The 510,530-nt window shown below is 40.3% G+C and overlaps 4 protein-coding genes across 11 annotated transcripts; 2 read left to right on the top strand and 2 right to left on the bottom strand.

The window, feature by feature from the left end:
* Window positions 1–4,013: 4,013 nt before the first annotated feature.
* Window positions 4,014–322,254, top strand: LOC140738468 (probable E3 ubiquitin-protein ligase HECTD4). 6 transcript variants are annotated; one of them, XM_073065772.1, is made up of 76 exons: window positions 4,014–4,479; window positions 18,212–18,729; window positions 46,433–46,522; window positions 49,473–49,600; window positions 64,271–64,379; window positions 76,869–77,007; window positions 94,080–94,250; window positions 103,800–103,992; window positions 115,800–115,961; window positions 120,859–120,972; window positions 121,587–121,727; window positions 125,604–125,836; window positions 128,554–128,699; window positions 132,100–132,170; window positions 138,154–138,259; window positions 138,920–139,040; window positions 141,674–141,802; window positions 145,922–146,046; window positions 149,684–149,837; window positions 150,273–150,382; window positions 151,610–151,817; window positions 154,169–154,288; window positions 154,560–154,664; window positions 154,785–154,948; window positions 156,883–157,125; window positions 166,700–166,892; window positions 168,579–168,683; window positions 173,440–173,528; window positions 174,880–175,055; window positions 177,013–177,148; window positions 185,480–185,621; window positions 186,150–186,316; window positions 188,213–188,359; window positions 193,257–193,441; window positions 195,886–196,039; window positions 197,027–197,307; window positions 204,424–204,613; window positions 206,521–206,602; window positions 208,176–208,378; window positions 211,250–211,385; window positions 216,455–216,637; window positions 217,296–217,460; window positions 218,092–218,261; window positions 226,976–227,091; window positions 227,840–227,943; window positions 229,877–230,038; window positions 233,480–233,628; window positions 235,931–236,010; window positions 240,951–241,114; window positions 245,169–245,406; window positions 253,460–253,596; window positions 256,796–256,922; window positions 257,977–258,114; window positions 259,983–260,119; window positions 261,108–261,268; window positions 263,202–263,383; window positions 264,864–265,069; window positions 268,038–268,168; window positions 271,698–271,903; window positions 273,585–273,764; window positions 274,157–275,448; window positions 280,313–280,520; window positions 284,282–284,505; window positions 285,606–285,757; window positions 286,595–286,701; window positions 287,329–287,452; window positions 290,127–290,317; window positions 291,398–291,544; window positions 298,721–298,840; window positions 300,215–300,370; window positions 301,645–301,748; window positions 304,932–305,153; window positions 312,335–312,501; window positions 313,756–313,951; window positions 316,955–317,177; window positions 318,443–322,254. In XM_073065772.1, exons 1-76 carry the CDS (start codon window positions 4,318–4,320, stop codon window positions 318,577–318,579), a joined length of 13,254 nt encoding a protein of 4,417 aa, XP_072921873.1. In that variant the 5' UTR covers window positions 4,014–4,317; the 3' UTR covers window positions 318,580–322,254. The 6 variants fall into 6 exon arrangements, with proteins under 6 accessions (XP_072921873.1, XP_072921878.1, XP_072921875.1 ...); XM_073065777.1 differs by having other exon boundaries at window positions 285,606–285,736; XM_073065774.1 differs by having other exon boundaries at window positions 206,524–206,602.
* A 3,490-nt stretch (window positions 322,255–325,744) lies between these two features.
* Window positions 325,745–377,533, bottom strand: LOC140738471 (TRAF-type zinc finger domain-containing protein 1-like). Of its 2 annotated transcripts, none has more exons than XM_073065783.1 (12): window positions 377,493–377,533; window positions 371,509–371,571; window positions 366,030–366,165; window positions 361,685–361,738; window positions 355,041–355,446; window positions 353,225–353,485; window positions 345,552–345,619; window positions 341,760–342,020; window positions 335,711–335,837; window positions 334,445–334,772; window positions 331,381–331,456; window positions 325,745–328,183 (listed from the first exon to the last, which is right to left on the bottom strand). In XM_073065783.1, the coding sequence occupies exons 2-12, from the start codon at window positions 371,550–371,552 to the stop codon at window positions 328,133–328,135; spliced, it is 1,812 nt and encodes a 603-aa protein (XP_072921884.1). In that variant the 5' UTR covers window positions 371,553–371,571; window positions 377,493–377,533; the 3' UTR covers window positions 325,745–328,132. The 2 variants fall into 2 exon arrangements, with proteins under 2 accessions (XP_072921884.1, XP_072921883.1); XM_073065782.1 differs by lacking the exon at window positions 377,493–377,533 and adding an exon at window positions 377,285–377,485.
* Window positions 377,534–387,083: 9,550 nt separating this feature from the next.
* Window positions 387,084–473,229, top strand: naa25 (N-alpha-acetyltransferase 25, NatB auxiliary subunit). 2 transcript variants are annotated; one of them, XM_073065785.1, is made up of 24 exons: window positions 387,084–387,180; window positions 404,125–404,210; window positions 407,253–407,391; window positions 409,736–409,854; window positions 412,068–412,142; window positions 413,403–413,510; window positions 414,036–414,114; window positions 415,562–415,673; window positions 419,592–419,681; window positions 421,481–421,653; window positions 422,901–423,013; window positions 424,915–425,122; window positions 426,719–426,808; window positions 430,267–430,447; window positions 436,661–436,760; window positions 439,534–439,685; window positions 442,211–442,336; window positions 444,817–445,060; window positions 446,083–446,206; window positions 447,633–447,698; window positions 448,887–448,984; window positions 450,143–450,253; window positions 451,820–451,966; window positions 464,809–473,229. In XM_073065785.1, exons 1-24 carry the CDS (start codon window positions 387,123–387,125, stop codon window positions 464,929–464,931), a joined length of 2,922 nt encoding a protein of 973 aa, XP_072921886.1. In that variant the 5' UTR covers window positions 387,084–387,122; the 3' UTR covers window positions 464,932–473,229. The 2 variants fall into 2 exon arrangements, with proteins under 2 accessions (XP_072921886.1, XP_072921887.1); XM_073065786.1 differs by lacking the exons at window positions 451,820–451,966; window positions 464,809–473,229 and adding an exon at window positions 447,783–447,817.
* An 8,442-nt stretch (window positions 473,230–481,671) lies between these two features.
* On the bottom strand, window positions 481,672–488,209 carry LOC140738473 (endoplasmic reticulum resident protein 29-like). The gene is made up of 3 exons (XM_073065787.1): window positions 487,924–488,209; window positions 486,342–486,480; window positions 481,672–483,717 (listed from the first exon to the last, which is right to left on the bottom strand). The coding sequence occupies exons 1-3, from the start codon at window positions 488,071–488,073 to the stop codon at window positions 483,215–483,217; spliced, it is 792 nt and encodes a 263-aa protein (XP_072921888.1). The 5' UTR covers window positions 488,074–488,209; the 3' UTR covers window positions 481,672–483,214.
* Window positions 488,210–510,530: the final 22,321 nt, after the last annotated feature.

The following is a 510,530-nucleotide window of genomic DNA, read 5'->3' on the forward strand; positions in this document are numbered from 1 at the left end:
CCCTGATGGTAGGGAGGGTTATGTCTGTCATGGAGCTGGCAGAGCGTACAACCCTCTGCACCCCTTGCGATCCTATGCACTAGAGGTTCTATATCAGGCTGTGATGCAACCAATCATAATACTCCCCACTGTACTTCTACAGAAATTTGCAAGTCTTTGGTGACATACCAAATCTCCGCAAACTCCTAATGAAGTAGAGCAACTGGCATGCCTTCTTCAAGGTCAAGTTTAATTGTCATTCAACCATACGCGAATATCCATGAAACAGCGTTACTCTGGGGCCAAAGTGCATAACACAACACCAACAGTCACATACATCACAAAACACATATATCTCATATAAGGCATCAAACAGTAAAATAAAGTAACATGCAAAAAATATATAGTCTAAGACTCTGAGTCTATGAATGTTGGAGAAACTTGCAGTCCACCACAATACTGCTTATCTTCTGCTGAGTGAACATTGTGATTGCATCATTGTGTTAGGCCTAGGATAGATCTCCCAAGATGTTGATGCCCAAGAACTTAAAGATGCTCAACTTTTGCACTGCTGACTCCTCAACAAGAACTGGTGTTTGTTCTCCTGACTTCTCCTTCCAAACGTCAATGATAAATGTTCCTTCTTATGAAGTTTTTCGGCTTTACTTGTGTTCCCGGAAGTCCTGTTTTTTAGCTATTCAGGATAAGTCAGTCAAATATGGACTGTTACTATCATGTGGCTTTAGCAAGCTACTAAACTCTGATGGCAAAGTAATATATCACGAGAGAATTGCACAAATATGGGACGAGATAGATCAGCACAGCAGAGAATGTCTGGATTCTCCAGGAATGGAAATTGTGACACCATGTGCGTGAGTCCTTAAGGCAATGATGATTGGTTGTTATTTTAGCTTTTCCTTCTTATCAGCCTTTGGCAATCTAGAATGGCATATCTGTAGAGAGATTTCTGGGGACATGGGAACTTCTCTTCCACATATTTATCATCTTATTTCATATTTTCTGACAGCTTCATAGGGTATTTTGTCCAGAGTTCAGTCCAGCATTTAGAACATTCCCATCATCCTATACCCAGAATTATTTCTCTGTAACCTATTCTTTCAAATGTCCAACATCTCCACCTCCCCTCCCGCCACCACCTTGACTGATTCTCCAGCACCCACCTCACCAGGGATAAAGTATGGTAGCTAACTATTCTACAGCACATCTTTGAGGTTGGTAAGGAACCCATGTGGTGTCCACAGAGACAGCTCCTGAGATCAGCAACAAAGCCAGGTATTTGGAGCTGTGAGTGAACAGTACTAATGCTACAGTACTCTGACCCCTCGATTCCAAGCCTGAAGTGTGGTTGAAGGAGCCACTGCTGTGAGGCTAGCAGTAACTGTGACCAGGCTATTTTATTTTCAGGCATCACAGCAGCAGACATGCCTCCTTCTCATTGCTACCATCAGGAAGGAGGTACAGGAGCCTGAAAGTACACACTCAATGATTCAGGAACAGCTTCTTCCCTTCTGCCATTCGATTTCTGAATGAACCTTGGACCCATGAACTCTACCTCACTACCGTGTATTTTTATTTTTTTGCACTACTTTTTTAATTTAACTATTTTATATATATACCTACTGTAATTCCTGAAATTTTTTCTATTATTATGTATTGCATTGTACTGCTGCCGCAAAGACAACAAATTCCATGACATATGCTGGTGATAATAAATTTGATTCTGATTATTCTAACTCTCCAGTTGTACATGCATGCTTTCCTTTAGATCTTTAGAAAGATCTAAAATCTACTCCCTCCAAAGGTGCAGTCCAGTGAATTGAATATTATAAAATATCCAGCTCACTCTAGTTGTCATCATTTATTCTGCATTCAGAAATTGGATGGCAGAGGGGAAGAAGCTGTTCCTGAACCGTTGAGTGTGTGTCTTCAGGCTCCTGTTACTCCTTACTGATGGTAACAATGAGAAGAGGGAATGTCCTGGGTTTTTGGGGGTCCTTAATGATGGTTTCCAGTACTTCAGGGATTTGATTTGCACGTAAAATTATCTAGTAACTTGAAATAAAATTGCAAGCCATTGTTAATATAATATGAATGTTTTTGAATGAAGAAACATATGGAAGTAACAATTTTAAACTCATACAATTATCCTATTACAAACTGACAAAATATTTCTCAGTGTTTTGTATTCTCATACACAATGTACTCATTTGTTTGTCATGTTCCATTGTGTAAATAGCTCTGCTGTGTTTTATTTAGCCTGAGACTTCTGATAAACAGTATCTTTATACCACCATCCTCTGACATCATTGTCACTCTGGCATAACTCCCTCTTTGTGTTTGTTTTTTTCCATATGATGTTCTCTATTGTCCATTTTGCTTTTGATACTAACTGCTTTATTTTAGTTGTTTTGTGAGATTTATTTCATTTACTCACAATGAAAGTTACCCTGTTCTCATTGTTCCCCTTCCCTTTTATGTTTGTCTTTATGTTTGCATTTTCATAGCTCTTAGAGTAAACTGCAATTTGCTTATAAATCAAATTGTATTGATTGATTTGTGTATCCCAATATCCTTGTATCCATTGATCTGCAGTACGGTCCATTGATCATCTTGTATGTCATCAATATGTGCACATTTTCCTTTGTGGTATTTACATCTATGTGCTGATATCATACATTTCCTGTCATTATGTATTTTAGTGAGGTCCTCATAATTTCTCCCAGTCCCTTATTTGTATTCCCATCTTCTGTTATCTGCAGCCCTACATTCCCACAATTGCCCCTAATATGACTCCTACATATATATATATTCCTGATATTTTCTCTGGGGTGTGTTGTATTTCTCCAGTAATTTATTCTTTCATGTTGATGCATCAATTTGTCTGTTTTCTAGCTTTGTCTCCATTCATGTATGGTCCTGACTGTTCAGTTGTATACATTCTTTTCCAGGTAGTATACTTAGATACCACAGTCTGTAAAAGTAATTTTTTTAGGTGCTGTCGTTATTCTGATATTTTCTTTTTGTTGATTCCTATATTATATATTCCTAGCATTGGTGGTGATGTGCATATTCCCAACGTTATTTCTAATGTTTATAGAGATTACTATTAATCAACCTTCTTGGAGAATGCATATACTTCTGGTCAAGTCAGACAACTATGCCAACTTACGTTGAGGTTTCATAATTATTTATGGAGAAACTGAGATTCTAGATGTAAATTAATTCTTTTCAAAATATCTTAGCAATGTATATTCATCACAACACTCCGTTAAGTTTATATTTATATGACTCATGGTAAAATATTCCCGTCACCTTTATACTTCTACTATTCCCTGTAGCTCACATTTTTTTTTCCTTCGTGTTTCCCTCTATATTCCTGTAAATTAGTTCGAATTTAACAGTTCTCCTCAAGGATTACTCTCTAGTGGTAATTTTTCTTGCTATCTTAATACCTCTAACATCAAGTATCCCTTCATAGATGGTGTCTCGAAGGCTGTTATTTTGTTCATCGAACCACCTTGGGATATATGTATCTTTCTCTATGGGGTGCTCTTATTTTTGCAATGGATTTAAGACAAATCCATTGGGAAATAGGAGTAATGCACCTCTATAGGACTGATGACCGAATATTTGTGGGTGCCTCCTTTCAGTTTATATTTCCTTTTGGATGGCGCATCATCTTGTAATAGCTCCCTCAGTGGAGTTCGCTGAGACGATGTCCTTATGGATTCCTCCGTCTATTGTTTCTCCCCACTAAAAAATCACTCTCTTTAACAGATTAATGGAGGAGTCACTGAGCTGTTCTTTTTTTTCTTTTCACATCGAGACTCAACGAGGCCCCCAGTTCCCGTGAAACTAGTATATACCTTTCCAGAGGTAACGCCCAGCTTCGGTGGGAGCGCCCTGAACCGACAGCAACACCGCCCCCTATGGGCTGATCCGCCTGCAGCTGTGGATTGCCCCTTGTGCGCGCCGCCGTGCGTGACGCGGTGCATTTTGGGGACAGTCCCTCATCTGTCCAATATGGCGTCAGTGTGAGCACTGACGGGTGCTGGTGTGAAGCGGCGTCGGTCGGCCTGTCAGTGAGTGAGGCACCAAGTCCTGTCCCCGTCCCAGCAGCCGGCTGCAACCCTTCCCGCTCCCGCTCTGTCTGCACGCTTTCTCGAGGGGTTGACGGCGTCGGTTTCTCTCTCTTCACCCCTCCTCTCATCCTGCTGGGGGGGGGGGGACCAAGGAGAACCGTGGGTTGCAATGGCGGCGGCGGAGGCTTGAGGAGGCAGCGCGCTGTCCGTGTGTTGGCGCCAGTCCTCGGGAGCCATGGCAGCGGCGGCAGCGGCAGCGGCAGCCGACTCGGCCCAGTGGCTCTCGGTGAAGGAGGAGACGCTCTTTCTGCATGACGGGTTGATCAGAGTGACCGATCTGGTAGAGCTGCCAACTGAGATCGGGGTTTCAGCCGAGCCCGGGGAGAATGAACAGGAGGTGAGCTACCTGACCTGTATTTATTGCCTGCGCGTTTAACGCGGAGCTAGGACCAGGGAGGGAGTCAGCCTAACGGCAGACATTCCTTGTTCATTCCGTGCTGACAACCACTCTCGGGGCTTTGACGCAGTCTTGTGGCCGCGAACAAAATGGGAGTCAATTATTGTCATTAACAAAACACTGGTTTTGAGAAGCTTGAAGTGGAATGACAGATCATCTTATGCTGGTGTGAAAGCTGTGAGCTATAACTGATGACGGTTCATAATATATTCTGGGTTATTATGGGAAACATGAGCTTCAATGCGGTTGACAGACCCCCGCCCCTTTCATTCAAACCTTTGGAGGGATGGAGCTGCCTTTGATTGAACTCCTGCTGACTGAGACCCCTCCCCAAGGTAAAACGGGTTGAGGCTGTAACACTCGCTAATGTATAGGAAGAGTGGCTACATGATTTGGGCAGAATGGAGCAGAACGAGCAGGTCAGAGAATCTGAAGTATATATTGAAAATATTTATCGATGCAAACAACCAAACATCTGATATGTATGTTTTAAGTCGCTCTAAAATTAAATCCTATCGACCCTTTGTAAATACGTTGATAAATCAACGTTCAACGTTTCTGTTTACGTTTTACGGTTTTCTGTGACTATTTCGTTCCTGCAAGTTATGAAGGGGAATTAGTTTGGCTAGTGGTACTCTCAAGTAAAATGTATAGAGTAGAGTGAGAAGAAAAATAATTACGTTTATGGAATTTTTAATTGCTTCACGCGAGGTTGGAGTTTCATCCACAAAAGTCAAAGACAAATCAAAAACGCGTTTTGTTTTAGAGGACTAATTGGACGGAGATGAATAAATAAAATTATCTGGTGTTTTGTAAATTCGATCCGCGTAGCATCACAGTTGTTCCGTTATCAAAAAGTAGATGGCATTAAAATAAACCCAGCCCATCACCGAGTTTATCAGTTGACTCAATGCAGTCTGTGCGAAGTAAATAGATATCTGCCAAGGCATTGGGGATTGAAAAAGTAAAATATAAGTCTTACCGACCGAATGCAATTGCAAATGGGACAGTAAACGTGAACGTTTAACACAACTTGTAAAGAATTACATAACGTACTAAGAGAAATAATTTCTCTGCGCAAGAATAGAGGAATAAGATAAAAGATCTGAATAGTGATAATTTAACATTGTATTTGAATGATGCACGGTATTATTAAATATTTTATATTTGGAGAATTGTTTTGAAAATGAAATTGTACCGCATAAGGAATACAATGTTAACAATCCCTTCCAATGAGTCAGTAGAACTCATACTATGAAACTGATTCAGAGGCTGTGGGGACTACAGTTTTTTTTTTAAAAAAGGCATATCATATGTTTTGAGTATAATGTTATGAATCTGCTGAACAGTTCAGAAATTTAAGTCTGACATTCAGGTGACAAACATTTCGTTTTTCAGAATTAAACCATGTAATCATGTATTGGGTTTGTGGTGTTTTGATTAGAGTTGGGACTTATTTCTAGGTTTCTCAAAAGAAGAAATGTCAGCTTTTCTTTCTGCTAGATCATGTGATCATATTTTAAGGAGAATCAAACTAAATGAAAATCAAGAAATTACAGAGAATAGAAATATGCGTGTTTTTTTAAAGTAAGCAGTCCATACACAATAAGATAAGACAGCATTTGTGGAAAAAGAAACAGTTACTGTTTGAGGTCAGAAATTCTTCTGAAAAGACAAACAATTAATATTTCAGATCAAAAACCCTGTGGGAGCCAGACCACAGTTTAAGTCAGCAGCTTTAGCAAACCCAATGTCCAAAACATTAAACAGGAGTGCATTCCTGTCCAGAGAAGTATGCATGTTAATGTTTACATTAGCTGATAGAATGGTGAAGGAGGTACATTTGATTAAAAAGGTTGGAACTGGCTGTTTTGAAAAACATGAATCTAGTGTCAAATATTTAATATTGTGTTTGCCAGTGTCAATCTTCACAGGGTTTGCTGAATCATAATGGCTAGTGGTGCTGTTCACTTCTTGGATAATATTTATTGGATTATCTGCCACTTTGTTTCTTAGTCAACTGTTCCATGTAAAAACATTTCATATTCCTGAGGAATAAATACTAATAGTTTTCCTCTGAAATTCTTCCCCTCTTTGATAGAGGAATTTACATTCCTTTGTTTCCAGTTTCTCTTGTACTGCTGTAAAACTGTTTCTACATTAGCTAACGAGAGTTAGGCAGGTTACCGTAAGTTATGAAAAATTTCCACAGCTCTCCTGTAAATGAAAGGAAATTGGTCATATCAATAATTCCACTGCTCCTGTTTTATATTGTCTTAATATGGTTAATCTTTATTGTTCTTGGGCATGATATTTGTTTGCTCTGCAATGACTGTGGAACGATTCTCTGTTCATATAATTTTTGCACAGTATTTTTGATCCAGTGATTTTGGTACCTGCCTTCTTAGAAAATTATAAACAGCAATATAGAAACAGCCTTCATTCTGAGAGATTCGGGTTCATTTATTAATCACATACATTGAAAGTATACACTGAAATGTGTCATTTGTGTTTAAAAACCAACACAACTTGCGGAGATGCTGGGGGGGTGGGCAGTCTACAAATTTTGCCTCACGTTTTGGTGTCAACATAGCATGCCCAACATGTTCAGTACAACAATGCAAGCAACAATAATAAAACAAGCTCGTTTCCCATTCTCCCATCCACTTGCATCCAGACAGGCCTCTAACCCCAGGACAAGCCACCTCTGACCTCCTGTCCTTGGCCCTGGACTCTCCAACATCAGATCTCCAGTCCCTGGCCCAGACCTCCTACTTCTGGACATGCAGACCCAAGGGCTTCAACATCCGGACTCACCAGCTTTAGTCCTTGAACTTCAGGCTTCGACCCTTTGACTCAACAGTCCCTGGCCTTTCTCCTCCATCTTCGACCTCTGGACTTTGATCTCCAAACTTGCACAGACCTCCAAACCCAGGAGGCCTACCAGGGGTGATTGGCCTTCAAATCTCCTGTTCACCCAATCCTTCAACCCCAGGACTCGTCAACCTGTGTGGGATGGGGGAGGGAATCACCAGCCCACGTCCTTGAGTCCGCAGACTTCAGTCATTGACAATGGAGATTGCTGGTCTTTATTCTCAGTATCTTTCAACCTGACATTCATCGGACTGAATTAACACCAAGATGGAATCTGGCTTTGGTTAATTTGGTTGCTCAATATTTCCAGCATCTGTAGAATCTTTTGAGTTTTTGGTTAATTTGATGAGAATTTTTTCAAATGAACCTTGAAATAAGCATAATCAGAATTAAATTTAATAGTCTCTAATGCTTACAATGTTGGAAGTTTGGTATTGTTCTGATAGGTATGGCAAGGTGCAATTCTATCAAGCTTATAAAATTGGAAATTTACAGCCCAGGAAGAAACTGGGCGGTGGTGCCTTTTTCTCTTTAGCACAAGGGTTCCCAATCTGGAGTCCAGAGACTCATTGGTCTACGGCAGAGAAAAGGTTGGGAACCCCTGCTTCAGAAGAACAGTGATACTTAATCCCAATCCCTATTTTTGTGTCCTTTTGAATTCATCATACTTCATCATCAATCCAACTGCCTGCACAGTATGTGTTTCCGCCATCTTCTTGGTTATTGAGTACAAAATCTTTGTAGTTGAGTGGAGGAAAAATTCCTTTGCATTTGGATTTTTTTTAAAAAGTCTAGCAAATGTAATCTGTGACCTCAGGCTATTGATGTATATGTTGGCCAGAATTTCCATTAGAACCTCTCAATATCTTGAAGACTTTTGTTTAGTGCTCCAGGGAGATGAATTTATGATTCCTCCTTGTATTCAAAGTACATCATCTATGCATCTTGTGTACTTTTTGAAGTGTGATGGCTGGATTTGTCTACATTATTACAACAGGGGCCTATCTAAAGATTTATAAAGTTTTGACATGAATTTCCAGAATTGCAAGTATTATCTGAGGTTTAGGCTTTTAAGGGGTGGACCTCTGGTAGTGAATTACTGTAGTGTGTATTTGAATACTCGGTTTCATTTGGCTTAAGCAGGACAGTGAAGATTGCATATTCCTTTGTGCCCCAATGGTGCAAATTAATTTTCTAGGTGTTAAGTATAATTTTTTTTAAAGCTGTTACTCTTGTAATATGTGTAGTTGGTAAATTGGCATGTCCACAGGTATATGGCTGAAGAGTGGTTCTTTGTATCTATTTGTATGTAATCACCTCAAGTGCACTCTTTCAACTTGAGTTATTGTGCTGCCACTATAAATAAAAGACTGATAGTTATTTTTGTTTAATTAGCCTGTTGTTCCCAGATTGAAAGGGGTTTGGAGATGAAGCAGTGGGAGCTGGATTGTACAAATGCCCAAGCTGTGTTTTCTGTCAATAGTTAGTAATTTAATTTGACACCATGCCCTGTCCATTTCTCGGAGTCCAAATTGATATATTGCCTTTTGAGAAGGTGTGGTAAGCAGCTGCCTAGAACTTAGACAATTGTTCTGATGAAAATACTGTGCTGGATAGGATACTTTCTAGTTTACTGTTAAGATTATCTTGTGTTGTATTTTGGTTTGTGGGAACTTGTATGCAAAATAGCTGTCTCATTATTCACTATGTGTCATTGAATGTGCCTCAAAAAGTACTTAATGAATTGTAAAGTGGTGTGAGAAACCTGGAGGTTGGTATGCATAAGCATGTATTATTCTTTCTAGCTGACATTTTTGTAGCCAGTTTAAACCAATCTAATTAAATTTTAAAAGTTTACTCCTATCCTATAATCATTGTTCTGATTATTTTATTAACTTTAAAAAAGCATGAGTTCCTCTTGAAAATATGCTTGCCATATTTATACTAGATGTTCATGCTAATTTGTCATTGTAATTTGCATGTGGAGACATTGAACATGCTGATACAATAATGAAACGTAACTGTTTTTCTCTGACTTGAATTCCGATAGTCTTCTTCCATTGCAAAAGTAGGATGTGTCTCAATAGTTGTGCTTCTCTAATTAGTCACTAGGTATACTTAACAAAAATAATGTCCTTGTTCATGACCTAACCGTATCATTCTTTTGAGTGATGCTCTTTGGAGCTGTTGGATTTTATCCCAGATTTTCCCTTTCAAGGCAATTAAGCCGTTCAGTTTAGAAGCTGCAGGTAAAGAATTATTTTAGCCACTTCCTGCCAAACAATATTAATTCACTGTGCAAGAGTTTGGTCAAAATTGAAGGCTCATAATATTTTGGCAGTAAGTGGGTAAAATAATTCCTATATACTTTAGAAAGGTGGTGGAGTGGAGATTCTTTTCTATCAAAGGAGGTGTGAAGCACTGCTGCAGTCCTCTACACTTGGGCAAGGTGTAGCACCTGCTTAGCCCCTCCCCCCCCCCCCCCCCCCCTGCCCCGATCAGGGTCATGTGAAGCCATTGGAGCAGAATGGTGGATGATCGTATGAACAGCTGGTGCACATCTCAAGTCCTGGTTATACGACCACTAATGCCGGGCAGACAATCCCTGAAGAGTATTGATGATGGCTGGAGTCACCCATCTTGTAAAGACACTGTCCAGAAGTCAATGGCAAACTAATTATGTAGAAGAACTTTCAAGGAGGAACAATGATGATCACGGAAAGACCATGATCACCCACATCATACCACACAGTACATAATGAACGGATTTTAAACAGCAAAGTTTGATTTTTATTCAATATTGCAGCCTTTTGAGGCATCTTAATGTTGTTATTCTTGGGCAGAAGGACATGGTGGCATCCATCTGCTCTCCAGTATTCCTATGTGGTTTCTGATCCAAGTATTACTAGTACAGTCAGTCCTCCTTATCCGTGAATTCAACCAATTGCGAAAACCTGGAAGTGCTCTTCCAGCACTTGTTCGAGCATGTACAGACATTTTTCTCTTGTCATTATTCCCTAAACAATGCAATATAACAACTATTTTACATAGCATTAACATTGTATTAGGTATTATAAGTAATCTAGAGATGATTTAAAGTATACGGGAGGATGTGCATGGGTTATCGTGGATCGGGATCGAAAAACATCAGAAGTTCTCTTACTAAGTAAGTCGGAACAGGTACATCCGATATTATTTAGTGCCAGTTAGTCAAACGTTTGTCTTAGTATATAGTATATAATTTACCTTTCTATGCATATAAAACACTTAAGAACGTATGTTCCCGAGCTCGATCTAGTGACAGACCGCTCCCAAGTGCTTTCTCCACCGTGCCGTGTTGATGTGAAGGATCAAAAACCCAAAACCCAATAATTAAACTACTGCATTGCTTAGTAATAATTGAAGCTTTCATCGGGGCAGGGCCTTTCTCACTTAAAAATTGTTTTAAGTGAGAAAAAATTGTTACTCACAATTGTAAAAATTGTTTTAAATCCTTTAAAATTGTTCCGATCGTTGACCGATGTAGCCTAACGCTTTTCAGTGGCCAATGGCGTTTCACCTCTTTCCGATGGCTTTATTGTTTCCACTTTATTTTCGATCGTGATTATTTTCGTGAACAGAAACACTGCAGATTCAGAGCTCTGACGCCGGGTCCTAATGTCCACCGCATTGAGACAGGTTAAATAAGGTCTGGGGTTCCGCTGGGTCCTAAGGTTCACTGCATTGAGACAGGTTGAATAAGGGACTTGAGCATCCGTGACTTTTGGTCTCCGCGAGGGGTCCCGGAACCAATCCCTCGCAGATGAGGAGGGCCAACTGTAGTTGAATTAGGTATTTGCTGAATAGTTATCAGTTGGCTTTTACCATCTAATTCTGAGTTACTGAAACCCATGGAGTAATGTTTATTTGGTATTTTGTTCTGAGATGTGGGTTCTGTTGATGGAAATGTTTATTTTATTATTAAGGGAAAATGCACTTCTGTGAGGGTTTCAAAAGACCTTATCATTTTAACTTGCCTCTGAATCAGAAGATTGTAGATCCAAGTCCTAATCTGGAATTATAACACAAAATATTAGACTGACTAATGTTGTGCTGCAATTTTGGAGGCATCATGATTTTGTATCAGAGTTGAAAACTCATCCAAAAGTAATATCTGGTATGCTTGGAACATTTCTGGACTATCAGTTTTTCTGCGCTATTGGATGATATTTTATCAATTCTACAACACTTTTAATTCACTCATCTTAAAGATATTCTACAGTAACATTTCAGTGACTCCCTGGCAAGTTTCAAGGGGGAGGGAGACAGTACATGAGTTTAAAGGAAGTATGCGAATTAGATGCCTCATTGAATGAATGCAGAGGGTGGAAACCAGAACTCCACTGAGTGAATGGGGAGCAAGGCAAGCATTACCTGGTTAGCTAGGTGATGAACCATCAGTTTCCAAATAGTGGGAAAATGGATTATTGGAATTTTGCTGTTTACTGCAGATGGTGAAAATGTGGAAAAAAAAAACAAAATGCTGGAAATACTCAGCAGGTTGGTTGGCATCTGAAGAGAGAAGAATTTTCTTGTCCATACATGCTTGGATGCAAAAATTACTATGGGATATTTTCAAATGAGAGCAAGGAAGCTATTCCTGGTGCCCCAGTCAAAGTTTTTCCTTCAACCAACAGCACTACTGCAAATGATCTGGTGATTGTTATGTTGCTGATTATGTGAGGTTAAGCAGAACTTGGGTTGTTGCTTTCTTCAGAACTCTGAAAGGTCATCGACCTAGAACTTGAATTTTTTTTCTCCTTTGTTTACAGATATTGCCTGACCTGTTGGGCATTTCTGTCACTTTCACTTTTTATTGCAGGTTTCCTGCAACTGCAGTTCTTCAGTTTTTTGAACAAAACCAAGCTTTTTAAACAATTCTAAGATGACAAGATGAGATTAAATTGAATAGAAATCAAGGGAACAGTAACTAAGAGACACCATGAGAATAACAGGCAGACAACAATTTCAATTTTTTAGTTTAAACATTGGCAAAGTTACAGGCAAGTACAGTACTTTGTGCAAGTTTAAGCACTTCATTATGCAAAGGAGATTAAAAGTACATGGCAGTTACTTTGGGCAATTCATCATCCCAGAAAAATGGGAACCAGAGAATTTTTTTGGCCAGGCTGCCAGCATAGTCTGATCTTCAATTAGTGCCTTGGAAATTTTGGAATCTGTCTGAGAGGGCAAACAGAGCCTTGGCTTAATGTTCATCAAAATACCATGCATTCAGCAGTGCAGTGGTTTCCTTCCAAATGTATTGATGTGTTAGTCACTCAGATGTCTCTGAATTCTAATTGAACCAAGAGCATCAGTTGATTGTTTAACAGAAGATGAGATGGAAGTGGGATTGAAGAAGTGTAAAGAAAGCCTGTACATAATCTTTCTGCAATCTTTACTGGTGATTTAGTTGAAAATAATATAAGTTAACATTCAGTCCGTAAAGATGACCAAAGCTTCCATTTGCTTGTCATTATAACTTTTCGTTCCATTCTTACTCTGACCTTTCCATCTTTTGCCTGTAACAATGCTCCAGTGAAATTCAATTTAAGCTCAAGGAGCAAAACTTAATTTTCTGACTGGCACTTGACACTGAATTCAACAATTTTAGTAATTGGTTATTCCAGTCTTGTATCTCATATTTATGACTGTTTTCCTCCCTCCTGCTAATTCAGATTGAATTGGTTTTCTCATATTCAGATATCTCCCATGTTTACCTGTATATCTTTTAACCAGCATCATCATCACTTGTGTCGCTTCTCTTTTGGTCTCTATCAAGGTCACAGATCAAGCCCTTTGTTCTCATCCCTCTCCTATTTTCAGTAAAAGTCATGAGCTTCAGTCCTTCAATATCAGTAAGTTAACATTTTGTCTTGAGCAAGTATATATTTTGGGTTTATTTGCTGTTGTGCATATAGTTCAAAGACAACCAAGATTCTCTGAATAGTCCAAAACTTAAGTGGCATTATATCATTAGGAATAATGTGCTTGAATTCATTTATTGCATACAGTATATGAATATAGTATCCTTGAACAACTTCCAAAACAACCAGATGCAGTGTTGTCATTGTTTTGTACTTTTGATTATCCAATACCAGTAAGTGGCAAAATGGGATGATTTTGATACTTCAATATATACCCGGTAGTTAATTTTAGAAATTCTGCTTGTTAGTAGATTCGTCAGTTTGCTGTTCTGTTTCACTTTCAAGCATTAACTTAAACCACCTTAAGAAACAAGTTTATGTCTAACACGAGGAAATCTACAGATGCTGGAAGTTCAAGCAACACACACAAAATGCTGGTGGAATGCAGCAGGCTAGGCAGCATCTATAGGAAGAAGCTCTGTTGACAGTTTGGGCCGAAATCCTGACGAAACATCGACAGTGCTTCTTCCTATAGATGCTGCCTGGCCTGCTGCGTTCCACCCACATTTTGTGTGCATTGCTTATGTCTGTAACAACTGGGTCCAGGTGTATAAGCACAACAGATTTATTAAGCAAGTTCAATCCATACGATGAGGATATCATAGTCTAATAAATTGAATGTCAGGACAGTATTTTGTCATGCCTTACAACTTCAACTTAGTGACTGTATGCATCAGAAAAGCAGAAGTTAAATTTATAGGCAAGTTACCCATTGTGTCTAAAGGGGCTTACATTTGTTACCAGCAACACAAATTGTTGAGTCTATTGAATGTCTGGACAGGCTTGAGGTGCCTGGTGGCCTACTCCTACACTATTTTTCTTGATTCCTGTGTTCTTGTAAAAAGTCCTTGCAGCTCCTACTCCTCCAGACTACTACTCCCTCCCTCTTCTGTCCACTGAGCTATCTTAGTCCAAGTGATTTCAAAATGTTGCTTTTATTTTACTCATTACCAGCTTTGTCTTTTCACATTCCTTATCCTGTTTTGCTTAATTTCAGACTGAATTATTCCCTGAATGGGATCCTTGCAGTCTGTTGCACTTATTGCTTGCATCATTAAAATCGTCTTTTGAATGTTTCAACTCCTTTATTTCTCTCTATACTATTCATTATCTCAAATGTCATTAGCTGGTTCATGAATGTACTTGTTCTGTTCCAGTTGCTTGAGTTATCTTTTGTATTGAATTCTAATCTTCTGAATCTGTTCTCATTTACATAACTTGTATCTGTGGTGCAACAGAACTAATCTCTACTGTTAAGTTATTTTCATTCCTTGAATATGCAAATTACTTTGGCTACAAAATAATGTTCAAGTTAATAACATAGAAATTGAAGCAGGATTAGGCCATATTATCACTTCTACCAGCTCTCCCAATCATTAAGATCAAGGCTGACTGAATCTTGACCTTAACTTCATTTTCCTGTCTGTTTCCTGTGGGTAGATATCTGTACCTCAGACTCTCCATTGATTCAACCTGCACAGCTTTTAGTGGTAGACAATTCAGAAGATCTATGACCCTCTGTGAAGAAATTCCTCCTCATTCTGTCTTGAATGGATGACATCTTAGCTGTGGATTCTAACCTCTGCCCGCTTCCTCCACAAAGAAGGGAAATACTATTTTGACATCTATCATTCCCTCTCAGATTCTTATGTTTTAATGAAGTCACCAAGCTCTAGTGAATAAAATCCCAACTTACTCAAGTTTTCCCTTTCATCGCAGGAATCGATCTAAGTTTTTCTCATGTTGATCAGTGGTTCCAGAATGTTGTACTTTAATTGAACTTCAAACCCATGTCTTGTTTAAAGCACCAATCCTAAACTTCATGAGAACTGTGTCCCTCGAGTTCTCAATTTTTATTCATCACCATACTTCTTTCAGCAGTTCACCCACCTAAGTTCCTGGCTCTTTCATTATTCATGCACTGTATGTGGGTGTTGTCATTGGCAAAGCCAATAGTTAATATCATTCCCTTCTTGCCTTGTGAAGATGTAGGTTTCTGGTGGTTGAACTGCAATAGTTGTGCTAAAATTGAGCCCAGAGTTCTTTAAATGGAGTGTTGCAGGATTTTCAGCCTGCTGTGATAAACACTGTATATTTCCAAGTCTGAGGTATGTTACATGGAGGAAGATTTACAGATGACTGCTGCCTTTGGACACAGAAGTAGCAGGGGTTCTGGTTTCATTTTAGTTTTTGTCAAAGAGCACTTGACCAGTTTATTCTCCTCATTTTGTTGGTAGTCAACAGTGTAGCTACAATGTGCCGGAATCAGAAAATTCCATTAAAAACATTCCTTTACACTCTTCTGTTTGGTCATCTCTTCATTTTTGACATTGTGAGATAAAATAGTCTAATCTGATTTTTGTATTACTGGTAACAAATGTAAGTGACCCCAGACACAGCGGTCAACTTGCCGATAGATGTCATTAATGTGACTTTTGGCTTTCTGATGCATACAGTCACTGATGAAGATGTAGTAGTCCAGTTTGAAGCAGTAAAGCATGGCACAATATGGTCCTGTTTACATCCTGTGGGATGTGGATGATTTGTGCAATAGTAGCCTTTCCAAATTGCATACCATCTTGTGTTGGAAATATATGGCTGTTCCTTCATTGCATTGGATTTACATCCTGGAACTCCAACAGCATTCTGCACAAAATACCTCTACCAGGAAGACTGCAGCAGTTTAAGGCAAAGGCTTATAGTCATCTCTTCAAGGACATTTGGAGATTGCAATAAATTTTGAGTTGTGCCATTGACATTGACATCCTGAAAATTGAATTTTAAAAAACTGAGAGCTCAGAAATGTGAAACCACAGCTTCACAAAGGAGCTTTCATGCCCAGATACTATTGATTGACAATAATACTCTTCTACTCTGTGGAGTAAATTACTGTAGGTCTCAGCTGGTCTATGAGATGCAGGATATTTGGTATACTCAAAATCTAATTTGTGCACATTTTTCCTTGCAAAAATAACACTTATCTACCAAGTAACAATATTGTTTGAACATGATAACTAAATAGACTAACATATTCAACCTGGAATTCCATATTTAGAAAAATTCTAATTGTCCTGCTTCAAAGCCTATCATTGGATAATGTTAATTCTAATAGAAAATTTGTACATATAGCATGCAAAGCATTAGAAGAAATTTCAAATAACTTCAGTTTTTGTCATTAATTCACTTTTGTTGACTCAGATTTTTTGGTGTTTGTAGTTAAGGTAAAATAGCTCTGAATAAAAATGACAAGAACAGCAGTTGCATACATTTGACGCACTCACGATCTTCACGGATCTGAAATGTTATTCTTATCTGGCTCATTATTGTGTCCAACAATAGTGATATGTATTGCCCCAGGACTGAAATGAGAGATGCTGAAAGTGCATATTTTGAACCTTTTAGAAGCTATTAGCTGTCGTGTCTGGGTCAATACTGGAGTCAATGACATTTAAAGTGTATATCTGATATGAGTATGATCTGTTTTATTGGATATAATTTCAGAGACCATAATGATTGACCTCTTTTAAACTAAGGCCTTAGTCCCTTCACTGTTCTAGGCATCATCTGAAGTAATCTTGTTAAAAGGAAAAAGCTATTTAAAAAATGTATTTGAAGCACTATAGTAAATGGTTTATATTGGTTGAAAAAATAACTGAAGCAAATCTATTTATTGGCGCTATTCAGTTTAAATCTTAGTAATGGTTTTGCAGAGTATAAATATATTTTTTTAAAAGGATGTTTACCAACTAATGAGTATTTGCCCATTCTTAGTGTTTTTGAATTATAGCTGGTAGTGTGCCTTCAAGATTGCATCATTATGTTGGGTCCAGGATGGAACCTTTGAAATGTTTTAAGCCCAGGAACTTGAAGCTGCTCACCTTTTCTACTGCTGACCCTCGATGAGGACTAGTCTGTGATCTCTGGGTTACCCCTTCTTGAAGTCCTCAAATACTTCCTTGGGTCTTTCTGACATTGAGTGCAAAATTATTGTTGCAACATCACTCAACCAGTCAATCTGTCTCACTCCTATACACCACCTCGACAGCATCTGAGATTCTGCCAACAACTGTTGTCATCAACAAATTTGTATATGGTGTTTGAGCTGTGCCTCACCACGTAGTATTAAATACAGAGAACATAACAGTTTGCTGAACGTGTATCCTTGAGGTGTGCCTGCATTGATTGTCAGCGAGGAGGCAATATTATTTCCAGTCTTCACTGACTGATCTCTCGATGAGAAGTCAAGGATGCAGTTGCAGAAGGAGGTATAAAGGCCCAGATTTTGAAACTAATTGAGGGAATGATTGTGTTGAATGGTAAGTTGTAATCAAAAGATAGCAGTCTGACATGGGTATTGTTGATCAAAGGTCGTGTGGAGAGCTAATGCAATTGCATTCACTGTAGACCTCTTGTTCTGGTAGGTATATTGCAGCAGATCTTTGTTAGGTGCTAAATTATGTAATCAAGGATTGCTTCTATGCACTAATTTAGAACTATTTTAAAAAATTTATCACTTTGAATTCTTTTGTAATATGCTGTTGAACTTAGCTTATTTCCCCCAGGGTTAAATAATTTGTTGGAATTGGCCCTTAGTGATTTTACATGTTTTTTCCCAATGAGACTGGCTATTTCAAAAACTGGATTATATGATGTTAGAACAAAAACTAGCTACCACAGCAAGCTTCAGGCCACTTCATATCTAATACTTATGTAAATAGGGACATGGATTCTTTCTATCATTGAAGCTAAAAATTTATGAACAGCCATTTAAGAGTAGAGAAATCAGAGCTGTGATCACAAAGAAATCATTGTTACTGTTATTCAATTTTCAGATTCTGACATTTGAAACCAAAAATCCTGAAGAGCTGGCTGAACGATTACGAGCTGTATGTGGGAACCAGAGTAATGCCTATGCTCGACTGCTTGAATACCGTCTCAATGCACTTAGAGGACTGTGGAATGCACAACGGCAGTTAGCGCTTGAAGAGCAGCATGAACGTGAAAACTCCAGTGACGAAGAGGCCATATCCTTGCTTAAGCGGCAGGGTTTACTGCAACAACCAGAACAGGCGCCGTTTACCTCTCGCATGGGCCTATTATTGGTGTTCCCTTTGATCCAGTCACAGAGTAAAACTGACCCCTCCCTCTGTAACATTACTGCTGAGGTGCTCCTCAACTGCCTTAGAGATTGCCAGCCTTTGAGTCTCACAAAAGAACCTGCCGACTGTCTAAATGGTTTGGAATCCCTGCTTTGCTCGTGGTTGGAAGAATCACCTACTTCTAGTCATTCCATCACATGGAAACAGAAAGAGAACGCTGCAGCTGCGCTGGTGGCTCTTGCCTGTGCAAGGTAGGAGCGATTTGGCACATCTTAACGTTGTAGTAACCAGAAATACATTTCATGTGATTGTTTACAATGTTGAAGTCATTGTCATCTTTAGCTTACTGAGGGGTGCTAGGAAGTATCATGCTGAATATTGCTAATATAATGAACCTAAAAATGGGAAAGAATATATTCACCAAAGGTGATTATCTTAAGAGACTAATTGTGAAAGTAATCATTACATGATAATATTAATGTCACTACATTTTGTGAAAGATTCTCTGTGCCATCTCTATCTAACCATGCATGTGTAAGTATTTTGAGCATAATTTGCAAACTATCTTTAGACAAAGGACTATCTGTTTAAAATAAAACTTGAACATTTTGGACATGGTGTTAATTGGTATTGACAGGACTGGAAATGTAAGATCTCCTCCACCTGTGCTGTTATAATTATTACAGAAGTAGAGGGCCGATTGAATATCCTGTATTTTAGTTTCATCTGAAGGATTTGCAATTTTTTTAAAAAGCATCTCTTCTTGGTCTTCTGGTTAACATTATTAAGAATTTTTAATTTACATCCAAATGTTCCCCCATTTGGAGCTGGAGGAAAGCATGACTTTCTTGGTGGCTGGTATGACACACCATTCCTTTGCCACTAAATGCTGCACAGTTTCAACTGACAGCAGTTTTTGTGATTTTCTGGTAAATAGAAGTTGCATAGTTGCTGTGTACTAGTTGTGAGACTTTGAGTTGCCTCTGATGTTGGACCTCTCATATAGTTTCGTGGTGAATCGTTCAGTTGAGGCAGTTCCTTAGTACTTGGATTCCTGGTTCTTCAGTTCATAAATTCTGTGGCAATCATCAAGCATTCATTTACACTAATCCTGTTTTGTTCTCTCCTATCCCCATCAACTCTCTCTCTTTTCCCTCTTTCCCCACCTCCACCCAAGTCTTTGGAATGTGGGAAGAAGCTAGAGCACAGGGTGAAACCCACTTGATAAAAGGGAGAAAATGCAAACCCCACACAGACAGCACTAGAGGTCAGGACTGAACTCAGGCAACAGTTCTAACCGATTCACTGCTGCTGAGAAATATCTCCAAGCATTCTGTGCCTAGTTAGGTCATTCAGAGTAATTATAATTTTAACAGCCTGCTAAGCCAGGATTGTAGCTGACATCTGCATTTCACATTATTTATATGCTGAAGGCTCTGCCATGGGGGAGGAGTTCATGGTTGGATGGATTGGGAAGGCAAGTTGACATTGTGAGATTTGAATAATATTTATATGTGGTAATATTACTGCATTTGTTATGCGTGTGAGTTATATGTACTGTGTTGTGCACCTTAGTCCAGAGGAATGTTGTCTCATTTGACGATATAGATGCGTATGGTTGAATGACAATAAACTTGATCTAGAACTTGAACTTAAAAGTATTAAGGAATTGTTGCATAGATTAGTTGCAAGTGTAAATGACATTCCTGCAGTTAACAAATTCTGGCTTTTCCCTTGGGAAATTTGTTTGGCATTATGAATGGTTTAATGGGTATAAACCTCCAAGAAGACCACAATCTTGTTGCAGGGTTTGGAGGCTTGCGTGTCTCAATGACCTGGAGAGCTATGCTGGCTGGAGTTGGGGCTTTACACTTTGGCTCTTCGCAGGGTTGCCTGTGCCAAACAGGTCAAAAGGTAGAGGCCAGACTAAGAGTGGTCCACCAGGTACGGGGCTTCATATCAGTGCTAACAACGCTGACTGGTCAAAAGTAAATAGTTATGGAAACTGCAATTTAGAATCCTCCTTTATCTGTGTGCAACAGTGTGATTGCAAAGGACAGACAGATGGAGGACCTAAATGCCAAAGGCATAATGAGCAATAAGTAATGGGTATGAACTGAACAGTACTTTTTAAGACCATAAGATTTGGGAGCAGAAATTGGCCATTCGGCCCATCGAGTCTGCCCCACCATTTCATTATGAGCTGATCCAATCTCCCCTTTAGTCCCATTCCCCTGCCTTCTCACCATAACCTTTGATGCCCTGACTACTCAAATACCTATCAGTCTCTGCCTTAAATACACCCAATGACTTGGCCTCCACAGCCGCTTGTGACAACAAATTCCACAGATTTACCACCCTCTGACTAAAATAATTTCTCCGCATCTCAGTTCTAAAAGGACGTCCTTCATTCCTGAAGTCATGCCCTCTTGTCCTAGAATCCCCTACCATGGGAAATAACTTTGCCATATCTAATCTGTTCAGGCCTTTTTACATTCAGAATGTTTCTATGAGATCCCCCCTCATTCTCCTGAACTCCAGGGAATACAGCCCAAGGGCTGCCAGACTTTCCTCATATGGTAACCCTTTCATTCCTGTGATATGTATTATAGCGGTTTATAATTCATTAACAAATTTAAGAGGTTGGGCCATATTGAGCTAGAGAAATGCCATCTAACCATTGCTTACTTGAGCACATTCTTGCATAATCTACATCCTTTTAACATGACAAACAAATGTAAAAGTGTTCTGAGCCAGAGAAACTTGAGGGATGAAGTTTTGAATCTTGTTATTGTAATAAAGGAATGGAGTTAAAAAATACAATCACATGGATATTATATTCCTTCATGCAAAATGGATGCATTGATGGCACATGTCAGAGGAGTTGATAAAAATCTGATTCAAGGGTGTCAATTTAATCAGTGCATTGAATGATACAGAGCGAGGACCTCAATATGCAGCTTTTATTAATTATTACCCAAATATGATATAGTTGAAGAGTATCTTCAGAAGTTGTATTTAGCTGCAGTGTAACTGATCACTTTTTCTGTAAGTGGTTTAAAATTAGAATGAATTAAAATGTGACTTACTTCATGCAGGTTTTCAGTCACAAAAGTAAATAAACCAAATCATGATAACATGGTTAACATGAGTGAGGTGTTCATTTATTTTGTAAGGTGCTTGATGCTGTAACTGAATTGAAAAATTTTGATATATAGCATCAATTATTATTACTACAGATGAATGTTTTCACCTTGCAGTTGGATATATTTTGCTTCTATTTAAAGCCTTGCATAAAGGGCAAAGAAAGCTTTGATGTAAGTTTAGAAAACCACTGAATTTTCTTGTTCTGATAAAATTTCAGTTGAGTGTCATTAATCAGATTCACAGTGTTGTACAGCATGGAAGTAGGTCTTTGGGTCTGAACTATCCACACCAGACATTTCCATTTGCCTGCATTTGCCCATATCCCTCTAAATATTTCCAATCCATTTGCTTGTTCAGATGTTTTTAAGACATTTGTTATTGCAGCATTTTCTAACACCGCCTCGGGCAGTTATTCCACTATCCATTGTGAATAACTTGCCCCATCAGATTCCCTTTAAAAATCAGCTTTTACTTTTAAGTTATGCTTTCTATTAACACTACATATGCCTCTGGTAATTTTATAAACCTCTAAATTCATCCTTTGTCCTCTATACTCCAGGAAAAATGTCCTAGCCTATCCAATCTCTCCTTATAAACTTAAACTTTCCAGTCCAGGTATTTCTTAGAATGGATTTCGACCTGGCCTTGCTGATTGGTCAACGTGAATATTTCAGTTAAATTAGAAAGTGATATAGAATAGTTATTGCGTGTAAATTATTACAATTTCCATGAAATAAGATGAAAGAAAGGGAATGGGGATTGATGAAAGGGGGTGGGGGCAGTGCAGAAGTTCGAGAAATCGATGTTCATGCCAACAGGTTGGAGGCTACCCAGGTGGAATATAAGCTGTTGTTCCTCCAACCTGTGTGTGGCATCATCGCAGTGGTAGCGGATCCGGGCCATGGACTGACATGTTAGAATGGGAAAGGGAAGTGGAATTAAAATAGGTGGCCACTGGGAGATCATGCTTTTTCTAGTGATGGAGCATAGGTGCTTGGTGAAGTGGTTTCCCAGTCGACATTGAGTCTCACCAATATACAGGAGGCCACACCAGGAGCACAGGATGCAGTGGTTGACCCCAACAAACTCACAGGTGAAGTGTCGCCTCACCTGGAAAGTCTTCTTGGGACCCTGAATGGTGGTAAGGGAAGAGGTGTAGGGGCAGATGTAGCACTTGTTCTGCTTGCGAGGATAAGTACCAGGAGGGAGATAAGTGGGGAGGGACGAATGAACAAGGGAGCTGTGTAGGGAGTGATCCCAGCAGAAAGTGGGTGGGGGGGGAATGCGCTTGGTAGTGGGGTCCCATTGGAGATGGCAGAAGTTATGGAGAATTATGTGCTGGGCGCAGAGGCTGGTGGGGTGGTAAGTGAGGACAAGAAGACCCCTATCCTTGGTAGGGTAGCAGGAGGATGAGGTGAGGGCTGACGTGTGCGAAATGGAGGCGATGCAGTTGAGGGCAGCATTGATGGTGGAGGAAGGGAAACCCCTTTCTTTGAAGGAGGAGGACATCACCTTCATTCTGGAATGAAAAGCCTCATCCTGAGAGCAAATGCAGCGGAGGTAGAGGAATTGAGAGAAGGGGATGGCATTTCTACAAGTAACAGGGTGGGAAGAGGTACATTTCAGGTATCTGTGAGAGTCTGTGGGTTTATAAACCTAATCAGTAGATGAGCTGTCTCTAGAGATAGAGGCAGAGAGATCAGAAAAGGGGAGGGAAGTGTCAGAAATGGACCAGGTAAATTTGAGGGCAGGGTGGAAGTTGGGGGCAAAGTTAAAGTTGACAAGCTCCGCATGGGGGCAGGAAGCAGCTTCAATACAGTTGTCAGTGTAGTGTAGGAAAAGTTGGGGAGTGATACCAGTGTAGGCTTGTAACATAGACTGGTCCACGTAGCTGACCAAAAGGCAGGCATGGCTGGGACCCACACGTGTGCCCAAGGCTACACCTTTTGTTTAAGGAAGTGGGAGGAAACGAAGGAAAAATTTTGAGGGTGAGGACCAATTCCACCAGATAGAGGAGAGTGGCGGTGGAGGGGAACCAATTGGGTCTGGTATCCAAAAAGAAGTAGAAAGCTTTGAGGCCTTCCTGGTGGGGGATAGAGGGGTATAGGGTCTGGACTTCCATAGTAAAAATAAGGTGATCCGGGCCAGGGAACATCAACTCATTGAAAAGATTAAGAGGGTGTGAAATGTCACCCATGTAGGTAGGAAGAGACTGAACCAGGGGGATAAAGTTAAGTCAAGGTATACAGATGCAAGTTTGATGGGCAGGATCAAGCAGAAACAATGGGTCTACCTGGACAGGTATATTTGTGGATCTTGGGTAGGACGCCTTTCTGGTAAATGTATTATGCAGAAGTATCGTTTTGAAAGGCCTTTTGACTGGATGTGCCAGGTGATTAGTCTTGGAGGAGTCCTTAGTCAAACACAGGTCAGCCTCTTTCTTGTATTAAAATAAAGCTGCAGATGCCAGAAATCTGAAATAAAAATGGAAAATGCTTGAAACGTGGTAGATTCGGCAGCATCTTTGGAAGAAAATTGGTTAATTATTTCAAGAATGATTGCCTTCATAAACACTGGTAAAGAGAGAAAGCAAGTTAGTTTTCAGCAGCATAGAATGTGGGGAAAGGATGGGCTGGAGATAGGAATATTTCTGATGGGTGAGATCAAATGATTGAATATGGCAGATAAATTTCTTGGTGTTGAAGTAAATAGTAAGGCTGAAGGAAATGCTATATAAGTGTAGTGGTTAGCACAGTGCTGTATAATACAAGTGACCTGGGTCAATTCTCGCCGCTGCCTGTCAGGAGCTTGTACGTTCTCCCTGTGACCACATAGGTTTCCTCCGGGTGTTGTGATTTCCTCCCACTGTCTGAAGACATACTGGTTGATAGGCTACTTGGTCACTGTAAGTTGTCCCATAATAGGGCTAGGATTAAATTGGGGAATTGCTGGGAGATGTGGCTCAAGGGCCAGAAGGTGATAATGCACACTATCTTAATAAATAAATATCAAAAGGATAAAAATAAAAACATGAGCCACAATAATGACTGACAGAAATGTTCATTTCCAATAAAGGCGGAGAGTGAGTCACCTAAAGTGGGGGAAGTTTAATATTCAGCCTGAAAGCTGCAGTGTGCTTCAATTGATGAAGGGTTGATTCACAAGTTTTAATTGTTTTAATGTTCATGATTTAAATCATGAAACAACATTTTGCAGTAAGAACTAACTGTTTACTAATTTGGTTGCATACAGCACGTATGTGATAAAAGTATCTGTGTGGATATGTAGTCTGTATCCAAAATAGTGAAACTATTCATAATCACTGCTGCCTTCAGAGTGGTTGATTCTCTGCAGCATTACTGTAGTTATTGTTGGTTTGCTTCCCACTAGATAATTGTTATTGAAATAAAAAATGTATTCCATGCCATAAGATCATTTTCCTAGCTTTGCCATATACGACCTGGAATTTCAATCCTGTGTAGAAGAAATGAGCAAAAGTGTTTTATTTCCCAACACTGCTGTTCATTTTCTTTATTTATCCTGACAAGGAAAATATTTTAAGATATGGACAAGCCCCTTTGATGTATTAAGAAAATGGTCATCTTTCATACTGCTATGAAAATGTTAACCTATTTAGGTCATTTTTCCTTTTGGCAATCCCCACAGTTTTGATATTTGATCTCCCGTGTCAAAGCTAGAACAGTAGCTCAGTTTTTTAACCCATACAGAGATTCATCTTTATATGCTAGGGAAAAATTTAGTTTGATACTACTGGTTCTCTGGTTCTGAGCAAGAGCAGTACAGGAACAAGCCCTTGACCCACAATGTTGTGCTGAACCAATTAAATTTAATAATAAATAATATAAAATGACTAACTAAACTAATCCCTTCAACTTCCACAATGTCCATATCCTTACATTTCCCTCACATTCATATGTCTATCTAAATGCTTCTTAAAAGTCCTTCATTTACCTGCCTCTACCACTATTCTAGACAGCCCATTCCAGACACACACCACTCTCTGTGGGGGAAATAAAAAAAAAAATTGCTCCTCACATCTCCATTGAACTTCCCCTACTCACCTGAAATATATGCTCTTCAGTATTCTACATTTCAACCTGGGGAAAGATCACTGTTCGCCTATGCTTCTCATAATCTGAAAAACCTCTATCATTTTTCCCATCAGCCTCTGCTGCTCCAGAGAAAACAACCCAAGTTTGTCCAGCCTTTCAATATAGAACATGCTAGACTGCCTATGAGATGGCTTTTTAGATCAGCTTGTGGTTGAGCCCACTGGAGGATCAGCTATTCTGGATTGGGTGTTGTGCAATGAACTAGAATTGATTAGAGACCTTAATGCAAAGTAATCCTTGGGGGCAAGTGATCATAATATGATCAAATTCACCCTCAAATTTGAGAAGAATCTAAAGTCATATGTATCAGTATTACAGTGGAGTAAGGGAACTTGCAGAGGCATGAGAGAGGAGTTGGCCAGAATTGATTTGAAAATAACACTGGCAGGAATGATGGCTGAGCAGCAATGGCTGGAATTTCTGGAAGCAGTTTGGAAGGCAAAGGATATGACATCCCAAAGAGGAAGAAGTACTCTAAAGGCAAGATGACATTGCCGTGGCTAACAAGAGGAGTCAAAGCCAATATAAAAGCCAAAGAGAGGGAATATAATAGAGCAAAAATTAGTGGAAAGTTGGAGGATTGGGAAGCTTTTAAAAACCAAAAGAGGCAACTAAAAAAGTCATAAAGAAGGTAAAGATGGAACACAAAAGTAGGCCAACCAATGATATTAAAGAGAATACATAAAGTGTAAAAGAGAGGTGAGAGTGGATATTGAATCAGTGGAAAATGGAGAGGTAGTAATGGTGGGGGGGGGGCGGGGAGGCAACAAAATGGTGGACGAACTGGATAAGTACTTCACATCAGTCTTCATAGTGGAAGAGACTAGAGTATGGTGGAAGTTCCAGGTGTCGGAGTCACAAAGTGTGTGAAGTTACCACAACTAGAGGGAATGTTCTTGAGAAACTGAAAGTTCTGAAGGTAGATACATCACCTGGACCAGATGGTGTACAGCCCAGAGTTCTGAAAGAGGTGGCTGAAGAAATTGTGGAGGCATTAGTAATGATCTTTCAAGAATCACTAGATTCTGGAATACTGGAAAATTGCAAATGTCACTCCACTCTTCAAGAAGGGAGAGAGGCAGAAGGAAGGAAACTATAGGCCAGTTAGTCTGACCTTAGTGGTTGGGAAAATGTTGGAGTCGATTTTCAGGGATGGAGGCACATAATAAAATAGCCCACAGTCAACATGGTTTCCTTAAGGGAAAATCTTGCCTGACAAATCTGTTGGAATTGTTTGAAGAAATAACAAGTAGGATAGACAAAGTTGTGTACTGGGATTTTCAGAAGGCCTCTCCACTTCCGCTCCCTTTGAAGTAGAGAGGCTACAGAAGAACTTAGATGGATTAGGGGGATGGGCAAAGAAATGGCAGAAAGAATACTGTGTATGGTCATGTACTTCGGTAGAAGAAATGAAAGGGTTGACTATTTTCTAAATGGAGAGAAAATACAAAAAAAAACTGAGGCACAAAGGGACTTGGGAGTCCTTGTGCAGGATTCCCTAAAGGTTAATTTGCAGGTTGAATCTGTGGTGAGGAAGGCAGATGCAATGTTAGCATTCATTTCAAGAGACTAGAATATAAAAGCAAGGATATAATGTTGAGACTTTATAAAGCACTGGTGAGGTCTCACTTTGGAGGATTGTGAGCAGATTTGAGCCACTTAGAAAGGATGTGCTGAAACTGGAGAAGGTTCAAAGGAGGTTTGTGAAAACGATACTAGGATTGAATGGTTTGTCATATGTAGAGCGTTTGATGGCTGTGGGCCTGTATTCACTGGAATTCAGAAGAATGAGTGGTGACATTGAAACCTATCAAATGGTGAAAGACCTTGATAGAGTGGATGTGGAGAGAATGTTTCCCATGGAGGGAGTGTCTTAAGACCAGAGGAGACTGCCACTCTATTCTGAGGCTTTTTTTAGAACAGAGATGAGGAATTTTTTAGTCAGAAAATGGTGAATCTGTAGAATTCATTGCCGTAGGCAGCTGTAGAGGCCAATACTTTATGTATATTTAAAGCAGAGATTGATAGATTCTTGATTGGTCATGCCATGAAGGGATACGGGGAGAATGCAGCAGATTGGGGCTGAGAGGAAAATTGAATCAGCCATGATGAAGTGGTGGAGCAGACTTGATGGGCCAAATGGCCTAATTCTGCTCCTATATCTTATGGTCTTATGGCCTTGTGGTCTAATCCAGACCGCATACTGGTAAACCTCTTCTGCACCCTCTCCAAAGCTCGGCCCAGAACTATATGTGGTACTCCAGACATGGCCTAACTAGAATTTTATTAAGCTACAGCATGATTCCCTGACTTTTGAACATAGTGCCTCGACTATTAAAGGCAAGCCTGCCGTATATATGCCTTCCTAACCACCCTGTCAAACTGTGTAGCCTCTTTCAGGGAGCTATGAACTTGGGCTTGAACACTAGGGGTCTTGCCCTTAACAGTGTACTGCCTCTTTCCATTTGACCTACCAAGATGTAACACTTCACATTTACTAGGGTTACTCTCCATCTGTCACCTTCCAATTATTTCTGCAACTGATCTATTTCCCACTATATTCTTTGCCCATCTTCTCTGTTATCCATACAGCTCTGATCCTCGTATCATTTGCAGACTTACCAAACAACCCATCTACATTTTCATCCAGGTCAGTAATATACATCAGAAGCAGCAGAGGTCCCAGTACAGATCCCTGCAGAACACCACTCATCACAGACCTCACAGACTTGGAAGACCTGTTAAAGTTCCAGTGTATGGATACTGTACAATCTGGGCAATATTTTGGTAACCTTTTCCAAAAAGAGATGTCTAACCACATGGCATATTTTCGTAGTGTAACCATTCTGTGGTTTAGTGTCATTAGTATTGCTAAGCCTCCACCGTTGCCATTCTCATATTCTCATGTTTTGATGTAGGAGGCCAGTTTTCTGTGTTCTCATCTTTTTCATTCCCTCAGTTATTACCCTTTAATGTATTCTCCCTTGATAATATAATCAAAATCTCACTAATTTTCCTATCAATTACCTATGCTTGGGGCAATTTACTATAGCCAGTTTAGTTACCAACACATTCTTAAGATGTGGCAGTAAACTGGAGCACTCAGAAGAGAATCATGTGCTTACACATAGACATCACCTGATATTGAGTTTGAATGAAGGTCACTTGAGGAGTTTGGTAGCAGCACTAACTACTGTGCAGATGTACCGGAAGGTATTATTGACCAGGGACTTAATCAGATCAGACTATTTCTATGTCTACAGGAATAAGTTAGAAGCAGAATATGCTGCCAAAGCAATCCTCTGATAACTAGAGATCGATCTGTAAAGTTTTTTTTAGATCAGTTATTGGGTTTTCATTTGTGCATAACACAAATTCACATCTGTTTATGGCCAAAGTTAGTTCAGTCTAGCACTTACTTTTGTGGTTTTCGTGGTTTGACAGTTTGTTTTAATATTTTTATCCCATAGATTTATTATTTCCACATGCTCAGGTCTGTGGATGGAATGATGAGGTTGATAAAGTTAATATTCTTTGTTGTTTGTTCTGCTCTTTGAAAAAAAACCTCTTCACAGTGGTGCAGCTAACAATGTTTCAGACATTGATACGGCACTATTATCACTGGATGTACTGAAATCAATCAAAATGTCTTAAGAGCAAAAAATATAGAGAGCAGAAATAGGACATTCAATAAATTGAGAACTGAGCAAAGTGCCCACATTTCCAATATTCCATGCCTTTGCATTTCAGTCTTGAATGTATTTGAAGACCAAGTTCTCTGGGCTAGGAAATTTGAAGGGTTTTGTAACAACCAAAAGGAATTTGGCTGTCAGTTCCACAAAAAACTAACTTCTAATCCCTGGATCACCTAGCTCTTAAGTTTGTGGTGGGACTCATTAAGGTTGTTTTGTCAAGCCTTCTAGGAAATTTTGACCTTTCATTGAAATTTCCCTTGTCTGTGTATGATTTGCATAGGTGCATTTAGCATAACTTCTTCATGATACAAAGGTTAATTACATTAGCGTAATTTTTCTTGCACCCTGGGGAAGTTAACGAAGTTGCATCAACTACAGTAGTGGTCACCAACCTTTTTAAGCCTAAGATCCCCTACCTCGGCCTTTGTAAAAGGCAAGATCAACCCCAGATCAATTAGTTACAAGCATGCACACCGGGGCAGAAAAGACTGGAAGTAAAACCCTGCAACCCGGAAGTAGAAATAATGTATAAACACCAGGAATATCCACCCTTTTTTTGCACCACGGACCGGTTTAATATTGACAATTTTCTTGCGGACCGGCCGACCAGTGGGAGAGGGGTGTTAAACATGACGGGAATACAGCGATACTTGAAGCAGGTTCCTTATGTCCAGTTTATTCCGCAATTTAGTTTTTGCGACTCTCAGCACTTAGCTTCTGTCCCCGCTGCTCACGTTTTTTCCGCTCACAAAACTCAACGGGTTTGTCTTTAAGTGCTAGGTGCTTGGACTCAAGGTACCGAAGCAGTTTTGAGTGCTTCATTGCCTCATTGGACAGCCTCCGGGCCCAAACTCCAGCCTCCCGCGCACCCACCGCCAGACGCCATGGCCAGGTGCGGTTGGTTATGGGTTGGGTGAGAGGACGAGGTCAGGGCCAGAGGTCCCTGTGCTGGGGCCACAGCGGTCTCAGTCCAGAGAGAGCAAGTGACCGAGCAAGGAGTGCAACAGGGCGCACGGCCGTCCCCCTTTTAGGATCTTTCGGCCGACAAAAGTTTGTTTCAGTAGATCGCAGCTAGGTAGCTGCTCTGTTACTTAAGAAACGCTGAGCCTGAATTAGGTCGTCTGTGAATATTTTAGCACCGGATTCTCCACGAACATTTGGTGTGTTAAACAGGTTTAGAGGCAACGCTCCAGGCCAGTAGCAACGGCACTTCCTGGCGGCCGCGCGAGGCCAACCAGTGATCCCTGGTGCGAGGGTGTCACTGTGGTTAGACAACTGATAACCTCGCGTGGGTTCAATTTCAGCAGTGGGCATGAGAAGGAATGAGAAAAGGTGTAGCTGACTCATATTTTTTCCTCGTAGCCCGGTGGTTGGGGACCACTGAAGTATACTGTGTAGTGCGGGTGAACTACACGCATGTGCACTGAGCAGAAAGAACGGAACTAAAACCCCGCAACCCGGAAACAATCTCTCAACAGTATTTGTGTATTTATTTTTAATTTTTTTTCGGGATCTACTGGGAAAGTCTCAAAGATCGACTAGTCAATCGCGATTGATGGGATGGTGACCACTAAACTACAGTAGTATATTGTCTCACCAGTACCTTTTATATTTGCAGCAAAGCTTCCAATACGTTATTTAAAAAGTCAAAAAAAAGTAGTTCCGAAAATTCTAAAATAAAAGCAGAGAGTATCCGCTATATTGGGCAACATCTGTTGGGGTGAAAGAGTTGATATTTTGGGTCCATGGCATGTCAGCAAATGAAAGGTCATCACCTGAACTCTTCTCTCTCAATGCATGCTGTCTAACTTGCTGAGTATTTCTGACATTTTCTGGTTTTACTTGTGCCAAATACACTCCTTGTTGCTCCAATTGTTTGCTGATTGCGCCATGGTAGAGTAGCGGTTAGTATGATACTATTAAACCTTGGAGCATTGTGGAGTTTGGGGTTCTGTAAGGAGTCTGCACATCCTCCCTGTGGAATGTGTGGATTTTCCTTGGGTGCTCCGGTTTCTTCCTGCAGTCCAAAGACCATGATTAGGATAGGGTTAATTGGGTTTGTCAGGGGTTGCTAGGCAGCGTGCCCCCAAGATCTGGAAGGGCCTACTCTGTGCTGTATTGCCAAATAAGTAAATAAAATATAAAGGCTGTTGATTTTGTAATTGGTATCCAGGATAACTTAAATTCTCGTATGTAGTTAATCCTGCTTGCCTTTTAATTCTTTTCTGCTTTACCTCTATGATATAGAAATTTCTGTAACCAACTTGCCTTCTCTGTCAACTAAATCTTTGAGTCATACTTGCATCCTTGTTACAGCTGTTTCCTATCCAACATTAATTGCCAGCAAACTTGGAGCAAATCTTTTCAAATAAGTAAGTGTTGTGGATAATAAATATTTGAGGCATGATATTTATGACACTCCACTATTAATATTCAACTAACCAATAATGGCCAGTTTATTTTGTAGAAGTTCTTTGATTCTTTAAAAATATTTTCCCCATTTTACATTTTCTTCCTATATAACCATATAACCATATAACAATCACAGCACGGAAACAGGCCATTCCGGCCCTCCTAGTCCGTGCCGAACTCTTAATCTCACCTAGTCCCACCTACCCGCACTCAGCCCATAACCCTCCACTCCTTTCCTATCCATATACCTATCCAATTTTACCTTAAATGACACAACTGATCTGGCCTCTACTACTTCTACAGGAAGCTCATTCCACACAGCTATCACTCTCTGAGTAAAGAAATACCCCCTCGTGTTTCCCTTAAACTTTTGCCCCCTAACTCTCAAATCATGTCCTCTCGTTTGAATCTCCCCTACTCTCAATGGAAACAGCCTATTCACGTCAACTCTATCTATCCCTCTCAACATTTTAAATACCTCGATCAAATCCCCCCTCAACCTTCTACGCTCCAATGAATAGAGACGCTCCTATGTTTTACATTCTTCTTTATGAATTCTTTAAATGATACCAGTCCTTAGATTTACTGTTTTTGTCAACACTGTCTCCTTTTAATCTTAGACTATTGTTCTTGGTTTATCCATGTACCACATTCCTCATGAAATTTATGTTCCTCGGGACTGTATGTTCACAATTATGATTTGGTCTTTGAAATGCTTGCCATTGCCTATCTTCTGATGAAAAATGCAGACTACCCTGCCAAATTTCCCCCTTAGATATAAGTAACTTGCTTTAAACTTAAACTTGTTTCACATACACCCATATACATCTCAAAATCTCAGAAATTCATTTGCCTTTTGTATTTGCCACAAGCTTGTTAATTAGTTCTCTCTTATTTAACAGTGCTGGACTTAAATTAGCTGTCAACCTTGATAATTTGTCAATGAGTTAACCTGGAGAACAGTTAATTTCTGAGAAAAACAGTTTTCTTCTTTCAAGTTGCTTTGGCAAATTTGGAGATTACAGAATCCTAATACATTATTGCATTTTCCTAATTTTTGATTTACACTTTACCTACTGTTATGAAACTTATTAACTCACATTTTTGCGGCTCCTTCAACCTATAATGTTTGACTTCTCTGTTCTGCTATCCTTTCAAGCTACTGTCCATTGTTGGTAATGTAGCCACATAAATGTAGCCACATAAATAGTACTTCAGGGAGAGATTTTTATCTAGGCAGAATGATTGTTCATTGATTCATATCAATGTTCCTTCATCTACAAATGATGGACTGGCAATCAGAAAATAGAGGTCTGTCTTTCATTTTCATGATTTTCAGTTGTGGGCCTGTGAACTCTCTAATCATATATAAAAGATTTTGATTCCACATTGTCAGCTGGTTACCCATAAGGAAGACATTGGAGCATTCAAATTTCATCCCTCCCCAAACATTTTTTCAGTTCTAAGGCTCTTTTTATAACTGCATTGTCATTAAGAATTAATTTATTGTTTGTTATAGAGTGCATTAGCAATTGACTGTCTTGCTTTTAAAGGCATATAAACAAGTGTTCTCTTTTCAAAGGTCAGTTCTTGAGCTCTTGTGAAGGCTGATGATGTTAGCATCCATTTCCAGTAGGAACATTGATTCAATATTCTGCATTTCTCTGTCTTTCTGGTTAGAAGTGGTGAAAGTGCACCTTTTTCTGCATTGTTGATGTGAGGAATTGGGATATTAAAAAAATCATTTTAAACCTATGTACCCTTTGGCTAAAAGAATAATTGGGACTGAATAGGAATTTTTGAACTGAAGTAAACTCTTGTCTTCAGCAGTTAGCGAAGACAGGCTCATTACCAGTTCTCCTCGGCTTGCAGAGAGACATTGAGAGTTTGATAACATTGTATCCTCATTTGAGTAGGAGGAGGAGGACTCACCAATAAGGACAGGAATGAACATCCATCTGGAATTAAGTCAGGGCCTAGCAAAGGGAACAACTGATAAGGACTGGACAGCAGATCCATCTGTAATTAAGCCTTGATCTAGTGGACTCTCTTAACTGTAAGTTTCTCACCAACAGACTTGGTGGGCATACCAGTTCAAATGACATTTTGCAACAGTAATGTATGGGGCTTACTATGTATAAATATAAGGCTGTAACTGGAGAGAGTGGGCCCATTTGTCCGATGGTGGCAGTACTTACGTGCCTTCCTTCTGACAACTGGGTCTCAAACTCCTGCAGGAGGGTGCGCAATAAACTGTTATAACTATAAGAAGCTGGTCTCCCGAGTTTTATTCAGATTCGACTTTAACATTTCATTACTGCGGAGACTGACTGGGTGCCCAATAGGTATTTTACCTTTTGTTGCTCTCTGTTAGTTCCTTTGGAGGCACGGTCCCTCACCCAAGGCTGAATGCATAACCTTGATGGGTTGGGAAAGAATCTGCTGGGAGACTCGTATAAGGTAGGCAAATTTTATTAATTGAGCAAGAGGCGGTACCAGGTCATTTTATTAATTGAGCAGGAGGTACCAAGCTGGGTAAGTTTATTAATTGGGCAGGAGGTGCCAAGCCGGGTAAATTTATCTGATTTATTATTTGAGCAGGAGGCTTTGTGCCGGGTAAGTTACTTAGAGAACATGGGTCAATGGCAGTCAATTGATACGAGTGGGCCAGGAACAGCCCTACACAATACGTGTGAGTTTTCCAGACAAGGAAAAAGATATGCAAATGTTGAGTGCAGCGCTGAATAAGAAATTGGGGAACAAAATGTGGCCACCGGGGGGGGGGAGCCTGGGATATTACCTCATGAGAACAAGCAGTAAATTTGATATGGAAAAAGAGCTGTGGAAAGAAGTGGAAATTGTTGATAAAAGAATGGAAGGAAAAGGCAGAATGTAAAGTGGAACAGTATATTATCAGCAGGTTGGAGGAATAATGCATGTGAGAAAGGGATAGAGGTATGTACTGCAGAAGGGACGCCAAAAAGTTGGGAGACGCTAAAGGCGGAGCTTGAATGGGTGGATGGGTGCCAAAAACGAGAGCGGGAAAAATAATGTAAGCAAACCAAGGCTGACCTAGACAGGAGAAAAGGGCAGGAATATCAGTCTAAAGTTCGAACTGATAGGGAAACAAGGGATCTCGAACCCATGTCTGGCATACCGACCCTGTTTGAGGATAGTGACCACGATGAGGATTGGGCGCCCATCGTATCCTCCCTCCCCCCCCCCCCCCCCCACCTTACCAGGGGCCAAGTGCACCCAGTGCTCCCGAACCTCAATCCTCCCAGTATTCAGATACGGTGGCCACTCAGGTAAAACAGCAGCGGCAGGGAAGGGGAGGTCCCTATACCCTGAAATTCATAAAAGGAATACTGAGGATTGTTCCAAGACGTGGAAGGAAGTATCCAATAAAACCCCAGAGTTAATGGCTCCACCAAGACAATAGCCCACCGAATGTTGCCCAGTCCACGAGCAGCGGAAGAGGGACTACCCTCAGTGATTACTGTGCATGCACACTGGAAGCCTCAACAAATTATAATAATCATGAATCAGGCCCCAGATAGAAACGAAAACCCAGCACAGTTTGCTCGGTATGTTAGCAGTACTATACAAATGTATAATACGACCCCGCAAGATTTATTTGGTCTCTGCTGTGTGATTCTCTTAGTTGATGGGGGACAGAAATGGAAGGCAGAATTAAGATATCAAATCTATCAGCGGCAAACCATAATGAGAATGAACAGACAGACCAGATTATTCAAGCCTTGGAAAGGGCTCTCCAGCAACCTGTAAACATCACTAAAGTACCGTAGATTCCGGATTTTAAGCCGCTACTTTTTTCCCACATTTTGAACAGCTTTGAACTTTGCGGCCTATAATCCAGAGCGGCTAATACATGGTTTTTTTTCATGCCGCCTCGTAAACATTTTGCCTCATAACAGTAGACCAATAAAATTGATGAGTAGTTCACAAATCAAGCGCACTTTCACAATTAAATTATTGTAAATCAGTCATTTGTACTCACCCTCATCAACATGGAAAACACTCGAAGCATTGTGCTGCCTTATGGCAGTTACTTAGTTTATAATATTTTCGCTTAGTAATTCATTTTCTAGTTAAAGTTAGAAGAGTTTTAACTACCGGTATATTTGTTTTCTGTACTGCATCGCGGGATGCTATGACGTCACACCCGGTTTCGCGGTGTCTTGTGGGAAAATGCCGGTTTGCGATGAAACGGGACGGAGGGAGGGAGCGCATTACGCGAGCGGCTTTGGATCTGAGCGAACGCTGCTTTTAAGTTAAAGGTGATCAATAACTTTTCCTGGTAGGCTGCAATATATATATTTTTTACCAGTCGTTAGGAGATATTGGAATGTTGTTCAGTAAAGAAGTATACGCAACGTATATTTAAAAGTAGCCGCGTACGGGCACGGTTCGAAAAAAAGCATTTGCAATATGTATTTGTTTTTGTTACCATATGGATTTAATTAAAAGTTAAAAAAATCCTCACGTGTAATATCTTTCTGTGTAAATATCTCATATTACAACGTGGGACACCTGCGGCCGAAAATCCGGTGCGGCCTTTACAATTAAAAAATTGATTTTATTTCTAAAATTAGAGCCAGCGGCTTTTAATCAGGTGCGCTCTGTAGTCCGGAATCTACGGTACTTGAATGCAAACCTAAACATGGGGAATCGGGACCAGACTATTTGCGGCCTGCTACGGCATTTTTGCAGGAGACCAGGCCTTTAATAATGGGAATCCGCCCCCCCCCCAGTTTAATGCCTTACTGCTCCAATGCTTGCCAACTAAGTTAGCCAACATGATTAAAACTTGTGGCAAATGCAAAAGCCAAATGAATTTCCAAGAGTTTGAGATGTATATGGGTGTATGTGAAACAAGTTTAAGTTTAAAGCAAGTTACTTTTATCTAGTGGGGAAACTTGGCAGGGTAGTCTGCATTGTATATTTTGACATTACTTTGGTCAAGAGAAGGTTGTTGAAATTAAAGAACAAAGAATACCTCAGGATAGTTGTAGCAGTGTGCCACTTTACTGCTTGGTGGGCTTCAGGGCAGATTCTTTTGATCTTGATTTGTTTCAAGTTGTTCATTTTGATATTTGCATTGTACTGGAGGTGGAAAATAATTGCATCAATTATATGTTTTCTACTAATTGTAGACTTGTCATCAATTGTACCTTCTGTATTAAAATCATGAATACTATATATTAACATAATCTAATTGAAGTATCAGAAAACAGTGCAAAAGCACTATTGCTGTTTTCGATAGTATTTGCATACTTGCACACCCAGTTTAGAATCAGAGCTGTAATTTAATTTGTTACCATTAGCGCTCTTTTCTTGGATCAGTGATTAAGTGTTTGTTTTCAGTCAATGTTTGTTCTAGTTATGCTGGTCTTAAAAAGTGTGGGTTTAACTTTAAAACATCACTGGGAGTGAATGAGCTTTAACTGATAATGTAGGAAATATTGAGAAGTGAGGTGTTTAACTGAGTATGGAATTAGGAGAATAGGGAGTTGTTGTGCAAGGTCAAGGTAATGCTAATCTTCAGATCCTGTTCTTGAATCTTTGAAGTGGGTGTGGTTTCCCACTGCTGATATTTTGGTTGAATTATATTTAAGATAATTAGCACAAGAGATTCTGACTATACTGGAAATCCAGAGCAACACACACAAAATGCTGGAGGAACTTAGCCAGTCAGGCAGCATACATGGAGAGGAATAAATAGTCGACATCTCAGACCAAGACAATTCAACATCTCTCGAAAGATAGACAGAAAGAAGCCAGAATAAGAAGGTTGAGGAAGGAGAAAGTGTACCAGCTGTTAGATATTAGGTAAAACGAGCTGAGCAGGAAGGTGGATGGGTGTGGGAGAGGGGGATAAAACAAGAATCTGGGAGGTGATTGGTGGAAGGGGTAAAGGGGGCTGAAGAAGGAATCTGATAGGAGAGGTGAGTGGACTGTGGGGGGGAAAAGGAGGGGGATTGGCACCAGAGGGAGGTGACAAGCAGTTGAGAAGAAGCATAAGGGTAAGAAGGGAGCTGAATGGAAAGAGAGAGAAGGGAAGGAGAGAGAAATTACTGAAAGTTAGAGAAATCAATGTTCATCTCATCAGTTTGGAGGCTACCCAGGTGAAATGAGTTGTTGCTGCTCCAAACTGACTGTGGCCTCACCGTGGCAAAAAAGGAGACTATGGACCATCATGTCGGGATGGGAATGAGAAGTTGAATTGAAATGGGTAGCCACATGGAAATCCCCCACTTAGCGGATGTAATGATGGTGCTTAACAAAGCTTAACCCTGCTTTCTGAAAAATCTAAGCATTGCTTGCCTTGAAATTTTTGTTTTGGCATTGGAGCTATGTTTTGCTAATGTTTGAATTGCAGTGCGTTATCCTTTATTGTTTGGATCAGCTGTGTAACGGCATGGCTTCACAATTACTAATGGGTTCTTTAAATTTTAGTTAATGTAAACAAATTACATTACTAAAGGGATGAAGTCATCTATTTCATTTTCATCTGAGACATACAAGTTGATTAAATTACTTTGCTGACAGGAGACAAGGCATTTGAGGAGTTAGATTTGTTGAACGGCAGTGTTTCAATAAAGCTGTTGTGGATTTGGTTGTAGGTGTGAGATAGATTCTTCAGCAGTCGCTACAAGTATGGAGGTAATGTGTGATTCCATAGTTAGTGAAATCAAAGGAGACTGCTGATTGTGAAGGAACTGAATTTCAAGAAAGCGTTTGATATCAGACGGTGGGCACAACAGTCAATGCAACATTAACAACATTATCCAGCAAACACTGAGCATTTACAAGCTGGAAGCAAATTTACCAGAAGTATGGAGTCATGAAGTGATACAACATAGAAACAGCCTAATGTCCAGACTGACCATCGTACACCCATGTTCAGTAATCCTACACTAATCCAATTTTTCTTGCATTTCATCAATTTGCCTTGATTCTCCTGCCACCCATTCATTCTAGGGAAAACTTATACTAGTCAATTAACCCACGAACTTGCATGTCTTTGGCATACTAGTTGATTGGTTAATTGACTAATATGGGGAGGAAGCAGGAGGATCAATGGGTGTGGGGAGGAGCTCCTGTGGTCAAGAGATGTCTGTAAGTAGTTTGGTTGAAATAAAGCAGAGCCATGCCAAACTTACAAGCTGAGTATTATGACGTTTGTTTTGTGATATAGTAAAGGGACATCATATACATGGATTAGGTGAGAAATGTTGTGCAGAGAGAGAAAGGGGGGGGGAATGAATGAATAAATAAATAAGGGATGGGGTAAGAAGGGGAGGAGGGGCATTAATGGAATCATGCCATAGTTTGAAAGCTACCCAAACAGAATATAAGGTGTTGTTCCTCCAACATGAGTGTGGCATTCATATTGACAGTAGAGGAGCCATGGATAGACATATCAGAATGGGAATGAGACGTGGAATTAAAATGTGTGGCCACTGGGAGATCCTGTTTTCTGTGGCTTTCTAGGTGTTCAGCGAAATGGTTTCCCAGTCTGCGTCGGGTCTCAACAATATATAGAAGGTCGCACAGGTTGGAGGAACAACACCTTATATTCTGTCTGGGTAGCCTCCAAACCGATGGCATGAACATTGATTTCTCTAACTTCTGTTAACTTCCAATATAACTCGGAGTCCTGCCATGTGCAGAAGTTCGCTGATGACACGGCCATAGTGGGGTGTGTCAGGAATGGACAGGAGGAGGAGTATAGGAAACTGATACAGGACTTTGTGATATGGTGCAACTCAAACTACCTGCGTCTCAATATCACCAAGACCAAGGAGATGGTGCTGGACTTTAGGAGATCTAGGCCTCATATGGAGCCAGTGATCATTAATGGAGAATGTGTGGAGCAGGTTAAGACCTACAAGTATCTGGGAGTACAGTTAGATGAGAAGCTAGACTGGACTGCCAACACAGATGCCTTGTGCAGGAAGGCACAGAGTCGACTGTACTTCCTTAGAAGGTTGGCGTCATTCAATGTCTGTAGTGAGATGCTGAAGATGTTCTATAGGTCAGTTGTGGAGAGCGCCCTCTTCTTTGTAGTGGCATGTTGGGGAGGAAGCATTAAGAAGAGGGACGCCTCACGTCTTAATAAGCTGGTAAGGAAGGCGGGCTCTGTCGTGGGCAAAGTACTGGAGAGTTTAACATCGGTAGCTGAGCGAAGGGCGCTGAGTAGGCTACGGTCAATTATGGATAACTCTGAACATCCTCTACATAGCACCATCCAGAGACAGAGAAGCAGTTTCAGCGACAGGTTACTATCGATGCAATGCTCCTCAGACAGGATGAAGAGGTCAATACTCCCCAATGCCATTAGGCTTTACAATTCAACTGCCAGGACTTAAGAACTTTTTAAAAGCTATTATTAATGCTTTTTGAGATAGTGATTTAGATGCATAACATATTTTTTACTGAGTTAAGTATTGTATGTAATTAGTTTTGCTACAAGTGTATGGGACATTGGAAAAAAGTTGAATTTCCCCATGGGGATGAATAAAGTATCTATCTATCTATCTATCTAATGCCCCTCCTCCCCTTCTTACCCCATTCCTTATTTATTTATTCTCTCTCTCTCTTCCCCCCTCCCCTTTTCTCTTTTTTTCTTTCTTTTTTCTCCCTCCGCCCCTCACAATCACTCCTTGCCTGCTCTCCATCTCCCTCTGGTGCTCCCCTCCCCCTTCCTTTCTCCCTAGGCCTCCAGTCCCATGATCCTTTCCCTTCTCCAGCTGTGTACCCCTTTTGCCAATCAACTTTCCAGCTCTTAACTTCATCCCTCCCCCTCCTGTCTTCTATCATTTCTGAGTTCCACCTCCTCCTTCCACTTCCAAATCTTTTACTATCTTTTCTTTCAGTTGGTCGTGACAAAGGGTCTCTGCCTGAAACATTGACTGTACCTTCCTATAGATACTGCCTGGCCTGCTGTGTTCCACCAGCATTTTGTGTGTGCTGCTGTCTTGTGATGTGTTGCTTCATGATGATAGTGTGCTTTTGTTCCATTATATGGACAGTAGAGATAGGCAACTGATTGGTCTTGATGCAGTTCTTTTCAAAGAGCAGCCAGACTCCCAACCAAACAAAAGATTTAGAAATGTTCTCTATCCAAAATTCAGAAATGGTCATTAACAAAGACTGCAAATGATTGCATTGTGGACTGCAAGAATAGACAGTGTGATAAGAATGTAGATGTGTTGAGTCATCTGCCAGTTGGTTCTCCTCCACGTATTGCTGAATGACATTTTACTGTTAAAGTTTCTAAATTGAAAATTTATTGAAGTAGGAATTTTGAGCTAATCTATAAACATTGTATATCATGTCAAATCAGAAGGAAAAAATCTGAAACCTGTCACCAATTTACTAAAAAAATAAAAACCAAAACTGTAATACTAAAAAAAGTATTCATCCCCTTTATATTTACTACACTAACCTTCCTCAGGTGCGATATATTACCTTACCAACTCACCCACATTGGTGATGCAGAAAATTGGAGGATTACCTGTTTTTAATGAATTCATGAAAATAAATATCTCCTCTCTCTAAGTAAATAATCAACAACCAAAATGAAGACAAAAGAGCATTCAAGACAAGCCAGAGAAATTATAATAGAGAAACACAAATCTGGGGAAAGGTACAAGACCACCTCAAAGGTACGGAACGTGCCTCAGAGCTCAACACAGTCCATTGTGAAAAAGTGGAAAAAATATGAAATCACAGCCAGACTGCATAGGTTAGGCAGCCCCTCTAAACTTAAGTTGCCAGAGAAGAATGGCACTTGTAAGAGATGCTACTGTGATACCAACAGTGTGCTGCAGTAGTCAGAGGCTGCAACTGGAGGTGAAGTTCATGCATCTACAATCTCTAAGGCTTTGCAGAAAAAGGATATTTATGGAAGAGTTGCAAGGAGGTAGCTCTGGCTAAAAAAATAAAATTTTAAAAAATGGTAAATGTGTGTTTGTATAAGTGTGTGTAGTGCTGATTTGTTAAAACACGGTTATTCAACTCTCTATTGAAATCTTTTAAAATGACAAAAATTCATTCAAAGTATTTAAAACTCCTCAAGAGCAGCCACCATTGCAGTAAACATTCAATCAGCTAGTGAAAGTGCTTTGCGTACACTCTGAGCTGCTCACAGCCAATCATGTATTATTAATTCACACTTTGCTTCCCCCGCATGTGCAAAGGTTCTTGCTCCCCTGCCAATTGATTCAATTTTTCCCACCTATATTGCCTAGAAAATGGCCTGCAACTTCCAATAAGGGTAGTACATCTAAGATGTCTTGGAAAAGCATTAGCATGGATGTGAAACTGCAAGTGATATGCATTGGGAAGCTGGTGAGCGTCAGGTTGATGTTGGCACCTCTTTGAAATTTACAATGTTCATCAATAATAACCCTGACTAGGAGCAAAGCTGTAAGGCAAAGAGAAGTGTTCTCTACATGATTTCCTGCTACTGAGAACTGATTCGTGAGAGGAAACTTAATAAACGGCGTCGAGATTTGACTGCCTACTTGAAGAAGCCAAAGCTAGAGGAGGACCCATTGCCTGGTTTCTCCTGTAAGATGTAACCAACATCCGCTTCCTTCCACCGCTGCTGTGATATGTTACTGCTTCATTCATGTACAGGTTAGGCCTATTTGCGTTTGTTACTCCGCGAATTACTGTATATACGTAAAATAATATGTATCTCGGGTTTGATTTTTAAAAAAATCAGGCACACATGTCCATTTATGTAATGTTATAATGACCCCACATAGTGCTGATTTATGTAGCACTCCCCCTCCATGGAACACATCCTCAGTGTTAAGCGGGGTCTGAGTATATCTTGCCTGTAAAGACTTTGCATAGCTTCACTTAGAAGATGCTGTAAATGTGGGAAAAAAGTCTTGTGGTTGAATGAGACTAAAGTGGAAGTCTTTTCCCTCAACACTAAGTGGTACGTGTGGCATAAATCTAATACAGCACATCAGTATGTAACACCTTCCTTTCTGTAAGGTATGGTGGCAGTAGCATCATGCTGTGGGGATGCTTATCAGCAGCATGGATTGGAGATTTGGTCAGGATTGATGGGAAGATGAATGCTGCTAAGTTCAGAGATCCTGAACAAAAACCTGCCGGCCTTTCAGAAAGTTAAAACTGAGGAGGAAGTTCCTCTTTTAGCAGGACAGCAGCCCGAAGCACACTGCCAGAGCAACCATGGCATCAAATAAAAAAAATTGATGTTTTTGAGAGGCCCAGTCAGAGTCCTGACCTTAACCCAATCGAACATCTTTGGCAAGACCTCAAAGTTGCTGTCCACTGCCGCTCCCCAACTAACTTAACACAGATTGAGTAATTTTGCAGGGAGGAATGGGCAAATCTTGCTCCATCACATTGTGCAAATCTAATAGAGATTTATCTAAAAAGACTACAGGCTATAATAGCTGTGAGAGATGGTTCAACTAAGTACTGAGCAAAGGAGGATGAATACTTTTGAACTGCTGACATTTCAATTTTTGAACTTAATTTTTCATGCTTTTCAGTGGCCCTTTTTTGGGGGGTGAGGAGCATGTGAATCACAAATAAAAATTCTCAGTTAAATTGAATAAAATCCCTAGTTGTAATATTCATTTATATGATTAATGGGTTGGGATCTGGATGCTTTTACAAGGTACTATATTTAATCATGCTTTTTTAAAGCTATGTGAACAGATCCAGTATGGGTGGAAAAGAAAATATTAAGACATTGGGTTTATATGACAGAAAATGCAAGGAGAATGCTATTGTTCTTTGGGGATTTAGAGCAGTTCTATTACAGGGGAGTACAACCATTGTAAAGCAGTTGTATGAAAGACATCCAGGCACACTTTGTATAAAATAAGTTGCCAGAAATTTGTGTTGGCTTGGAATAGGTGAGAAGTTGAATGTCATTCAGGAGGAGTGTAAGCAATGACAAGAATATTGCAAGAATATAGCCTCTCAGCTGATGGCCTACCAGATAAACCACTGTTAGGTACTGTGATACATGTGATTTTTTTTTGTGTGTAGGTTCATTAATGCAAAAACAAAATTATCATGATTGCAATACTGTACGTATATATTTCAACTGGTCATCTGTGTTTCTTATTCATGACTCTACACCTCAAGCAATGATTTCAAAATTGGGAGTAATCCTTGCTGCACATAGTCTTTCAATTTACTTGTGGCAGAATTTACCAAATTTCTTGGAAGGATTGGAGTCAAAGGTGTGCTTGTACTCTATATCTTCCAGGCTTATATAATTTGATGGAAACAATACTGAATGATGAATTTGAAAAGATGACATAGTGAAATTGAGCCAGAAGTTCATGTTTGAATTTCACTACTAGGATGCATTACATGGAACAGCACTTGATGTTTTGCCTACCTGTATAAACTTACTCCACGATTAACCTAACCTTTCCCTCCTATACAGCCCAAAACTCTCCATTTTTCTTACATTCATGTTCCTGTCTGAGAGTCTCTGAGATGTTCCAATTGCAGAAGCCTCTACCACCACTGTCAGTAGTCCAGCTCAGGCACTTACCATGAGGGGGGGGGGGGGGGGGGGGGTGTGTGTGTGTGTGTGTGTGTGTGTGTGTGTGTGTGTCCCCTACCTCTGACATATCCATTAAACTTTCTTCCACTCACCTTGAATGGTTGACCTCTCTGGTATTAGGCATTGCCGCCCTGGAAAAAATGATGCTCGGTGTCCACTCTGTCTGTATCTCTCATAACTGTATTCACCTCTTGTCAAGCTGTCTTTCAAGAGAAAAGCCTTAGCTTACTCAAGATTTCTTTGGACACATTCTCTAATCCAGGCAGCATCCTGGTTGGTCAAAATTAGAACTATTACAGAGATTCTCAACCTTTTTTATGCTCTACCATTAGCCGAAGGGTCTGTGGACTTAAGGTTGGGAATCCCTGAACTATAGGATTAGTTTCCATTATTAGTACTAATAGGGAAATATGTCAGAATGCACTTGGATTTGGTGAAGCCAGAGCTTGTTGTGACCGTGTTTTTTACACCGGCGAAACAAGAGGAGCAGAATGACTCCAAAGCTCTATCTTTTCTTTGAAGTTGATTTGTATGCAACGCCACACAACTTCTGATCATTAGGATGAATCTTTGATTTGTGAATTATCTTGGATGATGGTTATGTGCTGTCACCATCAATGCAACCAGTTGAGTATGCGCTAGGTCCAACAATTTCATCACCTGGTGAGTCTGAGGTTGTGGTAGATGTCACACCGCAGAGTAAGATTTTACCATTAACAAAGAATACTAAAATTGCAGGTCAATGAACTTTCATCAGAACAAGTTAAAACAAAGAAAAGGGAGAACACGAGAGTCATGGTTGTATAGCAAAGAAGCAGCTTTTGGTTCTATTATCGCTCTGCTAGCCATTCAGTACCTATCAATAGTAGTCCCATTTCCTAGTACTTAGCTTGTAGCCTGCAATTCTGTGTTTGTTCAAGTGCTCATCTAATTAAATATTACTTCTACCACCTCCTCAATCAAGTGCATTTCTTCCACAAAACCTCTTTAAATCAATGTTTCCTTAAGCTTTTGTCCTCAAGGTCATAGCTATGTCTGCTAAGAGGACAAAGCCATCTTACTATTTACCCTATCTATCCTCTTAATTCTGTTTCTCCTCAGCCTTCTCTACTTTAAAAAAAAAGCACTTGTCCTATCTGGTCTCTCCTTAAAGTTGAAATTTTCCATTCCAGGCAAGATCCTAGTGACACACACAAAATGCTGGAGGAGCTCAGCAGGTCAGGCAGCATTAATGGAAATGAATAAACAGTTGATAGTTCGGGCCACCGACTGTTTACTCTTATCCATATATGCTGTCTGACCTGCTGAGTTCCTCCCAGCATTTTGTGTGTGTTGCTTTGGATTTCCAGCATCTGGAGACTTTCTAGTGTTTAAGATCCTTGTGAATTTCTTCTCCGTCTCCTTAAGTGAATCGTATTCCAAAGCACAGAAGTGATGTTCTAAGCGTGTTGTCATTGAAGACAAAAATAGCAGATTGAATGTCGATGTTAAAGGCGAAGTATTTGTTGCCATCTTCAACAGGAAGTTCCAAGATGAGGTCATTCGGGTTTTTACCAGAAGCAAATCTTTTTGATTTTGCAAACTTGTTAAAAGCTATTATTAATGCTTTTTGAGATAGTGATTTAGATGCATATCATATTTTTTTACTGAGTTAAGTATTGTATGTTATTAGTTTTGCTACAACAAGTGTATGGGACATTGGAAAAAAAGTTGAATTTCCCCATGGGGATGAATAAAGTATCTATCTATCTATCTATCTATCTAGTGCTCTGCATTGAAATTGATTCTGTGCTGACACTGTCAGTATCTCTATTGTAGCTCAAGAGTGCATTATGACTAATTAACTAAATTATTAATTGCATATTCTCTAAAACTATGTTGGTTATTTGCATAAGTACCTATTCAATTACTGTTCAGTTCATCTGATGTAGTCCTTCATATTTAAGGCTCTATTTTTCTCTTTTAGAGGTTCTCTGAAAACCTTCATTCACACAGTGCACTTGTTACAAAAACAAGCAGATTTGGGATTTTTACCAGTTACGGACGTTCTGCATCGGTAAGTGGTAAATTGCAATTAATAATGCTATGTGAAACTCATATTTTATTAAGCATATTATGAGTGGGGGAAAGAGTTTCACTCTAATATGATCTTTGTTATTGTTAAGTGAAATATGTAAATTCTCCTGTTTATGCAAGGACTGTGGTGAAAATTAAAATGAATTTGAATTCAATGGTTGAGGCAGCCTTTGACATTAATTAAAGGCTCCATTCTATGACTATTGCAAAGAATGGGATGTCCATCTTCCTCGGATGCAGCCTTTAATTGGAATCAAGTTTATTATCATTGACATAGTTGTGAAATTTATTTTGTGGCAGCAGCACAATGCAAGGCATAAAAATGACCATAAACTACAAAATAAGTAGTGTAAATGATGAATAACAAGAATAAAAGATGATCATAAAGAGTTCAAAAATCTGATGGTGGAGGAGAAGAAGCTGTTCTTAAAAAAACTGAGTGGGAGTTTTTGGGCTCCTGTACTTCCACTCCGATGTTAGTAAAGTAAAGAGGGCATGTCCCGGGTGCTGAGGTCAGTTAATGACGGATGCTGCCTCTTTGGAGATGCCCTTGATGCCAGGAAGAGTTGTACCCATAAAATAAAATCAGTGACAAATAATGACACATGGCCACACTTAGTATTTATGAAGTTTGGCAAAGATCTACCTGGCTAATCCTATATTCAACATTAGACTTGCAGACCTCAGCTATACCTTAAGTGTCGTGTAAATATGATGAGTGTTTCCACCTTTTAAGGCAACGAGATCCTGATCCCTGCTCACTTTCAGTTGAGGGAAAAAAGTTGTCATCTCCCTAATTCTTTTCCTTTTTACCTTAAATCCCTGAATTTGAGCCCTTCACCAAGGCAGATGGATCAGTTTTATAATTAGCTAACTAGAAACCTTAAGCTGTAGCCCAATTTCTAGCATAACCTTCCTGGACTTAATAATCTGTACCTCTGCTAATAAAAGGGAAGTGTTACATATGCCTTAAACACCTTATTCATCAATTCAAAGTCAACACAATTTAATTCCTCCCACTTAATTTGTATTATTCTTATGTTGTCATACTGTCCAAATACATTAACTTTATTTTTCTGACCTGACTATCTGTATATCATTATACAGTCATAAAATACTTAACAGCAGGAAGCCATTTGTCATCAATTTAGCTTTGGGTGGAATACCTCATAGCTCCAATAATGTGGGTTTGATCCTGACATTCTGTGTTGTCTGTTTGGAGTATGCATGTTTTCCATGACCACGTGGGTTTTCACCAAGCGCTTCAAGGTTTCTTCCTGAGCACAAAATATATATGGGCTGTTATTTTTTTTTTACCTTGTGTGTTGCCTCTTGTGTTTAGTGTAGGGAAAATAAAGCATTGATAGGATTTGTGCAGATTGTTGAGCTTGATGGTAGGCTGAATGGCCTATTTTCTTGCAGTATCTCCCTATAATTCTATATCCACATTGGCTGTCTGCCAGCCTTTGTTCATAGATGTGCTGATTTTCTCAATCTTTTGTTGTGATTCTTCCTACAGAAATAGAAACTGCATCTACCACATCTGCAGCAGTGCATTCCAGATTCCACCATGTCAAAAGATATCCTCATGTCATTCTTAGCCACGATAGCATAGCGGTTAGCACAACACTATTACAGCTGTCTCAGGGGGTCAGGAGTTCAATCTATAAGGAGTCTCTGTACATCCTCCCCATGGAATGCGTGGGTTTTCTCCATACCTTCCGGTTTCCTCCCACAGTCTAGAGATGTAGTGGGTAGGTTAATTGGTCATTGTAAATGGTCCCATGATTAGGTTAGGGTTAAATTGGTGGTTGCTGTACAGCGCGGTTTGAAGGGCTGTATCTCTAAATAAATGATAAAAATAACAATTCTGTTCCCCTGATTTTAATTTGTGAGCTCTAGCCCTTGATTCTCCCATCAAACAGGACTGTCTGTCACTATCAACTCTCCTGATTTTTCTCCCTTTCCCCCCACCCCCACCTTGTATACCTGTATTTAGATTAAATCTCTTCTCAGCCTTCTCTTCTACATTAAAACAACCCTCTGATCTAATTTATAACTTCAGCTCCATGTCCTAAGAGCCATTCTCAAGTGCCTTTTCTGGACTCTCTCTAAAGCTTTCATATCCTTGTAATGTGGGCCCCAGAGCATTTTTCCTACAATCTAGTAACTGTTATTGTTCTGCAGCCTAAACCTTTCTTCATCACTGTCAATCATACAACCAAGTTTTGTATAATTCCCAACTTTCTTTATTGTGTTCACTACAGTTAAACATAAATCACTTAATATATATAAAACTAAGAGCAAGGGACTGAATGGCAAGTCCTGTTGGAACACACCCTGTTATCAGTCTTCCTGTCACAAAGCGCCCATCAAACGTTGTCCTTTGCTTACTGCTGCTGTGGTGGTTTTGGATGAAATTTGCTATTCTTTCTTGGGCCTCATGGGTTTTTATTTTATCTAGTTTACTATGTTATCAGGGACTTGGCTAAAGTACATCATGCACATTGTTCTTGTAGACTGTTCTGTTTTTCATTATGTTAGTCAGATAAGACTTAAAAGAAGCAAGACTTCACATTTATCCCAGTCCTTCTATTGTGCCAGGCAGTGCCAGTTTTAATGTTAATTAGATTATTAAAAGAATACTTAAAAAATTTAAAACAAAGTGATGACATTGTTTGTCTTAAATGTCTGTGTTTAGTTCAGGCCTGCTACACAAACGTGTTGTTTTGTGACATTCAGTGTGTTTCATAAGGCAGAGAGTTAGCTGACATTTCTGGCAGCTGATTGGGTAATAATGCCTTTAAGTAACTAAAATTGCTGTAGTTTTTTTGCATAAATAACAATAGGCTTTGAAGTTTACTGTTATTTTAAAACCAAAACTTCGAACATAGTAAATGGGAATGCATTTAACATTTTTATCTCCTCAGGCTGCTGCTATTAGAGGGAGGGCCTGGCTCTGCTTCTTGTTTACTTGGCAATAAACACATGGTGTCTTGGGGTTTTGAGGACATGCTGTCAGCACCAGAGAGCAACAGTAGTTCCAGTGACAACAAAGGTAAGCTTTTTTTATTCTACAAGTGAAAGAGGAGTGGTAGTACATACTAGCATGGAATATTTACTTAAAGAAGTGAATGTCATTAAGTGTGTAAATCATTATTTTTTAATTTCTGTAATGTGAAAATCAGAGTAAATTACCATAATTAAAAACATCAATTAAAATAAGGATGTGGTGGTATTAAGGAGGAAACTGCACAATCTAAATGCTGCTGTACCAAGATTTAAAGAGAAAATACCTTTATATCTGATGTACTATTCACTGATGTATTGATTCTTTATGATCATGTATTAAATACTCTAAGATTTTTTTAAGTGTATTTATGATGTGAATATTTTCCATACTGTGTTACTGTTGAATTGTGTCCTTAAGCTGTGGAATGGCATTTGAGTACATTTTAAGAAACAAACTCTTTATTGTAGTAGGTTTGCCTACTACACATGTTTGCATGTAGTAAAAACCTGTTTATAATGGTCATTGTCTCTGGGGATCACCTAGCGGCTGCCACAACCTCATAGTTCCCTAACCTGCATGAGTTAGATATGGCCCTTGTGGCTAAAGGGATCAGGGGGTATGGAGAGAAAGCAGGTACAGGGTTCTGAGTTGGATGATCAGCCATGATCATACTGAATGGTGGTGCAGGCTCGAAGGGCCGAAGGGCCTACTCCTGCACCTATTTTCTATGTTTCTATGTTTCCTGTTTCTGTCTTCTACTGAAGATGCACAAACATGATTGTCCAGGTAGACCTATTGTTTCTGCCTGCACCTGCCCCACTGAACTTATGTCTTTATACCTTGGCTCTATTTTAACTCCCATGGTTCAGTCCTTTCCTACCTACATCTTGTTGGAAAAAAGAGAGAGAGAGAGCTACCACTTCTACCTCTTCCAATGATTCTGAGTGAGGCACAGAGAGATCTGTATTTGCTGACAATTACCTTTATTGTTCAAACTAACAAGTACGTGAATTCATACACTAAATACCTTGTGCGCACACCTGCTAAGTATCCCTGAATCTCCTGGATAGTCAAAGAATAGCAAAGGTATTACCCGGGCGGAGGAATTTACGCTGGCCAGGCATTCCTTGTTCCTCGTGGTCCCGATTCACTCTCCACGTGCTTCACGTAGGGTTCTTCTCGCTTGTATCTGCGATGGTTATTCTTCGAAGTTACCGCCACCAGCACCCACAAAGTATCCATTTCTTATCAATTCAAATGTCGCATTCCCGTGTCATTGGCCGCAGGTCATGTGTCTGGCCTTTAACACCTGGTCATTGGCTCTGGTCCAAAGCAGCATCCATCTATTGTCCTCTTCCCATCAAGGGACAGTTGCTGACTAATGGCTCTTTGTTCTCAGTCAGCAATGAGTTTGAATCGCCTCAGGCATTCACAATCCTGCATGTAATAGCCAACCAAAGAACACCTCATAAATAACTCCTTATTTGGAAATGACCTCCAGTCCAGCAAATTACCTGAAGAGTCTTTGTGCCTTCTTTAAAACACTAATCAAGTCCAGCATGTCAAGCTCACAAAATGGAGAATAGAGTGTCTTCACAAAATGGCAGCCTCCATCCCCCAAGCACACGGCAAGAACAAAGACCGCTTCGACTGTCCTTGATTCATTTGAATTCACTGATTTGAAGGTTGTCATTCTTTCTGGCCAACAATCTGGACATCACTCACTCACTTTCTTTCTTTTCAATCACTTTTAAGTTCCCTGGCCCCAGTTGTCTCATTTTCACTTTGGATGTCCAGTCCCTATACACTTCTACCCCCATCAGGCGGTCCTTAAAGCTCTCTGATTCTTTCTGGACAACAGATACAGCCAGTTCCCCTCCACTACCACTCTCTTCTGTCTGGTGGAACTGGTCCTCACCCTTAACAATTTCTCCTTCAGCCCCTTCCACTTCCTTCAAACCTAAGGTGTAGCTATGAGTACTTGCATGGGTCCCAGCTATGCTTTTTCATCAGCTGTGTGGATCAGCCTATGTTCTAAGCCTACAATGGTCTCACTCCGCAACTCTTCCTATGCCACATTAATGACTGGATTGATGCTGCTTTCTGCACCCATGCTGAGCTCATCAATTTCATCAACTTTGCCTCCAACTTCCATCCTGCCCTCAAATTTACTTAATCTATTTCTGACACCAATCTCCCCTTTCTCGATCTCTGTTTCCATCTCTGGAGAAAGTCTACCTACTGATTTCTTTTATAAGCCTACTGAATCTCACAGCTGTCTGGACTATACCTCTTCCCATCCTGTCACTTGTAAAACTGCCATTCCCTTTTCACAGTTCCTCCATCTCCGCTGCATCTGCTCTCAGGATGAAGCTGTTCATTCCAGAACAACTGGGGTGACCTCCTCCAAAGAAGGAACCTTCCCTTTCTCCACCATCAATGCTGCCCTCACCTGCATCTCTTCTAATTCATGCACATCTGTCTTTACCCAATCCTTCCGCCACCATACAAGTTGTAGGGTTCCTCTTGTTCTCATCCAGCACATAATTCAACGTATCTTCCGCCATATCCCATCACCAAGCATATTTTTTCTTCCACACCCCCCTCCCCACTTTCCACATTTCCACTTTCTGCAGGGATTTCTTCCTGCGCAACTCCCTTGCCCACTTGTCCCTCCCCACTGATCTCCCTCCTGCACTTGCCCTTGCAAGCAGAGCAAGTGCCACATCTGCCCCAACACTTTCTCCCTCCTAACATTCAGGGGCCCAAGCAGTCCTACCAGGTGCGATGACGCTTCACCTGCAAGTCTGCTGGGGTCATCTACTATATTGGTGCTCACGGTGTGGTCTCCTGCATATCAGTGAGACCTGATGTAAATTGGGTGACTGCTTTGTCAATCACCTTTGCTCCACCTGCCACAAAGAGCGGATTTCCCTTTCACACCTCTTCTTATCTGCCCATCACCTCCCTGTGGTGCTCCTCTCCCTTCCCTTTCTTCCATTGTCTTTTGTCCTCCTGTCAGATTACCCCTTATTCAGCCCTTTATCTCTTTCACCAATCAACTTCCCAGCTCTTTACTTCACCCCCTCCCTCCCCTTTCGGTTTCACCTATCACCTGCCACCTTATATTACTCCCTCTCCTCCCAACACTACCTTATTCTGTCTTCTCCCTTCCTTTCCAGCCCTGATGAAGGATCTCAGACCAAAATATCAAATGTTTAATCTTTTCCGTAGATGCTGCCTGGCGTGCTGAGTTCCTCCAGCATTTTATGTGTGTGTGTTTGTGCCTGTTGGCAATTGACCTTCATTCCAACAGCAGAACACTTCTCACTATATTAGAGTGACAGTACATTGACTTTTATAAGCAATTGTTTAAATAGATTTCAACATCATTATTAGATTTAAGTGTAATGTTCTGCCTTCGGTGAAACATTTTCTTATTTCCATTTTGTTCTCAATGACATTTTCAGAATTACAATGTTCACTGTTATTGACTTAAATTTATCCTCATAACTTGGTTCTTCTTTTGTTCCATTGTTTGAAGTTATGAAGTCTATCTTGTGTTCCAACCACCTTTATGGAAAATGTACCACTCTTCACCTTATTGTCCAGGTGAATTTGGTAATCAACACTTACAAGTAGCAGTGTTGAAGAGAAACTGGTACTGTCACATACACTGATTACAGTTTATCAGATGCAAAAGAGGCTTTTTAAAACAAAAAGCAGAATGTACTAAAATTTAGGTCTAAATTTAGTCAAGAGTAGTATCAGGAGATTGGAGGGTGGCAAATGTTATTCCTTTGTTCAAGAAAGGTAATAGGGATAACATTAGTTATCGTAGACCAGTGAGCCTTGCATCAGTGGCAGGCAAATGATCTGGGGAGATTCTTAGAGTCAGGATTTAAGAGCAATTGGAGAAGCATAGTCTGATTAGGGATAGTTAGCATGGCTTTGTGAGAAGCCTCATGAGCCTGATTGTATTCTTTGAGTAAGTGAACACATTAAATGTGGAGCAGCAGATGTGGTGTACAATATATGGATTTTATTAAGGTATTTGCCAAGGTTTACCATGTTAGGCTTATTCAGAAAATCTGGAGGCATGTGTCCAGGGAAACTTGGTTACGTGAATTCAGAATTGACTTGCCCACAGAAAGCAGAAGATAGTAGTAAATGGAATGTATTCTGCCTGGAGAATGGTAACAAGTTGTTCTGCAGGGATCTGTTCTGGGTCTTATGATTTTAGATATATATAATATATATAGTGGAAATTGTTACTGTAGATTACAATGGAGAACAGAGACGGTTGTAAAGTGGCAGATGGAGTTAAGTCCAGAGAAGTGTGAAGTGATACACTTTGGAAGGTTGAAATTGAAAGCAGAATAGAGGGTTAATGACAAGATTCTTAGCATTCTGGAGGCGTAGAAGAATCTTGGGGTCCACGTTCATAGGTCTATCAAAGTTGCCAAACAAGTTGGTTAAAAAGGCCTATTGAGTTTTGGCTTTCACCTGTCGGGACATTGAGTTTGAGGTAATGTTGCAATGCTATATAACTCTAGGTTATATTGTTACGCACCCCATAACTGGGTCACTTACCAGCAAAGATAGAGAGGTCCGTTGAAGTCTGATGGTACTATTTTTAACAGTATTTATTGATAAAAATACACAAAAATAATATCAATGCAAACATACAGATAATATACGTCGTCATACTAAATCTAAAAGCGCGGGTATAATAATAATCAATAAGAAATAGCTCTATCATTGTCTAGGGGATAATGTATTGTCCGATGGAAATATAAAAGTCACTTTAGTTCATTCAGGCTGCAGCCTTTGGTTGGAGTCAAGAGAGAGAGATTTTTAGAACTTGCCAGAGTTTCCTTTTTTATGATGTCGATCCTTCGAAATTTCATTGGTGTCCTTTTCTTTTTAGCTAAGCTGTTCTTCCGTGGTCAGTCCCACCAATCCCAGGCAACGGGAAAGGACGCACGCGGGCCCCACTGGCTGTCGCTATTAAACGCTGTCATGGGATTTCTAGCGTTTCTCCTGGTGCGTCTGAAGGGGTTGTTCCCCAGACCCTCTTTTATCCTTACTCACGGGGTCTCAGATGTCAATCAGGTTGGGATGATGCCATCCCTCAACCAGCCCACTTTGGCCATTCCCTGAGGGCTTCAATGAATAGTACAGTACTCAATACACAATTCCGTCTCCAAGAGACAATGGCCGTTATCCGTGGCTTTGTATCGCGGAGGCCAGGACACATTCCAAACGTCTCTCTCTCATTTCCTGGGTCCCCAGACCCGAATTAATAGCGATCTTGCGATTCTCGAAAGGGAGGGGGCTACTTTGTACCCTTCGGCCCCTCAGAGTTGGGGCACAGTCGTAACAATATATATACCCTTGGAATATTGTGTCTGGTTTTGGTCATCTCATTATGGGAAGGATGTGAAAGCTTTAGAGAGGATGTAGAGGAGATTTATCAGGATGCTGCCTTGATTGGAGTGCCAGTCTTATTAGCATAGGTTGAGCGAACAAGGTGTATTCTCTTTGGAGTGAAGGAGATTGAGAGGTGACCTGATAGAAGTGTGCAAGATGAGAGGCACAAATAGAGTGAAACTCAGACTTTTTACCATGTGAGGCAACATAATTTTAAGGTGATTGGAGAAAAATATACGGGTAGGAATGTTAGTGGTAGGTGTTTTACATAGAGTGGAGAAATGGTATTAATATTTTCAGATGATCTGACTTCAGGGTAGGTTTGTGACAGCTTCATCAAGACTACTTGATCATTCAATGTAAAAGGCATATCTAATCCTGTTCTTCCGTATTTAATTTTGGAAGAGTTATTTGTGATAAAAAAACTTTCTATCTTTTACATTGAAAGAGGTCGAAGAAGCTGTAGGATCATTTCAAAGTAATAAATCTCCAGGAGAAGATGGTTTTCCGCCTGAATTTTATAAAAAGTTTAAAGATTTATTAATTCCTCCTTTTATGGAGTTAATACATCAAGCAGAAAGAACGCATAAACTTCCAGAATCTTTTTCGACAGCTATTTTAATAGTATTGCCAAAAAAAGATAGAGATCTTTTAAAGCCAGCATCATTTAGACCCATTTCTTTATTAAACACTGATTATAAAATAATAGCAAAAATCTTATCTAACGGATTATCTAAATACTTACCGAAATTAATACATATGGATCAAACAGGATTTATTAAAAATAGACAATTGGCAGATAATGTAACTCGGTTATTTAGTATAATTCATTTGGCGCAAAAGAGGGAGGAAATGAGTGTGGCAGTTGCTTTAGATGCAGAAAAAGCATTTGATAGATTGGAATGGGATTTTTTATTTAAGGTATTGGAAAAATAGATAGATAGATAGATAGATACTTTATTCATCCCCATGGGGAAATTCAACATTTTTTCCAATGTCCCATACACTTGTTGTAGCAAAACTAATTACATACAATACTTAACTCAGTAAAAATATGATATGCATCTAAATCACTCTCTCAAAAAGCATTAATAATAGCTTTTAAAAAGTTCTTAAGTAGTTTACTTAAATACATTAAATACAATCAACCCCGGCACTTTAACATATCTTACTCCTGGTGGTTGAATTGTAAAGCCTAATGGCATTGGGGAGTATTGACCTCTTCATCCTGTCTGAGGAGCATTGCATCGATAGCAACCTGTCGCTGAAACTGCTTCTCTGTCTCTGGATGGTGCTATGTAGAGGATGTTCAGAGTTATCCATAATTGACCGTAGCCTACTCAGCGCCCTTCGCTCAGCTACCGATGTTAAACTCTCCAGTACTTTGCCCACGACAGAGCCCGCCTTCCTTACCAGCTTATTAAGACGTGAGGCGTCCCTCTTCTTAATGCTGCCTCCCCAACACGCCACCACAAAGAACAGGGCGCTCTCCACAACTGATTTATGGATTAGGAGCATCTTTTATAAAATGGATTAAAACCTTAAATGCTAATCCCAAAGCTAAAGTAGTGACAAATGGTCAAATTTCAACACCATTTCAGTTAACAAGGTCAACTAGGCAAGGTTGTCCATTATCACCTACTTTATTTGTGTTGGCGATAGAACCATTAGCTGAATTAATTAGAATGGACCCAGATATTAAGGGTTTCAGAGTTAATCAGGAAGAATACAAGATTAATTTATTTGCTGATGATGTTCTGCTTTATTTAACAAACCCATTGCACTTGTTGCGTAAATTATCCTATAGATTAGAAGAATATGGGAAAATATCAGGTTATAAAATAAATTGGGATAAAAGTGAAATTTTACCTCTTACTAAAGGAGATTATAGTCAGTGTCGATTAATAACTCAATTTAGATGGCCGGCAAATGGTATGAAATATTTAGATATAAGAGTTGATAATGATATAAAGAACTTGTATAAATTAAATTACTTACCATTATTGAAAAAAATTCAAGAAGATCTTGATAAATGGATGATATTACCAAAAACATTAGTAGATAGTAAATACCATAAAAATGAATATATTCCCTAGACTACAATACTTATTTCAATCACTGCCAATACAACTACCCCAGAAGTTTTTTCAAGAGTTAAATAAATATGTGAGGAAGTTTCTTTGGAAAGGTAAGATGTCAAGAATATCGTTGGAAAAATTGACATGGAAATTTGATCTAGGAGGGTTACAACTTCCAAATTTTAAGAATTATAAAGCAAATCAACTTAGATTTATTGCATCTTTTTTTGAGAAAGATAGACTGGCATGGATTAGAATAGAACTAGATAAAATAGGAGAAAATACACCAGAAGATTTTATATATCAATGGGAATCTAAATGGATACGGGAAAAGAAAGAATCTCCTATATTAAAACATTTGATTGACTTATGGAATAAGATAAATGTTGATGATGAGACAAAGAAATCTTTATTAGCAAAGAGATCTTTAATTCAAAATAGACATTCCTTTTACAATGGATAATCAACTTTTATATAATTGGTTTCAAAAAGGGATTAGATATATAGGAGATTGTTTTGAAGGAGGTATATTAATGTCATTTGATCAATTAAAGAATAAATATAAAGTATCAAACAACACTTTTTTGTTACTTCCAATTAAGGGCTTAAAGAGAAAAATTAGGTCAAACAATGTTATTGCTGAAATCTAATGAAATAGAAACTTTAATTCAAAAAGGAAAAACTAAAAAATTTATTTCTTGTATGTATAGCTTGATTCAAAAACAGGCAATTAAACAAGGTCCATAAGTCAAGACAAAAATGGGAAAGTGACTTGAATATTAAAATTGAAGAAACAAATTGGTCAAGACTATGTCTTGATAGTATGACAAATACAATAAATGTCCGGTTAAGATTAGTGCAATATAATTTTTTACATCAATTATATATTACACCACAAAAAATAAATAAATTAAATCCAAATTTATCCGATCAGTGTTTCCGATGTAACCAAGAAATCGGTACTTTTTTACATTCTACTTGGTCTTGTTCTGAAATTCAACCTTTTTGGACAAATTTAAGAGTTTTATTGGAACAAATTATTGGAACACAACTTCCATATAATCCAATATTATTTTTATTAGGCGATATTGAAGGGATAAAACCGAAACCCAAATTGAATAAATATCAGAAAGAATTTATAAAAATTGCACTGGCAGTAGCCAAAAAGGCTATTGCAGTTACTTGGAAATCGGATGCATACTTAAGTATAGATCGTTGGAAGAATGAAATTTCCAGCTGTATTCCACTTGAAAAAATTACTTATAATTTAAGAGATAAATATGAAACATTTTTGAAAATTTGGCGCCCTTATTTACAAAAGACAGGATTAAATATATAGGTGCTCCGAAGATAAAATAATTGGTTATTTGGGGAAAGAAATAAATATATATACTAAAGTTATTATGAACTCCATGGAGCATGTGGGGATCTTCCGATATCCAGGCACTCCTTTCTTTCTTTCTTTCTCTCTTTCTCCCTCCCTCCCTCCACCCTCTCTCCCTCCCTCCCCCCCCCCCTCTCTCTCTCTCTCTCTCTCTCTTTCTCTTTTTTTCTCTCTCTCTTTCTCTCTCTCTCTCTTTCTTTTCTATAGGGATGTTGGGGGGAGGGGCTAAGGGAGGGGGAAGGGTATATTTTTTTATATATTTTCTTTTTCTTTCTGTAATTATTTGAAAACTCAATAAAAAAAGTTTAAAAAAAAGACTACTTGATCATTTTAAGTGTGTAGCTATAATTTGGGTTCCTAGCAAATTTCTGGTCAGAATTAATTAGTCTTTTCTAAAGCAGCAGAACTTAGCCACTGTCAATATGACTGGTGTTTGTGATATAATGTTATTTATATTTAATTGGAGTGATTTGATGATATATGGAAAATGGCATTGTAAATCACATTTATATATTTTTTGCTATTTTACTGTTAACTTTACTGCATTTTTTACATTGACACCAGGTTTGCCAAAAGGTTAACTCTTCATAGACTAGGTATACTGTGTCAGGTGTTTTATTTAGAAAAAAGGACATATTACAACTTAAGCATTAATCAGTAAGATGCATTACTCCAATGGAGGAAAGTTTTTCAAACTTTCACTGTGGGGTATAGACCATTTATGGAAACTATTTGCTGACTATTCACAAAGCATTATTCAGAAGCTGTACCAGCCATAATTTTGTTATTCCATTTGCACTTCTATTAAATTTAGCCATCCAAATGTAATCCCAGCTGGGATTGGCTAACATGCTTAATATGCTAGAATATACATTGTACATTAGCAAATTGGATGTGAATGTAAAAGGTATGGCAAGTAAATTTGCAGATGATTGAAAATTGTTGACATTAGAGATAACTAGATAACTAGGAAGGTTGTCTAGATCAGCAGAACAATGGCAAATAGAATTTAAATCTAACGAATGTGTAGTGATACATTTTGGGAGTGCAAACAAGAGTCGGACATGCATAGTAAAAGTTAGGGCACCAGGGAGACAAACAAAGGGACTTTGTCGTACAAATCCCTAAATCACTAAAAGTGGCAGCACTCATGGAAATTTACCTTTGTCATCCTTGGCATAGAACACAATATCTAGGACACCATGTTACAACTTTATGAAATGCTGGTTAGGCCACACCTGTAGCATTTTATGCAGTTATGGTTGCCACACTGCAGGAAGGATGTGCTTGCTGGTAAATCTCTGCACCGGGATTTTGCCTGTATTAGAGCATTTCAGTTATAAGGAGAAACTGTATTTGATAGATTTTTTTTTAGCTGAAATGGACAAGGCTGAAGGGTGACTTTATTGAGATATGTCAAATAATGAAGGAAGAAGATAGTATTTCTTCCCCTAATGTGAATGTTGTCTAAGATGCGGTATAGCTTTTAGGTGAGAGTTAAGAAGTTAGAAGGGATTCTGAGGGGGTAGAGAATAGTTGTGATTTAGAATGTGCTGTTTAAAGAGATGGTAGATGCTGATACAACAGTTAGGCATCCAGACAATACATGAATTGCCTAGGCATAGACCTAATGTGGTTAAATTGGTTAGTGTGATTAGCTATAGCAAGCGTTTTAGATATGATGAACAGAAGAGCTGGTTTCTGTGGCATATGGCTCCAGATTTATGATTGGTTAATGTTATTTCCTGTACACAAGTGTAAAGGAGAACAAAATTTTTATTCTGGATCCAATGCAGCACAAAAAAATCACAAGATAAAGAGCACAGTAATAATAAAAAACACAATACATATAAATAAGATAGCTTGTATACATTGATTGTATGTTAGGCTGTAAATAATTTGACTGTCAGGAAATAAATTAGTGGTGGAGTTGGTGAGTGGAAGTGTTGATAACTTTACTGCTTGGGGAAAATAACTGTTTTTGAGTTTAGTGGTCCTGGCCTGGATGCTACATAGCCTTCTTGATGGGAGTGGGACAAACAGTCCATGAGCAAGGTGATTGGGATCTTTCATGATGTTACTGGCCCTTTTCTGGCACCTTTCTGCATACACGTCCTTGATGATGATTAGGTAGGTGCTGGTGATGCATTTGACAGTTTTGACTACTCGTTGCAGTACGGTTTCCGTACCATGCAGTGATGCTGCTTGTCAGGGATGCTCTCTACTGAGCATCTGTAGAATGACATGAGTATGGATGTGCAAAGTCCAGCTTTCTCAGAAAGTAGAAATGTTGGTGAGCTTTCTTGACTATGTAGAATGTCTTCTGGGGCCATGTAAGTTTATGTGTGATGTGTTAAGGAAGAAGTTATGAACCCAAAGAGCTTGAACCAAGGTATAAAAGGGACATTAACATTGCTTGGCTATAAACTGTATGCCCTAAATGGTCAGAGGGATGTAGCAAGTCACAATGCAGAAAGATCTGAATGTTGCAACATAACAGGAAAATAAGAGTTCATCTATTCTAACTTGGACAAAAAGGAGGAAAAGTATAAATAATAAGATAAGTAATGTAAGCAGGAGTTGGTCGTTAAACCTTTGTGCTTAATCTGCCATTTACTAATCTCATCTCCTCATTCCCTTGCTATCTAAAAATATGTCAGTCTCCTTCTTAAAAATACTCAGTGACTAAGCCTCACCAGCTCCCTTGGGTAGAGAATTACAAAAATTCTTTGCCCACTGGATAAATAAATTTCTTCTTATCTCAGTCCTGAATGGCTTAGTTTGAGATTATCATCACTGGTTCTAGTCTCCCTCCCTAGCTTGGATAAACATCATTACTGCATCTATCTTGTCAAGCCCTGTAAGGATTTTGTTTATTTCAGTGAGGTCATTTTTCATCTTTGTTCGCCTGATCTGCTTAACCTCTTTGTGGGACATCTTTCCTGTGTTTTTATCCAAATTGGTGTAATTATTTGGGTATATCTCTGTAAGTAAGATGGCTTTTGTACGGATTTGTTTCAATGTGCAAATTTTTCCATCTTCCTCAATTTCAAATCTGTTGTCTGCCACAAAGAACATCACCATGCCAAATAAATATTCAGAGGCTCTTTGGTTGTTAGTCTGCTGTGAAATAACATTCAGGGTGTGCAGATTGAAATGTGGAGAGCTCGTGAAAGTGTATCTGCTTTATTTGACACTTGAGTTATGTGCAATTATTTATTTACGTATATTACATGCAGAAATTTCAACTCTGCAGCCAGGTTCCTGTCTTCACTTTTTTATGTGATTATGAAAGATCTATTTAGCTTGCACTTTATCAGTTCTTTCCCTCAAATCATCACCATTACTTCATTGACCAGTGAATGCCACAAAGAAATGAAATTGCTCAGTAGACCATGTACATTTTCTGCAATTTGAAAGCCAGGTGTAGCATTCTAAAGGCAAAATCCTACTCCTCAAGGCAGCCATATCCTAAAAAATGCTGGAAAAGGTCTAATTTCTACCAAGTTGTTGTTAATTGCCAGTATATGTTTTGGTTAATTAAAGACATTTTTTCCAGGTGTTTAGTATTTGTTAAAACTAAAATTATTTGGGCCGCTAATTTATTATTTGTAATGGTGTGCAGGTTACATAATACTTTTCCAACAATTCTGACCAATTAATTATATATAGGTGAACATATTAATAGAATTGCCTGCTTCTATTAATAATAAAGCTTTCCAATGTTTTTATAGAGTCCAACAGGGATTAATCTTTTAGTTGAAATTTGAAAAAGAGTATGTTGAATAATAGTATATTGAGATGAATATAATTTAGGACAGTGATTTTTGCAAACCGAATAATTTTATAGATTTGCCATTTGAATTTTTTTGCTGGGATTGTGGGAACGTACAGTCCAGCGACTGTGCATTCACTATTTTGTCAATAAACCAGAAATGTGATCTGACATGAATTGTCATTATGGACCTGCAATTATTATTGACTGATCAATTTGGTAGAAGATCTGGAGCCAGCTTCCGAATGCAATTTGTATAACCTGAAGTGCCAAAAGAATGGACTTGCAGCTTCACTTTCCACATCAAATGTACTTGTTTAATTCTCTGATTGTATTTTATTTTCTAGATTATGTAAGTTATTTGTGAGAATTTTCAAATTAATTTGGGCATAAAATGAAGCCATGAAAATATTGATTAGGAAGCTGAAATGGACAATGTATCAGTGCATTTGGGTAATGCTTTCTGAATTATGATAGAAACTAAATGTCTTTTAGATTACTAGTACCACATTTGGCTTGTATACTTTTACTGTTTGACTATGTTAGCCAAAATTTGGGTATTTGGTTCTATGTTAAAGGTACAGTAAAAAGGTAAAATTTTTAAATTCCTGTTTATCTCTCTATAACTGCTCCCAACCATCTGTTGTTTCGTAATTAATTTTCATTTCAATGAAATTGATCATTTTATAATAGACCTTCAGGATTAATGATTGTTAGTTTGTGTTACTTATAGTAATTTTTTTTTAGTAACAATGAAACATATAGTAAGTCATCTACAGTATTTGCTAGTGAAAAGACTCCCAAAGTAGTACATGAGACATCCTAGGAAACATCTCAGCATCGTGTACTACTTTGGACTCTTTTCACTGGGAAATACTGTAGATGACTTACTAGATGTTTCATTGTTATGAATGGGTTTGTTAAAATAGATGTACTGTTGTGCGGGATTCCAAATCTGTCTGGTCATAGAGAATAGTATGGATGTATTTGTGGGGAAGCAAGATAAATCAAAGAATGGAAGATTGGTTTTATAAATGTAATTAGTTGGAGGTCGCACGTTAATGCAGCATAAACACTTGAATAGACAGGGTGGGGTGACTGATCTGTTTCTACAGTGCAAATTCTGTGTAGCAATATGTAATTTATCATACTGTTGCTTGAGTTTTTTCAGTTTAAAAAAATGAATAATCCTATCTTGATCGGTAATGAAATTATCAATAATTATAGCTGTTACTTAACAAAATATGGATTCTTTGAAAGCAGATCTTTTAGTAATGGGGTGTAAATGGCTTTCAGAAAATAGGGGATTATGTAATTCAGTTGCTGGCATATTTAATCAAATGAATTCAGATCCAATTTGTAATACTAGGTATTGATTTTCATTATATTTGGGAAACATCTTTGTTCTTTTATGATTGAGTATGGAGCTATTTATGATTTGCATATTTTTTTGATTGATGCTTAAGTATGGGTCTGCTTCTGATTTGCTCTTGCCAAGAGCAGCAAAGTCTCTTAATCCTTTACTGCTTTGACCTCTTAACTAACACCTGAAGAAGTATTGAATACCGGTTTCTGTCATCTGTGCAACTGTATAATAATTTTTTTCCTGTGATTTAAAGACTGCAGGGCGTACTGGTCTGAGTATATTCAGACAGTATACTTGCAGTTCAGCATTGGTGTAATTATACCTCAGATTCGGGAGCTGAAAATATTTTGCAGCATTTTTCCAAAAGACTGAAAAAATTGAGTGTAGGTGGAAATAAATCTTCAGTAAAAATAGGTGAAATTCAGCCATGGCAATTTATACCTTGCCTGGTATAAATTTGGTAAGAGAAATTGCATGATGGCTGGTGGGTAATAAAAACATTAAAATTGTACAAAAATATCAGTAGCACTCCTTCCTCAAAAACAGAAATAAATGCCAAATTTCCTTTAAAATTGAATCTGCTAGTGTGTTCAGAAGTATAAAAGTGCCTTTATGGTATTGTAGGCCTATTTTGTACTAATCTGTTGATTTTATACATGGTTGTCTTTGTGTATTTCAGATGCAGATTTGGGCCGCTGTCTTGCAACTGATGGAATGTACCTGTACACAACTAACTCCGTTGGCAAAGGGATCAGCAAGCTGGGTTCAGGGCTCCATGGGACACTACGGTAATTGTCTGTAAATAGCCAGAGTGATTAAACATGACAATGTTTTGTGGTGATACTAGTGGAAAATGTGTCATATTTGAATGAAATCAAAAGCTACATCAAAATTCCATTTGATGAACATCCACCTATTAAAGCAATCACATTTCTTCTGTCTGTTTTGCAAGTCTGTTACTCTTAAGAGTTCATCTCATAACTGTTTGATTTGCAACACATATCATTTAGTATAAAGTTGAAGAACAGATGGCTGTCTGACAGCAACCTAAAGAGAAAGTGAAAGTGTCCATGAGGGTAGATATTGGAGCCATTGTTTAATCACAACTTGTATGAGCAATTTGTTTTTAAAAATCAAGATCAGTATTTCTGAATGCAAAAATGACACCAGATTGGGATGGGTGGTCAGTGTTTAGTACAGCCGCAAGTTGCAAGATGTTAAAACGAATGTAACAAACAATAAATAGGCATAATTTACAAATGAAATGAGAAATTTTATAAAATAAGTAAAATGATATGCAGATCATATGTCTGAAATAATAAAACAAAACGTTGAAAACACTCAGCAGGTCAAGTAGAATCTGTAGAAAGGAAATTGTTAATTTTTCAAGTCCATGTCCTTTTATTAGAACTGGGAAAGAGATAGACTCAGTTTGATGTTGTAGAGAAAGTGGAGGAGGGTTTGAAGGTCAAAATTGACAAAAACAGGCTTCACACTAGCTGAAGAAGAACTGAGGTCAGGGTCCCAGAAAGGATTGAAACAAAGATGCATCCTGCAAAAAGGTGGTCCTTCCTTTGGCCTCTGTGATTTTCCATAGTTAGTCCTTTGATCTGGATAAAGTAGGAGAAGTTGAAGGGGAAAAACTCATGTTTTACAGAGAAACAGAGAATCAAAATATGCAAGGCCAAAAGACTTTGGATGTTTAAATACATAAATTACAATGCACTGTGAAAGCTAATCAAGGATTCCAGTTTGTCTGGAGGAATTAAATTGAGAAATAGAATTGAGAATTGTGAATTGTGCAGTTGAAGTTGTTTAGCTAGGAAAATAATACAGATAAACCAGAGAGGAGTAATGGAAATTTACCAAGCTAACATTGAGCTATAAAGTTGTAGCCATGCAGGGAGTTGGGGAAGAAAATAAACCAACTTGGTCTCTTTTGAAAAGAGAAAGTTGAAGAGTATCATAAAGCAAAATTTTAAAAGAAATAATGACTAGTTTTGAGGGGAGAAATGTTTCTATTTGCAGTAAATGCAGAGGCTATCAGTGTTACATGGAATTCAGAAACTTTACCTAGAGCAGGGGTTCCAAACCTTTTTTTGTACCGTAGACACCTACCATGAACAGAGGGGTCCATGGACCCCAGGTTGGGAATACCTGACCTAGAGAATGGTGAGGATATGTAGAATTTGTCATAAAGATTAGATAAGGTGATTAATACAGATGCATTAGGAAAAAGCTGGGGAAGTATAAGAAGGAGAAGAAAATAGAGCATTACGCTGATATTTGTACAAAGGATTGGAAGAGGTTTGAGTGGAGCATAAATACAGGCTTGGACTTTAATTTGTGTTATACTCCATGTAATATATACTGTACATTGAATTATAAATGGTCACAATGTTTCCTGTTCTTCTGTTTCTCATCTGTTAAGTCTGGGAACTTCAGTAATGCAAAATTAGTAATTCCTGGGATGATTGTTTCAAATGAAAAATTTTGAGATGAATGCAATAGTCAATCAACTATAATGCCTCTCTCTTGTACTATGTTTTGGTCACAAACTATTTAAAAAATGTGAAAGATCAAAAGAAAAGGGTAGTGGTTAATCGAGTATCATAGTTTAATATACTCCTGCACCTATTTTCTATGTTTCTATAACTGAAGCATTTGTCTGCCTTTTCCTTTGATTTGATTTCTTTTCCCCACCCATGTCTACTGGGCCATGCACCATCCTGTGGCCAAGTATCATCTGCATGTTAGGTTTTTTAAAGCCACATTCTTCTGAACAAAGGCTGAAAATGTAGTTCTGCTGAATAACTAACCATACCATTCCATGTGACATACTAATATGCAAAATAATATGTTGATGCCATAATTTTTTAGTATTGCCTGTATTTTTCTGCCTCAAGATGTATGGTCTTGAGGTTCTTAAAACCATGGTGATCATAGGCAAGGGATTCCCAGGAGTCAGTGAGGATGTGGTACTTAACAAAACTTAAATGCAATCTTTAATCTGTACACTAATGTCTTTCTATGTTAAACTCGGAGAGGTGCATCTGTTTGGGTACTCTAATCAACTCAGTGTAGCTGACAACAAGTAACCAGGGTCATTGTTTTCAATGCCATCTTTTGAGAATAAGGAAGCTTTTATGATTAGCTAATATTGCTCAGGGTATATGAAATGGTACATCAGGAGAATATATAATATTCCATAAGAATTTATGTTCTCCATATACCTTTCCATTTGTGACAATATGCAAAAGAAGAAAAGATAATGACAGTGATCAAGCCTTCGATTTGAAGTGACCAAATAAAGCCTTAAGCAATTCATTGTTTCAGATCACTGACACAAGAGATTTTATTATGCAAGTGTAACCCCCGGGTCGCCTCAGGCTCGCTCAGCTCGTTCTCGTCTAGGGGGAGCAGCCTTCGGTCCCGCCAAACTGGGTAATCAGCTGGTGTGGATGCTATGTGATGTCCCCGCCTCGCCCAAAACAGACAGTACACCAAATGCGATTAAATGAGTACAATTTATAAAGGTTACTATAACTAAGCGATTAATAATGATACAGTATATATGAAGGAAAAAAATAAAGAAAAGACACCAAACTTATCAAAGTCCAAACCACCTCGTGCACAACCGTTGGAGCTCAATTACTGAAGTCTTCTGGCCTCCATTCGATCCCCTCCGAACTCCTCGACTTGCAGCTCAGGACCACCCGAAATGGTCAACCAAGCACATCTATCGTCGTCTCCTCTCCTCAGGGTACCTCCTGGCCTTGGACCCCCACTTGGGGTCCATTCCTCGCCCAGCTTACAGCATCGTGTCCTCTCTCTCTCATCCCCTCGCGCCGATCTCCCCAAAATGCCCGTCAACAATAGTTTACAGACTCAGAAGAAAGAACAACATTAATCCCAATTGGTTAACAAAGGAATACAATTCTCGTTATCAGTAAATTTTAACCCAAACAAGCTTCCAGCACTCTCTCGCAACAAAGAAGCATTCCTACTTTTAACAAAACAAAGAAGCCATTTTCAATTAATATACACAGTAACAAAGAAAAAGAAGATACCCCCTTTACACAAGGAAACTCATCAGTAAGAGTAAAATGGCAGGAGTATTGAAAATAGTCATTGTTATAACAACAATTGCTGATTGCTCAAATAATACTAACCGGCACCTGAACAATTCAGGAATGCAAGAACGAAGTTTGAACTTCCTGTTTTAGATTGCTGATACTAATTAAAGTAATAATGAAATAAAGTTTTTGTCTTTACTCCAAGGATGAAGCTAAATATAATGATGTAGGGAATGTAGAACAACTAATAACACTAATGCAAAAATGCATGAGGGAGCTTAGCAGTTATCTTTTAAATTGGTAAGAGTAACAAAAGCTGCAGATCAATTTTGGATTGATTTCTCCACTTGTTCATTTAGTGCGTGGTAAGATTCCACAAATACTGAATCACTTAATTATTTGTCCACATATCAATATGCCATTTAACCTGGCAAAGATGGGGCATCCTAAATTTCATCTTATCCTCATCTGATAAGAGCATGTATATTACAGTCGTGGTCTGAACTGCACCAGAGAGCAACAAAAGAACTAAATTCCAGAGAGGAAGCATGAGTGATTCCTCTGTCATTTGAAAATTTAAGGAACAATTATTAGGGAGGAAAACAGTTTGTGGTGGTCATCCGAACCTGGCAATGGAAATTAACACTGTAATAATTAGCAAACAGTTTCCATTTGTGACACCTTATAATGAAGCATTTTGCATCTGGATTGCTGAAAGATTCTTACAAATTTGTAAGATGAGTCCTAAAGAAGGATCTCAGCCTGAAATGTTGATTATTTGTTTATTTCTATGGATGTTCCCTGACTTGCTGAGCTCCTCTAGCATTTTGTGTATATTGCTTTGGATTTACAGTATCTGTAGAATTTCTACTGTTTAAGATTTGTACAGTGTTCAAGCACAAAAGATTTGTACTACAAACATTAAATAAAAATTAACAAAAATGATTCAGATCATTCTAGTTTGGCACTTAGTGCTTTGACTTTGACATTTATCAATATAAATATCAAGAGCATTTGACTAAAGAGGCCACAAGAGCTAAGCAAGTGATTAGATCACAAAGTACAAAGTAAGAATATGGAAGAACATTCTCTATTTGTTTGTACATGTGTTACTTCAGCAGCATGGTGAAAATTTGGCATAATTTATGCCAAAGCAGCCTACTTGATTCACACCCAATTCACCAATTTAAATATTCAGAAACAGAGGCACACACATAATGCAGTGTGCACCATTGACAAGTGCTGTAGTAATTTACCAAAACTGAAATTTACTTCTTTTAATGCACAGTATTTTGATTAGACTTTACCCAGCTACTTTGTACCATAAAGGTATGTTTGCCCTACTCTGAATTGGTGAGAAGGAGATGTTACATATTCTTCAATAAGTATTACTGTGGTTAAGGTTAATTTTTATAATGAGTTATATCCTTGCAAATATGGTAGTGAATAAAGGTAGACATTTCAGTTTGTGGGAAATCTGGGTTTATTTAGTTGAAATAGTAAGTTAGTAGGACTAGGAAGGATGTGGAATAATTATAGTAAAGTTTCTATTCTGCTGTTTCAATATGCAGTTTGACAATTAGTGTTGCTTTCTAATTATCCCCTCCTTGAACGTTCTTGCTTTATGATCGAAGTACAGCACTTTGCACTAAGGTAAAAGTTGAAGAGGGACGTTGTCAAATATTGCCTAAAAGCTTCATTTCAGCTTTATTAGAAGCAAATCCTCCACAATCCAGCAATTCTGTTTTTCATTCTGTATATTCAGTAGATAGGGATGCCTTCAAAGTATCGATGTTTGTTGTCCATTCAGACTTGTTTCTGACTAAGTACCTTGGTAGACATTTGGAGAACAGTTGAGAGACATTTAGTGAGATTAAAGTCACATACATGTCAAATTAAGTAAGAATGTCAGGTTTCTGTTAAAATAGTGGGTGGAGCTTAGTTATAATGGCACTAAATGGCAACTCCTTTGCTTGCATCTTTGGAAACAGCTGTACTTCCATCTTCAATATCTCTATTTTTCCTTTTCAGGGTTCTTTTGAAGACCCTGACCTGGAGATGCACGCTGACTTTGGTTCTTTGCGGGAATGGGACCTGCACTCAGTATTTCATGACTGGCTGTTATTCGACATGCCAAGGATGCGCCTAAGAGCTTGGTCGCCTTCGGAGGTCCAAGCTCTCGTGGCTGTGGAGTCGGGCGGATTGAAAGTCGGTGTCCTGGCAGATCGGTGTGTCATGGGAATAGGAAGATCTCTGGCTATGAGACCCAAGATCTTTGGGCAGAGAGCTCGGAAAAAGTGACACAACGGACTTTTAACATTGTAAACCGGTGAGCTGGTTGTTATGTCTCCCCTTTCGCTGTGAAACGGAGACACCTCTCCCTCCCTTACTAGGTATGTCGAGTACCAGGTGAACAGGTAGTCTTTGGGTTACTGCAAGTCTGTGTCTTTGCTATTCGCTTATGTGTTTGGTGGTGGGTGCTGATGCTTTTTCTGTCGGCAGGCGAGGGGGATTGATGTCATGCTACTGCTTGTGTATGGGAGGGGGAGCAGGAGGGAGCATTGGGGTTCTAACATTTGACTGTCATTCAGTCTTTGGGGCACTCCTCTGTTTTCCTGGATGGTTGTGAAGAAAAAGCATTTCAGGATGTGTATTGTATACATTTCTCTAACATGAAATGTACCTTTGAACCTTGAGATATTACTTGAACCAAAAGGGCTTTCACAACAGTGCAACTGTTTCATGTTCACAATGACTGATACTAGATTGATTTAATTGCTTGAATTTAATATCCCTAGATACCATGAGATTTCAATTTTTGATTCCAGATCAGTAGTCAGGGCCTTGTTTACTAGTCCAACAACTTGACCATTATGCTATTGTATTCTTTAACCAAACGATCATAAAATACAATAGGTCTATTTAATGTCAGAGAAATGTATACAATATACATCCTGAAATTATCCTCTTTTACAAACATCCATGGAAACAGGAGTGCCCCAAAGAATGAATGACAGTTAAATGTTAGATCCCCAAAGCACCCCTCAGCTCCCCCTCCCATGCATAAGCAGCAGCAAAGCAATGACTTCCCTCCCCCACGCACAAAAAGCATTGGCATCCCCCCCACCGAGCACTGAAGCATGCAGCAAAGCATCAGTAAAGACATAGAGTTGCAGTACTACTCGTTCACCCAGTATTCAACTTACCACAGGCTCTCTCTCTCTCTCTCCCTCCCTGATAAGAGAAAAAGAGCAAGAGGGGAGACATAACAAAGCAACTCGCTGATTTATGGTGTTTAAAGTCTGTTGTGTCACTTCTTCTGAGTTCTACCCAAAGAACTCGGGTCTCTGGGCACAGAGCCAGCAGCCAGCTTGCCGCTTACAATCTTACACCTCCCATGGTGCATCAGGCGTGGTGGCGGTGCTGGCTTCAAATCCACCTGCCTCCAGAACCACGAAAATCTGGCACCCTGAAGGCACACTGGTCTTCCAGACCACATCCTTGGTGTATCGAAAAGCAGCCAGTCGTGAAGCCCCCAGAGCGGGTCCCATTTCCGCAAAGAACCGAAGTCAGCATGTAACTCCAGGTTCCAAATCATCACTGATTATCAAACTTTGTATCTTTCTGATCTGTTAGTTCTTCAGTCAACAAGTAGATTAAAAAAGAGGGGGAGAGTAAGCCATTCCAGCCCTGCTGTCATTTATGGATGATTATTTCTGCATTATTTTCCTGGTTGTTCCCCATGTCACCAGATCCTACTTTTCAGAAATCTTTTGATCTTGGATAACTATGTATGACTAAACAAATTCTAAGGATAATACTATTTGGCTGTCTTTTATGTGTCATTTGGTAGTCTACGTCATATTGATGAAGTTTGCTAAACTATATAATAATGAAATATTTTATGTTAAAAGTGGTTATATTTGAGAGCTTATGTTTTGAATTTGGTCTGGGGCAAATTGTTTTTTTTCTTTCGTATTTGATTTTCCTTTCATGTTTATTCCCTTTGCTTTACCAATTTAATCTGTGCTAGGCTTAGAGAAAATTATTTCCCTTTAGTTGTGATGAATTGTTGGCTGAGCAGCATCACTGAGCTCTTACTGCGCCATTGCATTTCCTTAGGAGTATGAGATAAATGAGCATCTTTTGCATTTCCCTAGTTTGGAGATGACATATGAAGCACCATACAAAGGTGTAATACTATTTCTTGATGCAGAATGTTAGTAGATCAGATTGTACCCTTATGCTGTATCTTAAACAGAGGGCTATGTCTTTTGTCCATTTGCTAAATCATTGCAGGCTTTAGACTAAAGTATTGGGAACATTTAGCCAGCCGGTAGTGTAGTGGTATCAGCACCGGACTTTGAGACTAATGGTCCCGAGTTTGAATCTGGCTGGCTGCTTGTACTTCCCATCTGTGCTGGGTTGACTGTCAAGCTAGGAACTCGGCCTCATTTTTAAAAAAATGGTCAAATGCTATGAAAGCTGCAAAAATGCCATCTGATGTGCCACAAGTTGTAAAAAGGAACAGCAATTGTGAACGTTAGCACTACTCATTTCTTAGCCTCTCTCACATTGCAAAAGAATAGTGCACTAAAATTGCTCCATTTCAGTGACTTATGATTTCATTTATGGGATTTGAATATTACTATCCCTAATATTTTTTTGAAATGGTTCACATTGTCACTAAGTTGTAGTGTAAGTGCTGATTGTTTCTTTGTGCTACACTACATAATGTGTTGGGAGTTGCAGAATAGATTAGCCGCTTTCTTGATAATGCCAAGACAAATGGAACGATTGATAAACTTGGTCACTGTACTGAAACAACCAATAAGTTTCAAATATGTTACTTTGCATCTTTGAACTCTTAACTCCAAAATGCACATGACTCTGTTAATTGTCATAGTCACTCCAGATAGAATGTACTGTTGAAAGACCTTCATCTGGCTTCATTCTCTTGTATATGAACTATACTTCATCCAGAAGCTTTTGAAACTGGAAGCTACTTTGTGTATTAATGTTAAGACAGTGTGTTTAGTTTTAATGCAAAATATTATTACTAATACTGAAAGTTTTAAAAATTGATTCTGGCACCACCAGATCAGACAACATTAGTGGAGAGAGAAAAATAGCGATAAAGTTTCAAGTTGAGATTTTTTTTAAATCAGAAAGCACAAAATGAAAATTTAGTAACAGCTGCATGTGCCAGTATTAGAATTGACATTTTGGGTAAAATTGCTGCTTTTCGCATTTACACTTTGCAATATCATCTCTATATCCCTTTAGTTATTGTCTTTCCTCCCAGAATGGACTTTTATAAACCTTCCCAAACCACAACCTCTCCCCCCCTCACAAGTTTAAAACTAATATTTGAGATGAAACTGAGCTCTGATGAAAAGACATATTTCAGTTTTTATTTCATAAAGTTTGCATATGCAGAATCGCAGTAAAGTGCATTATGATTTATGATTTTGTTCTCTTTGAGCTTAATATCTTGCAAAACCTAAAATAAAAAGATTATTTGGTCTAGTAATCCAATGTGTTGCCATGTTGCAGCTTCTGTTCATAATCACCATGTCCTCCCTGCTTCATAGAAACTTAATCTCCTGGGAAAGGTGCAAACCCAGAGCTTGAAGTCTTAGATAAAATTAAGGAAAATAATTGGACCTTCTTGTGTTCCTCATAGAGGACGTTTACATTCCAGGGTGCCTTAGTTCCTGTCATGGAGAGTTAATATATACACTGAGATTAGCTACCTGCCTTGGCTACTGCTGGTGTTGCTCTAAATAGAAGGGATAGATCACTGTGGAGGATGTGCTTCAAGTCCAAATCCCTGTTTAAAAAGTTGCTTAATCTAATGAATCATTGTCCTAGCTTGAGATACCCTTTTTAGAAACTTAGTTTAAGGATGTTAAAATGAAATATACTATATGCCCTATTTAAAAAAGAAGTATGCAAAGGCTAGATTTTGACCTTCCATGCCATTTGTGAATTATGCTCCACTGTGTCAGTAAAATAAATAGTGTAAATAATTTAAGGTGGACCTTAATCATTCCCTCCCTTAATGTTATGCTTAAATTTCTGTTGGCTGTACTCATCAGTAAATTGATATAATTCTGCATAGAACAGCTCTGGAAGGACATTTTATATGTAAAAGGGACATCACACCACTTACCAGGCTAATTGGGTTCAAGTAAGAAAACTGTAGTCCCTTGAAAATGAAAGATTAGCAAGGATAGATATGAGTGTACTGGTATAAGAGTTGAGAATAGAGTAAGAACAAGAATACTCAAAGGTAATGACACAGAGTGGAAATCTGGAGATCTTCTCTGTTCCACAGTTGTTTCCCTCCCGTTACATCTTACCCCCAAAAAAGCTGAAACTAAATCAATTGAAAGTTTCAAAACTGAAGTTCACTTATATCAAGAATTTCATATTAAGGAAGAAGGCCAGGTATATAGAACCACATTACATCAGGTGTATTCAACTTCAGTGTTAGAATGAGCTTGGCGGGGGGTGGGGGGGTGAACAAGTGGGCTTCTGCATTCTCAAGTACTCATGTTCTGGTGGGCTTGCACACTTTCACCTTAAAGCTCAATATTATTAGCATATATCATGAAATTTATTGTCTGCGGCAGCAGTACAATACAATATATAATAGAAAAAAATTGTGAATTACAGGAAATGTATATTAGTTAAGTTAGATAGGTGCAAACATAGAAATAAAAAGTAGTGAGGTAGTATTCATGGGTTTAATGTCCATTTGAATTAACACATTTTAACATGCTTATTTAAATCAAATCATCAGATTAAATAATCAGAAAATGTAATCATATTGGCTGTCCTTAAATTTAGTGTCTATATTTTAATCTTAAGATCTTGTGCATTGTCAGGGTAAATAATGTAAAAAGAAGTCTATTTAAACATAAGATAAATTGAGTTGCAGTTTAAGCCATTGATTTCAGAAGTGGGTGTAATTTTGTAACTCAATATCTGAATTGCTCTTTTCAATAACAGCTTCAAATCTGCATTTTGTACCTTTGTGTTAACTCTGTATAGTTCTCCTTTCTAATGTACATTTGTTATTTTAATGAGTCTGTGCTCTAGATTTAGAAGCTTATATTCTTGCTTTTTATCCAAATAGAATACCAAAATGATGAATAATCACTATAGACTTTTTACATTTAAAGTAGCATTTTGTGCTGCAACTTTAAAAGTGAAATATTGAATATTAAACCTGCCTTTGCCAATCCAAAGTAAGAGTTGAAACCTATTTTATAATGTACTGTCAACTTTTAATAATTTTATGCTTTCCTTATCTCTGGAAACATCCTGATAAATCTTTGCTCTTTATCAAGGAACTTCATATTGTGTTTTGAGCAAAATTGGTTGTAACATTCTACTTCTGTTGAGGACTAAGTAATAGTGTTGTGTTTTCCCTTGCCTCAACTGCATTGTCTCTTACAAACCTCATACAAAGTGAAATCAATTGACATAGATAAATACAGGGCTTCGATTCCAAATGAGCTCAATACCTTCCATGCTCGCTTTGACTGTCAAAACATGGAGGAACCATCACAAACTTTCACAGCCCCGATGACCTCTGAGAGCATCCTTCAGGAGGGTGAACCCATGGAAATCATCTGGCCCAGATTGGTAACCTAGCCAAGTACTAAAGTCCTGTGCTGATCAACTGGCTGGAGTGTTCACTGAGATCTTGCCTTGGCAGTCTGAGGTACGCACCTGCTTTAGGCAGGCTTCAATTATACTGGTGCCTAAGAAGAGCATGGTAACCTGTCTCAATGACTGGTTGCACTTGCATCCATAGTGATGAAATGTTTTGAGAAGTTGGTGATGAAACATTCCATCTCCTGTTGAGAAGGGACTTGCATCCACTCCCAATTTGCCTACGGGCACAACAGGTCCACTGCAGATGCCATTGACTCTTCACTTGTCCCTGAAACATCTGGACATCAAAGATGGAAGCTCTTTATCGACGCAACTCAGCAATACTATCATCCCCTTTAAAGAAATCAGTAAGCTTCAAGACCTTAGCCTCAATACCTCCTTGTGGAATTAGATTCTCGATTCCCTCACTTGCAGACCTCCAGTCGGTTCAGATTGACAGCAACATCTCCTCCACAATCTCCATCAGCACAGGTGCACCAGAGGCTGTGTACTTAACCCCCTGCTCTGCTCGGTTTACTCTTGTGACTGAGTGGCCAAGCGTAGCCCCAATCCCATATTCAAGTTTGTGGTGCCACAACAACAACTTTTTACTGAATGTCACCAAGACTTGGGAGCTGATTATTGATTTCAGATGGTTATTGATTTCAGGAGGAGGAAACCAGAGATCCATGAGCCAGTCCTCTTCTGGGGATCAGAGGTGGAGGGGTCAGCAACTTTAAATTCCTCAGTGTTATAATTTCAGAGGTCCTGTCCTGGGCCCAGAAAGTAAGTGCAATTACGGAAAAAGCACAACAGTACCTCTACTTAGGAGCTTACAAAGATTGGCATGACATCTATAACTTTGACTAACTTCTACAGATGTGTGATGGAGAATATATCAACTGGCTGCATCACAGCCTAGTATGGAAACACCAATACCATTGAACAGAAAATCATATGAAAGGTAGTGGATATGGCCCAGTTCATCATGGGTAAAACCCTCCCCACCATTAAATGCATCTACATGGAGCATTGTCATAGGAATGCAGCATCCATCATCAGGGACCCCTACCACCCAGGTCATGCTGTGTTCTTGCTGCTGCCTTCAGGAAGAAGGTTCAGGAGCCTCAGTACTTATACTACCAGGTTCAGGAGGAGTTGCTACCTCTCAACTATCAGGATGCTGAACCAAAGGGGATAACGCCACTCAACTACACTTGAACTGTTCAACTATCACTGAACTGTTCCCACAACCTATGGACTCACTTTCAAGGACTCTTCATCTCATGTACTCATTATTTATTGCTTATTTATCTTTTTTTTTGTGTTTTCAGTTTGTCTTTTGCACACTAGTTGTCCACCCTGTTGCTGTGGTCTTTCATTGATTCTGTTATGGTTATTTGATTTATTGAGTATGCATGCAAGGAAATGAATCTCAGGGTTGAATATGGTAACTTTGAAAAAAATGTTTTATTATCTTGACAGAATTTTGCCAGTCACATTTCTATTCAGGATGCTTTCTTTTCTCCCCAGCGGTTTTGTCTATTGTCGCAACGATGAACTTGAGGCTGGCTGGATTGCCTTTGGCAGTACAATTCTCCTTCACCGGCCTGCCTCCTTTGATAGCAAACCTCATTACATCTTTCAAGTGATCAATCAGTATACCCTGCAGGTAACAATATGTCCTCTAAGCATTTTGCATTGTATGTTATTAACACTGTTGCATTTGAAGAATTTTCAAGGTTAATTTGTTTTGATCTTGCTAATACAGTATTACTGAAACAGATTTAGTTATCGTCTGAATTTTTGTTTAAGCAAATATTAAAGCTGCATTTAAGGAAATTATGTCAAGTTGAACTGATTTTACTTTTGCTGTAAAATACCTAATCTGTGAAACAATTTGTTAGAGCTTGATTTGGTGAACATTGCACAGCAGGAAATAATATTTTTCGTGGTGAATAATCCATCCTATTCTATTAAAAAACTGGTGTGTTAACGGTAGTCATGTATTGGAATAAAAGGGTTTTAACTTTTGAACTTTAAGCTAGATTTTGAACATGTACTGTACTGCCACTTTTTGTTCTAACTATTTGGCATACAGATACAAAGTTAACTAACAATAAATAAATCATGCAGTTTTCTAATATCATAGGAGAGTTAGAAAATATGGCTTTTGAATTGACATCCTCAGTTCCATTTTTATTTTGTATTCTTCAGCATTGAAGAAAATATTATTTAAATTGCCTAATAATTATCAATATATGTAGCGGATCTTTCTTTAATTCTGAGGACGTTAGGAAAGTTCAGTATATAGTGCCATATTGCCCACTACTTCTCAGAAATATCAAAAATAATTTATATGAGCTGGTTTGAGTGGTATAAGTAGGTAGTTATTACAAAGGGAAATTATTTACTTGGTAAATTTGATTAATATTTATATCTGAAAGTTGCTTAAATGGTTATGCTACTTTCCAATTTGTAATGATTTGCCATTGACAAGGGAAAACGGATAATTTAGATGTGAATTTGTTTTTGGAAAGGAATTCCAGGTATTAACTCAAACTTACTATGTGCGATCTGCTGTTGCTTTGACTATTGAATAGAAAAAAATGTTTGCAACATAATGTCTTTAGATGCTTCATTCAAAATCTATGCAAGATTATCACTTTTTCTCACAGATTAATTATTTATTCCTGAATTCAAGGATTTCTTCCATACCTGAAAAAAGTGAGTGGTGCTTCCCATCTCCTTGCAGCTTTCAAATATTCTTTGAATAGCTATTAATCTAATTCTTCTGAATAACTTGCAAGTGAGCCTGAATCAGAGACATTCTCTGAAAATCTGTTGCATGTGCCAGTTAACCTCTAGAAAGGGGATTTTTAAAAATGCAAAACAATGTAGCCTTGCTTGATGTCTGTGAATTTGTGATTTGTTGCTTATAATTCCGTGTTTGTTGTCTAGTTTTAAAGAGCTTCCTTATTGCAGTAGAATATTTTTTATTACTTCAAAGCAGTTTATCTTGGTCAAGTGGAAGAGAACAAATTAAGAAAATGCAGGTCTTTGAAATAATAGAATAACTCAAATGAAGTAAGGATAAGTTGACAAACAAAATAGAAATAAATGGGTTTGATGAGATAGTGATTTTAAAAAAATGAATTTCTCTGCTCAAGTTTTTCCACTGTGAAGTCTAGAAATATTCAGCAATATTTGACAGTTTAGAAGGATAAGCAGAAAGTAGAAGGAGGTGTTCAAATTAGAGTATAAAATCACTGTAGTGATGCGGAATGTTTACTCAGAAACTGAAGACATTGAGCCAACTTGGGTGGAGGTAAGAAATGACAAGGTTAAGAAATCTCTTGTGGGAGGAGTAAATGGCCCCCAGCAGTATCTCTGATTTAAGCAAAAAAAAATCAAGATGTAATGAAGGCTTTTAAGATAGATCCAGCAGTAATTCTAGGTAACTAATCATCATATCAATTTGGCAATGTGTTGATGCTATATAGCAGATCATTTCCCAAAGGGATATGTTGAGGAGTTTTGGTATTGTATAATGAGAATTGGTTAATGATCACAGCACATTAGAAAATTCGGTTTCAGTTTGAGAATGTGTAACTTGGGTGTGAAACTGGTGGCATAAATGGAGGTATCAATTGCTGAAGTAGACTGGGAAATTAAAGAAAAATTAGCTTATCAGTGGAAGGCAATTAAAAAGGCAATTAGTCATTAAAGCTAGGGAAGAAAGACATTTAGTTATGGCTATCTGAGGAAGACATAGAATGAGATTTGAAATGTGAAATTGGGGAAAAAAGATTAATTTTTTAGGAACAGCCAATGATGATTTGGAGAGAGAGAGAAAAAATATATATGGAATGAGAGCGTAGTAACAAATATATGAAAAAACGATAGTGGAAGCTACAAGTATACAAAACACAATGAAATTATACAAGAATTAAGTGAGTAGGTAGGAAGTTGGCGGATGGAGTATTACTCTTGTAAATTTAAATGAATACAAATTAGTTCACTGAAGCTTTCCTCAAATGGCAAACCCAGCTTTCCTTAAACCAGTAACATTAGTTTATGGAGACCAAAACTGTACAGAATATTTTAGGTGTGGTCTCACTAAGATCATATGTAATTGCACAGGACATCTTTACTCATGTTCTGAAAGCTCATCGTAATGAAGGCCAACATAATGTTTTCCCTTCCCCCCCCCCCCCCCCCAATAAAACCCAACACGCCCTTTCATCATTCCTATCTCATTCTGACTTAAAGTAGCTCTCTGTGGCTTCCGACACAGTTCTAGCAAATGGCAGAATTAGCTTGAAAAATGTTACTGCCCATTGCACCATTGGCGTCTAGGTCAGCAATGAAAGTCCTCCATCTCTAGTGGTGTTCAGGACTTGCTTCATTGTATCAGTAACTTCCTCTCAGTTTCCACTACCGTTAAGTCATGCAAGTCTTGGGTGGAATCTCAGGAAAAACATTGCACTGAGATGTAGAAGGATTCTTCATTGCTGTTTCTGTAACAAGTTTGTTTGACCAGTCAGGGTTGTTAGTCCTGAGTTGAACCCCTGAACTTGGAGAAGCAATGGACTCCTCTTTGTCCTCTACACTTTGACCTATTTGTCATGTGTGACCCTACCAAAAGCCAAAGCATAAAACCCTGTCTCCAGTCAACATAGCTCTCCAGGTCATTGAGGCATGCAGGCCTCCAAAACACAACAAGGTTGTGGTCCTCTTGGAGGAGCTTGAGGAATAGCACCCCATTTTCCATTCAACCTTTGAGACTGAATATAAAAGTTAGTAATTTCAGATTACCCAAATTTTCTGTTATATGTTGGAACTGGATGATTGTACTTTAAGATTATCCACCCCAATAAATGATTATTTTCTTCTCTTTTACCACAGAGCACTCTCCTTTTGATTTGGCTACTACTTGCATTTCACAGATTTGACATATCCCTTGCTTTTGTTTTGTGCCTAACTTAATGTTTTTCTACATTATATTGCATCCACTTTATTCCTCTCCACCTACTCAGTTTGTCTGCATCTTCTTAAAGCCTATTTACATCTGTGTCCCACCTAATTTATATAATCAGCAACTGGAAAATATGACATTCTGTATTCTTAGCCCAATTGTTGAAGTAGATCGTGAATATCTGGAGTCCATGAAGCAAATTCTGCAATAATTACAACTTGTCAACCTCTGAAAGATCTGTGATTTTCCAGACTTGCTTTCTTTCCAGTAATAAATTCCCTTCATTTGTCACTGTTTTACCCAAAATCCATGTGCTCTAACCATCACAAAATGCTGGTGGAACGCACCAGGCCAAGCAGCATCAATAGGAAGAAGTACAACAGCACACACAAAATGCTGGTAGAACACAGCAGGCTAGGCAGCATCTATAGGGAGAAGCGCTGTCGACGTTTCGGGCCAAGACCCTTCGTCAGGACTAACTGTAAGAAGAGATAGCAAGAGATTTGAAAGGGGGAGGGGGAGATCCGAAATGATAGGAGAGGACAGGAAAGGGAAGGATGAAGCTAAGAGCTGGAAAGGTGATTGGCAAAAGGGATACACAGCTGGAGAAGGGAAAGGATCATGGGATGGGAGGCCTAGGGAGAAAGAAAGTGGGAGGGGAGCACCAGAGGGAGATGGAGAACAGGCAAGAAGTGATTGTGTGAGAGAGACAGAGGGAGAAAAAAAAGGGGGGAAATAAATAAATAAATAAACAAACAGACAAATAAGGGATGGAGTAAGAAGGGGAGGAGTGGCATTAACAGAAGTTAGAGAAATCAGTGTTCATGCCATCAGATTGGAGGCTACCCAGACAGAATATAAGGTGTTGTTCCTCCAACCTCAGTGTGGCTTCATCTTGACAGTAGAGGAGGCCATGGATAGACATATCAGAATGGGAATGGGACGTGGAATTAAAATATGTGGCCACTGGGAGATCCTACTTTCTCTGGCGGACAGAGCATAGGCGTTCAGTGAAACTTTCTCCCAGTCTGTGTCGGGTCTCACCAATATATAGAAGGCCACACCGGGAGCACCGGACACAGTATATCACACCTGGAAGGACTGTCTGGGGCCCTGAACGGTGGTGAGGGAGGAAGTTTAAGGGCAGGTGTAGCACTTGTTCCTCTTATAAGGATAAATGGCTGGAGGGAGATTGGTGGGAAGGGATGGGGGGGGGAACAAATGGACAAGGGAGTCGCTTCGGGAGCAATCCCTGTGGAAAGCAGAAAGTGGGGGGGGTAGGAAAGATGTGCTTGGTGGTGGGATCTCGTTGGAGTTGTGGAAGTTACAAAGAATTACTGAAGTTGAGGCGACACTTCACCTTGAATCAGCTGGTGTGGTATACTGCGTCCGGTGCTCCCGGTGCGGCCTTTTATATATTGGTGAGATCCGACGCAGACAGGGAGACCGTTAGCTAAACACCTATGCTCTGTCCACCAGAGAAAGCAGGATCTCCCAGTGGCCACACATTTTAATTCCACGTCCCATTCCCATTCTGATATGTCTGTCCATGGCCTCCTCTACTGTCAAGATGAAGCCACACTCAGGTTGGAGGAACAACACCTTATATTCCGACTGGGTAGCCTCCAACCTGATGGCATGAACCTTGATTTCTCTAACTTCCGTTAATGCCCTCCTCCCCTTCTCACCCCATCCCTTATCTATCTATCTATTATTTTTCCCCTTTTTTCTTTTTCTCTCTGTCTCTCTGCCCATCACTCCTTGCCTGTTCTCCATCTCCCTCTGGTGCTCCCCTCCCCTTTTCTTTCTCCCTAGGCCTCCCGTCCCATGATCCTCTCTCTTCTCCAGCTGTGTATCCATTTTGCCAATCAACTTTCCAGCTCTTAGCTTCATCCTTCCCTTTCCTGTCCTCTCCTATCATTTCAGATCTCCCCCTCCCCCTCCCACTTTCTAATCTCTTACTATCTCTTCTTTCAGTTAGTCCTGACGTAGGGTCTCGGCCCAAAATGTCAACTGTACTCCTTCCTATAGATGCTATCTGGCCTGCTGTGTTCCCACCAGCACTTTGTGTGTGTGTTGCTTGAATTTCCAGCATCGCGTTTGCTCTAACCATGTTGAGCAAGCTGTGTTTGACGATATTGAACAAAAGAATGAAAAAATCAAAGTTGTGTTTAAATGGCAACACACACAAACTACTGGTGGAACGCTGCAGGCCAGGCAGTTTTCTATAGGAAGAAGCACTGTCGACATTTCAGGCCAAGACCCTTCGTCAGGACTAACTGAAAGGAAAGATAGTAAGAGATTTGAAAGTAGGAGGGAGAGGAGATCCGAAATGATAGGAGAAGACAGGAGGGAGTGGGGTGCAGCTAAGAGCTGGAAAGGTGACTGGCAAAAGGGATACAGAGCTGAAGAAGGGAAAGGATCATGGGATGGGAGGCCTAGGGAGAAAGAAAGGGGGAGGGGAGCACCAGAGGGAGATGGAGAACAGGCAAAGAGTGATGGGCAGAGAGAGGAAAAAAAAGGAGGGGGGAATAAATAAATCGGGGATTGGGTAAGAAGGGGAGGAGGGGCATTAACGGAAATTAGAGAAATCAATGTTCATGCCATCAGATTGGAGGCTACCCAGTCGGAATATAAAGTGTTGTTCCTCCAGCCTGAGTGTGGCTTCATCTTGACAGTAGAGGAGACCATGGATAGACATATCAGAATGGGAATGGGACGTGGAATTAAAATGTGTGGCCACTGGGAGATCCTGCTTTCTCTGGTGGACAGAGCATAGGTGTTCAGTGAACGGTCTCCCAGTCTGCGTCGGATCTCACCAATATATAAAAGGCCGCACTGGGAGCACCGGACGCAGTATACCACACCAGCCGACTGACAGGTGAAGTGTCGCCTCACCTGGAAGGACTGTCTGGGGCCCTGAATGGTGGTGAGGGAGGAAGTGTAAGGGCAGGTGTAGCACTTGTTCTGCTTACAAGGATAAGTGCCAGGAAGGGAGATCGTGTTTAAATGAGATGAGTTTACAAAATGTTGTAGTATGAAACAAGCCAGGTGTACAAAACACAAATGATTGGCATGCAACTGTTGCATTAGGAGAGGTAATGGACTGCTGGCTTTTATTTGCAAATGGTAAGGAATATATTTCTTTTAAAAAAAAGCTTTGATGCGGTGTTACAGAATGCGCAATGTGAAAACCAAAACAGTGTACAGTCGGTTTTGTCTTCATGTTTAAGTAAGGGACATACTTGCCTTGGAGTTAATGCAGATGAATGAGGAATTGGAAAAATAAGTTAAGATTTGTCCAGTACTCAGTGGAGTACAAAAGAATGAGATATGGTCTTATAAATAGATTGTAAAAGATGACATGAGATTGCAAGGATCTGGAAAAAGAATGAATATGCTGGATTAACTCAGGCCAAGTAGCATTGTGGGTGGTGGGAGAGGTTATTGATGCTTTGTGTCGAGCCAGTATAAAGAGAGATGGACGTAGGTGAGAGGTACATTGAGAAGGATTAAAGGATGATGGCAGAAGGAGCAAGGTAATTGAGGAGGAGGGCTGGAGTTAGGAGATGTAAGCAGATGGCTAACAGGTGAAAACTGGCAAGGAACAAAAGCAGATGGGGGTGAGAGGAGAGGGTGAAAAGGAAACAGAGGTTGAAGGTGATAAATGGAACACTGCACCACCTCTTCCACTGCCTTTGACCTGTTGCTGATTGTCTTGTATTTTTTGCATCATACTCTTGTATATTTATTCTTTTAAGAGAGCTTTTAATGTCTTGTATAATTTAAGTACAATTTATAGTCTCTATCTGCACCTATAGTGGCGCAAGAAAGTTTGTGAACCCTTTAGAATTTTCTCTTTTTCTGCATAAATAGGACCTAAAACGTGATCAGAACTCACGCAAGTCCTAAAACTAGATAAAGGGGGACTTCCGGTAAGATGGCGATTGTTTAGCTGCTCCGAACTTTTGTTCCGTTAATGTCGCTATCTTTGCACTAAATGTCTCCATTTTTTAAACCTTAGTTAGGAATTTTTTCGGTATCTCTTACTTGCCTGTGAACATATCTAACTTACAATGTCTAGCAAGAGTTCTAAATCCGGGAGAAAGGAGGCTATCGCTCCTTCGGACGAGACTTTGGCTGCGCTCGGAAGGCTCCGAGACGAAATTTTAAAGGAATTTAAAACCGCTTTCAAACAGTTGGAAGACAAACTGGATCGGATCAACGATAAAGTGGACAAGCATGCTGAACACTTATCTCGCATCGATTCGACTTCTGAAGATTTAGAAAGTCGTGTTCGATACTTGGAGACTCTCTGTTCCAGCCTAGAGGAAAAATCTAACAAACTTTTTTCCAAAATGGTGGATCTCGAAAATCGCAGCAGGCGATGCAACCTCAGAATTCTTGGATTGCCAGAGGCGACTGAACAGGGATCAACTGTGAAGTTTTTCGCCGAGTTTCTCTGTGAGATATTTGGGAAAGATTTGCTTCCGAACCCGCCCGAGCTCGAACGGGCACACAGAGTTTACGTTCCCCCCGGAATTCTGGGCTCCCGTCCGCGACCAGTAATCTTGTGTTTCCATCAATACCAGGTAAAACACAGTCTGATTGTAGAGGCGCGTCGCAGGGGGTCTCTTCCTTTCAAGGATACAACCATTCGCTTTGTGGAAGATTTTGCACCCCAGACCTTAAAGATGCGCGCTGAGTTTAAAGGCATAATGAAAGTGCTGTTTGATCGTGGTTTTAAACCCTCTCTTCGCAATCCTGCTGATCTACGAATTAAGCTTAATACTGGAAAATACAAATGGCTCAGGTCGGTGAAGGAAGCTGAGGCATTTGTGGCAAGTCTTCCGGCTATCCAGTCATCTTCGGAATCTGATCGGACCTCCTAAAATGGTGGATAAGTACTCCTCGTAGTAAAATTACTTTTTCTGGACTCAGACTTCACTTGAATCACTCAGACACTATTCATTGAAACTCTAAGGGCTGTTGACAATCTCTCCCAGGATTTGGTGTGTGTGTAATCTATTTTTACTCTTGTATAACCTTATCTACAGAGTTTTACAACTGACTCTAACTTGTTTTGAAGGTTCGAAGTTTTTAGTGAAGGCCTCCCTGTTTGTTGGTTCACAGTTTAATTGCTGATTTATTTTTCCCCTTTTTTTAATATTTTTTTTTTCCTTTCTTCATCCCTTTTTTTCTAATCTCTGAATTTTTTTCTCTCCTCTGTAAATGGTTGATAAATACTCGTCTTGAATTTATAATTTTCCCCTTCCTCTCCTTTTTTTTTACCCTTTTTTTCCCTTTCTCTTACTTTATTCTTCTATAATTTTTCGCGGGTAGGTTAGATTTGGTTTTCTTCCGATTTTCTCTGTATTAAGTTTTATATTTCTGCAGAAGGTGTTCTAATCTGTAGTTATGTTTTCCAGTGCATAAACTAGTTACTATTTGCTATAGTATTTATACGGAACTGTTGTCGATGACACAGATCTGGAAGTTGTATTTGGGTTAATTTTTTTGGTAGAGCTAGCTACTTGTTTTGGTAGCCGTCTAGTTTTGGGTTGTGTGGATGGGGTGGGTTTTCCAGTTCCAACATCACTCACTGTATTTATTGTTTCTCTTTATTGCTCAGGACATGTATATGTTTTGATTTTACGAATCTATGTTTACATTTCTGCTCCCAGACTGCTAGTGTACTGCTTGACTTTTTATATGCCTGCTGCCTTTTATGCATTAGTAATTGATAATGGCTAGTGCACTTAAATTCCTGAGCTGGAATGTAAAGGGATTGAATTACCCTGTTAAAAGGAGGAAGGTATTCTCACATATCAAACAACTCAAAGCTGACATTGCTTTCCTTCAAGAAACTCATATTCGTTGTTTTGATAACTCCCGACTTCTGTCAAAGTGGGCGGGTCAGCATTTTCATTCATCCTTTGCTGCTAAAGCTAGGGGAGTCTCCATTCTTATTAACTCAAATATTCCTTTTGAACTCCATAATAAAATATCTGATACAAATGGCTGTTTTATTATTGTTTCTGGTAAACTATATAACACTAAAGTTGCACTAGCAAACCTGTATGCTCCCAACTTTGACGATGTTAACTTTTTTGAACGGTTTTTTTCCTCACTACCAGACTTAAACTCATACTCTCTTATACTGGGTGGTGACTTCAACTGTTGGTTGGATCCTAAACTGGATCGATCGTCCTCTGTTACCAGATCACCTACTAAATCTGCCTTAGCTATCCAATCGTTTCTCTCTAAATTTGGTATCTCTGATATATGGCGTTTCCTCCATCCTACGGAGAGAGATTATTCTTTTTTCTCACATGTTCACCATACCTTCACTAGAATTGACTATTTCTTACTCGATAACCAACTTATTCCATTTGCCCACTCTTGTGACTATCAGAGTATACTGATTTCTGACCATGCCCCAATTACCCTCTCTCTGAACTTTCCTGGTCTCCCTCAGAGGAATAAACACTGGCGGTTTGATTCAACTTTATTATCGGATGATGATTTTCTAAAATTTATTAAGGATCAGATAACCTTTTATTTTAACACTAATACATCACCTGAAGTGCCATCCCAGATTGTCTGGGATGCCATGAAAGCATATCTGAGGGGTCAAATAATCTCTTACACAGCAAATCTCAACAGAAGATCCAGTGCAGATCGATCAGACCTCATTAACCAGATTAAAGATTTGGATCAAATATATGCCAAAACTAAGAACCCTGAATTATACAAGAAGCGCATTGAACTCCAAACTAAATTTAACCTTCTGTCCACTCAACCTGTCGAACGCCAACTTCTCGAAAGCAAGAGTCGCTTTTACATTCATGGGGATAAGTCTGGTAAATTCCTAGCCAATCAGCTGAGGCATTCCAAAGCCAAACAACATATTACAAAGATCCGGAAGGAGAACGGAGACTTTACATCGGATCATTTAGAAATTAATGACGCATTTAAAAAAAAATTTTTCTCGGCTTTATTCCTCTGAATCTCTGAATGACAATATCTCTGTTGATCAATTTTTACGTAATCTGAATATCCCCTCACTCTCATCTGATTTCAAAGCCAAACTCAATGCGCCTATATCATCAGAAGAAATATCTTTTGCAATTTCTGCACTGTCCTCAGGGAAATCTCCTGGACCTGATGTAGAATTTTATAAATCATTTTCCTCACTTCTTTCTCCTCAGTTACTTTCAGTATTATCTGACTCATTTAATTATGGCAAATTGCCACCCTCTTTCAATGAGGTATCTATTATTCTTCTTTTAAAAAAGGGCAAAGACCCAACAGAGTGTTCCTCGTACAGGCCGATCTCTCTGCTCAATGTTGATGTAAAGATCTTAGCTAAAGTGTTGGCTCATAGATTAGAAACTGTTATTCCCTCCATTATCTCTGATGACCAAACAGGCTTTATTAAAAACCGTCTCCCTCTTTTTAACATTCGGTGTCTATTTAATATTTTATACTCAGCTCCAACTGGGACTCCTGAATGTGTTATTTCCCTCGATGCGGAGAAAGCATTTGATCGTATAGAGTGGAACTACCTCTTTGCAGTCTTAGAAAAATTTGACCTCGGCCAAAGTTTCATCTCTTGGATCCAATTGCTGTACCTGTGTCCTACTGCTTCTGTTCTAACTAATTTTCAGAAATCCCAAGTATTTAATCTCAAACGTGGCACCCGTCAGGGATACCCCTTAAGTCCCTTTCTCTTTGATTTGGCTATAGAACCTCTGGTGATAGCGTTTCGAAACTGTCCTGAATTGACCGGGATTTGGAGAGGGGGTGTTGAGCATAAAGTTTCTCTCTATGCTGATGACTTATTACTCTTTCTCTCAAATCCGTCTACATCCTTACCTCTAATGTTTTCACTTCTTGACCAGTTTAGCCAGATCTCTGGCTATAAACTCAACTTACATAAGAGTGAACTTTTCCCAATAAATAAAGAAGCACAAGAAATAATATTTCGTGATCTCCCTTTTAAAGTAGTCCATAATCAATTTACTTATCTTGGAATTACAGTCACAAGGAAGTTTAAAGATCTCTTTCGTGAAAACTTTGTCAACCTTTCATATGCTATAAAACAGAGTCTGTTACAATGGTCACCTCTATCTATGTCTTTGGTAGGTCGTATTAATGTTGTTAAAATGTATGTTCTCCCCAAATTTTTATACCTATTTCAATCTATCCCAATTTTTATTCCTAAATCTTTTTTTGATTCCTTAGACTATTATTTTGTCATATCTGTGGCAGAATAAGCGCTCTAGAATTAATAAAATCCACCTCCAAAAATCTAAAAAAAGAGGGTGGCATGGCTTTACCTAACTTTCGCTTATATTATTGGGCAGCTAATATACGTTGTGCTACCTTCTGGTCTTTCTTCCACGGCCAACCCGAGTGCCCTAACTGGGTGGCAGTGGAGTTGAGCTCCACTAAAGAATTATCTATATCTGCACTTCTTGGCTCTGCACTCCATAGCAGTCTGCCCAGATCAATAGTTAATCCTCTTGTTAGACACACTTTGCGTATATGGGCTCAGTTTAGGAAATGCTATGGTTTCCAGGGGTTTTCCGTTTCTAGCCCTGTCGCACACAATCACCTTTTTTTTACCTACTACGTACGATTCAGCATTCCATGTTTGGTATAGGAAGGGCATTAGACATTTTGAAGATCTTTTCATCGATAATCGCTTCGCTTCTTTTCAGCAGCTCTCTGTTAAGTTCAACCTGCCTAACGCTCACTTTTTCAGATATCTCCAAATCTGACACTTTATTGCTCCTTTAATTCCTAACTTTCCTGAAATGCCTGCGAAAAATGCTATGGACCTATTTCTTTCCATTAATCCACTAGGTAAAGGTTTAATATCAATTATCCGAGATAAACTAGCAGCCTTACGACGGGCCCCTGTGGATAAAATTTAAATGGCCTGGGAGCAGGATTTAAATATCTGCTTATCCGAGGAGAGCTGGGACTCAGTTCTCAAATTGGTTAACTCAACCTCTCTTTGTGCTCGCCATTGCCTTTTACAGTTTAAGATTGTTCACAGAGCCCATATGTCTAAATCTAAGCTATCTCGATTCTACCCTGGCATTAGCCCACTCTGTGATAAATGCAAGAGGGGCATTGCCTCTCTCATCCATATGTACTGGCTCTGTCCTAGCTTGGAGAAATTCTGGAAAGATGTCTTCACTACATTATCGGGTATTCTGAATCAGCACCTAGAACCAAACCCCTTAATTGCTCTGTTCGGTTTTTGGGGCGAGACAGATTTATGTCTGGGTCTGACCAAATGCCGAATACTATCCTTTGCCTCTCTCCTGGCTAGACGCTTGATACTCCTTAGATGGAGAGATGTTGCCCCACCTACCCATGCGCAATGGCTTAACGACATTATGGCCTGCTTGGACCTTGAAAAAATTCATTATTCAGTTCTTAATTCGGATCTAAAGTTCCATAAGGTCTGGGGACCTTTTATCGAGTACTTTCATAACCTTCCTCCTGACTAGGGTTTTTTTTCTTCTTTTCGGTCCCTTGCTTTCAGCTCCCTTTTTTTTCTGGTAGTAGGCATTATTATCCTCTGCTGCTAAGTGTATTCACAGTCTGGGAGTTTGACTGTCCTGACCTATACTCTTCATACTGTGTTGTGGTCGGTCTGGAGTTGTTGTTGTTTTTTATCTTGTGTTTTGGGGCTTGGGGAGGACACTAAGCTTACCTATCTTTAATTTAGGTGCTTTTTTTGTTAAATTCTCTTCCTTTGTAGCATATTGTTATTGTACGCTTAATTTTGCACTGTATTAATGCTCCTCATTGGGATTTGGGGTTTTTAATTTGTAAAATGTTTTGAAAAACTAATAAAAAAATGTTTATTAAAAAAAACTAGATAAAGAGAACCCAATTAAATAACACAAACACACTTTATACTTGTTTGTTTATTTATTAATAAAATGATCTAATGTTACATGTATTTGCTGAAAAGTATATGAAACTTTGCCTTCAATAACTGGTGTGACCCCCTTTTTTTTTTTTTGCTGGACATTGGAAAAAATGTTGAATTTCCCCATGGGGATGAATAAAGTATCTATCTATCTATCTATCTATCTATCTATCTTGTACAGCGATAACTTCAACCAAACATTTCTGGTAACATGATCAACCAACAAAAATCACCCCAAGAGCAAGGCATAAAGGAGGTCACAAAGAACCCCAGGGTGACGTCTAAGAAGCTACAGGCCTCTCTTGCATTGGCTAATATCAATGTTCATGAATCAACCATCAGGCAAATACTGAAAAGCAATGGTGTGCAAGGCAAGATTGCAAGGAAAAAGCCACTACTTCCCACAAAGAACATTGCTGCCCATCTAAAGTTTGCTAAAGACCACATGGATAAGCCAGGAAGCTCTTGGAAGAATGTTCAGTGGATGGATGAGTCCAAAATAGAAATCTTTGGCTTAAATGAGAAGCATTCTGCAAACATTGCATTCCAGCATAAGAACCTCATCCCAACTGAAACGCGGTGGTGGCAGTGACACGGTCTGGGCCTGCTCTGCTACTTCAGGATGTCTTGACATCATTGATGGAACGATGAATTCTGAATGGTACCAGCAAATTCTAAAGGAAAATGTCAGTGTATCTGTCCATGACCCACTTTCTCTTCAGCTTCAGTTCAAGCAGCAAGACAACGATCCTAAACACACAAGTCAGTCTATCCAGGAATGGTTAAAGCAGAAGAAATTTCACGTTTTGGTATAGCAGAATCAAAGTCCTGACCTTAATGCTGTAGAAATGTTGTGCAAGCAGTTCATGCAAGAAAGCCCACCAACATCCCAGAGTTGAAGCAGTTTTATAAGGAGGAATGGCTTAAAATTCCTCAAAGCTGATGTGTAGGACTAATCAACAGTTATTGCAGTTACCCAAAGCTTTTTGTTGAGGTTATTGCTATACAAGGGAGTGACACCAGTTACTGAAAGCAAAGGTTCACATACTTTTTCCAACAAATACATGTAATATTTGACCATTTTTCTCAATAAATAAATTAACAAGTATAATGTTTTTCTCTTATTTAACTGTATTCTCTTTATCTAGTTTTAGGATGTGTGAAAATCTGATCATATTATGTTATATTTATGTTGAAATGGAGAAAATTCTACAGGGTTCACAGACTTTCTAACACCACTGTACATGCCTGTTTTTTTATTGTACCTGCACCTCACTAATTGTGCACATAATAATAAGTAATAATGGAAACCATTAAGGTAGAGTTGAAAAGGAGATGGAACCATTGGTGGGAGACAGTCAGTTAGGTGGGACTGTTTAGTGGATGGAACTGGGAGGGGATGAAGATGGATGCTGTGGGGCTAGAGAGAGCAAGGAAAAGGGAACAAAAATGGAATGACTGCAGGTTGATTGGAAGAAGAGAGGGGAACAGGAGGGAAAGGTCAACAGAAATTGGAAAATTCAAAGCTTGTGTCCATTGTTAGCGATAAGGACCACTGACATCCTTTGGTAGGTTTGTTATTTGTGTGTCGAGTTTACTGATGAGTTTGGGCTAGAAGGTACCTCCCACATGTGGGGCAAATGTGTGAAGGTTCTGTAATTGAGGTGCCACCTACAGGAAGGATGTGGATTCTATAGGAAGAATGCAGAGGAGATTTACAAGGATGTTGCCTGGATTGGAGAGTGTGCCTTATGAGAATAGGTTGAGTGAACTTTGCCTTTTCTCCTTGTTGCGATGGAGGATGAGAATTGACCTGATAGAGGTGTACAAGATGATGAGAGGCATTGATCGTGTGGATAGCTGGAGGCTTTTTCCCAGGACTGAAATGGCTAGCACAAGGGGGCGTAGTTTTAAGGTGCTTGGAACTAAGTACAGAGGGGATGTTGGGTAAGTTTTCACAGTGGGTGCATAGAATGCACTGCCAGCAATGGTGGTGGAGGTGGATACAATAAGATCTTTTAAGAGAATCTAAGATAGGTACATGGAGCTTAGAAAGATAGAGGACTATGCAGTAGGGTAATTCTAGGTGGCTCCTAGAGTAGGTTACATGATTGGCACAACATTGTGGGCTGAAGGGCCTGTAATGTGCTGTATATTTCTATGTTCTACTGCTTGTTCTTGCAACTGTTGTTTCCCTTCTGCTTCAAAATTCATACCATTGGGTTGAAGACTAATGAGCAATATGATATGTTATTCTTTGCATTAAACCTCACCTGACACTGGAGAAGGCAGAGGACAAAGACCATTCACACCATTCTCTGTAAATTCTTGAGACTGTTGTGTGTGAAGATCCCAGGAGACTGGCAGTTCCTGAGATTCTCAAACCACCAACAAGCATTCTATGGTTAAAGTCACTTTGATCATATTTCTTCCCCATTCTGATGTTTGGTCTGAGAAACAATAGAACCTCTTAACCATGTCTGTATGGTTTATGCATTGTGTTGTTGCCAAATGATTGGCTGACTAGATATTTGCATTAATGACCAGATGTGCACTGTATCCAATAAAGAGGCAACTGAGTATATATTGCTGCTTACCTCAGTTCTTTTCATTTCAAAATTGCGTTGACTGCATTTGGAAATTATCCCTTATAATTTGTTGTATCAAAGCCACTAGCGATTCTAATTACCAACCTTTCCAGTTATTGAAGAATTCCAAACTGAACAAAAGCATTTTCCATCAGAGCTAGGACAATAAGAAGCATACAGGAGGCAATATTAAACTTAAGGCAAGCATAAAAGGAACAGACTAATACCTTGGCTAAATTAGTTCAGAAGGATATGAACCTATACATGTACAACAGACCTGAAGAGCTGGATACTGAATTCAATGGCATATTACAGCATTTGATTGTGCTATTGGCAAAAATATTGTTTATATTTATTATTGGTGCAATGCATTTGTTGGACAGCCAGCAAAATAAATACATTGTTGGAAAGCTTTCACATTGAAATGTGAATTTGAGTGAGAGTGTGGTTTAGAAAAATGATGAAAATGATTGTTTGGTGAATACTTCATGCAATCCAGGAGAAAACTGTATACATAAATTCCAGCAAATTATAAACAGCCAAAAATGATTATTTTTTTGTATGCAATGGTGACAAATAAAGTTGCAAACAAAATGTAATAAATGTAACAGAACAAGCTGTAACTATGAGTATTGAAAATCTTGCTCAGTTTTCTGTTTAGGAAATGAGTCTTTTGTTGAAAGCAATCTCCAACACCTAAGTTTGGTTTATGTAATTTGGAATTGTACTTTATAGTGGAAGGCTGGTATAACAAGAATATTGCCAACAGGGAATTAGGTGTAAAATGGAAAACTGTATAATCTTAATAAATAAATTTTATATTTGAATCTTAGTATTGGCCTTATAATACCAACTTGTATAATAAAAAAATAATAATTTGTGTACTGTTGACCTAAGAATTGCTAACTTTGGTCTTGTTCAGATTAAGCTTATCTGTTTCATCCTGAAGTATATAAAGATAACGAGCACCTTTATATTTGTATTAAAATACAAGTAGCGGTAATTGTTTACAAACTAATGTGAGTGAATGCCACAATTTTTAAGTATAGATGACTGTACTTCACTGATGTAGACCACTGTGAATACTCATTGATAAAATAATGTTTTAAGACTGATCACTGTCAGCTTCCAAACTGAATCCTATACCTCACAGAAATATGCTGTATTTCAGGTAGATTAAATAGCACTCTGTTTTAACATTTTGTTTGCTCTTCCTTGTTCAGGTTTCCCAGGTAGTCTCCATGCCATCAAATCACTTCCCAGTTGGCAGCAACATGACTACAGTCCATCTCTGCTCAGATGGAACGTACATCTATTGGATCTGGTCTCCTGCTGGCTTAAATGAAAAAACTCCCAAGGGTCATTCTGTTTTCATGGATGTTTTTGAACTGACGGTAAGTTTCTGGATGCTTTCCTTAAGAAGTTGCTTTGGAGATGCCTCGTTGTATTTGTTTTGAACCTATTATGATTTTACATTACCTTAATCTATTATTTATTAAGCTTTCAGAATTGTTGAATCATGCAATCTGATTAGTCTGGCAAACTTCCCTCAAGGCAATCAATGTGGTAAACCTCTTCTGAATTGCCTCCAGTGCCTTAACATTCTTAAATAAGAAGAGAAATATTAACACATTATTCCTGATAGGGTCTCATTAAGTCCAATACAACCTTAAATATGGCTTCTCTACTTCTGAATTTAATTGTCCTTGCAGTGAACGATAACATTTTATTAACTTCCCTACGAAATAAACTACCCACATGTAAGCTTTCTGTGAACTATACAACAGTGTAGCACTGGACTGGTCATTTAGTCCACAATGTATGATTTTGATCCCAATTTATACCAAATGTCATCCTGTGCATCAATCATATGCCTCCACTCTCTTCATATTCTATCTAAAAGCCTCTTAAACTCCATTGTTTAAGGGTACTGAATCACGGCTGTATGAGATGCGTTTGTATCTTCATTGGTCCCACTGAAGGATGTTGATTTGAATGCATCAGTAATTCAATTACTGAATGGAACCGGGCTGATACAAGCTGATTATCGGGACACATTCTGAGATTAAAGATTTTAACAGCCTGATTCCACTCCTAGCCCTGCTAACCGATTCCAGGCACCTACTCTTCTCTATGTATAAAATTTGCCCCTCATGTTGTCTTTCAATTTTCCCCTTATAACCATAAAAGAATGTCCTCTGATAGACACAAGAATGTCTGCAGATGCTGGAAATCCAAAGCAAATCCAAAGAGTTCTGAAGAAGGGTCAGATGAAATGTCAACTGTGTACTCTTTTCCATAGATGCTGCCTGACCTGCTGAGTTCCTCTAGCATTTTGTGGATGTCTCTGATGTTTGACATTTCTACCTTGGAGAAAAGATTCTGATTTTGTACCCTATCTATGCTTCTCTGTCACATCTTCCTTTGTCCTCTGATGGTTGAAGGAGAACAACTCCATTATGTTTTTCCAACTTTTCATTGTACTCCCATTGTACTCTGGGCAGCATCTTCGTAAGCCTCTTCTGCACCCTTTCTACATTCTTCTTATAACAGATGACCAGACTGCACATTATACTCCGGGTGCAGATTGAATCAGAATTACATTAATTATTACTGACATACAGTTGCAAGAAAAAGTTTGAGTACCATTTACAATTGCCTGGTTTTCTGCATTCATTACTCATAAAATGTGTTCTGATCTTCATTTAAGTCACAATAATAGACAAACACAATCTTCCTAAACGAATAAAGTACAAATAATTGTACTTCTCCTCAAAACAGTATGTAAACCTCTGGGATAATACCTTCTACAAAAGCTATTTAGAGTTGGGTGGGTTGTAAAGTGGCCTGCCCTATTTAAAAAAAAAAAAGACACACAGTCAGGTTAGTGACAGAGCCTGCCCTTCTCAAGAAAGATCTGTTTTTGTGCACCCATACCTTGATCAAAACAACTTTTAGAGGACCTTAAGAATTGTACAAATAGATGAAGCTGGAAAAGGCTACAAAAGCATTTCTAAAGGCCTGAGTGTTCATCAGTCCACAGTAAGAGAAGTTGTCTACACATGGAGGAAATTCAGTACTGTTACCACTCTGCCTAGGAATGGGTGTCCTGCAAAGATCACACAAAGAGTGCAACATGCAGTTCTGAAGGAGGTGAAAAAGAATCCAAGGGTAACAGCAAAAGACCTGCAGAAATCTCTGGAGCTTACTAAAGTCGCTGTTCATTTGTCCACTATAAGAAACACACTGAACAAGAATGGTGTTCGTGGATGGACACCACAGAGGAAACCATTGCTCTCCAAAAAAAAAATTGTTATACATCTCAAGTTTGTAAAAGACCACCTGAGACAATGTTTTGTGGATAGATGAGACAAAAATTGAACTTTTTTGCAGAAATCCACACTGTTATGCTTGGAGGAAAAAGGGCACTACAAATCAACACCAAATCTCATCCTAACTGTAAAGTGTGGAGGAAGGAGCATGGTGGTTTGGGGCTGCTTTGTTGCCACAGGGCCTGGACAACTTGCAATCATTGAGGGAACAAGAATTCAATATTGTATCAAAGCATTTTACAGGAGAATGTCAGGGTAGCAGTCTCACTTCAAGCTTAATGGAAGTTGGATGATGAGCAAGACAGTTATCAGGGACACAAGAGTATAACAACACAGAATGGTTTAAGAAGAAGAAAAATTGTGTTTTGGAATGGCCAAATTAGAGTCCAGACCTTAACCCAATTGAGATGCAGTGGCATGACCTGAGAGGGCTGTTTATGCAAGTATCCCAGAAATATTCAGCAGGTTGTTCAATAGGTACATTTAATGTCAGAGAAATGTATACAATATACATCCTGAAATTCTTTTTCTTCGCATACATCCACGAAAGCAGAGGAGTGCCCCAAAGACTGAATGTCAGTTAAATATTAGAACCCCAAAGCCCCCCCAACTCCCCTCACCCATGCATAAGCAGCAGCAAAGCTACAAACCCCCCCCCCCCAGCAAAAAAGGATCGACAACCCCCCACCGGACACTCACGCGTGCAACAATGCAACAACAAAGACATTACTCCTTCACCCAGTAATTCAACATACCACAGGCTCTCTGTCTCCCTAATAAGGGAAAAAGAGGTGTCCTTGTTTCACAGCGAGAGGGGAGTCATAACAAAACAACTCGCCAATTTATAGTGTTAAAAGTCTTTTGCGTCCCTTCTTCCAAGCTCTGTACCCAAAGATCTTGGGTCTCTGAGCTCACGGCCAGCAGCCAGATCGCTGCTTTTGATCTTCCATCTACCATAACGCACCAGGTGAGGGCACCGATCTCGAGTCCACCTGCCTGCAGATCCACGAAAAGCTGGTGCCCTGAAGGTGCACTAGTCTTATAGGCCACGTCCTTGGCATATCAAAAAGTGGCCAGTAGTGACACCACGAGAGCGGGGACCATTTCTGCAAAGAACTGAAGTCAGCATGTAACTCCAGGTCAGGGTCTTCAAAAGAACCCTGAAAAGGAAAGAGATGTTTAAAGATATAGAGCTGTTTTTGAAGATGCAAGTAAAGGAGTTGCCATTAGACCCCATCGTCCTCCTAAGCTCTACCATTGATGAACTGAAGCAGTTTTGTATGGAGGAATGGTCTAAAATTCTTCCTTGCTGTTGTGCAAGTCTGATCAGCAGCTTCAGGAAATGTTTGGTACAGGTTATTGCTGCTAAAGGTGATTCTACCAGTTATTAAGTACAAGGGTTTGCATACTTTTTCCAGCCTGGATTATGAATGATTAAACAATATGTTTAATAAAAATAGGAAAAGTACAATTGTTTGTGTGTTATTAGTTTAGGCAGATTGTGTTTGTCTATTATTGTGACTTAGATGAAGATCAAGCTATATATTAGACCATAAAGCCATAAGATATAGGAGCAGAATTAGGCCATTTAGCCCATCGAGTCTGCTCCGCCATTTCATCATCGCTGATTCAACTTCCCTCTCAGCCTCAATCTCATGCCTTCTCGTATCTCTTCATGCCCTGACCAGTCAATAACCTATCAACTTCTGCCTTATGTGTGCATAGAGACTTGGCCTGCACAGGTGCCTGTGGCAAAGAATTCCACAGATTCACCATGCTCTGGCTAAAGAAATTACTCCTCATCTCTGTTCTAAAAGGACGCCCCTCTATTTTGGGGTTGTGTCCTCTGGTGTCAGACTCTCTCGCCATAGGAAACATCCTCTCCATATCCACTCCATCAAGACCTTTCACCATTTGATAGGTCTCAATGAGGTCCCCTTCATTCTTTTGAATTCCAGTGAATACAGGCCCAGAGCCATCAAACACTTTTCATATGACAAGCCATTCAATCCTGGATTTTATGAGTAATTAATGCAGAAAACCAGGTGATTGCAAAGGGTTCAGAAACTTTTTCTTGCAACTATATTGTGAAATTTGTTGATTTGTAGCAGTAATACTGTGCAATACATAAAATATGCTGTATAAATACCGATACTTGTATATATTAATTAATTAAGTGTGAAAACCTAGTGAAATGGAATCCATGGGTTCATTGTCCATTCAGAAGTCTGATAGAAGAATGAATTTTTATACCACTGGAGAATGACTTCCTTACTCTTATACTTAATACCCCTGCCAAATGAAGGCAACCAAGCCATATGCCTTCTGTACCACCTTATTCATTTGCATAGCCACTTTCAGTGAACTATAAACCTGGACCTGTAGATCCCTCTATACTTAAATGTTATTAAGGGAGTCAACAATTAATTGTAAATGTTCTCTTTTTATTTGGTCTCCCAATGTGCAATGGCTCACACGTCCAAATTTAGCTGCATCTGAGTCTTCTCTGCCTATATCTATATCTGATCTGCAGTACCTCCTACTGTATTCTTTGATCGTCCTGTACACCATCTACAATTCCACCAGTCTTGGTGTCATCGGCAAATTTGCTGATCCATCCATCTATATTATCAACGAAGTCAGTGATGTATATCATAAACAAGAGGTCCAGCTCCAATCCTTGCAGACCAACACTGGTCACAGACCTCCAACCAGATTAGTAGCCTTGCAACCTAATCTGCCTTTGGGTAAGCCAGTTCTGAATCTAAACCTGCAATTTATCTTGCATCCCATGTAGCTGCACCATCTGATAAACTACCAAGAAACCTTATCAAATGCCATACCAAGTCCAGGTCAATAATATCCCTGCAGTATCCTTATCAAGCTCCTTTGTCACCACCTCAAAAAAACTCAGATCAAATTTGTAAGGCATATCCTGCACTGTACAAAGCCATGCTGACTGTCCCTCAACAGAATCACATTTATTATCACCAACATATGATGTGAAATTTGTTAACTTGACAACAGCAGCAGTTCAATGCAATACATAATATAGAAGAGGGAATAAAAAAATAATAAATAAGTAAATCAATAGATTAAAAACATAAAAAAACAAAAATACTGTATATTAAAAACAGGTAGTGTCCAAGGGTTCAATGTCCATGTAGGAATCAGATCGCAGAGGGGAAGAAGCTGTTCCTGAATCGCTGAGTGTGTGCCTTCAGGTTTCTGTACCTCCTACCTGATGGTAACAGTGAGAAAAGGGCATACTCTGGGTGCTGGAGGTCCTTAATAATGGACGCTGCTTTTCTGAGACACCAGTACTTGATGTCTTGGATACTTTGTAGGTTAGTAATTAAGATGGAGCCAACTAAATTTACAACTCTCTGCAGCTTCTTTCGGTCCTGTGCAGTAGCCCCGTCCCTCCCCCCATACCAGACAGTGATGCAGCCTGTCAGAATCTCTCCACAGTACAGTTTATAGAAATTTTTGAGTGTATTTGTTGACATGCCAAATCTCTTCAAACTTCTAATGAAGTATAGTCGCTGTCTTGCCTTCTTTATAACTACATCGATATGTTGGGACCAGGTTAGGTCCTCAAGAGATCTTGACACCCAGGAACTTGAAGCTGCTCACTCTCTTCACTTCTGATTTCTCTATGAGGATTGTTATGTGTTTTCGTCTTACCCTTTCTGAAGTCCTCATTCAGCTCTTTAGCCTTACTGACGTTGTGTGCCAAGTTGTTGCTGTGACACCACTCCACTAGTTGGCATATCTCACTCCTGAACGCCCTCTCATCAGCACCTGAGATTCTACCATATCATCAGCAAATTTATAGATGGTATTTGAGCAATGCCTAGCCACACAGTCATGTGTACATAAAGAGTAGGGCAGTGGGCTAAGCACACACCCCTGGGGTGCGCCAGTGTTGATCGTCAGCAAGGAGGATATGTTATTACCATTCCACATAGATTGTGATTTTCTGGTTAGGAAGTCGAGGATCCAATTGCATCCAACAGGCTATGCCTTTCCAAATTTGTATAAATCCTGTCTCTCAGTATTTTCTGCAATAGCTTCCCTACCACTGATGTGAGGCTCACTGGCCCATATTTACCTGAATTATCCCCATTTTCCTTCTTGAACAAAGGCATAACATTTCTCTCTTGGACCTTATCTGTTGCTAGAGAGCACATGAAAATTTTTGTCAAAGCCAAGCAATCCTCCTCCCTTTGAGTAGTGTGCATTCAGTATAGAGTTACAGTATTGTGCATGTGAAGTTGGGTTAAAAAGAGTCGAGCTTAAGACACACCTGTCTGACCATTTTTAGTGGAAGGAGAGAAATATTGTTGCTGAGCTGGCAATTTTAGAACCTCCTAGCAAATTACAAGTTACTGTTGACCTATGATGAGGGAACTTATAGAATTTTTTTTTTCAGAAATTCAGCTCAATAATAGGCGCTCTGGCCCAATACGCCTGTGCACTCAAATATACCCATATGACCAATTAACCTACTAACCTGCACATCTTCAGAATGTGGGAGGAAACCAGAGCATCCGGAGGAAACCTGTGCGGTCGCAGGGAGAACATTTAAAAACTCCTCAGACTCTGGATGAATTGAACCTGAGTTGCCTGTGCTGTAATAGCGTTATGCTAGCTGCTGTATTACCAAGCCACTCCAAGCTTTCAAATCATGATAAAATATTGTTTCAAGCTTCATCATTTGATTGATTAGGGTTACCATTTCAATGTTCCAGTCACCCTGTGGCTCATAGTGTACTCACTTGGTGATTTGATTTTCATGGCGATCTCTGACCCATGAATTGCAGCAAAGATTTGATTTTAAAATATCTTTATTTTTCTCTCATTTTTATACTAAATTTTACTGATACATCCTTAAATAACACAAAAATTTTTGATTTCTTGTGGGAAATTAATAGTGTCATCTGAGATGCTGTAATTAATCTTATTACGTCTGAAGTGGACAAAAATTTGGCTTTCTATTCATGAATGTTATCCAGAATATTTTTTTAACAGTGAATATTGGGTTAGTTCAGAATCAAAATGGTAAAATTGACCCATAATACTATCCCACCTTTGTATAAATTGCTGACAGTTCATGTTAGTAATTTTACATTATTAGTGCATAAAGCCAAAGGTGAAGAAAGGACCAGGTTTTTGTTCAGCTAAAATAATATCTCTTTTAACATTTTGTTTCCCTTAAGCTGTTCCTGATCCATTTTCCACAGATGTTGATTGGAAATTCAGTTTTCTCTTTACAATATTCTCAGATTGGCAAACCAGGCAAGATCAGAAACAATAATGGAGAGAACTCTACCTTCTCTTCCAGCAGGCTGCCGATGCTCTCCAACTTGAATTAGTATATTATTTCATAACACAAAATGAACTTTCCCTAAGGTTATGATTTTTTTTTAAAAACTTTTTTTATTGTTTTCAAATAGTTACAGAATAAATGTGCATGAAAAAAAAGTGTTACCCAGCCCCCCTCCCCTTAATCCCTCCCCCCTAACATCCCTATTAAAAAAATAAGAAAGAAAAAAAAAGGGAATGCCTGGATGTTGGAAGATCCCCACATGATCCACGGAGTTCTCATTTTTTTAATATATGTTAAAATTCTTTTTCTTTTTCCTGGCCCATTAAGCCCATTAACATTAAAACTTTAAAAATTTAGTAGATTAGTCATTATTTTTTTTATTATATTACTCCAATCTATAATAATACCTAATCTTTCCACTTTCGTGGTATCCTGGGAAATCTTTATAAAAATCTCCATGTTGCTATGTGTGTCCCCACCAATCATCCAGGCAAAAAGATAGAAAAAAAATTAAAATATAAAGGAAAAAAAAAATACCCCCCTACTAATGTTGTGGAAAAAAGACACAACATTACCCCCCTCTGCTGTACTGGTCATGGCAACCGCCATGATTACACACGTGAATCCCGCAGTAACCGATCCACAGCTTCCCAGCCCCCCCCGCAACACAAAAAAGTATATGTATAAGAAGAGAAAAAAAAATACTATTCTCATTTAGTATTTCTAAAATTTTGCTTTTCTCTTCTATAATATCCATAAATGTCCATCACTTCTGTTCCTTGGGTCTATCTTCATCTTTAATCCATTACGTTTGGAAGCCTCTATGTGTAATTAACGAATAGATGGAAGTTCTTGTACAAACTCCTCCGCTTTTCGATAATCGGAAAAAAAAATTTTTCCCTCCTCCAAAAAAATTATCAGTGTTGCTGGATGACGCATTGTAAATTTATAACCCTTTTCCCATAAGGCTTTTTTCTCTGGGTTAAATTCCTTCTTTCTCTTCAACAGGTTGTAACTTATATCAGGATTAAAAAGAATTGGTTTCCCTGCTATCATCAGTGGCCCGTTTCTATTTTTGGCACTTTGGGCAGCGGCCTTCAGGATCTTTTCTTTGTCTTGGTATCGTAAGCATTTTATCAAAATTGATCGTGGGTTTTGATCAGCTCGAGGTCTTGACCTTAAAGATCTATGCACCCTTTCAATCTCAATTGGAGTTTCTCTTTTCATTTCCAATTTTTCAGGAATCCATTTTTGAAAAAAATTTATTGGATCTTCTCCTATATCTTCTTTAAGTCCAACAATTTTAATATTATTTTGTCTACTGAGATTTTCAAGCTTATCAATTTTTTCCAAAAATTGTTTTCTTTCTGATGTCCAAGCAGTATTTTCCTTTTCCATTTTGTCCATTCTTTCAACCATGACTTCCGTTGTAGTTTCCAAGTCCGTAATTCTTTTTTCCATTTTTTCCTGTCTCTTTGTCATTTTATCAAGCATAATCTCCATATTGGTCATTTTTTTTTCGAGTATTTTTTGATTATTTTTAATTACTTTTAATGTGTCTAATTTACGCATTATTTGCCTCAAAGTCTTTTCTATATTTCTAGAAGGACTTCTACCTCTTTCTTCATCTGATCCTTCCGAGAGATTTGACTCTCCCTCCGATTCGCTATCACTTTCAGTTGCAGTGGTAGCTGGGCTTTGTAGTTCTTGTTGCTCCCGTTTGCGCATGCTCCATCCTTCGCGTTTGCGCAGTTCACGATGGTTTTTTCCTTTGGAAGTGGCCAGTGTTGCCACAGTCTCCTATTCCGTATCGCCGGTGATATAATGTACCTGAGACCGCGGTTCCTCGGTAGACGTGGGCCTTGTTCTTGTTCCAACTTGCGTAGTCTTCCTGGTATTAGTTTTCTTCATCTTCCTTCCTTGAGGCATAGCTTGACACAGTCCGGAGTTGTTTATAAGTAACTTTTAGAAAGTATTGACTAACTTTTCTTCATTTAAACATTAATTTATTAACTTTTTACGGGAGAGCTGGGTCCCTGCGTCTCGATCCTACGTCATCACGTGATGTCCCCAAGGTTATGATTTTAATATGAACATAGAATTAAGTAATTGTACAATATGTTTTGTTTAGTTGTGTAGGATCCTACTTGCAATGGTAGGTAGGTAGTTAATGTCAATAAACTGCGTTAAAATCTGTCTGTAGAAACTTATGCAAATAAGTTTGTTTTGAATTGCAACCATCTTTTTAGTCATGACAGTTTGTTTCTTTTCTGTACTAGGTGCACAATGAGATCTGCACTGCACACCCTCTGCATGAGCGATGTATTTTGACAAGGAAAGAAGGAGAATCTGCGAAAAGTATAAATGAAATGCTGCTGAGTCGACTTTCCCGATACCGAGCTTCCCCTTCAGCCACTTTGGCTGCTCTTACTGGCTCCACAATTACCAATACATTGAAGGAAGATCATTCTGGTAAGAAGAAATTGTTTTGTGTTTTGAATTCTTTGCCTTTAAATATTTTCTTGAGTTAACTGTTAATAGTTTCATCTTGTCTCTGTATTTAACGTTTGAGGGTTATTGTAAATATATTATTTGATTAAGCATTCTTTGTTTACATAATGCATTATGGGTTACTTGTAAAAGTATGTAAATGGCATATGGCATCAAGCCACTATATGGTAAGTGCGCACCTTGCTTAATATCAAAAAAACAAATGTACATGAGTTTTCTCCCTGCTCCCTTGTTTTCCTTTCAATTAGTTTTTATGTTTTGGAGTCACATAACATAACTGTCTCAAACATACTTGCATTCAAAGTTGCTTAGTCTTTATTATTGATGATCTGTTTTTTTAAGTAACTGCTACGCTGCTGTTGAATATTATTTCTGGCTTTCATATTTGAATCTAGTCCACCTTCTCCATGAGTGATGTAACAAGAAATGAAGGAGGATCTGTGAAAAGTATAAATAAAATGCTTCTGAGTCGACTTTCCCGATAGTGAGCTTCCCTTTCAGCCACTTTGTCTGCCTTGTGATGAACGTGTAATTCTCAAGAAAGAGAGCAATTCAGGGTGGTCTTAAATTAGATTTTAACTGGTACACGTCTACAGAGCGAAAGGTTTCTTGTGATGATGTGAACACAGGGAAATGATGATGTTGTAGCTTAGTAATTTTCTGAAACATGGAGGTTGACTCAAAAGAAGCAGAAGGCAAAGACCTTTACTGGTTCTGTACTTAACATTGAAATTGCTGTCATTGGGTCTCAAAGATTCTGGCTGATGCCAAAATGGTAATTTGTAATATTAATGGAAAAGAGTTGAAGCAGTTTGATATTTAACTCTATTGGAAACATCGCTTAACAGAACAATGTTTGTTGCAAAACAGAAGTTGAATATTTGCAGCATTAGAGGTTAATAATCTCCAATAACTTATAGGTTGAGAAGTATTGCAAAATATGTTTTGTACTCATTCTGCTTTCTTTGCTAAAGTCAATTTTCTTGTATGGGAGAATTCTTCTAGTGTGGCGAAGGTGTGGTAGGTAAAATACCTGAGTGTCCACGTTTGCGATGTGCCGGCTGCTTACTGTTTTACAAACAAACCTGGAACTTTTCAGTATAATTTTCTTGGGGAAAATTAGATTCCGCTGATTTGGTGATTTTATCAGGCAAATAATAAGAGAGATTTTAAAATAAATGAGAGTATATGACAAGAAGTTCCATATTAAATCAATTAAAGCATGTTTTTAAAATGTTGGGTGAAATATCCTTGGTAAAATTACACTTAGATTTTGAACTTTCCTGCTCATTTCTGGATGGTGTCACTCAAATGGATGATCTGCTTCCTGCTCATTGTAGTTCCCTATTAGCTGCCAAGAACACAATACATTATTAGAATTCCTTTTAAATTGTTGTCTTGCTTCTCCAGTTAGTCATAAAAATTGTAGTTTGGGGTGCTGTCATCTACATTTTGTTTAAAGTACTGTAGTGCATTAGGATTGTGTTCCCAGCATGTTTTTGCTTTTGCTGGCCTCAAGCTTGCACACCGTGTACTTGCACTTATCAGTGATGAAAGAGCTTAAGAGCTTGAAAACCACCTTGAGGAACTCCAGTAGGGATGTCCTATAACTGACATGATTGTCCTCCACCCAGCAGAACCATCATTCTTGGGCTATGTATGATTACGAGTGGAGATATTTCCCAGATTCCCATTGACTCCAGTTTAACAGGGCCCTTGGTGCTGTACTAGAATTGTGTTGCTTCAATGTCAAGGGCAGGTACTTGTGCAATCCATTATTATGTTTTATATTTGTAATTAATTTAGATCACTTTGTAGAGATAGACAATAAGTGCAGGAGTAGGCCGTTCAGCCCTTCGAGTCAGCACCGCTAGTCAATGTGATCATGGCGAATCATCCACAATTAGTACCCTATTCCTGCCTTCTCCCCATATCCCCTCTCAATCAGATCCCCTCTCATCCTTCTAAATTCCAGTGTATACAAGCCCAGACACTCCAATCTTTCAACATTTGACAGTCCCACCATCCCAGGAATTAACCTCGTGAACCTACGCTGCACTCCCTCAATAGCAAGAATGTCCTTCCTCAAATTTGGAGACCAAAACTGAACACAATACTCCAGGTGTGGTCTAATCAGGGCCCTGTACAACTGCAGAAGGACCTCTTTGCTCCTATACTCAACTCCCCTTGTTATGAAGGCCAACATGCCATTAGCTTTCTTCACTGTCTGCTGTACCTGCATGCTTACTTTCAGTGACCAATGAACAAGGACACCTAGATCTCGCTGTACTTCCCCTTTTCCTAACTTGACACCATTCAGATAGTAATCTGCCTTCCTGTTCTTGCCACCAAAGTGGATAACCTCACATTTATCCACATTAAACTCCATCTGTCATGCATCTGCCCACTCACCCAAACTGTTCAAGTCACCCTGCATTCTCCTAACATCCTCCTCATATTTCACACTGCCACTAAGCTTTGTGTCATCTGCAAATTTGCTATTGTTACTTTTAATCCCTTCATCTAAATTTTTAATGTATATTGTAAATTGCTGCGGTCCCAGCACGGAGCCTTGTGGTACCCCACTAGTCACTGCCTGCCATTGTGAAAAGGACCTGTTAATCCCTACTCTTTGTTTCCTGTCTGCCAACCAATTTTCTATCCATGTCAGTACCCTACCCCCAATACCATGTGCTCTAATTTTGCCTACTAATCTCCTATGTGGGATCTTATCAAAGACTTTCTGAAAGTCCAGATACACTACATCCACTGGCTCTCCCTTGTCCATTTTCATTGTTACATCCTCAAAAAATTCCAGAAGATTAGTCAAGTATGATTTCCCCTTCGTAAATCCACGCTGACTCGGACCGATCCTGTTACTGCTGTCCAAATGTGCCGCTGCTGCTTCTTTCATAATTGACTCCAGCATCTTCCCCACCACTGATGTCAGGCTAACTGGTCTATAATTCCCTGTTTTCTCTCTCCCTCCTTTCTTAAAAACTGGGATAACATTAGCTACCCTCCAATCCTCAGGAACAGATCCTGAATCTATAGAACATTGGAAAATGATTACCAATGCATCTATGATTTATAGAACCACCTCCTAAGTACCCTGGGATTTATCAGCCTTCTATCAGATCTGCTTTGACTTTGACATGAAAGATTCTTTTTCTGTTGATCAGTGTCAAAAATAGCCAAGTTAAATCCACAGCGGTTCAATGTTGTAAAACAACAAAACCTGAAAACTTTCAGGGGTGGGGGGGGGGGTGAATACTTTTTATAGGCACTGTAATTCTGAAATGAAGATGGTGACTGAGAAGAGGGTCTGACAACTGATGCAATAGAATTAAACACATATTTACAAATCGTCATGAAAATGAAACGTTGTGGCAAAGGAAAAGATGAACAGTGTAATTTCAGAGTATGTTTCTGAGTCGAGATGCAATAATGAAGTACAGCAGCTCAAACTGTTGACCGTTATGCACTTAGCCCTGGTCACATCATTTTTGTTCATCTGGTGCCTTGAAGTTGTTGACACTCAGTTCCAGTAAATTAAGAATCCCCACTATGGATACCCAGGCACTGAAGTTTGAAGCTGGAAAGTAAAAAAAAAAAAAAATATTATTCACAGGATCTGGGTGATATTGACCACATCAGTATTTTTGTTTGTGCCTAGCTGAAACAACCTGAGGCAATTAAAACCATATTGGTGAGTTTGGGGTCACTCATATGACACCAACTGAGGTTGGCAGATTTCCTTCTCTGCTTGAGATGTTTTTATCACTGAGATTAGCTGTAATTTTTAAAAGTTTAGTCTGTGATTTGAATTTAAATTGTCCAATTTCAAGTCGTGGCTAAAGTATTAGGCACTGAAATTGGTTTTGTTCGGGCTCGCAGCAAAATTAAGGTTATTGGATAAGGAAGAATATCAGAAAACAGTTCTGTATGTCAAGTTGATTTGCTTAACCTCACTTTCCTACTAGGTCATCTAGGTGATCATTTATTGCACATTTCGAACTAAAATTTCACATTGTGTTTTAAAGAATAATTGCTTCTGTTGTTCATTTAATATTTTAATAATATTTGAGTAATATTGTTCAACTAAGCATTCTTGTTGGTTTAAATAATTATGGATTATATGTAAAAGTGTGTGAATGGCATACGTCATCATGTCACCACATCAGATGTGTGCGCCTTGCTTAAAGTAAAAACGAAACTAAGACATATAGTCCCAGCTCCATGTTTTCCCTTGCAGTTAGTTTTATGTTACGAAGTTACAAAACATAAGTGGCAGTGAGCAAGTTTTAAATGAACCCGAGATGACTGCCTATCTGATGAAGTGCAGTTTTTTTTTTAAAGTGAGTTTTTGAAAAAAGAAGCGCAATGAGAAACAGTTGAGTTTTTTTTTAAAAAGCAACGCAGCATGTGCTTATTTGGGAAGGGACAGAGATGTTCAAGTTTTAAAATAAAAGGCCGAAACGAAAAAATTCTTGATTTTTATAAACTATACTAGGTGACGTTGATTAATTTAAAAAAAGAAATGGCTGGTTATATCAGAAAGATAGATGAGTCTACTTACATAGAAGATAACTGGCTGTTAAATACAGAACAAATTGAGCTGTAGTTTGAAGCAAATGAAATAGCCAATGAGAAATGAGTGCCAGTTTTGCTGAGTGTATTAGGTGGAAGAGCATACAGTTTGCTTAGAGGTTTAACTGCTCCAACAAAACCAGCCGAAATGAGCTTTGCTCATATCGTGAAAGTAATGCAAGAACATTTAGAATTGAAACCATTTGTGACGACCCACTTCCCAGCGTACTCGAACCGGCTCACAAAGTGGCGCGCGCTGGCATTGAGGCCAGTCCCAAAGAGGGCGCCAAGCCTGTTTCACCAGCAAGCGGAAAAGCCCGTGCGCGGAATGGGACTGTGAATATGCACCCCTTATAGCATTCCCGCCCAGGGAGGGCAGGATCAGGAAGGCTTTAAAGCGAGGCCGCGAAGTTTGCATAAATCTCTTTTTGCAACTACAGCTCACCGACTCCGTGTCGTTATTTCAGCGCTGCGTGTAGCACACCGCTACAATTGGTGACCCCGATGGCCCAAACGATATTCGGGCCGAAGATGAGTGACGCCGCATCTGTTCATGCAGTTTTGTTAAAACTGCCAAGCTTCTGGACACTGCGACCTCACCTATGGTTCCAGCAAGCAGAAGCCCAATTCCACATTCGGCAGATAACCTCGGATGCCACATGTTACTACTACGTGGTGAGCTCCCTCGACCAGGAAACAGCGGCCCAGGTTGAGGAGTTCATACAATCGCCTCTGGAGGACGGCAAATACACAGAATTCAAAGCCCTGCTCATAAGGACTTTCGGACTCTCAGGGCGCGAGCGAGCTGCCCGCTTACTGCACCTGGATGGTTTGGGGGACAAGCCACCGTTGGCTTTGATGAACGAGATGCTCTCCCTGGCCGGAGGTCACAAGCCCTGCCTCATGTTTGAGCAGGCATTCCTGGAGCAGCTGCCCGAGGACATACGCCTGCTGCTGTCGGATGCGGATTTCAGCGACCCCCGGAAGGTGGCGGCCCGGGTGTATGTGCTGTGGAAAGCCAAGAAGGAGAGTGGGGCGTCCGTCGCACAGATCACCAGGCCACGCTCCCAGCAGCAAACCAGACCAGGCCCGGCCGCAGAGCCCGCAATGGTGCTTCTACCACCAGCGGTGGGGCACAGAAGCCCGTCGCTGTAGCCCGCCCTGCAAGTTCCCGGGAAACGCCAGGACCAGCTGCTGCTGATGGCTGCAGCAGCTGGCCGTCAGGATAGCCTTCTGTATGTGTGGGACAAGCGGTCGGAAGGCCGCTTTTTGGTCGACACTGAGCCGAGATCAGAGTCTTACCTCCGACGAGTTACGACACCTGCAACAGAGCACCAGGTCCCACCCTGAGGGCCGCGAACGGCAGCATAGTAAGGACCTACGGCACCCATGTGGTGCGGCTACAGTTCGGCTCCAGCCGGTTCATGTGGGACTTCACACTGGCCGCCGTAGCCCAACCGCTCCTGGGGGCGGATTTTTTGCGAGCTCACAGCCTACTGGTCGACCTGCCAAGGAAGAGACTAGTCCACGCCGAGACTTTTCAAACGTTCTCCCTGGGTGAAGCCCAGTTACCGGCCCCACACCTAGACTTCATCACGCTGTCCGACAACGACTTCACCAGAGTCCTGGCGGATTTCCCATCTGTTCTGGCACCGCAGTTCACGGCAACCACGCCCAGACACGGCGTACAGCACCACATCCCGACACAAGGACCACCCCTCCACACCCGTGCTCGAAGGCTTCCCCTGGACAAGCTCCGACTGGCAAAGGAGGAGTTCAAGAGGATGGAGGAATTGGGGATCATACGGCGGTCCGACAGCCCATGGGCCTCCCCCCTGAACATGGTGCCCGAAGGAACAGGGGGCTGGAGACCATGTGGCGACTACCGTAGGCTGAACGAGGCTACTACACTGGACCGCTACCCTGTGCCGCACATTCAGGACTTTGCAGCAAACCTGCACGGCGCACGGATCTTCTCCAAGGTAGACCTCGTCCGGGGATACCATCAAATCCCGATGCATCCGGACGACATCCCCAAAACGGCACTCATCACCCCTTTCGGCCTTTTTGAGTTCCTCCGCATGCCGTTCAGCCTAAAGAATGCCGCACAGACGTTTCAGCGGTTAATGGCTGTGGTGGGACGCGACCTGGACTTGACTTTCATCTATTTGGACAACATCCTCATAGCCAGCAGCAGTCGTCAGGAGCATCTGTCCCACCTCCGTCAACTCTACGCCCAACTGAGTGAATATGGCCTGACAATCAATCCGGCCAAATGTCAGTTCGGGCTCGACACCATCGACTTCCTGGGCCACAGGATTACTAAAGATGGGGCAACCCCTCTGCCCGCTAGGATAGACGTGGTCCGTCATTTCCCCCGACCCAAGACAATCAAAGGCCTTCAGGAATTCGTGGGTATGGTGAATTTCTACCACCGCTTCCTCCCTTCAGCTGCCCGAATTATGCGCCCCCTGTTCACCCTGATATCGGGTAAGGGCAAGGACATTACCTGGGACGAGGAGTCCGCCACCGCTTTCATTAAAACCAAAGAAGCCTTGGCAAACGCCGTGATGCTAGTGCACCCCAGAACGGACGTCCCTACCGCCCTCACAGTGGACGCATCTAACACGGCAGTTGGTGGGGTGCTGAAACAACTCATCGTGGGTCGCTGGCAACCCCTGGCGTTTTTCAGCAAACACCTATGACCACCCGAGCTCAAATACAGTGCTTTCAACTGGGAACTGTTGGAGCTATACCTAGCAATCCGGCATTTCAGGTACTTCTTAGAAGGTAGGCCTTTCACCGCGTTCATGGACCACAAACCTCTTACCTTTGCGTTCACGAAAGCATCCGACCCCTGGTCGTCCCACCAGCAGCGACATCTGTCCTACATCTCTGAATACACAACAGATGTCCGGAATGTCTCGGAAAAGGATGATGTCATGGCGGACGCATTCTCCCGCCCTAACATCCAAGCCCTGTCCCAGGGGGGAGACTATGAAGCACTGGCGGAGGTGCAGCAGGCAGACGAGGAGATCCCTAGCTACAGGACTGCAGTCTCCGGTTTGCAGCTCCAGGACCTCCCCATAGGCCCAAGTGAGAGGACCCTACTCTGTGACGTCACCACTGGCCAACCCCGCCCCATCGTCCCGGCAGCCTGGCGGCGGTGCGTTTTCAACTCCATTCACAACTTAGTGCACACCTCCATCAGGTCAACCGTCTGGATGGTGGCCAACAGGTTCGTTTGGCACGGACTCCGCAAGCAGGTCAGTGAATGGGCCAAAACGTGCGCGCAGTGCCAAACAGCCAAGGTGCAGTGGCACACCAAAGCTCTGCCGCAGCAGTTCCACCCCACCCACCGGCGTTTCGACCACATTCATGTGGATATCGTGGGCCCTCTGCCAGTGTCACGAGGAGCACTCCTGACTATCGTGGACCGGTTCACCAGATGGCCAGAGGCGGTCCCGCTCACCGACACCACCTCCGAATCTTGCGCCCGGGCACTGATCGCCACCTGGGTGTCCCGCTTTGGTGTACCGGCCCACATTACCTCCGACAGAGGCGCCCAGTTCACCTCCAGCCTGTGGTCAGCGACGGCCAGCCTTTTGGGGACACAGCTTCACCACACAACCTGCTTACCACCCACAGTCGAACGAACTGGTGGAGCATTTCCACCATCACCTGAAGTCGGCTCTCATGGCCCACCTCAAAGGACCTAACTGGATGGACGAGCTTCCCTGGGTCCTGCTCGGAATCCGCACGGCGCCCAAAGAAGATCTGCACGCCTCGTCGGCCGAGTTGGTGTATGGCGCACCCCTGGTCGTCCCAGGAGAGTTCATACCAGCCCCAAGGGGGCAAGAGGAAGAACCCTCAGCAGTCCTGGGCAGACTACACGAGAGGCTCAGTAACCTGGCCCCCATACCCACTTCGCAGCATGAGCAGAACCCGACCTGCGTACCCAAAGACCTGCAAAACTGTAAGTTCGTTTTTGTACGACGGGGCGAACATCGGGCACCGCTACAGCGGCCCTACGAGAAGCCGTTTACGGTGATCAGAAACAAGAGGTCCACATTCGTGCTGGACATTGGGTGGAAAGAGGAAGTTTTCATGGTGGACCAACTCAAACCGGCCCATGTGGACTTGGCGCAGCCGGTCAAGATTCCGGCACCGCAGCGCAGAGGCAGACCTCCCAAACAGAGTCCAATCCAGACTGTGGACATTGGGGGATTTATCGCCGGTTCTGGGGGGGTTATGTGGCGACCCACTTCCCAGCGCACTCGAACTGGCTCACAAAGTGGCGCGCGCCGGCAGTGAGGCCAGTCCCAAAGAGGGCACCAAGCCTGCTTCACCAGCAAGGGGGAAAAGCCTGCGCGTGGGACGGGACTGTGAATATGTGCCCCCTACAGCATTCCTGCCCGGGAAGGGTGGGATCAGGAAGGCTTTAAAGCGAGGCCGCGAAGTTTGAATAAATCTCTTCTTGCAACTGCAGCTCACCGACTCCGTGTCGTTATTTCAGCGCTACGTGTAGCACACTGCTACACATTGTTGATTGCAGAATGCTATAGGTTTCATAAGTGGAACCAAAAGGAAGGAGAGTCCATTTCAGTGTACATAGCAAATTGAAGAAACTGTCTGAGCATTGTCATTTCAGTGATGGGCTTAAATATGCATTGAGAGATCGCTTAGTTTGTAGAATCTTACAAGAAAGCATTCCTGAAACACAAGTTACACTTTTAAAAAAAGCAGTTGAAATAGCTGTATCAATGGAAACAGCAGTCAGAGATGCAATTGAGACAGACACATAAATTAAAAATGAAAATGAATACGTGCAGCCCCAGCTTCATGTTTTTCCTTTCAATTAGTTTTATGTTTTAGAATTATAAAACGTAAGTTTCTAAGCATGATGATTGGTAGAAGATAAATTGCAACTAAAGGCAAATTCAGTACTTAATAAGTTTGAAAAGTTTTTTTTTTGGTTGGGGAGGGCAGGGTGGAGAACAGTAGCCTAATAATTAAGTTATTGGATAGTAAATGAGAGACTAGTCTTAATAAGCTGGAGATATGAATTCAGACTTGGGAATTTCAATTAAGTAAATGATCAAATAATTAAAAAATCAAATCAGTACACTTAATGATGACCTTGGAATTACGGTACCGTCATAAAAAATTGTTAAAGTTCAGTGTTATCTTTAGAAATAGTATATCTTCCTTTTTGTATCTGTGTGTTTGTCTATAGCAATACAGTTGATACTGAACTGGCTACTCATATGTCAACAAAATAGTTAAAAAAACCATATGGAGACGTAAGAGATGACAAATATTGGAAATCTGGAGCAACACAAAGTGCTGGAGGAATATAGTGGGTCAGGCAACCTGTGGAGGGAAGTGAGCTATCAGTGTTCAGTTGGAGACACTGCTTCAGGACAGCAAAGAAAGAGGGAATAACAAAATAAAAGGGTGTGGGGAGGGTAGAACAAGAACTGGTGAGAAAAGGAAAATGGGGGAGCAGGGAAGTGTGAATGATGTAAGAAGGTGGGTGGTGATAGGTGGAAGAGCTGAAGAAGATGAAATCTGAGAAGGAGAGGGCAGTGGACAATGGAATAAAGGGAAGAAGGTGAGGCATATTCATAAGTTCTAGGTTCTGATTAGATTCATTTCATTTTTGTAAACACCGCTTTGCAAAACTGCATCTGAATAAATCTTCCTCCTAGATCGCTATCTGGTAATCAGCAGTATTTATCTTGTTATTTTTGTTTAATTTACCAGCAAATCCCAAATACCCTTGCACTTTAGCATTTACTGTTTCCTTATTATATAAAAATTTATTTTTCTTTCCATTGCTTAACTTGTCTCTATCCATTTGGCGATTCTTTGCATTCCTCTCTTCCCTCACCCCTCCCCCACCCCCAGTTTATCATACCTGAATTTATGTTGTTAGGTTGCAAAGATAGTGCTCATGGCCAAATAATAAACCAAAAAGAGGAAGGAGCTGATTCATCAACTACTGTTTGTAGATATGAGCTCTGATTTGGGTAGGAAAGTTCCAAGAACAGAATTTTTTCCCCATAAAAAGATACGGGGTTGAACCGAAGCGGATAGAGAGAATTCTGAGTGATTGTCATCACTCTGTTCTCTGTCTTTGAGCAATTTAAAAATTCCTGGTGCTTCTATACCCCTTCATTTCATGTACCTCAATTTTGCTAATCAACTTTTCATGTGGAATTTTTTCAGTTGTCTTTTTAAAATAATATTTCTTGAATCAAACTTTGTGTAATATCATCAAAAGATTCAATCAGTTAAATGTAACTGCCCTTTTAATAAATTTGTTTTGTATCTCCTTTATTAACTAAGACTTTCTCAGTTTTCTTTAATGCTTTTGTGATTATTGTTTCTGTAAAATTTCTCTACTACCAAAACTTCTGTTCTTAATGATAAACATCTCAGACATTTTCTTGCATGCCTTTTTTGACAAGAATATCACATTCACCATTTTCCTGGCATCTACCTTGTTTGAAAGTCATGGCCAGCCAATCTTCACTTTAACCTTCCTTCCCTCAGTGAAGTGAAGTCTTTTCCCACCTGAACCAGGTGATCTCTTACTTGAAGCATGATCAGTCTTTTCAATTGTCCCTCTGGATTAATTTTCACTACATCTCAAGCACCTGAACTTCCTTTCTGAGGCTTTCTCTCAGACGAGGTCATCATTTGTCTTGGCTCCAGTTCTGTGCGTATGAAGTGACCAATGAAACACTGTAAGAGGGACCCTTCTATTATAGATGTGGCAAGAGATGCTGATGGATTAGGTATATGGGTAGATTGTGAAGTGATGCACCTCTCCACCTTTCACACAGATCTTTTCAGTGCTTCCAATATGCAATCTTGAGGTTCTCAATACCATCCCGAATGTTCCTCTCCATTTTGAACAATCCTGGATCTGTTATTCCCAGGAGTTTGGGTGTCGATTTGTATTCAATGTGGTTTTTTATTGTCTAGTTGTGTTTAATTTAAGCACAGTACAAATTTGTTTTAATTTGACTAATCTAATGTTGGCCACAAGTTGATGAGAATCACTTTGGTATCTCTTTTCTCTTAACATTACCTGATTAAAAGTTAGGGAAACAGAATTAAGCCTTTGTTAATAAATTTTCTTTGCATTAAGAGTGTTTTTTTTTTAACAGCAGCAAATACAAGCTGTGGCTTACCTTTGAAAACCTTAAGGAAGACCCCTATGTATACATGTGGAACGTACCTGGTGATGCTTAGTGCACCACCAGGCGGATCTGGAAGTTCTGCAACACGCTCTTTATTTGGTGGTACAAGTGGATTGTCCTCTTTAAAAGGTAAGTCACATTTGATTTAAAATTACCTAGGTACATTATGTAATGAAATGTTATCATGGTACCAGTACTTTCAAAGACAGGTATTACCAAAATATTCTTTTGCTTGTATAGGTCTTCTAATTCAGACTTGTTAATTCTTGTGTGTGGAATTGTTTACTGGATGTTATCTTGTAATGTAGCCAAAGTTTATGGGGCCAGAATGTGCAGTTATTCTCTTGAATGTGCTTAGTTCAAAAGCAGTTTCATGTAGGTACAAATGTATCCAGCACTTTCAGAAATGGTACTAACTAATACAATTCATTTAATCAGAATAAGTAATTGCTGCAATTAGAATAATAATGAAAACTGAAAATGTTTGAAATAGCGGTCACATAAATAGAAGATCAGATGTGGAGAGAGAATCAATTGTGATGACCTTTCTTCAGAACTGGGAAAAGTTAGTGCTGTCCTTTTTTATTTTAATTCTATACCTGTTCGTCATGTGGCATCTATCTACCGTCTGTGAGCTCATAGAATCATAGAACAATTTAAGGTGGGAACTACTGCTCTCATTTTCAAGAGATTGGGCTTGTTATTCCCATGTTATTCCCATGGATAAACTCCTCATGGCAGATTCTTTTATTTAACATTTCTACATCCTTTTTTGGGTGGCAGGCTGGAGATACGTCTCAATCAAAGGAGATGTAGGGTGTTCCTTCCCTCTGCTAGCCTGCAGTTCACCCTTGGGTAAGGTGTAGCACCTGCTTAGCCCCCTGATCAGGGTCACGTGAAGCCATGGGAGCAGGTAATGGATGGTCATATGAGCAGCTGGTGCATATCACAATTCCTGGTTACTGCCAGGCAGATGATCTCTGAAGAGTATTCATAATGGCTGGGATCATCTGTCTTGTAAAGACACTGCCCAGCAAAAGGCAATGACAAACCGCTTCTGTAGAAAAATTTGCCAGGAACATATCCCATTACAGGTATTTCCCTTTTTGTTGTTCTAATGAACTGTTAGTTATCTGAAACAAAAAAGGTTTTTCCTCTCTCCATAGATGTCTTGCTAGCTGAGAATATTCAGCATCTTCAGTTTTTATTTTATATTTTCAGAATCCACTGTATCTTTCTTTCATATTAAAATGTAGTTAATTTTTAAGAATTAGTTTGTGCAAGATTGGCAGTTAGGACATACCAATTGAAAAGGCAAGTTCTATAAAGTTCTGGGGTGGAATTGAGTATATGGAATATTCACCTTGGTCAGTATGTTCTAATGTTTTTCTTCCTCTTGCTGTTTAATGTATTTGCAGTTGAGATAGATGAATGTGTTCATGATGAAATATGTTTAGTTTTACAGCACAGGTGTAACATCAAGCATTCAGGCCTGGAGATCCCAGAAATGGCCAAAAGTGAAATTTAAGGCTGATTTATACTTCTGCGTAGTAGCCTACGCCGCAGCCTTCATGAGTGGCCTGCGCTGTTGTGAGCATTTATACCTGTGCGTTGGTGTGTCTGCATCGCTCTGCAATTCACAGCCAAAACGCTAGTTAGCAGTGGGGTTTCTAATGGCGACTGAGCGCATCATGTTGGAATTAGAGCTAATAAATGTTGAACAAGGGTTACTTTTATTGAAGTTACTAAGAGAGAAGACGTCGGAGGAGATGGTATGTACGACCATTGAACGGATTGAAGCAGAAGGAGGGTGAGTTTTCTGTGCTTGTCCGGCCACTGAGAGACATGGACAAGGAAATGCATTTCAAATATTTTCAGATGTCGGCAGGTAGATTTGACGATTTTGTTCATCGTCTCCAACCATTTATTTCGCATCAGTGTATGCACAGTATGCCTGTAGACAGGAGGAAATGCCATGCTACCAAGTGGACCAATCACAGTTATTGCTGTCTGCATCACCTTGATGCGCAGTTACATTTTTGGAGAGGTGCGTGTCAGGCTATGGCGTAGGGTACAGCGTAGGTTACGCGGCTACGCTGTACCTACAGCGTTCATTTGACGCAGAAGTATAAATCAGCCTTTACTCTTTCCACCTGTAGTGAAGATTTGAAAGATGCACTTGTAAAAGCATTGTATGAAGGCAGTCCATTATCTGCACTAGGTGTCTGCACTGATTTTGTTCATTTACAGTCAATCAAAAAAAAACACAGCATACTGGATGAATTCCTCCAACGTTAACTTTAGGAACCAATACATAATTTTATAGTACTACTGTAATAGTATTGCTAACGTTCTAATTTGTTCTGTATTTCATTTAAATACTTAATTTCTTACTCAGTTAAATGGTAGTTTATCATTTTTAACTATTAACTATTTTCATGAAATGGGCTAATTGGGGTGGCTGCTTAATGTACTGGTCCTAATGTATCCCAATTAACCAGAATTCATTATACTTCATTTTGCATGCCATCCACACAGTTTTATTACAAAAGTGTATTGAGGTAGACAATGCAGAATAAAGTGTTATAGTTACAAAGAAAGTGCATACAGTCAAGTACAAGGCCTTAATGGGGTAGATTGTGAAGTCAAGTCCATCTAATTGCATTAGATGCACAGGAAGGGATAGTATTTATCCCAAAAAGAGAAGAGGAATTGAAGTTGCTATTTGACCCTCTGATTTCCTTTGGCAGTTTTTTTTTTGCTGGTATTTATTCCTGTCTGCTACAGGAGGCAGGGGATCGAGTTGCTGGGGTTCTGGCTGAGATGATTATTTGTTCACTGGGTACAAGTAAGGTATGAGGTGAATGAAGGACAGCAAATGTGGCCTACCTCTTTCAAGAAAGGCAGCAGAGAAAAGCCTGTTGACCATAGACCTCTGTGCCTCATATCAGTTGGAAGGAAGTTGCTGGGAAAAAAGATTGAGGAGTCAATTATGTGATCGCTTTGAAAAATGGGCTAATTAGAGGTGGCCTTTGTGACATTCAAGGGAATATCCTGTCTGACCAATTTCATTGAGTTCTTTAAAGAGGAAATAGTAGTTTTTGATGGGGGCAGTGCAATTGGAATGATTAATGTGGACTTCAGAACTTTTGACAATGTCCCATATAAGAGGGGCCTGGTTCAAAGAGTAGGGATCAATGGGACCCAGGGCAGGTTAACAAACTGGATCCAAAATTGGCTTGGAAGAAAATGATAGTTGTATTTATAGTTAGATGCTTATTATTAGTGGTGTCCCACAGGATTGGTGTTAGGACCCATGTTGTTTATACAATATATGAATCACTTAGACGTGGGAGGCATGATCAGGAAGTTCATGCCAGTGGTTACAGTTAACTGGAGTATCAATATTGCTGATAGATCTCAGTCTGCAAGTTAAAGACACACGGTATAATATATTTATTTCAAAAATGGTAAATACACTGTTTATTTTCATGGATTGTCAAATAAAGTGAAAATAAATAATCACTGTTTGAGGAGAGATCTATGGGGGCATTTTTCAGTGAGCAGTTAGATTAAAATTAATGAAATTGATTTAACATTGTCACATGTGCTGAGGTACGGTGAAAAGCTTGTTTTGCATGCTGCTCACACAGTTCAGTGGACTGGAAGTCCATGAACCAGTCCTCATCGGGGAACCAGAGATGAGAGGGACATCAACCTTAAGTTCCTTGGTGTTGTCATTTCAGAGGGCCCAGCACCTAATTGCAATTATGAAGAACGCATTTCTACTTCCTTAGAAGTTTGCGAAGATTCAGCATGACTTCTAATACTTTGACAAGCTTCGATAAATGTGTCATAGAGAGTATTTTGACTGGCTGCATCACATCCTGGTATCAAAACACCAATGTCCTTAAATGGAAAATCCTATAAAAAGTAGTGGATGCGGCCCAGTTCATCATGGGTAAAGCCCTCTCCTCCATTTGAACACATCTACATGAAATGCTGTGGCAGCAAAGCAGCATCCATCATCAGCAACCCTCCCCCACCCCCACCACCACCCAGGTCATGCTCTCTTCTCGATGCTGCCATCGGGAAGAAGGTACAGGAGCCTCAGGATAAGCACTGCCAGGTTCAGGAACAGTTATTATCCCTCAACCGTCAGGCTCTTGAACCAGAATGGATAACTTTATTCAACTTCACCTGCCCATCACCCATCTGTTCCCATAACCTATGGAATCACTTTCAAGGACTTCTCATCTCATGTTCTGAATATTTATTGATTATTTTTCTCTTTTGTATGTGCAGTTTGTTGTCTTTTCACATTGGTTGTTTATCTGCCCTGTTGGGTGTGGTCTTTCATTGATTCTGTTATGGCTCTTGGATTTATTGAGTAAGCCCATGAGAAAGCAAATCTCAGGGTTGTATACGATGACATATATGTACTTTGATAATAAATTTACTTTGAATTTTGAAATTATTACACAGTGTAGTGAACTAGTTCAAGGTAAAACAGTAACAGAATCCAGGATAAAGTACAACAGTTACAGAGAAAGTGCACTGCAGATGGACGTTAAGGGACAAGGTCATAACGAGTTTGATTCTGAGGACAAGTGTCCATCTTATACTAGGAACAATTTCATAGTCTTATAACAGCGAAGTAAAAGCTGTCCTTGAGCCTGAAGGTACATGCATTCAGGCTTCTATATCTTCTGTGTGATGGAAGAAGGGAGAAGTCAGGGCTGGGTGAGGTCTTTGATTTACTGAGGTAACTATGTACAATCAGACGTCATAAAGAGGAAGTGGAACGTCTGTGTGAAGGTAAGTGGTGAAATAGTCAAAGGGGAGTTGATGGACATGAGAGAGGGGTAATGGGACTAATGTAATACCTTTGCTGAGAGCTGGCATGGACCCAATGGGCTGAATAGCTGCCTTCTGTGTCATATGAAAACATTAAGCAACAAGCAGTAATTTGCTTTGTAATAGTTTCCTGATTGCTGAGGTCACAAATTGTTTTCTTTCTGTGTAGTTCTTTGCTCTAGTGTGGTGTTCAACATCTCAGATGGTCAATTTAGTAGCCGGGCGGATCTGATCGACGCTGCTGGTAGTTCTCTTGGACGTGGAGCACTAGTTCCAGGACTGGGTAAGGATAGTGTATTCCCACAGAATAGATTTATCAGTTAAAAATCTTTTAATTTTAAAAAGCAAACACGAGGAAATCTGCAGATGTTGGAAATTCAAACAGCAACACATACAGAATGCTGGTGGAGCACAGCAGGCCAGGCAGCATCTATAGGGAGAAGCGCTGTCGACGTTTTGACCCTTGGGGTCTCGGCACGAAACGTCGACAGCACTTCTCCCTATAGATGCTGCCTGGCCTGCTGTGTTCCACCAGCATTTTGTGTGTGTTGCTGTTTTCATTTTAAAGATTACTTTTAAATAATGAACTGTGTGTGTACAGAATAAATCAAAATATGACCAGGCACTTAATAAGTGGCTGTCAAATTTGAACCCTGAATCAGGAGGTTCACCATGTATCAGTCTCTTCCCACTGTTTACATCCTTTACCAGATTAAGATGATTCAGGAATTGTCATGTGACTATATCATTCAACAAATAGAAGAACATTCTAAAAGCAGCATTAAATGCAAGAACAATGGCTTGTATCAGTGTTCACAGATCCCATACATAAAACCTGTATATTAGTCATTTTTAGCTTCAAGCACTTCATTTTTTAATAATTATTTTCTGTTCTAGGGGCTTGCTATGATGCTATGAACAATATGATTTGGACGTGTTCGAGTGACTACATGGATCAATGGTGTAATCCTGGTAACCAAGCATTCCATCATGTGTGTCAAAGACTGGGTGTTAATCACATCATCCCTGAGCCCCAAGGTTAGTTTGGTACTTGTAGGACTTAAAACTAACTGTACTTCCTTTGACTTGCGTGCTAACTTGTCATTGGTTTAATTTTTGTTCAGTGGTATGCTTGGATCTTTTTTGTTATTTTCTTCCCTCCTGTAGTTTCTTCAAGCATTCACTTTCTGAAAAGTACTTGTCAAAATTGTATCTAGACAGATTGAGGGGAGTGCCGAAAATGAATTCAATAAAGTAGTAACTTACATTTTTATAACAATTCAGATGAAGTTTCCTTTAAAAGTGATGTGATAATTGCATCAAATGGATGATGTGTAAAATACAGACTCAGAGGGATTTAGAGTTATATATGAACTTTAGTTGACAAACACTGTAACCTGTAATAAGCTATAACAGGTTATCATGAGGATTATTACTTATCTCAACTATTGAATTTATATCAGTGATTTAAATAAAGTGACTCAGAAGGCTATATCTGAATTTACTGCTGATACGAAGGTAGCCTTAAGAAAGATGCAAACAGAATGCATAAAGAATCTAGATACATTACAGGTAGTTCCCGAGTTATGAACGTTGGACTTACAGACAATTCATACTTACGAACCAAGGAAGGAGAATGCCATCCGCCATTTTAAGTCAGATTGTGACGCCGTCCACCATTTTAAGTCAGATTGTGATGCAGTCCGCCATTTTAAATCATTGCCGTTGACACTGTGTTGAGTGTTTAACTTTGTATTTGGCTTAAACTTTTCTTAGTAAGATTCACCCTGACCCAAGCCCCCCCCCCCCCCACCCCCCATTCCGGCCAGCTGGTGGCGCAGTGAGATCAGCGCCGGGGTTCCCAAGTTCGATCCAGTGACTCCCGTACCATCCGTGCCGGGTTGATAATGAGCTCGCAACTTGACCTTGTAAAAAAAAAACACTGCCACCTCCAGTTTAAATTCCCACGCGGAATATTGTGGAGGATCAAATACCCAAACCCAGCACAGCCCCCACTTGTCCCATTTAACCTGTCTCAGTGCGGTGCAGTTTAGCACCTGGGGAATTCTGTGTGGTGGTCCTTAGGACCCGGCGGAGCTAGGGACCCACTGCTCACAGTGTTCCTGTTCCATTGATGGGAAGCGATCGCGATTGAAAATAAAGTGGAAATAATAAAGCGTTTGGAAAGAGGTGAAACACCATCGGTCGTTGGAAAGCCATTAGGCTACAGGCGGTCAACGATCGGAACAATTTTAAAGGATAACGGATAAAGTGAGAATAATGGAGCATGTGAAAGGCCCTGCCCCAATTAAAGCTAGTTATTACTAAGCAATGCAGTGGTTTAATTATTGGAATACATATGTTTCTTAAGTGTTTTATATGCATAGAAAGGTCAAATATATACTATATACTAAGACAAATGTTTGACGAACTGACGCTAAATAATACCGATGTACTCATTCCGACTTATGCACAAATCGGACTTAAAGATGGACTCAGGAACGTAACTCGTGTGTAACCTGGGGACTGCCTGTATGTAGGTGAACTAAGATGTGGTTGACAGAGAAAATTGTTAGCATAGATTGCTCTTTATTCTGTATGTAGCGAAATGAAGCTGTTTAATGCTAAGATCTTTGTCCTTTCATTTTCTCTCCTTGTCACTTATTTCCCATAACCAAACCTGGTTCCTTTTTTTGGGGAGGAAGCTAACTCATCAAAAAAAAGTTCTCCTGAGATGTTACTATTTTTCTTTATTTACTGTGTAGGCTACATTCTTAATCATTCCTTCCACTTTGAAGTCCCGCTTTTTAATGACTTCCTTGCAAGCTTCACTCTGTTTCTTTGTGTCATTGGTGCAGATGTGGGTCATGAACCTTTTCAATTCACTTCTCTTCATCAGAATGTTAAGAAACCAAGCAATAATATGTTAACCTTGATACCAAGGAAGCCGTATGCTATGGAGATGTGATACTGCAGATGCTGAAAATCTGGAGCAATGCACACAAAATACTAGAGGAACTCATTCAGTCAAGCAGCACCTACAGAGGGAAATTAATTGTCAGAAAGTCATTCTGACTATCCCTAATATGACTATGCTTCTCCCAATGCTTGTAATTCCTGTCACTAAGAAACCTCTCCAATTGTTTATCCTCCACTGACAAGACTCAATGGTTATCCCTACTTCCTTTCTTTAACAACAGAACATTTACCATCTCTAGTCCTCTGGTACCACTCCTGTGGCCAGGAAGAATGCAAAGAACACTGCTCGCTTCTGGTAATCACCTGGGGTATATCTGTCTGGCCCTGGGGACTTGCTTGTCCTAGCATTGTTCAAGAGCTCTGCTACCTCTTTCTTAACCTTCAACATGCTCCGGCTCATTAGCCTCTTCTACACTGACTTCACAATCATCGTTCCCTCTCCCTGGAGAGCACTGAAGCAAACAATTCATTAAGGACCTCTCAATGAGCTGCACCACCTAGCAACCCACCTATTTAACACTACCCTAATCACAGGACAGTTTACAATGACCAGTTAACCTACTAATTGGTACATCTTTGGGATTGTGGGAGGAAACCAATGCACTCATGGGAAGAATGTGCAAACTCCATTACAGACAGTGCAGGAATTGAAATCCAAACTCTGGAACACCCCAAGCTGCAGCGCTACACTACCATGGCATCTTTTTCAAGTTGCTCTTGTACTTGTCTCAACCACTTCCTCTGGCAGCTGATTCCACATATACCACCCTTTCTGTTAAAGCATTGCCCCTCAATTTCCGCTCAAGTCTTTCCATTTTAACCTTAAACCTGTGCCCTCTAGTTCTTGATTTTTCAACTCTGGGGTTGATCTTGGAACGGTTGACTGCATTCACCCTATCTATGTCCTTCATGATTTTTTACACCTCTACAAGATCACTGAGCCAAGGAGTGGTAGTGGGGACAAGTTCCCACTGCCTAAAAATGCTCCTCACGGCATGTGCCTCAAATAGCCTCTGACAAACAAGTCCAACTCCTGGCCTTCTTGTGTGGCTTAGTCTCTAAGCCTGGTGGAACTGATTCTACTGACAGGAGAAGGGGCGAAGGCGGGTCATGGCACCTTAAAACCAGTGCTTCGGGTAGACGGAGCTCGTCAGCCTGGGAAGGCAGTCCATCTAAGACAGGGAAAACTCTGATTTCAAACCTCTGCTGCCTTGCAGCCATACCCACTCATGGCAAAGGCTTTGGGAGTAAACCCTGAGGCCAAATCCGGACAGTCGGACAGTCCCTAAGGCAGTCGGACGTTGCCTTCAACTTTGTTCTGGCAACTCCTGCGGCGACACTGGTGCTAAGCTGTATCGGTCCTTGCCCTTCCCTTGGACCACATTGGTGTTGTGGAGAGGGGAGACTTGCTGCTTGGGCAACTGCTGGTCTTCCATACAACCTTGCCCAGGCCTGCACCCTGGAAGCCATTCCAGGCACAGATCCATGGTCTCATGAGACTAACAGATGCCACCATAAGATCACCTCTCAGTCTACTGTGCTCTAAGGAATAGAGTCCTAACTGTCCAGCCTCTCCCCATAACTCAGTCCCTCAAGTACTGGGAACATCCTTGTAACTCTTTTCTGGGCATTTTTCCCAGTGTAATTACATCTTTCCTATAGTGGAGTGACCAGAACTGAAAACAGTACTTCATCTGCAGCCTCAACAGCGACCTGTCCTCCTGTACTATGATCTCCCAACTTTTTTTGCTCAATGCCCTAGATGAAGTTTTGTAGCACTTTATCAACAATTGCTGATTTATAATTTCTGAATGAATATTTCTACTCATTAGTTGATGCAAAGCTATTGGTATAATTGTGTATTTGTACCTAATTTGTGTTTGAAGTGGAGGTTTTCTTTGCTTTTATTCTTGTTATCTATGTTATATGCTTCAGATGGATCCATTTCAACCAGTGATGTCATTAACCAACTTCTGCATCATGTGGGAGCAATGTGCATTCATCAGCTTAATTTATTGACTGCCAGCGCTAATTTACCAATATCAAACTTCCTGGGTAAACAACATCCAATTGAAGCACAACATCTCAGCAGTATCTGTGACATCATGGAGAAGGCCATGGCCAACAGGGACACTTGCATTATCCGATGTATTCTTGTTGTTTTTCAGGTATTTGTATTTTGACTTTCTTTGTTTAAATGCAATATTTTTGATTAGAAGTTTTCAGTTAAAAGATTTGCTTTCAAGTGTGAAACTTGGAATTTTCAAAGTTAAAGGTAAATTTATTATCAAAGTACATATGATATCATATATAACCCTGAGATTCACCTTGTGAGCATACTCAATAAATCCATAATATAATAATAATCATAAAAGAATTGATGAAAGACTGTGCCAACTTGAGCGTTCAACCAGCGTGTAAAAGACATTGTGCAAATATAAAAGGAAAAAAATAAATGAGCGATAAATAGTGAGAACGTGAGATGAAGAATACTTGAAATCGAGTCCTTAGGTTGTGGGAACATTTCAATGATGGGGCAAGTGAAGATGAGTGAAGTTATCCTCTTTGGTTCAAGAGCCTGATGGTTGAAAGATAATAACTATTCCTGAACCTGGCGGTGTGAGTCCTGAGGCTCCTGTACCACCTTCCTGATATTTGTATCAAGTGGATTTGAGAAATGACATATTTTGCACTTTTTTGACCTAGAGCACGGTCAGTATTCGGCATTTAAAAAGTAGACTTAAACTGTCTTTCCATTAGTCATGCCATCACATGTTTTTGATTGTGTGGTTCCTATCAAAGCTAGTCAGAATTAAATTCAAATTTCAAAGTAAATTTATTATCAAAGATTTCATTGTCAACGAAACCAAAGAGCCGATTATCAACTATGGGAGGAAGATGCTGAAGGTCCTTGAGCCAGTCCTCATTAGGGGAATGGAAGTGGAGAGGGTCAGTAGCATTAAATACCTCGGCATCAACGTATTGGTGGATTTGTCCTTGAAACCAGCACAAGTGTCATCCCAAAGGAGGCACAATAGCACTTGTACTTTCATAGATGATCATGTAGATATGATTTGTCACCAGAAACTTTGACAGACTTGTATAGATACACAGTGGACAGCATCCTAACTGGTTGCATCATGGCCTGATATGGAAACACCAATGCACAGGAACAGAAAAAGCCTACAGAAATTGGTGGATACAGCCCAGTCTATCACAGGCACAGTCCTCCCCACCTTGAGAATATTTACATGGAGTATTGCCAGCAGAAGCCTTAGATCCCACACCTTCAGGTTCAGGAACAGTTATTATTTTACATCTATGAGGCTCCTAAACCAGTGTGGATAGCATCATTCACCACTACTCTGTACTGATTCTTTGATGTACAGATTCACTTTCAGTGACTCTTTACAACTCATTTTTCAGTATTTTTATTTTCATGTTTGTCTTACTGTCTGTTTATGTATAGCTTTTCGTAAAATTATATTTCTTGATTTCCCGTAAGTGCCTGCAAAACAATGAATCTCAAGGTAGTATATGATAGTATTCTGTTTTTTTTTTTCAGGAATTGAGGCTAAAGTTTGTGAGATGTCCTTACTTTATTTGTACCCTACTTGATCAAAATATTGCTCAAATTGGAATGGCTTTAATCCTTTATTTACTTACCTCCACATCCAGAATATAATAATGCCTTTCAAATGCAGAAATAAGTCCGATGCTGGAAGAATTCACAGGCCTGCTGTCCCCAGTTGGTTCCTTTGACCAGCAGTTTTCCTTAAACCCAAACTTGTTTTTCCCTCACCCCATTGCTCAGCCTTGTGCTGCCACCTCTCCAGGAAGCCTTTCTACTCCTGATTGGCTTTGAGCATCAGAGCATAAACCTGCTTTAAAATTCCAGATGTCCAGATAAATGAAAGTAGGAAATACTGGAAGTATGGAACAGGTCAAACAGCATATGTTGAGAGATAAAAAATTAATATTTTAAGGAATGATAATTAATAGTTACTGTCTTGGAAAAATATTTAATAGTTCTGATATTGATGAACCAAAGAAATAATCCAATCTGGATACATCACAACTTTGTATGACAACTGTTTTGCCCACAGCCACGAGAATTTGCAGATATTGTGGACACAGCTCTGTACCTTATGGGGGAAAAACCTCCCCTCTGTGGACTCTGTACTTTGCGCTGTCTCAGTAAAGTAGCCAGCATAATCAAAGACCCCAGCCAACACAGACATTTTCTCTCCTCCCTTTTCCCATTGGGCAGAAGATACAAAAGCCTAAAAGCATATACCACCAGGCTCAAGAGCAGCTCCTACCATTGGTAGGAAGTACAGTAGCCTTGGCTCCCACACTACAAGTTTCAGATGTTAAAAAAGACTATTGAAAGGTCCCCCAGTATGATAAGATGGATTCTTAACCTCAAAATTTACCTCTTTATACATTTGCACCTTACTATCTACCTACACTGCATTTTCTCTGTAGCTGTTAGACTTTATTCTACTTGTTTTTGGTTTTTACCTTGTACTACTTCATTGTACTGTGCAATGAATAGTATCCCAGTCATAGCTTTTCACTATTCCTCTGTAAATGTGACAATAATAAACCAATAACTACCCTGATGCAAGTCATTTTTTGCACTCCATAACTTCTAGTCATCCCGTGTAAGTATTTCTAGTAGTTTTTATTAAGTTTTCCAGCATTTTTCAGTATATTGCTTGAGGGTTTACCAAAGAGGAATAGTGCAGTTTCTTGGGTTGTAATACTAAATTGTCTTTTATCTGTATTTCAAACAATTTGAAAGGACTTGTGCTGTGGCAGATTAAGAACAAATAGTAGGCAAACATAATTTATAATGGTACTTCATGTTTTTTGTTTATAGGTAATATTCAAATTTTTCTTCAACCCGCAAACAGAGAGAAACCGTGAGATTGTACATCGATCTGAGTTACTACTCTGGCAACTTTTAAAGACTCCGGTTGATGAAATTGGTGAAGAGATTCAAAGGGAAGTTTGCCTTGCTATTAGGTAAGTGAGTACTGCATGATATCTACTCACATTATTTTATGATTTGGGTCTCTTTGATGTTAAATATGATTTATGAGAGATCTGAATCATTTTTGAAATCTGCTTGATTAATGGTATTGAAATATTGAGATCCAAAGGTGTTATTGTTGGTAATGCCAAGATAAAGCAGTTTGAATCTCATTATAAATGAGACACGTAAGATCAGGATAATCATTTCGACAAGTGGAATGAATGACAGTCTTTGAAAGTCTCTAAGATTATCCAAGGAATAATTTTTAAACCCAATTGAAAATTGCTTTACATGATGAGGGTTCTATAAAAATGATGTTTATTTGGCACTATTTTCATGGAAGGTGCAGAGAAGAATAGAAAGAAAATAGTATCGGTATCTCCTGTGTTGAGGAGGAAGAACTAATACTGCTTTCCAAAAGGTTGTTCAGTACTTCAAAAGTGCAACAGGAAGATGATAAATTCATCCACCCTTGGTATCCCCTTCATGAGAGCTACTGACATTGTTAATATAGTCTACACAGAGGGTGTGAGACTCTGGAGGTCTGCCAGTTTTCATAGTGCATTAGATAACTTTGAAAGTGTCCATGACATACTGTGGGGTTGTATACTTAGAGCATGACTGAATGTGAAACAATGCCTTCAAGTTTTGAAAGACTGTAAATCAACTAAATCAACAATTTAGATGAAGGCATTGAGAATAACATCAGCAAGTTTGCTGATGATACTAAGCTGGGTGGCAGTGTGACATGTGATGAGGATGTTAGGAGAATTCAGGGTGACTTGGATAGGCTGAGTGAGTGGGCAGATACTTGGCAGATGGCGTTTAATGTGAATAAGTGTGAGGTTATCCACTTCGGGAGTAAGAACAGGAAGGCAGATTATCTGAACGGTGTAGAGTTAGGTAAGGGAGAAATACAAAGAGATCTCGGAGTCCTTGTTCATCAGTCACTGAAGGTGAATGAGCAAGTGCAGCAGGCAGTGAAGAAGGCTAATGGAATGTTGGCCTTTATTACAAAGGGAATTGAGTACAAGAGCAAGGAAATCCTCTTGCATTTGTACAGAGCCCTGGTGAGACCACACCTGGAGTATTGTGTACAGTTTTGGTCTCCAGGGTTAAGGAAGGACATCCTGGCTGTAGAGGAAGTGCAGCGTAGATTCACGAGGTTAATTCCTGGGATGTCTGGACTGTCTTACGCAGAGAGGTTAGAGAGACTGGGCTTGTACACGCTGGAATTGAGATTGAGAGGGGATCTGATTGCAACATATAAGATTATTAAGGGATTGGACAAGATAGAGGCAGGAAATATGTTCCAGATGCTGGGAGAGTCCAGGACCAGAGGGCATGGTTTGAGAATAAGGGGTAGGTCATTTAGGACAGAGTTAAGGAAAAACTTCTTCTCCCAGAGAGTTGTGGGGGTCTGGAATGCCTCGGAAGGTAGTGGAGGCCAATTCTCTGGATGCTTTCAAGAAGGAGCTAGATAGGTATCTTATGGATAGGGGAATCAAGGGATATGGGGACAAGGCAGGAACCGGGTATTGATAGCAGATGATCAGCCATGATCTCAGAATGGCGGTGCAGGCTCGAAGGGCCGAATGGTCTACTTCTGCACCTATTGTCTATTGTCTTCTGTCTTCATTAGGTGAGCAGCTTAGACTTACTCATACATGTCCTATAAATAAACCAAAAGTATATATTTTAAAATATATAGGTGAATTACTGTATATGCTTCTAGTGTTTTCTTGCTGATCCCAGTGAGGAAAAAGTTATCTCATAAATATCATTTCCTTGTGTGCTTTTGGGACTCTAGTATTTAATCCAAACATCTAAAATAATTTGAATGTTATTTTATTAGGAAAATTTTATTCTAACTGATATTTGACTTTTTTTTTACTGGGCAGAAAACAGTAAGATAATGATGTTAATGGGATGCCTGTGACGACTTGCAGTAGCTTTTTCTTTGTAGACTCTTATTTGGCAAAGTATTTTTGGCAATTTATTTCCATTCTAAAAATACATTAATAATTGGTGTGGCAAAGGGCATGTTAAGATGGTTCCTGAAACAAGTTAGATGGTCCTTTTCAGTCCTTCCAATTACTGTTTAATATTTGTGTTATCATTAGGTATAGTTAATTTTTTTAATTATATTTTATAATGGTGTTCTGTTACATCACTTACTTAGGATGGTGGCTGATCCAAGAGACAAAATAATGTATTTAGCTTTACAAGAACATAATAATTTTTGAAACCAGTGCTGCTTTAACAAATTCACTTCAGTCACCAGGCTTTTGAGACCAAGAAGAGTTCAGGACCAGTCTGTTCTGATAGATGGATATTGCGTATCAGGTCAGGAAAGACAAAGTCATATAGAGAAGGACATTGAGATCAGGGAGGGAACAGTGATATTCTGAAGCATATCAACTTTGTGAAGGAGGAAGTGTCTGAAGTCCAGAAATGCATGAAGACTGGTAATTCCTGGAGCCTGACCATTTGTCTTGTTGAGTATTCTGGGAAACAAGAAAGGAGATTTCTGAGTCCCTGCCGGAGATTTTTGTAATTTTATTAGGCACATGTGAGGTCATGGAAAACTGGAGGATAGCTAATAATGCTTTGCCTGTTATTTTAGTAAATGCAGCAGGGATGAGCCAGGTCAGTGATAGGTCAGTGAGTCTTGCATCCGTGGGAAAGTTATTAGAAGGGATTCCGAGAGACAGGATTAATTTGGATTTAGAAAGGCAAGGACTGATCGGGGATAGTCAACATGGCTTTTTGTGTGTGGAAAATTATGTCTCACAAATTAGATTTTTTGAAGTGGTGACTAAGAGGATTGGCAAGGTAGAGTGTCTATGTGGAATTTAGCAAGACTTTCATGTAGTTTAGATCCACCTTTCCCTGTGGAACCAAATCCAACTTGATAGATAAACTCAAACATGTTTATTAATTGTAGATTTAATAGTAAGAACTTTCTAAAAAGAAGACTTGTATTTAGAATGCTTTTCATTACCCTGTGCCGCAAACCTCTCCACATTTGGTGAAGCGTTTATGAAGTGTTCAGCTTGTTGCAATGCAAGAGGTGCTGATGCCAATTTAAAATGATAATCGGCAATGCATATCATTTTATTGACATTTGTTGTGGGATAAATAGTAGCCAGATCATCAGGGAGAGTTTTGCTGCTCTGAAGTAGTGCTGTAGGAGCATTCTTGTCCATCTGCTTGGACAAGTGCTTTCATAGAGTGTCTCATCTGAAAGACAAGGCCTCTGATAACACTGTACTCAATACTGCACTAGAAATTTAAGCTTTCTTTTGTGTTCACGTCTCTGGCAAGTGACCTGAATCCATCATAAGCAAAAGGCTATCGCTGAGCTAAATGTAACCTTCTTACCTGCAGCTCTGGACTTCACACATTGTATCTTGGAGAGCTGGAACTGAATAATCTTCTGAAACTTGTACTAGCTGAGGGTAAGTACATTAATGGTGAAGCACTTATCAATTGCTTATATGATATAATAGAAAGTAAAGTCCCAACATTTCTTACAGTTTTTCTAAACTTATACATTTTCATTTTCCCGTCCCTACGGCTTAGCTGCTAGAGCAGCTCAGGAAGACTTAATAACCTCTGTTCACTGTAAGCATGACCTTGATTCATTTGGTCGTTTTCTTTCCCTGAGCTTATTAATATTGATTTTTCAGTAATAACATTGATTTTTGGGGGTCAGAATTTGAATGGAAATGCTGTGGAATTGCTGGTATTTTGTAGACTACCAGCAAGGTCAGTGTTCCTGTACTAACATAGCAGTGAACCCTGAACTTAATGGAGTACCTGACCATTTACACTGAGAAATCTGCTTGCAGAACATGTTAAACCCAAGCTCAGGTTCTGTAAAAACAGTTCCTGTAATGACCACAAAAAGTGAGAATAAACGTAATTAAAGGAAAGTACTGTCGATGGGGAATGTCTAAATTGCAATTAGAAAATAATCAAAGGAGTCAATTCCTCAGGAGGCATCTGTGCAGAAATAGTTGGTGTTTTGTACTTCAAACTAACACACCACATCCCACTCCCACTCCCCAGTTCATCACACAAGCTAGTTCCATAACCCTATGATGCATGCTATTGACTGTTTCCAAATAATTTTCATGATTACTTAGAATCGTTGAAAAAAATGCATTAAATGTACTGTAAATGCACGTAAGCACAAGTAAAATACTGTGTCATATATGTGTATGTAGGGAATACTTATCTTCACTTATCTCTTTAATGAAGGTCAGTGTCACTATTATGGGACTTGGCTTGATCTGGTAGCTGTGGTTGATGTTAATTTGAGAGGTCTGATGTAATAGTGTATGTAGTCCCACAGCACATGTTGTCAGGGGACTACAGTGGGTCAGATACAGTTGCCACTATGGAATGGTTTCACCTTATTCTGTACTTAAAAGCATTGCAATACATAGTTATGGAAATCAAGTGTTTGCTGTTAGCTGGGTGGGGCTGGGGGTGGGTGGAGTGTCTCAGACATGTAAGCTAATGGTCAACAGTTCCTGACTCTAATATTATAGGTCTGAAAAATCATTGATCTCATCTGAAATATTTCTCTCCATAGAAGCCACCCAATCACCTAATTTTTCAGCATTTTCCATAAAGATTGTTGATAGTTTTAATTAACTAAATACACAACTGTAGATAAATGTTTTCAGTTGATTCACAATCTTCAATATTTTTGAATCCTTTTAAGTTTAATGGCATTGGAAAAAAAGTTTGATTTTTTTTCTTACAGAGAACAAGCATAACCATGACTTTACTATCTCAGTGGTTTTCTCAGGCGTTTCATGGGAGGATGTGCTTTTTATGAGACTCTTGATCATAGGGTTGGAAAAGAATATATGAAGAGTCAATAGCTATTCGTGCTTAGGATAGTGAAGAAAACAAAAATACAAAGGAATAGGAACATTAGTAGGCAGTAGGCTCTTAGACTACCCCACAATTTGGTATAATCATGGCTGATTTATACTGATTTCAACTCCCCTGCCAGTTCCCTTCAATTCTTTGATCTTCAAGATATTTACCCCCTCTTTAAATATATTTGAAGGTTGATCTCCACCAGGCTTGAGCTCAAAGAATTCCAGAGCTTCATCCCCCTCTAAGAGACAATATTACTATGTTTTAAATGGTCAGTCTCTTACTTTGTAGCTATGTCTCCTTGTATGTGTCTTTCCCACTGGAATATTTATTCTGTAAAATCCCCTTTGGATCTTGTGTTTGACAGTCACCCCTCATTTTTCTAACCTCTAGCCAAGACAGACCCAGACTTGCTCCCATTGTTCATCCATTTTACTCTGCCTCCACCCATCACCCATCTGCCTGTATCTTCCAACTCCATCCCTCCTTTACCTTGATTACAAAATGACATATGTGACAACAAGGGTTTCGCTCTCAGTTGAGCTCATTCCCTCTTGTGCTCGCTTTGCCTGTTAAAACGTGAAGGCAGCTTCACTGACTCCCACAGCTCCCAGTGACCCTGTGATTTCAGTCTCTGAGGCAGATGTGAGAGTATATTTCATGAAGGTGAACCCACGGAAAGCATCCAGCCCAGATGGGGTACCTGGTCGAGTACTAAAGACCTGTGCTGATCAACTGCCTGGAGTGTTTACTAATGTATTTAATTTCTCACTTTGGCTATCTGAGGTACCCACCTGCTTCAGTCAAGCTTCAGTTAAACCAGTGCCTAAGAAGAATGTGGTAACCTGCCTCGATGACCATCGTCTAGTAGCATTTAGTCCACTAGATGAAGTGCTCGAGAGGCTGGTGATGAAACGTATCAACTCCTGCATGAAAAGCGACTTGGATCCACTCCAATTTGCCTACTGTCATAACAAGTCAACAGCAGATGCCACTTCATTGGTTTTTCACTCAACTCTGGGACATCTGCACGGTGAAGATGCATAGATCCGTATGCTCCTTATTGACTACAGCTCGTCTTTCAATACTATCAACCCCTCAAAATTAATCAGTAGACTCCTTGTGCAACGGGATCCTTGATTTCCTCACTTGCAGATCCCAGTCAGTTCAGATTGACTACGTCTCCTCCACAATCTCCATTAGCACGGGTGCACAACAAGGCTGTGTGCTTAGCCCCCGCTCTACTCACTTTATACTTATGACTGTGAGGCTTCGCACAGCTCCCATGCCACATTTGTTTGCTGACGACTCCTCTGTCGTTGACCAATTCAGGGTTGGTGACGAAGGAGTTTGAAAATCAGGCTGAGTAGTGCCACAACAGCCTTTCACTTAATGTCAGCATGATCAAGGAGCTGATTATTAACTTCAGTGGTGGTGAGGGTTATCAACTTTAAATTCCTCAGTGTTATCTTTTCAGGGATTTGTCCTGGGGTCCAGCACATTAGTACAATTACGAAGAAAGCATGGTAGCGCATCTCACTTTCTTAGAAGTTTGTGAAGATTTGGCATGCCATCTAAAACTTTGACAAACTTGCATAGATACAACCAACAATGGTTGTATCATCAGCAAGATTGTAGATGGTGTGGCTAGGCATAGCTCAAATACCATCTACAAATTTGCTGACAATACAGCCATTGTTGGTAGAATCTCAGGTGGTGACAAGAGGGCGTACAGGAGTGAGATATGCTAACTATTGTAATAGTGCCGCAGCAACAACCTGGCACTCAACGTCAGTAAGACAAAAGAGCTGATTGTGGACTTCAGGAAGGGTAAGAAGAAGGAATACATACCAATCCTTATTGAGGGATCAGAAATGGAGAGAGTGAGCAGCTTCAAGTTCCTGGGCATCAAGATCTCTGAGGATCTAACCTGGTCCCAACATATTGGTGTAGTCATAAAGAAAGCAAGACAGTAGCTGTACTTTATTAGGAGTTTGAAGAGATTTGGCATGTCAACAGATGTACATAAAAACTTCTGTAGTTGTACTCTGGAGAGCATTCTGACAGGCTGCATCACTGTCTGGTATGAAGGGGCTACTGCACAGGACCGAAAGAAGCTGCAGAAGGTTGTAAATCTAGTCAGCTCATCCTGGGCACTAGCCAACAAAGTAACCAGGACATCTTTAGGAAGCGGTGTCTCAGAAAGGTCCATTATTAAGGACCTCCAGCATCCAGGGCATGCCCTTTTCTCACTGTTACTATCAGGTAGGAGATACAGCAGCCTGAGGGCACACACTCAGCGATTCAGTAACAGCTTCTTCCCCTCTGCCATCTGATTCCAAAATGGACATTGAAGCTTTGGACACTACCTCACTTTTTTAAAAAAATATACAGTATTTCTGTTTTTGCACATTTTTAAACAATCTATTCAATATACATAATTGATTTGTTTATTATGTTTTATTTTATTTATTATTTTTTCTCTCTCTGTCTGCTAGATTATGTATATTGCATTGATCTGCTGCTAAGTTAACAAATTTCACGTCACATGCTGGTGGTAATAAACCTGATTCTGATTCTGATATGCAGTGGAGGGTATACTGACTGATTGCATCATGGCCTGCTATGGAAACACTAATGCCTTTGAATGGAAAACCCTATAAAAAGTAGTGGATACAACTCAGTCCATCATAGTTAAAGCCCCTCCCCACCATATAGCACACCTACACGGAGCACTGTCACAGGAAAGGAGCATCAATCATCAAGGCCCCCCACCAGCCAGGCCATGCTCTCTTCTCAGGAAGAAAGTACAGGAGCCACACCACCAGTTTTAGGAATCGCTATTACCTCTCAACGTCAACCAGAGGTGATAACTTCACTCAACTTCATTCAGCCCATCACTGAACTATCCCACAACCTTTGGACTCATTGTCAAGAACTCTGCAACTCATTTTCTAGATATTTATTGCTTATTTATTATTATTATTTTATTTTTATTTATCATTTTGTATCTGTAGTTTGTTGACTTTTGCACATTGGTTGCTATCCATCCTTTTGAGAGCAGCCCTTCATTGATTCTGTTGATTCTTGTATTGTGAATGCCCAAAAAAAAATGAATCTCATGGTTGTTTATGGTGACATATATGTACTTTAATATACATTTTCTTTGAACTTTGACTTTCCATCCACTAATCATCTCTGGCTTCTGTCTTAACACTCCCCTTTTCCTTATACTGGCTATCTCTCCTTTTCATTCAGACCTGATACAGTGTTTCAATTCTGAACATCAACAATTTTTGTTCACCCCTCCCTCACCAACACACAGATGTTGCTCAACATGCTACGTTCTTCCAGTAGATTACTAGTTACCCCAAACTGTCTAGCCTTTCTAAAGACAGCATTTTCCACCAAGGTTTACCTTGGTGAATTTCCTTTGGACTATATTCAGTGTTGCTACAGGTAACTCTTGTATGGCAGGCATTTAGCGAATGGATATTTACCCATACAAAATTCACAAATCGCTGCTCAAACATTTGAGAAATGGAATAAAATTCACTCTTACAGCATTGATATGAGAAATGGTAAATAACTACAAGCGCATTATCTAATTTACTTTATTGATGTATGAGCAGATTGTTTAGCTTCGAGTTAGGGGTTGTTTTCTAAGAAGACAACCGCCCCATTCCCTTACAACATAGGATTGCTAGTATTTTCTGCTCTTGGTAAAAGAATCCGTATTCCAGGTATGGCCTCACCAATGTCCTTTGCAGTAAAGGCCAAAAAACAGTTTGCCTCCTTTACTACTTGTTGAGCCTGCCTGCTAAGTCTTAGTGATTCCTGTTACTGAAGTGGATGACCTCATACTTCCCTACATTAAACTCCAATCAATCAGTCTCTAGTTAGTTTCCCCCACAAGTCCTCATCATGCATCCTCTTCCACTTTGAAAAACTTTGAAACCTTGCATTTCATTCTCTCTCAAAGTCATTAATGCAGGCAACTGAGGACCAAGGACTGATACCTTGAGGTACTTCACTATCTACATCCTTCCAGCTTGTTAAGGACCTAATTATTCTAACCTTCTTAACACGAGGAAGTCTGCAGATGCTGGAAATCCAAAATGCTTGAGGAACTCAGCAGGTCAGGCAGCATCAATGGAAATGTGTAAACTGTCCATGTTTTGGCCTGAGGCCCATCTTCTGTTTTCTTTGTGAGGGCCATTGTTCAATCCACGCTAACACACTTCCTCCAAAACTTTGCACTCTTAATTTGTGTAGAAAACTCTATCACTTTAATAACAAGAACTTGAAAAGATATTGTTAGTGAAAGGAATCGGAAGATATTTTTCCTAAAGCATATCATGAAACAGAAGAAATGGAAGGTACCATTTTAAAAAGTTCACTGACTTTTCTGGCCTTGGTTAAGTTTTGAAGTTTTTTATGAGAACTTGGTTTAAAAAATCTTGTGACTCGAACTGGTGGAAACTGGTAGTAACAATTATGTGTTTTTATTTATTTGAAATAGTTGATCTTGGTTAATTGTTGCAGGAGAGAGAAACAGTGGCCTTTGTCAATTGCGAGATATTATCCTGATTAATCTAGCTGAGCAGCTCCAGAACAACCGATTTGGAAGCGAGGATGATGATCATTACAGGTACGCCATATCATTTGTTTTACTGATTCAAACGGTTTTGCTGCACCAGTGCCTCAGCAACTTTTTGTCATCTTCTAGGCGTTCAGCATGTTCTTGTCATCTTCTAGAAGCTAGAGCAGGAAAGTAGGTTCCCTCTGGCTTGCAAGTAGGTAAAAACTGAATCTTAGCATTCAGCAGAAAGGAATGAATATGAAGGCAAACTCGAGGAATCAGGTGGTCTATACCTGAATCTAAATGCTTATTTTTGTAATGCCAATAACATTCCGAGAATTTTATGCTCCAACTGTGCTACACTATTGAGTTTCACAGTCATGATAACTATTTGGGGGAGGGACAAGATTGCAAATTTAAAAGAAATATTGAATTAAATTAACTAGTTAAAACTTATTAAGTAATCTTGATATTTAATGAGGTCTGTCATTTTTTTAAAAAATTTGACTTAATGGTGTAAGGAAATTCATTGATGACTGAAGGCACTGTGAAAGATTCATTCATTAAAACATCTCAAAACGTTAAAATACCACTGAAATCAATTCTGTGTGGAAATTAGAAGAGGTTTTGTATGTTTGATCAAAAGAATTTGCAGGTTATATTTCCTTATCCCTGTTACTGAATTTATGTTGCAATGTCTTTTCTCTTTTCTGGTTCCCACTTTTTCAGGCTGAATGATGAATTACTTCACTATATTCTGAAGATTGTGGTGCAAGACTCCTGTGTCCTTATCACAAAGTGTCAAACGGTTTCCAAAGAAGAATTCATCAGGCTCCTTGCAACAGTGCCGGTGAGTAAACAAATGTAAACATAATATTGTCTCTGCTAACTGATGTTTTATTGTAGGAATTGTTTGAGGTTATGCAATATAAGGTTTCTGCTTCTATAAGATCTGTAACTTCCACTTCTATAAGATCTGTAACTTCTGCTAAACTGATTACTCAATATATTTTGTGAAGATTCTTAAAGATCAGATGCTTTGATGTACAATTAGTCAGCAGAGCAGCTCTACAGCATCGCTCAGCTGATTAGCTGATGTTAATTTAGAGTTGCTTTTTGATTCATTTTACAGGGTCAGGGCACCACAGGCAAGGCCAATATACATTGAGGGTGAGCTGCCACTTTGATTCACTGCTGCCTATGAGCTGAAAGTACTACTGCAGTGCTGTTGAGTTAGGAGCTCTGGTGTTTAGACCCAGCAAGAAAGGACAGGCATTATGTTTACAATTCAGCAAACTGTACAACTTGGGTGTCAAACTTTCTGGAATACAGCTGCCATCGTTCTTTATATGCAGATTTGGGACAAGGAAGCTTTGATAAGCTGTTGTAGTACCTTTGATAGATGGGCATAATATTCTGATGAGGACTCTCAAGTGTTTAAATTACAGTATTTGACTCATGGAATCTGATTTGATCTGGATGGTTTTGATCAGTAGTGAATGTTGAAGTTACACCTGTGCAGCCATTGAAGAACATTTTGATACATTCCTAATTTCCAGTTAGTAGATGAGGCAGAGACTTTAGGGAACTGGAAGGTAAAGATTAGCTTAGGATTCTCCACTTTTGACTTGTGATATCAGTTTTTGCATCAAAAACCTTTTTGGTCATTATAACTCCCACGATTTTAGTGACATGAAACTTATAATGCTAATGCCTTTGGAGATCATTGGGAAACTGTTGGTTTCTCTTTGGCTAGTATTTGTGCGGCTTAATATTACTTGTGCTTTAAGGCATGCACCACCTTCCAAGCTGGCAGCAGAATTTGCAAATCACTTCTACCTTTCTCAGAATTTAACAGATCTGCTGTGGAAGTAAATCACCGTCAGTTCCAAGGGACTGTCACAGGGAGACTTGTTTGTTGACAGAGGCATGTGCAATTACGAAGTTTAAAATGTTCTGTAATTGAAATATTAAAACTTCTGAAGGGATTTTGAACTGAAGCATTAACGGTGTTTTTCTTCCCACTGATATGGCCTGACCTGAGTATTGCCAGCATTTTCTATTTTTTCTTTACATTTCCAGCATCTGCATCTTTTTTAAAAAATTTCTATTCCAAGCGGTCTGGATATCAGATTGAACCTGCATTGCTGGACTTATGGGACAGCGGCTCCACCAGCTGCACCACTGTTCTGTTATCCTATGTCCTCCAGGTTTCTGTCGGGTTAGTCACTGGTGGTTGTCCCAAGGGAATCCTGATGAGGACGTTTTGATCTCCCATTTTGAGTCCATTCTGTACCTTGCTACCCTCAGTGCTACATCCAAGTGCAGTAAGTTTCCTTGCCTCTATGTAATCTGTTGCTATAAAATTCACAAAATCATGTCAATGTTGGGCATTATCCTTCCTGACTTTAAACCCCTATGTCTGTTACCTCTAATGTGTATGACTTGGCAGTAAGTCAGGGATATTGGCTATTTGTTATATTTTTGAGTATAACTTAAACTGTTGTTGTTTATCATTAGATCTTTCCTTGTTTTGTGTGGGGAAATCTAAAGGGTTAACTATGCTGGCTTGGCTTTTTCCTTACTTGCGTCTGATCGCCTTGTTAATGCCATTTGGTCAGTCTGTTTTTATACCTGTGGTGCTTAGAATTACTTTGATGTAAACAGCTGAAGCAGGCAATTTAGATTTAACATTGTTACAATGATTCTATAGGCAACTGTGTTGATGCGTGTCTGATGTTATTTCTTTCCTCACAGAACATTAGTGAGCCAGATGGGGTTTATAATGATTTAGGAACTTCATGGTCATCACTACTGATACCAGAATATTAATTTGACAGCTGAAGTTCTCAGCTGCCTTTTTGTGATTTGAGCTTGTCTTTTGAGTGTTAGTAAACCAATCAAATGATTTATCTATTGTGATTATGGTCCCTTTGATAGCCTTTAGTATCATCATAGTCATGTAATACTAAAGCTCCATTTGAGGGGAATTTGTAGCAGTGCATAAAAATGTAATGCAAAAGTAGGTTCCGAAATCTCTTGGTTCAGTAATGGCTATGATTGTGCAGGGTGATCTTTAATCCAGTTAACAATATTTGGTTGCTTGACTTTATGGCTGTGACAGTTTCAACTGCAATAGTGGTTAAACTCTCGTAGGAAGAACTCATCATCAGCTTATAAAGTTTTCTTTAATTGAAAAAATGATAATTCACATGATGGTATGTACTTCCAATCTCTGGTAAGTTTTATGTGCCAGTCAGTCTCATTGATTACAGGAATTTGGGTGAGAAAAAGTATGACACCTCTGGAAAAACTTGAAACAATTATGTTGAGAAATTGTTTTTATATATTTAATTATTTGCTATGTCCTGCATTTTACATGATTATAATTAAAGTTAATGTATAATATTTACATTTGTTCTCTTTTGCCCCTCCCCCCCACACTCTCTCACTTTTCTGCCTTATCCAACTCTTCCTTGGCAGGTTGCATCACCTTGTCTACGTTATTTGATGGCAGTACAGAATCATCTTCTCAGTAACACAATCCTAATCAAACCTGATGATCATGATGATAGTGACAGCTCCCTGCAAGGGGAGACATTGAAGGTACAGGTAAACAACAGGTTTCTATTCTGATTGTGTTCTCTTCGTTTAGTGTGCTTAAAGCAAAGCTCGGATTACGCTATGCTGAGTTTAAGCTGATAATGTGCTTTGAAAAATTTTAGCATCATGCCTATTGTCATGTGGACATCACATAGAGTAGAGAAGTTGCAAATCCACAGAAATTGTGGCATTGGAATTGAGAAAGTAGAAAAGGAAAAAATTTCAATCGTACAAATCTAGCAAAAAAAGTGGAAATGTTTTTAATTGATCCAATTAACCAATCTTAGAACACTAATCAAGAACACTTTCCCAAGTAAATTGGATCAATCTAAAATTAATGTTTATGCTAAAATCAAACCTATTAGGTCTCAACCGATAGCAACATTCTAGATGTTCACAAGGTATAGATACAAGTAACAGCAACCAGATGCAGTTGGTTTCTAAATCTAGTATCATAGTAATGCTTATTAATTTTTAAAAATACACTGTTAAAAATACTATGTCTCCCTCAAAACCAAATCTATTACTGATCATCGTGTGCTGTGTCATTATGACATGCATAATCATGGTCTTGACCAAGATTGTTCTTGGCAAATTTTTCTACAGAAGTGGTTTGCCATTCCCTTCTGAGCAGTGTCTTTACAAGATGGGTAACTCCAGCCATTATCAATACTTTTCAGAGATTATCTGCCTGGTATCAATAGTTCCATTTAATTTCATAGAATGTGTACTACATACAGCCTGTAATTCTTAATCTCTGCAGACATCCTTGAAACAGAAGAAACCCCCTAAAGAATGAATGATAGAAAAAAGACTTGAGAACTCCAAAGCACCCATCCTCCCATGCACAAGCAGTAGCAACCCTCCCCCAAAGTATTCTAGGATAAAGCATCAGCATTCCCACAACCCACCATGCAAGCAACAATAAAGCCCCAAAGAGAGTTCCGTGGTCTACAGTCCATCAAAAGCTAACTGTTCTGTCCAACATTTTGACATCCCATAGGCTCTCTTTCATTAATATTACTCCTTCCACAGTGACAGGGGAGACAACAGTTGCTATTTCATGTTACAGTCAGGCTGAAGTGTGCTTTTTTTATTTTGAGTTCCCCAACTTGAGAATCGTCAAATTGATTACCAAGTGCTGAGCACTCCACCAGCCACTCCCGCTGTCTTTGATGTTCTGGCTTCTGCTACACTTCAGTACGTGATACCAGCAAGAATTCATGTCCACAGAGCCGTGCAGGCCCCGAAGTCACCTGATTTAATGCCGAACCTGGACTTTCCAAGACATGGTGGATCAGTGAGCTTCAAGAACAGGAACATGCCGTTGTGCAGAACCGTAGTTTTTGAGTGCTGCTGTAGATCAATGATCTCAATAGAACTTCAGTCACCCTGAAAAGGAAAATAGAGACATTACAATAGGAAGGCTACCTGTTTCACTGATGAGTTGTGAGAAGTCACCCTCTGGTGGCACCTTTAGTTCTGCTCAGTGGTCACATAACCAGGACTTGTGATATAGACAATAGACAATAGGTGCAGAAGTAGACCATTCGGCCTTTCGAGCCTGCACCGCCATTTTGAGATCATGGCTGATCAATTACTATCAATACCCGGTTCCTGCCTTGTCCCCATATCCCTTGATTCCCCTATCCATAAGATACCTATCTAGCTCCTTCTTGAAAGCATCCAGAGAATTGGCCTCCACTACCTTCTGAGGCAGTGCATTCCAGACCCCCACAACTCTCTGGGAGAAGAAGTTTTTCCTTAACTCTGTCCTAAATGACCTACCCCTTATTCTCAAACCATGCCCTCTGGTCCTGGACTCTCCCAGCATCTGGAACATATTTCCTGCCTCTATCTTGTCCAATCCCTTAACAATCTTATATGTTGCAATCAGATCCCCTCTCAATCTCCTTAATTCCAGCGTGTACAAGCCCAGTCTCTCTAACCTCTCTGCGTAAGACAGTCCAGACATCCCAGGAATTAACCTCGTGAATCTACGCTGCACTTCCTCTACAGCCAGGATGTCCTTCCTTAACCCTGGAGACCAAAACTGTACACAATACTCCAGGTGTGGTCTCACCAGGGCTCTGTACAAATGCAAGAGGATTTCCTTGCTCTTGTACTCAATTCCCTTTGTAATAAAGGCCAACATTCCATTAGCCTTCTTCACTGCCTGCTGCACTTGCTCATTCACCTTCAGTGACTGATGAACAAGGACTCCGAGATCTCTTTGTATTTCTTCCTTACCCAACTCTACACCGTTCAGATAATAATCTGCCTTCCTGTTCTTACTCCCAAAGTGGATAACCTCACACTTATGCTCCAGCTTCCCATAGGACCATCCACCACCTGCTCCCATGGCTTCACATGGCCCTGATCTGGGGGGTTGGGGAGGGTGCTAAGTAGATGCTACACGTTGCTCAAGGGTGACCTGCTGACTAGCCGAAGGAAGGAGTGCCTTAACCTCCTTTGGTAGAAACGTATCTCCACCCCGCCACCTGGGGTAATCTATTACTACCTGTTTGTACGAGTCTGTGAGGGTTATAAGGAAATTGTCTTTTTTGAAATGCATCTAGCTTCTGAATATTTTCCATAGAATCAGAATCAGTCTTATTATGATCTTACATGACATGAAATTTGTTATTTTGTGGCAGCAGTACAGTGTGCAAAAATATTAGATTACTGTAAATGACAAAATAATGCAATAAAAGGAATGATGAGGTAGTGTTCATGGGCTGGTCAAAAATTAGATGGCAGAGGTAAAGGAGCTGCCCCGAATCATTGTGTGTGGGTTTTCAGGTTCCTGTACCACCTCCCCGATGGTAGTAATGAGAAGTACTATTAAGTACTACTCTTTAACAGTTACAGATGTTATATTACAATAGGTTTCTGTTAAACAAGCTAGGGCTTTATTCTTTGGAGTGAAGGATGATGAGAGGTGACTTGATAGAAGTGTGTAAGATGGTAAGAGGAACAGAGTAGACAGCCAGAGATTCTTTTTTCCCTCAGGAGAAATGGCTAAAATGTAGGGACATAATTTTAAGGTGATTGAAGGAAAGTATAGTTGGGATATTGGAGATAATTTTTTTTACAGAGTGGTGGGTGCATAGAATGCGCTGGCAGGGCTGGTGGTAGAAGCAGGTAGATTTGGGACATTTAAGAGACTCTTAAATGGATGATAGAAAAATGGAGGACAATGTGGTGGGGGAGGATTTGATTGATCTTAGAGTAGGTTAAAAAGTCAACACAACATCGTGAGCCAAAGTGCCTTTACTGTGCTATATTGTTCTATGTAATTTGAATGAGCTAATTTATGTAATGTATAACTAATGTTACTTAAATGCACTTTGATAGGTTACTGTTTGGCTGCAATAAGAAGAGTACTATTTCAGATTACGTCCTACCAAAGTTGGCAAGCACCATTTCCTTCATATAGTATAGATATAGTTACCACAAAGAAGGTTGAGTCAAGTAGTTCTGTTACAGTTTTCTCCTTTCTCTGTTCACCACAGAGTAAATTCCAGATTCCTGAGTGTAGTCTGTAGGGGGAAAATGCATAAGAAAAGGTGGGAGTGGAAGTAAAGATTTGAATTTTTAATGTACTGTATTTTCTTTGTTGCATTTTTTTGTTCTTTCAGCAACTTCATTAAGGCTCACTGTTTCCTCAGAATACATTTATTCTTACTGCGCTGATGTTGCATAACTGCCCCCAGTTACATTCCCAATTTGTCCTTATAGTGCAACTAATTTTCGTAACAGGTTCTTCAAACGTTTAGAATCAAAACAGCTTAATCCAATCTTTATTCTTGGAAGAATACTGACTGAATATTTTGTATTCCCTATACGGAGGTCTGCCACCTCTTCCATTGTGCCACAAGTACAGACCATGGTTTGTCCTGTTCAAGTTAGCTGCAAGCTCAGAAAGTGCTAGAAAGATTTCATTTTCATAAAGCTTGTTAGTCATTGTATTTTGAGCTTTGTTTGCAATTTATTCTTTCTATTCATTGTCAGCAATGTCAGTTCATGTTTGTTTTGAACTTGAAAGTTGCAATTTGCCTGTTGTCCGCTGTTGGGAAGATGGCTAACTGTGTGACTCAAGTCTTGTGATTTTGTTCCTGAATATAGGAGCTCCAGGCCAGTATTTTAGCACTAGCCACCAAAATCCTAGCAGGATGTGATGAGGTGCTTGAAAAACTCCAGCGTGTTACCACCTCAGTTATTAACAGTGATATAGCTGACAAGGAACACAGGTCAGTGCAGCTTTTTATTTTGTTTAATTTACTAACTTTGTTTCATTGTATACAAGGTATATTTCTATAGGCACTTCTCTCATTCCCCCACCCCAGTCCCTTAGAGAAGTCTCAGTACTAAGTGGTTTAGAGCTCCCATGTTAAGTTCTGTGATTTTGTTCCAACTTTTATGGAAGCCATTATTTCTCTCTGTTTCCCCCTCTTGACTTTCTGTCAGTCCCCTTCTTTCTTTCCCTTATTTTTTTCTCACTTTTGTTAGCAGTTTTTCTCTTGGATGTCAGGTCAAGATGCAACCAACATTCCTGAAGAGGAAAAGATATATCTGCTAGAATTAACTAAATGAACTGGAGTTACTAGATCCAGAGATGCTGAAATATGGAGCAACAAACAGTCTGCTGGATTGCAACCAGTGGCTCGAGTAGCATTTGGGAGAGGAAAGGAATTGTTGATATTTTGGGTCGAAACCCTGCATCCTGTCCTGATGAGGGGTTTTACATGATTTTAACCTGAAACATTAACAATTCTTTTCCTCCCTCAGGTGCTGATCAACATGCAGAGCTCATTCAGCAGATTGTTTGTTGTTGCACATAAATGAACAGACTTGTGATGGAAAAATTAGAAACCATTTAGGAATGGAAAAAAACCCTTCATTCAAAGGGTAGTAAATCTGGTAAAACTACTCCAAAGGTCTTTTTAGGCTCAGTTATTGATAGCTTTTTATACGTTGAAGGAGTCAGTGGTTACTGGGAAGCAGAGGGGAAATAGAGGCTGAAGATAAGCTATGATCTTGTTGAATGGCAGAGCAGACTTAGGGAGCCAGGTGGCCCTGTCATCTTACATTTCTTATATTACCATGCTTAAGATGAATCAGAATTAGATTTATTATCACTGACATATGTCATAAAATTTAAACGCACTAGGTTCTGCAGGTGCTTGAAATCTTGAGCCACGCACAGAATGCTGGAGGAGCTCAGCAGATCAGGTATCATCTGTGGAAGGGAATAAACAGTTAATGTTTGGGCTGAGACATTTCTTCAGTACTGAAAAGGAAGGGGGCAGGATCCAGAATCTGCCCCCAGTCCTGAGGAAGGGTAGCAGTCTGAAATGTCAACTATTTATTCCCCTCCATAGATGTTGCTGAATTACTGAATTCCTCCAGCATATGTTGTTTACTGTGAAATGTTGTTGTTTTACAACAGCAGTACAGTGCAAGACATAAAATTACTATAAATTACAAAATATATGAACATTTCAAATGGCAAGTAATGAATTAATTTTCCTTGACCATTCAGAATTCTGATGATGGAAGGGAAGAAACTGTTCTTAAAGCACTGAGTCTGGTCTTCAGGCCCTTGTACCTCCCCCACAGTTGTAAAAATCCGAAGAGGGTATGTCCTGGACAATGAAGGTCTGTAATGATGGATGCCACCACCTTGATGGTGGGAAGGGTTATGCCCATGATGGGTACTAGCTGACTGTACAACCCTCTGCAACCTCTTTCAATCCAGTGCATTGGAAGCTGTATACCAGCCTCTGGTGCAACCAGTCCAAATGCTCTACATAGATAAAAGTTTGCAAGGGTATTTGGTGACCTACCATTTCTCAAGAAGTATAGGTGCTAGCATTCCTTCTTTGTGATTGCATCAATATGTTGGGCATAGAGATACTAATGCCCAGGAATTTGAAGCTTCCACCCTTTCCACCGCTGACCACAATGAGGATTGCTGTATGTTCTTCTGAATTCCCCTTCCTGAAGTCTACAGTCTGTTCTTGGCCTTGCTGATGTTGAATGCTTGATTTTTTTTTGTTGCAGCACCATGTAACCAGTCATTCTATCTCAATCCTCTACACCTCTTTGCCATCTGAGAATTTGTAGATGACATGTGATCTATGTGCTGATCCAAAGTCATGGATGTAGAGCAGTGGGATAAGCACTTTCTTGAGGCATGCCCGTGCTGACTGCCAGCAAAGAGGAGATGTTATTACTATTTCACATTGACTTGGTCTTCAGATAAAGAAGTCGAAAATTGAGTTGCAGTGGAGGTACATGGGTTCTTAGTTTTTGAAGATTGTTGACTAAAGTAGTGAGGGGATGATGTTGAATGCTGAGCTGTAATCAGTAAGCTGCAATTTGATGTATGTTTTGCTATTGTGTAGGTGCTCTAAAGCCAAGTTGGAAAGCCATGTGATTGCATCCACTTTGGACGTGTTGTGCCAGTAACCATGATGCAGTGGGTCCAGCTCCTTGCTCAGGCAGGAATTAACTTTAACCATGACCAACCACTCAAAGCACTTCGGCATAGTAGACACGAGTGCTACTGGGCAATAGGCAGCTCATGCTGCTCTTGGTACTGGTATGATTGATGCCCCTTTTGAAGGAGATGAGAACCTTTTATTGCAGCAGTAAGAGGTTTAAAATGTCCTTGAACACTCCAGCCAGTTGGTCAGCACAGATTTTCAGTACCCTGCCGGGTACAGCATCAAGTGCCTGATGCCTTGCAAGAGTTCACTTTCTTGAAGGATGTTCTGTCATCAGCCCTTAAGACAGAGATCAGAGTCACCAATTGCTGTGGAGGTTCACCTAGGCATAGTGTTATTCTCCATTTCAAAGTCTGCATAAAAGGCATAAAGCTCACTGCCATTTATGCTGTTAGATTTTTGCCCCAATGGGAAGTAGTGGCAAGCAAAACCTGCCACAGCTGCCAAGCATCTGATTCTGTCTACATACAGGATTGCTTTTTTTTGTTTTCACAATGGCTTACTGTAGTTTGTAGCTGGACTCTTATAGAGCAGACTGTAAATCACTTGGCTCATCCAGAGCGTCATCTAAGCAGGTCTTAATTTAAGTCGGTAACAGGAGATTCTGCAGATGCAAAAAATCAAGAGCGACACACAAAATATTGGAGGAGCTTAGCAGGTCAGGCAGCATTTATGGAAATGAATAAACAGTAGATGCTGTGGCTGAGACCTGTCATCAGCCCTGAAGGGTCTCAGCTCGAAATGTCAACTGCTTATTCATTTCCATGGATGCTGCCTAACCTGCTGTGTTGATTTAAGCCAGTAATGGCCATTGCTTATTCATTCAGATCTGAAGATGAATCCCTGAATATGATCCAGTGCACTAATTCAAAGCAGTCTTTTAAATGTTCCATCTCCCTTGTCCATACCTTCACTGTCCTCACCACTGGTGCTATGTTTGCTATAATGGAGGGGCAGAAGTACAGTCAGGTGATTGAATTTGCCAAAGTGTTAGTATAGCATGGCAAGCATTTTTGATGGTGCTGTAACTGTGATCCAATGTGCTCACCTGTCTGGTTCCACAGTTGTTATTCTGGTGGTAGTTTGTCAGAGATGTCAGGCTAGTCTGGTTGATGTCTCCTGCAATGGTTCGGAAGGCATAAGGATTTGCTGTCTCATGACTGCCGAAAGAGTAAGAAGCTTGATAGACTGAATGCATAAAACATTGTTATCACTAGCAAAATACTACCATACATATCCTTAACGATTCCTTCTCTGGTGTGCCAATTCCTATTCTGTTTCAACAGCTGAGTGATGAGATCAAGAGTCAAATAAATCAATGCCTTAGGCCAAATGATTCCTATCCATGGAATAAAATAAGATTGTTTTTTCATTGCAGGCTGAAGGGCTTGGAACAAATCACCAAGGCTACTTTGTTGGGCCATTTGCTGCCAATATTGCTTACCTCACTAATGCACCCAAATCTCCAGACACTGACAATGGCGGATGCACTTATGCCACAGCTTGTTCAGCTTGTTCTCTACACCAGCCAGGTAATTACTTACACAATAATGTTTGACCTTTTTTTTTCCAAATATTCATCTATAATAACTGGATCTTTTTTCAACTAATCATCTACAATAATTGGAATGTGAATGTTATAATGAAAGCGATTAATCTCAGGAAAAAATGTTTCATATTATCTCCAGTTATTTCCTTAGTTACTTGTTTATTTCATTTAATGTCATTGAAGGCTTTTTTTTTCTGTATATTTTCTCTTTAGCATCCTAGCAATATTCCCAACTCTATGGCTTCTTGTGCTCTCTTTACTCTCTTATTTCTTGTGCTTTTAAAATTTATAAAATGCTTTTATAGAAGCTATACCTTTGTTTCAGAAGCTAACTGAAACATCCAATTTTCAAATGACTAAAACTGTATCTCTGCTTATCTTGAATCCATTAAGTTTAATACACTGTTCTCTTGTTCAGACTGCCTTGCTATTGAAGACACAAACTCCCGTTTTCACAGATGTTGGTGATGATCTCTATGCAGGAGCTGAACAGAGCCAGAAGGGGAAAGTTCCCCTGTTAGATGACAGGTGATAAAAGTTAACCTGCTGTTCCTACCTTTACTACTTTAAATTTTTTTTCTGTGTTGTAACATAGTTATTTTCAACCTTATCAATGTTACAGATGCATGACATGCAGGTTTCCACACTGACCTGTACTATGATTCAGTACATATGATGCATACAAATCATTATGATTCAGTAGAATTGTTCCTCCTGTCCTCATTCCATCATCATCCATATAATCTCCTTGGAAAAGTGAAAAAAGATTAAAATGGCAACTAAGTACTGGAAAGAAATCTGAAAAGTTATTAGTTAAATATTTGGTACCAAATTTACTCTTAACTCTTTGAAGTAGTTTCTGTGCAGAAGTTGGTCCTCTTTTCATGGTAGACTTCAGGAAGGGGCAAGTTGGGAGAACGCACAGCAGTCCACATTGAGGGGGTCAGCAGTGGAAAAGCTTTAAGTTCCTGGGCATCAGTATCTCAGGGGATCTCTCCTGACCCCAACATATTGATCTTTCACAAAGAAGACATGCCAACAGCTATACTTTATTTGGAGTTTGAGGATATTTGGTATGTCACCTAAGACTTTGGCAAATCTCTGCAGATGTTCCATGGACTGATCACATCACCACCTGGTATGGAGGCTACAAAATACAGGACCAAAATAGGCTGTAGAGGTTTGCAGGATGAGCACTAGCTTCCCCACCAAGGACTTCTTGAGAAGGTGGCATCCATTGTTTAAGGATCTTTCCATCCAGGATATCCCTTGTTCTCATAACTACCATTGGATGCAGCAGCCTGAAGATACGCATTCAGCATTTTAGGAACAGCTTTCCCCTCTGTCACCATATTTCTAAATTGTCCATGAACAGGGCTCACTATGTTGCTCTCTTTGCAATATTCACTTATTTATGTAATTATTGTAACTTGTGATTTTTTTTTGTTGCATTGTAGTGCTGCCACAAAACAATGAATTTTGCGACGTATGTCAGTGATATTAAACCTGATAATAATTCTGTTGCACAAACTCAACTGACCAGTATTCACAGCACAAGCTGGCAATCTGCAGATCCACTTTACTTTGAGGAAATATACCCAATCACCTCCTGCTTTTTCCGCTATGTTGACCTGCTAGCCTATTGACATTTTTATTTGATTCAGATTTAAACCTTTCATTTTCCAGTCTTATTGATTTAATGTAGCATTGTGTTCAAATTTGTTGGAATACTGCAAAATGAACTCTTTATATTAGGAGTTACCGTATGCTGGAGGAAAAGGAAGAACCTGGCTTTCTGACCGGGTTGAAGATCCCTGCACCATGGGCGGCAGGAAAGACAGTAGAAACAGTCCATCCTGTGAGAGACAACTACAAGTTCAAAGAGACTGTGCATATTCCTGGTGCACGCTGCCTATATCTGAGGTTTGATACTCGTTGCTCCTCCCAATATGATTATGACAAGGTAAATGGCAGAAAAAATACTGTAATTTTCAAATTTCTAATGCTTTGAGTTAAACAAGATGCATTTAAGTGTGTTTAAAAAAAGTGGAGGAGAGGTGTTAGAATGCTGATAGAATGATCAGTATAGGTGGCGAAAATGCTGTAAATTAATCCCAAGGACATAATCTATTTGAGTATTACCTGAGGTGTTTGTAGAGATAATGAATGCTCTGGTAATCAACTTCCAAAGTCCTATAGACTCTGCAATTATTGCTGTCTGTTGGAGAATAGCAAATGTTGACCCCAAAATTTAGGAAGGAGGGAAAGAGAAAATGGAAGCTACCGGGCTGTTGTTCATAATCAATAAAAATGATGAAATCTATAGTAAAAGATGTAATTGCAGAAAATAGTAGAAAGTATAATGAGACTTGATGGAGTCAACATTGATTAAATGGAAGTAAAATAAAAATAGGCTCAGCTTACCAAATGGAATTCTTTGAGGATGTACCTAATAGAATAAAAATGGGAAAACAGGTGGATGTGGGATAATTGGATTTTCAAAAGGCTTTCAAGAAAATCCCAAGCAGCAGATGGCTGAACAAATGTCTCTATAGGGCACTGGGGCTAATGCACTGAATTGGTTGAGAGTTGGTTTCTGGACATAAAGCCAAGAATGGTAATAAGTAGATATTTCTTAGACTGGAATGGTAAAATGAGATGGTACCAGAGGGATTGGTTTTGGGCTCTAGTTATTCTCTTATCAATATCAATAGTTTGGCAAAAGGAACGACAGAGTATAGAAGAAGAGGAGCTTTAATTGAAGCTTACAAAATTCTCACAGAGCTTAGCTAGCTGGATGCAGAGAGGATTATTTCTCTGATTAAGAAATACAGGACCAAAACATCTTTGTTTGAAAAGCAGTCACAGAATTATACAATTTGAAAACTGGACCTTTGTGCTAACTTGTCCATGGTAGCAGAGTTGTTTGTTTGATCTTGGCCCATTACCCTGTGTTTGCCACTAATCTCTAAGCCAGGAGTTCCCAACCTTTGATCCATGGACCCTTCCTTAATGGTATTGATCCACAGCAGCAAAAGGTTTGGGAAGCCCCTCTGCCAAGCCTTTCTTATCTATGTAAATGCCTTATAAATGTTATAATTCTACCCACCAACACCACTTCCTTTGCGGCTTGTTCCATGACCCATCTGAGTCAGTATGGTTAAAGTTGTCTCTCAGATTCCTTTTAAAGCTTCTTCCTTTCACCCTACGTATAAGCCCTCAAGATTTAGGTTCTGACCACTCGCCTTATTTATGGCCCTCATAATATACAAATCTCAAAAAGATTACCACAAAGCCTGCTACTCTGTCAAGAAAAAGTTGCAGCCTTGATAATTACTCACCTTATCTATGGTCTTCATAACTTGGTAAATCGAAATAAGATCACCACTCAGCCCCCTACACTGCAGAAAAAATAGTCACAGCCTAACCAGTCTCTTATAGCTCAAGCACTTTAGTCCTAGTAACTTCTGTGAATCTTTTCTGTACCCCTTCCAGCTTAATGACATGCTTCCTATACCTAATGACCAGCTTAATGACATGCTTCCTATACCTAATGACCAGACCAGGTACACAGTGTTGCAAGTGCAGTCTCACCAACTCCTGTACTCAGTGCTTGATGAAAGCAAGTGTGCCAAATGTCTTTTTCACCACCATGTCTACCTCTGTCTCATCTTTCATAGAAATATGTACCTGTGGCCCTAAACATGAGAAAGTCTGCAGATACTGGAAATCTAAAGCAACACATGCAAAATACTGGAGGAACTCAGCAGGACAGGCAGCATCAGCCTGACCTGCTGAGTTCCTCCAGCATTTTGTGTGTGTTACCTGTAACCCTAAGTCCCTCTGCTGTACAATGCTTTTCATTGTGCTACAAGTTAATGTGTAAGTTGTGCCTTAGTTTGACTTGGCAAAGTGCCATCCTCTGACCCACTTAACAAGCTGATCAACATTAGCATCTTCCGGCCTTCTGGTGTCCCAACCTGGCTAAGGAAGCTACAAATATCTCAGCCAAGCCACTGCAATTTCTTTCCTAGTTTTTCATATTTCATTTTTTCAAGTTTTGGGTGTCAACTTTGGCTATCTTCCCACTTGGAATGATGTGAAAACTTTGTTTCAGGAGTAGACTGTGGAGAACTTTTGAGTATTATTTTTCTTTACGATGGATAGCCCTTATTCTAAATTCTATATCTGTTTTCATATGACCTCAACTTTTATGATTTGAGTTCAAGTAGGGTACTGTGAACTTAGTTTTCTTAACTAGTAGGATTTAATGTTCAGTAATATCCTTCTATAATGTGCAATTTACTTTTGCAGCTGGTGATTTATGCAGGGCCAAACACAAACAGCAGGAAAGTAGCAGAATACGGTGGTAATACATTGGGATATGGAAGCCGTAGTGTCTTGGGAACTGGTTGGCCTAAGGACTTGGTCAAGGTAATTAGGTAAAATTAAATCATTTTGACTGTGACTAAGTTTATGTACCTTTTCATTATTTGAGAGCTGCAGCAGCTCTTCAGTAAATGTAGTTTTGAAGTACATTTGACTTATTTTCAGGGAAAGAAATTAGTTAAACAGTCACTGAAATGATCAATTGAAGTCTGATTAAATGGCAAAGATATTGCTTTATAAACAAGTTTTATTTAGAACTGAAGTCACTAGGCTGTCTCGGGTATGAAATTAAGCCTTAAGTATATATTTTTATCAGGTTGAGGGAGACACAGTTACTTTTTCTTTTGAGATGAGGAGCGGGCGAGAGCACAACACACCTGATAAAGCCATGTGGGGATTTGCTTGTACCGTTCGAGCCCAGGTAAGGTACATAGTTTGTTTCTGTTTAATTGCCAGATATATGTCATCTCTCAAATTCCTCTCACCACATTTTGATTAGTTTTTGAAGCTTCTGCTTGTTTTGATTATTTGCTTGTGACAGGAATCCTCAGAAGACGTTTCAGGAGGGCTTCCTTTCCTTGCTGATCTTGCATTAGGACTTTCTGTACTGGCGTGCTCCATGCTACGAATCCTTTATAATGGACCAGAAACAACTAAAGAGGAGGAAGCGTGTCAACAACTGCTTAGATCAAAGTTGCTACAGAGGCAAGTGATCTGAATTATTTTCTCACTTGACAAATTTGTCCGTCCTTGATATTTGAAGGGTGGCAAATTACTGTTTCCCTTTGAGTGATCCTTTAAGTTTTATTGTGTTTCAGCTAATGAGATGTTGAATAGATCTCTAGCAAGGATCAACTTGCATAAAATAGTACCCTTAAAACCTTAGTAAATATTGAGAATTCTTTAAAATTTTGTAATATTATGTGCTTTCATCATTCTGTGATACTGGTAAATTAAATACTCTTTAATTCCTGCAAATGAATTCCTGTAGTTTTGTTTGTCCAAGTTTATATCAAAGCTTCGGTGTTGCTAATCAGAAAATGACATAGGCTATTATCATGCCGAGAGATACAAGAAAGCTTACCTAAACTAATGAAAGATGAAATTTCTAGAAATAAGATTTTGTATTAAATTGAGATTCTTACCTAAAACACAAGTAGTTTTGTTACTATAAGAATGCATCTTTAGCATATAATTTCCATCTTGTCAGATCCACTGTATATTTTTTAGATTTTTGATAGATTTTAAATATTAGCTGTATTTTGCTTTTGCATTATGTAATTAAGTCCATTGCACCAATAACACTGAAATGGTTGCATAGCTTAACACTGAAAATCCCAATGGAATTAGCAGTTACTGGAAATGCAAGGTCCATTATCAAGGAAGTAATTTGATTTGAGTTTTAATTTATATTATGAAGAAAGTACTTGTTTTCACATCTGAGGTACTTTCAAGTAGTTGATAGAGTTGGGAAGATTATTCACTTTTTTTCCCCCCCACTGGAAAGCAGTAAATCCAAAGATTGAGTAGCTGCCCATATGCAATATGAAAATAATAAACGCCAAAAGCAGAGCTTCCCGGTGGCCAAGCATTTTAATTTTAATTCCCACTTCTGTTCCGGCATGTCAGTCCATGACATCCTTTTGTGCCAAGATGATGCCGCCCTCGGAGTGGAGGAACAACACCTTCTATCTGAATAGCCTCCAATCTAATGACATGAATATTGATTTCCCCCCTTATGGTAAAAAAAAATTACTCCCCCTCCCCTCTTCTTATTCTCCACTTTGGTCCCTTGCCTCTTTTCACCTCCTCTGGGTCCCCTCTTCCTTCCCTTTCATCTATGATCCACTCTCCTCTCCTGTCAGATTCCACTTTCTCCAGCCCTTGAAATTTCCCGTCCATGTGGCTTCATCCATCACCCTCTAATTATGCTGCTTTTCTCCCCCCCCCCCCCCCCCCCCCCGCCTTTATATTCAATCTTAAAGAAAGATCTTGGACTAAAACGTTGATTACTTATTCCTTTCCACGGATGCTGCCTGATCTGAGTTTCTCCAGCATTTTGTGTGCATTGTTTTGAACTTCCAGCAGCTGCAGAATTTCTCATGTTTATAATAAACAGTGGATTATTTATTGCATGATTTTTTGAGACTTTCTAACATTGGAATTTGAGAGGTTGATGTGAAATTTGATAGACCTATACATGGATTTAGATGGAGTAATTAGAAGTTATTCTTATTCGTGCATGTTTTAAGGAGTAGAAGGCATAGATTTAGAGACACAAGTAAATGATTCAAAGGAAACATCACTGGTGAACATGATTATTTGAGGCCTTCAATGGGAAATTGATTAGGTAGGGAAGAAAACATTTGACAAGTTTTCAGGTAAAACCTACAAAGCAAGTGGGGGAACGGAATTGACTTCTCTATAAAGGGATGGCAGAGACTTGAAGAGTAAATGATTAACTTCTAATTCATGGAGATTGTCCTGTACATAAGAAATCAGGAATATTAACAGAAATTATCAACAATTCATATCCATCATTGACTTAGATCAATTAATGTGCAAACTTATAAGTGATATCATGCAGTTTTTAATGTTGTAAGTGAACATCAGAAATCTTCCCTATCTTTTGCTGACAGATGCCAATGGCAGGTAGAAGCAAATGGTGCCTTATCTCCCGCGTTGACACCAAGTCCTTCACCTCTGCCACTAACTATCGAAGAAGACCGGGAGTTCACATATCCTTGTGATGCACTTGCACCACCTCCTCCAGTCGCTGGGCATTACTTTGATTTGCCGAGAATACGCCTGCCTCCTGGAATAATGGGAAAGCTCAGGGAAATCTCTGGCCGTGCAAGACCTCAGTTCAGGCCAAGTATTAAGTGAGCAGAGTCTTAATTTCTTTTCAGTTTTTATTAATATTATTATTATTATTATTATTATTCAAAAATACACAGGTACATCGAAGTAAGAACACTTACAATGCCTCAAAGAAAATTATCTTAAAGATTGAAAATTTTTGTGAATTTTAAAAAAACCCTATTAAGCAAGAAAAGTGAGGGGTGAAAAAAAAGAACCCATTGAGGGCACAACCCCGGAGCCATGCGTCATATAGAAAGCTTCCAAAAATAAACATCAAACCGCCAACAAGAAGAAAAAAATATATCAAAACAAAATTTACATTTAGATCGTGGAGGAAATCTATCAGTTAACTGAAATGATAGTAATGAGCAAATGAGCCCCGTCTCTTCTCAAAATCAAATAAAGGTTCAAAAGTTTGACTTCTAATTTTCTCCAAACTGAGACACAGCATTACTTGAGAGAACCATTGTGACAAAGTAGGAGCAGATATATCCTTCCATTTCAACAAAATGGCCCTCCTAGCTATCAATGTAACAAACGCAATAACATGTTGGTCAGACAGAAAAATACCGTGAATATTTTGAGAAATTATTCCAAAAAGCACAGTCAATTTATTAGGTTGTAAATTGATTCTAAGTGCTTTAGAAATTGTCAAAAAGACTGACTTCCAGAACGGTTTTAATATAGAACATGATCAGAACATATGTGTCAGTGTAGCTATCTCAGTTTTACATCTATCACAATACTTGTCAACATTGGGAAATATTTTAGAAAGTCTCTCTTTTGTCCAATGGTAACAATGTACAATTTTAAACTGAATCAGTGAATGACTAGCACAGACCGAGGAAGAGTTAACCAACTTCAGAATCCACGTCCAATCCTCCCATATAAAAGACAAATTGAGTTCTTTCTCCCAATCCTGTTTAATCTTAAGTAAAGGACGCTTATCCCATTGTAATAATAAATTATAAATTCTTCCAGTAGAACCTTTCATCAAGGGGTTCATATTCATAATAGTATCTAACAAGTCAGCCTCCAATACATAAGGAAAATTACTTAAATATTTTTGTAAAAAATGTCTAACTTGAAGATATTGTAAAAAGTGTGAATATGAAAGAGAATATTTATCGACTAATTGTTCAAAGGACATCAATCTGCCTCCTTTAAATAAGTCCAAAAAAGACTTAATACCTTTATTTTTCCAAAGTAAAAAAATTGGATCACTCCAGGAAGGTTTAAAAAAGTAATTATGATAAATTATACTACAAAGTTTAAATTTTTTAAGATTAAAAAAATTGCGGAACTGGAGCCAAATTTGTAAAGAGTGCTAAACCACAGGATATAAATTTAAATTAGCAACTTTAGCTAATTGTATAGGTAAAGCAACTCCTAATAACGAAGTTAAATAAAACTGTTTCACAGCTCTCAGTTCCAGATCTACCCAGATTGGCCGGTCATTCCTATCATCCCAATATAACTAAAAGGACATATATCGCAAATTAACAGCCCAATAATACATTCTTAGATTAGGCAAAGCGAGACCTCCGTCCTTTTTCAACTTTTGTAAATGATTTTTACTGATCCTTGGTCTTTTATTATCCTAAATAAAAGATAGAATAATAGAGTCAATCTGATCAAAAAACTTCTTAGTCAAAAAAACAAGAATATTCTGAAATAAATGTAAAAATTTGGATAAAATCATCATTTTAACTATATGAATACGACCAACAAGCGAAAATGTAAGTGGGCTCCATCTACTAAATGAGTACTTCATAGAGTCCACTAAAGGAGGAAAATTAAGAAGCACAAGAATTAAAATTTCATGATCTCCCTTTTAAAGTAGTCCACAATCAATTTACTTATCTTGGAATTACAGTCACAAGGAAGTTTAAAGATCTCTTTCGTGAAAATTTTGCCAATCTTTCATATACTATTAAACAGAGTCTGTTACAATGGTCACCTCTATCTATGTCTTTGGTAGGTCGTATTAATGTTGTTAAAATGTATGTTCTCCCTAAACTTTTATATTTATTTCAATCAATCCCAATTTTTATTCCTAAATCTTTTTTTGATTCCTTAGACTATTATTTTGTCATATCTGTGGAAGAATAAGCACTCTAGAATTAATAAAGTTTATCTCCAAAAATCTAAAAAAGAGGGTGGCATGGCTTTACCTAACTTTCGTTTATATTATTGGGCAGCCAATATACGTTGTGCTACCTTTTGGTCTTTTTTTCCATGGCCAACCTGAGTGCCCTAATTGGGTGGCAATGGAGTTGAGCTCCACTAAAGAATTATCTATCTCTGCACTTCTCGGCTCTGTACTCCCTAGTAGTTTGTCCAGATTAATAGTTAATCCTCTTGTTAGACACACTTTGCGTATATGGGCTCAGTTTAGGAAATTTTATGGTTTCCATGGTTTTTCCTTTTCTAGCCCTATCTTACATAATCACCTTTTTTTACCTACTACATATGACTCAGCATTCCATGTTTGGTATAGGAAGGGCATTAGACATTTTGAAGATCTTTTTATTGATAATCGCTTCGCTTCTTTTCAACAGCTCTCTAAGTTCAATCTGCCCAATGCTCATTTTTTTAGATATCTCCAAATTAGACACTTTATTACTCCTTTAATCCCTAACTTCCCTGAAATGTCTGAGAAAAATGTTATGGACTTATTTCTTTCTATTAATCCACTAGGTAAAGGTTTAATATCATTTATTCGTGATAAATTAGCAGCCTTACGACGTGCCCCTGTGGATAAAATTAAAATGGCATGGGAGCATGATTTAAATACCTCCTTATCTGATGAGGCTTGGGACTCGATTCTCAAATCGGTTAATTCAACCTCTCTTTGTGCTTGCCATTGCCTTTTACAGTTTAAGATTGTTCATAGAGCCCATATGTCTAAATCTAAATTATCTCGATTTTACCCTACCATCAGTCCGCTTTGTGATAAATGCAAAAGGGGCGAGGCCTCTCTCATTCATATGTTCTGGTTTTGTCCTAGCTTGGAGAAATTTTGGAAAGATGTCTTCATAACGTTATCGTATATTCTGAATCACCACCTAGAACCTAACCCTTTAATTGCTTTGTTTGGTTTCTGGGGTGAGACAGATTTACGTCTGAGTTCGAATATTATCTTTTGCCTCTCTCCTGGCTAGACGTTTAATCCTCCTTAGATGGAGAGATGTTGCCCCGCCCACACATGCTCAATGGCTTAACGATATTATGGCCTGCTTAGACCTTGAAAAAATTCATTATTCAGTTTTTAATTCGGATTTAAAGTTCCATAAGGTCTGGGGACCTTTTAGTGAGTACTTTCATAACCTTCCTCTTAACTAAGGTTTTTTTTCCGGTCCCTTGCTTTCAGCTCCTTTTTCTTTGGTAGTAGGCATTAATATCTTCTGTTGCTAAGTGTACTTACCGTTTTGGGGGTTTGATTGTCCTGATTTATATTCTCTATATTGTGTTGTGGTTGGTCTGGAGTTTTTTTGTTGCAGGGCTTGGGGAGGATACTAATTTTACATGTCTTCAATTTGGGTGCTTTCTCAATTATCTTTCTTTGTATCACATTATTATTATATGTTTATTTTTGCACTGTATCAATGTTCTTCATTTTGATCTGGGTTTTTTTTATCTGTAGCTATGTAGAAAATGTATTTAAAAAACTAATTTTTAAAAAAAGGAGGAAAATTAGCTTTATAAAGATCCTTATTTTTTTTTGTAATTCTGACACCTAAATATCTAAAAGAATCCATAACTTTGAAAGGAATATTATCATATATAGAGACAAATTCATTTAAAGGAAGTAATTCACTTCTACTAAAATTTATATTATATCCTGAAAAATCTCTAAATTTGTCAAATAATTTTAGCAAAGCAGGAATAGATTCTTCAGGCTTAGATATATATATCAATAAATCATCAACATAGAGATCTTGTGCATGGTCTCATTCATAAAAATCCCATGAATATTTCTAGCTTCACGAAGAGCAATAGCAAGGGGTTCTGATATTGAGTTAAATAACAAAGGACTTAATGGACAACCTTGTCTTGTCCCCCGTGATAGCTGAAAAAGGGGAGACCTACAGTTATTGGTGACAACAGTAGCAACAGGAGCTTTATATATCATTTTAATCCAATTATTAAAATTAATACCAAAACCAAATTTTTCTAAAACATTAAATAAATATTTCCATTCAACTCAATCAAATGCTTTTTTAGCATCCAAAGATATAACACATTGTGGAGTTTTAGAAGAGGGTGAATATATAATGTTAAATAATCTCTGAACATTTGAAAAAGAATAACAACTCTTTATAAAACCTGTTTGATCTTTAAAAATGATTTTACCCAAAATACTCTCCAACTGATTGGCCATTATCTTTGAGAGAATCTTAGCATCAACATTCAGTAATGAAATGGGTCTGTATGAGGCACAATCAGTCGGATCTTTATCCTTTTTGAGGATTAAAGAAATAGAAACTTCATAGAAAGTAGAGGGTAAGTCACTTTTCACAAAAGAATCTTTAAACTTCTCCAACATATATGGAGAAAACAGTTTTCCAAATTTTTTAGAAAATTCTACAAGATAGCCATCAAGTCCCGGGGCCTTACCAGATTGCATTGAAAAAGTAGCTTTATGAATTCCGGATTCAGTAATTTTTGATCCTCAGCAGACATTTTAGGGAAAACAATCTTTCATAAAAAAGCATTCATTTCAGAAGAATCTACTGAAGATTGAGATTTATAAAGTTCTGTATAAAAATCTTGGAAAATCTTATTGATTTCTTCATATTCCCGAGCCAGGATACCATCCTTTCTACGAATTTTCAAAATTTGCCTTTTGGATCCAGCCGATTTTAATTGAAATGCAAGTAATTTATTATTTTTATCTTCAAACATATAAAATTGGCTCTTTAACTTAAGTAGATAACCTTCGATTGGATGAGTTAATAATAGATTATATTGTGATTGAAGTTCCACCTTTTTTTAAAAAATAAGTCAATATTAGGGGAAACCGCATAGACATTATCTAAATCTTTAATTTGTTTTGAAATTTTATCTAATTCTGCTTTTGTCTGTTTTTTGAGTTTAGCTGAATAAGAAATAATCTGACCACATAAAAATGCTTTGAATGTATCCCATATAATTAATTGGGAGGTACCTCCTATATAATTAAAAAGAAAAAAATTCTTTTATCTGGCTTTCAATAAACTGATAAAATCAGAGTTTTGCAATAAAGTCTGAGACATGCGCCATGGTGGACAGACAAAAATGACATCGTCAAATTCAAAGGACAAACTCAAAGGCGCGTGATCAGATATAGCAATAGCGTCATATTCACAGTTTTTAACATTGGGCAAAAGGCGGGGATCAATTATAATATAATCAATCCTGGAATATTTTTGTAGACATTGCGAAAAGAAGGAATATTCTCTATAATTAGGGTGTAAATGCCTCCATAGTTTGATCAACCCAAAATCAATCAAAAAGGAGTTGATAACTGATGCAGAGCGGTTTGGAAGTCTCTGATTAGTTGAACTCTTATCAATCCCCACCCATTATTAACAAATACTCATTTAAATCTGACAATAAAGCAAATACTTTTTTAAAAAGGAAGGATCATCTAAATTGGGACCATACAAATTAACCAAAACAGCCTTTCTATTACAAATCACTCCTTTAACAATTAAATATCTACCATTAGCGTCTGATTCAATATCCTCTTGAGTAAATATATTAGATTTAATAAAGATAGATACGCCCTTAGTTTTACTTTGCGAAGTAGCATGGAATTGCAGGCCATTCCACCATCTAAAAAACCTATTTTGATCTCCCGCCTTGATATGTGTCTCCTGAGCAAAAATTATATCAGATTGGAATCGATTAATAATTTTAAGTCTTTTTTTGTTTGATAGGATGATTCCAACCACGTACATTCCAACTTATTACATTAATCCGTTTGACTGCCATAGTATAAATTTATTCTAATTTACTTTATACATGCGCAGAGCACATACCAATATGGGATTATCAAAGATGGCGGTGATGAGGAATACAAGCACATAGAAAATAGGCATGCTCTGGAACCACCGAATGGGGGAAAAAACTCCTACCTGTAAACCCGCCCACCCTCCGAAAAGCCCGAAAAAGAAACATTAAAACCAAATATTTAATAAAAGGAACAAATCCCTTTATCCTCTTTTCTCAGTCAAATATCTAATTAACCATTTAAACAGTCAAACTTGAGCCATAAATCTTCTTTCCAAAAAGAAATCCAATAGGATATAATAATAAGCAGGTTTTCTTATCTTCTTTTATTAATCTCTCAGTAAAATATCCAAATAGCCTTCATATATCTTCTTTTTAAACTATGAATAATATACAAATAATCAAACAGCTTTTCAGATAGTTCATTCGGTAGTAACATCAGTGACGGTGATAGGTATAGCCTGAACAAAATCCAGCGCGGCTTTGGAGTCAAAGAAAGTACATGAAGAAGAATTAGGAGGAGAAACTTTCATTCTTGTTGGATATCTCAGAGTTGGAAATAATTTCTTATCATATGCTTGTTTCATTACCGAAGCAAATCTTGATCTTTGTTCCATTACTACTTTCGGGTAATCTTCATAAAAATGGAACTCAAATTCATTAAATCTGAAAAATCTGTGTTTTTTTGCCTGCCGCATTATTTGATTTTTAATTTTAAACTGATGAAAACAACCAAAATAACTCTTGGTCTGCTTGAGTTTTTAAATTTCAAAAGTTTGTGTGCTCTTTCAATAGCAGGAGGCTTTGATAAAATAGTCAGAAATAAAATATGAAAGAGCTTACCAAAGTAAACTGTTAAATCTCCATTTTCAGCTTCTTCTTGTAATCCAACAATTCGTATATTGTTTCGGCAGACCCAGTTTCTAAATCTATAATCTTATCATGATATTTTTGCAAACAGGTTGTAGTTTCAGACAATTTCTGCTTGGTTAACTTCAATTCCTCTTCGCGTTTAGTAACTTGAGTTTCCACATCTTTAAGATTTCCCAGAAATAACTTCATTTCATTATTATTCTTTTCCAGTTGATCTTTAATTACCGTATTCTGTTCTTAAATTAAATTAGATGTCCGAACGATGTCGCCAGCCCTTGATGGCATTTCATCAGATCTTTCCTTCGGCATCTTTCCTTTTCCATCACTTTTTCCATTCCCTTTGTCAGTAGATTAATGCAAATTCTTCCCACTTCTCGTGGACATATTACTCCCCTTCAAGAATCAGCAATTAAAAATTATAAATTCAAAATTTAAGCTGGGGGGGGGAGAGAGAGAAAACTAAGAGCAGCACAGAATTACTGCTACTCCATCGACAGACAGAGGTGGTCTCCATAGAGTCTTTTACTTGTCAGTATATACAGTTGGCCCTCCTTATCGGCGAGTTCCGCATGCGCAAATTCAACCAACCGCGAATTGAGAAAACCCAGAAGCACTTGTTGTTTGAGCATGAACAGACTTTTTTTCTTGTCATTATTTCCTAAACAATGCAGTATAACAACTATTTTGCACAGCATTTACATTGTATTAAGTATTATAAGTAATCAAGAGATGATTTAAAGTATATGGGAGGATGTGCGTAGGTTATCATGGATCGGGATCAAAAATAAAAATCGAAGTTCTCTTATTAAGTAAGTCGGAACAGGTACATCCAGTATTATTTAGCGTCAGTTAGTCAAACATTTGTCTTAGTATATAGTATATATTTTACCTTTCTATGCATATAAAACACTTAAGAACGTATATTTCAGCACTAGGAGATCCAGTGACAGATCGCTCCCGAGCGCTCTGTCCATCCGTGCCAAGTTAATGTGGAGAATCAAAAACCCAATAATTAAACCACTACATGAGCAAACAGTCCTGACGAAGAGTCTCGGCCCGAAACATCAACAGTGCTTCTCCTTACAGATGCTGCCTGGCCTGCTGTGTTCCACCAGCATTTTTTGTGTGTTGTGTTAATTAAACCACTACGTTGCTTAGTAATAATTGTAGCTTTCATCGGGGCAGGGCCTTTCTCACTTTATCCTTTAAAATTGTTCAGATCATTGACCGACTGTAGCCTAACGCTTTTTCAATGACCGATGATGTTTCACCTCTTTCTGATTGCTTTATTATTTCCACTTTATTGTCAATCGTGATTATTTTCGTGAACAGAAACACTGCAAATTCAGAGCTCCGCTGCCGAGTACTAATGCCCACTGCACTGAGACAGGTTAAATAAGGTCTGGGGTTCCACTGGGTCCCAAGGTCCATTGAGACAGGTTGAATAAGGGACTTGAGCATCCGTGTTTTTTGGTATCCACGAGAGGTCCCGGAACCAATCCCTCGTGGATAAGGAGGGCTGACTGTATTATCGACAAATGTACTTCAGTACTCTTCCAGTAGTGAAAGTGTAGATGTTAATTGGAAGAGATTGTATGTTGAATATTTTAGCTAATCATTTAATTCTATAATGTTCTTCCAGGTTTGATAAAAGTTCTTGGATTTTTCAACTAAGTTTGAATTAGTTCTTTAATGACCTCTGTGCATTTCTATATCTCGTTGCAAAAGTTACGGGATAACAATCTGGAAAGTATGCTGAATTCCCTTTCTACCTTCCCATTCTCAAGGCAAGGAAGGCCACTGTAGCAAATATATCATTATCCCAGAATAGATCAATTAGTAAAGGCTAGTGATCAAAGCTGAGATTTTTTTTGTGATTTTAACACCATGCAGGATACCTTGTGAATCCTAATTAAGGGTCTCGGTCCAAAACGCCGACTGTTCACTCTTTTCCATAATTGCTGCCAGAGCTGCTAAGTTCCTCCAGTATTTTTCGTGTATTACCTTGTGAGATGTTCATTTTGACAGAAGTAACAGCAAAATTTCTATCATTACAAAGGTAACGGCTTAATAGAGTAATAATAAATCATTCCGCATAGTGCCCCTCTTTCTTTTGCATTACACCTTGACCATAAGAGTTGGAATCCCATTTTTCAAGTTGTAAGCATTTATCAATTCCATTTTCTTTCTGGATTCCTATGATTATGTATTCCCAAATATAATAGGTTTTTTTAAAATAGGCTGATCACATGCTGGAGAAAGATTAGGGTCATTGCATTAGGCTGCAATAAGCTATGCTTATTTAAAAGCTTTGGTAGGTATATATTTTTTTGGACTAAGATACCATTTATGGAATAGCTAAAATTTTAATTATCCACCTTGAAATTATTCAACTACTTTTTTATATTAAGAAAAATTTAAGTGTGATTATGTAGATCCTGCTGACCGTCTGGTAGGTGCTTCAGATCCCTCCAGACTAAGACTAATAGGCATTGGAGAAGTTTTTTCCCTACTGCGGTCACTTTGCTGAACAGTTAACTGCCGGCTAACTATTACTTGGATTGCACTACCTGTATGTATAATCTATATTTTCATTTATATTTATCATTATTATTGTTATGAGCAGAGAGGCAACATCTGCCGGAAGTAAATTCCTTGTATGTGCATAGGTACTTGGCGATTAAAGTCTGATTCTGATTCTGATTATTTCCTCCTTGTTTGCAGGGAAGTGATTCAACCTGATGTGATGGAAGAAATGGTCGTGTCATGTGTGATCAAGCATTTGAATCTGATTGATGCACTGCAGTCTCTGATTAATTTCCAATATCGTGAAGAGCACTTGGAAGAATATGACCTTTTGTGTAAAATAATGGGGGAGACTTTTAAAAAGCTAAATGCTATGGAGAGGCAACTTCAGGTATTGTTCGGAACACAAAAGAACATTGTATGTTTGTTTTCGATGGTTTTAGAGTAGAGGCAGTGCTAATTTTGGGAAGGGAGAATGAAATGGAGGATTTGGAGGAAGTAGATCGATGGAATCTTCATTTTTTTTCCTGATACATTCCTAAATATGAATTCAAATACGATCAGAAATTTTGCCTGTGATGGAAGTCCATGAATTAATGTTGCAATATATTAACTTTGTCTTTTTTTTAGTGATACGAATAGCAAACAGTGAAGAAATGTTCAGCAACATTTCTCTCAATCCGGTTCCACTACACAAATGAAAAATCCAGCTTAGACTGAGTGTCTCATCTTGATTACACAATTATAACCTAGCTAAAAGACCATAAGATATAGGAGCAGAATTAGGCCATTTGGCCCATTGAGTCTGCTCTGCCATTTCATCATAGCTGATCCAATTTCCCTTTCAGCCCCACTCTCCTGCCTTCTCCCCATATCCTTTCATACTCTGATCAGTCAAGAATCTATCAAGCTCTGCCTTAAATATACATAAGGTCTAGTCCTCCATGGCTACCTATGGCAAAGAATTCCACAGATTCACTACTCTCTAGCTAAAGAAATTCCTCTTCGCCTCTGTTCTAAAAGGAGACCCCTCTATTCTAAGGCTGTGCCCTCTGGTTTTAGTCTCTCCCACCAAAGGAAATATCCTCTCCACATTCACTCTATCAAGGCCTTTTACCATTCGATAGGTTGCAATGAGGTCATGCCTCATTCTTCTGAATTCTAGTGAATACAGGCCCTGAGTCATCAAATGCTCTTCATGTGACAAGCCATTAAATCCTGGAATAATTTTCACAAATCTCCTTTGAATCCTCTCCAGTTTCAGCACATCCTTTTGAAGTTGAGTGGCTCAAACCTGTTCACAGTATTCTAGGTGAGGCCTCACCAGTGCTTTATAAAGTTTCAATGTTACATCCTTGTTTTTATTTTCTAGACCTTTTGAAATGAATGCTAGCATTGCACTTGCCTTCCTCACCACAGACTCAACCTGCAAATTAACTTTTAGGGAATTCTGCACAAGGACTCCCAAGTCCCCTTGCACCTCAGTTTTTTGTATTTTCTTTCAATTTAGAGAATAATCAACCCTTTTATTTCTTCTACCAAAGTGTATGACCATACATTTCCTGATACTGTATTCCATCTGCCATTTCTTAGCCCATTCTCCTAATCTGTCTAAGTCCTTCTGTAGCCTCCCTACTTCCTCAGAATTATCTGCCCCAACATCTTTTTTCATATCATCTGCAAACTTTGCAACAAAGCCATCAATTCCATCATCCAAATCATTGACATATACCATAAAAGAATCAGTCCCAACACAAACCCCTTTGGAACACCTCTAGTCACTGGCAGCCAGCCAGAAAAGGCTTCCTTTATTCCCACTCTTTGCCTCCTGCCAATCAGCCACTGCTTTATCCATGGTCGAATCTTTACCATGTGCTCATAGCTTGTTAAGCAGTCTCGTGTGGCACCTTGTCAAAGGCTTTCTGAAAATCCAGGTACATGCAAGTACACTTTAGTTGAATACCCTTTATTTCTACAAACAGAAAACTTATCACTCCTGGATAGGTATCCAGATGTTTTCTTACTTGATGTATGCTTAAAGATGCTCTAGCAATAATGTTAATATATTGTCTTGTAGAGCGTAGCAGAGCTTGAGCAGAAATGGCAGAGTGAGATAGAAGATAGTCAGCAAGGAAAACTGGAAAACAGTATACCATTCTTCCATGACTATCACTTCAATGAGGTTTGTATATGAACATAAAAAGATGAACGTAAATTGAGAATTAGCCTACTGACTTTTCTGTACTTGGCCTTATTTTGATTAGTAGTGAGTTAATCCAGTCTGTTAATTAATCACAATTAGAATCATGTATTGTTTCCATCCGAGTGTCACTGGGAGATGAAATACATCTTGGCTCTCCTTTGTGCCACCTTGATTGTTGGGAGCTGTCAGTAACTTATTGGACTTTTAAATTATTAGTACTGTAAGGCTTAGATATGTAAATTTCAATGCTGATGTGTCTTTTGGGCTGCTCTCAAAAATTGGTTTTAAAACTTAATTATTTCTTGTTCTAAAACAAAATGGCCATCTATACTCTTAACAGCAAAGAGCTTTTCTGAATAGCTAAATTGTTTTGGGCAGTATTACTTGAGTAAAGAATATTGACCAAAATAGAGAGATAGTAATGCTTGAATGTCAGATGGTACAACAAAATCCATAGCCACTGAACCGCTGTAGAGGTCATTGGCAGCAGTCTACCATCACTGCAGAACTTGTATGTGTCCATGACAATGAAGCTGGCTAGAAAAATCGCTACTATCCCAACAAACTACCTTTTCCACAACACACACAAAATGCTGGTGGAACGCAGCAGGCCAGGCAGCATCTATAGGGAGAAGCACTGTGGCCGTTTCGGGCCGAGACCCTTCGTCAGGACTAACTGAAAGGAAAGATAGTAAGAGACTTGAAAGTAGGAGGGGGAGGGGGAAATGCGAAATGATAGGATAAGACCGGAGGGGGTGGGGTGAAGCTGAGAGCCGGAAAGGTGATTGGCAAAAGGGATACAAAGCTAGAGAAGGGAAAGGATCATGGGACGGGAGGCCTAGGGAGAAGGAAAGGGGGAGGGGAGCGCCAGAGGGAGATGGAGAACAGGCAGAGTGTTGGGCAGAAAGAGAGGAAAAAAAGGGAGGGGGGGAAAAAACTAAATATATCGGGGATAGGGTAAGAAGGGGAGGAGGGGCATTAACAGAAGTTAGAGAAGTCAATGTTCATGCCATCAGGTTGGAGGCTACCCAGCCGGTATATAAGGTGTTGTTCCTCCAACCTGAGTGTGGCTTCATCTTGACAGTAGAGGAGGCCATGGATAGACATATCAGAATGGGAATGGGACGTGGAATTAAAATGTGTGGCCACTGGGAGATCCTGCTTTCTCTGGCGAGCAGAGCGTAGCTGTTCAGCGAAACGGTCTCCCAGTCTGCATCAGGTCTCACCAGTATATAAAAGGCCACACCAGGAGCACTGGATGCAGTATACCACACCAGCCGACTCACAGGTGAAGTGTCGCCTTACCTGGAAGGACTGTCTGGGGCCCTGAATGGTGGTGAGGGAGGAAGTGTAAGGAAAGTATATCTGCTATAAGCTTACAGACTCTCACAGCTACCTGGACTATTCCTCTTCCCACCCTGTCTCTTACAAAAATGCTATCCCCTTCTTGCAATTCCTCCATCTCCACTGCATCTGCTCTCAGGATGAGACTTTTCATTCCAGGACGAAGGAGGTGTCTTCCTTTTTTAAACAAAGGGGCTTCCCTTCTTCCACCATCAACTCTGGTCTCAAACACATCTCTCCCATTTCCCGCACATCTGCCCTCACCCCATCTGCCCACCACCCCACTCGGGATAGGGTTCCCCTTGTCCTCACCTACCACCCCACCAGCCTCCAGGTCCAACCTTTAATTCTCCATAACTTCCGCCACCTCCAACGGGATCCCACTACCAAGCACATCTTCCCCTCCCCCCCTTCTGCTTTCTGCAGGGATTGCTCCCTACGCGTCTCCCTTGTCTATTCGTTCCCCCCATCCCTTCCCACCGATCTCCCTCCTGGCACTTAACTTTGTAAGCGGAACAAGTGCTGAAGAAATTTGGCCTGTCCCCTAAAACCCTCACTAATTCTTCTAGAGTGCATCACAACCTGGTATGGAAGTTGTCCTGTCCAAGACCAGAAGAAGCTGCAGAAGATCGTGAACATAGCCCAGCACATCACACAAACCAATCTTCCATCCTTGGACTCACTTTACACCTCACGCTGTCAGAGCAGTGCTGCCAGGATAATCAAGGACATGACCCACCCAGTCAACACCCTTTTTGCCTCTCTTCCCTCCGGGAGAAGGTTCAGGAGCTTGAAGATTCGTATGGCCAGATTTGGGAACAAATTCTTTCCAACTGTGATAAGACTGCTGAATGGATCCTGACCCGAATCTGGGCCGTACCTTCCAAATATCCGGACCTGACTTGCACTACCTTACTTTCCCTTTTCTATTTTCTAATTATGATTTATAATTTAAATTTTTATTATATTTACTTCGATTTGTACTTCAGGGAGCGCAAAGCGCAGAATCAAATATTGCTGTGATGATTGTACGCTCTAGTATCAATTGTTTGGTGACAATGAAGTAAAGTGCTACACCTGCCCTTACACTTCCTCCGTCACCACCATTCAGGGCCCCAGACAGTCCTTCCAGGTGAGGTGACACTTCACCTGTGAGTCGGCTGGTGTGGTATACTGCGTCCGGTGCTCCCGGTGTGGCCTTTTATATATTGGTGAGACCCTATGCAGACTGGGAGACTGTTTTGCTGAACAGCTACGCTCTGTCCGCCAGAGAAAGCAGGATCTCCCAGTGGCCACACATTTTAATTCCACGTCCCATTCCCATTCTGATATGTCTATCCATGGCCTCCTCTACTGTCAAGATGAAGCCACACTCAGGTTGGAGGAACAACACCTTATATACCGGCTGGGTAGCCTCCAACCTGATGGCATGAACATTGACTTCTCTAACTTCTGTTAATGCCCCTCCTCCCCTTCTTACCCCATCCCTGATATATTTAGCTTTTTTCCCCCTCCCTTTTTTTCTCTCTTTCTGCCCATCACTCTGCCTGTTCTCCATCTCCCTCTGGTGCTCCCCTCCCCCTTTCTCCCTAGGCCTCCCGTCCCAAGATCATTTCCCTTCTCCAGCTCTGTATCCCTTTTGCCAATCACCTTTCCCACCCCCTCCGGTCTTCTCCTATCATTTTGCATTTCCCCCCTCCCCCTCCTACTTTCAAATCTCTTACTATCTTTCCTTTCAGTTAGTCCCGACGAAGGGTCTCGGCCCAAAACGTCCACAGTGCTTCTCCCTATAGATGCTGCCTGGCCTCCTGCGTTCCACCAGCATTTTGTGTGTGTTGTTTCAATTTCCAGCATCTGCAGGTTTCCTCGTGATTACCTTTTCCACAAGCTCCCTTCTGGATAGCGCTATATAGCCAATAAACACTGTCGGGCTTCCAGCAGGTACAAGTATCAGGGATGATGAAGATAATTTTTCTGAAGATCCTTTTCACTATTTAGCTATTCACGCCAAAATATCACACCATTTTAAAAGTTCCTTTCCCCAGGAGGTTAATCTGATTAACCATTATAATTAGCCCACCACACCCCTCTGTATCCATTACATCAGCATTTCACTTTAAACACTTTAAGAAACTCTTTAATAATGCTGCTTACCTTGTAGATATGTGTTTGTATTTATGTTTTATGTACATTTATTCCATATAATACTTCTAACTTTATATAATTCTTTATTCTTTATAATTGTTGAATGGTTCAAAGGTTCAAAGATCCAATTTAATGTCAGAGAAAGTTATACAATATACATCCTGAAATGCTTTTTCTTCGCAACCATCCACGAAAACAGAGAAGCACCCAAGGAATGAACGACAGTTAAATGTTAGAACCCTGAAGTACCCCCCCCCAGCTCTCCTCCCTCCTGTGCATAAGCAGTAGCAAGCAACAATACCCCCTTCCCCCACTGGCAAAAAAGAGCAACTGCATCTGCCACCGAGCACTCAAGTGTGAGCAAAGCAATAGCAAAGACACAGACTTGCAGTTACCCCAAAAACTTCGCATTTCACCCGGTATACGACATAACATAGGCTCTCTCTCTCTCTCTCTCTCTCTCTCTCTAATAAGGGAGAAGGCAGTGTCTCAGTTTTCCCAGCAAGCAGGGAGACATAACAAACAGCTCGCTGATTTACAATGTTAAAAGTCTGTTACATTGCTTTTTTGGAGCTCTGTGCCGGAAAATCTCGGGTCTTCGGGCTCACAGCAAATATCCCGACTCCTCCGACGGTACACGGGTCTCCTGCCGTGACCCTCGATCCGCCCGTCTCCAGAGCCCCGAGATCCTAGGTTTCCAAATCCGAGCCAGACTCTTAGGCTGAGCCCTTGGCATGCCGAACAACAACGGTCGGCTATGAAACCCCAAGAGCGGGTCCCACTCCCGCAAAGAACCAAAGTCAGTGTATAACTCCAGGTCAGGGTCTTCCAAAGAACCCTGAAAGTGAAAAATAAAGATATTAAAGATGGAAATAGACCTGTTTATGAAGATGCAAGCAAAGGAGTCATCATTTAGCACCATCATTACTCCACTCCACCTCCAGAGGTGTTGTTTATTGTTGCATTTTGCGCCAGCACACCACAGCAAATTCCAAGTATATATAAGAGTAAATGGTGTTTTTGATGTACATATCCTTAATATTTACCTAGTATCAGCTTCTGTTTTACTACCTTGTCCGAGAGTGAAATATAAGTGAAATTTTTATAATTGGAATTCTATGATGAACTTCTGAAAGCTATGATGTTGATAGCATAGAAAACATAGCATGTAATGGTTAATCATATATTGGCTAAAATTGATGAGTTAAGCCTAAAATATAATTTTAATAGTTTTATTTTTCTCTAGAGTAAAATGAAGGAATTAGAACTGCTATGCTCCCTAAAGGAAATGCCATTTGACTCTAATGATTTGGAGAATGTTGTCCTTTTGTTAAGGTAAGATTATAGTTGCTCTGTTACTTATGAACAAGGGGATTAGAAAGTTTGGAATTCCTGTACTGTTAAATAGCCAGCCAACTATCACTTGATTATTTCTTGATCTGTGACCACTCAAATTAAATTGTTGATTTGCTCCGCAATCATCAGTCCACAAAGCTAACATGTATTAATGCCTTGAAGGAATGAATTGAGATAGAATAAACACAAATAAAAAGCACTTTTGCACTGAAAGTATCACAGGATAGTATTTTCTATAGCTTGTGGTCTAAGTAGAAACTTCCCAGTAGATCTGTGTTGACTGACTTTTCACTCAATTCACAAAAAAAGTATGCACTACTCTATGTATCACAAGGTGTATGCATTTGTCATCATAGTAACCTTACGTAAGAAAATATTAACTGAAATCTTAAATCAACTGTTTGTTCAGCTTACATTTGAGAAATGAAGGCCAGAGAGAACATTTTATGGCCTTGTGTAAGTGAACTTGCTACCTAATTTTAAAACCACTCTCAACTTTTATATGACCTTGTGTTGGTCGGATATCCCAAGGGTTTCCACTGGGGCATCGTCAAAAACAAGATGTTAAGCCACCTAAGTGATATAGGCTTACATTTGATATGGAAGTACTTGTCAGGATCATCATAAGTGGGGAAAGAAGAATGATATAAAGGGGGAGTCTTAGACCACTGTCTTGACGGATGGTAATATTATTAAATTTGGGGTATTGGAATTGGAGTGCAGCTACCTGAGGGTTGTAGACGTGGAAGAAGTTAGAAATGACAGAGGGCAAAATGACTTGAAATAAGAATGAAAATTAAGGATTGTTTACCTAGGAGTGGTGTAGCTCAGTAAGCAAGATAGCAGCATGAATGGGAGAGAGCTGTGTCAATGTGAGCAGGTAGTGTTTGATGCATGAACAAGACAGCAAAAGATAAGAATGACCTCAAGTTTAAGATTTGGATTACCTCAGTTTATGATTGAATAGCCAAGTTTAGAAGTAACAAGGTCGTGGATGAAGATTTCAGCAGTGGATGAGCTGAGGTGGGACAGAATTGGACAATGTTGCAGTGTTTGGAATAGCTGACCACCTTAATTGAGCAGGTTTCAACACCAAACTTTGACTCAGTATGCAATATAACATCAAGCCTGCAAATGTCCTGGTTAGGCTGTGGATGAAAACTGTTGCTGACCTGTAAAAGAGAAGAAATGACCCTGGAGGCAATAGTTTCTTTCACCAGTGTCACTGGGCATATCTTCATTCTCATGAGTCTAAATTTCAATTGAAATGTAATTATTGATGCTGCTTATTTTGTCTGCTCCTTAACAAAAATACTTTGCTCCTGTGCAGAGAGAAATTTGGTCAGGAGGTGAATTCTTTGGCACCGAAGTCTTCGCATTCCTTATCAAAAACAAAATCTTTAGTTAAAAGCTTGATGAATCGAGCTGAGCTATTGTTGCACGTTACAATAGCAGCACAGTCTGGTCTGACGAGGAGTATTTCAGGAACACCAGCCGATACGCCAGGTACAGAAATAAAAAAAGAGCAAAAAAATGCTGTAAATCATTGCAGGCGATGGGGAAAGAAAAGTTGTTTCAAGTCATTGAGTTTTTGTCAGAACTAGATGAAAATGTAGGAGATTTGAGCCAAGAGAAGGAGAAAAGAGGGGCAGATGAGAGACAAAATGAATGTCCAATTGAAAAGCATCAACAGTAGAATTATTGCCAATAGTTCTTATCTCCCAAGATTAAATGGTATGATCTGAAATTGTTGAGATAACTGTCAAGTGCCAGTGGCTTTGAACTGCCTAATTTAGTAATGCAATGCTGCTCCATGAATTTTCATTAGAACAGTTTGTGAAGCCAAGGGGAGCAAGGTCAGAAAGGGAGTGAGTGGGCTGGAGAACTGTTGCCAGAAGCAGTTTAGCTTGTGGATTAGTGCTATGTTGCAAAAATACATCATCCAGTCTGCATTTAATTATACCAATCTGGAGGAAACTGGATTGTGACCAGCAGAGTTCACAAAGTAGAAAGGCATCTCAGCAAATTGCTATTCTATCGTGGAGCACTTGAGGTCCTGGAGACTGGAAATGGAGGAGGCAAAAGATGGTGCTGCACCTCCTGCCTTGTCCTAACTGATATGATGAGCAATGGAGCTGGTGTTGGAGGCAATTGAAAAGTGGACACGTTGCTTTGGAGGGAAAGTCAAGGAACAATATATTTGGGGGGGGGGCATTGAAATGGAAGCTCTGATCTGTTGTTGTGTGGCATAAAGTGAGGTCAGAAGGAATGTTCTGATTCTAGGTGAGTGAAGTGCAGAAACAAAAAAAGATGATTTGAGTTCTGTAGTCCATGAATTAGAATCCTCATCATAGGAAAAATGAAGGTGGCATTGGCAGAACTGAAAAAATGAAGACTGAGAAAGTGCAGAAATAATAGCTGTTACAGTGAACAGGGTGGAATGAAGTATAGTCAGTGGCTTTTGGTCATCTTATCTCTTTTGAGCTGTACCTTAAGCTCAAGGACAACTTAATTTCAGTGTTTTTTGTGTGTGTTCTGGGATGACTTGTGAGGCCGCTATGGGATTGAAAAGACTCTTCCACAAATGTGGCAGAAGATGTTATTGTGGGTAATGGTCAACAGCAAATTCCCAGTGAAAGGGATAACAAATTCAAGTAAATGAGTGTGCCACCTGGAGCTGTCACTGGTGAGGATTAGGGCAAGCTAAATTTCGAAATGAAGTAGCTTAGGGTGAGAGAAGGCAATGCTATTGTCTTCCTACGTAGTAAGTGAGGAGGAACTGAGATAAAGAATATTTCACGTTTGATAAGTAGCAGAGTTGGGACTTGAGCAGGTTCCTGCAGCAGTATGGCTTCTGATGCTGAATTAGAGGTGGGGGTGGCATAAGAAGAAGTGGGCTTTTGGTATAGTTGGTCTGTTTTTATATTGAATACATTCTTTACTTCAGAGCTCTAGTCTGTACTAAACGGATGTCATTGAGGTGATGGTGGTATTGATATTTTAAGTGCTCTTATTCAACAAGGGAGAATGTGGGAGTGTTGGTCCTGAGGTTATGAGGTCATAAGGGCCAAAGAACTGATGTTACTTCTCTTATAGAATGTACAATTTTGCTGATAACAATTGAAGTATAATAAGATTTGATGTCCAGTTAAGAGTATATAATCAACAAAACACTTGTTAAATAGGCTGGTACTGGCCCATGTACAAGGTATGAAAAGGATTGCCACTAAGCAGGAATATTCAGTTTGAATCAAATCCATGAAGCTACCTTTACCCAGTGGGTTTTAGGTTTTCACAATCCATGTGGAAAGAGAAAAATTGGTACTGATGTATAGCTGCAGTTTAAAAATGAAAGTACAGAATTGATAAATGCATGATACACTGTTCCAGCCGACAAGCATGAAAATCACAAATATTTGGTCTTTGTTTTTCTGATGTATTCCATGCTTGCTTATTTTACCAGCATGCAAATCATCTTCTGAAACCAAGATGATTTCTCACACTGTTCGCCAGCCTGTCTTCCTACGCAGTATGTCAGCACCCTCTGACCTAGAAATGATTGCAAATGAAGATTTAGAATTCACTCGAGCCAATCAGAGGTAAAAAATTAAACTAATTTACATGTTGGCATAGTATTGATCATATCTCTCAGTATTGTAATTATGTTGTGCTTGTTTTCTTGAACAATTTCAGATTAGTCTTTCTTTTTAATTAGTTTTTTGAGAATTGGGTGTTACTGAAAGGCCAGCATTGATTGCCTGTCCTTGGTTGCTGTTGAGATTGTGGTGGTGAACCACCTTGAACTACAGTAGTCTTTCTGTAGAAAATACACACACTGTGCTGTTGATTAAGGAGTTGCAGGATTTAGATTTGGCAGCAAGGAAGTAACAGTAATGTGTTTCCAAAGAAAAATAGTCTGCAGTATGGAGGGAATGCTGCAGGTGGCACTATTTTTAAGTGGCTATTGCCCATATTTCGGTTGCATTTTGAGGGCCGCTATTGGAATTCCCACGCCAGTAACTGGAGCTCATAGATTTGACATTGTTGGAGGGGATAAATGTTTAGGGTGGTGGATGGGTCCCAGTTGAAAGACCTGCTTTGGATAGTTGTTAGTGTTACAGTTGTGTTCATCCAGTAATGCAGAGAGTAGAAAGGTACAGCACTTACCCGGCCATTCGGTCCACAATGTTGTGCCAGTCTTGATGTCAATTTATACTAAATGTCCTCCTTCTGGGTATCTATCATCCATATACCTCCATTCCCTTCATACTGATGTGTATGGCTCAAACCCTCTCAAACTCCATCAAATTGCCTGATTCCATTACTAGTCTTGATATTCCAGACACCTACCACTCTGTGTAAACAGACCTTTATACTTCTCACCCCTAACCTTAAAAATGTCCTCTAGTGTATGGCATTTCTATCCTTGGGAAAAGATTCTGTCTGCTTACCCAGTGTGTGCATAATTTTTAAAAAAACCTCTTTCAGATTTCACCCAGTCTTCGACCTTGTAGGGATAGCCACTCTTATAGCTCACTCTAATCCAGGCAGCATCCTGGTAAACCTCTTCTGCACCCTTTCCACAATCTCCATATCCTTCCTGTAATGCAGTGACCAAACTGCGTGCAAGACTTCAAGTGCAGTCTGAATAATGTTCTGTATACAGTACTGTGCAAAGGTCTTAGGCACACATATATAGCTAGGGTACCAAAGACTTTTGCACAATACTATAGAAATGTTATGTATTGCACTGTACTGCCGCTGCTGCAAAAAATTTGAGTGTTCATAAACCTGATTCTGATAGGGGTCTCTATTGTGGACTGGAAGTTGGAAAGGGGCAGGGAGAAGGGAATCAGAATTGAGAAAAGGAGAAAGGAGAGGTGAGGGAAGCACCAGAGAGACATTCTGTAATGATCAGCAAACCAATTGTTTGGAATCAAATGACTTTATCTGGTATCTCGGGGCTGTGTTTGTCTTCACCCACATCACCTGCCCCCCCCCCCCCCCCCCCGGCCCTCTTTCTCTGCCACCTGTCCCACACTTCTGCAGTGCTCCGCCCTCACCTTTCCAACATTCTTTGCTCCCGCCCTCCACTCCACGTTACAAATACAGTACTGTGTAAATCTCTTAGGCACCGTATATAGTACTGTATCTGTAACATGACTTCCTTACTCTTTTATAAAATTAGTACCCCTACCAACTAAGACAAGAATGCCATATGCAATAATTTCATGCTCTCTATCCTGCCACCTGTTGTCCCGCTGCTGTGGTTCCCAAACACCTGCCACTCTAGTTTAAATGACTCAAGTATATGGGTTCTCCTCCAACTCGTGCAAACTGGCTTGTTTATATGGGTGGTACCTCCCCTTCAAGTGAGCCCAGTGATCCATATATCTCTTCTATTTCAGCTCCTTAGCTATGTATTGAACAGCACTATGTATCTATTTCTTACAATCATGTGGCACAGGTGGTAATCCTGACTCTTCAATACTGGGTGTACTGCATTTTAACTTCCTAGCTAGCTCCCTAGAATACCTTTGCAGTACCTCAGATTTACTCTTGCCTTTGTCATTAGTACTTAAATGGATTGTGACCTCTGGCTGCTCATCCTGCCCTCTCAGACTGTCTAGTACCTGCTGTGAGGCATCTTTGACTGGAGCACCACATCATCTTGGAGTCTCGATGGTGGCCACAGAATTACCTACCTGAGCCCTTTACTCTTTGTTTCCCCATCACTATTGTTCTGCCTGACTTTATCATTCCATTCTATGCCTCAGCCAGGCGCAGTGGCACTAACCCAGCTACTGCTGGTGGCCTCTTTAGAAAGTTATTTCCCCTAAAATTACCTTTAGGGGTATGCTTATTACTGAGGGGAATGGACACAGGGCAACCCTGCACTGTCTGTCTGTTCCCCTTACTTCTCTGGTGTTTACCTGTCTATCTGTAGCCTGCACCTTAGGTGTGACCTTTTCATTAAAATGCTCATCTATTCCATCGTGCTGATGTGTTTTGTAAGTGGTGGGAGTTTTGAAGCATCAGACACCAAGTCACTTGCTGTGTAATACCCAACATCTTGTGGTTATAGTGTCAATGTGGGTTGTCAAGTTCAGTTCCTGGTCATTGGTAGGTGTTTTGCACAGAGTGGTGTATGCCTGGAATAATTATCAGGGGTGATACAATGGGACCTTTAAAAGGCTTTTAGATAGACATACAGATGTATGAATAATGGAGCATTATGGACTGTATTGGAGGGAAGGGTTATATTGATTATGGAGTAGGTTTATATAGATCGGCACAACATCATGGGCTCGAGGACCTGTTCTGTTGTTGTACTGCTCTATGGCCTATGATTAATGATCAAAAGTACATATTTCTGACAACCTTGATGTTAGGTGGTGCAGGGCTTGAATATTGAGACTCTGTTGCTGGAGGTGGTCAATGATTGGCACTTTTGTGATATTAATGTTACTTGCCAATTGCCTGACTGAATATTGCCTTTGTCTTTTTGCATATTGGCACAACCATTTCATTTGTGATTGGAAATGGATATTTTGCAAACATTGCCAAATGGAGATTGAATGACTGCTCTGCAGTGATTCTTTGTTCAGACTGCAACAGTGACCTTGCCTTCTAATTGCATATGATTTTAATTCTCCATCTATTCTCATTCTGACATTGGTATTTTGTCTAACACTCTTCCAACTAGGCCAATGTTAAGTTCAAGGAATTAACTCTTCCTCCCTCTATGCAAATCCTCCTGATCACCAAAGTGTTTCCGGTATTTTTATTTGTAGTTTTGATTTCCAGTATTTGCTGTGTTTTTTTCTTTTTTTTATTATGAATGTACCATGTAGGCTCATCCAGACAGTCAAGAGGCATGGGAGCCATGGAAATTTGGCTCAAGTAGTCAGAATTGGTTTGTCCGCAGAGGATGGTAGTAGATGGAGCATATTCTGCTGGATGTTAGTGACTAGCAGTATTCCACAGCACCTGATCTGGGATCCCCACTTTTTGTGATTTTACTTTAAAATGGCTTGGATGAGGAAATGGAAGAGTGAATTAATAAGTTTGCAGGTGACATGAAGGTTGATTGTGTTACGGATAATGTAGAATATTTTGTAGGATCTAAAGGGATGTAGACAGATTGCAGAGCTGGGCAGAGAAATGGCAGACAGTGTTCAATTTGAACAAGCATGATATGATATACTTTGGAAGATTGAACTTGAGGGTAGATTACAAGCTTAATGGCAGGATTCTTAGCAGTGTGGAGGAACAGAAGGATCTTGGGATCCACACCCATAGATCCCTGGCCGTGCAAGTTGATAGTGTGGTTAAGAAAGACATATGGTGTGTCGACCTTCAGTAGTCAGGGGATTGAGCTCAAGAGCCATAAGGTAATGTTGCAGCTCTATAAAACTGGTCAGATCACACTTGGAATATTGTGTTCCGCTCTGGTTGCCTCATTATAGGAAAGATGTGGAAGCTTTAGAGAGGGTGCAGAGGTGATGTACTAAGGTGCTACTTGATTTGAGAACATGTCTTATGAGGAAGGGTTGAGCAACCTAAGGTTTTTCTTTTTGGAGCGGAGGAGGATGTGAGGCGTCTTGATAGAGGTGTATAAAATTATGAGTAGTTTTAATAGAGTGAAAAGCCAGCAGTATTTTTCCTGAGGCAGCATACCGTGGGACAACCTTTTAAGGTGAGAGGAAAAAAGTTTAGGGAGATGTCAAATGTAATTGCAGCTAATGAAATAAAGGGATGGTGCAGAATCAGGGGATATGCTGTGGGATGTGGGAGCTGGTGGAACCCATTGTGGTTCCTGGTGACCATATCTGCAGCAAGTGTTGGCTGCTGGAAGAACTTGGGCTCAAAGTTGATGATCTGGAATATGAGCTTCAAACACTGTGGCACATCAGGGAGGGGTAGATTTATCTGGATTCTCTATTTCAGGAGGTAGTCACCTCAAAACCTTAGCCGCCTCAGATTTTGTCTGTGGTCAGAGGCAAGAGGGTGTGACTGTGAGTGAGGCGGGTAGTGGGATCCAAGAGACAGTGCTGGAGGAGTCTTAGTCCTTGAGCTTGTCCAACAGGTCTGAGATTCTTGCTCCCTGTGTGGATGCTGTAGGAACAATGAGCAACCTAACTGTGGCACCGTAGTTCAGGGAGCCTTAAAAGAGGGAGGAGAGAAGAGAAATGTTGTGGTAATTAGGGATGGTATAGTCAGGGGAATAGACAGAGTTCTCTTTTGCAAGGATAGAGTGTCCCAAAGGCTGTGTTTCTTGCCTGGTGCCTGGGTTTGGGACATTTATCTGACCTGTGCAGTGGGAGGGGAAAGATCCAGTTGTCGTGGTCCATGTGGATACCAATGACATAGGTAGAACGAGGAAAGAGGTTCTGCTAAGGGAATTTGAGCAGCTAGGGACTAACTTAAAAAGCAGAACCAAAAAGGTGATAATCTACCTGAGCCATGTGCAAGTTGGCATCAGGTCAAGAAGATTATAGAGTTAAATGCATAGCTCAAGGATTGGTGTGGGAGAAGTGTATTTGAATTCATGAGATATTGGAACCAGTATTGGGGAAGGAGGGAGCTATATCAATGGGACAGGCTTCACCTGAATCGTGATGGGACCTGGATCCTAGCGAATCGCATAACTAGGGCTGTGGATAGGGCTTTAAACTAAATAGTAGCGGGGTGAGTTCAACAGGTTGGAGAAGTAAAGTAAAAAAGAAAATTGTGGATAAAGATAAAGAAAAAGCAAAAGATAAAAAAGAAGTAAGTAGTGTGAACAAAAATCAAGTGCAAAAGTGTAAAAGATTAGAAGATTTTAAAAGCACAATGAGTGTAAGGACACTTTATTTGAATGCCCATAGTATTCAAAACAAGGTCAGTATGTCAAAGACGGATTGACCCGATGCAAAGGCGCAAGTACCAAGGACGCAATAAGACCATAAAGCAAATGATAAAACCTTTATCCTTTATTCATAGCATTCTATGGGGGAAGTTACGGACTGATCTCCCAAAGAGCCAGTCCGGACACTGCCCTCCCCCGAACACAATTCCACACAGTTTATAACATTGATCATTACAGGAAATTTTATAATTATGTGAGTTAATACAGTTTTAGAATAGTTTCAATCACATGCTAAGATACAATTAGATGTAAAATCATTATTGGTTAGTTATAATTATTTCTGCCAAGGCTAGCATGGATACACCTCAGTTCCAAATGTTGACACCTCCTCCTACTCCCGAATGTTCTACCCCCCCCCCCCCACACTCCATCCTTCCCCTATATAGTTATGTTATACCTCAAAATGCTTTGTGCAACCAGACAATTCTTTATTTAGACCTATATCTAACACTATTAGGGAACAGTGTCTGGTACGTCACTTGTCCTGGGTAAGGTTCCCTTTTGGCTGTCCAACAACTAACATAAGGTAATTGATCATTAGCTAATCATTGTCTTTTAATCTCTTTTAATCTATACCCCTATTTACCTATCCCTTTACTCCATCAAGTAAACTTGTGGCACAAATCAGTACAAAGGGGTATGATTTAGTGGCCGTTACAGAGACGTGGTTGTAGGGTGGAGAGGATTGGGAATTAAATATCCAAGGATATCAGGTAATAGTGAACGATAGACAGGAAGGTAAGGGAGGTGGGGTAGCACTCTTAATTAGGAAGAGATCAGGGTGATAGTGAAAGAGTGTATGATCTAAGGAGCAGAATGTTGAGTCCATCTGGGTAGAAATTAGGAATAGTAAGGGGGGAAAATCACTGGTGGGAGTTGTCTATCGGCCACCGAATAATAACATTAGAGTAGCACAGGCAGTAAACAGAAATATCTGTGGCATGTAAGAATGGAACAACAGTTATTATGGGGAACTTTAACTTGCACATGGATTGGGTGAATCAAGTTGATCGAGGCAGTGTTATGGGAGACTTCATAGAATGCATCCTTGATGACTTTCTTGAACACCGTGTTACTAAAGCTACAAGGGAGCGTACTATCTTAGATCTGGTCCTTGCAATGAGACAGGTAAAATTAGTGATCTGTAGTTGGGGATCCTCTTGGAAAGAGAAATCACAGTATGATTGAGTTTCTCATGCAAATGGAGAGTTCAGTAGTTTGATCTAAAACCAGTGTATTATGCCTAAACAATGGAGACTACAATGGGATGGGGGGGGGGATTTGGCTAGTGTAGACTGGGAAAACAGGTTGTATGGTGGGACAGTTGAGGAATAGTGGAAGACTTTCAAAGAGATTTTTCATGGTGCTCAACAAAAGTATATTTCAGTTTAAAGCAAGGACAGTAAGGGTGGGAGAGCCAGCCCTGGATAACTAAGGAAATAAATGAAGGCATTAAACCAAAAGCTCGTGCATACAAAGTCGCCAAGTGTAGTGGGAAATTGGAAGATTGGGAAAACTTTAAAAAGCAACAAAGAACCTCTAATATCGAGCAGTAAAGAAAGGGAAGCTAAAGTATGAAAATAAACTAGCACAAAGTAAAAAATGGATAGTATAAGTTTTAATAATTATACGAAACAGAAAAGGGTGATTAAAGTGAGCGTAGGTCCCTTGGAGGACAAGAAGGAGGAATTGTTATTGGGTACTGAGGAAATGGCAGAGGCTTTGAATGACTATTTTGCATTGGTTTTCATGCTGGAGGACATGTCTAACATGCCAAAGAGAGATGTTATGGATATGATGGGAAATGAGGACCTCGATTCAATAGCAATCACTAAAGAGGTAGTGCTGAGCAAATTTGTGAGCCTGAAGATAGATAAGTCCCTGGTTCTGATGGAAGGCATCCCACGGTACTGAAAGAAATGGCAGAAGTTACAGTAGAGGCTTTGGTGATGATTTACCAAAATTCTCTGGACTCTGGGCAGGTCCTGGCGGTTTAGAATACGGCGAATGTCATGCCACTGTTCAAAAAAGGATGTAAGCAAAAGGCAGGTAACTATAGGCTGGTTAGTGTAACATCTATAGTTGAAAGTGCTTGAAGCAATCATTATAGGCATTTAGAGAGAAGTGGATGCATCAGACAGGCGCAGCATGGATTCAGCAAAGGCAGGTCCTTTTTGACAAACTTACTGGAGTTCTTTGAGGATATAACGAGCGCAGTGGATACAGGGGAACAGATGGTTGTTGTTTACTTGGATTTCCAAATGGTGTTCGATAAGGTTTAGGGGTAACACGAGAGAGAACTTCTTTACTCAGAGAGTGGTAGCTGTGTGGAACGAGCTTCCAGCAGAAGTGGTAGAGGCAGGTTTGATATTATCATTTAAAGTAAATTGGATAGGTATATTGATAGGAAAGGAATGGAGGGTTATGGGCTGAGTGCAGGTTGGTGGGACTAGGTGAGAGTAAGCATTCGGCACGGACTAGAAGGGCTGAGATGGCCTGTTTCTGTGCTGTAATTGTTATATGGTTATATAGGTGCCACATGAAAGATATATCCTTAAGATAAGGATGCATAGAATTGAGGGTGATGTATTAGCATGGATACAGGATTAGTTAACTAATAAAAAGCAGAGAGTTGGGATTCACGGGTGTTACTCTGGTTGGCAGTCAATGGTGAATGGTGTGCCACAGGGATCTGTGCTGGGCCCACAACTGTTCATGATATGCATTAACAATAGGGAAGAGGAGACAGAGTGTAGTGAATCTAAGTTTGCTAATGATAATAAATTGAGTGGAAAAGCAAACTGTGCGGAAGATACGGAGAGTCTACAGAGAGGTCTAGATGGGTTAAGTGAGTGGGCAAGGGTCTGGCAGATGCTGTACTGGTCCCTGTACATATTTCTGATCATCTTGATGCTTTATGTATGGTGTACATGTGCATTGCCCATAAAGAATCACTTCGTTTTAATATCAATAGGCCACTTTTGAACTATAGATGTTTGAGGATTTGTCTACCTTCTAGGAGACGCCATGGGAATAGTCATCGGAGCAGTTCCTTCACTTTGCTTCAGTCCTTAACCATTGAGGATAGCCGTGACAAGCCAACATATAGTGTGCTGCTTGGACAGCTCTTCGCTTTCATTGGGACTAATCCTGACCAAGCTGTAAGTGTTAGTCTTTCTAGATAATTATATTTCATTTGCAAGTTTACTGTTAAATTCTGCAGTAAGCCAGTAAAGGAAAAGCTATACTCCTTTGGATGTATTGTTCTGTTGTGTGCTTTTTTAATGGTCTGCATGATTTGTTCTTTTTCGAACAGTGGATGTATGACTGTCTTTGTAATGTGTCACTCTCTGTGAATTGTTCTGTGGCTGTCTGCAAGAAGATGAATTTCAACATTATATATGGTTTATATACTTCGGTTAATATATTAAGTATAATTTGGCCTACTAAGCTGTTGTAAGCTCTTTTTTTGGGAAATTATGACAAAGTATTAGATAAAGCATAATTTAGTGGAAGATTCACCTGATTTTTCACTTTGCTTCCAAATATGTAACTTGCTACTATACATCAGTAATGTCATCATCTTAAATTAACAAATCCATTGCTTTCAAAAGGGTTAATCTAATATTTTTTTTGCTGTTGAGATTTGCAAAAATAGCTTTCAAAAGTTATATCTTTGTTTTGTTTAGGTGTCGAGCAGCAGTTTTCTTTCAGCTGCTCAGACCCGATGGCGGCGTGGTAACACAAGGAAACAAGCCCTTGTACATATGCGTGAACTACTGACAGCAGCGGTCCGTGTTGGTGGTGTCACACATCTGGTGGGACCTGTAACCACTGTCCTTCAGGGAGGACCACGGTAAGCTGTTGACCATATGAAAAATAAAAAGAAACTGTTTATTCTTCATGGTGAGTTCAATTTCTTCTTGGTTTATGAACCTCAAGGAGTGAACAACTATAGAATTGCAAGAGATTGTGGATGCTGGACTCTGGAGTGAAGAACAAAATGCTGGAGGAACACAGTGGGTCTGGCAGCATCTACAGAGGAAAATGATTTGTCAATGTTTCAGACTCTTTGAAGATTAAAGGGGCTTGACCCTAAGCGCCAACTGCTCATTTCAGTCCACAACTACTGTCTGACCTGCTGAATTCCTCTGGCATTCTGTTTTTTTTTTGCTGCTGAACAACTATCCTTTTTTTAAACAACAACAAAAGCTATTTTACTGTGAGGGATGCTAATTTAGAGGAATGGAACATCTTTCTGTTCTGTTCCAGTACAGGGATCAACCCAATTGCAAAAGAGGAAGCTGCAACACATGAGTATTGATATTGTGTTCACAAATGTTGGCTTTGGTGCTGACTCAGCCTCAGTGGCATGTCGTCTGAAGCTGCATTTCTTGTTAATTGTGTGCATATTTTCACTTGCCTTCTCCAATCAAATGTAAGGGAAATCTTCCATAGTTAATATTGCTGCTCCGTAATTGTTCGTGGTGGGCACATTGCCAACAAAGTGATTAGATTTCTTTTTTATTCTCCAGTGCATTAGATTCCATTTAGAGCACTTTCCTGATCAAGATGTATCTTATCTTAATGAACTCTAAATGTTGATTATAATGCTGGATAGCTCTGTGGCGTTAACCTATCTCCTATAGGATTGCAGTGAGGCAATATTAAATTTTAAATAATGTTTTTCTTGAGTAGAAGTTATAAAGGGATAACTGGAGTAATTACAGGCCTGTAGGTCTAACCTTGCTGTGGAGAAAGTTAATGGAAAAAAATCCGTAAAATAGTATTAATAATTTATAGGTATTATTCAGCAGAATTTGTTCAGTGCCAAACATGGAGCTAACTAGGTGAAGTCAACGATGAGAATATATTTGGTTTGGTTAACAGGGAGATCTCAAGAAATTAACCTTGAGTCTAAAATGGTGAAGTATCTGGAAGTAAAAGATGATAATTAATGGGTATTTTTAACTAGAAGGCTTCATAGTTTTAGGATCTGTAGGGTTCTAATAGTTGGTCATTTGATTAAATTAATTAGATGTAAGGGCTTTGATTTTAGAAATTTGCAGAGATACAAGTAGCCATGTAATTTGTAGGAAAATGTTGTGGCTTGGAGGAAGATATCAATGCACCAGCTAAAAAACTGATAAAATATGGGGAATTATCTGTTGATGCAATTAGAGGGGGCTAACGACATTACATGTAGAAGGATATGCTCACAAACCATTGCAAGTGGCAGCACAGCAGATGCAAGAGAGAGAACAAAGGAGATTTAAGATGACATAGCCTAGAATTTTTGAATTATTGTCATGAGGAAAGATCAACTATGTTGGATTATTTTCTTTGGAACAAAAGATGCTGAAGAGAAAATTAGGATTCCTAAACAAAATTGGTCAGAATCCACTTTCTTCAGCAGGCAGGTAAATAACCAGGGAATAGAGATTTATAGTAATTGATGCAAAATTAAGACAGAAGCCAGGAGTCTAATAACTAAGAGTCTAGTAACTTTGTCGAACCAGCAGCCTAAATATTGTTTCAGGTGGAAGTTCTGTTCTGTTTTTGAAAAGTAGTTGAGTAAGCGTTCAAGACCAAGAAAAAGAAAGTGAGATTAGGCTAGATTATTTTTCTGGATAGTGTGGAAGCATTTGAAATCGTTTGTGTGCTGTGAATTTCTGTGAATTCCTAACCAATTCATATTAACATTTTAAAAATTACTTTTAGTCTTAACTACTTTCTCTCTTTCTCATCTCAGGATTGAAGAATTGACATGTGGTGGGATGGTGGAGCAGGTTCAGGAGGCCTTTGGCGAGACCATGACATCGGTTGTTTCGCTTTGTGCTCGATATCCAATAGCTTGTGCCAACAGTATTGGCCTACTTTGTACTATACCATACACTAGGTAGGCAAAAAATGAATTTTCATTGCATTTCAATAATTCAGGAGCTGGTGTGCTGACAAAGCCTCTGTTAAAATTAAATAACACTGGTGACATTGTCTTGGTTATTTATCTATTTGGGTTTTGCAAACTAAATGTATTTTGGCTGGGAGCTGAAGGCAATTTAAGCCGTTTCATTTCTTCCCTTCTCACCATCGAGACGTGCAGTCACCTTGTAAACTTCATTGTCATTAAAGCTGACACCGTTCAGTTGTCTCTGTTGCTTATCACCTGCAATAGCATATCTCATTCTAATTTCTCTTCTATCATCCCATTCATTCTGAATTACCAATTTTGACCCCTCGAGACTATTTTACTAAACTTTTGATCATCCAGCTTCTTCCCTGATCCCATGCTAACGGCTGTATATCTCAGATATCGATATCATGTCTTCTCCCAAGCAATTACTTTTCACCTCTGTATTCTCCAAAGCTTTGGTTCATGTACAGTCTTAGAGCATAGTGTTGCTTCTTGAATCTACAACCTTAAATCCATTTTTCACTTCTCTCCAAACTGTCTAAACCATAGTACCAAAACTTCAGACTAAAAATACACAAGAAGACCTTGTGATAATAATACATCATCTGTGCTTGCTTCTTTATAAGCTTTAACATCTATCGTTCTTCAATGTGTCATTTAACTGCTACAGTAAGGAAGCCCTTGCTCTCAATCATCTGATCAAACCCTGACTATTTCCAGCAGTAGTTTATCTTCCCACGTGTATAACATTACCAAAGATGTGTACTTCACCCCTTCCCCTTCCCTTGTTTGCATGTTCCCCTTGTTGCCCAAAAACACAATGCCAGGTTCTACACATAAACTGCTTACACTAATTCTGTATGTTTTGTGCAGTATATTTCTCCACCACATTTATGCCATGAGATTAAAGTCCAGTCCTGGATGTGCTAAAGTGTCACCTTTCCCTCAGGTCTTAAATTTATTCATCTGTTTCATTTTCCCTCTGGCCACTGTTTTTGGCTCAGCCAGGCTATTTGAATCTTCAGCATCTATTTCAAATCAGGCCTGAGTTTCACATTTCTGAGGATACTGTTTTTTTTTAAAAAGAGACCAACAATGTTTTGAGCTATTAGACCATGATTTATTCTTCAAATACATAGAAATGTTTTATTTCTTGAAGTATTCACATTGTAGAAGAGGTTACAGATATTAGCATTGCCATTTTTGTAACTAAAAATCATGGTTAATCTTCAAACCAAACAGTGCATATCTTTTTATATTGTTTTGGGGTGGCAGAAAGGTAATATACAAACACTGTCAGTGCTCAGCTTTCTGGAAAGAAGTGAATGACAAACCGAAAGAGGAGGAGGTGGTAAATGGTTCAACATCTATGGAGAGAGAGAAAAATGTTGCAAATTGATGAGTTTTCATCAGAATAAAAATGTGACATTGCTTCACCATTTAGTTTATGCTGAATTCCTAAGCAATTTGGACCCAAGGTTTATTCCTTGGACAATGTAAGCTTTTCTAAATGAACCAGATGTTTAATATTACTAATACTTTTGGCCTTCTACCTTTTGAGTTGATGCTAGCCAATGGTGCAGTGGCATTGGCACCAGACTTTGAGGCAAATGGTCCCGAGTTCAAATCCACCTGGCCCCTTGCACACTTTCTATCCATGAGCGTCACAGGTTGAGCATCAAGCTAGCAATTCGGCTTTGTGAAAAAAAAATCAAATGCTACAGAAATGGCAAAAATGTGGCTTGATCCACCACAAGGCAAGGAAAGGAATAGCATATACCTTTTGAGCTGGGGAAGGAGGACACAACATAGGATCCTTATATTCTGTACATGTGAATGTGCAGGAAATGGAAGAATACGGGCATTGTGCAGGCAGTTTGGTTGGGTATTTGAGTACTAATTTAGTTAGTTCAGCACACCATTGTGAGCTGAACAGCCTATATCTGTGCTGAACTGGTCAGTGTTCTTTGTCAGTCCTCATAATTAAGGTCTGATAATTGATCATTTGTCCAAGCTATCTCACCCAAATCTGTTCCTGAAGTAGCTTGTTGATGGCCAAAACAAGAGCAATTCCAGCATGTGGCAAAAAATTGGGGTTTTAAGTGGATTGTACTAGCTATATAAATCATATTTGTGACAGATTCTTTATACATCCTGACACTCACTCATGGTTTTTCCCTAGATGCACTGATTGTCTTCTCTTTGAATCTATAGGGATTATCAAAACTGTAGACATATTTGATCTAGCTGTAAAAAAAAAATCATCCTTTGCATGTTGAGCTAGAAAACAGTGCATCATTTTTATTCACTTTTGAAAGGTCACTCTTCTAAAATGTTAACTTTGCTTGTTCATAGATGCTGAATTGCTGAATATTTCCAGCATTTACCACTCCCACCCCTATGTTTTCAGAATTCACTGACTGAGCAAGTTCTGCTGTAGCATTGTGAGATTCAGATGGCATGTGCAGCATACAGGATCAGAATTTGTGCAAAGCACCATTTCATCAATGAATAGTGACTGTACATTGTAGAGCAGAGTGGAATTTAATCCCTCCATTGTTGTGTGGAAATTCTGCAGCAATAATCCAATCTACAAGTTTATTTGTGCCATGTTTAATGTCATATGTGATTAATGGAAACTTTTTCTAAAACTTGAACATTCACTCAGCCATTGTAGAATTTAATATTTGCATTCACATGGCGCCAGTATTTTGCAGGAACATCTTCAAACAAAAACCACAAGGATATTTTTGCATTGAAACACTAAAATCGGTCAAAGAGTTGTATTGTAACAAACACTTTAAAGGTGAGAAAAGTAGAGACTGGTGAGTTTTAATCAAGAAATTCCAGAGCAGGGATTACAGGTGAAAATACATTATGGTGTGGTGAAGCTGTGCAGATCAAGGATATGTTTAGGGATTAGATGAGAATAGTGCTCTCAGAAGGCTCTAGGCTGAAGAGGTTTATGGAGAGAGAGCATGATATGTTGAAGTAATGAATAGATTTGAACTTGAAGATGGAAATTTTAAATTCAACATGTTGCTGAGCAAGTGGCAGATAGTCACTATGCCAAAAATGAAAAAATCTGCAGATGCTGGAAATCCAGAGTAACGGATACAAATGCTGGAAGAACTCAGAAGGCCAGGTAGCATCTATGGAAAGGAGTAAACAGTCAACGTTTCAGACTGAGACCCTTCAGCTGGACTGCTGAGTCAGATGACCTGATGAAGGGTCTCAGACTGAAGAGTCAACTGTTTACCTTTTCTATAGATGCTGAGTTCCTCCAGCATTTTGTGTGTGCTACTAAGTACTCAACTTAGATCACTGAGCAAAATGTGCACATTTGTTCCCTTGAGATACATCCATGTGATGGAAGCTTGGTTAAACTTAAGTTGTTTTCAACTATACACTTTCCTCTCCAATTTTAGTCAAAGTGTATTTTTTAATGACTTGTTAAAACTGTTTAAATTACCGATATAATTTGAATGAGTTGGACTATGGTAGCATTATAGCAACTCAAGTTCACCTGAGTAATAATGCAAAGGACATTGCTGAAGATTCCATTTTGTATTGTTACTCGGTTTGATCCTTTTGAAAGACAAATCTGTGTGTGCATGTAAGGTGAGAAAAAAGGTTGCCAATGAGATGTCTCACATTGAACTAGTGAGCCAACACTATAATAGCCATCTTGAAGGAATACTACTGAAAACTTTTGTTACGTACCCCGTAACTGAGTGTCTTACCAGCAAAGATAGAAGTGTCCGTTGGAGTCTGGTACTATTTTCTAAATAGTGTTTATTAGTAAAATATACAAATCAATATCAACAATGCAAATATACAGATAATACACGTTAGCAATACTAAACCTAAAAGTGTGGGTATAATAATAATCAATAATAAACAAGCTCTATCAATGTCTAGGGGATAATGAAGTATCATGGGAAAGTATAAAGTTCAGTTCAGTTCATACAGGCTGAGGTAGTTGTTGGTCGATGTGTTGTAATTGTTGGAGAGAGAGAGAGAGAGCGATCAAACAGTGACAGCCAGTCAAACCTTCCTTTTCGTTCTTGATCCGTCGATGTGTTGTTGTGGCCATTCAGGTATGACCCCTCTGTCCTTTAGCTAGACCGTTCTTCTATGGTGGACTCGTCACCCAGGCAAGGGTGGACACACACACAAGCCCCCACCGGCCTCGCTATAAACACTGTGAGTTAAAATTGACCGATCCTTCGTTCGGTGTCCGATGCCCCACATTTTTCTCGTGGGTTCCAACACTTAAACAGTGCTCACAAGTGTGTCTCTTGGTGCGTCTGAGGGGTGTCTCCCCAGACCTCACTTTTATCCCTACTCATGGGGACTCAGGTGTCAGTCAGTTTTGAATGGCTTAGCCCATCAAACCAGCCCACTCTGGCTGTCCACTGAGAAATTTTAATGAACAGAATAGTACCAAGTAAACAGCCCTCTCCAAAAGACATAACAGTAAATCAATGGCTCCTCTCTTCCCTCTTATCAGCAGCAGATGTTCCAACTTGTTTTCCTCTTATCTGTGTCTCTCTCTCATTCTCTCTCATGGGCAGCATGGTAACAGTAACAGTTTGTAATTCTCCCAGGGGAGGGGGACATGGGCAACCCTGCACTCTTCTGCCCATCATAGCTGTTCATCCTTCGTAACACTTTAAAAACTGCAATTATTCTTCTGGGTTTCACACAAATACAGTATGGAAAATGCTGTTGTGCTCTTGACTCCAGGAACTGCAGTTTATTTGGCATTGCTGCTAGCTGCTGATCGTATCAATGGGATAATTTTACCTTTTGTTATACGCTTTTTATTCTAGATATTTTGCTGTATGTCTTGAATATGGTTCTTTTTGTGGATGCTTAGGAGTGAAGAGAAGTGCCTGGTGCGAAGTGGATTGGTGCAGCTCATGGACAGACTCTGCAGCCTGACAAGCCAACGAGAAAGTAGCTCAAGTGAAAAACAAACAAGGAAGCAGAAGGTTGCTACCATGGCCTGGGCTGCCTTCCAGGTACTTGCTAATCGCTGTGTGGAGTGGGAGAAAGAAGAAGGTGAGCTTCCTGCATGAATGCAGTTTTAATCTCCTTGTTCGTAGCTTTGTATTCCTTTGAATCTTGTTTGTTCTTTAAAGCCAAAATAATGGTAATCAATTTCTTATTTACCTCATTAACACTCTGACTTCACTTTATAATCTGCAGTATTATGGTGCTTCATTTAGAATCACTTAAAATGGAACTTAAACATACCTTTTCATTGAACAAAAGAGTTATTTGTGATCAATTGGAAGATAGTACCCTTGTTTATTGATAAAGACAGTAATTGATTTTCTGATGGTCAATTTCTTGTATCCTATATACTTTGCGAATTTTTCCCATCCGGTAGCTACAGTTCTAATATTGATGTAAATGGTTGCTACAGGTATTCCTTCTCTCCCCACCACCTCCACAGTACTTTCAAGTATGCTTTATACTTGGTTGAATAACTGTGAAGCACCACCTGTGAAGGCTACTAAATCATATCAATGCAAGCATAGGATATGGATGAAAATAATAGAAACATCCAGCAGATCAACCACAAACAATTAACTTTTCAGGTCAATGATCTCTAGTAACTGCAGTTTTTTTTTGATTTTTCAAACCCTGGCTGCAGTTGAAAGTTCAAGTAGATGTAGACCTGCTTGTCTCTGTAATACAGGAAAAATGTGATCAAACCAAAAAGGGGTGCAGAAAAGATTCACAAAGAAACTTGCCTGGATTGAAGGGATTGAATGTACATGGTCTGTTTTCCCTGGCACAATGAAAGCTGAGAAGTGATTTGTCAGAGTTTTATAAAATTTTGAGAGGCTCAGACAGTAGGTAGCCAGATTCAGTTTTCTCCTTTAGGGTTGTCTAAAACTGGAGGGCATAAAATTAGTGGGATGAGGTTTAAAAGAAATCTCAGGATTGCATTTTTCATTAAATGAATAATTGGTATCTGGAAATTGATAATCCGGATTATTAAATCTGGAAATGCCTTCAGCAAGACATTTGATAACGTACCCCATGCAAGGCTTATTGAGAAGGTAAAGAGGCATAGGATCCAAGGGGACATTGCTTTCTGGATCCAGAACTGGCCTGCCCACAGAAGGCAAAGAGTGATTGTAGATGGGTCATATGCTGCATGGAGGTCGGTGACCAGTGGAGTGCCTCAGGGATCTGTTCTGGGACCCTTACTCTTCATGATTTTTAAAAATAACCTGGATGAGGAAGTGGAGGGATGGGTTAGTAAGTTTGCTGACGACACAAAGGTTGGAGGTGTTGTGAATAGTGTGGAGGACTGTCAGAGGTTACAGTAGGACATTGATAGGATACAAAACTGAGCTGAGAAGTGGCAGATGGAGTTCAACCCAGATAAGTGTGAAGTGATTCATTTTGGTAGGTCAAATATTACAGCAGAATATAGTATTAATGGTAAGACTCTTGGCAGTGTGGAGAATCAGAGGGATCTCGAGGTCCGAGTCCATAGGACACTCAAAGCAGCTGCGCAGGTTGACTCTCTGATTAAGAAGGCATACGGTGTATTGGCCTTCATCAATAGTGGAATTGAATTTAGGAGCCGAGAGGTAATGTTGCAGCTATATAGGGCCCTGGTCAGACCCAACTTGGAGTACTGTGCTCAGTTCTCATTGCCTCACTACAGGAAGGATGTGGAAGCCATAGGAAGGGTGCAGAGGAGATTTACAAGGATGTTGTCTGGATTGGGGAGTATACTTTATGAGAATAGGTTGAGTGAATTGAGTCTTTTCTCCTTGGAGCGACGGAGGATGAGAGGTGACCTGATAGAGGTGTATAAGATGATGAGAGGCATTGATCATGTGGATGGTTGAGGCTTTTTCCCAGAGCTGAAATGGTTGCCACAAGAGGACACAGGCTTAAGGTGCTGGGGAGAAGTTACAGAGGAGATGACAGGGGTAAGTTTTTTACTCAGAGAGTGGTGAGTGCGTGGAATGGGCTGCCGGCAACGGTGGTGGAGGCAGATACGATATTGTCTTTTAAGAGGCTTTTGGATAGGTACGTGGAGCTTAGAAAAATAGAGGGCTATAGGTAAGCCTAGTAATTTCTAAGGTAGGGACATGTTCAGCACAACTTTGTGGGCCGAAGGGCCTATATTGTGCTGTAGGTTTTCTATGTAATGAGCTACCAAAGGAGGAGATGGACGCAGGGATAGTAACAACATTTGAGCAATCTGGATGGGCATCTGATCATAGTATAGAGGGATATGGAATTAATGCATGCAAATCTGATTATTTTATACCCTGGAACATCTAAATCGGAAGATTTTTCTAAAAATAGGTTTTCTTGAATTTAGTTATCAAAACAGTCTTTCAAAGTCTATAAACTTTTTGCTTCATGAATTTGAAGCACAGCACTTACTGCCAATTTGTATTAGGGCCTTCTCTACTATTGTTGGTATCTTTTAATGCACTGTATCTTATATTTCCACCAATTCCCTCCAGGTGTATCAACAAATGCAGTCCATTCTGGGTTGGCCCGTCAGGTGTCAAGCCTGCTGACAAATCATCTTGCCCGTGCCACTGAAAGCTGTGGGAATCAAGCAGCAGGGAATGATGCACTGCAAGATGTACTCAGCCTTTTAAATGATCTTTCTAGGTAGGAACTCCATGCTTGATTGGCATTGCATTCAGCATTGTTTATGTACTGTTAAAGAAAATTTCCAAAAACCTGATCATCTATACTTCTGTAGTATGTTTGTAGTACAATTACCAAAGCATAATGGATGAGTCAAGAGGATTAAAAATGCTTCCATGGCTGCAATTAAAATTAATCTTAATGCAAATCTTATCCAGGTTATGGCAGGGTTCTGTTCCTGAGATCTGTTTGTAACCAAGATAGCTTGCAAATTGGATAATCAGTCCCCCAGCAATATATTTAAATAAATGTAAGCCAACCAGGAGCAACCTTTTATTAAAACAGCACATTTAATTCAATCATTCAGATGTTGCCAGCCAGCTGAAAATGCCTGCATCTCCATATAAGCCAACAAATTCATCCTGCCGGCCTCACAAACACTTATTTGTATGTGCAAGCTTTACTATACTGATCAAAAGTCTTGGGCAAATGCATGTAGTAGCTAGGGTGCCTAAGACTTTTACATAATACTTTATTTGTCAACGTGGCGCAGAGAGCAAGTTAATAAATCTGGCAGGAATAAAGGATGTTAGGATGGTGAGAGTGGAATTCCACAGGAGGGATGTGGGGTAGGTGGCAGAGGAGTGCAAGAGAAGGAGGTGGCATGGGTGCAAACACACCCAACCCTGAGACACCAGGCAAGGGCATTTGATTCCAAACAATTGGTTTATTGATCATTACAGAATATGAAGATATTGTTTTAATGGAGTTTGCTGATAATTAACATATTTGTAAATAAGTCATGTTACTATTATTTAGTGTTACAGGTGTTTTTCCATATTTTATTCAACATTATTAAAAGTGAGTAAGTTAGGATGTCAAGTGTTGATATACCAGCATGCATTTTCATGCACAGATTATCATTATGTATTATGCTTATCCTAATGTTTGGAAACTGTTGAAATTGCTCAATTAATCCTGATTTTTTAATTTTGGTGATCTTGTTAGAAGTCAGATTGGTAAAGCAATCCTCAGCCAACCTGCATGTGTGTCCAAGCTACTTTCATTATTGTTGGACCAGCGACCGTCTCCCAAGCTGGTGCTCATCATTCTTCAACTGTGCCGTGCTGCCTTGCCTCTCATGAGTGTGGAAGATTGTGGGAATGTGGAGCTGCCTCCATGGAGCTACTCTGTACCTTCCCTGGAAAATGAACAAGATGATCCTGGTGATCCAGCTTCAAATATTGCATCACTTCTTTTAGCTAAGCTTGCTGACTATGTTGTACCAGGTAAGTTAACTGGCAGCTAGTAGAGTACAGCTAAAAGGGAAATTTTAAAGTTGACGTCTATTAATTTGAAAGCCCTCTAAAGCATTTTATCCTGGAATTGACTACAGTTCTTTAATGTTCATTCTTGCTCAATTCAACCTTTTACCTTCCACCATTGGTTATCCGTCAATAGAATTGAAAAACATAATCACTGTCTTTCATCAGACTGATGAGACAGACTTACGGCAAAGAAAGCTTAATGTGGAGAAATATGAGAAGATGCAATTTGGTATGAAGAATATGGAAGAGCAATATAGGAGAAAGGATACTGCCCAAAGAAAGGACAGAAGCAGATGGACCTTGGGGTTTGCATGCACAAATTACTGAAAGTGGTAGTGCTTGTTGAACGTCACAATTACAGATTTTATCAATGACAGAAATTTATGCTAAACCTTTCTAAGTAGCTGGTCTGGTTGTAACTGAGGTGTTGTGTTCAGTTCTGGATGTCATGATATAGGAAGGCTTTAAAAAGGCCCAGAGGGCACACTAAGATTAAGAACATTCTTTTTAGATTGGGAAGTATTTAAACTAGAGTGACAGGTTGATAGAAACCTAAGCATGATGACCTGCGGGAGAAAACCAACAACAGAAACAAAAAGTTTAGTAGTGTGGCGACCCACTTTCTGCACAGGCGTACCGGCTCACAAATAGCCAGTGCGCGGGGGGAGACTTTGGTAATGCACCTCTGACGTCATTTCCGCTCAGAGAGGGCGATGCGCTAGGGATTAAATGCCAGCGCCGCGAAGTCTGAATAAACTAGTCTCGAAACGACTTACCGACTGCGTGTCGTTATTTCAGTGCTGGGTGTAGCACATCGCTACATTGGTGACCCCGACGGTCCAAATGGGATTTGGACCAAAGATGTCCGACTCTTCATCTGTTCACGCAGTTTCACTAAAACTGCCGACTTTCTGGACACTGAGACCACGTGTGTGGTTTAGCCAAGCAGAAGCCCAGTTCCAGATTCGGCAGATACCTTCTGATTCCACGCGTTACTATCACATGGTGAGTTCCCTTGACCAGGAGACGGCCGCCCAGGTTGCGGATTTCATACAGTCACCCCCAGAAGAAGGCAAATAGAAGCATTCAAGGCGCTGCTCATTGGGACCTTTGGCCTTTCACGGCGTGAGTGGAGTGCCCGCCTGCTTCACCTGGAGACAGACTGCCATCAGCATTGATGAACCACATGCTGTCCCTGGCTGACGGACACAAGCCCTGCCTCATGTTCGAGCAAGCGTTCCTAGAGCAACTGCCCGAGGACGTACATCTGCTGCTGGCCGACGCAGATTTCAGCAACCCCCGGAAGGTGGCGGCCTGCACAGACGTGCTGTGGAAAACCAAGAGGGAAAGCGTGGCGTCCGTCGGTCAGTTTACCAGGCCACGCGCCCAACAGTGGACTGGACCAGGCCCGGCAGGGGGGCGCACACAACACAGAGGCAGGAGTGAGGAGGACAGTGAACAGTGGTGTTACTACCACCAATGGTGTGGCACAAAAGCCCGCAGTTGTCGCCCGCCCTGCAAGGGCCAGGGCCAGCTGCTGCTAATGACTATGGCGGCTGGCCACCAGGACAGCCTCTTGTACGTCTGGGACAAACAGTCGGGACGCCGCTTCTTGGTCGACACCGGAACGAAAATTAGCGTCTTGCCCCCGACAGGGTATGACACCCACAACAGGAAGCCAGGACCCACCCTGAGGGCTGCAAATGGCAGCACGATACGGACCTACGGCACCCGCACAGTGCAGCTGCAGTTCGGCGCCAGCCGGTTCACATGGGACTTCACACTGGCCGCGATGGCCCAACCACTCCTGGGGGTGGACTTCTTGCGAGCTCACAGCCTGCTGATCGACTTGCAAGGGAAAAGACTGGTACATGCCAAGACTTTCCAGACGATCTCCCTGGGTGAAGCCAAGTTGCCAGCCCCACACCTGGACTCCATCACACTGTCGGACACCGAATTCAACAGAATCCTGGCGGATTTTCCATCGATTCTGGCACCGCAGTTCACGGCAGCCATGCCCAGACACGGGGTTCAGCACCACATCCCGACCAAGGGACCACCCCTCCATGCCCGCGTACGAAGGCTCCCCCAAGAAAAGCTCCGCCTGGCGAAGGAGGAGTTCAAGAGGATGGAGGAATTGGGGATTGTACGGAGGTCCGACAGCCCATGGGCCTCCCCCCTGCACATGGTGCCCAAAGCAGCCGGGCACGGGGCAAGAATATTTTCCAAAGTAGACTTTGTCCGGGGATACCATCAAATCCTGGTGCGCCCTGAAGACATCCCCAAAATGGCACTTATCACCCTTTTGGCCTGCTCGAGTTCCTCAGAAAGCCGTTTGGCCTGAAGAATGCCGCACAGACGTTCCAGCGGCTAATGGATGCGGTGGGACGCGACCTGGACTTTGCGTTCATCTATTTGGACGACATCCTTATAGCCACCATTAGTCGCCAGGAGCATCAGTCCCACCTCTGCCAGCTGTATTCCCACCTGAGTGATTTCGGCCTCACGATCAACCCTGCCAAATGCCAATTCGGTCTCGTTACCATCGACTTCCTGGGCCACAGGATTACCAAAGACGGGGCAACACCTCTGCCCGCCAAGGTAGACGCGATCTGCCACTTTGCCCGGCCCAACACAGTCAAAGGCCTACAGGAGTTCATTGGTATGGTGAACTTCTACCACCGTTTCCTCCCCTCAGCAGCCCATATCATGCGCCCTTTGTACACCCTGATGTCGGGTAAAGGCAAGGACATTACTTGGGACGAGGAGGCCGAGGCCGCTTTCGTTAAAGCCAAGGAAGCCTTGGCAGATGCCGCGATGCTGGGGCACCCCAGAATGGACATTCCGATCGCACTCACGGTGGACGCATCCGACACAGCAGTCAGTGGGGTGCTGGAGCAGCTCATCGAGGGGCGCTGGCAACCCTTGGTGTTCTTCAGCAAGCACTTACGACCACCCGAACTCAAGTACAGTGCTTTCGACCGGGAGCTGTTGGCACTGTATCTGGCAATCCGGCATTTCAGGTACTTCTTAGAAGGCAGGCCGTTCACGGACCACAAACCATTGACCTTCGCATTCACGAAGGTGTCCGATTGCTGGTCAGCCTAACAGCAGCGACATTTGTCCTACATCTCCAAGTACACGATGGACATCCAGCATGTCTCGATAAAGGACAACATCGTGGTGGACACACTCTCCAGACCAGCTGTCCAGGCCCTGTCCCTTGGGAGTGGACTGTGCAGCACTGGCAGAGGCGCAGCAGGCAGACGACAAGATGCCCAGCTACAGGACTGCAGTCTCGGGTTTGCAGCTGCAGGACTTTCTCGTAGGCCCAGGTGAGAGGACCCTCCTGTGCAACGTGGCTACCAGCCAACCTCGCCCCATTGTCCCGGCAGCCTGGAGGCGGCGAGTTTTTGACTCCATACATGGTTTGGCACACCCATCTATCAGGACAACCGTCTGGCTGGTCTCCAGCAAGTTCGCGTGGCATGGACTTTGCAAGCAGGTCAGTGAATGGGCCAGAACGTGTGCGCAGTGCCAAACAGCCAAGGTGCAGCGGCACACTAAAGCCCCGCCGCAGCAGTTCGAACCCACCCACCGGAGGTTCGACCACATTCATGTGGATATCGTGGGCCCCCTACCAGTGTCCCAAGGTGTGCGGTACCTCTTAACTATGGTAGGCCGGTTCACGAGGTGGCCAGAGCCGGTCCCGCTCACCGACACACCTGCCGATTCCTGCGCCCGAGCACTGATTGCAACCAGGGTAGCACGCTTCGGGGTACCGGCCCACATTACCTCCGACAGAGGCGCCCAGTTCACCTCCAGCCTGTGGTCGGCTGTGGCCCGCCTGTTGGGAACGCAGCTACACCACACTACTGCCTACCACCCACAGTCGAACGGACTAGTGGAATGCTTCCACTTGAAGTCGGCTCTCATGGCCCGCCTAAGAGGACTTAACTGGGTGGACGAGCTTCCCTGGGTCCTGCTTGGAATTTGCACAGCGCCCAAAGAGGATCTGCACGCCTCATCGGCCGAGTTGGTGTACGGTGTACCCCTGGCCATCCCAGGAGAGTTCATACCAGCCCCAAGGGGGCAAGAGGAAGAATCTGCAGCAGTCCTGGACAGACTACGCGAGAGGCTCGGCAACCTGGCCCCTGTACCAACTTCACAGCACGGACGGACCCCGACCCATGTACCCAAAGACCTGCAGAACTGTAAGTTTGTGTTTGTACGAAGGGGCGGACACTGGGAACCGCTACAGCTGCCGTACGAGGGGCCGTTCAAGGTGATCAAGAACAACGGGTCCACGTACGTTCTGGACATTGGGGGGAAAGAGGAAGTTTTCACGGTGGACTGACTCAAACCAGCCCACGTGGACTTGGCGCAGCCGGTCGAGATTCAGGCACCGCGGCGCAGAGGCAGACCTCCCAAACAGAGGCTGTTCCAGACTGTGGACATGGGGGGGTGTATTGCCGGTTCTGGGGGGGGGCGGGGTTATGTGGCGACCCACTTTCTGCGCAGGTGAACCGGATCACAAATAGCCAGCGTGCGGAGTAGACTTTGGTAATGCACCTCTGATGTCATTTCCGCCCGGAGAGGGCGGGCACTAGGGATTAAATGCCAGCGCCATGAAGTTTGAATAAACTAGTCTCGAAATGACTTACCGACTGCGTGTTGTTATTTCAGCGCTGTGTGTAGCACATCGCTACAGTAGAGTAAAAAAGAAATGGCAGGGGAATCTGGGGTGAAAGGAAATTGGTTAATTGTACAAAGAAAAATAAGATAGGTGAGGGCTTCATTCCCTGGAGCATAGGAGAAATAGCTGAGATTTGATAAAGGTATACGAAATTATAGGGGCATAGATAGGGTAAATGCAAGCAGGCTATTTTCACTGAGGTGACTAGAACCAGTGGTCATGGGTTAAGGGTGAAAGGTGAAATATTTAAAGGGAACATGAAGAGTAAGTACATTCAGAGGGTGGTGTGAGTGGGGAAGGAGTTGCCAGTGGAAGTGGTGGATGTGGATTTGATTTCAACATTTAAGAGAACTTAGAACAGATAATATGGATGGGAAGGGTACAGAGGGCTATGGCCCAGATGCAGGTCGATGGGACTAGGCAAAATAATAGTTCAGCACAGACTAGATGGGCTAAAGGGCATGTTTCTGTATTGTTTTATGACTCTATTAAAGATGAACCTAAAGACTTAATACACAAAGTACTTGTAATAGGGTAGTGAAATAATGGCAGAAATTGAAGTAAACAGTTGTGATCTCATGGCTATTACAGGGGCATGGTTGCAAGGGCATCAAAACTGGGAATTTAATATTCAGGGATATTGACTTTCTTGGAGGGAAAATATGGTGAACTGGAGTTGTTAATAAGAGTTGCATTTAGTAGAGAGATGAAATGTGCTCAGAAGATACTGAGTCCATTTGGGTGGAGGTACAAAAACAACAAGGGAAAGATGCTGGTTGAAGTGGTATATAGACTTGAGCAGTAACTACCTTGGAGGAAAGGATACAGGTAATGGGGTATGAGAAAATGTTATCTTTTTGTAGATTGGGTTAATCAGGTTGGCAAGGTTAGTTACGGAAAGCAATTCATAGAGTACTCCAGATTCTTCCATATTCTTCCAGATTCTGTACTTCCAAATACAGGAAGTATTTGAAGAGAAAACAAATAAACTTTTGAATTATCAAGGAAATTTAAGAGCTATGAGAAACAGCAGAGACGAGGCCTGGGACAAATCAACCATTGTCATGCTCAGTGGCAGGGCAGGTTTGAGGGGTTGAGTTGCCGACTCTTGCTTCTTACTTGTGTTGTTAGGCTAAAGTAAAAATTGCAAGACTGCAGAGAAAGGGCCAGAGAGTCAGTCTGGTCAAGGTTCATCATGAGCATGATGAGCCTACTTCTATACTTTGACCATTCTGCAGTCTTGTATTATTCTAATTATGAGAAGACTTTGTTGGCTATGAGCACACTAGTTCATGATTAGTGTGCTTTTTTTATGTTAAATAGATTGTTAGTAAATAACAAACATCTTCTGTTGTGACACTGGCCAAGACAGATGGCAGGGTTGAGGAGATTGCTGTGTTCTCAATTCAAATTAGGATTTTAGATTGTATTTAAGCATACCTAAATAACAGTAAAGCTAGAATGGCTATGAAGCAACTGTGTTAACATTGTCTTCGATCAGGTGTACCCTGATCTGCTTATCTTTATGAATATTGTGATTTCAGCCTTATATTTGCAGAAATGTACTTCCAAAGTGCAGGGGACTTGGTGTGTTGCTTACCTAAAAAGAATCATTTTCTTATTTTTATTCTTGTTGGGCTTCAGAATCAACATTTATTCACTATCAATGCAGCCACCATTGTTCTTGAGACAGACTGGTAGTACAGTAATGTATGAGGGGTTTTATAATTGAGGCCTATCCTATAAGGGGGGGTTGTTTGTCTATACAGAATTTGTAGTGGTTTATAAAATGCTAATCAGGGGCACATTTCTCCTCTTAGCACATCAAATGCGCTGAAGCAAGCTTTTACGACAATCCTCTTATTCTAGCTAAGATTGAACAGATATGAACGCTCCGTAAAGATAAAATGTTAACAACTACTTAAGCCCATCACCTCTAGTGGGGGCACAAGCTGCTGGCAGCAGCTTGTCAAAGACTTCTGTCTTTAAAGTTGTCCCCATGTGTAGCCCATCTTCCAAGTTTCTTCCTCTCCCAGGAATGAGATCTTTGGAACTTATGTTGGCATTTCTGTTGCTCTGGGTTTTTACAGAATGGGGTTGTGAGCCCCATGTCCAAGCATCCTCCTTTCGCAGCTGTATTTGGGACAGTCCATAGCAGAGTTTGCTTATTTCTTGATGGGTGTTAATGTTGACAAGGGTTTCAAAACTGACATTGAATTCTTAATAGATAATTCATAGTGGGTCTTGAATAGTGTAAAGCAAAGAAATTGAATAGATAGATATATTGGATAGTGGAAAAGCTGGCAAATCAGTAGAACAATAATGATATGCTTATGAACGGAATAATATATTTCAGAATCTGAACATTTAACACTATGCAGGGTGTCAAACTGTGCTGTCTCCAAGCACATCAGAAGCCGGTGGTTCTTTTGCAAAATCAAGCCCAAAAAACTCAATGAAAGCAGACAAAGATAGTGGAGAGGAAAGTGAGGCAATTGATGGCAAGCTCTCAATCTTAATTCATAAACGTGAAGATCAATCATCCCATGAAGTTCTACAGCCATTACTTAGGTAAGTGCACAAGCCTTCTCATTTCCTACTATTTTCGTCTTGCTCCTGAATTTTTTGTAATATACTCTGTTGGCTTTGACTGTAGTATTTCCTGCAGAAGTTTCCCACTGGTTAGGCCATAATATCAGACAGGCAGGCAATGTAGTTGAGATTAGTGGCAAGGGCTGCAATTAAATCACCACTTAATTGCAAAAATATTCTATTTCCATTTAATTTAACACAGAATGTCAATCTCAAAATCAAAGTTGATTGCCTTAATGACAGTTGATTTCCAGAACAAATCACTGGTATCTTGAGGATTTTTTTTTCCCTAAGTGGGAGCTCATTTGTCTTGTCCCTAAAACTGCCCCAGCTAACATCTGTTAACTTCCTAGAGACCATTGTTGGAATGTAGGCAGTGCTGTAGCTTGTACCTGATCACAGATAAGCTAATGATATTCCTCCTAACTTTGAATCAAGTTATTTGATTGATCCAAATTTTGGTCACTTCCCACTCAGCTACTCAGCTATTCCTAGCTTAGTGGACATACTTCCCTTTGTGACCCAGCAAGACCAATCAAACTATTTATTATAAATTACTATAAATTGCACATTGCACATTTAGAGACATAATGTAAAGAATTTTACTTCTCATGTATATGAAGGATATAAGAAATAAAGTCAATTCAATCTATTCAAGTCTTGACTGCCTTGGCCACCCAGCAAGAAAGAGCCATATGAAGGGGAAAATAGGTCTCAGGCCATGCTCCCCACTGTGTCTAATTGGTCTTTAGACAGCTTGCTGCTTCCAAATGCATTTGAGCTTTTAAATAGTACTTAATTTTTAAAAATCAGGAAAAATAAATTATATAAAAAATTGCTTGCTATGAATAAAAATGAAGTTTTAAAAATAATCTGCATTTTTAAAATCAAAAGCAGCCGACCTATTAAATGAATGGAGTTGCATTTAATTTGGCAGTCACCACTGGTATAGGTATAAAGTTTGTCTAACACCGCAATCCAGAGTGAAGTGGGAAATCAGATTTAGATTCGGGGGTCTGCTTCATTGAGCACCGCTCGCTGCTCTGTTTGGCATTTCCCAGTGGTGTTTCCCAGTGGCCACTCATTTCAGTTTTACTTCCCATTCCCATTCTGACAAATTGGTCCATAACCCAACCCCCATACTGCCATGAAAAAGTCACAGTCAAGTTAGAGGAGCAACACCTCATATTCCATCTGGACAGCCTCCATCATGATGGCATGAACATCGATTTCTAACTTCTGATAATTTCTCTCTCCACGCCCTTCTCTTTTGTTATTCCTCTCAGGTTCTCCTCTCTCTCTTCTCCACTCCTCACCTGCCCATTACTTCCCTCTGGTGCCCCTCCTCTTTCCCTTTCTCCCATAGCCCTCTCTACTTTCCTATCAGGTTCCTTCTTCAGCCCTTCACCTCTTCCATCTATCAGCTCCCAGACTCTTGTATCATTGCACCTTCCCTCACCTAGTTTCACCTGTCACCTGCAAGCTTGTCAACCTTCCCTCTTTCCTCACCCACCCACACATTCTGGCTTCTTCTCCCTTCCTTTCTAGTCCAGATGGAGGGTCTTGGCTCAGAACATCAACTGTTTATTCCTCTCCATAGATGCTGCCTGATCTGCTGAATTCCTCCAGCATTTTGTCTGTGCTGTTCAAGATTTCCAAAGACTGCAGAATCTGTTGTGTTTTTGAGTTAGTTGAGGCTATTTTATTTTCTAATTTAGTAGCATTTAAAGTTACTACTTGCTGCCAGTCTAGTGCAATTTTAGATGTGCTGGATAATTTCCTTTGTTGTGCAAAGGAAAAAAATTGTGTTAAGTAAGATGACAGTTCAGCTGTAAAATAAGGTTTACTTGCACTATCATGTAATAATCTTGTCCATTCCTTTACAGTAGTTCAGAAGGACGTCCTTTCCGACTGGGCACTGGAGCCAACATGGAGAAAGTAGTAAAGATGGATCGAGATATGACTAAAGTAAGGAATTGTATGAAGATCAGTTTAGTTAAGTTGCTACAGTATACTGATGACTGCACCATTTACATAGACTGGAAGTTGAACCTGTCTCTGAAGTCTCTGGTTCAGTGTGGCCTCAGCAAATCTTTGGCAGGAGAAAAAAAAATACTCTCTTGTGCTTGTTGTTCCATGAACATAGCCACCAGAGAAAATTACTGGTAGATACAAAACAGCTTAGCAGCTTCTTTATTTGAGAAAACAAGGTACAGCAGGCATCATGGTGAGAAGCTTTTGGTGGAAAGGTTTCCTGGCCCAACATGGGGCTCGATATTTTATGTGCCAAACATGAAAGGACAACTCCATATTTACTAAGTATGGATAATGCTTTCTTTGAAACCACATACAACCATCACACCTCCTGATTTGTATCCACACCACAGGCATCCAAATGAATTTTAATCCGTATTGTCTGGTCTAGGATTCACAGCTTTTTGGAACCCATTGTTCAGAGCTGCACTTCAAATTAAATGCACAATACATTTTCAAAAGAAGAGGTGTAGTTTCACACTAATAAGGGAGAACATAATGGCAGTTCTTAAAGACGATATTCTGGAGCCTGGAGGAATCATCCAATGAGCTGATATGGGTAGAACTTTGGAATAAGGGAGAACTAGTCATTTTGCTGGGGATGTACTATAGAGTTCCCAATAGAAGCAGGGATTAGAGCAGGGGTTCCCAACCTGGAGTCCACTGACCCCTTGCTTAATGGTAGGGGTTCATGACATAAAAAAAGTTGGGAACCCCTGGATTAGAGAATCAGATATGGGAGCAAAGTGCAAGAAGATGCAAGAGCAATCATGTTATAGTAATAGGAAATTTTAAATTTTCCAGTGTTGATGGGGATTGCCATATATTGACACATTATATATTGTCAGTTATATGATTCACATAATACATACATGTATCAATGTTAGTTTGATACACATGGACGTATGTCCAAGAAAATTCTTGAGACAGTTATGTGGAATCCTACTAGAAACACGGTATTTGTCTTAGTACATGAAACAGAGTGGGTGGGAAGTACCTGAGAGGCAACACTTTGGGAAAAGTAAGTGCCATTCTGCCAGTTTCAAGTTATTAGTGGAGAGGGATATGGTCTTGAACTGGGAGAAGGCTACTTTAAATAATGTAAGAAAGTTTGGGAGCAGATGCTTGTGGTAAAATAATAGCTGCTAAATGGGAATCCTTTAAAACAGTTACTAAGAGTTCAGGGCCAATGTGTTTCAGTAAGGATGAAAGGCAAAGATAGCAAGATTAGTGAACCTTGGATGATAAAGGACATTGAAGGTTTGATCATGAAAGAAAAATAAACACGAATAAAATGCTTTGTAGATAATAAAAACAAGAAAGAAGTGTTTCCTTTTGGGGAATTAGAAGTTCATGATTGAAGGCACCATGAATTAATATTGTATTATAAATGACTACATACCTGTTATACCATATCTTCTGACATCACTGATAATGCCATAAATTTTGAAAAAAAATCAGGTGTTTGTTGACAAAAATATTGCTTAATGGTGTCTTTGGTTTGCAGAGTGGATACTGTGAAGTTATCACAGAAGAAGCAGCTGCAGCCTTGCGCAAGGCGACCAAATGGGCACAGTCAGGGCTAATTGTCAGTGTGGGACCACCAGTGGATGTTGCTGCTCAGGAGGCTATTAGTGGACTGACAACTGGCGATAAGAAAAAGACTGCTCAGACATCCATTTGCAGAGAGAAAAATGCAGAACTTGCCAGGTACAAAATAGTAAAAGGGAAAAGAGAAATAGAGCTGAGGTGTTTTCTTGATTTTGGGCAAAATTAGACTCTTCTAGCTATTCCAAATCAGGTTTATTATCACTGACATGCAGTAAGTTGTGCAATTTGTTACTTTACGGTAGCAGTACAGTGAGATACATAAAATATGACTTTTTCCATAAGAAATATGTAGATAAAAAAGTAAATGTATAGTGCAAACGAGAATACAATCAGGAGGTTGTGTTCATGTTTTCATGGACCATTCAGAAATTTGATGGCAGAGAGGAAAAGCTGTTTCTAAAAACTGTGTGTGTGTGTGTGTGTCTTTAGACTGTTGTACCATCTACCTCCTCCCTAATGGTAATAATGAGAAGAACTGTTAAAAATCATTGAGTTATTAGATTATTTGAATCTGAACTAAACTTTTTTGAATGGTGAAGCTAGTTGTAGCTAGTTTTCACAGGTAGTGTAAACCAGGAACATTGTAATGAAATCAAAATAAATCATGTAATTGTGATATAGTGTTAAGGGTGGAATCAAAAATCGATTGACTTGGGTACAAGGGAAAATTGAGGAATGATGACAAATATAGTAAGCTAAGAACACTCAACAGTGCTCTCCCACAGAATGGTACTGTTGCATGTGACATGAATTTATCTATATCAACAATAATGTTTTAAACATGGAGGCAAAATCTTTTAAGGATCTTGAAACCACACTGACTATGACTTGCCAACAGTGGCTGACTGCTTTCATAAGTGGAGATTGTTAAACTAAAACCATCTTTTCACTTCCCGTCTTGATGACAGCAAGGCATGTAGTAGCTTCAACTGTAGCTGCTTTGACGAAAAGGTGTGTCACAGTTTAACACTCACCTTCAGCGATCTTTGGCTGTTTGTTAAGACTACATTAACAATAAATAAGTGAATGAACATCATTTGCATTTTAAGTGGTATAACTCTGGTTGCAGAACTTTCTGTTATCTGGATTCCAATCAGAGCTTTGGTCCCAGAAGGTACATGTTATGCTCCTATCTAGCCTCAAACATCAAACAAAGCTTAGCAGTGCACAACCATGTTATATCAAATCCAGTTCTTTAGTTATCAGCCTCCCTTCCTCCCATTAAACTGGATGCAGCGAAATACAGAGCAGCAACTTGGACTTTCAAGACTTTCTCTTTGGACACAAATCTGACACTTACTCCTACTTCTCAAGTCCTAGAAAAAAGTCTGGGCAGATATCTTCGCAATGCAATAACTGAACAGCTATGCTTCATTTGTGAGTTGGAGTATGTAGTCAGAGTTTTACAGGATAAGGCTGCTCATAGCCAACAAGTCCACTTCGATGGACCTTAAAATGACGCCTGGTATAACTGGAAATTTTCATCAAACTGTGGCATCCTATACTGACGCAAGTTTCAACGCAACATTTTGGAATAGAAATTGTTTTCTGGCAAGGCATTGGACTGTTCCAGCAATTTGGAATTAGAACTAATGATAGTTTCTGCTCCTGAATTCATATGAATTAATTCAATAAGTGATTAAAAATTGAAGTTTTCCATCCAAAAACATTTGATATTCCAAATGAAGTCAACTTGATCAGGATCTGAGATTGACCAAAGATAATGAGCATATCTCTCGTTAATAATTGGATGAAAATTGAAGCACTGTGCAACTTGGTTAAAAGGAAGTTGTGAACAGCTTTAACCTTTGGTTTCCTTTCTAATATCTGTAAAACAAGAGTATGTTCTAGCAGGGATAAAGCAGTGGCTGACTGGCAAGAGGCAAAGAATGGGAATAACGGGATCTTTTTCTGGTTGGCTGCCAGTGACTAATGGTGTTCCACAGGGGTGTTGGGACCGATTCTTTTTACATAACATGTCAGTGACTTGGATTATGGAATTGATGGGTTTGTTGCAAAGCTTGCAGATGATATGAAGATAGCTGGAGGGCAGGTAGTTACGAGGAAGTAGAGAGACTACAGAAGGACTTAGATTAGGAGAATGGGCAAAGAAATGACAGATGGAATACAATGTTGGGTCATGTACTTTGGTAGAAGAAATGAAAGGGTTGACTGTTTACTAAGTGGAGAGAAAATACAAAAAACTGAGGTGCAAAGTGTCTTGGGAGTCCTTGTGCAGGATTCCTTAAAGGTTAATTTGCAGGTTGAATCTGTGGTGAGGAAGGCAAATGCAATGTTACAATTCATTTCAAGAGGACTAGAATATAAAAGCAAGGATGTAATGTTGAGACCTTATAAAGCACTGGTGTATTGCGAGTAGGTTTAGGCACTTGGGCACCTTATCTTCGAAAGGATGTGCTGAAACTGGAGAGGGTTCAAAGGAGGTTCACAAAAATGATTCCAGGATTGAATGGAATGAAGAGTGTTTGATGACTCTGAGTCTATATTCACTAAAATTCAGAAGAATGAGGGACAACCTCATTGAAACCCATCAAATGGTGAAAGGCCTTGATAGAGTGGATGTTTCCTATGGTGGGAGTGTCCAAGACCAGAGGACACAGCCTTAGAATAGAGGGGCATCTTTTTAGGATGGGGATGAGGAGGAATTCCTTTAGCCAGAGAGTGGTGAATCTGTGGATTTCTTTGCCACAGGCAGCTATGGAGGCCAAGTCTTTATATATATTTAAGGCAGAGGTTGATAGATTCTTGATTGGTCAGGGCATGAAGGGTATACGGCGAGAAAGCAGGAGATTGGGGTTGAGAGGAGAACTAGATCAGCCATGATGAAATGGTGAAGCAGACTCAATGGGCCAAATGGCCTAATTCTGCTCCTATATTATTGTCTTATGGTATAAATTGAACCTTTGTAGATTTCCATGATTTAATTGGCTCTTTGATCTTTTCCATTAGGACAGACCCGGTCAGACCCTTTATCAGTGGTCACGTAGCAAACAGCATGGCAGCAGAGGTGATTGCTCTGTTGCACAATTTGCTGATGGCTCCCGAGTTCAGCACGGCTCAGATATGGACCACTACAGCAGAGAAGGTAATAAAACAAATGCATGCTTCAGGAAGAAAACAATTCCGAAAGCATATAGATCCTTGCTCTTGGAACCAGGATTATTATTATTATTAGGCTATGGCTGATCTTGACTCTTATCACAACTTTCCTTGCATCTTTAGGATTCATGGTTTAAAGTGGCATACAGTAAGGAAGAGCAGTTAAAGTAATTTCTGAACTCTGGAATGTTCATGTTCTGCAAAGATATTTTTCCACTCAGAAATTCAATAATTTACTTCAGCTTGGGCAAATACAGTAAAATTCTGTTAATGTGACATGCTTAGGACTATGGTAGTGAAGGGTGTCCAGATTTTTTGAGACTGTTGGGTGTTATTTGAAGCCCTGAAACTACTTTAACATTTTATATAATAGAGTAGTCCAAAAAAATCTTTCAGTGAACCTGATTAGTTTCAAGTGAGTGAGAGAAACAGGCCCAGGCAGTTTCGGAGGTTGGGTGGGGGTGGGGGGGGGGGGAAGCACTGGAGCTAGGGTTGAGGTCATGAACTGGCACCCACATGAATTTGGAAGGAACACAGGAATCAGCACCAAGACGGATGCCAAACTTATGAGATTCGTGACCGTTCAGATGACAGATTATTAGAGTTTGACTGTGGTTTGAAATTGACTTAGAGTTTTAATACTTAAGGATTCTGCTATCATAGACAACTTCTTTGCTGTTTGCTGTGCCACCAACTTCAGGTTCATCTGTAGATTTATCAATCAGTTATATTTAGCTATAAATTAAAAAAGTAATGAGGGATAGCCTCCCCACGTGGCTGCTTCCTAGTACTGTTGTTTCTTTTTCAAGAAAAGTTGTGTTGTTTGTATATGTTTGGAGTGAGATTGACTAATTAAAACAGATCATACAGAAGCTAAAGAGACATGTCAGGTTAAATAAAGGGAAGCTTTTAATTATCAGTGAATTTCCATATTTTTCCCCAGGAGATTTCCATTAAAATGGGCAACTATATTTCTACTGAATTTATCATAATTTTTGATAGCTTTGAAAGCAATTACAGAAATTTTATTCTAAAATTCTTGTTGCTTAATGATGAGTTAGTCAATTTGTACAGTAGTTCTGACTTTTGATTTTAAAGTACAGTGGATTCCGGTTAATTGAGTAGCCACTTATTTGGGACAGCTCTTAAAGAAAAAAATTAATTGAGAACACTGACTGTTTCTCTTCATTTATTTGGGACACCATGCTGCTCAATTGGGACAGGAGACTGTTGCCAAACAATTTCTAACTAGTGTCAGTCTCGTGTACTTGTATGGCTGTTCAACACTACACTGTGCTTATAGCGATCAGTTTTTAAATACTGTAGCATCAGATGCATATGTTTGAGTTCAAAGAGCAGTGATTTTTGTCACTGATAGTTGGCAAGAAATAAGCAGTAAGACAATTCCAAACTGCTTTGCTCATTGCAGTTTCAAGCATTCAAGCTTGGAGATGCTGGAAACAGCAGAGTGAAAATCAAGCAATTTCACTATGAAGAATTTTAAAATATCAACAATCATTTTGAATATTGTAATGCAAATGAAGATTTGGAGGATGCACTTGTCAATAGCATTGTATGAAGGCAGTCCATTATCTGTAGTAGGTGTCTGCATTGATTTTGTTCATTGTGTATATTGGATGAATTCCTCCATCAATAACAATTAGGAACTAATACACAGTTTTATGGTAGTGTAGCACTATTGTTAGTGTTCTAATTTTTTTCTGTATTACATTTAAATATATAATTTGTTGCTCAGTTTGTCTTTTTTCTATCTTTTTAACTGTTTCCACGTAACTTGCAACCACTTAATTGGGCCAAAATGTACTAGTCCCGGTGTGTCCCAGTTAATCAGAATCCACTAGTTAATTTGGCACAGGAGTTTCTCGTAGTCTTGAATATAACATTTTGATATTCACTTTATTCTTTCGTGGTTATACATAGGTATCTGAGCACTTGTATTTTTGCGGCAGAAAAGCTGCAATTAAAGAACCTGAAGCTCAGCTCGGAGTTGATCAGCTTCATCATGACTTGGGTTGGCTCTTGATAGGCGTAGGGTAAAGTTCTAGACCATAGAGTTTCTAAAGGCACAGAACTCCAAAATATTTCCATTTGTGATAAAAATGTTGTCCTCATTTGTACCTTTGTGTACTGACATTTCCTATTCTTGAACCCATTTCATTATTTATCTTTACGTTGTCTGCTGACACATTATTTGAAAATAGTTTTCATTTGTATACCAATGATGCTCAGCTTTATCCATCCACAAATACCCTTCAATCTGTATTGGTAAATATATTAGCTCCACAGGTAGCATAAAGGGTGAGACAGAATTTCTTGCAGCTCATCACTGATAATACAAAAAGCAAACTTTTATACTGTCCCCATCCCATCCCCCAGAAATTTTATGCCTAGAACTTGATCCCTCCAGTTCCAAAATACCTGTTCAATCCTGGACTAAGTTTTAAAGATCATAAAGAATCCAACAATGCCTATTTCCCTCATTGCAACATCTATGTTTCCTATGTGTGTTACCCTGCTTTGACAAGGTGCCGCACATGAGGCTGCTAAACAAGATGAGAGCTCGTGGAATTACGGGAAAGTTAACATATGTGGATAGAGCATTGGTTGATTGGCAGGAAACAAAGAATGAGAATAAAGGGATAAAGTGGTGTTCCACAGGGGTCCATGTTGGAGCCACTTCTTTTTATGTTATATATTAACAATTTGGATTATGGAATCGATGGCTTTGTGGCTAAGTTTGCTGATAATACAAAGATAGGTGGAGGGGCGGATAGTGCTGAGGAAACAGAGAGTCTGCAGAGAGACTTGGATAGATTGGGGGAATGGGCAAAGAAGTGGCAAATGAATTACAATGTCAGAAAGTGTACAGTCTTGCACTTTGGTAGAAGAAATAAACGGGCAGACTATTATTTAAATGGGGAGAGAATTCAAAGTTCTGAGATGCAACGGGACTTGGGAGTCCTCGTGCAGGATACCCTTAAGGTTAACCTCCAGGTTGAGTCGGTGGTGAAGAAGGCGAATGCAATGTTGGCATTCATTTCCAGAGGAATAGAGTATAGGAGCAGGGATGTGATGTTGAGGCTGTATAAGGCACTGGTAAGACCTCACTTGGAATACTGTGTGCAGTTTTGGGCTCCTTATTTAAGAAAGGATGTGCTGACGTTGGAGAGGGTTTAGAGAAGATTCACTAGAATGATTCCGGGAATGAGAGGGTTAACATATGAGGAACGTTTGACCGCTCTTGGACTGTACTCCTTGGAGTTTAGAAGAATGAGGGGGGACCTCATAGAAACATTTCGAATATTGAAAGGCATGGACAGAGTGGATGTGGCAAAGTTGTTTCCCATGGTGGAGGAGTCTAGTACGAGAGGACATGACTTGAGGATTGCAGTGTGCCCATTCAGAACAGAGATGCGAAAAAAAATTTTTAGCCAGAGGGTGGTGAATCTATGGAATTTGTTGCCACAGGCAGCAGTGGAGACCAAGTCATTGGGTGTATTTAAGGCAGAGATTGATATGTATCTGTGTAGTCAGGGCATCAAAGGTTATGGTGAGAAGATGGGGGAGTGGGACTAAAGGGGAGATTGAATCAGCTCATGATGAAATGGCGGAGCAGACTCGATGGGCTGAATGGCCGACTTCTTCTCCTTTGTCTTATAGTCTTATTAAGTTTACCACTTACTCCTTATACTTTTATTACCTCCATGTTCATCACTCTCACTGCCATCATCACCAGACTCATTTTCTCCACAAAATCGCAACTTTTCCAAGTCTACGACTTGCCTTCTACAATCCTCTCCATCCGCTCTGCAGTCACTGATGCTTACACCATACACTAGGGTGTTCTCTTCAGTTACCTGATGAGATAACTGTAGCCTTTGGCCAGGAGCCGATGTCATCAGGTGGTGCCCAATCTTCCTAGAGAGTTTCGATCCTTAATCACAATACTGTCCAGTTGGTGGGTCAGCAGTTTTGGCCAAGTCACTGCCCATTTGCTCCTGACTTCCAGCTCAACTTCTCTTACCTGCTCCATATCCATTAAGAGGCTCTTCTGCTTTCTCTGCTATCCAGCGTGCTGCTTAGTTCTTGCTCTTTTCATCAAGGCCCAGCACAGACAGCAACCTCCATGCTGACCTTCTACAGGAACACTCTATAGCCGTTATCCACTGGGAATAGCCATGTCTGCCATCCTTTGTCCCTGCACTCCTGGTCTAAGGGCTTTCCTCTAGTGAGCCTCCCTTGTCTTCAGTGGACCACAGTGCAATGTCTGGTTGAAATGTGGTTTGCACCACCTCTGGGAACCACAGCTTCCTCCACATCGCCCCTTACCTCCCATGATTTGGCAGTTTGCTGTAGATTGGATTTAGGCCACTTTGATATGACTGGTGTGGCCCTCTCTTTGAGAAAAATGACTGCCCTGTTTGCCCCTCTGCCCTCTGGTCTCTTTTTACACCTCTCCTGCTCCAGTACATCAGCAAGGGACAGCTGGACCTTGTGGTGCCATGTGTTAAAGATGTTTTGCATAGTGACATCGTGTGTGCCAGTGAACCCCACTGACCACAAAGCTTGCAGTTAGGGTCCTCTCTCAGCCGCCATGTGTGCAGCTATGATGGTGTAGGGAGAGTGTCATACATGGACTGCAGGAGGAAAGAAATGCAGAAGGGTTCCAGTCTCCAAAGCTCTGCCCAAGTGATCTTGCACTTAGGAAGATCCCGTTTCGTCCAGGTGCCCTGTGATTCCTCCCCCCTCCCAAATCCACTGCCTTCGATAACTGCCGTTTGTCCTCATGGTTCAGTACCTCTGCCTGGACCATGTCATGCCTACCCTTGCAATTGCACTTTAAGCCATGTTTTTTCTAAAAATACTAACTCTCTCTTAATTCAGAAACGCACTTACCGGTAATTATTTATAACCATCTTCGTAACTTTTCCCGAGAATCTAATTATAATGTTCATTGGTATGTTTTGTTATGCTAAAGACATTGTACATTTCCTTTCTGAAAAGTTAACTGGAGTCATTTTCTCCAATTGGCAGGTTCTTTCTCGAGCATTGATGTATATCCCTCAGCTTGGTAAATATGCAGAGAGTGTCTTGGAGAATGGAAGTAGCAGTGGGAGAAAATTGGCAAAACTACAAGCTATTGGACGGCAAGCAGTAGCTGCACTCTGTGCGCTTGGTGGCTTCAAGGAAACCATTAAAATAGGATCTGAAGTACAGGTATTCTCATTTTTTGCCACTCCTGTGTGTAAAGTTAATTTATGTGGAGTATATACATAGAATTATTATTTTGAGTGATTTGTAGATGTTGATACATACTTATCAAATGTTGATAGATATTTAGAGTTCTGCCAGGATGTTCTGTCCCAGGGTGTGGCTTAACCACCTGTTAAAGTTTCTCAGGGTCTTGTTATTAGGATCTGGCTTCACAAACCTGTCTGGTTTTTTGGACTTGAGTTTAGTCCATTATTGCCAGCTGCTGAAAAGCCATGTTGAGAGAAAATATTGCAGGTAAGTGCGAGGATGGCAAGTCAGACAGATTTGTAACTGGGGCCATAATTTGGGCAATTTCATTCTTATTGAATAGTGGAATAGTCTCAGGATACTGAATTGCTTGCTTCTGTTCCTTTGGGTGGGGAGAGCAGATGGATATAGGAAGAGAGTTTCTAAATTAGATAATAATTTGTATGTGGGGATGGAGCTGATGAATGGACAGAGAAGAGGAAGATCTCTTGTCAAGTGATTGTGCAGCATGGTCTGAATTTGAGCTGTAACTTAGAGTACTATTCTTGTAAAATAAAGCTATATTTTTTAATGTTGGCATTATTCTTCAAAAAAATGCTTTGGTTTGTGAACATGAGCCAATTTTCCCTGCTAGATTTCAGGGAAGGGGATATCAGGAAGCATTGGAGTGGTGACCTCCATTAATGAGCAAGAAGGAATTGCCACAGTCCGGCTCCCTTTATCTAGTTGTCGAAAGGCGTCGAAAGCATCAGACATAGTAACTGTTCCATTGTCAAGACTGTGTACTCCACGATGTGAGGTGAGTGGTTTACAGAAACCAGAAAATTTTAAGATACTAATGTACTGGTTTTGAACATTTCCTTGTACCATTATTGATCCAGAAATAAGCTATTTGCTGAAATTCAAAAGACAATGCAGGTTCTGGGGAAATCTGAAATTTAGAAAAAAGTTGCAAACTCTCGGCAGATTATGCAGTATCTATGGATAGAGAACCGAATTTAAGGCCTTTCAAATCTGGGGAAATTCGGCAAGGGTCTTCCATATAAAACATTACCACTGTTTTGCATTGTTCCTAATGTGCTGCCTATGTTATGAAGTTTGGGTGATACTGTTTAGACTAGGGATATGCCCAGCTGATCAGAATATACAACGAAAAGTAAAAAAGAAAGAGTAAAATGACCAGATTTGATACACACAGAAAGAAAGAACGAGTTATCTGAAGTTAAGAAATTCAATATTGATTTTAAAAATATTGTTCGTTTCCTGCAAACCAATTTGCAATTAGCTGTGTGCTGTCAAAACTTAGGAGAGTAATGTAAGAAAAGTGTAGATCCAAAATAGTTAACTGTTTAAAATCCCTAGTAATGTAAGGTACAATATATATCATGAATGCTTCTTAATATTTATATTTGATCTTCTCTATTTTATAGGCCTTGCCCTTGCATAAACTGTCCATCACTGAGAAAGTAGTGCAAGCAGTTCAATCCATGTTGCTTCCACAGGAAGGCAGTCTCTCAATTCTGACCTCACTTCCTGCAGTAGGTGATGGCTCCACCCCTGTGATGGCAGTAGTACGACTCGTAGCTGAAATAAGAACTAGGTAATGGAGCCAAGATTAGGCTGTGATATTTTTACTTGTTGCATTTTTATCAGGTCTGTTACCCTGTTCCTTGCAGAGCTTGTTTTTTTAAAACTTCAAACAATATGCTTGCTGTTCTTTTTAACAAAAAAAATCCAATGTCAGTTCTAATATTAGCATCAGTTAGAAGAAAGAATAGGGTTTGAGCAACTTTAGCATTGGATTCTGTCTTTATGCATGAAATTGTGCATTGAATATAAGCCAATGACGCTTCAATGAAGTTGAAGATGTCGGCCAGAATTGGTGATGGTGTGGCGACCTACTTTCTGCGCAGGCGAACCGGCTCACAAATAGCCAGCGCGCGGGGGGAGACTTTGGTAATGCACCTCTGACGTCATTTCTGCCCAGAGAGGGTGGGCACTAGGGATTAAATGCCAACGCCACGAAGTTTGAATAAACTAGTCTCGAAACGACTTGCCGACTGCGTGTCATTATTTCAGCGCTGTGTGTAGCACATCGCTACATTGGTGACCCTGACGATCCAAACAGGATTTAGACCAAAGGTGACTGACTCTTCATCTGTTCACGCAGTTTCGCTAAAACTGCCGACTTTCTGGACGCTGCGACCACGCGTGTGGTTTAGCCAAGCAGAAGCCCAGTTCCAGATTCGGCAGATATCTTCTGATTCCACGCGTTACTATCACGTGGTGAGCGCCCTTGACCAGGAGACGGCCGCCCAGATTGCGGATTTCATACAGTTGCCCCAGGAAGAAGGCAAATAGAAGCATTCAAAGCGCTGCTCATTGGGACTTTTGGCCTCTCACGGCATGAGCGGGGTGCCCACCTGCTTCACCTGGATGGTTTGGGAGACAGGTTGCCATCAGCATTGATGAACAAGATGCTGGCCCTGGCTGACGGACACAAGCCCTGCCTCATGTTTGAGCAAGCGTTCCTAGAGCGACTGCCCGAAGACATACATCTGCTGCTGGCCGATGCAGATTTCAGTGACCCCCCAGAAGGTGGCGGCCCGGGCAGACGTGCTGTGGAAAACCAAGAGGGACAGTATGGTGTCCGTCGGTCAGGTTACCAGGCCGAGCGCCCAACAGCAGACCAGACCAGGCCCGGCAGGGGAGCGCACACAACATACAGGCAGGAGTGAGGAGGCCAGTGAACAGTGGTGTTTCTACCACCAGTGGTGGGGCACAGAAGCCCACCGTTGTCGCCCACCCTGCAAGGGCCAGGGCCAGCTGCTGCTAATGACTATGGCAGCTGGCCACCAGGACAGCCTCTTGTACGTTTGGGACAAACAGTCAGGACGCCGCTTCTTGGTTGACACTGGAGCAGAAATCAGCGTGTTGCCCCCGATGGGGAACGGCACCTGCAACAGGAAGCCAGGACCCACCCTGAGGGCCACAAACGGCAGCACGATACGAACCTACGGCACCCGCACAGTGCAGCTGCAGTTTGACGCCAGACAGTTCACATGGGACATCACACTGGCTGCAGTGGCCCAACCACTCCTGGGGGCGGACTTCTTGCGAGCTCACAGCCTGCTGTTCGACTTGCAAGGGAAAAGACTGGTACATGCCAAGACTTTCCAGACGTTCTCCCTGGGTGAAGCCAAGTTGCTGGCCCCACACCTGGACTCCATCACGCTGTCGGACAACAAATTCACCAGAATCCTGGCGGACTTTCCATCGATTCTGGCACTGCAGTTCACGGCAGCCATGCCCAGACACGGGGTTCAGCACCACATCCCGACCCAGGGACCATCCCTCCACACCCGCGCACGAAGGCTCCCCCCGGAAAAGAGACCATGCAGCGACTACCACAGACTGAACGAGGCTACAACTCCAGACCGCTACCCTGTGCAGCACATACAGGACTTTGCAGCAAACCTGCACGGGGCAAGAATCTTTTCCAAAGTAGACCTCGTCCGGGGGTACCGTCAAATTTCAGTGCACCCTGAACACATCCCCAAAACAGCACTCATCACCCCGTTTGGCCTGTTCGAGTTCCTCTGAATGCCGTTCGGCCTGAAGAATGCTGCACAGACGTTCCAGCGGCTAATGGATGCGGTGGGACGCGACCTGGACTTTGCGTTTATCTATTTGGATGACATCCTTATAGCCAGCAGTAGTCGCCAGGGGCATCTGTCCCACCTCTGCCAGCTCTATTCCCTGCCTGAGTGATTTCGGCCTCACGATCAACCCAGCCAAATGCCAATTCGGTCTCGTTACCATCGACTTCCTGGGCCACAGGATTACCAAAGACGGGGCAACACCTCTGCCCGCCAAGGTAGACGCGATCTACCACTTTGCCCGGCCCAACACAGTCAAAGGCCTACAGGAGTTCATTGGTATGGTGAATTTCTACCACCGTTTCCTCCCCTCAGCAGCCCGTATCATGCGCCCTTTGTACACCCTGATGTCAGGTAAAGACAAGGACATTATTTGGGACGAGGAGGTCGCGACCGCTTTCGTTAAAGCCAAGGAAGCCTTGGTAGATGCCGCGATGCTGGTGCACCACAGAACGGACGTTCCGACCGCCCTCACGGTGGACGCATCCGACACAGCAGTCAGTAGGGTGCTGCAGCAGCTCATCGAGGGGCGCTGGCAACCCCTGGCGTTCTTCAGCAAGCACCTACAACCACCCGAACTCAAGTACAGTGCTTTCGACCGGGAGCTGTTGGCACTGTATCTGGCAATCCGGCATTTCAGGTACTTCTTAGAAAGCAGGCCATTCACCGTATTCACGGACCACAAACCGTTGACTGTGTTCACAAAGGTGTCCGATCCCTGGTCGGCTTGCCAGCAGCGACATCTGTCCTACATCTCCGAGTACACGACGGACATCCAGCATGTCTCGGGAAAGGACAACATCGTGGCGAACGCACTCTCCAAACCAGCTATCCAGGCCCTGTCCCTGGGGGTGGACTGTGCAGCACTGGCGGAGGCGCAGCAGGCAGACGACAAGATGCCCAGCTACAGGACCACAGTCTCGGGTTTGCAGCTGCAGGACTTTCTTGTAGGCCCAGGTGAGTGGACCCTCCTGTGCGACGTGGCTATCAGCCAACCTCGCCCCATCGTCCCGGCAGCCTGGAGACGGCTAGTTTTCGACTCCATACACAGTTTGGCGCACCCATCTATCAGGACAGCCGTCCGGCTGGTCTCCAGCAAGTTCGCGTGGCACGGACTTCGCAAGCAGGTCAGTGAATGGGCCAGAACGTGCGCGCAGTGCCAAACAGCCAAGGTGCAGCGGCGCTCTAAAGCCCCGCCGCAGCAGTTCGAACCCACCCACCGGAGGTTCGACCACATTCATGTGGATATTGTGGGCCCCCTACCAGTATCCTGAGGAGCGCAGTACCTCCTAACTATGGTAGACTGGTTCATGAGGTGGCCAGAGGCGGTCCCGCTCACTGACACATCTGCCGATTCCTGTGCCCAAGCACTGATTGCAACCTGAGTTGCACACTTCGGGGTACCAGCTCACATTACCTCCGACAGAGGCGCCCAGTTCACCTCCAGTCTGTGGTCGGCTGTGGCCAGCCTGTTGGGAACGCAGCTACACCACACTACTGCCTACCACCCACAGTCGAACGGACTAGTGGAACACTTCCACTGTCACTTGAAGTCGGCTCTCATGGCCCGCCTGAGAGGACCTAACTGGGTGGACGAGCTTCCCTGGGTCCTGTTTGGAATTTGCACAGCGCCCAAAGAGGATCTGCACGCCTCGTCGGCCAAGTTGGTGTACAGCACACCCCTGACCGTCCCAGGAGAGTTCATACCAGCCCCAAGGGGGCAAGAGGAAGAATCTGCAGCAGTCCTGGACAGACTACGCGAGAGGCTTGGCAACCTGGCCCCCGTACCGACTTCACAGCACGGACTGACCCTGACCCATGTACCCAAAGACCTGCAGAACTGTAAGTTTGTGTTTTTATGAAGGGGCGGACACCGGGCACCGCTACAGCGGCCTTACGAGGGGCCGTTCAAGGTGATCAAGAACAACGGGTCCATGTACGTTCTGGACATTGGGGGGAAAGAGGAAGTTTTCACGTTGGACCAACTCAAACCAGCCCATGTGGACTTGGCGCAGCCAGTGGAAGTTCAGGCACTGCGGCGCAGAGGCAGACCTCCCAAACAGAGGCTGATCCAGACTGTGGACATTGGGGGGTGTATCGCCGGTTCTGGGCGGGGGGGGTGGGGGGTTATGTGGCGACCCACTTTCTGCGCAGGTGAACTGGCTCACAAATAGCCAGCGCGCGGGGAGAGACTTTGGTAATGCACCTCTGACGTCATTTCCGCCCGGAGAGGGCAGGCGCTAGGGATTAAATGCCAGCGCCGCGAAGTTTAAATAAACTAGTCTCGAAATGACTTGCTGACTGCGTGTCAATATTTCAGCGCTGTGTGTAGCACATCGCTACAATGGGTCACTGTATAGAAGTAATTTGAAGATTTTTGTGATATGCTGTATACCTCTCAGGTTTCTTCCATCCCAATTAATTTCTAGTAAAGCTAGTCGAGCAAGACATTGTTACGTTCCCAGTAACCGGGTGGTTAAACGTATGGTTAATACAAAACATTCAGATCATATACATCGTCAAAACTCAATCTAAAGCACAGGTATAGTAATAATCAATCAGAAATAAGCTCTATCGTTGTCTAGGGGAATACTGAGTCCAATGGAATATAAAAGTCACTCATAAATCTGCAGGCTTTTCCGTTTGGGAACCGCTGGCATTTCACGTGTTGGAGAGAGAGAGAGTGGTGAGAAAGAAGGAACACTTGCCCGTCGTCTTTACGAAGAAAATCCCGGTTGTTAGTTAAAACGGTTTTCCTTTGGTTTCAGCCACAGACTCCCGATCCGGAATCTAACGCACTTGGCTTCCTTCAAAATGGCTTCCCGCTCCGACGGGAAGCGCTATCGTGTCTTCTTCGTGTGTCTCCTTGGTGCGTCTGAGGCCCCGCCTCGGCAGCCCACCTTTTATCTGGACTGGCAGAGTTGTAGATGTCAATCAGGGTGGGGGTGAGGCAATCTTTCCCCCATCACCCAGCCCACGTTGCCCTGAGGGTTTGCACGTAGTCCAGTCCCTTATTCCACAAAGGTGTCTCCCAAGACAATGGCTATGTCCATGGCTTTTGTCTGGCTGAGAGGCCAGCCCACATTCCAAACCATAAGGCTTCTCTCTCTCTCTTGCGATTCTCACAAAGGAGGGGGCTGGGGCCATAACAACATAAATTTCTGAAAGATTTTAAACAAAGTCAGAAGTATCTCAGAGTTTTATGATGATCATGACAAGAGTGTTATTTTTTTGTTCAATTCCTAGCTGTCTTTGAACTCAAACTATCAAGGTAAATATAATATAATTCACTAATCTAATCAGGTAGCTTCTGTGGAGAGCGAAACCAAGTTAATGCTTCATCCATAATCTTGTTTTAGAACTTGGATAAGTTAAACCTAAACCAAATTATTCAGGTGTTAGGAAAGGGAGTAAAGAGAAGGTGAAGGTCTTTGGAGAGCAGTACAAAATTTTGATGAGACTGCACCTGAAATAGTGTGCACTTCGGATCATCATACTTTATTAAAGATATGATTTGAGCAGGAAAGGACGCAAAAAGATTCACAAGGTTGTTGCTGGGACTCAGAGATTTAACTTTTAGAGAGGCTGGGCCTGTTTTCCTGAAGCAAAGGAGGCTGAGGGTTAACCATTGAGGTTTTTTAAATTATGAGGGGCATGGATGAGATGTATTGTCATGGACTTTGTCCCAGTGTAGGAGAACCTAAAATTAGAAGGAGGCATAGGTTTAAGGTGAGAGAGGAAAGGTTTAAAGGGGTCTTTTATGACTAAGTGGGTGTTGGGTATTTGGAATGAGCTGCCAGAGGAAGTGTTAAAGGTAGGTACAGTGGAGTGTTTAAAAGACATTAGAGCAAGTGTATGGAAAGGGTAGGTTTTAAAAGATATGGACCAAATGCAGGCAAATAGGATTAGTATTAGCATGGAAAAGTTGGGCTGAGAAGCCTGTTACCATGCTATATGACTCTATGACAGGGATTCCAATCTGTGGTCAACGGACCTCTTGGTTAATTGTAGGGGTCCGAGGCATATGTAAAGGTTGGGAACCTCTGCTATAAGAGAAGTGAAAAATGGAATGATAGATATTTGGTAGAAGAGAGTTGACTGGGTATTTATTGGATAATAAAAGTTAGGTCTTGAAGATGTAAAAATAGAGTTGTTTTAGGAGAAACTCCCAAATAAGAAGCATGTTTAAAAAAAATGGATGCTGTAAGTGTGAGCCAAAGGTGACATTTAAGGAAAATGATCCACTAAAGAAAAATCACAAACATAATTTATAATATGATTATGAATATACAGCCAGATATATCTGATAAAATTAAAAATGAACTGGAGAAGGAACTTCAACTTTCTTTACCTATAGAGAAATGGGAGAAAATTTTTCAATTAGCTAATTTTTCTTCTATTTGTGCTAAACATATGTTGATTCAATTTAAAGTGGTACATAGGGCTCATATGTCTGAAGATAAATTAGCTCGTGTTTACTCTCATATAAATTCGATTTGTGATAGATGTCACTCTGAGGTAGCCTCTCTGACTCATATGTTTTGGTCTTGCCGCTTTTGGAAAAATTTTGGAAAGATATTTTTGATACATTCTCTACAGTTTTGCACATTGATTTACAACCTCACCCTATCACTGCAATTTTTGGTTTACCAATGATTGATCTGCCCTCTGCAGCTCGGCGGATGATTGCATTTGCTACTTTAATGGCTAGAAGATCTATTTTATTGTATTGGAAAGAGCTGAATCCTCCAACTACATCTCAATGGTTTTCCCAAACCATATCCTGTTTAAACTTAGAAAAAATTAGAAGTGGTACCTTTGAACCCTCAGTTAAATTTGAAGAAACTTGGAGGTCTTTTATTCAATACTTTTTAATTTGACCTTTTCCGATTCTTTTATATCATTCATTAATTTGAGTTGAGGAACGGAGTTGACGACACTAATGACTTTATTTGATATAATAGAATAGCCCAGCTTTGTTTAGTCTAGTTTTAGGTTTGTTCAGTTTAGTTTATTTTGTTTTTGATTTTTCAATTTGGGGTTCTTTTTCCATCTTTTTATTTTTTTTGTACCTTGTTTATATCAAGGGTTTGGGAGGTCAATTATATGGGTGTTACCTATAGTTTTTACTCACGTGTTAATTGCCAACAATGTAATCCCACTCCCTCTGTACTATTATGGCTGTTATGTATTTATCTTTGAAAAATTCTATAAAAAGATTGAAAAAGAAAGAAAAATCACAAACAAGAGAAAATCTGCAGTAAAAAAGACAGAAGGCCATGGAAGAAGGAAAAGGGGGGAGAAGTGCCAGAGGGAGGTGATGGGTGGGCAAGGAGACAAGGTGAGAGGGGGAAAAGGGAATGGGGAATGGTGAAGGAACGAGGGATTGGGGGGGCTTGACCAGAAGTTTCAGAAATTGATGTTTCTGCTATCAGGGAGGAGGCTACCCAAACAGAATATAAGGTGTTTGTTCCTCCGACCTATGTGTGGCCTCATCACAACAGTGGAGGAGACCATGAATAGACATATTGGAATGGGAATGGGAAGTGGAATTAAAATGGGTGGCCACTGGGAGATACCACTTTTTCTGGCGGACAGAGGGTAGATGTTCAGCAAAGCAGTCTCCTAATTACGTTTGGTCTCACCGATATACAGGAGGCCACATCGGACACAGTATATGACCCCAACAGACTCACAGGTGAAGTGTCACCTCACCTGGAAGGACTGTTTTAGGGCCCTGAATTGTGAGAGAGAAGCTGTAGGAACACATGTAGCACTTGCTCCACCGAAGCGTTTCGGCCCAAAATGTCAACTGTACTCTTTCCCTAGAAGCTGCCTGGCCTGCTGATTTCCTCCGGCATTTTGTGTATGTTGCACTAAAGATAAATGGTTGTTTCATTTGTTAACTTGTGCTAAAGGTGAAATTTATTTGATCATAGTTCAGTAAGTGGAACCTGCTTACACACTGCAATGAAACCAAATAATTAATTTGAAGGTCTAAGGCCTCCTACTACACAATGCTGTCTGAAGGAGATAGCTGATGCTCCCTTGTAGCTCTCTCAAATATTTGGTGCATCAAGGACATGAATTCAAATTCAGTTAGTTGATTTTAGCTTTCTTGGTTGCCACTGTTTTCTGTTTGTAATGAATTATTCAATGAATACTGTTGAAGTATTGTGTTATGGTGACAGGGGATATTGTTTGTGAAGATTGTTATGAAAATTGAGAATTGGTAGTTTTTATATTGTGAGAATTTAGTATTCAATGCTTTGTTCTTCACAGATGAGAAAATCTGCAGATGCTGAAAGTCAAAGTAATACACACAAAATGCTGGAGGATTTCAGCAGGTCAAGGAGCATCTATGGAAAAGAGTAAACAGTCAACGTTTTGGACTGAAATCCTTCATCAGGACTAAAGAAAAGAGATGAGAAGTCAGAGCAACTTTTGATCTCTTTTCTCCAGTCCTGATTGGTCTTAGCCCAATACGTCAATAGTTTATTCCTCAGTTGGGTTTGGTTAACATACTTTTCTTTAATATCTTTTAATTATTGTAATTTATATTAAAGGTGCTCAAACAAACTAAGTTTACTATTCCTGCATTGAAGCCAAGGGTTCTGATCACTTTGACCTAGCTGATAGAACTTTTTTTTTACAGAGCATGCTTAGTGATGGCCCAGTTACTGGAGGATAGTTTATTCTGCGAGGAATTTATTCAGCAGTGTCCTGCTGCAGTTGAAGTCCTAAACCTGGTAGCACAGGAATGCAGTCCGGGTATGTTTTACTGTTCTGAGTTACCACAGAATTAAATGGATTTGCAAGTTTGGTAATTTTGGAAATACCTTTTTTAATCAGTATGTATGGATGTGGAGTGTAAAGCAATTGCATTAGTATTAACTCTAGCCAAATACTGCATGTGCACAGAGCCACTGAGAATAGAAGGAAATAGATAGAATTAGCATGCACAAATTACAAACAAGAGAATACAAATTTGCAGCCACAGACAGTCTGCTGCAGGAACTCAGCAGGTTTGGCAGCATCTGTCTGAGTGTTGGGGGGGGGAGGAATTGATGATATTTTGGGTCAAAATCCTGAAACAGGGCAAATATGCAGTTATGATCTGCTTGTCCTTAGACTTGAAACCTAGGGAGTTTGACCCCTGATCAGTAGTACCTTCTTTTCAGCTAAACATGCATAATTATTTCATTGTTATTATAATTAGAAATTAACTGTGCTTGCCAGTAAGGGTTGTTATATTAAATTAAAGTTACCCAAATGTGCTTATGATTATAAATAAAGCTGCAGTTTCTCCATTTAACCAATTCATTCCTTGCTTCTTATTCTTTGAGGATTTTATTATATTTCTTTCCAGAAGTTTAAAGTCAAAGTGTTATTAACTAATGAAGAGTTATTAGGATACCTTTCCTATGGCAATTGTTAGTGGTACTGTGCAGTTGTCCTGTTTATGTATTGTAGATACTTTTACATTATTTTGTAAGAAGAAATGCCCTTTTGCTTGCAGGTGAGCGACTGGTGGTGGTGGAGGCTCAGTGTGAGAGATTGCGGATGTTATATAGGGACTGTGCTCGCCCTCCTCCTCCCCCCCTACAGTCTGACAGGAGACAGGTAATAGAGCAAGAATTATTTAAAGGTCACATATTCATTGTTTTACTGCATGTTGTTTACCCTAGTGTAAAGAATATTCTTCTCAGCTCCTCAGTTTTAAATTTTGTTTTTCTATTATCTGAAGAGATTACTAATAGTAGGGCACAAAACCATTGGGAGGTCTGAGTCAAATCTCCTCTTCCTTTTGCATATAGCAATAAGGTTAATGATGTTGGAGTGTGGATTCATGTCACTGAAGTTAAATTATAAAAAGGGGATAGTCTTTGCTCTCGCTGATTCGTATCATGAAGTTGTAAAAAGGAATTCAGTTAAATTTGAAATCTAAGTCATAAAGCAAATCATTTGAAGTTATTTTTAAAGAAAGAAACAAACACAGTGCTCTCCTCAGATAAGTTAATGTTTTTTCCCCATTGAATTGAATGTATATAGTTCATTGTCTTAACAGGCATCGTTGGGGGTCAAGTAAAAATTGATGTTGGGTTATATGACAACAGAATGTTTCCCTTCATCAAGCACGTTTATGGTAGCTGTTTTGCAGGACCATATTGAAAGAACAACTGATGCAAACCACATAGCCATGAAGACATGATTAAAAGCATGGTTAAGGATTAAGCAGCATCTAAAAAGAACAAAGGAAGTTGAAGTTTTAATAAAGGAGTTACATGGAAGTTTTAGTCAAGACAGCCAATGGCACAGCTGCCAATGATAGTGCATTTTGATTTAACATTCATGGCTTGAAGCTCTGCAGATAAGCATACTCTCTTGTACTTTAAGACTTGGGAGCAGATTTAGGCCATTTGGCCCAACATAGAGTACAGACTGGAAGCTGGTTCTTCAGCCCAACTTAACCTTGCTGACCAAGGTGCCTGCCTAAGCAAGTCCATCCACCAACATTTGGCCCATATCCCTCTAAATCTTTCCTATCTGTATGTCTTTCAAATGTTATTGTACCTGCATCAACTACTGTCACTGCCAGCTCATTCCCTTTATGCGCCATTCACTGCATGAACAAGTTACCCTTCTGCCCCTTTTAAATCTTCCCCTTCTCACTTTAACCCTTGCATCTAATTTTTTGTTCTATTTTCCTGGGAATATCAAAAACTAGAGGCCATAAGTTTAGTTTGTCCCTACAGTGTAACTACATCCTTCCTGATTTTATACACTTTTATCCTTCAGTCTCCTTCATTCCAAGGAATAAAGTTGTAATCTGAAGCCGACCTTTATTTATTTGTCGAAACAAATTCGTAATCGTTAATTTTCATTTTAGTAATCTCGTTTACTTCATAATTTTTAAATGTTCACATAACTCCTTGTTAACAAGTTTATACTTCTTTAAAACAAAAGGAGCTGCATCACTTTACCTTAATTGACAATGTTGTTTCATATTACAAAAATGGTTAATCTGGTTAGCTAGGATTCCAGGAGTTATTTGTGCAAGACGATAGTACTTTGAGAAGCACCTAAATCAAGCAATTCTGTAAAACAATATAAGTATAAATCATTGGGACATCTGATGAAATGCTGTTCCTTACTGGAGAGTTAGATATTGTCCCATGCTCAGTTCTAAATTTATTAGATATTGCACCACAGGAACAGGAATCATTTTTGTTTTCCACTGTTAACATTCCCTCCTCAGCCAAGGATCCACATGGTGACTGTAGCTGCTATCATCAATTAGCTCAGTATAGGAAGAAAATCAGTCCAAACACATTTTAGGCAGTAGAACTTTGGACAGTATCAGATAATACTTGCACTTACAATGCCATTGTTAGAACTTCTAACCTTAGGTATATTTTACGACTTCATCCAGATTGTTGTTTGTTGATTAGCTGCTTTTGTGGGTATGATTTTGTTTTATAGGAATTAAATATATTTCACTGTTGTTGGTTTTTAAGGAAATTTGAAATTCACATTTTATTCTTTCTTATTCCAGCCAAAAGAAATTACCTGGTCCCCCTCTCGTGTTTTTCCTCCAGTGCGTGCATGCATGTTTTCATCTCATCTTACTGCTGTAACATTCCTAGCCGATCCAAGTGCAGGAGGGGGTTTGCCTCGTGGGACATTCATCTATTCTACGTCACAGATACCTGTACAGGTACGATTCTGGCAGTAGTATTCAAAACAAACACTCTATTGTAGGAATCATAGCCACTGCATAGAGTGTATTAACAAGGTAGCATACTGTAATAGGCAGAGGAAAATTCAACTGAGGAAATAAACTTAATATAAAAAGAAACTACTGAAAATATCAGAAAAAAAGTTTAAACTTTCAACAGAAGAATTCTGATAAATGTCTTCAACTGAAAAAGTTACCTGTATTTCTATTTTCAAATTGTCCTTGACTTGAGTATCTGCAGCATTTTCTATTATTTCAGAATTCTGGCATCCAAGTAGTTTGTTTCCAGACTTTAAATAGACAAACGAGAGAAAAATAGAGGTAAAAACTAACTTTACTAATAGCTAGTTAACATCTGAACAGAAGAATATTTAGTAGCTTGGAAGTGCCTTGCTTAGAATATGATCTCTGTTCCAGTTATAAATCTTGTCATAAGATGTTGACTAGTCTGTGAGCTTACGAGTATTTTCTATTACTTCACGTATTCCCAAAGCTTGTGGTGTTTTGATAATAGGATATAGGAGCAGAACTAGGCCATTTGGCCCATCGATCCTGCTGTGCCATTTCAACATGGCTGATCCAGTTTTCTTCTCAGCCCAGAACTCCTGCCTTCTCCCTGTATCTCTTCATGCCCTGAATAATCAAGAATCTATCAACCTCTGCCTTAAATATACATAGAGACTTAGCCTCCATAGCTGCCTGTGACAAAGAATTCCACAGATTCTTCACTCCCTGGCTAAAGAAATTCCTCTTCATCTCCATTCTAATAGGACACCCCTCTATATTGAGGCTGTACTTTCTATTCTTAGACTCTCCCACAGAAGGAAACATCCTCTCCACATCCACCCTATCAAGACCTTTCACCATTCGATAGGTTTCAATTAGGGCACCCTTCATTCTTCTGAATTCTAGTGAATACAGGCCCAGTGCCATCAAAAGCTCTTCATATGACAAGCATTCAATCCTATAATATTTTCATGACCCACCTTGGAACCCACTTCAGTTTTAGCACATCCTTTCTAAGGTAAGGGGAACAAACCTGCTGACAATACTCCAAGTAAGACCTCACCAGTGCTTTATAAAGTTATATCCTTGCTTTTATATTCTAGTCCTCTTGAAATAAATGCTAACATTGCATTTACCTTCCTCATCTTGAACTCCACCTGCAAATTAACCTTTAGAGAATGCTGTACAAAGTGTCCCAAGTTCCTTTGCACCTCAGATTTCTGTATTTTCTCTCCATTTAGAAAACAGTCAACCATTTCTTCCACCAATTTGCATGACCGTACACTTCCCAACATTGTGTTCCATATCATTTCTTTACCCATTCTCCTAATCTGTCTAAATCCTTCTGTGGCCTCTCTACTTCCTCAAAGCTACCTCCCTTACACCTATCTTCATATCATCTGCAAATTTTGCAACAGAGCCATCAATTCTATCAAGATCATTGACATATAACGTAAAAAGAATCGGTTCCAATACAGACCCCTGTGGAACTCTGCTAGTCATCATCAGCCAGTAGAAAAGGCTCCCTTTATTCCCACTCTTTGTCTCCTGCCCATCAACACTGCTTTATCCATGTTAGAATCTTTACTGTAATACCATGGGCTCATGGCTTGTTAAGCAGCCTCTATGTGGCACCTTGTCAAAGGCCTTCTGAAATTCCAAGTATGCAACATCAGCCAATTCTCCTTTGTTTACCCTGCTTGTTATTTCTTCTAAGAATTCCAACAGATTTGTCAGCCAAGATTTTCCCATGAGGAAAGCATGCTGACAAAGGCCTATTTTATCATGTGCCTCCCAAGTATCCTGGGATCTCATCCTTAATAATAGACTCCATCTTCTCAACCACTGAGGTCAGACTAACTGGCCTATAGTTTCCTTTCTTCTGTCTCTCTCCCTTTTTGAAGAGTGGAGTGACATTTGAAATTTTCAGTATTCCAGAACCATTCCAGAATATAGTGATTCTTGCAAGATTATTCTTAATTCCTCCATGATCTCCTCAGCTACTTCTTTCAGAACTCTGGGGTATACACCATCTGGTCCAGGTGATTTATCTACCTTCAAAGCTTTCTGTTTCCCAAGAAGCTTCTCTCTAGTAATGATAACTTCACACACTTCATGCCCCCTGACACCTGGAACTTCCATTATACTGTTAGTGTCTTCCACAGTGAAGACTGGTGCAAAATACTTACCGTAATCAGTTTGTCCGCTATTTCATTGTACCCCATTACTACCTCTCCAGCATCGTTTTCCAGTGGTCTGATATCCACTCTTGTCTCTCTTTTGCACTTTATGTATCTGAAGAAACTTTTGGTGTCCTCTTTAATACTGTTGGGTAGCTTACTTTCATATTCCATCTTTAACTTAATAACTTTTTTAGTTGCTTTTTGTTGGTTTTTTAAAGCTTCCCGGTCCTTTATCTTCCGGCTAATTTTTGCTCTATTACATGCACTCTCTTTGGCTTTGTTAGCCACAGCTGTCATCTTTCCTTAAGAATACTACTTCCTCTAATTTTCCACTAATTTTGCACCTTCCACTAATTTTTTTACACAGTAGAATTTTCTCCAAGTTTCCCTTCAAAGTCCTGTTTATCTATTTCTTGTAAACTTTATCGTGATTTGGTTTGCTGGCGATCAGATTAAAGGTATTTGCTGCGGCTATTCATGTACTGAACTAGTAAAGCACCCACATATCTGTGCAAAAATAAGCTGCTGAAGAAATTCAGTAGGTTAGGCAGCATCTATGGAGGGAAATAGACTGTCAATGTCTCAGCAATCTCTATTGCTGTTTCTCTCTGCTGCTGCTTGTAGAACAGCTACCTTGCACTGGATTGCCATGATTCCTTTTCTAGAATCCATTTCTCCCTGCTTAGCATTGCTATTGTAAGAGTGACTTTTCCAAACAAAGGGGAGCCAACCATTGTAATTCCTATCTGAACTCCCGTTCTGACATATCTGTCCATTTTGACACGATGAGGCCTTTCTCAGATGGAGGAGCAACACCTCATATTTTATGTAGGTAGGCTCCAACTTGATGGCATGAACAGTGATTTCTCCTTCCAGAGATTTTTTCCCTCCCTCTTCCCACTTCTTCTTTTCCCCACTCTAGCCTCTTACCTCTTCTCACCTGCCTATCACCTCCCCTGGTGCCCCTCCTCTTTCCCTTTCTCCCATGGTCCATTCTCCTCGTACATCAGATTCCTTCTTTGCCAGCCATTTATTTTTCCTATCATCAGGCTTCACCTGTTAACTTCTAGCTATTCTAGGAGTATGCTAATACCTGCTGTGTATTCAAAACTATGATTAAATGAGGTACTTTTTTTTTAAAGCTGCATCATATTGTTTAGAGTGTGCATGTTCTCTCTGTTAAATGCATACAACAGACTGGATAGCTTATGGTTGATTGTTTTCTCCTAAGGCGCCATCATTTTATTGGGAATTGGAAATTGTTTCGTATGGAGACACAGATGACGACAGTGGCCCCATTGTGTCTTTCGGATTTGCAACAGAAGCTGAGAAAAGGGATGGAGCTTGGACAAATCCAGTTGGAACCTGCCTCTTCCACAAGTATGTGCCTTTGAACTGTCAATTTACAGCGAATTGTTTAGAAAACAAGGGATGACTTAACTTTAGTTTCACTTTCCTTGCTATCATTGATGCTGACGTTGGTAGATAATTTGATTAAATTCGGTGTTAAAACTTGAGCATAAAAAGTTAGGATAAACCGTTTTCATTTTAATTATTTATTTGAATGCGTAGTACTTTGTCCAAACAGGTAGTGGGTGAATATTTCCATCGTTATTCAATATTCCTCCTCTTATCTGTTTTTCATACCCTTAACTTTTCTATGCTGTGCTCTTTCCCCTGTTATGTCATAAATAAGTAGTTTTTATATTCATGGCACACATCAAGAAGCTTCTCAAGTCATTTGCTGAAAAGACTGTAAGTGATGGAAAGATGACTCACAGATGCATTGAAAGAAAAAAATATTAATGAGGCTTCTGCTTATGTTATTTTTTTCTGGCTAAAGTTCCACATTCGACATGTTGGAGTATTTTGGCCTCATTTCTGTTAGTTGAATCAATTCACTGCATATCAATTTGTGAAACTCCCGCATTTTAGCAATGCAGAATCAGAATTGTTTCAGCAAACACTAAGTCTGTGCTATCTCTGTGTGAGCACTTCCCTCAGCCTTGCAAATTCTGTCCTTTCAGAAACCTATCCAGCACAAAGTTGACAATTGATTCCTCATGTCACTTTTCATCCATATATCACATCAGGGTGATTATGGGAAGTTAAAAGGGGAAGCTAAACAGAAAATAAGAGTGGCAAACAGCAGAGCATAAGACTAGACTTTCAGCAGGTAAAAAGGTATGCAAAAATATTTTGTAGACATGTAAACAGGGAAAGTGTTTTTAAAGGGACATTTAGAGACCTAGTTAGAAATTTAACTCAATGATGCAGCTGTGATAGTAATACCACCCACCTTCAAAGGGATTAATCATATCAACCAATTATCTTACCAATGTCCAAGATATGGAGGGGAAATGGGAGTACCAGGATGAAACCCATGCAGTCATAGGCACAATGTGCAAAATCCACAGAGTGAACACTGAAGGTTGGAATTGAACCCAGTGTGCTGGAGATACGAGGCACCAGCACTTTCTGCTCTTCTGCCCATGTTTTTTTGTGGAAAAAAATATATATATGATTTCCCTTTCAATACTGCTCATCAGTATCCTTCCAGTACTGGTGGTCTATGGAATATTTCCAGTAGCATGATCATACCTCTCCTTTACTTCTAAAGAAATAGATTTGCCTTTGATTACAGTGCATCATTTTTCTTCAGCACTCAACTTCTCCCCTTAATCAATATTGCTGTTTTCTTTCCTGAACATCTGGTAACCAAGAATATTTAAAATCTAGTCTGCTTTTTTTTTTAGTCAGGTTACTATTACTAGTACAACATTGTAATTCCAAATAATTGATCCTTAAGTTAATTTGATTCTTGCATTACCTTCCAGTACTCTTTCTTAATTTGTTTCTGTCCACAAATTATTCTGGTGCTATTTATTACTCCCAATTCTTTTTGTACTTTTTTTCATTTATCATGCCAGCTTTCTATCCCAAAAAGATTAAACAAATACATTGTGCAAGAAGTATTCCGGAGATTACTATCTTTCAAACCCTGTTATTTATTCTCTTTCTAATGTTCAAACAATACTTTCCATCTGTATTTTGTACCTTATTGGTACAGTTGTGGACTGTGACCTTCAGTTCTTTTTACCCTCCAGCATTTCCTGTGGCAAAATGCCTTCTGGAAATATCTTCTGCAGCCACAGGAGTCCCTGTCTGCTCTTAAATCATAGAATCCCTTTTAACTGATGCTGTCTTTACCTCCTTCTCCCACCCTGTACAATGGAACGACCCACGTTGCTTTGGTTGAAATGGGTGGAGGATACTCTTCTATCAGCATCCGGAAATTAAAACTGGTTAGAGAGTAGAGTACTCTTTGGACTCTTATTTTGCCATTTGTCCATCATCCATTCAGTGTCTTCCTGTGGTGTCAAGCTCTGGAGTAACCACTTAGGGAAATGCACTGGGTCTCGTGGATGGACCACTGTGTCACTGGAGGTTACTCAAGCTTCAGAAACTACAGCTTGGGCTCCTCCAGCTGATGATGCTTTCTGGTAACTTTTTTAAATTCCTTGGCTCTTTAAATCTAATACATTTTTAAAATTACCCATGCTTTTCTTCATGTACATCTTTTAAACTCATCAGGACTTACTTGCCATGTTCGTTTGGAAGGACTTGCTGTAAGTAGTGTTTATCGAACAAGAAAATCCAGTGTACTTTTCTGTTTCTGCAGCAACGGGAGAGCTGTGCATTACAACGGATCCAGTCTGCTGCAGTGGAAGAGTGTCCGATTAGATGTCACCCTGTCACCTGGTAAATGGCAATAGTTTTTCACATTATTTAATTTTGATTACTATTATTAATTTAATGTATTTCAATCAACATTTCAGAACTGCTTCAAAGTGTCTTGACAGCTCCTAATTTCCTGGAATTTTAGAACATGATTGTTTGAATTCCTCTGCTCACCCCATCAGAATTTTTGAAAGGGGGATGAATACTTTTGAACTGCTGACATTTCAGTTTTTGAGGGAAAGTTGCTCAAGCTGTGGCAGGTTAGTTGGGAGCGGCGATTACAGCAAGCTTGTGGTCTTGCTGGAGATGTTAGATCAGGGCAAGGTCAGGACTCTGACTGGGCCCCTCAAGAACATCAATTTTCTTCATTTGAAGCCACTCCATGGTTGCTCTGGGTCGTTGTCCTGCTGAAAGATTAACTCCCTCCCTACTTTAAGCTTCCTGGCAGAGGTGAGCAGGTTTTTATCTCGGATCTCTCTGTATTTAGCAGCATTCATCTTCCCATCAATCCTGACCAGATTTCCAGATGCTGCTTATGAAAAGCATCCCCATAGCATGATGCTACCTCCACCATACTTTACAGTAAGGATGGTGCTACTGTACCTGGTTGATGCACAATATTAGATTTATGCCACACGTACCACCTAGTGTTGAGGCCAAAAAATTCCACTTGAGTCTCATCTAGTCATAAGACTTACTTCCACACCTTTACAGTATCTTTTAAGTGGCGCTTTGGAAAGCCTTTAAGGGCAACAATGTGCTTTTTGTTTGAAGCCATGGCTTCTTCTTTGCCACTCTTCCATATATACCCTTTTCATGCAAGGCCTTAGAGATTATGGAACCATGTACTTCATCTCCAGAAGAAACCACTGACTTCTGCAGCTCACTCAGAGTGACTATTGGCATCACAATAGCCTCTCTTACAAGTGCCGTTTTTTTTCCAGTGACTAAATTTAGAGGGGTACTCTGACCTAGGCAATGTGGCTGTGATTTTGTATTTTTCCGCTTTCTCATGATAGACTGCACTGAGCTCCAAGGTATATTCAGTACCTTTGAGGTGGTCTTCTATCCTTCCCCCAGATTTGTGTTTCTCCATTATCATTTCCCTGACTTGTCTTGTATGTTCTTTTGTCCTCATTTTGGTTTGGTCTGTTGAAAATCTACCATACTGTTGGACCTTGCAGAGAGAGGAGGTATTTATTCTTATGAATTGGTGAAAACAGGTGATCCTCCAATTTTCTACGTCAACAAATTGAATGAGTTGGTATGATAATATATTGCACCTGAGGAAAGTCAGCATATTTCGTGACTTAGAGGCACAAATGACTAGGATGTACATTAATAGTAGCAGATACCTTGTTAAGAATTTGTAGTTTTATGTAGATTCTGAATGATCACAAGCAGGTGTTTTCTGTTGTTTATAGGGTTTTCTGAAACCTAACATCATTCATCCAGCAGGTTGAGAAAGCACTCATGTGGTTCCAATTCCAATGTGTTGTTATATTGAATAAACAGCTGTCCTTACTTAGTTCCTTCTGGAGCTACCAGAGATTTATATTTGGGGCCAGGTTCTCATTTACAGCTACGAAACTGCAACTTAGTGATATCGTTGCAATGTTAGGTTACATAAATGTACAAATGCACTTGGCTCTAACTCATCATCACATCTAATTCTAAGCTCTTTCTTGGTTTATAACACTGGTAGGTAGACATTGGATGAGCAGATATTCCTTCAAATTGAATATTGTTTGTCTGCTACCACAAACTCTTTTCTCCTTTTTCCCTGCCTTTCTCTTTTTTCTATTACCCCACTCCTTGCTCTCCCTCCATTTTTCCCATTCAACTTTTCTCCCTCCAATTCTATTTCCACATTCTCTCATCCTTTATTTTTGTTCGTTTTCTTACCATTTTTCTGTTTCTTTCCGCCACTCAGTCTCCTTCTCTTTCTCCTACAACCCCCCAGCTCATTTTGTTATTCCAATTAATTTCCATCATTGTGTTAATAATATGCTCTCCTTCCATTTGAATGGTTTTTTAACAAACTTTTGGGCTTCTGTCCTAATGTCTCCTAATGTCAATTAATTATATGGTGACAAATTTTATTCAGTTATACTTCTGTGAAATGCAAATTCAGTATATTGTAGGTATTACATAATTACAGATTAACATTTTGACCCAAGTACAGGGGCATGCAAAAGTTTGGGCACCCCAGTCAAAATTTCAGTTACTGTGAATATTTAAGTGAGTAGAAGATGAACTGATTTCCAAAAGTCATAAAGATGAAACATTATTTTCAACATTTTAAGCAAGATTAGTGTATTATTTTTGTTTGTACAATTTTAGAGTGGGGGGAAAAAAAGGAAAGGAGCACCATGCAAAAGTTTGGGCATCCCAAGAGATTTGAGCTCTCAAATAACTTTTACCAAGGTCTCAGACCTTAATTAGCTTGTTAGGACTATGGCTTGTTCACAGTCATCATTAGGAAAGGCCAGGTGATACAAATTTCAAAGCTTTATAAATACCCTGACTCCTCAAACCTTGTCCCAACAATCAGCAGCCATGGTCTCCTCTAAGCAGTTGCCTAGCACTCTGAAAATTAAAATAAATGATGCCCACAAAGCAGGAGAAGGCTATAAGAAGATAGCAAAGCATTTTCAGCTAGCCATTTTCTCAGTTCATAATTTAATTAAGAAATGACAGTTAACAGGAATGGTGGAGGTCAAGTTGAGGCTGGAAGACCAAGAAAACTTTCCGAGCGAACTGCTCGTAGGATTGCTAGAAAGGCAAATCAAGACCCCTGTTTGACTGCAAAAGACCTTCAGGAAGATTTAGCAGACTCGGGAGTGGTGGTGCACTGTTCTACTGTGCAGCAACACCTGCACAAATATGACCTTAATGGAAGAGTCATCAGAAAAGAAACCTTTCCTGCATCCTCACCACAAAATTCAGTGTCAGAAATTTGTAAAGGAACATCTAAACAAGCCTGATGCATTTTGGAAACAAATTCTGTGGACTGATAAAGTTAAAAGAACTTTTTGGCCGCAACGAGCAAAGGTATGTTTGGAGAAAAAAAGGTGCAGAATTTCATGAAAAGAATACCTCTCCAACTGTTAAGCATTGGGGGGGATCAATTATGCTTTGGGCTTGTATTGCAGCCAGTGGCATGGGGAACATTTCACTGGTAGAGGGAAGAATGAATTCAATTAAATACCAGCAAATTCTGGAAGCAAACATCACTCTGTCTGTAAAAAAGCTGAAGATGAAAAGAGGATGGCTTCTACAACAGGATAATGATCCCAAACACACCTCAGAATCCACAATGGACTGCCTCAAGGGGCGCAAGCTGAAGGTTTTGCCATGGCCCTCACAGTCGCCCAACCTAAACATCATTGAAAATCTGTGGATAGACCTCAAAAGAGCAGTGCATGCAAGACGGCCCAAGAATCTCACAGAACTAGAAGCCTTTTGCAAGGAAGAATGTGCGAAAATCGCCCAAACAAGAATTGAAAGACTCTTAGCTGGCTACAAAAAGTGCTTACAAGCTGTGATACTTGTCAAAAGGGGTGTTACTAAGTACTGACCATGCAGGGTACCCAAACTTTTGCTTCAGGCCCATTTTCTTTTTTGTTATTTTGAAACTCTAAAACATGGAAATAAAAAGTAATCTTGCTTAAAATATTAAAGAAATGTGTCATCTTTAACTTTATGCCTTTTGGAAATCAGGTCATCTTTTCCTCACTTAGCTATTCACAGTAACAGAAATTTTGACCTTTGCTTTGGGAACTATGACACAATTCCTACAAAGGAAAATCCATCATCTACTTTTCAGATGCCTCAGAATCATAAATGGTTCAATGCAATCATGTCCTTACTCTTCTAAACATCAGAGAAGTTTCTCAAACCACACCCATTTGTCTTAAGTATCATTATTCTCAGTTGAACTAAACAGTTCTCTTCTGTATTTTCTACTTGTTTGCTTTATTTCTTTAAAACTTTTCCATGTCTTCTATGGTATAAAGGTTTAAATTGTTATATAAAATTTCTATTCCAATTAATAGCTGACATCCCTTACAATTTTGCTCTTCAGTGCACACTTATTGTTTAAGGATTCACTCTTAGCAATGTGATTGGCTTTTTTTTCTGGTTCTTGTTTCAACGCATATGATGTTGTATCATTCCTTCTGATAGGTATACTTGTTCCTTTGAGCAATATTGTGACCTCCTATCCTTTTCTACATTCTGTCTTGTCTATGGGACATCAACAATCTGCTGAAGTACTTTTTCAGCTACTGGGAATTCATAAATATTTTGCAGCTTTAAGAATGTGAGCAGTTTTTTTTCATTCATTATGTGCCTTGCCATATAATGTCAGCGATCATGATCATTCCATGACCATGAGTCTTGGCAAATTTTTCTACAGAAGTGGTTTGCCATTGCCTTCTTCTAGAGCAGTGTCTATACAAGACGGGTGACCCTAGCCAATTTCAATACTCTTCAGAGATTGTCTGCCTGATGTCAGTGGTCGCATAACCAGGACTTGTGATCTGCACCAGCTGCTCATACAACCATCCATCACCTGCCCCATGTCTTCACATGACCCTGATCAGGGTGGGGGAGGGATGACAGGGAAGGGAGGTTGTGCTAAGCAATTGTTACACCTTGCCCAAGGGTGACCTACAGGCCAGTGGAGGGAAGGAGCGCCTTACATCTCCTTTGATAGAAGTGCATCTCCACTCCGCCACCCAAGTGAGCAATTTGGAGTGGAAGTCATGTCCCTCTCCTACCCTAGTACATGAACAATTAGCTCTGATGGGGTCAACAAGCAACTAGATCCATTAGGTTGTTCCTTGTCTGTTTAACTAGCCTTGTCATTATTACAATGGAATTCACAAACTATGAAGCACTATATATGAAATAAATATATTTTCTTTTGCCCTTTATTTCTTTTCCTCCTGATTTAGGTGATGTTGCGGGTATTGGATGGGAGAGAAGTGACGGAACTCCTCCACCACCTGGTCAGCCAGCGAAAGGCAGAGTATATTTCACATACTGTGGTCAGCGACTCAGCCCCTTTCTCGAGGATGTGTCTGGTGGAATGTGGCCAGTGGTTCACATTCAGAAAAAGGTAATCCTTTCATTTTTCACTTATTTTTAAGCAGTTCATTTGTAACTAATTTGGTGAGTTTGAGGTTTGGTAATCCTCTGTTGATATTGCCAGAGTAACATGTGATCTTACTACTCTCCCTCGTGTTTCTATGGAGGTTTCGATACCAGCGGCGTGGGGGCGGGGGTGTTATAACAGCATGTGAATACTGGAACTGTGGTTTAATGGAAAACTAGCTCGTCTTGAACATTTTGTAAGCAGCATTACACTAGGTCTGAGTCTGGTTTATCATCTGAGTAGCTTTGAAAGGTAGTGTATTTTGCTTAGATAATCCTCTGTGAATAATTGGGAAGTTAACTTTGTAGCCTTTCCTTGATGTGTGTGGACTACTTCTTGCCAAGCTGGTAATAAATTCCCCTGCAGTCTAAAGAGAAAGCATCTGTTTTGCATTTGAGGAGTATCACAAGGATCTGTGAATACATAATACAATATTGTTTGTATCTTCAGCGAGGCCCTTGCCTTTCCTGAAGTTGTTGCACAGATTTATGTTATAGTGTCAAGCTCAACAACAGCATCTTCAAATTATATAATGCCTTTAACATAGCAAAATCATTCCAATATGGTACACAGATACATTATCAAATGAACAAAAATCTGTTGGCCACAACAAGCAACGTGATGATAGCTTTGGTGAGCTAGTGTTTAGTTGAAGGAAATATTTGCAGTTGTGGTTGAGCAAAGAAATAGTCTGAAATTTTGGAGACATGAGAAAGCTGAGAGGCAAGGTAGTGACCATAAAGTTGATGCTATGTTATTGAAGGGCTCAAAGAACCTCAGGGCACTATTGGAATTGGTGTTCAGACTTCATTACTGAGACTTGGACAGGAGTTGTCCACATATGCTAGCTCTTATAGCATGGATATGCTGTATTAAGCAATTCTTTTGCAGTTAGCTGACAATTAAACAACACAGCTGTAATCTGTGTGCTATAGAAATTGATGAACCAGCATTGAGCTTGAATACTTTTAATTGTGTTGATTTTCTCACCCAAAAAGTACCGTAGATTTCGCACTACAGAGCGCACCTGATTAAAAGCCGCTGGCTCTAATTTTAGAAATAAAATCAATTTTGTACTTGTACAAGCCGCACCGGATTTTCGGCCGCAGGTGTCCCACGTTGTAATATGAGATATTTACACAGAAAGATATTACACATGAGGATTTTTTAACTTTTAATTAAATCCATATGGTAACATAAACAAATACATATTGCAAATGCTTTTTTTCGAACCGTGCCTGTAACGCGGCTACTTTTAAATATACTTACGTATCGGTAACACAAATTACGTTGCGTATACTTTTTTACTGAACAACATTCCAATATCTCCTAACGACTGGTAAAAAATATATATACTGCAGCCTACCAGGAAAAGTTATTGATCGCCTTTAACTTAAAAGCAGCGTTTTGGCTCCGCCTTCCCGTTTATCACAAACCGGTATTTCCCACAAGACGCGGCGAAACCGGGTGTGACGTCATAGCATCCCGGGATGTAGTACAGAAAACAAATATAGTTAAAACACTTCTAACTTAGAAATTACTAACAAATGAATTACTAAGCGAAAATATTATAAACTAAATAACTGCCATAAAGGCAGCACAATGCTTTTCTTCGAGTGTTTTCCATGTTGATGAGGGTGAGTACAAATGACTGATTTACAATAATTTAATTGTGAAAGTGCGCTTGATTTATCGTACAATTTCATTGGACCTCTGTGAACTACTCATCAATTTTATTGGTCTACTGTTATGAGGCAAAATGTTTTTGGCGGCATGAAAAAAAATCATGCATTAGCCGCACCGTAGTAAAGGCCGCAGTGTTCAAAGCTGTTCAAAATGTGGGAAAAAAGTAGCGGCTTATAATCCGACATCTACGGTAAATAGGTTTCATATTTTGTCTGTAAAGATATTTTAAACTCAACTTTGCTTCAAAGTTATTTATTGCAAGCTTGAAAACCTAAAGGCTTATAACTATATAATATGTACAAGAGAGCTGATTTTTGTCATCCAACTCAAATAAATCTGCACTTTACCAATTCAGCAGTCTTGCTAATCCCTGCATCTAAAAATTCCTTCTATTGTGGGTCTTGTTCTCGGGTGCCATGGTCAAACATAGCCTTTCCCCGAGTAAGCTCAAGCACAAGCTGCTCTAAATTGCCATCTCAGGCTTTCAACAGATTCCCTCACTTGCAATCCATCACCAATCTGATTTTCCCAATCCCCTTGCATATTGAAGTCCCCCATTACAATTGTGATATCACCCTTCATACATGCCCTTTCCAGCTCCCTTATCAATCTCAACCCCAAATCTTGGCTACTATTTGGAGGCCTATATATGATTCCCATAATGTTTTTTTACCCTTGTAGTTTCTTGACTCCATCCACAAAGATTTGACATTTTCTGACCCTATGTCATCTCTTTCTAAAGATGTAATTCCATCTCTTACCAACAGAGCCAGACCACTGCCTATGCCTTCCTGCCTGTCCTTTCGATACAAAGTATATCCTTTGATATTAAGCTACCAACTATGACCTACTTTCAGTCACGACTCAGTGATGCCCACAATGTCATAGTGACCAATCTCTTAATTGCATCACGAGTTCATCCACCTTATTCCAAATACTACGCGCATTTAAATACAGCACCTTCAGTCCTGCGTTCTTCACCCTTATGAATTTTGCCTCTGTGGTACAATTTAGCTATTTACACTGTCTGCATTTGTACCCAATCATTGGTTTGTCCTTCCTTACATTCATATTGCACCCATAATTACTTGTAAACCTGCTGGCTCATCCTCAGCTCTATCATATTGGTTCCCATTCCATATTAGTTTAAACCACTCACAACAGCCTTAGCAAATCTGCCTGCAAGGATATTGGTCCCCCTCAGATTCAAGTGCAACCTGACCCTTTTGTACAGGTCACACCTGACCCAGAAGAGGTCCCAGTGATCCAGAAATCTGAATCACTACCCCCTCCTCCAATTCTTCAGCTACACATTTTTCTGCCATCTCATTCTATTCCTATCCTCACTGTCGCATGACACCGACAGCAATCCCAAGGTACTACCCTTGAGGTCCTGCTTCTCAGCTTCCTTCCTCACTCCTGCATTCTGTGTAATTAATATCACACTGTTTTGGTAGTGTTCCCGTGAAACACCATGAGATTCTTATCTACATTAAGGATGGTGTATATTTACTGCCTGTTACACTGCTGGTGTTTAGGGCTGCAATGAAGGTCCTATATTTCTGGCAGTGTTCAGGGCTTACTTCATCATGTCACTAGCTTCCTCTCCATTTTCACTACTGTCAGTCAGGTAAGTCCCAGGTAGAGACTCAGGAACACCATTGCACACAGATGTAGAAGGATTCTTCATTGCTGTTTCCATAATAATTTTGTTTTACCAGTCAAGGTTGTTAGCCCTGAGCTGAACCCCCCAAGGTTGGTGTATAAGGAATAAAAAAATTAAACTGTTATTTAAGACAGCAAAATAAACTTTAAAAAACTTCTGTCTTGGAAATCAGTAGTATTGGAGATCGTCTTTTGAATGAGGCATTAAAATTAATAAAAATCATATAACACAATTTTGAAGTTGTGCAAGAAAACTACTAGATGCCTGAGCAACATTTAAGCAAGTTCAGAATACAAGTTGTTCCTGTATGCACAGTGACTGCAGCATATCTTCTCTAACGACATAAATTACCTTACACATATAACATAGACTTGAAAGGATTTTAAGCATCATGAAATCCTAGCTTTTCTAATTGAATATTCAATAACATTCGAAAATAAAGGAAATAAATTTTTTAATCTGAGTCTGATTCTGTTGTGGAAAATCAACATTTTGCCCAATAGAATGATACCAAGCCTCAAAGATAATCCATCATTTTATTCTAATCATATTTTGCTGCAAAACAGCAAATTTCTGGATATATGTCAGTAATAATAAAGCAGATTCTGATTCTGATCAGATTCTCAATCTGTTTAATGATTATTCCTTTTTGCTTGTTTTGAATAGAATACTAAAGTTCGTGCAAACTTCGGATGCCGTCCTTTTGCTTATGCAGAGGGTCAAGCTCACCGGAATGCAGCTGACCTTTGTGTTGATCTAGCAGAAGAAATTAGTGCCAACTTTGAAGCTTTGCCATTTGCCATGGCTTCAGACAGTGATAATGACGCTGGTGCTAGTGTGGCGTCAGATTCTGGGTCCCATGGACCACCCTGTCGAATTGCAGCAACCGGTGCAGCACAACAGCGTAAGTAATATTTTAGTTATGTTCTTGTTTTTATTACTTTCCTTATGCTGGTAGATTGTTTGCATAGGTGATTCCCAACTCTGTCATAAAGATAATAACGAAGGCTCTCAGGTAAGCTTTTGATCTTGTATCTAAGGGACCTTGTAAGTGCTGTGACTGGGAAGAGAGGGGAAAGAAAGCAGAAATGTGGGAAGTTAAACAGATTGGTAAATTCCCTGTCCGTTATGGTGTTAGAGTAGTTTCTGTTATGGAAAAGGAAAGAACCTTGGAAACAGTTTTGAAAGGACTGATATAATAGAGCTAGTTCACAGTACATTTATTATCAAAGTATGTATACATTACACAACCTTGAGATTCATCTCATATCAGGCAGTTACAAAGCAAGCCCAAAAGAACCCACTTTTTTTAAAAGACCATCAAACACCCAATGTGCACAGGGGAACAAAAAACAAATCATGCAAACAATAAACACAAGCAAATAGAGTTTGAACTGAAGTCCACAAAGAGAGTCCAGCCACAGATCCTTAGTTCAGTGCATAGTAGAACAGTACCCTGGACTGGCCCGTCACTCGCCTTGGGTCCTGAAACCTTGACCTTTTCAATCTGCTCCAGCACCTAAATCATCATCAGAGCATCGAGTTCAGTTGCTTATCCTGCCACCCTGATTTAGCCTGTACCCAACCTTTCCAATTCAGCCGAGCACTTAAGTGGCTGTCCAAACATCGGGTTCAGTCACTTAGATATGCACTGGGGCCTGGATCCTGCCGTCCCGATTTGGCATGTACCCAACCTTAATTGATCGAACCTCGGGTCTTCCTTACTTTCGGTGATGGGCCTGCTGTGTCACATCACCTCGGTTCTGCCACATTGAATTGCCTCCGAGTCCAAAGAGAAGTTACACGTTATTGTTTGTGATGATTGTTTTGCCAGAAGAGTGATTAACAAAGTACTTCATTGTTTTCTTTGTTTCATTGACCACCAGCCAGAAGTCACTGAGAGTCACCAGTGATCTTCAGTGACACTGAGATTACACATTCTTACAGAGTGTCAAAGCTTCGAGGAAGCAAGGTGGAAGGGTGTATGATTACAACAGCTGTGAGAATCTATGAGCTTGAAATCGATATTGGTGGCTGATCTATCCCCTGACTGAGAGAGTGAAGTTGAGACAAGGAAGAATCAAATGTGAAAATGCTTGCTGGTGAAACAAGTTGGTGAAACTTTTGAGAGCAGGAAGGAAGAAGTCATCCATGTACCAGGAAAGGGGTGAGGGAATGGCCCTGAGTGGAACTGAAATTTAAGGACTATTCCACGTGTCCCACAAAGAGATGGACTTAATTGGACATGTACCAGTTCCCATATTAACCACTTAATTTTAGAGGAAGTGACAAGCTGTTGTAAGTGAGAATGAGGCAAAATAGTTGGAGAGTACTTGTTGAGTTTCTGTTCCAGTGAGAATTAAAGGGACTTCAAGCCAATGCAGGTGTGTGAAGGGATTGGATGGTCTTGGTTCTGACCATGAAACTCAAAGCTCTTATAATGGTGAGAGATGTCAGAAGTGTCACAGCTATATGTGAAGAAGCTAGACAAATTGAGAAAGAAGAGTTCAGGTAGGAAGAAAGAACTTGTGCAGAACATGGGCATTCTGAATGGATTGGGTCTGCCAGAGCAGTCTTGCTTGTGGGAGGAACTACAGGCAAACTGTGCGGGTCTTGGAGGACAGAGGCCTGTAGAGAGAGATTCACCAGAGGGAATGAAATCAGTAACTTTCTGGGAAACAGTAGCTTCATGCTCAGTGGGAGCTGTGAGGAGATATCAGAACGCTGATGTTGAGTCTCTATGAGGTAGAGGTGATATTGTGAAAATAGCTGTGTACCTTGTCAGCAAGCTTGTTGCCATTGTGGGTTAGTCCTTTTTGAGAAGAGTGCTTCATGTTCAGAGGGTCGTACATTAGAATAAGTGAAGGCAGTGGAAAAACTGAAATGGTCGATTTTGCATTAGCATGTAGCTTTAAATGTATATAAAGTAGATAAGAGACCAAAGGAAGAGATTTTACAGATTAGGAAATCTGAAGGCAAGGGAAGGTGTCAGCAGTCTGGAGGAAGACATGGGAATGGAGGAGAAGGAAGAAGAGGTGAGCATTATATTGGCCTTGGATTTGAAACTGGGATGTTCTTGGGTATTGCTGACAACAGATAAGACCATAAGACATGGGAGCAGAATTAGGCCATCTGGCCCATCAACTCTGCTCCGCCATGCAATCATGGCTGATCTTTTTTTTTTCTTTCTCCTCCTCAACCCCAGTTCCTGGCCTTCTCCCTGTAACCTTTGATGCCATGTCCAATCAAGAACCTATCAATCTCTGCCTTAAATACACCCAACGACCTGGTCTCCACGGCTGCATGTGGCAACAAGTTCACCACCCTTTGGTTAAAGAGATTTTTCCACATCTCTGTTTTGAAAGGACGCCCCTCTGTCTTGAGACTGTGCACTCTTGTCCTAGACTCTCCCACCATGAGAAACATCCTTTCCACATCTACTCTGTCTAGACCTTTCAACTTTCGAAAGGTACCCTAACCCTAATGCTAACATGGGACTTGCCATCTTCACCACCAACTTAACCTGCAAGTTAACCTTCAAGGTGTTCTGCACAAGGACTCCTAAGTCCCTCTGCATCTAATTTTCCTAGATTTTCTCCCCATTTAGAAAATAGACCACACATTTATTTCTACTACCAAAATGCATGACCGTGCATTTTCCAACATTGTATTTCATTTGCTACTTTCTTGCCCATTCTCCAAATCTGTCTCAGTCCTCTGCATCCTATCTGTTTCCTCAACACTACCTGCCCCTCCATCAATTTTCATATCATATGTAAACATGGTACCAACACCAACTATTCCATCATCTAAATTATTTATATACAGCATAAAAAGAAGTGGTTCTAACACCAACTCCTGCGGAAACACTAGTGACACTAGTCACTGGCGGCCAACCAGAAAAGGATCCTTTTATTCCCTCTTGCTGCCTCCTACCAATCAGCCAATTCTCTAACCTCGTTGGTAACTTTCCTGTAACACCATGGGCTCTTTACTTGGTAAGCAGCCTCATATGTGGCACCTTCTCAAAGGCGGCCTGAAAGTCTAAATATACAACATCCACTACATCCCCTTTATCTATTCTACTTGTAATCTCCTCTAAGAATTCCAACAGGTTCATCAGGCAGGATTTTCCCGGAAGGAAACCATGCTAACTTTGTACTTTCTTTTCCTGTGTCACCAAGTACTCAATCACCTCATCCTTAACAATTGACTCTAACATCTTCCCAACCACTGAGGTCAGGCTAACTGATCTATAATTTCCTTTCTGCTGCCTTTCTCCTTTCCTAAAGAGTGGAGTGACATTTGCAATTTTCTAGTCCTCCGGCACCATGCCAGAGTCTAATGATTTTTGAAAGATCATTTTTAATGCCACCACAATCTCTAACACTACCTCTTTCAGAACCCTAGGGTGCTGTTTCTCTGGTCCAGATGACTTATGTACCTTTAGGTCTTTCAGCTTTTTGAGCACCTTCTCTCTTGTAACAGTAACTGCACAAGAGGTTGAAAATCAGAGAGTGAGGTGTTAGGAAAGATAAAATTGAGAGTTAGTGTTTTCTAACATCGTAACCTTCAGTAAGATGTAACCTCCACACACATTTTCCCTTTCCGCTCTCCTTTCAGCCTTTAGAAGAAATTGACCCCTGAGGCTATTGCCAAACAGTTTCTAACTAGAGTCAGACATGTGCAGTTGTGTGGCTATTAAACACTACGGTGCACTGAGAGTACACAGTTTTTAAGTAGCATCAGTTGTGTGCAATTGTGTTCAAAGAGCAGTAATTTTTATCATTGATAGTTGCTGAGAAAACTGGTAAGACAATTCAGAATTGGTTTGCTCACTGTGGTTTCAAGCTTTCAGGCTTGGAGATCAAAGAAATGGCTGAGAGTTAGGAGCTATGAAGAACTTGATATCAACAATCATCTTGAATGTTACAATGAAAATGAACATCAAAATCAGAATTGGGTTTAATATCACTGCCATATGCCATGAAAATTGTTGTTTTCTGGCAGCAATACGTAGTAGTAAAATCTATAAATTACCATAAGAAGTGTGTATTAAAAATAAATAAGTTGTGCAAAAAGAGAGGGGAAAATACTGAGGAAGAGTGAATGGTTTAATTGTCCATTCAGAAATCTAGCAGAGGGTAGAAAGCTGTTTCTGAAATGTTGAGTGTATCTTCAGGCTCCTGTACCTCCTACTTGATGGGAGCAATGAGAAACGGGCATGTCTTAGGTGATGGGGTCCTGAACAGTGGATGCTGCCTTTTGCGGTATCACTTTTTGAAGCTGTCCTGGACGCCGGGGAGGTCAGTGCCCATGGAGCTGGATCAGTTTACAACTTTTTGCAGCTTTTTCCAATCCTGTGCAGTGACCCTTCCATACCAGACGGTGATGCAACCAGTTATATTGCTCTCCACAGTACCTCTATAGAAATTTACACGTGTCATTGGTGACATACCATTTCTCCTCAGACTTACAATGAAATACAGCCACTGTACTGTCTTTGTAATTGCTTCAATATGTTAGGCCCAGAATAGATCCTCAGAGATGCTGACACCCAGGAACTTGAAACCCTTTGCACTTCTGATCCCTCGATGACAACTATTGTGTTCCTTCAGCTTACCCTTCCTGAAGTCTGCGATCAATTCCTTAGTCTTATTGATGTTGAATGGAGTGTTATTGCTGCAACAGCACTGAACTAGCTGATTTGCCTCAGTCCTATATGTCTCCTTGTCATCATCTGAAATTCTGCCAGCAATAGTTGTATTTTCAGCAAATTTGTAGATGGCTTTTGAGCTGTGCCTAGCTGCACAGTCATGGGTGTAGAGAGAGTAGAGCAGTGGACTAATCACGCATCTAGTGTTCATTGTTAGCAAGGTGAAATGTTATTTCTGACCCGTACAGACTGGTCTCTTGGTGAGGAAGTTAAGACTCCAGTTGCAGACAGAGGTACAGAGGAGAGGCCCAGAGTTTGGAGCCTTTTAATTAGAACTGAGGATATGATTGTGTTGAACGCTGACCTGTAGTCAATAAACAACAACTTGACACAAGTATTACTATAGTCCAGGTGATCCAAGGCCAAGTGGAGGAGCAGGGAAATTACATCCACTGTAGACTTATAGTGGCATTAGGCAAATTGCAGGACCAGGACCTTAGGCAGGAGTTGGTTGTAGCCATGACCAACCAAAGCACTTCATCACAGTAGATCCGACTCCCACTGGGGGATAGTCGTTGAGGCAGCTCATCCTGCTCCTTTTGGGCATTGACATGATGGTCACCCTTTTGAAGCAGGTGGGAACCTCCAAATGCAGCAGTGAGAGATTGAAGATGTCCTTGAACACTCCCGCAAGTTGGTTCGCATAGGTTTTCAGAGCCCTACCAGGTACATCATCAGGTCCTGACGCCTTGCGAGTGTCCACCCTCTTAAAAGATGTTCTGACGTTGGCCTCTGAGACAGAGATCACAGGGTCATCAGATGCTCCAGGTATTTGCATTGATATAGTTTTATTCTCCCTTTCAAAGTATGTATAAAAGACATTGAGCACATCTGGGAGTGTAGCATCATGGCTGTTAATGATGTTAGGTTTTGCTTTGTAGGAAGTAATGGCATACAAACCCTGCTGGAGCTGGCATGCATCTGATACCATCTCTAACCTTAAATGAAATTGTTTTTTTCACTTTTAAGATAGCCTTCTATAGGCCTACCTGGACTTCTTGTATAGATCTGAGTCACTGGTCTTGAATGCCACAGATCTAGCTCTCAGCAGATTACAAATCTCATGATTCATTCACAGCTTTTGATTTGGGTACGTCCAGTATGTTCTCAAAGGCACATAATCATCCACACAGGTGTTGATGAAGTCAGTGACAACTGTGGCATTTTTATTCAGACTTGAAGATGAATCCCTGAATATTGTCCAGTCCACTGGTTCAAAGCACTCCTGTAAGGACTCCTCTGCCATCCTTGATCAAACCTTCTTGGCCCTCATCACTGATGCTGTGGTCTTTAGTCTCTGCTTATACACTGAGAGTAGAAGTACAGCCAGGAGATCGGACTTCCCGAATTGTGGGCGTAAGATGGTACAAGTGTTCTTGATGGTGGTATAACAGTGTTCAAGTGTGTTGGTGGTAGTCCAGAGACTTCTTCAAGCTGGCCTGGTTGAAATCCTCCAAAATAATAGGGAAGGCATGAGGGTGTGCTGTTTCATGCCTGCTGATTCTGTTGCTCAGCTTCTTCTGTGCCTGCCTGATATTGGCCTGAGGTGGAATGTATACCGCTACCAGGATAATTGCAGAAAACTCCCTCAGCATATAAAAAGGATGATATTTGACCACTGGATGTTCCAGGTCTGGTTAGCAGGACTGAGGCATAACTGCCACGTCTGTGTGCATCACAATTAGTTATTTATAAAGTTTACTTCACCTCCTCAGCCTTTAAAAGATTTGGAGTATGCAATCATTGATAGCATTGTATGAAGTCATTCCATTATCTGTACTCGGTATCTGTGCTGATTTTGTTCATTTCCAGTCAATCAAATGAACACGGCAGGTACAGATACACTAGATGAACTTCTCTGTCGATAACAATTAGGAATTAATACACAGTTTTGTAGTACTGTAGTAGTATTGTAGTCTAATTTGTTCTGCATTTCATTTAAATACATAATATATTATTCAGTTGAATGATAGCTTGTCTTTATCCCTTTTTAACTATTTCTTATAGCTGAAACTTTGGCCAGTTGAGGCAGCTCCTTAATTGGGCCAAAATGTGCTGGTCCCGATATGTCCACTATATTTGTTATACCTTCATTGCCAATCTTTCATGTTTCACGTATTAGGATCACCCGATTCCTTTAGCAATAGTTTGTCCTCTGACAATAAATAATATTATTTTTCATTCTTCTTATCCAGTTTGGATGGCTTGTGTTTTCCACATTTTGCTCTACCTGTCAGCTACTGTGCCACTCGCTTGACCCTACTATATGGTGTTGTCGTCTCTTTGTGTCCTTCTCACAACTTAATAACCCATATTTGTATCATCAACAACTTTGGATGCAATAAACTAGATCCCTTCATCCAAGTTACAAATATAGATTGAATATAGTAAAGGTCCATCACTGATCTCTGAAGCACTCTGCTGTTTGCTGATTGCAATTCTGAAAATAATAGAATTATCCAAATCTATTCTCTGTTAGCTAGTCATTATTCTACCCCTCCCATTATCCACACCCTGTGCACTTTTAGGCGGTATCCTTTTTTGACAGTGCTTTCTGGAAATCCATTTACTGGTTCCACTTTTTCATCTGATTTGTCATCCTCCAGGAACATCACAAGTTGTCAAACCCAATTTCCATTCATAAAGCCATGTTGGCAATGCTTAGTTGTCTTATACCATTCTAAATAAGGTGCTCTGCAGAAGGGTTTCAGCCCAAAGTGTCAACTGTACTTTTTTCCATTGATGCTGCCTGTCTTGCTAAGTTCCTCCAGCATTTTGTGTGTGTTGCTAAATTACATACTATTACCTCCTTAAAAATGAATTCCAGCATTTTGCCAATGAGACCAACTGGCCTGTAATGTAGTGTCACATAGGTAATTTGGGTTTAGGTATTTGATCCTCCACAATATTCCGCATGGGAATTTAAACTGGAGGTGGCTGTGTTTTTTTTTACAAGGTTGAGTTGCGAGCTCAACATCAACCCGGCTCGGATGGAGAGCACGCACGGGAGCGGTCTGTCACTGGATCAAACTTGGGAACCTCCATTCTCGAGCCCGGCACTGATCTCACTGCACCTCCAGCCGACCTAATTTCCCAATTTTTTTAAGAACTTGCCCAGGGGATCTTGGTATGCCAAAGCATCTATTTCCTCTGCAGCCATATTGGAAATTTCTTAAGATCATTACATGTTAGGATGAACGGAAAATGTATTTAATGAAGCTATTTTCTAATTATGTGACAGAATATGACAGTGACGCCTCGTGCCATTACAAAGTGGAATTGAGCTATGAAAATTTTTTGATATCTGGTCCATACTCTCATTTGCCAGCAATGGCTGATGATGAAAGCGATGATGATGAAGATGATGACGTTCCAAGGGTAAGCTATGATCAGATTCAGGATGATGAAGAAACTTTACTGCTTGTTTTCTTTATAAGTAAGAAACTAAAAATATCAATGTCCCATCTCTAAAGCTTAACAAATTCTAATACATATATCTTCTTCATACTTTCAAATAACAGTAGCCTTGTCCCATTGGGATTTGTTCCCTCCTGCATTAAATTGCATTATTTCTTATTCTCATATTTAAGTCAGACCTATTTTAAAGCTTAATTTTTTTGGTGCATCGCTTTGTAACTGATTCTTCAGAGTTAATTCTATATGTATTACAACTGGTAGGTCTCAGCGGTATCATTTGAAGTCTGAAGTGAGGTGGTATCTTCTAAGTGTCACCTAGCTGTTTTTTTCAAGGATAACAAAACAGTAAAGCTCTACTAATCTGGCTCAGGATATTGATGGTGTGGAACTAGCAGATTTTCCAGACTATTAAATATTATTCCATTTATTAACCCAATGTTTTTAATGAACTTTTCAGATCTTACAATGCATTATAATAAACTTACTGGTGAACTTGCTAAGTTTAGACAGAGCACAGGAAAGGAGCCATGGTCATTTTAAAGAATATGTGGGAACTGGGCCCTGGTGGGTAAAAAGAGAGAGAGAGTCCCAGCGAGTTGGAAGGGAGGGTTATTACCGGATACCAAACCATCGAGATGCATTCTTGCTTTACAGTTTGCATCTGATCTATTCCTGCCTTTCATTCATGAGTCATTGGGTCATCCATTCACAACATGTGTATATTCCTGCTGATTTGGCCTGCCATTCATTCTCACCTCTGCACTTCTGTGGCTTCATGGATTGATTAACCTGGAGGCAGATCAGGTTTCAAGTAGCCATGAAGCCTCATGTAGTAAACCCACAAACAGGCCTGTTTCTGGAGCTGCTAGTGCCAAAGGCTTTTCTATGATTTAAAAAAAAAACAGAAAAACAGGTCAAACAGATGAAAATAATTTTTTCAACTTTAAAATAAACAGATTTCTTAAATCCTAAGCTATCAAATGTCAATTTAAAACATGAAATTAAAAAATAAGCCTGCATTTACCTTTTTAATTAAGATAAATAATCCCATTCAAATGAATGGAATTGATCTACTTGCACCAAGGTGAAACCAACAGCCAGCCTAGGAGCAGTACAAAAGATAAGGTGAACTGACATCTCTCCTTTAACTTGGCACTTTCTTTCACAGCTCAACTAAGATGCAAGGAAACAGACAAACTGACCAACAAGGAGGACATTCCCAGCAGTTCTCCACTGAATTGTTAGTTGGGGATGTGCTCAGTTAGTGCTTATTATCATTTGCATGGTTTATTTAGTAAGTGTACAAATGTATTAAGACCATAGACCATAAGACATAGGAGCAGTTAGGCCATTTGATCCATCGAGTCTGCATAATGGCTGATCCTTTTTTCCCCTCCTCAGCCCTTCTCCCCGTAATTTTTGATGCCTTGTCCAATCAATAACCTATCAATGCTTGCCTTAACTACACCCAACGACTTGGCCTCCACAGCTACCTGTGGTAATAAATTCCACAAATTCATCACCTGGCTAAAGAAATTTCTCTGTTTTAAATGGACTCCCCTCTATACTGAGGCTGTGCCCTCTTGTCCTAGACTCCCCCACCATGAGAAACATCCTTTCCACATCTAAGTCTTTCAACTTCCAAAATGTTTCAGTGAGAATCCCCATCATCCATCTAAATTTCATTGAGTACAGACCCTGAACCATCAAATGTTCTTCGTATGATAACCCTTTCATTCTCAGAATCATCCTTGTGAACCTCCTCTGAACACTCTCCAATGCCAACACATCTTTTCTTAGATGAGGAACCCAAAACTGTTCACAATACTCAAGATGAGGCATCACCCGTGCCTGAGAAAGCCTCAGCATCACATCCCTGCTCATGTATTCTAGACCTCTTAAATGAATGCCAACATTGCATTTGCCTTCCTCACAACCAACTCAACCTGCAAGTTAACCTTTAAAAGTCGCTTTGCATCTCAGATGTTTGGATCTTCTCCCCGTTTAGAAAATAGTCTGCACGTTTATTTCTTCTACCAAAGTGCATGACCATGCCATTTTCCAACATTTTATTTTATTTGCTACTTTCTTGCCCATTCTCCTAATCTGTAATAAGTCCCTCTACAGTCTTCCTGTTTCCTCAACACTATCTGTTCCTCCACCTATCTTCTTCATACCATCTACAAACTAGGCAAAAAAAAATCTCTAAATCATTGATAAACAGCATAAAAAGAAAAAGTCCCTACAGAACACCACTAGTCACTGGCAGCCAACTAGAAAAGGATCCTTTAATTCGGACTCACTGCCTTCTACCAATCAGCCAATGCTCTGGCCATGCCAGTAACTTTCCTGTAATACCGTGGGGTCTTATCTTGGTAAGCAGCTCATGGTTGGCACCTTGTCAGAGGCCTTCTGAAAGTACAAATATGCAACATCCACTGCATCCCCTTTGTCAGGCAAGATTTTCCTTTAAGGAAACCATGCTATCTTTGTCCTATCTTGTCCTGTGTAATCTCATGCTTAACAATTGACTCCAACATCTTCCCAACCACTGAGGTCAGGCTAACTGATCTATAATTTCCTTTCTGCTGCCTTCCTCCTTTCTTAAAGAGTGGAGTGACATTTGCAATTTTCTAGTCCTCCAGCACCATGCCAGAGTCCAATGATTTTTGAAAGATCATTACTAATGCCTCCACAATCTCTGCCACTACCTCTTTCAGAACCTTAGGTACAGTTCATTTGGTCTGGGTAATTTGTGTACCCTTAGGTCTTACAGCTTTTTGAGCACTTTCTCCCTTGTATTAGTAACTGCACTCACTTCTCTTCCCTCACACCCTTCAATATCTGACACACTGCTTGTGTCTTCCACAGTGAAGACTGCTGTAAAATACTCATTTAGTTCACCTGCCATCTCCTTGTCCCCTGTTATTATTTCTCCAGCCTCATTTTCTAGCAGTCCTTACTTTTTACATACTTGGAAAAGCTATTACTATCGACTTCGATATTGTTTGCTAGCTTGCTTTTATATTTCACCTTAAGCTATCTGACAGTATTAAAACAGGACTTCAAAGTTTTTGTTTTATTTGCTTTACATCTTTTCATTTGAGAATGCTGTTTGGCAAACTAATAGTGCCTGATTCCTTGCATTGTCCTTTTGCAGGAGGATCATTATGCACTTCTTGTTAAAGCCTGGGAAACCAAAGTCTTCCCTACAATCCGCAGACGATTCCGGAATGAAGCAGAGAGGAAGTCTGGATTGGATCAGATAAAGGGTGCGCTGCAGCTTGGTAGGTTCCAGTTAAACAGAAGAAACATTTATCAAATATTTCTTAATAGTGATGATGACAATAAAACTTTGTATTTATATAATGTTTTTAAAGGTCCCAATGCATCACAAATTTATTGCTCAACCACATGCGTTGTTAGTAGCAGTATAGAAGAAGCCTCTTGCAGAAAATGAATGAAAATGTGGGTTTGCAATGGTTTATGGAGGATATACCTATGAGTTACAAAAAGTATAATAGCAAAATTAGTTATTCTAAAAATTGCTGCCAAAGTCTTAATAAAGCCAGTAAAGTCCAAGAAAATTCATGGTTACTACACACATTTTCTGTGCAATGGAAAATCAGAGATAGGCTGTGTGGTTACTGGATCGGCCCCTTCTATTTTGGATTCTGTTCCTCATGAAGTGAGGTTCATTGCTTGAGTTTGGCTGAGATAAAAGCACTCAATTAAACCTTTTCAGAAGGTGTTGATGTGTTACCTGATTTAAAACAGAAAATGGCTGAAATATGATTCAGGCAGGTCAGATAGCATGTGGGAGCAGAAACAGTTAACATTTAAATCAATAAAATTTCATCAGCCCATATAATGTTAATGAAGTTGAAAATCTGACTCAGTGTTGTTCTCAGTAGCCCTGAAGATTGGATTCCTTAGTATTCATTTAATAGAAAAGCTTTTCTGAGATTGATTTTGTCTTGGATGCCAAATTATGAAGTTTCAGTCTTGGATACTGACTGTGGCTTCTAAATTTGGTAACAGGTTAGTACCTACATCCTGGACAGTGTGGTGACAGTGGAATAAAATTGTATCAACCTCATGGTTTTTAAACAGAATTGCATTTTGGTGAATTGTTTCTTTGGATAGGTAGTGATGTGATAGGAAAGTTTTAAAACCAAAGCTTTTTCTGCAACCCAGGATGTATTTTAAAATTTTCCTATGCCCCAGCAAACCAAACTAGCTAAGATGCACTACACACTATGTGTAAGTTTAATGATGTCTTAATTGTTCAAGTACAACTATTAAATTATAATCCTAAAATCAATAACTGGTTTTAAATAGGTATGGTGGACATTGCTCGCCAGACTGTGGAGTTCCTTTATGAAGAAAATGGTGGCATTCCCAGAGATCTCTACCTTCCAACCATTGAGGATATTAAAGATGAAGCCAATAAGTTCACAATGAATAAAGTTCGCAAAGGTATTTCTATTCCAATATTTGTTTATAATTATACTTAATTATAGGCTGGCAGGGTAGAGATACACCACAGAGGGTGTAAGACACTCCTTCCCTCTGCAAGCCTTTTGGTCACCCCTGGGCAATGTTTGCACCTGCTTAGCCTCCCACGGCCCACCTCACTCCAATTAAGATTGTGTAAGGTCATGGGAGCAGCTGTGGATGCTCGTATGAGCAGCTGGTGCAAATCACAAGTCCTGGTTGCGTGACCACTGACACCGGGCAGACAATCTCTGAAGAGTATTGATAATGGCTGGGGTCACCGTCTTGTGAAGACACTGCCCTGAAGAAAGCAACAGCAAGCCAACTCTGTAGAAAGAATTGCCAAGAACAATCACGGTCAAAGACCATTATCATCTACGTCATATGACACAGCACATAGTGATGATGTTATCATCATATTTAATTATAGTAGAGAATTTGCTCTTGAAGTAGGTTCTGTTCAGTCTTTTTGGCTATTTTGTCTTTTATGTTTTTATACCTGTTTCATCAAGGTGAACTATACTGGTCATTTGTGCATCTGTCCGTCACAGGCAAAGCCTGCTTTTAATTGAGTTTAGTAATTGCCATCAAAATGACTACAATCTTGGACAGCTGCAATCCTTCTACTGAAAGTACATCCCCAATGTATAGTGAAGTGTGTTACATGATTTAGACCCAGCAACAGTGAAAGAATGGTGGTTATATTTTCAAGTCAGGGTAGGTTGCAACTGAGGAAAATACACAGGCAGCAGTATTGTTCATGTGTCTTCCGTCCTGTCTTTCACGTTACTGCGGTGCATTTGGTAGATGGTATATTCTATGTGCCAGTGGTAGAGTTCATATTTAAGATGCTAATCACTCAAGTAGCCTGTTATACCCTGGGCTTCTGGTGTGTTGTTGGAACTCAGTGCATCCAGCTCAAGTCATACACTTGACTTGTTTCTTGAGTTTGATAGATAGCTTCTGGGTTATTTTAAAGAGTCACATGACACAAGATATCCAGCCTCGTGTAACCACTGTATGCATGTGGTTGATCCAGCTCATTTTCTTATCATTAGCGTTGATCACGGGCAAACTGAGTAATGGTAATGGTAATGCTGTTAAATATCAAGGACAGGTATCTAAATTGTCTCTTTTTGGAGAAGGCTGTTGCACAGTATTTCTGTGGCTTATGTTATTTGCCTCTTATTATCCCACACCTGAATATTGTTTGGGTCTTCCTCCATGCAGTCCTGGATTGTTTCACTTACTGAAGAGGTGAATGATATGCAAACATCAGGCAACATAACTACTTCAGAACTTGCATGCAAGGTCAATGTAGAAGAGAGTGAAAATAGTTGACACTATCTGAGGAACTCCTGCAATGATGTTGGTTAGGTTGCTGACATTCAACAATCAACCACCTACCTTTGTGTGAGATATGACTCCAAGCATTAGAATGTTTTACCCTTGAATGTTTTACCCTGAATGCAGGAATGTTTTACCCTGCATTATCTTAAGTTTACCAAAGGTTCTTGATGCTGCATTCAGTCAAATACAGCCAAACTGGGCATCACAGAGCCGCTTATTATTAGGTACCGCTTGAAAGTACCGTCAGAAGAAACAATATTCATCTTGGTATAGTAAAGTTATATAGGGATGAAGGTAGATTACTGTTCTCAGCCAGAAATATCAGGTCTAACATAAGGATTCTGAGCATCAACAGCCCAGAATAATACTTTTTCTATTTGCTTTCAATCATTCATCAGATATTGCTTAATTTGGTTTTAGACACCATCGTATTTTATTTGAATCTGAAGTTTTTAGGTGGACAAGGGGAATATTATAGTGTGTTTTCTGCCCCACTACAGGCCTAACAGTGGTGATCCGGTATCCAGATAGTAATAATCTCAACAGCAGCACTGGTGGCACTGCTTTACCAAAGTTTGCTATACGAGGAATGATGAAAACGTTTGGTTTGAATGGAGTTGTTCTTGATGTTGATACGGTAGGTTTAAAAACAAAACATCAGTTTAAACTTGATAACTTGATCTTGTGAATAAATTTCCTAGTTTATTAAATGCAGCAGCATGCAGACGGGGTGTTGCATCTACAGGATCATTTGCATCCCCCCCGAAGTATACAGGTGATAGCGTTTCTCATGTGCCTGCTGTACTGTCTTCCTTGGTGCTGCAATGCAATTTGTAGATGGCGCAATCTATATACCAGTGGTGGAGATAAAGGTCCTGCCCTGCAGGCAGTTATTTTTCACAACAACACCACAGTTGTTGATCTACACACATGAAGATGATGTGTACTGATCAGGAAAAGAAGAAAATAAAATAGATGTGTCTTTGTTGTGCAGGGGTCAAGGTCCTACACATGGTCAAATGCACACGCGATTTCCCTTTGTACCAATAATATCATCCTCCTTTATTTTAATTTACGGGTACAGCAGAAGTGAAAGTGGGTATACTGAAAAATATGCAAGGTTTTAATATAGTAGGTTAGCTATTCCTGCTACCAGTTCCTGGAATGATTGCAGCATTATGTAGTAGAAGGAAGTAAGCATTTCAAACACTTTCTTCACAACACAGTTTGTAATCTTGCTTTTTTTTTTGCAGTTTTAAGAAGGTTAAGGGCTTTGAGCTATAGTAATATGAAGCACTTAAGAGAGGCCCAAAGAGGATTTGTTCTTCCTGCTCCCAATTTCACTGAAGCAAAGATGAGGATACTCTAATATGTTATTTAGGCCAACCTGTTTATTTTACTGCCTTGCTTTAAAATGATCAACTTAAATTAGTGAAGAAAATTGAAAACCAAATCACATTTATTATGCAATGTCTCCTGCAGTATTTGCTGAACAGTTAGGAATATTCTGGAACTCTTGTTCAATCCAGAACATCAATTACTTTCATTTCATTTTACACAAAATAAAACTCTACTGATCTCTTACTATTGCTAAATGTAATCTCCATACATTGTTTTCAATTTAGGCTAATGAACTGGTTCAGGTGGAGACATATTTACGAAGTGAAGGTGTGCTAGTTCGTTACTGGTATCCAATTGACATGCTGGAACGTCCTCCTACAGGATACAGACGCACAGCTGCTTATGGACTGGTTACTCTGGATAACACAAATATCCAAATTCACAGGCAAGCTCCTTAAAATCCATAGTGGAAGTTAAGAAAGTGAAACACTCTGCCCCCCCCCCCACACCCCAATTTGTGATCAGAAGTTATTTCACACCTTGAGCACCTTTGTCCTTTAACTATTCTTTAAATCTCTGGTTAAGTTAAGCTGATGATTCTGTTAAATATTAATATTTCCAGGTCTGATTGATGCTTCATAATCCAGCATAAATTTGATATTTTGTCAATGTTTAATTCCACAATAAATATTGATCATTTTTAAAACATGTTAGCCACATGTTGTGATTTGAATTGCTTTGAATCAAGCAGCAAAGCCACTATTCTGTTCCTATAGAATATTAATAGCAGCTTTAGGTTCATAATGTCAATTCCCTTGACAAATGCCCTCCACCACCCCCATATCCTATAAATGTAGCATTTGTTACTGAATATTTGTTACTGAGAAAACAGTATATTCTACTTAATCTAGAATTTTTTGATTGTGGAAAGGAAATAGAACCTCTTGATTACAGCATTAACTGCTATATATAAGAGAAAAGCTGAAAATAAGAGTCAGTGTCACTGGGGAAAGAAAAAGGGTTAATGACTCATGATAATGCTGTTCCATCATTGCAAATGGTGAAATCATTTTGCCCACAAACTTGGCCATTTTCTGATATGTGTTCAGTTTTACAATATGCAGTAAAGAAATCTGTGATCTGCCTCCCCTTCCATTTTTTAAACTGAAAAAATTGTGATAAGACTATTATTGAGCTGTTTTAAAGAAGCAGAATGTGTTGCAAAGGAATTAGTCCAGGTATTTGGTGCTGTAAAGTGGAAAAATTCAGTGATGTTGTAAGAGAATGCTTTTTGGTTTTAGGTCATTTTCACACTTCTCATCCTTTTCTGTGCTTCCTGTAAGGACTCTGAGAAAGTAGTTTTTTCCCTGTGCTCATTTATGTGGTCTTTGACCGTGTATGTGAACAGATTTTATGATTAAGTATCTAATTTCAGTACATGCAGAGTTCATTAGAGATTCCCAATTAATAACCAGGAGAAGAGACCCCCGCCCCACCAGCCCTTTTTTTTTAAAAATTCTTCCTCTCTGACTGAATGCATTTAAGTTAATACTCCCTGTTGTTACTCTGACAGCTCAATCCGAGCACACAAAGTTGCTCAACTTTGATTAAGTGGTCACTACCAAAACCAGTCAATTTTGGGTTAAGTCAATACAGTTAAAATATGTTAGCAAAATTATCTTTACAAGTCATGAGAGTATACATGCGTCAGTCCTTTTCATTGATCATTGACCTCTCAGTAAGCATCAGCTTTGGTTGTAACATGATCATTACCTATTATCTAAATTGATTTCCTTGCTTGTTTGTTTATTGGTGTCCAAGTAAACATGAGGGCACTTGAAATGAGATCACCATAAATTAGCATGATAAAAATGAATTAAATGTTTATATTCTTCACTTTAAGCAGTTGTTTTTAAATGAACATTGATTCTAAAATAACCATATACATCCTCAATGATAGATTGTCCAGTTTGAATTTTAAAGCATAAGCTCTCAAGATTGTTCTTGACTGTCTTATTACTTCATCCCTTCTCCATATTCATTGTCTTTCCTTCCTCTCCAGACACCCTCCATACTGCCATCTGTCATAACACACTATTAAGAGTCATTCACTCTTGCTTCAATGAATGTAATGAGCAAAATGGGAGTTGAGAAAGAAATGTTGAAAAAGTGCCAAACATCCCTAACTGTTTTCTGTCCCTAACTGGTGTAACTAGTATAAAAAGAACAATGCAATGCAAACTTCACCCTCTCCCGATTAAGCAATTGAAAATTGGGAGAAGTAGTGCAATTTACATAATAGTCTATTATAAGACCAGATTCATGTATAGTTCCCAATTTTCCTTTTTCAAATTTTCTTCCTTCTCTATTGTTAATAGAGAGTTGCTACGCTGTGAAGCTTCTTTGGCTAGACTGTACTGTCGTATGGCTTTGCTCAACATATTTGCTCCCAAGTCTCCACATACTTTCACTCGGTTATTCCACATCCCTGCGGTTCGTGACATAACACTGGAGCATCTTCAGCTTCTGTCCAATCAGCTTCTGGCCCCACCACTATCAGGTTGGTATTAACACAATGATGTGAGTTTGAAAAAATAAACTATGCGTACTGTCGTGTCATTCTGAGATAATTGCATCCCGATGTGCAGAATCAGTTTATTGATTTCAGTGACTTAGGAAGCAGACAAACTTGTTTTTGGTTCATGATCTTGAAAAATAGAAATGTCTAATAAACTCCAGAGTAGCTTAAAAAGGAAGTCCATTGTGTCATTTGACAATTACAAAGTCTAAATATCCAGGTTTAGTGTAAGGCTGAGTGAGTTAATATTTGCCAAAGCAACACACACAGAATGCTGAAGAACTCAGCAGGTCAGGCAGCTTCTATGGAAAAGAGTAAGCAGTTGACATTTTGAGCTGAGACCCTTCTTCAGGACTAAGAGAGAAGGGGGGAGATGCCTGAATTAAAAGTTTGTGGGGAAGGGAAGGAGGCCTGCTAGAAGGTGATAAGTGAAGCCAGATAGGTGTGAAAAGTTAAGGGCTAGAGAAGAAAGAATCTGATAGAAGAGGGGAGTGGACTGTAGGAGAAAGGGGAGGAGGAGGGGACCCGGGAGCAGTATTAGGCAGATGAGAAGTAAAAGGTCAAAGTGAGGAATAGAGGAGGGGGAATATTGGCCAAAGCTGTACTTGAAGCATATTCATATCTTTAATGACGGTGTAGAACTTGATTTTACATTTTAGTTATGCAGGCAGTTAACGTTCAGTGCCTTATGTCACATTAGGATTTTTTTGAGTGAGGATTGCTAGTACTATCTAAGTGTTACCTCAGCATGAGTGAATGTGTTATTATCAATAAATCTGTAGTCAGACAACATCAGGGCATTGCTGGGACATCAGTGCTTTACCATGAACTGTTGTTTCTAAAAGTTGTAGTTGGTAGGGCATGAAAATCGGATACACCTTCAGAAAGTGAGGAAAAATCTGAAGAGAAGAGAAATGTCCAAATTGTGAACAAATTTATAAGTGGTCATTATATAGACTCAGCTTTGTCTATTCTTAAGCAATATTTGAATCTCTTTAAAGTTGTGTTTTTGTTTTAAACTGATGTTTCCTATGTTTATTTTACTCAAAAAAAAACTAGCAAAACTTATAACAATTATTGTGTCTAATTTCATGTCCTACCAATTACAATTTTTGGAAAGAAAATACCTTGTATCTTGTAGTGGAACAACAGTTCTTGGGAAAGCACTGATGTCCCAGCAATGCACTGGAGTTGTCTGACTGCAGATTTACTGATAATAACACATTTACTTGCATTCCTTTTTGACATATTTCTTTTTCTGGAACACCACCAAGAAAATCTAATGGACCAATGCTGGCATTTATCACCAGGCTTATGAACCAAATGTCCTCAGTAGTTTGTCAAACTTGCTGTTTGCTTATTGTTAATTGTTTAATATGTCTGCCATGAAGAGCAAATGGGATTGGAGAGTTCAGTGAAATAATCTGAGGAATTTCATTTAAAACCTTTATCTCTTCTGCAGATGGAACAATCAGCTCTAATTCAATTCTCCTGACTCAGTCCCTCCAGCATTGTAACCAGGGTCAGAACTGCTCTCCCACTGATCTCTTCTACCAGGGCAATTCCAGTACTATCAGAGAATGGCTTACTGTTGCTATAACTAGAGCCTTACACCAAGGTGAAGAGAGTTTGCTGGATTTAACAAAACAGATCTGCTCTTTCCTGCAGGTACAACATATGTGATTTCTATCTGTCAAACTCATGTTCCACATTTTTCATTTGTTGCTTTTCTATCCTCCACTTCACCAAGTGATTTTGAAATGTTTCTGTAATTGGGGCTTGTTTTTTTATATGTATGTATAAATGGAGAAGCTTAGTTGGAACCAAAAGCTATTGTGCAAAGCACTGGAAACAATGTCAAAAAATGGAAACAACACACACAAAATGCTGGTGGAACACAGCAGGCCAGGCAGCATCTATAGGAAGAAGCACTGTCAACGTTTCGGGCCAAGACCCTTCGTCAGGACTCGAAACGTCAACAGTGCTTCTCCCTATAGATGCTGCCTGACCTGCTGTGTTCCACCAGCATTTTGTGTGTGTTGTTTGAATTTCCAGCATCTGCAGATTTCCTCGTGTTTGCTCAAAAAATGGAAGAAGGATTATGATTACTTTAAATTATTGAGAATATATGGAATAAAAAATGGTACATAGAATTACTAACACAAAATATTCTGCAGGTATCCAGAGCAACACATACAAAATGCTGGAGGAACTCAGCAAATCAGACAGCATCTGTGGAAACATAGACTGAAAAATATTGGGCTTTAAATGATGAAATAGGTGTTTCAGGGAGAAAAATAGGAATGGTAGAAATGAACAAAAGGGAATTCTTTGACTGTAGAGATATTAAATGATATCAGCGATGAGGAAAGCAGTTACATGCGATAGTACAGCAAGGAACAAAAGCTGACTCTGGATGACGTAAATGGCACAGTAGAATCATTACAGCAATGCACACAAAATGCTGGTGGAACGCAGCAGGTCAGGGAGCATCATTTGACCGCAACTCCTACCAAAAAAAGGTCACAATCTAATATTACTGAATTTGGTCTTGTGAGGAAATCTGTTCAAAAGGTTTGAGGAGGGCTGCTGCTTGAAGTTCTACTTCAACAGTGCATTTTGTTTTTCATCCCATCCATAGCAAAGTGATATTCTTTCTCCTTTAAGATTTTCTAGATTCTTGGATGAATAAAATTGCATGAAGTATACTGTATATTTTAATTTTCTATTTGTGTTCTTATGTAGAACATTCTGTTGCTTATGTCCTCACATTAATCCAGAAGTTACAGAACATGAAAATTGATTATTCAGAAATTTCAGTGAGCACAGATGCTGGTAAATGATCAAACTGATATTTATACAAAATGCGGGAGGAACTCAGCAGGCCAGTAAGCATCTATGGAAAAAGTACAGTTGATGTTTCAGGCCAAGACCCTTCAGCAGGAATGAGGAAAAAAAGGTGAGGAGTAGATTTAAAAGATGGGGAAGGGGAGAGAGAAACACAAGTTTATCGGTGAAACCGGGAGAGGGAGCGGTGAAGTAAAGAGCTGGGAAGTTGATTGGTGAAAGAGATACAGGGCTGGAGAAGGGGGATTCTGATAGGAGAGAACAGAAAGCCGTCGAAGAAAGAAAAAGGGGGGAAGGAGCACAAGAGGGAGGCAGTGGGCAGGCAAGGAGATAAGGTGAAAAAGGGAATGGGGAATAGTGAAGGGGAGGTGGGGGGGTCCATCACTGGAAGATCGAGAAATCAATGTTCATGCCATCAGATTGGAGGCTACCCAGATGGATTATAAGGTATTGTTCCTCCAACCTGAGTGTGGCCTCATCAGGAGGCCATGGACTAACATATGGGAATGGGAAGTGGAATTAAAATAGGTGGCCACTGGCAGATCCCACTTCTTCTGGCGGATAGAGCGTAGATGCTCAGTAAAAATTGTCTCCCGATCTACGGCAGAACTCACTGATATACAAGGTATCCTCCTTTTTCAAAGAAAAGGGTTCTCTTCCTCCACCATCAACACTGTCTTCAAGTGCATCTCTTCCATTTATCACACGTCTGCTCTTACCCCATCCTCCCACCACCCTACCAGCAATAGGGTTTAGGGTTCCTCTTGTCCTCACCTACCACCCCACCAGCCGCCGCGCCCAGCATATAATTCTCCGGAACTTCAGCCATCTCCAACTGGAGCCCACCACCAAGCACATCTTTTCCTCCTCCCCACCCCCACTTACTGCTTTCCGCAGGGATCGCTCCCTACGCGACTCCTTTGTCCATTTGACCCTCCCCACTGATCTCCTGACACTTATCCTTGCAGAACAGTGCTACACCTGCCCCAACACCACCTCCTTCACTACCATTCAGGGTCCCAAATAGTCCTTCCAGGTGAGGCAACATTTCACCTGTGAGTATGTTGGGGTCACGTACTATGTCCAGTGCTCCCAGTATGGCCTCCTCTATATAGGTGAGACCCGATGTAGATTGGGAGACCATTTCATTGAGCACCTACGCTCCATCCACCTGAAGAAATGGAATTTCCCAGTGGCCACCCATTTTAATTCCACTTCACATTCTCATATGTCAATCCATGGGCTCCTGATGAGGTTACATTCAGGGTGGAGGAGCAATAACGTTCTATGTAGCTTCTAACCTGATGGCATTAAATCAATTTTTTGAATTTTGGTAATGGACCCACCCCCTTCCTCTCCTTCACATTCCCCATCCCCTTTTCCCTCTCTCTCCTTATCCCCTTGCCTGCCTATCGTCTCCCTCTGGTGCTCCTCCACCCTTTTCTTTCTTCCATAGCCTTCTATCCCCACCTATCAGACTCCCCCTTCTCCAGCCTTGTATCTCTTTCACCATTTGGTTTCCCAGCTCCTTACTTCATCCCTCCCCCTCCCGGTTTCACCTATCACCCTGTGTTTCTCTCTCCCCTCCCCCGCTTTTTAATCTACTCCTAATCTTTTTTCCTCCAGTCCTGCTGAAGGGTCTCAGCCCGAAACATCAACTGTACTTTTTTTCCATAGATGCTACCTGGCCTGCTGAGTCCCTCCAGCATTCTGTGTGTGTTCCTTGGATTTCCAGCATCTGCAGAATTTCTCTTTTTGTGAAACTGATATTTATTCTGTTGCACTGCAGCATTCACCAGAACAGTTTCCGTCCGAAGAATTCCCAGTGACTGAGTCAAAAGTGAGCATGGATGTACATTTTCCAGGAGCTGCCTTTGTAATGGTCTCTTGCAAGGAAAGTCCAGCAGGGTTTCGGAAAGAGTAAGCACGGTTTTATCCTACTGAATGGAATAGTCATATAGAGGAATCATAATTGTAATCAGGCTTATCATCATAGACATGTCATTAAATTTGTGATTTTGTAGCAACAGTACAGTGCAAGACATGACAATTACTGTAAGTGACAAATAAATGTAAAAGAGGAAGAGCAAGGTAGTGTTAATCGGCCTTTCAGAAGTCTGATGGCAGAAGGAAAGAAGCTGTTCCTAAAACATTGAGTGTGGGTCATCAGAGTCCTGTACCACCTCCCTTATGACCAGCACACTGCTAAGTTCAGTTATCAAGGGGTGAAATTACATTGCTCAATCATGTGAAATAGGAAGGAGAAAGATTTTATGGCTTTGACCAGAGTTGTTATCAGATTCTGGTACGGACTCCAGCCCCAGAAAATGAAGGACATATATTCAGTTGATAGGACAGAGTGAAACCCAGTGTGGTCTTCTGCTGTTGTAGCCCATCCACTTCAAGTTTTAACATATTGTGCATTCAGAGATGCTCTTCCGCACATCACTGTTGTAAAGTGTGGTATTTGAGTTACTGTTATCTTTCTGTTAGCTTGAACTAGTCTGACCATTCTCTTTTGACCTCTCTCATTAACAAGTTGTTTTTGCCCACAAAACTACCACTTGCTGGATGCTTTTTTTCCTCTCTCTCGCACCATTCTCTGTAAACTCTAGAGACTTGTGCATGAAAATACCAGGAGATCAGTGGTTTCTGACGTTTAAGTTTAATTGTCATTCAACTATATGTGAATACCTGTGAATACAGCCATATGAAAGTGTTACTGTGGGGCCGAGGTGCAAAACACAGTACTGACTGTCACACACGGCACAAGGCACATATAAGATATCAGTGAAGTACAGCCACACAAAATAATATAGTCCCAAGTGCATGAATGTTATAGTAGTCTGCAGTTGTCTTCTGCTGAGTGAACACTGGAGGGCAGCACTGATACCTCTAGCTGTCCTGGTCGGCTGCAAGCAGGCGACACCGCAGCTTTTGGCTTAATCCTCGCTACAGTTGAGGGTATGCTGCTCCCCCGTCATCTGCATAGCACATGTCAGATACCAGTAACATGCAGTTAAATAACAATTATATAGTCCAAATACCTCAGTCCATGAATGATGCAGCAGCCTGTAGTGGAATGCAGTACTGTTTGTCTTCTGCTGAGCAAGTACTGGAGGGCAGCACTGACTCTGAGGCCACGCAGCTCTCCCGCCCTTCACCAATATACCACTGAATTGGACATGCCACATTACACATTACCAGTGTACAGCAGAGTCTTGCAATCACAAGAAGAGTGACAAAGACAATCACTTGTTGTTAGACTGCACACAGCCTTTGCACAGAAACTCCATCGTCTCTGCAACATGGTCCACACCAAGTCCAGCTCCTTCATTGTCTCTGCCAAAGAGCAACTTGCTGATGGGGTAGACCTGCAGTATTTTAAGTTCTTAATGTCCAACAGGGTCTTGCAATCACTAAAATATGTTTTTAAAAGACACTTACCACCTTTGCAACATCTAGAAAATGCTGGAGGAACTCAGCAGGTCAGGCAGCATCTACAGAAAAGAATACAGTTGAAGCTTTGGGCCAAAACCCTTCAGCAGGACTTCCATCCAACCTACGACATTTCTTTTCCATAAATGCTGCCTGGCCTGCTGAGTTCCTCCAGCATTGTGTGTGTCTTGCTCAGACTTCCAGCATATGCAGATTTTTTGTTAGTAAACACAAAGTACACTGCAGATGCTGTGGTCAAATCAACACGTATAACAAGCTGGAGGAACTCAGCAGGTCGGGCAGCATCCGTGGAAACAAGGAGTCAACGTTTCGGGCCAAGACCCTTTGTCAGGACTGAAGAAGGAGGGGGCAGGGGCCCCATAAAGAAGGTGGGGGGAGGGTGGGAAGGAGAAGGCTGGTAGGTGCAAGGTGAAAAACCAATCAGAGGACAGATCAAGGGGTGGGGGAGGGGAAGCAGGGAGGGGATAGGCAGGAAAGGTGAAGAAGGAATGTAAGGGGAAAGCACTATGGGTAGTAGAAGAAGGCAGAATCATGAGAGAGGTGATAGGCAGCTGAAAGAGGAGGCAGAGTGAAAGTGGGATGGGGAGGGAATTACCAGAAGTTGGAGAATTCAGTGTTCATACCAAGGGGCCAGTTGCCACCCACTTCAACTCTGCTTCACATTCCCATTCGGATATGTCCATACATGGCCTCCTCTACTGCCATGATGAGGCCAAACTGAGGTTGGAGGAGCAACACCTCATCTACCGTCTGGGTAGTCTCCAACCCCTTGGTATGAACATCAAATTTTCCAACTTCCGGTAATTCCCTCCCCCTCCCTTCCCCCATCCCACTTTCACTCTGCCTCCTCTTCCAGCTGCCTATCACCTCTCTCATGATTCTACCTTCTTCTGCTATCCATAGTGCTTTCCCCTTACATTCCTCCTTCACCTTTCTTGCCTATCCCCTCCCTGCTTCCCCTCCCCCACCCCTTGATCTTTCCTCTGATTGGTTTTTCACCTTGCACCTACCAGCTTTCTCCTTACCACCCTCCCCCCACCTTCTTTATGGAGCCTTTCCCTCTCCTCCTTCAGTCCCAACGAAGTCTCGGCCCGATACGTTGACTGCTCATTTCTATGGATGCTGCCCGACCTGCTGAGTTCCTCCAGCTTGTTGTACGTGCAGATTTTCTCTTGTCTGACTTAACACCTTTGGTTGGCCACTGTGTCCAAGCACACTACTATCTTACCGGAAGTTCGCTGGTAGTTTTGGGATACTCAAACCATCCCGATGACACCAATAATCACTCCCCAGGCAAAGTCACTTAGATCACATTTTATTCCTATTCTGCTGTTTGGTCTGAACAACAACTAGACCTTTTGACCATGTCTGCATGCTTTATAACATTGAGTTGCTGCCACTTGATTGACTAATTATATATTTGAATTAATGAACAGGTGTACAATGTACCTAATAAAGTATTGAGTGTATTTGCATCATAATTGAACTATAGAGTAGTTAATTTTGCCACCCTCTGTTATTAAATTGAAGTTTGTCTAACTATTATTTAATCTCACCATTTTGTTTGATGTCCCACCACTTCTCTGCTGCCAGGCAAGCAATGTTGTTCATTTACCACTTGCTAGTAATTTCTGTGAAATCTAACTCCAGGTGAAAATGAGGAATATCACCTCGACGCACACTAGTGATTAACCCAAGACTGTAACAATCTTTTATTGATTTTTAATTAGTGATTGAATATGAGCTTGATACGGGAAACAGCTAATTATCACCATTCTGAATGGAAAATACAGTCATGTTTGACCCCCTCCCAAAAACAGAATAATTTCTACTGAAATTAAGGGGTTTTAGTGAGGAGATGTTTTAAAATTTTGACTGAGGTCTGGCTGGACTATTTTTAAGAATAGGGTCTACTCCATTTGTTAAACTTGGTATAATTAAGTAATATTACAGTTCTAAACTAATGTGATCACTGTTCTTATTTTTTTAGTTCTTCTTTGTATAAGGCTCCTTGGGTGAGAGTACTGGTCTATGGATTGGGTCACAAAGTGCGGAAAAATGGACAACTTAGCCTGACAGAAACAGTGTGTTACCCAAAAGATGCATCACCCACAAACACTGGTCTCACTCCACCCCCTACTACAAATCAGTATCCTTCTGTTGTCATCCCTACTGACAAGCTGCATGTTAAACTAGGTACTTTTCAACAGCTCTACAAACCTTTCAATAGCTATAAATTACTGAAGTGCTAGAATAATTTGTTATTTATATTAAATATTATAAAATTTTGCACTTGAAAGAGCAATATTGTGCTGGAATGATCGCACTTTCTCTATAAATATAACAGTTTATTTTGCATTTTAATACTGTTTTAGCTTGAACTATCTCAATGTACTGTTGTAGCAAATTGATCTGTATGGATGATATGCAAGGCAGATTTTTCACTGTACCTTGATATATGTGACAATAATAAACCAATTTACCCATTTAAATAATAGTAATGACAAAGATAATTAAAAAAATAAGTAGTGAAGATGACACGAAGAGTAAACAAAATGATATAGATAGGTTAAGTGAGTAAGCAAAGATTAGCTTTATCTGTCACATTTACTTTAAAAGATCGAAACATACAGTGAAATGTGTCATTTGCATCAACAACCAGCAGAGTCTGGGGGCAGCCTGCAATTGTCCAAATGCTTCCATCACCAATATGGAGTGCCCAGAGGTTACTTACTCTAATCCATATGTCTTTGGAATGGAGGAGGAAACCAGAGCACCCGGAAGAAACCCACATGGTCATGGGGAGAATGTACAGACTTCTTACAGACAGCAGTGGAAATTGAACAAATTCAAAATTGTTTTATCAAAAAAATAATCAGACCATATAAATGATGCAAAATTGCAGAATTTGTAAATGCAGCAGGATCTCGATGTTTAAAAAGAAACTAGTTTGCAGGTATAACAATTAATTGGAAAAGCTAAAAGAACGTCTATTGTGAGAGGAACTGAATATAATAGTAGAGAGGTTATGCTTCAGTTAATTCAGAAGGACATTGATGAGACCAATTCTGGAGTACCTCATTTTTTAAAGAAGAATAAATGTGCATTGGAATCAGTTTAAGGCAGACTAACTTGACCACAGAAATGGGTGAAATCTTGGATTGATTAGGTATGTATCTGCTAGCATTTAGAACAATGAAGCTTAAGAAATCCTAAGTGATCTCAGCAGGGTGGATATGGAGTGAACATTTTGCTCTAGAACTGGGGATCACAGTTTAAAGATTAGGGGTTTCCAGTTAATAGAGATAAAGAATTTTTTCCACATGCTAATGAGTCTTTGGAACTCAGTTCCTCAAAGGATGTTCGGAAGACTTAGGTTCTCCATAAGCAAGGAATGGTAAGTTACCACTGTAGATGGGAATATAGAGTTGAACAATGATCCTGAGAGGTGGAGCAGGCTTGAGGGTTTGACTATTCTACTCCCCATTTCTAATTTGTATGTTTTGTGTTAAGTCAGATTGAATGTTCTGCTAAAATTGATAGCACTCCCTACTTTTTGTTTCTGTCAGACTAAAAGTAGGGACTGTCAACAGAATGAAGATAGTAATTTTTCCTCCAGATCTTTGTTCAAGTACAAGAGGTCATCAGTGATTGGCTTATCTTAGTCAAGGAACCAAACTTTGGAGGACTTGGATTTGGTGTGGACTTTCTCAATTAACTTTGCCAATAGATTGCTACATTTACTCAACATTTCTGAGAGACAGATTTTCTCCCATTCCTACTGTGCAGATCTGTTTTTCCTTATGTGTTTTGAACTTGTTCTCTGTGGTTTCAATAGGCAAATTATATAAGTTGGATTTGAATTTCCTCTTCCCAGGTGTGTCTCCGCCACCTGGTGCGGTGCTGGTGTTAAACTCATTGCCTCTGGAATTTCCTCTGGCAATGGCATTTGCTGAACAGTTGCTGACATGGAAACTGGTTGAAAGAGATGGTAAATCTGAAGATGAACTTGATGCTATTCCTGGATCTGTTCTCCTGCAGGTTGTTGAGCTGTTTGGTAAGACAAATGTCCATAAATGGATGAGTTGAGTGTATTTTATGTGTCGTTTATTTGTAAAATGTGAACTATTTTTTAAATACATTAACAATTTCCACAATCTGACACCAAAGCAAATTCATACATTTAATGTCAGTTCACAAAAAATAGTAACTTCTCATTGCTTTTTGAGAAATGGTAACTGGTATGATGCACTGGAACTGCATCTTATCCAGTATCTACTTACAAATCTTACAGCTGGCTAGAGATGATGAATGAAGTTTAGAAATACTACACAAGCTGAATTGTGTTATCTTTCCTTCCTTGTGGAGGGCAATGTATAAGTATGTAGATCTCCTTATATTAAAAACAAATGTACTTTTAATATATTTTTTTATCCCTTTCATTCTTAGCCAACCTATTGTGGACAACAGATCTGGCTCCCAGCATAAAGGAGATGATATTCCACCTTCTAGCTGAACTGCTACGTAAAATTCACCAGATGGAACAAAAAAAGAATCCATCTGGCCTATCGTCATCTATAGCCATCCAACTGAATCCATGCCTGGCTGTTCTGATGGCAATTCAAACTGAGCTCCGTAAACTGTATGATGAAGAAACACAAAATTGGGTGACTGGGAACAGTTCTGGAATTGGAGTTGGTGTGACTGACCAGGGTCGCTTTTCCACCTACTTCCATGCTTTGATGGAGATATGTCTTGCAGTTGCAGAGGTAACACTGCCCATTAATGTGAGCTCTGCAGTGAATGTGATGACCTCCACGAGTGCACCAAGTCTCAGCGATTCCTCTTCCTCCTCTTCATCTTCACCTGGGCAGACACCACAGAGCCCAAGCTTACTCTCCAAGCGGAAAAAAGTCAAAATGAAACGAGAGAAGACATCGGCAACAGGGAAACGGCTCACCTCAAGAGGTAGTGAAAGTGACGCTTCAATCCTGAATATTAGTGGAAGTAAACCTGAAGATATGCTTTGGTTCCATAGAGCTTTGACTTTACTCATGATTCTCCGTCATCTAACGAAGAAGGACCCTCAGGGTCTCGGAATGACAAATGATGCAATTGCAGACGCCTGCCAAGCTTTGGTGGGCTCTACCTCCCACAGCAGGTTGCTGGTAATCTCAGGCATTCCAACACATCTCGAGGAATGTATTGTCCGAAGTGCCATTCGCAGGGCATGCAGTGCACATGGTGGCGTATTCAAAGATGAGATTTACATACCACTACAAGATGATGACCCCAAGAGGTTGAAGACAAAAGCTGATGGCAAGTTGGAAATGGATAAGTCGACAACAGTCAACAGTATGGACAGTATGGATGTAAGCAGTGGCAGCAGTGTGACGCCAGCTATGAGTATGAGTGCCTCTGCCTCTACCAGTCAGACCTCAATTTGCAGCTCACAATGTGTTTCTCGGACAGCAAGTGATCTTTCAGTAGACCAATATCAAGCAAGTCATGACATGGCTGCTCCACAGGGAATGATTGATCCCCACACAGTTTCCAGCCAGGAGAGTCTGGACTTGTCCCTGTGCAGTACAGGAAGCTTAGGCAGTCTTGGTAGTCTCGGAGAACCCATGGACAGTGCAGACTCGGCTTCTATCTCAGACGTTGGATCAATGTACACAGTCACATCACTGGACAACAATCCACTTGTGTCGAGGTCCATCAAAGGCTATGCCATTGTTGAGGTAAGATTAGATTCGATATTCTGATTTTACATTAATGTTTAGAAAAAAGAATAATAGAGGAGGTGAAAACATGGTTTAAAGGCTTTTAAGTTATCTCTCATGTCTGCTTTAAAGTTATTTATTATTGCCGTCCTGCTGTGAAAGATTCAAATAGCTTTGCAACACATTACCCAACTGGCAAAATAATTAAAAATTTAAAATAATTGTTATATTGTTTACTTAAATTGAGGCCATTAAACTAGTTTAAAATACCAATTGAAGTTTTGTGTTACCCTCAGTTCTTTGATATTTGTGCATGCTTATATTTGTGTGATGTGTATTGTACTATTTAGACAATCAATAAACACAATTATATTATTGAAATTCATCCAACAAACATCATATCATTTTTGGTGATAGTTACTTTAGTTAAATAAAATTCAAAATCAATCTCATTCATAAATGCAAAATAGTAAATTAGAAAAATGAAGTAATTTTTATGGTTTATAACAAATGGTTATTGTTAACACATAGGCATATGTGATTAATGAACCGTTTATAATTTTTCTTATTTTTCAATTTGTGCTGAATGCAATTATTTTTCTAAAACTTTGGACTCTATAAGACCAACTCAACCTTGTACAATCCTTAAAATGGCTTTACTCTCTGTGGTTTGAATTTATTTTCTGGCCTCATTTCTTGGGCCTTCCTGAGAAGCACTGGGGACAACAATTACTAACTAGGCTTTGGGTGTTTGCCCCTAATCTCCAAGACCTTGGCCTCACTGCTGCCATTAATAGATACATTTAATGTCAGGGAAATGTATACTATATAAATCCTGAAATTCTTTTTCTTCACAAACATCCACGAAAACCAGAGGAGTGCCCCAAAAAATGAATGACAGTTAAATGTTAGAACCCCAAAAATGACTTGTTCACCCCGTAATTCAACATACCACAGGTTCTCTTTCTCCCTAATAAGGGAAAAAGAAGATATCCCCGTTTCACAGCGAGAGGGGAGACATAACAAAACAACTGGCTGACTTATGGTGTTAAAAGTCTGTTGCATCACTTTTTCTGAACTCTGTATGTGCACAAAGAACTTGGGTCTGTGGGCACACAGCCAGCAGCGAGCTCGTTGCTTCTGATCTTACATCTCCCACAACGCATCAGGCTGCAGCACCGACCTTAAATCTGCCCACCTCCATAGCCACAAAAATCCAGCACCCTGAAAGCGCACTAGTCTTCCAGGCTGCATCCTTGGCATATCGAAAAGCCGCCGGTCATGAGGCCCCGAGAGCGGGTTCTATTTCCACAAAGAACGGAAGTCAGCATGTAACTCCAGGTCAGGGTCTTCAAAGGAACCTTGAATGGGGAGAAAAGAGATATCAGAGATAGAAATAGATCTGTTTCCGAAGATGCAAGCAAAGGAGTTGCCGTTAGGCACCATCCTTCTAAGCTCTGCCTCCTCATGGTACAAGGCTTGCATCACCAGGTTCAGGAACAGTTACTACCCTTCAACCATCAGGCTCTTGAACAAAGAGGATAACTACACTCACTTGCCTCTCCACTGAGATGTTCCCACAACCAATGATCTCACTTTAAGAACTCTTTATTTCATTATCTCATGTTCACATTATTTATTGCTATTTTATTTATATTTGCATATGCACAGTTTGTGGTGTTCTGCACTCTGGTTGATCATTCATTGATCATGTTATAGTTACCGTTATACAGATTTGATGATTCTGCCTGCCTGCAGGAAAATGAATCTCAGGGTTGCATATGGTGACATATTGTATATATACTTTGGTAATAAAAATTTACTTTGAACTAAGGCCCCAATACCAGACTGCCGTGATGGTCTTTTGGTAATTCATACTGTCAGCTAACTTCTAACTCTGGCAATTAGTAATGTGAAATAGATTTAAATAATTATAAATCATTAAAATGTTAACTAAATGAATATAAATTATAAACTTCTCAATTTCCCTTATGACGTTATTAATTAAAACATAATTACTTATCAGCCTAAGACCTTGTGTCCTATTCCAATGGGATGGTGGGATCTACTGTTATAAAAGAAGTGCATCACTATAACCAGTTCCAAATCCAGCTGTGGAACAGAAAATCGGCTTAGGCATGTAAATCCAGAATGTGCTGACTTGTGCAATGCTGAAACCTGGCAGTTCTATAGTTCACTGCTGGCTTCACTTAGAGCCAATAATTTTGGTATTTGTTTCCTGTCTATCTGGCAAATTATTAAATTATGCTTATTTCTGTCCTTTCCCATTGTCCATCCTCATTCTGTCTGACTCTCCTCACCCCAACCCTGAACAACTTCCCCTACACCATCTCAAAGTCTATTAATTGATTGGACTTGAACTTAATGCCATGGTGAGCACCTCACATTTGGTGCTAAGTTCTGTGTTAGATATATTCTTGCATTGTACCAATGTTTTTTTGCTGTCTGAAGCCTTTCTGATCTCTATCTGCAGAGTATCAAAAAATCATTTTAATCTTTAAGTTATTTCACTTTATAAAGTTATTAACAATACTAATGCTGAAATCTGATCAACACACACAAAATGCTGAAGGAACTCAGCAGGCCAGGCTGCATCTGTGGAAAAAGTGCAGTCAACGTTTCAGGCCAAAACCCTTCGTCAGGACTGGAGAAAAAAAGCTGAGGAATAGACATATAAGGTGGGGGGAGGGAAGAGAGAACCACCAAGTGATAAGAGAAACTTGGGGTGGGGGTGATGAAGTTAAGAGCTGGGAAGTTGATTGGTGAGATGAGGTGAGAGAGGGAAAAGGAGATGGGAAATGGAGAAGGGTTATGAGTTGGGGGGGGGGGCATTACCAGAAGTTTGAGAAATTGATATTCATACCATCAGGTTGGAGACTACCCAAACAGAATATAAGGTGTGTTTCCTCCAGCCTAAGTGTGGCCTCATCACAACAGTGGAGGAGGCCATGAATGGACATATCGGAATGGGAAGTGCAATCAATATGGGTGGCCACTGGGAGATGCTGCTTGTTCTGGCGGACGGAGCGTAGATGCTCAGTGAAACAGTCTCCCAATCTACATCGGGTCTCACCGATGTACAGGAGGCCACACCAGGAGCACTGAACACAGTAAATGACACCAACAGACTCACAGGTGAAGTGTCACCTCACGTCAAAGGACTGTTTAGGGCCTTGGATGGTAGTGAAGGAGAAGGTGTAGCACTTTTTCCACTTGCAAGGATAAGTGCCAGGAAGGAGATCAGTGGGGAGGGACGAATGAACAAGGGACCCAGTGTAGATTTGGAGACCGCTACGCCAGAACAAGCGGGATCTCCCAGTGGCCACCATTTTAATTCCACTTCCCATTGCCATTCCGATATGTCCATCCATGGCCTCCTTCACTGTCATGATGAGGCCACACTTAGGTTGGAGGAACAACACCTTATATTCCGTTTGGGTAGCCTCCAACCTGATGGGAATGAACATCAATTTCTCAGACTTCTGTTAATGTCCCCCTTCTCCATTTCTGATCCCCTTTTCCCTCTCTCACCTCATCTCCTTGCCCACCAGTCGCCTTTCTCTGTGCTCCTTCCCCCTTTTTCTTCTATGGCTTTCTGTCTCTTTCACCAATCAACCTCCCACTTCTTTACTTCATGCTTTCCCCTCCAGGTTTCACCTATCACCTCCCTCCACCTTTTAAATCTACTCCTCAGCTTTTTTTCTCTAGCCTTGCCTAAGTGTTTTGGCCTGAAACATCGACTGTACTTTTTTCCATAGATGCTGCCTGTCCTGCTGAGTTTCTCCAGCATTTTGTATTTGCTGATGAAGTTTTGGCAACTAATCCTCCCAACAAAAAAGGTACAAGTCCAGCTTGGATGTACCAGACAAATTTCCTATCTTTAATGGGAGAATTGCTCTGAGTTTGTACTTTGCTGCTGTATTTCATGAAGAGCATTGATTGAGCGCTGTTGTAAAATGCTAAAGAGCAAACAGAAAGTTTGAAACTTGCAATTCCACACAGGAATTCCAAACAACCTTCCCCAGCAAGCTTCAACCTCTGAGTCCACTTGAAGCATGTTCATCTCTAGCAGTTGTTTCCCCTATCACTGACAGATTAGTTGTGTAATCTTGGTCAAGTATTTTGCATCAGGCCAAAACTATTCACAACATTGATTACCATATTCAAATAGCCTCAATATATCACTCAGTATTTCTGTAGTTGTGGTTACTAATCTTCTACAGTTTGAGTGTTAGCATTTAATACTGCTGTATGGTAATACGTCAGTGAACCTCAGTGTTGTAATACTTCATCAGCTGTTTCTTCTGGCCTAAAATTCCATTTGTAGCAAAAATTAGAGGTATGGAGTCCTTCCTAAACCATATTTATAATCATTAAACCCCGAGTTTCAAATCCAGCTAACGTGAAATTGCATTTCACATTTCAGGGCATTACTAATATTATCAAAAGCAGGATCAACTATGAGGAATGAAAAATTCCAAATAGAATTGATCTTACTGCTAGAACTTAGCTGCCTCAATTCAAGCTCTTAAAGTGGTTGCTATGGGAAATGACAACAATCGCAGAACTCAATTATTGTGTGTCTTTGGCTAGGATAGATAAATCTGGGACTTTAAGATCAGTTTGTAAATGCATCTCTGAAATATCCCTAATGCAACAGCCTGCTGATATGTATTCTTTCAGTTTCTATACAAATAATGTGAGAAGCCGGAAACCCATTCATTTGCATAGCACATCACGGCTTGAGTTTACAACTTAGAGATAAGAGAGGAAAGCCATTGTACTTTACAATGTTCTACATTAGAAATACGAGATACTGCTTTGTAAATAACATTTTGAGTCATGTTTTTTTTTAATGTAGGTAAGAGCCAGGGCAAAGATTGAAAAAATCCGTGCCAGTCTCTTCAATAGCAGTGACTTAATTGGATTGTCTAGCCTGGAGGGAGAAGATGAATTGATGGAGATGTCAACAGAGGAGATTTTAACTGTGTCTACTGTAAATCAGAGCTTGTTTGACACTCAGGGTAGTTCAGCATTGGAAGATTATTTCACTGAAAAACTAATCAAAGGTATGCAAAATGTCTAGCTTGTTGGAACTCAAAGAAAAGTCATGTGTTCAAAATGATAAACTGCACTATAACAATGGTTGAATTGAAATTTTTTCAAGCATAATACAGATCTTATATTAAACTTAAAAGGAACTGGTCTGTTTATAAACACCCAGTGAGTTTACAAATTGCAGTTCCTTGTAAAAATATTCAGCCCCCACCAACCCGTTGTTCACATAAATGAGTATTACAACTGGGGGGGGGGGGTGTGGGGGGGGATGTTGGTCAAATCAACTGAGAATTTTTATTTGTTAATTGCATGCTCCTTTTTTTCCACAGGGAAAATTGTAAAGCATGGAAAACTAAAAATTCTAAAACTGAAATAACTGAAATGTCAGCAGTTCAAAAGTATTTGTCCCATTTGCTCAATACTTAATTGAACCACCTCTCACGGCTATTCTTTTTGAATAAGTCTCTTTTAGCTTTGCACAATGGGATAGTACACGATTTGCCCATTCCTCCTTGTAAAATTGCTCAAGCTGTGTCAGGTTAGTTGGGGAGCAGCATGTACAGCAATCTTGAGGTCTTGCCAGAGATATTCAATTGGGCTAAGGTCCGGACTCTGACTGGGCCACTCAAGGACATCAATTTTCTTCATTTGAAGCTAATTCATGATTGTTCTGGCAATGAAAAGTCATTGTCCTGCTGAAAGATGAATTTCCTACCCATTTTAGGCTTTCTGGCAGAGGTTAGCAGGTTTTTATCCAGGATTGCTCAGAATTTAGCTGCATTCATTTTCCCATCAATCCTGACTAGATTTCCGGTCCCTGAAAAACATCCCCATAGCATGATGCTACCTCCACCGTACTTTGCAGTAGGGATGGTGTTACCTGGCTGATGTGCAGCATCAGATTACACCACACATTCCACTTAGTGTTGAGGCCAAAAAGTTCCACTTTAGTCTCATTCAACAAGACCTCCTTCCACATCATTAAAGTAATTTCTAAATGATACTTTGCAAAAGGATATACTTTTTTTTAACCAGGGCTTCTTCCTTGCCACTCTTCCATAAGTACCCTTTTTCTGCAAGGCCAAAGAGATTGTGGAGCTATGAACTTCATCTCCAGTTGCAGCCACTGACTTCTAGCATCACAGTAGCCTCTCTTACAAATGTCATTCTTCTCCGATGACCTAGACAGAGTGGCTGTTGTTTCATATTTTTCCATTTTTTTTAATAATGGACTGCACTGAGCTCCAAGTTATGTTCAGTGCCTTTGAGATAGTCTTATACCTTTCCCCAGATCTGTGCCTCTCTATGATCATTTGCCTGGCTTGACTTGAATGCTTTTTTGTCTTCATTTTGGTTTGGTCTGACGAAAATCGACCATCCTGTTGGACCTTACAGAGAGAGGTGGTATTTATTCTATAAATTCATTGAAAACAGGTATCCTCCAATTTTCTACATCAACAAATTGGGTGAGTTGGTGTGGTAATGGTATATTGCACCTGAGAAAAGTTAGCGTACTTTTTCAGCTTCACAGTTTTGGTTTTTAATTTTTAATAAATTGCTGACAGGTTTTAGAATCTTTATTTTGATTTGACATGATCCACAATGTTTTGTACATTAGCACAAAAAGCCCTACTTTAGCCCTGTTTTAAATTTAGAAAATGAGACAGTAAAATTTGAAAATAGTTGTGGGTGTTGAATGTTTTTCAAGACTGCTCATTGTATTTCCAAAATTGCTTAACAAAATTAGCTAACTTGTATCCTGGAATGGATTCAGAACTATTAGTACTGCTTAAATCGCAGCACATTTCTTTGGCCATTTATGTATTTATGGTCACAAACAAGAAAAAATCTGCAGATGCTGAAAATCCAAACAACGCACACAAAATGTTGGAGGAACTCAGCAGGCCAAGTAGCATCTATGAAAAAGAGTACAGTCAGCGTTTCGGGCTGAGATCCTTTGGCAGGACTGGAGGAAAAAAGCTGAGGAGTAGATTTAAAAGGTGGAGGGAGGAGAGAGAGAAACAAAAGGTGATAGGTGAAACCTGAAGGGGGAGGGATGAAGTAAAGAGCTGGGAAGTTGATAGGTACAAGAGACAGAAAGCCATGGAAGAAAGAAAAGGGGGGAAGAGCACCAGAGGGAGGCGATAGGCTGGCAAGCAGATGAGGTGAGAGAGGGAAAAGGGGATGGGAAATGGTGAGGGAGCTGGGTCATTACCAAAGTTTGGGAAATCGATATTCATACCATCAGGTTGGAGGCTACCCAGACCCACCGATATACAGCAGGCTACACCAGAAGCACCAGATCCAATCTACATCGGCTCTCACTGATATACAGGAGGCCACACCAGGAGCACCAGCACTTATCCTCACAAGCGGAACAAGTGCTACACCTTCCCCTACACCACCTCCCTCACTACCATGCACGGCCCTAAACAGTCCTTCCAGGTAAGGCGACACTTCACCTGGGGTTGTATACTGTGTCTGGTACTCCCGTTGTGGCCTCCGTATATCAGTGAGACCTGACATAGACTGGGAAACTATTTTGCCAAGCACCTACGCTCTGCCCACTAGAATAAGCGAGATCTCCCAGTGACCACTCATTTTAATTCCACTTCCTATTCTGATTCTGAAATGTCTACCCATGGCCTCCTCCACTGTCGTGATGAGGCCACACTTAGGTTGGAGGAACAACACCTTATATTTTGTCTGGGTAGCCTCCAACCTGATGGCATGAATATCGATTTCCCAAACTTCGGTAATGACCCAGCCCCCTCACCATTTCCCATCCCCTTTTCCCTCTCTCACCTCATCTGCTTGCCAGCCTATCGCCTCCCCCTGGTGCTCTTCCCCCCCCCCCCCCTTTTCTTTCTTCCATGGCTTTCTGTCTCTTTTAGCAATCAACTTCCCAGCTCTTCACTTTATCCCTCCCCCTTCAGGTTTCGCCTTTCACCTTGTTTCAATCTCCCCTCCCCCCACCTTTTAAATCTATCCCTCAGCTTATTTTCTTCAGTCCTGCCAAAGGGTCTCAGCCCAAAACATCAACTGTACTCTTTTCCTTAGATGCTGCCTGGCCTGCTGAGTTCCTCCAGTGTTTTGTCTATGTATTTATGGTATTAAGTTTATTATTATGTGTTTGAATATAGGCAAAGAATGGAATTGCTAATACCACATTGCTAGATGTGCAGGAGTACGGAGACTGACTATGTAAATCAAACATTTAGTTGGTCCTGTCAGCATCTTGCTATGGGCGCCGCACTTCTTGTGATGGTCTCTATGTCTTCAGTAGTTCCTATTTAAGTGGATCTGCCCCAATGGACTGAATGACCACCTGTAGAATGATAAGTAACTAAGGTCCTTTCGCTTGTAATTGCAACTGTCCCAGAGAATTTCCTGGTAGATTTCATTAATTACAATGCCCCATCTTCCCCTTCAGGAATGTGCAAACTTCCATGTCACCTATTTCAAAAGGGAAGTGATTTCTGCCATGTCCAGATAAATATCTGTCCCTCAATCATCATGATAAGCAGGATATCTGGGCCTTTATCATGCTTTGTATTAGTGGGAACTAGCTGTGCCTCTCATGTTTCCATTCAAGGCAGCTGATGAACAGTTCAAATCCTTTAATTAGCTGTAGAATACTTACTGTGTGTCATGAACTGTCAAATGTTCCCCTTTTTTTTAAATCAATTTTTATTTTTTAGAGAAAGGAAAAGGAAATAATGTCTGCTATCTTGGAGGTAAAATACAAAGGTTCATTGTGGTTCTTTCTTAGGTGATAAGGTGGTTCCTGGAGTTCGCGATGTTCTTGCAGAGATATTCCGAAGCTGTATACATTCAGAGCAGATGCTGAGTCTTGCCCCAGCCAAACCCATCAAAGTTTCTGACATTTTCCTCAGCAAAGAACAGATCAACTCTCAGACACCAGGAAACCTGTTGCAAATATTTTTCACCAATGTCCGACCACCAAAGAAAGTTCTGGAGGATCAACTCACACAGGTATGATCTTTGGATACAGACACAAGTTAGTATCCTAATGGGCATTGTAGATGATATGCCTCCTTGAACCATTCCAAGGGTTCATAGCTACTAATGTCCACTCTATTTTTGTGGATTCTGAGGTGGCTGATGAGGTTACTATAGGAATTTAACACCCATTGATTCAGCAGGAGATGCTTGATGAAATAGGCCAGTTGATAATTCAGGATGTCCTATTTATCCTGGGCTCCTGATACGTGGATTTGATTCTCAGTGCCATCTCAAGAGCTGCTCCTTAACTTTGAATTGTCGTACTGGGGGTTTTCAGCGAGTCAGTGGGGATTTTGCATTTTGCCCTGCTCTTGTAGCCACAGTAATTATGTGGCTGTCTACTTGATTTCCTGGTCAATAATGACCATCCAGGAAGTTGATGGTGGGGAACCTGGCTGTGGTATTGCCCCTGAATGCCAGGAATAAGTAGTTGGGCCCTCTTTTGTTTAGAGAAGGTTTTGGCAGGGGCTTTTGTTATTTGCCGGCACTTACCTCATACCTGAATGTTACCTTGTGACATGCAGGGGAAAATGTAACTTTTTGCTAATGAATTGTGGTAGAACTTTATATCGAGCAATCATAGTGAATATGCCCACTTCTGGAGCAACTAAAGATAATTAGATATTGAACCCTGCCCTGGAGAATCTACGCAGTGATGTCTTAGGACTAGGATTGTTGAGTTTCAACAACTCAAGGATCTTCCTTTTTGTGAGGTTTGAATTCGCCTACTGAAATGTTTTCTTAATGACTTCAGTTTTAGTGGGGTTTCTTAAATATCACGCTCAATACTACTTTGAGATTAGAATGGTTGATAAAACACAAATGAGGCATGGGTGAGCAGTTGATTGATGAGTTGGTGTTATGTGATAACATTGTCAGTATGTTCCTCACATTGCTATCTGTACTTTTGTTTATAGTATTAACTTCCTATTGTAGGAAAAATAATTGTGTTTCTGAAATGTCACCTGATGCCATTTGAGAAATAATTCTATGAGTTAGTTTGTAATCACATCAAATAACTGTGCTTTGTACAATTTGAATTAATGCATTTTTTTATTTACTGTTGCAAGATACTGCGGAAGTATGGCATACCCAAGCCAAAATTTGACAAGAGCAAGTACAGTAAAGCCGGAAAGGAGCAGCACCCTGGGAAAGTAGTCAGCACAAAAAGACCAATTGGCAAGCCACCAGGCAAAGACAGGTCTGTGCTGAACAGCGTCAGGTTCGTTGTCTTTCCCGTTTAATTAGGACGTTTTCCCCTCTTAATCTTGATTTTGAGTTGTTCAAAGCATCATTTGAGGTGAGGGGGAAATAAACCATGTCCTGAAATGCAAGGTTAAATATTAATATGCTGTAAAGTCCAGCAGGCGTTTATATCAATGCAAATAGTGCAGCCACAGTATTTATATGAGTTACCTGCATCATTGCTCACAAGTGTTACGTAAATCTCAAAAAAAGATATGATTCTTAACTGCTCAGTGCAGTACATTATGGCCCTAAATAACTTAACTCTAGATGAAAGGCTGAGAATTTTATCTTCTATTGCAAAGTGTTTTTGTCAAAATTAAGATCTTTAAAATGGGAATATTTCAAAAACGATTTTATTTTTGAGTATTAGGCATTAGTAGCTTCAGGGTTATATTTTTTCCAATTCCTTTCATCCCAGTTACCTTTACTAAAAGTAATGATGCTTCTAGATTACATTCCCACATCAATCATCAGCAACTTCTCAAGTCTTGGTATAGGTATTTGTTTTACAGTTAACTTATTTGTTCCTAATTTGGCTCAAAACAAAGGAATCACAGAATGATAGTTGAAAGCCAATCATGTTTGACGGTTGAGTATTTCAGGTTATAAAATATTTAAGAAGGATGGAGAAATTGAAAGGGTTGTTTTCTGACAAAAATCCAATTTATTCCAAGTTCACATTCAATCTAAGGACCTAGATTAAACTAAAGGAAAGCTATCATGCCCAATTATGTTAAGGTGTCAGAAAGAGATTTTAAAATACCACCAAGAAAAAAAACCTGTTCATCATGGTAAGCATATTTTGTCACAGAACTGCACTGAGTGAGAAGAAACCAATTGTGAAAGTAAAGTCTCCTGAAAAGAGCAGCAAACCTGAGGACAAAGACCCCGAGAAGTCACCAGCAAAGAAACAAGAAGGTAGGTCAGATTTTGTTATATTTACTTCAAAATCAGTAGCTGCCATGATTGTTACTGGCCAATTAGAAAACAAGGTTCATTACTTTAAGAACAGTTCTTGTTCTAGAGAACAGATCTGGAGTAGGCCACATGGTTATCACTTCGTGGGCCTGTTCTGCCATTCATGGCAGATTTTTTTTTACCTTAACTCTATTTTCCTGCCTGGTTTCCCTATAATAGAAAAATCTATTTAATTTTGACTATGAATAAATAATAAATCACCATCCAAAGTTGTTTGAAGTAAAGAATTCCATAGATTTACAACATACTCACTACAGTCATTCTCACAATCTGGTGAAAATTGCTTTGAGTAACTTTTCTGCATTATTTTCTTGGGCTTACAGTAAATCTTCCAGATGAATTTCTGATGTTACCACTTTCTCTACATTGTGCAGATGCCCCTGATATGAATGTTAGGAAAGTTTTTGAAAACAATTATTAGACTTGAAACGTACTAGACTGGACATTGTAATTAACTTTCCATTTAGCAAGAAATGTTTTGTTTTTGAGGCAGATTAAAAAGATCAACAAGTTGGGTATTGCAACTGTTGATGACACTAATTCTATAAATTTTTCTTTGTCCTATAGCACCGGAAGAAAAGTATTTAACTTTAGATGGTTTCCAGAAATTTGTTATTGATAGGTCAAAGCAAGACATCCGAAGCGTGTGGCGGGCAATTCTTTCTTGTGGATATGATCTTCACTTTGACAGGCAAGTGAAGTTTCTTTGGGAGAAATATTTTAGAAGTTAATGCATATCATCAGTCACAGTGCAAAAAATTAGTGTATTCCCTCTATTTTTCCGATGATCAAACTAGTTTTATTAAAAACCGTCTCCCTTTTTTTAACATGCGACGCTTATTTAACATTTTATATTCACCTCCAACTGGGATTCCTGAATGTGTTATTTCCCTCGATGTGGAGAAAGCATTTGATCGTATAGAGTGGAACTACCTTTTTGCAGTTTTAGAAAAATTTGACTTCGGTCAAAGTTTTATCTCTTGGATCAAATTGCTGTATTTGTGTCCTACTGCCTCTGTTTTAACTAATTTTCAGAAATCCCAGTTATTTAACCTCAAACGTGGCACCCGTCAGGGATGCCCTTTAAGTCCCTTTCTCTTTGATTTGGCTATAGAACCCTTGGCGATAGCATTTCAAAATTGTCCTGAACTGACCGGGATTTGGAGAAAAGGTGTTGAGCATAAAGTTTCTCTTTACGCCGATGACTTATTACTTTTTCTTTCAAATCCGTCTACATCCTTACCTCCAATGTTTTCACTTCTTGACCAGTTTAGCCAGCTCTCTGGATATAAACTTAATTTACATAAGAGCGAACTTTTCCCAATTAATAAAGAAGCACAAGAATTAACATTTCGTGATCTCCCTTTTAAAGTAGTTCATAATCAATTTACTTATCTTGGGATTACAGTCACAAGGAAGTTTAAAGATCTCTTTCATGAAAATTTTGCCAATCTTTCATATACTATTAAACAGAGTCTGTTACAATGGTCACCTCTTTCTATGTCTTTGGTAGGTCGTATTAATGTTGTTAAAATGTATGTTCTCCCTAAACTTTTGTATTTATTTCAATCAATCCCAATTTTTATTCCTAAATCTTTTTTTGATTCCTTAGACTCTATATTATTTTGTCATATCTGTAGAAGAATAAGCACTCTAGAATTAATAAAGGTTATCTCCAAAAATCTAAAAAGGAGGGTGGCATGGCTTTACCTAACTTTCGTTTATATTATTGGGCAGCCAATATACGTTGTGCTACCTTTTGGTCTTTTTTTCATGGCCAACCTGAGTACCCTAATTGGGTGGCAATGGAGTTGAGCTCCACTGAAGAATTATCTATCTCGGCACTTCTTGGCTCTGTACTCCCTAGTAGTTTGTCCAGATTAATAGTTAATCCTTTTGTTAGACACACTCTGCGTATATGGGCTCAGTTTAGGAAATTTTATGGTTTCCATGGTTTTTCCTTTTCTAGCCCTATCTTACATAACCACCTTTTTTTACCTACTACGTATGACTCAGCATTCCATGATTGGTATAGGAAGGGCATTAGACATTTTGAAGATCTTTTTATTGATAATCGCTTCGCTTCTTTTCAACAGCTCTCTGCTAAGTTCAATCTGCCCAATGCTCATTTTTTTAGATATCTTCAAATTAGACACTTTATTACTCCTTTAATTCCTAACTTCCCTGAAATGCCTGAGAAAAATGTTATGGACTTAGTTCTTTCTATTAATCCACTAGGTAAAGGTTTAATATCATTTATTCGTGATAAATTAGCAGCCTTACGACGTGCCCCTGTGGATAAAATTAAAATGGCATGGGAGCATGATTTAAATACCTCCTTATCTGATGAGACTTGGGACTCGATTCTCAAATCGGTTAATTCAACCTCTCTTTGTGCTCGCCATTGCCTTTTACAACTTAAGATTGTTCATAGAGCCCATATGTCTAAATCTAAATTATCTCGATTTTACCCTAACATTAGTCCGCTTTGTGATAAATGCAAAAGGGGCGAGGCCTCTCTCATTCATATATACTGGCTTTGTCCTAGCTTGGAGAAATTTTGGAAAGATGTCTTCATAACGTTATCGCATATTCTGAATCACCACCTAGAACCTAACCCTTTAATTGCTTTGTTCGGTTTCTGGGGTGAGACAGATTTACGTCTGAGTTCGACTAAGTGTCAAATATTATCTTTTGCCTCTCTCCTGGCTGGACGTTTAATCCTCCTTAGATGGAGAGATGTTGCCCCGCCCACGCATGCTCAATGGCTTAACGATATATGCTTAGACCTTGAAAAAATTCATTATTCAGTTCTTAATTCGGATTTAAAGTTCCATAAGGTCTGGGGACCTTTTATTGAGTACTTTCATAACCTTCCTCTTGACTAGGGTTTTTTTTTTCGGTCCCTTGCTTTCAGCTCCTTCTCTTTTTTTTTTCTTTTTTTTTTGGTAGTAGGCATTAATATCTTCTGTTGCTAAGTGTATTTACAGTTTTGGGGGTTTGATTGTCCTGATTTATATTCTCTATATTGTGTTGTGGTTGGTCTGGAGTTTTTTTTGTTGCGGGGCTTGGGGAGGATACTAATTTTACATGTCTTCAATTTGGGTGCTTTCTCAATTATCTTTCTTTGTATCATATTATTATTGTATGTTCATTTTTGCACTGTATCAATGTTCTTCATTTTGATCTGGGGTTTTTTTATCTGTAGCTATGTAGAAAATGTATTAAAAAAACTAATTTAAAAAAATTAGTGATGTGTAGATGATTTCTGGATGAATGTTAACAGTTCACTTAACCATGTAAAGATGTGATGAAGCTTGGCTTAATTTTGTTTTTGGTCTAAGTAGTTTGCTTATATCCAACAGGTGTGCCTGTATTGACACCAGACATGCCCAGAGATCCTGCAAAAAATGGACTCTGGAGATGGATGTTGCACTTGTACAATATGTCAACCGTCTCTGTCGTCATCTTGCCATCACCCCAAGCCGACTTCATCCTCATGAAGTTTATCTCGATCCGGCAGATATGCCTGACCCAAGGATTGCGTGCTTACTAAGTAGGTTTTGTGTTGCTGGTCGAGTTAAATTGTCAGCTCTATATTTGTTAGGCATTAGCAATAGCCCAGTAGGTGGTCAGTACACAACACAAATGTTGCTAGGACCACACAGATACTGATTCTCCAGGTTTGTAAAGCTTTGGAAGTTCAGAATTACTGAGATTTTAAGTGAGAAATTTTCTGCACTTTGCTTCTAGAGTGACAAGTAGTGAAATTCAAAGGTAAATTACATAAAGTTGGTATGATGTGGCAGTGGTGAACTTTTGTGTAAGTCTAGAAGTATTGTTTGAATTGCATTTTACAAGTTTAGCAATTTATTTCTTCAGTCTATTTTACTCCCCTCATTATATGGGTTCTGCATGATCAATTGAAGTTCCAAAACTAACTTCAATGCATCTAGATCATTTGTGGGGATTGAAATCAGCCATTGATCATTGACCTGTTGCATGAAAATCTTACCTGCTGATTGAGCTGTGGGACTACTTCGGAATATACCTCAGACTACTCCAAAATGCCTTTTGAATTTTGTGAAGACATTCCAGGCACCATATCAAATTGAACCACATTATTTGCAAGCCTGAGTTCTTATTCGGTGTAAAATAAACTTTTTAATTCATCATCCACGCCAGTGCATCTCTAACATAAGCTTAAGTGAAATTTTCTGCTGTACACTTCTCACCTTCAGACTCAGCTACTGAAAGTCATGCTTAGATGACCTCCCATCTGCCAACATTTCCTGTATAATTTCAACTTATCCAAACTTTTTTTTAACCATATTCTGCACCATGTCACACTCACCCATGTTAATCGTTTGGGATTTATATTGAGTCCTGATTTGCAAAATCCCTTCATTTCCATCAGAATAAAATTCCTCCTGACCTCACATTTACATCTAATGGATACGTCATTGTGGATAGAAAATTTTAAACACGAGATTCTGCACATGTTGGAAATCCAGAGCAACACGTGTGTGTGTGTGTAAGACACTACCTAAACTACTGCAAATGCCCATGTGTATTTATCATGTTTCCACTTTGTTCTGTATTTAATTTGCTGATAATTCTGATTTGTTGTCTCTAGATGTTCCAATTGAAAGCCTTCGGCTTCGTTTTGCTTTGCTTCAGTCCTTGAACAACACTTTGGAGACGTTCTTCCTCCCACTGGTGGAGCTCAGACAGACACCTACATATATGGACAGCATTGCAGCACTGCTACAGGAATCTAAAGGTTAGACATTCTTTCTGTGTTGTTCATTATAGTATGAAGTGAAGCTCTTTAAATATGTGGAGATAAAGGTCTGAATTTTGCAAAGACCAATTTTAGCTCTACTAACACCAAATATCGAAGTAGGCAGTGTTTAAAAATTGGATTGTCTCAGATGATTCCTTTAGAGTTGATCAAAATGTTACCCAAAACAGTCTGCTAGCAAAAACAACTACTGGGAGAACTCAGCCAGCCAGGCAGCATGTGTGGAAAGCGAATCTGGTCAACGTTTCAAGTCAGTGACACTTACTCAGAACTGGGGCGCCACGGTAACGTAGTGGATAGTGCAATGCTATTATAGCCCTGGGCATTGGAGTTCAAAGTTGAGTTCCGGCATCATCTGTAAGCAAGTTTATACGTTCCTTTCTGTGTGTGTGTGTGTGTTTCCTCCAGGTCTTCCACTTTTATCCCACAGCCCAAAGATGTACCAGTTGGTCATTGCAAATTGTCCCGTGATTAGGTTAAATTGTTGGGTTGCTGGGCAACATGGCTCAAAAGGCTGAGCCTGTTCCGTGGTGTATCTCTAAATAAAATAAAATATTATAAAATAAATGGGTGGGGTTGCCGGTGGGGGGGGGGGGGGTGGTGGTGGAATGTGTTATGATACCAGCCCCCTCCTTTGCGAGAATCGCAAGAGCCCTAGTGAAGGGGGGGGGTCAATGACCCAAGAGAGAGGGAGACGTGCTGAATACCACGTTCCACCGGGATGCAGAATAAAGCGACCCTGACTATTGTCTCATGAAGACCACGTGTAAAGCCCTCGGGCAAAGTGGACTGGTTGAGAGAGAGATTGACACCTGTGATCCCGTGAGGAAGTATAAAGGAGGGTCTGGGGGGGACGACCCCTCCAGACGCACCAAGGAGACACGATAGCGATCCCGTCGTAGCGGGAAGCCATTTTGAAGGAAGCCACGTGCGTTAGATTCCGAATCGGGAGTCTGTGGCTGGAATCACGGACAATCGCTTTTAACTAACAACAGGAAAGCCGACTCTCCTGATTCCACGGCTTTGCTTCGTAAGGACCTGGGCAAGTGTTCCTTTCCTCACCAATTTCTCTCTCTCTCTCTCTCTCCAACACGGGAAACTCAGCGGTTCCCAAAAGGCTGAAGCCTGCCGACTTTTGAATGACGGTTATATTTTTCCAAATGGACAAGATATTATCCCCTAGACAACGATAGAGCTTATTTCTGATTGATCATTACTATACCTGCGTTTTAGATTGAGTATTGACGACTTATGGTATCTGAATGTTTGTATTAACCTTCCTTTTGTGCCCCTTTATGAATAAAAACATTTAAAAATGGTACCATCAGACTTCAGTGGACCTCTCTATCTTTGCTGGTAAGTGATCCAGTTACAGGATACGTAACAAATGGACCATTTATAGTTTCCAAAGCAGAACTGGGAGTAGGAATGAGGTGCAGAACAAAACACTGCATAGAGATGGGTTAAGACAAATTAGCTGAAGGTTGTAAACTCAGCCAGGTCCATCATGGGCACTAGCCTTTCCTGCATCCAGGATATCTTCAAAAGGCAATGCCTCAAGAAGGCATCATCCATCATTAAGGATCCCCATCACCCAGGACATGCCCTCTTCTCATTGCTACTATCAAGGAGGAATTACAGGAGCCTGAAGACACACTCAACGATTCAGGAATAGCTTTTTCCCTTATGCAGTCAGATTTTTGAATGGATAATGAGCCCATGAACACTACTTCAAAATTTCTTCCCTTTTTTTGCACATAATTTAGTATTTTATATATATCTTACTGTAATTTATAGTTTTCTTATGTATTGCTGTTGCAGAACATTTCACGACATATGTCAGAAATATTAAATCTGATTCTGATTAGGTGATGAGAAGCATGAGTACTGACCGTTAGCAAAGCATTAAAAAATAGTGAGAAAAAAACAAGAGCATGATAATGGGAGGAGCAGTTTACCTGAAGTTGTAGAATTCAGTGTTATTTCCAGAAGGTTACCAAGTGCCTAGAAGCTGTTCTAGCTTATGTTGGGCTTCAGTATCGCAGTGTTGGTGGCTACATTGTGAACACTGAATGCGATGGATGAAACTGGAAGAGCCAGTGAATTAGTGCTTCACCTGGCATGATTGCTTTGACTCCTGAATGGTGGGAAGGTTCAGGTTTTGCACCTCCACTGTGCTTGGGAAGGTGCTGTGGGACAAGTGGTGGGCAAGGATGGAAATGTGGACAAAGTGAGCAGCCTCTGAAAAGAAAGGAGAGGAAAAATATCACTAATGGTGGGATTGCATTGGAGTGGCTGGAAGTTGCAATTGTACAAGTCAGAAATCGGGAACATGATGGAATATTCTTGTCTGAAGAATTGTAGCACTATCAATTCTCAAGAACCTTTACATCATCCAGGGTAAAGTAGCCTGCTTGAATGGCTTCATGTCAAGTACTCTAAACAGTTATTCTCTCAAAAAAATTGTTCCACAAATCTTCAACAAATTGCAATGACATCTCCCAAATATGCAGAATCTTCCATGGAGGACAACCTGGGCAGCAGATGAACTCTGACCTGGTGGATAGAAGAGTTTGCAGACTGAAGAGCATCAACTTAAAATTTAGGAGTCAAATCACGGAAGACATCTTCCTTTGAGAGGCTAGTTGAAAAAGAATCCAAACCCATAGAAGATTGTAGATATTGGATAAATTTAATTTTTATCAATTGATATTCTCTAGGTAAGGTTATCAGGGATACAGAATAAAGGGGAGTAAATAATATAGTTAAATAATGTGATGTATATGGATGGGTGAATGGCTAACTTGTGTTCCTGTGTTCTCTGGAAAGTGGACATACAGCATGATTCTTATTTAGTGTCACAGTAATATAGCACAGGAGCAGGTCCTTCAGCCTAACTCATCTATGCTGAACAAGATACCTGTAGTCTGTGTATGATAGTCCTATTTGCTTGCATTTAGCCCATATCCCTCTAAACCAGCAGTTCCTAAATTATTTCAAAAGTGTCTTAAGCATTCTAATTGTACTCACTTCTACAGTTTCCTCTGGCAGCTTGTTCCATATACCCGCTACATCATGTGGAAAGTGCTGCCCCTCAGGTCCCTTTTAGATTTTTCCTTCTTTTCTTAAATCTGTGTCCTTCAGTTTTAGACTCCCCTAACATCAGAAGAAGTCCACCTCATCTAGACACTTAATGATTTGAAATACCTCTATAATGTTGCCCCACAGTCTCCTCTGCTTCAGAGGAATAAGTCCCAGCCTATCCAGCTTCTACTGGAACAAGCCCTCCAGTCCCAATAACATCCTTATGAATTTTTTCAATGGCCTTTCCATTTTAATAACATTCTCCTATAACTGGGTGACTGGTACTGTGCACAATACTCCTTGTGGTTTCACCATCAACTTGTTCAACATAACATCTCAACTCCTGTACTCATTTGAAAGACTTTCTAGTTTGTTTTTGCTATCCTTTTTAAATAATTAGAGAGATCTGCAGAGAGATAGCAGACAACTGCGGGAAACATAAAGTTGTGATAGTAGGGGATTTTAATTTTCCACTTATTGATTGGGACTCCCATACTCTTCAAGGTTTAGATGGGTTAGAGTTTATAAAATGTGTTCAGGAAAGTTCTTTACCTCAATATATAGAGGTACCGACTAGAGAGGATGCAATATTAGATCTCCTATTAGGAAACGAGTTAGGACAAGTGACGGGAAGTGTATGGGGGGGGGGGGGGAAACACTTTGGTTCCAGTGATCATAACACCATTATAGTTTCAACTTGATCATGGATAAAGATAGATCTGGTCCTCGGGTTGAGGTTCTAAACTGGAAAAAGGCCAAATTTGAAGAAATGAGAAAGGATCTAAAAAGCATGGATTGGAACAGGTTGTCCTCTGGCAAGGATGTCGTTGGTAAGTGAGAGGCCTTCAAAAGAGAAATTTTGAGAATGCAGAGTTTGTATGTTCCTGTCAAGATTAAAAGCAAAGTGAATAAGAATAAGGAATCTTGGTTCTCTAGGGATATTGGAACTCTGATAAAGAAGAAGAGAGAGATGTATGACATGTATAGGAAACAGGGAGCAAATAAGGTACTTGAGGAGTATAAAAAGTGCAAAAAAATACTTAAGAAAGAAATCAGGAGGGCTAAAAGTAGACATGAGGTAGCTTTGGCAGTCTAGGTGAAGGATAATCCAAAGAGCTTCTACAGGTATATTAAGAGCAAAAGGATAGTAAGGGATAAAATTGGTCCTCTTGAAGATCAGCTATGTATGGAACCAAAAGAAATGGGGGAGATCTTAAGTATGTTTTTTGCCTCTGTATTTACTAAGGAAACTGGCATGTTTCCTTAGTAAATGGAAATAAGGCAAACAGGTAGTGAAGTCATGGAACCTATACAGATTGAAGAGGAGGTGGTGCTTGCTATCTTGAGGCAAATCAGAGTAGATAAATCCCCAGGACCTGACAGGGTATTCCCTCAGACCTTGAAGGAGACTAGTGTTGAAATTGCAGGAGCCCTGGCAGATACATTTAAAATGTTGGTATCTACGGGTGAGGTGCCAGAGGATTGGAAGATAGCTCATATTGTTACGTTGTTTAAAAAAGGCTCTAAAAGTAATCCGGGAAATTATAGGCCAGTAAGTTTGACGTCAGTAGTAGGTAAATTATTGGAAGGAGTACTAAGAGATAGGATCTACAAGTGCGTGGTAGGTCATGTTTAACAAATCTATTAGAGTTTTTCAAGGAGCTTACAAGTGAAAGTGAATGAAGGGAAGGCAGTGGATGTTGTCTACATGAACTTCAGTAAGGCCTTTGACAAGGTCCCACATAGGAGGTTAGTTAGGAAGATTCAGTCACCAGGTATACATGGTGAGGTAGTAAATTGGATTAGACATTGGCTCAATGGGAGAAGTCAGAGAGTGGTAGTGGAGGATTGCTTCTGAGTGGAGGCCTGTGACTAGTGGTCTGCCACAGGGATCAGTGCTGGTTCCATTGTTATTTGTCATCTATATCAATGATCTGGATGATAATGTGGTAAATTGGATCAGCAAATTTGCTGATGATACAAAGATTGGAGGTGTAGTGGACAGTGAGGAAGGTTTTCAAAGCTTGCAGAGGGATCTGGACCAGCTGGAAAAATGGGCTGACAAATGGCAGATGGAGTTTAATACAGACAAGTGTGAGGTATTGCACTTTGGAAGGAAAAACCAAGGTAGAACATACAATGTAAATGGTAGGGCACTGAGGATTGCAATAGAACAGAGGGATCTGGGAATACAGATACAAAATTCCCTAAAAGTAGCATCACAGGTAGATAGGGTAATAAAGAGAGCTTTTGGTACATTGGCCTTTATAAATCAAAGTATTGAGAATAAGAGTTGGAATGTTATGATGAGGTTGTATAAGGCATTGGTTAGGCCAAATTTGGAGTATTGTGTGCGGTTTTGGTCACCGAATTACAGGAAGGATATTAATAAGGTTGAAAGAGTGCAGAGAAGATTTACAAGGATGTTGCTGGGACTTGAAAAACTTGAGTTACAGAGAAAGGTTGAATAGGTTAGGAATTTATTCCCTGGAGCATTCAAAGAATGAGGGGAGATTTAATAGAGGTATATAAAATTATGATGGGTATAGACAGAGTGAATGCAAGCAGGCTTTTTCCACTGAGGCTAGGGGAGAAAAAACCAGAGGACATAGGTTAAGGGTGAAGGGGGATAAGTTTAAAGGGAACATGGGGGGGGCGCTTCTTCACATAGAGTGGTGGGAGTGTGGAATGAGCTACCAGATGAAACGGTAAATGCGGGCTCGCTTTTAACATTTAAGAAAAACTTGGACAGGTACTTGGATGAGACGTATATGGACGGATATGGTCCAGGTGCAGGTCAGTGGGACTAGGCAGAAAAAATGGTTCGGCACAGCCAAGGACAGCCAGAAGGTCTGTTTCTGTGCTGTAATGTTCTATGGTTCTAATTGTCCACTTTAGACACTGTCAGACATTTGCACCCCTGGGGTTCACGTGTCTTTCTGCTGTCACTTTCACAAACCGCCGCACTCGTGATCTTTTCAGACAATCACGCTTATTTTGTTCTGAGATATCCTAGTGTAGACAAATTCAAAGTTGAGTTAAGTTATCCACCCATCCATCAGTCCTTCCGGCCCTTTGAGCTTCACCGCCCAGCAACCCCCAATATAACCCTTGCCTATTAATTGATAACGTCTTTGGACCATGGGAGGAAACCAAAGCACCTGGAGAAAATGCACTCATTCCACAGGGAGGTCATACAAACTTCTTACAGAGTTCACCAGGATTGAACTGTGAACTCCTAACACTCCAAGCTGTAATAGTGTCATGGTAACTGTACAAGTACATTTATGTGCAGGTCAAATGAAAAACTTGCTTGTAGTGGCATCACGGGCATAGGCATGTAAGTAGCATTCACAAAACCATGCATTAAACAAGTTAAACATACTCTGTTTTTTACAAAAATGAATACCTTTAAAACAAACTATTCCCTTATTCTAAAATTGTCATTAATGTTGCTAAACTGTAGTGATTAGGGTTTTGCCAATTGGTTCAAGTGAACAGTTGCAGGGAAGTAGCTGTCATTGAATCTGGTGGAGTGGTACTCAAGACTCTGGTACCTTCTACCTGATGGTAGCTTGAGAAGATGGCATGGCTCAGAAGGTGGGGATCTTTGATAGGTATTGTCTCCTTGAGACAGCACCTGTAGCTACTACCAATGGTAGGGAAGGATGTTTCTGTGACATATTGGGCTGGATCCACTACTCTCTACAGCTTCTTGTGTTCTTATACATTCAAGTTGCTACACCAGAGCATGATGCATCCAGTCAGGATACTTTCAACATTACATCTGTAAAATCAGTGCTTCTGTGTAAGTAAGCAAGTCAGTTATTTTTGACAGATCTTTGTATTTTCAGATAACTGATTAATAGTGAAGGTGGTAATGATCTCACAGTATACAATTATTTCATGCTTCTGACTGTTTTACTTCCCTGTGTTTAATGTCTATTTTTTCCCATTGTCATCAGTGATATCCTGGATTTGTAAATTTTTCACTATTAGTGAATCTGAGCAAATGGTAGATATGCTTGTAACTATTCTAATGAAGCTATCCTTCACTTGTTGTTTGTTTAGGCCTGGTCTTTTACGATACTAAAGTAGCTGTGATGAACAGGGTTTTAAATGCAACGGTACAACGAACCGCAGACCATGCTGCACCTGAAATAACTCTGGATCCACTGGAAATAGTGGGAGGTAAGAGAGCAACGGGTTCATGTTGAGAAAGCAAGCACTTTTAAGTAATCTTATCAACAAAATGAAACATCAGCATATATGGGATGTTATCAAAATTTACTGTAAGTTTGCTCCACGGAAGGCATCCGTCATGGTGACGGGGAAATAATCTACTCAGTGGGGGGAATAAACACCCTTTGGCTTCTTGCTCTTTAGCAAGTTTCAGATCTGATTTGCCACTTTCCCTTGGATCACTTTCACTAGCCTGCCATGTGGTTTCTTGTCTATTCTTTGTGAAATCCACCACCTTCATTTACCCATATTTCATTAAGTTAGTTAGACAGTCTCATTTTAACCAATCAGCCCCAATATCTCAGATTATTCCATGCTCTTCCAAATGAAAATTTATATTTTCCTTTAGAATAGATTCCAATTTCCTGCCCATTGATTAAGATTAGAACTTAATCTCACAAATCTGCAATTACATGGTGATCCCTTTGTCTGATTTTAACTAACATTACAATATCAGACATCTGTTATGTAGACTTAATCCACTCAATCCACTCCCCACTTTGTTTTTCTAAATATATCTCCAGCAACTTTAAATCCTCAATTCAGATGTTTTCTGCTCTGCACTTGCAGCTTGGTATTCCTTATTTTAGCTGTTTTCTCATAATATTTTATTGCCAATAGTTTTGTTTCTTTTTGGTACTAAATAGTTTAGGCAATTTACAGACATTATAAATCATTGCGAATATTTGCATTATTTTTAACCATTTTTTTCCCTTGCTTATAACATTGTTCTCTGGCCATTTATTTCTTCCTTAGTTTAGTCTGGCTTTTTTCTACATGTTTTGATTATATCTATTCTTGATTTATTTATAAAGGGGAAAATCTGCAGATGCTGGAAATCCATTTATTTGTAGATCTCTTTCCCATAAATATTTAGACTCTTTTTACACTTCAGTTTTGAAGTTAGCTACATTATTTAAAATTTTTAAAGACAGACATTTTAAATTGCACTTGGGTAAAAATGACATTTAAGAAAATAATTAATTTTTGCAAACATATATTAAGCTTTGGTACCCACTGTACTCCTGGAGACTCCTCTCCTCTATTTAGTAAGATTGTAAGGTCATTAGTTCATGTTTCAACTAAAATGTGACATTTGTTTCGGGTTTTTGTTTGGATTTTAAAAACAGACTTCATGTGTATTCAGAAGCTTTAAGGAATGCATCAAAGTGTGCATGAGCCAAAATTAGAAGCGAGCTGAGATAATTGCAATTACTAAAGGATTTGTACTACATGGTAAACTTTGTCTTTATGAGTATTGCCATTAGAGGCAGACCATTTAAAATCGCTTCTCACTGTTGTTCTTCCTTTGAATCATTGTAGGTGAAATTCGTTCATCAGAGAACACTTACTTCTGTCAGGCAGCTCGACAGCTGGCATTAGTTCCTTCCTCCCAACTCTGTGTCAAGCTGGCAAGTGGTGGGGACCCAACCTATGCCTTTAATATTCGCTTCACTGGTGAAGAAGTACATGGAACAAGTAAGATAGTAGAATTGAGTGCAATCTCTTATCAGCAAAATATGGGTTGTGATACCTTTCAGTAGAAAGTTGTTACAAAATCAAAGTTGAGTTTAGTATTGTTTACACGGGTGCAATGAAAAATTCACTTGCAAAAAGCATCACAGACACATTACATCTTACAAGCTGCATCCACAAGAAAACAATAAATAAAACATAAATTAGACACATTTTTACACAAAAGAACACAAAGCAAAAAAAATTGCTCTTAAAGGTTTTCATGCATTATGTTTATGCAAGTAGGCATTGTATTTTGAGTGTTTTAACAATTGGTTGGTTACTGTTTGCTGGGAGACCGCTACATTATAGCATATCAGCTAGCAAATGCGATTACAGCCTGGGCATCAGAGTTCAGAGCTCAATTTCAATACCATCTGCAAGAAGTTTGTATGTCCTTCCCATGAGCGTATGTTTCCTCCAGGTGCTCCAATTTCCTCCCATGTTCCAAAGACATACTGATTAAAAGGTTAATTGGTCATTGTAATTTGTCCTGTGATTAGGCTAGGATTAAATAGGTGGGTTTCTTGGTAGTGTGGCTCTGCTGCCAGGAGAAACAGATATAACCTCTCTGGCTTTACTACATCACTGAAATTCTCATTCCCAGGCAACAACCTGGCCAATCTCCTCTGTACCTACACCAACAATCACTTCTGTAGTGGAGTGATTATAACTGCACACAGCTGAGATCTGACCAATGTTACAGAAGGTTGGAGCATAAGCAGCCTGCTGATTTATTCAGTGCTTTGACAAATGAAAGCCAGTATTCTCTTTGCCTTCATAACCTTGTCCGTTAATGTTGCTACCTTCAGGGATCTTTGGACTTGTATATAAAGTTCCCTCTGTGCCTTAGTACTCTCCAGGGTCTTGTCATTCTTGCTAAACTGTATTCATAGCTTTATTAACATTCCAAAAATGCATCACCCCACATTTATCAGGATTAAACTTCATCTGCCATGTTTCAGCCCGTGTCACCAAATGGCATTAATAGAGCTTGTGACCTTTGAATAATTTTGGTTTCCATCCTATCTCAGGCAATTCTTCTGTTCTCATTATGCCTTGACCTTTCCTCAACTTAAAACTCTTTTTCACATTTTTCCAATTCTGAGGAAAGATCATCAACCTGAAATGCCTGTTTCTCTGTACTTGGTGGTTTTCCTTTCCTCCTCATGTTTCCTTAGTGTCCCTAAGTCAGATTACTCTTCCAAAGCCTAATTGTACATGTATTTGGATTCTAGGTGGATCATTCCGTCATTTTCTGTGGCAAGTATGTAAAGAGTTACAGAGTTCAGCACTTTCACTTCTTGTGCCTTGTCCAAGTTCTGCCGCCAACAGAAATAAGGTAATTGTTCCAGTACATCTGCAGTTCGGATGAAACTAAACGATGACAGAATGGGTAAATTCTTACCCTGCAATCCAGAAATAAAGATTCAGTTTTACAGTGACCACAACGTTGTGGACACCACCCAGAGCACTGCTCTTTCTCTTTCAGATGCTGACATTACCAGCAGCTTCTTTGTTTAATTGTGATTCCAAGGTATCAGCATTCTGAAAGTGCATAAAAGGATTTTGCTTTTGAAGGTTTTCATACATTATGGTTATGTAAGCAGGCATTGTATTTTGAGTGGTTTGACAATTGGATGGTTGCTGTTTGCTGGGAAACTGCTACATCATACAAAAACATGAATTACTGTAAATACATACACATGCGCGCATGTATTAAATAAATAAATAGTGCAAAATTAAGTAGTGATGTAGTGTTCATGGGTTCAATGTCCATTCAGAAATCAGATGGCAGAGGGGAAAAAGCTGTTCCTGAATCACTGAGTGTTGTGCCTTCAGGCTTCTGTACCAGCTTCCTGATGGTGAGAACCAGACATGATCTGTGAGATGGGGGTCCTTAATGATGGATTTGCTTTTTTGAGGCATCACTCCCTGAAGATGTCCTGGATACTATGGAGGCTAGTGTCAACAATGGACCTGACTACGTTCACAACTCTTTGCAGCTTATTTTGATCCTGTGCAGTAGCAGCCCCCTCCCCCGCCGCCGCCCATACCAGACAATGATGCAGCCAGCGAGAATGCTTTCCACTGTACATCTGAAGAAATTTGTGACCATATTTGCTGAGATCTCCTCAAACTCCTAATGAAATGGCAACACACACAAAATGCTAAAGGAACTCAGCAGGCCAGGCAGCATCTATGGAAAAAAGTAAGCAGTCGATATTTCAGGCCAAGACAGGACATCAAGACTGGAGGGAGAAAAAGATGAATCTTTTGAGATGAGAACATGAGGGAGATCAGTGGGCAGGGATGAATGGACAAGAGAGTCACATAGGGAGCGATCCCTGTGGAGAACAGAAAGTGGGGGGGGGGGGGAGGAAAAGATGTGCTTGTTGGTGGGATCCCATTGGAGATTGTTGGAGTTATGGAGAATTATGTGCTGGATGCGGAGGCTGGTGGGGTGGCAGGTGAGGACAAAAGGAAACCCTATCCCTGGAAGGGTAATGAGAGGATGGGGTGAGGGCAGATGTAAATGAAATGGAAAGGATGCAGTTGAGGGCAGCATTGATGGTGGAAGGGGGCTTAGTTCTGGAGTGAAAAGCCTCATCCTGAGAGCAGATGCAGAAGAGATGGAGGGATTGAGAGAAGAGGATAACATTTTTATAAAATCAGGACAGGAGGAGGTATGGTCCAGGTAGCTGAGAGTCAGTGGGGTTATAAAAGACATCAGTGGATAAGCTGTCTCCAGAGATAGGTAGAGAGATTGAGAAAGGGGAGAGAGATGTCAGAAATGGACCAGGTAAATTTGAGGGCAGGGTGAAAGTTTTCCTATGCTACATTGACAACTGCATTAGTGCCGCTTCCTGCACCCTTGCCTCCAACTTCCACCCTGGCCTCTACTGCCACGCTGAGGCCACACTTGGGTTGCAGGAGCAACACCTTATATTCATTCTGAGTAGCTTCCAACCTGATGGTATGAACATCGATCTTGAACTTCTGGTTGTGCCCCCCCACCACTCCCCATTCCAATTCCCCCTCCCTATCTCCTTCTCCTCCCCCTTCCCTTTCTTCAATGACCTTCTGTCCTCTACTATGAGATTCCCCCTTCTCCAGCCCTTTGTCTTATTTCAGCAATCGACTTCCCAGCTCTTTATTTCACCCCTCTCTTTCCCCCCCACCCCAGTTTCACCTATCAATTTGTATTTCTTCCTCTCCTTCTTCCACCTTCTTACTCTGACTTCTCATCTTTTTCTCTTCAGTCCTGATGAAGAGTCTCGGCACAAAACATCAACTGTTTACTCTTTTGCATAGATACTGCCTAGCCTGCTGAGTTCCTTCAGCATTTTGTGTGTGTTGCATATGATCAGAAATAGTCACATTAATCTACCGTTCCTCCTCAACAGTGTAAGCTGAGTGTAAATGCACCTCAAAATTTAGCGTGTTTGAAATGGACAGAAGTGCAGCTGAGGGTTTTATTTTCCTGGTGTATTGGCTGTGAAATAGTTGTAAAATATTGACATAAAATGTTCAATGTTCAAAGTATACTTTATTATCAAAGTAGATATGTGTCACCATATACAATCCTGAGATTCATTTTCCTGCAGGCATACTCAATAAATTCCAAATAGAATAAAAACCATAATGGAATTAATGAAAGATCATGCCAACTTGGATGTTCAACCAGAGTGCAAAAGACAACAAGCTGTACAAATACAAAAAGAAAGAAATAATAATAAATAGATAAGCAATAATTATCAAGAACATGAGAAAGTGAGTCCATTGGTTGTTGGAACATTTCAGTGATGGGGTGACTGAAGTTATCCCCTTTGGTTCAAGAGCCTGATGGTTGTGGCCTAATAACTGTTCTTGAACCAGCTGGTGTGAGTAATGAACCTCCTGTACCACCTTCCTGATGGCAGCAGTAAGAAGAGAGTATGTCCTGGGTGGTGGGGGCCCCTGATGAGGGATGCTGCTTTCCTGCAACAACGTTCCATGTAGATGTGCCCAGTATTGGGGAAGGCTTTACCCGTGATGGACTGGGCTATATCCATTACTTTTTGTAGGATTTTCTGTTCAAGGGCATTAGCATTTCCATACCAAGCTGTGATACAGCCAATCAATAAAGTCTCCACTATAGAAATGTGCTAGTTTTAGTTAACATGCCTAATCTCTGACATTTATTGTCAAGAATTTCTGTAGAGCATTCAGACAGCCTTCCCTACCAAACTTCACTGTGTCTGAAGCTAATACTTTGAACTTTATAACATCAATTACTGACAATCATAGTTCAGTGTTAAAGCTCTCTGGTCTATGAGACCAAATGCAACTTAAAGCAGGGAAGTGGGTGATTTATGTACAGAAATATAATTATCAATATAAACTATAATTGGCATCAGTTTACATTGGCAGTATAGAATAATCCTTTACAGATCTCTACTGAATAAAAAAAACTGTTGTGTTGACATTATCCTAGATTTATAAGTGAATTTGATTTGTTAATTTTTGTCTGTACATTCCTTAGGGCAAGCACATTCTGACCCCTGGCCCAATAACTTATACAGAGGAGCAGCTACTTCATTTCTTTGGACAGCTACTTGGAATTGCTATCCGAGCAGATGTCCCACTCCCTCTTGATCTTCTCCCAACATTTTGGAAAACTTTGGTTGGTGAGCCACTGGACCCTGAGTGGGATCTGCAGGAGGTGGACATTTTGACATACAACTACATCAAGAAATTTGAGACTGTAAGTAATATTAGATCAAATCAAGTCTAATTATCATTCAGACCATACATGGATACAGTTGAATGGGAGTGTTCCTCTAGGGCCCAGGTGCATGCATATATTCAAAATAGCGAGAGAGTAAAAAACAGGCACAATCACACACACACATACTAAACTTGTGTAATCCAAGTCCCTAAACGACATACAAATTGATGGTACAGTGCCTGACAATCCAGCCTGTCCTTGTGCCTATTGAACTCTGGAGGGCAGCCCTGACGGGAGAGGCCAGCTCCCAACAAGCACAGATGTCACAATACACTGCCTCCAGCATCGTCTCACCTGCTTGAGGCCTTGTCCTCGCTACAACAGAGGCCACGCGACTGCCTCATCGCCTGTCTTGCCGCCAAACAAGAGAAACAGACCAGTGGTATCTCACAGTATCAATGTCCAACACGGTCTTGCGATTGCAAGAGAAACATCCGTGACAGACATGGTTACCCTGCACGCTGCTTTCACACACCAACTCTGATGTCTTCGAGTAGTAGGCAGCAGGACGGCCTGCACTCAGCTCCTCTGAACATTCTTCGTCCCATCTTCCGGCTTCTCCAAAACTGGCTGCCGGCTTAAACAACAAACAGGTCACTGATGCGATGGACCCACTGTATTCGTTGTTCTTGACATGCAGTATAGTCTTATGATCATAAAAAGCACATTTTAATAAGAAAACTGCACCTTTGGTTGGCCGGAGAGGCCGCTGTGTTCAAACACGCCGCCATCCTACCAGAAGATCTTAATATTTAAGATTGAATTCTTTTACCCTTCCATGTTGTCTTCTTTCTTTTTCTGAATGTTCATACTGCTTGGGAGGGCTTGCCTTCTGGTAAGTTAGCATGGGGTGGGGAGGGGTGTTGATTATTTCAGGTAAGAGTTTCCATCCACCCACTATTATGCTTTATAACTCCAAAACACAAAACTAATTGAAAGAATAACAGGGGAATCCGAAGACAAAGGTGTAAACTTCGCTTTTACTTTAGTGAGTCACACACTTATGACAATCTCAGGTTCTGGGGCCTCCTCCATGGCAGTTGTAGGAGTTAACTCTGAAACGGCAGGAAGTCGTTCTGACAGCTCTGGACACCTTTCTTGTCTAACAATTGCCTCTGCTCTCCTCAACTGACCCTTGATGTATTGTCTCCAGTTGACATCAGACACTATCTCCACTGTGCAGGAGAGTGGGTCCTGTTCTATCCATACCTCTTTTGATCACCTCTGTAGTCACTCGCCAGGACTGCTTGTCCAGGAGTGAGGCAATGAACCTCCTTGCTTGAGGAACCCTCAGTTTGCCTCAGTTGTTTGTCGTACATCTCCTGAGTTGTTAAGATCCAAGTGTGAGTGCATGGGATAACCCAGGAACAGCACAGCTGGTGAGTTGTTAGTTGTGGAGTGTGCTGCATTGGGATATGCAAGGAGGAATTTGGCGAGTTTCTGATTCAGTGTTGGTTTAGTATGTTCTACAGACATTCCATTGAGCAGTTTGTACTGGTGATACAGTCCAGATGTAATACGTCTTATCCCGTTCATTTTCGGGAATAACTAAAACTGTTCTGGCACAAACTATGGTCCATTGTTGCTGACTAAGTGTTCTGGAACTCCAGCCCATGAGAAAAGGCTTCTCAACACAACAGTGTGCAAGGATGTAGTGGAGGCTATTGGCAACACTTCTGACCACTTTGTAGCTGCATCCACTACTACCAAGAAATTTGTGCCCTTGAATGGTCCGGCAAAGTCCACGTGAATGCTCTGCCAGGGCAATGCAGGCCATTCCTAGGGAGGGAGAACTACTGCTCTTGGCATTTTCTGGATGTGTTGGCATCCCAAACATGCATGGCAAGCTGCTCGATCTGCTAATCCATCCCAGGCTACCAGACAAAGCTTCAAGCCAATGCTTTCATTTTGACCACACCCAGATGACCAGCATGTAGCTCCTCCAACACTTTAGCTTTCTGCTTGGATGGTACAACACCTCTCAATCCCTGTCAAGGGCAAGTTCTTCTGGTGCTGGTAAAAATGGGGAAACTGGAGATTCTGTTGCGCATTCCAGCCATTTTGGGTTGCCATTTACACCTGCGACAGTGTGGGATCCTTTCTGGATTCCCTTTGAATTATCTTTGCCATAATAGGGAGACTTGCAATTTGAATTAGGGAGAATATGTCCAGAGGAATGTCCTCTTTTGTAAATTTTTCAGATATTTTCTTTTCCAAGGGAAAATGGGGCAATCCATCAGCATTTCCATGACTAGTCGTCATCTTGAATTCAATCTTGTAATTGTGACCTCCCAGAAACAGTCCATCTCTGCATCTGTGTTGCTGCAGTTATTGAGCACCCTTCTGTGGACTGAAAGTTAACACCAGTGGTTGATAATCAGCAATGAGGGCAGACTCTCTCCCATACAGGTATTGATTGAAATGTTTTATCCCCAAACTAGACTCAAGGCCTCTGTCAATCTGTGTGTAATTTTTCTCTGCATTGGTAAGGGAACATGATGTAAAGGCTCTGGGGCATTCATTTTTTCACTCATAACATCTGATGTGACTGTACCTATAAGATAAAGCGAAGCATCACAGGCAAGCTTCACTGGATGATGTAGATCCTAATGTGTGAGTACAGTGTTTGATGTCACTATTTCCTTGCCTTTTTGAAAGCCACCTCACACTGCATTGTCCATTGCTATTTCCTCTCGATTTGTAGTAATGAGTTCAAGGGGTGGAGCACGGTAGTCAGATTTGACAGGAACCTGTTGTAGTAATTGACAGATCCTGAAAGGGTCTGCAACTGTGACACGTCCTTTGGCCTTGGGGCATCCAGCACTGCTTGAATTTTTTCAGCACATTTGTGTAATTCTTGTGCATCAATAGTGTGACCGTAGTAAGTGATGCTTGGTTTAAAGAATTCACACTTGTATCATGCTCTAAGCCCGTAATCTTTTTAACACACGCTTGAGATTATGGAGATGTTCTTTGTCATCCTCATTGGTAACAATGATATCATTGAGGTAACACTTAGTGTCAGGGCCTTGCAGCACCTGTTCCATAACTTTCTGCCAGAGTGCAGGTGCAGATGTTACTCCCAAAATAAGCCTACTGAATTGATAAAGCCCTTTGTGAGCGTTTATGGTGAGGAACCTTTTGTGGGCTCTTCTTCTATCTCCATCTGTAGGTAGGCCTCAGCTAAGTCCACTTTGCTGAAGTGTTTTCCTCCAGAAAGTATTGGGCAGAGTGTATTGATCTACGTTCAGTACTGGGTTGAAGGGGGCCTTAAAACCACCACAGATCTTAACAAATCCATTCTTCTTGGCTACTGGGACCACTGGTGTTGCCCATGGGCTCCACTCAACCTTGGAAATAATTCATTCAATCTCCATGTGATCTAGTTCACTGGCTACTTAATCACTGATGGTATAAGGAACCAGATGGGCTTTGCAAAACTTAAGTGTAGCATTTTAATTTAACAATATTTTGCCCTTGATATGTCTGAGTTTTCCTGTGCCATTCTGGGATACTGCTGTGGCATCATCCAGTGCCTTTCTTAATTAGACCATAAGACATAGGAGCAGAATTAGGCCATCTGCCCCATCAAGTCTGCTCCACCATTCAGTCATGGCTGATCCTTTTTTTTTCTATCCCTCCTCAACCCCAGTTCCCAGCCTTATCCCCATAACCTTTGATGCCATGTCCATGTTCTATCAATCTCTGCCTTAAATACGCCCAACGACCTGACCTTCACAGCTGCATGTGGCAACAAATTCACCACCCTTTGGCTAAAGAAATTTCTCTGCATCTCTGTTTTGAAAGGGCACCCATCTATCCTGAGGCTATGCCCTCTTGACCTAGACTCTCACACATGAGAAACATCCTTTCCACATGTACTCTGTCCAGGCCTTTCAACATTCGAAAGGTTTCAATGAGATTCCTTCTTTATCCTTCTGAATTCCAGCAAGTACAGACCCAGAGCCATCAAACATTCCTCGTATGATGACCCTTTCATTCCTGGAATCATCCTTGTGAACCTCCTCTGTACCTTATCCAATGACAGCCCATCTTTTCTAAGATGAGGGGCCCAAAATTGTTCACAATACTCAAAGTGGGGCCTCACCAGTGCCTTATAAAGCCTTAGCATCACATCCTTGCTCTTGTATTCTCAGCCTCTTAAAATGAATGCTAATATGGCATTTGCGTTCCTCACCACCAACTCAACTTGCAAGTTAACCTTCAGGGTGTTCTGCACAAGGACTCCCAAGTCCCTCTGCATCTCGGATTCCTGTATTTTCTCCCCGTTTAGAAAATAGTCTGCTCATTCATTTCTTCTACCAAAGTGCATGACCATGCATTTTCCAACATTGTATTTCATTTGCCATTTTTTTGCCCATCCTCCTAATCTGTCTAAGTCCTTCTGCATCCTACCTGTTTCCTCAGTGCTACCTGCCCCTCTACCAATCTTCGTATCATATGCAAACTTGGCAACAAAGCCATCTATTCCATCATCTAAATCATTTATGTACAGCACTAAAAGAAGCGGTCCCAACATCAACCCCTGCGGACATAACTAGTCACTGGCTGCCAACCAGAAAAGGATCCTTTTATTCCCACTTGCTGCCTCCTACCGATCAGCCAATGCTCTTGCCATGTTAGTAACTTTCCTGTAATACCATGGGCTCTTAACTTGGTAAGCAGTCTCACGTGTGGCACCTTGTCAAAGGCCTTCTGAAAGTCCAAATATACAACATCCACTGCATCCCCTTTATCTATCTTACTTGTAATCTCCTCAAAAGAATTCCAACAGGTTCGTCAGGCAGGATTTTCCCTGTGTCACCAAGTACTCTATCACCTCATCCTTAACGATTGACTGTTAACATCTTTCCAACCACTGAGGTCACGATAACTGGTCTATAATTTCCTTTTTGCTGCCTTCCTTTCTTAAAGAGTGAGTGACATTTGCAATTTTCCAGTCCTCTGGCACCATGCCAGAGTCCAATGATTTTTTTTGAAAGATTTTTTTTTTAATGTCACCACATACTCTAATGTCAGAATCCTAGGGTACAGTTCCTCTGGTCCGGGTGACTTATGTACCTTCAGGTCTTTCAGCTTTTTCAGCACCTTCTTTCGTGTAACAGTAACTGCACCCACTTCTCTTCCTTCACACAATACAATATATGGCATACTCCTAGTGTCTTCCACAGTAAAAACTCAGTCAATACTCCCCAATGCCATTAGGCTTTACAACTCAACCGCCAGGACTTAAGAACTTTTTAAAAGCTATTATTAATGCTTTTTGAGATAGTGATTTAGATGCATATCATATTTTTTACTGAGTTAAGTATTGTATGTAATTAGTTTTGCTACAACAAGTGTATGGGACATTGGAAAAAAGTTGAATTTCCCCATGGGGATGAATATCTATCTATCTATCTATCTAAGATACTCATTTAGTTCATCAGCCATCTACTTATCCCCCATTATTATTTCTCCTGCTTATCTTGCATTTATCAACTTAATTAGTTTTCAGTTGACTTTTGCAGGAGATATGGCATGTATTAGGGTTATGCATGGTGGACCAATCAAGTTGTTGTTGTTTCAGCCAATCCCAGCTCACAATGCTGGCCCTCCTGTTTTTACCACATGAACGCCCAAAGGCCCATTACTCTTAAACAGTCAAGTGTGCATTTAAGTTGGAGCTCATCTTGAATTTGTCTGTCACTTTCATGTTGGACTCTCAGTCTGAGTGAGAGCACACACCACCTTCCGAATGTTGCTCAAAATCCATCTCGAACAAACGGGTCTCCCAGGGGAGTAATGCATCTTCCTTGTTGAAGTTATTCATCCGCACAAAGCACATTGTACAACAGGGACCAGCTCCCGCCAACAAAGAACTTCAACCCAACATTCTCCAGAACCTTCTCCCAGTTTCCACTATCCTGACTGGCTGACAGCACATTCCTAAGTTTAATAACAAACCTGTTATCTTGGCTGAAACCCAAATAAGTTGAAAGCAGAGCAGGCAGCTCGTACAGAACTGTTAAAATGAAATACCCACAGCATAGCAGTAAAAATCGTAACCAGGGTTTCACATCCTTTTCCCTCTCTCACCTCATCGCCTTGCCTGCCCTTTGCCTCCCTCTGGCGTTTCTCCGCCATTTACTTTCTTCCATGGCGCTCTGCCCTCTCCTATCAGACTTGCCCTTCTCCAGCCCTGTATCTCTTTCACCAATCAACTACCCAGCTCTTAACTTCATCCCTCCCCCTCCCAGTTTCATCAATCACCTCGTGTTTCTCTCTCCCCTCACCACCTTTTAAATCTACTCATCTTTTTTTCTCCATACCTGCCGAAGGGTCTCAGACCAAAACGTCCAGTGTACTTTTTTCCCATAGTTGCTGCCCAGCTTGCTGAGTTCTTCCAGCATTTTGTATGTGTTGACTGGCTTTTCATTGGTTATTTAATTTGCTTCAAAATACTGCTCACTTCATTCAGGATAGATGATCCAGTTATCTGTTGTGCAATTAACCACATCTATCTTTCCAATGTAGCTAGCCATTTCTGCTTTTTTAAATTTATTATTATCATCCAGTACTCACTGTTTACGAATCTGTGAATTTCATTTGCTTTCTACCTTATTTTTAACTCAAACATTTTTCTCACTTTGAATATGTCTCTTCCCTTGCAAAGAAAATAAAATAAACATGCTTCAGCAGGTAGGTAGTCACCTTGGGTTTATTTTACAACGTACTCATCACCACTGTTATGTTTTGTAACTCCAAAACATAAAACTAATTGAAAGAAAAACAAGGGACCCCATGAATAAACATGTCTACTTCATTTTTACTTCAGTAAGGCACGCCTTTATGACGTGGCATGATAACATATGTCATTTGCATATTTTTATATAAAACCTGTAATGAATTACGTAAACAACAAAAAATGCTTAATCAAACTGTATATTTATTACTCAAATATTACTGAAATATTTAAATACATAACACTCACCACCTCTTGTGTATTCAAAGCTCAGGATTTTAGAGTTGAGGTTATCTTCCTTACCTGTATGGATCATGTGGTGTAAGATTGATGCATGTTTGCAGGAGATGTGGGATAATTCATTTAGAGGTGTGATAATGACATGCCATTTGCATGTTTCTTATAATTCCAGGTTAATGATGAGACAGAACTTGAGGCATTATGTGCTGAAGTAACATCACATCACTTGACTACAGAGAGTCCTGACTCTCCCAACAAGCCAAGCTGTAAGTTCAGCTACATTACCATGACAGGCGAGGAAGTGGAACTGTGTCCTGGAGGCAGTGATATCACTGTTGTGTGAGTAAATGCTAAGATCTAATTAAAAGCCTAATTTAAACTCCTAATCCTGGTGTTTTGAATTCTGCCTTTTCGCTGGACACAAATTGCAGTATTTTTCTCACAGTAGAGTAATCATTTATCAGGAATCTTACAACAGTTTGTATCTTGATAGTTTGCCACCTTGTTATTGTCTAGGTGAACATGAGAGAAATTTGTAAGGCATAGTAAGAATTAACTAAGCACACAATATAATCCATTATGGCTGAATTTAGTGTCATAAGAAGAAAACAATTTTGAAAGAGTGGAAATGCTTCCTACTTTCACCCTCTTTCACTTAGAAGTTCATTTTGGATGTTGGCAAACAACTTTATTTCTAGTAGTAGCAGTAACATTTACATCATATTCCATGTTGTAAAACATTTTGGGGAACCTGTATCAGCTTGCAGAGTTGGTGGCAGTCTCATTGAGAACTTTTGAGATTTCAGGTCCCCTTTCAGAAATTCAGCTTGGCAGTAGCTACCAACTGAGTCATTAAGTGTTTACCATTTGGCTTCCTATAGAAAACTGCTTGAAACGGTGTTGTAGAAAGGCACACAAGTTTTGCCATTGCTCTAGTATTTATTCTTCACTCCAGATCCTGAAAATAATATGTAGTCATTGCCACATTGTTGTGTTACATTTTGTGGGAGGTTGTGGAAGGCACAGCTGGAACCTCTTTGTTCATCTTTGCCTGAAGGCCACTATTGTATTGAATTGGTTTCTTAAAACGCTTTTAGAAAATATTTTTTAAAACCTGCAGATACTGTAAATCCGCAATTTAGTTTTGTTAAGGATAAATTGATGATGATGAACCCCAGTAATGTTTAGAATCTAGGTAGATATGAACCTGATCAAGTGTCTTCTTTAAGAGCATGAGGAGAGGATAAGCAGAGGAGGAAAAGATTTGGTTTAAGAATGGTGGAGGACTGATTCCACCATTCAAAAAGGAAACAAAAAATGCTGAAAATCTGAAATGAAAACAGGCAGTGGTGGAAATATTCAGCAGATTAGGCTGAGTCTGTGAGAAGGGACATGGGTATAATTTTTTGGGTCAACGATGCTGCCTGACCTGCAGAATATTTCTTGCGTTCTTTGTTTTTAATCTTGGATTCTACCAATTCTTTCTCATCAGTATTTCTCCTAACTCATACTGTTGTTCCTTCTATTAAATGCTGAGTGTCGATCCATTGGCATATCATCCGTTCCTCACCAATTTTTATTTAATTTGAACAGCTGGGAAAATAAAGATGCCTATGCTGCTGCGATCCGAAATCTGAGAATGCAGGAAATTGAAAACACTCACTGCATGACTGCAGTGCGGGCTGGGCTTGGCTCCATCATTCCCTTACAGCTGCTGACATTGCCAACACCCCTAGAGATGGAGCTGAGGACATGTGGTCTGCCCTACATCAACCTGGAGTTTCTGAAGGTACTCACTGTGTGAACATTTGTCAGTTGCTTCTCAGGTCAGGAAAGCAATCTCTCCTCAACACACAGCAGAGTTTGGGCATCTCACTTTCGATAACATTTGTACTTGGAATTTGGAGTCGTGCAGTGTGGCATTGTTTAGAATATAACGCCAGTCTGCCTGTGAGGGATGCAACATGAGAAATTGTCCTCTCTCAGTGTACTGGTGGGCAGGGAGCTTTCCTCAGCAATAACCTTGAAAAGTTCTATTCATTTATAGCTTTTTAAATTTTCATATTGTTATCTCACTTGACTCTAATTTTACTGTTAATATTGAGTTTGAGTTACCAGGTGACTGATAAATCAGTATTTAAGCATGCATTTCCTCTAGTTTACTCTTCTGGCACTGCACAGGCTTCATTAGCTTTAGCTGTTGGTCACGTGTTGGTTCTATCAGTCCTGATGATGCATGATATAGGGAGATGAGAGGAAAAGCACCTCTGAATAAGTTCACAGAATCATGGAAGGAGGCCTGCCTGCTGAGTTTGTGCCCCATGCTGTTGAGCAGGAACTCTTCAAACAGCTGGGTCACAGGATCAATTAGCAATGTATAGTAAGTGTTGGCCTTGACAACAGCATCTCAATCACTGAAAAATAACTTTTAAAATTCCATCTGGCCCCTTTCAAGCCCTTAAAACTGTTACCTTTTCTATGCCGTGATTGCAGATACCTGTGCTATGCTATCGGCCAGTGCATTCCAGATTCTAACCAAGCCCTGTCTCACATATACAAAATAAATTGTGATGTTGACCGTTCAGTGCCCTGCTTTGTGCAGAGATGAGCAGTGCTATTCATTGGCACTAATTTTACTTTATCAGCCTATTAATCAAATTGGAGAACATGCCAGTTACTGACATCTAGACTCCCAATTGATGAATGTTTTGAGTGAAGCCTGTCACATGCTAGCTTGAAGACCACTGTTTCCTGAAGCTTTACATGTATTTATCTCTGCTCCTAACTACTTTTTAAAATTGGAACTTAGTGTTGATAGCAGAACCTGATACCTTTTCCAAAATCAGTTGCTGCACTAACCAACTGATCTCAGTTAACAGATGCTTGAATTTGAGCTCTGACACTTCCTTTTGGGGTTTAATTCTAACTTGATTAAGTGCCAAGCTATTGCTGATATTAAGAAAAGTTGAAAATATATTTACATTAATTAGAGATTAAAGATTAGCTTTATTTGTCATATATACATTGAAATATTGGAATATACAGTAAAATGTGTCTTTGGGTCAAAAATCAACGCAATCCAAATGTGTGCTGGAGGCAGCCCATGACCCCAGGCTACCAGTACCAACATAGCATGTCCACAACTTACTAACCCTGACCCGTATGTGGGAAGAAACCCTCACGGCCAAGGGGAAAACAAACAAACTGCCTACAGGCGGCGGCGGGAATTGAACCTCGATTGCTGGCACTGTCATAGCATTATGTTAATTGCTTGCTACCGTGCTGCAATTGTTAGATAGTCAAATAAAATGTAATGTTTAGAATTTAAAACACATCGTAAAGGGGGAGTAAGTGTCTTGCAGATGTTAATATTTAGCATTGTTTAATGTCATTTCCAGTACACAGGTGTAAAGAACAAAATAATTGTTACTCCAGCTCTGATACAGCACAAAAAATATAAAATAAGAACACAATAACAATATAAAAAGTGCAATAAATATAAATACATAAGTTAGTTTATATACATTGTATGTCCTTAAAGTGTTGCTAGGTACAGCGGTATCTGTACATAAGTGACTGACAGGAAATGGTGAAGTAGTGGTGGTTGGGAGTGTGAAGAGATGCTGATCAACCTTACTGCTTGTGGAAAGTAACTGTTTTTCAGTCTGGTGGAACTGGTGTGGATGCTTCATAGCCTCCACCCTGATGGAAGAGGGACAAACAGTCCATGAGCAGGGTGGGTGGAATCTTTCTTGATGTTACTAGCCCCTTGATGGCATGTAGGTTGGTGTCGGTGATGCATTTGACAGTTTTGACTACTTATTGTGGAGCCTTCCTCTCTGCTGCAGAACAGTTTCCATATCATGCAGCGAAATATCTTGTCAGGATGCTCTCAACTGGACATCTGTAGAATGATATGCGTGTAGATCCAGCTCTCTTCAGACTCCTCAGAATGTAGAGGTGTTAGTGAGTGTTCCTGATTGTGTGAGATGTACACTCCCAGGACTGGTGGTTTACAGTGCTATGCAGCCAATGTAAGGAGTGTGAGTGTGCGAGTTCTCCTGAAATGCTGTGCAGCCAATGTAAGGAGTGTGAGTCTGTGAGTTCTCCTGAAATGCTGTGCAGCCAATGTAAGGAGTGTGAGTGTGCGAGTTCTCCTGAAATGCTGTGCAGCCAATGTAAGGAGTGTGGGTGTGCGAGTTCTCCTGAAATGCTGTGCAGCCAATGTAAGGAGTGTGGGTGTGCGAGTTCTCCTGAAATGCTGTGCAGCCAATGTAAGGAGTGTGAGTGTGCGAGTTCTCCTGAAATGCTGTGCAGCCAATGTAAGGAGTGTGAGTGTGCGAGTTCTCCTGAAATGCTGTGCAGCCAATGTAAGGAGTGTGAGTGTGCGAGTTCTCCTGAAATGCTGTGCAGCCAATGTAAGGAGTGTGAGTGTGCGAGTTCTCCTGAAATGCTGTGCAGCCAATGTAAGGAGTGTGAGTGTAAGAGTTCTCCTGAAATGCTGTGCAGCCAATGTAAGGAGTGTGAGTGTAAGAGTTCTACTGAAGTCGAAAACCGTCTCCTTTGACTTGGTGGCATCGAGGAAGAGGTTATTTGCCTGGCACCAGGCTTAGAGCTGTTCCATCTCCTCTCTGTAGGTAGTCTCATCATTTTTGGTGATGTATCTACTTTCTCCATGGATCTAGTTTTTAGAGTCACCACAAATTACTTGTCCTGTTTAAGAGACGGGGTGATGATTTTTCTTCGTTGATAATGAATGCATCCTTTCCTTCACTTCTCTCCCACTTTTCAGGCTCACACCATGTACCAAGTGGGTCTGATGGAGACTGATCAGCATATTGAGTTCTTCTGGACAGCACTGGAAATGTTTACACAAGAGGAACTCTGCAAGTTCATCAAGTTCGCTTGTAATCAAGAACGAATACCTTTCACTTGTCCATGCAAAGATGGAGGTCCAGATACTGCCCATGTTCCACCATATCCTATGAAGATTGCCCCTCCTGATGGAGCTGCAGGTAATCTAAAGGTTTTGATATGTCATTCTGATGGAAATTTCATTAATTTTGCACTGTAGACATAAACTGTAACCCTTCAGTTTTTTGCACAGGGACAAACAGAGAGAGTACAAGATGTAAGACAAATTGAAACATGGTTAATTAAGTATTAAATGTGTTTAAGTATTGTTAATTAAGTATTAAGTGTGTTCCACAAGTGCAGTAACCTAATAGGGTTACAATGTCATGGGAATGACAGAGGTAGAACTAAAAATGAGCAAGAATGAATTCTAAATATTCTTACTTGCTGGTGTTTGGGAAGAAAAAGATTGGGGAGGCATGGGGGCAGTGATTAAAGGAGAATATTCCAGTATTGTGAAGAGAGGATGTCCTGGAATAAAAGCGTAAGATTTTTGGAGCAGAATGAGGCCGTTCAGCTTACTGACTCTGCTCTATCATTCAACCATGGCTGTTTTTTTTTCCATTAAACCCCATTCTCCCACCTTTTCTTGTAATCTTTAAACCCCTTAACAACCAAGAACCTATCAATTTGTGCTTTAATTATACCCAATAACTTGGCCTCCAGTCCTCTGACAATGAATTTTACAGACAACCACAACATTGCCAAGTCTCTTGTACTAAGGAAATTAGGGATTGACATTAAGTTCAGACCTTGACAATGGTTCATACATTCTGATGAATGAAAAAACCAGTAAGGGAAGGTACTTATGTTCGACTGATCTCCCTCTTTCCCCCTTCTTCCTTTCTCCCCTACACTTTCTCCTCCTCCCTCTTCCATCCCCTCCCCTATTGGAGGATGGTGTGGGAACAAGGTTTATTCAACGCGGTTTGTAGATTAGATTCTAATTCACATTATCAAGTGTTCTGTTTTCTGGTTGCTCCTGTGTGTTATATTAGGTGATTTTTGAATGGGGTGGCCTGCAGATAATGAACACAGCGAAACTCAAACATGCCTTTTAATTTTGTGTTTTATATTCTGTGTTTTTGCTCAATTTTGTTGCTGTTTGCACAGTATTTTTGTGCGTGAGGGAGGGGCAGGATTGATTTTTTTTGTTGAATGGGTTCCATGGTTTTTCTTTGTTTCATGGCTGTGGGGAAGGCGAATCTCAGGGTTGTACACTGCACACATACTTCATTAATAAATGTACTTTGAATCCTTTGAATATATTGTGCAGTAGTAAAATACCATGTGATCAGAAAGTTTGGTTAGCAGTTACGTCTTTTAACTTAACTGTTTTATTCCTTCTTTTCGCATTGACACACAGGTTCACCAGATTCCCGATACATCAGGGTAGAAACTTGTATGTTCATGATCAAACTTCCTCAGTATTCCTCACTCGATATAATGCTGGAAAAACTCCGTTATGCCATCCACTACCGTGAAGACCCTCTCAGCGGCTGAGCAGGTTGCACCCAGAGTTTCCACATCCTTTCACAACACATGGTGATGCCCGAGAACCTCCTTAACCCTGCTTTTAAGAAAGAAATAAAGGAATTGGGGTGGAAGTACAGATGGAGTCTGAGCCATAGTCCGGAGCAGTTCATCCTGAACATGCCTCGAGCAAAATGCTTCCACTCTGGTGCAAACTTTCTTTTTGTAAATTTCCATTTCTATTGATGGACTAAAACTGGTGTGTTGCTGTCTTGTTAAGCAGCTATTCCAAGAGCGTATGGTGCTTTCACCACAACAACAGAGTATGTTACTGTAACTTTAAAACACAAATACTTGTGTTCAAACAGAATATTAGTTGATTGTAGAATTACTGTTTTATATTTGTGATCTTAACTTTGGAGCAGAATTTTACCTACTGTCACAATTGAGAGAAAAGTTATTGCTTTTGCTTGTGAAACTTACACAGAGGATGCCAACATTCAGGATTAAGTTTGGCTTCTAAAATGTCAAATGTATCACATGCAACAGAACTGAAATGCTCCAAAGTTAATATGTTGTGATTGGTGTACAGGAAGGCTTACCTCTACCTATCTAAGAAACTTTTAGTTGTAGGTGGATATGTATGAATCATGTGACCTTGGCTGCCTCCCCTTTTCTCCTTTCCCCTCCCCACCATCCAAAAGCGTGTGTACTTTTGGTATATTGGGTCAGCACATGCCAAACTTCTTCATCGAGTCTCTCAGCTGTCCTTGCCTCATTTTGATGGATTCTGTCACACTGACTTCATCCTTGGCTGCAAATATTTTCATGCACTGTTCCCTGTTTTCAGTGGTTTTAAGGTGTTTTGAAATAGAACGAAGAGCCTTGGATTAGAGCTGGACAGGGGAATTTATTAAGTTATTTATTTTCTACTTATGAACAACCTGGAATGGATCAATTCAGTGGAACCTGGTGATGAGATTTTAAGTATGTAATGCTGTGGCAGTTATTCAGAAATTTTATTTTGCATCAAGGGATCAGTTGCTGAAACAGTTAGTAGTTTTAACTCACCATTTTTGTTTAAAACTGTGTTAGGCTTTCAAATTACATCCCCTGCTGGCTGAATAGTTACTCTCTGGGACAATGTTGCATTAACAAATGACTAAGATGTGCGTGAGTGTGGCCTAGAATTACTTTTGGGTTTTTTTCCCTGTTGTCTGCCTTCAGCACAGTTGAAGATGGCTTACATCACAGCAGATTGGAGCATGGATTGTAAACCCTAAATCAAGTCCAGTTGCCTTTTTTGAATTTTTATTAAATTCACACTACAAAGCAACAGCATGAACTCCAATTAATGAAAAATGAAATAATCCTGCTGTGGCTTTGATTTGAAATTTGCTTTGAAAATAGCCCGAGTTACATGCAATCTTCACCACACAGTTGCGTACACTGGAATTTTTGTCCCAATTCTATATGACATGGTAAGCTTCTCAAGTCTAACTTGGTGGCCATTTTGAAATAATATTTTGTACTGTTTAATAATTATGCATGGAAGTTTCAGAACTCACTCATTGGCAGTAGCTTGGTTAACTGTATCCTTAGTGCCATTTGTTTTAGGGGCACATTGACAACTGTGCTGCTTAAGGAGATGTTGAACTGATGTCATGGATTTTATATTATTGCTCATCATTCCCAGTGCTTTCATCCTAGCCAGTCAATTTAATTGTGTTTGGGATTTGGAAGAGGGGAGATCGCCTAAGCACATCGCCTAGAGTGAAAATAGCTAGCGGTCTCTATCTATGCAGATTACCTTTTTTTGAGATATTAAAATTGACAGGAACCAGCATTGCATTTTGTAATCTGGTTGGGTGAATTTACTGCTATCTGACGTAGAGCAAACAGCATTAATACATTTCCATGGAGAATCCCATAGAAATCATAAATTTAGTTATGGATTAGAATTCTTTGAATTTCTGAATGTTTTCTGATATTTGAAATGAAGACCTGTAAAGAGGAAAGGTGTTAGCATTCAATTTGGCAGTGTATTGTATGTGCAGCAGTGCATGTGTGATGTTTAATTACACTTCAATTGTATATATTAAAATATTTAAGTTCTTTCTGCCCCAAATTTTATGGGTTTAAATTCTCAGATGCTTGAAACAGTGTTTTAATTCTGCATTCATATAGTTCATAGATTATTGCTGGGTAAACTTGTGAATTGATCCAGTAGCCAAGAAGCCCTTGGGATGAATAGTCAAATGAGGGTCAGAAGGTAGAACATTAACCTCTTGCAGCTTTTTGTCCTTATGGGTTCCTAGTATGTTTATGAAAGGGGGTGGGAGCCATGTGTCATGTAGAATGTGTGGAACCTCAAATCAAGATCTACCCTGGCTAATAATCCCATCATTCCTTGTAATGGTTACTCATTCTACTTTATATTTTAAAAAATTGAGCTGTGAAAATGGGGTTGACAAAGTAAAAGATTTTGTTCTGATGTAATACTCACCAACATGTTATATTTATCAAGATTGCTTATAAAACTTGAACTAAAACTACCTTTAAAGTTATTCTGGGTTTAATCAGGAGCACTTTTATGGAGTTAGAGCTGAAGTCACAAAAGCTTGGGGAGTTTGTGGAAAGCAGTTTGTTACTGGCTATCAAGGATATGGCAAAAGAGAAGGAATAGTCTCAAGGGCCATGAACGTGTAAATGTTGCTGGATTTAATCCAGCTCTTTGTTGTCCAGGATGTTTGTTTTAAAGCTCATAGTAGGAGACTTGAAGAATACACACACAGCTTCTGGATACACAATATAGTGTAATGTAATCTATTATAGGGTGTAGAGTGCATATCATCTTTTGCTGTGCAATGGTCAGATGGCCTGTAAGTATATAAGTGAAGGCTCTGTTTAATAACTGAGTGAGTGAATAAAGATTTTGTGTAATTATAGTTGTTTGGCAGACAGAGCGCAGAGATCCACAGCAAGTGTTGGTGCTTTACTTTATTTTTCAGTTTTCACAAATTATACAGTACACATGCAACTTCTGGAATAAGATTCCTGTACTGTGAAAGGTTGAGTGTGTCTACCGGACTGGTTGGTGAATATCACCTATGAAACAAGATTGAACTGATTGGGATAAATAGAATGTACAAGAACAAACTTTTGTTTACCGATACCTTTTATTGTACGAGTTGCGCCCCTGTAATTAACCCTTCACTTTTAAAATAAAAATACAATGACATGAATGCATTTGATAGGTTAGTCTTAATCCAGTGCTTAAATTAGAAATTGTTTTCTGTAGTTTCATGAAGTTCAAACAACAACACGTCCAACTGTTTCTTTAGACAGATGTGCATTATATTGTTGCTTGAACAATCACTTACCCTTGTCCTTAATTTACACTGATACCTGTGTGGATCTGGCTCTTTGTTCCTACCCTATTAAGAGTGATGTGCTGGTTGTGGTGATGTTAATCTGCTGCTACAACTGCTCCATTTTACTGAGAGCATCCAAATGAAGTTTAATTTTTAAAGACATATCAACATACAGGTGTTAATGTGCTCTGTACAGTCATTGATGTATATTTATTGCAATTATTTATGAATGCATCTTAAAATCATCTGTAATGTTGATCTTGTCTGCAGTGGTACTTAAAGCAGTGATGTATGAATGGGAATTACATTCATATTAAAAATCTGAAACATATTTTGTTCTGTAGTTGTCATTGCAAGAAACAACTATTTTTATATAGTAATGGAGGAAGCATTAAGCAATGTATCAGTGTGCTTAAGGGTTATTGGTGTAACTATCTGAAAGACATGGGGCTGTGTAGTTGGAGAATCAGGCCAAAAGGAAGTCGTATAACAGGTCAGAAAGACAACAGTACTCAAGACTTCAAAGTTTGGAATGTATTTGAGGATTTCTTGAAAAGTGAGATTGAATGATAAAAGGAGTTTACATAAAGCATGGGTGTAAGTGAGCATGAAAAGACAGGCAGCACTGGGATGGCACTTCGGCATGGTTCATCTTGGGATTTATAATTAGTGAAAATTTGGTCTTGCATATTTTAAAGTAAGCTAATCACAATCTCAGTTAAACAAATTTCATGAAAGCAAACCTCATTACTGTAAATCAGTACAGTTAGTTATCTAAACGAGATTGTGTAGATGCTGTAAATCCAGAACAACACACACAAAATAAACAGTTGATGTTTCAGGCCAAGATCCTGCTTCAGGACTGGAAAGGAAGGAAGAAGATAATAAGATTGGGGGGGAAGGAGGAGGGTCATCAGTGGGAGGTGATAGGCAGGTGAGAAGGGCAAGAGGCCAGAGTTGTGAACAGGAGGAGGAGGAAAAAAATACCAGAAGGAGAAATCGATGTTCAAGCCGTCAGACTGGAGGCTATCCAGACTGAATACAGGATGTTGCTGCTTCACCCTGTGACTGGCCACATCACGGCACAAGAGGAAGGCATGGACTAGCATGTTGGAATGGGAATAGATAATAAAATGGTTGGCCACTGGGGAATTCCACTTCTGGCAGATGGAGCAGAAGTAAGTGCTTGACGAAGTGGTCCCCTAGTTTATGATGGGTCTCACCAATGTAAAGGAGGTGACCCCAACAGATTTGTAGGTGAACTGTTGCCTCACCTGGAAGGACTGCTTGGGGTCCTGAACGGGCAGGTGTAGCACTTCGGCCACTTTCAGGGATAAGTGCTGGAAGGGAGATTAGTGAGCAATTCCTGTATGTGTGGGGTGGGGGGGAGGAGATATCTAAAGATGTGTTTAGTAGTAGGGGCCCATTGGAGATGGCGAAAGTTGTACAGGATTATGTGTTGGATGCAGAGGCTCATGGGATGGTAGGCAAGGACAGGATGAAATCCATCTCTGGTAAGGTGGTGGGAAGATGTGACTGCATCCTGCAAGTGGCCAAAGTATGACACCTGCCCATTCACCACATCCCTCACCTCCATTCAGGGCCCCAAACATAACTTCAAGCTGAGGCAACATGTCACCTGTAAATCTGTTGGGATCATCTGTTGTATCCAGTGCTCCTAACACTGTCTCCTCTACATTGATGAGACCCATCGTAAATTGGGGGACCACTTCATCAAGCACCTCTGCCCCAACCACCAAAATTGGAATTACTCTGTGGCCAGCTATTTTGATTCCTATTCCTGTTCAGACATGGCCTCATCTTGCCATCTTGATGAGGCCACTCTCAGGTGGAGGAACACCACCTCATATTCTAACTGAATAGCCTCCAGCCTTCTAGTTTAAAAAATCCCTCCCTTCCCTCTTCTTCTATTCCCCATTCTGGCTTCTTACCACTTCTCAATCAATCTATCTCTTCCCCCTGGTCCACCCTCCTCTCCCATTAGATTCCTTCCTCTCTAGTCCCTTTACCTTTCCTACTTCACATATCACCTATCTAGCCTCCTTCCCCCCCCCTTTTTTTTCTGGCATCTTCCCCCTTCCCAGCCCTGCAGAGAGGAGTTTCACCCTGAAATGTTGACTATTTCTTCATTTCCAAAGGTGCTGTCTGACACATTGAGATCCTCCAGCACTGTGTTAATTGTCTAATTTTAAAAAGCATAAGATTTCACAGTTAAAAAATGCAGCTGATATAATGGAATGAGACAATTTTTATTTATTTAAAAGGACTGTTTGTCATTTAGCTCAGTCCACACAATGTGCAGTGTAATTGTGTACTGTTTTGCTAATTCAGGAGACGTGAAGGTATGTGGTTCAGATTTTAAAGCAACAATGGTGGTCATGAGGGGAGAGGGGAAGGTAAATATTAGTGGTAAAGATCAAACTGCTGGTGCAATAAATTAGAAAAAAAATGCCATGAGGTAAATTCAGGACAGCCATCAAAATAAAATGACTGCAAGTTCACTGCTCTTAAAGGCATTTCATCAACCAGGATTATTACTGTATCATTTCTCCACACCCCATTTGGGAATCACAGGTATACATAATAACTTTATCACCACCATTCCTTCTTCAAACAATATTCAGAGTTTAAAAACCTTAAATCGAAGAATTGCCCTTCAATTAGCATAAATTTAAACAATGATTTACATGATGGAATAGATGGCTTTGCTGTCAAGTTTGCAGATGATACGAAGATAGGTGGAGGAGCAGGTAGTGTGGAAACAAGGCAGCTGCATGAGGTCTTAGATGGGAAATAGAATGTTGAAAATGCACGGTCATGCACTTTGGTATAAGAAATAAATGTGCAAACTGTTTTCTAAATGGGGAGAAAATCCAAAACTCTTGAGATGCAAAGGGACTTGGGATCCTCGTGCAGAACACCCTAAAGGTTAACTTGCAGGTTGAGTTGATGGCGAGGAAGGCAAATGAAATGATAGCATTCATTTCAAGAGGTCTAGAATATAAGAGCAGGGACATGATGCTAAGGCTTTATAATGCCTCACCTTGAGAGTATCGTGAATAGTTTTGGGCTCCTTATCGAAGTAAAGATGTGCTGCCATCAGAGAGGATTAGGAGGTGCTTCAGAAGGATGATTCTGGGAATGAGTTATCATATGAGGAACAATAGCTTTGGGCCCGTACTCACGGGAATTCAGAAGGGGGGTGGATTTCATGGAAACCTTGCTAATGTTAAAAGGCCTAGGCAGAATAGATGTGGAAAGGATGTTTCCCATGGTGGGGTAATATAGAACAAGAGGGCACAGCTTCAGGAAAGATGGGTATCCATTTAAAACAGATGGGAGAAATTTCTTTAGCCAGAGGGTGGTGACCTTGTGGAATTTGTTACAGGTAGCTGTGGAGGCCAGATTGTTGGATGTTTTTAAGGCACAGCTTGGCATGTTCTTGATTGGACGGGGTGTGATAGGTTACAGGGAGAAGACCAGTGAGTGGGGCTGAGGAGGGAGAAAAAGATCAGCCATGATTGAATGGCAGAGCAGACTTGATGGACTATGTCTTATGGAATCAACTCTGATTGATAGGCTTTGGGGAATATAATACCCCATGTAATACCCCAAGCTGGTAAGCCCCTCCTCAGAACACCATCACTCTTTAAGAATACATCCTTTCAGAAAGGGAGTGTTGCTTTATACATCCAGCAACTTAAGACCATACCAATGCCTGTGTTTCCAGCATGAACTGACAGTCATTAATTTCCAACCTTATTGTGAATTGACTAATCTGATTAACAAAAATAGTCTAATTAAAAGCAATAACTTTAATGGTTCCCAAAATATACATGGTCAAGCAGCAAGAGGCAGTCAAACTGGGAGCACGTAACGGCCAGTTGGAACAAAGGTATTTTTGAATATACCTTGCATTTTGAAAAGAGTATGTGAAATACATGTTAGGAATGAACTTATAACCATTAGATTATGTACAAAGTTTTAAAAGGTCCTTCAGTTTTCTCGTTGTGGAATCAACACAAAGACAAACAAACCTCTAATTCCTTTACGCATTCCTTAAAGCAGACCTTCCACCTTCAAAGACAATTTTATAAATCTAAAAGTTATCTCCTAATTCAATATAAAAAGTGCTTACAAATTTCCCTTTTCCTGACCATAGTAAGAATGGTTACCAATCATTTTAATGGGAATTACTACTCTGGGAGGCAAGAGGTATTCTTCTCATATTTTAAAAAAAGCAAAATGGCTAACTAAATAACTATTTCCTCCAACACATTTAACAGGTTGCAACAGAGACACGCTTACACAATACCCAAAATAGCAATGCTACAGTACAACCACAAATATAACCTAAACAGTTCATTTCTATTTACGGACCGATATAAACTTTAGATATTAAAATGGCTATACCCATTGGAACACACTTCTACTTGCAAATGAGCAAGGATTTCTCTTCCTCAAATGCTGCCTTGAATGCATCTTCTGAATTGTGCAGAGTGCTGCCTGACTTGAGTTCTTTCAGCATTTTGTACATTGAACTTAGTTAACATTTTTCCCTCTTCCCATTGCTAAGCACCACAGTTAAGCCTGCATTTTTTCCACTTAAGGAGATTTTTAAAATATTATTTGCCTTCATGCAAAATGCTGAGCTACATGTCCTCTCTTTTCTTCTCCCCACCCCTACATGTGTAATTTCAGCACAAGATCAGCTCCCAAACAGGGGGTGGGGGGGCAGGTTTTTAACCAGTTCTAAGCTGCTACTATTAAACTTCCACATACATTAATTTCTTCCATCAAAGTACAAGATTCTAAATTCTAACAGGCAATACTTTTCTAAATCCATTTTGAAAAGAAATGAAGTTCTAATAAACTTCCCCCATTTTTTTGCTCAAATGCTATCTGTGCAAGCTTCAGCCTATTAAAAACATACAGCCTACAGGTCTGCTGGATATGCAATCTCAAATTACACAATATATTAAAGCTTTATGACATTATAATGTCAAAGATCATTTGTCAATAAATCCACACTGATCACAAATGGTGATCAGTGCATAGCATGAGGAAGGTCGTAGTGTTAAACAGACAAAAAAAGTGAATGCACAAGAGATGCATTGCAGAGTAAGTAGCAGGTTGCAAAGCAAGAAAAGTGCAGAAATTGAGCTTGATACGTATAGAAGAATGAGTAAGCAGTTTGAAAGAGCAGCACACGGAATTATAAGCTAAAACAAAATGATAATGCAACAAGGTTTGCACACTCCTGTTTTCTCCCAAAGTAGAAAGATAAATAAATATCATGAATCAAAAATAATTTCAAGATGTAGCCAAAAGCAGATTGCTAGATCTCTTCCAAAATGTTTGGGATTCTTCTGATGGCTGAACCTTTCACTAGCCCAAGGTTTCCCAACCTGGGGTACACAGACCCCTTGCTTAATGGTAATGGTCCATGGCATAAAAAGGTTGGGAACTTCTCACTAGCCCTTTTCTAACAATTTGATTATGTAAAACCATATCCTTGGAATCTTTCCACAACAGGACCTGTGGCAATGGAATAAGATCTGCCAAATAAGCTTTAGGAATTCTCTTTCCCAAATTGACACTCATCCATTTGCACAAAATTATATCCAAACCACCATCAGTGCATGGAAAATATTGGAAATCCAAGCAGTCAAATGACAGCATTCCAGACTAGAGTTCAATAATTGCAGATAATCAATCTCCCAATTTCTTTAGACCCATCTTCAGTTTCTTGCTTCCATACAGCCTTGGTTACATTGTCCCATTTACCTTTTTCTCCATGTACTATTTTCCATTTCATTCTCCCCCTTCCACTTCCAAACATCACACAAACTTGTTCTTTCACCAACCTAGTTCTAACAAAATTTCTCTCCTCAGACGTCCAGCAGATCGTGCAACATTTCCAGAATTTTCCATTTTAACCTTAAGTTAAATATCTATTCACTTTTATAGTTGTTATGTGGTAGAGGGCCCGATACTGAGCTGACAACATACAAGTCTATGTAGCGTTAAAAAAAATCAATGAAAACCAAGTTAAAAGGAAATAAAAACAATAGCACTTAAAACAATTAGATATTTTCTTTGCATAGGAAGAAAAGAAAAGTCCTGAGTTTAGGATTAATGATAATTTAGTTTGACAGCATTGAAATGTATAATTCAGTCCCAGTTTGTCACTCCTCTTCCTTTCCAGAATTTTCTGGCCTAGTTTTCGGCGAATTTTGCTGCAATGGAGAAAAAAAAACATGTTTTTAAACAAGTTGAGTTTCGATGAGAATTTACTTTTTTCACAAACTGCCTGAGTTGCTAAGTATTTCCAGCATCTTCAGCTATTATTTCAGATTTCCACTGCCCAAAGGGATTTGCTTTAATCACACTGATTACAATTAGAAACTTATCATACAAGGAATCATCTGACCAAGTATGTCAGTGGAAAGAACCACCAGCCAGACCCCACCTTTCAATCACAGCTCTCCAAGTACATGTTAAACCATGTAATGTTTAAACGTGATGAAGATTTCTGCCTCCACTAATTACTCAGGCAGTGAGATCCAGATCCCTAGAACTTCATGAATAACTTTTTCTATTTCTCCACTCTACTCCCTGGATATTGATTTTCTAGCTTAGGGAATTGAGTTTTTGGGAGGAGGTACAGGAACCTTAGGTCCCAAACCATCAGGTTTAGGAACAGTTAGTACCCTTCAACCATGAAGCTCCTGAACGAATGTAGATAACTTCACTAAACTGAGTCCGCAACCTATGGACTCACTTTCAAGCACTCTGCAACTCATGTTTTCAGTATTATTTATTTACTATTTATTATTTGTTTTTTTTGTATTTGCAGTTTGTCGTCTTTTGCACATTGTTTGTCAGTCTTTGTGTGTAGATTTTCATTGATTATGTTGTATTTTTTTTGACAACGCCTACAAGGAAATGAATCTCAGGGTAGTGTATTGTGACATGTACATTAATAAATTTACTTTGAACTTTATTTACTGTATCTGAGCCCTCATTTAAATCTCCCTGAGCATCTATTTTCTTTAGAAAACAGCCAAATTTTTAGATCCTGATAATGTCTTCCTAAATTTCTTCTGAAGCCATATCTTTCTTGTGATGTGAAGACCAGAACTGTACTGTAGTACTTAGGTGGAGAGTGTTCCTTGGCAATTATTAACACATTCACTTCAGTGTGATGAAGCACAATTTTATTGGTCAGCAATGTTTTCTGATAACTTTAAGCAGCTAATATTTGTAAGCCCAGTGTGCATTTGCAAGCAAATTATCAGATGTGCCAATACAGACTTCACACCAGAGATCACTGGCTAGGAACCCTGTGAGGGCACCAAGACCAGAGTAAATTAGTAATCAGACAAGTCATTTGACCTCCCGATGTGACTCAATTCCACTCTAAATGAATCATCAGGAGAAATCAAAATCAAGGAGATCTAAATTCCAGAGTTAATTGAAGGAAGAGGTTGGGCATGTTCAGACTTTTGTTTCTTGGAGCATATCAGTATGAGAGGAGGGCACATCTTAACACCAAGGGAAATGATTTAAAAGGGATCCAAGGGCCAACTTCTCAGAGGGTAGTGTGTAGGTGTATATGGGATAAATGCCCAAGAGGTATCAATAAAAAACATTTGAAATACATTTGGACAGGTACATTAATAGGAAAGGTTTAAAGGTTTGACATGGGCCAAAGGGGTCTAGCTTAGATGGTCATCTTGATTGATACGGGTAAATTGGGTTTAAACAGCCAGTTTCAATGCTATGAGACTAACATTTCAATTAAATACTCTACTTCAGTAAGCTGACCCAATATTCTATTATATATAACAAAAAACACAAAGTATACAATATGCTGAAGTTTCCCAACGATCTTCAAAATTCATAGTTACAATTCTATAAAATCCTGCAAGACTTCTTGGGGCATTTCTCATGCTCAAGTCCCAGCAGTTTGCCGAGTTTAACAGCTAGTAATTCAGATCAGCGCAGGTTTTTTTGTCCTTCACATTTCTTGCAAACTGCTTTCCATAAAACTTATGGAATTGGGGCAAGAGTTGATTGTGAGATGGGGGATTGATAAAATAAATAGACCGATAACTCTACAATGGCATTATTTTTTAATATTTGGTTGAAGAACACGAGTATGGACAGTGAAAGAAATTTAACTTGTATATTTAGACAATATAATGTAAACTCAAATTTCATGTCACTTGGAATTGTTCGAATACCAAGCAATAGATGAAAATATCAAAATTCAATCTGACCAAAGGTTCTGGCCCACATTACTGGCATTGACAAAACTGAAGTCGTCATTAGCTATCATGTGAAAATATGCATTACATGAAAATTCCTGTACTAGCTTTGGTCCCTCACAGGGACAGAAAAAAAGTAGCAAGTGCATATGGTGTTGAAGAGAAATGTAAAAGAACACAAGAATTAGAAACTAGCTTAGGACATCTGGCCCACTGAGCCTGTTCTATCATCCAATAAGGTCATGGCTAATCTTGTTGTGGAAGCCTCAGCTCTATCTTCCTGACTTTTCCCTACTACGAGAAAATCTATCTGTGTCTTAAATGAGGTATCCTCTACTGTTACTCATTTCTATCCTAAACCAATTCTCCCAAATCTGGAGGCAATGTCCACTAGCTCTTGTCTCATCTACCAAAGGAAACAACATTCCTGCCTCTATCTCTTTCATAATTTCATGTTTCCTTAACATCTCCTCTCATTCTCTGAATATAGACCCAGATGACTTCATCTTTCTTCATAGGCTAACTGTCTCATCTCTGGGATCACCCAGATGCCAGTACATCTTTTCTCAAGTAAGGAGACCAGAACTGCACGCAGTACTCCAGAGTAGCCTCACCAGTACCTGTACAGTTGTAGCATAACCTCCCTGCTCTTAAATTCAATCCCTATTGCAATGAAGGCCAACATTCCATTTGCTTTCTTGATACCCTTTTGTATCTGCAAACCAACATTGTGAGATTCAAGCACAATTACTCCCAAATCTCTGTGCACAATATCTTGCTGCAATCTTTCACTATTTAAATAATATGACCAATTCTTTTCCTTCCAAAGTGGATGATCTCACGTTTACCTACATTAATGAAATAAGGCACCTAAGAAATGGAAGTGGAAGATGATGAGCTTGACCCAGCCTGAAATTTTTCAATTAAAGTCTCCTTTTCAGCTTCTACTGTGCATTTAAGATTACTCCATTTGGTTTTCCTATGATTTGTTGGTGCCTCACTCACACACGGAATAAGATTAAGATTAAGTAAATAGCAGGAAAGATAAAGTACCAATAAAAGAAAACACTGCCAAACACAGGATTCCAGAACAATTTCATTTTCATTCTCTAGTTTTCATCTAACTTTCCTCAGAAATAATTCCCTTCACAAATATTTCATACCTTCATTCCTGAAACTCTGCTCCTAGAGACAGCAGGATTTGTATTCCTAGAAATCCTGGATGCTTCTGTCATCATACTGAAAGATAAACAAAAGCTTACAAAGAGACACAAAGAGCAAGCACACAAATTTCAATCCTACTGACCAACGATCCCGTAGAATGTAGAAGCACACTCAGCAATACCAGAATCAGAGAGCTCTATTTTCAATTGAACAAAGAATTAGCCCATACAACTACATAAATAGAAAAATTAACGAATCACACTTTGAGGTAATAGTTGGACAGATTAGTCCTTTTCCTACATTGTGCAAGCTCTAAAAATACAGATTTTATCATCTAAAAACTTTCACACAGGGATCTTAGAACAAATCAACTTCCACTGCTCGCATATTTGGCATCATGTTTCCTTTTAATACAAGCTAGGTACAAACTAGGACAAAAAATGAATCTGGACAATTCTGTGAAATTCATAAAAAGAATTTAAGTACTTAAACTGCATCGCTCTTAGTTATGCAGCCACACACATTGGAAGTGAGCTTGCATGCCTACTCTGCAGTGATACAAAAGCCATTTACTCCTGTTGAGGCCAATCAGTATAACTATTACAGATTATGTTAGTAGTCTTTTTTGTTCTAAAGAGGGAATGGGTTTTGGAGCAGATTTGAAATTCAAACCTTAAAATACAATTATAGTACCGGAAGCTGAAGACAAGCCAAAACTAAAGTGAATCCCACAAAAAAATAACTGCAATTTTTTACAACCCTTAATCTTTTAGCAATAACCATCCTGCTGGAGGAACTCAGTGGTTTCAGTAGCATCTGTACAGGGGGAAGAGACACTGCTCAACTCATTGAGTTTCTCCAGCAAGTTGTTTGCTGCTCCAAATACAGCATCTGCAGTGTCTTGTCTCCTCACAAGCTTCTACTCTCTCTTCTGAAAAGCAAGTATTGGTATTTCACAAGGTGGACTGGCGGAACGGACTGAAACAAGGCAGGTAAAATTTAACAAAAGTGCCAAAGTACAAGCTTTAGTAGAAGAGACTACATAAAGGGGCTCCACAAACTGAGAGACCAGTGTATTTACAGTCACAAACCTGGAAAATAAATGGCAGATTGTGAAAGCTACTAAGAACAAAACACTGAATTAGAGTCATAGCCTGTGCTGAACCAGTTAAATTGCCTACTCCCAATCAACCTGCACTGGGACCGTATCCCTACCATCCATGTACCCAAACAAATATCTCAAACATTGAAACTGAGCTTGCACCACTTGTGCAGACAGCTCGTTCCACTCTCAACCCCAAGTGAAGAAATTTCCCATCATGAAGAATTCTAGTTTTCATAAACAGCGGCTGGCTACAATGCAAGTCATGAACCTTTACAAAATATTAGTTTGCCCATGTTAGTACACAGAATCAGAATCTGATATTTGTCAGGAAATTTGTTTTGCCACAGCAGTACACTCCAAAACATAAAAATTACTGCAAGTTGCAATAAGGAATATTTAAAAACACAAATAGTCCAAAAAAAGAGTAAAACAGTGAGGTGGTGTTCACAGACCATTCAGAGATCTGACAGTGGAGGACAGAGAAGCTGTCCTTAATATGTTCAGAGCAGGTCTTCAGGCTCCTGCACCTCCTCCATTTTGGTAGTATTGAGAAGAGAGCATATCCACCATATTCTCAGCATATTTCATGAATGATGCAAGGCCTTGGAGATGGTGCAGAAAATATTTACTGGAATAGTTTCAGAGTAGTGACTAATGCTATAGGGAAAGCATGAAATTATTGGGAAAAGGTGAGGGAGAAATGCAAGAGATATGTTTAACTAACATAGGTAAATGGAAAGAATCTGGCCCCATTAGTGGAAAGAGAACAAAATGGAGGAGCAGCAAAAAAACCGAAGGTAACACACACAATATGCTGGTGGAACGCAGCAGGCCAGGCAGCATCTATAGGGAGAAGCACTGTCGACGTTTTGGGCCAACACCCTTCATCAGTCCTGACAAAAGGTCTCGGCCTGATGCATCGACTGTGCTTCTCCCTATAGATGCTGCCTGGCCTGCTGTGTTCCACCAGCATTTTGTGTGTGTTGCTTGAATTTCCAGCATCTGCAGATTTTCTCGTTTCTGCGTTTTTTAAAAACCAAAGTTGACCTGAGAAAACTTTTTTTGCATTTGCTGTTAGCTTCATGGCCTCACAACATAGTAACAGTGCTTTCAATTATGGCTCAAAACACAAACTATAGATCACTGCTTGAATGGGAAAAAAACTGCAAGGCGATGGGAAAGGAGAGATGGGACTAGCTGTTCACAAAGTGGTGGCTCTTCCTGTGTGTTGATGGACAATTCCATCTTTAATTAACATTCTCCATGATAAAAAACTTGTACCGAGACAGAAAAAGCTTTGCAGCCACTAAGCCTTCATAGCCACGGCATTCTTACCTGACATGCATATTAATTTCACCAAACATGATCATCAAATAAAAAACTTTAGAAATCAGAACTGATTTCCTGCTCCAAAGATTTAACTTCTCTGGCTTACTGCACAATTTTGAACCCTGTTCTCCAAGGATATTGGACAAGAGAACTTCGGGTGCAGGAACAGAGTTGGACCTCGTCCAAATGGCTATTGCAAAGCAGTGAGTATTATCAGTGATTTAACACTGGCAAGCATCAGAACCCCAAGCCTGTCCTCAAGCAAACAGCACAAATGAAAAGGATTAAATTGAGTTTTTCGTAAAACTGAACTGGAAACACAGAGGAACCTGAAATTAACGTGTTTCTTAGCCTTTGTAAATGTTATGTTTCAGTGAAGAGAAGGGAAGTTGGTAACAGAAACAAAATTCACAGGTCACCTGGTGCACAGTGAAAAATTTAGTCACAATGGCCAATAAATTAGAAAGGCTTTTTTGTATCCTTTTCTAATACAATGGCATTTTAATACATGTCAATAGATGGCTAGAAAAAAACTATCCATTTTTATGCCTTTGGCAAATAGAGTGATGTTGTTTAACACAGTCGAGATGTTTATCTACTTTTTACTACGGTAGTATAAATCACTTCACCTGGCTCGAGCAACATGTGTTTGGTGAAAAGGAGATTTGCAGCTTTCTGGAAAAACATCTGCTATAGGACGAAGGGAATCTCCTGAAAATTCCAGAGGTTTGCGGACCCTCATCCCCAGCTCAGATGCTTCTCTGTTGGAAATCTTGGCCATTCTGTTATTTGGAGCAATAGTCTCAGAATCTTGGCTTGTTACAGACTTCTGGGCACTACTGCCCTGTCTGAATGTTGCTGTAGTTTCTGTTGGTTTTGCTCTCAATGAATTTCTAATAGCTGGTCTTGCCTGAATGAAGTCACCCACAGAAGCAAAGTGGTCAGGTTCAACATCTCCTGCAATCACATGAACAAAAATCATGAAGAGTTTTACAAGCAGCAGTTTTTAAAATGTACGAAGTAAAAATTACTCTTGCAAATCCACTTATAAATGTAATTATTGCACATTGCATTAAATGTTAGAACATGAATCATTAATCAACCCTAGCCCAAAACCTCACTATTTATTTCCACTCACAACATTTTACAAAGGCTAAGAAACACATGAAGTTCAAGTTTCCCTAGTGTTTCTAGTTTGGTTTTACTAAATGCTCGATTTAATCCTATGCCTTTTACAGAGTGAGCATGTTGCAACGTGAAAGAAAGCTGGATATAAAAGAACAAGGACACAACAAAAAGAGCTGCACTTGCCAGTTCTGACGATTCTACATGGACACAGGTTGTAATATCCCAAAGGATGAACAATTCAGTCACTCAGGGAATGCGGATGAAAGCAATTATTTTGTTTGGTACTAAAGAAATGCGCTGCGGAACATTTATTTTCAGAGGATGATAGGAACATATTAAACAGAAACAGGCACAGACCATTCAAGCCCCTCACTGCTTTTCAGTATGATATGTTAATCCCATATTTGTTTACTGATCAAAATCAATTTCAGTCTTTAAAGTACCTGACCCTCTATGAAGAATCTCTTCTCATCTACATTCTGAATGCCAGGACTCTTTATTTTGAGACTATGTGCCCCAATTCTACTCACCCAAGGTAAGAAATCTTAATATTTGTTCTTTAAAATTCTACAATTATGGGCCCAGACTACCTAGTTTCTCATTCCCCTCATGCTAGGTATCAGTCTCAGGAACACTGTCCAGGACAAAAATACATTTCCCCACCACAGCCTTCCTCAACCAAACCACTGACTCACTCTATCTGTTCAAATAGGGCTCCAGCTACAACTCAAAGTGAAATAAACCTAGCAAAGGCCTCATGCATTTACCCTGGTGTCTCTGTCGCCGAATGGGCACATCCAGAATCTCTCTTGACTCGGTCTTAGTAACCGGAAACGGTTGATCAGCTTCTTGATCAGGTGGAATTGCTGTTGGTGGTCGCAAATCACACTGATCCTGATGACAGGAAAAGACAAATATCAAGTTTTAGAAAGTTAATGTTTTATTACACACTTTTTCAACAGAATCAGACATTCTTGCCTCCTCCTGTGCATTAGGTTTCTGCATTCTTTTTTTATTCAAGTCAGAAAGGCCAAGCACAATTTATTTGAAATGAACTTTGTCAGAAGATTTAAAAGGAATCTTTTTTTGTCAAGAGAGACCCAGTTTAAGCAGAATTACTACCGACTCAAACATTCTGCTTCCGTTAAAAACAACCAGACCAAGTTGAAGATGTTAAGATATCCATTACTATCTTGTCTGTGAGATAATAATTGTAGGCTTGAGGGTAAAATTTTGCAGTTAGCAGCAAAAGCAACCATTCTGTGAAATGAAAATTATACTTAGCTTAAATGGATCTCCCAAAGGCAACCTACTGAGCAAAGGATGTACATCTCATCATACAGCCATTGAAACATCACCACACTAAGCACCTACAAATTAAGATTGTTTCTCAAAAAGCGGTTGGTACTTTTGAAACAAATCATTGTCCTAATGTTGGAACTGTAGTGAGCAATTTACAGATAGCAAGTTCCCACAAAAGGGAGAAAATAATGACCCTATACCCTTTGGTAACTGCCCCACTCTTCAAGGAACAGTATTTTTCTATGAAACGCAAGAACAGTTTTACTTAAATTTCTCAGCCAAAGGATCAAAACATCTTCCAATGTTTAAATCAGTACAAGACCAATTGCTTGTGTACAATGTCCGGTGTATGTTACTAAAAAGGGCTTCTTTGGTTTGTTACGAGTAGGAATGTTTCTTTGTCTGTTAAATGTTTCTCTTGCCGTTGTTTCGCTTTAGAATGGCTGATATGGTAATTGTATTCATTTGTTAATCAATGGGGAATGTTATTGTGTTTTGTGAGGCTGGGAACTTGAGGGAGGGGTTGCGCAGGCTTGGGGGTGAAGGGAGTCGGCAGGAGAGACGGACAAGGAAGGTGGACGGGCACTGGACGGCTCGTAGGACCACCGCGACTGGCGCTGGACGGCTCGTAAGACCACCGGGTGGTCCCAGGGGTGACGACGTGGCTGTCGGATGATTCGTTGATTGAGCTCCTACGATGTGCACTACACTGACTGAACTTTGATAAGTTGGCGCCTTTTGTTTTTTTCTTTCCTTGTATATATATATTGTATTGCCTAATACTTCTTTAGTTAATGTTAGTAAATTCTATAAAGTGTATGTCATAACGGTATTTGGTATGAAGTTGATACGGTGAGCGGCGCGAGGCATAAACTCGATTCTCACAGCACCTGCGTGTACGGGAGGTGGGTTGGTGTGTGGCTGGATCTCCTTTTCCCCTAGACATATACCAGCCTGTTGGGTAAGTGTTACATTTGTGGGGTGCTGGTCCGGGATTGGATTGTCAGGGGGCTGTGGAATCGCGCAGGTAGTGAGCGAAGATGGAGAGAGATAAAATTGTTCACTGGTGCGGATTTGAAGGTGTACTGGTACAGTACGCATGCATAGTGAGCGGAGTGGATTTTCAAGTTTTGGGAGATACGTTAGTGCAGGGGTTAAGTTTGGTGAAGGGTATTGGGCAGGTAGAATTGGTAGCTAGACGGTGTGGTAAAGAGATGGAGTCTAGCTGGGTGTTGGTTCGTACGAGTGCTGACGTCAGGACGTTGGAACTGCCGGCGACGGTCAGTGTACCGGGGGAGGAGGGGCTGTGGGGGCTCCACACCCTCTCCGAGGATGAGGCTGAGGAGACTTCGGAGGAGGAGCTAGAGCTAGAGGAAAACCCAGAGAGGTGGCAGGCACTAGCGGAGGGAGGAGGGAGTCGTGACTAGGCCCCGCTCCCCAGGTAGGGTGGAAGCCTCTGAGCTGGCAGCCGCACTTAACTCCCCGGTGGGAGTGGCCGAGAGGCCACGGCTGAAGCTGGGGGTGTTCTCCGGAGCCAAGCCTACTCCGGACGGGGAGGTGGACTATGAGACCTGGATCGAGCATACGTCCTTGATGTTAGAGGAGTGGCCAGGCTCGGAGGAGGAGAAGCGGCAGCGATTGGTGGGAAGTTTGAGGGGTTTAGCAGCCAAAACAGTTCGGGAGTTGAAAGCTGAAAAGTCTGGGGCCTCAGTGGAGGAATGTATAGAAGTTTTGGAGGGAGCGTTTGGGTTGTCAGGGGAACCCTGGCTGCTTTTAGCAGAGTTCCAACGCCTGGAACAATGGAGAGGGGAAAAGCTCTCCGAGTACATATTTAGGATGGAGGGGATGCTCTCGGGGCTGCGGCGCCGGGGGGTAGTGAAGGCACCGGACGTGGCTAGCGTGAGGATGAGTCAGTTATTCAGTGGCTCTCTGGAGGAGGACAAGGTGGCGTGGACTATTTGGCAGGCTTATAGGAAAGGCTCCCCTCCATCGTTCGGGCAACTGATTAGAGAGATGCGGGAGGAAGAGAGAGCGTTGGGGCGGAAAAGGGGCGCGGGCCTATGGGAGCGATCCTCAGCGATACAGGAAGTGGTGGCTGGGTGGAGGAATGACAACCCACCGAGGGGTAGAGAATCCCCTCTGGAGGGGAGGGACAGGGAAGGTACCCACTCTCAGGGACGACCAGTGCCTTGGGTTGGGAGTGGGAGTCGTCCTGGGAGAGGAGGGGCGGCAGGCAGCGTGTGCTTTAACTGTGGGAAAGAGGGGCATTTCAGGCGGGACTGTGGGCAGCCGAGGGTGTGCTATAGCTGTGGAGAGGAGGGACACTTTAGGTGGGATTGTGAGAGACCAGGAGTTCCACGGAGGACAAGCCCCCCTGCGACTAAGAAGGGGGAGGTGTCGGGAAACTTAGGAGAGGCTCAGTGAGGGAACGGACTGGAGCCTCTGGAGGAACACGTTCCCAGAGATCAGCCAGGGGACCACCGGGTGCCCACGCCTCTATTCCAGATGGGCTGGTAGGACCCCGTGCCAGTGTGGGTCTACGGATAGAGGGAGTTTACGCAAAAGCCGTTCTGGATACGGGATCGCAGGTGACCTTATTGTACCGGTCTTTCTACAACCAATATCTAAAGCATTTGCCCGTAACCCCATTTGACGCCCTGCAGATTTGGGGTGTGAGTGAGGGTGACTACCCGTACGATGGGTACCTATCGGTGAGATTGGAGTTCTCGGAGGGCGATGTGGGAGTGTCCGAAGCTATTGAGACGTTGGTGTTGGTGTGTCCTGACCCGGTGGAAACCGGTGGTGCTGCCCTCCTGGTGGGGACTAATTCCCCGTTGTGCGACGGCTCCTGGGAGCTTGTAAGGAGAAAGCGGGGGAAGACTTTCTGGAGACCCTCTCGGTGCATCCAGTGTTTCGAGCAGTGTTCGAAGAAGGGATTGCCTCCCTTGGACTGGACCCGGAGTGTAAACGAGGGACGGTGTGGTGTACGCAGGCGAGGCCCAAGGTGATCCGACCCAGGGAGGTAGCACTAGTGATGGGGACCCCCAGATTCCCAGGAGTGCCGACGGGCGAAGCCCTGTTAGTAGACACCCCGGACGATCTTGAAGGGGAGACACGATTTCCAGCGGGGGCGCTGGTGAGGCCCGAAGTGCAGAGACCAGGGGTGGTACATGCGAGGCGTATAGCTATAAGTGTCAGGAACACCACAGCAAGAGACATCACCTTTAAGAGGGGAATGCCGCTGGCACATCTGTTCCCGGTGACGGTAATGTCTAGCGCACCAGTGAGGACCCCTAACGGGGAGGGATCGGAGCATCGAAGGGAGCTGACCGCTGAAGTCTTTAACTTCGGGGATTCCCCTGTGTCGCCGGAGTGGAAACACAGGCTAGTGGAGAAGATGCTGAAGATGGAAGCTGTTTTTTCTCGGGGCGAGTTTGATGTTGGCTGCTCCAAAAGCACTCGCCACACCATTCGGGTGATGGAGGACACCCCGTTCTGAGAGAGATCCCGGCGGCTGGCTCCGGCAGATGTTGAGGACGTGCGGCAGCACTTGTGCACGTTGAAGGAGGCCGGAATCATAGCTGAGTCCCGAAGTCCTTATGCGTCCCCAATAGTGGTGGCACGGAAGAAGAATGGGCGAGGGCGCATGTGTGTTGACTACAGGACGTTGAATCGGCGAACTGTCCCTGATCAATATACTGTCCCAAGAGTGGAGGATGCGCTGGCCTGCCTGAGCGGTGCTAAGTGGTTCAGTGTGCTGGATTTAAGAAGTGGGTATTACCAGATCCCGATGAGTCCAGGCGATAAAGAGAAGACTGCTTTTATCTGCCCGCTGGGGTTCTTTCAGTTCGAACGAATGCCCCAAGGCATATCGGGAGCCCCAGCCACCTTCCAGAGGCTCATGGAGAGAACTGTGGGGGATATGAATCTGTTAGAGGTGCTGGTGTACCTGGACGATTTGATAGTGTTTGGATCGACTTTGGAGGAACATGAGGAGAGGCTGTTGAAGGTGTTGGGCCGGCTTAATGAAGAAGGGTTGAAGCTTTCCCTGGACAAATGCCAGTTCTGCAAGTCGTCGGTTAGCTACGTTGGCCATATCATTTCACGAGAGGGAGTGGCTACTGATCCAACCAAGATAGAGACCGTGACCACCTGGCCGAGACCCCAGAAAGTGGGCACTCTGCGCTCATTTTTGGGGTTCTGTGGGTATTACCGGCGATTTGTGAAAGGATACGCCAAAGTGTGTCACCCGTTGACTCAGCTGTTGTGTGGCTATCCCCCGGTGGGAAAGAAAAGGGGACCAGAGGCAGGACGCTGGAGGATACTGGAACCCGGCGGAACCTTTTGGCTCGAAATGGGATGATCAATGTGAAGAGGCGTTCCGATCTTTGAAAAGGGCACTGACCCAGGCCCCGGTGTTGGCTTTTGCCAATCCCCAGAAGCCATATGTGCCTTCTGGCAAACTCCAGCCGAGATTTCATGGGAGTTTTTTTTTCAGCAGTGGCTTTCTCTTTGCCACTCTCCCACAAAGCTGCGACTGGTGAAGCACCCGGGCGACAGTAGTTGTATGTGCAGTCTCTCCCATCTCACCAACTCCTTCAGAGTTGTCATAGGTCTCTTGGTGGCTTCCTTCACTAGTCCCCTTTTTAGACGGTCATTCCATTTTTGAGGACAGCCTGTTGAAGGCAGATTTACAGCTGTCCATATTCTTTCCATTTCTTGATGATTGACTTAACTATACTCCAAGAGATATTCAGTGACTTGGAAATTTTCTTGTATCAATCTTCTGACTTGTGCTTTTCAATAACCTTTTCGCAGAGTTGCTTGGAATGTTCTTTTGTCTTCATGGTGTATTTTTTGCCAGGATACTTACTCATCAACAGTTGGACCTTCCAGATCCAGGTATATTTTTACTACTATCAATTGAAACACTTTGACTGCACACAGGTGATCTCCATTTAACTAATTAAGTGATTTATAAACCCAATATACCAGTGATGATTTGGTGTGTCATATTAAAGGAGGCCAACACTTACGCAATCAATTATTTCGTATTTCATATTTGTAATTAATTTAAATCACTTTGTAGAGATCTGTTTTCACTTTGACATGAAAGTATCTTTTTCACTTGGTCAGTGTCAAAAAAAAGCCACATTAAATCCACCGTGATTCAAAATTGTTAAACAGTACAACGTGAAAACTTCCAAAGGGGATGAATACTTTTTTATAGGCACTGTATATACTGGGATAATAAATTAACCAAACTAAAAAGGATATATCAAACTTTGACATGTTATGGAATCATCATGTAGTTTTCTTTAAACCAAGTAAATTATAATTCATCACAGCTTCTGTAAATACACTAAAATCTCACATACATACAAATTAACAGATCTTTTCTTACTGAAGTAAAGTCTTCTAGACGTCAACAGTTTTCTAAAGGCACTAAGTATTGCTGTTAGAGTGGGATGGCTTAACTAGGAATTTGTTTGTAAAAAGCATACACGTTTTTACCTGATGATGATATATTACATCTTCTTCCAAAGCTATACCACAGAACTCACAAGGAATCATGACATCGCTATGCCTTAAACCTCCAATTGGACCATATGACGGCAGTGAATGATCTTCAGTAAAGTATTCTCGATTCACGTGATGTTGCTGGGAGAAAATGTCATTTGTCCTAGGTGTGGAGACCCTTTGTAGTGGCAGTGGCGGAATGAGTGTATTACTTTTACTAAACGATGCAAAGGCACTTACAGGATTACAGCCAGTCTGAAAAAGACAATTCTAGTCAATTCTTCGAAAATGGAAAGCAAAGGCGGAGCAAAGAAGCTACTGAGTGAAAAGTTGAAAGAAAAAAAAGATACTCACCCTTTACCATATATAGTCAGTGGCCACTTTGTTAGGTATGCCTGATCATTAATGCAAATACTGGTCAGCCAATCATGTGGCAGCAACTCAAGGCATAAAGCATGCAGACATGGTTAAGAGCTTCAGTTTCAGTTGTTGTTCAGACCAAATATCAGAATGGGAAGAAAACAATCTCAAAAACTGCTGATCCCCTGGGATTTCTCATGCACAACAGTCTCTAGAGTTCACAGAAAATGGTGCAAAAAAAATTATCCCATGAATGGGTGTTCTGTGGGCAAAAATGCCTTACTGATGAGAGGGTCAAAGGAGAATGGCCAGATTGGTTCACACTGACAGAACCTCAAACAGTGATGTGCAGAGCAGCATCTCTGAATGAACAACACATCAAACCTTAAAGTACAGTGGTGCTAGAAAACATTGCTGCACGTCTCATGTTTGTAAAAGACCACCTGGATGTTCTACAATGCTTCTGGAACAATATTCTGTGGACAGATGAGACAAAAGTTGAACTTTCTGGCAGAAATGCACGTGGCTATGCTTGGAGGAAAATGGGAACTACACAACAACACCAAAACCTTATCCCAACTGAGGAGCATGGTGGAAGGAGCATCATGCTTTGCTGCCTCCGCGCATGGACAGCATGCTATCGTTGAGGGAACAATAAATCCAAAATTGTATCAAAGCATTTTACAAGAGAATGTCAGTGTAGCAGTCCATCACCTGAAGCTTAATAGAAGTTGGATAATGCAACAAGGCAATGATCCAAAACACAAGAGTAAATCAACAACAAAATGGTTTAAAAAGAAAATTTGTTATTTTGGAATGGCCGAATCAAAGTCCTGACCTTAATCCTATAGGAATGTTGTGGAAAGACCTGAAGCAAGCAGTTCATGCAAGGATGCCCACCAACATCCCAGAGTTGAATCAATTTTGTAAGGAAGAATGGCCTAAAATTCCTCCAAGCCAATGTGCAGGACTGGTCAACAGTTACAGGAAACATTTGGTTGAAGTTATTACTGTACAATGGGGGTCACACCAGTTACTGAAAGCAATACACATAATATTGGATCATTTTTCTCAATAAATAAATGCATAAGTATAATGTTTTTGTGATATTTATTTAATTGGGTTCTCTTTATCTAGTTTTAGGACTTGCATGAAGATCTGATCACATTTTAGGTCATATTTATGCAGAAATAGAGAAAATTCTACAGCATTCACAAACTTTCTAGCACCACTGTATAGGCCAGAGCAGCAGAAGATTACACCGAGTTACAGTCCTATACCTAATAAAGTGGCCAGAGTGTATAACTTTATTGTTAATAGTGTCTTCTAACCTACAAATGAGTTTTAATAAGTTTCTTCAACTTTCAATAGAGATCTGTTTAGATCGTACTTGTTTTATAAAGACAGTGACTTTATTTAATTTTGAGCTGCCTGCTCCTGCTTTGAATTCTGGCTTTTTTTTAAAAAAAAGAAATTTACTTTGCTTTAAAGGCATATGTTTGCAATATTTTATTCAGTTGGGAACCTTATGTCTACTCCTGACCAACTTGTACAGAGTTTTGGATTGGGTAAATTGTTTCCACACAGTTTAATGCAAGTTATATTTTTCCATTTTTATTTTACTTTTTGTTATAATCATGACACCCAATTAAGTAGTTCCAGGATGGCTTATCACAATGCCAGTATATCGTAACCTTAGTTGATTATAATCAAACTCAGTTTTTGTTTCAAGGTTAAAATGTTTAATTACTCATTAAAATATAAAAACATTTCATAATTAAGCATTATTAAATTTATAATCTTACCTAGTTAAGATATTTACTACATCAAATTTGCAATATAGGAATACACCAATCAACTGAAGTGTTGTGGGAGGCTTAAACATTGAGACTGGAACACCGAAACAGTAGACGGTGTGCTCGCTAATTGCCGGCTGCTGTTGGAGGTAGGCCCCGCTACTCGAGCAATCCCCCTCTCTCTCTTGATGGAGTGAGAGCCTATAGGTCCTCGAGACGGTGGGGGGGGGGGGGGGGAGTGCTTGGAGAAGTGACACAGAAGGTTGTAACACTGGAACAGCGAGTTGCTCGTCTGCACTCTCGATGTTGCAGGAGCAACCTCTCTCTCCCTTGCTGGAGGGAGAGGGAGCCTGTCTGAGTTACTGAAGTGCTCAGTTATGGACTCTGGATCAAGGATTCTTTTTGGGGGCTTCTGTTGTTGCTTGCATGGTGGGGGAGGGTGATGCTGTTACTGCTGTTTGTACGAAGAGAGGGAAGAGTGGGACTTCGGGGCTTTGATATTTCTTTCATTCATTCTGTGGCGTTCCTATTTCATGGATAACTGTAAAGAGTTCAATTTCAGTTTGTATTCTATACAGTCTCTGCTATTAAAATGAACCTTTGAACCTAATTAATCCACGTCAACATTTCTCCTCCGCTCAGGCCTCCTCCTCCCTCTCATGTAATGTTATCTGACCTCCCTCTGGATCGATACCATTTCCCTAAATTATTTATTGAATTTAAACATTATGGCACTTCCTGGGCAAAGAACTTTTTTCTCTAAATTTCCAAGATCCCTTCCAGATTATTTACATTTAGAGCTTCTTGTTTTGAAATCCCATAAGTGGAAAACAGTTGAACTCTGCTATTCTGCTATCCTATTTTTCTGAAATCCTGGCAGTTCGCCATATGGCTCCCTGGCTGATGCACCTGTGTCCCCCAGCTTTCCATGAAGCCTGCTGTAAAATTTATTATGCTGATGTAGTTTAAAGTGTATTGGGGCATCAATGAGAAGAACATCCAATAATATGGAAAATATGGCAATCTAGCATCAAAGACCTGAGCACACAGGATTAATGGACAATGTCTCCATGTATACATCATCTGTTTTTCAAAGCAGTCAGCACTATGAATTTTTCCTCATTTCAGAATGATATAAAAACAATCAGGAAGTAAAATAATATTTTTCCACCAATTGCGTAAGTATTTCAAAATTTACTTTCAATTACTTTTCTGCTTATTACTGTTATTCCAAGACAATAAACTAAATGGAACCCATCTGAAACTTGGGTTAATCCTTACTCAATGCCACCAATTGAAAAATGTCTTGGACAAAAATGAGGTTCTCCAAGGTAGAAAAGAGCAAACACTTAAGTCTACATCTCACTATCTTTGTCCTTGCTTTGTAGATTAAACAGCCATAACGTAGCTACATTAATACAATTGTGGAAGAGCAAATACAATGGCAGATCAGATTACTTGTACCAAACAGGGTGAAGAACAATACAAACTGTTCTTACTAAGTTTGTTGAATGTCGAAGACACTTGAATTACAAGCAACAGTACCACAAGAAAATACTACTTTAAGAATCAATAATTGGAATACATGAAACAAGGTCCAAGGTAAGAAGCCACATTGGACAAACTGTACCTGATGAAGAATTAGTTCTTCTTCAGGGAAAAGTTCTTCACAGAATTCACAAGGCAACATCGTGACATCTGAAAAAAAGTAAATTGTTACTGAAAATTAAAATTTCTGCAACTCTTTTTTAATTTAAATTCAATCTGACAGATAAATGAAAGTTTTCAAACAAAACTCACAATAAGAGATCTCAAATAGGCCCTTTTTGGATGCAATCCAAAGTGCAAGGCTGCCATCACATTGAATTAATTGGCAAGTCAGGAGGGAAGGAGACAAACTGAGAATTTGCTGGTATCTTTATTTGCACTTTGACTGTTCAATGCTATCATTAGGTAACAAATTTTAAATCTGTTCAATCCACACTTGCACAACATTGAGCAAAGAGAAAAAGAAACTTAAAACATAAAAATGAAAGACAAATCTGGAATTTCAGCAAAAGTTGGAATGAAAATGATAGGACCCAATAAAGTGGAATGTCAAGTTTTATTTGCTAATGCAGTTACCAAATCTCCCCCTGTGAATCACAGCAGTTGATGCAACAATGACTCAGTAAACTACACAAAGATAATCTCTAATTTAGCCTGGTGCCAAATCTGCTAACCCGGCTGAGCTAGCTGTTTGACAAAGCACAAACTGCTATCAGAAAGCTTCAGCTGAGAAATTTTGCCTACTATTCCTGATTTAAATAACACTCCAGCAAATGGCTCAGAAGTGTACATGGTGAGAACATTACAAATGTAATAATTTGTCACATAGTTGCCTATCCAACTTTTAAGCATCCATAAATTTAGTTATGGATACTTGTCTGTGGAGCTCCTTCCCAGAAAAAGTGTCAAAATTTAAGGAGGAATTTTGTTACTGCTGTGATATGTGAGTTGGCAGCTACAAAACAAAGAAACCGAAAAGAACCCATTAAAACAAAAGATCATCAAACACCCAATGTGGGGAGGAAAAGAACAAACTGTGCAAGTAATAAAAGTATGCAAATAGCATTCAGAAATGAATACCACAATAACATGCATTAAATTGCGTTTATAAATTAAGCATGTGCTACTGTGATGGGAAGTTGTGATAGGAAGCTTTAATCAAAAAAAAAAACAGATTGCCTTAAAAGTTACAAAGGATGGACTTTAGCATATTCAGGATTGCTTTCGAAAAGTAAAATAAATATTGGTTGCAACAAAAAGAAATGCTTACTGAGGTTTCACTGTATATTAAAGAACAATGTTTTAATTGGGGAAACCAATAGTGAACTTTGAACAAAACCTGCCACTCCAATGATAGGAGTAAAAGATAAACTAAACAAACTATAAATTCAGAACAAAAACAGAAAATGTTAAGAATCTGGTTGGGATTCTGGGGAGGGAGAAGATGTCACATTGAGTCCTAGGACACTATCAGAATTTCTAAGCTATCCAAAAAGTGCTTCTGAATTAGATTAAGTTACCTGCAAATAATTTATGAATATAATTTATTTTCTCTTGAGGGATTATGTGTCCTTCATGACTTTCAGAGAACCACCTTTTACAATCTACTACCTGAAATAGGGAGAGGCAAGCAGAGATCTGAGTCTCCATTCTCCCCAAACCAAAGACTAAATAATGACTTGAAATGAATGAAGTATACAGGTAGTCCCCAAGTTACGAACGTCCAACTTACGGACAACTCGTACTTACGAACTGAGGAAGGAGAACACCGTCGCCATTTTAAGTTGTTACCGTTGACACTGTGTTGAGTGTTTAACTTTGTATTTGGCTTAAATTTTTCTTAGTAAAGTTCACCCTAACCCTGCCCGCCCCCCTCCCCCACCGTTGTTCAGCTGGTGGTGCAGTGAGATCAGCACTGGGCTGGAAAACGGAGTTTCCCGAGTTCGATCCAGTGATAGACCGTTCCCGTGCCGGGTTGATGTCGTTCCAGTGACTACGTACTATCCGTGCTGGGTTGATGTTGAGCTCGCAACTCGACCTCGTAAAAAAAACTGCCATCTCCAGTTTAAATTCCCACGCAGAATATTGTGGAGGATCAAATACCCAAACCCAGCACAGCCCCCACTTGTCCCATTTAGCCTGTCTCAATGTGGTGGTCCTTAGGACCCAGAGGACATCAGGAGCCGGCAAAGCTCGGGAGCCGCTGCCTGCAGTGTTTCTGTCCACTGATGGGAAGCGATCGCGATTGAAAATAAAGTGGAAATAATAAAGTGTCTGGAAAGAGGTGAAATGCCATCAGTCATTGGAAATGCGTTAGGCTACAGTTGGTCAACAATCGGAACAATTTTAAAGGATAACAGATAAAGTGAGAATAATGGAGCATGTGAAAGGCGCTGCCCCGATTAAAGCTACAATTATTACTAAGCAACGGAGTGGTTTAATTATTGGAATACATATGTTTCTTAAGTGTTTTATATGCATAGAAAGGTAAAATATATACTATATACTAGGACAAACAATAGACAATAGGTGCAGAAGTAGACCATTCAGCCCTTCGAGCCTGCACTGCCATTTTTAGATCATGGCTGATCAATTCCTATCAATACCCGGTTCCTGCCTTGTCCCCATATCCCTTGATTCCTCTATCCATAAGATACCTATCTAGCTCCTTCTTGAAAGCATCCAGAGAATTGACCTCCACTACCTTCCGAGGCAGTGCATTCCAGACCCCCACAACTCTCTGGGAGAAGTTTTTCCTTAACTCTGTCCTAAATGACCTACCCCTTATTCTCAAACCATGCCCTCTAGTACTGGACTCTCCCAGCATCTGGAACATATTTCCTGCCTCTATCTTGTCCAATCCCTTAATAATCTTATATGTTTCAATCAGATCCCCTCTCAATCTCCTTAATTCCAGCATGTACAAGCCCAGTCTCTCTAACCTCTCTGCGTAAGACAGTCCTGACATCCCAGGAATTAACCTCGTGAATCTACGCTGCACTTCCTCTACAGCCAGGATGTCCTTCCTTAACCCTGGAGACCAAAACTGTACACAATACTCCAGGTGTGGTCTCACCAGGGCTCTGTACAAATGCAAGAGGATTTCCTTGCTCTTGTACTCAATTCCCTTTGTAATAAAGGCCAACATTCCATTAGCCTTCTTCACTGCCTGCTGCACTTGCTCATTCACCTTCAGTGACTGATGAACAAGGACTCCGAGATCTCTTTGTATTACTCCCTTACCCAACTCTATACCGTTCAGATAATAATCTGCCTTCCTGTTCTTACTCCCAAAGTGGATAACCTCACACTTATTCACATTAAACGCCATCTGCCGAGTATCTGCCCACTCACCCAGCCTATCCAAGTCACAAACGTTTAACTGACGCTAAATAATACCAGATGTACTTGTTCCGACTTCAGTACAAATCCGACTTAAAGACAGACTCAGGAAAGAAACTCGTATGTAACCCGGGGACTGCCTGTACTACCAGATTGGGTTACCACTGTAATTGTGGAAAGGTGATTTGTTTCAAGGGAAGCAATGAGCATGTGTCACATCCATATACAGTTACATGGAGTTCAATTCAGGTGCCATCTCTAAGGCATCTGTATGTTCTCCCTGTGACCACATAGGTTTCCTCCAGGTGCTCCAGTTTCCTCCCACAATCTAAAAATGTACTGGTTAGTAGGTTAATCAGTCATTGTAAATTGCCCTGTGATTAGGCTGGGGTTAAAAAGGTGAGTTGCTGGGTGGCACAGCTCATTGGGCCAAAAGGGCTTGTTCCGCACTGTATCTCCAAATAAATAAGAAATGATTTATGTAGATTGGGGTGATGGGAAGAAAAAAAAAATCAATGATTATATCACTCAATGATAAATATTCCAGAGAGAAAATAGTTATGAAAAACCAAATTAGAGTGAAAGCTTAAAGAAATGGGTCTCAGGCAGGGTAACTGAAAACCAAATACAACCAATACTTGCAATAATTGTCTACCAACTGCATAGAGGTTTAAAAAGGAACACTGGACTATCTTTCATGTTTACATTTCCACTTAGCAGTCCATCTAATGCAAAGAACACTTCATCGAAGTTTATTCCAATATATTTCATTGAGCACATTATACTTTGTAGATGTAACAAATCTCATACCTTGGGTATGTTTTATTAAAAGTTGGAAAAAGATGCTTGATAACTTGAAAATGATTAAGGGGGTAGGAGAAAAAGGGCAGGGGTGTTGGAAATTATGTCCAGACTTCTTTATGTAGAATGTTTATAAGCTAATCATTCCAACACAAACACAGGCATAACAAAGAATAAGTATCATGCCACTTTGAGAAAGAGACCACATTGAAAAACACCATCAAGGGACTAAAGCTAAAATGCCATTATGGTAAACAGAAAAATACAAGAAGAAAGTGGCAGATTCAAATATAGAAGTCAAAAATATTTGATATTGTTGGTCTTTCTAGGAGAGCTTAGTCAGAAGAACAGAGCAAGACTTAATAGTGTCCAAGCAGAACTTGAAAGCAACATGTCAGACCCATTTTGTTTTTAAGCAACACACACAAAACGTTGGAGGAACTCAGCTGACCAGGCAATATCCATGGAAAAGAGTAAACAGTCAACGATTCGAGCAGAGACCCTTCATCAGGACTAGAAAGGAAGAGAAGTCAGAACAAGAAAGTGGAGGGAGGGGAGGAAGAAGTACAAGGTGGTAGGTGATAGGTGAAACCAGGAAGGGGGGGGGGGGGAGGGTTGAAGTAAAGCACTGGGAAGTTCATTGGTAAAAGAGATAAAAGGCTAGAGAAGTGGAAATCTGATAGGAAAGGACAAAAGACAATGGAAGAAAGGGAAGGGGGAAGGAGCACCAAAGGGACGTGATAAGCAGGTAAGGAGATAAGCTGAGAGAGGGAAACAGGAATGGAAAATTGTGAGGGGCGGGGGCAGCAATTATCAGAAATTTGAGAAATTGATGTTCATGTCATCAGATTGAAGACTACCCAGACAGAATATGAGGTGTTGCTCCTCCAATCCAAGTGTGACCTCATTCTGGCAGGAGAGAGGCCATGGACTGACATGTCAGACTGGGAATGGGAAGTAGAATTGAAATGGGTGTCCACCAAGGGATCCGGTTTTTTGTGTCAGACAGAGCAAAGGTGCTCAGCGAAGCAGACTGTCAATCTACCTCAGATTTCGCCAATGTACAAGAAGCCAGACCAGGTACAGTAGATGACCCCCAACTGACTTACAGGTGAAATGTCACTTCTCCTGGAAGGACAAGTGACAGGGTGGTAAGAGGTATAGTTCAGACAGTTAAGAGAGTCACTTGGTTTATAAAAGACATCATCAGGTAGACTGTCTCCAGAGATGGAGACAGAGAGAGATCGAGAAAGGGAAGAGAATTGGACCAAGTAAATGAAGGCAGGATGGAAGCTGGAGGCAAATTGGATGAAATTAGGAAGCAGCACCAACGCAGACATCAATGTAGCAGAAACAGAATTGAGAAGCAATGCCGGTGTAGGCTGGAACATAGACTATTCTATGCAGATGATGAAAAGGCAGGCATAGTTGAGACCCATGCAAGTACCCGTGGCTACACCTTTGGTTTGAAGGAAGTGAGAGAACCCAACGGAGAAATTACTGAGGCAAGGACCAGTTCTGCCAGACAGAGGAGAATGGTAGTAGTGGAGGGGAACTGGTTGGGTCTGTTGTCCAGAAAGAAGTGGAGGGTTTTAAGGCCCACCTGATGGGGGATGGAGGTATATAGGGACTGGTCATCCAGTGAAAATGAGACGATCAGGGCCAAGGAACCTGAAGTCATTGAAAAGATCAAGAGCCTGTGAAGTGTCACCTGTGTAGGCAGGAAGGGACTGAACCGGGGGTATAAAACAGAACCGAGGTACAGAGACACAAGTTCAGTATCTAGCTGGACAAGTGAGTTTATGGATCTTGGGTAGGAGGTAGATACGAGGAGTGTGGGGCAAGGGAACCATGAGGTTGGTGGCAATGAACGTGAGATCCCTGGATTTGATAAGGATGGATGATGGTATGGCAGACAATGGCCTATGGTCCTGTTCAAGAGGCAAGTAAGAAGAGGCATCTGAGAGTTGCTGCCTAGCCTCAGCAAGGTAGAGGTCAGACCACCAGACTACTAAAGCACCCCCTTATCTACAGGTTTGATGGTGCGGTTGGGATTATTGCAGACAGACTAGAGAGCAGCACGTTGTTTTTAAGTACACTGTTCATTATTTATCCTTTATTTCATAAATTTCAACACAACCTCAAAGTGAAGTGATGCAGATTTTAAAAAGGGAGAAGCCATAGAATGTAACCATTGAAAAAATGTGTAAAACAAGACTAAATGAAACTCACTCTGCTTCAAGCTGATACAATCAACATTTATAATCTGTCTCGGTCTTTAATGAAGTCAGTACCAGTCTTTAATGAAGTCAGTAGTCAACCCTCCAGTTTTCTTGGTTACATACTTCTTGAATAAGAAAACTGAACATGGCATCCCTAAATGGACAATCCCTTAACCCAAGACCATGCTTCCAATTCAAAGACTGAGGAAATCCTGACAGAATGTTAAGGATGTTTCAGTGAGATCACATTACGTTCTATATACTTCCATCTCAATCATTCAGCCTACAACACACTATTTCAGGAATCAAAGCACTTAAATCGTTTTTCCCACATCTAATAAAGCAACTTATGCTTCCCACTTGCAGACAGAACTTCTTCACTGCATGCTACATAAATGAGGACCAAATGTGAATTATTAATCAGATTTTTTGGCACATCAAAAACACTGGATAAGTACAAGCAATATAATACACTGGAAAGTATGGGAAAATATTAAACACACATTGCTCAGATGTGTGGAAGTGACCTGGTCAACATCCTTGTGCTCAGACTAATATCCAAGTCAGAATCACAGTAGCATCGTGGTTAGTGCAATGCTATTACAGGTTTCCCCCGCAATCCGAAGGTAGAAAGTTCCTATGAAACTGTGTGTAAACCGAAATGTCACAAAGCAAAGAAGCAATTACCATTAATTTATATGGGAAAAATTTTTGAGCGTTCCCAGACCCAAAAAAATAACCTACCAAATCAAACCAAATTAACACTAACATATAGTAAAAGCAGGAATGATATGATAAATATACACCCTATATAAAGTAGAAATATTGTAGGTACGGTGTAGTTTCACTTATCAAAATCGGGAAGACAGCGAGCCAAAACTGATTTAGAGAGAAAAAAAAAATCAGCATGTACACGCATATGCAAACAACTGCCTGCACAAGGCTTCATGGTCATTGTAGTCTTTCTTGGGGTAAACACACGTATAAAGCACACGTATAAATCTTTTTTTTGTAAAAGCGAAAATCCTCTTTGGTTAGCGAAAACAGGTACTAATGTAGGTCTTTCATAACAGTGAGGTGTCGTAAAACGAACGTTCGAAAAGCAGGGGACACCTGTATAGCTCAAAGGGTCGGAGTTCAGAATTCAATCCCAGCACCCTCTGTAAGGAGTTTGTACATCCTGCCTATGGAATGTTTGTGGTTTCCTCCCACTGTCCAAACTCATACTGGTTAGTAGATTAATTGGTCATTGTAAACTGTCCCATGATTGGGCTAGGGGTTAAATCAGGGAGTGCAGGCAGCAAGGCTGAAAGGGCCAGAAGAGCCCATTCCGCACTTTGCCTCTGAATAAACAAACACACAAACCAGAAACGTACTTTCAACAACTTACTTGTTACTTCCTCGTGGATGTTTACAGAGGCTGGGAATAGATCAGATGATGGCTGATCCTCAAACAATCCAACAACGTTTTCCGGATGTGAATACCCACAATCCGAGTGAAAGTCCTCCCACACTGGGGTCCCTGATCCTTCACCACCATTTTCGTTTTGCAAACTCAGAGCAAGCAGATAATCTAGATTAGAGTTGGCATCCAAACGTATGGGATCTGCCACTTCATTTTTTTCAGTCCTTGTAACACTGGCTGTGAAAGCTACAGAAAATGCACATCTTGTTAAAAAGTAGAAGGCTTAACACACACTGAATTAAAGAATTGCCTTTTTGAAGATAGTCACTGTTGTAAATGAAGGAAAAGCCTGTGATTTTGCACAAGTTCTTACAAACAAATTATTTGACAATATAGAACTATTTGCCTAAAATTAATGCGTACTCAAGACAGTAATGACAAACACATAGCTGCTACTGGTCAATGATTTCTATTACATTGCAAAGTTCTAGAGCATCTAGTCTAAGAATTGCTACCATTGATTTCTGGAACAGTTCCCTCATCTCAGTCAGCAGCTTCTCCATGCTGTCACAGTACAGAAGAACTGGCTGCAAAATGACATTGTACTGTTTGTATATCCACAAATCCATCAGCGCCAGAAATGGGTTTACTTAAAAGCTAGAAAGCCTGGATATGGATACAATTCTGTTTCTTGCACAGATCAAACTTTGTGGCTCCTTCAGAAGTCTGTGAGCAGGATAAAGGCCCACTCTTGACTAGGAATATCAGGTGCAACACCAAAACCTAAACTATGGTAACCTTCAGCTCAATATCAACATTTTCATTCCTCTTTTAAATTCTTTGCCAAAGAAATATTCAATCATTTTGGAAGCAAGTCATGAGGAAACTTATAATTGCTGGACTTGCTTCCCTATATCATAAAGGACCTTGCACTTTAGCTGTGGGTCTGTACATTTTAGAGTTTAGACCAGAGGTTCCAATCTTTTTTATGCCGTGGAACAGTATCATTGAGCAAGAGGTCTGTGGACCCCAGGTTGGGAACCCGTGGCTTAAACAGATGTGGAATGACCTTACTGAGATCCTGAGAGGCCACAAAAGGTAGACATTGAGATGTTTTCACTAGTGGGAAGAGCCCTGAATAAAGGGACACAGTTACAAGGGGTAGGTCAATTGAAACAGAGATGTAGAAAAAACTTTGCATGAATGGTGATGAATCTCTAAATTCTCAACCCCAGAGAACTGTGGAGGATAGATTATTAGAAGTAATTAGGTGGAGGTAGTCACACATTTGAAAGATTGGGGAATTGAGGGCTATGTTAAACTGGCACACTAGTTAAGGCAGTATATATCAGCTGTAACTATATTTAATGATGTGGCAGGCTTAAGGGACCAGGTGGCCTACTCCCACTCCCATTTTCTTGTGTCCCTCCCCTACAGGCTGAATTCAAATAAAATAATAAAAACATCAGAGTCCTTCTTCTCCAGCCCTTTGCCTTTTCCACCAATCACCTTCAGCTTCTTACTTCATTTCTGCTCCCCCACCCACCCAGCTTCACCTATCACTTTCCAGTTTTCCCTCCTTCCCCTTGCCCCACCTATTTATTCTGTTATCTTCCCCCTTCCTTCCAGTCCTAGTGAAGGGTCTCAGCCCAAATTGCTATCTATTCATTTCCATAGTTGCTGTCTGAACTGCTGAGTGCCTCTGGAATTTTGTGTTGCTCTGGAAGTCCAAAACCTCTTGTATTTATAATAAAAACAGTTTCCATGCTAAATGCTCCCCTTCCTCCCCCACCCACCTTACCTCTATTTTGGTCCCTACTTCTCATTGGCAAATTTCTTCTATCCATGATAGGAAGCCCTATTTCTCTGTTCCCATAAAATTTAGTCTCCAACGGTCTGGAAATTCTTGGCCTAACTCGCTCAGTCTGGATAACATTCCCAAATGGTTGGTTTTCAAACCAGGCTCCAACGTTTCGTTCAACTTCATATTCAGGTTTGGGTTTCATGCGGTTATTATTCTTTTCCTCCACCTCTTTGCCACATATGAGATGGTGCACGCTTAAATCCTTCACCAGAACATTGCGACCACAAGTTGGACAGAATTCTGTTCTTGATCCACAATAATCAGCATGTTCTTCAGACTTATTGAAGGCTAGCTCCAGCTCACAGTATTGACATTTGATCAGCCGCAAAGGACATTCTGTACTCTTTAAAAACAAAAGACAAGAAAATTAAACAACTTTTCTTTTTAAGACTTGCAAAGCATGATAACACTAGGCCCACTGAGAGCTAGAATTGTCTGGCTAATTCTTAGTTATTCACATCTACTGGGCATGTTACTACAGGTACCCGAGATTGACCTTATGCATAGAACTTGTATGCAAATTTTCTCAAATTATAGCATTTTATGTAAAAAAAATAAAGCAAGGTTACCATGATTTATTTACATAATCAACTGTGGGCATAGGTGAAAATCTGCTCCACCTTCATACACCAGTTAACATAGTATTGTCAATCAATAATGCTCATAGAAGGAACACACACAAAATGCTGGTGGAACACAGCAGGCCAGGCAGCATCTATAGGGAGAAGCACTGTCGACATTTTGGGCCGAGACCCTTCGTCAGGACTAACTGAAAGAAAAGATAGTAAGAGACTTGAAAGTAGGAAGGGGAGGGGGAAATGCAAAATGACAGGAGAAGACCAGAGGGCGTGGGGTGAAGCTAAGAGTTAGAAAGGTGATTGGCAAAAGGGATACAGAGCTGGAGAAGGGAAAGGATCATGGGACGGGAGGTCTAGGGAGAAAGAAAGGGGGAGGGGAGCACCAGAAGGAGATGAAGAAGAGGCAGAGTGATGGGCAGAGAGAGAACAAAAGGGGAGAGGAAAAAATAAATCAGGGATGGGGTAAGAAGGGGAGGAGGGGCATTAACAGAAGTTAGAGAAGTCAATGTTCATGCCATTAGGTTGGAGGCTACCCAGACGTTATATAAGGTGTTGTTCCTCCAACCTGAGTGTGGCTTCATCTTGACAGTAGAGGAGGCCATGGATAGACATATCAGAATGGGAATGGGATGTGGAATTAAAATGTGTGGCCACTGGGAGATCCTGCTTTCTCTGGCGGACAGAGCATAAGTGTTCAGTGAAACAGTCTCCCAGTCTGTGTCGGGTCTCACCAATATATAAAAGGCCGCACCGGGAGCACCAGACGCAGTATATCACACCAGCCGACTCACAGGTGAAGTGTCACCTCACCTGGAAGGACAGTCTGGGGCCCAGAATGGTGGTGAGAGAGGAAATGTAAGGGCAGGTGTAGCACTTGTTCCACTTACAAGAATAAGTGCCAGGAGGGAGATCAGTGGGAAGGGATGGGGGGGGGGGGGTGGAACGAATGAACAGGAGGGAGGTCAGTGGGAAGGGATGGGGGGGCGAATGAATTGCGTAGGGAGCAATCCCTGCAGAAAGCAGGAAGGGGGGGGGAAGATGTGCTTGGTACTGGGATCCCGTTGGAGGTGGCGGAAGTTACGGAGAATTATACGTTGGACCCAGAGGCTGGTGGGATGGTAGGTGAGGACAAGGGGGTCCCTATCCCAAGTGGGGTGGCGGGTGGATGGGGTGAGGGCAGACGTGCGGGAAATGGGAGAGATGCGTTTGAGAGCAGAGTTGATGGTGGAAGAAGGGAAGCCCTTTTGTTTAAAAAAGGAAGACATCTCCTTCATCCTGGAATGAAAAGCCTCACCCTAAGAGCAGATGCGGTGGAGATGGAGGAATTGCGAAAAGGGGATGGCACTTTTGCAAGAGACAGGGTGGGAAGAGGAATACTCCAGGTAGCTGTAAGAGTCAGTGGGCTTACAGTAGATATCAGTAGATAAGCCGTCTCCAGAGATGGCTGGTGTGGCATACTGCATCTGGTGCGGCCTTTTATATATTGGTGAGACCCGATGCAGACTGGGAGACTGTTTCGCTGAACACCTACGCTCTGTCCACCAGAGAAAGCCAGATCTTCCAGTGGCCACACATTTTAATTCCATGTCCCATTCCCATTCTGATATGTCTATCCATGGCCTCCTCTACTGTCAAGATGAAGCCACACTCAGGTTGGAGGAACAACACATTATATACCATCTGGGTAGCCTCCAACCTGATGACATGAACATTGACTTCTCTAACTTCCGTTAATGCCCCTCCTCCCCTTCTTACCCCATCCCTGATTTATTTTTTCCCCCTCCCCTTTTTTCTCTCTCTCTGCCCATCACTCTGCCTGTTCTCCATCTCCCTCTGGTGCTCCCCTTCCCCTTTCTTTCTCCCTAGGCCTCCCGTCCCATGATCCTTTCCCTTCTCCAGCTCTGTATCCCTTTTGCCAATCACCTTTCCAACTCTTAGCTTCACCCCATGCCCTCTGGTCTTCTCCTATCATTTTGCATTCCCCTCCCTCCCCCACTTTCAAATCTCTTACTATCTTTTCTTTCAGTTAGTCCTGACGAAGGGTCTCGGCCCGAAATATCAACAGTGCCTCTTCCTATAGATGCTGCCTGGCCTGCTGTGTTCCACCAGCATTTTGCATGTGTTGCCTGAATTTCCAGCATCTGTAGTTTTCCTCGTGTATGCTCATGGAAGGCTTCTGATGCACAAGACCCCAAAAATGATTCAATGCCTCAACTGATAAAGTTACGAAGTAAGTTGCCCAGGGTTTGAGGTCCAATTTGAGACACAACACAATTACAATTCAGGGCATGGGAGTTCAGATTTGAATTCCAATGCCACCTGCAAGGAGTATGTACATTCTTGCCATGACTGGGTGGGTTTGCTCCAGGTGATCTGGTTTTCCGGCAGTCCATGGATGTACCAGTTAGTATGTGGGTTGCTGGGCGGTGCAGCTCGTTGGGCCAGATGGGCCTATTCTACATTGTATGTCCAAATAAATAAATAACATTTCCTATCACTATTCTCATGATGATAAAATAAATCATAGCAAGAAGAAATTAAATCAGAAGATTAAATAAATAAAAAAAATAAATTATTTAATAATTTAATAAAAATATTTATCATTATCCAATAAACATTATTAGAAATTGCCTGTGCCAGGACAGGCCCAGGCTTGGATGTGATGACTGTTTTGTTCCTACTTAACCCGAGAAACCAGAATCAAGGCTTTAGTCATCACTTGAGTAGCGTAGAAGGTGGATATCAATTGTGAAACCCTTCCAAAGATCATTACTATTATTAGACAAATCTTGCAAAGAATATTTTATCCCCACAGAAAGGAATGTATTTTTAATTCTTGATCTCTACTTCTGATGCAACATAACTGATGTACCCCCAGGTTATTGAGAGAGGCAAGAGATGAGATTATTGGAGCCTTGATCAATATCTTTACAGCCATAGTTGAGGTCCCAGAGGACTAGCGAATAGCTAATGTTGTTCCATTATTCAAGAAGGGAAACAAGGATAATCCTGGAAACTATAGACTAGTGAATCTCACGTCAGAGGTAGGAAGATATTGGAGAGAATTATTAGGTTTAGGATTGATGAACACTTGGAAAACCATGGCCTAATTAGGAAGACCAAGCATGCCATGACGTGTTATACGAACCCGACTCACTTTTTTGACAAGGTGATGAGGGTGATTGTTGAAGGTAGATCTATGGATTTTGTCTACATGGATTTTAGTAAACTGTTTGGCAAGGTCCCTCATGGGAGGTTCATCCAAGTTTAAGTACAAGTTTGTCATTCAATCATACACACGAATACAACCAAACAAAACAGTATTCCTCTGTCGCAAGGTACAAACAGAGGGAGGCTTGAGGAATATACAGAGTGTAAATGAGAACTTAGAACAAAACTAAGAGGTACAGAGATGTTGTGCAATAATCTTGACAAGTGGGATAAAAGAGAATCCCAGGACATTCTATCAGCATATCAAGAGAAAGAGGGTAGTCAGGGGAAGAGCGAGTCTTCTTTTTGAAACCAGGCAACATGGGTAAGGACCTAAATGAATACTGTACTTCCATCTTCACCAAGGAGCACAAAACAGAAGATAATGAGTCAGGAAGGGGTTCAAGGATAACCTGGACATGTCACTATGAAGGATGAGTAGGTACTAGATATCGTGGGACACTTTAGGTTTACTAAATCCCTAAGGCTGAGTGAAATCTATTCCAGGTTGTGAAGGGGAAAAAGGTGGGGGGGAGGTGTGGAGGGAGAGGAATGGATAACTGGGGCCCTGAAAACTTTTCCATCATTATTATTAGATACAGATGAGATGTCAGAAGCACAGAAGATACCTAATGTTCCTTTATTTAAGGAGAACAGCAGAGATAAGCTAGATAACTACAAGCTGATGAATTTTCTTTCAGTTGTAGGGACATTAATGAAGGAAAGCCTAAGGAAGAAGTTTTATGTACACTTAGAAAGGCAGGGGCAATTCAGGGATAGTCAGCTTCATTGCATGGAGAGGAAATATTAACTCACTAAATAGACAGACATTTGTTTTTGAGGAGATAACTAACAATATGGGTGGCAGGATGGAGATACGTCTCTACCAAAAGTGTAAGGCATTCCTTCCCTCTGCCAGCTTGCAGGGCACCCTTGGGCAAGGTGTAGCACCTCCTTAGCACCCCCCCCCACCACCACCCCAGATCAAGGTCACGTGAAGCCATGGGAACAAGTGGTGGATGAACAGCTAGTACATGTCCTGGTTATTGTGTCAGGCAGACAACCTCTCAAGAGTAATGAGAATGTCTGGAGTCACCCATCTTGTAAAGATATTGTCCAGAAGGCAATGACAAACTACTTCTGTAGAAAAAATTGCCAAGAACAATCATAGTCATGGAAAGACCATGATTGCCCATGTCATATGACATGGCACATAACAAACAAACTAACTGAAAGGGCAGTAGATGTTGCTTATACGGAGTTCAGCAAGACTTTTGAAAAGATTTTATACAAGATCCAAGGTAAGCTGACACAGTTGATACAAAAGTGGTTTCATGATGGGAGGCTGAGGATAATTCACTGAGTGGAAAACTATGAAAGGTAGTGTACTGCAGAGATCATCGCTGGAACCCTTGTTGTTCATGATACATATTAACAACTGGGACATTAATGTTAATGGTATGAATAATAAGACATAAAGACGTGGAACTTAATCATACTGTGGATAGCAAGGAAGTTTGTCCAAGGCTACAATATGATACAGATCAGATAAAAGGTTGCCTAGACCTTGGCAGTTGCAATTTAACCCAACAAGTGTGAGGTGATGCATTTTAAAAGTGTGATGAATAGGACTTTGGGGTTCAAGTTCAATGATAAACCAGATAAATAAGGTGGCAAGATAGACAAAGCATACTTGCTGTCATAAATCACCCATAGAACAGGGGATTCCAACCTTTATTTTGCTATGGGCCCATGGCCATTATCTGAGGGGGTATGTGGATTCCAGGTGGGAACTGCTGCCATAGAACATAAATGTTGGGAGGTTACGATGTAACTTTACAAAACATTGATTAAGCCATACTCAAGAGTATTGCATGTAATTCTGATCACTACACCATAGACAGGATGTAGATGTGCTAAAGAGAATGCAGTGGAGATTCACCAGGACATTGACTGGAATGGAAGATTTTAGTTAAAGGGAGGACTGGATATAATGGGCTTGTCTTCCATACAGCAAAGGAAAATGAAAGGCGACCAAATTGAGGTATACAAAATAAAACACACAGGATAAAGTATAGAGTCTGGACACTTCTCCACCATGGTAAGGGCATCAAAAAACAAGACGGCAGAGGTTGAAAGCAAGAGGGAGGAGTTTTTAAGGGAGTTTAAGTGGAAAGTTCTTTTTTCTAAAAATAAAACATCACATGCTTGATACCTCAAACTCGCTGCTTGAGATGGCATTAGAGTCAGATACAACCACTATGTTTAACAGACAGGCTCTTATATAAGCAAAGTATAAAAATGATATGGACTTAATATGCAGGCAAAGAGGATTAGTGTAAATGAGAAAAAAGGTTGACAGAGATGTGGTGTGCCAAAGGACCAATTTGCATCTTAACCCTCTGAAGCAGCAGCTCCCAACCTGAGGTCCATGGACCCCTCAGATAATGGTAAGGATCCACGCCATAAAAAAAAAGGGTTGGGAACACCTGCTCTATGGGCAAGAAACTCAGAATAAAATTGAGCTGTTCAACACCAAATTATCTCACCTTGTTTAAGTGAGGAGTATTTTTTGTAAAAGGTCAAAATATCACGAGATATAGTAATAAAGGCCCACCAACAGAACTCAAGGTAAGGTGCAGATCAACTACAATTTAACACAACACTGGCGGAAGCTTAAGTACCAAACACATACCATTTCCTGTTTTGACGTTAGGATCAACATGTAACACAGAGGAAAGTTCCTTTTTTGCTAAAGATAAAATCCAAGAAGAGGAAAAGACAGATACACACCTCATGTTTTTCCAACTGATTTTTTTCCATCTTCATATTGCATTTGCAGTCAACCTGAAACATTACAGACAAGCTTTAGAGAAAATGCAAATACAAATATCTGATCAGCCAATCATGTAGTAGCAACTAGATGCATATAAACATGCAGACACAGTCAAAAGGTTCAATGCTATTCACACCAAACATCAGAATGGGAAGAAATGAGATCAAAGTGACTTTGACCGTGGAATGATTGTTGGTGCCAGACAGTGCTTTGAATATCTCAGAAACTGCTGATTACTTGGGATTTTCACACACAATTTCTAGAGTTTACAGAAAATGATGCAAAAAAACAACAAAAATATTCTAGTGATCAGCAGTTCTGTGGGAGAAAACACCTTGTTAATGACAGATGTCAGAGGAGAATAGCCAAACAGATTCAAGCTGACAGAAAGGCAACCAACTCAAATTATCATGCGTTGTAGTGATGATGTGCAGAAGAGCACCTATGAACACACAAAACATCGAACCTTGAAATGGATGGGCTACAGCAGCAGAAGACCATGAACATACACTGAATGGCCACTTAATTAAGTACAGGATATGCCTAATAAATTAACCACTGTGTATATAAAAGAAATATTGATTCTTCAACAAATCCATAGCTCTCCACAAATGAAAAACATTACAGACTAAATACAGCAAAGTATTTTGCTTTGGTAATTGATGCGCAATAAAATAATCTAAAACAGTCAAACTTGATGACATGATCAAAGACACATTTGAGAAGTATTACACTCTATGAAATGGACTTCATGGCTCTGTTCAGTGGCCTTTGCCACCATACTAATATAGCAAGGATCTAGCTAATCTAGTTTGCTAACCTAATTTCAGTTACCTCATTTTTGCAAAACTAATTTGTCTCAAAACACGTCACTTATAACGAAAGCTAACCACTGGAATACTTCATACCGGAAGAATTTTTTTTTTTAAATGGCGGGTATCAAAACTGGTTAATAAAAAAACAAGAAATTCTGGAAACTACTCACTAGGTTGGACAGAATCTGGGGATGGAAAAACAATCTCCTATCAAAACTAGCCTGACAAAGAGCCTTCAATCTGAAATATTATTGTCCTTTCTCTTTCACAAATGCCACCTAATGTGCCGTGTTTTCACCATTTCTGTTTTTACTTTATGCAACAGCATGGTGGCACAATGCTTCACGGTACAGGAGGCCTCGGTTCAAATCCTACTGCTGTCTGTAAGAAGTTAGTATGTTCTCTCCATGACTGCGTGGGTTTCCTCAAGTGCTCCAGTTTCCTCCCACAGTCCAAAGACGTACCAGTTGGTAGGTTAGTTAGTCGTTGTAATTTGTCCCATGATTAGGCTAGAATTAAATAGGGGGATTGCTAGGTGGCACGACTTGAAGGGCTTGTTCTGTGTCGTATCTAAATAAATAAAAATACAACTTGCTTCCTCCAGTGATAAAATTACCTGGTCTGGTTTCACGAGTATCAGAGTGATGCAGCAGCAACCAGATTCAGGTAATCTGATTGTAAACTGAAAAATCTCCTCACCCCCCCCCCCCCACCCTCTCCTCCCTCACACCATATCCTTTACTTTGCATAATTAAGAGTATTGTTACAATTTTGATTCAAAATTGTACAATAGCCTGCTAGCTTTTGATTTCATGTAATTCCTTTGGTGGACAGGTGTTTGGAGAAGGAATGATGAAAGGAAGATGCAGAGAAAATTAAGCCTTTCTAATAAAAGGTCATCAATCCAAAATTTTATGATTTCTCCCTACACAGCTGCTGACTGAGTTGGGCAGTATTTCCAGTTGCATCTGGGTTTTTTTTATTTCCCATTTCCAGCAGATTTTTTACTTAGTGTGTGTGCACATTAAAATGATTTATCAAAGTTAATGACATTGGCAATGAAAATGCATACATTATTCTATTGTAACAAAATCATGTTTAAGGATAAATTTCCAGAACCATCTGTGGTGTGTGAAAGAAATTCCTTCTCATCTCTATTCTAAAGGAATATCCTTCAGTCTTCATTTTTATTTGCAACAGTGTTGCCTTGAATGTGTAATACAGTGGATTCTGGTTAATTGTGCATCAGTTAATTGAGGCAGCCACTTATTTGGGACAATTCTTAATGAACAAATGCTAGTCAAGAAAATATCTGGGATTTCCTTTATTTATTTAGGAGACTATGGGCTTAAGTGGTAAAAGAAACTGTGCTGAGCAGTTTCCAGCTAGTGTCAATCACGTGCACTTCTGTGGCGATTATAACACTACATCGTTCTTAGAGCAAATAGAAGGTTGACATCTCCTGGATAGATCATGAAAACCACATATTTCACTTCTTTTATGTTGGTTATGTTTGCTTTTCATCTTTGATGTGATTCTGGAGCTACTGGAGCCTGTGATTTGCTGTTTGGAGATCGTTTGGGTATTCTCGTGCTCTGCAGACTCCAAGAGGATTCCAGGAGGCAGAGGCGGTGAGCACGGGCAGGCTGTGGGATGTTTGACTCCATTTAGCAGATTAAAGCTTCCATTGTTTACCAATTAAAGCGACAAAGGAGACTGAAGCATTGAGGTGTGGAGTGTGATCGCCAGCTGCCTGTCTTTTGATCACTCTGCTACAGAGAGGGGAAGGCCTGTCGGAGAGTGTTACCCAAGTTTTCTGCATTTTGGATGTGGACTTGGACTATAGATTTTGTTTTCCACTCTTTTAGTTTTTTTATATTGTGTTTTTTGCCTGATTTTTCTTGCTTTTTTTATGCGGGATGTAGGCTTGGAGGATTGATGTTCCCATTTTGTTTGGTTTTTTTGTGCAGGAAGAAGGATTTGGGGTTATATGCCTGCTCCATTTTTGCACAGGGAGTGGGGATTTCAGGAGTTGATGATCATGCTGCCTTTCTTTTCTTGGTTTCATGGCTACCTGAAGAAGAAGAATTTGAAGAACTTCAACTTGAAGTTGTAACTTCCAAGTTTCAAATGGCCCCTTCAAACTTTGAACTTAGATAATACCATTGCATGTGTTTGTGTTCAAAAAGCAGTGATTTTTTTTTGTCATTGATAGTTGGTAAGAAGTAAACACCATTCAGAATTGTTTAGCTCACTGTGGTTTAAACTTTCAAGTTTGGCGATGCTAGATAGCCGGGACTGAAAATGAAATGACTTCACTACTTCAACAAGTTAGGAACTATGAATAATGTGAAGTTATTGACAATCATCTTGAATGTTACAATGAAAATGAAGATTTGAAGGATGCAATCATCAAAAGCATTGTATGAAGGCAGTTCACTAATCTGCACTAAGAGTCTGTGCTGATTTTGTTCATTTACAATCAAAGAACTCAGTTGCGTACACTGGATGAATTCCTCCCTTGATAACTAGTAGGAACTAATGTATGGTATTATTGTACTATAGCATATTGGTAGTATTCTAATTTGTTCTGTATTTCATTTAAATACTTAATTTGTTACACAGTTAAATCCTAACTTTGTCTTTTATATACCTTTCCAACTATTTTCGTGAAACTTCGTGAAAATTGGGATAGCTGCTTAATTGAGCCAAAATGTACTGGTTCTGATGTGTCCTAACTAACCAGAAACCACTGTATTTGAATAAATATAATTCAATATATCATAAAATATGGAAACTAAGAAAAAGTAGTCTTAAATAATTCAGCTTTGCACGAGATTGGGAAAACGTGTACTCACTTATTTAAAAACCCAAACTTTAACAATGAACAGCATTATCTACTTCTGATCCAGTACTTGCCCAGCATTTACTTGGAAATCTATTTCAATTCTCACATTATAAATGTTGACCGTGGACCTGACCAAAGAACTGACACAAGGCTGATTTTGCTCTTAACACTAACAGTTGTACACATCAAGAAAGAGTCAATTCTCCTCATTAGCAAGTCTGTTAAAAGTTGTGGAAATGTACCACAACAAAAATGCCAAGATCAAATTAAATCTCTTAGACCAATTACATTTTGATTACTTTCACTATAGTTATTGTAATTGTTTTACAACAAGAGCTCTGAGGGGCAGGGGAGAGAGAAGGACACTCCTATTTGTTATCAAGTAATCATTAATGAACGTTAGTGAAATGCAGTGGTTATATTAAACCACATGAATCAGCCAAACGGGACAATTTTGGTTAATATCATGAAAGCTCTTTCAGGTGAGGTAAAGGACAGCCAACTCCAATACAATCATAAGTACGCACAGAGCAGTGCCTTATTGGAACACCAGAGATAAATGATAGAGGGGGGAAATTACACACCAAAGTATTACCACATACATTATTTAGCAAAAGTTTGCCGTTCTAAAGATCTTACCAGTGCGTGTTCTGTTTGAAAGTGTTCTTCCATCTCAGATTTGGGAAAAGGCTCATTACAATACCGGCAAAGATCGATGTTCCTTCTACAATGGATTTCATGGATGGTGAAGTTTGTTGCAGGAATGTCACGTTTGCTGACAATGAAACAAAATACAATATATTTATTCAAAACTGGAGAATTTAAAGTTAACAGCATCTGTTCCCCCACATGTTTAGATTCATGTTGGTATTCAACTGCCAAGAAAACAAAAAGCAGGAGTATTTGCAAAAGGATCAAAAATTATTTAAATAACAGATATCATCCTGTATACTTTAAAGAAAATACAGTCCAGAGGATCTCACATTTGACTTCAAATTTGTACTCCAAGGCACGATGAAACGTTATTTTAGCTTTCCACAGAATGAAATGGAGGAAAACCAGTAGATATTTCTGCTGAAAAGTCTGTTTATGTTGCTCTTGGGCAAGGGTTACCCATAAATGTACAACTATTGCATAAATTAACTAACTCCAATGCATTTTAAAAGATGGAAAGGAAAAATAATGAAACTTGCTGCAAATCCCCAGCAAACGAAAAAGATAGCAACAAGAGCCTATAAGATAACTTAAAAGGTGTTATAAGTATTTTAAATTCAGAATCAGGTTGATTATCACTGGTGCATTTTCTGAAATTTGTTGTTTTACAGCAGCAAAGTAACACAAAAAAAAATTACTCTAGGTTACAAAATTAAATAGTCCATGAGAACAAAGTAATGTTTATAGGATCATCAATGGTTCTGAAATCTGATGGCAGAGTTGAAGAAGCTGTTCCTAAAATGCTGAGTATGGGTTTTCAGGATCCTATACCTCCTTCCCAATGGCAGAAATAAGAGAGCATATCGCAGATGGTGAGGACACTACTGACAGATGCCACTTTCTTGAGGCATTGTCTTTTGAAGATGTCTTGGACAGCAGACAGGTTGTGCTCATGATGCAGATGGCTGCATCTACACCCTTTGCAGCCTATGTCAATCCTCCATACCTGACAGTGATGCAGTCAGAATGATCTCCATCACATATCCATAGAAATTTGCAAGAGACTTAATGAGAATTGGCGTATGTTTGCTGAACTTCCCTTCCTGAAGTCCACAATTAATTCCTTGATCTTACTGATGTTGAGTGCAAGACTGTTGATGCTCCATCACTCAACCAACCAATCCATCTCACCCTTGTATACCTCCCTATTATCTGCGATTCTGCCAATAATTGTGGTATGATTTTTCAAATTATTTAAGAATATTTTTTTAATTCTTCCATTCACTTGTAATAGTTCTCAGCTGTTTTGAATGTTTCTAACTGCAGTTTTATGATTGGCCACACACTATGTAAACTACCTGCAAAAAGCAGGGGGCTTCATCACTTTAGCCAAGGATGGGTTATTTTAATAAGTTCAGAAAAGGCAAGTTCATACTTATAACATACAAGGGCTGCAAGACTTGCTGCTGGTGATGAGGCCCCAAGTTCTGGCCCATTGTTTTAAAAGTGATTCATATTATTTATGAATGGTTGTTTAACTTCAAGTTTTTTAGGTGGAGCCCTGTAAGAATCTCATGCAGTCTGGTCTTGTAGCAGATATTGCAGTAAATGTACTGGCTAGTATTTGACACTGGTAGAGTTACAGCCAATTCCTGTGTTGTCATTATTTCAAGTCTCCCTCTACATTTCTTTAGCCCTCCCTGATAAAAATTATGTCACATCAACAATTTTCTATTAAATGTTCTACCTATTGTGAAAGAACAAATCACTTCTGCACAGCTGGATATTCACCAAACCAGCCAACTAAAAACCTCCACTGAATGGTTTGGGGCAGAACTTAAATTGGTGAAAGTCTTGGTCACTAAAGTACATTACTTAATAGATACAATGTGGCTCAACATTAAGTCTTGCAGAGATTCTGCCGGAAAAAGCGGGATCTCCCAATGGCCACCCATTTTAATTTCATTTCCCATTCCAAAATGTTTATCCATGGCTTCCTCCACTGTCATAATGGGGCCACACTCAGATTAGAGGAACAACACCTTATATTCCGTCTGGGTAGCCACCAACCTTATAACATGAACTGGATTTCTTGAACTTCCAGTATTGCCGCCCCCTTCACATCCCCTTTTCCCTCTCTCACCTTATCTCCTTGCCTGCCCATTGCCTGCCTCTAGTGTTCTTCCCCCACCTTTTCTTTCTCCCATGGCCTTGAGTCCGTTCCTTTCAGACTCCCTCTTCTCCAGCTCTGTATCTCTTTCACCAACCAACTTCCCAGTTCTTTACTTCACCCCTCCTCCTCCCAGTTTCACCAATCACCTTGCGTTTCTCCCTCCCCACCCCCACCTTTTAAATCTACTCCTCATCTTTTTTTCTCTAGTCCTGCTGGAGGGTCTCAGCCTGAAACTTCAACTGTACTCTTTTCCATCGATGCCACCTGGCCTGCTGAGTTCCTCCAGTATTCTGTGTGTTGCTGTTCACCAGTTCACTGTCTAAATATTCCTGTTTGGAAAACTCAATTTTAAAAAGCAGAATCTAACTTTACAGTACCTCAAAGAGCCTCTGATCAGCACTCAACACAAGAGCTTAAGAACACAGCTTTATCTGATAGATTAGCAAACAAAGTAGTTAAATTCAGAAAAGAACTGAACTAACTTTCATGCACAGAAATATCAGAAATTGACATGAAAAAGAGAGTGGCTATTCAAGATGGCATATCTTGAATATCTTGATGGATATGCAATGGCAAGCATTTAAAGATCACATGGATGAACTACAACAATTGTTCATCCCAGTTTGGCAAAAGAATAAACCAGGGAAGGTAGTGCACCCGTGGCTGACAAGGGAAATTAGGGATAGTATCAAGTCCAAAGAAGAAACATATAAATTAGCAAAAAAAAGCAGCACACCTGAGGACTGAGAGAAATTCAGAGACCAGCAGAGGAGGACAAAGGGCTTAATTAGGAAAGGGAAAAAAGATTACGAGAGAAAGCTGGCAGGGAACATAAAAACTGACTGTAAAAGCTTTTATAGATATGTGAAAAGAAAAAGATTGGTCAAGACAAATGTAGGTCCTTTACAGTCAGAAACAGGTGAATTGATCATAGGGAACAAAGACATGGCAGACCAATTGAATAACTACTTTGGTTCTGTCTTCACTAAGGAGGACATAAATAATCTTCCGGAAATAGTAAGGGACCGAGGGTCTAGTGAGATGGAGGAACTGAGGGAAATACTTGTTAGTAGGGAAGTGGTATTAGGTAAATTGAAGGGATTAAAGGCAGACAAACCCCAGGGCCAGATGGTCTGCATCCCAGAGTGCTTAAGGAAGTAGCCCAAGAAATAGTGGATGCATTAGTGATAATTTTTCAAAACTCCTTAGATTCTGGATTAGTTCCTGAGGATTGGAGGGTGGCTAATGTACCCCACTTTTTAAAAAAGGAGGGAGAGAGAAACCGGGGAATTATAGACCGGTTAGTTTGACATTGGTGGTGGGGAAAATGCTAGAGCCAGTTATCAAAGATGTGATAACAGCACATTTGGAAAGAGGTGAAATCATCGGATTTGTGAAAGGAAAATCATGTCTGACGAATCTTATAGAATTTTTTGAGGATGTAACTAGTAGAGTGGATAGGGGAGAACCAGTGGATGTGGTATATTTAGATTTTCAAAAGGCTTTTGACAAGGTCCCACACAGGAGATTAGTGTGCAAACTTAAAGCACACGGTATTGGGGGTATGGTATTGACGTGGATAGAGAATTGGTTGGCAGACAGGAAGCAAAGAGTGGGAGTAAACGGGACCTTTTCAGAATGGCAGGCAGTGACTAGTGGGGTACCGCAAGGCTCAGTGCTGGGACCCCAGTTGTTTACAATATATATTAATGATTTAGACGAGGGAATTAAATGCAGCATCTCCAAGTTTGCGGATGACACGAAGCTGGGCGGCAGTGTTAGCTGTGAGGAGGATGCTAAGAGGATGCAGGGTGACTTGGATAGGTTAGGTGAGTGGGCAAATTCATGGCAGATGCAATTTAATGTGGAAAAATGTGAGGTTATCCACTTTGGTGGCAAGAACAGGAAAACAGATTATTATCTGAACGGTTAGGAAAAGAGGAGATGCAACGAGACCTGGGTGTCATTGTACACCAGTCATTGAAGGTGGGCATGCAGGTACAGCAGGCGGTGAAAAAGGCAAATGGTATGTTGGCATTCATAGCAAAAGGATTTGAGTACAGGAGCAGGGAGGTTCTACTGCAGTTGTACAAGGCCTTGGTGAGACCGCACCTAAAGTATTGTGTGCAGTTTTGGTCCCCTAATCTGAAGAAAGACATTCTTGCCATAGAGGGAGTACAGAGAAGGTTCACCAGATTGATTCCTGGGATGGCAGGACTTTCATATGAAGAAAGACTGGATCGACTAGGCTTATACTCGCTGGAATTTAGAAGATTGAGGGGAGATCTTATTGAAACGTATAAAATTCTAAAGGGATTGGACAGGCTAGATGCAGGAAGATTGCTTCCGATGTTGAGGAAGTCCAGAATGAGGGGTCACAGTTTAAGGATAAAGGGGAAGCCTTTTAGGACCGAGATGAGGAAAAACTTCTTCACAGAGAGTGGTGAATCTGTGGAATTCTCTGTCACAGGAAACAGTTGAGGCCAGTTCATTGGCTATATTTATGAGGAAGTTAGATATGGCCCTTGTGGCTAAAGGGATCAGGGGGTATGGAGAGAAAGCAGGTACAGGGTTCTGAGTTGGATGATCAGCCATGATCGTACTGAATGGCAGTGCAGACTCGAAGGGCCGAATGGCCTACTCCTGCACCTATTTTCTATGTTTCTATCTATTGTTTGTTCATTGAATATTCTCAAATTGCCAGTGCCTGCTGATTCCTGCATACAGGCATAATGGTTAATCCCCACTCAAGTGCCAGACACTAATTTAGACTTAAATGTCTATTATCATTAAAGTTCCACATTGAAGCCATACAGAAAGCAAAGAAAAACAAAGCTAAAATAAAGCAGGACAGAAATATTATAATGAGAAAAATAAGCTTGGAGAGAATTATTCGGACTACGGATCTAGGACCAATTTCCAGTCTCTGTAAATTCCGCCATACTACCAAACTGGATTTCTTCCACACTAATTTTCCAGGATTTGAGAAGGTGACAGTGAGCAGCTTTTAGAACAACCACAATCCTTCCTTTTAAATTACTTTCATAGCATTATTTGTCCTGAATTCAAATATCAAAAACAAGTGACATATTTCCTTGGCGCAATAGTGTCTAATTAGCAGAACATAAATCATTACAAATTTCATGTTCTTGATGCCCTTATTATTTCCATTGTTGTTGCTGTCAGAGTAGGTGATGTGAGCAACAGTCATATACGCTCAGAGAGACAAAGCAGCTTTCAAATACATCCTTCGGCAATTTCCTGAAGTAATAATCTATGTTAGTCTCTTACCAGTTGGCGCATAGTCGGGTTTCCTCAGTTTGACTGTCAGACATGGTTGCTTTTGCTCAAAAACTACAAAACAAAATAGACAAATACATTAGTGCTCAGTTATGCTTTGATGACAGCAAGCCTTTTCAAATATGATACCGACAACAGGACTGTACCTATTTTAAATCAAATCAGGATACATCGCCAAAACCTTTCTTTCTCCTTTATCCCCTATCCCAAAAGAATGCTCCTGGTTTTCCTACAAACCATATATTAAGTCAGATTTCAGACAGCAAAAAAAATTTAAGATAAGCTTCAGAGGAAAAGTACCCAAGCTTTGTAAATCATTTTCACTGATGAATGATAACAAAATGCAATGGTCACAATTTACAGCTTCAAACATTTTGCCCCACCAATGATGTACAGTACCTGCACGTTTTACATTTTCCCTTTGTAAACCAAATGAGACAATACTAATTTACAAAGATCTCCCATACAAATTAATGCAGCTGTTCAACTGATTCTGCTCATTTACTTAGCTAGAGTCCTGTATCTCAAACAAATTACACCACATCAGACAAACAAAAAGCTACTAATTCTCAGCCCTTCAAATACCGATAAGTTTCACCAACCCGATTGAAGTATTTTCACAGCAAACTACTCAAAAGTTCACAAAGATAGAATTTCTATTTACTTGAAATAGCTTCTGTCCAACATATTGCACCAACTACAGAACTGCCTGGCCAAATAATGATTTTAACCTGCCTGCAGCTCAGAACCACCTTCAACCAGTCTCACCCATCTGTGTCACAGTAACCAAAACATCAACTGTCACTTTCACCAGTAATATTTAGGATAAATCTTTCATTCATTTCTTCGCTTTTTTAGGAGTAGCACACCTGCACTAACGCCCTCAAGTAGAGAGCTCAATTTAAACAATTTAAACATTCAGTACTTCAACTTTCACTTTCTATTTCCCTGCACAGGAAGTTTAAATTCTGTGCATACAGAAAGATTTCTTGGCTTCATTTCAACAATATGAATTCATAGACAGGAAGAATCCTGGACTATATTATCATATGTATTTCCAAAACATCAAATGAAATCTGCTTCAACCAAATCTAAACTTCAAAGTAAATTTTATTGTCACAGTACATATATGTCACCATATACAACCCCTGAGATTCATTTTCCTATGGCCATTCTCAGTGAGAAGAAAGCACGGCAGATCTACAGTATAGTAACTACAACAGGATCAATCAAAGATCAACCAGAGTGCAGAATACAACAAACTGTGCAAATGTAAATATAAATACATAGCAATAACAAGAACATGAGATAATAAGATCAAGTGACCTAAAAGTGAGATGATGGATGCTGTTTTTCTATGACAGTGTTTCAGGTAGATGTGCTCAAAGGTTAGAAGGCCTTTATCAATGATATACTGGGTCAAATCCACAACTTTTTGAAGGATTTTCCATTCAAAGGTACTAGTGTTTCCATACCAGGCCTTGATGCAGCCAGTCAATATATTCTCCACTACAAATCAATAGAAGTTTGTCAAAGTCTTAGATGTCACGCCGAATCTCCTGACTCCTAAGGAAGTAGATGCACTGCTGTGCTTTCTTTGCAATTGCACTTAAATGCTGGGTCTAGGACAGGCCCTCTGAAATAGTAACATACAAGAATTTAAAGTTGCTAACCCTCTCCACCTCTGATCCTCCAATGAGGATAGGCTCATGGACCTCTGGTTTCCCTCTCCTCTCTATAATCAGTTCCCTGGACTACTAAGAAACTGTTTTTCAAAGATGTCAATCATGATCTAGATCACATGTAGCATGCAAAACACTGATACATTCAAATTATCCAATGAAAAAGTTCACATGAAGAGTTTGACAAAAGGATCTTGATAACCATATGTCTGTTTAACTACTAATTTGGGTGAAGTCTCTACCTTATCAAATGTTTTAAGATAAATCATCTCAGATACCAATGATTTTTTCTATTTATGTATTCTGAAATTTAAATGAAATATTAATATATTCACCAGGACATCCCAGGACGGCCAGTAACACAAATGTAAAGAGACAGAAGTCCAGTGATGGAATAAGCCCCACCAATAGATCGCTGCTCTAGAGTGGTACATATTGAGTAATTGTCTAGTAGCTGACTCCATGAATATGTCCCATGATATTGAATCACAAGTGGGTTTCAAAAAGTTTTGGTCTCAAATATGTACTGAATTTGATACAAGACGAATAATCAAAAAAGTACTAAAATTGGCCTCATCAAATTTGGCAAAAGCGTGGTTTTAACAAAAGAAAAGTTATTTCAATTTGTTTTTCTCCTTAAGTATGGATTGTGAAATTAAAAGTTAAAATCTAGTTGGATCATCTTCCTCTGACTCCAAGGTGCTAAAACAATCATAGTTCTCCCAGTCATAAACTTGAGAGCACCTTTTAAGTTCTATGATATAGAAAACTGACAAGTTTTTTTAAACCGCTCATCATGATTATGTGAGGGAAATGGAAGAAAAAAATTAAATTCCATGATAATGCTAACAAAATTATGGATTAATTATTTGTCCAATGGCACTTTACAGGATTATACTAAAGGGTTTAACACCAAATTTCTGTTCATAATATTGAATAATTAGTTTAGTTTCCCCAGCAACCACCCTAGCAACAAGAAAACTGGACAGGCTGGGAATTTTTTTTCCTCTGTGGTGTAGGGATGACCTTTATAGAGCATGTAAAATCATGAGGGCCTTAGAAAAGAAGAATAAACAGTCTTTTCCCAAGGTAGCAAAGTTTAAAACTATACAGTATAGGGTTTAGGTGAGACAGAAAATATTTAAAAACTGCAGAGGCAACTTTTCCCCCCACAAAGTGGCAGTATATGAATCAAGTTACCAGAAGAAGCTGTGAAAGCAGGTACAGTAACATTTAAAAGGACATTTAGACATGCAAATGGATAGGAAGTGCTTAGACAAGGGACATGGAACAAATGCAGGCAAATGGGACTAGCTTAAATTATCAAGTTCATTGGCAAGGACAAGTTTCTATGATTGTATAACACTATGACTCTATTTATACATAAAAATAAAAACTCACTAAAAACACCAAAATTGTTTTACTCAGTTATCAGCCTCCACCTCTACATGCCCACCCTCGACTGCAAAACACAATTCCTGTTGGGAGGTCGTTCTACCTGCACTTCATCACCAGCTTCCCAGTCCCTGACTCAAACACCAATTCCCTCAGCACGAAAACAACAGATTATTCAATCTTAACAGGCAAAACACCACAGCTCAATTTGTCCTGAGCCATACACTTTCCATTATGAATTACATACATTTATCAGGACATCCCTCAACCAAATTCCCTTCAAGAAAACCAGCCTATTTAATATTTCCATTTAACTAAAGTTCTCCGATCTAATCAACATTCTGGTTAATCTACTCTCCCCACTCTTACAATCATCTTTCTTGAAGGCAATCAAAGTTATGGCATATCATTGGTCATTTAACAGCCAGAAGGATGTATCAGGGGTGATGATGAGGCTAGAGCAGATAGCATGCTGTGGAATGGTGTTACAAGGCAAAATTCACAATTGAAGGTCCAGCCTCTACCACTCCTCCTGCAACAAAGACCTGTTCCCCAAATCACAGCAAAGCTTCTGTCCTCTCAGAGATACAAAGATCTTTACCACACATTAGCTCCAAAAGAAAAGCAGAGGGTTGCATCAATTATGTGTACATTTATGACCTCACAAAAGCTTTGACTTCAACATAGTAAGGCTGTGGGACATCCTTCTCCAGTTTGGCTGCCTGTCAAAATTTGTTTCCATACTGTATCAGGTATATGATGGTATGCAACTAGCAGACCTAAAGTCAGTGCAGATCGATCTCAAGCTAGGTTGACACCCTGACACTGTCAAGTATTTCTCCATACAATGTTGTGTGTGTGTGTGTATATATATCAACTAAGACAAATTTCCAGCAGTCTTGGTATGATGCAGGACTTTTAGAAATCTGTTCAAACTCAATGACATCCAGAAGAGGTCATACCAACTTCAGTCACTAAGCTGCATCATGTACAGTCCAGGGTGGGCACAGATGGAGGAAAAGCTCCCTATCATTTTCCACTCTTTGGTGAAGAGTAAAAGAGTGAGCCTTACACTTAACATATCCAAAACCAAGGACCACTATCAACCTTCTTCTTTAGGTATCCAAATCCAAAGACTGTTCAAATCTTGAACAACAGCAACTTGGATGGCACTGAGAACTACACTGATTCATGGAAAATCAAATGAGAATGACAGGAGCAGATCACCTTACAGATTACCCTATCAAGCAGGTTCAAGAACAGTTACTATCCCTCAACCATCAGGTTCTTGAACAAAAAGGAATAACTACATTCATTCTATTTCTGGTGTTCCCACAACTAATGGTCTCACTTTAAGGACTGTTTATCTTGTTATTTCATGCTCTTGTTATTTATTGCTATTTATTTATATTGGCATTTGCACAGTTCATTGATCCTGTTTGCAATTACTGTTCTATAGATTTGCTAAGTATGCCTGCAAGAAAAAGCATGTGGTGACATGTATGTACTCTGATAATAAATTTTACCTTGAACTTTGATTACCTTATCAAGCATTACCCACCCCATGTGCAATAGTATGCAGGTCTTACATTGGCCTTATTCTTGTAACCCAAAGAACTGGAGAAAAATCAAACCATCTTCAACCTCAAACAACTTTACTTTAAAGAAAGAGATTCCATGATTCTTTCATGTTCCAGCTCCATCATGGGCACTAGCCTCCCCAGCACATCTTCAAGGAGCGATGCCTCAAAAAGGTGGCATCCATCATTAAGGACCCCATCACCCAGGACATGTCCTCTTCTCATTTCTACCATTAGGGAGGTGGTACAGGAGCCTGAAGGCATACACTCAGCGATTCAGGAACAGCTTCAACTTTCCAAATGGATAATGAACTCATGACCACTACCTCACTACTTTTTTTTTGCACTACTTGAGCTTTTTAATATATATTGAAAGTTGAAAGAGTTTAAAGGTCAAGTTGCTCTTTTTTTTTGCAACATTGCTGTAAGTGGTTGTGCAGTTAAAAACAAAATAAAACTCACAGGAGTAGTGCATTTGAAGTCTGTCAATAAAGTAGAAACAAATAAATAACTCACACTCTAAATTAGAAATTAGTAACACCATTAGTAAGAATTGCATTACAACAATATTCTAACACATTACTCTTAAACGAAAAGAAAATCTATTTAAATGTTATTTGGGAAAAAAAGATCAAATGCAAACCAACGAGAGAAAATAAATGTCATCTTAAAGGTTTTAGGACATTATTGAACTGAAACTGAAATCACAAATCTGAATGAAGTACTATTCCTGGCCTCTGACTGTTCTTCCAATTACGTTATCCGAACCATCCCACTAATGGAGAACTTCTCACGTCACTAACGATTCATTCGACAACAGGGAAGTCGCAGGTTTCATAGGGGGAAAATACAGTACAAGGCACGATTTAAACAAAACGAAAAATACAACAACTTGTATCAGTTTCTTTGGCAAATGGGATAAGAGGGATAATTCATTCGAGTTTCAACTTTGCTGTAAAGGACATTCACAATTCCCCCCTTTAACAGGCTTTGTAATGTACTTTAAAATAGAATGAAAAACGGTTCGTATTTCATATTGGAATTTATAAAAGTACTGGTTTTCGGTGATACCCGGGTACGCCGGGCGGAAGCGGCCGCCGTCGCACTCACCGTCCCCGGCTGCAAAAGATCCTTCAGCGAAACCAAATGTATATGAAGCAGGAAATATAAAATCAAGATCAGGAGTACCCGATACCCCAAAACAAAATTTTACAGGATCTCTTTTCTGAAAGCCGGCCCCGTCGGCGACATTATTGTGAACGGCGGAGCGACAAATGAAATCCACCGCAACCTCCGGGGCTTCTCGGTGTTTACTCACCTCAGCAACAACGCACAACCAGACACACCGGAAACCCCGCCTCCGTCTGACACTCGTTGGTCCAATTGGCTCGGACCTTTTCCAGGTAACAGGCTGCTTCTAACGTCAATCACAGTGCTGCGCATAAAAGGCTCCATCCCCTTGAGCGGACCAAGGGCTATATAAAGCGCCGACAAGTGCCGGCGTCTCTGTGCCCACAAGCGAAGTGGAACTTCGGGGGGGTTGACAGTGGGGAAGGACCACAGTCTAGGGTTCTTCTCCCGTGGGAGTTGAGGGGGAGGGGTGTTGGGGGTATACCCCCTGAATGTAAATATGTAAAAGTGCCACGTGGGTGGCAAAACTTTTGAACTTTGAAAATGTAAAGACAGTAACGGTACCAATTGTAAAGAATTGAAAGTCTTTGAATGGTTATTGTATATAATTTTATTTTTGAATAAAGTATATTTTGTTTAATAAAAAAAACTCTGTTCCTGGACCTATTTATCTTCTCACATTTTGGAAAAAAAATTGCACTCAGTTCTCAATTAGTATTATTCCTAATGCTGCCTAATTCAGCCAGTCAGGCAGAAGGGGTACAGGCCCCTCGGCTCAGCACGTTACCCCAAGCGATTGTACTTGCATAAAACTGGACTGGTCTACCAAAGTTAACCCAGGAATGATCTATGTTGAAGTAGTGATTCCTCCTTTTCTTTTCTCCAGTGAGAATTAAATTGGTTGAAGTTAAAGCAACTGGAATTTGTACTTAAAAAAAACAAATAAAAACTCAAAATGCTGGCAGAACTCAGCAGGCCAGACAGCATCTATAAGAGGAGGTAGTGATGATGTTTGGGGCCGAAACCCTTCATCAGGAACTTGTACTTACATAGCAATTCTACCTATATTAAATGTTTTCAGAGTTGGCATATAAGTATAAAGAGAAGCTTTCAGTGTTTTTGGTGCCTTAGACAATTAAAAGAAAGGCAATGAAGAATTGAGGAGAGGCAGAGTCTGTAGCATGTCTTCAATACTACAGCCTTGCTGTTATTCTTAAATCGTGTAGGAGCCTTGTATCTGTTCTCCATCTGCTTTGTACTCTGTTACTTCCTTACTGCCAGTTACAGCATTTTCACTTACGGCAGCAAGAAGGCCCTCCATCTTCATTGCTGTTTCCATAGCTACTCTTTTTCATCAGTCAGGGTTTTTACCCCTGAGCTGAACCCCGAAACCTGGAGGACCAGTGGACCACATTCTGTGTTACATATTTATTATGTTTATTATGGTAACTAGTCACGTGAGTGAGGGCATGGTAAAAGCAAGAGGGAATAAGTTATATATTCTTGCTTATTATATATTATTATATATTTCTTATTATATATTTCGTGGCGCCTTGTAGCTTGGGACAGGTGGAGATCAATATTTTGCTGACCACAAAGATAACACAGAATATCGCTGAATAATGCTTAGCTTACACTTGGTTATACTTAAGTTTCATTGCTTCAAGATTGCATATTTGCTAATTGCTGATAAAGGATTGAATAAAGGATTCGACTCTTTGGAACAATCATTTCATTGGAGCTGAGGACATGTCTTGCAAGTATAACAACTCCATGGCAGTTGCAGGCTATTGGCTATTGTTTTGCTTTAGTTTTGGTTTTTAATTTGGTATTGCCACTACAAATAGTACGTATGCTATTTTACTGCAGTTTCCTATTATTATACAATGGTAGAAGGATATTTTTCACATCCATCACAGAATAGTACAAAAGTGAAAGATATATTTCAGGGATTTAGTTATAGTGAAAGATACTTGGGGCATTGTGTGCAAGGCATACAAAGATCTAGAGTTCTTTTCTGTATTACTGAAGCCAACCCAACAACCAAGCCAATCACAACAACTAACACTCACCTAGCAATCTGCAATTTTCCATGTACTGTATGTTCTGTTTTTAAAAAAAGGGCAGGACAAATCTAATCTAAGTACTTCAGTCGACTATATCCCACTTGTAACCCTAAACATTCAGCTCCTCCATCACAGGTACACATTAGCTGCAATGTGTAACATCTGGGAGCAACAGCAGAAGAACAAAATAAATTAAAGGATCAGTCCACTTGGAGCTTGGTGTACCATTGAAGAAAGTTGACAACTGATCTATCACAGGGGTCCCCAAACTTTTTTTTACACCATGGTCCCCTACCAGAATGGGAACATCTGATCTATCATATCACTGGCAGCATGGTAGCTTAGTGGTTAGCACAATGCATTACAGTACTGGTGACCCGGGTTCAATTCCCACCGACTCCTGTAAAGAGTTTGCACGTTCTCCCCATAACCACTTGGGCTTCCTCCGGGTGCTCCAGTTTCCTCCCTCAAAAACTGTAGGTTAATTGGTCTTTGTAAATTGTCCTGTGATTAGGCTGGGATTAAACTGGGGGATTGCTGGGCACTGTGGCTCAAAGGGCCAGAAGGGTCATCTCCACACTGTATCTCAATAAAAAAAAAATTAATTCCACTATCCCCATATTCCTTGTTTCCTTCAATATTCAAAAATCTATTTATTTCTGACTGAGCCAACACAGGTAGAGATTTCCAAAGATTCACCACTCTTTATCAGTTTTCAGTCTCACCAACCTTGTTCCTTAATACAAATGCAGTCACTTCCTCATTCTCTCTAAACCCTTGATTTTCTGTTAATTCTGGAGAGAGTTTAGACGTTCAAAGGTTCATTTTATTGTCAAAGTATACAACTCAAAAATTCTTCAATTCTCCAGCTAGCCATGTAATGAAGAAAGAAAAGAAAAGCAGCATGACCATCAACCCCCAAATCCACCCCACCCCCGCAAAAAAATGAACAAGAACAGACCTGGCACATCAACCCACAAATCCCTCCTCCCGCACAAAAAAAACATATACTCTGGTTTCCACCCACATTCCAAAGATGTACCGGTTAATTGGTCATTGTAAATTGTTCTGTGATTAGTCTAGGGTTCAATAGGTGAGTTGCTGAGCTGTGCTGTGCTAAGTTGTTGGGCAAGAAAAGCCTGTCTATATCTATATCTCTAAATAAATAAATAAGGCAAAGTAGCTGTTTGATTGCTTAGTAATTTCTTTCTTTCCCTTTATAAATTCTACTGTCTTTGATGGTCTCTGTTACACTTGCCCTCACTGGGCTTTTCCTTTCTGTTTAATGCTGGAAACTCCCACACTGAAAACTTTTCTTTCTCATCAGTTTATGCTCATGCACTATTTTGCTTTGTTAATCAATTTCGTAATCCTTATTTTCTGAGTTCCGAGATGCTCCCAACTGTTTGGCCTGACAACTTTCTAAATATCTTCTCTAAATCTAATTCTTTATTTCAAATTTCAAAGAAAATTTATTATCTTGTGGGCATACTCAATAAATCTATAGAATAATAACCAGAGTGCAAAATACAACAAACTGTGAAAATACAAAAGTAAATAAATAATAATTATTAAAAAATATCGAGAACATGCAATGAAGAGTCCTTCAAAGTGAGTTCATTGGTTGTGGGAATATTTCAATGATAGGGAGGGGAGAGGGAGGGTGACCTGGCGGGGAGAGGGGAATATTTACTTAATCCTGATAGTCACACTGCTTTCTATATTAGAATTTTGTGCATAAAATTAATATCTTTTACTGCGATTTTTCAGTTGTTTTGTTAAATGCTGACCACTCTGTCACCACCATACCTGACAGAGTATGTTCCAAATCAACCACATCAAATAATTCTCTCCTCATACCATTGTAGATTCCTAAGAGCCTAATTTGGTGTTGTGTAGTGCTTTCAAACTAAATGTCAAATTCTATCTTATTATGGTTGCTCTTTACAAAATGACTCTTAACAACAATATTGCAAATTAAATTTTTCTCAATGCTCTAAATCAGATCTAAAATTGTCTTTTCCCCCATTATTTCCTGGACATATTGATTTAGACAGCCATCTTGTACACATTCCATGAATTCCTCCACCTTTTATGGCGTGCTTAATAATATAACTACTATTTGACCCATAAATAACATCCACTGATGTTTTTTTCACCCTTTGGTGTTTCATGACACAAACTAAACTACATCATCAAACTGATCCAAAGCAACACAGTTTCCAGCATCTCCAGATTTCTTTGTGTTTGTGATCTAAACTACTTTTCCCTGATTAATAGCACTACTTCACAGTTAGTGTATAGCTTCATGAAATTTCAACTATAGAATTCCTAGAACACTACAGCACAGAAACAGGCCCTTTGGCCCATCCAGTTTGTGCCATTAATCTGTCCAGTCCCATTGGCTCACATCCAGACCATAGCCCTCCCATCCATGTACCGATCCAAATTTATTGTACATGTTGAAGTCGACTCCGCATCCACCACATGCTGGAAGCTTGTTCCACACTCTCATCACCCTCTGAGTGAAGTAGTTCCTCCTCACGTTCCTTTTAAACATTTCACCTTTCACTCTCAACTCATGACTGCTAGTTGTAGCCTCACCCAACCTTAGTGGGGAAAACCTGCTTCAATTTACCCTACCTATACTGTATCCCTCATAATTTTGTATACCTCTGTCAAATCTCCCCTCAATCATTTACACTCTAGGGAATAAAGTCTTTGAATTTTTGCCAACCTGCAGCTGTCTTTCCATTATGTTGTTTTTCTACTTGTGCCATTAACACATCTACCTTGCCATGGAGGTACCAGCATTTAGCTGAGACAGTTCTCATTTTGCCCCCACTTGGTGCTTGCCTTTGTTTCTGAAACCTATTTGTTTTGGTTACTTCTTTCATAATTTCCACTTTCCCCTTCCCAAATTCCCCATGAGGTTCCCATCACCTTCTCCAAAACTCCCAGGCATGGTTATTAGAACAAAGAGCAAGTCGGCACAGGTACAATCCCTTTTGCCTAACAATGTTATACCTAACTAATTACACCAGTAATTTAATAAACTAATACCTTCTTGCTACACAATGCCTATATCCCTCCATTCTCTGTACATTCATGTGACTATCCAAGAGATACTTCAATGTCTCTGTTGTATTGCATTTGCCTCCACTACCACTGCAGGCAGAACATTCCAGATACTCACCACTCTTTGTGTAGATACATCGGCAAAGTCTAATCAATGAGGTTTGTGGTTTGGGCTCTAGTTCACCTGATAGTGTGCTTCTGGTTTCTGGTTGCCCCTTTTCTTAATGCTACTTTGTACGATCGTTATCAGGCTAGACTGACTCTGCAGCCTGAAGTTAACGAAGACGCAGAGTTAGACTGAACTGAACTGAATATACATGGACTGATTGGATGAATAATGGTTTGGTGTTTTATAGTCTGTGGTTTTTGCTCCTTTTTTGCCATTTGCACAACTTGTTCTTTTTATTTACATGTTGGGGTTGGGGGGGGGGGTTGATGTTTTTCTTTGAACCGGTTCCATGGTTTTCGTTCTTTGTTTTGCCACTGTCTGTAGGAAGACAAATTGCAGGGTTTTATACTTTGATAATAAATGTACCTTGAATCTTTGGAAAAAAAACTTGCCACTCTCACATTAAATGCATACACCGTATTATGGTCCTTTATTATTGGCCCTGACTACTGAGATATAACCCGTCCATTGTGTATGCATTCTACCTGCTCCAGAAATAGTCCCGACCCTTCAGAAATATTGTCCTCTTTCTCTGTTCTTCTCTACCTATGCATACATTTGCTAGTCTTCTTCAATCTGTACTTATTATAATAGGGCAATGAGTGTAACCCTAAAGTTACCCTAAAGTTTGAACTACTGCTTTTTAATGTCTTCCCAGTCTCCATAAAATCTGCTTGGAGAATGTCTTGATGCCTAATGTCTATGTTAGTACCAATATGGTTCTTCACACCCCATTCTTTCAGGATAATCTGAGGTTTATCAAAAATTACAGGGGGCTCTTGATCAGCAGGATAAATGGGCCAACAGAAGGGAAATAGAGTTTAATTCAGATCAGTGTGAGGTATTGCATTTTGGAAAATCAAATCAAACTGGGACTTTCATAATAAACAATAGGGCCCCAGCGAGTGTGGTAAAATAGAGGGAGTTGGAGTTCAGGTGCATTGTTACCCGAAAGTAGAGTCACAGGTAGACAGGGTGGTCAAGAAAGGTTTTGGAATGCTGGCCTTCATCAGTCAGACCATCAAGTATTGGATAACACACATGCAAAATGCTGGAGGAACTCAGCAGGCCAGGCAGCATCCATGGAGGGGAATAAACAGGACATTTGAGTCAAGACCCTTAATCAACACTGGATCGGGTCAAGGGACAGAACTCAGAATCTTCTGGGAGGGCAAGTCACTGGGTATATCTAAGGCAGAGATCAATAGTTCTTTCTGATTGATAAGCGGTTAAAGGTTATTACAGAAGACAGAGTTGAGGAGGAAACAAAAATCGGTCACAATTGAGCAGCAGAGCAGACTCATTCTGTTCTATATCTTATGGTTTCATACTCTCAATCCCAAAACTCAAATTATTCTATCCTATCTGATTACTGATTTCTAATTCAAAGAATAATGACCTAATGCAGTTTGAAACTCATTGAAGGCTGTATCATTTCACCAAACCTCTTGTCAATCTTCCTTGTTCGGTACTGACCTTCAACTCAGAAAGGCTTCCTACTGGAGTGGAGTTAATCTACACAACCAATTGCAAACCTTTGGTGTGCCCCCCTGTTATTATGCATATTTTGTCATGTAAATCATGTATATGTTAATTTATGCTAATATATATGTGTAATGCACTATGCTCCTGCTGCTGTAAAAAGCTAACTTTCATGGCATTCATACTTTGTGGATGTATGCCTACGGCAATAAACATGAACTTGAAACATGATCTTGAACTTGCCATCAGCACTTGTCTTCACCACAGGCTCCTATCTCACCACTCCCCACCTCCTCTTTAAAATCTCATTTGTTCAGTCTCAGTCCTGATACTGGGTTTCAACCCAGCATGTCAACCATTCCTTTCCTCACCCCACAGATGCTGACTGATCCCCTGAGTTTCTCCAACAGATTGTTGTTCCTGATGAACAAGATGTTTGAGGAGACCTTACAAAACATCAAACACTTTCCTCTAGTGAGGGCAAACATTAATTACCTTAATTACCACTCTGTTGGTCAGGGTCGACCATGGAGGTTGCGTGCCGGCTGCCTACATACGGAAGCCAGGGCAGTACAATACAGAGAGCAGCCTGTTGCCCATGTAGCAAGCTCCCCCTCGCTACACATCTGATGAACCCAAAGGAACGGCAGAGAGCCATACAGTTTGGCACCAGCAGCATTGCAGGAGTTGCCAGTTAATGTTGAACTCAACGTAGGACTGCTTTAGGGTCTCCAACTCTGAATCTTTCCTTGTGGTTTACTCCCAAAGCCTTCCCCATGAGTGGGTATAGCCGCAAGCAGTGGAGGTTTGAGATCAGTTTTCCTTCTCTTAGATAAGCGGCCAACCACAACCAACGAGCCCCATCTGCTTGAAGCAGCTGGTTTTAAGGCGCCAGTAATGCTCCCCACCCCCGCCGCCCCTTGTCTGTCAGTAGAATCGGTTCGGCCAGACTCAATAGCAAAGCCACACATGAAGGCCAGGAGCTGGACTTGGTTGTCAGAGGCTACTTGAGCCGTACGCCATTGAGAGTATTTAATAGGTGGTGTGAACTTATCCCCATTACCACCCCTGGCTATAACATTAGGGAGCCCTTAATCACCAGTACCTACTTTTCAGCAACATTGCTCTAAAATCAGCTGAGGAAATGTGACGATGATTATGATGGCTGGTTTATCGCTTGTGAAGATCAGGAGGGAATAAGAGTCCTCAGGAATGATGGCAAGATCGTTGGTGACTGTAGAGGCTAACACCTGTCATTTCACCCCTTCTCCATCGCTGTAGGACTTTTCATTCCACCTGTACTGTATAGGTTGATCGTGAGGATCGGTGCGCGGACCGATTCAACTCTCTAGGCCTGGCACAGCGAGCTGCTGGCGACCACAAGGCTGTAGGTTGAGTATCGGTTTCCCTTCTCCTAGACAGACTGCCTGGCAAGGCTAATGAGTCCCATCTACCCGCGTTTGGAATTGGGGTTGTCCTTCTCCTAGGCTGGGGGCCAGCCAAAGCTGATGCGCCCAGCCTGCCTGGCCAGTTATACCGCTGGGCACTCGGTTGTGCTGTGACATAGCAAACTCAGTAAGAACAGGGACACCACATGAAAGCGTCACAAGAGGGGGGAACAGGAGAGGCCACATCGAGTGACCTCCTGCACGGCAAGCCAAACAGTGAGCCTGTGGCGATTGCTACACCTGGAAAGGAAAGGCTATGGGAGATGCTTCACCTTCCTTAAGTGACCAGGACGTCCAGCCCAGAACTCACCTGTCCCCTAAGGAAATGTACTGTGCCTTTAAATGGCAGCACCCCATCGCCATGCACGAGGTTCATACCGTTACAGTAACTTTTGTCCCCCTGTATGGTTTAAGATTATAGACAACCTGATTAAGCACCCCAAATAGCTGGAAAGGTACCAATACTATGTCGGCAATACCCTCCAAGGATGGGAGAGCGAATTGTCACCTCGCCCTCTTGTAGCCAACATTCCTAGAATTGTGATTCTGATCCTACGTAAACAAATTTGATCAGCAGATCAAGTTGTCTCCATACTTCATTATCAACAGCAGGATCCTAAATCAAGCATATTACTCCAAGCTCTGACATGACAGGGCATTTTCATGAAGACAGAGAAAAAGGTTCAGGAACATATGAAAAAAAAAACATCTGAAGGGTCTCAGTGATTGTTCATTCATTTCCAGAGATGTTTCCTGACCTGCTGAATTCCTTCACCATTTTGTGTGTATTGCTCTGGATTTCAAGCATCTGAGGAACCTCTTGTGTTTTATAGAAATCCCTGGCCAATGTCCACTCAAAATGAAGAAAAGAGGATCTGCCAAGTCATCGAACATTCACATGAAAACAGGGGAAGGGATTCCAACTGCCAAACATCTCAACCATCAAAATGCACCTGCCCTACCTGCAGGAGAGTCCAAAGATCTCTCACTGGACTTCTTTTCGCTGCCACAAAACTGAAGTGTAAGCAATTTAGTCCTGACCCCAAGGAACCTAACATTACTGAAACGCTGAATTGGAACCTGAACACATTATGTTCCCGATAACTGGTACCCAATGAACCAACCTCTAATGATAAACACGAGAAAGTCTGCAGATGCTGGAAATCCAAAACAACGCGCACAAAATGCTGGAGAAACTCAGCAGGTCAGGCAGCATCTATGAAAATGAATAAACAGTCTACGTTTCGGGCCGAGACCCTTCATCAGGACTTCTCATAATGTTTACTTGGATACATTACCGTGTATCCAAGTAGTACCGTGTATTCTTAAAAAGAAATAACTTCTGGCTCAGAGGAAACAAGCCAAGCTCAACAATTGATGTTGAAGAAGCACAATTTGGGCAGGTTCGGGCTGTTTGCCAGCCCTGGTTAGAGTGAAACCTAGACATAATTTGAAGCCACAAGCCATCACACCTCTGCGCATGCTTCCAGCTCGGCGGCGGCTCCGGCAATGGTCATGCGCAGTGATCAGAAGAACTGGCTTGAACTGCACATGTGCAGCAGCGGAGAGTCATCATGGCGGCGCGTAGCCATGTGCAGGATCCCAATGACAGGAGGCTGCGTCCAATATACGGTAATGGAACTATTCCTTGTTTCGTATGTGCAACGTTTGTCCAGTCATATTTCATAATCAAAAGCTAAGCGCCTCCAGTACCGGCTTGCGCTGCTAATTTTACGCATTGACTCATTTTGTTGCTAGGCCGCAGATATGTCCTGGAGCTTGAGTTACACCACACTTGAGAATCCAACCCGTGAACGAATGTTTCTACTGACTGGCAGTTCAGGGTTGATGTGAGGTTCACATTTTATTATTGATGTTTTTTTTTAGTGGGTATGTATTTAAGAAAAGTTAATTGGGCCTTTGGACAGCGGTATTCCAGTGTGGTATTTCTACTGGCGCTAGAACCTGTTGATTTCCCCAGCAGATTGAGATGGAGCTTTCAGAGAATTACTATTTGGTGAAAGTGAAGCAAATGAAATTTTCGGAGTATAGCCCAGTAGTTTACATGTTATGCAGACGTCTGTGTCAACTTAACTTGCATTGCAGCGAACAGAGTTTGTCTAGAACTACATCTTAATGATATTTGGTCTGATGATGATTTTGGTCACGGAATCCGGTTAGCCGATAGCAGGAGCTCAGTAACTTTTGGGAAACTGCCATACTTAACTAAAGGTAATGCAGAACTAACGCAGTGAACTTAGTATCTTTTTGTTTCAAAATGAAATTGAATTATCTATACAGTGTGTAACGTGACTTCATTTAATTAATGGGTCATTATTTGATAAAGTGGATTGTGTTGACACTTTCATTTCCTTTTAAGCATTTTATACAAATGATCTTTTGTTCTGTTGTTAAGTATGTGATTATGTATATTGAGCACTTTATCATCATCACTACAATTAAGTTACCAAGTGTTCATGAGAATATGAGTTGTGTTAATAAATAAATGGATATACAGGTTGAGTACCCCTTGCTTGAAATGTTTGGGGCTGGAAGAGTTTCGGATTTTGGAATATAAAGTGTGATAGCTTGGGGTTGCCCATCATTTCCAACTCTGAATTTATGTGCTACTGGTAAGCAGACTTTCTCTTTCACTTGTTCATGTACTTAATAGTAAAAATAATTACGGTACATACCATTAATATAAAGAAAATTATAATGTGTGCAGGGTAACAAAAGCAGCACAGCAGCATCAGGAGAATACCTGAATCAGCTGTTGGACAACAACAAAACAGCAGCAGGCTTTCAGTCTCCCTACTATGGCATGCTTTGTTTAGAAGATTACAGTACACTGTATTAGTATTTTTCTCTTCTAAGGTATGAAAACAATCAGCATCACAGACTTGTTCTGGTACTAGATTTTTGTCATCAGATACTTTAAGAATTTAATTCTGTGCCTTTTCTTAAATTTCTGCAACCAGCCTGCTGATATTCTGAATTACCTTCAATTTTCATTTTGCGTGATAGATCTTTGCTTGTTTCATGATCAGCATACCGTTAAGCGGCATATGTTCACTCCCATGCTGACGACACATGATTGAGATCTTCATTTTTCACCTTGTGCAATATTTTTCTATTTTTCCTTGACTTCCGTTTATTACATATGTGAGGTCACTTCTCAGAATTGTCTGTGGTGTGCAGAGACCTACACATCACCTGGGAACCTTCCCAGCATTTTGTGGTATTTTCTATTTCCTTTGAGAGTTGCGTCAGTGCTGAAAAAAATATGGATTTCTGAGGTTTTTGGATTTTGGAATTTCTGTTAAGGGGTACTCAAACTGACATGATCTAACATTGATGGATAAATCCTAAATTGGAAAGTTAATGAATTGGCTGCTGAAAGTGTATATTAAGAAAATGAAATATTCTTATCATTGCTAGTAACTAGTGATTTTTGCTAAATTATTAATCTATATTTAAATTCTACATCTGTTGTTCTGGTTTTGGAAATCGTGCCTCTGAACTGTTCGTCCACATCGCTGTTACTAGATCAGTAGTTTAACTGCTGCTCCATTACTATTCACTTTAGCAGAGGTGACATGTGATTTCAGAATAACAAAAAGGCTGAACCTGAAGCAGAAGGGAACATTTCAAAGCTCAAAGTAAATTTATTATCAAAGTACATGTATGTCACAATATGCATGAGATTCATTTTCTTGCAGGCATTCACAGTAAATACAAAGAAACAACATAATCAATGAAAACTGCTCACAACCAATGTGCAAAAGATAAACTATGCAAATAAAAAAGACAGGTAAATAAGTTAGCACACACAAAATGCTGGTGGAACACAGCAGGCCAGGCAGCATCTATAGGAAGAAGCACAGTCGACATTTCGGGCTAAGACATGAGTCCTGACGAAGGATCTCGGCCCAAAACATCAACTGTACTTCTTCCTATAGATGCTGCCTGGCCTGCTGCGTTCCACCAGCATTTTGTGTGTGCTTGCTTGAATTTCCAGCATCTGCAGATTTCCTTGTGTTTCTGTAATTAAATAAGTTATATTGAGAATGTTATAGAATCCTTGGTTGTGGAATCAGTTCAGTGTTGGGGTGAGTGAGGTTATCTCCTTTGGTTCAATAGCTTGATGCTTGGGGAGTAATAACCATTTCTGAACCTGCAGGTGTGGGACCTCAGGCTCTGTACCTCCTTGCTGAATTTCCCCATGGGGATGAATAAAGTATCTATCTATCTATCTATCTTGCTGATAACAGCAGTGAGAAGAGAGCATGGGCTGGATGATGGTGGTGCATGTTGATGGATGCAGCTTTCCAGCGCTTAGTGTAGATGTGCTCAGTGGTGGGGAGGGCATTGCCCGTAATGGACTGGGCTGCATCCACACTTTTTGTAGGCTTTTCTGTTCAAGGGCATTGGACGGACCGTGATGCAACCAGTCAATGTACTCTCCACCACATGTTTATAGAAGTTTTAGATGAAATCCTAAATCTTTGCAGGCTTCTAAGAAAGTAAAGATACTGCTTTTATACTTGCTGGACCCAGGACAGATCCTCTGAATTGATAACACTGAGGAATTTAAACCCTCTTCATCTCTGATCCCCAGATAAGAGCAGGCTCATGGAGTTCTGGTTTCCTCCTCCTATGGTCAATAATCAGTTCTTTGGTTCTGTTGATGTTGAGTAAGAGGTTGTTGTGGCACCATTCAGTTAGATTTTGTCTCCTTCCTATCTGCTGATTCGTCACCACTTTTGATTCTGACAGCAATAGGGGTGTCATCGGCAAACTTAAATATGGTATTGGAGCTGTGCTTAGCCTCACAGTACAAAGTGAGTAGAGCAGGGGGCTAAGCACACAGACTTGTGGTGCACCTGTGGTGATGGAGATTGTGGAGGAGATGTTGTTGCCAAGCTAAACTGACTGGGGTCTGCAAATGAGGAAAGTGAGGTATTGAGGACTAGGTCTGCAGCTTATTGATTGGTTTTCAGGGGATGATGATGGTGTTGAATGCAGAGCTGTAGTCAGTGAAGTGCATCCTGATGTATGCATCTTCACTGTGCAGATGTCCATCCTGATGTATGCATCTTCACTGTGCAGATGTCCATCCTGATGTATGCATCTTCACTGTGCAGATGTCCATCCTGATGTATGCATCTTCACTGTGCAGATGTCCATCCTGATGTATGCATCTTCACTGTGCAGATGTCCATCCTGATGTATGCATCTTCACTGTGCAGATGTCCATCCTGATGTATGCATCTTCACTGTGCAGATGTCCCAGGGTTGAGTGAAGAGCTAATAAAACGGCATCTGCTGTTGACCTGTTGAGACGGTAGGCAAACTGGAGCAGGCCCAAGTTGCTCCTCAGGCAGGAGTTGATGTGTTTCATCAAACTCAAAGCATTTCATCGCCATGGATGTAAATGTTACTGGAAAATTGTCATTGAGGCAGGTTACTGTGTTCTTCTTGTACACTGATATAATTGAAGTCTGCTTGAAACAGGTAGATTCCTCAGATTGTCAAAGTGAGAAGTTAAAGATCTCAGTGAACGCTCCAGCCAGTTGATCAGCACTGGTCTATAGTACCCAGCCAGATACCCAATCTGATCTGGATGCTTTCTGTGGATTCACCCTCCTGAAGGATGCTCTCTCGTCAACCTCAGACTGAAAGCATTTGGTTGTGAAGGTGCCTCCATGTTTTGTCAGTCAAAGCGAGGATAAAAGATAACGAGCTCATCTGGGAGTGAAACCTTGTTGTCACGTATGTCACTTGGTTTTACTTGGTAGGAGATGCCTTGCCATTCAAGCCCTGCTACAGCTGCTGAGCATCTTTCTGTGATTCACATTTGTTCCAGAATTGTCACTTTGCATGTGAGGTGGCTTTCTGGAGGATATGTCTGAACCTCTTGAATCTAGGTTGCCAAACTTGTATGCCACTGATCTGTTACTCACAGCAGATTGGGAACCTCTTGGTTCATCCAAGGCTGCTGGTTGGGAAAGACTCTGAATGATTTGTGGAGACACACTCATCCACGACTTTATAAAGTTTGTGACAGCATTCAGATTCGTGTCATATTTGTTCAGATCCTCTGAGTCCTTGAACATGTAGCAGTGCACCGACTCAAAGCATTCCTGCAGCTGCTCCTCTGCCTCCCGTGACCACCTCTTTGTCGTTCATTCCTCTGGAGCTTTGCTGTTCAGCTGCTGCCTGTATGCAGGTAGGAGGAGGACAGTCTTAGACATTTAGATTAGATTAGGTTATGAGGACACTCAGTCCTCGTTTATTGTCATTTAGTAATGCATGCATTAAGAAATGATACAATGTTCCTCCAGTATGATATCACATAAACACAAGACAGACCAAGACTAACTGACAAAAAACACATAATTATAATTTGTCTGTATGTGCAGTCTAAAGATGTGAAATTTGTGAACACTTTTCAGTAAAGTCTTCTGTCACAAATAATGATTATTCCCAGTTTGGTATTTAAAGGAATAGAATAAAATCTTGTCATTTGGATGAATAGAATTATTGCTGCTTTGAAATGTCAAAAAGTAGCCATGGATACCTGGTATTTTGCTGCATCTTGGTTTCCCTAATGCTTAAAGGAAACTCAACATCTTAAAAGAGTGACTGACACTCTTTGGATGTAATTTGCCTCATTTAATTTCTAGCTATCCTCAGCACCCTGCCTGCCATTCTACCACTGCCACCGTGTTGTTACTCTTTGAGCCTCATTGAAAAATCCCAGTAAGCTGAAAACTCCATTTGTAGGAAGGTGGGAGTTGGAAAATTGGAAAATATAGCCCATTGTAGGAGCCATGTATCTGTGTTGCATGTTTATTATTGTAACTAGTCACAATAGTGGGGGTGTAGTAAAAACGAGGTGTTGTAAAAACGGAAAGCAAGTTGTGTATTCTTGCTTATTTCATGGCAGTTTGTAGTTTGAGACTGGCAGAGGTCATGTATCTACACTGACCACTTAATATCGATTCAAGATTGTATGTTTGCTAATTGCTAATAAAGGGTTGAATAAAGAATTTGACTCTTTGGAGCAGTCATTTCATTGGAGTTGGAGGCTGCATCATGCAAGTATAACAACCCTGTAGCGATTGTAGGCTAGCGGCAATTATTTTGATTTTGAATTAGTTTTTGCTGTGACACCCAGTTCGCCAGTAAGGAAAATTATATTTCAATAACTGTGTCACAAAATCCTACAATGATTGGACAATCAGCATGAATTAATTATAAGGACTACTTTCACAGGTACATGGGGTGATCGATAAGTTTGTGGCGTAAGGTAGAAGATGAGTTATACAGCTCTCGTTACATGTACATGCAGTTCAACTCTTGAGTGATTATGCAGAAAGTTTGAAGTTAATAAATCATCTCCTTCTACCTTAGGCCACAAACTGTTCTATCATCCCTAGTATATTAGTTTTATTGAAGAAAGAATTGTCTGGGTAACTAAGGGGAAAAGCAATAGATTTTTAGAAGGAAATTAGGTAAGATTCCTTACCGAGAAGGTTGCACATTATCAAGGAAAAAGGATTCATTAAAGTTCAGGAAAAATGTAGGAATAAATGATCAGATAACCAGTTGATGTTGCTCAGGATCTGCAAGATTCAGACCTGGGCCCTAAGTTATTTACAATATATTGATGAACTAATAAAGATATCAAATATAATAGACCTACTTTTGCTGATGTTAGCTAAAAAGCAAAGTGAGATGAACATGGTAGCATGACGATTGGCGTAATGCTATTATGGTGCCAGTGACCCAGGGTCAATTCCAGCACTGTCTCTAGGTTCTCCCCATGACCGCTTCAGTTTCCTCCGATGACCGATGGATTGGCAGGTTAAATGGTCATATGGGTGTAATTAGGTGGTGCGAGCTTGTTGGGCTTGAAGAGCCTTTTACCGTGCTGTATCTCAACATAAGTGTACAAGTAGATGTAGACAGGTGAATTGACTGTACAACATTGAATTATAATTCAGAAAAGGCTGAAGTTGTTCCATTTTTATTTGAAAGAATAGAATTATTTAAAAAACAAAGTATAGTGTACGTTGGGATGCGGAGGATTTTGATGAGTTAGTTTTATTAAATACACGAGGCTCATATTCAAGTTCAGTTAGCAGTTAGAAAGATCGGTATCATGTCGACCGTGGCACAGGGTACTTAGAAAAGGACCAATAGCCATGCTTACATTTGTATGAGGTTTTCATACTGGACTACAGTTTTGGTCTCTCCACTAAGAAGGGATGAATTTGCCTTAGAAGCAGACCGAGTAAATTGATTCTTGGGAATAAGTGTTTCTTCAGAGAAGTGGTTGAATAATGTTGTCCTTTGTTCACTAAAGTTTTGAAAAATATGGGAATTTTCTTCATGCAAGATTTTGATATGATCTAATGAATTTCAAACGTAATTCTTGCTCATAATAAAGTGAATGGAAGACACAAGTCAATGATTCTTTGGTACTGGAATGATGAGCTTAGAAATTTAAAGACAAACCAATGGAAAACAAGATATTCTGATCCAGGAATGGGGTGTCACATTGCTCTCTCATTTCCCCTTCTATATCCCATCGATCTACAGTTTAAATGACCTATATTGGGATGATTCCACATTAATACTAGGATTTCTATGAAAAGCATTTCTTGATAGGCTCAAAATCTTAAAGGGAGTTGCTTTAATTTTTTTGACAGCTGACTTGCTTAATGTGCTCTCAGAAAGTAATAAATCTGTGGATTTTAAAAAATATTCTTAGCTCTTTCTTCATTCTGTTCCTTTCACATATCTGACACCAAACTTTAGAGTTCTATTGTTCCATAGTTTGGGAAACCTTTTTCTTTGTATTATGTGTCTGATTTTTGGGGAGGCCTATAGAAGTCCCACAGTAACCATGTAAGTGTGAGATTGTTAATTTTTTCATCAATCTTCAACAAAATGTGGGGGCTGTTTGTTTTCTGGGAAACCTAGGTTGTTACTAGTGCAATACACAAAAGGCTGATGGAATTCAACAAATCAGGCAGCATCAATGGATGGATATAAACAGTCAATGTTTTGGGCTGAGACCCTTTATCAGCCTTGACTTGTTGAGTTTCTCCAGTATTTTGTGTGTGTGTGTGTTACTCAAGATTTCCAGCATCTGCAGAATCTTTTGTGTTTACCATTAGATGCTATATTGCAACATAATAAATCAGACATACATTAATTCTGTAAGAACACACGGTTTGTTAAGAAGGAGGGATGATTAGTATGTTTGCAGATGATAGGAAAATTGGTGGTGTTAAGGGTAATGAAGAATTGGTTCAAGTCTACAGCAGGATATGTGGATTAGAGGCAAATTGGGTTGAGCTTTGGAAGGTGGAATTTAATGCTGACATGCAAGGTTATGTATTTTGGGATATCAAAGCAAGGTAGGAGTACTGTTGATGGTAGGACACTATGGAATATTGATGAACATTGAACATTCGAACTGGAGGTCCATGAACCAGTCCTCATTAGGGGATCAGAGATGGAGAAGGTTAATAACTTTAAATTCCTGGGTGTCATTATTTCAGACGACCTGTCCTGGGCCCTGCACATATTATGAAAAAAAGCATGGCAGCTTCTGTACTTAGGAGTTTGCAAATTTTTGGCATGCATCTAAGAGTTTGACAAACTTCTTTAGATATTTGGTAGTGGGTATATTGATTGGTTGCATTGCAGCTTGGTAAAGATACTGCACATTCTATCCATTCCCATGTTGGCATCCTGTATTATTATTATTATTATGTATACCCAAGTTACCTTTAATTGACTGACTAATAAGACTCCAGGCACTCATTAATAGCTATCATATTTTCATATTTAGTGCCTACAAAAAGTATTCATTTGCCTTGGAAGCTTTCATGTTTTATTGTTGTACAACATTGAATCACAGTGGATTTAATTTGGCTTTTTTGACACTAATCAACAGAAAAGACTGTATCAAAGTGAAACAGATCTCTACAAAGTGATCTAAATTAATTACAAATATGAAACAAATTGATTGCATAAGTATTCACACCCTTCACGTCAGTATTTAGTAGATGCACCCTTGGCAGCAATTACAGCCTGCAGTCTGTGGATAGGTCTCTATCAGCTTTGTACATCAGGACACTGCAATTTTCCCCCATTCTTTACGAACTGCTCAAGCTCTGTCAGATTGCATGGGGATCATGTGTGAACAGCCCTTTTCAAGTCCAGCCACAAATTCTCAATTTGATTCAGGTCTGGACTCTGACTTGGCCATTCCAGGATATTAACTTTGTTGTTTTTAAGGCATTCCTGTGTAGCTTTGGCTTTATGCTTGGGGGTCATTGTCTTTTCAAATCTTCTCCCAAGTCGCAGTTCTCTTGTAGAGTGCATCATCAGGTTTTCCTCAAGGATCTCCCTGTAGTTTGCTGCATTAATTTTACCTCCTACCTTCACAAGTTTTCCAGGGCCTGCTGCAGTGAATCATCCCCACAGCATGATGCAGCCATCACCATTCTTCACATTAGGGATGGTGTATTTTTGATGATATGCAGTGTTGGCTTACACCGAACATAGTGTTTAGCTTAATGGCCAAAAAGTTCAATTATTTTGGTTTCATCAGACCATAGAACCTTCTTCCAGCTGACTTTGGAGTCTCCCACATGCCTTCTGGGAAACTAGCCCAGATTTCATGAGAGTTTTTTTCAACAGTGGCATTCTCTTTGTCATTCTTTCATAAAGCTTCAACTGGTAAAGCATCCAGGCAACAGTTCTATGCACAGTCTCTCCCATCTCAGCCACTGAAGCTTGTACCTCTTCTGGAGTTGACATAGGCCTCTTGGTGGCTTCTTTCACTAGTCTCCTTGCATGGTCATTCTGCTTTTGAGGATGGCCTGCTCTAGGCAGATTGACAGCTGTGTCATATTCTTCCTATTTCTTGACTTATTCAGTGACTCGGAAATTTTCTTGTATCTATCTCCGAACTTGTGTTTGCCAATAACCTTTTTGCAGAGTTGCTTGGAGCATTCATTCGTCTTCATTGTGTAGTTTTTGTTAGTATACTGACTCACCAGCATGTGGATCTTCCAGATCCAGGTGTATTTTTTTCCACAATCAATTGAAACGCCTTGACTGCACACAGGTGATCTCCATTTAACTAATTATGCGACTTCTAAAAGCAGTGATGATTACAGGGGAGTGAATGCTTCTACAATCAATTCGATTGTGTTTTATATTTGTAATTCATTTGTATCACTTTGTAGAGACCTATTTTCACTTCGACACAAAAGTCTTTTTTTTCTATTGATCAGTTTCAAAAAAGCCAAATTAAATCCACTGTGATTCATTGTTGTAAAACAATAAAACATGAAAACTTCAAAGGGGTGTGAATACTTTTTATAGGCACTGTATGAACCCATGATGCAGGAAGCACAGAACTGGTTTGTGAAATGTGTCATGAACGTTATTGTACAGTGATTCAAGTAGCATATATTTAGTTGAGAGAACACTTGTTAAGAATTCCCACCATCAGCAAAGTGATCTTATACAGAAACAAGATATTGAAAAGAACTAGGGTTAACTTAAAAGTACATTTTATCATAGACTGACAGGAAAGCCCTTCCTGTCCCCCCAGTTCTTTTGCCTTGTACCTTAAACTTGTTTCCTCTGGTTACCACAAGAAACCTCCTCACTTACGTCAATAAAACCCTGTCTAATTTTGAATAGCTCTGTCATGTCTTCGTGTTATTTGCTTCAAGGAGAGTAATTTTCTTGGTCTTTGTTTTCCATGCTTAACTTAAACTTTGCAAATATGGAACTTTAAAATGGTACTATCTCACTTGACTATCGCACTGATGTGCAAGTCCAGGGGACCTTTTCAATTTCTGCCTTCTACCTGTTTCTATTCCCTTCCATAGATGTGTAGTGGGGAGTACATTGGCTGCAACACAGCCTGGTATGGAAACACCAGTGCCTCAAACAGAAGATCCAATGAAAAGTAACGGATATGACCCAATCCATCATGGGTAAAGCCCTCCCGACCATTGAGCACATCTACATGGAGCGTTGTCGCAGCAAAGTAGCATCCATCATCAGGGACCCCCACCACTCAGGACATGCTCTCTTTTCACTGCTGCCATCAGGAAGAAGGTTCAGGAGCCTCAGGACTCCCTCCACCAGTTTCAGCAGCAATTAGTACTGCTCAGCCATCAGGCTCCTGAACTTCACTTGCCCCATCACTGAATTGTTTCCACAACCTATGGACTGCCTTCAAGGATGCTTCATCTCATATTCTCAATATATGTTGCTTTTTTATTTATTATTAATGTTGCTAAGATTTGATAGGCTGTGCTTGTTTTCCCTGGAGCAAAAGAGGCTCAAAGTTTAAAGTAAATTTATTATCAAAGTCCGTTACCATACAATGCCTTGAGATTCATTTTCTTGCAGGCATTCACAGAAAAATAGAAATAAAATGTTATGAGAAACTATAGATAAATAGGCCAAGACTGTGGTAATAAAAGTAAACAAGAACATGTTATATAGAGTCCTTGAAAGTGAGACTCTACGTTGTAGAGTCAGGTCAGAGTAGCAGTGAATGAAGTTATCCATGCTGGTTTAGGAGCCTGTGGATTGTGTGGTGATAACTGTTCCTAAACCTGGTGGTGTGAGACCTCTTGCCCAGTGGTAGTAGTGAGAAAAGGGCATGGGCTGGATAGATGCTGCTTTCTCGTGGCAGCACTCCATATGAATGTACTTCATTGTAGGAGACTTTGCCAGCGATGGACTTTCCGTAGCCTTTTCTGTTCCTGGGTATTGCTTTTTTCATGCAATGCTGTGATGCAACCAGATAGGATACTCTCCACTTTGCTGCTGTAAAAGTTGTTCAAAGTTTTTGATGACATGCTGAGGTGCTGTCCCACCTTGTAATGACACTTGTTTGCTGGGCCCAGGACAGATCCATTGATATGTTAACACCAAGGAATTTAATTCTACTGACCCTCTCCATCAGCATTCTCCTAATGTGGACTGGCTCATGGACCACTGGCTCTTTCTTTCAGCAGTCAATAATCAGTTCTTTGGCTTTGAGTGAGAGATTGTTATGGTACCACTGAGTCAGATTTTCTAATGTCCCTGCTATATGGTAATACCTTAGATTTGACCAACAGCAGTGGTATAATCAGCAAACTTAATTATGGCATTGGAGCTGATTTAGCTTTGCAATCATAAATATAGAGTGAGTACAGCAGGGAGCTAACCACACAGCCTTGTGGTGCACCTGTGCTGTTGGTGAGAGTGGAGGAGATGGAGCCTGCAAGTAAGGAAACAGAGGATCCAATTACAGGAAGATGCGGTGGCCCAGGTCTTGGAGATTAATGATGAGTTTCAGGGGATGATGGTGTTGACCACAACTGTGCCTTTACTGTACAGATGTTCCAGGGTTGAGTGAAGAGCCAATGAAATGGCATCTACCGTTGACCTTTTGAGATGGCAGGCAAATTGGATTGTATCCAGGTTGGTCCTCAGGCAGAAGCTGATATGCTTCCTGATCATCCCCTCAAAGCACTTCATCACTGTGCATGTGAGTGCTCCAGGTCTATAATCATTGATGCAAATTATCACATTCTACTTAAGCACCAGTATTATTGAAGCCTGCTTGAAGCAGGTGGATAGCTCAGACAGCTGAAACAAGAGTCAACATTCCAGCCAGTTGATTAACACAGGCTCTCAGTACTCAGCTAGGTCTGCTATCTGGGCCACAAGCTTTCCATGTTTTTGAGGTCAAAGTAAGTAAACAAAGTATTGAGCTGATCTGGGAGAGAAACTTCATGGCCATTTATGTTGCTTGGTTTTGCTTTGTGGGAGGTGATGGTGTACAAGCTGCCTCCTGTGATTTGTTTAGTCCAGAATTGCTATTTTGCATGTGAGATGGCCTTCCAGAATCATGTGTGAACCTGTAACCTGATAAAATATATCTAGGTCATGGAAGTGTAGGTAGTCAAAATTTATTTTTCCCTAAAGTGTAGGGTATCAAAAACAAGTGAACATTTTAAAGGTGAGAAGTAGGAGATTTAAATGGGATCTTGGGGTATATTAATGTTGGAGGGTGTATTGGAGTCTGAAACAATCTTTGAGACGTTTAGATAAACACAAATACAGTTGCAAGAAAAAGTATGTGAACCCTTTGCAATTACCTGGTTTTCTGCATTAATTACTCATAAAATGTGGTTTAATGTTCACCTAAGTCACAATAACAGACAAACACAATCCGCCTAAACTAATAACACACAAACAATTGTACTACTTTTCGTCGATACTGAGTCCTCCATTTAAACAATCACAGTCTAGGTTCAAAAGAGTATGTGAACCTCTGGGATAATGCCTTCTACAAAAGCTATTTGGAGTCAGGTGTTCCAATCGATGAGATGAATTGTCGAGCTGCCCTATATATAAAAAAACACACAAAATCAGGTTATTTACAGAGCCTGTTCTTCTCAAGAAAGATTTGTTTATATGCACCATACCTCAATCAAAACAACTTTCAGAGGACCTTTAGAAGGAGAATTGTAGAGATGCATGAAATTGGAAAAGGCTACAAAAGCATTTCTAAAGGCTTGAGTGTTCATCAGTCCACAGTAAGAGAAGTTGTCTACACATGGAGGAAATTCAGTACTGTTGCCACTCTGCCTAGCAGTGGGTGTCCTACAAAGATCACATGAAGAGCACAACATGCAATGCTAAAGGAGGTGAAAAAACCCCCAAGGGTAACAGCAAAAGACCTGCAGAAATCTCTTGAACTTGCTGAAGTTTCTGTTCATGTCTGCTATAAGAAAAACACTGAATAAGAATGGTGTTCGTGGAAGGACAGCACAGAGGAAACCACTGCTCTCCAAAAAAAAACATTGCTGCACATCTCAGATTTGCAGAAGACCACCTAGGTGTTCCACAGTGCTTCTTCTGGGACAATGTTCTGTGGACAGATGAGACAAAAGTTGAACTCTTTGGTTGAAATGCTTTGCTTGGAGGAAAAAGGACACTGCACACCACCATTAAAACCTCATCCCAACTGTGAAGCATAGTGGAAGAAGCATCATGATTTGGGGCTGCTTTGCTGCCTCGGGGTCTGGGCAGCTAGCGATCGTTGAGGAAACAATAAATTCAAAATTGTATCAAGACCTTTTACAGGATCATTTTCAGGGTAGTGGACCATCACCTAAAGCTTAATAGAAGTTGGATGATGCAACAAGAGGATCCAAAAGACGAGTAAATCAACAACAGAATGGTTTAAAAGGAAGAACATTTGTCTTTTGAAATGGCCAAGTCAGAGTCCAGACCTTAACTCAATTGAGATGCTGTGGCTTGACCTGAAGAAGACTGTTCATCTGGAGGAATGGTCTAAAATTCCTTCTTGCCATTGTGCAAGTCTGATCAGCAGCTACAGGAAACGTTTGATGGAGGACATTGCTGCTAAAGGAGATTCTACCAGTTATTAAATACAAGGGTTCACATACTTTTTCCCCAACCTGAACTGTAAATGATTAAACAATGTGTTCAATAAGGACATGAAAACTACAATCGTTTGTGTGTTATTAGTTTAGGCAGATTGTGTTTGTGCATCATTGTGATTTAGATGAAGATCAGACCATATATTTTGAGTAATTAATACAGAAAACCAAGTAATTGCAAAGGGCGCATCAACTTTTCTTGCAAGTGAAGGATATGGTCCTAATGCTCAGGTAAATAATTGAGGGCCAAGTACTGATCTAGGATGAGTTTGTTCCATGGCCAGTCTGAAGTCTTGCTCTCCATTTCCCTTTATTCCTTTTAGGCTTAACAATTCAATGATGGAATGTTGAATGTACTTTACAACTAAACACCCATGGTTCGACATAAAAGAAATTTCCTCCTCATCAGAACTGAATGGGTGACTCCTTTTCCTGAGATATACTCCCTCAGTTCTAGATACATTTACACAAAATGAACTGTTATCCTCCAGTATACCCCTTTTCAAATTTTATTTCAGTGAAGTCTCATATTCTTTTACATGCCATTGAATGTGAGTTAATCTTAATGGTTTGTCATAAGGCCATAAGTGATGGGAGCAGAATTAGGCCATTTGGTCCATTGAACCTACTCTGCCATTTTAACATGGCTGATCCATTTTCCCTCAGCCCAAATCTCCTGCCTTCTCCCCGTATCCCTTCATGCCCTGACTAGTCAAGAATCTTCAACCTCTGCCTTATATATACATAAACACTTTGCCTCCACACCTGCCTGTGACAACTAATTCTACAGATTCACCACTTTGGCTAAAGAAATACCTCCTCATCTCTGTTCTAAAAGGATGTCCCTCTCCTGTGAGGCTATGTTCTCTGGTCTTAGACTGCCCCATCATAGAAAGCATCCTCTCTACATCCATTCTGTCAAGGCCTTTCAACACTCGATAGTTTTCAATGAGGCCATCCCTCATTTTTCTGAATTCCAGTGAGGAGGGGCCTAGAGTCATCAAACACTCCTCATACAACAAGCCTTTCAATCTTGGTATCATTTTTGTGAACCTCCTTTGAACCCTCTCCAATCCTTTCAAAGGTAAGGGGTCCAAAACTGCTTACGATACTCCTAGAGAGGCCTCGCCAGTGCCTAATAAAGCCTCAATATTACATCCTTGCTTTTATATTCTAGTCCTCAAAATGAATGCTAACATCACATTTGTCATCCTCACTACCGATTGACCTGCAAAATAACTTTAGGGAATCCTGTACGAGGAGCGAAGTCCCTTTGAGTCTCAGATTTTTGAGTTTTCTCTCTATGTAGAAAATTCTGTAGGCTTTTATTTCTTCTATCAAAGTGAATGATCATACAGGACAAAGGGTCTCGGCCCGAAACGTTGACAACGCTTCTCCCTATAGATGCTGCCTGGCCTGCTGCGTTCCACCAGCATTTTGTGTGTATTGTTGTTTGAATTTCCAGCATCTGCAGATTTCCTCGTGTTTGCTTTAAGAAAATTAGATTTAGGCTTCTCAGGTGCAAGAGTGAGAGAGGTGGGTGGTGCAAGGGAAATGCATTGTGAAGCCAGGGTTATCACAATGTTTTCGGAGCAATCTGGTTAATGAAAGTAATGATATAGATTAATGAGTAATTATAGAGAGAACAAAGGAACGTATTAAAGGTGTGAAAGGCAGATCAAACCTGTTGTTGAATCCTAAAGCAAAAAGTGAAATTTTTGAAATGCCCAGGAGATCGAGCTCTTTTCGTGAAGGGCCTTAAACCTGATATAGAACTGCTTCTCTTTCTGCAGATAGTGCCTGCCCTGTTGAGAATTTCCAGCATTTTTGACTTTATTTGGATTTGCAGCATCTGCTGTTTATTATGTGAAATTGTGAGTAACACCATAGGACCTTAGGCCTTAGGGACCTGACTGTGTTCCAGTGACTGAATTTTGATTGAACCTTTCAAATAAAAGCTCTTTCCCATCAATCAGATAGGGGCTCAGGTACGTTTTTTAAAAGAGCATAGAAGATGTGAAGGTTATTTATGAAGTGGAAAGGAGCATTGGAGTTGTGGAATGACAAACAAGCAGCAATGATTGGACCAGAGAAAACATTTCTTTAAAATACCCAGATAATTATTTTTTAACCAGGCATTGTTCAAGTAAAAATGTTTCTCATGAACTGACTTCAAAAGTTTTGCTGCCCCCACAATAAAATTCCTGTGCTCAAGGTATGATTATGTTACCGTCAGTAGTACAATATCTACCCTATATTATGCCTAAAATGGTGGTTCAAAGAACTATAAACAGTGAAAGTAAGGAAATGTTTGCTTTGTGTTCTTAGTACGCAAAGGCCACAATAGGTGGCCTTGAATGGCTAAGGGATATTTACCAGTTTCTTTCTACAGTGCTACACTTAGCAGTCAAGGAAAATGTTTCTTCAGCACATCCTGGGTGATGCTGTGGTGCAGACAAGCTCTTTATTTACTTACGACCCATTACACCATTGACATTTAGTGCAGCAATGAAGATCCTCCATCTCCAGTGGTGTTCAGAGCTTCCTTCATCATGTCAGTAGGTTCCTCTCAGTTTCTATTATTGTTGGTCATGCAAGTCCTGGGTGAAGACTGAGGAATACCGTCACTCTCAGATGTAGAAGAATTGCTGTTTCTGTAACAATTTTGTTTTGACCAGTCAGGGATGTTGGTCTGAGCTGAACCCCCGAACCTGGAGGACCAGTGGACTCTTGGTCTGTCCTCTATCCTTTGACCTGTTCAACATGAGTGACCCTACCAAGAGCCAGAGCATAAAGCCCTGACTCCAGCCTGCATATCTTGTCAGCTTATTGAGGTACACAAGCCTCCAAACTCTACAACAAGGTTGTGGTCCATTTGGAGGAGCAAGCTCTTTGCTGTTGCATTTTTTCCCCCCAGCAACTTTATTTTTTACACTCTCTAAGCTTGTTGCTTACAGTACTGCCTAAGTTTTGCATTCCATTTTGTTCCATGAATGCTTATATCCACAATACCATTTCCAAATTTGGATAAAAATATTAATAAGTTATATCTGTTGAACAGATTATCTAGACAATGGCAACAACAAGATGGCTATACAGCAAGCTGACAAATTGCTCAAGAAGCATAAGGATCTTCACTGTGCAAAGGTAAGCATTGCAATAGATTTCTCAAATGCAAAGTAATGTAAAATTCATTTGAGTTATGGACTTTGGGATGTATATAATTTGTTAAATAGCCGAGATAAAGGAAATGTATTTAGCAAGCAATATTTTTGCAGGACTAATATTTTTGGAAATGTACTTAAATTGTATTATGATCCAGAGCATAATTGTAATTGCAAAGTTGTCCTGTACCTTAAGTCAAGATTCAAGAATGTACTATGCGTAGAATGGAAGAATGGATTTAACATACATTGAAATATTAATTATTCATCTAAATTGGCAGATGCTTTTTTTGCTCTGTTACACCAGTCTTCTGCAGTATGAATGCAAAAAGTAAATTTTTAAAAAATGATCAGACCATCGTATCACTTAACATATGCCATTCTGCTGAGATGGAGCTTTGTCCTTTTAATGACAACAAATCTGATTCTTGGCTGAAGATAATTTCAGCCGTGATTTAGAGTTCAATTGTTTGATGTGAAAATTAGAATCAGCTTGTCTCAATATTTTGATTTTGACTTCATTTTTCAGTTAACATTGAGATTCTTTGCTCTTGTCAGTTTTAAATGCTCAAGTGATTTGTAATTTTTAAAGAACATTTTGATTCACTTGATTAGATTTGTTATTCTCAGAACACAAAGTAGAATGAGGTAAACTGTGCAACCTGTCAAGCTAGTGTTGCCATTTGAAAGGTTTTGGGTGTGGACAATGTAATTCCTGTCCCAACTTTACAATGATTATCTTTTGCTCTCATGATGTAGAGAGAGATTGGATTAGACTAATTTGGCAGGAGGATGGGAATCAGAGTGAAAGGGCTGAGGAAGGGGGAAACAGAAACGTCAAAGATAGCAGATTGGGAAGCTTTTAAAAACTTGCAGAAGGAAATTAAGAAGGTCATTAGGAAGGAAAAGATGAATTATGAAAGGAAGCTGGTAACTAATATCAAAGAAGATGCTAAAAGCTCAGGTTCTGTTGGCTGCGTAAGTCTAAGGAAGCCAATCTCTGGCCCCACCGAATGTGTGAGAGTGAGGTGCAAAACCTGTTTGTGTGGATGCTGCGTGATGTGTTACCTGTTACAAATCAGTGCCATGAAATAACACAGTATTACCATATGCAATTAAATGATTTAGCTTTATAATTCTTAATTTGACTAGAGTGTTAGTGAAGAAAACAAAAAGAAAAAGGGCCTGTTTTAATGAAACAGTATAATGTGCACATTGGTGCTCTTGGTTTCTTGTACGTTAGTTCTCCATCGATTTCCCCCCCCACCCGGGGTGTCGTTCCATTCCAAGTCCATCCTGCAGTCTATGACCTCTCTGTTCTGGCATCTTTTCTCTTCATCTTCCACCAAACAAAAGACCTAGAACACCTCACTGTCAGGCACACAACAAGATAAAACACTCCCTTCATTGGATGACATACATTCCAAAGCCCCTGTTATCTCTAGCCATAACTCAAACACTGCTGCTACAGAAGAATCATTACATTAGCAGTGAAACCTTTCCCAGGGCATTACATATATAAAGGATAAAAGAGAGTTGGGGGTAGATATACAACCAAATAGAAAATGATACTGGAGATATTGTAATGAGAGGCACAGAGATGGCAGAGGAACTGAATGCGTATTTTGAATCAGTCTTCACAGTGGAAGAGATCTGCAGTATACCAACATTCAAGAGTGTCATGGAATTGAAGTATGTGCAGTGAAAATTACGACTGAGAAGGTGCTCAGGAAGCTTAATGGTTTGAGGGTGGATAAATCTCCTGGACATGATGGAATGCACCCTCAGGTTCTGAAGGAAGTAGCTAGAGAGATTGTGGAGGTATTAGCAATGATCTTTCAAGAATCGATAGATTCTGGCATTGTACTGGATGATTGGAAATTTGCTAAATGTTTAAGAAGGGTGGGAGGTAGCAGAAAGGAAACTATAGACCTGTTAGCCTGACATCAATGGTTGGGAAGTTGTTGGAATTGATTGTTAGGGATGAGATTACGGAGTCCAGTTTCCCATGGTAGGGGAGTCTAGGACAAGATGGCACGACTACAGGATTGAAGGATGTCCATTTAGAACAGAGATGCAGAGAAATTACTTTATTCAGAGGGTGGTAAATCTGTGGAACTTGTTGCCACGAGCGGCTGTGGAGGCCAAATCATTAAGTGCATGTAAGGCAGAGATAGATAGGTTCTTGATTAGCCAGGGTTTCAAAGGGTATGGGGAGAAGGCGGGGGAGTGGGGATGATTGGAAGAATTGGATCAGCCCATGATTGAACGGCAGGACAGACTTCATTTGCCAAATGGCCAACTTCTGCTCCTATATCTTATGGTCTTAACATTATAGGGGACTGATGGTAGGTCAAAAGAATTTTGAGCTATTTAACATTAAAATAATGTGTAATTTCTACAAGTTTCTAAGTAATACTCTAAGCTTGCAAAACTAAGAATATTGTGTTAGGAATTAAAATCATTATCATTATGTACTGCCGTATGACATCATGTGCCGTGTCGTATGACATGGGCAATCATGGTCTTATCCATGACCGTGATTTGCTTTTGGCATATTTTCCTGCAGAAGTGGTTTACCATTGCCTTCTGGGCAGTGTCTTTACAAGACAGGTGACCCCAGCCGTTACTAATACTCTTCAGAGATGGTCTGATGTCAGTGGTCGCATAACCAAGCCTCGTGATATTCACCAGCTGTTCATACGAGCATCCACCACCTGCTCCCATGGCTTCACATGACCTGATTTCCCGGGGGGGGGGGTGGGGGGAGAGCTGGCAGAAACACTAAGCAGGTGCTACACCTTGCTCTGGGGTGACCTTCAGGCTAGCAGAAGGAAGGAGCACCTTACACCACCTTTGGTAGAGGCGTATCTCCACCCCGCCAACCTATAGGCCTTAATACAATGTTAAATTGTAATTTTTTTTTCTCTGTAGGATATTGCTATCAATATGCTAAATAAACCCATGAATACCTGTTTATGAATGTTGAATCTTGACAATATCCTCTTGTGGTCTGGCATTAAAGGTTCTGAAAGCAATTGGCCTACAGCGAACAGGGAAACAAGAAGATGCGTTTACCTTGGCACAAGAAGTAGCTGCACTTGAACCTACAGATGACAACTCCTTACAGGCCCTTACCATTCTCTATCGTGAGATGCACAGACGTATGTTTGCTTGGAAGGACATGAGAAAGTGTCCAAAAGGGATTGGTGGGGTGGGGGGGGGGGAGTAGTTGAATCTTAGTTTTGAGCATGTTAGAATGTAAGTTATCAGTCACTCTGAACTATTAAGCACCTGCTGAGAACGACCTGTGGAAATTTTTATTTCTGAGGATTATTTGAAAATAGCAACCTGAATTGTGCTCATCAGTTTACTGAAGTTAATCTAGGACAGTGATATCAACCAATAACACAGCTGTTGGGGAATTCCTGGCATTGTGTGGTATGTGTAGAACCTTTTTGGCTTTGACCCAGAAAGGAGGAAATACCAAGGAACCAGCTGTGCCTGAATTTCATTCCATTAACTGGCATCAGCTTTAAAAAGCATATAGTGCTGTAAGCGTGCAGAAGACTGCTTCAATATCTAATTATAAACCTTTTTTTGGAAACTTAAGCAAGCAAATTATTTTCAGCAAGCATTCGCAGTGCTCGTTTATGAATTGTGTTCTTGTATAAAGCCATGGTGTTCTTTATTTTAGTGCTTGTTGCTGCCATTATTTGAACTTGATGAATATTCTCTCTTGTCCCTGCAAGTAAATTAAAATCTTAAACGTGGCAGAAGATTTTCAGCATTTCTGTTGCATAAACATCTGAGAAACTTGGTCATCTACCAAATGAGGAGGGTTTCAAAGAGTTGTGTGTATAATAGTGCAAGCAAATTACATTTGAAAGTTGGTAGAAATTGACAGGGAACAAGATTTTTAATAAATAACAAACATATTCAGTTTTCTTTTCTGATCATTATATATTCTAACTGTCAGTCTTCATAACTAAATTAGTTGTCACTAAAGCACGATGTTTGCTCACTGTGACATTCTACAGATGTTTCGAGTAGCTTACAGTCTGTGAGAAAGGGTGTACATCCACTTCCATTAATGCAAATCCACACACTTTATTTATTAACTGCAGTCACATTTCAACTCCCTGCTGCTTGAAGCCTTCTCTAAAGGATAATCATCACATTGTTTTTTTTTCTGCATTATGCCGACAAAGAATTTGTACCATTACCTGTTCCAGAATATGTCTATAATATTTTAAAATTCTGTGTATTTAATACTTCAAGAATAATTGATAATCTGCCCTGAAGTTTGTTATTGCCAGCAAGTAGTGTGGAAACAGTGGAAGAGGAGATGATGTATTGGTAGAATTGTTCTTAGTTGCCAAGAAACGAGCATCTGTTAGAGAAATAAACAGCACTGCCTGTCTTTTGATTATTTCTGACTGTTCAAGAGAACCTTATTCTCCTGCTGCTGCCATTCTCGGTGATGCCATCAGAAGTCTACTGTCCTGTTTTAAAAACCCTTATGGACTTATTGGTGCAGTTTGCTTCCAGATAATGTTATGCAGAATCTCATGTTTTTCATTTGCAAATGCTTGAAATCAAGAGCAACAAGCAGAAATGCTGGAGGGACTCAGCAGGTCAAGCAGCATCTCTGGAGAGGAATAACACTGGAAACATTGACTGTTTATTCCTCCCCATAGATGCTGCCTGACCTGAGTTCCTCCAGCATTTTATATCTGTTGCTTCATCTTCTGCAAATGGTTTCTTTATATGTGGGCAGACATTATCTTTGAGAGCATCAGAGCCAAATCTGAGATTTTCTTTTATTCCTAAATAAACACATGCTTACTTCATGATCATCAAGAATTTTGGACAACTTTACTCCTCCCTTTTCCACTGGGGTTGGATGGGACTACAACTAGAGCTCATCAGTTAAGGGTAAAAGGTGAAATGTTTAAGGACAACATGAGAGAAACTTCTTCACTCAGAGAGTTGTAAGTGTGGAACGAGCTGCCAATGCAAGTGGTGCACGTAGGTTTGATTTTAACATTTAAGAGAAGTTTGTATAGGTACATAGCAGGTAGGGGTATGGTGGGCTCTGGGCCTGGCGCAGGTTGATGGGAGTAGCCAGTTTAAATGGTTCAGCATGGACTAGATGGGCCAAAGGATGCTGTCAACATTTCAACGGATGCTGCCTGACCTGCTGAGGTCATCCAGCTTTTGTACATGTTGATTTGACCACAGCATCTGTAGTGTACTTTGTGTTGTGTATGTGCTGTGCTTTTCTGACTCTAGAGATCCTTCGGTCCATTGTAACTTCATTTTGTCCAACTCCAGCAAGGTAATTGAGTGACAGTCTGAACCTGACATTGTTGGCTTTTATTGTTCTTCTGCCTGAAGCTTAATACCAGGAGGATATTATTTGAAATTAATTTAATATTTTAATGCATGCTGAATGTTTGAGATATTTAATTTCTTTCACGTCAAGATAATGCTTTTCTTTTTCAGCTGAACTGGTCACTAAGTTGTATGAAGCTGCTGTGCGAAAAGTTCCAAACAGCGAAGAGTACCACTCACATCTCTTCATGGCATATGCCAGGGTTGGAGAATACAAAAAAATGCAACAGGTATTATTTCTACAGCAAAGGTGGAGTCTTTCTCATTCTGAGCAAAATACAACTTATTAAAAGTAATTGAAAATTATAAAAACTGTAGTAGTTGGAAATCTGGCTTAAAAAAAATACTTGAAGGCTTAGGCCACATCAGTGAAGAGTGAAATAGTTAGTATTTCAAGTCTGAATTGTTAACTGTGTTCCTCTCTCCATAGGTACTTCTTGCCTCATCAATTACTCAACAGCACTTTTTATTCCAGTTTATTCACAGCTTTGACTAATCATCAATATTTAAATGTTCTTGTGCAGTTTGTTTCTAAATTTTTAGAAAAGTTGTGCCTTCTTTTGGTGTTTTTCCTTACCTCCCCATGTTCTCCAATTAAACCAATTAAATAGGGAGACTTGTTTATACCAGTTCAGAACAATGCATTTAAAACATTAATCTGGCATTCTCTTTAGAACCTAGAACAGTATAGAACAGGTACAAGCCCTTTGGCTGTGATGTGTTGTGCCAAGCTATTTAAACTAATGATGTCTTATTATATTAACCCCCACTGCCTACATATGGTCCATTTCTTCTTTTGCTGCATGTTCATCTATCTAAGAACCTCTTAAACATTATCATATTTTCACATCTACCTCCAACACCATCCCTGGTAGCATGTTCCAGACAAATATCATTCAATGAACAAAACAAAACTTGCCTTGCTTTGAACTTATCCCTCTCCCCTTTAAATGCATGTCCTCTAGTATTCCCTGGCGATAAAGATACCACTGTCTACTCTGTGTCTCTCGTAATCTCTGTCAGATTTCTGCACATCCTTGTAATCCAGGCAGCATCCTAATAAACCCCTTCTGCACTCTCTCTAAATCCCTTGAATGGAAAATCTTACAAATAGTAGTGGATATGGCCCAGAACATTACAAGTAAACCCTCCCAATGATTGAGCACATCTACATGAAACGCTTTTGCAGGAAAGCAGCATCCATTATCAGGAACATCCTCCACCCAGGGCATGCTCTATTCTTGCTGCTGCTCTCAGGAAAAGGTGCAGGAGCCTCAGGACTCGCACCACCAGGTTCAGGAACAGTTATTACCCCTCAGCCATCAGACACTTGAACCAAAGGGGATAACTTCACTCAACTTCACTTACCCCATCATTGAAATGTTCCCGCAACCAATGGACTCCCTTTCAAGGACTCTTCATCTAGTGTTCTCGATATTTATTGCTTATTATTTATATTATTGTTTCTTTTTGTATTTGGACAGTTTGTTGTCTTCTGCACTCTAGTTGAATACCCCAATTGGGTGGTCTTTCATTGATTCTGATATTATTCTATAGATTTGTTGAGTATGCCTGCAAAAAAAAAATGTTGGGGTTGTATATGGTGACATAATGTACTTGTATAATATAACTTAGTTTGAGCTTTAAGTGGATGTGGAGAGGATGTTTCCTGTGGTGCGGGAGTCTATGACCAGAAGGCACAGCCTCAAAATAGAGTGATGTCCCTTTAGAATGGAGATGAGGAGGAATTTCTTTAGCCAGAGGGTGGTGAAATTGTGGAATTTGTTGCAGCTGGCAGCTGTGGAGGCCAGTCATTGAGTGCATTTAATGTGGAGGTTGATAGGTTCTTGATTAGTCAAGGCATGAAAGGTCACAGGTAGAAGGCAGGAGAATGGGATTCAGAGAGAAGTGGATTGGCCATGATTAAATGGACGCAATGGCCTAATTCTGCTCCTATCTTGTGGTCTTAATTAAGTGCCCCTAATGTATGTGCCTCTGAATCAACGGAACAACAGTAGTTACTGGCCATTCCTCGTGTATCAGCTTGTTGATAGAGAGGATGCAAATGTCTTGGCCAAACTCAGTTACCTACCATACATCACATCTGGCCCTGAGGACTTGTTTACCTTAATGCTCATGACCAAATGCCACCTTTTTCTTTATCTCAAAATGTCTCAGCATATTACCATGCTCTATTTACTGATCTCTTTATCCTCCATGTCCTTCTCTTTGGCAAATGCTGACATAAAATACTCATTTAGGACCTTGCCCACATTCCTGTCCAGTATAACCTTTGCTTGAATGGTGCTACAATTTCCTCTTAAAAATATTGTTAAAGCTGCTATTTACCTCTAAGCATTACACTTGAGATTTAATGCAACTCCTTTAGAGTTTGTGTAATTTCCTGATATGTTTAAGGTTCTGTGGAATTTTATTTCCTCAGGCTGGGATGGCACTTTACAAGATTGTTCCAAAGAATCCATATTATTTTTGGTCTGTGATGAGTCTGGTCATGCAGGTGAGTGCCATTACTAAAATGGGGGGGGGAAAAAACTGCATTTAGGTTATTACATCATAGTTCAGGTAGATATTTTTGTTTCATTAAAATAAACTCAAAATTCTTAAGCAGTACATAAATGGGAGAGCTAAATTAGTATAAGCTTGAGACATTTATGTGTTAGTCATTTAAAATTTTGTTTGCATTTTGGAAAAAAATTTGGACTCATTTGCTACCTTATTTAAAGAGTCAAAAACAAGCATGTTAAAAGAAGGAATCATTTGACTAAAATTAATTTGTCATTTGCATTGGAACAGCTGGAGAATGTTGCTGAGGTTATTGAAGCAATAGCTTATCTCAAAGTACTTAACCTTATTAAAATTAGCATCTGATTCATGCAGATGGAAAACAGTTCCTCGCTTCATGATATTAAAAAAGTTAAAAAATAAACTGTATTAATATAGGAATTAATGGAAGGATGATGGTCAGTGATCAATAAAGTGTTGTCAGACTGGTTTTGAAAATAAATCACTTTGGAACTGGAACCCTTGGCGAAGCTTAAAGTAAAAATCAGTGGAAGTAAAAATCAGTATTAACAATATTTGTATTTCCTCTTAGAGGTTTTTTTTATTAATCTTGTGATAGAGCACTGGCAAAATTGCTGTGGCATAAATCAAGAGGGGATAACGTATTCCTGCCTTTGGATCAATTCCATGCATTCTTATTTTGTTCAATAAATGTAATTTATAATTCAATAAACTAATTTTTAAATAATAATTTTAGTTGATAATGAAGTCAATAATTTTCTGCGTTTGTGTAGTTACAATATCTATAGTTTTCTATATCTGTAAAATTTGTTTGCTAATTATAAGCTGCTGGTTGTCAACTGCCACAAAGGTTTGGTTGTGGCAGTCAAAACAAGCTTCTTAATACCTGATAGAATTATCATGGTCTGAATTTCAGTTGAAATATAGCAAAATGAGTCAATTATTTTGAGTTTTCTGTCTGAAGGAAGTATAGCCCTTGTCAAGCTGTTTGTTGGACCCAAAATATTTCCTCAGCAGTTGGATAAGTGAGGGTTTGTGAATGCTGTTTAGCTTAACTTGTGTCCTTTTAGATTAAGAAACGCTCATGACTAATTATTTGTCTTCCTATATGAATTGTATTACGTCAGTCAGACTTAATTAGTTGTGGAATAGTTACTTATACTTTTTTAAAGGGTCAAAATATATATATATATATTTGTGGTCAGTTTTTGACTTTATTCTGTATCTTACATAGTCCATTTCAGCTCAAGATGAAAAATTATCAAAGACAATGTTCCTCCCCTTAGCACAGCGGATGGTGGAAAAGATGGTGAAAGAGGACAAGATCGAGGCAGAAGCAGAGGTAAGAAAATTGCACACTGCAAATTGTGAATCCCAGAATGAGGACATCTCAGAGCATGTGGATTAACTTCTTAAATTTCTTACAATCCCTGCTTTATTTCTATAATAATTGATTGCTAGAAAATAAAAAAAATCCAATTATTTGTAATCTTTTCAATCATTTTTCAGAATTTGGTAAATCTATTCCTGCATGTTGAGATCACTTTCTGACAATACTGACTTAGACTCTTTTCCTGTGCTGAGATACCTCACTTATTTAGTTACTTGTGTCTCGGGTTAGGGCAACAATTCTGGATTTATACCCCACTCCTTGATTCAAACTGGAGTTAGAGCTTCTTTCTAAGCTTACACAGTTTTGGAATTTATACTAATACTAACATTTCTTTGATAATTTTTGATAAAATCTGGGGATCCAAATTTTGAATTTAATTTTGAGCATATTGCTATGACTTTTGGTTAACTGTTGGATAGAGTGTGAGTATAATTTCTAGTTGCTTCATAGTTTTTGGTTTTTTTTGTATAATAGGTGCAACTTTATTTAATGATTTTGGAACGTTTGGGAAAAGACCTGGAGGCTCTGGAAGTCATCAGAGGAAAACTGGGAGGTGAGAAGAAAGCTAATTTACTTAAGTTTTGTGTAAAAACTATGATATTTTTCATTCCTCGTGAGTTGTGATCACACAAGCATAGGCAGCTTTGGTTTGTAGACTTAGTCATCGCTGTTCATGGAAGGTGAATGCAGGCATCTAGCTTAACTGCAGTGAACTTCTCAAGGCAATGATACATGAAAAACTAGTAGATGCTCACCTCAGTCCTGCTTCAGTGCTATCTGTTCAGTACATGAAAGAAGTTGTAGCTGAGTGATCTGACCTATCTGTAGTAATTTAATAATTCTGTAAATGTGATAAATCTGATTCTGCACATTTAGATCGCTTGCTCTGTGAACTTGTAATTTCCAATTATCTGTTGACCTATGTTGAAAACTCTTATCTTTAGTTATAAATTTGCCTTGTTTCCTCTTGATGCTCTCTTAATAATGTTGCACAGACAGTTTTTTGAATTGTTCAGTAGGGTCAAGATGGCACCAGTGAAGTGATACCTCGGATGACATCTTCCAATTAGTCAATCATTTTAGCTTTTCTTCATTTTCTACTTCTTTTTAATTTTGTTTTTGAAAATGTTGGAGCCTGTGGCTTAGTCTCTAGTTTGATTGAGTGAGCTAGCGTTCTGCTGTCCCCGAGAAAACTCCAGAAGAGAAATGCAAGCTCCCCTCCGTAGGGGTGGCTGGTTCGAGTCACTAGCCCTCAGAGGGGCGATCGAAATTCTGAGATTTATCGATTGGACTGTAGTTCAAACTAACTAGTTCATCTTGGCCTCTTTCAATGTCAATTTTTTTTAAAAAAATGTTCTCAGCCATTCTTGTTGCGGATTGGCAGGCTATCTGTTTGCTTTTGTCCAAGGGAGGGGTTGGGGTGTTTGGGGATTGCAAGTTTTTGTTTCTTTTTTTCGTGCGTGTTGGGGGGGGGATTAATGTCTGTCTTTCAACTACTTGTATGGTTTTCTGTGTTTTCTGATGATCTGGAGAAGAGACAAATTTCAGAGTTGTATTCTGCATGCATACTTTGATAATAAAATGAACCTTTGAACCTTTGGGACAGTGTATTTTCTTCCCAGGATTTGTCATTTATCTTGCCTTGAGAAGTGCCTGAAATTTAAATCCATTTGTTCACAATTCTGCTTTGAATGGAGTATTTTGTTAGCCCTAAATACTCTTCAGTAAAATATTTTAAAAACTCATTGACGATTTCCATTTTGCAATTTCCACAAAGTAGATTACATGGTTGGCACAACATTGTGGGCTGAAGGACCTGTAATGTGCTGTAGATTTCTATGTTCTAAAGTGTTATTTATGTGAATTTGCTTTCTGTCCCAGTGCCCATTAGAAATAATGGAGAGGCTTATTTACGATTAACCCTTACAATCACTCAATCCTAGGCTGTGTTTGAGTTGAAGAAAATGCATTTGTTTATATTGAAGTTGTTTTCCCCTCAGAGAAACTGACCAGCGAGTTGCAGAGCCGTGAAATGAAATGTATGGTGCTCTACAAGAAGTTAATAAAATGGCCTGAATGCAACGCACTATCAAGGAAACTGTTATTGAACAAGTGAGCTGGTTTTCACTTAAATGTTTTATGGGGAATGCATTGCTATTACATATTCAGAAATCGGGTCCATTCAGCTGTTGTATCCTGAAGTGTAACTGGACTTCTAAGTTGAAGTTAATTGATGCTGCCACAGCATTGGGACTGCAAATTTTTCTAATTTCCCTGAACTTCATGCCTTTGCAGGGATTAAGTTCATGGCTGCCAGATGTTTGCTGACAGCTCACCAAGTTAATCACATTCATCTATAAACCACGGCAGTGATTGCTGGCAGGCTATCTGTCTGTGGAGATACTGTACTGAGGCTGATTTGCATGACCTAGCTGGAGTTACAGTTCAGGAATCTGAATAAAACCTTTGGCCTGTTTCTTCGTTTCCTTCCTGTGATCCTTTTTACTAGTGCTGAAGACAATTATAACTTGTAACTTCTACTGCAGCTGTTACTGCATTTAACTTGGATATTAGGGAAGTCACAAATAGACTTTAATCCTGCCTGATAATGATTTTTAATGTATTAATAGTATGATATTCTGTATCAAATTATTTTGGCTAAGGGATTTCCAAGTTTTTGCTTTGAAGGCTGCTGTGTGCTTTTCAATGGGCAAAATGCAGGTGTGGTTCCCAGTGCATGTGGGAGTGAGACTCACAAGCAATACAGTTAACAAAGCTAACACTCAAGGAATCCCATCTGTGAAATGCTTAATGCTGTACTAGAAGGGAGACATTTTCAGCTTTTGACAGGATTTTGACTTTTGGTTTGCAAATGATTTTCTGATTTCCCGAGAGAACCCCATGTTAATAAGCACCAGTCTGGTGCATCACACACCAGAAGCAGGTTGGGACTGGCAAGAGAGCTTCTGTGGTTGAGGCTGCTGTTCTGAGGCAGGATTCTGCTCTCTCTGCAGTCCACCTTTGCCCCCATCCCATCCAGTCTCATGGCAGACACAGGAATTTGCTTCTGGTGGACCTAGGCAGTTACCGCAGTTACTGTTGTTGGCAGATACCGCAGTAGCAAAGAGCAAGTAAAGGTGAAGTGGCCTGTTGTAAGTTTATTTTCAATTACTACCCCTCTATCTCTGCCACTGCCTCTATCTCAGATTTTGTTTTTCTGAGACAGTAGTGGAATACAGTGGTTACTGAGTGGACTGAAAACTAATGTGATTTCTTAGGGTAGTGGGAAATGCTTACCCTCTGAGAAGAAGCTAGCTTTCATTTGAAGAAACACATGCCTGATGTGTATTATTGTGAACAGCTGACAAAGTGAAACTTGTTTCTTGTGAGCAGTCGTTAAAAGTAGTTTGTGTTGTAAATCTGACTCTCATGACAAAACAAATGTAGTGTACCATGACATTATAACAAATATCCTGACTTGGCCAGCTAGTTTTCTCTGAGCTGGAGCCTTAAAGACATTCCACTAATCTTCCATGTGCCAATTATGAATTTATTATTGTATTAAGTTATGTCTTCAGCTACTCTGAGAGCTGAATATTTCTAAGAAACTTTAAATTGATCATCAAGCTAACACCTTCAAATATAACAAAATCTGATTAAAATATTGGTCATTTGTCTTCTGATGCTGCAGTCTGTTTTATTTCCACAAGTCTCATGATGCCTCTGTGAGATCACTGTCTTGTCCTTTTCCTAAGTACCAGTTCCAATAGAGTCTGCTTCTAACTCCTTCCTCTCCTCCGAACTTTGTGTTTAAACTGACTGTTCTCACCTCAAACATTTGTTCCTCTATGGATATATTACTTGTAACATACTAATCAAAAACTTGATAAAAAGTGTTTTCATAAATTCCTCATCTATAATTTTTAATCAATTTCCTCCTTTGATTTTCAAAATTTATTTCAATTTATTTCAGCAGTTATCTTGTTTACCTCCCTCCTTTTTTGTATTGTAATTTGTAGTAGATTCTCAATATGTGTATTTGTAATATAGCAGTTAAGTGCATCGAGGAATATATCAAATCCACAAAAACACTTTTTTGTATATTCTGACTTGGGAAAAATGGCATTCCAATTCTAGATGTCCTTTATCAGAATAGCTTAAATGTGACTGGACATTTGATTTGGAAAAAAATTGTAATAAAACAGAAAATGTTGGAAATGTGCAGCAGGTTGGTCAAGATCTGAAAGAAAAAGATAAGTACTTTTCCTCTTCCAGATGCTGTCTGAGCAGCTGTGCATTTTAACATTTTCTGTTTTTATTTCAGATTTCCAATATTCGTGGTCTTTTTAAATATATACAGTAAGTTGTCTGATCCTCTGCTCATTACATGCTATGACATTCCTTTTTAAAAGTATTATTTTAACAGAGAAGATATGGTATTATAAAATAAAAGATCCGACCCAGTGCTAAATGTACTATTAATCTTGGGTCATTTACTTTTTGTTTGACCATGGTAATTTAGTATTTGTTTCTATCTACAAAGTGCAACTCTCAGGGAATGAGCATTTTAAGACTGGTTTGTCCTAAAAATTAGGCCAAACCTTGGGTTGTGTCTAACCGATTTTATAATTTTTTAAGATTCCAGGAAAGTTGATGAAGGAAAAGCAGTGGATGTTGTCTACATGAACTTTAGCAAGTTCTTTGACAATGTCCTACTGTACATGGGAGGCTGGTCAAGAAGGTTCAGTTGCTTGGTATTTAGTTGCTTAATTTCAATTAACCAGATTGGTAGTAGATGGTTTCCTCTCTGACTGGAGGCCTGTACTAATGGTGTGCCACAGGGATCGGTGCTGAGTCCATTGTTGGTTGTCATCTAAATCAACGATCTGGATGATGATATGTTTAACTGGATCAGCAAATTTGCAGACAACACCAAAACTGGTGGTGCAGTGGACAGCGAGGAAGACTATTAAAGCTTGCAGTCCACCAGGTGGAAAAATGGCAGATGAAATATAATGCACTCAAGTGTGAGGTGTTGCACTTTGGGAGGACAGACCAGCGCAGGACTTGAATGGTGCGAGGTGGACTACTGACAAATGTGGTGAGAACAATGGCTCTGGGAATATGGATCCATAATTCCTTGAAAATGGCATCACAGGAAGAAAGGGTTGTAAAGAGTGCCTTTGGCACATTGGCTTTCATAAATCAATGAGTGCAGGAGTTAGGATATTATGTTAAATTGGAATATTGTGTGCAGTTCTGGTCACATACTTATGCAAAAGATTGAAAAAGTGAAGAGAAAATTTACAAGGATATTGGCAGGACTTGTATCTGAGTTATTGGGAAAGGTTGAATAGGTTAGGACTTCATTCCCTGGAATGGAGGAGAATCAGGGAAGATTTGATAGAAGTATACAAAATTGATGGGTATAGATGCAGTAATGGCAAGTTGACTTTTTCCACTGAGGTTGGCTCGAGATTAGAGGTAGAGGTCATAGGTTTGGGGTGAAAAATGAAATATTTAATGGGAACCTGAGGGGGTACTTCACTCTGAGTGTGGAATGAGCTCCCAGTGGAAGTGATGGATGTGGGTTTGATTTCAACACTTAAGAGAAATATGGATAAGTACATGAATGGGAGCGGCCTGGAGGGCTATGGCCTGGGTGCGGAATAATACTTTGGAAAGATCAGATGAGCCAAAGGGCCGGTTTCTGTGTTATAATGATTAAAGTTATTGTAGTAAATTGATCACACTTCAAGCTGTTGAACAAAGTATAATTTATTCTTGTATCTAATCATAACATTACAGAAAGGCAATCTGTTGCTGATCAACTAACGCTATGCCATTTCCTGCGGGGTATTAGCAGAATTGGAAACTTATAAGCTGCTTCCAACCTAGAAATGAGCTTCCCTCAGCAAAGTAAAGTAGCCTCTATTGACCCCTTGATGTGCCAATGGATAGGCATGGTGATCTTTATATACATATTTAATGGTTTGTTAGATGTGATGTTGTTTTGTTGTTCACTTTCAGCCCAGATGACTGGCAATTCTACTTATCCTACTTTGATTCGCTCTTCCATTTGATTGATGCTGCTTGGACTCCACCCACAGAGGCAGAACAGTAAGTACTGTGATATTTTTTTTTATGTTTCCCGCAATTTGCTGTGATTTCTCTATACAAAACCTCTATAGAATGCATTTTTCTGTAACGGGGAGACTATTTTCTGTCAGTGTTTAGATCACAAATTGAATGAAATTGAATACTGCTTGTGGACCTAGTACTTACTTGTGTGTAATCAACTTAACTGTCCAGTGTCTACCAATGTAACGGTCCAGGTCTTGCTGGATTTGGCTCTTCAATTAAGGCTCACTACTTGAGAATCGTGACCATCAAGTTTTCTGGATGTTAATATTGATCCCTCTAGCACCTTATGGCAAAGGTGCAACAGGCAGAAGGATCCTGTTATGTGGTATCTGGAGACATTTAAAACCTATTACATTAATTGTAAAGTTTTTAAAAATTAGGAACAATTAAACATTAAAAAGTGAGTAAAACATTAACAATTAAACTTTTAAAAACACTAGTAAAAGGTGGGGGTTGATTTCCTTCTCCCCTTTAGCTGGGATTCCAATAAATGGGCACTCTGTCTTACATCGGTTTTGACTGGAATAGGAGAAAGTGATTCCCCCTCCATGTGAAATCTGTGATGGTGCACTTTTATCTGCTGCTCCATCGGTCATGGATGTTTTTCACTTATCAGATTTGCAAGGAGCTGGAGATGGTGCTATATTCACCTCAATATTGTAACTTGGAAGATATTTGATTCCACAATAACCAATTAAATCATAAATATTTACACCATTAATGTAGTTTTTATTCTTTTGGTCAACTTCCACATATTTTAAATTTTCTACTTTGGTGGATTTCCAAGTACCAATGGAGATCTGTGCCGTTACGCACCCAGTTACCAAATTGTGAATGGGTCCTTGTGGTTGTCTCGTCTTTCTCCTTTATCTGAGGGGAAGTTACTTCTGACAAAATACTCAAAACTTGTATCTAAAGAAACATTAATTGTAATCAAGACTCTGTTCTTAACACTTTTAATCTTAGAACTGCAAGATGTACCCCCATAAATGCTTTAAACCATCAAGATGCATTTTACTTGTCTCTTTATTAACCATACTTGCCTTTCTAATTTGTTGCCCTTTTGTTGATCAGGACTAGTCAGCAGTGTTAACTTTGTCTTGTCAGTCCTACTCCAGGTTTGACGAGACCAACAAGATGTGAACATTTTCAGTTTCTGCTACACCCAAAGGTTGCTTGAACTAAAAGAAATAACCACTCAATTTCACTTGCCCCATCATTGAAATATTCACTTTCAAGAACTTATCATCTCATGTTCTCGATGTTTAGTTATTATTATTATTTCTCTTTCTTTGTAATTGTAAAGTTTGTCTTCTGCACTCTGGGTTAAATGAGCTAGTTGGGCTGTCTTTCATTGATTCTGTTATGGTTCCTATTCTATGGATTTATTGAGTATCCCTACAAGAAAATGAATCTTGGGTTTAAATATGGGGACATATATGTACTTTGATAACTTTTAACCCAGATCTAATGAGATCATTTAATCATTCATTAGGAGATCTGATTTATCGTTTGAATGTTGATCTGAATCACAATATGCATCAGTCCATATTGTGAAGTTTTATTATACCATAGAGCAAAGTGCCGAATGGTTGGTTTGAAATATCAATGAGAATTATACTTTAAATGTCTGGAGTGGCATAATCTGTTTGCTGCCATCCATGACCACAGACCCCTGAATTCAATGGTCAGGAAAATTAAGTGTAGCCTATTACTTTTTTCATGTGGTAAAACATAGGAGATAAATACAGATCTTTTCTTTTCTCTCTGTGTAGCTCTCTGGAGGGTCCGGTCACCTGCCTTGTACAGGAGGCCATAAACTTTGTGGAGGAGAGAATTGTGAATGAAGAACCAAAGGGCTCCCGCCGTCTGAGGGGACCATACCTGGCTAAACTTGAATTAATAAGACGGCTGAGGGAGAGGGGTACCAATGATGAACACAAACTTGGTGAGTGGTTAATACTTTATGGATAAAAGTTCTTTTAATAGTTTATCATCAATTTAAAATTATCATAGAGAGCGATGAACATGTTTCCTCAACTTTCTTGAAGTATGTTGTAACCCACGTTAACTTATGGGTTGGAGAGTTTTGCGATAACTAATGGTGTCAACCCAAAATGTCAGCTGTTTACTCTTTTTCATAGATGTTGCTTGATTTGCTGAGTTCCTCCAGCATTTTTTTTTGTGTTGCTTTGCGATAACTGATGCTTTCCAGGGTTAGAATCTTCCCATATTAAAAATGGGTTTTGAAGAGTGCTGCCAGGTAGAAGTAGCTTTTGAATCGTGATGACGTGTTCTACTAGAGGATGGAGCACTGTCTGTTGAAAGTAAAAATAATTGTATTTTACATTTCATGATGTCAGTTCATTACGAAGTGCTCCATGTGTTATTTTGGATCGTAATTGCTGCAACAATGTCCAAAGGAAAGCAATGCTATTCCTATATAGCTGGCAACTTAGCATTCACTGGAGTAAGATGTGAATTCTTAACCTTCTAGTTCTGACACAACTGTGAGAAACAGAAGACCCCTCATACTCAAACATCTTATTGATAGTGTGGTTCTACTTTCCTGAGTTTGTGACTGAATTTTATTACAACTCAGTTTAATTCCCACTGCTGCCTGTAAGGAGTTAGAATGTTCTTCCTGTAACCACATGGATTTTCTCCGGGTGCTCCAGTTCCCTCACACAGTCCAAAGATGTGCTGGTTGGTAGGTTAATTGGTCATTGTAAACTGTCCTGTGATTAGGCTAGGATTAAATCGGGGATTGCTGGATGTCACGGGTTGAAGGACCTATTCTGCGCTGTATCTAAATAAATAAGGGGATGAAAAATGTCATTAATTTGTACAACTGGGATTGTCTGTTTACATGAGGTTCTCTGTTTTTAAAATCTTGAAAATGTAACTAGCTTGTGAGACAATGATTTTATGCATTAATTGGCAGTTCTGGAATTGTAGCATTTTCATATTACTTGGCTTTCATTCCTAAGTACGTGCAAATATCTTGGACTAAAGCTAAATTATAACCTTTGGACTGGGATAAATGAGCCAGGTATTTCAAATTCAGCCTTCAAATTATAAAAGCTGACTGGGTTAACCAGTTCAGAATATTAGACGTCAACAGTGATGGTGTTAACTCCAGTGCTTGCTGATCTACAAGCTTCCTTATTTAGTGTTTTTCCTCCTTACTGCTAGGGATACCAGAGGAGCTGATGTTCCAGTACTTTGAAAGGTTTGGGGATAAACCTTGCTGTTATTCTGACCTGAAAATCTTTGTCGATCTTCTATCATCGGAGCGGCATACACAGGTGAGACCGGGAGACTGGCAGAGTCTCCATTCGCTCAGATGTGCTACAGTGAGGTGAATGGGTAAGTGCACCCAGTGGCCTCAGCATTCAGTCAGTTTATAAATTGGTTGTCACTTTGTACATTGACTAACATTGGTTATTTTAATAGACAGAGAAAGCTGATTATTTCCTCTATTTAAGAGATTTCAGATATTATGTAGCCTTAAAATAATAATCAAACTGGTAAAGGTAAACTTAGGAACATTTCTTAACTTAAAATGTGGATTTACTTAGAAGGTCATGGATTCGAGATCAATTCAATTTAATAAAATGGTAAAAAGCTTGTTTACATTTTCCTGAAGAAACTGAAAAGGATCAGTGAAGACAATTATAATGTGGGTTAATTACCTATTTTTCCATTATCAAACTAATGTATTGTTTACACAAAGACTGATAACAGTGCTCCTAAAGTGAAATTCATTTCTTCCTATCATGTTCACTACAACTGGAGAACACACACCATAATTTCACCTTCCAAATTGGAAAAGTCTAACAATGCAGTAAAGAATTAATGATAAGAGTATATGTCGCTGCAATCTTGACCCTTTTTTCACTGCAATAGTTTGCTCGGTGTATTTCTTATTTGGTACTGGTTTTAAAGTTTTTATTTTATTTGTGGAATGTCATATACTTCGTACTGTGTGTAAGAAGACAGAACTGATTCTTAATTGTTCATGTATAAAGTTGGAATATATCACAAACCTGGAAGACTTTGATTTAGAAATAATCTATTAAAGTCACTCTTATAGATTTATGCAGTACTTTTGACTGGCAATAAGTTCTGTTAGTGTTATAGAATGGAACAGCCTCTTTTTCAGCCATTCGCGAGTCATAACAATTCACGTGAGATGCCTTAATTTTGGCATTTCATTAGGGTGGTTATCTGCCATTTTCTTTCGTAACAGAATTTTATTTTTTTTATGAACTTTGGTTGCCACTCCTAGCTTTTTTCTTTTGTACTTTTGCAATTCCCTGCTCCACAACCTATTTGTTTTCCATTCATTCCATTTATTATTGCACATTTCCAATCCATGCACACTCCAGCATTTCTTATTTTAGCTTCTGTTTCTCCTGGCCACACAGAGTTTGAATTAGAATGTGGAATATTACAGCACTTTGGCCCACAATGTTGTGCTGACCTTTTAACCTTCTCTAAGGTCAATCTAACCCTACCCTCCAATATAACCCTCCATTTTTCTGTCATCCACATGTCCATATCTATGAGTTATAGAGTGGTGAAGGCAGATACATTAGGAGAGTTTCCTAAATGCCTGTAATGTATCTGCTTCTACCGCCACCCCGGCAGGATTTTCCACATACCCACCTCTCTGTAATTTCTACTAGAAGCTTCCACAAATTATTTTGCCTTGTACTGTACCTTTTAAAAGCAATAACTCCAACATTCCCATCTTTTTTAGCAGTCTCCTCTGATTACACAGATTGAAGTTGTTTATTTTTAATGTATGCTTCCATTCTCCACAAATACTTCAGCATTGGCTTGAGCTGCCATTTTTAGCTGCACACATGTTCATTTTTAGAAAGGAATAGTTATTTGAATATTACTGGTTCTTCTAAATACTTGGCTTCTCAGGAAAATGGGGATTTATGTTTCTGCTTGTAACCATCTGATGATGGTTTGGAAAGAAGCATCTGTGTGCTTTTAGATGCTTTGATGCCAGTCTTTTTATTGCTGTGCTGAAAAGTGATATCCCTTGTCATAGACAAATGGCACAGTGAATATAAACTATCTTGGTATGCTTTGTGTTTGTATCTTAATGTATAACAATGTGACATATTTAACATCTTTATTATTTAGTTTTTTTAAGTATAGGTATTGCTATTCTTGCTTTTATTTTTTGCAGTTCATCAATAAACTGCTGGAAGTAGTACCTCTGTCAGTGTCAGCAGAGGGTGACCTTGCTTTGCCAGGTGATGTTAAAGCTATGCAGAGGCACATGTTCATCATCCAGTTTGCCAGGTTGTTAGGTCTTCATGAAACCTTGGACCAGGCACAGAAACTCAATCTCATTCAGGAGCTTATGCAGAGATACAAGCATGCCCTTGAGTTTGGTGAGCTCACGTTTTTATCTGTTTATGTTTTGTTAAAACTTACTGCTTCCTGATGAAGCCTCCTATATGCATATTTTAAAGATTATACAGTACATATATGCACAATGTCCTTTAAATTGAAAGGCAAACTGATGGGTAAATCTGAAGCCTAATTTTGTGTCAAATCAGTAGCGCTTCTGAAGTTTAATTAACTAAACTGCATGTTATATCATTGAGGAACTCATTGAGCTTTGCTCTTGTTATCTGGTACAAACACCCAAATATTTAAGCAAGATACTGCACAGTTTTTTTTGTGTTTCTTCCATATAAGGAAGTGCTACACTAGGTTGGATACAGTTGTGAAATGCCACTTGTGGTGAGCATGACATAATGACGAGAAAGAATGCAAAAATGAGTAAAATGGAGTCTTGTTTTTTTAAAAAAAAAGTCATTTTTATTATCCCAGGAACAGTAAAAACCCAATGGAGAGAGTGAGCATCAGTTATTGGAAAGTGACTATTTGCAGTATTTAACAGCATTATACTGGAATAAGGAAAACTTAAAACATAATACAAATTGTGGGTGGTGGGGTGGAGATACGTCTCTACCAAAGGAGGTGTAAGGTGCTCCTTCCCTCTATAGCCTGCAGGTCACCCTTGGGCAAGGTGTAGCACCTGCTTAGCCTCCCCAGTCAGGGTCACGTGAAGCCATGGGAGCAGGTAGTGGATGGTCGTATGAGCAGCTGGTGCATATCACAAGTCCTGAGACCACAAGGCGCCAGGCAGACAATCTCTGAAGAGTATTGATAATGGCTCGGGTCACCCGTCTTGTAAAGACACTACCTGATAGAAGGTATTTTTACTTCTGTAGAAAAAAATTTGCCAAGAACCATCATGATCGTGGAAAGACCATGATCGCCTACTTCATACAAAAAAGCACATAATGAACGAATACAAATTGAATTTGGCAGTGACAGTTAAGGAGATGAACTTCCAGAGAACTAATTTGCAGATTATGGGACTTGGGTTATGTAACAGCCCTTTCATATGGATATGACGAACTGAGTGGGTATCTCCTGTGCTGGGATATTCAGTGATCCTGTAGACTGCAGCCCCAGAGCAACTGCACACTATTCAAGGCAGGGGTCAAAAAACAAAGTAATGAGAGAAAGCTGTAAATTGGACAGCAACTTACCTGCTCCTCAGCTAGAATTTCTAGATCTTTTGTGTGTGATTAATTACCTGTGCCTTCTGTCCTGTGTTACTTTAAAATTTAGGTATTTGTTTTTGTTATTATTTTTATTCACCGTTTGAACTAAGAGTTGTGGTCAATCTGGTTGTACCGGTTTCAATTTTAACTGTTGCCTTGTGGCAGACTGCGATCAACTCCTCATTGCCCCCTCAGAAAAGAATGAGAAACAAAAACTAACTGCAGATAGGAAATCTGAATGCTGAAATACAGATGATACTGAAAATATTCAAAGCTTATGCAGTACCAGTGGCAAGGGAAACCAAAGTTAGCCTTTCAAGTGGATGACCTAACTGGCTGAGTGTTTCTGACATTCTCTCTTTTAATCTCGAATCAATTTAGTTCTTCATCTTTTGTTCTGTTCAATAGGAAAGTCATGCTTAAAAACAGAATTGCAGTTCTCTGACAATTACTGTCTATTTGCTGTGCATCTGCTTCTTGACATCTGGAAACAATCAGGTCAGTGATTTTTCTCCTCAGCATAAACTGCAACCTTATTAGCTGGAAAAACTTTGTTCTGAAGGAATTAAAATAGCTCTATTGAATTTCAAGAATTTAAAAAAATTTAAATCAATGCTATAAATGTACCTTCTAAGAATTTTTCTTCTTGTAAGCCTGTAGCTTGGAGCTGTGGTTAATTGCTCTAGTGTACTAACCAGCATCACAGAATTGAAAGTAATTCAAAGTTTATCACATTACAGCTCACTACAAGCCCTTCGGCCCACAATTTTGTGCTGACCTTTTAACCTACTTCAAGATCAATTTAACGCTTCTCTCCCACATAACCCTTTATTTTTCTTTTATCCATGTGCCTATCTCAGAGTCTTTTAAATGTCCCTAACGTCCTTTTATACCATTCCAGCCGTGTGTTTCACTCACTTACCACTTTCTGTGCAAGAACATACTTCTGACATCTTCCAATTACCTTTGCTTTAAACACCATAAAATTATGGCCCCTCAATTTGCCATTGCTGCCCTGGGGAAAAAATTGCTGGCTGTCCACTCTATCAATGCCTTTTGGTATCTTGTATACCTCTATCAAGTTGCCTCTCATCCTCCTTCAAAACCGTAGCTTGCTCATCTTCATCAGACTTGCTCTCTGATCCAGGCAGCATCACAGTAACTCTTCTCTGCACCTTCTCTAACGTTTCCACATCTTATCTATATTGAGGCAACCAGAACTGAACACAATACTCCAAGTCTAGTTTAACCAGAGTTTTATAGAGCTGTAACTAGTGAGGTCTGTGCACTGTACACTACCTTAACCACCATATCAACTTCCATGGCAAATTTGAGGGATCTATAGACATGAAACCCAAGAGCCCTCTGTTCCTCCACATTGCTGAAGAATCTTGCATTAACTTTCTACTCTGTCTTTAAATTTTAGAGAGAACCTAAAATGAGGTCAGCACCTTTCTCACACCAAAGTTAAATGAAATTGAAGATGTACAGTACTTTTATTATTGGGTGAAAACAAAATTTAAAAATCTTGTCACCTATTATATTTGGCAAGAAAACTAGAAAGGTCAAAGAGTTGGAGTAACAAAACAAAGAAACTGATTAACATGAAAGGAGAATGATAAGCTTGGGTACTTGTATTTGTCTCTACCACTTCCTCTGGCAGCTAGTTCCATATAAGCATGTCTCTGCAAAATCTTACCCCTCTCATCTTAAACCACTGTTCTCTTTACCCTAGCAAAATGTGCATTTAAAGTTGCAAACAGAAGGAGGGATAGTGGGAACAAAGAGAATGTCCTTAATAGTGAAAAGGCTATAATATCAATCAATATATATATCAATATTATTGTAATTTATAGTATATTTTATTTATTGCACTTTAATCCAGCCACAAAACAAGAAATTTCACGTTTATCAGTGCTAATAAATCTGATTCTGATTCATCACAATGACTGTCATGTGTTATTCTTGCTTTTGGTGTCATTTAAGAGGTCAATATTATGAGTTAATTGTAATTGATCTTTCTAGCGTTCTTGTGTAGCTCTTGGATGATCAATCTTCAACAGAGGTCTTGGCTTCTTCTCCCATGCCACCATCTTAATAAATTCCAAGCCTGACGTAATCTTGAGTCCTCCTTCCATCTCAGTTACCATCATCACCTTGTACCATTTATTTGCCCACGTCTTCATTCAGACTGCAAACTTTTGTTTCTATCTTCAGAATGGCTGGCCCACCTCTGCCTTTCTTTGGAGTTCATTTTGTGATCTCCTAGAGTGGGGAAAAAAGCAATGGAGACAAAAGTAACCACTATGCAGAACACCTCCATTCAGTTTTCAAGTACAGCCCTAAGCTTGCAGTTGCTTATCACTTTAATTCTTTATCCCACTCTGACTTTAATATTTTGGCTCCACTGTTCTGTGTAAGCTGAAGTAGTCATCTCTTATCTTCTGACAAAGCAAGCAGCAGCCCTCTGGACATAACACTAAATTCAACCATTTCAGATAACCAGGAGTTATTGCTTGCATCAGAATTGGCCAGTTTTGATACAAGACAAACTGTAGGATAGTTTCTATTTATTTATTTTTTCTTTCTTTCCATCTATCGTTTCTGGGTATTTCCAGGATTCTCTTCCATCTCAGGTTCCCACAACTGCTGTTTGCTGTTCAGTTCCAATATGCTATATTTTTCCCCTCTAACTGCCCACCCTCATATTGATCGATTTACAGTAACCCAGACAGAAGCCATAATTAACCAACATTCATTTCCCTCTCAAATGGTACTGAAAGCAGTTGCATCAGTTTTATAACCTTGTCTTTACAGACAGTCTCTTTGTAATTAATTCAGAGGTTTGCATCCTGGATAGTATTACTGTGGGTTATGACCAAAGAAAAAAATGTCTGGAGTTGCTTACCATTTTTTAGTGCAAGGGTGTTTATTAGGTGTGTCAAAAATTAAAATTACAAAAAATTAGTGAAAAGAAAACTGCCAGTATTTACAAAAAGTTATCTACCAGAAAACACAAAATAGCTCCATACGATTCTGGTCCAGTGTGAACTCCTGGCAGGCTGTCTCTCTCTCTCGCTCGCTCACTCTCTCTCTCACTGCGTTGAGTTCCTTTTTATTCAGCACCTGGACATAACTTTGGTAATTAAATATGTAAACTTAAAACTACACATGAATGAGAATATGATGCACCCCACAATGAAGTTACAATCATATTACAAAATAAACAGAAGTATTTACCTTAAACACAGTAGACAAACAACATGTACACATTTACACATCCCCATTGCTGAAGAAATAAAATATTCCTCTGTATATGGTGGGAAAGGCACCATAAAGCCAACTCAAGCACATCAGCTCGGTTTAGGATCCATTATACCAGGGGAAGATGTTGAAGTGTGTACACACAGCACAACAGCAGCAGAATGACAAAGCAACGTTTGTGTGTGTGTAAATGTGCGTGTGTAAGGAGTATGTTTACTGAGTGCTGTCCGTCACAATGTGCATGGTCCACACCATTTATTGGCATCTGACGACATCTTTTATAATGTCCAGACCAAAATGGACATCCTTGCTTTTGGTCTTTGTACAATGCATGGTTATGTACAATTGAACCTCAGAATTTATTTACCCATTACTTTACATGGAAATTCTAAGAGACCTTGATTTATGTGCCAGTAACTCATTCTAAACTTCCAATCTCTCAAAATTCAAGGAAATCAGTGTTAAATAGGCCAAAATCTGTACAAGACTACAAATTAATATTTTAATAGGCGATTGGATATAATGATTTTCTTTTATTATGGGGAAACAAAGTTGGGAAAGGTTTCATGAAGTAGGTGATTCTATCTGCACTGGTTTAACAGAGTTCATCTGACAAAATAAATACACTGGTTTCATTATTGACACACTGAATCTGTCAACAGTTCCTGTTTCACTCCTTTGTGTTCCTACAGGTGAAGAAAGACCCTTATGGCAGTCTCTAGCACTGCTGGAGGAGACCCTCTCTAACAGCCCCTCCAGTGCTCAGTTCAAGTTGCTGCTCATTCGAATCTACTGTCTTCTGGGAGCTTTTGAGCCAGTAGTAGACTTGTATACCAGCCTTGATGCCAAGCATGTGCAACATGACACAATTGGGTAGGTACTTATTCAAATTTGATAGATGGTACGCAAATGCTCCCTTAACACAAACTTCTGCCATCCAGCTGACAGATTGTGACTTGTGTTGTGGGATAGTTGTACTTTTAAAAGAGGAAAGAATAATGGAGTCTAAGGACAAAGTTTTTTTTGTATTTTAAGAATAACTGATATTGTATAGTACTTGTTGGGTTAATGCTATCTGCTCATAGCACTAATTTTGATGTACTTTTGGCATCCTGACAACTCAATTGACACCCTAATAACACAAAAGACGTGTCATACAGCAAAGCTCCATTAATGTGCGACTCAGCACTTTGGTTTCACGCTAGCAGCTTTTCTAGACTATCAGATGTCATTCTATTAACCCTCCAACACATTTATATTTTATTATATGTTAAACAGAATAAAAATATTTTCCAGTAAATCCCAGTAGGTTTAAAGCTTGTAGAAATCAGAACCAGGTGAATTTCAAGAGGGTACGGGAAACAAAACCAGGGGTCTTGTGAGTAGAAGAACATAGAAATTAGCATCCAAGGAGCCAGTTGCATGATCATATGAATTTATCTGTAAATGAATAGCAGATTATTGAATTTTTACTGAATGCACATTCAAGTTCATTATTTTTCAACCATATATATGTATACTGCCAAACAAAACTGTGTGCCATCAGAGTACATTGGGCATTTCTGAGCTCAAATACTAAATTACATTGTTATGAATGTGAAGCAACTCTGAGGGGCCGAAGGGTACAAAGTTGCCCCCTCCTTTTTGAGAATCGCAAGGTCGCTATTAATTCGGGTCTGGGACCCAGGAAATGAGAGAGACACACACAGAATATACAACCAGGTGGAATGTGTCCTGACCTCAGCGGAACGGAACCACTGATAACAGCCATTGTCTCTTGGAGAAGGAATTGTGTATTGAGTACTGTACTATTCATTGAAACCCCTCAGGGGACAACCAGAGTGGTCTGGTTGAGGGATTGCATCATCCCAACCTGATTGACATCTGAGACCCCGTGAGTAAGGATAAAAGAGGGTCTGGGGAACAAACCCTTTAGACGCACCAGGAGAAATGCTAGAAATCCCGTGACAGCGTTTAATAGCGAAAGCTGGTGGGGGCTCGTGTGTGTCCTCCCTTTGCCTGGGGTGGCGAGCTCACCACGGAAGAACGGTTTAGCTAAAGGAGAAGCCACAAGTGAACGGCCACGACAACGAGACTCCTGCTGGATCGAAATCATAAAGGAAAGCCGGCAAGTTTTTCTCCAAATCTCTCTCTCTCTCTCTCCAACAATTGCAACACAGCGGTCCCCAACGGCTGCAGCCTGCATGAACTGAGTGAACTTTATATTTCCATTGGACAATACATTATCCCCTAGACAACGATAGAGCTTATTTCTTATTGATTATTATTATACCCGCACTTTTAGATTTAGTATTGACGACGTATATTATCTGTATATTTGCATTGATAATATTTTTGTGTAATTTTACTAATAAATACTGTTAAAAATAGTATCATCAGACTTTAACGGACGTCTCTATCTTTGCTGGTAAGTGACCCAGTTACGGGGTTCGTAACAACGTGGGGCCTCGTCTCAAGATTTGATACCAAATTGGAGGGCCAGTAAATCGGGCTTTTAAGTCCAAACTTGGATCTGGTTGCGCAGGTAACCAGACGGGAAACCAGCAAAGATGGACGTAGATGAATTTATAGAAAACCCGACTCTGGAGGCGCTAGAGGCTGCCACAAAGTCAGGCTTGATAAATATTGCGAAAGGACTAAACCTCGCAGAGGTGAGGTTGTCAATGAAAAAGTGGGAGGTGCAGAGGGCCATAACTCAGTATTATATTGTGAAGAATGTGTTTTCGGCTGAGGTATTGGAAAATATCCCTGAAAAGGTACCAGCTAGTGGGATGGCTCAGTTAGAGTTGGAGAAATTAAGGTTGGAACATGAAATTAAGTTAAAACAGCTGGAAGCAGCTGAAAAGGAAAAAGAAAGAGCCGAAAAGCAAAGGGAGCATGAGCTCCAGCTAAAGGAGTTAGAGGTGAAAAGGGAGCAGGAAAGAGCTGAGAAGCAGAGGGAGCATGAAATTAAGTTAAAACAGCTGGAAGCAGCTGAAAAAGAGAAGGAGCCGAAAAGGAGAGGGAGTATGAGGAGAAGGAGAAACAGAGGCAACATGAGTTGGACATGGAGAAGTTCAGGCAAGAGCGAAGAGCTCAAGGGCCAGACTGAGAGGAGAGATTTAATGTTGTTAGGGAGTTTAGGTTAGTACCTCCGTTCGAGGAGACGGATGTTGATAGTTATTTCTTGCATTTTGAAAAGGTGCCAGTGAGTTGGAAGTGGCCCAGAGATCAATGGGTGGTGTTATTACAAAGTGTGTTAAAAGGGAAGGCACAACGGGCATATGCGGCGTTGTCCATGGAGGAGGAGGAATCTGAGAATTATGAGAAAGTAAAGGAGGCCATTCTTCTGACCTACGAATTGGTACCCGAAGCCTATAGACAAAAGTTCAGAAATTTAGTAAAAGGGTGGAATCAGACGTGTGCAGAGTTTGCCTATGAGAAGGGTGTGCTCTTGGATCGCTGGTGTGCAGCAGAAATGGTGGAAGAAGATTTTCGGCGTCTCAGGGAGTTAATTCTGATTGAGGAATTTAAAGGTTGTGTTTCGGAGGATATCCGGATGTATTTGAACGAGAAGCCGAATAAGTCCATATCCGAATTTGCTAGGTTCGCAGATGAATATGCCCTAACCCACAAGACAAAGTTTTCCTCGAATAAAAGTTACCAGAAAGACCGTGGGAACGGCAGAGAAAGCCCGCCAGCTAAGGGAGAAACTAAGCCGGGAGCTAGTGGTAAAAATGAGGAGGAGGAAAGGCAAGACGGCAGGAGGGGTCCTGGCTTGACCTGTTTTAGTTGTGGAAAGGTGGGTCATATCGCATCTGAGTGCCTTGCTCTGAGGAAGGAGACAGGAAAAGGGAAAGCAGCAGTACCTACAGGCTGTATTGCGTCGATCAGCAAATCGACGAGAGAGCCCCAGGTAGATAGAGTACAAGAGGGGCGTGAGAAATTTATTTCAGAAGGAACCGTGTCTGTGAAAGAGGGAGACACACTAGTTCCAGTGCGGATCTGGAGAGACACGGGAGCTGAGCTGTCACTGATTCGCAGTAAGGTACTAGATTTTGGTCCCGAGACTGGAGAGGTGGCTTTGAGAGGCATAGGAAAAGGGACAGAAGCTGTGCCTTTGCATAGGATCATTATAAATTATGAGCTGGTATCTGGACCAGTTGAAATAGGGGTGCGATCAGAATTTCTGAGAACTGACGTAGGCATCCTTCTGGGTAACGATTTAGCTGGTGGTGACGTTTGGTCAGCCATGGAGCTGACGAGCAAGCCTGTAAGTGTTGAGAACCCGCCCCTAGGTTCCAAGATCTATCCCGCATGCGCGACCACTCGCAGCATGTCGGAAAAGGCAGCTGAGAAAGAGACCAGTTTAAATCAGGCCAGTATCGATTTGGCCGAGACGTTTTTACCGACCCTGTACCAAGAGGAGTTAGAGGGTGGTAAAACGGAGAATAGGAAAGTGAAAGAGTAAGGGAGAGGAGGTAGACCTACCCTTAGCCAGGAGGAAATTTATAGAGGCACAGAGTAAAAATGAGAAACAGATAAGGCTGTTAGAAGGTCCAGGGTTGGACATGGATGATCTGTCTGGCTTGACAGAACTGTTTGAAGAAGTTGAAAATTCTAAAGGTGTTCCGGATAATGAAATGAGGGCAGTCCTAGATGAAAAGGATGCCATTACCTTGAAGAAGTCTGCTGGGTTGGCAGATGAGGTTGTTTCAGCCCACAGGGTTGAGTTTACTCCGGAAGGGAGTTGCCCAGAGAGTAACTGGGAGGATCAGGAGAACTTAGAATTTGAAAAGGGGGCGGGTATTGAAAGCCTGGAAGAGGCAGATGTCCCGTTTGAGTGTGTTCAAGATGTGGATGCACGTGGTACTGAACCTAGTAATGGAACTCAGAAAAAGTCTGAGGTATTTGATTCAGCTGAAAAGGAATGCGGTCCTTGTGGGTCAGATGGACTTGGTTCAAGGAAGAAAGGGTTAACCTTGGTACTAGTGGGAAGTGAGAATTCCCAGTTGTTTGTGTTCGAAGGTGTGTTAAAAGTTAGGAGATAAAAGGTGGTGAGGTGAATATTATTATTGAAGGAAAAGGGAAAAGTGTAGTTCCTAAATTGAATGAAGAAAATTTAAAGTCTGGATTGGTGTCAGAAGCAGTAACCAGGCTGAAGGGACAATGGCTTGTTAACACGGTGCCTGCGAATCAATTACAGGTTGATTTGGAATGTAAAGGTGCCCCACACGCTATTGTTATTCAAGAGTGTGCTGTGAAGAGGCAGAATTTGAAATGCTGTTTGGACAAAGAGGGATTGCTTGCAGATCTTAAACTGAAAACTAATAGAATGAAGGGTCCTGAAGATAAAACTAACGACTTGCTTAAAAATAAAGAATTGTGTGAAAATTCAGCAAATGGGCTAAGTTTGGAAAACATTGCTGATAAAATAACTCCTATGAAAGGAGCATGCAAAAGCCTATTCCACACTGGTATACAAGCTAACCATGTGGGAGTTAACTGGAAGAGGGGCGAGGGTTGACGGGATGCCACTTTAAATAACAGGATCTGGTTTTAAGGGATTTCGACAAAGCATGTAACTAATAAAGGCAACCCCATGGAAGATTGACTGTTAAGTTTGAAAGTAAAATAAAGATTAGTATTTGCATGAACTTTTGTAATATACACGTAAGCTAAGATCACAACTCTTTAGTTTTTGTTTGCTGAAGAAAAGGAATAAAAATAGGTGGTTATTAAATTGGAGTCTGATGCTACAAGAATTTATTAAGGTACAAGATGTTAAGATATTAAAGGAAGACAATGTAATCGCTAACTGTTAGATGCTGAATTGAATGTATAACTGTATTACTCTAGTGAAAAAAAAACTCTTGTATTGTGTTAGATTCTGAAATCCTGTAAGACTCTATATTAATTAATTTTTACCTGTGGCAAAAATCCTAGAAGGAAGGAGGTATTATGAATGTGAAGCAACTCTGAGGGGCCGAAGGGTACAAAGTCGCCCCCTCCTTTTTGAGAATCGCAAGATAGCTATGAATTCGGGTCTGGGACCCAGGAAATGAGAGAGACACAGAATACACAACCAGGTGGAATGTGTCCTGACCTCAGCGGAATGGAACCACTGATAACGGCCGTTGTCTCTTGGAGAAGGAATTGTGTATTGAGTACTGTACTATTCATTGAAACCCCTCAGGGGACAACCAGAGTGGTCTGGTTGAGGGATTGCATCATCCCAACCTGATTGACATCTGAGACCCCGTGAGTAAGGATAAAAGAGGGTCTGGGGAACAACCCCTTTAGACACACCAGGAGAAACGCTAGAAATCCCGTGACAGCGTTTAATAGCGAAAGCTGGTGGGGGCTAGTGTGTGTCCTCCCTTTGCCTGGGGTAGCAAGCTCACCACGGAAGAACGGTTTAGCTAAAGGAGAAGCCACAAGTGAACGGCCACGACAACAAGACTCCTGATGGATTGAAATCATAAAGGAAAGCTGGCAAGCTTTTCTCCAAATTTCTCTCTCTCTCTCTCCAACAATTGCAACACAGCCGGTCCCCAACGGCTGCAGCCTGCATGAACTGAGTGAACTTTATATTTCCATCGGACAATACATTATCCCCTAGACAACGATAGAGCTTATTTCTTATTGATTATTATTATACCCGCACTTTTAGATTTAGTATTGACGACATATATTATCTGTATATTTGCATTGATATTATTTTTGTGTAATTTTACTAATAAATACTGTTAAAAATAGTATCATCAGACTTCAACGGACGTCTCTATCTTTGCTGGTAAGTAACCCAGTTACAGGGTTCGTAACAACATGAATGAAATCTTGGAATAAAAGATTAATCTTTCTGGATCTATAGAGACTAATTAATTTATTTTTGCCTTAAATTTGAGGCAACTGAAGCAGGTTTAATTCTATGGTTTTTCGGATCTGAAAGTAGGCATGGTAGTCACAGATACTGAAAGTTACCTGCAGTAGCCATCGTTTCCTGCTATGGGCAAAACAGATAACATTTGATGCTGTAATTTATTTTGTTCAGTGTTGGTGTTTGACACTACGTTTGTTTGACAGGTATTTGCTGACTCGATACGCAGAGCCATTGGGCCATTTTGCTGCTGCTTCCCAAGCATGTAACTTCACACTCAGGTTTTTCCACTCCAACCAGAAAGATGTAAGTGTGCCAAAGATAGTGAGCTCTCTTGAGTTGTGCATTCTGACAATTATTAGCTTTCTTCTATTTTGTTTGCAACATCCCACGAATACCATGCATGTAACAAAACAAACTGCTGTTCAGTCAATGCTATTTATTTGTAAAACAGTCTTTGTGAATGATTTTTAAGTATACAATGGATTCCAGTTGGGCCATCGGTTAATTGAGGCAGCCACTTATTTCACATAATTCTTAAAGAACAAAAATTAGTTGGAAAAAATAGCTGGGATTCCCTTCTTTTATTTGGGACACCATGCCACTTAATCGGAACAGGAGACTGTTCCCAAATAGTTTATAACTAGCCCCAGACATGTGCACTTTTGTGGCTATTAGATGCGCAAGAGTGCTTAAGAGCAAACAGTTTTTAAATGACATCTGTTGTGTGTGTTTATGTTCAAAAAGCAATGATTTTTTGTCCTGGTAGTTGCTGAGAAATAAGTAGTAAGACAATTCAGAACTGAATTGCTCACTACGGTTTCAAGCACTCAGAAATGAAGATGTCAGAAATGGTCAGGAGTGAAAGTGAAACTTCAAGTTAGGAACTATGAAGAATTTGAAGGTATCACCGATTATCTTGAATGTTACCTTTGGTCCCACTAGCACTCAGCTCTCACCTGTGGATGTGAAAGCAACCACACCCCAGTACATTACATCAATAGGTGGGTTTAACCAGGTGAGGGTAGCCAGCGGGTCTCATACCCTTGTGAGATATGGACATGTCTGTCCTAGCATGCAAAGTCAGCACTGGCGGACTGGGCGGATGAGATCTACACCAGGAAGGCGTTTGTGCATTACTCCATGGAGAGCAAATGGCATGATGGGGTACAGAAGAAGTCATGGGCATCCTTTGCAACTAAGGAAGACCCCAATTGTGTCACCTACTTGTATTACTGAATCCGGACCTACAAGGTAAAGAGAATGGAACTACTCAGGGGCAATGGTCTTTCCATTTTAAAAGCTCTCCTGCACAGGTTTCCTGTCATTGCCGGATATAACAGACAACTACCGGTAGTATTTGTAGTGTTCTAATTTTGTTCTGTATTTCATTTAAGTGCATAATTTGTTACTCAGTTAAGCAGTAGTTTGTCTTTTTTATACTTTTTAAATTATTCCCATGAAATTTCAGCTAATTGAGGCAGCCACTTAATTAAGCCAATGTGTACTGGTCCCAATTAACAGAAATCTACTTTTTTTAGTTTTTGATTTGATCATTTGCGTTTAGGCTTACTAATGTACATTTTTTTTGGACATAAGCTCCTAATGGTTGTTAGTTGTAATTGGTGTATTAGTCAAGCAGAACAGTATGAGTCTAACCTTTTAGGAAGCTATACTAACCTAATGCATTACAAGATTTTGATGTACTCTTGAAATGTTTTAAGTGCCAGATTCACTTGGTACAGATGATAAATTGTGATGAATTACATTGACACCAATGCCTTTAGAAATCTTTCCAGCTAGTTCATTTATTGTTCTTGATACTTTTTCAGAACCTTAGAAAAAGGTTACACTTTGTAAGAGCATTATCAGCAATATCTTACAAATTTGTTGGTGATTTGAGAGTAGATATTATTCACACGAGACATGCCAAAGACTCATCTAGGTCAAGAGCATAGATTTTCAGCATGACAACCACAATATCATTATCTCACCAGCTTTTGCTGTCACATAGGGAAGATCACTCCCAGCGAAAAGGAATTTCAATAGAATGCTGACATAATCATGCACTTGAAATATCTGGCTGAAGATCATTGCATATGCTTTAGTCTTCAGTTTAACTTGTTTGAGCTAATATTACAGATTATTAATTGTTCTGGAATACATTTCTGCTCCTGCTGAAGGAAACTCTTGTTTGTGCCTTATTTTGAGCTCGTAAATCTGTCCAAGAACAGTCTCACTTAACATGGTGGTTATGACACACAACAGATTTTGTTGTCTTGTAGACCATGTGATGGTTACTCCTGCTATCCTCTAATAAACAATGCATCAAGGAATGGGATATTGTTAAGGGAATTGAGAGAGTGGTGATTCTCTCATGTTAATTCTGTAAATACCAGTCACAGGCTCAGCCAAGTAGATTCAGTGTATGGCCAGATCAGTTTTTACTGATGCTGTATGGTCATTTGCTAATCCCCTCTAAAATTTACCACCGAGCAAATTTCAATGTCCATGTGGAGAAGAAAAAAGGGTTAACATTTCAGATCTGTGATCTTTTATTATAATGAGGAATTGAGTGATTCTTGCCCTAGAGCTAAATAGTAGGTAATTTTCCTCCATGAAAAATAGCAAGTTTAAACATGTGGCTCAGCAGTGTAGTTGTTGGCACAGCAATTTACAGTACAGGTGACCTGGGTTCAATTCTGGCTACTCTTTAAGGAGGTTGTACGTTCTTCCTGTGACCACGTAGGTTTCCTCTTGGTGCTCAGGTTTCCTTCCACAGTCCAAAGACCTACAGGTTGGTAGGTGAATTGGTCATTGTAAGTTGTCCCGTGATTAGGCTAGGATTAAATCAGGGGATTGCTGGGCAGCACAGCTGAAAGAGTCTATTCTGTGCTTATAAATATAGCCTAGGTTCTCTAGCGGGATGATCTATCAAGAATCATTGTTTTTCAGAGGAAAGTTAAATTCTTTAAATAGCTTTACAAAAGAAATTTAAGAAATGGTTTGCTTGCAGGTATGTTGCTTGTAGTAAGAGCAGTTTTTTTAAAAATACTGTGTTGGTTTACTTTATTTTCAGACCTCTGAATATATAATTCAGGCATATAAATATGGTGCTTTTGAGAAGATCCCAGAATTCATTGCGTTTCGGAACAGGCTGAACAACTCTCTGCATTTTGCACAAGTCCGTATTGAGCGTATGCTGTTAGACCTCTTCCTCGAAGCAAACATGTATGTGTTATACTGTACCTCACTTTACCAGAAGAACAGAGCTTTTGGTTATTACTAATTGATGTATATGTTTAACAATAATTGATAGCAAGATTTTAAATCTATGACAAATAGTTACAAGAAATGCAAAAAAAATGTGGGGAAATCTGAATCTAAAGCAAAAAATGCTGGAAATGCTTAGTGGATCAGGCAGCTTTATTGGAAAGGGGTTATTTTATATCCTATTGTGTTTATTGTATATTTAGTGTTTAATGAAACTACTCCACACTTGTGTATATATTTGTATATTATGTGAAAACTTACAGCAGCATTTTGTACAGTCATATATTGTAGTTTGACTGCGTGCTAAAGGTTGACATTAAGGTGAAGATTTCTTAATGCAATTGCTTCCTTGAGAACAATATGGTCAGAAGTTAAAGTAATTTGTTTGGAATTTATTTCTGTTGCTTTGGAATCCAAGTTACTTATTCACAAAGTTTCATTTTGGTAAAATTTAAAATTGAGAGAATTTAAAATGCCCTTTTCCTTGTTGAGTGTAGTTGTCACAACTGACAAGGATTTCCACATTTCTGCACTGCTGAGGACTCTTAGCAAAGAAAACCATTCAGATATTATCTTTGTGATGGTTCTAACGTGAAGGTGACGTGTTGCTCAAATTTATCCTTATTGAAACAGTGCTGTCGCCACAAGCTGATTAATCAAAGTTGGGTTTATTATTAAAGACTTCCAGCACCCAGGGTACGCCCTTTTCTCACTGTTACCATCAGGTAGGAGATACAGAAGCCTGAAGGCACACACTACCAGCAATTCATGAACAGCTTCTTCCCCTCTGCCATCTGATTCCTAAATGGACTTTGAAGCTTTGGACGCTACCTCACTTTTAAAAATATATAGTATTTCTGTTTTTGCACATTTAAAAAAAATCTATTCAATATACATAATTGATTTACTTGTTTATTTATTATGTTTATTTTGGGGTTTTTTCTCTCTCTCTCTGTGCTAGATTATGTATTGCATTGAACTGCTGCTGCTAAGTTAACAAATTTCACATCACATACCAGTGATAATAATTCTGATTCTGAATGGAGAATTTTAGAGGGAGATAACTGGAAGCTCATTGTTAGCCTTGCAAATTGAACCACTCCACAATGTGGATTCTGGCCTTGCTTTATCCAGGGCAAGAAAGGGTAGGAGTAAAATTGGGAGAAATAGAGGTGTCAGTGATGTAAAACTGCCTTTTAAAATTGGCCTTGACTCAATTCATTCCTTGTCTTCCTATATTATTTGACCCAGCTAAACTAAATATATCTGATTTTAGGGTAGCTATCTGCAGGGTGCTTTTTCTCCTACCTTCCCTGGCTTATTAGTTAAAGAATGATTATTGGTAACTTGACCATGCTGAACACTGAAGTGCTTTCTTAAATGCATTTTGAGAATTCTGTACACCCTTTTCATTTTACACTGCTGGCTTTCTGTTCTAGCCCAGTTAATTTAAATTTGCCCTATATCTTCTCGTGTCGTATCCCTGACTCCTAGCAGCCTGTAACATAATATTAACAAGGTGATTTAGCCCTTTCTATTTCCTTAGTTGGGCTCTAATATGAATGGTAAAGAAAATACTGGAATCAAGAAAGAACACTTAAAATGAATTAAGCAGAGCCAACATAGGTATATGAAAGACCAAAATGGGTCAAATAAATAAGGAAGAACCAGTGCATTTTAGGAAGGTTGATGAGGTCCCACATAAAACATTGGTCAGCAGGGCTGGAGAACATGAAACTGGAACATGGGCTGAGAATTGGTTATCTGATAAAGAATACGTTTAAGTGGAACATTTGTACGGTAGAAAGCTATGTCTGAGGTTACTTGGGTATCTTCGGTTGGATCTCAGCTTTTCAAAATCTGAATCATCTGGGTTTTTTTTTTATCACTGAGACTTGTATTTAAATCCAATTCACAATAATGAAATGACTTTCCTTATACCAGTGATGAGAATCCTTCCAGAGGTTCCCTACATGGAGTCCATGGGTGAAAAGGTTGGGATCCCCTGTAGACAACATGAAATTGCTGTTCCAGTTGAGCGTGGCCTAAAACTGCTCATTAACAGTCGTGAATTATAACTGGGCCAAAACACTGCAGCCATTGGAATTCTAAAACAAAATAAAGACTACTAGAATTACACGGAAGGCCAAGGCAGCATTTATGGCAGTAGAAAGATTTGATTATTCAGGTTGATGATATTTCATATGGCTGAATGTCTAATCGTGTTATTTCTAAGTTTGACAAATTAATCTGAGTGGGCTTGTGAGTATGAATTATACTATAATGAGGCTTCAAAGGACATGGACAAGTTCAGTGTGACAGAAGCATGATAGATGGAATATGAAGAGGAAAAATCTGAGATAATATTGTAGCAGCTTTGTCTTCAGCCGTGTATAACAATGTAATGTAGCAGCATGCTGTTTGTTAAAATCCCATGTGTCAGTTTTCTTATTTAATCCCCTTTCTCTTATATCCCTTTTTAGAACACAAACCCTGGAAGAAAGTATAAAATCCATGGGTTTATGTCCAGATGAAGATGATATTCCATGGGACAGTCTTCGAGATAACCGGGATCTAACTGTTCTCTTATGCTGGGATCCAAAGGAGAGGTATGTCAGGCTCTTGAAATTTTTCCTATGAAGTGTCCAACTTGTTCTCCCTCTCTCATCAACTGTCAAACTTTTCCCTCACCTGCTTCTGCTGAACTTGCTGCTCATTCTTTTTAACCTGTCCTTCAGATTTACTTGCTTTAGACCAATGACCACATCTCAGTCCTGTCTATGTATTCTTACCAGCTCATAGCCTTGTCCCTCCATTATTTTCCATAAACTGCCTTGTAGCACTATTTAGTTTCCAGGTTTATCCTTCGTCTGAATGTGTTTCTTATAGAACCATCAGTTATCTACATCACTGTGCATAAAAAAAATGCAGTCTTGCATCCTCAAGCTGCAAATCTGAAGATCCAGAGCAACAGTAGGTACATTTAACGTCTGAGAAATATATACAATATACATCCTGAAATTCTTTTTCTTCACAAACATCTACAAAAACAGAAGAGTGCCCCAAAGAATGAACGACAGTTAAAACGTTAGCACCCCAAAGCCCCCCCCCACCACAGCTCCCCACTCCTACGCGCACATACAAAATGTTAAAGGAACTCAGTGGGTCCTGATGAAGGATCTTGGCCTCCTAAACAATTACTGTTTATTCTTTTCCATAGCTGCTCCCTGACCTGTTCCTCTAGCATTTTGTGTGCGTTCCTCAAGCTGCAGCTTTAATAATACGACTGGTTCAACTTTCTACTACTATCCTTGGCTTGGCTGCCTCTGTCTCCACAGCAAGACCAATTTATGACGAAAGGTTACCTTTACAGGTGTCTCCTTAAACATTTTTCAGCATTATGTTCATTTCCTCAATAATAAATCTGGTGAAATAATCATCTTGTTCTAATTTAAAATTTGTCATTTCAATTTGCCGCCTCCACTTTGCTCAGCTGCAAACTCCACCAATGCATAACTATAAGCTACTTTCTCAATCTCAAAGCCAACAATAAACTTTGCTTTCACCACGTCTTCTCACACCACCCAAAACAAAATAATACCACCACTAACCTCTACCCTTCTATCGCTCTCATCTTCACACACTTCTCAGATACTTGGCTCATTCACTTCCCTTTACTGACTGATTTGTCTGTCGGGCTCTTTTTATTGCCATTGAGATCCAATTCACTGATGAAATGACTCCTCTCGTGCCAGTGATAATGATCTTTTCTTATAAATTAAATTTGAATAATCATATTCCTTTTCCTATTGAGTGTGATTCAAAGCTAAATAGTAACTGTCGTGGATTGTAAATACAGTAAAATTCTGCTGGCACTGCAATTCTAAAACAAAAGTCTTAGAGCAATACAAGACATACCAGCCATTTGGTCCATCCAGTTCTTGCTGACCATGGTGCCCACCCAGCTGATCCTGATCTTCTAAATTTGGCCCATATCCCTCCAAGGTAGGGGTTCCTGATCTTTTTTTTTATGCCATGGAGCCTTGACATTAACTGAGGAGTCCCTGTTCCCCGGGTTGGGAATACCTGCTCCAAGGCTTGCCCCTCCATGGACCTATCAAGTTCTTGTTAAAAAATCCTGTTGGTGTTCTTAATCTCATCCACTTACTCTGGCATCTGATTCCATATCTCTGCATGATAAAGTTGCTCCTTGGGTCCCTTTTAAATCTGTATCCTCTCACCACCTATCGGTGCCCCCTAGTTTTGGCCCCTCCTACTCTAGGGAGGGAGGTTGATTGTTGCTATCCACCTTATCTATGCCTCTCGGAATATTAAACATTTCTTTGTTCACCCCACATTCTCCTACATGACAAAGAATGAAGACTCAGCCTGGCCAACCTGTCCCTTTGACTCGGGCATTACAGTCATGGCAACATCCTCGTAAATCTTCCAGTTTAGCCATATTTTTACTATAATAGTGTCCAAAACTCTACACGGTATTCCATGTGTAGTCTCATCAGCAACTTGTTCAAAGTTCGATGTAAATTTATTATCTAAGTACATAAATTTCACCATATACAACCCTGGTATTCATTTTCTTGTGGCCATACTCAATAAATCCAAGAACCAAAATAGAATCACTAAAAGACCACACCCAACAGGGCAGACAAACAACCAGTGTGCAAAAGACAACAAACTGTGCAAATACAAAAGAAAAATAATAATAAATATGGGGAACATGAGATCAAGAGTGAAGTCATCCCCACTGGTTCAAGAGCCTGATGGCTGAGGCAAAATAACTGTTCCCGAACATGACGGCTCAAGTCCCCTGGCTCTTGCACCATCCTAAAATTTATTTTATTAATAAAAGTTAATTATTCATGTTCATGATCATTCACCGTGACTGATGTGATGAAAGATTATTGACAAGAATTGTAATTAGTCATCGAATTCAGTAAAACTACAGCTACTGGTGTGGCTAATCTGTGTATTCTGCTTTTCAATACTTGTAAATTGCTAAGTGAAAGCTATTTCATATATTCCTACAAGCTAAATTTTAATGTAACTTTTTTCCCCCCAACTGTGAAAGTGAATTGTCAGAAGGTCAAAGGAAGAATTCTATGAAAGAAGAGAGAACGTGGCTTCAGATTCGTTCATTAACGCTACGCTTGGTCTGTGCACTCGCTGCCATCAGTCACACAGTTGAGCCGAAGAATTCCAAAAAAACAACGGAGAATGGTGTCACTTCAAAAATTGACACGCTACGTTCTTTAATTCAACAGCTTGAATGTATAGTGCAGACTGAGAAGAAAAAAGACAAACAAATTGTTCAGGTAGAATTCTTAGAAAGAAATGTAATTTGGTTGGAAGTGAAATGTACAGTATGTTGCTAAGATGTTACAATACTTAGAGCTTAATAGCAAATTTTCCATTCATACCTATTCCGGTCTTTCTTGTACTTCCTCCCTTCAACTTTATCAGTTTTCCCAGGCTGAGTTGACAAAAAGCACTATGCAATGACTTGCAGAGCAGAAGGATCACATAGTCAATCCCTGGTGTGTTGTCAACATTTGATCCGAAGCACCCAGGAAAAATGTAAAAAAGTGGTGGTGTCCTTTCTTTTGATGTATACTTTGTTCTGGCAGGATTGGCCAGCAGTTGAATAAGTTGCCAACAAGAAGAGTGCTGGAAGAGTGGAAAGCATTGACCTGTTGTGATGTAATCCAATATCTGCCACAGCAACCATCGTCAAAGCATTTTGGCATTTGCTGCTCAGAAAACAGGGAGACGTTAGGTAGCACCAGCCAGACTTAATATACGAATTATAGTACATACTGTTGAAGACTTTGAACTTCTTGAAGTTTCTGCCACTTGCTTAACTGCTGGCTCAAGTTTTCAAGCTCTTATGAATCCTTTCTCCAATCCTTTAATAACAAAAGCAGGAAGATTCTTGGGCAGCAGGAGTTTTTAGCTATCAAGGTGTTTTAGTTGGAATATAGCTTGTGAGTTAGGTTTTAAACCAAATATTTAAACAGCAGCACAAGCAGTTGGTTTTCATGTTTTGTAACTTCAAGATATTAAACCAATTCAAATGAAGATGCGGGGAGTCAGAAATATGGGTGTAACTTGGAATTTACTTTTAAGTGAGGCGCCCATGTTTCACATGGTAGCGAGGTGAGGTTTGCAATAACATTTTTACATATAACTCATAATTAAACAAGAATTCTTGATCAAGATTTTATACACACACTCAAATATCATTGAAATAAATATACAGCAGCTATATGTTAAGTTTGCTCTTGATTGTGCGTGAATAATATGCAGTAACCTGAGTTCTGTACTTTGTTCTGTACAGTTTCTGGTCCAGGGGCCACCCCCTACACGTATGTTGACCTACCTGGAAAGCAGTAGTTGTTGGTGTCAAATTAATGCTTTTCACCTGGTTATTGATGTTTACGAGTTGGATGTCAGTGGATTAGGTAAGTCTGAGCTACTATGAAATGCAGGAAACTACTGTTCTATGAAATGATTCAAATGCGAAGAAGCTGTAGATTTTTATGTTTGATGTCATAAAATGTGTTTTCCCTCCTTAGCTACCACGTGTGTGGGGGGGGGGTGATATGCAGGGAGGGAGGGTCGACAGATTTGCTGCTGCTTGTGTGAAGGAAGAGGGATGGTGGGCATCTGTGCTTCATTGTTTCTATCGTTCATTTTCGGGGGTTTCTTGTTTGGATGTCTGTGAAGAGTACAAATTTCAGATTGAATACTATATGCATATTCTGATATTAAATGGACCTTTGAACCTTTAAACAATAAATAAATGCAAATTCTTAAAAATGTTTCATTCAGATTTGACAAATCAAGTTTTTACACTCTTTCATTTCTCAAACTAAATGCATTGACTACTTTAGAACTACACCACAAACGTAAGATTTCAATACCCATGTGCCCCAGTTGACCTTCTGCAAATACATGCATTCCCTTCACTTTAGATAGCATTTGCATTCTAAGTCGGCACAACCAATTATGGCTTGCAAAGCCAAAAGCTGGGGGAAAGTTGGAGACAGTATATCACCATATCATATTAGCCTTAACCCCAAGAGAATAAATATAGTTAAGTAATGCTAAATACCGAACATGAAGCCTGTAGCAAGAAACAATTGCCTGGCATTAAATAAGTTTCCTGTAAAGATTTTCCTATTCAAAAATAGGAAAATTTCCTATTCAAAAATAACCCTTGTGGAATGTGGAATTAAAATTTCTTAAATTATGTGTGCCCTGTAGTATGAATGAAATATAGTGACATTTAACACAAAAATCTGTGTATGTAGAAATAGTCTGTGCACATAGTCTACTGTGAAAAAATAGAGATTTCAAAGTTCTCAAGTGGTTGGCTTCGTCTGGTTGGCCTGTTCTAACCTGCATTGTCCTATGTTCAAATGACTCATATGCATTGATCTTTTTTGCTTTTATACCAGTTCTCTGAAATAGCTCACAAAAATAACCTATACTAGGACAGCTATATAATAAAGATTGTCTCCTAACCAATTGACAATCACAGATCAGGTCAAGCGCATCTGTGCCTGATAGCCAATGCACCAACATCCAGTACTTATTAGTAACTGCTTGCCAATATTTCCGAGATGCTCTGTGATTACTATTGATTTGACAGGTGTCTGAATTTTACATCTCAGTTACCCACCGAGACATTAGAAGTGTTCCTTCTACACTTTGTACTCTTCTAAATTGGCATGTGTTTACTATTTTACACACTTTATTTAATCTTGACAGAAGATATTTAGTCAACTTTGTAAAACTGGCTGTTCAGAAGAGATTATAGATCTGGAATTTATCTTAATACTCCATGTTTTAATTTCTCTCCTTTTTTATTTTAATTTCTTGCAGAAGAAACACCAGATGTCCAGAGTCGGTTAGCAGATGATTTTAAGTTGTTATTGGGGCAGTTGCAAGGTAATGTTAGCATTCTGCAAACCTTTGTTGCTTATCGTTGCTGTTTCATTGTATGCTAAATACATCTATTTGCTCTACATTTAGTTCTTGCCAAGTGCCTTGCAGTTTTATGTTTTGCAGTAAGTATTTATTTCAATCATATCGAACAGCTGCTTTGACATTATTTAATCTGCACCATGACAGCTTCAGTCACCCACTCAGACTCAACATCTTTGTTTCCCTTCTGGCAATGTTGCCTTTGAGAAACAGAGGTCAGGAAGATGACACTAATTCTAACAATAGATCAATTTAAATCTGCATTCTCTTGGTGAAATATTTCAGTAACACAGCCAGACAGATTCTCAAGAAAAGATTGAACTGGCCACACTAGGTGAAATAAGTAACATGGACTCACATTTACTTGCACCTCATTCTTTCTAGTTTGCCAGTTGAAAGTGAGGCTTCTTTTAAATCCCTTTGTTGTTGTGAGTGACTGTCACATTGTTCTTTTGATGAGTAAGGCTTACAATGAGACCACACTTCATCGAGTCATATTGCAGCCCCAGTGTGTGAAATGGCATAGATTGGGAACAGAGCCAGCAAGTCAAAATTGGCTATCTTTGAGCAGTTGATCCCAATTGCAACAGTAAAAGAGTATTGCTGTCTTTAAGTCTTTAACCTCATGGTCTAACATTCTACTCCATTTTGAGTGCCATGTACTGGATAACTAACTCTTAATGAGTGTAAGACATGGTTAACAGCAATACCTTCAGTAACAGACAATAAGATATCAACTTGCTAAAGCTGCATGCATGCTAAACATAAAGGCAATATGATATAAACAAAAGTAAAAGGTGTCTGCAGCAGTTGAGTTTGGTCGAACTCCGTTATTCTCTCAGTCCATTGATAAATAGTGGTTCATCAATTAGCAGGGTGAGGAATTTTGATAAGCAAACCTATCCCTCAAATTTGGGTGGTGAGGTGGAAATGTGTCTCTACTAAAGGCAGTCCTTCCCTCCAGTTACCTGCACATCACCTTTGGGCAAGGACTAAGTGTTCGCAGTATTTGGGGGGGAGGAAAGCCCACAATCATCTAAACCAGATAATCTGAAATAGTGAAGTAAATGTGAAAATGTAAATGTGGAGTAAAGAGTCCATTGTATGAGAAGGACATTTGTAGTTTGATGTTCTTTTTTTTCCCCTCCGCAGAATTATTCAATAAATGCAAAGGCAGTTTGTTGGAAGTTAAAGAAACAAATTGTACAACAAGGCCAGAACTTTTAGAAAACCTTGTCTTTTTAGTTGAGGTAAGTGTTCTCAAAATTACTGATCTTTTTATTGCATGATTTTTTTCTGGCTGGAAATAATGAAACTTATAATTCTGGGCTCATCTTATATTTTGGGGGCACTGAAGAAAAGTGGTTAAATGAAAAATTTATTTCCAACTATTCATTACTTTGGTACTTCCACAAACACTAGCTTTTAATTTTGTCTCTGGTAAATTTCATACCCTTATCAGCAATGTTGAATATTCTGCCCTCAAACATCTGAGCTAATGCACATAATAACCAATGGTGTGCCATTCGTCAACATCTAGTGTTTACTACACCACTGAATTAAAAGCAGTTTATTTCCTCACTAATTATGATGCTGTATTATATTTAACAAATATGCCTAGTATTTCTTTCTGGTTTTAAAAAGTAGCATTTCCTTCAGTAACTCTGCCGTCATTGACTAGTTAAGACATTAAATACTATTGTGAAAGACTTACTGCCCTTACATCACAGGTGTTCAGGGTAGCAATGAAGGTGTTTTAAGTTGGCCCTGAGCTGAACCCCCGAACCTGGAGGGCCAGTGGACCACTCTTAGTCTGGCCTCTACCCTTTAACCTGTTTGGCATGGGTGACTCTACCAAGAGCCATAGGATAATGCCCTGACTCCAGCCTACGTAGCTCTCTGGGTCATCGATGCACACAAACCTCCAAACCTTGACATGATTGTGTCATAGTCCTCCTCCAAGGAGGACTATCGTGAATGTCAGCTACTTTTTGCTGTCAGAATCTTCCCCCATGTCACTTCTGTAGTGATGTTTGGGCACTATGGTTGCAGATACTTGGCATTATAGATTGGAGATGTGTTCTGAGCCTGGGCATCAGGCTCTAAATTCAAAAGTCCGGGAGAGGGTGCAAAGTGAATTGACCCTGAAGAATTTTCACCTTTTTCCCTAAAATAATCCCTGTATTTCTGATACTTCTATGCAGTTTGTATAAACCTCTATTGCATTCACAACTCATTGCAAATTTGTCATATTTCTCCTGGGATTTTGTTGTGTACATACGTTTCAACTAGTATGGTCTCTTAGGAGAATCATGTCTCCCATATGTGTCAGTTAACTGTAGTATTCCTGTCAAACACGTGTGTTCAGGAGACCTTGACTAATGTAGAATCTGTTTCTGTCATCTCAGACTGTCTGCATAATCCTGTGGGTATCTTATTACTGTGGTAATGTTCTACGGCCGCTTAAATCCAGTTTACAGAAGAAAAAGAAGAAGAAAAAGGAAATTAATTTTACGATGGTAAGAATTTACCCAGAGAAAAGTGATTTTGAAAATGAAAATCTGCTCTAAGTGTTACCCTAATAGTACAAGTTTTATTCCCCCTGATTGTGCACAATTAGCATACAGGCACGGTAATTTATTGTAGTGGTAGTTCCACTGTTTTAAATTTAGCAAGTTCATCTGTGGTCAAGATTATTGCCCTAAATCCACCAGAGGGCAGCTGCTACCAGATTTATTTGCTAATAGTCATATTTTAACAAGTGTACAAAATTAATAAAATTTTTGTTTTAATTTGTTCAGTAGTTTTTCCCCCTGAATTTGCATTATGTCAATGTGAATTATTACAAGTATTTGCTAATTATTAGATTTGGGTCAGGTTACTCAAGGATTCTTGTGCCCATATAGTAGTGTAGCTGTTGGTGCTGTTGCCACACAACCCAGAGACCTGTGGTTCAGTCTTGATCTAGGGTACAGTAAGCACGTTCTCCCCATAACTGCTCAGGTTTCCTTCTGGTGTTACAGTTTCCTTGTTGATGCTCAGGATGTACTGGTTAGTAGTTCAGTTTGACAACTGTAAATTGCTCCAAGGAGAGGTTGGGTGACAGGGCGAGGAGTTGATGAGAAGGCAAAGAAAAATCGGGCTTAGTGTAAGTGGGTGCTCCTAGATCGGCATGGGTGTGATGGACCAAATGGCCTGTTTCCCTCCTGTGTGTTAACCATAAATAAGAATGTGAAACATCCAATTGCCATACCCTGAATCAACATGTACTTACTTTTCATAAGTGTGATACATTTATGAAAAGGGATGGCTTTACAGTACAGGACACCTAGTTTCAATTCCCACTGCTGCCTGTAAGGAGTTTGTACATTTTCCTCGTGACTGCATGGGTTTCCTCCGAGTGCTCCAGTTTCCTCCGAGTGCTCCGGTTTCCTCCCACAGTCCATTTGGTAGGTTCATTGGTCATTGTAAATTGTCCCGTGATTAGGCTAGGATTAAATCGGGGGCTTGCTGGGCAGTGTGGCTCGAAGGGCCAGAATGGTCTATTCTGCACTGTATCCTAATAAATAAATAAACATTTATTTTGTCTTCAGTATCATCTCATTTAAAGCAAGTCTCAGTATCTTTTGGCCAGTTTCTTATTCCACCAGTCAGCTGGCTTAAGCTCTGCTGCAATTTTTGTATTGGCTCCATTCTGATCACATTTTAAACCTACATCGTGCTATGTTTACAACCCCTAGGTAATTATTCGCAGTTAGCTGGAGGGCATTTAATATACTGGGTCAACTGTCGGTTAATGACATGGAAATTAGAGGACGAAAAGTTCTTCATAAGCAGTCACAGTACAAAACACATCAGAATCTGACAGGAAATCATATGAAGCACCATTTGATGGTAACTGTTGACGCAGGTATCCTAAAGCCTGTAGGAGAATTTTTTTTTGGAAAGATAGTATACCATTTTGTGTGGGGAAAAATAAAGTTTTTATAATCCAAAATGTCTATCAATATGATTTTTTAGAAGCTTGTGATCCAAGCAAATTACGGCTTTACACACTAACAATTTATTTGTGTTTTTTTTTACAGCCAATTCTTTTTAGCAGCTTCCAGGACTATGTGGCTGGCTTACAGAATTTCTTGTCTGAAGTGGTTAACCATATTAAAGACTTAGAGTCTGAACTAACTGCACTGAAATTTGAAGAGCTGACAATGGATAGTAATTCAGTTGTTGAGGTAAAGGTTATTCCAGAGTATAACAATGTTTACTGTTGGGATTTACTTACTAGGTTTTTTTTATTTTTATGCTGCACGGTGTTTCCTTGTAAATAATTGAAAGTTGTTCCCACTTCACACTTTTTGTACTGCTTGGACAACATCAGTCCTGCTGGCTGAGATATGAAGGGGAAAAAATGGGCAGTGCTACATAAACTGGCAAGTAGTTACTGTTCTATCATTAAAGAAATATTGAGTTAGTGGGAGAGTGTCAGATGAGCGTTCACTGGTCAGAATTTGGTGGAGGAGAATTGTAAAACTTAATAGCAAACTCCTCATTGCATTTTAACCCATTTGTCAGTAGGGGAAAACCACAGAATTCTTAACATAAAGTAATTTGAAATGCTTCACTTTTGTCCCATTCTACTAACGACTGTAGGGTTACCTATGTGCTAAGAGAATGTATGGTTATCCTCATTCACCAACTTGGGAAAGTTGAGATTGAATTACCGTCTTCATAATTAAGTTCCCATATGAACTTGTTGCTCTGTGGTATATGCTCGTGATCAGTAAGTAAAATATTTCTCCTTGCAGCAGTTCCTTTATTTAACCAGGGCTTTCATGTCTCGTATGCACTTGGTAAGTGTGGAAACTGATTGTAGTAGCATCTTGAAACTTTTTGCTCACATTCCAATGCATTATGTTGGATCTCCATCAGAGCATCAAGAACTAGAATGCAAGCTTCTCCTGACAGGTAGGAGTAGTGAAAAGTGATAAAAGGCAGAATTTTGTGCTGATCTGAAACTTTAGAAGTTTCTTTTCAGTCTTTGATTTGGGATGTGATTAAAAGGAAGCAATACCAACTGTGGAAGCAGCTGTTCTTGGGAAAAATTGGTTTGCCTTTCCAGTATCCATGGTACTTTGTTTCGACTGTTTTGCATTAAATAGCATTTTGGCTAATTGAACATAGACTGGTACAGCACAGGAACAGGCCCTCTGGACCATCATGTTGTGCTGAACCAGTTAAATTAGTCATCAAATGGTCAACTAAGCTAGTCTCTTCAATCTACACAATGGCCATTTCCTTCCACTTCTTCACATTTGTGTGCTTATCTAAACATGATATTATTTTCTTGTATATAATCATGTAGCATTTCAGACTGAATTGCTGTCACTTCTTTAGCTGAAGGATATCAGTGAAACAATAGGAACCCATGACTTTAGGTGCTTTGCATGCTGAAACAAAATTCATTGATTTTCAACCTACCTATCCAGTCACACTGCCTCTTTATCTTTCCTTTTTACATTGCTTTTCTACTCTCATGAACAAGAACATAGAGGAAATCATCTCGGATCACAGCACTGTCACCCCCTATCTTCTCTTCCAACTCCTCTCCTGTGCCCATTATTGGAAAGCAACACAGTTTTACCTGACAATAACTGTGCCATTTGCCTTTGGCCCTCCAATCTTTCCTGATGCCAATCAACTCAGTCACTACCTTTCTCCAACTTTGACCTTTTCAGTCCAAACCCAGTGTTTCCCATAATACCGTCTTCCTCCTTGCTCTCTCAAATCTAAAGGGTGTGAACTTAAGCAAATCTACCTCCGTCATCTATTGTGATGTCTGATTGGATCATATCAAGTTAATCCCAGGCTTTGCTGTCTCCACAAAACAGCCTTCTATTCCAGTGTTTCTCCAGAAAGCAAAGGCTATTGAATTTCAACTTTGCTTAACTACAATCTTAGCCTTCCTTAATCCTAGTTCTTGCACCTTGTTCACCAAGGTAACACTCTATCTAGGTTCTCCTTGCCCCCAGCCTGGCACTGTCTTTCACTGCCTGAAAGCATGCTTTATCATCAAGGACAGTATTACTCCTTTGACCTTGGTCCCTCAGACTTGCTGGCTGTCCATTTGCCAGCAACTTAATGCCATTAGACATAGATCTAATGGTCTTATTACCTTGCAACAAGATTCCACCACCAAACACATCTTTCCCTGCCCCCCCCCCCACTTTCCACTTTCCGCTTTCCGGAGGGTTCTCTCCCTACGTGACTCCGTTGTCCACTCATCCATCCCCAGTGATCTCCCTCCTGGTACTATTCTTGCAAGTGGAACAAATGCCACACCTGACACTGCTCCACCTCCTCCCTCACTACCATTCAGAGCCCCAAACAGTCCTTCCAGGTGAGGCAACACTTCACCTGTGATCTACTGTGCCTGTTGCTCCAGATGTGGTCTCCTGTACATCAGTGAGACCCAATGTAAATTAGGAGACCAGTTGGTCGAGCACCTTCTGTCCACAAAAAGAAGGATCTCCCAGTGGCCACCCATTTCAGTGTTTCTTCCCATTCCCATTCAGACATGTCAGTCCATGGCCTCTATTGTTATGATGAGGCCACACCCAGGTTGTGTTCCATCTGATGACAGGAATGTTAATTTCTTTAACTTCCAGTAATTTATCTCCCCCCTCCCCAACCATTCCCCATTCCTGTTTCACTCTGTCATTTTATCTCCTTACCTGTTCATCAACTCCCTCTGGTGCTCCTCCCCCTACCCTTGCTTCCATGGTCTTTTGTCCTCCTCTATCAGATACCCCCTTCTCCAGCCAATCTCTTTCACCAGTCAGCTTCCCAACTCTTTACTTCATTTCCTGCCCCATTTCACCTATCACCTGCTACCTTGTACAGCTTCCTTCCCTCCCCCCACCTTCTTTATCTGATTTCTTCCCTTCTTTCCAGTCGTGGTGAAGGGTCTCGGTCCGAAATGTGGACTGTTTACTCTTTTCCATAGATGCTGTCTAGCCTGCTGAGTTCCTCCAGCATTTTGTGTGTGTTCCGTTAGACATAGGAGCAGAATTAGGCCATTCAACCCATCGGGTCTGCAGTTCCCTTCTCCTGTGTACTGTCTCCTCCATTTGGTTTATCATCCTGTTCAGAATGAGCCATCTTTGAATATTTTGTGGAAGTCACAGCTCCACCTCCAATTTTTCCTCTCGTCTTTCTCTGTGCAGTACTGCCTCTTAAGTCTTGTTACAATCCTGTGTTTGAATTCTTTCCTTCCCCACCACAGTGCTAACGTGGCTCTAATCAAAGAGTCGAATAATGTCGTCTTTGACTAAACTGCATCTCAAAGTCACTAAGAATGTAGAAACATTTTCAACTGAAGTAAATCAAGAATATCACAGTTTAAGAAGCTGGATGAAAATGTTACCCTCTTTCTGAATATGTTGGCACTACACATAGGGTATGTACAGTGGATTCCGATACACTGGGACCAGTACATTTTGGCCCAATTAAGCTGCAGCCCATTTAGTTGAAGTTTAATGGAAATAGTTAAAAAGGTATTTAAAAAATGTCAAAATTCCAGTTAATTGAATAACATAATGCATTTAATTGAAATACGTAACAGTTTAGAATACTACCATACTACTGGTGATGGTCTGTTGTATCTGATGATGACGGGAAACCTGTGCAGTTGAGTATTTAAAGTGGAAAAGCCGTTGCACTCTCTCAACCTCAGAAGCCTGGTTCCAGTAGGACGAGTAAATGTCACAACTGGGGTCTTCCCTGGTTGCAAAGGATGACCATGACTTCTTTGGTGTCTCGTCATGCCATTCACAGAGTTGCAGAATTGCCTTCCTGGCTGTGAGTTCTCACTGTAAATATCGTCTGCTCAGACCACTGGAGCTGACTTCACATACTAGGACAGCCTTGTCCCTACCGCACCAGGGTATGAGACCTGCCTGCTACCCTAATCTGGCATAGCCACCTATCGAAGTGATATACTGGGGTGTGGCTGCTGCCACATGTGAACAGCTACTTGGAGGCACAAGTGAGAGAGCTGAGTATCCAGTGGGGACCAAAGGTAACAAAAAGATGATTGTCGATATCTTCAAATTCTTTGTAGTTTCTAACTTGCTGAAGCAGTGAAATCATTTCATTTTCACCTCTTGCCATCTTTGACATCTCCAAGCCTGAATGCTTGAAACTGCAGTGAGCAAAATTGTTCACTCTAAGCATGGTGTAGTGTCTAATGGCTACACAACAGATATTAGTTAAAAAAAAAAATCGACAACAATCTTCTGTCCCAGTTGAGAGGTATTTTTTTTCTGTGTGCCATACTCTGCCAGAGCCTCGGTGACCACTTTTTTTTTCTAGTGGTTGTCTTGGAAGAAAGATTTTGTGAGTGGTCCCCCACATCCTTCTCACAGCGTAGTGTTTTTTTTAACGAGCTCGACACTTAACCCGGCACGGATGGAGAGCGTGACCGGGAGCAGTCCGACTGGATTCGAACTTGGGAACCTTTGCTCCGGAGTCCGCGCTGATGTCACTGCGCCACCAGCTGGTCAGTTAAGGGGTATATTGTCCCAAATAAATGAAAGGAATTCCAGCTATTTTCTCAATTTGTTGTTCTTTGAGAGTAGTCCCAAATAACCAGCTGCCCCAATTAACTGGAATCCACTGTTTTCTTTGAAGGTTGAGTTTTTCCAGGGCTCCTTGTTCAGCTTTATACATTGAATATCCATTATTAAGTTGCCTGTCAAAGAACATGTGGAACCATGTCCAGAGTATCAGTGTGTTAAAAACAAGATATCTGAAGAGGACAGATGAAATGCATTAGAATTATGAATTCTCCAGCATATTGTTGTGCATCAGTAACTAAAAATACATTGAATTCTCCAATTTCCAGTAATTCCCTCCCTCTCCCTTCCCCCATCTCAATTTCAGTCTGCCTCCTCCTCCAGCTGCCTATCACCTCTCTCATGATTCTGCCTTGTTCTACTACACAGTGCTTTCCTCTTACATTCTTTCTTTACTTTACCTGCCTATCCCCTCCCTGCTTCCCTCCCGCACCCCTTGATCTTTCTTCTGATTGGTTTTTCACCTGGCACCTACCAGCCTTCTCCTTCCCACCCTCCCACCTTCTTTATAGGGCCCCTGCCCCTTCCTTCAGTCCTGACGAAGGGTCTCGGCCCAAACCGTTGACTGCTCGTTTCCACGGATGCTGCCCAACCTGCTGAGTTCCTCCAGCTTGTTGTACGTGTTGATTTGACCACAGCATCTGCAGTGTACTTTGTGTTTACTAAAAAATGCTGCGTGTTCATTACAAATGTACATGATATTTTACATGGTTTTACAGAATGTAAAATTTAATTCTGAACTTACAAGACTGTAATGCCACAAAAGCTGAGCATAATCTTAAAACTTGCTGATAAGTAGGTCACTGAAAACTTGATATTTTGTTCTATGTTTTGTCTTGGTCATTTTATAGCTGTCCAAAGAAGAATATAAATTACTAGTACTGAAAGAAAGTAATTCGTCAGCTGATCAGCCCCACAGTCATTATGAAATAAAAAATTGTCTTCGTGTCAGTTGTTTCCCCCCATTTCATGTGTAAACTATAAAGGCTTATTTATAGCAATAAGTCAAGTTTATATAACATATATAACCATATAAGGTATATGGAAATGAGATGACGTTTTTCTGAACCAGGCTGTAAAGCACAGTAGTACACATAACACACAATAACCTGTGAGGATACGGATAAAACCTACAGATGAATCTCACATAAATAACAAACTGAAGTGCATTAATTTTAAATATTGGAAGGTATGGAACAGTGACAGTTTGAATATGATCGGGCAGGGGGTTCAGAAGCCTAATGATCTTGGGGAATAAACTGCTCCTCATCCTGACCGTTTGTTTTTATGTATCAGAGTCTCCTGCCTGATGGTAGAAAAGTCAAAGAGGATGCTGGATGGATGGGTGGGGTCCTTAATAATACTAAGGGCCCTGTGTACGCAGCACTCCTGATAAATGTTCTCGATGGATGGTAGGGATCCTCTCAGTGTTCTCACAGCCCTTTATAGCGGCTTCCAGTCTGATGCTTGACTGCTCCTGTACCAGATGGAGATGCAACTTGTCAGGACGCTCTCAGTGGTGCTCCTGAAAAACGCAGTTAAGGTGGGGGGGGGGAGTCTCGCTTGCCTCAATCTTCTTAGGAAGTGGAGGCGTTGCTGTGCCTTCTTGTTCAGGGAAGTGATATTAAGGCACCAGGTGAGGTAATCCGTGATGTGAACTCCCAGGAACTTGGTGCACCTAACTCTCTCATACGGATGAGCCATGTATTTGCAGAGGGCAATAGTTTGCCTGCGCCTTCCTGAAGTTCCACAATAATTTCCTTTGTCTTCTCCGCATTTAGGCTAAGGTTTGTCCTTCTCGCTCCAAACCACCAGCCTCTCCACTTCCGCTCTATGCTCAACCTTGTCATTGTTCTTGATGACACGGTTTGAGACTTGCCTTGAGGGAAAATCTGGAGTACATTTTGTCTCAATGTTTTCATTTTAATAACTAAGTCAGGTTATGAAGGTAATGGAAAATGGGATGATTATGCTGTAGGATGTTAATGGAAAAATTGATTTGCTGACTATAGTGGATTGTCTACATTAAAAATTGCTTTGAGTTTTTTTGTACCATATTTTCTTAGAAAATAGAAGGCCATCTAGTCTCGCATCCCAGCTAGTCACTCCATGTGGACAGTATTGGAAGTCAGAATTGACCTAGGTCGCTGGTACTAGAAGACAACACAATAACCTGCTGCACCAGTGTAGTTTTTTTTCCCCATTCATTACTTCACTGGCAGTATTCACCGCAGGTAAACAGAAATGCAATTCAGCTTAGTTATCTGAGGTTCCCAGAACTCATTGTGGTTTAATTTTTTCAAGAAGACTATGCACATCTTTTCCTCTGCCTAGCTGATTAACTTGTTCCTTGTCAGAGCTAAGAATAAAATGTCTGTTTCTGGAGCCTGAGTCTGACTTTGCTCTTGCTGTCTGAGGAATCATTACTTGCTCACTGAGCTGCCAGCAATGACCCTCTTGGCAAAGTCTGAGTACAGTGGCTCAACACCTCACTTTGCAGTGTGCAGTGGATTAGGCCATCGGTTAATTGGACCAGCCATTTATTTGGGGCAACTCTTAAAGAACAAAAACTAATTGAGAAAATAACCAGGATTCCCTTTGTTTACTTGGGACACTATGTCACGCAATAGGGACAGGAGACTGGTGCAGAACAGTTTCTAACTAGAGTCAGTTGTGTCCAATTGTGTGGCCGTCTGACAATACACTGTACTTAGAGCGAACAGTTTTTTGAATTTGGAGTATTGTGTACAGTTCTGGTCACTGAATTATAGGAAAGATGTCAACAAAATAGAGAGAGTACAGAGAAGATTTACTAGAATGTTACCTGGGTTTCAGCACCTAAGCTACAGGGAAAGGTTGAGGGGGGACTTGATAGAGGTATTTAAAATTATGAGGGGGATAGAGTTGATGTGGATAGGCTTTTTCCATTGAGAGTAGGGGAGATTCAAACAAGAGGACATGATTTGAGAGGGAGCAAAAGTTTAACGAGGGGGAATTTCTTTACTCAGGGAGTGGTAGCTGTGTGGGACGAGCTTCTAGTAGAAGTGGTAAAGGCAGGTTCGGTATTGTCATTTAAAGTAAAATTGGATAGGTATATGGACAGGAAAGGAATGGAGGGTTATGGGCTGAGTGCGGGCCAGTGGGACTAGGTGAGAGTAAACGTTCGGCACAGACTAGAAGGGCCGAGATGGCCTGTTTCCGTGCTGCAATTATTATATGGTTATATGTTTTTTAAATTACGTCAGTTGCATGTTTGTGTTCAAAAAGCAGTGATGTTTGTTGTTTATAGTTGGTGAGAAGTAAGCAGTAAGACAATTCAGAACTGTTTTGCTTTTAGCGGTTTGAAGCATTCAGGCTTAGAGATGCTGGGAGTGAAAGCAAACCTATTTCACTACACCTTCCCCCACACTTCTTCCCTCACCACCATCCTAGGCCCCAGACAGTCCTTTCAGGTGAGGCACCACTTCACCTGCGAGTCAACTGGGTTGATATACTGTATCCGGTGCTCCCGATGTGGCCATTTATACAGTGGGGAGACCCACTGCAGACTGGGAGACCATTTCGCCGAACACCGGCGCTCAGTCCTCCAGCAGTGGCGGGATCTCCCTGTGGCCACACACTTCAATTCCACTGACCTCTCCCACTCCGATATGTCTGTCCATGGCCTCCTCTACCGTCAAGATGAGGCCACACGTAGGTTGATGGAGCAACACCTTATCTCCCGCCTAGGTAGCCTCCTACCTGCTGGCATGAACATTCAACTCACAGACCTCTGTTGATACCCCTGCCCCCCCCGACCCCATCCCTATCTATAATTTTAGTCTGGTTCTCTTTCTCTCTCTCTTCCCCCCCCCTCACTATAATCTCCCCCCAGCCCTACCTTTCTTTCTCTTTTATTTCCCATAATTCTCCACCTTCCCCCTAGCCCATTTCTCTTCAGCCTATCACTTCCCAGCTCTCTACTTCATCCCTCCCCCTACTTCTTATCCCCCCTCAACCATCCCATGTTACTTCACTCCTGATGAAGGGTTTTGGCCCGAAACATCGTTACTACCTCCTCCCATAGATGCTGTCTGGCCTGCTGAGTTCTACCAGCATTTTGTGTTTTTATCTATTTCACTACAAGTTAGGATCTATGAAAAATTTGAAGGTATCTGCAGCTATCTTGAATGTTACCATTGGTCCCCACCAGACACTCAATTCTCACCTGTGGCTCAAAGTAGCTGTTTGCAGTTGACAGTGGCCACACCCTTGTACACTACTTCAGCAGGTGGGCTAAACCAGGTGAGGGTAGCCGGTGGGTCTCATAACCTGGTGAGATAATGACATGCCTGTCCTAGCATGCGAAGTCAGTTCCAGCAGTTTGGGCAGATGAGACCTACAGTGCAATCCAGCAGCCAGGAAGGTGGTTCTGCAGTGCGACGTGGAAAGTGAAAGGCGTGACGAGGCACCGAAGCTGTCAGGGTCATCCACTGCAACCAGGAACCACGGTCATCACCACAACCCAGCTGTGACATCTACTCATCCCACTGGACCCAGACTTCCAAGATCGAGAGAGTGGAATGGCCCCAGTGCAGTGGGTTTTCCACTTTCTCTCACAGGTTTTCTGTCATCGTCTGATACAACGGACAATCAGCAATAGTGTTGGTAGTGTTCTAATTTGTCCTGTATTTCATTTAAGTAAATAATATGTTACTCAGTTAAACAGGAGTTTGGCTTTCTTGTACCTTTTTTATTATTTCCATGAAACTTTGGCTAATTGGGCCAAAATGTACTTGTCCCAATGTGTGCCAATTAATCAGAATCGACTGTAATAGATTTGTCATTCTTCTTTCCAAATCTTGCCAATTGCTAATGGACAGCAGATGATTGACCAGTAAGACTGTATTATCATTGTATCTCAGTTCATTGACCTGGTTCCTGGGGACATGGGATTCTTGTTCAACTCTTGGTAGCTAGCCTATTGTTAATAAATGTATGCTGATTCTACAAAGGTATGTTGCTGTGAAATTATCAGTGTATATGGGTAAACTGTATGATCTTAGATTAGTAATGGTAACATGAATATATTACCAGCACCCAGAAGTCTGAACCTTTTGATTCAAATCCCCTGAATGGATGAATTCATGATCTTCTGCTGTTGTAGCTCATCCATTTCAAGGTTCAATGTGTTGTGTGTTTAGATGCTCTTCCACAAACCATTATTGTAACATGTGATTTATTGAGTTATTGTCACCTTCCTGTCAGATTGAACCTTTCTGGTCATTCTCCTCTGACTTCTCTGATTAACAAGGCATTTTTGCTTACAGAACTGTCACTCACTGGGGTTTTTTTTTGCATCACTCTCTGTAAAATCTTGAGACTGTTGTGCATGAAAATCGCAGGAGATCAGTGGTTTCTGAGATACTTAGACCACACCATCTAGCACCAACAATCATCTCACTGTCAAAGTCATTTAGATCTCATTTCTTCCCCATTCTGATGTTTGGTCTGAACAGCAACTGAACATCTTGACCATATCTGCTTGCTTTTATGCACTGAGTTGCTGCCACTTGATTGGCATTAACAAGCAGGTGTAAAGGTGTCCCTAATAAAGTAGCCACTGAATGTATGTTACTCCTAACCCACAAGTGCATTTGATTGTTAACTGCTCCTGCAGTAAGGAAGAAGTATATGGTCAGTAAAAGCTGCTATTTCCAGTCGTGTTCACATGAATAAAAGAATGGTTAGTATTTAAGAACACTAGATCTTGACTGTTGCCAGGTTGTAGCTGATTTCTTCAATTAACTGTATGTTCTATATGTAGCAAACCAATATTGTTTATTGCATTTCTCAGAATTTTGATATGGATATCAGTTATGTGATGGGTTTCAGATACCAATTGAAACAAATGTGGCTATCCAAAAAATGGGGTGTGTGCAGAGAGAACGTTTGGTGTTGTACTACAGCAGTTATATCAGTCACTGGAGTGCAGTATTATCAAAAATAGTTCCTTTAGTATAAAGTTATGCCTTACTTTACATATCACATTTCCCAGAAAACCAGTCATCTGCAAAGTTTAATTATTGTCACAAGTTCTAAAATTGCTGAGGGCAGCTGAATGAGTTGAGGGATAGTTTCAAATTCATGACCCATGATATTGTCCAAAAGAAGGTAACTATCATTGACATACAGTGCATTGGCCTTCATCAACCGTGGGATAGAATTTAAGAGCCGAGAGGTAATGGTCAGACCCCACTTGGAGTATTGTGCTCAATTCTGGTCGTCTTACTACAGGAAGGAAGTGGAAATCATAGAAAGGAGATTTACAAGGATGTTGCCTGGATTGGGGAGTGCTGTAGGTTTTCTATGTTTCTGTGACTCCGTTGTACTTTTACTTTGACAAGGAGGCAATTGGATCCTGAGTGACTGCTTTAGAGTCCACTTATGGCACCTTTCAAAGTAATGTTTTTAAAAGAACTGCCAGACTCTTGTATTTCCAACCACCATAATCAGCTTTCTTAACCTGCATGGCTTTGTAATAGCTTTAGAAGTTACTGGCTGTTCAAACTAGTGGAATAGGGCAGCACAGTAGTGTACTGCTTAGCACAACGCTTTGCAGAACCAGCAATCTAGGTTCAATTCCCACTGCTGCCTGTAAGGAGTATGTTCTGTCAGTGACCCCATGGATTTCCTCTGGGTGCAGTCCCACAGTCCAAAACCTACCAGTTAGTAGGTTAATTGGTCATTGTAAACTGTCAGGTTAAATCTGGAGATTGTCGGGCAGTGTGGCTCAAAAGGCCTTTTCCACACTGTAACTCAATAAGTAAATTGTAGAACAATATACAGGAAATTGCATATTACATGGCCCATAATACATCACAGGAATGCAGCATTCTGTCATTAATACACAGGTAGTTGTGTGCTTATATCCCGAAACAGGACATAAACCTTCAACCTTCTGATATAAGCCACTGTACCTGCATTCTTCTGACTAATGTGATTGCTATTACTGAGTCCTTTCTCATTGAGAGATGCAAAGGATTGCCAGTGAGAGGAAAAAGTCCACAGGTAAAATCTTTCTAACCCTAAAGCCAAAAAATCTATATTGGAATCAAAGCAGAGGAAATTGTGTTCTTCGAATGTTGCTGTAATTGACCATATGTACAGTTGCAAGAAAAAGTTTGTGAACCCTTTGTAGTTACTTGGTTTTCTGCATTAATTACTCATAAAATGTGGTCTGATCATCATCTATGTCACAATAATCTTTAAGAACCCTTGGTATATGTTGCCTGCCCCTGGAGATTTACTAACTTTCAGCTGAAGCAGACCTCACTTTCTAAGATCTCTAAGTCACCTAAAGTAACCTTATTTTCCTGTACACTTACTGGCATATTGCTAACATCTTCGCAGGTGAATACTTTATCAGGTCTAAAGTCCTCTGAAAGTTGCTTTGATCGAAACATGGTGCACATAAGTAGATCTTTCTTGAGAAGAGCAGGCTCTATCAGTAACCTGATTTTGTGTGCCTTTTTTTTATCGGGCAGGGCACCCCTACAGTCCACACCTCCAATCTCATCTCATTTCATTGATTGCCACGCCTGACTCCAAATAGCTTTTGTAGAAGGCATTACCCCCAGAGATTCACATTCTTTTTTTTAACCTAGACGGTGATTGTTTAAATGGTGTACTCAGTATTGATGAGTAGTGCAATTGTTTGTGTGTTATTAATTCAGGCAGATTATGTTTGTCTATTGTTGGTGAAGATCAGCCCACATTTTATGAATAATTACTACAGAAAACCAGGTAATTGCAAAGGATTCACAGACTTTTTTCTTGCAACTGTAATCAGCACTGATATTTTGGTTGGCATAGTGAGATGCGTTTCTACCAAAGGAGGTATAAGGTGCTCCTTCCCTCTGCTAGCCTGCAGGTGTCACACTTGGGCAAGGGGTAGCACCTGCTTAGTCCCCCACCACCACCAATCAGTGTCACATAAAGCCATGGGAGCAGGTGGTGGATGGTCGTATGAGCAGCTGGAGCAGATCACAGTTCTTGGTTATGTCAGCACTGACACCAGGGAGATAGTCTCTGAGGAGTATTGATAATGGCTGGAGTCATGCGTCTTGTAAAGACTGCGCAGAAGGAGGCAATAGTAAACCAGTTCTGTAGAAAATTTGTCAAGAACAGTCGTCGTCATGGAAAGACCATGATCACCCACATCATACGACACGGCACATAATGACCGAACGATTTGGTGCCCAACCATCTTTCAGCATTACTATTCCTTTAGTACAAATATAAAAGAATTACATTTTCTCTGCTGCCATGTGTATGTGGTTTGGAATGCATTTTGTGTGGTCGTGTTTATTTGGTGTTTTGGGGTTCTTCAATCTTTATAACAGCCTTCAGACTGGTAGAGGCAATTGATAAAATTAAACCCTTTCTCTTGTTGGTTTCAGGGTGAACAGAAGTTCTCCAGGATGGTGCGAGGGAAAATACAGAGCAGCTACTTGCGTTCCCTTCAGGAGATGGGAGACCTACTGAGAAAGAGACTGGACACAGTTAAAAGCCTGAAAATTTAACTGTCTGTGACAAATGAGGAGAGGGTGGGGGGAGGGGGGAGAAACCAGTGGAAAAAGAACTGCTCGGCAATGCCGTATCATCCCAATACTGTTACCATGTGTTCCTAGGACCCCATCAGATATATCAACTGATCCAGAACATTTACCAGAGAGCATGAAGGACTTTGCGGCAAAAGAGTTTAAAATAAAAGGTTTTTAGAGCAAAAACAAAGTTAATAAATTATGTACATAAACTCGAGAGTCAGAGGCCTTCTCTCCGACTTGGCAGCAATATTTTTAGAAAATGTTGGGTGTTTCTCTTGTGTAGTTCAGTGCATGGTACACCCAGCAACATTGCTACTAGATGCTTAAAAAGTCAAATGAAATATTAGATTCTGTTCAATAGCAGATAGTACCTGTGTTGGTACTGACATTTCGACTGCAGCTTATACATCACATATTGGTGTACAGACTGTATATGATAAGTATCATATGTCCCATCATAATTTATTCAATATTTCAATTCTAGTGTTTTTTATTTGTATAAATTTTATGTTGTCTAAGCAGAACTCTCTTTCAGCAACTGTGAAACTCAGAGTACATGCTCCTTTGTTGTGAATCTGACTTCTCAAATCCATTCCCTTGTTGGAGAACTATATTCCTTGAGGTTTTGAACTTTGAAGGGATTTCATTTTGCTTTTAAGGTGCCTCGTGTCATTTTTATTTCTTTTTCAAGCATGGGTGAAAGCCACTTAACTGCAGTTTGTTACTGATGGCTGTATTACGTACGGTAGCTCTGAGCGTGCTGGGGGAATAAGATGATCTCCTGAGAGCTTGGTCTGAACCAGAGGCACCAGTATTGTCTGTCACATTTCTCAAGTGTATTCACTGCTTCTGGTAAACCATGAGAACTGATTGCGTCTAACAGAGAGGCAGCCTCTCCATTTGTTTTCTCATCTGTTGAAGACGGATCTAACAAAGGGAAGAGGAAACCTAATAAAGAAATGTTATGAGGTGCAATTCAGATATGAAACAGAAGATTTTTTTTATTGTATTGATCCCAAGTGTACACTGCCAATACCAATCACACTACTGGATTTTAAATAACACAACAAGATTAATGTGGCAGGAGGTTGACTTTAACAAGAAGTCCAGAAGTCTGGCTCGTTTGCCCCACCTAATGGTTGAATTGGTTATATGTTATTGAACAATACATGCCAAATTGATCTCTGATTGATGCTGGTTTTCTTTCAATATTAGAATGGCATTGAGTGTTAAAATTTTCTGTATTCCAATCTATGAAGATTGAAAATATAAATTAACCTGTTTCTTTTCTCTTAGTTTTTGAGGATGACTGGAGTTCAGTGTTTAATGTACTCGCAGTAATGAATCCGAGGTGGCAATAGACCTGATTCTGATTCTGGTTCACTCTAGCTTTGGATAAATTGCAAGAAGACTTCCAACTTTCCTAAACTTTGTAAGTTTGAGTTGGCACTTATAGAAAAGGGAATATAAACAGGTATGAGGCAGAAGTTGAAAATGTTCCCTGTACTTGCACATCAGTGTGAGTAAAGTGGTGATAGTACAATTTTAAAATATATTTATAAAGCTTAAGTTTAGCATGGAAAACATAAAAGACTAGAAAAACTACTCACTTTGAAGGAAATAAAGTTAAGATTTGACAGAGAAGTTCAAAATTAGGGTTTTAGTGAGGGTAAATGAGAATGTGTCTGGTAGTACTGGAAGAAACAAGGTTAAGGTACAAGGCAAAAGAACTGGGCAGCGGTGTGAGGGCAGTAATCAATTTGCTGTCTGTCCATGATAAAAATTAATTCCAGGTCAGCTCTAGTTCTTTTCACCAATGTCTTGTTTCTGTATAGGATTAACTTTGCTGATGGCGAGAATCATTAAACAAGAAGTGTTTCAGTGTTCTCTCAACTAGATTTGTGCAGCTTGAGTCACTACAATAATGTTCATGGCCCACATCACAAACCATTCCTGTGTGTGTCCTGCATCGTGGTTTCATCTGAAGATGTGATGAGAGCCATTAGTGAGTGTCTGGAGTCTTATTAGCCAGTCTGTTGAAGGTAACCCGGGTATACATGATAATGATACAAGATGCCAAAATGGGATATTTTCTCATATTAATTAAATTCATATTTTGTGCCGTTTTGAAATAATGTAAAGGCATTAAACAACTCAGCTACATTTTTTTAAATTCTAATGTTGACCCATAAAAATAGTTCATCTCTCACTAATAAATAATATAGCTTCTCATTATGCTATATGTTTTTACCTCAGTGAAGCTACATGGTTGACCACATTTGATCTAATGATGAGCTCCTTGCACATGTATACTTATTAGCAATTTAAACAAGCCTTCATATTATACATGACAAACTGTGTGTTCTGTTGTGCCTTTGTATTAATAGGGTGCTGTCATTATCCACTGTTTCTGTTTTTAACGGGAACAACATGCAGAAATATTCAGGACCAGATTTGTTGCTATGGAGTTGAGTAGTGCTGGCAGTTTGTTGTGTACTTTCCACTCTATTGGTAATATACTCCCTGGCTCAGGCTTTGTCATATTTTAAAATGTAGTGCTACTTTTAAGATCTAAAATATAAGTTTTCAGATCTTTTTAGTTCTTTTTTCCTTATGTGGAATTGAATTTGTTTTTTTAAAATCTGGGTTTGTACTTTCTGTCTTTATATTGCTTTAACACCACCTGCCTGCTGACTTAATGTGAACAGCTGGATCCAAGTAGATTTACCCTTTGTGCTCACCTCTCTCTCTCCTCTCTTGGTTCAGGAAAGATTGGAAACTCATTGTATAGAGTCACAATGTAGTTCTGCATTTTTGTGTTATTACTGGAACAGTATGGTTCAGTTGCAATGAAGAGAGACATCATCACACCTGATTGTTCTTACTGTTTGCCCTAAGTCTCTACATTATTCACATACAGAAAACATCACTGTTCATGAAGACTTCCAGATTCCAACTGTATTGTTTGATTCCACAAACCTTGTGTATCTCAAATTGGAATCCAGCCAAGGATTATGAAATCCAACTTTAATATCCTTAACAGCACTGTACAACTGTGTATTTAAATAATACTGATTAGCATGACTCATTTGAATTCTGCAGTTCCTCTTGAATAAATGTACTAAAAATAGAGAATAAGATCAGGCAGGTGATCTGCATAATTTTTCAGATATTTAAATTTTTATATACTATTTATAAGTACTTATCGAAACTACCCAAATTAAGATTCTGAATGTTTGCCTGGAGGTAGATAAATTGATTACACTTTACTCCTTTCCTCTACAGTGTTTTTTTCTTTCCCAGTGTCAAGTGAGGTAGGTTTCACGTTTCTTCTCTCACAGGCCTACTTTGCTGGTCCGAAGACCATCACGCTCATGGTGCAAGATGACCCACCTTGCATCACATCAGTGAGCTGATGGGAAGTTTTCTGTCTGCCTGAGCCAAAGGAATAATGGAAGCAACAGCACAGGAGGGAAGCACAGCACACATCTTGTCAATGTAAGCTGAAACTAGAATAATCCCCGTTCCCAGTGGTAGTCTTGGGTGTTGTATACACACGTATTTATTAATCTGAATACCTTTTAGGTACGATGAGGATTTTGGCCTGCATTGATTTAGGCAGTCATTTCTGGAACCCCATTGCTCATTAGTTTGGAAAAGGAATTGTTGCAAGTCTTAATTCTTCAAACTACCTTAAATGTTACCTGAGCTGATTGGGTAAATGAGTTCATCCTGTTCAGCTCTATCTTGATAAATTTCTCCAATACTGCATCTATTAATCTCCCCTTAAATAGTTTTTCCATTTCTAGCAACATTCTTCTATATCTCCTCTCTGACCTCTAGTGTTATTACATCTTTATTATAATACCACACTTAGCATAGCTTTGTAGAAAGCCTTGCAAGAATTCTCCCTGAATGACTTTTACCCTTGTGGATCTCAGTGCATGTACCCCAGTTCACTATTTGTGTTCACTATTTACTGCAAGCCAAAAGTATTTCTTCACACCACTAGTTTGAATTCAGTTTGCATCTTTTCTGCCCATTCCACTAGTTCATTGATTTCTTCCTCACTATTGAAGTACACAGCTAATTATGGTATCAGCTGAAAACTTTGTATTCAGGATTTCTACATTAGTGCCTATTGTTCAAATGATTTTATATAACGAGTAAGGGACCAAGCTTTTGTCCATTGATCATTGCCTTTAGCTTCCTGCCCTCTGATCAAATTTTACCCTAGTTCTCACTTTACCTGGGATTTTACTTTTCTAATCAGAAAGTTTGCCAAATTACTTTTGAAACTCAACTATAACTGGTCAGCCCTCTTTGATACATCCTTGAAAAAAGTCAGTCGTTTGTTTTAGAATTCTCAACAACTCGTTCTGATTCCTCTTGATTAACCTGTGGCTCTATATCAGGGGTTCCCAACTGGACCCCTCAGTTATTGGTAGGGGTCTGTGGCATTAAAAGAAAAGTTGGGACCCCTGGCCTCTATTCTAGGATCACATTCTTGTCCTAAGCTTTTGACAGCAGTGTTAGCTGTGAGGAGGATGCAGGGTGACTTGGATAGGTTAGGTGAGTGGGCAAATTCATGGCAGATGCAATTTAATGTGGATAAATGTGAGGTTATCCACTTTGGTGGCAAGAACAGGAAAACAGATTATTATCTGAATGGTGGCCGATTAGGAAAAGGGGAGGTGCAACGAGACCTGGGTGTCATCGTACACCAGTCATTGAAAGTGGGCATGCAGGTACAGCAGGCGGTGAAAAAGGCAAATGGTACGTTGGCATTCATAGCAAGAGGATTCGAGTACAGGAGCAGGGAGGTTCTACTGCAGTTGTACAAGGCCTTGGTGAGACCACACCTGGAGTATTGTGTGCAGTTTTGGTCCCCTAATCTGAGGAAAGACCTTCTTGCCATAGAGGGAGTACAAAGAAGGTTCACCAGATTGATTCCTGGGATGGCAGGACTTTCATATGAAGAAAGACTGGATCGACTAGGCTTATACTCGCTGGAATTTAGAAGATTGAGGGGGGATCTTACTGAAACGTATAAAATTCTAAAGATTGGACAGACTAGATGCAGGAAGATCATTCCCGATTGTTGGGGAAGTCCAGAGCGAGGGGTCACAGTTTAAGGATATAAGGGGAAGTCTTTTAGGACCGAGATGAGGAAAAACTTCTTCACACCGAGAGATGAATCTGTGGAATTCTCTGCCACAGGAAACAGCTGAGGCCAGTTCATTGGCTATATTTAAGAGGTGGCCCTTGTGGCTAAAGGGATCGGGGGGTATGGAGTTGGAAAGCGGGTACAGGGTTCTGAGTTGGATGATCAGCCATGATCATACTGAATGGCGGTGCAGGCTCGAAGGGCTGAATGGCCTACCCCTGCACCTATTTTCTATGTTTCTATGAATGAGAGTGCTACCACTGAGTTGCTGTTGATGATTTTCTGTTAAGTCACTTACATGCTGACTATAGTAAGATGTACTTTTACTATCTTGATCACACCCAACCCTCCTGCTTTAAATATTTAGTTATGTTGTCCATTACATTTCATTATTGATTTACCCACATTTTTTTTAGGTTATTTCACTCAGTCTAGCCCGTTCTCTTTTTTGGAAGCAGCAGTCATAGATTAACTTCTTTGCAAGTCCTCCAGCCTCTCAAAGGTTTTGGAAAGAAAACTAAAAATGGTAATTCTTTCCTTCTCAGCCTGCAGTACATTTTCTCTGAGCTGGCATTTACCCGTTTTAAAGATAATAAGCACTCAAATGATACTCCCATATGTACAATCTATCTCCCCAATATTTCCAATACAAAAGTTTGTATTTCTTTAAAGCCAAGCATGCATGTTCTGATTTGACATTTGGACACTGCACTTAGTTTCTATAAAGCATTTTTGATTTTATCTGGGCTTTCTGCAGTATTGAGCACATGATAATAGACCAAGAGCAGCCTTTATCTTTGCTGCAGCCTATCTTAAGCACTATTCAATGCAGGGAACCAGGTTTTGGACTTCTTAGTGTCTCCCCCCCCCCCCCCCCCCCCGTGGCAACATTCACTTTGTGATTGCTTTTCATGGTTACTAGGAACAATGTTCATATTTGCTTTGTACAGCAACCATTTCGAATTAGTTCAGATTTCTGCCAACTCCAAAAGCAGTTTTGAAGGATTTATTGAGAAGTGCGCTCTAAATCTGCCAATGTCATTATTTATGTGTACCAGCTTCATACTACCTATTATTCTGTTTAATGCTGTTGGCAACTTCATATGCCACACAGTTATATGGTATAGAAACAGGCCATTGGCCTACCACATCTTTGTCAATCATCATATCTATCTGTACTAACCTCATTTGCACATTCAGTACCTGTCCAGATGTGTCTGTCACTCTTACTGTTGCAAAAGTTCAATGATAGTTTTGGTGTGATACAGAAAACTTAAGTGCTGCTAAAATGAAGGAATATAAATCCATTTAAACTGTTCTTTTTGCCATTATTGTAACTTTGTAAATCGAGTTAAGTATAGAACTTTTGGTTTGAGCAGTTTTATTTGAAACTCCTCACGTTCTTTAAGATTTTATTAAAATAAGGAAAATTAAATAGACCTTAGCACTTCCAATCTTGTTGCTATTGATGACAAGTGGTATGTTAAAGGAGAATGTTAACTTGCATCTCATGACCCAAGGAGTTTCTTTTCATGTAATGTAATAATTAGGAAAATGGCAAATCCTTTAGTACCCAAGTTCCATCATGCAGCAGATTTTATAAAGAAATTAAAATCTGAGTCAGGGAAAGATAAAGGCAATGATAAGTTTCACCTAAAGTGCTAATCGGGCATTGCAGAGGTTTCAATGCAAGTAGAAAATAAGGACTGATGATTTTCTTCTCAGTTGCGACCTGTTTTTTTTTCTAAAAACCTACCAAATGCTATGACTTGTGCTTGGATAGATTTCTGAAGTCCCAGCATTAGTTGTCTTATTTTTGGATGCTTCTTTTAACTACTTGATGATATTATTGCATTAATCTGGTACTCATAGAAAATGGGTAATACTGGGACTGTCCTTTCGAAGTGCTGCTATGGGCAAAATGGCTTCCTTCAGTGCTGGATCAGTTTTATCTCTTCAGCCAAGGGTTGCTGTCTTAAAGTTTAACGATGTGTAAAAATAATGTTGTGACAATAAGATTTAACATGTACTTCAGTCCAGCGATAAACAGAAGAAAAATAGTCTTGAATTCGATTCTAGGTAGCCCGTGAGCTTTGATTTTTCCCTTTGAGGTTTGTGTTTTCAAGTTTAAAACTTGGATGCAAACAGCAAATTACATTTGAGCGTGGGATTGTTAAACGTGCATTTTCTGTCTGTGTATCTCTGTGCCTCTCTGCCTGTCTCCCTCCCTCTCGTAGTCTGAAGCTAAACTAAAAAAAACAAGATGCCCCTTTTAACAGTGAATCTATCAATTGAGCCTTTCACCCAGCCTGTTTTTTTTTTGGGGGGGGGGGTAGAAAACGTTGAAAATGTGCTGTGTCATTCAGGAAAAATGAATGGTTGAATTTAGTGCTATGATTTAATGCACATGCTGCAGTCCTCTTGACAGGAAAGAAACCGGGTGTTAATGCAAAGATTTAAACAATGCTAATGGAGGTTTTAAGCAAACTGGAGGATTTTCTTTTGCAAGAGACATCCTGCTGATTGAATGGGCAGTGTTTAATTGCAAACAGGGATCTTTGTAGGTGATTGATCTGCATGACTGGGGTGAAGCTACAGAGTAAGGAGCAGTGTTTTTGCTCCATCTCCAACCATGACAATCATAAAGCAGTTAAATGTCATATCTGGTTAATTAACGAAAATAGGATAAGTCCATCCTCGGTGATTATTACATCCAACTGGAATTGGGTCCATTGTAACAGATGTGCTTGTAGATTACAGCTTTCTTACCTAATTTATCCAATTGAAATGTAGTTCAGTGATCACAAGTATTTCTTTGTCCTGCAGCATTGTTCAGAGCTGTAGAATTCATGATCTTACTCGGCATTCATTATTCTCCTTCCCAAGTCTTTTCCTTGATTATACACTCTGCTATTTTACTTGATTCATATTTGTAAATACTGCTGTTTCTTGAGTGACCCATTTTAATGAATCCAGTTCAGGCTGTGACATCTCCCAAAAGCCATTTTATGTGTCTTACAGAATTGGCACTGATTGGCAGCAGGTTTCTGAGTGAATGTTTAAAAGTAAATAAAAATCAGCTAATAAAATAACTTTTTAGTGTAAAATGTGATTTTTGTTTTTGTTTTGTAGTTGTCTGATCTTGTCTGTCTCTGCATCTGTGTCTCTGGGACTTGTAACAGGGTGAATTGCTGTCCTGGTGTGACATGTTCATTATTCATGCAAATCAGGACTCCTGTTTAGTTTTCTATAACTCCAGTAAGCTTGATTAACTATCTCTGTAATGTTCAGTCTGGGAAGCTCCCCAACATTTCTGTTTAAATTCACTCCAAAGATCCTGTTTGTCCACTGACTTCAGTGATTTCATTAACTGATAATGAGCTACATGTTAAAAAGCACAGTTTTTGTTTGTTGTTACAAATCCTCTGGACCATGCAGCACCTTATCCTGGACAGTTAGAACTAGAACAGAATTTTGCCACTTGGCCCATTGAGTCTGCTGCACCCATTCCATCATGGCTGATTTATTATCCCTCCTTAACCCATTCTCCTGCCTTCTCCCCTTATCTTTTGATACCTAGACTAATCAAGAACCTATCAAACTCTGCTTTAAATATACTCAATGATTTGGCCTCCACAGCAGTCTGTGACAATAAATTCCATAGACTCACCGCCCTCTGATGAAAGAAATTCCTTTTCATCTCTGTTCTAAATGGACATCTCTCTATTCTGAGCTGTGCCCTCTGATCCTAGACTCACCTGCTATTGGAAGCATCCTCTCCACATCCACTCTACCTAGGCCTTGAGATCTCCCCCCCCCCCCCCTTATTCTAAACTCCAGTGAGTACAGGCCCAGAGCCAACAAATGCTCCTCATAAATTAATCTGTTTATTCCTGGAATCATTCTCATGAATCTCTGGACCCTCTGCGATACCAGTGTGACTTTTCTTGAATAAGAAGCCCAAACACTGCTCACACAGTGTGGACTGACCAATGTCTTATATTCTAGTCATCTCAAAATGAATGCTAATAATTGCATTTGCAATCCTTGCAATCCTCCTCAACCTGCAAGTTGACCTTTAGAGAATCTTGCACAAGGATTCCCAAGTCCCTTTGCACTTAGGATTTATGATTGTTCTGCCTGTTTATAAAATAGTCTGTGTCTTTGTTCCTTCCACCAAAGTGCATGACCATAGACTTCCCTGTACTACATTCCATCTACCACTTTGCTCATTTTCCTAATCTGTCTTAAGCTGCTGACTCCCTGCCCCTCTACCTGCCTTTGTATCATCTGCAAACTTGGCCACAAAGCCATCAATTCTGACAACCAAGTCATTAAGATATAATGTGAAAAGAAGTGGTCCCACTACTGGCCCCTGCAGAACACCACTCATTACCAGTGATCAACCAGAATAGGCTCCCTTTATTCCGACTCTGCCTCCTGCTAGCAAATCTTTTATCAAATCAAGTATCTTTCCTGTAATACCATGAGCTCTTGTTAAGAAACCTTATGTCTGGCATCTTGTCAAAGGCCTTCTGAAAATCCAAGTACACAACATCCACTGACTCTCCTTTGTCTATCTTGCCTACTATTTCCTCAAAGAATGCAAACAGGTTTGTCAGGTAAGATTTCCCCTTGAGAAAACTATACTGATTTTGGCCTAATATGTCATCATCCTCAATAGTAAACAGCAACATCTTCCTAACAACTTGCGTCAGGCTAACTGGTCTATAATTTACTTTCTTCTGCCTCCCTCCATTCTTAAGGAGTGGAGCGACATTTGAAATTTTCCAGTCTTCTGGAGTCATTCCAGAACCTAGTGATTCTTCTAAGATCATTAATAATACCTCCACACTCTTCAGTTACCTCTTTCAGAACTTTGGGATTTAGGCTATCTGGTCCAGGTGACTTGACTTACCTTCAGAAATTACAGCTTCCCAAGCACCTTCTCCTTTGTAATAGCAACTACGCTCATTTCTCTCCCCTGCACCACTCCCCAACTCATTCAAACTTCTGTCATACTCCTGGTGTCTTCTACAGTGAAAATCAATGCAAGATACTTTGGTAAGTCTGCCTGGTGTTTCTTTGTTCCCCTCCACCCCCCCCCCCCCCCATTACTACTTCAACATCATTTTCCAATGGTCTGATGTCCATTCCTGCCACTCTTTTACTCTTTATATATGTGAAAAAAACTTTTGGTATCCTCTTTGACACTATAGGCTAGCTTACCTTCATATTTCATCTTTTCTCTTATGGCTTTTTTTTTAGTTACATTCTGTTGGTTTTTAAAAGCTTCCCAATTCTCAAACTTCCCACTAATTCTTGCTATGTTATATTCCCTCTTTTGCTTTTATGCTGTCTTTCACTTCCTTGTTAGCCATGGTTGCCTCATCCTCCCTTTAGAATACTGCTTCATTTTTGGGATATATCTATCCCCTGCCTTCTGAATTGCCACTATAAGCTCCAGCCATTGCTGCTCTGCCATCATCCTTGCTAGTGTCTCCTTCCAATCATCTTTGCCCAGCTCCGCTCTCAAGCCTCTGTAATTCCTTTTACTCTTCTGTAATACTGATACATCTGACTTTATCTTCTCCTTCTCAAACTTAAGGGTGAATTCTATCATATGATCACTGGCTCTTAAGGGTTCCTTTACTTTAAGCGCTCTAATCAAATCTGGTTCAATACACAACACCCAATTCAGAATTGCCTTTCCCCTAGTGGGCTTAACTAGAAGCTGCTCTAAAAAAACCATCTTGTAGGCATTCTACAAATACACTCTTATGATTTAGTACCAATCCGATTTTTCCCATCTACCTGCATGACTACCTAACATCCCCTATGACCATCATAGCATTGCCCTGATTATATGCCTTTTTTATCTCATGGTGTAAAGTAGCCACATCCTAGTTGCCCTAGCTACAGTTCAGAGGTCTGTACATAACTCCCATCAGGGTCTTTTTTCCCCCAGGCTGTTTTCCACATGGATTTTATATCTTCCAATCCTATGTCACCTCTTTCAATGGATTTGGTTTCACTTTTTACCAACAGAGCCACCCCACACTTCTGTCTACCTACACGTCCTTTCGATACACTGTGTATCATTGGATGTTAAGCTCCCAACTATCATCATTTTTCAGTCATAACTTGGAGTTGCCTATAACATTATACCTGACTATCTCTAAATACGCTAGAAGATCATCTACCTTTTCTGTGTACAGTATGCATTCAAATATAACTCCTTTCTTTCATGTGCCCCTCTGTTACACTTCAACTCATCCCACTGACTACAATTTTGCTCTATCATCTGCCTGTCCTTCCTCGGAGTCTCACTACACACTGCATCAACTTGCATACCAACTACCCCGTCCTCAGCCCTTGCACTTCAGTTCCCAACAGCTCTAGCAAACCTGTCCACAAGAATATTGGTCACACTCGGGTTCAGGTGTTACCCGTCCTTTTTGTACAGGTCATACCTTGAAAAGATCCCAATGATTAACAAATCTGAACCCCTGCTCCCTGTACCACTTCCTAAGCCTTAGCTGTATTTTCATCCTATTCCTGCCCTGACTAACATGTGGATTAGACAGATTACTACCTTGGAGGTCCTGTTCTTCAGCCTCTTCCCTAACTCCTTATGCTTACTGCACAGGACTTCTTCCCCCTTTCTACCCATGTCATTGGTGCCAGTGTATACCACAACCTGACTCTTGAGAATCTTCTGCAGCTGCTCTGAAACATCATGGACTCTAGCACCTGGGAAGCAACACACCATCCTGTCTTTAACTAGAGAGTTTTGTATACTTAAAATATGTATACTTAAGGCAACAGTTGATAGATTCTTGATTGGACAGGGCATGAAGGGATTCAGGGAGAAGGCAGGTGATTAGAGCTGAGAGGGAAAATGGATCAGCCATGATGAAATGGCGGAGCAGACTCGATGGACCAAATGGCCTAATTCTGCTCTTATATCTATTGTCTTAAGATCAATGCTGAAGTTGAAGTAGCATTAGTTAAATTTGCTAAATTTGAGATCCATGGGATTGTGAAGAGACCAACTTTATAAAAAAGACAAACATTACTTAAAAGTGATTACAAATCTAGGATGATAGTTGAAATAGTTTTGAGATATGTTGAGTACCAGTTATTTATTGAGATTCAGCACAAAATAGGCCTTTCTGGCTCTTTGAGCCACACCACCCAGCAATCTTCTGATTTAATTATTTACAATGACCTATTAACCTGCCAGCTGGTAGGTCTTTGGACTGTGGGAGGAAACCAGAGCACCCAGAGGAAACCCACACGGTCATGGGGAGAACTCACAAACTCCTTACAGGTAACAGCAGGAATTGATTCCAGGTCGTAGGCACTGTAAAGTGTTGTGCTAAAATAGTTTGTCAAAATCTGCTTCAGGAAATGTGTTTCTTTTAACCCACAGATACACTTATGAAGGTTTGACTGAGAAAGGGAATCTTGCAACCTCATTGTGTTTATTTTTTTTGGAAGTATCAAAATAGTTTGCAGCATTCCTCACTGATGATGCAAGGTAGAGGAACTGGTAATGGGTTCACAGAAGGAAAATAAAGTGCAACCTTAACCAAAAGCAAGTATCGTAAGGGTCCTGAGATTCTTTCAATGTATACTGCAGCGTCCCACTGTTTGTTCAGTGATTTGGAGAGTTGCACCACTTTATAGTGACTATACTGTTGATCTAATACTGTATATTCATATTCACATTGATCTATTGTTAAATCAAATTCAGACAGCAAATCATAAACATGAGAAAGTCTGCAGATGCTGGAGATCCAAAGCAACACACACACACTAACACAACACTGAACGAGCTCAACAGGTGAGGCAGCATTTCTGGAGAGGAATAGGCAGTCGGCGTTTCGGGTCGAGACCCTTTTCCAGGACTGAGAAGGAAGGGGAAGATGTCAGTCCATGTCTGCCTCTTGTGCTAAGATGAGGCCACCTTCAGGGTGGAGGAGCAACACCTTGCATTCTGACCTGGTACCCTTCAACCTGATGGCATGAACATCGATTTCTCCTTCCGGTAATCATTTTCTCCCCCCCCCCCCCCCCCACCTTCCTCTATTCCCTACTCTGACCTTTTGCTTCTCACCTGCTTATTACTTCCCCCTGGGACCCCTCCTCCCTCTCTTTCTCCCATGGTCCACTCTCCACTCCTATCAGATTCCATCTTCTTCTCCCCTTGATCTTTCCCACCCACCTGGCTTCACCTATCACCTTCCAGCGAGGCCCCTTCCCCACCTTTTTATTCTGGCAACTTCCCTCTTCTTTCCTTGCTTTGTTATATAGAGCATTGCTAATAGAGTACTTACTTCCATAAGACAATAAGATATAGGAGCAGAAGTAGGCCATTCGGCCCTAGTCTGCTCCACCATTCAATCATGGGCTGATCCAATTCTTTTAATTATCCCCACTCCCCTGCCATCTCCCCATACCCTTTGATGCCCTGGCTAATCAAGAACCTATCTATCTCTGCCTTAAATGCACCCAATGACTCGGCCTCCACAGCTGTTCATGGCAACAAATTCCACAGATTTACCACCCCGACTAAAATAATTTCTCCGCATCTCTGTTCTAAATGGATGTCCTTCAATCCTGAAGTTGTGCCCTCTTGTCCTAGACTCCCCTACCATGGGAAATAACTTTGCCAATTCTAATCTGTTCAGGCCTTTTAACATTCAATATGTTTCTGAGATCCCCCCCTCATTCTCCTAAATTCAGGGAATATAGCCCAAGAGCTGCCAGACGTTCCTCATACGAGTCAGTGGTGGAGGCAGACACACTCGTGAAGGTTAAGAGACTACCAGACAGGTATATGGAGGAATTTAAGGTGGTGGGTTATATGGGAGGCAGGGTTTGAGGATCGGCACAACATTGTGGGCCAAAGGGCCTGTAATGTGCTGTACTATTCTATGTAACCCTTTCATTCCTGGAATCATTCTCTTGAATCTTCTCTGAACCCTCTCCAATGTCAGTATATCCTTTCTAAAATAAGGAGCCCAAAACTGCACACAATACTCCAAGTGTGGTCTCATGAGTGCCTTATAGAGCCTCAACATCACATCCCTGCTCTTGTATTCTATACCTCTAGAACTGAATGCCAACATTGCATTCACCTTCACCACTGACTCAACCTGGAGGTTAACTTTTAGGGTATTCTGCACAAGGACTCCGAAGTCCTTTTGGATCTCTGCATTTTGAATTCTCTCCACATCTAAATAATAGTCTGCCCGTTTATTTCTTCCACCAAAGTGCATGAATGTATACTTTCCAATATTGTATTTCATTTGCCACTTCTTTGCCCATTCCCCTAAACTATCCAAGTCTCTCTGTGGGCTCTCTGTTTCCTCAACACTATCTGCTCCTCTACCTATCTTTGTACCATCGGCAAATTTAGCCACAAATCCAGTCAACTTTCTTTCCCACCATTTGAGTCTTTATTATTTATTTACCACTAATTTTGAAGTATGTTCATCGTCTACTGTGAGCTATTAAATTTTGTTTGGTATATTCTTGAGCTACAATACACATCTGGGGGGAGGGGCAGAGTTCCTTCACTGATCCTAGGAAACACCGCTGTCTGCTTTTCTCTATTCTTATAGAAAAATGTCTCTTTTATTTAATATTCTCTGTACTTTGATTAATGTACATCATGACCGATTTGTACATCTGTAAGTCACTCAGGCTCTGCTGGCGTCTCCATAAATTTAACAAGCAAGTAGCCAGGTCAAAGTGACCAGCTAAATCTGCAATCTGCGGTGAGTTGAGAAGGTAAAGAGAACCCAGTCCTTATCACGCCAGGGCTATACCTTACTGAAATGTGATCAACATGTCAGTGTGTGAGATGTGTGTAAACTGTTCTTGCAGTTTATGAAGAATCATTGGACAGATTAAATGCTTTAGGCTGAGAGACCCCAACCCTAACCCTGTAACTTTAGGAAATGGAAACTAACATTGGAGTCATTTATTGATTTGGAAAGACCATACAGTTAACATTTTCATCACTCCCAGATGCTGCAACCTGGATCACACTTCATCATTCACACTTGAAATGAGGTCATGTTGTTCTGAAAGCAATTGCCACAGCAGAGTTTGCACAGCAAATCAGGGTGAAGTGGCACATTTATTTGGTGCTTGTTGAAGGATAAGATATTGTTTAGGACACCAGAAAATCCTTTCTGTAGGACCATGCAAAAGATAGTATCTTCACAAGGCTGTTTCCCTTAATGCTAACAGAAGAGATGATTGTTGATTGCAGAATGTGGTGGTGGTGGGGGGGTTATGTCTACATCAACAGTGCTGAGGTGGAGAGCTTTAAGTTCCTTAATGTGACTATCACGAAATGCAATGTCACAGTCAAGAAAGCTCTACTCCTTCAGGAGGCTGAAGAAATTTGACTTTTCCTGTCAACTCTTACCAATTTTTATCAATGCACCATAAAAAGTATTCTCTCTGGATGCAACGCACCTGGCAACTGACCACAAGAATCTCAGGACAGATGTGAACACAGCTCAACATATCATGGGAACCAGCTTCCCCTCTCAACTGCCTATACTTCTCACTGCCTTGGACTCAATACTCCACCCATCATACTGTTGTCAGATTCTTGAGTGGACTCTCGGCCTCTCAATCTACCTTGTACTTTTTTCCCTGCACTGCACTCTGTCAGTAGCTTTTACACTATGTTCTAATTGTTATTGTTTTACCTGATTCTAGATCACCGTGTAATGATTTGATTTCTACAAGCACTACGCATGACAAGATTTTCACCGTTCATTCACTGGCCGTTTTATCTGGCACAGGAGGTAATAATAGTGACCACTTTGTGTGTGATCGTGGTCTCCTGCTGCTGCAGCCGGAGATTATCTTCTGCACACCACTGTTGTAACACATGGTTATTTGAGTTACTGTCTTCTTCCTGTCAGCTTGAACCAGTCTGGCCATTCTCCTCTGACTTCTCTCATTAATAAGGTGATTTCAAACACAGAACTCCTCTCACTGATTTTTTTGGTGTTTGTTTTTGCACCATTCTCTGTAAACACTAGAGACTGTTATGTGTGAAAATCCCAAGTCAGCAGTTTGCTGATTAAACCACCCTGTCTGGCATCAACAATCATTCCATAATCAAAGACACTTGAACCACATTTCTTCCCCATTCTGATGCTTGGTTGGAACAACTGGACCACATGACTATGTCTGCATGACTTGATTGGCTGAATTTATGTTTGCATTAATAAGTGGGTGTACCAAAAAAAAGCCGGCTCGGAGTGTATCTTGGTGCATGTGACAATAGTGAACCAATACCAATTATGTTAAGAGCTGGGATAATCCATCTCTCAGAAATGCACTGAAGTATCAGCCTTTGTACATGCCTGAGTGGGGAACGGAGGTCTGGAACCCAGCTCCAATGCCTTGTAAAGTTTCTCAGCCAACAGCTAAATCAGATACTATAAACACCTGGGACTAACAGCAACTTGCTCTGAATGTAGGAATATAGAATTGAACAGGTGGCACAAATATAAGTGTAAATTATCAAGTTTAATACATTTTTAAAACAATTAGAGCACAAGAAATTGTTTTCACATGTGGTCAATTATAACACTGATAGATTGTTGGAAGATCTAATTAAGGAGTAAAATCTAATTAAGAATTGAGCAAAACTGGATGTTACCAAATTTGTACCAAACTTTTATTTATTGCCACAGAGTAGAGTACATTTGTGAATATGTCTGTAACAGGATTTGGGCACTCCTTAGCTCACCCTGAGGTCACTTCAGATTTTGTTCTGGCAACTGATCCCTGTAGATGGGTTGTCCTGTAAAACGATTGTCTCTGGGATTTATTGAGAAAGCCTAGGGAATGAAATTGGGCTGCCTTCTACTGTGAGAGAGGAGATTTGCACATGTTCTTCTTCACTCGTGATGCTTCGATAATTAGCCTGGACCTTAGCAGGGATTCTGTGGCATTCCTCCTCTTGCTCTCCAAATGACAACATTGGGGAATGTTGTTCAAAGATATTGCCACGCCAGAGCATTGAGATGTTGCTACATGATTGGCTGATTAGATATTTGCAACAGGGAGCAGGTGTACATATTAAAGTGACCACTGAGGAAATAAGGAGAACTAGACTATTAAAATATTTGCAGCGTTAGTGAACCACCCTTTTACAAACTTATTCCTTTAACTTCTGCCCTCAGTTTGCATACAGCCCATTGCGACATTCTTGGAATGAGATCGGCTTTTGGAAGGACAGACTCTGCCTCGGTTCGTCACATGTCGGCAAATGTTCAACAAAACATTACAGAAAAAAATTATTTTTAAGATTTAAAATCGTAAAAAGGCTTGTAAACAATTAAAACTCTTAACCATGTCACTGCTGAAGGGCAGATTTGGGTAAAATTCACCCTAATTTTACATGCTTTGGGGGGGGGGGGGGGGGAAATAAATTTGGATTCATTTGGTGTCCCCTCCTCTCAGCTGGCCTGCCTGTGTCACTGGCCGTTCCCTTACTGTAGGTGACTGATCCCAAGCTACCAATAACACTGAATGGAAGATCGTAATGCAGTAGAGCACTGCTGTTCAGTAGCTCCTCTGCAACCACACAACGGGGAGCTCTGCACAGCAAGGAAAATGTCAGGTGATGATGTATGACTGTCCCCTGTGCTACTTACTGCCAAAGAAAGAAGATAATGTTGCTGAAAGTTCCCTCTCAGAGAGGAACTTGGACTGTTGCAGCTACATGTCAATTTGCGATAATTACAAATTGAGATGCCAAGACTCTGAGTTGGAAGAGATTGTAAGGAGGTGGGCCATGACATTATTGGACTAGGACTGAGAGGTGGGACTGAGGATGGACAGTGCAAGGGGTGGTAACCTTCTGTCTTCCCTGTGGGTCCTGCCAGGTGGCAGCTGAGGGTATAGCAAGGGACAGGGACCTTGAGCAAACAGGATTAGGGAAAGACAGAACTACCGAAGGTGAGACCCTCCTTTCCTGACAACTCCAGCAGTAACATGACTTACAGTAGGAAGCTTCTCCAGACTTCAACAGATCCCAAATCCCTCTCACAGCTCCTCTTTCAGTGCACTTGGTATCTGGAAAGAGCTCAGGATGTTCTGCCGCTTCTGAATCTCTGTCTTCTTGGCCAAGCTCATCTTGCTCTCCTCCAGCAGTTTGCCAATCCGCGCAATCTCTGAGCTCACGAACGAGTCACCTTGCACCAAGACCTTGCTCATAATTTTGGAGTACTGTTCTGCCAGCTTCTGCTCTGACTCTGGCAGCTTTCCTATCATGTTCCTTACCTTCTCCGCGATCTTCTGCCTTACTTCTTGACTACTTGTGCCGCTGAACTCCTGGGCAAGGAAATCGTATTCCTCCAGGCAGCCCAGCATCCCGACCCACACTCCTTTAGTTTTCAACCACTGCTGAATATTTTCCTGTTTAATCTCCCCCGCGTACTGGGCTGGATTCTCCAAATCCCCGTTACTGAACAGCAGGTAGACAGGATAGTCATCTTTCTCCACTTTATATTTCACACCAAGCTCTGCATTTTCCTTTTCACCATAATCTGTATTGAAAAAAGTTTTTAAAATGTAGAATTAAATCAATGTCTTGCAGCATAACTTTCTGACTAACATTTTATCCTCAGAATTTGTCATTCTGTGTCTTCGCCTCTTTTTGTACCATATTCTTTCCCTCCATCTGGATCTAACATTTCGCACACGAGGCCGTCCAGACTAGGCAACGACCACCCCTTTGTTACCTTCTCTTATATTTGTGATCACACTTTAAAAAAGGGTACCAACTGAATGAGCAACCGTTTGGTATTTATTAATTAGGAATGCAGAAAGATTTGATATTGTGGTGTTCACTGAGCTTGGCAATTAATTAGCTTGCAGACTTTCCATCACCAGTCTAGGTGACTTCCTCAGTGTGCAGTTGTTGGCGTTTCTCTGTGGGCATGCACCAAGGATGTCATCGACTGGTGATGAAACGTCTGCAAGCTAATTGCCAAGCTCGGCAAATATCAAATGCCTCATCCAGATACTCACCACCATCCTAAATGCTGTGTAAAACTGTGTATAATACTAATTATAAAAAAAATCCTTGCATTACATGAGGAACCCCCACCCCACCCCTCAAATGTCTTCTCCCACCTCGAATAGAAAACAGGGAAAAGTTGTATGCTATTGTTCGGGAATTTGCTTTTTAGCTCCGAACCTGTTTCCCGATGTGGCTTCCCAACTGTGCTGCTGCCTCCCTGTGTTGTGTGAATCAACAGTACTGGAGAACCAAGTATTGACATCTCTCCTCAATATTAACAATGTAGGGTTTAAAACAAAAGGTGCTATAAATTCTTTTAATGCACTGGTCTTCATTTCCACATGTCCCTAAATTAGAAGTTATTAAGAAAAAAAGTCCCCCTCCAAGTGTTTGGATGCTTGCGTGCCTCAATGAGTCGGCGAGAAATGCTGGCTGGAGTCAGGGCTTTATACTTTGGCTCTTGGCAGGGTTACCCTTGCTAAACAGGTCAATGGGTAGAGGACAGACCAGTCCACCAGTCCTCCAGGTTTGGACTGGTCAAATAAGAATTGTTACGGATACAGCGACAAAGAATCCTTCACTATCTGTGTGCGACAGTACAGAGCTGGAGGGCTTTCATTGCCACCCTAATAGGCAGTAAGTTAAAAACAGTACCAATGTTAAAGAAAAAAGTGGAACAAAACTATGTCAGATTACCCTGACATCAATAGAAAGGGAACTAATATAATCTATTGTTGGGCATATGGTGGAAAGGCACGTTGATCAGAGAGCATCATCACAAAACATATGTTCTTTCAGGCAGATTATAACTGGTGTGAAGAAGGAACTACAGGAACTCAGTCCATTTGGATTAGGATTATTATAGAATGGGATTGGTTCAAAGATTCAAAGTACATTCATTATCGAAGTCTGCTACAGAATTCAACTCTAAGACTTGTCGTCTCCTAGGCAGCCACTGTTAATAGTAAATGAAATCAGAATATACATGTCACTTTCAGGTTAGTAAGCAAATAGCTTTCCACCAAGACGACCACAACCTTGTTGTTAGGTTTGGAGGCTTGTCTGCCTCAATGACCCAGAGAGCTACATTGGCTGGAGTCAGGGCTTTATGCTTTGGCTCTTGGGTAAGGTCATCCATGTCAATCAGGTCAAAGGGTAGAGGTCAGACTGAGTGGTCCACCAGTCCTCCAGGTTAGGGGTTCAGCTCCAGGCTAACAACCCTGACTGGTCAAACAAAATTGTTATGGAAACAGCAATGAAGAATCCTTCTACATCTGAGTGTGACGGTATTCCTGAGTCTCCACCCAGGACTTGCATGACTGAAAGTAGTGAAAACTGAGAGGAAGTTACTGACATGATGAAGGAAGCCCTGAACACCACCAGAGGTGGAGACCTTCATTGCTGCCCTAAGTGTCAGTGGTGTAATGGACAGTAAGAAACAAATAGTTTTAGTTTTTATTACAAAAGGAATGGAGTATAAAAATAAAAACAAGTCTTAAAACAACTATCACAGCCTCTAGAATTATATTTAGTCTCCTTAAGAAAGATAAACTTGCTTTTGAGGGAATACAACAAAAATTCCCCTGGCTGCTCTTCCCTCAGGGCATTAAGCTTCTGAAATCCCTGCTGCATCACATTCAAAGTGTCACTGGTTAATCTGTTCTGTGCCTTACAATATTTAATTTATGCTCTTTAGTTTGTTTATTTATGCATAATTCATGTGTAGATTTAATCCTTACTTTCCTCAATTATTGTGAGTCATATGTACCACAGTGCTTTACACCCTTGTTCAGAGAAACATTCTCATTTGACACATATATAGTTAAACGATAATAGACTTGACATGGGAAAAAGTATGAAAGTCAGAATTGAAGATCAACCTCAATGCTATTGAATGACAAAATGGTCTCAAATTATTTTCAAACTATTTTCACATCTTGTTCATTTTATGTAAAGCATGTTAAATCTATGCAGGAGCTTCATATTAATTGGGCTGTTGAAGTGTTGCGAAAGTGCCACATTGTTGTACAAATTGTGTGTTACACAAAGCGATTGAATAGAGCAGGCTGGATCGATCAGACATATGCTAATGCAGACCATACTTTTTTATCCTTTGCTATAAATTTGGACAAACAATTCTGTACCCACCTGATATTCCAACTTCAGCCACCACGAGGTCCTTGCTGGAAGCAGAGTTTTCTGCTAACTTCTTGAACTCATCCTGCTTCTCTCCATAAGGATACTGTGTGTCAATCTTCACCAGGACATGCTTCAGTTTGGGGATAACCTGCAGGGAACAAAGGCATCTCAGGGGCTGTGTTTCAAAGGTTCTTTTAGTATAAAAGTATACAACTCTGTATTTTTTTTTCTTCTCTAAATAGCTTCAAAACGAAGTTAAAAAAATGCCTGCACGATCATCAACCCGCTGTGGGAGGCAACTGGAGGAAGCCCACATGGTCACAGGGAGAACATATAAACTCCTCACAGTCAGTGGCAGGAACTGAACCCTGGTTGCTGGTACCGTAAGGAATTGCGCTATCCACTGGGCTATTGGTTCCACACCTGTGCTTAAAGTTGCCACTGAGTGTAAACGGTGGAGATTAATACATTTTTGGAGATAGGGATATAAGGAGCTGACACATGATTAAAGCAGGGGAATAGTGGGGACAGGCTGGGCAGAAATGTTGTACAGAACTTAGCACCGCTCCCTCGGAGTTCAAGGACCCGGGTTTGATCGTGGACTTGGGTGCCGTGTTTGAGGAGTTACTCTCCCCCTCACTGCTTAGCTTTTATCCGGGCCCTCGGTTTTCTCCTCACGTTCCAGTGGTGATCTGGGAGATTAACTGGCAAAGGGGCGGCAAAGGAATTGAAGGGGAGCTGATGCGAAATGAAAATAGAGCTGATGAAAGTGGTCTGCTAGGAGCTGTTTTTGGACCCAAACACGAAATGTTGTTTTGGAGCCGATGGGCTGAAGGGCTCTGCTAAGTACCCCTAATTGGGGGTGGGAGGGGGGGTAAGAGGAGGTCAGGCAAGTTCAGGAACACGCGAGCAGGTCAGAAAAGACAGAAGCATCGTAATATGCAAGATGGAGCTTGCGGGAGGGAGGGACAGAAACACGCGTTCAGAAAGGATTGGTGCGCTGATGGTCGCTGTTATTAGTTGTAACTTCTCGATTGGCTATTAACCACCTTATGAAGCTAGCATTTTTTTTTAAAAAAGCACAGCGACGATACGGCTCCAGAAATTTCCACACATCCCTGTCGTTACGGTATCCAAACCGTCGAGCACATTCACTCAGTGACAACCAGCAGTGAAACTTTATATCTGGGAACGCTATATTGCAAACCGCTTCCCTCACAGCGGTCCGGCGCTCATTGTGATGCCGTCTGCGTTGATCAATTCAAAAATATTAAAATAGGAGTAGTAATGAGATTCCATATCCATCCCACCGGAGCTTAGCTATTAAAACTCGAATGTTCTTTCCAAATTAAAGAAACGATCTCGAGCGGATAAATGTCAATTTTCTCCGAAAAGATATTTGTTTTGCCCCTTAATAATTTTTTATTTAAATGTTAGTAATATGTTCAAGTTGCATCTGGTTATTAAAGAACAGCGATGACAGCTGAGCGGATTATGTATATATTTGCTAGGGAAGTTGGAATTTGTCAGAGGTTTGTGGCGATCAAATCAACCACACATTCAACCCAGGCCGATTTAAGGATCCACTCACCTTGTAAAACGTGACCGTGTCCAGGGGCAGGGAACCGACCGTGTGCAGGGCTCCGGTGGGAATAGAAAGGTGCAAAAATCCCGCGATTAGAAAGAGCAGAGAGGAGCGACCGGTAACCGCCATCGTTCGTTCTTCTCGCATTAGCACCATGTGATCCTTTCGGGGATGGGAGCTTCATGCAAATTGCACCAGCCCTCTTGTTCTGACCAGCCCCAAAGCGTAAGCAATTTCTAACAACAAATAGAACAGCAAGTCTTCAATACTTGCCGCACGCGGGGAGGGAAGTGTGCAAGAAATGCGGAATTGAGGAAATAGGTTCTTATTGATGCTTTTAAAGAGAGGTTAAGTTTTCTTATCTTTGCTGCTGTATTGGATGTCCTTGCTTCCGCTAGTGGGTGGGCTCTCGGCGTCTGACCTTGTTCTTGCATTACCAACATGGAGGTACTGTACAATGGAAGAGATGACAAAGCGGCTCCCGAAGGTTGTCGTAGGCAGGGGTGATAGAGGGGATAAGTTCCCACTACCTATTAAAAGCTCCTAATGGCGTAAGTCTCAAATAGCATCTGACAACCAAGTCCAGCGCCTGTCCTTCACGTGTGGCTTAGCTACGAAGTCTGGCTGAGCCGTTTCTACTGACAGGACAAGGGGCAAAGGGGGGGGGGGGGTTACTGGCGCATTAGAACCAGTCACTTCGGACAGATGGAGCTCGTTAGCCGTGGCTGACAGCTCACCAAACCTCGGCTGCCATGCAGGCTTCAGGAGTAAACCCCGAGGACAAATCCGGAGCTAAGGTTGAGTTCAACGCCGCTGGTGCCAAACTGTATCAGGCCCTACAGTTCCTTTGGGTTCGTCGGCTGTGTGTGTGTGTGTGTGTGTGTGTGTGTGTGTGTGTGTGTGTGTGTGTGTGTGTGTGTGTGTGTGTGTGTGTGTGTGTGTGTGTGTGTGTGTGTGTGTGTGTGTGTGTGTGTGTGTGTGTGTAGCGTGCAGGTTAGTTCAGTGATGTGTGTGTGTGTGTGTGTGTGTGTGTGTGTGTGTAGCGTGCAGGTTAGTTCAGTGATGAGTGGTGTGTGTGTGTGTGTGTGTGTGTGTAGCGTGCAGGTTAGTTCAGTGATGAGTGGTGTGTGTGTGTGTGTGTGTGTGTGTAGCGTGCAGGTTAGTTCAGTGATGAGTGGTGTGTGTGTGTGTGTGTGTGTGTAGCGTGCAGGTTAGTTCAGTGATGAGTGGTGTGTGTGTGTGTGTGTGTGTGTAGCGTGCAGGTTAGTTCAGTGATGAGTGGTGTGTGTGTGTGGGGGGGGTTCAGTGAAAAGATTGCGATCCCACACAACAGAAAGGAAGAAGGTGCATGGGGCATGGGTGGAACCTCCGGGTGTTTTGCACCGTGATGCCACGGCAAACTGTGTGGGTGGAAGACTCCAGATGGGATGATTCCTTCAGAGTACTGACAAGAGGGTGAAAGGGAAGTGGACTCACGCTGGAGGGATGGGAATTTGTGGAGGGTGGTACTTTGAATATGAAGGCTCTTGAGAGATTCGCCTACCTGCTTGTTGATCATTGAAGAGACAGGAACTGGGGTGAGATATTTGGTAATATGTCTTCATTTCAAAGTTCAAAGCAAACTTATTATCAATGTTCATACATATGAACAAAGTAGAACAAGTATAATAGAATCAACACACAAAGAAAACAAATATTGGAAACGCACATCAATAATACTGAGAACCTACCTTGTCTGTCCCAAAATGTTTAGTCAAAGTCAAGTTTAGTGTTGTATGCACGGGTAGAATGAAAAAACAAGAGAAAATCTGCAGATGCTGGAAATCCAAGCAACACACACAAAATGTTGGAGGAACTCAGCAGGCCAGGCAGCATCTATTGAAAAGAGTAGAGTCGCCTGTTGAAGGGTTGAACAGCCGAAACATCGACTGTTTACTCTTCCATAGATGCTACCCGGCCTGCTGAGTTCCTCCAGCATTTTGTGAGGTGGAATGGAAAACTTACTTGTAGCAGCATCACAGGAACAAAGCATCAGATAAGCAGCATTCACAGGTGAAGCTTCAATTACACATAATTTTTACAAGAAAGAACAGAATTAGATCATTAAAAAATCAGTCCATTTTAATGAAAAGTGGTCAGAGTGTTGTTAAACTGTAGTGATTAAAGTTTTGCCAATTGGTTCAAGAACCAACTGGTTGAAGGGAAGTAGCTGTTCTAGAAATTGGTGGTATTGATCTTTAGGGTTCTAGAACATAGAAATCTACAGCATGTGGCAGGCCCTTCGGCCCACAATCTTGTGCTGACCATGTAACCTACTCTAGAAACTGCCTAGAATTTCCCTAACTCATAGCCCTCTATTTTTCTAAGCTCCTTCACCTATGTAAGAGTCTCATTAAGGATCCTGTTGTATCCACTTCGACCACCTTCACTGTCAGTGCATTCCATGCACCCACCACTCTCTGTGTGAAAAACTTACCCCTGACATTCCCTCTGTACTTACTTCTAAGCACCTTAAAACTATGCACCCTCATGTTAGCCATTTCAGCCCTGGGAAAAAGCCTCTGGCTATCCACACCATCAATGCCTCTCATCTTCTTATACACCTCAGGTCACCTCTCATCCTCTGTTGCTCCACAGAGAAAAGGCCAAGTTCACTCAAACTATTCTCATAAGGCACATTCTCCAATCCAGGCAACATTCTTGTAACTCTCCTCTGTATCCACATCCTTCCTGTAGTGAGGCGACCAGAACTGAACACAATACTCCAAGTGATGACTGACCAAGGTTCCATATAGATAGATAGATAGATAGATAGATAGATAGATAGATACTTTATTCATCCCCATGGGGAAATTCAACATTTTTTCCAATGTCCCATACACTTGTTGTAGCAAAAACTCATTACATACAATACTTAACTCAGTAATAATATGATATGCATCTAAATCACTAACTCAAAAAGCATTAATAATAGCTTTAAAAAAGTTCTTAAGTCCTGGCAGTTGAATTGTAAAGCCTAATGGCATTGGGGAGTATTGAGCTCTTCATCCTGTCTGAGGAGCATTGCATCGATAGTAACCTGTCGCTGAAACTGCTTCTCTGTCTCTGGATGGTGCTATGTAGAGGATGTTCTTTAGCATTTAGCATTACCTCAGGGCTCTTGAACTCAGTCCCATGATTGAGGAATGCCAACACACCATAAGCCTTCTTAACAACACTGTCAACCTGTGAAGCAACTTTGAGTGTCCTATGGCCAGAGTCCCCAAAATCTCTCTGATCCTCCACATTGCCAAGAGTCTTAACATTAATAGTATATTCTGTCTTCAAATTTCACCTACCAAAATGAACCTCTTCATACTTAACTGGGTTGAAGTCCATCTGCCACTTCTCATCCCAGTTCTGCATCCTATTAGTGTCCCACTGTAATCTCTGACAACTCTCCAAACTATCCGCAACAACCCCAACATTTGTGTCATCGGCAATCTTACTAACCCACCCTTCTACTTCATCCAGGTCACTTATAAAAATCACAAAGAGGAGGGATCCGAGAACCGATCCCTGTGGAACACCACTGGTCACCGACCTCCATGCAGAATATAAGCCATCTACAACCTCCCTTTGCTTTCTGTGGGCAAGGTCTCCTTGGACCCCATGCCTCCTTACTCTCTGAATGAGCCTTGCATGCAGAACCTTATCAAAAGCCTTATTGAAACCCATTTACACTGCATCTGCTGCTCTACCTTTATCAATATGTTCAGTTACATCCTCAAAGAAGTCAATTAGGCTCATGAGGCATGACCTGCCCTTAACAAAGCCATGCTCACAATCCTTAATCAGATTATGTCTCTCCAACTGCTCATAAATCCTGCCTCTCAGGATTTTCACTGCTCTACTCTCTGTATACATATGACTGTGTGGCCAAGCATAGCTCAAACACCATCTATAAATTTGCTGATGATACAACCATTGTTGGTAGAATCTCAGGTGGTGATGAGAGGGCGTACAGGAGTGAGATATGCCAACTAGTGGAATGGTGCCACAGCAACAACCTGGCACTCAATGTCAGTAAGACGAAAGAGCTGATTGTGGACTTCAGGAAGGATAAGATGAAGGAGCACATACTAATCCTCATAGAGGGATCAGAAGTGGAGAGAGTGAGTGGCTTCAAGTTCCTGGGTGTCAAGATCTCTGAGGGTCTAACCTGGTCCCAACATACCGATGTAGTCATAAAGAATGCAAGTCAGCAGCTATACTTTATTAGGAGTTTGAAGAGATTTGGCATGTCAACAAATACACTCAAACACTTCTATAGTTGTACTGTGGAGAGCATTCTGACAGGCTGCATCACTGTCTGGTATGGAGGGGCTACTGCATAGGACCAAAAGAAGCTGCAGAAGGTTGTAAATCTAGTCAGCTCCATCTTGGGCACAAACCTACAAAGTACCCAGGATATCTTTAGGGAGCGGTGTCTCAGAAAGGCAGCGTCCATTATTAAGGCACCTTCAACAACCAGGACATGCCCTTTTCTCACTGTTACCATCAGGTAGGAGATACAGAAGCCTGAAGGCACACATCCAGTGATTCAGGAACAGCTTCTTCCCCTCTGCCATCAGATTCCTAAATAGACGTTGAAGATTTCTGCACTACCTCACTTTTTTAATATTCGGTACTTCTGTTTTTTGCACATTTTAAAAAATCTATTCAATATACGTAATTGATTTACTTTTTAATTATTATGTTGCAGTTTATTTATTATTATTATTGTTTCTCTGCTAGATTATGTATTGCATTGAACTACTGCTGCTAAGTTAACAAATTTCACGACACATGCTGGTGCTAATAGACCTGATTCTGATTCTGATCTTAAGGGAGCGGTGTATCAGAAAGGCAGCGTCCATTATTAAAGACCTCCAGCACCCAGGACATGCCCTTTTCTCACTGTTACCATCAGGTAGGAGATACAGAAGCCTGAAGGCACACACTCAGTGATTCAGGAACAGCTTCTTCCCCTCTGCCATCCGATTCCTAAATGGACATTAAACCCTTGGACACTACCTCACTTTTTAAATATATATTATTTCTGTTTTTTTCACAATTTTTAATCTATTCTATATACATATACTGTAGTTGATTAATTAATTTATTGTTATTATTACTTTTCTTTCTTCTTTGTCTAGATTATGTATTGCATTGATCTGCTGCTAAGTTAACAAATTTCACAACACATGCCGGTGATAATAAACCTGATTCTGGTTCTGATTCTTCACAACCTGCCCACCGCTGAAGTAAGACTCACTGGTCTATAGTTTCCTGGGTTATCTCTACTCCCTTTCTTGAAGAAGGGAACAACATTTGCAACCCTTCAATCCTCTGGGACTTTTCCCGTCCCTATGGATGATGCAAAGATCATGGCCAGAGGCTCAGCAATCTCCTCCCTTGCTTCCCACAGTAGCCTGGAAAATATCTCGTTCGGTCCCGGTGACTTCCCTAACTTAATGCTTTTCAAAAGCTCTGGCACATCCTCTTTCTTAATGTCTATATGCTCAAGCATTTCAGTCCACTCTAAGTCATGCCCTCAATCGCCAAGGTCCTTTACCCTGGTGAGTACTGAAGCAAAGTACTCATTAAGTACCTCCGCTACCTCCTCCAACTCCATGCACACTTTTCCACTGTCGCACCTGATTGGTCCTAATCTCACATGGCTCATCCTCTTGCTCTTCACATACTTGTAGTACGCCTTGGGGTTTTCCTTAATCCTGCTTGCCAAGACCTTCTCACGACCCCTTCTGGCTCTCCTAATTTCATTCTTCAGCTCTCCTGGCAACCTTGTCATTTTCTTAAACAATATCAGTACCTAGTTTCTTGAATCTTTCATAAGCTTTTCTTCATAACTAGGCTTTCCACATCCTTTGGACATCACAGTTCTTTTACCCTACCTTCCTTTTCCTGCCTCCATGGAACATACCTATTCCCTGAGAACATCTACTCCCAATTTATGTTCCCAAGTTCCTGCCTAAGAGCATCATATTTCCCCCTACGCCAATTAAGTGTTTTCCCAAATTGTCTGCTCCTATCCCTCTACAGTGCTATGGTAAAGGAGATGGAGTTGTGATCACTATCTCCAAAATGCTCTCCCACCGAGAGATCTGACGCCTGACCAGGTTCATTTCCCAATGCCAGATCAAGTACAGCCTTCTCTCTAGTTGGCTTATCTACATACTGTGTCAGGAAACATTCCTGAACACACCTAACAATTCTAACCCATCTACACCCCCTTGCTCTAGGGAGATGCCATTCAATAATAGGAAAGTTAAAATCTCCCATCACAACAACCCTATTATTATTTTACCATTCTAGAATCTGCCTCCCTATCTGATCCTTGATGTTACTATTGGGGAGGGGGTTCTATAAAAAAAAACACCCAGTAAAGTTTTAGCCCCCTTCCTGTTTCTGACTTCCACCCACACTGACTCAGTAGACAATCCCTCCATGACTTCCTCCTTTTCTGCAGCTGTGACACTATCCCTGATTACCAATGCCATGCCCCCCAGTACTGTACTACCCTCTGCCCAAAGGTGGATCCCAGTTTGGAAGCCCCTGTTCTTTAGGAATCTTAAAGATTATATTAGTAATACTGAACCTTACAGGATATAATTTTCCATTCATATATATCCACTTTACTATTAACTTCCTATGATATAATTCATGTGGTGTGGTTTTCCTCTGTTTACACTGCCTACGTCTCGAAGATATGCAGGTTTGTAGGTTAATTGGCCACAGTACATTGTCCCTGGTGTGCAGGCAAGTGGTGGAATCTGGGGGAATTGATGGGAAGGTGGGGAGAATCAAATGAAATTAATGGGCAGCTGAAAGACCAGATTCTGTGCTCTATGGCTGTAGTCTAATTCTCATCGGAATCAGGTTTAATATCTCTGGAATATTTGTTAGCTTTGTGTCAGCAGTACAATGCAATACATGATAATACAGGGGCAAAAGTGAATTATGGCATATCTGTATACGTTCATCAAATAATTAAATAAGTAGTGGAAAAACATAAATTTTAAAAAAAGTAGTGTTCATGGGTTCAATGTCCATTCAGAAATCTGATGGCAGAGGGGAAGAAGCTGTTCCTGAATCATTGACTGTGCATCTTCAGGCTCCCCTACTTCCTTCCTGATGGTAACAATGAGAAGAGGGCATGTCCTGGGTGAGGGGGGGTCCTTGATAATGATGCCACCTTTTTGATGCATCGTTTCATGAGGACGTCTTGGATATTCCTGAGGCTTGAGCCCGTGATGGAGCTGACTAGTTTAACCTCTCTCTGCAGTTTATGTCCATCCTGTGTGGTAGCCCCCCACCCCCATACCAGACAGTGATGCAGCCAGTCAGAATGCTCTCCATGGTACATCTGAAGTTTTTTTTTAGCTCAATGTCAAGGATCATGCTATTTCAGATCATTTTCTGAAGCTCAGCGTTGTATATGGTGACATACATGTCCTTTGATAAGAAATTGACTTTGAACTTCGAATTGATTCAGAACTCTTCCATAAAATGTGCGTGTTGCTTTTAAGAAAAGGAATATTATGCACGCATCTTCATCTTCTGATTTAAAAGTCTAGACTTTCCACATAACTTAGTGCTGATCCTTAGCAAGAATATTATATACGTATCAATCACAAGAAGGTTCAGTTGTTGAGTTCTTAACAGTAGGATCTAGGATTCTTTGAGATTCCACTGTGAATCTCACCATGACATTGATCCAATCTGTTTGCAACTTTCTATTGTCACATTTACTCCTCTGGTCTTTCTGTCTTTCTGCTATCACATTCTCAAAACACAATAACTCTCAGGCTACGTCCACACTAGACCAGATAAATCTGTAACTGAAGCTTTTTCTCTTCATTTTTTTTTTTTTTTTTTTATAAACTTTTTTTATTGTTTTCAAATTGTTACAGAATAAATGTGCATGAAAAAAAAGTGTTACCCAGCCCCCTCCCCTTAACCCCTCCCCCCTAACATCCCTATTAAGAAAATAAGAAAGAGAAAAAAAAAGGAAATGCCTGGATGTTGGAAGATCCCCACATGCTCCACGGAGTTCTCATTTTTTTTTTAAATATATGTTAAAGTTCTTTTTCTTTTCAATCTATAATAATACCTAATCTTTCCACTTTTGTGGTATCCTGGGAAATCTTTATAAAAGTCTCCATGTTGCTATGTGTGTCCCCACCATTCATCCAGGCAAAAAGATAGAAAAAAATTAAAATATAAAGGAAAAAAAAAATACCCCCCTACTAATGTTGTGGAAAAAAGACACAACATTACCCCCCTCTGCTGTACGGGTCATGGCAACCGCCATGATTACACACGTGAATCCCGCAGTAACCGATCCACAGCCTCCCAGCTCCCCCGCAACATAAAAAAGTATATGTATAAGAAGAAAAAAAAATACTATTCTCATTTAGTATTTCTAAAATTTTGCTTTTCTCTTCTGTAATATCCATAAATGTCCATCACTTCTGTTCCTTGGGTCTATCTTCATCTTTAATCCTTTACGTTTGGAAGCCTCTATGTGTATTTAGCGAATAGATGGAAGTTCTTGTACAAACTCCTCCGCTTTTCGATAGTCGGAAAAAAAAAATTTTCCGTCCTCCAAAAAAATTATCAGTGTTGCTGGATGACGCATTGTAAATTTATAACCCTTTTCCCATAAGGCTTTTTTCGCTGGGTTAAATTCCTTCCTTCTCTTCAACAGGTTGTAACTTATATCAGGATAAAAAAGAATTGGTTTCCCTGCTATCATCAGTGGCCCGTTTCTATTTTTGGCATTTTGGGCAGCGGCCTTCAGGATCTTTTCTTTGTCTTGGTATCGTAAGCATTTTATCAAAATTGATCGTGGGTTTTGGTCAGCTCGAGGTCTTGACCTTAAAGATCTATGCGCCCATTCAATCTCAATTGGAGTTTCTCTTTCCATTTTCAATTTTTTAGGGATCCATTTTTGAAAAAAATTTATTGGATCTTCTCCTTCTATATCTTCTTTAAGTCCAACAATTTTAATATTATTTCGTCTACTGAGATTTTCAAGCTTATCAATTTTTTCCATAAATTGTTTTCTTTCTGATGTCCAAGCAGTATTTTCCTTTTCCATTTTGTCCATTCTTTCAACCATGTCTTCCGTTGTAGTTTCCAAGTCCGTAATTCTTTTTTCCATTTTTTCCTGTCTCTTTGTCATTTTATCAAGCATAGTCTCCATATTGGTCATTTTTTTTTCGAGTTTTTTTTGGTTATTTTTAATTACTTTTAATGTGTCTAATTTACGCATTATTTGCCTCAAAGTCTTTTCTATATTTCTAGAAGGACTTTTACCTCCTTCAGCTGATCCTTCCGAGAGATTTGATTCTCCCTCCGATTCGCTATCACTTTCAGTTGCAGTGGTAGCTGGGCTTTGTAGTTCTTTTTGTTCCTGTTGGCGCATGCTCCATCCTTCGCGTTTGCGCAGTTCACGATGGTTTTTTCCTTTGGAAGTGGCAAGCGTTGCCACCATCTCCTGTTCAGTATCACCGGCGATACAATGTACCTGAGATCGCGGCTCCTCGGTAGACGTGGGCCTCGCTCTTGTTCCAACTTGCGTAGTCTTCCCGGTATTAGTTTTCTTCATCTTCTTTCCTTGAGGCATAGCTTGACTCAGTCCGGAGTCGTTTATAAGCAACTTTTAGAGAGTATTGACTAACTTTTCTTCATTTAAACATTAATTTATTAACTTTTTACGGGAGAGCTGGGTCCCTGCGTCTCGATCCTACGTCATCACGTGATGTCCCCCCCGATTCTTTTTCTCTTCATTTTGACCCTCCATCCACACTCAAACAGTATTTCCCTCCCCCAAAAACAGAGCTTTTCTAAAACGCCCTCCAGAGTATGTAATTTTGAAAACGGCGACTGGGCAGAGCAGTGTGGACGGGGTAACCAGAGATCTCTAAGAACACTATCATGACGTGCCGGAACAGATAGTGGTGACAGCACAGCATTTCATTGTTCTCTTGAACGCAACCCCCACACAACCTAACAATTTCAGAACAGACAGCAACAAGACTGAAGCCAGAAGAGTTAGAAATGTACTCACCAAATACTTTAACCCGTAACTTACTGAATAAATAAGTATACTCACTTTGCGCTGTTTTCTGACCTTGCTTGTATGAAGGTGGTTTACCTATTTATGCAAGTACTTCTCTGACAATAGATGTGTAACAGCCTAATGTAACATTGTATGGAAATACAAGATAACATTGATGCAGACATGTTTTATACATTTAACAAGGGGCTTTATTAATGCAACAGAGTTAGTCAGTTTTTCAATGTTCGTCGTCAGCCGGGTCATATTGTCCGTGAACTTCCTGTCGGTTGCCTCCATATGCTCCAGTATTTGTTTTTTTCAGTTTTAAGTCCTCCTGCGCGAGAGCCAACAGCTGTCCATCGTTTGGCAATTTCCTTTTTAAGTTTTTCTAGTCTGTAACTTCACAATAGACAATAGACAGTAGGTGCAGGAGTAGGCCATTCGGCCCTTCTAGCCAGCACCACCATTCACTGTGATCATGGCTGATCATACACAATCAGTACCCCGTTCTTGCCCTCTCCCCATATCCCTTGACCACGCTATCTATAAGAGCTCTATCTAACTCTCTCTTGAATGCATCCAGAGACTTGGCCTCCACTGCCTTCTGGGGCAGAGCATTCCACATATCCACCACTCTCGGGGTGAAAAAGTTTTTCCGCATCCCTGTTCTAAGTGGCCTGCCCCTTATTCTTAAACTGTGGCCTCTAGTTCTGGACTCACCCATCAGCGGGAACATGCTTCCTGCCTCCAGTGTGTCCAATCCCTTAATAATCTTATATGTTTCAATCAGATCCCCTCTCATCCTTCTAAATTCCAGTGTATACAAGCCCAGTCACTCCAATCTTTCAACATATGACAGTCCTGCCATTCCAGGAATTAACCTTGTGAACCTACGCTGCACTCCCTCAATAGCAAGAATGTCCTTCCTCAAATTTGGAGACCAAAACTGCACACAATACTCCAGGTGGGGTCTCACCAGGACCCTGTACAGCTGCAGAAGGACCTCTTTACTCCTATACTCAATTCCTCTTGTTATAAAGGCCAGCATGCCATTAGCTTTCTTCACTGCCTGCTGTACCTGCATGCTTGCTTTCATTGACTGGTGTACAAGAACACCTAGATCTCGTTCTACTTCCCCTTTTCCTAACTTGACTCCATTTAGATAGTAATCTGCCTTCCTGTTCTTGCCACCAAAGTAGATAACCTCACATTTATCCACATTAAACTGCATCTGCCATACATTTGCCCACTCACCCAACCTGTCCAAGTCACCCTGCATTCTCATAACATCCTCCTAACATTTCACACTGCCACCCAGCAAATTTGCTAATGTTACTTTTAATCCCTTCATCTAAATCATAATGTATATCGTAAACAGCTGCGGTCCCAGCACCGAACCTTGCGGTACCCCACTGGTCACAGCCTGCCATTCCGAAAGGGACCCGTTAATTGCTATTCTTTGTTTCCTGTCAGCCAGCCAATTTTCAATCCATGTCAGTACTCTGCCCCCAATACCATGTGCCCTAATTTTGCCCACTAATCCCCTATGTGGGACTTTATCAAAAGCTTTCTGGAAGTCCAGGTACACTACATCCACTGGCTCGCCCTTGTCCATTTTCATAGTGACTGATCCTTCTACTGCTATCCAAATGTGTCGTAATTTCCTCTTTTATAATTGACTCCAGCATCTTTCCCACCACTGACGTCAGGCTAACCAGTCTATAATTCCCTGTTTTCTCTCTCCCTCCTTTCTTGAAAAGTAGGACAACATTAGCCACCCTTCAATCAGCAGGAACTGTTCCTGAATCTATAGAACATTGGAAAATGATTACCAATAGGTCCACGATTTCTAGAGCCACCTCTTTAAGTACCCTGGGATGCAGACCATTAGGTCCCGGGGACTTATCAGCCTTCAGACTCAACAGTCTATCCAACACTGTTTCTTGCCTAATATAAATTTCCTTCAGTTCATCCTTTACCCTAGTTCCTTTGGCCACTATTACATCTGGGAGATTGTTTGTGTCTTCCCTAGTGAAGACAGATCCAAAGTACCTGTTCAACTCGTCTGCCATTTCCTTGGCACAAATGCGCACTTTCACAGCGAGATTCCACACCGAACATGTCACTTGTTTTCTGTAGATGTGTCCTGCACATGCCCAGTAGGAGGAGAGTCGCCCAAATACCCGTTGAAAAAAGGATGGAGGTATTTTCAAAAACACTTGGTGTGGACGCCTATCGTTTTTACGCCAAACCAGCGTTTTCAAAATTATCCGGTGTAGTGTGGACGTAGCCTCGGGCTTTATAGACAGCTAATGCTTTCCTTGCCTCAGGTATTCTCTATACTCAATGACTCGGCCTCCACAGCCATCTGTGGCAATGAATTCCACAGATTTGTCACCTTCCGGCTAAAGAAATTCCTCCTCATCTAAAGGGATGCCCTTGCATTGTAAGGTTATGCCCTCTTCTCCTAGACTCCTCAGTATAGGAAACATCCTCTCCACATCCACTTTTTCTATTTGATTTGGTTTAAATGAGATTTCCCCACGCAGCCCCCCATTCTTCAGTATTCTTCAGCCATCAAATGCTCCTCATACATTAACCCTTTCATTTCTGTGATCATTCTTGTGAACCTCCTTTGAACCCTCTCCAATGCTAGCACATCCTGTTTGAGATAAGGGGACACAAAGTTGCTCATACCTGGCCACATCTGCACCAGGTGCGTCGAGCTGCAGCTCCTTAGGGACCGTGTTAGGGAAAGGGAGATGCAGCTGGATGACCTTCATCTGGTCAGGGAGAGTGAGGAGGTGGTAGAGAGGAGCTATAGGCAGGTAGTCACTTCAGGGCCTGTGGAGACAGATAAGTGGATAACATTCAGGAGAGGGAAGGGCAGGAATCAGACGCTAGAGAGTACCCCTGTGGCAGTTCCCTTTGACAATAAGTACTCCTGCTTGAGTACTGCTGGGGGGGGACAACCTACCTGGGGGAAGCAACAGTGGCTGTGCCTCTGGCACAGAGTCCGGCCCTGTGGCTCAGAAGTGTAGGGAAGGGAAGAGGATGGCAGCAGTGATAGGGGACTCTATAGTTAGGGGGTCAGACAGGCAATTCTGTGGACACAGGAAAGAAACACAGATGGTACTTTGCCTCCCAGGTGCCAGGGTCCATGATGTTTCCGATTACATCCACGATATCCTGAAGTGGGAAGGAGAACAGCCAGAGGTTGTGCTACATATTGGTACCAATGATATAGGCAGGAAAAGGGAGGAGGTCCACAAAGGTAGTAATCTCGGGATTACTGCCTGTGCCCCGTGACAGTGAATATAGGACTATAGAGTGAGGTGGAGGATAAATGCGTGTCTGAGGGATTGGAGCAGGGGGCAGGGATTCAGATTTCTGGATCATTGGGACCTCTTTTGGGGCAGCCGTGACCTGTACAAAAAGGATGAGTTGCACTTGAATCCCAGGGGGACCAATATCCTGGCAGGCAGGTTTGTTAAGGCTATTGGGGAGAGTTTAAACTAGGATTGCTGGGGGGTGGGAACCAAACTGAAGAGACAGAGGAAGAGGCAGTTGGCTCACAAATAGAGAAAGCTTGGAGACAGTGCGAGAGGGAGGATAGGCAGGTGTTACAAATGAGGAGCAACTCTGATGGGCAGAAGGGTGCAAAGTCTTTTTGAGAATCGCAAAATCACTACTATTTCGGGTCTGATACCAAGGAAATGAGAGAGATAACAGCAAAAGATAGTTGTTATTGATAAACAGCTCATGTCAGTTAATGAGAGCGAGACAACGCAGAGATACACAAAGTGGAATGTCTCCTCCTAACAAAAGCGGAACGGAACCACTGATTACTGCTATTGTCTCTTGGAGAAGGATTGTGTATTGAGTACTGTTCTATTCATTGAAACCCCTCAGAGGGGGCGGGTTTGATGGGTTGCATCATCCCAACCTGATTGACACCTGAGACCCCGTGAGTGGGGATAAAAGTAGGGTCTGGGGAACACCCCTCAGACGCACCAGGAGAGATGCTACGAGACCGGTGGGGGCTTGTGTGTGTGTCCACCCTTGCCTGGGTGACGAGTCCACCACGGAACGGTCTAGCTAAAGGACGGAGGGGTCCTACATGAATGGCCACAACAACAACGCATCGATGGATCAAGATCGTAAAGGAAAGTTGGCAAGTCAATAACTGTTACTTCTCTCTCTCTCTCTCTCTCTCGCTCTCTCCAACAATTGCAACACAGCGACCAACAACTACCGCAGCCTGCATGGACTGAACAGAACTTTATATTTCCATCGGACAATTCATTATCCCCTAGACAACGATAGAGCTTATTTCTTATTGATTATTATTATACCCGCACTTTTAGGTTTAGTATTGATGACGTATATTATCTGTATATTTGCATTGATATTATTTTTGTGTATTTTTACTAATAAATACTGTTAAAAATAGTATCACCAGACTCCAACGGATACTCCTATCTTTGCTGGTAAGAAACCCAGTTACGGGGTTCGTAACACAGGTAATAGAGAAGAGACATGCTCAAACCAATGGTTGAGATGTGTCTATTTTATTGCAAGGAGTATTATAGAAACATGGAAAATCTACAGCACAATACAGGTCCTTCAACCCACAAAGCTGTGCAGAACCTTAGAAATATCTAGGCTTACCCATAGCCCTCTATTTTTCTAAGCTTCATATATCTATCCAGGAGTCTCTTAAAAGACCATATCATTTCCGCCTCCACCACTTCTACCGGCAGCCCATTCCACACACTCACCACTCTCTGCGTAAAAAAAACTTACCCCTGACATCTCCTCTGTACCTATATCCAGGCACCTTGAAACTACGCCTCTCATGCTAGCCATTTCAGCTCCCAGAAAAAGCCTCTGACTATCCACACGATCAATGCCTCTCATTACCTTGTTCACCTCTATCAGGTCACCTCTCATCCTCCGTCGCTCCAAGGAGAAAAAAGCGGATGAGCTTAGAGCATGGATCAATACTTGGAGCAATGATGTGGCCATTACAGAGACTTGGATGTCTCCAGGGCAGGAATGGTTACTTTGAGTGCCAGGCTACCAGGTTTTAGATGTTTAAGAAAGGACAGAGAGGGAGGCAAAAGAGGTGGGGATGTGGCACTGTTGATCAGAGATAGTGTCACGGCTGCAGAAAAGGAGGAAGACATGGAGGAATTGTCTACTGAGTCTCTGTGGGTGGAAGTTAGGAACAGGATAGGGTCAATAACTCTACTGGGTGTTTTTTATAGACCACCCAATAGTAACAGGGAGCAGATAGGGAGACAGATTCAGGAAAGATGTAATAATAACAGGGTTGTTGTGGTAGGAGATTTTAACTTCCCAAATATCGATTGGCATGTCCCAAGAGTGAGGGATTTAGATGGGATGGAGTTCATTAGGTGTGTTCAAGAAGGTTACTTGACACAATGTGTAGATAAGCCTACAACAGGGGAGGCTGTACATGATCTGGTATTGGGAAATGGACCTGATCAGGTGTCAGATCTCTCAGTGGGAGAGCACTTTGGAGATAGTGATCACTATTCTATCTCCTTTACCACAGCATTGGAGAGGGATAGGAACAGAGAAATTAGGAAAGTGTTTAAATGGAGTCAGAGGAAATATGAGGCTAGCAGGCAAGAAGTTGGAAGCATAAATTAGGAAGAGATGTTCTCAGGGAAATGTATGGAAGAAATGTGGCAAATGTTCAGGGGATATTTGCATGAGGTTCTGCATAGGTACATTCCAATGAGACATGGAAAGGATGGTGGGGTACAGGAACTGTCGTGTACAAAGGCTGTTGTAAATCTAGTCAAGAAGAAAAGAACAGCTTATGAAAGATTTTTTTAAAAACTAGGTAATGATAGAGATCTAGAAGATTATAAAGCTAGCAGGAAGGAGCTTAAGAAAGAAATTAGGAGAGCCAGAAGAGGCAATGAGAAAGCCTTGGCAGACAGGATTAAGGAAAACCACAAGGCATTCTATAAGTATGTGAAGAGACGTGAGAGAATAGGACCAATCAAGTGTGACAGTGGAAAAGTGTGTATGGAACCAGGGGAGATAGCAAAGGTGCTTAATGATTACTTTGCTTCAGTATTCACTACAGAAAAGGATCTTGGCGATTGTAGGGATCAGTGGATTGAAAAGATTGAGCATGTAGATATTAAGAAAGAGGATGTGCTGGAGCTTTTGGAAAGTAACAAGCTGGATAAGTCACCGGGACTGGACAAGATGTAGCCCAGGCTACTTTGGGAGCCGAGGGAGGAGATTGCTGAGCCTCTGGCAATGATCTTTGCATCATCAATGGGGACAGGAGAGGTTCTGGAGGATTGGGGGGTTGCAGATGTTGTTCCATTATTCAAGAAAGGGAGTAGAGATAACCCAGGAAGTTATAGACCAGTGAGTCTTACTTCAGTGGTTGGTAAGTTGATGGAGAAGATCCTGAGAGGCAGGATTTATGAACATTTGGAGAGGCAAAATATGATTAGGAATAGTCAGCATAGCTTTGAGAAAGGCAGGTCGTGCCTTATGAGCCTGATTGAATTTTTTGAGGATGTGACTAAACACATTGATGAAGGAAGAGCAGTAGATGTAGTGTGTATGGATTTCAGCAAGGCATTTGGTAAGGTACCCCATGCAAGGCTTATTGAAAAAGTAAGGAGGCACGAGATCCAAGGGGACATTGCTTTGTGGGCGGAGAACTGGCTTGCCCACAGAAGGCAAAGAATGGTTGTAGACAGGTCATATTCTGCATGGAGGTTGGTCACCAGTGGGGTGCCTCAGTGAGCTGTTCTGGGACCCCTACTCTCGTAATTTTTATAAATGACCTGGATGAAGAAGTGGAGGGATGGGTTATTAAATTTGCTGATGACTCAAAGGTTGGAGGTGTTGTGGAGGGATGTCAGAGGTTACAGTGGGACATTGATAGGATGCAAAACTGGGCTGAGAAGTGGCAGGTGGACTTCAATCCAGATAAGTGTGAAGTGGTTCATTTTGGTAGGTCAAATATGATGGCAGAATATAGTATTAATGGTAAGACTCTTGGCAGTGTGGAGGATCAGAGGGATCTTTGGGTCCAAGTCCACAGGACACTCAAAGTGGTTGTGCAGGTTGACTCTGTGGTTAGGAAAGCATATGGTGTATTGGCCTTCATCAATTATGGGATTGAGTTTAGGAGCCAAGAGGCAATGTTGCAGCTATATAGGACCCTGGTCAGACCCCATTTGGAGTACTGTGCTCAATTCTGGTGGCCTCACTGTAGGAAGGATGTGGAAACCACAGATAGGGTGCAGAGGAGATTTACAAGGATGTTGCCTGTATTGGGGAACATGCCTTATGAGAATAGATTGAGTGAACTCGTCTTCTCCTTGAAGTGACGGAGGATGAGAGGTGACCTGATAGAGTTGTATAAGATGATGAGAGGAATTGATCGTGTGGATAGTCAGAGGCTTTTTCCCCAGGGTTGAAAAGGCTAGCACGAGAGGGCACAGTTTTAAGGTGCTTGGAAGCAGAGAAGGTGTCAGGGGTAAGTTTTTTACGCAGAGAGTGGTGAGTGCGTGGAATGGGCTGCTGGCAATGGTGGTGGAGGCGGATATGATAGGGTCTTTTAAGAGACTCCTGGACAGGTACATGGAGCTCAGAAAAATAGAGGGCTATTGGTAACCCTAGGTAATTTCTAAGGCAAGGACGTGTTTGGCACAGCCTTGTGGGCTGAAGGGCCTGTATTGTGTCATAGGTTTTCTGTGTTTCTAATGCTCCAAGTGCTGTATGACCAGTACCTTATACGTACGTACATATGATTACATGAGTGTAATTGGGCAGTGTGGGCTCATATGGCCAGAGAGCTGTTACTTTGCTGTATCTTTAAATAAAATAAAAGTACTTCACACTGTTGTCCATGTCTGTGTGGATACAGGAAATAATAATGTCTACTCCAAAATCTACAAATCATGCAACATAACAGACGATTTTGAAAATGGTGTCACTCTACCTCAGGGCCAACAAGGAGCTCAGGGATCCAGCTCTAAATCCAAATATTTCCATGTGCTAGCAGTTAGAGAAATCTTGAAGCTTTGATGTGTAATTACTTACTGCCCTTATATCTGCTGGCGTTTAGGGCAGCAATTAAGGTCCTCTATCTGTCACTCCTTGGCCACTCAGATGTAAAAAGATTACTCATTGCTTTTTCCATGACAATTTTGTTTTACCAGTCAGTGTTGTTAGCCCCAAGCTGAACCCCTGAACCTGGAGAATCAATGGACCACTCTTAGTCTTGCCTCTACCCTTTGACCTGATTGACATGGGTGACCCTACCAAGAGACAAAGCATAAAGCCCTGACTCCAGCCAACAGAGCTCTCCGGGTCATTGAGGCACACAAGCCTTCAAACCCAACAACAAGGTTGTAGTCCTCTGGGAGGTTAGATGTGTAATGCCTCAGTGTTAGTCCATCAAAGTACCATTCATTTGCAGTGGTGCTAGAACGTTTGTAAAATATTCTCTATTTCTGCATAAATATGACCTAGCATGTGATCAGATCTCCACACAAGTCCTAAAACTAGATAAGGAGAACCCAATTTAATAAGTAACACAAAAACAATATATTTGTTCATTTATTTATAGCAAAAATGATTCAATATTACATGCATTTGTTGGAAAAAGTATATGAACCTGTGGGGTAATACATTCTATTTGGAATCAGGTGTTCCAGTCAATGAGATGAGACTGGAGGTGTGTGTTGTAGAGCTGTCCTGCCCTATAAAAAACACACAGACAGGTTCTGACAGCGCCTGCTCTCCTCAACAAAGATCTGTTTATGTGCACCATGCCTCAATCAAAACAACTTTCAAAGGACCTTAGAAGGAGAATTGTAGAGATGCATGAAGCTGGAAAAGGCTGCAAAAGCATTTCTAAAGGCCTGAGTGTTCATCAGTCCACAGTAAGAGAAATTGTCTACAAATGGAGGAAACTCAGTACTGTTACCACTCTCCCTAGGAGTGGGTACCCTGTAAAGTTCACATCAAGAACACAAGGTGCAATGCTGAAGGAGGTGAAAAAGAACCCAAGGGTGACAGCTAAAGACCTGCAGAAATCTCTAAAATGTGTTAAAGTCTCTGTTCAAGTGTTCACTATAAGAAAAACATAAGAATAAGAATCAGGATCAGATTTATTATCGCCGACTTGTGTAGTGAAATTTATTAACTTAGCAGCAGCAGTTCAATGCAATACATAATCTAGAAGAAACAATAATAAATAAATCAGTAAATCAATTACAGTATACATATATTGAGTAGATTAAAAATTGTGCAAAGAACAGAAATAATATATATTTAAAAAGTGAGTTAGTGTCCAAGGGTTCAATGCCCATTTAGCAATTGGATGGCAGAGGGGAAGAAGCTGTTCCTGAATTGCTGAGTGTGTGCCTTCAGGCTTCTGTATCTCCTACCTGATGTTAACAGTGAGAAAAGGGCATGCCCTGGAGGCTGGAAGTCCTTAATAATAGAAGCTGCCTTTCTGAGACACTGCTCCTTGAAAGTGTCCTGGGTACTTTGTAGATTAATCTCCAAGATGTTGCCAACTAAATTTACAACTCTCTGCAGCTTCTTTCGGTCCTGTGCAGTAGCCCCCATACCCCCATACCAGACAGTGATGCACACCTTATTTGTTGACATACCAAATCTCTTCAAACTCCTAATGAAGTATAGTCACTGTCTTGCCTTCTTTAGAACTGTATCAATATGTTGGGACCAGGTTAGATCCTCAGAGATCTTGACACCCAGGAACTTGAAGCTGCTCACTCTCTTCACTTCTGACCCCTCTATGAGGATTGGTATGTGCTCCTTCATCTTACACTTCCTGAAGTCCACAATCAGCTCTTTTGTGGACGTTGAGTGCCAGGTTGTTACCGCGACACCACTCCACTAGTTGGCATATCTTGCTCCTGTACACCCTCTCTTCACCATCTGAGATTCTACCAACAATGGTTGTATCATCAGCAAATTTACAGATCGTATTTGAGCTATGCCTAGCCCCACAATCATGGGCATAGAGAGAGTAGAGCAGTGGGCTAAGCACACACCCCTGAGGTGCACCAGTATTGATTGTCAGCGAGGAGGAGATATTATCACTAATCCGTACAGATTGTGGTATTCTGGTTAGGAAAGTGAGAATCCAATTGCAGAGGGAGGTACAGAGGCCCAGTTTCTGCAACTTCTCAATCAGGATTGTGGGAATAATGGCATTTAATGCTGAGCTATATTCAATGAACAGCATCCTGATGTAGGTGTATGTATTATCCAGATGTCTAAAGCCGTGTGAAGAGCCATTGAGATTGCATCTGCCATTGATCTATTGTGGCAATAGGCAAATTGCAATGGGTCCAGGTCCTTGCTGAGGCAGGAGTTCAGTCTAGTCATGACCAACCTCTCAAAGCATTTCATCACTGTTGATGTGAGTGCTACTGGGCAATAGTCATTAAGGAATAAGAATGGTGTTCATGGAAGGACACCATGGAGGAAACCACTGCTCTCCAAAAAAAAAAAATTACTGCATGTCTCAAGTTTGTAAAAGACCACCTGGATGTTCTACAACACTTCTGAGACAATATTCTGTGGACAGATGAGACAAAAGTTGAAGTTTGTGGCAGATACGCATATTGCTATGTTTGGAGGAAAAAGGGCACTGCACACCAACACCAAAACCTCATCCCAACTGGGAAGCATGGTAGAAGGAGCATCATGGTTTGGGACAGCTGTACTGCCTCAGGGCCTGGACAGCTTGCAATCATTGAGGGAACAATGAATTCAAAATTGTATCAAGACATTTTACAGGAGGATGTCAGGGTAGTGGACCATCACATGAAGCTTAATAGAAGTTGGATAATCCAAAAGACAATGATCCAAAAGGCAAGAGGTAAATCAATAACAGAATGGTTTTAAAAGAAGAAAATCTGTGTGTTGGAATGGCCAAGTCAAAGTCCTGACCTTAATCCTATAGAAATATTGTGTAAGGACCTGAAGCAAGCAGTTCATGCAAGGAAGCCCACCAACATCCCAGAGTTGCAGCAGAAGGAATGGCCTACAATTCCTCCAAGCTGATGTGCAAGACTGATCAACAGTTACTGGAACCGTTTGGTTGAAGTTATTGCCGTACAAGGGTGTTACTCCTGTTTCTGAAAGCAAAGGTTCACATACTTTTTCCAGCAAATACATGTAATATTGGATAATTTTTCTCAATAAATAAATGAACAAGAATAATTTTTTGTGTTATTTATTTAATCGGGTCCTCTTTATCTAGTTTTAGGACTTGTGTGAAGATCTGATCATATTTTAGGTCATATTTATGCAGAAATAGAGAAAATTCTACAGGGTTCACAAATTTCCTAGCACCACTGTACATACAAGTTAAAGATGAGCTTATGGTCATACAGTATGCATAAGTTTATGTATGTATAATGAAAATCTTTCAGTAGCATCACAAACACGTAGCATCATGTAAAGAGCATTCTCAAAACTTATTTTTTGCAAGAATAATTAAAGATTTTCAAGATTCAGATTTATTTATCATGTTTACATCGAAACAAACAGTGACATGCATCATTCAGCCCACGCGATGCCACACATTCCAGCGCCAACATAGCATGTCCACAATGCTCCTCAGAATACCAAGTCATGTTCTTCCTTCCCCTCCACGCTCTAACGTCAGGACAGGCCAGCATCTTCGGCTTCAGCCTCCAGCAGACTCGGATTCAGAAGCAGACACGCAGATATTGGGCCCTCAACTACCCCGGTGGTTTCGTAGAAGTTTACAGACCTGAAGCCCCAGCCAACGGGCCTTGACTTCTGGACTTCCTATTTGACCCTTGGACCTCGATTCTCAGCATCAACCCCAGGACCTGCCAGAACACAAGTAGACCATTACAGGAAAAAAAATCATTTTAGTGCAAAGTGATCAAAGTGTTGATAGTGTTGTTAAACTCTAGTGATTTGCATTTTGCTGATTGGTTCAAGAAGGGAAGGAGGTGTGGTGGTGTGGGTCTTCAGGTTTGTGTTCTGCCTGCCCATTGGTAGCTGTGTGATGGAATAGCCGATACAGTGGAGCTATCTGATTCTGGAATGAGTTACCTGTGATTCGTTAATAACTACATTCTGACTCACACCAGCCTCCCATTCATCACTTTATCATTCTCTTCCTCCAGTTTAATCCAATTTCCTTCCATTTCCCTAGTTTTTATTAAAGCTGAAATAGCAGTGACTGCCTGGATATTAAGAAGTGTGGATAACAATGCAAGGTCATCCACTTTGGAAGGAAAAATGAAAGAGCAGATTATTATTTAAACCATATATGTTAAACTCAAGGCCTACGGGCCAAATCCGGCCCGTGGTGGAATTATCTTTGGCCCGTGAGATAATATCTAATTACTATTAAAGCTGGCCCCAGTAATCGAAGTGCCTATGGCGTATGATATGGCTAATGCTGAGTTTATTCAGG

This window comes from Hemitrygon akajei, chromosome 14, assembly GCF_048418815.1.
Source record: "Hemitrygon akajei chromosome 14, sHemAka1.3, whole genome shotgun sequence".
NCBI lineage: Eukaryota > Metazoa > Chordata > Chondrichthyes > Myliobatiformes > Dasyatidae > Hemitrygon > Hemitrygon akajei.

Coding starts and splice junctions, on each gene's coding strand:
- LOC140738468 (XM_073065772.1), top strand. CDS start 4,318: ATGGCAGCGGCGGCAGCGGCAGCGGCAGCCGACTCGGCCCAGTGGCTC. Junction 18,730..46,432: donor GTGGCTCTTGCCTGTGCAAG/GTAGGAGCGATT, acceptor TTTCTCTTTTAG/AGGTTCTCTGAAAACCTTCA. Junction 313,952..316,954: donor TCAACCTGGAGTTTCTGAAG/GTACTCACTGTG, acceptor CCCACTTTTCAG/GCTCACACCATGTACCAAGT.
- LOC140738471 (XM_073065783.1), bottom strand. CDS start 371,552: ATGTCTGACAGTCAAACTGAGGAAACCCGACTATGCGCCAACTG. Junction 342,021..345,551: donor AAGAACTAATTCTTCATCAG/GTACAGTTTGTC, acceptor TGTCTTTTTCAG/ACTGGCTGTAATCCTGTAAG. Junction 335,838..341,759: donor ATGTAATATATCATCATCAG/GTAAAAACGTGT, acceptor TCCTGTCATCAG/GATCAGTGTGATTTGCGACC.
- naa25 (XM_073065785.1), top strand. CDS start 387,123: ATGGCGGCGCGTAGCCATGTGCAGGATCCCAATGACAGGAGGCTGCGT. Junction 447,699..448,886: donor GTTATTGGGGCAGTTGCAAG/GTAATGTTAGCA, acceptor TCCCCTCCGCAG/AATTATTCAATAAATGCAAA. Junction 450,254..451,819: donor AGGAAATTAATTTTACGATG/GTAAGAATTTAC, acceptor TTTTTTTTACAG/CCAATTCTTTTTAGCAGCTT.
- LOC140738473 (XM_073065787.1), bottom strand. CDS start 488,073: ATGGTGCTAATGCGAGAAGAACGAACGATGGCGGTTACCGGTCGCTCC. Junction 486,481..487,923: donor ACACGGTCACGTTTTACAAG/GTGAGTGGATCC, acceptor TGTTCCCTGCAG/GTTATCCCCAAACTGAAGCA. Junction 483,718..486,341: donor GGCTGAAGTTGGAATATCAG/GTGGGTACAGAA, acceptor TTTTCAATACAG/ATTATGGTGAAAAGGAAAAT.